General features: G+C 46.5%; 9 protein-coding genes, 2 long non-coding RNA genes, 3 other non-coding genes and 1 pseudogene across 25 annotated transcripts in view; 9 read left to right on the forward strand and 6 right to left on the reverse strand.

Moving 5' to 3' along the window:
- Positions 1–28,401: 28,401 nt before the first annotated feature.
- PCSK2 (proprotein convertase subtilisin/kexin type 2) lies at positions 28,402–261,320 on the forward strand. Its single transcript, XM_043884819.1, has 12 exons — positions 28,402–28,915; positions 54,616–54,720; positions 155,470–155,583; positions 157,524–157,632; positions 162,935–162,972; positions 209,836–209,912; positions 223,308–223,396; positions 231,941–232,116; positions 245,170–245,385; positions 247,369–247,469; positions 254,604–254,831; positions 258,448–261,320. Exons 1-12 carry the CDS (start codon positions 28,739–28,741, stop codon positions 258,932–258,934), a joined length of 1,917 nt encoding a protein of 638 aa, XP_043740754.1. The 5' UTR covers positions 28,402–28,738; the 3' UTR covers positions 258,935–261,320.
- An 8,472-nt stretch (positions 261,321–269,792) lies between these two features.
- LOC122681230 (filensin-like) lies at positions 269,793–275,785 on the reverse strand. Its single transcript, XM_043883069.1, has 5 exons — positions 275,704–275,785; positions 274,127–274,407; positions 271,583–271,618; positions 270,534–271,084; positions 269,793–270,288 (listed from the first exon to the last, which is right to left on the reverse strand). Exons 1-5 carry the CDS (start codon positions 275,710–275,712, stop codon positions 269,879–269,881), a joined length of 1,287 nt encoding a protein of 428 aa, XP_043739004.1. The 5' UTR covers positions 275,713–275,785; the 3' UTR covers positions 269,793–269,878.
- A 394-nt stretch (positions 275,786–276,179) lies between these two features.
- Positions 276,180–279,963, forward strand: LOC122681071 (coiled-coil domain-containing protein 24-like). The gene is made up of 6 exons (XM_043882794.1): positions 276,180–276,407; positions 276,624–276,829; positions 276,964–277,050; positions 277,744–277,821; positions 279,213–279,218; positions 279,768–279,963. The coding sequence occupies exons 1-6, from the start codon at positions 276,282–276,284 to the stop codon at positions 279,961–279,963; spliced, it is 699 nt and encodes a 232-aa protein (XP_043738729.1). The 5' UTR covers positions 276,180–276,281.
- Positions 279,863–292,718, reverse strand: LOC122681072 (annotated as a pseudogene).
- A 13,786-nt stretch (positions 292,719–306,504) lies between these two features.
- LOC122681073 (phosphate carrier protein, mitochondrial-like) lies at positions 306,505–307,397 on the forward strand. The gene is made up of 2 exons (XM_043882796.1): positions 306,505–306,654; positions 306,790–307,397. The coding sequence occupies exons 1-2, from the start codon at positions 306,505–306,507 to the stop codon at positions 307,336–307,338; spliced, it is 699 nt and encodes a 232-aa protein (XP_043738731.1). The 3' UTR covers positions 307,339–307,397.
- A 3,522-nt stretch (positions 307,398–310,919) lies between these two features.
- Positions 310,920–329,018, forward strand: LOC122681231. The gene is made up of 4 exons (XR_006336913.1): positions 310,920–311,006; positions 312,546–312,745; positions 318,934–319,135; positions 328,882–329,018. It is a non-coding gene; the product is annotated as an uncharacterized LOC122681231 (long non-coding RNA).
- Positions 329,019–331,748: 2,730 nt separating this feature from the next.
- Positions 331,749–397,031, reverse strand: BFSP1 (beaded filament structural protein 1). 3 transcript variants are annotated; one of them, XM_043883066.1, is made up of 8 exons: positions 396,828–397,031; positions 361,375–361,435; positions 352,053–352,148; positions 351,031–351,123; positions 348,700–348,807; positions 341,675–341,895; positions 335,080–335,165; positions 331,749–333,084 (listed from the first exon to the last, which is right to left on the reverse strand). In XM_043883066.1, the coding sequence occupies exons 2-8, from the start codon at positions 361,393–361,395 to the stop codon at positions 331,910–331,912; spliced, it is 1,800 nt and encodes a 599-aa protein (XP_043739001.1). In that variant the 5' UTR covers positions 361,396–361,435; positions 396,828–397,031; the 3' UTR covers positions 331,749–331,909. The 3 variants fall into 3 exon arrangements, with proteins under 3 accessions (XP_043739001.1, XP_043739000.1, XP_043739002.1); XM_043883065.1 differs by lacking the exon at positions 396,828–397,031 and adding an exon at positions 366,734–367,646; XM_043883067.1 differs by lacking the exon at positions 396,828–397,031 and adding an exon at positions 366,613–366,691.
- LOC122682264 lies at positions 394,272–394,378 on the forward strand. The gene has a single exon (XR_006337285.1). It is a non-coding gene; the product is annotated as a U6 spliceosomal RNA (small nuclear RNA).
- A 395-nt stretch (positions 397,032–397,426) lies between the features above and the next one.
- Positions 397,427–425,031, forward strand: DSTN (destrin, actin depolymerizing factor). The gene is made up of 4 exons (XM_043883068.1): positions 397,427–397,611; positions 419,024–419,331; positions 421,865–421,941; positions 423,819–425,031. The coding sequence occupies exons 1-4, from the start codon at positions 397,609–397,611 to the stop codon at positions 423,926–423,928; spliced, it is 498 nt and encodes a 165-aa protein (XP_043739003.1). The 5' UTR covers positions 397,427–397,608; the 3' UTR covers positions 423,929–425,031.
- LOC122682363 lies at positions 399,265–399,371 on the reverse strand. The gene has a single exon (XR_006337366.1). It is a non-coding gene; the product is annotated as a U6 spliceosomal RNA (small nuclear RNA).
- Positions 425,032–428,866: 3,835 nt separating the features above from the next.
- On the reverse strand, positions 428,867–475,686 carry RRBP1 (ribosome binding protein 1). Of its 3 annotated transcripts, XM_043883062.1 has the most exons (25): positions 475,553–475,686; positions 454,154–456,187; positions 453,769–454,123; positions 444,606–444,754; positions 443,439–443,561; positions 442,721–442,873; positions 441,981–442,099; positions 440,981–441,134; positions 439,436–439,574; positions 437,792–437,961; positions 437,641–437,675; positions 435,035–435,125; positions 434,584–434,676; positions 434,141–434,233; positions 433,975–434,058; positions 433,764–433,853; positions 433,252–433,344; positions 432,838–432,909; positions 432,276–432,371; positions 431,545–431,628; positions 430,976–431,062; positions 430,389–430,472; positions 430,137–430,235; positions 429,669–429,812; positions 428,867–429,407 (listed from the first exon to the last, which is right to left on the reverse strand). In XM_043883062.1, exons 2-25 carry the CDS (start codon positions 456,164–456,166, stop codon positions 429,372–429,374), a joined length of 4,656 nt encoding a protein of 1,551 aa, XP_043738997.1. In that variant the 5' UTR covers positions 456,167–456,187; positions 475,553–475,686; the 3' UTR covers positions 428,867–429,371. The 3 variants fall into 3 exon arrangements, with proteins under 3 accessions (XP_043738997.1, XP_043738996.1, XP_043738999.1); XM_043883061.1 differs by having other exon boundaries at positions 453,769–456,187; XM_043883064.1 differs by lacking the exon at positions 432,276–432,371 and having other exon boundaries at positions 453,769–456,187.
- On the forward strand, positions 470,779–476,731 carry LOC122681074 (collagen alpha-1(I) chain-like). The gene is made up of 5 exons (XM_043882797.1): positions 470,779–470,844; positions 474,616–474,868; positions 474,915–474,972; positions 475,070–476,451; positions 476,541–476,731. Exons 1-4 carry the CDS (start codon positions 470,779–470,781, stop codon positions 476,244–476,246), a joined length of 1,554 nt encoding a protein of 517 aa, XP_043738732.1. The 3' UTR covers positions 476,247–476,451; positions 476,541–476,731.
- A 4,713-nt stretch (positions 476,732–481,444) lies between these two features.
- Positions 481,445–522,302, forward strand: BANF2 (BANF family member 2). Of its 5 annotated transcripts, none has more exons than XM_043884471.1 (4): positions 481,445–481,563; positions 487,099–487,221; positions 516,458–516,586; positions 522,106–522,302. In XM_043884471.1, exons 3-4 carry the CDS (start codon positions 516,461–516,463, stop codon positions 522,250–522,252), a joined length of 273 nt encoding a protein of 90 aa, XP_043740406.1. In that variant the 5' UTR covers positions 481,445–481,563; positions 487,099–487,221; positions 516,458–516,460; the 3' UTR covers positions 522,253–522,302. The 5 variants fall into 5 exon arrangements, 4 of the variants coding, with proteins under 4 accessions (XP_043740406.1, XP_043740409.1, XP_043740408.1 ...); XM_043884473.1 differs by lacking the exon at positions 481,445–481,563 and adding an exon at positions 482,493–482,720; XR_006337131.1 differs by lacking the exons at positions 516,458–516,586; positions 522,106–522,302 and adding an exon at positions 487,341–487,570.
- LOC122682324 lies at positions 506,949–507,075 on the forward strand. The gene has a single exon (XR_006337339.1). It is a non-coding gene; the product is annotated as a small nucleolar RNA SNORA27 (small nucleolar RNA).
- A 46,498-nt stretch (positions 522,303–568,800) lies between the features above and the next one.
- Positions 568,801–576,716, reverse strand: part of LOC122681590 — a 9,550-nt gene continuing 1,634 nt past the window's right edge. For 2 of the 4 annotated variants that reach the window (XR_006337040.1, XR_006337039.1), the window contains exons 2-8: positions 575,960–576,105; positions 575,621–575,796; positions 574,262–574,332; positions 571,229–571,283; positions 570,088–570,276; positions 569,081–569,213; positions 568,801–568,995 (exon numbers count right to left, since the gene is read on the reverse strand). This is a non-coding gene — a long non-coding RNA (uncharacterized LOC122681590). Of the gene's footprint in view, positions 568,996–569,080; positions 569,214–570,087; positions 570,277–570,908; positions 571,027–571,228; positions 571,284–574,261; positions 574,333–575,620; positions 575,797–575,959; positions 576,106–576,716 lie in introns of all 4 variants that reach the window. The other 2 variants (XR_006337042.1, XR_006337041.1) reach the window with 2 other exon arrangements.

Genomic DNA, 576,716 nt, shown 5'->3' on the forward strand with positions numbered 1-576,716 from the left:
CTTTTCATCTGGCCACATAAAGAACAGGTGCCTAGAAAGTCTGCCATCTACATCTTGTTTCACGGTTCCACTGGGAATCAAGTTTTAGTTGATTTGTCTTCTCAGTTTTCTCTCCAAACCTTAAGTCTTTTGAACTTTTCATCCCATACCCTCGAACTGTTAAAAGCAGTGATGATACATGCTTAGGATTCATAGTGGTTTATATTCACCTGAAGCCTTATTTCACTTTGTAGTTTAATTCTGTAGGGAAAAAAATCAGAACAAGGTGAAGTGGTGTTTGTATTCATTACTGTGAAATGAATCACTTATTGGATCAGATTCTTTCCTTGAATTCATAAACAGTGCAAAGGAAAAAACTCTCAAATAAAATACTCAGAATATTAGGATTTAGCATAATCTTTTTTGCATTTATGCAAAAAAATTAATTTTACAAAGTTCTAACAGATTTGGTGTAGATTTGATAGAAAACTAATAATAAAATAATTTACAGGTTGAAAATATTCTAGAACTGACAATAGGAAAGTGGTTAAAGACTACAGCATACTGCATTTTGTTTTGTGGGCTCAATCCCATTAGAGTTACTTTCTAATTTTTTTTTTTTTACAATACTTTCTCGTTATGCAAAAACTAATCTAAAAATTGTCCTTTTCTAAATGAAAAGGGTAAGTTAGGAAAATTTCTGTTCCTGGTAATAAATGACTAGGTAATACCTAAACTAGACAAGCAGAAAAAATACATAAAAGCAACAAAAGCTAACAAAAATAAGGAATTTCTGGACCAAGATCCAGGAGAGAAAGGGAATCAAGAAAGGCAGGCTCAGAACTCTGGGCAACCTTCATCCCAAGGACAATTGTTGTTGTTGTATTTAGTCACTAAGTCATGTCCCACTCTGTGACCCCAAGAACTGAAGCACACTAGGCTTCCCTGTCCTTCACTATCTCCCAGAGATTGCTCAAACTCACATCCATTGAGTCAGTGATGCCATTCAACCGTCTCCTCCTTTGTCACCCCCTTTTCCTCTTGCCCTCAATCTTTTCCAGCATCAGATTCTTTTCCAATGAGTCAGTTCTTCCCATCAGGTGGCCAAAGTTCTACTATTGCTATTATTCTACAAGTTCTACTATTACAAAATTCTTCTATTACTACTTCACAATAGTTTGGTCATTACTGGAGCTTCAGCATCAGCATCAGCACTTCCAGTGAATATTCAGGGTTGGCTTCTTTCAGGATCGACTGGCTTGATCTCCTTGCTGTCCAAGGGACTCTCAAGAGTCTTCTCCAGCACCACAGTTTGAAAGTGCCAACTCTTTGGCACTCAGCCTTCTTTATAGTCTAAATCCCGCATCTGTACATGACTACTGGAAAAACTATCTGAATTGCAGTTTTGAAAAATCTCACCAGGCCATACAAGCCGGAGTTCTGAACCTGTCACAGTAAACCACACCCCATTTTGGTGTAAGATTCAAGAGTGAAACAAAAATAAACCAATATTTATACAGACTGCAGCAATATTTTAGTAGTCCGGAAAGTTGTAAATCTTAAACTGGGTTAAGATGATCCCAGCTAGCCAGTGCCCCTAGGAACCTAAGAAAGTCAATGGAAAATCTTTGGAGGAAAAAAAATTCATCCAGTATGACAAATTATTTTTATAAATGACATTTCAAACACAATGTCCAGCACATAGTCAAAGATAAATAGGCACACACAAAAATATGACATAATGAATGAGAATCAGCAGAAACAGCGAATAGGAATAAGCTAGAATATATGAAAATAAAAGGAAGAGATAAATATGTAGGTAAATCTTAGTGATGACTGACTGTATAAGACAGTAATAATATAATAATGTTATTATTTATGGTGTGTCAAAAAAATGAGAGCAATCAAAATGGCCTTCACTGTTAGGTTGTTTAGTTGCTAAGTTGTGTTCTGACTCTTTGTGACCCCATGGACTGTAGACCACCAGGCTCCTCTGCCCAGGGAGTTTTCCAGGCAAGAGTACTTGAGTGGGTTGCCATTTCCTACTCCAGGGGAATTCCCAACCCAAGGATCCAACTCGGGTCCTTCACATTGCAGGCAGATTTTCTACTGAGCCCCCGTATATGTATGCTATTTTATAAGAAAAAAAATTTTAAAGGTGAATTTATGCAAATTAAAAAGAAAACAAAAAAGGAGGAAAGGAGAGAGTGAAGAAACTGTAAATTTTAGCCCACTAGCATGTTTGATGCACTTTGCCTAAATGGAAAAAAAAAAAACCCAAAAATCCTAAGCAGTGTTTTCAACTACTACTTGATTTGATAGGCAATTTCATAGGAAATGACTGCCCATTTATATGTTTATAAAGGGCTTAGCTTTGAGAAAAGGTCAAGGTTCTTGCTGAGAATAAAATATTTATGAAAACAGCCTTCAGTTTGCTTTGTTTCCCTACCGGCGTCCAGCTGCCAAGACTTACAGTGTGCTAAAGACGTGCCCTGGTCTCCATGCCTTTCAGAGATATTTTTGTGACATCCTTTCAAAGGAGCTGAGCCTTTTTACCACCGTTGGCAAAGACTTCATTCTTTTTTTCATTTCCTCTATCTCTCTGAAAATATTCCACTTACCTTGTTTTGCTAACTGGATGACAGTTGTAGATCATGCGTCAGAAGACCTTTGGAGCTGCCATATTGCCCAGCTCCAGGGGCAAGCTCACATCATGGCCACTCTGCCACTCTCGTGTCTGCCCAGTGCTCAGATCACCCAGCTTAAGCAGCAGCCTGGTAGGCACTGTGCAGGGGAGTTAGCATTCATATTTCTGTGGGTTTCAGGTAGAGGGAAATAGATTGCCTATTGCATAAAATATTCAAGTTAAACCATTGGTGAAGGGGGCTTCCTCGGTGACGCTAGTGCTAAAGAATCTGCCTGCCAGTGCAGGAGACGCAAGAGACGTGGGTTCAGGCCCTGGGTCGGGAAGATCTTCTGGGGTAGGAAATGACACCCCACTCCAGTATTCTTGCCTGGAAAACTCCATGGGCAGAGGAGCCTGGTGGGTGGCAGTCCATGCGGCTGCAAAGAGTCGGACTGAGCGACTGAGCACAGATAGTAGGTGAACTTTTTGCTTTAAGAAATTCCAAGATATTAGTAGGCACAGTGCATTTATAACACTCTGCAGAATACAGAGATCTATCCAATTTATATACCTTCTGAATTTTCATGTGCTGTGGTAGTTGATTCTCACAATTAAAAACTAATAGCAATAGTCAAAGTAACTTAAGTTTATGTGAGCTGCATCAAATAGACCTGCCCTAACATCTGGGGTTTCCCTTTCACTGTGAGATCTTGGGCAAGTTGCTTAACCTCTCTGAGCCTCACGTTCATCAAAAGAAAATGATGATGGTGATAAGAGTATCGATCTACTGTGGAGACGAAAATGAGATAAGAAGCATGAGGCACAGTGACTGGCAGATATGTGCCTTATAACAATTAGCTAATATCTTTATTTACTCTCTGATCATTCCTGCTTCCCTTTGAAAATGTTCCCTTCATCCCCCAGTCCTCCGCTCCAGAGGCTGGGAGGGATTCTCTGCTTCTCTTCCGCCTTCAGTCTCCCCATACCCATCTCTGCCACAGCCATGTAATCCCCAAGCACCTTTCATTATCCTTAATCTCACATGCTTCTATTACCTCTTCTCAGACTCCTACAAACCTCTTGAGGGACACGTTGCCTCTAATGTTCCCTGCCTCTGTTTACTCATCCATCCATCCATCCACCCGTCTATCCATCCATCCTATCAAAATCATACTGAATACACAGAGTAAGTGGCTGAAGAAAACCTCTCTGAGGAGGTGACATCTGAGGGGCTGGGTCAACTGAGGGAGTGAGCATAGATCGGGTGGGAGTGGTGGGAAGAGAAAACATTCCTGCCACGGCTCTGAGACAGACGTGTTTGAGGGAATTAAGAAGGCAGCGCATCTCTGCTGGGTGCCAGGAGATGTGGCTGGAGCGGCTGTCACAGGCTGAACCACATCAGAGGTGCAGCAACTGACAGGTTTAAGCAGAGGGGGCAGCGTTTTCAGAAAACCTCACTCTGCAGGCAAGGGGGATGCTGGGAGACTATGAACAAGGTCATTACAGGGGCTGGGGGTGAAGACCAGCCTGGCAGCAGACAGTCTTCCTAAAACACAGTTCTGAGCCGTCACCCTCCCTACCTGGCCCCTGTTGACTCCACACATACATACACCTGACACCAGCCAAAGTTTTCTCCGCTGCCCCTAGAATAAAAGTAAACTCGGGACCCCTTTCCCAGCTCCCGATCTCTGTGATCCCGACAGAGGTCATGGTTCTGTAACCCCTCCCCCATACCTACCACTCCCTCACCCAGGAATCCTCCTCTCTCTTGTCTTTCAGTTTATTCTCCAAAACTCTGCTTTATGATCATCCCCACCCCCACCCCCCAGAAGCTGTCCTTGATCCTCTTCCTCCTCCCCTCCCAGGAAGACGTTACTATCTCCTCTCCTGAGATGGAAAAATATTATATTTATCACTCTGTCCTGTATGTTATGAGCCACTTATGTGCGATGTTCCCATGTTTTAATTTCTTATCTTGAGCCCTCTGTGTAATTACTGCCGTCAAGTACGTGTTTAATCTGTGATTAATTGAATAGTAAATAGAGTTTTCTCTCTGGGTAAAGCAGATTGCCTGGGGTTGTTTGGGTATCTCTTTGCCGGAATGTCAAAGAATCTCTGTTCACATCCTTTTGATTTGTTTGTCTCCATGCTCTCATGTCACACTGCCAACTGCCGGATGAATTTGGATTCAGAATCTAGCAATCAGCACCTCCCCCACACTTCTCTCTGCTTTCCTGGGTTTTGAGTGCAGTTTCAGAAGTGAACAAGTGAGTTCCCTGGGGGTCACCCTTCCTGACTTTCTGTCAATCCTAGACTAACTCTCCCTTCTCAGTCAAAACCAAATAAAAGGCATATACCCTGTCAATTCCATCTTGACTTCAGCTCTCAGAAATGCTTCCTAAATATTCTGTCTTGAAATTCATCATTAATATATCACTTAGTCCATCATCAAGGGTCCGCTTCACTGAAGTAGGCTTTAAAATGCTGTCTTTTACAGATTTTTCTGCTGAACTCTGGCTTGTGTCTTATTGTGTGATGTGCTTAGGTTCTGGCCTGGACACAATCTTAAGTTCTCATGTGAATTTCATTTCCTGTTGCTTATCCTGCATGTTAACTTTCTGCTTGGTAAAATTGCAAACTCCCAATGAAAGCATTCTACAATTGATTACACCCAGGCCACTTGGCAATTTCTTTCTAATCTTTTTTATTGTGCTTTCCATAAAAATGACAGCCCTGGTATAAATCCTAGTTTAAATCAATACCAGTAAGTGCTAATCTCTTCACAGCACTGGAGATGAAAATGTCAAATGGTACCTTCTGGGCATCAGAACTCTTACTGTAAATCATCAAAAATTAAAGCAACACCAAATTGATTTTATTTCACTTCTTTAAAACAGTTACTTTCACATTCATTATTTTTCTGTTGAGTTATTCTTTTTATTCCCAGTTATATTCTGGTTGGATGAGATTGATGAACTGAATTTGGCATAGCAAACGGATTGATGTTTCATGGTAAAATATATAGGACCAAGTCTTGTACTAGGAAGAGCCCTGGGATAAAGTTGATGTTTTAAAGAATGATGCATATGTTTAAGTTATATTTCAATCATTATTCATGTGATTGTTGCTGTTCAGTCACCTAGTCGTGTCTAACTCTTTGTGACCCCATGAACTGCAGCAGGCCAGACTTCTCTGTCCTTCACTATCTCCTGGAGTTTGCTCAAATTGTCCATTGAGTCAGTGATGGTATCTAACCATCTCATCCTCTGCCGCCCCCTTCTCCTCTTGCCCTCAATCTTTCCCAGCATCAAGACCTTTTTCAATGAGTCGGCTCTTCGCATCAGGTAGCCAAAGTTATAGAGCTTCAGCATCAGTCCTTTCAATGAATATTCAGAGTTAATTTCCTTTAGGATCGGCTGGATTGATCTCCTTTCCATCCAAGGAACTCTCAAGAGTCTTCTCCAGCACTGCAGTTTTTGATGCAAAAAAGAATTGATGCAAAAGCATTGATTCTTCAGCACTCAGCCTTCTTTATGTTCCACCTCTCACTTCCATACATGACTATTGGAAAAACTGTAGTTTTGACTATAGTAGCATCTTGGCTGAAGAAGCTATACCACAAGAAGGTATCTTAAAACGGTACAATTACAGAAAAGAATTTCTAGTCCTTTGTCTCATATCTTTGAAAATATTGTCAGAGTTACTCAAGCTTTAACTAGATGATATATCCTCTAGGGGTTGGGTGCCTGGAATCTGGACACTTCACAGTCAAGATAAAGGAAAATGTATAGCTTATGTACTAAACTGTCAAGTGATCCTGGAAGAGCTGGGAAATCCCATGGTTTTCAAATCCAGGAGGAACTTAACTAAGCATCTTTTCCAACTTCCCACACTAAATAAAACTAAATAAGAAACTGAAACCTTAGGAGACTTAGTGACAAAATGATGGTCATCACAGATTTAAAGCAAAGCAGCAGGTCTCTATATATTTAACCCCCATCTCTTCTTGTTGTATCACAGAGAAAAATAGAAAAACTCTACCCACATTGAGCAAAGGTCATACAAAACTCTGATGTTTGTGGATGTGTGTGTGTGTTCATAAAAAAAAGAACAAACTCTTCAAATGTGCCTATAGAACAGAAGAGTGGCAGGAGAAAACATGTTATAGATTAGGCAAAGACTTAATTTAACTGGCCAATTTCAGGTTTACTGCCACACAAAATATTTTTTATGCTTCTTGCATGGTTCCCGTCTCTCTCTCTGCTAATTATCAATGAAATGCTTTAAAAATATGTGGCCGAAAGAAGTAGCAGAAAAAACGCATCCCATAGAAAAAGCAGGTCATAAAGGACTCAACTTTTGAATAATGGAGGATTAGGGAAAGTTCTAAGAACAAACAACAAAAATTTCTCCAATCTCTTTTAGTTCATTTAGTTATTCCTTGTTTTGGTGGTTCAGATGGTAAAGAATCTGCCTACAATGAGGTAGATCTGAGTTCAATCCCTGGGTCGGGAAGATTCCCCTGGAGAAGGGAATGGCAACCCACTTCAGTATTTTTGCCTGGAGAATTCCATGGACAGAGGAATGGATAGCCATGGACAGCCTGGCGGGCTACGGTCCATGCGGTCGCAAAGAGTTGGACTCCATTGAGCGGCTAACACTTTCACTTTCCTTTCACAACACCAGTAACCAAAGTGCAAGGTTCTCAAAATCACCTGCCCTTTCTCTTATCAGCTTAAACCCTGCAAGAGTAGCAAGAGCAGGGACTTCCCATGCGGTCCAGTCGTTAACAGTTCGCCGTTCAATGCAGGGGATGCAGATTGGATTCCTGGTCAGGGAATGAAGATCCCATATGACGTGAGGCAACTAAGCTTGCTGTCAGCACTAGAGGAGCCCTTCAGCCTCAGCGAAGACCCAGCAAACAGTAGCAAGTGCCGGTGACTGTGGGGGTGGGGTGGGGGTGGGGGCGGTGATGAGCAGGCAGGTAGCAGGAATGAGCAACGTGGACTGGGTAAAGACTGGCAAATTTCAAAGCACAAACCTGAGGACACAGCTCTTCTGTCTCCAGTTAAGCCACATTTGGGTTGTAATTTATACTCCAGATCTTCCCTGCAGGACCAGGTGGAGATTTTACTTGAAATCACACAACTGTTCCACCTGCTTCCCCCTTGTTTCTTGTCTCACTTCCCCGATTCCTTCATCAGAGTGCTTCAGGAGCACATTTTCAGAGACTACTTACATGTGAATCCTTTCTTGGTCCGCTTCTAAGCATCTGTCCTAGAACACCTACAAATGTATTGCCTTATTTTATTAAGAGCTGCTTTTCCATCCAAATATTTAAGGTAGTTTTACAAATGAAATGATTGTGTGAATTATGGAAAAGTCATGGTATATATGCTCTGTATGTGTGTGTAAACAGTTACACTTTAAATGTTACATAACAAATATTAGTTACATGCTTCAAGACATTACATGCAACTAGAAAGCAGTGAGTGATATAAATCTCACTGTACAGTTAGAGACATTTAGGCATTAGACAGGATGTAATGGCCAAGAAAAGCAGAACAAAGCCATTTTACCTGATTCTTTAAAGGTAGGATATTATGATGAAAAGTATGATTCTATTATTTCTGGGATTTGAGGACTGTGTTGCTTATTTCAAAAAAGAGATGAGTAATACAGCATTTACAATTAAATTATTTTCCCATATCCCCAAATCAAGAAAATGTTTCTTCCACAACACAAGCTACATCAATTAACCAATTCTAAAATAATTGCAAATGCACAGATACGTAATTGAACTAACAGCTATTTGGGCAGCCGATTGGAACAGAAATAGTACTGAAGTCATAATGCATTTTTCAAAACAACTTAGTTGAATACTTCAGTTCAGACACATTTTGTTATAATAATTGCACAAATCAGTAGGTAGGTTAATGCCCAGGAATTTCCACTCTGTTCTTAAGAACCATGTGCTATTTGTTTTATTTTAATAGCCTGTACAGTTATAGGAATATCAGATCAGAAAAAAAATACATCCTCACAGATAGTATAATTTCAAGTCATTTTTTAAGAGGCTAGAAATGGGAAGAATATTAAAATGTAAAAATGTCTTAGGAGAGTGAAGATTGTTTTGTGTTGCTGAAGCAGTTTGCTAAGCCTTATTATTGGTGTCTTTCCTCAGTTATACAACCAACTGGTTTTTCAAGGGCTGCTTCAAAAATAATTTAGTAAATATGAGCACAAGTTTTTATATTAAAAAAATCTAAAGGAAGAAAGAAGATGGAGTAATGCTTTCAAACTTAGAATCTACCGGTAAAAGTTACATTCAGCAAAACTACAGTTTAATTGCAAAGGCAAAAAGTATTCTCAGACACTTGAAGTTTCAGGGAGAACAGTGTACGCCCTGCATGCACGTACACACACACACACACACACACGCATGTGCACGCACACACATGCACACACACTTTGCTGATACCTTCTCAGAAAAGAAAGAAATGAGTTCAGAACAAAGCAGTGGCTTATGGGAAGTAAGGGTGGGTAATGAAAAGTAAGCCACATATCTCCTAACTTTCCTAGTTCAGTTCAGTTCAGTTCAGTCACTCAGTCCTGTCCAACTCTTTGCGACCCCATGAACTGCAGTACGCCAGGCCTCCCTGTCCATCACCAACTCCCGGAGTTTACCCAAACTCATATCCATTGAGTTGGGGATGACATCTAACCAGCTCATCCTCTGTTGTCCCCTTCTCCTCCTGCCTTCAATCTTTCCCAACATCAGAGTCTTTTCAAATGAGTCAGCTCTTCGCATCAGGTGGCCAAAATATTGGAGTTTCAGCTTCAATATCAGTCCTTCCAATGAACACCCAGGACTGATTTCCTTTAGGATGAACTGGTTGGATCTCCTTGCAGTCCAAGAGACTTTCAAGAGTCTTCTCTAACACCACAGTTCAAAAGCATCAATTCTTTGGTGCTTAGCTTTCTTTATAGTCTAACTCTCACATCCATACATGACTACTGGAAAAACCATAGCCTTGACTAGACGGAACTTTGTGACAAAATAATGTCTCTGCTTTTTAATGTGCTCTCTAGGTTGGTCATAACTTTCCTTCCAAGGAGTAAGCATCTTTTAATTTCATGGCTGCAGTCACCATCTTCAGTGATTTTGGAGCCCCCAAAATAAAGTCAGTCACTGTTTCCACTGTTTCCCCATCTATTTGCCATGAAGTGATGGGACTGGATGCCATGATCTTAACTTGCTGAATGTTTTTCTGAATGTTGAACTTTCCTAGTAGTTCCCCTTATATTCTAACGAGAAAAACTCTGGGGACTCCAATCAATTGTACAATCACTTCTGAGCAAATACAGAGTGGCAAAAGTATTTGTTTCTTTCCCCCAAAATACACACACACACATATGCACGCACGCACATCAGGCAACCAGCACTCTCTCCTCTTCTCCCCTTACTCAAATTCCAAACCCCTGCTCAAATAAGGGAACTGCTTGCTTTCCCACCTGCCAATAAACCCCAGCTCTTGCAGGTACCCCCTTCTGAGGGGTGTGATCAGGTCCTTCCCTCTTGACCTCCACCAGCAGCATCAAATTGGAGTGCCAATCCAGATGAGACCACATCCCCTACACTAAACTGCAAGGTGGGGTATATATGGGTAGGAAAAAGAAACCTTGGGAGGAAAAGAGTTCCATCATCTTTTCCTAGATTTTCAGACTTCATTCTGAGAATGTTCCACCCAGCTGGGATGGTTTTCCACAGTTGGAAAAATAGATACTTAGAAAGCATACTATCAAAAACACCAATTCCTTGTTTAAAGAAAAAGCACCTGTATAGAGGCTCTTTAAGAAAATAAAAATACAGTTACCATGTGATCCTGTGATCCCACTCCTGGGCATATATCTGGAGAAAAGCGTGGTTTGAAAGGATATGTGCACCTCAATATTCACTGCAGTGCTGTTTACGATAGCCAAGACATGGAAGCAATCTAAATTTCCATTGAAGGATGAATGGATAAAGACGATATATAAACATACATATATATGTGTACATACATACAGAAACATATATACATACATCTGTTCAGTTCAGTTGCTCAGTTGTGTCCAGCTCTTTGCGACCCCATGGACTGCAGCATGTCAGGCCTCCCTGTCCGTCACCAACTCCCAGAGCTTATTCAAACTCATGTCCATGTGCATAAATATGTGTATATGTACATATATATATATACATACATACATGCAGATACATATATGCACTGAAATATTACTCAGCCATAAAAAGGATGAAGTAATGCCATTTGCAGCAACATGGATGGACCTGAAGATTATCATAACAAGTGAAGTAAGTCAGAGAAAGACAAATACAATATCATATTGCTTATATGTGGAATCTAAAAAAATGATGCAAATTAACTTATTTACAAAACAGAGACAGATTCACATATTTAGAGAATGAAATTACAGTTACCAGGGGGGAATAGGTGGGGAAGAACAGATAATTTGGGAGTCTAGGATGGACACGTACACACTGCTATAATTAAAATGGATAACCAACAAGGACCTATTGTGTAGCACAGGGAACTCTGCTCAATACTCTGTAATAACCTAAATGGGAAAAGAACAAGAATAGATACATGTATATATATAACTGAATCACTTTGCTGTACACCTAAAATTAACACAACATTAATCAGTTCTATTCTGGACACGGAACAACAGACTGATTCCAAATAGAAAAAGGAGTATGTCAAGGCTGTATATTGTCACCCTGCTTATTTAACTTATATGCAGAGTACATCATGAGACATGCTAGGCTGGATGGAGCACAAGCGGGAATCAAAATTGCCGGGAGAAATATCAATAACCTCAGATGTGCAGATGACACCAGCCTTATAGCAGAAAGTGAAGAAGAACTAAAGAGCCTCTTGATGAAAGTGAAAGAGGAGAGTGAAAAGTTGGTTTAAAGCTCAACATTCAGAAAGCTAACATCATGACATCTGGTCCCGTAACTTCATGGCAAATAGATGGGGAAATAGTGGAAACAGTGACAGACTTCATTTTGGGGGGCTCCAAAATCACTGCAGATAGTGACTGCAGCAATGAAATTAAAAGACACTTACTCCTTGGAAGGAAAGTTATGACCAACCTAGACAGTATATTAAAAAGCAGAGACATTACTTTGTCAACAAAGTTCTGTCTAGTCAAGGCTATGGTTTTTCCAGTAGTCATGAATGGATGTGAGTTGGACTATGAAGAAAGCTGAACACCGAAGAATTGATGCTTTTGAACTGTAGTGTTGGAGAAGACTCTTGAGAGTCCCTTAAACTGCAAGGGATCCAATGAGTCTATCCTAAAGGAGACCAGTCCTGAATATTCACTGGAAGGACTGATGCTGAAGCTGAAACTCCAACACTCTGGCCACCTGATGTGAAGAACTGACTCATTTGAAAAGACCCTGATGCTGGGAAAGATTAAAGGCTGGAGGAGAAGGGGCTGACAGAGGATGAGATGGTTGGATGGCATCACCAACTCAATGGACATGAGTTTTGGTAAACTCTGCGAGCTGGTGATGGACAGGGAAGCCTGGTGTGCTACAGTCCATGGGATCACAAAGAGTCAGACATGACTGAGCAACTGAACTGAACTGAACTCCAATGTACAGTAAAGATAAAATAAACACAGTTAGAATGCTGAAAAAATTGTATGGGCCAGATTTTCTACTCATTTTGTACACTTCCTGATAAATAAATTTAATGCTATAAGAAAGATAAAGCACCTGATCTTGTTTTAAGCCATGCCTCAAGAGTGCTCAACTTGGAAGTGATCAGATCTCCTGTCTGCTGCTCAATTCTTGCCAACTAAGCAGGAACCCAGAGGCTCCAAATGGCAGCTTCACTTAAGTTGTTCTTTTTCATTTGCTCTCCCTTGGTGATTGCATGGGTTGGGACAGAATTGCAGTCACCAGAAACAATTGCCTTCTTCGTTCTGTGGCTGCTCTTTATTGGATGTGTGACTGCTGTCCTGGAGACTATTTAACAATGTGAGATTGATCAGGCTGGGTGATCCATGCCATATGCCTTATTGCCACCAAACTCAAGGAAGAGAGAAAAAAGAACAGCTACAATCTGTCTCTTGGAACTGCTGCCTTCCCCTTGCTCAGAGCCAACTCACAGCCTCTCAAGTCTTCCTGGAGCCAGTCTTCTATACTCACACTCACTGCCATGTCATGGTCAGGGTGCTGTTTTTCCAATGGTCTTAATGTCGTGCCCATCACTAAGTCATGTCCAACTCTTGCAACCCCATGGACTGTAGCCTGCCAGGGTCCTCCATCCATGGGATTCTCTGGGCAAGAATACTGGAGTGGGTTGCCATTTCCTCCTCCAATGGTCTTAATGTAGGGATATGAAATCACATCCATCGTGCTCTGCCACTCATCAGTCCCTTCATAGTCCTCTAAAAGTCACAGTGTCCAGGTCTCACACTGAGGGTCATTCAGAGTGAGGGTCCTGGGAGATATTATGACTTGTAAAGGTGAATGTAGATGGTAGATGTTCAGAGGCGTTAACATTGCCAACAGAATACAATACATAAAATTCTCTAAGACAAGGATGTAGTGGGTTACAGGGAGAAAGGGAAGAGCGAAGAGAAGTGTTAGTCCCATGAGAGCCTTTCTTGTCTTCTTGTGGGAAGCTGGAAGGTTTGAAAACCAGCTGCAGAAAATTTATTCCAATTAAGCATGTATTTTGAGTATCTTTATGCTTATATTTGTGAACAAAACTCTTGAATAGTGGTTTAATTTTTCAGCTCATGGCACCTAGCTTAGTTCTGTGCTTGTAGGTGCTCAGCAAGTAAGTAAATTGTTGCTTCAAAAGAATCCTATCTCTTGGCACTGAAAAGAACCTCAAAGAAACTAAGAATTAAAGAGATTAAGCTCAAGGTCACACAGCTAGGAAGTTGTGGAATCCAAACATGAGTCCGAACCTGCTCTTTTTCTTGGTCATTGGAAAGAGAACGGGGCACAAAAATCATGCCTAAGAGTAGAAACTTGGGGGCCAGACTCCCTGGGTTGGAATTCTAGCTCCACCACTTACTAACTCTATGATCTTAGTCAGAAGAGTAACTTTGCCTTGGTTTTGGCATTTGTAAAATGGGGGTAAGAAAAGTATCTACTTTAAATATGAAATAAGTCAATGTGTATAAAATACCTAGAACAGTGCCTGATATGCCACGAGCACTCAGTTAATCATTTTAGCTATTTTACATGATTACTGAAGTCAGGAAGTATATTCCATACAGTAATAAAAATCCATGAATTATGCTGTAAGTTCCCGTATGCTACAACTCTTGAAAATATATACATAAGGAGGGGGTAAAGTGACTGAAAATAATTACAGCTTTTCTTTGCAACTCAAGTGAATCATCATTCTCTTCATCACCACCAATATCTTCATCAGCTTCATCACCACCATTTTCTACATTATCACCATCAACCTCATTATTTTCATCACCAACTTCCATTTCAAGACATGTTTGCTTTCTGTTTCACTCATAATTACAAACGTCTCTGCCAGAAAAAGAAGGGACCCATGCAAAGGTCCTCATGCTTGAGTCAGGTTAAGAAGGACAGAAATGCTTATTTTTATTTCACTGTGCCTTGTGTGTATATATATCTGACTCTTTCAGCCAGTAAGATAGCCTGACACGTTAGAGACAGATTGAAAGTCCCAATTCTTGTCATTGTCCATTTAGCAACCCCTGATCTAGTGGCAACTCAGTTTCCTTGTACATGAAATGGAAGAAAAAATAAGATAGAATGATATAGAGAATGTCAAGCCCAGATGACACTAGGTAGTCACTGAATAAACAGATTTTGTCAGTGCTTTGTTCTGTCACAACTATTTCCTATCTGACACAAGTTAAAGTAAAAAACCAAGTATACTTTAAGATCAAATGGGATTAATTAAATGCATGATAAAGAGGAATAAGCAAATACATTGGAAGCTAAGATATTTCCTGTCATTATGCATTACATATGTCTCTGAGCCTCCCAGAAGCCAGGGCAAAAATTGGAAGTCCTGAAGAGGAAGAAGTATACCAATGCTTCAAAAGAAATAAATAGTGAAATAAATAAATATCCAGAAATAGTGATACTCTTCTCACATGAAATCTTATAAAGATAATGTTGAGTGATGTGATGAACAGGTCTCCCAATACCAATGTCATTTTTAATTCAGGTTTTTACATGGATCTTTTCATAAGTAACCTGACTAACAAGCTGAGAGGTTAACATCAAAATTCATTTCAGTTCAAATGGTTTCTTGAGGGGATTAAGTTGATGTGGTCTAAAAATGTAATCCCATGTACTGATAATACAAGGGAAGAATTTAGAAAGCATAGCCACCCCAAGTGCTATGGAATAAGGAATTTGTTACAGTAATTCAAGTTTGCAGGAGTGTGGGAGGTGCTGGGGAAGAAAGGTCCAAAAAGGAGAGATGGAAGGTGAGGGGCCAGTCACGATGCTGGCCTCTGGAAGCACTGCCATGAGTGGATATGTTGGAGCTTTCAGAGCAACTTGAAAGCCAAGCACATCCTGCAACTGAAGTGGGACCCTCACCCTGCCAGAGCTGTGTAATAGTAAGATGAGAGACTCCACATGATTGCTTAAAGCTGCCAAGCACACTGGTTCTGGGACTTCATCCTAATATGCCTGGGAAGTCTTCCTCCTTCAGAGACACACAAACCCAGCCTTGAACTGGGCCAGAACATTATATGTCCTCTCACACATTCATTGCAAGACATTCCTTTAACATAGTGTTCTTAATTCCATTGCATAATTAAGGTCTTCATTTTATTGTTCATACATTAGACTCTGGTGAGAAGGTGTAAGCTTGTTCTGATCATGAAAGCACAGCCCCTTATGTTGCAAATGGGGTCAAGGTACCAATGATCTGCGCTGAAACATGGCAAGAAAGAAGGGTGGTACTCCTTGTTTTCCATCCTCCATAACACATTTATCCAAAAAATTATGACCAAAATCATCAACATAGACAGTCCACAAACCCCTAAACACAGGAACCCCCAAAGACAGACCACAAGTTTCAAAAAGAAATGTATTAAATGCCCTGTACTTTATTTTGTTATTGAACAGAAAAACTTTTAATAAGCCAAATATCTAAGAAAAGGAGGAGTTGTTAGCTAAAAACGACTTGCAAATTAAGTTCAAAGCCTGGGCCATGTGTTCTGAGCATATTTTTTTTTCTTTAAAACATTTGCTAAGTGTTCAACAGTGGGCACATCACAGATTTGTTCGATTTATTCTCTATTGATATGAACAAGTCATGACTGAGATAGAATAATTCTGTCTCTAGTTCTCAGAGTTTTCTCCCTGTAACATTTCACTGGACTGCATCAGTTAGCATTTATGTAGCTCTATTTGAGTAGAGTCTTTGAGTTCTAGTTATTTATATTTGTACCTTCTTAAATGGTTCAGACAGTAAAGAGTCTTCCTGTATTGCAGGAGACCCAGGTTTGATCCCTGGGTTGGGCTGGGTTGGGAAGATTGCCAGGAGAAGGGAATGGCTGCCCACTCAAGTATTCTTGCATGGAGAATCATGTACAGAGGGGCCTGGCAGGCTACAGCCCATGGAGTTGCAAAGAGTTGGACATGACTGAGCAAGTAACACAAGGAAGTTTCCATGGTTCTGTTATTGTATGATCAATTTGTTAGTAGTCATTAAATCAATATAACAGGAAAAGTATTTTCACTTTCTATAGTTCACATGATTTCTAGAGAGGGTACTTCCTGCTAGGTGCACAAGCAAACATACTTTTGAGTACCTTCATGGTTTGAATATACAGGTTTGAGAGAGAAAATTCAAGGGACTCTTGAGTTCCATGTCTGAGTTAATAATGTTGTGAAAGGCTGTCAGTGCATTGCAGGGAAAAACCAGCTCTGACTCCAATGTTGGAATTGTTTCTTTAACTTACTTTTCACTGCTTTTGTTATTATAATCATACATAATGACTGGCCTTAGAGGATCCTACCTCTCTGCCTGACTGTTAAACTAAAGTGCCTTTGTTCAGGATCCTGTCTACTTTTGGATAGCAGGAAGGAAGAGCTGAACACATCCCCTGCCTGAGGCTTGCCATTCTAGGAGATATTTGCAAGATTAATGGCCTTTTTACTTTGTTTCCTCACCTCCCCCCATCTTTATTCAATAAAAGAACCTGGCATCCAGACCCCAATAAGATGGTTATTTTGAGACATTAGTCTGCCGCTTCTTCATCAGCCAGGTTTTCCTTGCATCAGTACCTTGTTTCTGATTTATTGGCCTGACCTGTGGTGAGCAGAGAAAGCTTGGACTCTGTCACAAATGGATACAAGGAGTCCAGGAGTGAAGGTGTCTATGATAAAGCAGTCTTCAGGAACTTTCAGATACCTTGAGGAGGATTAGGATACCCCAGGCCATCTAACTGGGGGTTGGGACACTTCTATATAGATCCCAAAGACTGGAAGAGTCCATGGAGATCTCTGGGTTACTTTTGATCTATGTTTGTCTCTCTTACATTCATATGTGCTTATTTAAAATCCAAGGTAACCTTGTGAACAAGATAGCTTGTGTTTGGGGGACAAAATAGCATTTCAAGAGGTTACACAACTTGTCCAGCATCTTTCTGATATGGCTGGGAACCTAGATCCTGTCACCACACCAGATACTTTTTTTTCCAAAACTGGAGGATGAAAGATACAAGGTTGGACACAAGGTCTTTCAAGTACTTGCCTTTCCAAGTGATGGTGGCTGTAACTATGATTGGAGGGGTATTCAATGTTTTTAGAGAACATGATCACAAAACTGGGAAGACACTTTCTTCTTCTGTTTGGTGACCTCATCACTTAATTTTCTTCTCCTTGTTGCAATTTGTCCCAGTTTTCTTTTCCCATTTTCACACCAGTTCATTCTAGTCTAAGAAGTAACTACCATGCTCCCATTAATATTAAATGCAACATTTTAAACTGAAAATCTTTAACATCCACTCTGCAAAACTTCTCAAGACTGCCAGATGCATAAATTTTCTCATTGACAATACATTAGATATTTTCCTGAGAAACTACATTCTTTGGTTCTCTAATAATGATCAGACTAAGAGACTTTAAAGTGCTATCTCTTTCCCTTGGTTAGTGTTGTTATAAGTAACACTAATGTAAAAGGTAAAACTTTTGATTTCTTCCCAAAACACAGAAGTATCCTTTGTGGTATAAGCTAACTTATTTGTATCTTAGCCTATCCTTTAGGCTTAATTTTTTAAATAAGTTTGTTTATTTATTTATTAATTTTTGTTTGTGCTGAGTCTTTGTTGCCACATAGGGTTTTCTCTAGTTGCTGCAAGCAGTGTCTACTCTCTAGTTGTTGTGTGCAAGTGTCTCATTGCAGTGGCTCCTCTTGTTGCAGAGCATGGGCTCTAGGGTGCACAGACAGCATGTGGACTTCGTAGCTGCAGCTCCTGTGCTCAGGCTCAATAGTTGTGGTGCTTGGGCATAGTTTCTCTGAGGCATATGGGATCCTCCCGGATCAGGGATTGAACTCATGTTGCTTGCATTGGTAGGTGGATTCTTCATCACAGGGCCACCAGGGAAGCTCTATCCTTTAACTTTTTAAAAACCATTTTTGGGCATGCCATTACACAATCATTTTTCAGCCCAGAAAAAAAAAATAATGGAAGGAACAGTAGAAATTCAGTTCTGTATTTGTGTACAGACATTTGGAGTAATTCCATCATATGATTTTATTCTCACCTTGGCCTCTTATTTTGAAACTGCTCTTCAGAGTTCTCGCATTTCTGCCTATGTTGTGGTAAATTGTTTTAGCATGGTAATATGCTTAGATCAATTGCTGGCAGCAGTAATGTTAGTATCAATCATGTACGAATGTGTAATAACTGGGAGACGGATGGTATTACTCCCCTTCTTTTAGCTTGGTACAGTTTGCTCTTCTGGAGGATGCCTTTAGTACAAAGTAATTTTCAGAGAAGTCTGAAGGCACATCAGTCAAGCATTCAGAATTCTTTCAACTCCTCTAAACCTCAGAGGGAGAGGGGCAGTCCATGCAGTAGCAGGGACTTGGCCAGCACCATGGACAGAGCCACCCCATGGATTCTAGATGCTTCTGAGTGTTGTCATCCAACAACATCCTGCAACCTCTAACTCAACACTTTATGCCCTTCAAACACACACGCATACACACACAGACACACACGCTTTCTTTACTTACCTCTCTCTCTCTCTCTGTTTCTGTATCTCTTGTTTCCTAGCCCTCAATGTTAGGATTTCCTGACTGTTCACAATTTTGAATTCTGGTATTTTGTCCTGGGAACTTTTCTCCCAAATTCTGATTTTCTCATTTTATCTATGCCTCCTAACACAGTTTTTCTTAATATTATTGCATTTTCCCCAGTGTATGTCACATTATTGTTCTTATTTGTTTTTACCTTGGCTACTATTTGTATTCAGCTGCCCTCCCAGGAGGCTGAAGTTTGTTTTGATTATATTTATCATAAGTGCTGCATTTAAATATGTAATAACTTCAATACACATGTATTCTACATCCTGAAAACACATAGCAAGTGTCATATTTCACATAGTATGTTGGTCAAGGTGTTAGCAAAGAAGAGATGGAATTTGCAGATGGGTAATTAAGGACAGTGTATTAAGGGACTATTTACAAATGTATGGAAGGATTAAGCAAATCCAATGAAACATAGTGGAGCTCCCAGGACTAGCAACCTATGGGAGCCATTGTCCTTTCAGCTTGAAGAGACAAGGTAAGGGAATGGTCAGTGGAATTGGAGAGGAGTGGGCTTCCCTGGTGCTTCAGGTGGTAAAGAATCCACCTGCAGTGCAGGAGACCTGGGTTCAATCCCTGGGTCAGGAAGACCCCCTGGTGAAGGAAATGGCAACCCACTCCAGTATTCTTGCCAGGACAGAGGAGCCTGGTGAGCTACAGTGCATAGGGTCACAAAGAGTTAGACATGACTGTGTGATTAACACATACATCATATGGAGAGGGCTCCACAACAAAGTTGTGGCATTTAGAAAAGGGATGGAGTCAATAAATGGTGACCCGAAAGGGACGGAGCCCAGAAAACAAAAACCTCCTGCCCTGCTCTCCAATTTGTTTCAACAGTCCTTCCCATTGACTGAATGCAATGGGATGCCATAAAGCAATGAATCTCATTGATGTGACCCATAAAAGTCAGCCTCCCAGGGCATAGCATACATTGGAGAAAGGTGAAGAGATCTGAAGAGGAAAACAGTAATTACCAGGGAGATATAATATGCATCATTGACATCTACATAATAAAACAACAATGTAGAAAATTACTAATATATCATAAACTCAGATGTATTATAGACCCAGTTTACCCATATTTACCACCTGATGGCCTCATAACAAGTAGCTGACCTTAGAGGTCTCTTGCTCAGGTATTTTGTTCTCTCTCGAGTGTCAAATCTCATTATTCTTCGTGGGATTCCTCACTCAATACCACTCACTCAATAAACTAGACAAATATGAGTAGCTAACTCACCATTGTCTAATGCTCTAGTCTATTTTTGAAATACCTTCAGGCCAATATATTCAGCCACATGAGAATGATTGACTTCATGTTCTACCAAAATCTTTTCTTCAATTTGTTCATTGATTTAGCTTTTTTAAAAATTCCCCTTGATTAAGGCTGAATATAACCCTTAAATCTGAACACAGCCAGACTGCTGTGGTTTTTGACAAATCGCCTCAGCTAAAAGACGCAAGCTCATGCTTCTTATTTATTCGTCTGTTCTTGCCAACTGAACTTGCCGGTTCCTCCTGGTGTATGTCTCCTGGGAAAGAGGAGAGGAGAAATAATAAGGGCACCTTGAAGAAACAATGTAATTATACATAACGTACTGTGGGCAAGGCATCTCATGTGGAACTGAGAACAAGAGCCCTCCTTTCTTGTCATTGAAAGAAATATGAAGACTCACTCTAGCATAGATGTATATCATTGCAAAGATTTATTTTTATCACCATTGAATCCTGGAATTTACACACTGCTACATAGTAAAATGACTAGCTGACTTTCCCTCAAGAAGACTGAACCCATGACTTGACTTTGCTACCCCTATACTTCAAACAGCTGAGTCAATCCATCATCAACAAGTCACCAGACATGAATTTGTGACATAAGACTAGGAGCTATCATAATTGGTTGGACACATGAACATGGAATGATTTTTCTTAACATCCACAGACAAATAACTGATGAGGGGGAAGAGGAAGAAGTCAAGAAGAAGGAGGAAGAGGGAGGAGAATGAGAAGGAGTGAGGAAGAGGGAGAAGAATAGAAATTACTCTGATTGTTACAATCTGGAATGTGTTCAAAAGTCTAAGGTCACATAACTAGATTCCATTATCTTTTATAAACTCTAGGTTTCACATACTGTATTATGGCTTAGTCTGAGTTGATGCATTTTGAGCCAAGATCAGCCTTACCTGCATCATCCTCAAACTGAAACATTGCCAGTTAAGTCAGATTCAGACCCCAGCAGTGTCTACTTGGCTATTCTGAAGAAAATGTCCAAAAGGACACCCACTCTAATTCTTGAGGCCTCTATGAGGAGAGTGATTCATTCTTCCACACAGAAATTAAATTATTGAAATGTTCTTTCCCAACACTTTAGAACAATATACCACAGATACATTGAAGATATTAATTTTAAAACTCACCCTTTAAATTAAAAAGTCTGAAGTCAATCATACAGGTTTTCAATCATTTAAATTGACTTGTGAAAATACACATTTCAATTTAAATGTCTATAGATGCTGGACTTTGCTTGGTATATGGTCTGGATTGCTGTTCAACAAATATTATTTCCCTTTACTCTCCCACTGTAAGCCAAGTTAAGCTTGGCAATGTGACTTGCTTTGACAAATAGAATACTAGTGGACATGATGCAGTGGCAACCATAAGTGTTGTTCCATGGCTTGGCTTGGATTTTGAGCTCCATTGATAAGTCCCAAGAAGAGCATGCCTCAGGTAACCACTGCCACTTCAACTTTGGCTTTAGAAAAAAATAAACATGGAGAAGATCTAAACCAAACTCACAGATTAGAGACAAACTGAGCCAACATGCAGCTTAAAGTAAAGCCACTCAGCCAGCCTAGATCAGCCAAACCAGAGGCAACTGTAACATGAGAATAAAATACTTGCTGTAAGCAATTGAGTTTAGGGCGATTTGTTACACAGCACTGCAATGGCAATAGTGGACTGCTACACTTTGTATGACTGCATTGCCATGCTTCATGTACCATAGCATAGCCTCATGAAACCAGTAGACCTTAAGAGATATGACAGGCACGAGAGAAATGAGTGCTTGGTAGAAAATATTTTTATTGAAAATTAAGCAAACTAAGCAAATACTACCCCCAACTTACATCAAAGCTCAGAGGATGAAGCCACTTACCCTAGGTCCCATTGCTAAAATAAGAGAGAGCATGAAACAAAGGAATCTTTACTTCCAGCTCGTGATCCTTCACATGAACCAGGTCAGGGATGTAAAACACAGGAGTCATTAGGTTGGGTGAACATTCTTGCAACTTGGGCAACTCAGGCCCTATTACATTTGGTGGTGGGAGGCTAATTGTGACCGAATCATCAAATCTTTGATTATTCTACAGGAAGCCACATTTTGGACTTTCTTATGGGAAATGATTCATTTCCAAAAGATGGTGACTATTTTTTTAACATTGTAATCCATATGAAAAAACATTACTTGTGAGCCAGGTGCCACTAGCATAAGTTAATACATCATAGAGTGTTATCAGACATTAAGAATACTATGATTGGGCTCTATATGAATAGCAATCTCCTGATTGTAGAATTTTGTAAAAGAAAATAATTCTATAAAGCCCCTAAGCGTTGTTTTAATTAGCTAGTTCTAGAAGTATGTTTGTAAGGTGTAGGTTTTGGTTTACTCTCTTTAATGTCATAAGAAGATAAAACAGATATTGTGTGATGAAGTTTCTTAAAAATAGATTAGGCCATGTTTCCAAAACCATGAAATTATAGAATATTTTCAGAAGAAATAGGAAGAGGAATATCTGAGAGCACAGACATAAATTTATAGCTATTCCTCCAGCATTTAAATTACATGATATATCAATTTCTCTGCTTGGGTGAGGTCATCCAATCTAATACTAAAGAGTGTATAATTACTGAAAGAATTTAGGTCTAAGTAAGGACTTTCCTAGAATCAGATGCTTCTTGCAATGGCAGAATTAGCCTTTAAAAACTAGTATACACATTTTAATATTTGAACTTTTATTTTACACATAAAATTCTTATCTTTTCAAATTCCAATTTATGTTTTCTAAATAGCCATGTGCTTTGTTCTCTCTGAATTATTTCTATATGAGGGGTAGTTTGAAGAGCTCAAAAAAATCTCCATGTTAAAGATAATTTCCATAATAATTAAAAAAAAAAAAGAATTGAAGATTTGCTGTATTTTTTTAAAGACCATGAAACAGAAAAGGAAATAACACAAGGTGGAGAATTCATGAATAGGTAATCACTTTCTACAGACAATAAGCAATGTTCCAATAAGTCCTGAGAAATAACTAATTAATTTTCCAAGTGAGCAAACATTATTTTGTAGTCCTGTAGACCTAAAGAGGAATCTAAAGATAGTGAATAGCAATGCGTTCCTAATTTTCAAAAGAAGATGAAAAAGGCCCTTGGTCCTCATTGTTTAGCTTCTTCAAATCCTAGCAAAATAATAGAACCTAAATTAGCACAAAAAAATAAATTTTTACTGTCCTGAAAAATAAGGAAGCAATGAGTAGCTTCTGTTTATGAAGAGTCGATTGGTCTGAATAAATTTGATGGCTTGTTGATGAAGTTATAAAATGAATACAACCCATTCTAGATTTAATGCCTTGCTGATAATAAAACTCTCACTAAAGCCCCATGAGTCCTCCCCACTGTATTAATTTAAGACAGCTTAGATACAAAAGTCAGCTGAGACTTCACAACTGAAGAAAAAAACAGAGCTAGGTCATTTAAGGAAAAGATATAAACTGGTAAAAGCTACAGGAATGGGAGATGGGACCACCCAAGTCCCAATGATTTAAAAGGAGTGAGGATGTGGGAGGAAGGCTCAAAAGGGAGGGGATATATGTGTACATATAACTGACGCAGGTTGTTATACAGCAGAAACTAACACAACATTGTACAGCAATTATACTCCATTTAAAAATGAATTAAGAAATAAATAAAAGGGGTGGATGCATGCCAACTAGCTAATTAAAATTTTTCAAGCACCTGAATTTTAAGTTAGAGCAAATATGAGAATGTAAATAAATACTGCAGGGAAATGAAATGAGATCTTAGAAAATAAGAATCATCTGGAGAATATTTTTTAAAAGCTTGATCAATATTGAGTTCAAAATTTGGCAGAAATCTGTAAGGTGACAACAGCACTTCAGAAAGCCTAAATATGGACTTGGGGGTGGGGAGGGGGAGGACAGGGTCATTAGGAAGAATCCACCTGAAGAGGTTGGTAACAGACTGTGGTCATAGAGCATTGTGGCATGCTGTGAAATTATATTATTAATGCTCTTAAGGACTCCCCTGGTGGTTCTGTGGTAAAGAGTCTGCCTGCCAATGCAGGAGACACAGGTTTGATCCCTGGGTCGGGAAGATCTCCTGGAAGAGTAAATTGCAACCCACTCCAGTATGCTTGTCTGGAAAATTCCAGGGACAGAGGAACCTGGCAGGCTACACTCCATGGGGTCACAAAGAATTGGACATAACTGAGCATGCAGGCACTGTTCTTAAAGAGCTCAGAGTGAAGTCAACAGAAATGGAAAAACCCAACCTGATTTATAACAAGGAGGTATTTTAAACTGTACCTTCTGTTTTTCATAACTTACTCCCCTTCACCTCACCCAATTTGATTACCCATCCATCCAATTGAAGAGACATGAACAGAATTATCTTTCTGCTAATGGTCCAAAGACTATTCAAAGATCCAGCATCCTCTCCTAGGACTGCTTCTACCTTTTCCTTTCCTCCACAGTGATGGGTTTTCCTTTACCTGACACTCCCTGGGGCCAAAATTCTCCCCAGAAATACATCTGAATGAGAGGATCTCAATCACATCTTGGGTGGTTCAGAGACTTTTAATCACACATAGGGCTGTTGACTTACAGTTATGAAGCCATGAAATGAAATATTCTGGTCTTTTCAGGACAATTTCTTCAGAGAGACTCGAGGGGGTATGTGTCCCATCTGAACCAGAACCAAATGCCCGTGTTTTCTCTACATATACAACAGTATCTTTAATAGTAAGAATCTCAGAACTGATGGTTTTCATGTCTGATACTAAGTGTCAGACAGATCAGTTCATCCGCACATGTACACTCAGTCATGTCCAATTCTTTGTGACCCCCTGGGCTGTAGCCCACCAGGCTCCTCTATCCACGGAAATTTTCCAGGCAAGAATACTGGAGTAGGTTGCCATTTCCTACTCCAGGGGATCTTCCTGTCCCAGGAATCAAACCAGGGTCTCCTGCATTGCAGGCAGATTCTTTACCAGCTGCTCTCCCAGGGAAGCCCCTTGAGAGAGGTTACCTAACAATAAATAGGTCTATTGGCCACCATAATGTTACTGAAAAGGCATGATTGATTTCAACATTCCTCAAGCTCTTGATGATGTTTTCTATGTCAAAGTCTGTACTTGGGCATCTCTTTGAAATTGCTTTCATATCTGGAAGGTGTCTAATTCAACCATCTCCTTTTACCAATAGGAGACAAAGGCTTTGAGGGATGTGATTGTTTGGCCCCAATGGCAAAGTCAGTGACAGCAAAAGCAACAATAGCGTTGTCAACTGGATTCCATTTCAGTCCTTGAAACAGTCCGCTGCCATCTTCTGTTCACCTTTTACAACAAAGTTACTATTGTTAATCAAAAAAGAGAGAGAGAGAGCTAGAAATAGTTATATAAAACACATGATGCACATGGATGTGTATTTGTATTTCAAATAATATCAGTGCATTTCCTCCACTTGCTTACTACACTGTTATACATTAGAAATTTAGTACTTGCACCACAAAAATTTCTATTTTCATTTGCTATGCTGTTCTGACAATATTACGATGAGCTGCATTCTATATAAACCACTAAAAATGGCTTATTCTAATCAGCCACCCAGGCTTTATTTAGCTTGTATCCAATTTTACATGGTTTTAATTATTTAAAATGCAGATACATAAGATTCAACACTGACTAGCATTTCATTTTTAGAATTTATTTAGGAAATGAAGTATTGCTTTGTGGTTTCAGAAAAAAATTAATAAATATCTCTGAATAGACGGTAATTTCATGCTCATTTTCAGAAAGAGTTAGCTACATTAGCAGCACTATTTCCCGATACCCATAATCTTCTAAATTGACTTATTTAATGCTCTTCAGATCTATCTTTCTAAAGACTTAGATTTTTATCTCTGTTGCTGCTTTTGAAATGCTCTCCATGATTGTGAATCCATCTAATGTAATTTTCACATTTGGTGCCTTTTTTCTCAAATGATAATACAGGGCAGAAAGAACCACTTAGTATTTCTTCTTCCCAGCCTCATGTGAAAGTGAAAGTGTTAGTCCTTCCATTGTGTCTGACTCTTTTTGACCCCATGGACTGTACCTCTGTCCCTGGAATTATCCAAGCAAGAATACTGGAGTGGGTTGCCATTCCCTTCTCCAGGGATTTTTCCCGACCCTGAGATCGAACCCAGGTCTCCCACATTATGGTCTCATACTTTGATTCAAAATAGGGTAAAATATAAAGAAATGAGAGAAAGGAAGAGCTGACGGTCTCTAGACAAGAAAACCTTGTGTTAAAATCAAACAGATGGACTATCAGTGATAACGGATGGAGTAAGATAGGGTTTTTGGGTTTTTTTTTAAATCTTAGTAGAAATGAACCTCTGAGCAGTAAAGAACTCAGGAAACGAGAGTAGCTCTATTCCCTTTTATTAACACTTTTCCAGAAACTTTGTCTCTACTCTGGTCCTGTGTCTTAGCACCTTCTCAGCACCTTACTTAGTTTTTCTTAAAGGAATTCAAATAGTACTTCTTAAAGGAATTCCAGTAGTAGTAGTAATAATAATAACTGTATACAGGTTTCTTGTGCTCTTATCAAAATCTTCAGTAACACCTATACTTTTATTTGGTAATGCCTGAACGGGCTTTCGGGGAGCCAACTTCTTCAACAATGAGATCTGCTTCAAAGACAGTGTGTCCCATGGCACTGTGTATTCATTTCTACCATTAGTGGTTTTCTTATGTAGATTCCAACTTCATGCTAAAATGAAAAGAACATCTGAAATACACACACACATATATGTAATGTGTGATTATTATAATCTCTCTCTCATTCTCTCTCCTTCCCATCTCCCCTGCTCTGGATGTATTGCATATAGTTAAGTGTCTGGGGTGGGGGGGGGAACCTCTTATCTCTTATTCAAGTAAGGCAGGATTTTGAACTTTGGAGCTACACAGTTGAGATCAGTGTACACACTCTGTAACTCAACACTGTTTGAGTTGTTTTAAAACAATCGCACTCTTTTTATTGCAGACATTGCCTCCCTGCTTCCTATCACTAGGGCAGAAAGAAGCCAGTAGTAAGCAGTTCCTAGGACGTGAGTGCACATTGCTTAACTAGATTACTTAGTTGACCCTCTGCCACTTGGCCTGAATTTGCCCCAGTCGAGGATACTCAGACAGTGTCATCCCAGTGCCTGGATCTGTGGCTGTGCCTTCCCCAAGACGCACCCTCCCTGTCCTTGGGCCATGTCCCCAAGCCTGAGGAGGCACCTCCAGGCGTCAGTCCCGGCCGAGGCGTCTTGAAGGCGGTCTCCGCGGAGCAGCCCAGACTTCTGGAGGAATCTCAACTGATCCCACTTGCTGGTGGGGGCGAGCCTGGTCTCCTGCCAGGCTGCCCAGCTGTTTCGTTCCAGATCCGCCTGTAGCCTACAAAAAAAATAAAAAAGAGCTCGCTCCTGCACTCTCGCCCCCAAGAGTCACCCCAAGAAGGCTACGTTCCCCCGCTCCCCCACTCCTTGCTTGTAAGGGAAGCTAAGCCTGCCCTGGGATTTGCCCAAAGTGGCGGGAGGAGAGTTAATGTTCGCTTTGTTATTGACAGAAGGGGAAGCGAGTAGGATTTCAGTGTGTGCGTGTGTGTGTGCGTGTGTGTGTGTGTGTGTGTGTGCGTGCGCGCGCGCGCGCGCGTGTTTGTGTGTGAGAGAGAGAGAGGGAGGGAAAGAGACCGAGAGAGTTGTTTTGCAGCAGAAAATAAACAGGGACGCAGAGAAGGGAGAGGCCGGTGCCCCAGCTGTCCTCGGGGCCTCGGGAGCGGCGCACACCGTAATTCCCTTGCAGAGCCCCACAGATTTCCACCAACAATGACATCACTCCGGCGCCGCCGACCGGATTACAGCTGGGGGGATTTTCCCGGGAGCGCGCGGCCCGGGCGGCGATGGGGGCGCTCTCCAGGGTGCTGAAAGGGGCGGGGGCGCGGGCTCGCCGCTCGGCGCCCCCAGCGGGTGGAGGCGGACCGGCCGGGCCGGGGGCGGACAGGGGCGGGCCCGGGGCGGCCCTGGGTGAGGCCCGCCGCCTCTGCAGCCCTCATTGGCTGCCGGAGGGCGCACGTCACTCAGGCTGGTGCTTTCTTCCCGCCCCGATGGAACTGGAGCCGAGGAGGAGCTGAAAATGCAGATTTAGCATCAAGCACAGATACACTCGCTCTTTCTCTGAGATACACACAGCTCTGCACGTTAGCACCTCTGCGAGCGAGCCGAGCTGCCCGACCACACGGCTTCCCCGCCGGCCAGAGGCTGGAGAACACACACTGATTTGCTTCTTTCCAAACCCCTAATCAGTGTTTTCCTCTACACAAAGATTTTTCAAAAAACAAACACCAACAACAAAAACTACATCTTTTTTTTTTTTTTTTTTAAATTTGGACCTTCCTTGTGGGACCCTGCTCCGCCATCCTGCGCGCCTCCTGACACCACTTTTCACTCCCAAAGAAAGATGAGAGGTGGTTGTATCTCCCAGGGGAAGGCGGCCGCGGGGCTCCTCTTCTGTGTCATGGTTTTTGTATCTGCCGAGAGACCGGTCTTCACGAATCATTTTCTTGTGGAGTTGCACAGAGGCGGGGAGGAAGAAGCTCGCCAAGTTGCAGCAGAGCACGGTTTTGGAGTCCGAAAGGTAAGCATCTCCCTTGCATTTCGCATGTTTGTTTCTAAACGGTGGCAGCCCTGCGCAATCTCATTGCAGATTCGCAAGTTTTCTTTCTTGTGCGATGCAGATATTCTGCCATCGGCTCTTCACACGACATCGCCTCCGGTGATCTTTCACGGGTTATGTAATTAAAATGCCCTTCAAATTCTACTCGGAAGGTCAGGAAAACAATTGATCGCCCTTTGACTTGGTGGAGAAAACAGGGTAACACCTTTCAAACAATGCGGTGCGCCCGGGCTGCTGTCCGAGCGACCAAGTTCTCAAGGCTGCCTAGGGGTGAGGCAAGAAGTGCCGGCCGTCTGGTCTTGGCGTGGCTAACCCGTCGGGGATGTGCCCCCCGCCCCCATCTCCCGGAGAAAGGCTAGTTTTCGAGGGACAGGGCTGGAAGCTTGGACATCGCAGTTCATCTGCTTGCTTTTCGAACCCTGCGCCAGGACTTCCCTTGCCTGACTCTGGTCCCGGCTCTTTTCCAGGGAAGACGACCCCCAGCTCCAGGAAACTTGGAAACAGAACTGGTTTTTCTTTTCAAAATCGAGGGCTGAAACTTGCCCAGCTCGCCCCTGCCCACCCACCTCGAAGCGCACTCAGTCGGCTCCCTAGTTCTCAACTTGCGGCGGTAGACGCTGGGGAGGTAGATTTTAAGGGGATTTCCCCTCGGAGAAGTCGGGGTGTCTATCCCTGCATGTGGGCAGCCGGCTTGGCTTTCCCACCAGAAAGCGGGGATCCCCATCCAAGAAGTTGTCAGAGTTCAGTCGTTTCCCAGCCGGGATGCCGCGGGACTGCTTCGGAGACTCCAGGGTCCCCAGTCTGCGAGGGCGAGGGAGTGGAGAGCACTGGATGGAGGCCGCGGCTGATCTACTTGTTTCCTGCGAAATGTCCTGCCAGGGATCTGAAGTGTCCTTAGAGGACCTGACGAGGGGTGGGGTGGGGTGAGAGGGCAGAGAGAAAACGGGGCGAGCAGAATCTGGAGGACCGAGGGCTGCGTGCGATCTAGCGACCGGAGGGCTGGCCGGGTGGAAAGTCTGTGGGATCCCGGGTCCCAGTCCTCCCTCTTGACCCCAGGAAAGACTCTTGAGTTGAGCGGTGGGCGCTTCGGGTGCTGCTTGTGCGTCGCCAGGGCAGCGCGAGCTGGGGAGTCGGTCCCGACTTCCCACGCGTGGCGCCTACCTCCCAGCCGCGGCTCAGGCTTCTTCCACCTGCTGCGGGTTCTCCTGCCTCCGTAGGGCGTCGGCCACCGAGGTCCCGACCCCCAAATGGGTCTGCCAGGGAGTCGGACGGAGGTCCGGGAGGAGACGCCAGGGCTTCTGGAGGCGCGCGGGCGGCTCCTGCGGGGGAACTTGTTGCTCGCGAAGGAAGCGTGGGTGGAGCAGAAAGAGGAGACACTCGCCGAGGAATCCCGCGCCGCTGGGGCCCGGGGTCTGGGGGCTGTTTTCAGGGTGCCACCAACACAACAAACAAGCATCCCCTCCTTCTTCCTACCCTCACGCCCCCAAACTTGGCAAGATCCAGGAACCAGGCGCATAAATATAGTAGTGATTATTACTAGCTGACAGTCACGGGGGGTTGGGAGGGTGGGGGTGATGGAGTCTCTATACACACTTTTATTTAATACTCTCAAGAACTCTGGGAAGCTGCTGTTATTATGAAGCCTATGGTTCTGATAAGGAAATTACCTCAGATAAGGGTCCAGGATGAAAACTGTCAAGAATTTAAACTCAGATATTTGCAGGGCAGGAATACAGACGCAGTCGTAGAGAACGGACTCGGGGACACAAGGGAAGAAGCAGAGATGAACGTACGCTCTTTAACCTGTTAGTATATAGCACTCCAAGCTACCTGCTCTGCAGGGCATGCTCGACTTTAGGGTATGAAAAGAGATGTGGTAGCAAGCTCTTAAAAAATCCCACCTTTGTAAAAGAGCTGCAGTTGGTGGGGAAAAATCTAACCCTCTCCCCGCCCTCCCCACCCGGGCTACCCAGGTGACTTCGTGGTAAAGAGTCCTGCCTACAATGCAAGAAACACAGGGGACTCGGGTTCTATCCCTGGATGGGGAAGATCCCCTGGAGAAGGAAATGGCAACCCACTCCAGTATTTTTGCCTGGGAAATCCCATGGACAGAGGAGTATGACTGGCTACAGTCTGTGAGGTTGCAAAAGAGTGGGACTCAACTGAGCAACTAAACACCAACTCACCCCCTACCAGACCTTTTCCATGGAGTGGGCTGACGTCATTATCCTGTTAACGTCTCCTTTTTGAAACTGTGCTCTTAGCATTTGATCTTAGCAATGTAAGCAAAATGTGGAGCTGAGACAGATCATGGCTTAACATTAGTTTTCTAAGAAAGTTGCTTCTGTTTTGTATGGTGGTGAACAGCTCAACAAGGGATTTACAGTTTTGGTGATGGGAATTGAGCAACACGGTGTAGAAAACAATCTCATAAAAGAATCTGAATCCTCTGCATACACTTAACTTGGAATCTTAGGGAACTCCTACTTTGGGGCGAAATCAGACACCTCAGCTTCTTTCCCATCCTTTGTCTCACAGCCTCAAACTTGCAATTCCCATCTAGGAAAGATGGGCTTTTACCTTGCCACATCTTCCTTACTTTTCCATGATCTCTCAGAAGTACTCTTATCCCATGATTTTTGCTCTGAGACATGTTTAAGTAAAAGTCAGTCTATGGCAAGGTACTTCCGATGAGTTGTTGCATGAAACTACACTTGTTGAGAATAAACATTCTTTTCCTCCTTTGGATCCATGTCCACCCATCCTCCTAGACTGAGTCCCCAAGCTTCCCTGATGCTATGAGCTTTCCCGTCTCCAAATTCCTGTGGGATGAAAAAGCAAAGACTACATGACTAAGCTGTGACGTTTCATTACTTGTTCCCTAGTCAGTTCATGAAACTCTTTGCGACCCTATGGACTATAGCCCCCAGGCTTCTGTGTCCGTGGAATTCTGCAGGCAAGAACAATGGAATGGGTCGCCATGCTCTCCTCCAAGGGATCTTCCTGGCCCAGGGATCAAACCCACAGTCTCTTATATCTCCTACATTGGCAGTTGGGTTTTTTAATTGGTAACGCCCCCCTGGGAAGCCCAGTCAGTTCATACATGTAAGTAAACATGGGTTTAAGTAGTGTCTTCCCGCTTAAAAGGTAAATATTCAGGGATGGAATCTTCTGTATTTCTGGTTTCCTTACCAATGCCAGCTATTATTGGATTTGCCAGCCTGTAAGAAAACTTCTTTCATTACTCCTCTGGGTTTCCCAAACACTGTTCAGTCTTATTTTCAGCATGCTGTACTGTACTTTGGTCAACACTTCTTATCTATTTTTAATTTTAAACCCTCAACACTTCCTTTTCCTTCCTCTCCCTATCACCCCATCCTTCTAGATGCTCAGTGTAAGACAACAGAGAGTCTCAGCAGTTATTCATCTGAAGGACGGGGGAGGGCCTGCTATTTTATTAAGTTATTTCTTCATCTCACACATCAGTAAGATAGAAATTATTGGCATCAACTCTAATTTTCAGATGAAAACCTTTAAAGCTCCAAGAGGTTAAAAGTAACTGCTTATATCTGATAGTTAAAAAGCAGCCCTCAGATTTAAAGCCAAATGGAAAATAATTTTGTTTTTCTATCATGCTGCCGCCAGGAAGCTTTCCCTGACTGCCAAATACTTTGCCTTTTGGGCACCATTTCAGAATTCAGTTATTTTTCCTTTTATTTTTTCTGTATTTAACACTTATTTGGTATTATATGAGCATATGTCATTAGTGTGCTTGAGTATGCACTTCTTCAGGTAGGTTGTAAATCTTCCAAAAGACAATATACTATGTCTTTTTATAGTGTCTATATTGAGCACAGTGGCCTATGTGTAAGAGCCTGAATGAATATTTGTCAATTATTTTGCCTAACTCCTTTGCAAACAGTTATATTTTCTCTTGAAAATGGAATAAATGTACCTGTAACTTTACCCTCAGGAAGGTGTGTTGAAACTAAAGTTTTCTATTTTATCATGATGTGGCCCAGATCTGTAAGACAGATGTATATGTCCAGAAGAATGACTAAGTTTACAACAATGACAAAGACATTATTCTAACGATTGCTTTAAAATTTTCAATACACTGCCAATTTTAATTCCTTTGAAAAATAAGATGAAAATTATTTATCAAAGTAATGTGTTGAGGGTTGGCCAAAAAGAATATGAGAATTAAAGTAGAAATCCAAACGACTGACAATTAAGTTTTTTTTCTTTTACTGTAATGTTTTATTTTTGGCTCATGAAGGACTGAGGCTAGGATGATTACACAAGTAAAATCATGTGACCACTTTTATATGCATAATTGTTAAAAGTTTTTTAGTCTAGTAGTAATTATACTATTAGGTAATGAAAGAGTAAATTTCTGGTCATTTTAATTTTATTGAAGTATAATTTAGGAAAGATTTCTTTCCCAGATGCTGGGAAAGATTAAAGGCAGGAGAAGGGGATGACAGAGGATGGATGGCATCACCGACTTGATGGACATAAGTTTGAGCAAACTCCAGGAGTTGGTAATGGACAGGGAAGCCTGGCATGCTGCAGTCCGTGGGGTTGCAAAGAATTGAAGACAACTGAGCAACTGAACTGAACTGAACTGAATTTAGGAAAGAGCACAGCTTGAAAATTTTTCATTAAATGGGCACACATGTGTACCCAGCATCTAAATCAAGAGATAAACTATTATCAGCATTCCAAAAGTCCCCCTTTTGCTCACCTGGATAGTTTTTAGCTTTAGGCTAAATTGCTTAAAAAATATTGCTTCTGTGAATATTGTAGTATATGTATGTTGGTGAATACATTTATACCTTTCTGTTGGGAATATTCTTAGGAATATCAGTTTTCCTTTGTTGTATAACAAACCACTACAAATTTAGTGACCTAAAACCACATAAATTGGTTATTTCTTTTCTTTCTTGCATAAAGAGTCTGGCACATGTTAGTTGGTTCGTGAGGCTTCTGCTTAAAGCCTCACAGACTGAGTTCTGGATATTGACCGGCTGTGTCCGCATCTAGAGGCACAACTAAGGGAAAATCCTCTTCCAAGCACATTTAGATTTTAATGAGAGTTCAACTCATTGTAGTTGCAGACCTGAAATCTTTATTTTCTTGCTGGCTGTAGGACCAGGACTACTCCCAGCTTCTAGAGGTGACCCTCATGACCTTGCCACATGGCCTCCTCCATAAGCTTTCACACAGTCTCACCCTTCAGATCTCTGCTTTCTGGAAGGGACAGTCCCTGGTTAACATTAACCTGATTAGGTCAGGCCCACCCAGGAAAACTTCTCTTTTGACTCTTTTGAATCAGACTAAATTGATTTGGGGCCTTAAGTACATTTGATAAACCTCTTCACCTCTGCCATGTGATGTACTCTAATCACAGAAGGAAAGTTGTCATAGTCACAATCCTGCTCTTACTCAAAGGGGAGGGGATTATTTGGGGCACAGGACACAGGGTGCAGAGATACTGGGGGCCCTCCCAGAATTCTGCCTACCACAGCCTAACCCTAACCCTAACTGGTAAACAGTTTTCCACAGTAGTTGCACCAGTTTGCATGCCTGCGAGCCGTGTGTGAAGATTCTGATTGCTCCACATCCCCACCAACATTTGATATTTTATCCCTTTTTCCTTTTAGCTGTTTTGATGGGTACGTAGTGTGTCTAGTTGTGATTTGTACTCTGTGTTTCCCTGATGATCCATTGAAGCTGAATGCCTCTTCGTATGCTTATTTGTGTTTTGGATTTTTTTTTAATGCAGTATCTGTTCAGGTGTTTTGCCCTTAAAATGTTTTCTTTTGGGTTATCTGTCTTAATTTTGGGTTGTAGGGGTTCTTTACCTATTAGGGATAGGAATCTTTTGGCAGATATATGTATTTTGAATATTTATTTTCACCATTTTAATAGTGTCTTAATACCCCTATGATATTGAATCCATATTGTATAACTTTACTTTCACTTCCAATGCAAGTAATTTTGTCAGTCAAAAGAATTCTCTGGCCATATTCCTCTGTTTGGGGGATGAAGGCAGAAATAACAGGAAATAGATTTGATCCTAAGTGTTTCCAAAAGGATTCCTATTTAGGAAGCCCTTAAGGGACAGTTTTTCTGACTACAAGATCTACTCCCACACTAGCTAAAGGAAAAGAGCCCGGAACCCTACTTCTCCAACATGGCTGCCATGAATTCCTTTTGGACCCCAACTTAATACATTATGACTTAGGTCAAGTCCAAGTTCTTCCCTCACACCTTCTCTGATTGTTCTAGAACAGAGCATTTATCTCTTGGGAATTTCCATTGCACATAATCTGTTCCTCTCCTTGGACCAGTCACCAGTCACATCTGTTACAGGCATCACCATGCCCAATGCCCCTCTTGTAGTTAAAGGAAACCAAGAACAGTAATGCCTAAAGGAAAAGATGATGTGATTTGGATTAGACAGGGCTGGAGACTTGGCTTAGTAATGAAATCCCTCAGAGGCTTGTTTTATTTGAAATGGTTAATAAAATATGGGGGTTGTGAAAGATCAATAATATAGTGCATGTCAGGTTCTGGACACAGTGCTGAGTGTGTAGAATAAAGGCCTGTTATTGGTGGTAGTAATAATAACAAGATGATGACCTGGCAATATTTTTTACTCAAAAAAGCTTTTGTGGGTTGTACCTTCTCAGGAGTGACAATTAAGCGAAGAATAGACACTCAACCCAATGGCAACCCATCCATGAATCAACCATGGTCCATGAGATGGCCTGGCCCAAATAGTTCAGTGATCTGTAATTCATTATAGACCATGGTAATTATCTCCACCAATCATACCGGATTCCTTAGGAAATTTGACTCACCACTTGCTATAGAATGGAGAATAGAATGTAGTTGGCATTAGAGCACCCACCCAGGTCTTGGGAGATGCAAATATTTCATCTGAGTTTCTAATAACTTCCAGCTCAACTTCTCAGCCAAAGAACTCTGTGACACAGACTTAAAGCTAATCATCAAACTAACTTCCTCTTCTGTATTAGCTACAGAAAGACCTCATTTCCCAGCCTGCCTTACAGGTAGATATGATCATATGATAATCCCAGACAAGGTATTGTAAACAGAAGTGATGTGCATTTCTTCTGTGCTTGATGCATAAAAACTACATGTAGGTTGATTTTCCACACTCTTTTCTGTTCTGAGGCTTGATGTGATTGAGAACAGTAACTTTGGAAGCAAAAGCTAAAGATAGCGGAGTCAAAAGATGAGAGGATCCCACATCCCTGACTCTTGACTTAGATGACCTTATCTGAATGAAAAATTATTATATTAAGGCACTGAGATTCAGGATTTTATTTTTAGAACAACCAGCATTACTCAAACCAATACATTCTCAATAAATGTCCCTTTATTGCTGAAATGATTCTCCAAATCTTGCAACTAAACCAAGCCAATTATAGCAACAATAGTATTTTAAAAAGACTTATACAAGAGTTCTTAGATTTTCATCTCATAATGTCAACCAACTTTTCAGGTCCTTGTAACTTGTGTTCTCCAAGAATATAAAATCCACTCAACACTTTGTCCCTCCTACTGACAACCAGTATGCCCTACACATAGTGGATACTCATTATGTGCTTCTTGACTGATACAGGCACTTGGGTCACAAAACAATGATTTAGTCACCAACTCAGAGAGAAGGTATGTGAAGAACTAGTCTTTAAGAAATTATTCCTATAGTACCCATTTATTTATAGGCAGAAATTTAGGAAATAGAAGTTGTTAACAACCAGCAAATCACTGACTGACAGACTCCAGTGTTTCCCTGAAATTCCTGACATAGAAATGATCAATACTAGAATAGATGAGTTCTTTGAGCAGAGAAAATAAAGCCTGCAGTTAAAACCTGATAAATATAAAAGAAGGGGGAAAATATACCTCTTTTTCTCAAATGAGTGAATATCTAGAAATCAGTTTCTATTTCAAAAGGTCTTATTAGCTATAGATCATAATGTTATAGTACATCAGAGAGTGATGCTGATAGTTAAGTTTGTAATAATTATATATCCAAGTGTAACTACTCAAAGAAGTCAAGCTTTAAAAATAAAATATGAAACCTGATGTTTAAATGTTTTCCCCCAACTACACAGAAACTTTAATTTACATTTGAGCTCAGATTCATCATTTTGATAGAAATCCTGTACAAAATTTCTAGAATTGAGATTCAAATAACCACAGGGCAGTTAAAAAACAAGAATTTTAGTTTGACTTTTTCTACTAAGATGTATCTGTTATAGCTAAAGATGATTTGGTGGCTAAAATCCTCTGATTGTCAGTGAATCAAAAATTATATCTGAGTTAACTCTTCTAACCTAAATATAATGATTGGATATTAGTTGATCGCTTCTACATGGCTTTCTACATATAGAAAAGGCAATAAACTCTCTTGACAAATTATTTTTGTCCCTAAAGCTATTTGACCATGATATTTTGGGTATTGTTGTGATATGCTGAAGTCCTCTGATGAGAATAGTTGGAAATAATAAATTCTTAGTCTTAGGTTACAAATGAAACATTGACACAAACCCTTAATTTTCTGACATAGAATGAAATAAACTTAAGAATGTTACAGCATGTTAATACTTCCCCCCATTATAAAGTTGATAAGAGCATGAAGAAAATTGTAAGATCCTAAAATGGTCCTTCATTTATAACTTTAAATGTGACGTTGACTCCCCTAAACATCCAATTCTTCTAGTTTTTCCTAAAATCTAATTTCATCACAAGCCCTATTACTAGAACTTCTTCAATCCCGAGCTCTTCATTTTCGTGCATCTCCTGGTTAGCTGGGTTTTATTTAAAAGTGAAGGGATGAGCCAGCACATGAAAAAGGAACTCTCCTCTCTTTGATATAAAAAAGAGAAGAGTGGGCAGATGAAGTTCAGTTTTTAGGTCACAGAGGATGATATGGGAAGAATATCCACTTAGGAGTCACAGTTATTTCAAAGATGTAGGAGGCAAGGTCAATGTTTAGAGTGAAGAAAGCAGGGCTGGGATGGGGGCTTCAAAAGAGATAAAGTCTTGTGCTCTGAAAATGGGAATGGGAGAAGATGCTGACAGAGGGCCAGTACCAAGGGGCCAAGCAGGAGAGCACAGATTTATAGTATCACCAATTGAGTCATTTTCTTAAATAGCACTCAAATGGGGGTGATGGAAGTGGGGAGAAAAAGCAATGGAGTTTTTAAAAAAATGGAATATCAAAAAAGTAGAAGTAGAAGAAAAGGTTAATTGAGATTAGTAGTGAGAGAGCTGAACAGAAGAAAGATATGGTGAGTAGGGTGTTGAAACTCAAGACTCCCCAAATTGAGCACTTCCAGACAATGATAAGGTCCATGCAGGTGAGTTACCAAAGCCAAAAAGAGATGAAGGTGATCAACAAGCTGAAAGTCAAATGCACAAGCATCCATCCACATGCACCTCAGTCGTGCCATAGCTAAAAAGCATCACCAAGGAAGAGTGTTGAGAGAAAATGAAGTGAAGAGGTTCGAACACAAAATTTCCGGGGACTTTGGACGTGGAGGGAGAAAGAGGAGACAGAACTTGGACTGTTAGGGATATGGAAGGATAATTGAGAGAGTGCAGGACTGTGAACAGAATGGAGTTGAGGATTAGGAAAGGAGGGATGGGGCAACAGTGGCCCCTGGCGTTAGAGATGAGGTCATTATTAAAATTGGAGGGGCCACCTTAGCACATGGGAAGAAAAGTATGTTGATTTGGGTCCCCAGGAGTAGTCCTTGGGATAAGGATTAAATACAAATTGTTTATTCAGGGAGTGATTCTAGTCAATATTGGCAGGGGAGTGGGCAATTGAGAAAGGGAAGGCAGGAATTAAGGGTGTATCATATAACAAGTTGTCACTATGAGTGACTGGAACTCAGTCCCACTAGGAAACTCTGGGAACTGGTTTAGAATCGTGTCTCAGAATCATACTGCCTGAGTTGGGAGGGAACTGGGGTATTTATACACCAATTGCAATCAGACATTGATTCATGATTTCTCTTGGGTGGCATTGACTCTGCAGCATTTTGACTTGGCAAATGCTCAAACAGAGCATAATTTGGCCGCCAGAGAAAATTCTCAGACAAGTAGATCCAGAGGCTTGCATGCACTAAATGCTGAGGTCCAAAGGGATTTGAACAGGAAATTGATAGTGTCTGCTACAGGAAGGAAGCCAAACTGTGAGGCTGCAGTCAGTAAGATGAAGTGGAAGTATCACGTGTTGACAATTCCTTCACATAGTGGTAAAGGGGGGACAAGAAGAAAAGTCTTGCTTCTCTCCCAATTTGTCCCACCCTCCACCCACCCATAACCACATTCGCACACCTCTGTTCTCTAAGTCTTTGTCTCTATTCCTGCCTTGGAAATAGGGTCATCTGTACTATTTTCCTACATTTTATTTGTATGTATTAATACATGATATTTGTTTTTCTCTTTCTGACTTTACTCTGTATGACAGGGTCTATCTAGGTCCATCCACATCACCACAAATGACAAAATTTCATTCCTTTTTATGGCTGAGTAATATTCTGTTGTATACATGTATCATATCTCCTTTATCCATGCATCTGTCGGTGGACATTTTGGGTGCATTGAGAGAACAGCATTGACATATATGTACTGCCATGTGTAAAACAGACAGCTAGCGGAAGCTGCTGTCTAGCACAGGGAGCTCAGCTGGGTGCTCTGTGATGACCCAGAGGGGTGGGATGGGGTGGGAGGGAGGCTCAAGAAAGAGGGCATATATGTTCACATATAGCTGATTCACGTCGTTATACAGCAGAAACTAACACAATATTGTAAAGCACTTATACTCCAATAATAAAATTTTTTAAAAACTCAAGAAAGAGGAAAAGTATTATTATGGTGACTTAAACTCATTTGCTTTTAATGATTTTTATGATAATGATTTCTAAACACTTGTCAGACCACTCAGCAATTGGTACCCCACCAAAATATTGTGAGGTACCTGCTGGTTATTCTAACTGGTTTATCCAGACTCATTTAAATTTTGACAACCAATAACTGATGTTATGGAATTATAGCCTATCAGAGCAGGAAGAGATCTTGGAAAGACATTAGATTAACCCCAAATTTTATACACGAGGAAAAGGAGATGAAATGTGATGTTTATGTTCCCAGAAATTTGCAATGAACCCTTTTGCTTCCTGCTGTGGTTCAAACGATGCATTCACACTAGACGAGAGAGAGAACCAGACTGAACAAGATGTCTTTGAGTGATTAGGCACGTAAACCAACTTGTTGTTTGCCGGTTCATTTCAGGTCCTCCTGGTCTGCTTTTCAGTTTGGCACCTGCATTTTTTATGGATTCCAGGTTCCCAAACAAAACTGCTCATAGATGCAGCGATTAAAACAACAATCTATTGGATTTATACTTGGTAAAAGGTAGAATAAGAATTTTGTATTTCTTTGACTGCCTCCTTAGTGTCTAACACAGTGCTGTACATTTAGCAAGTACTCAATAAATATCAAAATACGTGGTTAGAAAAAATTCAAAAGGCTTCGCAATAGCATTAGATGCTCAGTAAATGACAAACAGATGTGTTATGAGATACTGTAATCAGGAAAATCAAGCATGTTAGGAACAGTTATAAGAATATCCTAATTTGTGCCTGTGTTAAATGACTTCAATTAATTAATTACCATTAATAGCCTAAAATCTTAAGGAGATTTTAAGGAGACTTAAGGAGAAATTAAGAAGCCAGCAGCAGAAGACAGCAAGGAGATCCACAAATTCTGTTTCCTTGCCCTTAGCTTGTTCTCCAAGTCTGTGAGGGCAGGGGTTGGGGATGGGGATGGGGGTAATGTCAGTTTCATCAGGACGCTATCAGTTCTCTTAAAAAAATGATGGAGTTTGCATGTAAAATGGTAGTTGGCATGAAACAGTTGATTCTAATCAGTTCTTGTTACCTGTGTTTCTAGGGAGTGTCAATCAAGAATAGGAGACCAAGTGAGACCTTGCAGAGCCCAAGATGTGGGAAGGGGTTTGGGAAACAAGCCCCTGTTGGTCTCTTGGAGTCCAGGAGTAGTACCATGGGGGAGTGGGATGCAGAATCAGGCCAAGGGAACCTTGAAGAGTTGTGTCTGCAATGAGGCAAGGCATGAGCCAAATTTGGACCCAGAAGCTGAAGCCTGAAACAAGCCATTCTGGCCATGAACTTAGAAAGGAGGAAAGGACCAAAAAAAAGTTATGGGTGTTTGAAACTAATGGACAAAGAAAGTAACAGGAGCCACAGTCTTATTAGAGGAAGCATACAAGCAGAAGAAGGTTTAGTCCATTCAATAAGCATGTACCTAGCATACTCAGCAAGTGTGATATCAGACCCCAAACATGGACTTGGGAACAAGTAAGAAAGGTTTCAGATATAGAGGAGAGATCAAACTCTTGTGTGCAAACACTTTTTGAATCTTTGGTTGTGTTACATTTATTAAGTCCCATTGGCCAAAGAAAGCCATCTGGTCAGGCTCAAAGTCAGTGTGGGAGGGAACCACCCAAAGGAACTGATATGGAGAGACATAAGCAAAATGAGGGGGGACTTCCTTGGTGGTCCAATGGTTGGGACTTCTTCTGATATGGGCAGTGCCAGTTCAATCCCTGGTTGGGGGACTGTGATCCCACATGCCTTGTGGTCAAGAGACCAAAGCATAGCACAGAGGCAATGTTGTAACAAATTCAATAAAGACTTTTAAAAAAATGTTCCACATTAAAAAAAAAAAATGAGGACCACTTGTGCAACATTCTCCTACAGGACACTCTGGGAGCTATACCATCTCTGAGTTATCCCATCCAAGGAGGAGGAAGCCAGAAAATGTAGCCACCAGCCCCCATTCTTCATCAGATTACACCTGAGGGGCAGCAAATCCCTTGTACTTCTGCCCGCCCCAAGCAGACCAAGCATGCATCCACAGTCAGAGAAACCCCTCAGCAGAGAGATGCATGAAGACTTTGGCACAGAGAGACACTGTCTACAGTGACCTCCAGGGCAGGGAGAGGGGATACAGGAAGGGCATTAAAACTGTCTGCTGCATAAGCAGTGGAGACACAGACATCGAAAACAGACTTATGGACATGGCTGCAGGGGGGTGGAAGGAGAGGGTGGGATGTATGGAGAGAGTAATGTGGAAACATACATCACCATATGTAGAATAGAGAGCCAATGGGAATTTGCCCTATGACTCAGGGAACTCAAACCAGGGTTCGGTAACAACCTAGAGGGGTGGGATGGGGAGGGAGGTGGGAGGGCTGTAAAGTAAGAGGGGACATGGGTAAACCTATGCCTGATTCATGCTGATGTTTAGTAGAAACCAACACAATACCGTAAAGCAATTATCTTTCAATTAAAACTAAATTAAAAAAAAAATCATCTGCTGCACAGAGGGCATAAGTAAAATACAGAAATATAGAAATCGCAGATAAATTGGAGTGCTTGTCATAGGCAACCAGAGTCCTGGTCATGTATTTTGTGATGGATCTGTGATATCCAACATGTGAAGCGGAAGGGGAGTCTTCACAAGGCAGGCAAGGTCAAGTTGAGGTGATTTGCAGTGAGGCTCAGAATTTCAGCAAGTTAAGGTAAAAGGGGGTTTATAGAGGATGGTGTAGCAGGTGAAACAAAATGCACTGGAATTGTATAAGGTTTACAGTTAGTATCACCTGACTAGATGCTAAGAAAGAGGGGAGATGAAGCCACAGAAGTGGACTGAGGACAGTTCATGAGGGCTCACCCACACCATGTTAGGCATTGGAATTTTGTGCCTAAATAGAAGGGGGCATTGAAAGGTTCTTGGAAAGTATAACCAAGTGGCCACATACAGGAAACCCTAGGATAACAAGTTGAACTGATAATGAAGTTGGGGGTAGAGGCTGCCTTATTCCTTTGTCCTAAGAAACCATTCATATCCTGGAAGCAGGTAGCACCATCCCTTTTGTCAGATGTTGCTATTAGGGAATCAGGTTACCTGTCTTTTACCCCATTGCCACTGGGTGATGACATCAGAGCTGCTAATAGCCACAATGATGGCTCGTAGAGGTAGCCAGTTCTGTCCATGAAATTTATTCCGGCTAAGAACAAAATGATTCAATGCATCCCACTTCCTCCCCAATACACAAATACATGAATCTAAAACTAGCCCCCTGATGTACAAATCAAACAGAAAAGCCAAGACAGAAATGTCATCTCAGCACACCAGATAAGCCCCTTATTCCCTGATTTCCAAAGGAACAGTGCCTGTACTAGGTTTTCATTTCTGAGATGATACATGGAAATTTTCCTTAGTTTAGAAAGGAACTGTCTGTGTGAATAAGGCTGAGACTCAGCTACTCTTCACCTGTCTCATTGTCTGTCATTTTAGATTTGATATAAATCAGTTGTGTAGTTCTTGGGAATAAATCAGAGTTTGAATCCCACTGTGGACTAGTAGCTCAGGTCTACAGAAACAAACAATCATGGACATCCCAAGCTGTTTTGCCTTTTGTTGCTCTTAGTTGTAGGCAAGAGAAGCTCTTAGCACGACAGAAGAGAATTGAGTGTTGTCCATGGAGAACAAAGCTTAGGAGAAGCTTAGAAATGAGCTAGCTGGGTTTAGAACCAGGTGTCCTGAGTGCTAGACCAAGGATTTTCCCCTCTCCCCTTTATCTTCCCCTCAAATAGCTGACCCGCTCTCTTACAAATAGCTAATTCCAAAGGAACATCCATCCATATAGTTATATTCTATTGACAAGTTTTTATTGAGCCCTGCAGAGACAAAGTGCTTTGAAGGGGCTGGGTTCTACAGACAGCAATGTGACATATTCAGATTTATGTGCAAAGAAAAACATATTATAGTTCTTTAGCTTGTAAGACTTCACTTGATCTGATGGCTTCATCCAGCTCTTACAAATACCTATTTTATGTGTTGAAGTGTGGAAAGCTCTGTTCAGCAGTTGGCTTCTGGTTCTACACACAAAGGGCTTTCTCAGATCAGGTGACCCTTACAATATGCCCTGATAAGTTCGGGCTAAGTAAGATTTTCTGTCACATCTGGTTACTGAAAGACATGACATCCTCACACCACAAGCCTCCTCCTGTTGACAGAGGAGCTGAAGGCACAGATAAACAATTAGGCTCCTCTGCTGTTTGAGCGGCATCTGTTCAAAGGAGCTGTCAAGCCTTCCACTCTCTAGTGAAATCATATTTACTTTATTCATCTAAATAATGTGGCTTATTTGCCTTCAGTATGAAATTGTCTTGGTCTGTTTCTTGTTGATTGATTTTTATGAGATAGCATATCATTTGCTGTGCATCCCTATGCCAGTCTGCTAAGAGTGGATTGACTTCTTATTGAATAGTTCCAATTATTATCTCCTTTTATAGTTTTAGAATCACTGGATTTATTCAAAATGCCCAAGTCCTCATCTCCATGCTATTCACTGCCCAAACATGCCCCCTCAAACAAATAAAAGAAAATGAATGATCAAAAGAAATAAAAATAAGAAATAAAAATTGAAAAAAAGAAAGACACATACTCTATATTTCATTGCCAACATGCTGCCCTGTTTGGGTAATTATAGCAATTGAAATCCACTTAAATGGGTGTCTTTCCTGGTGGTTCAGACAGTAAAGAATCTGCCTGCAATATGGGAGACCCAGGTTTGATCCCTGAATCAGAAAGATAGATCCCTTGGAGAAGGAAATGACTACCCACTCTAGTATTCCTGCCTGGAGAATTCCGTGGACAGAGGAGCCTGGCGGACTACAGTCCACGGGGTCACAAAGAGTTAGATAGGTCTGAATGACTAACACTTTCTTTCTTAAATGGACTATATTATTTTTAAGACTATTTTTAAGATTATTTATTTTAATTGGAGGATAATTGCTTTACAATATTGTGATTTTTTATTTTTTTGCCATACATCAATATGATTCGGCCACAGGTACACGTGTCCCCTCCATCATGAACCCCCTCTCACCTCCCTCCCCACCCTATCCCTCCAGGTTGTCACAGAGCACCAGCTTTATATGCCCTGCTTCACACGTCAAACTCACACTGGTTATCTGTTTCACATACAGTAATGTATATGCTTCAATGCTATTCTCTCAAATCACCCTGCCCTCTCCTTCTCTCACTGAGCCCAAAAGTCTATTTTTAAGACTGTTTTTAAAAAACAACTTTAAGGAACTTCCCTGGCAGTCCAGTGCCTAAGACTCTGCACTTCTAATGCAGGAAGTACAGGTTCAGTCCCTGCTTTGGGAGCTAAGATCCTACACACCACATGGCCAAAAAATCAAAACATAAGACAGAAGCAATGTTGTAACAAATTCAACAAAGACTTTTAAAAAGGCCCACATAAAAAAGTCTTTAAAACAAAAGCATACTGCTCTTTTTTAAAAAAAGCAATTTGAAGAGTACAACAAAACTGAGAGAAAGGTACAGATAGTTCTCATATATGCCTGCCCCTACACACATAAGCTGTCTACTTTTATCAACATTTTTTCAACATTACCCACCAGAATAGCATCTTTTTTTACCAAGGGTGAACCTATATTGCCACATCATAAATGCCAGAAATTCATAGTTTACCTTAGGGTTCACTCTTGGTGCAAATTCTATAGGTTTGGATCTGAGTATAGTGACATATCTATCATCATAATATCATACAAAATATTTGGACTTCCCCCATGTTCTCTGTGCTCTACCTGTTCTTCTCAGCCCCTACCACCTCTGGCAAACACTGAACTTTTTTAATTTCTCTGCACAGTTTTGCCTTTTCAAGAATTTCAGATAGTTGGAATCATACAGTATGCAGACTTTTCAGACTGGGTTCCTTTGCTTTAGTAATATGTCTTTTCATGACTTGATAGGTTATTTCTTTTTAGCACTATGTAATAGTCCATTATCTAGATATACCACAGTTTATTTACGCATTTACCTACTAAGGACATCTTGGAAGCTTCCAAATATTGACAGTTATGAATAAAGCTGCTCTAGACATCTATGTGCAGGTTTTTGTCTGAACATGAGTTTTCTACTCATTTGGGTATATACCAAGACGTGCAATTGCTGGATTATATGGAAATAGTATGTTTAGCTTCTTAAGAAGCTGCCAAACTGTCTTTCAGAGTGGCTGTGCCGTTTTGCATCCTCACCAACAATGATAAGACACCCTGTTGCTCCACCTTCTCACCAGCCTCCGATGCTGTCAGTGTTCCAGATTTGGGTCATTCTAATAGATGTGTAGTGATACGCCACTGTGGTTTTAATTGGCAATTCCTTATGACATATGATGTGGAGTATCTCCTCATATGCCTGTTTGCCACTTGTGTGTCTTCATTGGCAAGGGATCTGTTATGGTCCTTGATCCATTCACTTTTTAACAATTAAAAGAACATATATATACTTAAATTTATTTGGCTGCACCGGGTCCTAGTTGAGGCTGCAGGATCTTTGATCTTTCATTGCAGCTTGCAGGATCCCTCTTGCTCTCTCTCTTTTTTTGTTTTTGCAGGAACAATAATACTTGTTTTTGGTTCTGTTTTTAACAACAGGGAACCCTGCTTAATGCACTCTGGTGTCCTGAATGGGAAGGGAGTCCGAAAGGGAGGGAATACATGGATATGTATGGCTGATTCATTCTTCTGTACAGTAGAAACTCTTTGTACACAACATTGTAAAGCACCTATACTCCAATAAAAATTAGTTTAAAAATTTACACATGTGAACTCTTTTAGCTGTGGCATGCAAACTCTCAGTTGCACCATGTGGGATCTAGTTCCTTGACCAGGGATTGAATTCAGGCCCCCTGCATTGAGCAGCATGGAGTCTTAGTCACTGGACTACCAGGAAAGTCCCCTTGGACCACTTTTAAATCAAATTCTTTATTTTCTGATTGTTGAATTGTAAAAGTTCTTCACGTATGTTGGATAGCAATCTTTTATGTATCCTTCGCAAATATTTTCTCCCAGTCTGTCACTTGTGCTCTAAATTCTCTTGATATGGTCTTTCACAGAAGTTTTTAATTTTATGAAGTCAATAGCTGAGTGGCCACGCAGTAAGCTTAAATTTGTGATCCAGGAAACTGAGCTAAATAATCGGTTTCTGTTTGAAGCTATGAAGATTTCAGAGAAGGAAGTGGCAACCCACTCCAGTAATCTTGCCTGGAAAATCCCAGGGACAGAGCAGCCTGGTGGGCTACAGTCCCTGGGGTTGCAAAGGGTTGGACACGACTTAGCAAAACAACAAGACTTTCAGTGGTTTGCAACACACATTATCATGATGATACAGGACTGAAACCCCCGTGCCTGAGAGGCTTTCTCCAAGATCAGAGAAGCTTAATGAGGACTCCAGGGTCTCCTCAGCCATGAGAGCCACAGACTACCTCCCTGGGTTTGCTGCTCTCTCAAAGGCTCAGCCACTCACCATGCTCTCTGAGCTTCTTGTCACCCAAGAGCCTGACAAGAGATACAATTAATGTTGGTCCTGGGGAGGTGGAAGACAGAGGACAAGTCTCATGCAGAAGAGGCAGTGGTCTTTACCTATATCTCTCCAGACCCACTTTCTGCCCACCTTTTTTTCCCAAAAACAAGACAGAAAGAGGTGAGAGTATTCAGATGGCTGAGGTGTGTGACCCTAGGTCCAGACTTGAAGGAGGAGGAACTTTGGTTGGGGGATAAGATACAAGTCAGCACAGATGAGCCCTGAGAACCTATAAACGAGAGATTATTCAGGCTGAAGCCTGAATAGGCAGAACATAGGCAGGAATATGCTTTGCTACCGACCCTGACCCACCCCTTGCCCCTCGTCCCCCATCCCCAGAAATTCTCCTCTCTTCCTTTCTGGACCTCTGACCCTCCATCCCATCAGCAAATTTCAGTGAGGCCTTTAGCTGACCATGGCTTAGGGTGTCACCCTTCCCAGAGATAATTGGACTTTCACAAGAGTATTTGATGTGAAAAGAAAAAGTTAAATTTAGGATGGAGTTGAGAGGGAAACTTTGGAGGCAAGGAGAGGCCTTTTAATGCTAAATCATATCAACTGACCTTGCCTCTCTCCAAAATGTTCTCAGAGTACCCCTTCCTCTCTCCTTCTCTTTTTTCCTTACCTTCTCCTGTCTAATTGTGGCTGTAAAGCTGCAATCTCCCTATTTCTGTCCATCTCTGTTTCTATAATATTATATGTTCTTGTCAATTGAACATTGTAATTTTCTTGTGTGCTTCTTCATTGGCCTGTAAGTGCCAGTAGGGCAGAGTCTGGGACCATGTCCCTGCCCCCATCCTCCGCCCCCGTTCCCTTTCTCCCTCCTCCTTACTGCAAAATGAAGTCCCCCATCCATAAGAGAGTGCATGCAATCCAGGGAAATTCAGCATGGTCTCAGGAAATGTCATTAAAATGAAGAACCTAGGCCCCCTTGTCAAATGCAGAACCTCCACCCCCAAATGGAACTGTTATCAGATGAGCCGGTTTTCAATTCTTGATATTTTATTTCCCAGATTTTACTCCTTGAACCCCATACAGGAGGTATCCTTGCCAATAGAATTATAAAATTCTTTATATGTAAAACAAAGTCCAATATTTCACCAAACTTGACTCTCAAATAAACGTGACTAAGCATCATGAAAATCAGCATAAGGGACAAACCTGCCAAAGGAAAAGTGATGGGTCAGGACCAGAGACCACCACCACCACCACCACCACCACCATGTTTGGGAGTTCTGGACCCATTTGAGAACCTGTGAGAAGCAGTGGTCATTCCTAAAACAGCAAATGCACAGAAGCACAAAATTTGAGGTGGAGACTGTTTTCGCAGACCAGCATCCCAGGGTTGCCTAAGGGGAAGGGACCCTGGTCTAAAGGGCGACAGGTGTGGGCTCTAGGGGGATTTAGCACGCCTTTTTATCTGTTCATGATCGGCAGCCAGTTCCCTGTTGTTGAGGAAAGCGAGCGTATGGGTTCAGAGAGGAGCTTTAGCTTGGAACCATGGTTATCCGTGGGAAAAGGAGGCAAGAGAGACAGAAGAGAGGCAACGAGAAGCGTTGCTGGGATCCATAACATTCTGTGGCATAAAGAGAATTTCTAAAAACTGCAAGTCTGAGTTAGCAGCGTTATTATACTGTCACCCAGCCTGAGCCTTCAAGCTGATAATTTGCTGTGAATTCTTCTTTCACTTCTTTTTTCTCTTTCCTTTTGGAACCATGCAGAGTTTGCCTTAAGAGACAAAGGTGATGGTGTAAAAGAAGAAAAAAAGGGTGTGTGTGTGTGTGTGTGTGTGTGTGTGTGTTTTAATGAAGATAACACTTGTTGGGAAGAGTCCCTGGATGAGGGCATGGCAACCCTCTCCAGTATTCTTGCCTGGAGAATCCCTCTGGAAAGAAGAGCCTGATGGGCTACAGTCCATGGGGTTGCAGAGTCAAACACAACTGAAGTGATTAAGCATGCACACAAAAGTTGAGATATATGAGAAGTATCTTACTGGGAAACAAGTGAAGGTTTGAGGACTTAAGATTGCTTTTAATTTGTCATTTCTATTTGGAAGATCAACATTCAACTTAAGAAATGGAGAAATGCACTGAGGTCTCTGTGGACAGCAGGTACCGTGCACTACTGAAATGGGCACAGCATCTGTCTTTCCCTGCCTGACATAGGCTCAAGCTTGCTCATAATCTCCTCAAACGGTCACTTCTCAGAGACTCAGAGGCCTGTGGATTTGGGGTCTACACTCCAAAGACAAGAGGCAAAAAGGGCTTAGAAAAATAGCCAATGCCTGCAGGTTAACCTTCTGTTTAGTCTGTGATCAGTCGATTTACCTGTATATTGCCCAAGTTTCCAATATCAGCTCCATGAGACCAAGTGTTAGTAACTCCATGTCTTCTATAGCCATGACAGTGCTTCTAATCAAAGAATCTGGGGTCATGGGTCCCCAGGACACAGCAGAGGTCACTCACCAGCTTGGCTGTCCTTGAGTCATGCTCATCTTTGTCAGGAAGTCCAGCCTGCAATCTTTTGAATTCATAGCGCTGGTTACCAAGGGGATGGGACGTACATAGCAAAAGACTGCAGTGAAAGCTGTGTGGTGGGGAGGGTTTGGAGCAACAGTCTGGAGACCGAGAATTTCCTTTAAAAGCTCCCCCTCAACTAGAAAATCCTGCTCCTCCATAAGCCACAGTGTCTTTTTCTATAAAACGAGGCAGTTAGACCAAGCCAGGGTGCCACTCAACTGCCTTCAGTTATAATCACATGAAAGGACGGGAAGTGGTGGGACCTCCAGCTTGGACTTTTTAAACATATGACCCTCTTAAGGCCATCCAAATGTAATTTTAGAAAAATATTTTTATGTTGTAAACACTTTCAATTTGGGAATAATTTTAGACTTAAAAATTGTACAAAAATTGCACACAAGTACACCCATGTTCACAGTAGCATGATTCACAATAGCAAAGAGGTGGAAGGTGTCCATCAGCTGGTGGATGAATGAACACAACGTGCTACATACAAGCAGTGGAATATTATTCAGCCAGAAAAAAGGGGAAGGGAATTCTGACAATGCTTCACACAGGTGAACCTTGAAGCTATTCAGCTGAGTGAAATAAGTCAGTCACCAAAGGACAAATATTGTATGATTCCACTTACATGAGATACCTAGAGTAGTGAATTCTTAGAGACAGAGAGTAGGATGGTGGCAGCCAGGACCTGGGGGTATAAGGGGTTATCATTTAACGAAAGTAGAATTCAATGTGCAGGATGGAAAGAGCTCTGGGTATCAATAGTAGTGAGGGTTACACAACAGTGGAGAGATACTTAGTGTTGCTAAACTGTGCACTGAATACTTTAAAATGAAAAGTTTTATATTTTGTATATTTTACCACAATAAAAATTACTCTTTTTTAAATAGCACAAAGTTCCCATATACCCCTTATCCAGCTTTTCCAAAGTCAACATAGGACAAAACCATAGGACAGTTATCAAAGCCAGGAAAAACATTGCTACAGCACTGGTAATTAATCTACAGATTTGGTTCACATTATTCCAGTTGTTCCACTAATGTCCTTATTTCTGATTCAGGACCCAATCCAAGATAGGAATTGATTTTGTTGTCCTGTCTTGTTAGTCTCCTCCAGTTTCGAAAATTTCTACTGTCCTGATTTGACTTTCATGAACTTGAAGATTTGGAAGGGTAGTAGCCAGCTAAGGGTTTGCCTGACGCTTCCTCTGACTGAACACAGATTACCTTTTTCGGCAAGAAAATCATATAAGTGATGTCTCCTTCTCAGTGTATCGTATTAGGAGGCACGTGATTTTGATGTGTTTCATCCAGGGTGAGATTAACTTAGATCACTTGGTTGAGGGGGTCTCTGCCAGATTTCTCCACCACAAAGGTATTATTTCTCTTTGTTAATCATTAGATGTCACCCACTAATTTTAGCATCCTTTGGTGACACTGGTCAGCCACAATTGTTTGTTTTTTTCTTTTAATGAAGTATAATTGCTTTACAATGTTGTGTTAGTTCCTGCTGCACAGCAACATGAATCAGCTGTAAGTACACACATATCCCCTCCCTCGTGAGCCTTCTTCCCCCAATCCCGCCATCCCACGCCTCTAGGTCATCACAGAGCAACTGAGCTGAGCTCCCTGTACTAAATAGCAGCTTCCCACTAACTACTGTTTTAGACATGGTAGTGTATACATGTGTCAGTGCTGCTCTCTCAATTCATCCCCCCCTCCCCTACCACTGACTGTGTCCGCAAATCCATTCTCTGCGTCTGCGTCTACCATCATAATTATTCATGGTGCTTCCAAATGGTGATATTCAGTTTCCTTTCATTATTTCTACTTTTGTTAATTGGAATTCTACTGTAAGAAAGAGTTTCCCATTTGCCTCTATTCAAATTTAATTAAAAAAAAAATCAGTAAAACAGAGCCAGAACAATGTCTACCCAAAGCTCAATGGTGCTTGATAACCCCAAATTTCCTTTCTTGTTAAAAATTCACAGATTCTTCATGCCCTCCAGGATAGGAAATAAAACTCCCAAGTTTTTACCATCTGACTGTGGTCACAGGCTCAAGTCTTTAGCGAGCAAAAGATGAGCACACTTAAATTTTTTTTCCTTCTCCATCTCCCCTCTTCCTTTTTGATAAATCTTAACATTTCCCCGAGTACCTCAGCAGGGTTAAGTAGAGAAAACACTCAAGAACCACTGAGCCTGGAAAGATGCATATGAAATATTTATGTTTAATTTGTCCTGAAGAAGGTGATTTTAATGAACAGAAACTAAATCACAAATGCCACAGTGTTCTAAAAAATTTTCATTCACACACCTGACCCTTAGCCAAACTTACTGTGCCCTTGAAGTTCATCCAGTATCTGCTTCCCTGGCCTCAGGTCCCCTCCTCCAGTGCCAGGAACATCCCTTGAGGGCCCTTATCTGGGCTGCTCCAGGCTGGTGTCACCAACTGACAAACAGAGCCAATACTATTGTAGAGTTTCAAATCTGCACAGTTCTAAAAATGGAAGGAATAAATTTTTTTTTCCAGCTACCTATTTGTTCCTGTTTTCCATTGCTGAGTAACAAACCAACCCCAAACTTATTAGTATAAAGCAACAACTATTTTTTTAACTTTTTATTTAATAATGGAGTATAGCCAATGATTACCACACAACTGCACTCATCTCACATGCTAGTAAAGTAATGCTCAAAATTCTCCAAGCCAGGCTTTAACAATACATGAACCATGAAATTCCAGATGTTCAAGCTGGTTTTAGAAAAGGCAGAGGAACCAGAGATCAAATTGCCAACATCTGCTGGATCATCAAAAAAGCAAGAGAGTTCCAGAAAAACATCTATTTCTGCTTTATTGACTATGCCAAAGCCTTTGACTGTGTGGATCACAATAAACTGTGGAAAATTCTTAAAGAGATGGGAATACCAGACCACTTGACCTGCCTCTTGAGAAATCTATATGCAGGTCAGGAAGTAACAGTTAGAACTGAACATGGAACAACAGACTGGTTCCAAATAGGAAAAGGGGTATGTCAAATCTGTATATTGTCACCCTGCTTATTTAACTTATATGCAGAGTACATCATGAGAAACGTTGGGCTGGAAGAAGCACAAGCTGGAATCAAGATTGGCGGGAGAAATATCAACAACCTCAGATATGCAGATGACACCACCCTTATGGCAGAAAGTGAAGAAGAACTAAAGAATCTCCTGATGAAAGTGAAAAATTTGGTTTAAAGCTCAACATTCAGAAAACTAAGATCATGGCATCCAGTCCCACCACTTCATGGCAAATAGATGGGGAAACAGTGGCTGACTTTATTTTGGGGGGCTCCAAAATCACTACAGATGGTGACTGCAGCCATGAAATTAAAAGATGCTTACTTCTTGGAAGAAAAGTTATGACCAACCTAGACAGCATATTAAAAAGCAGACATTACTTTGCCAACAAAGTTCCGTCTGGTCAAGGCTATGGTTTTTCCTATAGTCATGTATGGATGTGAGAGTTGGACTATAAAGAAATCTAAGTGCCAAAGAATTGATGCTTTTGAACTGTGGTGCTGGAGAAGACTCTTGAGAGTCCCTGGGACTGCAAGGAGATCCAACCAATCCATCCTAAAGATCAGTCCTGGGTGTTCATTGGAAGGACTGATGTTGAAGCTGAAACTCCGGTACTTTGGCCACCTGATGCGAAGAGCTGACTTATTTGAAAAGACCCTGATGTTGGGAAAGATTGAAGGCAGGAGGAGAAGGAGACGATAGAGGATGAGATGGTTGGATGGCATCACCAACTCAATGGACATGAGTTTGAGTAAACTCTGGGAGTTGGTGATGGACAGGGAGGCCTGGCGTGCTGCAGTCCATGGGATCGCAGAGTCAGACACGACTGAGCAACTGAACTGAAATGAACTGATAGCCAATGATAGCAGGTGGTAGTTTCAGGTGGACAGCAAAGGGACTTGGCCACACATTTTCCCTCAAACTTCCTCCCATCCAGGCTGTCACATAACATTGAGCAGAGCTCCCTGTGCTATACAATAGTAGGTCCTTGTTGGTTATCCATTTTAAATATGGCACTGTGTACATGTCCATCCCTAACTTCCTCCCATCCTTCCCCTCTGGGAGCTTGAATTTGTTCTCCAAGTCTGTGAATCTGTTAATAAAACAACAACTACTTTATTATGTTCATAGATTTGGAATCAAAGATTCATACAGGCACAATGCAGGGAGCTGGGGATGGTCTACATGGGATCCATTTTAATGGCTAATGGTCTGCAGTTTCCTTTTCTTGTGATACCTAAGAGAAGAGACTAAAGAAGCTGGTGTGGGGATGAATATAAAGGGAAGTCTTTATGGATGAGAAGAGAAGATGAAAAGATAGATGAAAACTACAGTAGTGGAGGAAAGAATGGGTTTGGGGGGAGAAGGGAGGTGAACATATTACATCAGAAAAGTAAGGAGATGGGGAGGAGAACAGTGACAGGGAACCAGAGGGTCACATGTGGAGTCCCATCCCAGGAGCCCCAGCATGTACCCTGGCTCTGGCATCCCTGTCCAGGGGCACCCCCAGAAGCTAACCTTGCCTGTGTCTGTCTGACTCTTTGCAGCTCCCCTTCGCTGAAGGCCTGTACCATTTTTATCACAATGGCCTGGCCAAGGCCAAGAGAAGACGCAGCCTACAACATCAGCAGCAGCTGGAGAGAGACCCCAGGGTGAGTCTTCCTAGAAACCTGCCTTCTAACCTCTGCAGCCACAGATGAGCCTGTGGAGGGAGTGTGCAAGGGTGGGGTGGGGGCCAGGCCTGTGGAGTAAAGGCATTCAGTGGGTGTGTTGCAATCATCCACATGGATCTTTTGCACAGTGGTCCTGGGGACTCTGCTCCTCTGTCTTACACATAATAATTTTACCCTCGAGAGGCCAAAGAAGGGGAGTAAACAGGGATACCACCCCTTTTCTGGCCTTTCCTCCTGCATTGTTGTGTGAGGATTTCGGGTTGCCCGGGGACATGCTTTGGCCTCTGATGGATGGGAAGACACCAGCAGTTTAATGAGTCGTTTTATGGGAGGTTTCTCCTGGTGAATCCACATGCCCTGAGGAGACTGCCATGCCCCATGTGGTGAATGGGAACATGAGAGGGCCAGCGCCATCAGCTTGCAGGAGACAGCTGGCTTCTCCTGTCCACACATGACTGAGTCCACAGCCTCCTCTGCCTGTCTGCCCATCACAGCACTTTCTGATCTATGTCACCCAGGCCCCCTGTCTTCCTGATGCTCAGGACTCCCACTCTGAACTCCAATCTTTACCTTCTCTTGGACGCTAGGTCTCAATTTCTACTCCCTTCCCCTCCCTAGAAATTTAAATCCAATTTTCTTACAACCAAACTCATCACCCTGTCCATAAGCATCCTTCTCCAGTGTTCCCACTTCCTGTTTTCTCAGACTAGAAACTTTGGGCATCGTTGAGCCCTCTCTCTTCTAACCCCTTCTGCTCGCCCCACACTCATTCAACTGGGAGGTTCTGATTTCTTGTATACAGCTCACCAAGAGGGAAAGTCATCATCCAGGAAGCTTGCTATCTGTACACTGAAGGCTTCATGCCCTCTTGCCCAGGACATGGGGAACACAGATGTAAAGAGGGCAGACATTTGAATTAGACATTTACATATGAGACTCCTTTTGAGCTGTTGGAATCTAGAATCATTCTGGTGGGGCTTTTCATGGAAACATGTGACTGCGCTGAATGTGGACTTTAATTAGGAATACAGATAAAGCAGACTCCCCCAGCCGATCACCAGCTGACATGCCACAGGCAATTTTCCTGGAACTCCTCAACCCAGGGGATCCCACATTCCCTAGAATGGAAACACTGCTTTGAGAATCCACTTTATCTTTGCTTTTGCAGTAGGTTTAAAGATATCTGTACTGTCGGCCCTGGCCAAGCATTTTTAAAGGGTCTGTTGTAGAAGCTGGCACCATTACTTAAGAGAGAAGCTCTTTTCTGTCATCACAGCCTTGACCTTGACTGTACCAGTTCAGTGTCTGGGGACACCCTTGAGAAGCCCATGGGCAGGGAATCCTGCCTGTCTCACCTGTGTACCCAGAAAAGGTACCAGTGGACCATGACCACCCTGGTACAAGTGACGCTGGTTTTCCTAATGCTTCATGCCTGCCCCACAGTCTTACCTTTTATGATCAATTATTTACTTTTATTTATATAATTCTTAAAAGTTCCTTGTGTTTCTCCTCTTCCATGATTGAAGACAGTGCCCCGAGATCATTCAGAGAGAAACACATAAAAGAAACTGGGGGAGAAGGAAAGTGATGCTTAAGAGGTTTGGATCGGGAAAGAGAACCAAGAAACAGTGAAACTAAGAAGCCATCATTTGGTTCAGAGAGACGCCTTGAGACTATTAGGTTAAGATTGTTTTATTCTTGCACTTACTTGAAACGATCTTTGAAATGCTGATTCTTGAAGTATACAGAGATGTTTCTGAAAGAGAAGACAATATGATGGGATGGGGAATAAAGAAGGAAATCCTGCATTGGTGATTCCAGTCACTTGTCTTTCTCCTCAAAGTAGTATCTATTTTATCCAAATGGAGCATCCATTCTCCCTCCTTTGCCCATTATAAGGGTCCTGGTAGCCACTTGCCTCTGCCTGCTGGGGGTATCTATCTGCCCTGTCCACAAAGAACAAGAGAAGGTAACAGTGAAACTGAAGGTCATAAATCTCTTGTATCTTTTACCTGCCTTCTCATCCAGGTTAGATGTCAGGGCTGCTGTCATTAATGAAATCATTTTAGGAAAAGAAATAAAGCATAAAATCTCATCACTGTTTGCAAAATGAAAAAAAAAACCCTGCTAGTAATGATTGCCTTGTTCCCAAATGTTAGATTAAGGCCTGAGTCTTTTGTGCATGGCATTCTTGGGGTTACCTAGTTTGGGCATCAGCTGATACCAAAACATGAGGGTGACTACTCTTAAACAAAAAAATAATGGAAAGTACAACAGCTGTATTATAAGGATGCTGTGAGTCCTGTGGACTTACAGACTTCAACAAAAGACAAATACATTGAGTTAGGACACCTCAATTTGAGGGTTCCCAGGCACATTCAAACAAGGTGCAGGAGGAGAAGAAACTGGAAGAATAGACAGGAGAGGGGAAGGACCAGGTAGCTGAAAAGGATGTTTTTGTCTCTTGCACAGATGTTGCAAGTTACTTTTCATGAATCAAGATCTTAAGAGCAAGTTGTTTTAGCAACTATATTCGAATTAAAAAATAAGTAAATAATAATAATAAAGAATGACAGAGTCACAATATGGAGGAAGCTTGGGTCCCTGAATTACCACATGGAGGAGAAGCAAGGCACTGGCCTGAGTTCCCTACCAGGACTGTTTTAGAAGCAAGAATAAATATTCTATGATTGGAATCATAAAATTAATAAATAAATGAAATAAAATGTTATACTTATTTGAACAATAGAGCAAAATATCTATTTCATTGCTTTGCCACACCAAAAAAAACAGTCCCACCAAGAAAAAAATCTTGATTATTTAAAATACTTGGTGATATTTCAGTGAAAAAGGGCACAGGTGAAATAAAAGGGCTTAATGAAAGGGAAAAAAAGACCAAGTTATTTCATCTTTCTCTGAAACATGTTGTCTCATAGACCAATCAACTTGAATCATGTTTGCCGCCCCAGCTTCCTTCTTACCCCATCCTTGCAATATTTCCTGGCCATCCTCACTTGCTATTCTCGGGTTTGTTAAGGCAAATACAGAGTCTGAGGAGCCGTGCACATATTCCCAGGATGGTTTTAGCTTATACAGGCTCTCAGGGCTCAATCTACCTAAGTAGATTTTTAGCCAAAGAAATAACCAAGCTCTCCTACCAGCCCAAGAAATAAAGAAGACAAAGATAGAGGACCAAACTTCTGATTTGTTTTGGCTCCAGATCAGAAATTTCAAGGATGTTTGTCCTTCATTTCACTACTAAATTTTTTGCTAAAGGAAAAGAAGAAAAAGACTAGAAAGGGATAACATGGGCTTTTGTCCACACCAACACAGTGCTACTTTCAGTATGTTTACATTTGTTCATCAGTATGGAGGGAAGCAGCTAAGAAAAATATTCTGAGGCAGACTGTTTTAAAGGTGCTCCCTTGTCTTTCCGTTTCTTTCTGCTAAGAGGATTAGCATAATGCTGTGTAACATCATTTAGATGCTAAAAAGCAAAAATTATGTCTTTATTTCTGGGTATCTTTCTATAGTACCATTCTGAGTACACAGTAGATGCTCAATAAATGACTGTCAGATGAGTAGATGGATGGTTAGTATTTTTTCTTCTGGGTTTTAATCCATGAAATAATATTGTTCTTCTCATCTTATGCTTTCATTACTATTCTAAAATGGGTATCCATTAGGAAACAGAAGTATTGCCGTCTTTCCAGGGCCTCCTTTAAATACAATCTTAATTGTGGATGAAAGAAACCACTTCATTTCATCATTTTCAAGTCTTGTCACTGAGAATCCCATGAATAGCCAGCTTTTAATTTCCAAAGTCCCTCTGTGTTCCTGATCATGTTCAAAGTCACAGTGTAACCACTGAAGCAAGAACAACGTGTTTGGAAAGTGCAAATAGCTAACATAATTTGAAAGTGTAATAAATAAACCCAAAGCTAGAATGAAATAAGAAAACTGAAAATTCCTTCCCAGCATCAAGGTCAAGAGCAAATTATCCATGTTCAAAGCCTCTATGACATTGGTCAAACTTTAGCTTAGAGCGGCATCAATAAATCTTAAAGTCAAACCAAACTATAGTCCACAGTCAACATATCAAACCACATACATTCAACAAGTACTTGAAAAGCTGCTGGGAAATAGATTTATTTAAAACATTTGTTTCAAAAAATAAAAATAAATCAATAAACAAACCATTTGTTTCACAGTCCTTCACATCTGCTCATCTGACATAGAGAGCATTGAAATGAAATATGTTCAAAAATTTAAAGACTCAGTTACTCAATAAGAAACTCCCACTAGTCATATGGAAGCCAGATAATTTAACAACAACAACAAAATAACCTGAATGTCATTTGTTGAGAAAGTTATATTTGATTTAAGAATTTCAAACATTTATTTCCTTTTCTCAGCAGTGATACTAGACCATCCAATTATCCCTCGGGGTTCTCTTTAAACCTGTTTCAAGTCAGAAACTCCTATCAATCCACTGAAACCTTTTCTTGTTTCCCCTGGTCTCAAAGAATATTACATGTTTCCTCTGCATTCTTTACATGGGAGCTATTTCTTCCTAGCTTCTTCCTCATCCAAGAGTGTTGACAGGTCTTATGACCTTAGGTGTCAGCACATGACCGCATAGTGAGTCAGTTATGTTCCTTAAGGATCTATTCAGAGCATATTTGTGAGTTTTTAGTGCACTCCAAAAACCTACAAAAGTTAGTTTCAATGGGTAGTCCTTTAAAAATCTCATAGACCATACAACCTTAAAAAAAAAGAGGACTTTGTCTGTTCTTTAAAACTAACTGGACATGTCTGGTGTGATCTGTTTGTAAAAATGTGAACAATGAGTGAATCAGGCTTTCTTTGTTTGCGGGACTTCATAATACCGTAATTGATATTGCTTTTTTAATGGATTCATTATGGTAACTGAAACTCGGGTGGTTGACAGAAACTGGGAATGGCTTGTAAGTGCTTTGGGTCCTTCAGCAATTCAAACAAGCAAAGAAATTCATCTACCTTCTTCCTCCACGAGTTACATGAAAATTTTGTCATAACCGCTAAGCTCTTAGCTTCCAAGCATTTTCAAATACCTAGCATCAATCACAGTAATTTGTAATGATCACGACAACCCACTAGTATGTTTCGTGTCTTTCCTTTAATTAATATAACTATTTGATCACAGCTGTCTCTCAGTTTCCATTAGGAGTTGGTCCCTGGACCCCCACAGATACCAAATTTCAGATGCTCAAGCCCCTTATGTAAGTGCCATTGAGAAGCTGGCCATCCGTATCCATGGGTTCTGCAAGGGTGGATACAGAAGGCTGACTGTACTTGGATTAAAAGTTGGAGAAGAGACGAATAAAACACAATTATCTTCTGGAAAATCTGCTTTCAAATAGAAAATGTCATGGAGAAAAATGCCTTCCCTCACTTTTTGTTTTGGTTTTGACCAAGCCTTCCCCCAGTGGGTGTGTTCTGTCCTTATGTCACAGGGACACCTGAGAACATCCCAGCCTGCGAGGCTGGTGAAAACAGAAAATCCATCATGTTAGTGCCTTTTAAAAAGAATTTATAACCGCCCCCCTCCAAAAAAAATAGGTTGATTTGTTTGGTTGGTTGATTTTTATACCTTAGAAAAATTGTTTCCATTTTGTACATTTCTTTTTTTAATAGGTTGTTTTTTTCTTCATACTTGACTCTAAATTGGCGAGGTTTGTGGTGCTGAGATCCTGCTCTAAGAAATGGATAGGAATTCCTTGGTTTCTCTTCTGGATGTCTTCTCTAAGGGAAGAAATAAAGCTGATAGATTTAATCATTTTACTTATTTAGAAACACAGACACAGTGAGTTTATTAAAAATAGTACAGCAAGTGCAACAGTATTTTGAATTGCTGTCATGCTTTTATTCCAGAGGGCCTTCATGGCTGCTTCTCTTCATCTTCTCATCTCCTTGGAACATGAGTTGGACCAACAGTTGTTATTCCTTCTTGAAATGAAGGTAACAAAGAGGTGGGTGTGTGCCTGAGTCACACACGAGTTTGAAAGCCAAAAACTGACTCAGGTCCCCAATATTGGCCCCATCTTTTCCACCCTGGTTTTAGGTCTCTTGGTCAGCAAGGGAGCAACCTATTTGGAATTGAGATTCTCACAGGGAAAGGACCATCCAGGATACATGATTATAAGAGCTCTGTGGTCCACGGATGTGGTTGTGTCTGACTCTTTGTGACCCTACGGACTCTAGCCCGTGAGGCTCCTCTGTCTATGGGGATTCTCCAGGCAAGAATACTGTAGTGGGTTGCCATGTCTCCTCCAGGGGACCTTCCCAACCCAGGGATCGAACCCAGGTCTCCTGCATTGCAGGTGGATTCCTCACCATCTGAGCCACCAGGGAAGCCCAGGAATACTGGAGTGGGTAGCCTATCCCTCCTCCAGGAATCAAACCGGGGTCTCCTGTATTGCAGGTGAATTCTTTACCAGCTGAGCTACCAGGGAAGCCCATGGTCCACTGATAAAGTTATGCAAGTAGAGAGTTAGCCAGTGGTGAGGTTTGAAATTCCTTTAACTCCTGGGGCCTCGGAGACACAGATTAGCTGGAATTCCCAAGAGACACTCTTGAGTGGGATAACAGGATTCATGGGTGCCTCTGGCACGTCTACTGCAGAGAATAGTAAACTGCGGACATGGGGAACTGAAACAAAGTGAAGTTGATGCCAGAGGAAGATAGAGAAGGTGAGACGAGGCCCAGGAAACATACTTTTTATTATTGGTGAAAACTGGATGAGACCCAGCCCCAAACCCACCCCTCAAGGATTGTCTCAGTAACACTTGAACCATGTGACCCCTTCAGTGACCTGGACCTTTCTTGCTCTGTTATCAGCTCAATTTTCTATCATGATAAAAGGAACCACACTGCCCACTTTAAAGAGGCAAATCACTCCCCAATGAGTGCACAGAAAAATTTAGCATCATTTCTCCCTTTTTCCTCGGGTTTTCCCTCCCTGCTCCTATGTACCTTGTTTCCTCTCCTCGAGAACCCTGAAGTAGCAAACACACACTTTTAGCAAAAGCAAAGCTCCTTTACAAAAAATGAACCACAAGTGCAAGGGAACGTCTACAGCAACACCTAGTAGGAAGGCTTTTGGGCTCATCCCTCTCCACACCCAACCAGCCAGCCAGCCAGCGACCTTGTGTACGTAAGTGAGGGAAAAGCACTTTACACAGTCTTTACACAGTCCTTCAAGATCTTGCTTATGACACTTCTGCAGGAGCCAGATGTCTGAGGAGGAAGAGCCCAGAGGGGAATCTCTCCAGGGCCTCCTCTCCTCCGTTTAATTTCATAATGGTTCTTAAGGTTGGCTCGTGTCTGTTGAAGGCTGCTGTCTTAGTTTGGGTTCCTGCACAAAGCAAATCCTGGCACAAGGACCTGGAAGGGGGTCACTTATTTGGGAGGCTGATCCTCAGATGCACAAGAGGAAGAGTCAGTTGATGGAGGGAAGTGACAAAAGGAAGCAGAGGGTGAGGTTTACAGCAGGTCTGCATTGTAGACAGCTGAGCCTCAGTCTCATGGGCATGCTTCAGAGCTGTCCCACCAGAAAAACAGTTGGCCTTTCTGTTGTCTCTTTTTTCTGAGCTGATCTGAATGTTAAACCCTGGCACATCCTATGCACGAGTCTCAGAATGCGGGAGAAAGTCCCCAAGCAGAGGCAGAAATGGAGGTGCTTCATGGAAGAAGCTGTCGGCAGTGGCTTATGATCTCTCGCTACAAATCCTGCTGTCCAACCCATGCTAAGGATTAGCAGGCATCGTCTCGTTAATCCTCAGAGATCTACTGTGCATTAAGTGGCATCGGATCCTGAGTTTACAGGCGAGGAAACAGGGACTTAGGGAGGCTCATGACGTACTGACCATCCCGTGGTTTGTAAGGGGTCCCCACACTGCATGGTGCTGCTCTGTCACTGACTTAGATTTCATAAACTAATATCCCTGGTCCTCTGCACAAAGAGAAATGTAGAATGGGAAGATTCCATAGGAAACATTGATTCAACACTCTGCCTTGAAGCTTTAAAATATCATTGAGATAAAATAAACCCAAGAGGGTAAGTGATTTCTCTGGGGTCACACAGTCATGATTGATGAGAAAGAAATAATAAAACTGATGACTCCTCTCAATACCAGAGATGATTTAGATAGAAAGCTAAATGAGGATTGATATTGCTTATGAACTTGTGATTCTTTAAGAACTCATTCTCACTAACTAATAATTGGATTCCCTCAATCAAAAGTAGTGTAATGGGAAAATATGAAGATCTATCATCAGCTTATGTGATTTATGTGAATTCAATGAACTGAGTTATAAATGGAAATGTGAAAAAGGAAGGGAAATAACAACAAAGTGGGCACTTACGTTCAGGAGTCTGCTTAACCCGTGTGTGCCCTGCAGGGGCCAGAATAAGCAGAGTTATCTGAGGATGCAGCCCACATCTTTCCCTCCCAGTTCAAAGCGGGAGCAGTTCACCTTTCTGGGTGAGAGCCTTTAGCATTTATAGATAATACTTCTTAAGTCAGAAAGAGAAAAACAAATATCGTCTATTATGCATATATATGGAATCTAGAAAAATGGTACTGATGAACCTATTTGCAGGGCAGGAATAGAGACTCGGACATAGAGAACAGACTTATGGACACAGCAGGAGCAGGAGAGTGTGGGACGAATTGAGAGAGTAGCATGGAAACATGTACATTATCATATGTAAAAGAGATAGCTAATGGAAAGTTGCTACAGAACATAGGGTGCTCATTGTGATGCTCTCCGACAACCTAAGGGGTGGGATAGGATAGGAGGTGGGATGGAGGTTCAAGAGGGAGGGAACATATGTATACCTATGGCTGGTTCCTGTTGATGTATGGCAGAAACCAACACAACATTGTAAAACAATTATCCGCAGTTAAAAATAAATTTAAAAAATAACAATAATACTTCTGACGCAAAATATTTCCTAAGTCCAAGCTAGCTTGTTCATCTGCTGTGTGTTGAACAATGAGACAGGATTGGGTTCCTAGGAAATTCCACATGTTTGTGATGCATTGAGACACAGTATATTGGTTTCTTAACTTTCCTAAGAAATGTTGAAAGTTCATTTTGACCATGCATACTTTACATGTTACCCACTTCAGAACTCTGTCCCTACGGTGTGATTTCTCTACAAAAGAGTAAACAAAGACCAGGTCTTAGCTTGGATTCTGTGGAAACAGACTCTGAGGTGGGGAGTTGAGTGTATAAAAGATGTTTCTGAGAACAGGGTTGCAGTGTCTTCTCCTGTGACTCCTTCATTCTCAGATCAACAACACACATCTGATCCTTCTTGTCTTCACATCTCTCTGCTTCTCTTCTGCTTTAGGCTTCTGGGACTCCATTGGACCCATCCAGATAACCTAACATAATCCCCCTCTCTACATTTTAGCAGATTAGTCACCTTAATTCCATCCACAAAGTCCCTTTTACCATGTGATATATCACATGGTCATGAAAGCGACACCACGGTCCGGAGACCATGGGGGCCAACATTCTGCCCCAAGCCTTGCCTTTGTGGCAATGTTGGCATGCCTCTAGGGTCAGCAACTTTCTCTAGGCAGCCCAGCTTCCCTCACTGCCCTTCTCCCTGGACTGCATTGAGCTCAGAGGGAAAAGTAAATCTGTAGACATGCAACTTTGACCACACTTGGAGCCCAAAGGGTGAGCCTGAGAAACCCACGTGGAGCAGATACTGACTTAGCTTCCCAACTAGTGACCAAATTCATTTTCTAGACTCTTTGTTAACAGATAGGCTCAGCAAGTATAAACCTTTATGGCGTGCACATTTTTGAGAGTGACTACAGCATCTGGAGAAGGAACAATGTGTTGGGGGAGGAAGCAAAAGAGAGCCGCCTTTAGCGATGTTCTAACCCAAGGGAAAATGAATCTGCCCTAATCTGCTGGCTTCACGATTCAGCAGGGAGCACTTTCTGTGTCTCCTCTGGGCGCTGCAGATGTACCTGGCTTCCTGCCTCAAAGAGCTGCTGCGAGAGCTGTAATTAACTCTTTGTGGGGAACAGGGGAGATGTGTTTACTATGGATTCAGAAAGGCACAGAGAAAGCTGCTAAGGAGTAAGTCAGGCTTTTTCTAGATGTTGTGAGCTTATTTTAAATGATCCCTTATGCGGACACTGCCTGACGGCCGAACGAGAAAGAAAAACACTCTGGAAGACACCGTTCTGGTAGACTTCTGGGCAGGCGTAACTTTCTTTCTAAGAGGTTCTAACACAGAGGAAAGCAACATGGAAAGAAGAAAGTGCTTTTGTATCATCCTGGTAATTCACAAGATGATGACTCTCCCACGGTGAGCTGGCAAATTTTTAGGACTTTCCACCAAAAAATTCAGTGTTTTTAAGGTGAATTTCCCCTGACCTGCCTTACCTCAATCCTTCCCCTGGCTTCCCTGAGATGCAAAGGAAATATCTTTAAATATCTAAAATGCCTCTATTATATTGCCTTAAAATGAGCGTTTTGTGTATGCTCATTAAACTCACAATATAATCTACTATCTAGTTGCTTGCTAGCAAACCATGTGTTCATTCAGCAAGTATTTACAAAGTTCAACTGCATGCTGAACACTGTCTAAGTACTGGACACAACAGGGAAACAAACAGACCAAGTACTCTTCCCCTGAAGCTTGTGTATCAATACTAGTGGGGTGAAGGACAGAGAGAAAAGACAGACAAAAAAAGCAATTACATGACTGATGGGAAAAGAGTGATGAGGATAAACAGAAAATTGCAAGGAAGAGGGAGTGGCAGGGGAGGGGGTTAGTATTTAATAAAAATAATAAAAAGCATCCAGGTAAGGTGACATTTAAATATAGACCTGAAGGAGGGAGGGAAGATCTCCCTAGGGCTACATGGGGAAAGGGCATCATCAGCAGAGGAACCAGCAAAGGTTCCTCCCATCCAGGGAGGAAGGCCTCCCGTCCAGGGCATGTTTGATGTGTTCTGTGAACAACAAGGATGCCAGTAAGACTGGGAAGATGTGTGCCAAGGAGAATAGGAAAAGAAATGAAATCAGCAAGGAAGCAAGATCACAGAAGATAGTATAGGTCAGGATAAGGACTGAATCGACTGATTGACTGAATGAGATGGGATTGCTCTACTTGGGGGTGAATGATAGACTATGGGGTGGGCATGGGGCTGCACACTGGAAATTAGGAGATCAGTGCAAGGTGATGTCATCTTTCAGGAATGATGGTGGGGAAAGGATGGCAGCTTAAACCAGGGTAGAAGCTGGTCGAAGTGGTGAGAAACAAGTCTGATGTAGGGATGTTTCATGAAGGTAGAGTCTTCAAATTTGCTGATTCATTTGTTGATGGATTAGATAAGGAATGGGAGAGGAACAGAGAATGCCAGGGTAACTAAGGCAGTTGGCCTGAGTTACTCGAGCACAGAGTAGGTAGACTTTTATGTAGATGGACAGATGGGAGGAAAAGCACATTGATTGGGAGTGGGTAGGGAATCAAGAGACAAGTTTTAAACATGTTAACATCTGAGAGTTGCTTTGAGCTTCCAAGTAAAATAAGCAAGTGCATTTAAGGGTTTCCTGGTGTTTGGAAACTTCCTCTATTAAGTCTCCCTTCCCGGGACGGGTCTCCGTCCCTAGCTCTTTTGTCTCTCTTTTTATCTTTTATATTTTGTCCTACCTCCTTTCGAAGACAATGGGCTGCTTTTCTGGGCGCCTGATGTCCTCTGCTAGCAATCAGGAGTTGTTTCGTGAAATTTGCTCAGCGTTCAATTGTTCTTTCGATTAATTTGTAGGGGAGAAAGTGGTCTCCCCATCCTATTCCTCCGCCATCTTGCCTCCTCCCTCCAAGCAAGTGCATTTAAAAGTTTAGGATTGAGGTTGGAGTTAGAGACATAGTTTGGGAGCCACCCATCTACTAATAGCATTCAATGCCATGAGACAAGTTGAAATTATCTGAGAAATGAGTGCAAATAGAGAAGATAATTTGTGTGGGACTGAGCCCGGGGCATTCTATTAATGACAGTTAGAAATCTGGAAGATGACTGGGAGCCAGCAGGGGAAATAGAGAAGTGACAGATACCAGAGAAAAAGGGTCAGAGGTCAAGCAAAGCCCCATCTAGTCAATGTGTCCTACTCATTCACTTTTACCAGAGTATCAAGATATAATTGTATTTGTATATAATTCCCTCTAATTATTTCTCACTAGAACCACCTAGAAATACTGATGGAATGTGAGTTTCTTCAGTTTTTCCATCTCCAACATATTTTTTCTGAACGAGTATTGAAATTCATGGTGCACATATGAGATTATGAAATAAAAATGGTGGCATGAATTTTATCTCAACCAGACACTGCTGTATCTGGGCTGGATGGTGTATTTTTAAGCAGGGAAGTCACATTTGACTCAGAATGATTAAGAACCAAGCTTCTAAAACCTCAAGGCCAATGAGGCAATATCTCAGAGCCAAGAGACAGTTCTGTGAGTTGCTAGGTGGAGTTACCCAGGAACAGCCTCTGTTTGACATGGCAAGAGGGACATCTGAGTTGGACACTTCTTTTTAATTTTAAGAAACTGTAAAAGCTGAGACAGATCAAGTTGGACTGTAGACCCACAGGAAAGAACCTTAATCCCCAACTCAGAAATACAAAATCCAAGCTGTGTTGATTCTGCCTTGATCACATTTTCATGTATTTCAGAAAGGTAGAGTTCTTAAAATAATTCCCTGTTAAGATGTAAAAATATGTCTAGTAGGTAGACAGATCTGAGCAGCTTCCTTACTCTGGAGACCGCTGCTCCAGAGTGAACTGTATTCAATGCTTAGCTGAAGGAGGTTCTCAGTGCTCCTTCATGATGACACAAGCAAATGGTTAAAATAAGTATGTCTATCTGGCTATGGATTTTCCTAAGATCATGATTCATGGATAAGTCTAAGAAATGTTTAAAAAAACAAAACGAAACACTGTGAAACTCTCTTCGAGTATTTTGAAACTGGCTTAGCCGTTTTCCTTTTATGATGTCCATTGACTTGTTTGTGATCACATCTTCATCCAAAAGCAAGCTTCTGCTCTTCAGTCCAAGTCAAGGGAGTTTAGAAAAATGAGAGGAATTGAATTCTTACCGTTTCCAGTAGCTTCAAACCCTTGTGAGTGGAGTAGAGGAAATGACTGAAGTAGCTAGACAAAGAGATTCACTTCTGAATAACAGTCCAGTTGCTGGAGATTATCCAATTGGCTTCCCATTATCTGTACCAAAAATATTGTGTTTTCCATCTTTTCTATGGCAAGTGTATCCCAGTCTGCAATAAAGAGCTAATTGCCTGAGAGAAAACAGGTAAGACAAAACGATTTTCCTGCTTTCCATTCCGCTTGAAAAAGCAGAGTAGCCCCCCTCACGTAAAGGACTGCTTAATGGATGTCAGTTTGTAAGGACATCTCGGAAAAATGACAGGGGAAAGCCCTCCCAGAGAACGGAAGGAGTCGTGCCCGACTCTTTGTGACCCTGGGACTGTAGCCTGCCGAGCTCCTCTATCCATGGGATTCTTCAGGCAAGAATACTGGAGTGGGTTGCCATTTCCTTCTCCAAAAAGAAAACCAGAGTGGTTCACAAATTGATTGTGTATAAACAGACTCAAAGAACTGCCAAGGGAGGGGCAAAAGGACTGTGATGGAGGGTGTGCCACCCAAGGTCATTCTTGGCTTCTGACACCAGCTCTGATAATAACCAGCCACATTTCCTTGTCAAGTCATTTTATCCCCCTCTCTTCAGTTTCCTTGTCTACACAGTGAGGAGTATAGACTGGTTAGCCTTCGAAGGTCCCTTCTGATGTTTATATCTGGGGTTCCTCCAGCTGGTTGATGTGCAAATACTGAAAGTATTAGTCGCTCAGTCACTTCTGACTCTTTGCAACCTCATGGATTGTAACCCACCAGGCTCCTCTGTCCATGAGATTCTCCAAGCAAGGGTAGTCATTCCCTTCTCCAGGGGATCTTCCAGACTCAGGAATCGAACATGGGTCTCTCACACTGAAGACAGATTCTTCACCATCTGAGCCACCAGGGAAGCCCTGGTTGATGTGAAGCCAGAACCAAAACCCAGATTTCCTGCTAGTTTGTGATCCTTCCTTTGCATATCTTTATTTTCATATGAGAAATGGGAATTTTCTTTAAATCAATACTCTAAAGCAGGGATCCCCAATCTCCAAGATCTAATGCCTGATGATCTGAGGTGGAGTTGACATAATAATAATAGAAATGAAGTGCACAATAAATATAATGTGCTTGAATCATCCTGAAACCATCCCTCTCTCCAATCTGTAGGAGAATTATCTTCCATGAAACTGGTCCCTGGTGCCAAAAAGTTGGTGACTGCTGCTCTAAAATGCTTGGAAGAACTACTCCTTATGTTAGTATCCCCAAATTTTAGAAGAAAATTTCACATCATGCGTTCATCAAACCAGGTCATCAGAGCCCTAAAATTCCATTTCTTGCCTCAAGGGAAACACGAGATGATGAGATAGAGGTTTTTCATTCACTTCAAAGATAATAGATTTTCCTCCTGTTTTTTTTTTTAATTCATTTTTTAATTAGAGGAAAATTGCTTTACAATGTTGTGTTGATTTCTGCTGTATAACAACAGAAGTGATCCATAATTATACATATATCCCTTCCCTCTTGGACCTCCCTCTCCTCCCCCGAACCCACCCCTCTAGGTCATCACAGAGCACCAGGTTGGGCTCCCTGTGTTACACAGGAACTTCCCACTAGCCATCTATTTTACACATAATAGTGCATATATGTTGATGCTACTTTCTCCATTCATCCCACTCTCTCCTTCCCCCACTGTGTCTGCAAGTCCCTTCTCTACATCTGCGGATTTGGTGTGAGATTTCATTTGTCAAACTGGGTGGGAAGGAGCAGAGGTATTGTTATTTCAACTAAAAAAAAAAAAAAAAGTTGGAAAACCAGTGATTTCTAACTAAATTCTGTCCTCTAACACAGTCAATCAGAGTGTCAGATCAGGATAACAAACAGAATGCTTTGAGAGGCTGGGCAAATAAGTCACCAGTTGAGGTGGGTTGGGTATAAGCAGAGCAGTAACTCAAGCAAGTGGACACATGATCACTTCTTCTTCTGCCTCTAGGTGGGGACACAACAAGGGGTGGTGGAGAGTGTGGAGAACCTGGGAGCATAACCCTTTCACAGGCGGGAGCAGAACAGCTTCCTCAGATGGTTGTTATCTCACAAAAATGGAGATCCATGGCTACCAGATATGCCAATGTTTCAAGAAAATCAGGAAATGCCAACCTTAGTAAAAAAAATCTTTGTGCTTGTTAAATATATTAGGGGCTTAGTCAAAGATTCTTAACACATGAAAAAACTGAAGAGAATATGTCAGTAGAGCAAATTTGTCCATGGGGCTCTATTTTTCAGTCCCTCCTCTTCAACTTCCCCAAACAGGATGACTCAGTATTGGACAAGTCACCTGTATGCAAGCTCCCCCAGCACCACCCCCCGCCCCCCCCACAACCCCCCACTGACCTCACAGTTTGCAAAGGTGGTCCACATAAAAGTTCTTCCTTGGGATTTCCTTGGTAGTCCAGTGGTTAGGAATCTGCCTTCCTAGGTGGGGACGCAGGTTTGATCCCTGGTCAGAGAACTAAGATCCTACATGCCATGGGGCAATGACAGAGCCCAGGCACTGCAATAAAGATCCTATGTACTGCAATGAAGACCAGATGCAGCCAAAAAAAAAAAATCTCTCCCAGGAAAATGAAAGCTTTAAAAAAAAATTCTTCCTTAAGGCAATCCCAATACATTGGGACACATCCAGGTTCTGCTTTCTGGGGCTAAATGATCTCCTCCATGTGAGAACCCTTTAAACATTTGAATATACTTCTTATGGCCCTGGACCTTCTTCAGAATAAACATTCCTAGTTCTTGAAGACACTAATTTGGTTTGACTTCCTGTCCTTCCTTATCCCACCTCTCTGAACACCGAGGACTAAACACACAGTTCAACTATGATCTGATGACGTCAGAGTAGCACTGGAGTCTCCTTCCTCACGCTTTGAAGGCTGTTCTCCTATGGACATACCATCGGATCACTTTATCCTTCTTTAAAGGTCACGGATCATATGTTGACTAATACTGACTTTTCAACTAGTCAGAACTTCTAGTGTCTTCTCAGATGTGCTGCAAATCCACCCATCCTTGGAAGATTGGTGTATTGGTCCTAAAGCAAAGACTTGTTTCTAATTTTTGAATTTTTCATCTTATTAAAGTTTATTATGACCTGTTAAGTTTTTCTTGGATCCTAATTCGGTATCTTTCCCACCTTCCTGTCATTCCTTCCCACAAACCTTCCTGTCTGATTTTGATCAACATCAATATCCTCAACCAGTTCTTAATAAAAAGGTTGAATAGAACAGAAAAAAAAAATGACAAAGCTCAAAAGCCTTTGTCCAGGATGATATAAATCTATTAATATAAACTCCACGGAATATCTCACACTGACTTCATATTGAAAGGAAATTATAAAGTACCCACAGCCCACAAACATCATTCAGGTTAAATGAAAAACAGGGTCTCGCCAGGGAGGCTATTTGAAGACTGGGTTTATATAGCTTAACAGCATCACTTTGAATCTAGTTGATTTGTTTGTGTGCACTGCTCTCTGAGCAATCAGTTTCTTTCCCAGGGAGCAATCTAATTCAGCTGTTCACATGACCAAAATCACCAGACCAACCAGTTTGCAATCTGGTCTTTAGAGGTAATTTGAATTCAGTTGATAATTTGTCCACACATCTGCAAACGGTTGATGTTTAATCATGAAAATTTTTAATCAAAAAACCAAAATCAATGAGTAATCATCAACGCTAATCATGAGAGTATACCAGGTGGCACTCAAGTGCAGAGCAAATCAGATTCTTCTCAAACTTAATACAGTGATTCCTTTTTAATGAGTAAGTTAAGCTGTCTCAGAAAAAGAATAACTTGGCCAAGGGTCATATTCTCCATGGCTAAAATATAACTTGTCGTTTGACTTCTTCAGAGCATTAAGAAAAAACTCATCTCCTACTTACTCATGCAATATGGGCAAGTCACTTAACCCTTACTAATTGCTTCTATTTTACCACCTGTAGCATTAAATAACAATGAAAGTCCAAATATCTGAAATAAGTTGTCTCAATTTGTCATCTCTATCATGGAATCACAATGCAAATGCAAATGTCTACAAATGAGTGCTCAAGCATTTCAAAGCTATGAGAGTGACTTCATCTTTAAAAAATTTAGTTTCGCAAATAACAATAACTTTTGCCAGAGCAGAAAAGCTAACATTACCATCTACTATTTTTGTGTTTTCTCCCTCTTAATTCTCCATTTATTCTCCTTGCTTGCCTCTACTCCATGAAAAATTTTAGTGTGAATTAAAACAATGTTCCTGAAAGTGTATTATGTTGGGATTCTCACATTTCCTACCAGAATGTTGGGAATAATAAAAATATTAGTTAGGCTGGATCATGTTGCCTCTAAGTTCCAGCAGTTTGATGTACAAACATTTACTGTTCATTCATACTGCATGTCCAGCATGGGTCCATGGGGGCTTTGATTCACATAATCTTTCAACAACTGATGCTATTGAAGATTCCAGCATCTTGAGATGCCTCTGCTCTAATATGGAAGAGGAAGGGGAAGGGGAAGAGGAAGCATGATGAGGTAAACCCACTCTTAAATGCTTTGTCTTGAAAAGGACACATATTATGTCTCCTCATCACCTACAGGCCAGAAGGAGACACTGTGTGTGACTCAGTTTGAAGAAGCTGAGATGGATACAGCTCCCATGTGCTCAGGAAGGGGAGAAAAACTGGACATGGGCACAGTAGAAGTACCCTGTATGGTATACTTTTATTCAAAACTAATAAAAACACTAATAAAAGCATGTTCTAACTTTATGGGTGACTCCTTGGGACAGAGGCTTTTTTATAAGCTCAGCCTTCACATTCATAATTATATTGGCAGCAATTAGTACCATTGCTCTGGTTAATGAGAAAGGATGGGGCATTTGTGCCAAACTGGGGAACTTACATTTTGCTAAGATGTCTAGAACAACATCTCTCATCACGTGTGCTCTTCTGCAACATGACTTGGCCCTTCTCCATCAATAAGTAGAGTCCTGTTTCTCCATCTTGTGAATCTGAGGAGGCTTGTGACTTTGTGCAGTAGAATGTGACAAGTGTCATGCTATGCCAATTCTTATAAACATATTTATGATGTAGCCCTTACCTGACCGAGTAGCTTCCACTCTTGACTCTTGGAAGCCAGCTCCATGTAGAAAGTGTGACTATCCTGAGAATACCTGCTCTGAGGGGAGGCTGAGATGCCATGAGTAGAAAAGGATAGCCAAAGTGAATCCAGATATAGGCGTAGGAATGAAGAAGCCTTTGGAAGCGGTCCTTTTAGCCCCAGTGGCCACACCATCTGCTGCTACCCAGAGACGGGTCTCTTCTGAACTTCTGACCCACAAAATCTTGACCCAAATAAGATAATTGACTCAAGGCACTAACTCTTGGAGTATTTATTATACAGTAATAGTCAATTTTCTCACCATTCAGGCTAGGGATGAAATGTGGAGAACTGAATGAGATGTGGAGCATGTTACAGTGGACAGACAGTCAGAGCCACTACACCCCCAGGGGTCTATATCTTATCCAAAGGGCCTTTTAGTTAATGGTATTTCTTTGGGTATTATTGTACCTTTTGTGGTGGTGGTGTTTGTACATTACTTATAAACTAGTGTTAGTTTCACAGGTATGTAGGAGCTATAAGCATTAGGAGTTGCTACCAAATTCTACTTTGTACATACTTTAAATAACATGTCAAGATAGAGAAGCCAAGGAGAAATGCTTTTCTTTATAAAAGAGTCCATTCCTTGTTCAGGTGTATTCAAGTTTAAGAAATCAGTGAATCTGAGAAAGATTTCAGAGAGGTGGGCTTCTCCAAGGCATGAACTTTGGCATGAGACAAAAGCAAAATGGCCCTTTCAGGACAGAGGCATCAGTGGGGGCCACTTGAGGGGCTGTACGTGTGGTGGGGAGGATCAGGAGCTGTGAGTTCTGACCACAACTCTGTCATCTGTTGTCTTGGGCTACAGAAAGCCACTTGGCTCCGTGGTCCTCATACCCCATCTGTGATACGATGAGTGACAACCACCCTGCTCGTTTTGTGTGCTCCTGTGCTGATCAGAGATGAAAGATGGGAGATGTTGTTATTGTTCACAGAGATTCAGGGTAGCATTTTAAGTTCCATGCTGAAAAATCTAAAAATAACTTAATGAAAAACGTGTAGGAAGTGAGCTTAAAAGAGTGTCAAAATTATTTTTTTAAATGCAAACCGGTGCCTTATCAAACAGCAAATTACATTGGATTTGAATGTTCTTTGAAGTACAAGGAAATTTGCACTCTGCTGGGATGCTTGGTCTGGAATAGAGGGTGAATCCAGAGTTCCGGCCTCTCTAGAAATTCCTGTATCCTCCTAGTCTGTCTGGAGTGTAGACTCGTGGCCAAGTTTAGGAACTTCGGTAGGTTCAGATTTTAAGCACATGTCCACCAGTTCATTTTCCAACTGCATATATTTACATAAGTTGTTTAGCCTCTCATAAGCTCCTCTATGAAATTTGGTTAATATTAACAGCACCTATCTCAAGGGTTGGTGTGAGCATGTAATGAGATGGTGCTAATTTGTGATCAAAAGATGATAGGTGTGATTAGCAATATTTCATTCTGTAGTATATAATTACAAAGTGACTGATACTGATTTCTGAAAATTACCTGTTTTAGCTCTTTTATTCACTGTTGTCCTTTAACAATTTGACACATATGTCATGAACACATTTAGTTGAGTAGGTGATTTTATTTTCCCTGTAATTTTGCCAAAACAATACAGTTTTAAAAATTAAATGCAAGCCCTAACATTACCGATGGCAGTTTTGCCCCACCTCACCAAGTCTCAGTCCCTCAGAGGCATTATTCACCAATGCTTAGCTGTTCCTGTGTTAACTCCATATTTTAAAATAATCTGTGTATGCTGGAATGTGCTATTCCATCTCAGATATAGTCTATTGGCTTTCTTCTATGGAGGATGAGAATTTAACTTCTTCAGATTCAACGTACACACACATACACACACACACGTTTGTATTCCAGTTTTTGAATACCACAGTCCCCATTATACCTGGGGAATACATTCCAAGATCCTTAGTAGATGCCAGAAACCACAGATAGTACCAAATCCTACAGATACTATGTTTTTTCCTATACATACATACCTATGATAAAGTTTATTAGGCACAGTAAATTAATAACAATAATAAAACAGAACAATTGTAACAATATACTTTAATAAAAGTTAAGTGGCCTCTCTTCTCTGTCTTACTCAAAAGATCTTACTGTACAAATTCAATGCCTTTTCTATCTTAACAAAACTCTTATCAGTCACTCCGGGCATAACCTATATAGCTTGAGTTGCCACAGCAAAACCAGGGCAAATTTTTTTTTTTCTTCACAGTTTCATAGATAGAAGATTTGTTCTTACTGGAAATCCTAGCAACTGCATATGATTTTTTTCTTTCCTCATTAAGTATATAGCTTTCATCTTTTCAGTTAAAGGAAGCACTTTGTGGCTTTTCCTTGGCATATTTGAATTGTCAGCATCACTACTCATGTGATTTGGGGCCTTATTAAATAAAACAAAAATTACTTAAACATAACCACCAGGATACCTTGACAGTCAGTTTGATAACTGAATGACTGAGGGACAGACCCAGGATAGAGTGAGATGTTGTGAGATTATTATTGCTACTGATGGTATATATTATTATGATGATAATATTATTTTAATAATTTCTTTCTCTGTTCTCTGTTTTCTGGAGACCTATCAGTTAGCTGTTGGGCAAATTATAAGGTTAATCTTTATAGTTTTATTATTTTTCCTTGTTTCCTTTCCATATTCTTTGTCTTTTTGTTCTACTTTTTGAGAAGATTTATGTGTGTCCATATATCCATCTGGGCTTCCCTGGTGGTTCAGTGGTAAAGAATCCACCTGCTAATGCAGAAGATGCAGGTTCAATCCCTGGGTTGAGAAGATCCCCTGGAGAAGGAAATGCCAACCCACTCCAGTATTCCTGCTTGGGAAATCTCATGGACAGAGGAGCCTGTTGGGCTACAGTCCACGGGGTCGCAAAAGAATCAGACACGACTTAACTAAACAACAACAGCAAATATATCCATATATATGTTATCTGTATGCATACATATATGTAACTGAAGCAACTTAGCATGCATGTATGCATATAGATAACATGTATATGGATATATTTGTTGTTGTTGTTTAGTTGTTAACTCATGTCTGACTCTTTTGCAACCCCATGAACTGTAGCCCACCAAGTTCCTCTGTCCATGGGATCTCCAGGCAAGAGTACTGGAGTGGGTTGCCATGTCCTCCTCCAGGGGATCTTCCCGACTCAGGCATCAAACCCTCGTCTTCTGCACTGGCAGGCAGGTTCTTTACCACACTAGTGCCACCTGGGAAGCCTATGTTGTGTGTATATATATATATACATTATTTTTTTTAAAGCAAGATCTCTTCCTTGTTCCTTTTGTATGGCATCATGCTCTTATTTCATTGATGAGACTTCTATTCCCTGTAGAGTTTTCCTCCTAGTTCTTTTAAACTTTTGTTCTACACCCTGCATTTTCTCTTTCCCCTGAGTCCACTATTTTATGGTTTTACTTAGTATGTATTTGCTTAAACTTTTAGATTGCTTTTTCAAATGCCTGATTATCTTTAACTGTCCATTCATTTTTAAAAATTGATTTGAACCTCTACGTGCCTGAATGGAGGAGACACAGCCATTTGTGAGGAGTAACTCCCAAAGAACTGCAGGTCCCATTTCTTGATCATACCAGTTTCCCAAAGGGGCATACACCTACATCCAGCCTGGAGAGCAGCATCCTGCTGCTTGCGCTCTGGGTCTGGTCATGGGAAGAGAATGTTATGGTACCGTGATGAGATCATTTTAGTGAATCCCCACTTTTAATATGACACCTATTCCCAACTCTTTATGTGCTTGTTATCTCCAATGTGGAAACTTTCTGGTTCAATAACCAGAATAGTAACCCCAGTCGTTCTTCATGCAGACTTTCAGTCCCTCGCCTCACCATTGACGTAGCTGGTGCCTGTGATTGTGGAATCTTCCTGGGATGCCACAGTCTGAATCAGCTTCATCTTCTTGGCTCTCCCTCAGCACGAACTTCGGTTCCACCTTCTCAGTTCAGCTACATCAGTGACACATTCTGTATGTGGTAAATAACACATCACATGAAGTTGACCCTATTAACAAACGTTTAGATGTGCAGTACAGTGCCAGTAACTATAAGCAGATCTCGATACTGTTTTCGTCTTGTGTGGCTTAAACTCTCACAGGACAGCAACTCTCCTTTCCCTCTTCCACAAGCCTTTGACCACCACCATTTGACTTTCTGCTTCTATGCGTTTGGCTACTTTAGATGCCTCCTATGAGTGGAATCAGGCAGCCTTTGTTCTTCTGTAAGTAGTTTATTTCTTTTAGCATAAAGTCCTCAAGATTCACCCATGTTGTAGCACATGACAGGATTTCCTTCTTTTTTAAATTTGTTTTAGACTTTTTCACTACGTGTTTCATGCTGCTATGTGCATACACGCTATTGCTTTTGGGGGATAGCTGCCAGAAACAGAACTGATGGGTCAGAGCTGTATTTTGACCCTGGGCTGAGGGTCATCCCACAGGAAGTGAACGTGGGTCTTTTGTGTTTCAGAAAGTGTAACAGAGCCTTCCTCTCACCCTCAGAGTCACCCAGAGGAAGTTCGCTGGTGGCCTTACTCATTACAATTTGTCCTCATTTCCCCCCTTTTTTTCTTGTTTGCCCCCATTTAACTTTATCCCATTTTGCAATAAAGTCACTTCCCAGCTGTTGAGATACTTGGTCTCCGATGTCCCCAGCATCAGTGATCACCTGTTACTGCTGTTCATTAGGTTGAACACTGCACTCACTACACCCAGAGTCGTGAGCAATGGAATAGAGTAACGAGTTATGAAAGTCCCAGGGGACCCACACCTGAATGGTGTGGAGCATATATAATAAGTAGATGACTTCGCTCCAGAATCCTTTGATTGGGGAAATACTCCAACATCTTAGATCTGTCTAAGACAAACAGAGGATTCTTCATTTATTCCTTCCTCCCTTCAGGAGGTGATAATGAGGTACACTTAGTGTCAGGTATTTAAGGTGAAAAATATACCTAAATAATTGCCCTTCTCCATGTCCTGTGAGGCTGTCTAGTCATCCAAATAGTTGCAAGTAAGGCGTAGCAAAGAATAAACTCCCAAGTCAACAGTTGGGAGACCCTGTGTGTCCTGCAAAAATCAACTGTTTTCTCATTTGCTTCTCAGTAATCTGGCCAGATTATTCCTCTCTACACACTGCACTTTAACTTGCTCACACCTAGCAAGTGATGCAAACACTACTTGGAGTCAACTCTGACATTCTGCCACCTTTGCCTTCTCTCTCTCTCTTCCCCGGAGACTTTCTTTATAGCCTTTTTAAACCATTTCACTTGAATGTGAAATGGCCCTGGTGAAGCTCACCATCAAGCCTCTTGATTTGGGTCCAACTGGGCATGTGATGCCCTGCAGCTGATTGACCACCATGTTGATGACCCATCTGCTAGGCAGACTTTGGGGAAAACCTCTTTATCCTCCTAACTGTGCAATGGAATTAGACATCTCCCCAGGTTGCAGTAGATCCACAACCAATGTCAGTCCTCCTGGAACACCCTTCTTGTCTAGACACTTCCCCGGGCCCTGATGATGAGTGCAGGCCAGAAGGAAAGACAATGAACTTTGAAGTCAGGCGCACATGTCCCCTTGGGAGAAAACCTTAGTAAGGTCAGAATCCCAGACATGGGTGCTTTTATACGACTGGTTCCAGTCTTTGCTGTACCTGCCTCCCCATGGTGATGCTGAGAATGTCTCGAAGACTTCCCATCTAGTTCGTTATTCTACCAAGTGGGGCAACTGGTCCAGGCATGTAAGTGATCCTATGCAATGTTCCTCTTTGTTCTAATTCATCTGCCCACTTAACATGGCTGGGATGGCTTCTTATCTTTGGACAGTCTTTATCATATACTCAGTTTTAAATCAGCTACTCCCTGCAGGTCGCTGTGAATCCCAATGCCTTCTGCGTCCGTTGGCCAAGCAGGTATTTAAATACCTTTTCTTCAGTTCAGTTCAGTTCAGTCACTCAGTAGTGTCTGACTCTTCGAGACCCCATGGACTGCAGCATGCCAGGCTTCCCTGTCCATCACCAACTCCTGGAGCTTGCTCAAACTCATGTCCATTAAGTCAGTGATGCCATCCAACCATCTCATCCTCAGTTTTCCCCTTCTCTTCCTGCCTTCAATCTTTCCCAGCATCAGGGTCTTTTCCAAGGAATCACTTCTTTGCATCAGGTTGCCAAACTATTGGAGCTGCAGCTTCAGCATCAGTCCTTCCAATGAATATTTAGGATTGATTTGCTTTAGGAAGGACTGGTTGGATCTCCTTGCAGTCCAAGGGACTCTCAAGAGTCTTCTCCAACACCACAGTTCAAAAGCATCAGTTCTTTGGTGCTCAGCTTTCTTTATAGTTCAACTCTCACATCCATACATGACTGCTGGAAAAACCATATAGCCTTGACTAGATGGACCTTTGTTGGCAAAGTAATGTCTCTGCTTTTTAATATGCTTTCTAGGTTGGTCATAGCTTTTCTTACAAGAAGCAAACGTCTTTTAATTTCATGGCTGCAATCACCATCTGCAGTGATTTTGGAGCCCCCAAAAATAAAGTATGTCACTGTTTCCATTGTTTCCCCACCTATTTGCCATGAAGTGATGGGACTGGATGCCATGATCTTAGTTTTTTGAATATTGAAATGTCTCTGAACCTTAAACCTTGCCCTGCCACTCTTACCTGACTCCCACGTATACTGTTCCTGCCTATGGACAGAGGCTTTCTCTGGGAATTGCAGGCGAAGTCTCCATGATCCTACTTGACTGTAATTATTATGATGCCCCAAATAAACCACTTGACTATTGTCCTTGGATATACTGCCCCATCCCTGCATCCGTTCTCAAACTCTGAGCTCCCCAGTGTCGTGGGCACAGCCCATAACAGTACTCTTCTGCCCTGTGATGTTCTTTATTACTCTGGCTTCATCTTTCAGAAATTTCCCATGGTATATGCTCTGCCAAGGGAAGGGAATATTTTCTTATTTTCCAATGTAGTTAGGGGTTTTAAAAATTATCTATTTATCTATCTATCAATCATCCTATAATACTTAAGGACTTGAAGGAGGTGGGAAGGAAGTGGCTCTCAGGGTGGTATTTGTGCTGATTCCTAAGTGACATTAAATATGGAACATCGATTTCTTCTCTTGGCTTGCTTGCTCTTGGCCCAAATATAATCTCCAGGATATGGCAAGCTTGTTCAAGGAAAGAAAGAGGGACGCGCCCCATTGTTGAATCAAATGCAGATAAGCGCACACCAGATAATACCTCTGCCTCATCTTTTTTATGTAGCTCAGGATGAAAAGAAAATCTCCAAAGGAGGCCTAGAAAACAGCCACATTAATTAAAGGAAAGTTGTGGTTTTTTTTTTTTTCTAAGAAGTGTCTAATAACGAATGGACCAGCAAAAGAGACTCATTTAGAGGAAGTATTTCCTTTGAAAGGGCATACATGCTGTGAAAATAGTGTTATGCCGTTTTTTTTTTTCTGTTTTTTTTTTTTTTTTAATGAAGTAAGACCTTTTGTCTTTTTCCTGTTTATCACACAGGCTGGAGAAAATGAATCTGTGTGAGTCTCGTAGATATAGATAAGCTACCATGACTTGAAGATTATTCACATCCCAGGTTACTTATTTCTCCCTATTAGGGAAATTTTTTCTTCACTGCTCATGGCCTTGCCTGAAGGATGGTTAGAACAGGGAACCCCTTTAGGGAGTCAGACCTAAGTATGGGGGCTTTGACTTCATCATCCCTGTTCACTGATCAACCGCTTGCCAAGAGCGTCTTTTGTGGGTCCTGCCCCACAAAAGCAACTGGATGGGAACCTGGTCTCATCGCTCAAGACGCTACAGTCAAACAGGAAAGGAAAAGATGCCACAATAGCAAAATGTATGAATGCATGTATAGATAGACACAGAGATATAGATACACAGATAAAGAGACTAAAGAATAATTGGAGAATAAGCTCTGTAGAGGACCTATCATTTTAAAAAAGATATTCACAGGTAGGGGAGCTTAGAGTGAGTGAATCCTTAAGGAGCTTTCAAGGAGGTAGGGAGTAATGTCTAGTATTTGCAGGATAAATGGAGATTGCCATTGGACTTCATTTCACCACCCCACTCCCATCATGATGGTTACACCCAGAAACAGCCCTGGAATCTCCAGAAGAAACTGGCCAGTTCAATGAATGCAGTCACTACTGGACCAAAGGAAGAGATGCTGAGGATGCCTAGGCAAGAGATCAAGCCTAATTTCTATTTCTCTACCAAGCCAGAGGATGACCACTGTATGACTTTAAGGATAAGCAATTTTTGACAGGTGTTTAAGCCTTCAGTTTCTTGGGCTGGAGAACGAAGTCTTGAGTGATCTTGTCACACTAAGGAAAGAGGCAGAGGACAGTCAGATTTCAGGTGTAGCCCCTCCAGCTGCTGTGCGTACTGTGCTAAGTCGCTTCAGTTGTGTCCGACTCTGTGCAACCCCATGGACTATAGCACTCAGGCTCCCCTGTCCATGAAGTTCTTCAGGCAAGAATACTGGAATGGATTGTCATTCCCTTCTCCAGGGGATCTTCCCAACCCAGGGATCGAACCATCATCTTATGTCTAACCTGCATTGGCTGGTGGGCTCTTTACCATTAGCACCACCTTCCAGCTGCTACCACTCCTTGAATTGAATTAGCAGCTACACCCAGGCCAGGATCAGCAGACTGAGAAATTACTAACCTACTTTGGTTCTATGCAAGTCTCTCTTTATGGGCACAAGTGAACAAAATGAGCCTCAGAGAAATTTTATGACTTTCCTGAGATTATCCAGTTCGCCATTGCTGGTTACACAGCTGGAACCCACATCTCCCATCTCCAATGTGTATGGCTCCACTGGTGTTCTCAGTTGGTATTTAGATCTTTGGAAGGCATCCATGTATATCCACGGTGCACCCATGGTACCTTCACAGAGTATCCATGAAGCAGCCATGTAGCCCTACCTGTCTTGGGCATTCCATAGTATTAGCTCTACCCCCACCCCCATCACCATCTCAGTGAGTTTAGGAGTTTACAGAGCTCCTCATCTCCCTGAGCACTGTGTGAGATGAGCCAGGAGGTATCATTGTCCCCACTTTGGGAACACTGTTTCCACTAGACAGAGACTGAGGTTTGTGGAACCAGCAAGTCAAGGAGTAAGAATAGCATGCAGGTTTTCTGTGATACCAGTCTTGGCCTCTGACCACTTTTTAGCTAACAGGACTGACCCTAATCTCCTGAGACTGCCCCTCATACTTGGCTAACTATAAGGTCCAGCATGCTCTTCTTGGCAATGGTTTTCATCCTATCCATGAAAGCATTTCTCAATTTTCCCTGAGCCATTTCCTAATTGCTACCATGGCCATTTGACTCTTCCTTCCAGGAATCACATCCTCTGCCCTTTCCCTGTCATTTCCTCGCAAGCTCTAAGTCTGTCTACAGCGCTGAATACTTGAGGAGACTGTGTTCTGAGCTCCCCCTTCAGAAAGAGTAGACAGAGTGGCCTCATGAGAAGAGTAACCTCTCAGACCAACACTTTGGGGAAGTTCCAAAGCCTAGCACATATGCTGGACTTCTTTGGTCCTCGGCAGCTATGACCCATCAGTACAATGAAAGAATTAGGAGTGGAATTTTCCTTCTGGATCTAGAAGCCAGACCGTGGTGTCCATCATCTAGGCTCAAGCACATCACAGACCCACCTGAAGCTCAGCACTGGGTCCTCAGAGGACACTTGAAAAATAATTTTACTACCAGAACCCATAAGAACTGCTGCAAATAGTCCCCTATGACAGCAACTGCAGATTTATCATTGGTCTTTTCAGTTAAATTGTATTTTATATAAATTTTAATTGATAGAAAATATAATTTTCAAAGCCTGCAGAAATCGCATATATATAAGCAAAGATGGTCAGGACTTTGTTCCAAAAAAAATCTCCACTCCATTGTTCCCGTTTTCTCCACCGTGAACAAGCTTTGCATAATGAGGGAACTGTGCTTCCTGGAGCCCTACTGCCAAAAATTAGCAATAAAAGAAGACCTCACTACCTGGCACATGTGGCTACTCAAAAATTATCTGAAATAAAAACAAACCAGAATCAGGATAATAGTGTATAACAAAACCCAGACGTCTCTTGAATAAAAGGTTAATCAAATGCTAATGTTAAATGAAAGAGCTTCAAAGGCAGGAGGAAGAATGTTGAAGATAAATGGGAAAATTAGGTGCAGCCTCCATGCACTGGAGAGCAAGCTCTCTGCACAGAATATTTTTTTAAAAGGAAATTAACCTTTTCTTTAACACCTAGAATGTGTCAGATGCTTTATAAGAAATGTATTAAATACCATTCCCGGAGCTTAGGCTTAAAAAGAGAAAAGCCACTAAGATGCATTTGAAGGGAGAAAAATGTAACAGTTGCTGCAATGCTTTGAATATTACCCTTCAGCCATATTTCAGATGTTAACATATAAATCCTGGTTTTGTGAAAAATTCAATAGGAGTTTGCAGAGTCTTTAAGCCCACCTGTTTTACTTCCTGGATTGCAGACTGGTCCTGGCCTCACTTCCTAGCACTCCAAGCCTTTGTCCCCACCTTGCTGGAGAGGTCATGTTCATAGTCTATATATGTCAGTGTTCTCCAGAGATACAGAACCAACAGGCTGCATATATAAAGAGACAGAGATCTATCTCAAGGCATTGGCTCACATGACTGTAGGGATGTAGGGGACTCACAGTCCTAAATCTGCAGGGCAGCATGGCAGGCTGAAAATTCCAGCAAGAGTTGATGGTCAATCTTGAGTCTGAAGGCACCCTGGAGGCAGAATTTCCTCTTCTTCACAAGACCTCAGTCTTTGCTTTTAAAACTTTCAACCGATTGGATGAGGCCCACCCACATTATGGAGAGTAATACACTTTACTCAAAGTCTACTCATTTAAGTGTGAATCACATTTAAAATATACTCTCACAGCAGCATCTAGACTGGTGTTTGACCAAATATCGAGCACCATAACGTAGCCAAGTTGACGCACAAAATTAAAACCATAACATGGTCCAATGGGCAAGGTCAGCAAATCAAAATAGCAATTGATGTGTGGGAGTGTTTGGGAGGATAGCCAAGAAAAGGTGATGAATTGGAGAGTAAACCACAGCAGAAAGAGGGTCAAGAAGGGGCATTTCAAGGATTTTCAGGTTCAGAATGTTTTTTTTCTATTGCAGTATAATTACTTTACAACGCTGTGTTAGTTTCTCTTGTAGGACAAAATGAATCAGTTTTACATACGTATGTATCCCCTCCCTCTTGGACCGCCCTCCCCTACTCCACTCCACCCAACTAGGTCATCACAGAGCACCTGAGCTGAGCGCCCTGTGCTATAGAGCAGCTTCCCACTAGCTATCTATTTTACACTTGGTAATGTATTTATGTCAGAGGGAGCGTGTGTGTGTGTGTACACGTGCACTTGCACATGTTGAAGTGGGGAGAGGACTCCTGTGATACAAATGACCCTGAAGAAGTAACAGGCCAAGAAGGAGGAGGGTTATCCTTTCGTGTCCACTGTGATTTGCTCCTCAGGCATAGAAGCCAATGTGGGTGGATATTTTTTAACAAGTGTCTTAGGAATCTCCATACTTACTGGAAGTGAAAGAGTGAAAGTGTTAGTCACTCATGTTCAACTCTTGGCGACCCCATGGATTGTAGCCCGCCAGCCTCCTCTGTCCATGGGATTCTCCCGACAAGAATACTGGAGTGGGTAGCCACTCCCTTCACCAGAGCAAGAGGACCTCAATTCTCCGAGAACCAGGAGCTTCAGGAACAGCAGTGCCACTAGCAGCCATAGTTGGTGCTGTTCCATGGTAAAGTGAAAGTGAAAGTCACTCAGTCGTGTTGGACTCTTTGTGACCCCATGGACTGTACAGTCCATGGAATTCTCTAGGCCAGAATACTGGAGTGGGTAGCCTTTCCCTTCTCCAGGGAATCTTCCCAACCCAGGGATTGAACCCAGGTCTCCCTCATTGTGGGTGGATTCTTTACCAGCTGAGCCACAAGAGAAGCCATGTTACATGGTAGACAGGCACCAAACCCACAGCTCCTTGTAGGTAAAATTCCTGTCTGTGGCCGTCCAGTGTTCCTCAAGACACCCTGTAGGGAGGCCTGGAAGGCTTAGGGAGGCCTAGGGAAACCTGGGGAGGCTCAGCAGCCTCTCCACCACCCCCCATTCTCCCCCACACAAGCCACAACATGTGCGTTTGTTATGGGCTAAACTGTATGCTGCCAAAATCTAATGGATCCTTGGTAAAGAATCTGCCCACAATGCAGTTAACCCAGGTTCCACTCCTTGAGTCAGGAAGATCGCCTGGAGAAGAAAATGACAACCCACTCCACTATTCTTGCCTGGGAAATCCCATGGACAGAGGAGCCTGGCAGGCTACGGTCCATGGGGACACAGAGTCCTATACAACTTAGTGACTTCAACAACAACAGCAGAATCTAATGAAGCAGTCCTAACTCCAGTATATCTGAATATAACTCTATTTAAAGATAAGGTCTTTAAAGTTCTACTTAAGTTAAAGTGAGGTCATTGGGGTGGGCCCTACTCCCATGTGACTAGTGTCCCTACAAATGGAGGCCCTTGGACACAGACACACCCAGGTCTAAGACATGTAGAAGGAATCTACAAACAGCCATCTGCGAACCGAGGAAGACCTTGGTTCTGACCTCCAGAACTGCAGGAAATTAAATTCTGTTATTAAGACACCCCAACCCATGGTATTTTGTTATGGCATATGTGCACACATGCTCAGTAATGTCCAACTCTTTGAGACCCCATGGACTGTAACCTGCCAAGCCCCTCTGTCCACAGGATTTTCCAGGCAAGAATACTGAAGTGGGTTGCCATTTTCTACTTCAGGGGATCTTTCTGATCCAGGGATCAAACCTGTGTCTCTTGTGTCTCCTGCATTATTGGCAGGCAGATTCTTTACTACTGAGCCACCTGGGAAGCAACCCTAGCAAACCAACACACCCAGCTTTCCTCTAAATCAGATTATAGTTAGCAGTTGTAGAAGAATGCAGGCAGCTCTCCTAAAAGGCTACAAGAAATAAAAAGCTGGGTTCTTGGGCTGTGCTATTGGGTCATAGAAGGATTAGTTCCTTCTGTGAAAGGGAAACATACACGTGTTTCTACAGAACACCTTGTGCCTAGAAGGAGACGTCTCATTTAATGCAAAAGAAGAACAGCAGCACAGTCCCAGGCAATGCTGAACGAACAGTGATCAGATTCCTCACCATTTTGGAGATAAATTTATGCAGTGCTATTGCCTTTTAACTTTGTTTGATCTTATGAGCTGGTTGGCTTAATCAGTATTTAGGTTGAAGAGCAAAATGGGTGGTGGAGTTGGTCTTTTTGAAACCTAAATTTGTACACCTAAAATGAGCTTAATTCATTTTGTGTACAAGAAGTACAAGACCCTTATGCTGGGAAACATTGAAGGCAAAAGGAAAAGGGGACAGCAGAAAATGAGATGGTTAGATAACATCACTGACTGAGTGGACGTGAATTTGAGCAAATTCCAGGAGATAGTGGAGGACAGACGAGGCTGGCAAAGAGGGTTTCGAGTCAGGCTCAACTCAGTGAATGAACAACAATACAAGAGGTAATAGATGTATACTGGAGGGTCTATATGACCCTCTCTTAAAAAGTAACACCCTGATTATAAGAAATGTTCTGCCAATTGTCAATAGCTGGGGAGGTTGTACATGTGTGTGGTGGGAGTGGGGATACATGGAACCCTCTGTACTTTCCACTCTGTTTGCCAAGAACCCCAAACCTCTCTAAATAATAAAGTTTATTAATTTTTTTAAAGTACTGAAATAGTAACAATTTTAAAATACTTTTACAATTAAAAAAGGAACACTTTTATTTATTTATAAATCAATACGTATTTTTTAAAGTCTAACTTTTGTCTTGATTAGCACAGGCTGATGTAATAAAATACCAGACTCAGTGGGTTAACCAGCAGACACTTATTTTTCATGGTTCTGGAGGCTGAAAGCAGCTTGGGTTCTTGATGAGGGTCCTCCACCTGCCCGTAGCATCACAAGGGCTCCTGTGTCCCCTACCTTTGGTCTCCAGTGTTTGTCAGTCACGCTAAAGCTCTGCCAGCACCAGGTCTTCCCAGGCTGAACCCCACCTTCTGCCTCCATCAGTGTGCTCTATCCACAAGAGGTCCTCCCCAAGGCTCAGGTCTGGAAACGTGATGTTCCAAAGACCTGGACCTTTCATCCAGTCTCCTATGGTGCAGACACAGACACTCGGTGGAAGAGACTGGCCCAGAGCCCTCTGCAGTTAGGGATGTCTGGTCCCACAGCCTTTTCTGCACAGACCCAGGACTGTGTGCGTGCATGCTAAGTCACTTCAATCGTGTCCGACTCTGACCACATGGACTGTAGCCTGCCAGGCTTCTCTGTCCAAGGGGTTCTCCAGGTAAGAATATTCGAGTGGGTAGCCTTTCCTTCCTCCAGGGGATCTTCCAACCCAGGGATGGAAACCACGTCTCCTGCATTGGCAGGCAGATTCTTTACCACTAGTACCACCTGGGCTTCCCTGGTAGCTCAGCTGGTAAAGAATCCACCTGCAATGCAGGAGACCTGGGTTCAGCTCCAGGGTCAGGAAGATTCCCTGGTGAAGGGATAGGCTACCCACTCCAGTTTTGATGGGCTTTCCTGGTGACTCAGATGGTAAAGAATCTGCCTGCAATGCAGGAGACCTGGCTTTGATCCCTGGGTGGGGAAGATCCCCTGGAGGAGAGCATGGCAACTCACTCGTGTTCTTGCCTAGAGAATCTCTACGGACAGAGGAGCCCACAGCCCATGGGTTCACAAAGAGTTGGACACAACCCAGTGACTAAGCAAACAAAGTACCACCTGGGAAGCCCAGACCTAGGACTAGCCACACACTTTCCAGGGTCTCTTATCCAAAAATTATTTAGACTCTCAATGATAGTGACACAGAACCAATTAAACCATGGGCAGGGTCCTGTGTGAACATACAAGTCATACAGGGGGCCCAAAACCCACCTGTGTGGACCCCTCCTCTCCCAGAGAAATCCCAGAGAGGCACGTGGGTGCTTTCGAAACAAGGGCGTTTCAGCTAAAGGAGCTCGAGTTGGACCCCAGCTCTGCTTCCCACCTTCTGTGTGCCTCACAGGAAGTGCTCACCCCTCTGGTCTGAGTGTCTTCACCTGCAGAATGTGGGTGAGATGGCAAGTGTGTGGCATGTGAAAGGCGCCCACCAAGAGGGCTTCTTTGCCCTCCCCCCACCTTCCTCCACCGTTATCAGTTATCAGTTTCTTCCCCTTCAGGCTAGAAGAACCAGGACATTAAGCTTATCCATTACTGGGAAAAGCTGAAATTCATACCCGTAAAATATTGGGTCTTCCCCTTCAAGATCATGCTATGTTTCCCAATTTATTTACATCTTTTTGTGGGTTCTTCAGTAAAATGTCATAGTTTTCTCTATTTAGTCTTTATGTATTTCCTTCGTTCCCAGGGCTCTTATCATTTGGATTGCTAGTATGAATACTTTCTTTTTACTATTTTTTCCCAATGATATAGTTAGTGTGAAGGAGAGCTATGAAGTTCTTAAATGTTGACTTTCTCCAGTTTGCTGAAGCTTACTATGATAGCCTGTGAAATGGTTCTCTTGAATTTTCTAGGAAGAAACTCAGATGAAGTAAATAGATAATGATCATTTGACATATCTTTTGTAATATTTATATCTCATACATTTTTCTTGACATTTTGGTTACAACCTCCAGAGAAATGAACGAAAACTGTCAGTAGGGACATCCCTGTGTTGTTCATGATTTTAATGAGAGTGCCTCCGTTTTGTTTTTTATATCCTTTGGTGGTGGTTTAGTCGCTAAGTCGTGTCCAACTCTTGCAACCCCATGGACTATAGCCTGCCAGGCTCCTCTGTCCATGGGATTCTCCAGGCAAGAATACTGGAGTGGGTTGCCATTTCCTTCTCCAGTGGATCTTCCCAAGCCAGGAATCAAACCTGGGTCTCCTGCATTGCAGGCAGATTCTTTACCAACTGAACTACTAGGAAAGCCCTTATATCCTTTGAACTGTATACCCTTTGAACCTTATCAGACACATCAAATATACTTAAAATATTTATCTATATGATTACAATGTTTGTTTTTCCTTTAAACAATTAATTTAATAAAGTATATTATATTGGCAGATTTCCTAAATATAAAAGCACACCCAAATTGCTAGATTAAATTTTACTTTGTCATGAGATACTATGTTTATTATGCTCTGGATTTAATTTATTGATATTTTATTTAGAATTTTTGAAATCTGTATATTCCTAAAAGGTATTTGTCTGTGGTTTCCCTTTTTGTGAATCTTTTTCTTAAGAACTGTTAAGTCTATAAAATGAACTGGAAGCTTTCTGTTTTGTAATGCTTCTTAACAAAAGAACAACATGCTCCTTGAAATTTAATGTAACTCATTTTAAAACAGGGTTACTCTTGTCAGTCTTTAGAAATGTATCTTTGACAACTTTTCTGCTTCTTTTTAAATGCATATTGCCTATTCAGACTTTCTACCACTTCCTGAGCCCATTTTGGTAATTTATGTATTTCTTGAAGAGTACTTATTCATCTCAATTATCAAATTTGTTGCTGTAAACCTGTGTAAAGTATTTTATCATTTAAAAATCCCTTTAGTATCTATAATTATATGCTTTTATTTCTAATGTACTGTATTGCTACTTTTTCTCTTTCATTTTCTTTTTTATTATACTTTCAAAAGGTTTGTCCAATTACATTAGCCTTTCAGAAAACCAAAGCTTGGGTTTATTTATCAATACAACTCTCAGAGGGGAAGGATTTGGTTTCTGTTTTTATCTTGATAATGTTTTATATTGTTATTTTATCTTAATATTTCCTTATTTCTCTTGAAATTATTGCTTTTGTTTTTTGAGCTAGTGCTATTTTGTTTTATTTATTATTTTATTTGCAGTAAAAGGTGTATATTTCCTATTTATATATATACTTTATTAAAATGTCTTCCTTTGAATCAAGATTTGAATTCATCTCACAGACTTTGTAAAGTGATCTTCCATCATTATTCCCTTTTCCGTAGCCTACAATTATTTTGAAAGTGATATTTGAAGAAAATGTGCAGTAACTCCTTGACAATTGCAATTTTCCACATAATAAAATATAATAGTATAATAAAATCTGATGTGTTCCTTGTGATACACAAGTCCTCTGTATCCTTATGGTTTTGGCTCTTCCTAGATTGCCGGTTTTTTAAGAAAGTATGTAAAGTCTCCACTGTAACTGAGGTCCAGGTGACCCTTCCTTTTATTGCTAGGAATGTTGATTTGCAATCCCAAAGCTATGATGAATGTGTAAAAGTTTTTGATTGTTGTAGCTTCTAGATCAGGGTTCCTTTTAATATGAAATATCTCCTCTTGTCCCTTTTAGTCCTTTTCACATAGTTTCTCTTCTCCTGATATTAACATAACCAGCTCTGTTTTTTGAGAAGGTGATCATTTTGCATTTGTTTGGCAAATCTTTCATCATCTGTTTTCAGATTTTCTCATATAGATGTGTCTGTTGCTGAGAGTGTATAACTGGCATTCCCTTTGTTTTATTCAGCTGGACAAACTTGTCTTTTATTAGGTATCTAAATCGTTCATATTTATGATGATCACTGATTTACATGTATCTTATTCCTCTCATATTAAGTCATCTGTATATTATACTTTTCTCTTATTTCCTTTTTTCCCTTTCTAATCTTTTGCTAGAAAACCAACTTTAATTTCATTGCTTCTACCCTCACGCACAAAGCTTAGTTCCAAGTTAAATTTAGGGGCGGTTTTTCTTCAGTTGCTAAGTTGTGTCTAGCTCTTTGCAACCCCATGGACCGCAGCATGACACTTTCCTCCACTCTTTCCCAAAGTTTGATCAAATTCATGTCCATTGAGTCGGTGATGCTATCTTACCATGTCATCCTCTGCCACCCACTTCTCCTTTTGCCTTCAGTCTTTCCCAGCATCAGGGTCTTTTCCAATGATCAGCTCTTCACATCAAGTAGCCAAAGTATCATATCGGGAGCTTCAACTTCAGCATCAAGCCCTCCAATGAATATTCAGGGTTGATTTCTTTTAAGATTGACTGGTTTGATCTCCTTGCAGACCCAAGCAAGAACTCCCAAGTCTTTAACACCATAATTCAAAAGCATCAATTTATTGACACTCAGCCTTCTTTATGGTCCAACTCTCAAATTCATACATGACTACTGGAAAAACCATAGCTTTGACTGTATGGACTTTTGTCAGCAAAGTGATGTTTCTGCTTTTTAATACACTGTCTAGATCTGTCATAGCTTTCTTTCCAAGGAGTAAACATCTTTTAATTTCATGGTTGCAGTCACTGTCCACAGTGATTTTGGAGCCCAAGAAAATAAAATCTGTCACTGCTTTCAGTTTTTCTATTTGCCATGAAGTGATGGGACCAGATGCCATGATCTTAATTTTTTGAATGTTGAGTTTCAAGCCAGCTTTTTCACTCTCCTCTTTCACCTTCATCAAGAGACTCTAGTTTCTCTTCACTCTCTGCCATTAAAGTGGTATCATCTGCATATAAGAGGTTGTTGATATTTCTCCCAGTAATCTTGATTCCAGCATGTGAGTCATCCAACCTGGCATTTCACATGATGTCCTCTGCATAGAAGTTAAATAAGCAGGGTGACGATATACAACTTTGTTGTACTCCTTTCCCGGGCTGGAATCAGCCAGTTGCTCCAGGTCCAGTTCCAACTGTTGCTTCTTGACCCACATACAGGTTTCTCAGGAGACAGATAAGGTGGATAAGGTGGTCTAATACTCCCATCTCTTTAAGAACTTTCCTCAGTTTGTTGTGATCCACACAGTCAGGGTAGCACAGTGGTAAAGAATCCTCCTGCCAATGCAGGAGACTCGGGAGACCCCAGGGACGTGTGTTTGATCCCTGAGTCAGGAAGATCCCCTGGAGTAGGAATGGCAAACCACTCTAGTATTTTTGCCTGGAGAATCCCATGAACAGAGGAGGTTGGAAGGCTACAGTCCGTGGAGTCACAAAAGGGTCAGACATGACTGAGTGCACATGTACTCGCACAAAGGCTTTAGCATAGGCAGTGAAGCAGAAACATATTTTTTGGAACTCCCTTGCTTTTTCCATGATCCAATGAATGTTGGCAATTTGATCTCTGATTCCTCTACCTCTTCGAAACCCAGCTTGTACATGTGGAAGTTCTCAGTTCATGTACTGCTAAAGCCCAGCTTGAAAGATTTGGAGTATAACCTTACTACCATGGGAAATAAGCACAACTATACAGTAGTTTGAACATTCTTTGGTGTTGCCCTTCTTTGGGATTGGGATGAAAACTGACCTTTTCCAGTCCTGCGGCCACTGCTGCGTTTTCCAAATTTGCTGACATATTGAATAAATCCAAGGTACACAATCTCTTTTCCTCTGAAGTCTGTAAACCTTATTCTGTCTTGTCCTAGCATTTAATGTTTCAAATAAAAAATTCTAGAATCTAAGAATATCTAGGTCCCTCCTTGGCATAATTTTTGTCTAAAAGTTTACATAAGTTTATCTTTACCCTGAAACTTTAGAAATTTCTCATGGCATGATTTACTTCCAGTAATCCTGTCTACCATTCAGTGAGAGTTACCAATCTGTGAAACAAAGTTTCTGAGATCAAAAATATTTTGCTTACTGTAGTCCATTGCCTCTGTTTTCTCCTTCTCAGTGATATGTTATAGATGTGAGAACTCTGGGTCCATGTCTCTTACCCCTACTTTCTTTATTTCTTTTCTCTCTCTTTGCACTGTTCTCTGAGAGAGTTCCTTCAATTCATCGACTTATTTATTAACTTGGCTTTTAGCAATGTCTATTTTATTCCTAAATTAAATCAAGGACAGTAATTGTTTCAAGTTTTTTAAAAGGTTCCCTTTTTCCTGTTCATTCTTTTCTCATGGCAAATGGTTCTTGTCGTCTTGATAGAAATACTCCCCAGATTTCACTGAGGTTATGAATTCAAAATTGGGGTGACCTCCCCTGCTTTTGCATTTGCTTCAGTGAGGTCCACACTTATATTCAGGTAACATTTATGGAGAGCTTAATGTGTTCCAGAGGACTCCCCCAGGTGACTCAGTGGTAAAGAATCCAACTGCCAAGGCAGGAGAAGTGGGTTTGGTCCCTGGGTCTGGAAGATCTCCTGGAGGAGGAAATGGCCACCCGCTTCAGTATTCTTGTCTGGGAAATCCCATGGACAGAGCAGCCTGGTGGGCTGCAGCCCATGGGGTCACAAAGAATGGGACATGATTTAGTGACTAAAGAGCAATGTGTACCAGATGTTGTTTGAAATGCTTTAAATGTCTTAACTTATTTAATCCCAGACAACCCTTGCAGTTATTATTACCAAACTTTCACAAGCAAGGAGAGCAGGGCAGAGCCTGGGTGCCAACTTGGCCATCTGGCTCTGGAGTCCTGAAAGCCCCACCACCCACCGAGAAAGGCCGGTTTGCTCTTTATGCTCAGGTAGGTGTCTTTTTTCAAGCTGCTGCTTTTATAGACATATGTCCATGGTTTTCCTGTTACCTGCCTTGTTTTCATAAATAAAATGTAAAATGTAGTCAGATCTGTAAGCAGTGTGACCTGCATGCCTGCCCCTCCCTAAGTGAGATAAAATGATCGCAGAGAATCTGGGAGGTGCTTGTTTCAAGGATGTTGAGCCCCAGGGCAAAGCTGTGCAGCTTCCAGGGTACAGGGCTCAGAGTCCATCCAGAGCGTGTCCCCCCACCCCCCCCACCATCCTGGGATCTGTTGTCTGTCCAATTCACGGCTCCTGCCCCTGATGCCTGCTGGGCAGAAATGCACCTGTCAGTGCAAAGCAGCAAGGCTGCCAGAACAAAGCAGGCAACTCCCTTGGGGCAGAGACACAGTGCAAGGAGGGTTAGTGCTGGGAGCAATGAGCAGGACAGCACCAGAGTCTGCTGCATCTCAGACCAGACTCCCAACATCCCAGAGCAAGACAGGGCAGATCTCTGATTCACGGAAATCATGAAACCTAAATCATAGGCTCATTTTTATCTAAAATTATTAAAAATATTACCAATTTTTAAAGATAGATAATAAATTCAAAAGCCCCTAGATGTGACACTTTGTTGACACCCCACCTTTGAGGCAGACAAACCATATGTGCCCCATCACCCTTCGCCTCGACTCACCTTGATGCCATCTGTTTCCTGTCTCCCAGAAATTCTTCTGACCTGGGCCTATCAAGTTTGTCCTTCTGGGTTTTCAGCTCTGTTGCATATTTAATTTTACATTTACATTCCTTCGGTTATTCCAATAGAATTTTTTGTAGGGATGGAAAAAGAACTAGTGAGCTCAAATCATTGCTTTGAAAGTGGGTTTTGTTGTATTTCTTGCCTGTTTTGTGTTGCATATTTTTAAATTAATTATCATAATTTTTCTAATCAGGAGAAAGTGTGGGAGGGATTTTGTTATGCAAAATCAGTCAGTCAGTTCAGTCGCTCAGTCATGTCCATCTCTTTGTGACCATGGACTGCAGCACTCCAGGCCTCCCTGTTCATCACCAACTCCCACAGTTCACTCAAACTCATGTCCATTGAGTTGGTGATGTCATCCAACCATCTAATCCTCTGTCATCCGCTTCTCCTCCTGCCTTCAATCTTTCCCAACATCAGGGTCTTTTCAAATGAGTCAGTTCTGCACATCAGGTGGCCAAAGTATTGGAGTTTCAGCTTCAACATCAGTCCTTCCAATGAATATTCAGGACTGATTTCCTTTAGGATGGACTGATTGGATCTCCTTGCAGTCCGAGGGACTCTCAAGAGTCTTCTCCAGCACCACAGTTCAAAAGCATCAATTCTTCAGTGCTCAGCTTTCTTTATAGTCCAACTCACACATCCATACATGACTACTGGAAAAACCATAGCCTTGACTAGATGGACCTTTGTTGGCAAAGTAATGTCTCTGTTTTTTAATATGCTTTCTAGGTTGGTCATAACTTTTCTTCCAGGGAGTAAACATCTTTTAATTTCATGGCTGCAGTCACCATCTGCAGTGATTTGGGAGCCCAAAAAAATTAAGTCTGTCACTGTTTTCACTGTTTCCCCATCTATTTGCCATGAAGTGATGGGACCAGAGGCCATGATCTTAGTTTTCTGAATGTTAAGCTTTAAGCCAACTTTTTCACTCTCCTCTTTCACTTTCATCAAGAGGCTCTTTAGTTCTTCTTCACTTTCTGCCATAAGGGTGGTGTTGTCTGCATATCTGAGGTTATTGGTATTTCTCTCAGCAATCTTGATTCCAGCTTGTGCTTCATCCAGCCCAGCTTTCCTCATGATGTACTCTATATATAAGTTAAATAAGCAGGGTGACAATATACTGCCTTGACATACTCCTCTCCCGATTTGGAACCAGTCTGTTGTTCCATGTCCAGTTGCTTCCTGACCTGCATACATATTTTTCAAGAGGCAGGTCAGGTGGTCTGGTATTCCCATCTGTTTAAGAATTTTCTAGAGTTTGTGGTGATCCACACAGTCAAAGGCTTTGGCATAGTCAGTAAAGTAGAAATAGATGTTTTTCTGGAACTCTCTTGCTTTTTTGATAATCCAACAGATGTTGACAATTTGATCTCTGGTTCCTCTGCCTTTTCTAAAACTGGCTTGAATGTCTGGAACTTGGAGAATTTTGAGCATTATTTTACTAGTGTGTGAGATGAGTACAATTGTGCTTGGAGAATTTGAGCATTATTGGAGAATTTTGGAGAATTTTGAGCATTATTTGAGCATTATTGGAGAACTTGGAGAATTTTGAGCATTATTTTACTTGGAGAACTTGGAGAATTATTTTACTTGGAGCATTATTTACTTTGAGCATTATTTTACTTGGAGAACTTGGAGAATTTGAGCATTATTGGAGAACTTGGAGAATTTTGAGCATTATTTGAGCATTATTGGAGAACTTGGAGAATTTTGAGCATTATTTTACTAGTGTGTGAGATGAGTACAATTGTGCAAACTACCACACAAATGCAAAATCACCTCAACCCTAATGGTTTTGGTGAATTCACTTCTATTTTAAATGGTAGACATTAGACCCATTGGTGACAGCTCCTAACACGTTCACGTGTATTTCAAAAACTCCATTCATTGGCCCAAAGATGTTGCATGAGAGTAAAATGTATTTTGCTGCAGATCATGCAGTAATATACTGAGAGAACGACCTTAGCTTAAATGATACTTTAAGTGGCCCCTTTGTATTTGTATATTTATTTTTAAGAGTATTTTAGAGGATCAATGTCTTCATGACAGTGGAATTTAATTACATTTGCATATGTCCCTGGTAGCTCAGATGGTAAAGAATCTGCCTGCAATGCAGGAGACCTGGGTTCAATCCCTGAGTCTGGAAGATCCCCTGTGGAAAGGAATGGCAACCCATTCCAGTATTCTTGCCTGGAGAATTCCATGGACAGAGAAGCCTGGCAGGCCACAGTCCATGGGGTCGCAAAGAGTCGAAAACGACCAAGCTACTAACACACACACACAAGCTACATTAACTAAGCATTGGCATTTGAGCAGAGAATTTAGTGAATGCACAGAGTTGCAGAGTACACGCTAAGTGTTGTACACAACGGTACAGTCAAGTTCAAAGTTAAAAAGATCTGTTTATATTAGAGACATAGGAAGAGCCAGGCTGGCAGGAGTAGAGGGAGCAAAGGACGACAGGGGATTGAGTGTCTTGTAGAGACCTGGGATCTTGGCAGCCATGGCAGTGAGCTGTGATTTACTTTGAAGAAGGAAGTGAGAAGAGATGGGGTTTGGGAGACTAGTTCACTGACTTCCCTGAGACTTAAGAAGAGGGTGGAAATCACCAGGAAGATACTGGTGTGTGCTAGGTGCTGTGGTTGTCTTTCTGGGAAGAGAGGACAGGGAGATTGTTCAGTGAGAGAGCATCCTCTGGACAGCTGGGAACAGATTTGTCAGGAGGGGGCCAGACCCAGGGCCACCATCTCTCCAGTGCTAGCTGGAAGTGAGCTTGAGGGGGGTGGCTGGGTGCTTCAGCCTCTGGGTTGGGTTCAAGTCCATCCATGAGTCCCTCTTTCCCAGAGTTCTGGCTCCCTGGAGCCTCCCCTTTTCATAGTGCTTCATCAGCTGGGGTTGCTATAATAGAAATACCATAGACTGGGTGACTTAAACAATAGACATTTCTTTCTTTCTTTCTTTTAGTCTCAATTCACTTTTATTTACTTATTTATTAAATTTTTTATTTTGTATTGAGGTATACCCGATCAACAATCACAGACATTTATTTCCCACAATTTGGGGGACTGGAAAGTCTGAGATCACGGTGCCACACAAGTCAGTCTCTCGAGGGTCAGCTTCCTCTTTCATAGATGACTGTCCTCGGCGTCCTCACTTGCCAGGAGAGCGAAGAACCCTGTGGGCACTAATGCCATTCCCAACGGCCCCACCCTCATAACCCAAGCACCTCCCAAAGGCCCCACCTCCAAACACCATCTCACTGAGGGTTAGGATTTCTGCATATGAATTTGGAGGGGAGACAAATGTTTAGTCTATCACACATGTCAAATGGCAAGAGTGGACTATGTATTTTGACATAGTATTATTTGGCTCATGGTTACCATTCTTATATCATCACTGTGAACATAATGTCTTAACAATAGAAAGTCATATCATTCAGTGCTTTTTGCCCTCAAGTCTACTTTGTCCAATATTAATTTATCACCACCGTTGCTCATATGAGTACATGAACCAGATTTGTCTTTGCTAATCTCTTTTATTTTTTGCCTACCTGAGTCAATTTCTATTTTATGTAATTTTTTAAAATAACATATAATTCAATTGGGGGTTTCAGTCTCAACTAAAAGTATTTTTCTTTTAGTAAAGCACTCTAAGGCATTTTTATTATTAGAACAAATACATTTGTTCTTATGACTTTTAGACTAGCTCCTTTGTTTCCCTTTTAAATTTTATAGGTTTCATTTGTATTATTTCTTTTTCTTCCTCTTGTGCTTTAAAAGCTACAATCCACCTTTATTCTCCTTATGGTTACTATAAAAATTTTTAAATATATAGATCCATTTTACCCTAATTATAACATATCAGACTTCCCTGGCAGTCCAGTGGTTAAGACTCCACACTTAGAATACAGGGGGTACCAGTTTGATCCCTAGTGGAGGAACTAAGATCCTACATACTTCATGGCCAAAAAACAAAAAACAAAATCTAATTATACAAAGTCTACAACTAACCCATATTTATTAAATCATTCCTGAAGCAGATAACAGGTTTCTGCATGCTCTTACTTCCTCTCTGCTTGGCTAGCTTCCAATTTAAATTTATGTCGATGGGGGGCAGGGGGTTAGACTTAGCTGAAATCCACCCCACTCCTCACCAAATCATGGACATTTTATAATTTAGCTTTAGAGCAACTGTTCTCACCAGCAGAAGGAGAGGTGATGTGGGCCCTGAGGGGACAGTCGGCAATGCCTACAGACAGTTCAGATTGTCCAGTCACTCCTGACATCCAGCAGCAGAGACCAGGGATGTTGTTAGCCTTGTCTGGTGCCCAGGACAAAGCCCACAGCAGAGAGTTACCCAAACCCCAAAGGCCAATAGCATTAAGCTTGAAAAACTGGGCACTAGAGGTTTTGTTCCTGTGACAGTTATTTTAAGTTAATATTATGTATCATACTTAAATTATTTTTACTGCCAGTATTTTAATACCCTCATTCTGAAAGTTTTTAATTGCTGTTTATCCTGTGACTGGCTAGAAAATGTTTTCAAGTCATGTTTTTTCAGAGATCTTAGAGAAGAGCTGTATTTTCTGAGGCTCCTAGTGCTGGAGTGTTTCCCACAGACAAGCTCTCCTGAAGGAGTGTGAGTCGTGCTGCTACGAACACAGGGGTACACACACCTTTTCAAATCAGCGTTTTTGTCTTTCCTGGATGCTTGCCCATCTGTTGTCTCTTATGCAATTATATTCTCTATGGGTAGTAGCCTGAGGTCTTACATATGTGTTAATAACACAAATATTTAAACTATGATGTTTAAGATATCATTGACACCTTAATGGTATTTCAGATTTTTTATGTACAGAACGTTTAATTTTTAATTTATGGTCTCCTCCTTTACGTTCTTTTTTTATATAAAGCTTATTTGTTTTTGGTTGTGGGGGCTTTTCTCTAGTTTCGGTGAGCAGGGACTACTCTCTAGTTGCAGTGGGCAGGCTTCTCATGTCAATGGCCTCTCTTATTGCAGAGCACAAGCTCTAGGGCGAGCAGGCTTCAGTAGATGCAGCACGCAGGCTTCAGCGGCTGTGGCTCCCGGGCTCTAGGGCTCAGTAGTTGCGGCACACAGGCTTAGTTGCTCCGCGGCATGTAGGATCATCCCGGACCAGATATGGAACCCGTGGCCCCTGCATTGGCGGAAGGATTCTTTCCCACTAGACCACCAGGGAAACCCTCCTCCTTTACCTTCTTCCCAGAATGCCCTTCTTCATCCTGAGATCAGATATTTTCCTAGTTGTCTGCAGTTACATGTTCATATGCAATAATTTTCACCTAACAGGATTCATCAGGGTGTTTGTTATGAAATGATCTCAAACAATTCACAGTTCTCACAATATGATTTAGTAAACAATTCATCCTTGCCCCTCTGATTTGAAATGCCATGTTTATGACGTACTAAACACAAGGTCCAGTTTCTGGAGTTTATGTTTTGTTTCATCAAACCTAACTTTTCTTGCGCTAATCTCTCAGTTTTAATTATTTTGCCCTTATAATGTTTTCATAGCTGCCAGTCGTCCTTCACTACAATCACTGCTAGCAACCGTCCTTTTCAGCTTTTCTAACTCATTTATTCTTCCAGAAGAATGCCTGTAATTTTATCCAATTCCGAAAAATATCCCTTGGAACTTTAATTAGAATTGCATTAAATTTTGAAATTAATGTGTGAAGCATTGACCCTTTTGCAATACTGATTTATCTTCCATTTCTCTTTTCTACCCTCATTTTTATATCTTCATCATTTCCTCCGAGTTCAGGAAGAATTTTTCAAATTTACCTTCTCCCTCCCTAATCCGATTTTCTACATTATCTGCCCTTCTCCTGGCATGGCAGTGTTGAATTTAATAATCCTGTTCTGCTCTTCATGCAATCTTTCCTGATATCAGAGCAGTCCCTTTTGAGGACTGTCAGCTCTTTCACAAACCTGGTTGGGAATTAGAAACACTTCACTCTCCCATCCCTTGCCATGGATGTGTTTTGGCAGAAAGCATCAGCGCTAAGTCTCTGTCATGAATGACCCAGGCTTCCTGGGGTCTGCGGGAGCAGGTGTATCATCCTCCCTGGTTCGCACCAACTGCCTCCCCTAGAGACTGGTCCATGTACCTCAGGCCTTAAGGAAGGGAGAAGTGAAAAGCTGAGATTCACTCTGGTTTGATCCTACCTGTTCAGAGACCCAGGGGAAGATGCCCAAGCTGGAGGCACAGTCATTCAGCCAACCCCCTGCTCCCTTGGCAGAGCAGCCACGAATTAGCCCCAGCAGGGTCTTCCAGGCTCCTGGATTCAGCTGTCCTCATTACAAGTCCGCAGGCCTGTCCTCCCAGCAGGGCCATCTGCACCCGTCTGGCTCAGAGTCTGCACTGCTGTGGGCGCCTGCTCCCGAGTGGGCGGCATTGATGGGATTAAAGTGCATCTCCCAGGGCCTGGTCGGCTGAGTCCTCCCTGACGGCTGCTGCCCAGCCCATCCGCACTGAATCTGCCAGAAACGCCTGGCAGCTTCTGGAACATTCCTTAGTTTACAGTCGACGCATTAGTTTCTCTGTTTACATCCCTTCTGGTGATCTCCCCAGCAGTTGGGGAGGATGAGATTTTGGTATCTGTGTCCAACCCACTCTGTGGACACTTGAGAAGTTCAGAGGTGGTCAGGGGGAAGGAATATAAAAAAAAAAAAAAATAGCATATTCTCATTCTTCTCATTTCTTATTTTCAAACTTTTTTGATTAATAATGAAATATTTCAATAATATTATTCAAAATAATTCATAAAATATTGCAGTTGTCCTAATGTAAGTTCTGATTTTACTTACTTGTAAACAAACCTTTGAAAATCAATTTAAAAAGCAAATGAAGTAAGTCAGAAAGAGAAAAACAAATACCATATATCAACACATGTGTATAGAATCTAGAAAGATGGTACTGATGAACGTATTTGCAGGGCAGCAATAGAGACAAGACATAGAAAACAGACTTGTGGACACAATGGGCGAAAGAGAGGGAGGGATGAATTCAGAGAGTAACGTTGAAACTTATACGCTACCGTGTGTAAAATAGATAGCAGTGGGCATTTGCCGTATGACGCAAGGAGCTCAAATCTGGTGCTCTGAGACAACCTAGAGGGGTGGGATGGGGTGGGAAGTGGGAGGAAGGCTCAAGAGGGAGGAGACATTTGTATACTGTTAGTCACTCAGTCGTGCCCAACTCATTGCAACTCCATGGACTCCTCTGTCCATGGATGTCTCCAGGCAAGAATAATGGAGTGGGTAGCCCTTCCCTTCTCCTGGGGATCTTCCACACCCAGGGATCAAACCTGGGTCTTCTGCATTGCAGGCAGATTCTTCACCGTCTGAGCCACCAGGGAAGCCCAGACATATGTATACCTCTGGCTGATTCATGTTGTTGTATGGCAGAAACCAACACAATATTGTAAAGCCATTATCCACTATCCTCAATTAAAAATAAATTTATTTTTTTAAAAAAAGCAAGACATTGAGAGTGGAGATAGTGGCCTACAGGATAAATGAAAAGAGGGAGGTTGTTTGATGTAGTATGAATAGGAATGGGGACTTGGGATAAAAATTCCGACACTGGCATCTTATGTGCATTCAAAAGTGCTGTATCTCAGATACTCGCAGGGGCAATGGAGATGTTAGAAGCCCTGCCTGACACTGTGATGACTCAGAAAGCATCTGAAGGAGGAGAGTCAGGGTCAGAATCTGATGTCCAAGGCACCTGCAAAGAGTTTGGAAAAAACAGTGTCACAGACAATGGGAGTGAAAAAGCAATGATTTTAAATCAATAGTCCATAGGTGTCATTGTAAACATGAGTAAACAAATAATCTGATTACCCCAAGGAGACATTTGACTGATTCATCTAGTTCAAAAAGCTTTTAAAGTCACATTGCCCTTAAAACATTTTTGGAGATTCTTCTTGGGAAAATGGGGCCTCGCCTTAGATTTGAGGTCATCTTTTATTTGGACAGATTCAGTATAAACACTGTCATAAAGCCTAAAATATTGCAAGGCAGAAGTGGCCCTTTCATTTCATTTTACAACCCAATTCTGTTCATGACCTTATAAAATACCAAGGTTATGAACAATATATAGTTGGCTGTGTCATCCTCCTCACTTATTAGCAAGTTGCAATATATTCCCAATATGTAATATGTCTTGATGATTTTAATTTCAATTAAGGAGTTTGAAAGATGATGGTTATTTGGTGCTGGCCAAAAAAAAAAAAATTGCTGCTGATGAAGTTGTTTGGAATCCTCAAGCTGAAAGATACCCTACATTTTCCAACAACCAGGAGCCAAGAGATTAAAAACAAATATACATCCAGATTTCTCCTCTTTCACTCACATACTGGGTACTGCAGCTTTGACTTTCACATCCAAGTCAACATCTGTGAAAGCAAAAAAAAAAAAATCACACATCTGTCTTACTTCTCTCCATAAGCCACCTCTGCTTAGCCCAGCACGTTAGGCAACCCATGCCTTGAGGAAACCAAGAACTTTCCTGTTGGATTCCAACAGGGGCTCCCTGCTCATGTCAACACAGCTCTCTGATATTAAATTTTCTTTAATCCTAGAATTTCATGACCCAATACCTACTCCTCAGCTCCCCTCCAATCCATGTTAATTTCCATCAATTGTTTTTTATCATTCACACCTGGACGTGATTAAATGGACTGTTTCCCAGATTATTCATTCCTGCTGTTCATTCTGGCTTCTTGTGTTTCTTTCTTTCTCTCTAAACCTTTACTTCTCGCTTTAAATTCCAACTCGGCCACTTTCTAGCCATGTGGTTGAAGCTAGTCACTGTTTTCTCATCTTTTTCTTTTTCTTTTTAATTGAAATATAAGAGTCCGCCTGCAATCCAGGAGACCCGGGTGGATCCCTGGGTCAGGAAAATCCCCTGGAGAAGAGAATGGCAACCCACACCCATAGTCTTGCCTGGTGAATCCCATGGACAGAGGAGCCTGCAGGGCTACAGTCCATGGGGTCGCAAAGAGTTGAACACAATTGAGCAACTAACATTTTCACTTTCACTTTTCATAGTTGATTTACAATATAGTATTTAGTTTCAGGTGTATAGCATAATGATTTAATATTTTTATAGATTATGCTCCACTTAAAGTTATTCAAAGTTACTGGCTGTATTCTGTCTGCTGTGCAATATTTCCTTGTAGCAAATTAATTTCATGCATAATAATCTATGTCTCTTAATCCCTTACCCCTATCTTTCCCTCCCTCCTTCCATCTCCCCACTGGTAACCACTAGTCTGTTCTATCTGTGAGCTTTATGTTGCTGTTGTTGTTGTTATATACATTTTTAAAACATTTTTTAGATTCCACCTATAAGTAAAGTCATACAGTATTTATCTTATTTCACCTATCATAATACCCTCCAGGTCCATCCATGCTGCTGCAAATGACAAAATTTCATTCATTTTTATGGCTGAGTAATATTCTACTTTATATACGTACCACATCTTCTTCATTCATTTCTCTGTTGAAATGGCAACCCACTCCAATATTCTTGCCTGGAAAATCCCATGGACAGAGGAGCCTGGCGGGCTACAGTCCATGGGGTCACAGAGTCAGACCCGACTTCAAGACTTCATTTCTCTCTAGGTTGCTTTCGTATCGTGGCAATTGTAAATAGTGCTGCTATGAACATCAAGGTGCACGTATCTTTTCAAATTAGTGTCTCCATTTTTTTCTGGATATATATCCACTAGTAGAATTGCTGGGTCATCTGGTGGTTCTATTTTTAGCTTTTTGAGGAAGTTCCATACTGTGTTCCACAGTGGCTGCACTAACTTATGTTCCCACTAAGAGTGTATGAGGGTTCCCTTTTCTCCACGTCTTCACCAACATTTGTTATCTATAGACTTTTACTAATAGCCATTCTGACAAGTGGGAGGTGATATCCCGTTGTGGTTTTAATGTGCACTTCTCTGATAATTACAATGTTGAGCATCTTTCCATGTGCCTTTTGGCCATCTCTATATCTTCTTTGGAAAAATGTCTATTCAAGTTCTCTGATAAATTTTTAATCAGGTTTTTTGGTTTTTTGATATTGAGTTGTATGAGCTAGTTACATATTTTGAATATTAATCTCTCATTGGCCACATCATTTGCAAATATATTCTCCCATTCAGTAGTTTCCCTTTTTGTTCTGTTGATGGTTTCCTTTGCTGTGCAAAAGCTTTTAAGTTTAATTAGGTTTTGTTTATTTTTGCTTTTGTTTCCTTTGCTTTAGGAGACAGATCCAAAAAAATGTTGCCACAATTTATGTCAAAGGGTGCTTGCTCTTCCTATGTTTTCTTCTAGGAGTTTTATGGTTTCCAGTCTTAGATTTAGGTATTTAATCCGCTTTGAGTTTATTTTTGTGTGTGATGTGAGACAATGTTCTAATTTCATTCTTTTACATGTGCTGCTCAGTTTTCCCAGCAGTACTTGTTAAAGAGACTGTCTTTTCCCCATCATACATTCTTTCCTTCTTTGTTGCAGACTAATTGACCATAACTCCAGGTATATTATTTCTGGGTTCTCTGTTCTGTTCCGTTGATCTGTAAGTCTGTTTTTGTGCCAGTACCATACTGTCTTGATTACCGTGTCTTTATAATATAGTCTGAAGTTAGGGAATGTGATACTGATAGCTTTGTTCTTTTTTTCTCAACAACTATGGCACAAAATCCTTCAAAGGATCATTATAAGAACCTAATCAGAAAAAGATGAAGCATACAGTCTATTAAATGTGCATTCAGGACAAGAAAGAATACTTAAAACATAAAATAAGTACAGAAAGCTGTTTTATTTACTTAATTTATTGTTTGCAATTTTAGCACTTGGCATGGCATCTATAATAGTAGACATTTATTAAATCTTTGTTAAAATAAATAAATGAACAGAAAAGCTTTATTAATACACTGAATGGGTAATTCATCAAACCTTTGTAAGTTTAGCAGGATGCCATATACACAAACATTGAAAAGAATATTACCATTGTCATTAAACTGAACACAATGCGTTCCATTACTGTTAGACATTCCTGTTGTAACTGCCACAGTATTTTCCTAGCCAGACATTTTTCTGCAAAAGTGTCATTTCCAAAATAAAGGCAGAATTTGCATGAATATTGTTTTAGCACTAAACGCTAGACTTTGAAGATGAACTATTTTTATAGAGCTTTCTAAAACATAGTGATTGGGCATAAAGATGGACAATACAATCTCATCCCCCTTTAGCTAAGAGGATAGTCAATACCATTTGTTCAGAGTTTACATGAACTTCTAGTCCCACTGTTCTTTCTTGATTTGCAGTTAAATTATTCAAGTGAAACAGATGATTTGCTATCAGCTTGGCACTGACACTAAATGAGTGAAGTGCCATGACTAAGTGACTAAGCGCATACGTGCGTGCGCGCGCACGCACACACACACACACACACACACACACACACACACACCAAAATAAATTAATCAATTAAAAGGAGCCCTTTGGTGAGTGACCCACATACTGACTGATTATGAAAGGCGGGAGCTTCCTAAAGAGAACTCTTTGAATCCTCAAACAGACAGCCCCAGACAGGTGATGACTTACTGTGTCTACAGGGCATTGGATTTTGAAACTGCTTTCCTCTAAATTTGAATGTGTGTTCCATGGGAACAGTGTCCTCCTACCCCATCAGTGTTTCTCATTAATACTCCATCTATACAAGGCCCAGCAGGACCACTGGGTTCATAAACAGAACCTTCAGTGACTTCAGAATCCTTAAGTCCCATGTAAAGAGTTCAGAGCAATATGTGATGAGTGGCATACAAACTTTCTCAGTCTTGATACCTTACCTGAAGAAATTGCTGTCAGAATAATTATAACTCTGCCATAAGTCTTAGAGCAAAGTCTCTCTTAAAACTGTATTGATACTTAGAAAAAACTTTGAAATCTAAATGTGATGTGTCACTCATTTAGATAGCTCATTTGGAAGTAAAAGTGTTCTAAATGTGGCTCACTCATTCATTACATTAAGACTGATGTGAGACATTAATTTTTAAAATATTTTTACCCAGCTAGGTCAGCCCTGGAAACAGCCATGTTACATTGTAAGACTACAGTCCCCTCTGCCATGGAGAGTTATTTCACATATTGTATATTGTTTCATTTGGCAAATGCATATTTTGGGACAGCGTTCTTGCCAAACACCAGGAATGCAAAGTTAAGTAAGTAACAGTCTCTAACTTCAGTGAATTTTCAGGCTATTGGAGAAAATTATCATAGAAACATTTGTGATGAGCTCTAAAAATGTGAAAGAATAATTAATTCTCCTTGGTGACAAGAGATGAGTAAAGGGAGAAACTGAAAGGTGAGCCAAGATCCTCGAGGGTTGGGTGGGAGTGTGTCAAAGGCCATTTGGGAGTGGAGGCCTGGTCAGGAGTAATGAGCCATTAGGGAAAGTGGCACAGGGCCCAGGGTGGCCAATGGGTGGTGGTGTACAGAGAGTGAAGTGTACAGAGAGAAGTGAAGGACCGTGGCTGGCCTCACACAGTATCCCCTAAAATTGAAAAGATTGGCCAGAGACAGATCACAAGGGGGTTTAGCAACCTCTGCTGCTCAACTCAACGACCAGCAGAGAAGGCAGTCAATGAACGGAGAGACTGTTTGCATTTATTGCGTAAAATGAAAGTTAAGACTATGGAAAGGAGAAGACAGAAGCCTTAATGATGATCGTGATATAATTGTCAAGCTGGAAGAGGCTTTGTTGATCCAAATGGAATTTTCTCCTCCTCACTGAGCTCCAAAGAGTTAACAGATGAGCTGACATTGAAAAGCAGGCCGCTAATTTCCATCCAGGACTCATTCCATCCACCGTTCTGTCTGCTTAATTAGACACTCTGCAGTGTTTGCTGCCACCTAATAGGCTGGGAAATGTGGAAGCGGCGTCTAAAGTTTGAACTTCTTCCCCCTGGGCACCATGTCCGGAAGTTTGGTTGCTATCAGAAGGTGGAAAACATTGATGGTAAACAAGCTTGATAATATTTCCTTTATGTGGAAATTTTATCATCTGATATCCTCACCATTTAAAAGAGCTAATGAAATAATAACATGACAATTGCTAACACTGCTTGAGAATTTGCCTTGTTCATCTTACCTTGACCTCTAAAATGCCAAAAATAAATGCCAATCCATGCATGTGGGATTGTTCAAACCAGATTTTCTTTTATTGAAATATAATTCTCAAAATTGGTCTGTTTCCTCACTGGGTCTCAACTTCCTTGAGGTCAGGGACTAGGTCTCATCCATCTTCATGTACCCAGTTGGGTCCTCAGAAAATATTTGTGGAATAAACAAATGAAGTTTTCCTAGAGAATAGGTGAGATAAAAATAAAAAGCTGTCTGCACTCCAATGTTCATAGCAGCACTATTCACAACAGCCAAGACACGGATGCAACTTAAATGTCCACCAACTGATGAATGGAAAAAGAAGATATGGCACATATATACAATGGAATAGTACTCAGCCATCAGACAGAATGAAACAATGCCATATGAACCTAGAAATTATCATACTAAGTGAAGTAAGCCAGAGAAAGACAAATATCATGATATCACTCATATGTGGAGTCTAAAAATACAACACAAATGAACTTATTTACAAAACAGAAATAGGCTCACAGACATAGAAAACAAACATGGTTACCACAGGGAAAAGATGGGGAGGGATAAATTTGGAATTTGGGATTAACAGATACAGACTACTATGCATAAAATAAACAACAAATACCTACTGTATAGCACAGGGAACTATATTCATTTTCTTGCAGTAACCTATAATAGAATAAAATCTGAAAAAGATTCACTGAATCACTTTGCTATATATCTGAAACATTGTAAATCAGCTATAACTCAATTTAAAAAATAAATTTAAAAAATTTTAAGCCATCAGAAAGATTCAACAATCGGAGTAATTTGAGGTCATAAAGTGCAGGGCAAATATCCTTGGAGAAACTGCGATTTCATCACTGTGTATTATTTGAGCATCTTAATGAAGACAGTCTACCTTTAAGGAAAACCCTTAGCATCCATTTTGCATTCTAACAGATTTTGGAAAGATTTCCACTGAAAAATACCTACCTTTTATATCTCATTAACAATAAGTAGATGAGTTTCAGTTCCTGGAGAAGTCACTTATGTGGAATAATTTATTTCCTGATAAACATTACAGAAATATTTTATGTATATGTATTGATTAAAGAGCTTAAACATAAATAACCAGATTGTTATCCCAACAGGAGCAATGAAGGGCCGGGTGGTGTCAGTACCATTTAACTTGATGCTGTAAGCTCCTGGTCTTCGCACGGTGACTGAATCTAAAAGTGGGTGATTTATCATTTCATTCTGGGGGAATGAGAAGAAGTTCTTGGCTTTTCGGATGCACCTTGGGTCATTAAAGAGCACGTTGACAGTGATGGATGGTCCTTCAACTGTGTGGTTTATATGGATAGATCAGGCCTGGGACAAGAACCCAGGACTTCAGGGTCTGATAGAATCTCTTTTCAGGAAGCATCACTCCCACTGATGATCCTGCAAGGAATCTGGACTGGAGTGAAACAGGCTGTGGGTTTACAAGATAGAAAACAATGGCTCCAAACCTGGTTTTATAAGTTTAGCAATATCTCAAGGGAATAATTCTCTTTCTCCCTGCTCTATAATTGGCATATACTCCAAATGCCTTTAGAACCAGCTTGCTCAAAAGATCTGTGGAGATAGCATTTTTCCTGGTTCTTTATTCAGTACTCACCCATGGCTAACTAAACAGAGGGGGACCCAGATAAATAAAAGACATTTCATTCAGATGCTATAACCTGGCTGCTTTTCTCTGCAACGTCTTTTTTTGAGAATTATCTATTTCGACTACAAACACGTCATTTCAACAAAGCAGTTGACATTGAAATGCCGTCTCTCCTTTTTCCATTTTAGAGATTAGATTTTATGAACTTCAAATTCAGACGTCAGCTCTCCAACTGTGCCAGTCCTCTGGCCAAGCGTAAATTCTGAAATCAGAGTGACGACAACCTCAAGGCAGGGAAACGGAGGACTTCTGATTTCCCATAATTTCTCAGGGAGCAAATCCTCTCTCTTTCTGGACCATCACTCATTAAGAACCATTTATTACTTGCCAAAATACTTCCAAAACTAGGAACTCCTTTGATCAGTTTTATGAGGTCAGCAGGACAAATACTAACACTTAGTGGATGAGGAAGTGAGACCCAGGGTTTAAGGGATTAAGCCAAAAATGAATAGAAAAATCAGAGCATCAACAAAACTCTGACGTGACCCCTGACCAGGAGGTTTTCCACCTTCCTGAGAACAGTTTCTCTTCAAGACTGTGACAGTGGAGGCACAGTCTTATGACTGGTTCAATATAGCAATGTCTCAGCAATGGCCATCAACCTGCCCTGAAGAATTGCAACTCAACTAGGAAATGGAGCCAGTGCAACTGTGTGTCTGGGACTCTGTTAGATTTATTTGTCCCAAATCCAGGTCTTTTCCCCACTCCCATCAGACTCTTCCCACAAGCACTACGGTTCTTTCCTAAAGGAGCATTTGGGTCCCCTGCTCTAGTCAAAGAATTTTCCCATCTGAATTCGCCAGTATAACCAACACTGTCTCCGAGAAAAGTAAAGGGGGCCACAAAGGGGGTCTTAAGCTTTATTGTAAAAGGGGAGACAAAACAAGATGTAATTTTAATAATAGGTTTTATTTAACCCAATACACCCGAAGTACAATCATGTCACCACGCACTCCATCTTTTCAAATATATTCATGAAATATTTACGCTATCATTTTTCATCCTGAGTCTGAATAAGCGGGTACTCCACACTCAGAGCACAGCCCAATAGGGGCCGCTACATCTCAAGTGCCCAAAGCCTCAGATGACATGGTCCATGGTTGACAGCAACAGCTCAAGAGCTCTCGTGAGCCATTCCTCATCTCTTCGGGGGGCTGTGCCCACCCTGCCCCTACCACCCCAACTGCTTCATCACCAGAGGGGACCCCAAAAGTTCTCATACTGTTGTTTCTCAGGAGACCACGGGTGGGGGGGGCAGTTAGCATTAGACCTTAGAGCAGTGTCTTTGTGGGGAGGGCAGAGAGACGCTGGTGAGCAAGGCAGCCCCTCCCCCTCACCTACCACGGCCACAGCCTGTGTTCCCCTTGGAGGAGGGGGGCCTTCGTAGCCCCTTTCTGGGTCACTGCTGGTTGAGCCAACCAACAGTAGACTGTAATTTACAACGCTTCTCTCTTCAAGTCAACTGTGGCTAATGGTGGTTCAACATTAATGTTGATACTGACAGACTGGAAAATAAAAAGGTGCGTGTTTGTTCCGTTGGGAAACCAGGACCCAAAGCCATTAAAATTTCCTAATAGATAAATGAGACACAAATCATGTGTACCTGATGGTCAATGAATAGCTCACATGCACAAAGTAAACTCTGAAAACTCCATTTTTCAGCCAAGAGAGTATGGATGAGTGACTCGCTTTAGCTTTTACCAAAGATTGAGGGCTTCTCTCAGGGAAAACAGACCTGTGTGTTCACCTCACACAGAAAGGCCAATGACTCTGAGCTCTAACATATGTTGCCAAACAAAATGCAGATGACCAAATACCCAACAATTGTAGCCATTTAAATTGTCTTATAACAGCACCTCACCAGATAGATAGACCTCCCACTTAGCAATTTCCAGGATTTCAGATCACTTTAATTTCCTTCCTATGTAGCTTTAAAAAGAAAGAAAGAAAGAAACTATTTATTTGGCTGCACCGGGTCTTAGCTGCACCTTGTGGAATCTACTTCCCCAACTAGGGATCTGGGCCCCCTGCATTGGGAGCGCAGACAGAACCACCAGGGAAGTCCCATCTACATAGCTTTTTAATTTTGTGTTCCATCGAGTACCAACTTTGAAATATCAAGGGAAAACTGGTTTTTGTTTCTGGTTTTTTTTTTTTGAGAAAAAGGCCAGGACGTTGAGATTCATAGCTAGAGCACAAGTGGGCAGAGGTTTCCATCCACAGGCAGTGAAACACTTCAGTTCTGGCAGTGTTCACCATCCCTGTAGACTAACAGGGTGTTGTCCCTGTTCTCCAGGGCTCAGTCTCTGCCTCCGGTGTGGGTGTGACTGCACTGGGAAGGGAACGGGTTCATGTGTGTGACCCATGGGGAGTGCAGGGGGGTTTCCAGCTGGGCTGCACAGGTGGACTTGTTGTTTTACTGCACACTAAACCAGATAAACTCAAAGATGAAGGTTTTTGCCTTTTGTATGATTTTTGAAACAATTCCTCTAATAGGAGATATTGATTTACTCTATAGATTTTTTTAAAAATCTCTTCCAATTCTCCAGTCTATGCTAGTCATTGGTCTCAGGAATTAAATTTTCCTGTGTTGCCTTTGGGCTTCCTAGATGGTGCAGGGGTAAAGAATGTGCTTGCCAACGCAAGAGATGCGAGTTCGATCCTAGGCTTGGGAGGATCCCCTGGAGAAGGAAATGGCAACTCACTCCAGTATTCTTGCCTGAAGAATTCCATGGACAGAGGAGGCTGATGGGCTACAGTCCATGGGGTCGCAAAGAGTCAGACACGAACTGAACATGCACACACATGCTGCCTTTGCCACTAATGTTATCAGATGTTTCTTAAACATTTACTGATCTAAATGTGACTTTTTTCATGTTTGCTGTGTCTGAGTTTCTTTTGTGTTTGCAAATTTGTTCTCTGGGGATGTGTTGATTGTTAAATTGCAACAAGAGAGATTTAGAGTGGAGGTAAGGAAGAACTCCTTTACAGTAAGAGGTATTATATGCTGAAAAGCTACTCAAATCCTTTCTAAAGTAAGCAGTGGGATCACTCTAGTGGAGGCTCCCTGAGAAGTTCCCATGGTGTTCTCTGTGTGTCCCCCAAGTTGGGAACACCAGCTTGAAACCTGGGAGTACCCCAGGGGTAGTTCTTGACGCAACTGCTAGCCTCTCAAAATGAGGCCTGAGGCTGCCGGTGATGGTGATCATCTATGAATGTGAGGGGGAGGGTGGGAAGGGCTGACAAAAGGAGTTGAGTTGGAGAAGCGGAGGAAGGAAGAGAGTTGGAAATTAGCCCTTTCAGAACCTAGGAAAACAAAATAAAGGTTGGTCTTAGCAAAGTCATTTACTTAAGTGAACTGTGAACTTGGTTAACAGTTGATCCTTCTCCCTGCCAGGCAGGTCCCTCTTGGAGAAGCAGGTTCATGCCTCCAGACAGGGTTGCTCCTTGGCGGCAGTTCTGGGGGGCTGCCTTCATGTCGCTGTGGCCAAAGCAAAGCTGCTGTGAGACTCCAGTGATGCTGCTACCTTTCCTTCCCCTCCCCTGTGTCTCTACCCTTCCTGCCCCATCCACGCTCCAGACACAGCACTGCGGGCCCCAGCAGGCTAGAGAACCAGGGCGGTGCTGCCTGCCTTCCTCACAGCATACCCTCGACATCTATTTGGTGAATAATCCAGAAAAAGAAAAACCAAGCAGTAAGGTAGAGGCGGAGCTGGTGAAAGTAAATTGACCTCAGGGCTTCCTGTCGGGCCTCCCGCTCCCCTGATGGCCTTGCTCTCCTGTGGGTTCGCCCCATGGCCAGTTGCCGCCCCAGTATGAACCCAGGCCTGCGGACACAGCAGAGGCAGGTAGCTGGGGGTTCTCTAGACAGGAAAGCCATGTCCATCCCTGGCATTAAAGATTAACCACAGGGCTTTCCCTGGGTCTCTGTTAACAGCTCCATCATTCTTGCTGACAGCCCGGCTCCACCTCTTAGCCTTCTTTCCCCAGGAGCAGGTGCCTCATGGAGTTCAAGGACTCAGCCTCTGAAGTCCAGCTGCCTGAGTGTCACCCCTAAATCCCATCCTCTCTTGGCTGATATACCAGCAATCAGGTGGGAACCCTGACCTCACAGGGTCACAAGCACCCAAAACACTGGGCACCATGATTGGCAAGCTACCTTTCCTCCCCCTTCCCCTGTGTCTCCCACCCCCGTCTTAGCTCCCATTTCTGCAGCCTGCTCTCAGCTACCATCACTGGTTTCCATTCCCACTTCCAGCTGGACTGTTACTGACCCGAAGTTAGGCTGATGGAAGCAAAAACCATCAGGAGGGCAAAGTACTGTATCCAAGTCATTCAAGAGTTTTGAAATTATTGGGAGTATGCAGATATGTCTGCACACACATAAACATGTATGTTTGTTTATATCGGCCTCTGTGTTTCAGTCACCGTACAAGTGTGTGGAGGGGTGAAATAGCGGTTCAGCAAGGCTTTGCACAGTTTCCTGTAGATCCCAGACTTGGAAACACACCCTCCCCTGCTTTCTTTGCCTTCCCTGGCCCTTCCTAGCTCCCCTCCCTGAGTTGTCTTGACCTCCTCCAAATAAGCTCCTTGCTCTGGAACCCCAGGTCAGGGTCTGATTCCATGAGAGTCTAGAGGCTGGCAACATAGCATCATTTCCCAGACTCCAGGGTGATAAAAAACCTGCATCTGTGCAGGAGAAAGGGGGTCTTAAAATAGCGTGAACTTACGTTGACCATTCAAGGAAGAACAGCCCTCCGTTGTCTCTTGTTTCTGATATTATGATGTGTGATGTGCAGTGTGCGATGTGACATCTGGGCTCTAAGAGTGGAGTCAGGAGGTTTTCTGTTACATAAGTAGCTCTCAGGCTCCACGCAGTCCAGTCTTAGCCAGCACTGCATCCCCAATCCAATTTAGATTCTTTCCAGTCTTTCCTGACCTCTCACGAAGAATGTCAGTGGGAGCATTTCCTAAGGTCTGTTTTTCTCTCCTCTCTACTTTTCCTCCACTTTGTCAAGGGTGTCGCATCCTCTCCTCTTGCCCTAATGCATCCCAGCACCCTGAACACCATACCCCAAAGGCTTTTTTTTATCTCTCTCAACAAACTCTTTCTCCAGCCAGCTCTCAGGCAAATCACTTAGGCTCTCCACATGCATTAATTTTTCTCTCAGTTCCCAAAGTCTCTGTAGTAATGAAGAGCTTGGGAGCTCAGAAGATGCTTGACTGATCCCCAGAAGATGGTGAGCACACAAAGGGAGAAATGTTAGTACTTATACATTAATAACTTTTGCCCCATCAAACTTTCCTCCCTGGAGCCTCCTTGCTGGTTCTGCGCGTCAGGGTCCAGTGGTCACATGGATTCTTCTGCAGCTCCATCCGTCCCTTTGAGTGTCTCTCACTGACATTTCTGGGCATCGTTTCTTGCAGCTTCCTGCCATGTTGCCCAGCTGATTCAGACTGTGTGCATTCATGCCCCTATTGGCAAACTTGAGTTCGGAAAATGGATAACTAAATATTCATTTATTAGAGGTGTTTTTCTTTCACTAGCAGCTGCCATCTGTTCCTCTCCACTTCAACATAATCCCCACCTTTCCCTCCAACATCCTCTTGAGACATTTCTGTTTGTTGTTCTTTATTCATTTGTGCATTCAATGGGCAGCCAATTTTTGAAAGAAGAGAAGTAATTCAAAAATACAAATAATAATAAAAATATTACCCTTAAGTAAAAGAGACATGGAAAGAGGTTTTTATTTTTTAAAAACATATAAACAATACATGAAATATTGGGAAGTAACAACAAAAGTGAATGTTTTAAAAAAAATTATCTAGATGCAGGAAGGACAATTAGGGCATGGCTGGGAAGATGAATAATAACTAAAGAGCTGGAGGACAGCCCACGACAAAGATGAAGGGTATAAATCAGAAGCGGAAAAAATGTTTGCCTGATTCTATTTTACAGACAGTCCTTTAAAGCATGACGTGTCACTCGAATTTGTTTTGATGTGCCAGACTTCTCTGGCGTCCGTTCTGGGCTCCGGATGCAACTTGCGTGCTCAATTGCTCAGTCATGTCCAACTCTTCTGCAACTGCATGGACTGTAGCCCTCCAGGTTCCTCTGTCCATGGAATTTTCCAGGCAAGAATACTGGAGTGGGTTGCCATTTCTTCCTTTAGGGGAGCTTCCTGACCCAGGAATTGAACCTGGGTGGATTTTTTACCCACTGAGCCACGGGAGAAGCCGCTTGGATGCGACTTAGGATATATCTTAAGCGCTGCCATTCAGGTTACCTCCTGATTTACTGGCGGACAGTCAGTTCCCAGAAGGAACATAGTTTCGAATGCCGAAGAGAGCTGAGGACCCAGAACACATCCAGTTCCATTTCCATCCACCACGTGGAAAGATAAAAACACAGTCCTCAGAATGGCACTCTGGTCTGTTATTTGCCATTTAGAGTTTCTGCAGGGATGTGGCTTCATGCCTGCCTCTGCAGAGACGAGGGATGAGCCTGGACCATGAGGAATAGTAGGCGTTTGAGATTCAAAATGCATTGAAGTTGATGTGTTTGTCATCATGTTTTTCCTTTGCCCAGGTCCCATATAGACAGAAAACAACATTACCGGCCCCTGTTTCAAAGGCAAAATGCATTCTGCATTGTATATGAGCCGGGTGATGTCAAGTAGCTATGATTGCAGCGTGGGAGTTGTTTTCGTTTGCTTTGTTTTGACTTAAGTCAGGAAACAATGAGTACGCTTGTCATTTGCTAAACATTATGGCCCCAAAGCACTTGGGGCTGGTGGTCTTTCATCTCCATGGGGCATTCCACCCAACAGCCACCTCTGCCGGGCTGCCTACAAATGTCAGAGTTCCGCTGGCTTTCTCTGAAGCCCGCCTCTGCTTTCAGAGCTCTGAATAAGCTGCAGGGCCACAATTTACTTCTATTGTCATCTCTTCAGAGAGACAGAGAGAAATACAGCTGCCACTTTAGACGAGGAGCCCATGGGAAGAGCACACACACAATCAGAACGGCCCAGGGCAGGATCATTCAATTCAGCTGCAATCAAAAGGAGGGAGGGAAAAAAGAGAGAGAAAATCCCTGTCTCATTATTTCTGCACCAGTGTTTGAGGAAGGAGCATGCTGCTAACTTTGTGAGGGGAAAAAAAAAAAAAAAAAACCTGTATTTTCTTTTTTCATTTAAATAGAATATGGTCAAGGAAGAATCCATCGTTAGAGTGGGCTATTAAAGGGTCAGTCGTAAGGGGCAGGGCACTAATTTCTGATAATAAAAATTACATATTTTATCTCCATTGTAAATAACTATCAACCCCTTTGAAGAAGTTGTAGTAGAGAATTCAAGATGATGAAGTCATAGCAAACCATCTTTTGCTATGTAATCAATCATCAGGGTGCAATAGCTTACAACCAGTTTTTTTATTTAAGGTTTTTTCTTTGGATATGGCCCTTTTTAATGTCTATGTTAAATTTGTTGCAATATTTCTTCTATTTTATGTTTTGGGTTTTTTTTGGCCAGGAGGCATGTGAGTTCTTATCTCCCCAACCAGAGATCAAACCTGCACCCCCTGCATTGGAAGGGGGAGTCTTAACCAGTGGACTGCCAGGGAAGTCCTGACAACCAGCTTTTATAACCTCCTGATTATCTGGCAGCCTGGGATGGTTCAGCTGGGCAGATGTGCCCCCCTAGGCTGGGGTTACTAAAGGGGGTGCCATCAGATGGGGGCATGGCTGGGAGCTGATCTGTCTTAGAAGGGTTCACTCACATATCTGGTATTTAATGCTGGCTGTTGGCTAAGCTGGTGCGGGTGACTGGGCCCTGCACCTCCAAGAGGCTAGCTGAGTTTGTTCACGGGTTGCTGGCCACACTGCTCCCATGTGCAAACCCCAGGATACAAGCACTTTTCAAGCCTCACTTGTGGGATATTTGTTGTACCCCACTGACCAAAACCTGTTGCGCAGCCAGGCCCACAATCAGGGCCGGGCAGGCAGGAAACACTCAGTGCTTGTGTTTATAGAGAGGGATGAATTGGGACCGTCACTCTGACAATCGACCGTGAAAGTCTTCTCAGAAATATTTTTATCTGTTTCTATCAGAATGCAATTAGGGGACTTAGAATCATGCAGTCATGGTACAGAAAGGATCTTAGGTGTCTCTGAGTCTAAACCCATCCTTTGACAGATAAGGCAACTTAAATTCAGATAGATCACCTTTAGGCCCAAGACCACATGATGAACTTGATAATCCACTTGTTATGAAGACACGGGAAAGCATCTGGAGTCACTGAGACAATAGTTGATTTAGTCTGTAGACTAAGTTAAAATGGTTTTTACTGGTAAAAAAAAAAAAAAAGAAAGAAAAGAAAAACCGTTTCATCAGGACTAGACAGTCTGGAAAATATTCTAGGAAAGAAAAGACGGAGCTCAGGTCAGCAGGTGAATAGTTACATGTAATAAGAGAAAACCAACTGAAAGCTCAAGGTATCATGTTTTCCTCTTATTCTTTTAGATTCACAAGGCAGTGCTTCTCAAATTGTTTGCATATGAATCACCTGGAATCTTGTTAAAATGCCAATTCTGGTTCAGGAGGGAGAGACTGAGGTTGCAACAGTAACCAGCTCCCAGGCCAAAGCTGATGCTGCTGGTCTAAGGACCAAGATGGTCCAGAAACTGGGCTCTTCTATCCAGTTCCTCACGTCTCATCTCTATTTGGGCTTCCCAGGTGGTGCTAGTGGTAAAGAACCCACCTGCCAGTGCAGGAGATGCAAGAGACTCAGGTTCTAGTCCTGGGTTGGGAAGATCCCCTGGAGGAGGGCACAGCAACCAACTCCAGTGTTTTTGCCTGGAGAATCCCATGGATGTAGGAGCCTAACAGGCTATAGTCCTTGGCTTTGGGAGTTTCCAGTAGAAAGAATTCTGCAGCACATCTGGCTTTTGGAGGCAGGAAACTAGCATTTGAGAAAGGCCTTCAGGTAGTGAGTCACCAAAGACTGTTTACAGAGGCAGCTCCCTACTATGGAGGAGAGAGCAGAAGGCGGTGGGCAAGCCTCAAGTCCTCTAACTCAACCGTCCTGGGCGAGCTAACCAGAAAGGCAGGAAGAACCTAAATGTATGAAAGCTGGGACTAAAACCTAGGGAAGTGCAGGAAAAGCAAAACAGTATTAAAATGAGCTGACTCTTAAGACAACAACCCTTCGGGTTATTTTTATTTTTTTCCCTCTTGGAATTGACAGCCGGTTTATGTTGGTTGGTTAATTGGTTTCGTTTATTTTGTTGTCAACATCATTGTTTTTATGCAAACTAAGAATGCCTGACTGCATTAAATACATGCTTGGTTGGCTTTCAACTTGACCTACCTAAATCACTCAACAGGAAAGCAAAGATTTCTTTTCACTGCTTTCTATTAGAAAACGACAGTGGACGTACTCTTCATTCTGTCCTAGTCATTTGCCTAACCTATGACCTAGGCCAGGTTATCGTCTCCAAACCTTCAGTTTTCTCACCTGTTAGAAGAGCAATTCTGCCTGCACACAATGGTGGCTGAGGACTGACAGAGGAGACGTGTGTTAGCAGCTCACCCTCCTCCTGCTTCTCTGAGACTCTCCTCATCGCCAAAGACTAAACTCCATTCTATTCCATCAGTTCATGCTGGAGTCTCACTGTGTGCAAAAAAAATCATCGAAGATTCCAGGGGAAATATAGAGCTAGTAAAACATAACTCTTTCCTTCTAGCCACTTTCTGCTTTGCAGGAAGGTGGTCATATAAAGAACTCTAATAAAATCAGATAGTGGTAGGTATTACTTGCAATATAAAGCATGCTATGTTCTGATTTTACAGAGAGAATTATTCTCTCTTTTCCTGTAATTTACATAACAGAAGTTGGTTCCATAATTCACACTCAACTGCTGAAGTGTGCAAAATTCCCAGCAACTGCCACATTTGATGGACTTGTATTACACTTGGAAAAAAAAAAAAGACAAACCTTTGAATAAGCTCTAATTGATTCTGACATTCTGAAGATTACAAGAAGGAGTTGCAAATAATTTGGAAACTGCTGATTTGTATTAGGCATAGATTTATTCAAACGAAACAGAGAGATGAAAAGTTTTTGAAGTGAGATTATTTTGTCAATTGGACATGACAAAAGAAGAAAATATAAATTATTTTTCCAAGCTTTGAAAATCTCATTCTCTTGTGATGAGATTGGACTAGGAGAAAAAAAAAACTAGCATTTATTGAACATCTCTAAGTGCCAGATATTAGGATGGAGTCTTCATTTATCATTTTATTTGATCCTGTTTATGTCCCAAAGAACCCAAGAAAGCTATTAATCAGCAAAGGAACACCCACTCGACTTGCTGCAGGAAGGAAGAACTCAGTCTTGAGAGAGAATGGTTTTAGTGCTGATTTAGGTGACTTTGAAGAGGATCTTGCAAGAGAAAGGATTTGTTGGAATTGGGCAAAATTTATGATTTATTATTATTTACTTCAGGTTAGTGAGCACACTAAGGGGAAGATTCTGATGGGAATTGTAACAAGCAGGCTGTTTTTACCCTTTTCCCTGAGTCTCCTTCTCACCCCTAGTGTCTCGGGATGAGACCGTATTTGGAGGTGGGGACACCTTTGAATAGGACATCAAGAGGGTAAATGAGGTCATATGGGTGGGGCTTCATCCCATGTGACTGATGTCCTCATAAGAAGAGAAGACTGGAGCACAGACACACACAGCAGGGAAGGCCACGTGAAGACAGCCATCCACAAGCCAACGAGAGAAGCTTCAGAAGAAACCAAACCTGCCACATCTTGACCTTGGACTCTAACCTCCAGAACTGTAAGAAAATAATTTCCTGGTATCTAAGCCCCCCGGGGTGTGGTACTTTGCTATGGCAGCCCTCGCAAACTCATACAGTGGGTTCAGAGTCTTTTCTAGAAGTGGGCACTTCCAAAGAAGAAGGTCAAGTAACACACCCAAGATGACATGGCTATGAAGGTGAGCCAAGAATCCTAGCTTCAGTCAACTGGACCTCAAAACCACGTTCTCATCTATGTTGAACTTTAAAGCAGAAATAATTATAAATACTGACTAAATAGAAAGTACTGGGGCTTTGTTGTACTTTTTATCAGATGGTTGGTTTCATGGGGCAGGAAAACAACACTGGACGCCCATGGGGTTTTTTCCCTACATCCTCCAGGCTAGGTTAGCATTGACTGTTCACAGGATATAAGGACCAGAAAGAGAGAACACTCTTGTGTCTCCTGCCTCCCCCACCCCAACTCCCAACACCTCTTCAGCCTCAACCTTTTGTGAGTGCAGAGACTCTGAAACTTCCAACTGCCAATACCTGCAACTCATCACCTGAGTGGGTTCCCAGGGCCCTGGAGCCCATTTGGCCTTTGTTCAGGGCAGCAGGAGGCTCTGGGCAGTGAGTAACCCTGTCTTCCTGAAGTAGCTCTTGACCAATGACCCATGGAGCTGGTGGGTAAATTCCCCAACACTGTCCTCCTGTAAGCAGAATAACCCTGTTCCCACAGCTCCCAGTAGGACTGACCCCTAGTTGCCCATGGAGGTAAATGTCTTGATGATTCCCTCTTTATGGCTGCCATCCCTCCCCTACTGGTGCTCACTGGATCACCTCCCAAATTAGCTGTTTGCACTCAACTCCTTGTTTTCGTGTTACCAAGCCCAAGCTCGTTCTGCTCATCACGCAATAGGCCAGTAAATCAGGAGATGAGTTGTTGGAGCAAGGAATGATGACTTTAATCAGAACGCCGGCAGACCAAGGAGATGACAGACTGGCATCTCCAAGAACCATCTGATCTCAGGATTCAGGGCTTCCCTGGTGGCTCAGACAGTAAAGAATCTGCCTGCAATGCGGGAGAACCAGGTTCGATCCCTGGGTCAGGAAGATCCCCTGGAGAAGGGAATGGCAAACCACTCCAGTATTCTTGTCTGGAGATTCCCATGGACAGAGGAGCCTGGTGGGCTACAGTCCATAGAGTCACAAAGAGTCAGACATGACTGAGCAACTAACACTTTCACTTTCTCACTTTATATACAATAGAGAGAGGGGTAAGGGGCATTCAGTGACCCCTGTCAATGGTAGAGCAGAACTATTAACTGGTTTCTGGTTGATAGTTGCTCACTTGGGAGGAGGAGGAGCCCATAGTGAGATTCGCTGCCTAATGCGGGGATGGCGGAGGTGGGGGACCCCCTTTTCTGGGACTCTATGACCAATGATTACTTACACCTGAGAGGCACTGGACCTATGTGGTGAGGGCTCCCGTCAGCCAGAAGGAAACAGCTTCCTGCAGTTGCCTGCCCTGCCCTGCCCTTAATCCTATCCCTAAAGTGAAGTGAAAGTCACTCAGTTGTGTCTGACTCTTTGTGACCCCATGGACAGTAGCCTGCCAGGTTCCTCTGTGGGATTCTCCGGGCGAGGTTACTGGAGGGTGTTGCCATTTCCTTCTCCAGGGGATGTTCCCAACCCTAGGATTAAACCCTGGTCTCTCGCACTGCAGGCAGATTCTTTACTATCTGAACCACCAGGGCTTTGAGGATCCTAACCCTAATCTTAATCCTGGCCCCCAGTGCCTTCCTTTGGGCTCCCTCTAACCTTGTCCCGCTGCAGTCTTGTTCCTCTGGGCACCTGCACCCTCTAGTCATGCCTCTTCTTCTGTTTCCTCAGCTCTACATAAAGTCAGACTGGATAAGTTCTAGACCCAACACCAAACTTATAAGATTTTGGAATAACACAATGCAAACAGGCTGACGTAAAAATCCACACCTGTAATGTGATCAGGGGGTCCACTTCAACTTCCTATATTCCTCAGAATCTAATTTAAATCCTACCTCCTTCTGAGAAGGCTTCCTCGACTGTCCCAGCCTTCATCATGTGTCCTTCCTCTGGCCGCATGACATCCTTACATTACAGGATAATATACCTGTGTTAGGGCATCTCAGCCTAACAGTGAGCTCCTTGGAGGAAGGGACCAACCTGAATACAATATATATCCTCCAAAGATTAATGGGAGGCTAGGTCCTCTGCCCCCAACCTCCACCTGCCAAACACCCAAGGAAGACCCATGCTCTGCGCCCCTTCCATGGGGCAAAACGCGCTGAGGCTGCAGGCAGCTCACCGGCATCGCTGCTGCCATGGCAACCGGCGTCCCTCAAGCAGACCATGCTCCACGGAGTCCTGGAGCAGCTGCTACCTTGGGTCTCCACCACTGCCATTTCTGCTTCCCTGAATTTGATATTTTCTGGGATAATAATACAAATTAAGGTATTTGCTGGTTTCTATTACCATTTTTTGGTAAATCGCTTTTTCCATATTAATGCACGGGAAAGAAATTGTCAGCAAACATACCATTTATTTTACTGAGAAAAAGCTTTAAATGCTCAGTCATATTTTTCTAATACAATTCAGCGCTTCCAAATTTATTTACTGCCGCCTCAGTAAGTCCAAGTAAATCATTCTTTTATACACGCACGCCATGCCCTTGTTGAGAAGAGATTTGTTAATAGTCTGTTTGTTGGGCCCTGACTATATACCTAGAACTATTGTAATGAAATTCTAGTTTATAGTGGAATGAACGCTAGCAAAGAATTCTTCCTTCATCCTTCAAGGAGTTCTAGTTTAGAGATGCTGGGCAAATGGAAAAACAAAGCAGGCTAAAGGGAACTTAAGCTGACCATCCAGGCCCTAAAATTCAGTTTCCAAACAACAGTTATAAAGCATTTTAAAACTTAGGCTTTATTGCATATCTAGAAATTTAATTAATTTCATAGTTTTTTCTTTGACTTCTCCCAGAGAAATTTTTGGAGCCTGGAAGTTTGTGCATGTTTTCCACAATTAAGTTTCTTCCTCATGTGTGTCTTTTTAGTAAACATATGCATATATTTACATTTGTATATGATTATATGTATTATATATAATATATGCTTTTATACACAATATAAGATATATAAATATATTTTAAAGTAAATATTTCTATTTTGCTTATATTTATATGTAATTTATATTATTACATATTTGATAAATCATATTATTAAAATGTAATAAAAGATACAAATATAATAATATTTTGTATTGTACATACTTATATATAATTTAAATGTTAGTCTGTGACTTCACATATAATGTAAATATAGAGTAAGTGTAACTAAATATAGAGTTCACACAAATTAATATACGTGAAAAGAGAAAAGTGAAAGTCGCTCATTCATGTCCGTCTCTTTGTGATCCCATGGACTATACAGTCCATAGAATTCTCCAGATCAGAATACTGGAGTGGGTAGCCTTTCCTTTCTCCAGTGGATCTTCCTGACCCAGGAATCAAACCAGGGTCTCCTGCATTGCAGGTGGACTCTTTACCAACTGAGCTATCAGGGCTTCTGTTGTGGATCAGCCGGTAAAGAATCCTCCTGCAAGGTGGGAAACCTGGGTCCGATCTCTGGGTTGGGAAGAGCCCCTGGAGAAGGAAACAGCTACCCACTCCAGTATTCTGTCCTGGAGAATTCCATAGACTGTACAGTCCATGGGGTCACAGAGTCGGACACAACTGAGGGACTTTCACTTAATATACATAATGTATATATTTTAGTAGTGAGGACATCTCTAATGTAGACAATTAAATGTGGCTTTAAATGTCAGAAAAAGCACATGTTTTACTAATTACATTTGGAGAAAGAGGGTGATATAGAGGGGAAGGCAGAGGAGAGTAGGAAAGGCCAATTCAAAGCTGGAAACGATTTTTGAGATTATGTTTTACTGGCCTGGAAGATGAGGTCCAAAGCAGATATCACTATCACCCAGCTTGCCTGTGATTGAGCTGTAGTAAACAGTGAATGATTCTTATCTTTTTAAATTTTTTTTTGGCCATGCCATATGGCTTACGGGATCTTGGTTCCCCAACCAGGGATCAAATCCATGTCTCCTGCATTGGAAGTGCAGTCTTAACCACCGGACCACCAGAGAAATCCCCAAACCACTTATATCTCTACTTGAATTGTTAGAAACCAGTAAAACACTCGAAATCTCCACTGTACACACCCAAAGTCAATTACCAGAGCTTCGGCGGCACCCAACAATCAGCAGCCAGGCTGTGCAGAGGCCCTCCTCTTGTTCCCCAGCCAGCCAGGGGGCTGTCCACCATTGGTTTCCAGAATCCTAGATGTTATTTTCTTCTCTAGCTCCATAAGCAGATTGAGAATTGTGTGCTGACTTTTTAATTAAAAATAATAATAATTAAAGGACTAAACACAGAGTTGACTAGAAACAAACCATTATTCTTCCTTAATCACTTAAGGCTGAGCATTTATCTTTCTATTTGGCAAACTCTCAAAAAGAATAAATCAATGTTAAATCTGAAATTCAATGATTCAGAGGTTTTGGAGAAAAATAAACCTCCCAAGGCATCACAAAAAGGCAAGAATCAGGATGAGTTCCACCAGTGAAAACAGATCATCAATTTTACTAGATATATACGCGCTAACCCCAAAGCACCTTAACTTCTTTATGCCATCTTTTAAATTTTTGATATAGATTTCATAAAAATGTTCCCAGTTATTCAAAAGCAATCTCGCTTTACATATAAAGTTTTCTGGTAAAAAGCAGATACACTTTGTTTCATCACCATATTGTCAAACATTTCAAGTTGTAGAGATTTAAAATGCCTGGTACCTATATTCAAGCACAAGTAATGTTCCAAAACAGGTGATTATCAGCTTGAAATTCTTTCAACTTGCATATGCATGACTTCACAACTGACAAAACATGATCAAAAGTGTTAATTTATTTGTGTTTATCATGTCCTATATTCCTAAAACTCACAGAAGTAACCTACAAAGTATTGCTCATTGTAGAAAATTCAAGAAATATATGTAGGAAGAAAACCCTCCATATCAAGACCATCTTTCACTTTCACCTCAGGGGTGACCGCTATGATAAGTTTGTTATCTCTCCTTCTGAAAGCATGCTGCCCTAGAGAATATAATGTTAGCTATAAAGGGCTACATGATATTAAATAGCCACATTTTTTAAAAGTGAAATTCATAGTATATTTTGTGTAATCCATCATATCCCAAATATTATCATTTCATCATGTGGTCAATATAAAATTATAGTGAGATGTCTTGTATTCTTTGCTGGTACTGGGTCTTCAAAACTCAGTGTATGTTTTATACTTGCAGAATATCTCAGTTCAAACTGATCACATTTCAAGCACTCAGTAGCTACATGGGACAGTGGCTATGTATTGGACCGTTCAGCTCTACATGTTTCTTCCTATATAGACTGAGAGTATGGTGTGTGTGTGCAGGAATGTGTGAAACAGAAAGAGAGAGGTGTAGGATGGTAGATCAGTTCAGAGGTCTTTGCTGCCAGTAACAGAACTAATAATAGCTTAAATAATAAAAGCCCTAATTAGCCTGTGTAACAGAAATCAAGATTTCCAAAGCTATCATTTCCAAGTCTGGGCCAGCAACTAGTAGTCAAGGCTCTGGCTTGGTGTCTCTGCAGTTCTCTCAATCTTTCTCATGGTTGCAAGATAGCTGCTGTCAGTCCAGAGAGTGCATCTTCATCTATCAGCCTCCAAAGACAGGAAGCAGGATGGCTGGGAAGTGAGAATAGGCCCTCCCTTTATTCATGGGAGAAAAAGCCTTTCCTAGACTCCCCCTTTATAGCTCATGGGCCAGAACATATCACATAGCCTTCCCTAATCACAGGAAAACTGGGTAAACAGGTGTCAAGGAGAGTGGGGTAAAGAAGGGGTAGCAGGTAGGCCCCCGGAGATCAAGTCCAGCTCTAGGAGTGGAGTTCCCAGCTAAAACGGCACATTCACTTTAAAGTCAGACAGACTTTAAACACACAACCCACATGGGCTGTGTCAATTTACACTTCCTCCAAAAATGGATTTTAAAAAAAACTATGCTTCACCACATCTGCAGCAGCACAGGCATGACTGGATTCTCAAATATCCCTTTACAGTTTATGCTTTATGAGCACAGCCTTCATTCTGCCCAGAAATTAGATGACTTCCCCAGGTCATAGCAAGGAGAAACTGGCCCAAGAACCACGTCTTAAATCCAGGTCTTCTGTTGACACACTGCTTCTTTTGTTCTCAGCTAGATCTGCCTGACAAGAGTCGTTTATGGAAACTGAATGCATAATCACAGAACCTCAAACTTAATTTTATGAGCAGCCTGAACAGCCAGTGTAAGCTTCAGCCCCTTTCTAGCATAATCTCTGGCCTTTGTGAAAACCTGTATACCAAATCCTCTACTGAGCACCGGCAGACAGATCCTGGGACCCTGAATGACCTTTCTATTGTGATCTGCTCAGGATAATTTTTATTCTTGAAGAAACAATAAAAATCTCACAGTGCTTTGGGCTCATCATCTAATGTGACTTGAAAAAGAGAAAAAAAAAATTTTAAAAACCTGTAAGATTGGCATAAGTGTCCAAATTTACTTAAGTCATGATCACTGAGACTTGGAGAAGTAGAGTGATAGGGTCAAGATCAAATATGTGAGCAGGAGCCCAAGTCTTGGATTCTGGGGCATAAAAGAAAGGCTTAGATGCTAGTGGTGAGGAGAGAATTCCATTTCATTTCTCATATTATCATATGAGAAATATGATATATTTCTTCTCATATATCTTCCCAGTGGTCTAGGCACCGGATGTAGTAATAATTACAGCTCACACCTACACAGCATCTACTATGCGCTCATCACCATTCTGAGCCCTTTGTATTTGTTATCACCATTCTGAGCCCTTTTTATTTGTTATCATACTGAATTTTCACAGTAGTTTTATAAGGTTGTATATCAGTCAGCTATTTCTCATAACAAAGAGACTTTCAGGAGCCTACAATAGGTGCTCAGTTCTCATTAATGTATATGTGGTTGGGCTGATTATGTGTATGTGGTTCAGTTGATTAGAGGAGTCTCAACTAGATGTGGCTCTAAGCCAAGGGCTGAGTTCAAGTTTGTTCTGATTATCTTATCACTTAATGACCAATGGGTTATCTGACAGAAGTCAAAAATTCCCAAAGGGAAAACAGAAACACCTGATTCCTTATATATGTAGGTTTCCTATGGCCCCCATAATTATACTCACGTCCTATTGGCCTAAGTCACAAGTCATATGACCAAGCCTAAACTCAATGGAATGGGAAGTATGTTCCACCCATAAAGGCTGACGACAGAGGGTTACTATCTGCTGTACAATAATTTACTTTAGGAGAATTTTATTATTATTTCTTTTCTTTAAGGTGCAGAAACTAAAATTAAGAGGGATTAAGAAACATTCTCAAAGTTGCACAACTAAAAAGTGCTAGAGTTGAGATGAAGTAATTGAAAGATGAGTAAAACTCACCCTGTCTAGAACATGCTTTTCTTTCTTAACACTTGCGTTCAATGGCACAACAAAAAAATTCTGGTGCACCATCTCAGCTTTACTTAATCTTTTCAGCCACATCTATTGTCATGTCAAGGAATTCACAGAAACCAACCCCCCATCATGTATCTGTCTGTCTAACACAAAGGGTTCGCACTCATTGGATTGCACATATAAACAGTATTTTCTCAGTGCTCCTGAATGGTAACTGTAGTCACTCCAGTGTCTGGGCAGAAATGGGAGACCTCTAAAAAGCAGAGAAATTCCACCATGTCCATCTGTATCACAGGATAGAATGGAATTGAGAATAGGTCACTAGATTTGATAAGTAGGCGGTTGCTGATTGAGCCATCCTTTGAAATTCCTGGGTGAGGGCATCACCTGACGTGGGTTTCTTTAGAGCGATAGGTCTCAAATTGTGGTCCGCTGGATCAACACCACGAGCGCTACTTGGGAACTTGATAGAAATACACAGTCTCAGGCCCCACCCCAGACCTACGGAATCAGAATCCGGAGGCGGGAACCAGCAATTTGTGTTTTATCAAGCTCTCAGAGGCTTCTGATGCTGCTTCTAAATTTAAGAACCACTGCTCTCAGGGATTCTGAGCACCCAGAGAAACACAGCTGCTACAGTGTTCCAGGCACTGACCTGCTAAAAAGGTTCACGGTTTTCTACTCTACTGTAGCTGTCTCACTCTTGTTTCCCTGAGCTCCGCCTTCATTTTACTGCATATACAATGGATGGGTTTGCTTCCAGTCTTAGCCAGAGCCTGCAAGGAGGACCCCACTCTGTATCATCTTGGGCTTTGGTTTCTCTAGAGATGGAAAGTTGGCAACATTTTCCTTTTTGAAAATTATGTAAATCATCTTGGATTGGATCTGAATCATTTTTTTCTCTTTTGCCATAAAGAATTTCAGTAGGATAATTGATGAAACTTGAATAAAGTGTGCAGATTAGATGATAGTGGTGTTTAAATGTTAATTTCCTGATTTCCACAATTGACATGTGGTTATGTCAGAGAATGTAATCATTTTTAGGAAACACATGCTGACATATTTAAACTTAAAGGGGCATACTATTTACAACTTACTCTAAGATGGTTCGGAAAAAAAAATTGTGTGTGTATCTGTGTACGTGTGGAGACAGAAAAAATAATGATAAAGCAAATATGGTAAATATAAGTATTTGGCATGTCTAAGTGAAGAATATGTGGGAATTCAATTTTTCCAACTTTTTCCATTATTTCAAAATAAAAGTTTAAAAAGGGAAAAGCAAATAGAATCACCATGACAGTATGCATGCAACCAATTTCACAGACTCTCAAGTTATTATTACCAAACATGTCTTCATTATAAGCCACTTCATGTACTTGTGGCTTCAAGTCCAGACAGTTGTGAATCCATGGTGAGTTCACAGCATGTTCAGGTTTATCTGGTTCACTCTCTCATTTTTACACCTATTAAAAAGGAAACCCAAGAGGTTAAGTCTCTCCCCCCGGGGGAACACAGCCTGTCAGGATGACTTACCAGTTCAAGTCACCCTGGAATTGCCTCTGCCAACACACTCTCAAGGTTAGGGGTTTGGAAGAACATGGTAAGGGCGTTCTTTGGTTTTCCAGAGACAGTTTTCAAACAGAAAACAGCTTTGCCTTTTGGTATGAGGCACCCCTCTCACCAGAGTCATCAGAATAAGAAAAGCCAGGTACTTCAGGAACACTGAATTCATTTTTTTAACATTTAGTATTTTTGGGGACTATGGGAAGGAGCACAGTACAATTAGAGTCAGAAAACTGTGGGTTAAAATTTACCAGTTAGCTTGAGCAAACGGCTTCATTTCTCTAAGCCCCGATCTCTGCATCCACAAGAGATGGGTGGCAGTACTTCTCTCAGTGAGGTGACTTAAATCAAATGAAAGGATCCTGGGGGGATGTGTCTGGGGCCATGGTGATCGATGAGTTCTTTGCTCCCAAAAAGAGGATGGCTGACTTTTGGGCAGAGAAGCTGATGGCAAAGATCCAGCTTGCAAGGGTCAAGAGGAAGATGCCTGGGTGGAGGGTGGGAGTGGAGCAGGTAGAGAGCAGTTCCTAAAAGGAAGCTTCCAAGGTTTCTGACCCAAGACCTAGGATCACAGGACAAGGACTTTTCATTCACACACTCATGGGTCTGGGACGCAGACCCTCTCCACCACCTGGATCTTCAGTAAAGCATATAGAATAGTGAGATTTCATTTTTTATTCATACATCCTCAGTGGTGTTGGGTTTCCCCTCTGCAATTCCCCGACTAATTAGAAAGGCATTACAGTATAGTCAAGTGCCTTGGTTTCAAACTAGGACAAATCTGACCAAAAAGAAAAAAAATGGCAATTTGAAATTGTCCGATGCGGGGCAAGTTCCTGAAATTTTGTGAGGTTCAATGCCTTCACTAGTAATATGGTGGGTAATTGTTCCAGTTATCAATGCTGTGTCATAAGTCACCCCTGAACAAGAGATGTGAAACAATCACAATTTCACTTTGGCTTATTGTTTCATGGGTCAAGAATTTGGAAAAGGCTCAGCAGTTCCCATCAGCAGGGTCCCACATGGTCCCACATGGCTATAGTCAGATGGGCCCCTCCCACACCCACGGGTCCACAGGACCCACACATGACCTTCCAGCACAGCAGCCTTAGGGTGGTTGGACCTCCTTATGTGCAACTGGCTTCCTAGGTCTGTAGGACCAGGTGAGCTTTCTGACCACCTGGTCTGATATTGGAAGTCAGAGAGCATTTCTTCCTCCACGTCCTATTGATTGTATCGGTTTACAAGTCCATTCAGAGCACAGGAGGATGTGGGTTCTACCTGTTGCTGAGAGGACCACTGAGGAACTTACAGATGTGTTTTAAAGCTGCCACTGCCCTGGTGGCTCAGACGGTAAAGAATCCGGCTGCAATGCAGAAAGACCTGGGTTAATCTCTGAGTCTGGAAGATCCCCTGGAGAAGGGAATGGCAACCCACTTCAGTATTCTTGCCTGGAGAATCCCACAAAGGAGTCTGACAGGCGACAGTTCATGGATCGCGAAGAGTCAGACACGACTGAGTGACTAGCTTTTTTTAATAAGATTACTGAAATCACTAGCCATCCAATAATTGTATTCTACACTTTGAGTTATTTTTGAGATTTTTATAGTTACTGGGTTATAGCAGAATAACAGGGTGCTACTTCTCATCTGTCAGAGAGACGTACGTTATGAGAGAAGCATGGGTAGATGGTATCATTTCATCAAGCCACAGTGTTATAAAAACCTAGTCGCTTGAATCCAGGCTAGCGACTAGTTGAATGCCATCGATTGCTCAGATAACCAGACTGAATGCCTTCTCCAGGTCCTTACAACGCATGGATCGCTAGCGTCCCTCCCCAGCACTGCGTGAATGCCACTGAATGGTGAGAGGCTGTCTAAATGGGCAGAGATATTGATTTTCTTTTCTACCTTTTCTGAAAGCCCTTTGCTTACCAGGTGCTGAGCAAACATCAGGCAAAATAGCAGACCATATAGAAAGAGATCAAGCAAGCAGCAACGAAGGCATCCATGGCTTTCTGACTGTGAGGCTGGTTAAGTTCAGGAGCTCGCAACCCTGGTTTTCTATTGGAAAGTACACAACTTTATTCACACTCTGCTCTCTGCCAATTGATAATACAACTCACCTAGTTGGTAGTAAGTAACATCATGGAAAATGTTCCCAACCAACCCACGGAAATGAAGAGAGGTGAATGTCTGAAGGAGGTGAACATCTGTTCAGAGTGTGAAGGACAGGGTGTGCTGTGTGTTTCAGAAGATAGGGCATGCATGCCAGGTGTCAGGGCAAAATTGCTTATAACCTTGGAAATGATAAGAAAGGTCTGTCTTAGTCTATCTCAGTGGTGACAGATAAACCGGGATTTCTTTAATATAGAGGACATTCGAGAAACTACCCATAGACACTATATTGTCATTGACACCCAGGGAAATTGAGTTGTGGTCATCTATTCTCAGGAAGAAAAGTCAGAGTTTCCCCAGGGAAGCCAAGGGGAAGCAGATTAGAAATCACCTGCTACTCACACCATTGAAAAGGAAACCAGTGACTAGGATGGAGAAGGGTCCCTCTGGATTCTAATTGGCTCTGTTTCCAATATGAATTCCTAGAGAACCACAAAAAGGAATCTGCAAAGAGTGATACTTTTTAGTGATTTTACCAGATTTTCTAGGGACTATTACTTTCCACAGAATATGGTAAAAACCATAATGGCTCATTCAAGGGCTTGGTGTTAGGTTTTTGCAACATTCTTAAGGAAAATTCCATAAAAAAAAAAAAAAAAAAAAAAAACAGGTGTGCTAGGCTCCTCCTTTGGAGGACATTTTTGGCACTTAGTTTGAAGACCATCAATTTCACCCTCAGCTGTAGATAAGAACAGGATGCAGTGATTTCATTTTAAGCCCGAAAACAAAGTTTGCTTTTCTGCCCAGTTGCTAAAAGAAACAAAAGAAGAAAGGCACCTTGTCTTACCTTACAAAGATGGAAGTCTTTTGTTTTCCCTGAAATCAATGGTACAGTTATTTAAAAGTGTTGAGAGAGAAAAAAGAATAAGGTCTAAAAGTCTCTATTCCCTGTGGTATTCCTTGGGTTCAAGGCCAGAAAAGCAGGGATCAAGCAGGCACAGGACCTCTCCCTGAATCCATACACTTCCGCACCTGCAGTCTTTCTGCACTCAGGCTTATTCTGCTAAAGATAAATTTGATTTCTTCATGCTATTCTTGTTGCTGTTTGGGTTTTTTTTAATTTTATTATTTATTGGAACATAATTGCTTTACAATATTGTGTTAGTGTCTGCTGTACCATGAAGTGAATCAGCTATACATGTACATCTATCCCCTCCCTTTTGACCTTTCTCCCACCCACCCCCATCCTACCCCCTAGGTCATCACAGAGCACTGAGCTGAACTCCCTATGCTATACATCAGTTTCCCACTAGCTGTTTTACACATGATGGTGTATATATGTTTGTGCTTCTCTCCCAAGTCATCCCACCCTCGTCTTCCCTCATCCCATGGCTGCACATCTCTTCTCTGTGTCTGCATTTCTATTTTTGCCTTGGAAATAGGTTCATCTGCACCATCTTTCCAGACTTCATAAAGTGACCTATTTGCCTTCTGTGGGATCGTTTCGGAGCATAGCAACCCTGAATAAGATTCCCTTTCTCGTCAATAAATCTTTCATTTAAAAAAAATCAAATAAATACTTAATGATTTCCTACTATGAACCTGCTGCGTCTGAGAACTGAGAAACAAAGGGGATCAGGGCTCACACCTTCCAGGGGCTTTGTCTGCCCTTGGGAGGCACACAAGTGTACCTCATTCATAGAGCAATTAATAGATGATGTTGCAGTGGTAACGAATCCACCTGCTAATGTGGGAGATGCAAGAGACCCAGGTTCAATCCCTGAGTCGGGAAGATCGCTTGGGGAAGGGAATGGCACCCCACTTTAGTATTCTTGCCTGGAAAATTCCATGGATAGAGGAGCCTGGCAGGCTACAGTCTGTGGTGTTGCAAAAGTTAGACACAACTGAGCAGGCAGGCATGTATGTTGCAATTCAAAGAGAAAACAGTCTCAAAACTCTAGGAGTCTAGGTGAGTCAAATTGACAATAAAAACTTTGAGCAAACTGCCCCTCCTTCAAATTCAAGACAGCAGTCCCAGAAAGGCTGTGACAGTGTTCACATAGCACCTTGCTTTTGGAGTGATTTTGCAGAACACATCAACATGCCATATGTTTTTTGCCAAGAATATCACATTTTTCAGGAGATCTATTCGACAGTTAAATAACAAGACCTTTCTCTAAAGACACCTTAAGGGTACACAGAACTTTTCAGTTTTCATAAACTGAATGTGTAAAAGTGATTGAGAGACTTCCCTGGTGGTCCAATGGTCAAGATTCTGTGCTTTCAATGCAGGGGGCATGTCTTTTCCAGCCTGCAGACTTCTTGGAGAGGGGTCAACGTCCAAATTCTTTTATGTGGAATAAAACATGATGGAGCTCTTTATGGGCTTCCCCGGGTGGCTCAGTGGTGAAGAATCCACCCTCATACAATGTGGGAGACACAGGAGACTCAGGTTCAATCTCTAGGTCAGGAAAATCCCCTGGAGGAGGGCATGGCAACCCACTCCAGGACTCATGCCTGGAGAATCCCATGAACAGAGGAGCCTAGTCAGTTACAGTCCATGGGGTTGCATTCATGTTTGGAAGTGAAAAAAAAACAAAAAAGTGAATAGAAATCATGACCTGTCAGATAATGTCAGGCTCCCAGTGCAGACGAGGTGGTGGTGGAGCTGGTAACAGAGCTCTCACAGGCCCACTGTTCCATAAATGCAAAACTGTCATATGGAAAGGGCAGACTACTTGTTCTCTGAAAGTGAGACAAAATGTACTTTTACAATTGGTTTTGTTTGCCCCCAAGAAATTACAGTTTAACAGCGGGTACCATACCCAAGTGCAAGAACTGTGTGATGGTGCTAAATGACTATTCAAGTCCCAGCTGTGTGGTTTAAACTTGTTTTCAGGGGAGTTACCAAAAATGCCGATGGCTGTGATCAGGAAATGCAGTAGATGTCACGGAATGGGGACGGTGTGGGCAATGGGATGTGTGTGGATTTTCTGACACAAGAACGTTGAAGCACGAGTGCCTGTGCCCAGGTAGGAGGCCCATGAGGACACGCGCCAATTTACAGGGAGACCAGCCTGGCTGGGTCAAGGCAGAGGGACTGCAGGCTGGGCGGCGGGGGTGGGAACGCTCTGGCTCCTCGAGTCCCAAACTAAAGCACCTCTGCATTCTCCAGAAATGGTGCTGGTAACCTCAGAGAAAAGTCTAGAATGTAGAGATGTGAGAGGGTGACAGCAACTTCCCTAGCTGACCCTCTGCCTCACCCACAAACCTCTGGCTAGAGAGAGGAAGCAAGCAAGGCCGCCAGGAAATGACGTGTTCTTCCGGCCGGATCTGCCTGAGCCCCTAACCCAGGAAGGACCATCTTCACACCTTAGGCAGCCCCAGCCCTCGAATCACACCCAGTATTGGAGTCATTGCAGCTGAGGCCCCAGAAATAATGTCACAGACACAAGTCCCATCCCTCTGTGTCACCTCCAAATTCCTGACCCACAGCATCCATGAATTAATGGTTGCTTGAGGCCCCTACACCTGGGGTAATTTTTCAGCTGAACACAAACACTGACCTCTTGACCTGTCTCCATTCCCTCCTTGGCTTCTGGCATTTCTTGTCACAGCCCAGTTTGATTTTTCATACCTTTGTGGTTAACATGGTTAATTATTTTATTTCTGCTTAGATGCTTCTGAGACTTTGTCTCTATTGCCGCAGTGCAAATAGTCCCTGGAATATGACTAAGTATAGCTCACATTATGACTCTTGCCGAGAATGTGGTGAGCCTTTCCAATTATAAAATCAGGTGTTTTACTTTGTGTCTCTCCCAGTGGCTCCGAACAGTTTCTCCCGGCAGGAGTACTGTTAGCAACACCGCCAAGCTGAGGAACCAGCTCCCTGGTAAATTGGGAACCTTCAGTCTGAGCAACTCCCCACTACTGCCTGCCTCCTGTTACTGCCCCAGGTCTCAGGGCCAGCAGCAGGAGACAGCCAAGCAGCTTCTGAGCTGGACTGAAGGCTCAGCTTACTCTTCATCACAGTGAACACAAGCAGTGGAAGGGTCTCCAGTGAACATTCGGACCTCTCAGGACTGGAGGCTCAACCTTTATCCTTTCTAACATCCACGTAACCCACCCCTACAGGATGCTGCCTGTTGTAAAATACAGTCCGTCCCTTAGATCTCAGAAATGGTGCCTCACTGGCTATAATCTCTAAGCAAGATAATCCATTCAGAATGCTGGCATCAATAAACATAAATAAGACAAAAAACTCTGGGATCCCCCTGGTGGTCCCGTGGTTAAGACTTTCCTTCCAGTACAGGGGGTGAGTGCAGGTTTAATCCCTGGCCAGGGAGTTAAGATCACACATGCCTTGCAACTAAAAAACCAGAACATATAACAAGAGCAATATTGTAACAAATTCAATAAAAACTTTTAAAGTGGTCCACATCAAAAAAAAAAATCTTTAAAATTTTTTTTAAAAAAGATAAGGAAGCCCACCCTTATCGCCTCCTTTTGAGGTTTTTAATGAGGAGTTGAAGCTTCTGAAGTACAAGCACACAGGCAGCTTGCAGATGGAGGTTCCCAGGGCGCCAGGAGCTAGATATCTGACCTTAAATCACTTCCATTCAATATCAGTTGAATTTGCTACTGAGCAGGCATTCAGGAATATTCCCATCCCCCCATTAACTAGAACTTTCATGTTGAATCTGTTTTTCTGTTCTGTTTCCTGTATGTGTGCCTAGTCGTTCCGTCATGTCTGACTCTGCAACCCCATGAATTGCAGAGTCCCTCACACTGCAGGCAGATTCTTTACCATCTGAGCCACAAGGGAAGCCCTATGTCCCCTGTCATACACATCGACAATTTTCTCTTCACCATTTTTCTCTCTTTCTGATAAAACTGTGAAAATTTACCTTTCTCATGACCAATCTGTTTCTGCATTGTCAATTCTGCTCTTTGCTGCTTTCAGAAAAATTCTCATTTTGCATTTGTGCTTGGTATACTCTTATTTGTGCTAGTGGTGTCTGACTCTTTGCGACCCCATGGACTGCAACCCGCCAGGCTCCTCTGTCCTTGGGGATTCTCCAGGCAGGAATACTGGAGTGGGTTGCCATGCCCTCCTCCAGGGGATCTTCCCAACCCAGGGGTTGAACCCATTGCAGGAGGATTCTTTACCAGCTGAGCTACCAGGCAAACCCCTTAGTTGTTCTATGTTTCGTCAATTCACTTTTTGTTCTCATCTTCATGTGTTTTTTCCTCTCAGTCTTATGAATTTGGACTGACTGTTGTGTTAAAATCCTGATTTATGTCCTAATCAATACATCGAAGAATTTCCTTCTGGCTCTGATGTTGAATCACTTTTTTTGTACAGTGCTTTTGCCTGAGTCTACAGTATGACCTCCCTACCTCGTTCCTAGTATTTTTATTTCCAGTTCTCCTATATGGGTTCCTTTTCTCCTGGGTCTTTTGTTTGTTTAGTTATTTATTTATTTACTGCTATTTCTGAATGAAATAAGCTCTATCCAGATCCAGCATCTGCCCTCCAACTCACTGTTGGCTTGCACTTGGTCCTACCTAGCAGCTATACTACCTTCTCAGACAGTGTTGGGAGCACATAGTTTGCCAAATTTCCAATGTCTAAAGGACTTTCAGGATTGCGATGGAATCTTCTTTTACACTCCCTGCACTCTTCCTTGACACTGAACAAATGCCATGGCTAAAAATGGTGTGAACTGCCCCCAGAGCTCTTCCTGGAAGTTTCTACCCACACAGATGGCACTCAGCTTTGGGGATTGACAGTTCCCAAAGTGAAATGCCCACCCTGGGCATTATTCTTCTCACGGCCATGACTGGAAGGCAAGAAATCTCACAGTGGACAAGGATATTTGTCTCAGCGTAAGTCCAAAGCAATACACATGGCCAAACCCATGTCAGTGGAACAGAGAAATCCCCCTCCTTTAAGTGAGGTGGGAGGTCAGAGGCAGGTAAATAAATAAAAATTGTATAGTTCAACTAGTGGAAGTTTCTGAATCAGGCCTTGGAAGACTGTGCCCAGCTGGGTCACTGTCAGGATACTCGGGAGCCCCTCTCCCTCTGAGTGCCCCCCCCCCCACTGCAGTCTACCCTGTGAACTCAGTTTCTATAACCATCTCCAGTTTCCTAATGTGATGTTTCTCAGATTTGCCTTCACACTAGTTCCCTTCCTCTGGCGCCAAATCTGCAAAGTGCCCTGTTGAAAGTGGACTCCAGAACCAGACCAGATGTCTCAAAAACATCTGCTCTATCCTTCACCTAGGACCCTACTTCTCCTAAAGCATCCAGAGTTTGACTTTGCTTTTTAAGCTATTGCTCATTATTATTATTCTTTCATGTTAAGCTACGTGCACGCGTGCTCAGTCATGTCTGACTCTTTGTGACCCATGGGCTGTGGCTCCTCTGGCTATGGGATTTTCCAGCAAGAATACTGGAGTGGGTTGCCATTTCCTCCTCCAGGGGATCTTCCCGACCCAGGGATCAAACCTGAGTGTCCTGCATTGGCAGGCATTTTCTCTATCAGTGAGCCACCACGGAGACATCTGAAACCCTCCCCTCCCACCAAGACACTCTTCTCTTCCCTGTAATTGTACAACTGATTATTTTTAACCTAAGAACAGCATTGTATTCCATTTGCACTGTCATATTTTATTTAGTCAATATAAGCCAATCACTTCAATCTGCTAATATCCTTTGGGGTGAAGGTCCTCATCCATGAACTGGGCCATTCCTCTTGAATTAGAATCACGCCTCAGCTGTTGATAGAAACACTTCCAGTTACCCCACTATGGTCCTTCTACCACTAAATAAGTTTCATCGGCACCTGGCCAACTGGATTCATCCAATAATGTAGCTGCTTTGTTTCTTTTTTCAAAGAATTCTGGGTGCTCAGTTTCTCCATCAAACTTCCTTCCTTCCTGTATGGGTATCTTCAGTAGAATTGGTCTACACTCAGTCTCACTTCCCCACCATAGATGTTAGCTCCTGTCCTGTACGTGGTAGGAAAAATACCGGCCCCCAAAGATGTCCATGACCTAATCTTAGGTCATGAGTCCTTAGGTCGTTCATGAGAGCCCCTGAATATGTTATGGTACATAGTGAGAGTTAATTAAAGTTTCTAATCAGCTGGCTTTAAGATAGATTATCCTAGGTTATCCAGAGCCTGATTATCACAAATACTTCATCAGATGGAAGCAGAAGAGGAAGTCAGAGTAGTACCATGTAAGAAGAATTTGATCCACTGTTGCTCCCTTAGAAGTTGGAGGAAGGGTTTGTTGTTTAGTCCTTAAGTCATGTCTGACTCTTCTGCAACTCCAAGGACTGTAGCCTGCCAGGCTCCTCTATCCATGGGATTTCCCAGGCAAAAATATTGAAGTGGGTTGCCATTTCCTTCTCCAGGGGATCTTCCCAACCTAGGGATTGAACCCATATCTCCAGCACTGGCAGGTGGATTCCTTATCACTGAGCCACCAGGGAAGCCCTAGAGGAGGGGGACCATGAACCAACAAATGCATGCAGCCTGTAGAAGCAAAAAAAGGCAAGGAAATGGGGCCTTTGGAAGGAATACAGCCCTGCTCACAGCTCAGTTGTAGATTTCTAGCCTTCAGGACTCTAAGAAAATAAATTCGTGTTGCTTTAAGCTACTGAGTGTGGAGATGTGTTACAGCAAGCATAGGAAAGGAGACTGCAGAATGAGAGGCTGTTCCCTCCTGGCATTTCTCAGAGTGCAGATCTAAGCACATGATGGTTTCTGTACCTTCCAGAAGCACAACTGCAAAGTCGGTGCGTGACTTTCTTCATTTGTTCTGCATTGCTGGGCTGGGGCTCGTTAATGCCACGCACTGGGTGCTCTGTGCATTAAGTAGAGGAATCGATCACTCTGACCTTTATTCCTTGTTGGTGTTTCGTCATCCGTGGGCTGCTTGGCTTGACATATGAATTACTCTCCAGCCACCTGGTGCGGGGGATGCACAGTCACCAGCCCCCGTATATTTTAGACATATGCCAGTTGTCATTTCTACACACATCTCCTTTTCCACTCTGTCAATCTGGGCTTGTTCCACTGGCAATTAATGAAATACGGATAAGAGGAAAGAATTGACAAGGCAGTGCTATTGACAAAGAGGCTAGCCTTTGAGGAAGATGAAAAATACATACCCTTTAGGAAAAACCCACCGAGAAATGGAATATTCAGCCCCTCCTTGGCAGGACTGAACCCTGTTCCTTAATTCTTTGGTCTATGGTCCTAACCGCCTCCCCCCCAAAATCAAACCTTCAGCATGTGTGAGTTTAAGAAAAGGAGATTGTAAATTTTCAAGAATCCACTTATATTCTGTAGCAGACTACTTTTTGGCTTGTTTGCCAATTGAAAATGTATAAAGAAACAATGTAACCAATGTCATAGCTAATCAACAGTCAGCACGTCCTTCCACGCTGAAGACACACCGGGCATAAAGAATGTCTCGGGAAGCAAACAAGTCTAGAGGGTTTTCACTGCCCTCTCACCTCTTTTGTCTTAATCCTCCCTCTTCCAGGGCCTCCCGGTTCTAAGCTCTGCATCCTTTGTTGTTGCTTTCAGTAAGCTCTTCTCCCCGACTTGCAAGAAACTGCCCAAGAATTTGAAAATGACCTTTTCCATAAACTCCCATTCCCTCCTTGCACCAATCTCAGTCAGCATCATCAAGAAAAGCCGTCTCACTAATGAGCTCCTGCACACGTGTTGCTAAGTGGTAACACCTGGATGTGTTGCCGTCCCCAGAGGACTTGTTCTCCAAATCTTTTCAAGCAGAGACATAATCTGGATGCTGAAGGCTTAACTCTTCATGGCTGGCACCCAGTCAATGTGCCCGTGTTCAGGGGAGGTGATCTGAATCATCTCCAGAAGCTTTCTTTGTGCCCCTCACATCCCACTATTTGCACCACTGCTCAGAATTCTGCCCCTGCTTCCATGCTCATAGAGGAGATGGATCCCATAGACGTGTTATCCATCCTCTGAAAGACAGTAACATGTAACATGTACCATGTGCCACATGGTGTCCACCAAGGAAAGGTCATTCCATAGGATCCTCACCATCAGCCTGTCTGGTCAAGAATTCCACCATCTCCGTGCTATACACTGGGGGGCCCACAAACTTTCTGCAAGGGCCAGAAGCACCTACTTCAGACTTGTGAGCCCCATGGCCTCAGCTGTTCATGCTTGCTCAGTCACTCAGTCGTATGCCACCCCATGGTCTGTCCATGGAATTCTCCAAGCAAAGAGCCTGGAGTGGATTGCCATTCCCTTCTCCAGGGAATCTTCCCGATCCAGGGATCAAAGCCAGGTCCCCTGCATTCCAGGAGGATTCTTTACCATCTGAGGCACCAGGGAAGCCCTTGGCCTCAGTTACAACCACTCAAAGCTGCCATTACAGTGAAGGAAGCCAGAGGCAGGAGATAAACAAACGGCATTTGCCAAACTTTATTTACAAAACACCCCTGACCTAGATGAGGAAATCATGACTCAGAGACCTGAGGGACCTACCTCAGAACACACAAATAAGAAGCTAACCCCTTACACCAGGACTGAACCTGTTCTTTCCAGTTCTGAGTCCTAGGGCTGGTTCACTGCACCACAATGTGTGGTCTTTAGCACTCAGGTAGAGCCATGACTTGAACAGAAGCACCCACCCTCCCCACAATACCCCCTTTGTCCCCACACACATTTGTGGGGCAGCATCGGGGCTGGGGTATCATCAGTACCCCGTGATCATGGAAGCAAAGCGAAGGTAACAAACCCATAGGACCAAGCCAGGCGCCCCTGACACTGCAGTTTTGCCTAAAGAGGCGACCAGCAGTAGACACATAATTCATGAGACTTGCATTGTACCTGCTGTCAGATTCACCTGTTCCTTCCAGAAGCACACTCCTGAACCCCCAGTCAAGCGTAGAATGGGGACTAGGAATCCTAGGGACATCCTACCCAGCATCCCCTGTTTGGCCTATTAGCAGAAGTAGACCAGGTACCAGCATCACCATGGAGGCTGTGCAGGGGAGGAAGTTTCTGGAAGCTCTGTGTTCTAGGTTCGGCTGCAGCCACTCCCTCCTAGCTGGGTGCCATGAGCACCTTCTCTGTGGGCCCTGCTGGCTTCTCTTCACTTCTTACCTCAGTGCCTTTCCAAGAAGACAGAGCACTGAGTGGGCGAGTCGTGTGGGAGGACACCTGGAGGGGCCGCAGCTGGCGTGGACAGGGCAGAGCCTTCGCCTCACTCTTCCTCCTCCCTCCATCTGACCTCCTGGGAGCCTTCTGTGTTAGCCTGAGGTCCTTCTGCCCTCCTGCAGTGGGAATCAGAGCTGGCCACCTGGCCAGCAGACTCTGCATCATTTATGTGTGTAGCCAAAAACTATGAATATGCTAAAGCCACTGAGCCTTGCTTTGCTTCTTTTCCACATTTCTCAGGAGAACCTCATTGAAAGGGTCACATCATTGTGATCCCACATAGCATTTAGGGGTCCCTGGGACCCCCAGAAAGTCATCCTCTCAAGTGTACCCCAGTCTGACCAGCCCTGCCCCAACACCTGGCACAGCTCCTACCATATTTTAACGTTCTTTTTTGTAATAAAATCCCCGAAACTCAACTTGTGACATTCTCTGTGGAAAGAGAATATCAAGAGGAAGATTGAGATCAAGACGTTACACATACCTTCCAGCTGTAGTTTACCTCCTACAGGCATTCCCATCTGTGGTATCTGTCCTTCGCTCTGCTAGAAGCATCTTTCGATCCCTCCCTAATTACATTGACTTAGCTGAAAGTATATCTTGTATACACAGCTTTAGATGATAGATAGCAATTTGTTAATATCTTGTCACCAAGAGGCAGCGACTGGAACTGTGGCCGGAGGCACACAACCGTATCCTCTCTTCTCAATTGATTGTCTTCATTCTTGAAAGATGGGCAAACCTCTCTAAATGAGGGCGATCAATACCGTGCATTCAACCATCGTTATGGCTTAACTCCCTGTTCTTTGAAAAGTTAAGCCCTGTGATTTGCCTATAATTGGACTTGCGGAGAAGTCATACCTGCCTGCTCAAGGAGGAAATTAAGCCGCCAGACTCTGAATATTCTCTGCCGGCTCCCTGCCCCCACCTCGAGTGAAGGACACCCCTGGGTCAAGTCTTCCCTCCACAGACCTCTGCCTCCAGATCTTGACAGCCAAGGCCAAAGGTTGGTGGAAAGCGATGAATTGGAATATCTGAGTTTATGTGGTCCCCTTCTTCCCTAATCTCCCACCTCATCCAGCAGTGATGGCCTTTTTGGGTTTCTTGTTCGATGAGCTGTTTTCAGCTCCTTGGTTCAGACACAGAGCTAACATGCTGCCTTGGAAATTCACAGGGAGAGAGGTGGTTACGTGCTTTTCCTGCAGGGGGTCTTCTGCAGTTAAGACACCCATGGGAATGACTTCAGCTGGTTACTCTCGCCATGTTGAACTTGATTTGTCTTCCACTAGTTAAGAGCAGGAAGAGTGAGTTAAAGACACCCTGAGCTGCTTTGAGGGACTTCCCTGGTGGCTCAAATGGTAAAGAATCTGCCTGCATTGAGGGAGACCCAGGTTCAATCCCTGGGTCAGGAAGGTGCCCTGGAGAAGGGAATGGCAAACCACTCCAGTATTCTTGCCTGGAGAATTCCATGGACCGAGCAACCAGGCAGCTACAGTCCATGGGGTTGCAAAGAGTTGGAGGTGGCTGTCTTCACCCCTTGCCTTTATATCATTCCTCCATGGGTCCTTGTTCAGATTTCCTCTTCTTATAAAGGACACCAGCCATACTGGATTAAGGCTCACCTTAGTGACCTCATTTTAATAGAATTATCTCTTTTAAGACACTTCCTCAAAACAAAACAAAACACCAATCACCTTCTGACACACTGGGAGTTAGAGCACTAACATGTGGATTTTTTCGGGGAGTCATAATTCAACCTGCAACAGATCTGACTCATGGCTCCTCCTTTGGCTCCCTGCATGATTTTTCTGTTCCTTCACTCCTAATCCCTCTTCTGCCCCAAGATTGTGAAAATTATCTGAGATGATGTATGTAAAGGACTAAAACACCTCTTGGCATACAGTTCAATCAGTGTGAGTGAGTACTAGGTCTCACGTCCATTTTACAGGTGAAAAAAACTGAGCCTCAAATAGTTTCTGTAGCTTGCTTGAGATCTCATGATAGTGAACAGTAGGTACATCAGAGTCTCTAATTCACACCTGTCTGTCCCAAGGACCAGCTCTTGTCCACAGTGCCACACAGCCGCTTCTTCCACATTTTATATTCAATAAAAGTCAAGCTATATATCATCCTTCCCATGAGGTGAAGCCCAACTCAATATATTTCAATTCTCCCCAGCAGCTCAAAACTTAAAAGGACAGCCCCCCATCACGGCTCTGGCATCTCATGCACCAGAAAGGAGGGTCCTTTCCCCACCCCAGAAGAGTCATGACAGATAATCAGGCCAGGGGCCAGAGGGCTGTCTGACTCCAGCCTTCACCCTGCACCCCATGTGGACTCAATGTCAAGTCCACCCACGGATGTTTCAGCTGATGTATTGGGCACAGTGTTTCTGGAAGAGCTATTTTTGTTTTGTCTGAACCTATCAGGAAAAGAAAGTCCTCAGCTGATACAGGCTAGGTAATTTACTGTACAAATTAAGAGGGTTTTAATTTTTTTTATTGTTTTTTTTTCATATATTTTTATTAGTTGGAGGCTAATTACTTTACAATATTGTAGTGGTTTTTGTCATACATTGACCCGAATCAGCCATGGACTTACATGTGTTCCCCATCCCGTTCCCCCCCTCCCACCTCCCTCTCCACCCGATCCCTCTGGGTCTTCCCAGTGCACCAGGCCCGAGCACTTGTCTCATGCATCCAACCTGGGCTGCTGATCTGTTTCACCCTAGATAATATACATGTTTTGATGCTGTTCTCTCGAAACATCCCACCCTCACCTTCTCCCACAGAGTCCAAAAGTCTGTTCTGTACATCTGTGTCTCTTTTTCTGTTTTGCATATAGGGTTATCATTACCAATTTTCTAAATTCCATATATATGTGTTAGTATACTGTATTGGTCTTTATCTTTCTGACTTACTTCACTCTGTATGATGGGCTCCAGTTTCATCCATCTCATTAGAACTGATTCAAATGAATTCTTTTTAACGGCCGAGTAATATTCCACAGAGTATATGTACCACAGCTTCCTTATCCATTTGTCTGCTGATGGGCATCTAGGTTGCTTCCATGCCCTGGCTATCATAAACAGTGCTGCGATGAACATTGGGGTACACATGTCTATTTCAGATCTGGATTCCTCAGTGTGTATGCCCAGAAGTGGGATTGCTGGGTCATATGGCAGTTCTATTTCCAGTTTTTTAAGAAATCTCCACACTGTTCTCCATAATGGCTGTACTAGTTTGCATTCCCACCAACAGTGTAAGAGTGTTCCCTTTTCTCCACACCCTCTCCAGCATTAATTTTTATTTTTAAGAGCTGTGTTTTTGGACAGTTTGCTGCATTCTGTATATTCCTCCCACTCCCCACCCCTTCCCAGCCTCCTGTCCCCCCACTCCCAGCAAGCAGCCTGAGATGAATAAGGAGAGATTTAATTCTTTGTAAGCAAATACAATGTATTTTCTTAGGGGTTTGGGCTTGGTCTCCTCCAGAAAGGACAGTCTTGAAGTTGCTTAGTGTAGATGCACTTTGTCCCTCTCTCATCCTTAGTTCGATTTCATTTCTCTGGCATGTGTCAGGACGGGGTCAAGAGACAAGAACTGGGGGGTAGAGGAGTCTAGCACACAGCTGCTCAAGCCCCGAGGCTCTTAGGAATCACCTGGAAAGTTTGAGCGACACGGAGGCCAGGGCCGAGGCTACTGCTTTGTTCATCCAGGCTCGGAACCTCTGCTTCCTTCATTACTGATGCACCAGCGAACCAGGTGGGGATCTTGGAGTTTGGAGTCTCCCAGAGACCTCAGCCCAGGACACACCGTGTGATCCTCTAGGAGCTCTTCAAGTACAGGTTCCCAGGCGGCACCCCAGGCCCCAAAAACAGAATAGCCACATTAGGGTGTCTGAGGGCCACACATTTTCAAGTTCCCCGCACTCTCATGCACTGTCAGTGAGCATGCAATTCAATATAAGCTTTCTGGGGGACATTTGGCAATAACTGCCTGATGAGAATTTAAAGTCCTACTCATGGACCCAGCGATGAGTTTATCCTGATGACATACTCTATAAACATCACCACGGTGTGTGTGTGTGTGTCTCCATCCTCTTCTTATGAGGACACCAGCCGTACTGTATTAGGACCCAGGCTGCCCTCACCTGAACTAATCACATCTATACCGGCCCCGTCCTCAAACTCAATCACCTTCAGAGCTACCAGGGGTGACAACTTCAACATATCTTCTAGGGGACACAGGTCAACCCGTAATAGGCTCATTGGTAAAGAGTCTGCCTACCAGTGCAGAAGACACCAGAGACTCGAGTTCAATTCCTGGGTCAGGAAGATCCCCTGGAGGAGGGCATGGCAACCCACTCCAGTATTCATGCCTGGAGAATCCCATGGACAGAGGGGCCTGTTGGGCTATGGTTCATGGGGTCACAACATGTTGGACACAACTGAGCAACTGAGCGCGCCCATGACACAGAAAAGCATAGTGTGACACAATCAATAGCATCACAGATCACAAACCAGTGCCCTCAGCACCACGTTAGTTCCGTGTTTTATGGTTTTTCTTCCCAGGCTCACTGCAAGCCTAGACGTTCTCCCACCCTTTGGAGGCAGATCCCTAGATTGCCCCTCTTTCTCCTGGCCTCTCCCTTGCCCAGCACAGTGAGTTCTAATTATCAGCTATTTAATTATCAGCCCAGCAGGGAAGTTATCCTGAAACTGAAAGTGAAAGTGTTAGTTGCTCAGTTGTGTCTGACTCTTTACAACCCCATGGACTGTAACCCACCAGATTCCTCTCTCCATGGGATTCTCCAGGCAAGAATGCCAGAGTGGGTTGCCATCCCTTCTCCAGGAGGTCTTTCCTACCCAGGGATCGAACCCTGGTCTCCTGTATAACAGGCAGATTCTTTGCCATCTGAGCCACCAGGGAAGATTAAATGTAGTGAAAGTACCTTGTTAATGCAACTTGTAAAACAGTATGCCAACATGCAGGGATGTCTGCCTCACCCTAGTACCGTCTGTAACTAGCATATTGTAGATTCACAAAAACGTTTGTGGACTGAAAATCTCTTCCTTGAGGAGAGATACAAGGAAGGGAAGGCAGTAGGTGGAGTTGTTCCAGCAAAATCTGTGTTTGTACATGTTTCCAATTAAGGTTTAAAACCTGAACCTGAATCGTAGAATATCCATCTGTTCATTTGTAATAAAATAATACCCAGTAACACACACACCTGCTTTCTCATATTTTTTTATTTGTATAAATGTTTAAGTCAATGAACCAACTTGGACGAGCATTCTAAAACTAAATACCAAAGCTAACTGTATGTTTTATATATATATATATATATATATATATATATATATATATATATTTTTATGGAAAAGGCGAGAAGCCATGGTTAAGTTGTATGCGTGTCATTGGTCCTACATCTAAGTGGTAATGAAAGGAATCGTCTGTGAAAGGTTACAATTCATAGGAAGAAGAAAAGAGAATAAAAGTGGTCTTTTAGTTATAATGTGAGGGAAGATTATAGATGCTAGGAAATACTTCTCTGACATTAAGAGCTTTATCACACGTAGAATTGTAACACTGAAACCTTCCCCAGAGGTCTTTAAAAATAGTTTATAACCTCATCTCTCTGCTCATGGCAATTTCACTTATAATAGAAAATAATTAAATGACCACTAAGAGGGAACTCGTTGTGTAAGTTATGGTACATTCCTCTATGGAATGTTGAGGAAGCCATTAAAAATGAAAAGATGAGAGCTATGTAGCAATGTATTAAAATTCTTATGGTCAGATACTCAATAAAGAAAAGGTGCTCAATTTTATCTATGGTGTGATTACTATTATGTAAAAATTAGGTTTAAATGCAAGTTAGGATTGGACAAGAACCAAAACACAAAAGCCGCTGATGGCAGTATATGGCACCATTGTAGGGGAAACACTGTTATCTAGTTTTTTGTGTAACAAGTGAAAATATATGTCTTAAAGGTGTTCATCCCTCTTGGAACTGTAACTGTGATCTTCTATGAGGACATGATTCAGAAAGCACTCCGCAGTCTTAGGATTCTTGGTTTTTAATAACACAAGGTGCAAAACTATAGACCCCTCAAGTCACACTGTGGTGCTTCTGAGTTACAAAGAGAATGCTGTCCGGCGAGCATGGCATTCCAAAGCATCGCTGGTCCCCATTAAAAACTAATTTATGGAATTAAAAATTAATTTTGTGGAAATGAAGTTAGCCTCTTCATTAGAATGCACTTGGTCTGAGCTTGAAGTGATGTTGTGACAGCCCTTCCTCCACTGTGATTGGAAAAGATGGAATCTGAGAACATCTTCCTGTTCTCATGCTTCCGGGAACAAGCTTCGGAGTTCTCCAACATCAGTCTATATGATGGGGCCAGCCCCCGTCAGGGGAGACCAGGCCAGGCCCCCACCTGAGAGCAGAGCAGGTGTAGACTTGGGTGTGGGGCCAAAATGGGAAATGGGCATTCAGGATGGGCAGGCCAGCTCCAGTCCCTGGACTGGAAGCTCCAATAACCAGAAGCTTTGAGAGGGGGCACTTGGTGGCTCTTTACAGGTTGAGAGTGTAGGGGAGGAAGAAAGCTCCCTTCTTCTGCTCTCAGGTTTCCATGACTGGCCTAATACTAACATGGACTTGAGACAGATTAATGGGAGAAAAAGAAACAAAATTTAATTCATGCACATGGAGGTCTCATAGAACCCGTGGGACCTAAGAAGTGGCCAAAGCAGGCAGCTTTTATACTTTTTAGACAAAGAAACAGTAAATTTGTGAAGAATAGTCAGGACGAAGAAATTCAGGTTTGGGGTGTCCAACCTGTGAAGAATCTAAATAGAATTGAGGCTTGAGGTAGTAAATTAAGGGCTTCCCAGTGTTTCAGTGGTAAAGAGATGCGGGTTCATTCCCTGGGTGGGGAAGATTGCTTGGAGTAGGAAATGGCAATCTGCTCCTCTATTCTAGCCTAGAGAATCCCATGGACAGAGGAGCCTGGCGGGTTACAGTCTGCAGGATCACAATGAGTCGGATACGCCTGAGCGACAAACACTTTCACTTCACTTTCAAGGGGTAGGGGTTAACTGTATCACAGTGAATGTCTCTTGTTGGACTCCCCACTCCTCACAAAGAAGTCACAGAGCAAATGGCACACCCACTATTTCTCTACATGGACAGTTTCTTGCAGAATTAAGAAGTCTTCTGGTGAATGAGCTCAGGCCTTCCTGTGTCCACGGGTGGAGCAGGGAGGTGAGGAATCGCTCAGCCGCAGCCTCCTTCACCTCCCAGGGCAGCAAGGAAGGGGAGGGTTTTCAGTCACGCCTGTGGTCTCTCTATTCACCCCCTTCCAGCTTCACTCCTAATGTGGAGTCTTCTGTTTTCCCTCTTCCCGTATCTGAGTTCATGGGTGTAGGCAACTGAAATTGATTCTGGATCATGTAAGTGAGAGTGAATCTGTTGGAAAGTGGTGTGCAGCTTCACGGTCTGTGGGAGGCTGAAGGATTGGTCCTGGGGGGCTCCAGGCTGGGCTGTGGCAACAGTGGCAAGGATCTTTTATGGGATGGGGTCTGGTGAATGAGCCTCTGAGATAAACACCCTCCAAGGGTCCTTTCTGCCCTCACACCATTTCCCCATGATTCAGACCCTGGAAGAGAGACACCCTCTGAGGCAGAGAGGCTTCGGTTCCTTTACAAGAGGTTGGTGCCTGGAATTTCACTCCCACAAACACATTGCTCCAATATACTGGGGAACATGGCGGAAGGAAAAATGAACGTTTGGCAACAAAATATAATTGTGAAAATTTAACATCACCCAGAACACACCCTTTTACCCATTTACATAGTCCTGAAGCATGTAGATGTTCAGCTACAGCTACTGCATGATGAGTTCATTTTTGCCCAAGTGGAAAGAAAGTTTCCCTTTGGGGACAAAGCCCAGCTGTTGCCAGGAGCCTCCTGATTCAGCTCCTAAGTTTCATTTCCATCTAAGGGCTTGGGGTTCAATCTGACTGTCTCCAGATGAAGTGTCATCATGGGCAAAGATAGCACCAATTTATCTTCGAGGTTCCCTCACTCACTTTCTAGAACTTTGTTGTAGACTTGCTGGCTTGTCAGGCAGGTTTTTCTTTTTTTCTTGTTTTTGATGTTTTGTTTTTGGCTGATTCCCAAATATGATAGTTCAGGACTGTCAACAAAAGTGGCTGTTGTTGTCGCAGAAAGCAGTACTCGAGAAACCAAGCCCCACACTTGGAGAGTTGGAGAACTCAGGCTTATTATGCTGGCGGGCCCAGAAGAGTTAACACTCCAAGCTCTGAGCCCCGAACAAAGGGGTTACAGAGTTTTTTATACACAGACAAGCATGATTAAGCTGGTTTGCAGGTTTGCAGGAGCTAGAGCGATTGCAAAGAGCAGGACAGGGGCGAGTGAGATAAGCTCCAGTTCTTAGTATTGTGAGTCCCCACTTTCTGAGACCTATCTACACTTTGTAAGGAGCAAGCTGGGTTACGGAGGCAGAAGGAGCAGGAAGTTATGTAAAATTTTAACTTTTCCTCTTCATTCCCCCCTCTTGATGCTTCTATCACTCACTGTAGAAAGCAGCATCTCATGTTCTGGTAGGACCCTCACAGTTCCCCATCGCTTAGGGGGCTACATTGAGCTATTACCATATGTAACTTTGTGGATTCAATCCGAGAGGTTATGAACTGGTAACCACATTGAGAATACGAGGGCCAAACAAGAGCACTGCAAAGATCATGAAAAGAGGATCTGTTAAAGGGAAAAGCGACAATGCCCAGTTTCAGATATTGTTCTAATTACCCCAGGAATTAGCTAGTTTCTCTCTCCTTTTTATGATTTGTTTTCTTAGCTGTTGGGCCATGTCCCTGACTATTTCTGATTGTTTTATGTAGAAGCAGCATTCTTCATTCTTCATTTAAAAAGAGACAGTGTCCTCTCTTTTCAGCTGTCAGTAGGTCTAGCCCTCTCCTATTCTGTAAAACCCTCCTAGTTCGTAAAAGCCAGCGAGTCTACCTGGTCCTGTAATGGAAAGCACAGCAATGATACCAATTAGGGATAGAGGTCAGGGTTGACAATGAAACTCCATCGATATTTTGATAGCCAGATCCTCAAGCTTTGCCATGCATTGACCAGCCAGCTGTCAGAGTGTGGCTGGAGCAAGACTGAAGAATCCTCAAGCTTCGGCCGCGCGTGGACTAGGCAGTTTCTGAAGTGACCAGAGCAGGGCTCAGCGTCCTTCATGGGTGAGAGCCATTGTCTTCGGAACCAGACCTGGAGGAGGTTTTTGGGGTCCTGAACTGCTTTCCAGGTGTCCTCATCCCAGGAAGCCACTGCCTTCTTGACTCTGGTGTGGTGGATCCAAGGGATGACATCTATAACTTTAATAGCAGCAGGGGTTGCCAGGACAACTGTGTGAGGGCCTGTTTAAACTGGCTGAAGTGATTCTTTCTTTTAAACTTTAACCCATATCTCATCTCATGGATGATAGAGATGAACCCAATTGCCCAAAGGAATGGCTGTCCTTTTTAAGGTTTCTCAGGCGATATGGCAGGAAGACTTTTCCAGGGCCTGGAGGTATCGGCACATCTCCAGGTCAGCTAGTTGTTGGTGGTCTCCGTTGAGGTTTTCTATTACTGGGGTGGTCTCCCAGATAAGATCTACAAAGGGAGAACAGCCTGAGGATCTTGGGGTGCATTAATGGAGGGCAATGAGAATCAACAGGATGATAAGGCAGCTTGTTCCAGCATTGTCTGGGTGTTGGCCAGGGGATGTTCTTCTCGTACTGCTACTTGGAGAAACAAACTTGACCAGAAAGTTAAAGATATTTGGCCCAAAGATTAATAGAAGTAGGAAAGCTGCTGAGGGGCTAGCCAGCAGAACCAGGTCAAGACACTGATTCATGACATTAGCGTTTCCCTAGGTATGAGAAGATGCAAGAATTTGGACTCATAAAAATCTTTACCTGTAAACATCTATCTGAAGGCCTGTTTTTCCAGGTTTTTTCCAGAGTACAGAGTGCCTTACTTTTTGTCTCCACCCTGAACTCCTTTCAAGGGGGTGTTGAAGGTCAGCATCTTGTAGTGGTCATGATTTAATCTTTGTAGAGGCAGCTGGCAAGGGCCAACTTCCAGTCTGCAGGGCCCCTTCATGGCCACATATTTGACCATGTTTTGGGGGCATTGCATGGTCATTGTGTCCTGCGGTGCTGGGAAGGCTCATTCCCAGGTCTAACAAAGATTCCATTGACAGGCCACTCAATGTGTTGTCACTAGACCAGGCTTTGTAAGTAGCAAAAGTCTCTGGACCATACTTGTCTTACTAGCCTCTTGGTCCAGGAAAATATTTCCTCTTGTTGCTTCTTCCCAAATCTAGAGTTACATTATTACAATTATTGATCTCATATGGAACATCATATCAGCATTTCATCACAAGCTCAGTCACACATTTGGTAATGTAAGAAATAATCTTCTGAAACAAGCTACATAGAAAATAATAAAGCTAGCAGTTATTAGTAAGGTCACAAGGAAGAATTTAAGCCAAGAATGTTCATTGGATATAGCCCGGTATACCCCAGGTCATCTGACTCAGTTAAATGATTATAGCCAAGAGTTCATCTCCTGGTTGTACATCATGAAGCATCTGACCTTTATCCAAAGATTGGTTACCGAGATAAGCTTTAGAAACCATCTTAGAGTGTCTTTTTAATAACTTATTTAAAGCTTTTAGCAATATAACATAACAAGGACCTATCTCACAAGTCTTAGTAAACACAGACCTTAATTAACAAAACTAGAACTTAATGTTTAGTGAAACAATTTTTTCTTTTTTTGGAGAACTCATTGTGAGGGCATCAACCCTGTATCCAGGGAAGGCTTTAACCCATCAAATAAAAATGAGGTCTGTCAGGGAGCTCTTGGATTTCCCACAGCCCTGGCTCTTTGGTTTTCAGCTGTTGTTTATCCATTTTTAATTTCCCAATTTAGGAGCAGACTCTTACCATGTTTGAAGGACATCAGGATAGCAAAAGCCTAACCATGAGGGATTATTTTGTTGCTGTTGTTGAAGCAGAATGAGCTTTGTCTACATGTACCATAATCTTAAATAATGTTTATTTACTTTATCAAAGTAGCAAGAAGATTTTTAAAACAAATATAAATCACTTAAAGGCAAAAATATCCATAATCTGTTATCGAAAGCTGCATTCTAAGAAAACTTTGTTCTCTAAATAGAGAGACCAATTTCCAGTCTGGCACCAGCTTACTGTTCATAACAAAATTTGTTTACCTACTTAATCTTAGAAAGTCTTTTCTGTAAATCTTGAAAAACTAGTAGTATTTTTCTAAAGACATGAGAATAAAACCATAGAAGGCATGTTTAAAATCTGATTCTGTTGCAATTGAGAAAGAAACCTGGTCATAACAGTTTCATATGATAACTAGAATTATAATTGACCATATTTTATCAGGGTATATCAGATCTATATGAAATTCACATAATTTTAGGATATCTACATTAGTAACATCAACCATACAGTATAACCTAAAAAGATTTTTCACTCTTTTAACAGTACTTCCCATGTAATTTAACATATCCAATGAACTCAGGTAGCTTAATAGCTCTTTGGGATGTCTCAGGGGCCCTCTGAAGCACCCCAAAGTTAGCTGGAAGTCAAATTATTTAGGAAGTTTTGTTGATAAATATCAAAAGGGTTTATAACACTCAGTCAGGTGGGATCATATACGTTACTGTGAAATAATAGTTATTTACTTAGCCAAAGTTAACAAAAGATTTCAGAGGTAAATACAGAACAGATGAATTAAGAGGTAAAGAAACTTAAATCTATTAATAAAAGCAGTTCAACATCTAAAGAAAGTATGTCCTCTTAACAGAGAGAAAAGCCAAATTCAAGTTTTGCACTAGCTTACTTTAAACTCATTTAGGTAAGCTTAATTAAATTTATTTTAAACTTAGTCAGTCCTAATCATGTACAAAACTTTTTAGGGTCCACTTTCCACAAACTTTGTTAATCACTTTCTGTAATAGCCACCTGTAAGTCAGACCTACTTTCTTTTCCCTTTATAAAATATAATTTTATTTTTTATACCTTTTGTATTAAAAACATACATCTTACTTCTTTATTAGATTAGCAAACATTAATACTAGATATTTAATATTGAATATTTCCCAGTTCATGTGAACCTGAGATTTATTTAGGCTAATTTTTCCTGTATTTAGAATTGTTTTATTTGTAAGCACTTACTTTTCTTTAGGCCAATTAAATTAGAACTCATTTACAACTTCAACAATATTATCAGAAAAAAACAAAAGCCATACACTGAGACATACATAAATCTAGACAGAAAGACTGACAGAGATCTTATAGTTTTTTGTTTGAGATTTAAAATATCTGTTTGACACCTCTTTTTCTTTGCTTGAAGTTCTAATTTGTCCAAGACTAAGGTCTCAGGCAAAGTTGATTGTGTATTTCAAGGACATGGAAAGGGTTAACTTCAAGTTTTTTCCTAGGCAGGCCTTTTAACAAGCTAGTTGTTTTTAATTGTATATGTAAAAAGAATTGGCTTTGCAGTTTCCAAAAAAAAAAAAAAAAAAAAAATTCTCTCACTCCATTCAATCAGCAATCACGCATTCACAGTCATTCAGAGGCTATCACAATGCCTCCCTTCCTCCCGAGTCCCCAATTCTCCCTATCTGATGCCCCCTTCTTGGGAGCCCAGGGAAGTGATCAGCCTCCTCTTCTACCCATTGGAGGAGGTCCCTGCCTGGGGACCGGCCCGGAGCCTTACTTTTTCCGGTGGCCCTTCCTGGTGAGTTGGTCCGTCCCTCCAATGAGTCCGGTCGGGGCTCAGCCGTCCGGAGAGTCAGAACACGGATCCGAAAGAACCCGGAACACCATCAGCTGGTGCACCTCCTCGTTCATCTAGGGGTTCCTTCACAAGCCACCAGTCTGGCGGCTCAAGGGGCCGGCATGGTTGGAATCTCGCTGGGGCCTCCGGAAATGTTGCAGAAACCAGTACAAGCACCACACTCAGAGAGTTGGAGAACTCAGGTTTATTACTCCGGGCCTCCGAGCCCTGAACAAAGGCGTTACAGAGTTTTTTATACAGGGACAGGAATGATTAAGCAGGTTTGCGGGTTTGCAGGGGCTAGGGCGATTGCAAAGAGCAGGACAAGGGTGAGTGAGATAAACTCCAGTTCCTAGTATTCTGAGTCCCCACTTTCTGAGACCTACCTGATCTAGACTTTGTAAGGAGCAAGCTGGGTTACAGAGGCAGAAGGAGAAGGAGGTTATGTAAAATTTTAACTTTTCCTCCACACTATGGTGCCTCCAGAAAACTAGTCTGTGATGGGTCCTCCCCTCCCTCTCAGAAATCACATTGATTCCCTGAATGCAAGTGTTTCATTGTTTTATTTCACCTAATGCCCCCTACCACCTTATCTCCATCTAATTCTTATTTTCACAAAACTCACTGAAGGCCATCCCCATGGCCTTTGTGTTCCATGCAACAACAGTAAATTATCTTGGGAAATAATCAGAAAGTAAGAGTGTGCATGAGATGAGCTCATCTTCTACTGAGGGAAGAAAACACACACACACACACACACATTATAAACAAACGGAATTTGAATTTGTGGAAATGAATTCTAGAAGAGGGGTGTTGAGTCGATAGTCAGGTAACACTCAAGCATTGTCATTCCAGGTAAAGAGGGCCTTGCAGCAGGAAGGATTCAACCGAAAAAAGCGAGGGTACAGAGACATCAACGAGATCGACATCAACATGAACGACCCTCTTTTCACGAAGCAATGGTACCTGGTAAGCATCTCGGTGCCTTTCATAATGGTTCTCATCCTGGGACTTCAGATAAAAATGCATTTCTATTTCCTCATTAGTCTGTGGGATGCTAGCCAGCACCAGCTTCAGAGAACTTTTCTGTTCCCTCTGATCAGTATTGACTTTCCATCACCCTCCACACATCTTCTTCTCTAATCTGGTTTCTCTCTGGAACTGCTAAACAGCCATGACCTTCTGGGTTCAAAGCAACTACCAAGAGCTGCTCGGTTTCTCCCAGACCAGTGTACAAGTGAAGACTTGCAGAAACATGTGAAAGTCAAGTCAAAGTTATGCGAGGAGTAACCAGGGCCTCAAAAGGCAGAGGACTGGGAGGCCAGGATGGGGCCACAGGTTTAAGAGAAAGAGTCGAGTGACCTCACAAGCCAGAGAACTCAGAGACTAGAGTCACAGGAGTACCATCTGTTGGTGCTTCCTGCAGTAAGGGCAGTCAATTCAGTAGGGTTTAACTGATTCAAGGCATGGAATCCTAGTCTGTCTGGTGAAACGAATATATTTTCACAACCTATTTGGGTAGGTTGGGTTACATTTAAAAGACACAGGCTCATGTGCCTCCAAACCAACCCAAACCACAGGATATATGGAACAGGAGGGGTGACTAATTTGTAAATGTTTGTAATTTATAAACAGCCCATTGTAGGAATGCATCACAATTTTTCCCTTGGAGTTTCAGAGCTGGACTATGCTCTAAGGCTTCGGAGCAGGGAATTCTACAAATCCAGTCTGGGCAACTGAATAAGTTTATGTGTGTTAGGATCACCTAGGCTTCTTACAATAACAAACAACCCACAAATCAGAGTGGACTAACAACATCAAAGCTTGTTTCTCACTCACGTTATGCATCCAACACTTTGAAATCCCTTAGGTACCCAGGCTTCATCTTAGCTGCATCCCAACCCTGGTTACACGAGCAACTCAATGGTGGGGGAAAAGCAAATCACACACTGGCTCCAAAAGCATCTGCCTGGACGTGATGAATGGCATGTAAACTCACATTCCATTGGCCAAAACCAGTCACATGGTTCTAACTTCCAGGGCATGAGGTGTCATCTTCACATGTTCCTACAAGAGTAGTAGTCATTTCTACAAACAGCCTTAATGATATTCATATGTTTCAGCAGCATCGTACAAGCTACTTGTCACTATGGGCATCTGTCAATGCCAGCTCTAACTTCCCCATTTTTTTTTTTAATGATTTATCTTTGAGAGAACCTCCACAGGACAAAAATGCATCAGAGGGTAGTGAACATATTTGTATGGAATTTTTCTCTTTTTCTTTTTTCCTTTTCTTTCTTTTTTGATTTTTTTAATGGGGAAGGCTTTTTTATTTCTTATATTAGAACTTGCACTAAAGGTGGGGCAGCTCTCTTTAATTCAGTTCAACAAATATTTTTAAGTGAGACTTGGTGTGGGGATATTGAACTTAAAAAGGTAAATAGAGCATGCTCCCTCTTGCAAAGGATATTGTTATTTAGTGAGGAAATTATTCAAATCAGAATAAAGCAAGACAATACAAACTAAATTCTGAAAGTGAGGAATAGGTACAGAGTTACAAGAGTTGTGAGCACTTAATTCTAAATTGGGGAGGGTTTCTTGCAATGTTGGCCCTCAGGAGTTTAAAAATGATGATCCAGTAATAAGAGGTAGGGAGACAGAAATTGCATTTGCGTATTTCCATGAGACAGAAAATATCAGTGTTCTGTGTATCAAAAAATAGAAGGAGCAGACTAGAAGAGGTGGATGGAGGGAACACCCCAAAGTCCTGTTTCATGGAAGACGTGACCTCTGATCTGGCCCTGAAATATCAGGTGGCCGCAGAGTATGTCAAGCAAATACTTACCATCTGGTGCTTTACCATCTACACCAAACTAATAAGAGCCTCTGCTTCTGCATTCCTGAACCAGATCAATACCGGGCAAGCTGATGGTACTCCCGGTCTCGACTTGAATGTGGCAGAAGCCTGGGAGCTGGGATACACAGGGAAAGGTGTCACCATTGGAATTATGGACGATGGTGAGTATTCCGAAGGCTTCACTCATCTGGAACCAAGTGTGTCTTTTGCATGTCTCTGGAACGGAAAAGAGCCATCGTTTGGGAGATGCTAGTCAGAGGCAGGGCCAGAGGCTGGGCATGGTCATGTATGCTGTGGCGACATCCTCGCCCTCCTCACATCAGTGATCCTCAAGCCTTTTGCAAATACGTACTGAATTAATAAGTTTACATTTTTTAATGAACAAATGAAAGTTGACAATCACTGAACTATAGTTTTTCATTGGGGCCACTGGACTTCCCTGGTGCCTCAGTGGTAAAGAATCCCCCTGTCAACGCAAGAGACGTGGGTTCCGTCCCTGGGTTGGGAAGATCTCCTGGGGAAAGAAATGGCAACCCACTCCAGCATTCTTGCCTGGGAAATCCCATGGATAGAGGAGCCTGGCGGGCTACAGTCCATGGGGGTCACAAAAGAGCCAGACAGGACTTAGAGACTAAACAACAACAGCAGCAAACATTGCTTATATCTTACCTTGAAACAGCTTCTAAACCTGTTTATATTTACCACCTATGTCTCTAGATTCACACTGTTCAATGTAGTAGCCACTAGCCATATGTGGCTATTTATATTTAAGTTTTAATTAGTTAAACCTAAATACAATTAAAAATTCAGTTCCTCAATCACATTCGCTTCATTTCAAGGTCTCAATAACCACATGGGGCTAGTGGCAGTTCAATTCCACTTCATTTCTATCATCACGGAAAGTTCCATTAGGCAGTGTGGCTCTAGATCCCCAAAATAGCTTTTTAGTAGCAGGATTGGCATTTGGAGCATTTTGACTTTATTGCTGCTTTCAGAATGAGCCCTGGTAAAGCAAACTGACTACAGTTTACTATACTTGCCCCCCTGTAATGTTAATTCTATCCCACATGCCTGCCCGACAAAGATTTAGCAGAGCTTTATTTTTTATAGATCATGATATGAAAACCAAAGGGTTTGATGAACTGCTGTTTTTCTAACTACAAGTGCTGTTGGCTCTGCCAAGATCCTGGAGTAACTCTACCCTGCAGGCTTCTCATTGGGGATGCACTTTCACCTCTCATCAGCCGTCTGGATCCTCCATAAAAGCTCCACTGGGCAGTATTGGTCCAATTACACGTAAAGTCTGTACAGAGATGAAGCAGTGGAGCCTTTCTCTTCTCAAGATCCTCAAAGAATATGATGTGTTTTAAAGCAAGCCTTTGAAGCAGGATTGATGGAAAACAAGGATAGACAGCGTGCTTAAAATCGGTGTGTCTTTGTGCGGGCTCAATTAAATATTGACATGAAAACAATGCAGTCTTTTCTGAGGTGTGAGATGTTTTGAAGTGGAGGCAAAAGCTTTCTCCAGTGGCCGAGGGCTTTCACAGGAAAAAAAGGAGCTCTCACAAGAGTGAGGGTATGTATGTGTGTGCACACACTCATGCCAATGTGGGCAGCTTACCTGTTTTTACTTCCTGATGCTTTGGCTCAGAAAGCACCACGGTTGAGGCCAGCTCACCTAGGAGAAAGATGCATGTAGGTTTGGGGGGAACCTGCCTAGGTTATGCTGGAATCACCATTTCATCACCAAGCATCCGGGGGATCAGAGCAGGACCCTTAAAAGTGGTCACAGGCAGGCACCTTGCTCTTAACAAAACCTCTAAAGTCTCAACTGAACTGTTAACATTGTAGCGAAGGATATGAACAGGGAGCCCTTTGTTGATTCCCTGAGCACTCCAGAACTGCCAGCGATTCCTGAGGATTTGGACTGTTGTAGTGCCTGGAGAATCCCAGGGACGGGGGAGCCCGGTGGGCTGCTGTCTGTGGGGTTGCACAGAGTCGGACACGACTGAAGCGACTTAGCAGCAGCAGCAGAGTAGACTTTTGGAGAAGGAAATGGCAACCACTCCAGTACTCTTGCCTGGAAAATCCCATGGATGGAGGAGCCTGGTAGACTGCAGTCCACGGGGTCGCTAAGAGTGGGACACAACTGAGCGACTTCACTTTCACTTTTCACTTTCAAGCATTGGAGAAGGAAATGGCAACCCACTCCAGTGTTCTTGCCTGGAGAATCCCAGGGACGGGGGAGCCTGGTGGGCTGCCACCTATGGGGTCGCATAGAGTCGGACACGACTGAAGAGACTTAGCAGCAGCAGCAGCAGAGTAGACTTTCAAACTAATGACAAGATACTAATGGTTTATGAACAAAAATATAACCAAGTATTCGTCATTCGTGCACCACATTGCATCATGATTGTCTGGTGATGAGTCAGCGCCCCCTGTAGACTGCAAGCCTTAGGTGGCTGTTCAGCTCTGGTTCTGTGTCTAAATGGTCTGTGTTTTTTCCAAGACCTGCATAGAACCTGGCATTCATTGCCGAACGTAAACCTGTAAATGAAAACAAGAATTAATCCATTAATCATACAAGAATTGAAAAATAAATAAGCTGATTAAGAAGATGTACTCAGTGCCTTCCACCTCAAAAGATAATGAAATATACCCAAACATTGAAATACTATTTAATTACCAGGTTATCATTTTCATGCTTAGTTCTTTTCTGGATCACATCTGTCATCCTTAATCCATCCGTCAACAATCTTCTTCCTCAGACCAAAGTCTGTGTCTGTTCTGACTTAACATTCAGTCTTCCACTTAACCTAATTAAAGACCCTTCATTTTAATTAGGCTAAATTTATCTTGTTTTAATTCTGATTTCCTTCTGTCTTCAAATTATCTCTTGGCTTCAATATTTTCCCATCACAGAGATGAGACTACCACATCTTAGAAAATTCCTCTCCTAAGTAACTTGAATCATCAGAACAGGAAGCCATATTTTAAAAAATAACTGTTAGGGAGAAAGAAAGGTATTCTCTGCATGTGTGTGTATCTTTTCAAGTTATCTGTTTGTAACAACATGTTTTGCCTAACAATGAGTGCACAGAATGTAACCAATTTCAACAAACATATAGGACAATTTAATATCAACACAAAACTCTAAAACCAAGTTGTTATTATTGTTCAGTCACTCAGTCATGTTGAATTTTTGCAACCCCATGGACTGCAGCACACCAGGCCTCCCTGTCCTTCACTATCTCCCAGAGTCTGCTTACACTCAGGTTCATGAAGTCAATGATGTCATCCAACCAACTCATCCTCTGTCACCCCTTTCTCTTCCTGCCCTTAGTCTTTTCTAATGAATCAGCCCTTTGCCTCAGGTGGCCAAAGTACTGGAGCTGCAGCTTTAGCATCAGTCCTTCCAATAAATATTCAGGACTGATTTCCTTTAGGATTGACTGATTTGATCTCCTTGCAGTCCAAGGGATTCTCAAGAGTCTTCTCCAACACCACAGTTCAAAAGCATCAATTCTTTGGCACTTAGCTTTCTTTATAGTCCAACTCTCACATCCATACATGACTACTTCAAAAACCATAGCTTTGACTAGACAGACCTTTGTAAGTAAAGTGATGTCTCTGCTTTTTAATATGCTGTCTAGGTTTGTCATAGCTTTCTCCCAAGGAAAAAGCATCTTTTCATTTCATGGCTGCAGTCACTGTCTGCAGTGATTTTGGAGCTCAAGAAAATAAAGCCTGTAAACTTTTTGAAATATTTCTTCTTCTCTGCACCATCCAAGAAATTCTAGAAATGTGGTCAGTGAAGGTACTGATGAGGATGCAAGGAATGTTAATTGGTTATGTGTTTACTGCAAGCTAAACACTTTCAATGAACTGGCTCTGACCTTGAAAACTGCTTTTCGAGGAGAACAGTACTTCCGTTTCAAAGATGAGGAAGCTGAGACTCAGAGAGTCTATGTGGCCAGAGTCACACAAACATTTCAGTGCCTGAGCCTGGATAGAACTGGATCTGGTAGTCTCACAGCCTGTGCTTGTCCCCAGCTCCATCCCATAGCCTACACTGACCTCTCTGAATCAGGGTCCAGAACAAAGGTCTGAAACTTTAAAAATATTAGCCTTTATATCATCCTCCCCCTGTCTTCCTGCAGTTTGGGGGAGCAGGGTAAAAGAGGTGAAGGAGAAGGGCCTGGCTATCGTCTCCCAAACTGTAGACAGCAGTTACTTCTGATGTGAAAACATCAGTAGATCAGTGACCTCCCAGTCCAGGAATTACTTGTGCAACCAGAGAAAAAAAAAAGGAAAACTTCTTTTTAAAAATATACATTTGGATGCAAGTTCTTTTTTTCAGAACAAAGCTATAATGTGGCCCGGCCTTGTTATGCATGCAGTAAAGACAATTGACACTTAATGATGATCAAGACTTAATGATGCCTCTGGCTTGCAAATATTGCAACCCAATAGAGTTACTGATGCCTCTGGAATAAGACCACACTGTTTTCACCCCTACTGGGTTGAGAAAAAAGCAAGCACCTTGCCTGAAGTCACTCAGCCAGTCAGCAGCATGGTTGGGATTAAAGCTCTGGTCCTTGACTCCAAAGTCTACACTCATAACCATGATACTAGGTAGTGCAGGAACCCAGCCAATCGCTGAGAGGGCTGGATGCTCTGATGTTGTTGCTGCTTTTCAATGATTAGATGATACTACAGACCTGGATGAGAGCTTTGCAATTTTCCCTTTGAAGTTCCACAGTGCTTTCTGAGATCTACATGTTGATGGAACCCAGCAGCGTCAGGGACCATAATCCTACTGTTGCAGTGACCCTTGGACAGCAAGACAGGCCACAAGCAGGAGAAAGCGCAGGACTCCCACCAGGAGACTCATGGTCTCGGGCTCCCTGGAAAGCTTTCTGCAAAAACAAGAACCAATTCCCACCTGGGACACCTCCAGGAAGCCACTTGCCCTTTGCCTAATGGTTTTTCTCACCAAGCCATGTTTCTCTTGTTATTTCCGTGCCTGGCAGTGCTCTCCTAATCCACTGCTGTCTGAGCCCTGTTAAATAATCACCGCTTTTCCTCCCCAGGGCAGGCTTCATTTCAGAAGAAATGCCAACTGATGCTTCAGAAATGTCAGGACTTCCACAAATCTCTCTTAGATCACTTCTCTGATGAGACATCCATCTTGGGGCCACTAAGCTAACATTTGTGTCAGAAGTGTTATGCTAAGGCCATGAGCTGTGACTGGCTTCACTCCTCTGACACATCCGGTGGCCCCTGGCTCTACATGGGTTGGCGGGGGCAGCGCCCTCCCCCAGGGGTATGTGAGGCGGGGGCCCAGCGCTCACCCCCTCGCGATCTTCTGACGCCCACACAGAAGGCGCCTTCTTGAGCAGCTTTCCTGAAGACACACAGCAGGTATTAACACTCTGTTCCTGTGTTCTTGTCTTTTCACAGGAATCGACTATCTCCACCCGGACCTGGCCTCGAACTACGTAAGTGCACGCTGCCCTGTGTGGGGAATCACACGTGTCCTGAATGCTCTGGTGCCCCAGGTGGTGGGAGGACACACGCACGCACACACACCTGCCTGCACATAGGCCACACCCAGGGCACACGGGTACCCGGCACACAGGTACCCTGCACACGCACGCATGCCAGACGGCCCATCTTGTGGAAGCCGCAGCTTGAGTCAAAGACAGACAGATGAGGCATGGGGCCGGGAGCAGGCAAGGTGAGTGAGTTCAGAGAGAAAAAGAAGGAAACGAGGTCTGAAAGAACAAAGTGTCAAGAAAGAAAAGGTAGAGGGAGCAGGGAGAGAGGGCCTTGGAAAAGTTTAAAATCAGCTCCAGCTGAGGACATTGACTGGAGGGTGGAAATGAGCCATTTGGGTTCTTGCTGGACAAAACGGATGGCAAAAAGCCCAAGAAGGCAACAACTCGCACGTCACCCACAGCTCTATGAGAGCAAGCATGCCACTTTCTTAAGATTATCTTTGTCCTGATGAGCTCTGCACACTGACTTTCCCCACAAATCCAAATATGGCATATAGCATCCCTTGACAGAGGAGAAATATTAACAGGGAATCACAGTAAATGTCTGGGCTCTGACTTTTGACCCAGCAAGTCACCTGCTGATTCCTGATAAGATCTACAAACCCTTTAAACTTAAGTGATCGCTTTACTATAACCCCAGGGAGTATACCATTCAAGCATCAGTGTAGTCACTTAAAATAACCCAAACTATTACTACGCTATATTTCTCCTACAACTTCCAGATCTAGGTATTTTTTAAAAAATATATTTTGGTTGCTGAGAAGACTCATATATTTAGAGAATATAGATTTAAATAGAGGAAAGATGATTAACAAGAAGAAATATTTGGGGATCCATGTTCTTCCTAGAAGGTGTGAGTGTCCACACTGCAAAACAAGAAGGGAGATTTTACATGCGTGTGGTGGACAGGAAATCGGGAAGCAGAACACAGACATGCTGGGTTTCTATTGATCTCGTGGGCCTTATCAATCTAGAAGAGTGCACACTGGGCTGAGCATCTTTTTTAATGGAAAAAAAAAGTTGAATTAAGCATCGGTGTTGTCCAGCCAATGTGCCTCCAGAGAGAAAAGACAGACATCAATCCAAAGCTCATTGGATGGATGGGAATCCACTCTGCTAGATCAGGCAATAAAGAACTGGGACTTCCCTGATGGTCCAGTTGTAAAGATGTCACCTTTCAACACAAAGGGTTTAGGTTCCATTCCCTTTTTGGAGAGCTAAGACCCCACATGGCTTGGGGTCAAAAAACCAAAAGGTAAAACAGAAACAATAATGTAACAAATTCAGCAAAGGCTTTAAAAAATAGACCAAAAAAAGGAAGGAACTGTCTAGGAGCTGTATCAATAGATTCAGACTCCCAACCATCTGCAAAGTCTAAGGACAGCAGTTGCTCCTCCTCTCCAACCTCCCTGCTGGTACACGGAGCCACTGCCTGGCTGTTCCTCCACTTCCTTGGAGGGACCACCCCATGTAGGGCCTTGTCCATCTCCTTGAAAGCCCCGTGTTTGCATTCACGTGTCCAGCTCTTCTCAACTCCATGGACTGTAGCCCGCCAGACTCCTCTGTCCATGGACTTTTCCAGGCAAGAATACTGGAGTGGGTTGCCGTTTCCTTCTCCAGGGGATCTTCCCCATCCAGGGATGGAGACATCTCTTGCGTCTCCAGTATTGGCAGGCCGATTCTTTACCACTTTTGCCACCTGGGCTACTCCAAAGCCCTACCTCCCCCAGAAATGCAGAACCGTGGAGAGTTTGCCAAGGAGAGGTGGAGAGATGCATGTGCCTCGTTTTCTTCAGGTTCTGATCTTGGAGGCCCTCCCTTACAGAGAAATGGTAGGGACAACCAGTTGCAGGCAGAGGTTCAGCCTCAGGGCTGCCCTTGCAACTGAGGCACTTCTAGTCTCCTCCCTGGATGAGTTCCTCTTGCAGCGTCTACAGCATCACTGTGGAGTGGCTGCCAGTAAGGCTGGACAGTGGGCAGCACACGCCTCTCTCTTTCTAAGGCCACTTTCTGCCCTTACTGGAGATTGACCTGGCCACCCCTGCTCAGCCCAAGTGTTTATGTGACAGCTGTTCCCAGCACCAGTCACCAGATTAACAAGAGATAGGAATTCAACACCAGTCACCAGATTAACAAGAGACAGTAATTCAACACCAGTCACCAGATTAACAAGAGATAGGAATTCAACACCAGTCACCAGATTAACAAGAGACAGTAATTCAAGTGGGAAAAAATTCTTTCGGGGCTCTGATGAATGGTAGGTACAATGCCAGTGGACAGTGTCATTCACCTGCCAAAAACTCTCATTTGAAATTGGGAAAGTGAAAGATACATATTGAAGGGCATTAGCTCCCCTCAAATCTGCAATATCAGAACACATCTGAAAAGTCTATGAGTTCTTTGAGTGCCATTTTCTTTTTTCCCTTTTCTTTCCTTTGTTTCTTTCCAAAACAAATGTTTCTAATTAAACAATAAATACATGTCCTCTATAGAACATGCGGAAAAACATAAAACAGATTCAGAGCTAGCTATATCACCGTTCTTAACATTTTGACACATTTTGGACTTCATTTCTGTGTGTTTATTTCTAATAAAATTGGGCTCTTGTTGCTTATACAGTATCCCCCACTTCCATGTGTTATGTCATGATATTTTTATATTATCAAATAATCTTCAAAACCTGATTATAAAAGCTATATAGTATTGCCTCATGTGGTAATTTACTTAAACTCTCCAATCCCCAATAATTGGACAACTAGGTTGCCTCCAATGGGCATCTCACTCTTAGAGAGATAGTGATGGATGGTGACAAGGGTGGTTGAGGGTCTCCAAACCACAACAGGCTAAGGAGAGTGAAAAGAATTGGGGGGGGGGGAGGAAACCACAACTTAAGAAGCACATTAAATACGTTTTCAAGCATTTCCAGTTCTCTAGAATGGATGAGGCATTCAACATGTTCAGTAGTTTCTCCCATGAAAATTCCCACCAATGTGTGACCATTGCAGGAGGATTTTAGTTCAGTTAAAGCAAAAACGAATGACTAAGGAGTAAATAAAAAGCATTAGCTCCTCCAGGAAGTAATGAGCTCTCCTGACCTGAGAATGTTCATGAAGAGCATTGATGGCCATTTGGCAGGGTTGTTGAAGAAATGACTTAAACTAGATGACATCTAAGACCCAAATGGAAACTGTGAGCTCTGGAGAGAACTGCATGATTCAACAACTTCCAACCAGAGGAAGGTCCATGTCTTCAGCACTCACCAAATTCACTCACAAAACACTTTTAACTTTACGAAGTGAGTATATCTAACTATACATGCCTTTGAAAATGTCCTCTGTCTTTGGTAGAAGTGAGAAAACTGAACCCCCAAATAACTCATCCTTAACTCCTCAGCGGAAAACCTGAACCGCTAGTTTTCACCAGTCACGTGTCTCCTTCACTCTGGATAGAGTTGAGAGTGACAATTTTAAAGCAACTTTAAAGCTGCCAGATTTGTCTTCTTTATTTTTAATTAAAAATTTTACACTACAATTAACAGAATGAGGATGGCAAGTGGAGTAGACCTGCCCAAGAGGGCAGTGAAGTCAGTGGATGGTGATAAACTAGAAAATTGTTTGAGCAAAGGATTAACAGGCAGCTTCACACCTTGTTAGGTGACTTAATGGCTTGGATTCGAGAACTAGCCAGTGCTCTTCTAGAGAAATGTACTTACTTTGGGAAGGTCCACGTTTGGGTTCCAGCCAAAGCAGACCTGAGACAGGGTTTGAGGGCAAGTGGTTTATTTGGGAGGTGACCTTAGGAAGCAAGATGAGAGGCAGGCAGCACGAGATGCAAGAAGGAAGGCAGCCGGCAGGAGGTGCATTTCAGGCAAGTCACCATGGCAAACCAGCTGGAACTTAATCCCACTGGGGCATCTGTGAGCACATGCTGGGCACCAGAGTTCTCCCCCACGGGATGGGACACCTGGAAGCTGGGGTGTTTCCACTGCAGCTCCCATCAGTCACTGCTGAGGGCTGCTCCCAGGGGACGTCAAGACCCCAGCACCTCTGCCCTCCCCAACATCTCAGGAAGGGCCCTCCACAAACAGAAGTGGGAATAGGCAGCTGGAGCCCTTCAAGAATGTGGAAACAACAGGCTGGGTCCTGGCAACATCTGCCTGAGGGAGGGTGACTTGGCAATTTATTAAAGGTTAAAATAAACAGAAACGTGCTCAGTGAGAAGTAAAAGCCCCTATCAGAGGCTCTTAGACAAAAGGACAAAAACTTCTTCATAATCAAACCAGGAAAAATGTTTCCCAGAGCAGAATTATTATAAAATCTTGTTTATTCTGTGTACTAAAAGACAAGACTCAAGGTAGGCTGGTCGTCCAACATTCTTTCCATTTAAACTGAGAATTTAAATCCTCTGAAAGCTGCAAATTAATATATAAATGTAAGTGAAAGTGACGTCGCTTAGTCATGTCCGATTCTTTGCGACCCTGTGGACTGTAGCCCAGCAGGCTCCTCCATCCATGGGATTCTCCAGGCAAGAATACTGGAGTGGGTTGCTATTTCCTTCTCCAGGGGATCTTCCTGACCCAGGGATCGAACCCGGTCTCCCACATTGCAGACAGACACTTTAACCTCTGAGCCACCAGGGAAGCAATTAGTGTTAATTTAATTCAACAACTCCACCCAAAATCTGTTGAGTGTTAGGAGCACGAAATGATAGTGGCCACTTCCACTGTTGCTCTGTTGTTCTCTGATTGAATTTAACCTGAGGATCCACTCTCTCTGGTAAACACTCATTATTCCAAATAAATAATGTCTCTTCATCTCAATAGTAACAACATGAAATGAGTCTTGGCCAAGTCCCTATTTCAAACCAAGCTGAAATCAGTGTTCCTTTACCCAGCCTCTCTGGAGAAACGGTCTGGATATGGGCTCCACCTCAATCAGATGGCCATAACTTGGGCTCACTGTGGGTGAGCCCCGAGGAAGAGAAACCAGACACAGAGGTTCTTCAGAGGAGCCTGTGGTCCATAAGGACATAGGCCTGGGCATGACTTGCAGGTGAGGGGTGGGCAGGCAGCGGGGGTCATTGTCTTTGTGCTGGGTGGTCCCCTGCAGCAATGATCTCGTGTTCATGGTGCAGCTCCAAGCCTGGGGTCTTCCCAGGCCTGCAGGACAGGCAGGTGTGACCGAGGTGGCAGCTTTCGGGGTGTAGGACAGGTGAAGCCGAGCCTCTCCACACAGAGCAGGGCCAGGCAGGGCGTGGGGCTGACACCGGGGGAGCGGCTGGCACACCCCGGGGCCAACATGGAGACTGAGTGAACCCTGAGCATGACTCCCAGCTCCCCGGCTCACAGACGTGCAACCTTAGACTCACCAAGTAAACCTCTGTGAACTTTAACTTCCTATCAGGTGTGCTGTGAGGTATCGTTGAAAGGCCATGTGTGTATCTCCTGAAAGATAATGTGTGTGCTCAGTCGCTCAGTCGTGTCCGACTCTTTGCGACCCCGTGGACTGTAGCCTGCCAGGCTCCTCTGTCTGTGGAATTTCCCAGGCAAGAACACTGGAGTGGGTTACCATTTCCTTCTCCAGGGTATCTTCCGCACCTGGGGATCAAACCCGAGTCTCCCGCATTGCAGGTGGATTCTTTACCACTGAGCCATCTGGGAAGCCCCTGAAAGATAACAGATGCTCAATTAACATCCATTTCTTTCTGAAAAAAGTTGAGATGACACGGGCAGCCTGTCCCGATGGAGAAACAGGGACACGAGCTTAATGTTATCAAAAGAGAAAACAGGGCACCTCCAGACTCAATGTAAGACTGTGAGGCTAGGAAAGCAGAGAATGCAAGGTGAAGGTTACCCAAGTCAATCTCAAACATGGATTTGAAAAAGAACATCCAAGCCAACAGAAGAAACAGAGAGAGAGGACCCTTTGCTCAAAGCCCAGATGGAAGGAAGAGGTCCCACTGACATATTAGGGTCATTTTTATGCAGCAGCTGTACAGTTTCCCATGCTAGACCCTCTTCCAGGTCCTCTCACAGTGACTGAGGCCATCCCAGCCTAAGAGAAAACAAATTTGTCTGGCCCCATCCCAGACCTACAGAAACAAAATCTCTAGGAATAAGCCTCATCACATGTATTTCTTTGACAATATTCCCAGATTTTGAGGGCTGAGAATTGATGCTTTTGAACTGTGGTATTGGAGAAAACTTTTGAGAGTCCCTGGGACTGCAAGAAGATCCAACCAGTCAATCCCAAAGGAAATCAACCCTGAATATTCATTGAAAGGACTGATGCTGAAGCTGAAACTCCAATACGTTTGCCACCTGATGCAAAGAGTTGACTCATTGGAAAAGACCCTGATGCTGGGAAAGATTGAAGGCAGGAGGAGAAGGGGACGACAGAGGATGAGATGGTTGGATGGCATCACTGACTCGATGGACGTGAGTTTGAGCAAGCTCCGGGAGATGGTGAAGGACAGGGAAGCCTGGTGTGCTGCAGTCCGTGAGGTGGCAAAGAGTCAGACACGATGACTAAACAACAACCAGATTCTGATGGTTCACCTCATCATTTGTTTTGACACTTTCCTCATTCATTCATCCATTTATTTACTCAACAATGCTATTTCCAACAAATGTATGACCCTGTTGCAACCAGATCACAAGCTCTTTGTAGGGAAGTGTGTACCTTTTCAATTTTGTGTTCTTCTTATCATTTAGCACAGCACTGAGCAGGCATTTAATGAATCTGTGTCAAATTGCTTTGCATATTAATCAATCACAATTGCATATTAATTAGTCAATCCTTTTGCAAATGAGATCAGGACCTCAGTCGCGTGTTGGGCCTCTGTTGGTAGTGATGGGAAATGCTGGGGTGCAGCCCTCATCCACCTCCACCCTGTGCTGCATCACCTGTGTCACTTGCGAGGGGCACAGAGGACCAGGGAGGTTAACTGAGGTTTCCCCCACACTCCCTCACCCACCCCTGTGGCTGAAGACCTGGAGAGAACGTGATTCTCAACATGGATAATCCACCTACAGATAAGCAAGAGCTCCTTCTTTTCTGTAATGCTTAGAACTCCCGAGGTTGGTAGGAATGAAAGTAAGTTCTCAGATGGGAGAAGACAAATTATGCTCTTTGTTTCAGTTCAAAATTTGGAACATTATTTATGCTCCAGGGTTGTAATTTCACCAACGGAAGTTCTTGGAAAAGAAAAGAGGCCACCCCCTAGGACCTGTATTTTTCCACTCTTTTGATGGGCTCCTAACTGTGACTGGCTTTGAAGAGGGGCCTTTGGAGCGCCCTGAAGGGCTGTCAGAACACAGCCTGCAGCAGGTAGCTTTGAGCTTGGGCCCTGTGCTTGCTGGGAAGCTGCCATGATAAAAGGGTGGCAGCCGGAAGTGACCAGGCCTCAGTCCTGAATGACTCAGATGCTAGGAAGTATTGATTGCATGCATCGCTTCAGGCTTTTAGGCTGATTAATATTTAAATAAAGCACATTAATATTGCATATGCAATTGAGGTTGAAACAACCTTTGTTGGAAGAAGGAGCTGGGTTTCTTTTGATGTACTCATTAATGCTGGCCAGATTACCGTGAGCACTCGATCACCAGGAGGCCAGACTGAATATTGGGGGGTAAGAACCTTTTTTTTCAATCCTTTGGACAGACCATCAGTCAAATGAGTATGATCTGACTCAACACATGTACTAGGGGAATCTGTCCATTTTTACAGGAACAGACTTTGACATAGAAATGGGAGAAAATAGAGAATCTTGATTAATGGAAATGAAGTTACTTACTCGGACCTAGATTTCCAACTCCAGGCAAAAGCCAAGAGGAAAAAACATCTGGTTAATTTTTCTGTATTGCTCAGTTGACTAGTTTTTTTTCCATTGAACCGAGTCAAAGGTTAAGAGAATCGTATTGAATTTCTACTGTGTTAAAGATACTGTGCAAGGTGCCTGAATGGTTGTATGAAAAATCTGGTCCCAGCCCTTGGGGAGCTCAAAGTTCAGTGTGAGAGGCACACCTGTAGATGTGACATGATATCATGACATCATGACACGTGCAGTGCTGACCCAGAAGGAAAAACACCACCCACAATGGGGACGCAGAAAGGAGAACAAGCAAGTGGGCCCTGAAAGCTGGAGGCAGGAAGAGGCTTGAATGCATTTAAAGAATGTTTTCCTGCGTCGATATAGCATGGGAACTCATCTAGAAGCTTGATCTACATGATACTGAGCAAAGGGTCATTGGCTTCTAATTGGTTTTTCATCTGGAGTTTTGTTTCTACCAAGAAGCCTAGACTATAAGTAACCTGTTAAAATCATTTTCTTATCCCCAAATTTCCTAAAGGCCTGTGACAGCCTCTTCAACTAAATGTAAGTGACTTTAAGAACAAGATAATATGTTCTTATTCTCTTGTTCATGAGAGACTCAACCAAAGGCTTCATTCCCCAAGGAGATCATTAATAGAAACTCTTCCGTTAATGAATGACTGAATCGATGGGTGGGTGGATAGATGGATGGTTGGATGGATAGATGCTAATAGTATTATTAGGCTTGGAGAGGTGTTTGTGTAAGTCCCTCACTCACTACAGGAGGAAACTGAGACCCAGAATGAGGGTGAATGGCCAGAGGCCACACACCAGGTTAGAGAAGAGCTAGTCCTGGACTCGGGTCCCAATCCTGCGAACCTCACCGTTCACACATGGCCAAGGGGCACATCCGGCCAAATCTGGGCCTACTTGGGGAAGCCCCTCTGAGTCCCTCTGCTGGAGCTTCAAGGCCCTCGGCCCCTCCCAGCCAAGTCCTCCTGACCCACACTCTGCACGGCTGCCCCTGCCTTCAGCCACCCGAGCGGGCCCTTGGGAGCAGAGTCTGCCTCTCCCACCCTTTGAACCTGATTTCTGCGTGCCCCGACCCTGGCAGCCGTCTGGCCTTGCCTCAGCTTCTGGTACCTGTTGCTCTTCTTGGAGGATTGCCCTGGGGCTCCTGGAGCCTGCCCTGCCCCTCATACGTGGAGAGCTGGTGAGTCCGGGAATGTCCATCCGGTCTTGGTACACCCGTTAATCTTCAGCTGCCTACAGGAGCATGAAGGCCTGGTCTCAGAAACGCTAGGCTGTAACCAACCCTCGGGGGCCCCCTGCTGGACTCGCCTGAAATCACACCCAGGTTTGGCTTCCTTGCCTGTTCAAGCTGCTTCCCACCCCCACCCTCCATCACTGGTTTCCCCTGGGAGCACATCTTTAATAAATCACTTGCCCACAAGCCTTCATCTCAGAGTCTGTGTTGGAATCCTGACCTCCTTACATTTGAACAGTCTGGAGCTTCAGGCAAAACAGCATTTTCCATCCTGCATGGCCAAGGCAGAGGGAATCTCTGACATAGCAATAAGATTAGCTTCTCAACCATGGTAACCCTGCTGGCTCGCAATCTACAGGAAATTATTTTTCACAAAGAAAGAACCCGTAATTACTAACCGATAATTAAAACCTGAAGCCAAGTGCAGGACGCCGGGCTTGGCTTGGAGTCGTGTTGCTCACCACCGTCCCCAGGACGGCAGGGAGGTCTGTACCTTGAACATCGGGCACACAGCCCCTCCACACTGAGTGCTCTGCTGGGCGGAAGAATAGGATGTATTACAGTGTGTGGGAGATATTTTCATTAAGCTATGGAAATAGGAGGCTTATGTTTTATAGCTCAAACGTTGCCAATTTTTTTAAGTAAGAGGGTTAGTGTAAATCTCAGCTATTCAAGGAGCCCCAGCTTGAGGGATCCCACTGAATCACTGTGAGCAAAAATGCCTCATTCGAGCATCGTGGTCCTCTGTTTCCCCTTCTGTAAATCAGGGGTGACCATCTTCCCTGCTTCAGAATCAAAGGATTATAGTGATTGTCCACATTACTGATAAGAACAGTGGGTCTTTGCCCATCTATCCAAAAGTACACACGGAACTCCTCAGAGCTGCTGCAGGCATAGATACCCATCTGGTGCTGGACCTGGGCCTATCCTCCACCATCCCCCACAAACACACGCACACATGTTCTCTCTTGTCCTTGTAGAGAATGTTCCAGAAGACTCAGCAGGAAGGAGCCAGTGCTCTATGGGTGCTGGCATGGTGACCAGCCATGCACTGAGTCACTGGATACAGTCAGTACCATGTTGGGATTCTTCCCAGGCACCTTACAAATAAAAATATATATATGTGTGTTCCTGTGAATAAGACTGTAGCTCAAGTTCATTAACACTTCAGAAACTAGTCACCTGCAAGCTATTGCAATCATCCTGTCCTACAGGATGATTTGGTTTAGGAGTTTTCACTGTTGCTTATTTCCACATGGTTTCCTTAATGTAGTAGTCTTCACGTTCACCTGACACTTGCTTGTTTGATCTTGGTTCACACATCCTCACATGGAGAGTTGGTTGTTGGTAAGAGAGGGTAAGATCCCTCTTTTCTCCCTGCCTCAGTCCTGACATGTCCATCCTTTGGTATTGAGCAGCTTCTTCTGAACTGCAGAGATTCTCCACCCAGCATTTGTTAGAAGGTGCTGTGTGCCTGACTTTATGTTTTGCATGTATTGTCACATTCAATCTGCATGTTAAAATAATAGAATAGACGGTAAAAGAATCTTCATGCAATGTGAGAGTCCAGGGTTCAATCCCTGGGTCAGGAAGTTACCCTGAAGAAGGGAATGGCAACTCACTCCAGTGTTCTTGACTGGAGAATTCCATGGACAGAGGAGCCTGGTGGGCTACAGTCTATGGGGTCGCAAAAAGTCAGACATGACTGAGCAGCCAACACTTTCACTTTCTTCAGGCACTTTTTACCCACCTCTCAAAGAGAGGAAACTGAAGGTCAGAGAGGTTCATCATCTGCCTTAGCTCACACAGTCGGCAAGGAGTGAGATGTGAAGTTTACCATCTGTCATGCAATTTTGTTGAACTTTGTTCAATTTAGCTCCCTTCCAGGCTCCCACCACTCAGCAAATGGCACCACCATGGACCAAGTGATGAAAGCCCTGAGAGTGGTCCTTGCCTCTTCTCTCCTCCTGTCTCCTGTCAGCTGGTCCTAGCCACACTGCAGCACACCTGCTTCTCTGCCTCCACCACAGGCATCCTGGACCAGGTCAGCATCACCTGCCTCCCGGACCTGAGAGAAGCCCCAGCTTCCTGCCACCACTTTGCCCTCTACAGTGCCCTCTCCCCCAAATCACCAGCATTATTGTAGAGGACAGTAATGACAAGAGGCCACATCACTGCCCCAGTTAAACCATCTGGAGGCTCTTCCTGCACCCAGAGTCACACCCCTCCTTCCCAGCTTCAGCCACCCTTTCAACCTGTCTCCTCCTTCCTCGCTATTTATCAAACTACAACTGCAAGATTTGCCCTGATTCGACACTTAGAAGGCTTATACCCTAAGTCTGTTTCAACCTCTGGTTTAGTCCCTTCCTAGTTCTTAAAGCCATTTGTAGTGAAAGTTGCTCAGTCGTGTCCGACTCTTTGTGACCCCCATGGACTATACAGTCCATGGAATTCTCCCCACCAGAATACTGAAGTGGGTGGCCTTTCCCTTCCCTAGGGGATCTTCCCAACCCAGAAATTGAACCAAGGTCTCCTAAATTGCAGGCTGATTCTTTATCAACTGAGCTACTAAGGAAGCAGTGATTGTCTTTTGTGCCTTCCACTGGAATGTCAGCTCTAGGAGCCTGGGGATCTTCTCTGTCTCATTCATCTCTTTGTCCTCAACAAGGCACCATGACCATGACCAGTATGTGTTGGATGACAGGCTAAAGAAGAAATGCTTTCCTTTTCCTTTTCTTTAGCCTTCATCCCTAATTTCTTCTGGCCATGCTTTCCCCTCACAAAACCCTTCTCCACAGCTTTGTTAGGCTCTTTCCGTCCTGCTTATAGTAGAAATTATTTATATGCACCTTCATAAACACTGTGACAGGAAGCTTCTAGTCAGCACCACCAGGAGGGTTGTCTACACAGGAAATGAACACGTGTTAGTACTTGCTGGTTTCTGGGGAGAACTGCTGTATTTCTTCATAGCTGTAATCCAAGCCACAGGAGACCCAGACCCAGATCCAGGCTGACCTATGTGTCTTAAAAGAGGAATTAGAAAAAGCAACAGCCATTATTGTCTTGATGTTTAGCTCATTCATTTGTTTTAGGCAATGAACATAGCCAATCGACTTCAGCAAGCATGCATTTTCAAGCTAAAAAAAAAAAAAAGTCAACCTAGCTTTTTTCTACTTAAGTATCTTAAAGTATCTACTTAAGTATCTTAAAGGTTTTGAAAATTGGAAAACAAAGCGGTCTGCGGATGTGTTCTTAGCTAATAACTTTGCTTATCCACCATTCCACCAGGAGAAGGGAATTCTGAAATATAGGAATGCTACACACAGGACTCGGAGAAGGAAATGGCACCCACTCCAGTACTCTTGCCTGGAAAATCCCATGGACAGAGGGGCCTGGTAAGCTGCAGTCCATGGGGTCGCTAAGAGTCAGACACAACTGAGCGACTTCACTTTCACTTTTCACTTTCACGCATTGGAGAAGGAAATGGCACCCACTGCAGTGTTCTTGCCTGGAGAATCCCAGGGACGGGGGAGCCTGGTGGGCTGCCGTCTATGGGGTCGCACAGAGTTGGACACGATTGAGCGACTTAGCAGCAGCCGCAGCATGCACAAGGCTCTCTAAAGAAACATGTGGTGTCACGTGTTCTCATTATTAATATTAAACTCCAGGCACCTTATATACAAAGCCTTCCAAAGGAAAACAAACCTGCCCTAGAAACAGAGCTCATAATTATAATCACAGATGCCATTTGTTCCTCACAGGGAATGCTTAAAATATCAATTTAAATGCAAATGAATCTTATCGTTCCAAATTAGGCTCATTCTATTGTGTTGAAATTAATATAGAAAATAATTTCGAACACTAAATTATGAGTAATTAATATTGACACTGTGAAAAAATACACTTATTTTGATATTCCGAAGCGGAGCAGACTTGTCTGTTTGCTGTGTGTGCTGCGAGCAGTGCCCGGCAGGGCTAATTTGTGGGATTAACACAACAGAAAGGAGGGGCAGGAGACACATGGCTAGGATACATCTTAGCTATTCTTGGATCCAAAGAAAGCACACTTACGTGATACTCATTTATTTTATTCTGTTCCGGTCTCACCACGCAACATGTAGAATCCTAGCTCCCCAACCAGGAATGGAACTCGTGTCTCCTGTGGTGGAAGAGCAGAGTCCTAAATACTGGACCACCTGGGAATTCCCACTTACGTGATATTTAAGAATAAATTATTCCAGGAATACTAAAGAGCTCAATTTAAAGAGTCAAAATCTTTCTCTCAAACATTAAAACAAAAAGGACCTTTGTCTCCTCTACCGTCACATCTAGAGGTTGGCAAGCTACCATGCATAGATCACCCACCTCTTTTGCCAAATAAACTTTTATCAGACACACCCATTTGTTGATTGATTGTTGAGGACTGCTTTCATGGTACAATGGCCTTGTGGAGGGGTTGGAACAGAGACCATCTGACCTGCAAAGCCCGCAATTTTTACTATTTGACTCTTTTGAAAAAGTCGGCCAAAATCCCCTGATGGAACCAGCTGTGTACCAACAGTTTTGTTTTTTTTTTTTTAAGAAACACCAGTCCGGTGAGTTGCAATGAGGGACCAATCATGGTTATTCCACTTCCTAGCAGTGGGGAATCTGACAAAATTTTACTTGTGTTGGAAGCATAGCCTTCTCATTTGTAAGCTGAGAAAGTTGGACTCTTGCCTGCTGTAACTCTAAAATCTTATGACACTCTTCCCCTTTCCGATAAAATCACTGATTAAGAAACAGAAGCTGAATCGGTTTTCTAAGGAAATGAAATTGTCAAGTAGCTTGAATCTCCTTAACTTGCTTTTGAGAATGACTGGCATAAAGTCAAAGTTATGCTCCTTTCCCACGCATAACACTCTCTGCATTCACCACGGTGCCTGAGTGATTTCAGAGTTTTGCACTCATTTACTGTCTCAGTTTGGCTTCCTCTGGAAACCCAGCCTGAGGCTTGAATTGTTTATCATGGTCCGAGGAAGCAGGGGTGGGAGAAGGAGTCCAGAGAGGGTGTGTATCAAGTTAGTGACCACCGTGGAGCTCAGGTGTGCTGGGAAATGCTGAGCTGTGGGTTAGAACTTGAGGGGGGAAGAGTTGGGGTATTAATATACCAGCTCCCATCAGTCAGTCATTGCAGGTTGCTGCCAGGATTGAGGGGAGAGTAGTCTCCTCTTCGGGGCTGCCACAGTCATGCGTAGATTGGGCTCTGGAGATACAGAGATAAAAATGTGACAGAGGAAGGTTGAGTCAATATGCATTGAAAAGCTAAAAGCAAGAGTCATGAATGGGCTCTCCAGCGGCCAGCGGCATTTGCTCACACAAACCACATGTCTCCAAACTTTCCAATCATGCATCCCCATCTATAAAACTTTTAAGTAGGCTCTCCAAATATATTCATAGTTATTTATTCACACAGTGTATGTGCTACTGTAATAGTTAACTGTGCTCAGTTCAGCTCAGTCGCTCAGTCGTGTCCCACTCTTTGCGACCCCATGGACAGCAGCACAGCAGGCCTCCCTGTCCATCACCAACTCCCAGAGTTTACTCAAACTTACGTCCACTGAGTCGGTGATGCCGTCCAACCATCTCATCCTCTGTCAGCCCCTTCTCCTCCTGCCTTCAATCTTTCCCAGCATCAGGGTCTTTTCAAATGAGTCAGCTCTTTGCATCAGGTGGCCAAAGTATTGGAGTTTCAGCTTCAACATCAGTCCTTCCAATGAACACTCAGGACTGATCTCCTTTAGGATGGACTGGTTGGATCTCTTTGCAGTCCAAGGGACTCTCAAGAGTCTTCTCCAACACCACAGTTCAAAAGCATCAGTTCTTTGGTGCTCAGCTTTCTTTATAGTCCAACTCTCACATCCATACATGACTACTGGACACACCATAGCCTTGACCAGACGGACCTTTGTTGGCAAAGTAATGTCTCTGCTTTTGAATATGCTGTCTAGGTTGGTCATAACTTTCCTTCCAAGGAGCAAGTGTCTTTTAATTTCATGGCTGCAGTCACCATCTGCTGTGATTTTGGAGCCCCCAAAAATAAAGTCAGCCACTGTTTCCCCATCTATTTGCCATGAAGTGATGGGACCAGATGCCATGATCTTAGTTTTCTGAATGGTGAGTTTTAAAGCCAAATTTTTCACTCTCCTCTTTCACTTTCATCAAGAGGCTCTTTAGTTCTTCTTCACTTTCTGCCATAAGGGTGGTGTTATTTGTATATCTGAGGTTATTGATATATCTCCCGGCAATCTTGATTCCAGCTTGTGCTTTATTCAGCCCAGCATTTCTCATGATGTACCCTGCATATAAGTTAAATAAGCAGGGTGACAATATACAGCCTTGATGTACTCCTTTTCCTAACTGTGTATGGTGGTGCTAATGGTAAAGACCCCACCTGCAGGAGACATAAGAGACGTGAGTTCGATCCATGGGTTGGAAAGATTCCCCTGGAGGAGGGCATGGCAGCGTACTCCAGTGTTCTTGCCCGGGGAATCCCGTGGACAGAGGAGCCTGGCGGGGTACAGTCCATAGTGTTGCACAGAGTCGGACATGACTGAAGTGACTTAGCACATGCATGTACATTATAAAACATGTTCAAGAAAGTAAATTTTAAAAGATAAAATAACGATAAATAACATTCATGTTCATAACAGCACTGGTGGTAAGAGCCAAAAGATGACATAAGTGTTCATCAACAAAAGAATAAGAATGAATGGATACAAAGTGGTCTGTACATAGTCTGGAATATCAACCAGCAGCTGAGGGAACTGGGGATAGGAAGTTAGACTTCCTGTTTAATAGTTCGACTATTTTGGAAGATGAAACATTCTGGAGATCGGTTACCCGGCAATGTAAACATACCTAACGCTGCTAAACTGTGTATTATGCAAGTGTTAAGACGATTCATTTAGGCAATGCCTTTGTTTTTTGCCATAACTGAAGACAAATACATAACTTAAAATCAGGCGAAAACAGGAAGTTATAATATTTCTCCCCACAGAGGATCTTTTTGCACATCCTCTGGGGTGGGTGTATCTGTTTTGAAGAACTTGGCACTCAACAGCCTGTGACCCTGTCCACAGTGCGATCAGTGAAAGCGTCTGAATAAAAACTCCTTTGGGGTCTTTGCTGTTTGACTCAGTGGTAAGGAATCCTCTGCCAGTGCAGGAAACACAGGTCCAATCCCTGGTCTGGGAAGAGCCCACAGGCCACGGAGCAAGTAAGCCTGTGCGTCACAACCTTTGAGCCCACATGCCGCAACTGCTGAAGCCCGCTGGCTCTAGAGCCCCTGCTCTGCAGCAAGAGAAGCCACGACAATGAGAAAATCACGCACCACAACTAGAGAGTAGCCCCCAGTCGTCACAGCTAGGGAGAGGCTGCACAACAACAAAGACCCAGCACAGCCAGAAATAAATCAATACATTTTGGGGGGGAAAGCTCCTTTGGTCAGCTAGATGTGGAGATTTCTCTCTTCAAGCAAAATAAAAGTGTACAAAAGAAGTGACACTGAGGAGGTCCATAGAAACAAGGGGGCCAGGTCCAATCCTACCTCTAGTATTTAGTTACCAAGATTTGAAGCAAGTTAACCAGCCCCTCTGAGTTGTATTGGGTTGGCCAAAAAGTTTGTTCTGTTTCTTCCAGTTTTGGCCACCTCAATACATCTCTCAAATGTAAAAGAAAGATAGTAACGGGTTTTCATTTATTCATTCAACAATTATTTATTGAGTGCTGTACTATGACAATATCTGTGGTATATTGTTACCTAGTGTAATATTTTGTCATTCAGTCACCAAGTAGTGTCTGACTCTTCGTGATCCCATGGACTGCAACATAGAAGACCTCCCTGTCCCTCACCATCTCCCAGAGTTTGCCCAAGTTCATGTCCATTGCATCGGTGATGCCATCCAACCACCTCATCCTCTGGCACCCCCTTCTCCTGCCTTCAATCTTTCCCAGCATCACCGTCTTTTCTAGTAAGTCAGCTGTTTGCATCAGGTGACCAGAGTATTGGAGCTTCAGCTTCAGCATCAGACCTTCCAGTGTGTGTTCAGGGTTGATTTCCTTTAAGATTGACTAGGTTAATCTCCTTGCTGTCCAAGAGTCTCTCAAGCAGCACCACAGTTCAAAATCAGCAGTTCTTCAGTGCTTTGCTTTATGATCCAGTTCTCATGAAGTAATATTTAGTCTATAATATTTGTTATGTTAGTTACCTATATTGTATTTGCTGCTTAAAAAATTACTCCCCGCACTTGGACATACGGCATCTGTGGGTCAAGAATCCTGGGACAACTTGGCTGGATGGCTCTGTTTCAGGGTCTCTCATGAGGTTGCAGTCAGGGCCGTGTCATCTGAAGGCTTGACTGGTGCTGGTGGTTCTGCTTCCAAGATGGATCACATGGCGTGGGGCTGCCGGGAGGAGACCTCCTTTCCGCTCCCCCCCGCCCCCGTGTGGGTCTCTGTGGACTGAGTTTCCTCACGCCTGGGCAGCTCACCTCCCCTGGAGCAAGTGACCTGAGAGGTCTGTCTCTCATGACCCAGCCTCAGAAGTCACCCACTGCCACCTCGCAGGATCCTCTGGGTTGCATGTGTCAGTTTTGTTCATTGTGGGAGACTGTGTGCAAGGTCATGATGCCAAGAGGCAGGAATCACTTGGGGCCAATTGGATACATTGATGAATAGAGTGGATGTGGTCTCCATCCTCAAAAACCTTTTTGACCCAAAGTGTCTCCCCAGATAGACTCCAAATAGTTACAGAAATCACTGTTTATTTATGACTTCAGTACTTTCCTATGATTTCCTAAGAGTCCTAGGTCCTGTGAATGTGTCTGGGGTTTTTTTTGTTTTTTGGCTGTTCTGGGTTTTCATTGCTGCACACAGGCTTTTCTCTATTTGTGGAGAGTGGGATCTACTCTTCACTGCAGCACACAAACTTCTCATTGTGGTGGCTTCTCTTGTTGCCGAGCATGGGCTCTGGGCACATGGCCTTTGCTAGTTGCAGCTCTTGGTCTCTAGAGCACGGGCTCAATAGTTGTGAATGAGGGCTTAGTTGCTCTGAAGCATGTGAGATCTTCCCAGACCAGGGGTCGAACCCATGTCTCCTGCATTGGCAGGCAGATTCTTTATCACTGAGTCATGAGGAAAGCCCTGAAAATGTGTTTTATGTGAAGAATCGGACCTCATTTGCTGGGTCAGGGAAGAGTTCCCTGCAGAAGAGACCCTTATGCTGATGCCTTAAGGATGAGGAGGAGTTAGGTGTCTGGCAGCAGAGGAAACAGCTGTGCAAAGGCCCTGAGGCAGAAACGTGCCCCGCCCTTTCAAGGATCTGAAGAAAGCTAGTGTGTACGTAAGCGGGAGGAGACAGGAGCATATCAATCCAGGGAGAAAACATCCTGAGTGACCCTGGAGACACAGAAAGAGGCCCGATTGTGCGGACTTCATGACCTGTAAAGATTTTCTACTTCATCCTAGGAGCAAAGAACATTTTTTTTTTCCCTTTGGGTGACAGTGTGGGATGGGAGTGTGACATCAAATTGTATGACTGGGTTTGAAATTTTTCAAAGATCTGTTTGCTTTGGAAATGGATTGGAGGTGGGAAGGAATGGAAGCAGGGAGACCCCCATAAGGGGACCTTTCCAGGATAAGTTATTTGCAAAAGAGCTGTCGTGTTTTGTTTTTTTTTTAAGAGAGAGCAAAAGAAAATGTAACATACTCTGAATTTAGGAGACACTCACCAAATGTTACCTCTCTCTTCCTCTTAAAAAACAAAGAGCTTGGGAGCATTTAAAATAAGGTGGTATCTTCAAGACCTGTGTATGCATGCTAAGTCACTCAGACGTGTCCGACTCTGTGCGATCCCATGGACTGTAGCCCACCAGGCTCCTCTGTCCATGGGATTCTCCAAGCAAGAATCCTGGAGTGGGTTGCCATGCCCTCTTTCAGGGGATCTGCCTGACCCAGGGATCAAGCCTGTGTCGCCTATGCCTCCTGCACAGGTTCTTTACCACTAGCACCACCTGGGAAGCCCATCTGCAAGACGGCTGTCTTTAAATAGGAGACAACACCGTCATTACCTGAAAGCCTCACTAGCCACCTTGCATGCTCAGGGTCCAGAAGGAGCCTTGTCCTGGAAACAGGGAACAGGATTCAGCAGCAATTGGAACGCCTTGCTCACTGTCAGCAGGAACCCAGACCAGCCCACAGAGAGCTCTGAATAGCATTTATGATCCTTAATCAGCAAGCATGCAGCGTTGATCTGGAAATTAATTGGATGCTCGGGTTTTTCACACACTGTGGAGAGTTAGATATTACAAAGATTTTGACAGGAATATATTTAGTAACAGCATCACTGATGCTCCATCGCATGCAGAGACCCACATCCACTTTGGGGCTCATTATATCCTGAGTGACAGTGGATGCTTAGCAAATCTCTCTTGATTATGATGATTAACCACATTGCTCAGTGTCTTTAACAGCGAGTGAGGAGCTGGACCAGAGCTGGGGTTTTCTAAATATGACCCACTCTACTATTATTTATTTAACCATCTTTACTTAATTCACTCATTTATTAGATTGTTTTTAAGGGTAATTGTATGTTTCCACTATAGTGGAAAACCTCACTTGCCATGCAAATAGGACACTCTTTAAAAACAGATACAGTCCACCCCTAATCCCCTGAGTGTGGCCCATGGTGGGTGCGTCACGCCCCAAGAACTGCTGGGCTGGGATGGGCTTGCAGCAAAGGAACTCAGAATGAAGAGCCAGGGTCATGTGTTCCCACAGCTGTGTAAGTCTGCCACACACAGGTGATACAAGGAAGGGATAAAGAAGGAGAAGGGGACAGTTTCTCAAGTGAACAGAAGTGAAGATCTGTTGCAGCTCCTGGGAGCACCAGCTAAAAGACAGAGAAAAACAGGTCTTCTGGACTCACCTCCAGGGACCAGGACTCAGTTGTCTGGGGAGGCAGGGACAGAAATGGGCGGGGGCTCAGGGTCCTGTTTACTGCTACTGAAAGTTTCCTTTAGCCTTTACTCTGTTAAAGAATATTTACAAATGTACATAAATGTATGTTTTTTCAGGGGCAAAACATTGCTTCAACTTCACACATTGCTAGTGGGAAGGTCAAATGGGACAATCCATTTGAGAAGAGGCATGGTGATTTCTTACCAAGTTAAACACGCACACAGTTTCCATACAACCCACAAGCCCACCCTAAGTACTTAACGAAGAGAAACTGAAAAGATATGTTCATTAAAAGACATGTGCAAAAATGTTCACAGCAGCTTTATTCATCTTTGCAAAAAGTGGAAATAATTAAAACGCCCACGTGAAGAGACAAATAAAGTTGAAACATGGTCATACAATGGAATATGGTTCCACACAACCAAACGAACAAGCCACTGATGCAGACAGCAAAGTAGGCAAATCTCAAAACTGTTATGTCAGGTAGAGACGGCAAACATGAAAAGTACATGCTCTCTGTTTCCATTCCACCTGCAATGCGGAAGACCTGGGTTCGATCCCTGGGTTGGGAAGATCCCCTGGAGAAGGGGAAGGCTACCCGCTCCAGTATTCTGGCCTGGAGAATTCTATGGACTAATAGTCCACGGGATCGCAAAGAGTCAGACACGACTGAGCAGCTTTCACTTTCACTTTCTGTTTCCATTTACATCAAGTTCTAAAAGAGACAAAATTAAGATACAGAGATAGAAAGCACAAGAGTGGTAGACCGAGGCAGGTGGAGGCTCGGAGAACTTTCCAAAGAGGTGAAAATATTCTGGGTTTTGATTGCCATGATGATTACATGGGGGCATATGTAGCCAAAACTCTTTGAGCTGTGTATTTAACATTACATATTTTGCTGCTGCTGCTGCTGCCAAGTCAATTCAGTCGTGTCCGACTCTGTGCAACCCCATAGATGGCAGCCCACCAGGCTCCCCCGTCCCTGGGATTCTCCAGGCAAGAACACTGCAATGGGTTGCCATTTCCTTCTCCAATGCATGAAAGTGAAAAGTGAAAGTGAAGTTGCTCAGTCATGTCTGACTCTTAGCCACCCCATGGACTGCAGCCTACTAGGCTCCTCCATCCGTGGGATTTTCCAGGCAAGCATACTGGAGTGGGGTGCCATTGCCTTCTCTGACATATTTTGCTAGAGGTAAAATATACCTCAATTTTTAAAATTAGCTATTAGCAGAAGAGTCAATGTATAAATGAGGTATTACTGAAAACGTCTGGTGAATGTGAAAAGCAGCCGAGGGGAAGCTGCTCATCTCTAGGAGATGTGCTTTCTCATTGGCCTCCCAAGAGAGTTTGCATGCCCCGCCTCCTCTCCAGGTCATCTCAGACACAGCAGAAAGTAACATGTGTCAAGACATTTGGAAAAAAAAAAGAAGAAGACACTTGGAAATCCTCCATCCGATAACAGACTGCAAGGAGTGCAGTTTAATGATCACTAAACTCTTAGAACGGCATCACTCTATGTAGAATACTACTCAGTCATAAAGAAAGCTGAGCACCAAAGAACTGATGCTTTTGAATTGTGTGCTGGAGAAGACTCTTGAGAGTCCCTTGGACTGCAAGGAGATCAAACCAGTCCATCCTAAAGGAAATCAGTCCTGAATATTCATTGGAAGGACAGATGCTGAAGCTGAAACTCCAAAACTTTGGCCACCTGATGTGAAGAACTGACTCTTTGGAAAAGACCCTGATGCTGGGAAAGATTGAAGGCAGGAGGAGAAGGGGATGACAGAGGATGAGATGGTTGGATGGCATCACTGACTCGATGGACATGAGTTTGAGCAAGCTCCAAGAGTTGGTGATGGACTAGGAGGCCTGGCGTGCTGCAGTCCATGCAGTCGCAAAGAGTCAGACAGGACTGAGCATCTGAACTGAACAGTCTTAAATGAGAACAAAATGTTGCCATTTGCAGCAACATGGATGGACCTGGAGGGCCTTATGCTTAAGTGAAATAAGTCAGACAGAGAAAGACAAATATTGTATAATATTTATATGGGGAATCTAAAAAATACAACAAACTAGTGAATAAATGAAAAAGGAGACACACAGACGTAGAGGACAAACTAGTGTTTGCCAGGAGCAGGTGGGAGGTACAAAGTACTGGGTATAAGACAGGCTCAAGGATGTACTGTACAACACAGGAAATGCAGTAAGTATTTTGTATTAACTGGAAGTGGAAAGTAACCTTTAAAATTGTATAAATTTTTTAAAAAATTTTAAAAAGAACTGCATCACTGGTTTTTTTTTGCCATATTTGCATTTTTTTAATACAGATGGAGGCTTGCTCATCATAAGATTCAGGCAGTATAGAAGTGTAAATAAAATTAAACTTCAGTTCCTCTTCTCTCCCTTCTCCCACCCATCCTCTACTAAGTCTACTCACTTCTCAGTTTGGGTGATGTAACTGTTTTGTGTGGATCCTTCTAGATTTCTTTCCCTCAAACTGGAATCATAGTATTTCCTATTGTGCAGTCCAGTGTTAATGTACCAATATCTTCTCTCCCATAGAATGGATATACTATAATTTGTTTAACCAATCCCCTAAAAACTTGTCTTTTTGACTCTCCTGTAATGTTTGCCTGTGATAAACTGTAGAATGAATATATTTCCTTGAAATAGATCTCTGAATTCTTGTGTGAATATCCCTGTAGAACAAATTCCTAGAAGTGAAATTTCTGGGTCAAGGAGTATATGTGATTTTAATTTTGATAAAGCTTATCAAATTATTCTCTGAAAAGACTGAATTAATTTACAGTCCCCCCAAGAGGATCATTTCTTGTTTGTATCTCTAAGAGAGGGAAAATAAAGTAAGGAGAATATTTTCAGTGTTGAAAGGCTCTCAAATGCCCTTGAAAAACAAAGGTGATGCAGAGGTCAGCACATCCTTGTTTTCACTGCTGACTTGAAATTTCCATAATGAGGACATAAAACACATCATTTAAAAACAACCCTTAATCTGTGAGATTAATGAGAGTTGAGAGCTATGACTTGAACATTTGCTGGTTAATAGATTTAGAGATAGAAACACAGTTGCGTCAATTACGGTAATTAATCAGAGATGAAGATGAATTGAAGGGACCCTCCTTTGCCAGCCAAACCTCAATCTAAATGCTGAGTAATGAGCTGCTGGTGGAGATGGAGCGGCCAGAACTGGACCAGCTGAGAGAAGGATGAGGCTCTTATTCCCCAAAATGTACCGTGGGTTCCCAGGAGCACAGGCCTCCATCCCACCTCGGCTTCCCAGAGAACCCCCATCTCACACAGCTAGCCCTTCAGGCAACAAACTCCTCTTGGCTGCATCCCCAAGGTGTTTTTCTTCCTCAAATGGAGTTAAACTCTTTCTGAACCCAAAAGAATATGACCCTGAAGGAAATGGAGCCTGTTCCAGTGATGAAACGCATAAACACGAAACACCAGAGGCAGCACTTCTGAGTCTTGCCCACCCAGTCAGAGTGAATTCACGACCCAGCCAGTTAATCATGTTGGAAACAGTTCTACGGATGCTATTTATAAAATAGATAACTAGTGAGAACTGACTAGATCACTCAGGGACCTAAGTGCTCTGTGGTGACCTAAATGGGAAGGAAATCCAAAACAGAGGGGATATAAGTACATGCATGGCTGATTCACTTTGCTCACAGCAGAAAATAACAAAACATTATAAGGCAACTAAACTTCAATCAAATAAATTTTAAAAAATAAACTAATGTCAGATTGAGAATACCATATATTTTTAACAACCTTACAATAAAGAATTATTTACATATTTAAAACATAAAAAAGAATAGGGGGAAAAAAGATTTGAGAGAAACAATGGTACATTCCAAAGCTATAGCTATAAGTCATATCATATACTCCACCAGGGTAAGAGCACTTCACTTATTATCACTTAAAGTCACTCTAGTCTGGGAGCCAATTGTTGTTTTTTTCCAATTCACTTTTTAGTTACAGAAAATAAAATTGATTCTTTTTGGTGCACGATTCTATGAGTTCTGACAAATGCATAAAATCATGTAACTACCACAACCATTGATAGACAGAACACTTCTATCACCCCTCAAAGCTCCCTTATGCTGTCCCTTTTTGGTCAGTCCACTGCAAACCCACTCTCAGCCCACGGCAACCACAGATCTGATCTGTTTTCTATCCCTGTAGTTTTGTCTTCTCTAGAGAACGTCATACACAGGAAATCCTGCAGGTTTTTTTAAAAGTAAGTCTTTTGAGTCTGGTTGTTTTCCTGCGCTTATGACCCATCCATGCACTTGTGTGTTTCAGCATTTGTTCCTTTTCATCGCTGCGTAGTATTCCATTGTGTGGCTGCAGCACAGTTTGTTCCTCCAGTCTCCACTTGTGAGACAGTTGGATGCCTCCCAGTCTGGGCAATTATAAATCAAGTCACCATGTATGTTCACATACAGGGTTTTGTACAAAACTAAGACTGCCTTTATCTTGAGACTGCTGTGTCATATGCTAACCCAACTGCTATTTAATATCTAGAAAATATAACTATCCTGAGAGTGCAAGGAGCCTGGAAACAATTCAGTTACCTCTGGGGTGAGAATGCTCTTCTTCAGCAAAACTACCATCACACAGCATGGGTCTAGGGGGTGGACATACATTCCAGCCAGGATAAGGAACCCAGGATCTGAACTCCCATGCCTGCAGTCCAGTGAGTTCAGAAAATCAACTGCCCATTCTTGTTTTAGGCCCTATGTCAAGCTAAACCAAGACACTTTGATTTCCTTTCTTTTTCCCATCAACATTTGTATCTTAAAAGTTTCATTAAGATTTACACACAGATACTGGAATTTTTAACTGAATGAAATAAACTTAAATAGAAGTTGATCAATTTTTTTTAATATATGCATTCCCCAAATTGGAACAGTAAATGGGAATTTATGCCATATATTCCCAGAAAGCTAAAAAAAAAATTCTAAATCACCATAATTATACAACCGTTATTATATCTCAGCTTTTAAGCATTAATTTTTGATGATTTGTCCTCAAAAAGATAAGTATTTCAAATATTTCTTTTCTGTCACAACTGAACACAGCTGAGTTAAATCCAGTGAAGTCTCGATTGAGGCTGAAGTTTTACTGAAGTTCTGCTGTTTGTAGCACAGCTAATGATTTCTATCTTGCTTCAATTGAATTAAGTTTATGAGACCTCTATTTTTATCTCTAGCATCAGCTTATTTTATTTTTCCATTTTCCACTTGTTTCTCTAAATAATAAGGGCAAAATGCAATTAAAGTATGCAAATAATGCGGCTGACAACCCCATCATTGGCTAAATGTGGTATGAAGTGGGGTACACTGCATACAAAAGGAGGTCTGGGAATATCAATATTTAATGTACAAAAATGCAAGTAATGAAAAGGTGACTATTTAAAGGTTTAGAAATCCTTGGATGCATAGTTGTGCTGTTGTGTCCAATTCCATAAACGAACGATCTTATTTTAATCATTTTGTTTATGTGCAGAAAATGAGCACACTCCACCTGATTAGTCCCATGATGTCAAACGATACTGGATCAACAAAATGATTTAGACAATTCTTATCTTTGTGTGTGCATGCACAGTCGTGTCTGACTCTGCGACCCCATGGACTGTAGCCTGCCAGGCTTCTCTGTCCATGGGATTTCCCAGGCAAGAATATTGCAGTGTGTTGCCATTTCCTTCTCCAGAGAATCTCCCTGACCCAAGGGTCAAATCTAGGTCTCCTGCATTGCAGGCAGATTCTTTAATTGCTGCACCGCTGGGAAGCCCCCTTGTCTTTAGTTCATTCACTTATTCAACATGTAATCAATGTCCGCTCTTTGTCCAGCAGCATCAAAAGAACCCACCTCCTTGAACCACTTACAGTGAACTGGAGCGGGTGGCAAGTGAGACGAGGGCTGTGAGGGACTTGAAACCACAGCAGAGTGTCATGCGGGGGGTGGATCTCTCCCTAAATGAGGTGACATCTGAGCTGACTCAGTGAGCACAGTTGAGCGAGGAGAGAGTTCCAGTCAAGATCAGCATGGAGTTCAGTCACGGACGGAGAAGTTGTCACTAGAGCCATGTGTGAGCTTCTAAGGCTCCTGTAAAAACACCACCAACTGAGAGAACCGCATTGGAGGTTCTGGAGGCTGGAAGTCCAAAGTTAAGTGGCCAGCAGGGCTGGTCCTTCTGGAATGTCTGAAGGAGAGTCTGTCCCCAGCCTCACTCCTGGTTTCCAGTGGTTGTGGGCAGCCCTTAACTGAGAGACTCATGACTTCAGCATCACAGGGGCCCATCTAACCCTGTCTTTCTCCACGTGTGTGTGTGTTGGTGTCACAGTCTCTACACTGAGCTTCTTATCAGGACACCAGTCTTGGGACTTAGGGTCCATCTTAATCTAGCTCGACCTCATTTAACTTCTTTACATCTGCCAAGACCCTATTTCTAAATAAAGTCTTATTCACATGGGACACCCAAAGTGCTCAGTCTCATAATTTTTTCTTTTTATCATAGAAAACAGTTGTAGATGCTAGGCACTACAGAAAGGAATGTGACTTTATTTGGAAATAATGGAGATAGGGGGTTAGGTTTTCCATACCCAAGTTATGACTTCAGCATAGCTTTTTGGGAGGGGCTTCCCGGTGACTCAGGCAGTAAAGTGTCTGCCTGCAATGCAGGAGACCTTGATTCCATCCCTGGGTCGGGAAGATCCCCCCTAGAGAAGGGAATAGCAACCCACTCCAGTATTCTTGCCTGGAGAATTCCATAGACAAAGGAGCCTGACAGGCTACAGTCCACACGGTCACAAAGAGTCGGACACAACTGAGCAATTAACACTACCTTTTTGGGAGGCATGCTTAACTCACAACAAGAAGGGCTGTGCAAAATACAGCCCACCCACTCCTTTTGATTGCTGTTGTTTGTAAATCAGGTTCATGGGGACACAGCCACACCCACCAGTTTACACATCACTGAGGGAGCCCTGCCCCTTCAAAGGCAGAGGTGGGGCTTTGGCACAGAGACCATAAGGCCTAAAACACTTATCACCTGGTCCTTCCAGGAGAAGGCTGGTGACTCCTGAGCTAGAGAGAAACTGGTAAAGCACTGATCATGATCTGCCTTGGGGGTGAAACTAAGGGGTGAAAACGTGATGCCCAGAACTCTGGGAGATGTGGTCCAGTCTTGATAGAAGTATGCAAAATGAGACGGAGACATGGCAAGAAGGAAGTGGAGTGGGCAAGGGGTTTGCAGGCCCTGACGAGACTGCTGGGTGATTAGAGGAAGAGAGAGGAAGGGGACAGGCAGCAGAAGGCAGAGAATGAAATGAGGGCTTTGTGATTTCAACAGAGTCACTATTCTAGGTTATGACAAGATGAAAGAAGGTGCTGGGGTGAAATCGAAGGGGAGTCATTGGAGCTGGTGGGAGAGGCCATGGGATTGGAAGGCCAGGAGGCCATATGAGCACCCCCATGGTTCTTAGAAATGCCGGCAGCAGGGATGGTCAGAGGAACATGAATCAAGGGCATGTTGTCCTCAAAAGGACCAGAGCAGAGTATTTTCTTCCCAAGTGACCAGTGTCCACCGTTCAACTGCGGCAACCCTCGTGCGCAGACTGCGTGATTAACATGGAATGTGCTGTTCCACCCTTGTAGCAACTTCACAAAGGTATGTGCACAGACTCCAAATGAAGGCTGTGATCGCTTTTCCATAGCTTATGAATTATGAAGTTGGATTCCCATCACAAATGCTGTCAAAATTTTTTGGTTTCAAAACCAATTAAAATGATGAATAGCTGTGAAAGGAACCACAAGCACATTTAATCTTTCTCCAGAACGGTTGGGGATCTGTCCTTTTTGTGTGTGTGTCACATTTCACATCAACTGGGAATATAAACCTGGTCTCATTCAAAGGTAAGATTCAAACAACATCTTCATGAAAGGGAACAGATCCGCTTGGCCTTTTTCTCAGCCATAAACACTGAGATACTTGCAACGTGCCACGTCGCCCTTTCTGCTTATCTCCCAAGGTCACGGCGCTCTCTTTCCATCTCCTCCTCTTAGCAAGATTATCCTAAAAAGAATCACCAAAGCAGAGATTAGCTGTTTTGAAGCAAAAAGAGACAAGCAAGAAGGTTGCTGACAAGCTTTTGAGTTTGATTTATTGTGGATTTGAAGCTGTGTAACAATGCAGAGTTCTTGCATCCCCACGCCTCATCTCTACCATTTCATGTGTCTGAGGTCTTAATGCTCCCACTCAGCTCCAAGGGCATTGGGACAAACAAAGTGCTAAATCTCATAATTTTTTTCTTTACTCTTCATCATGAGAAAGAGCTGTTGATGCCATGTACTACAGAAAGGAGAGGATGAGTCTGAGTCAGAAGACTCAACTTTTAATACTAACTCAACCACTTCTAACCGAAAACCTTGAGCAAATTTTATGACCTCACTGAGCCTCAGTGTTCTCCTTTGTAAAATAAAGCTTACAATTCTCAGTTCTCAAAACTGTTGTGAGGCAACAACCAGGTCCTACTGTACAGCTCAGGGAACTATATTCAATACCCTGATAAAAACCATCATGGAAAAGAATATGAAAGGGAATATATATATGTATGACTGAGTCACTCTGCTGTATAGCAGAAATTAACACAACATTGTAAATCAACTATTCTTCAACAAACATTTATTGAAAAAGAAATAAACTTCCCAAGTGGCGCTAGTGGTAAAGAATCTGCTTGCCAATGCAGGAGATGCAAGAATCACGGATCAGAAGATCCTCTGGAGGAAGGCATGATGACACACTCCAATGTTTTTGCCTGGAGAATCCCATGGACAGAGGAGCTTGGTGAGTTACAGTTCCCAGGGTCTCAAGGAGTCAGAGATGACTGAGCACACACACACACACACACACACACACACACACACACACACACCCGAGGCTCAACTGAGTTCAATTTGTGTTGAATTATACACTCCTTAAATTATACGTAAAACTGATATGTGATGTGTAATAGCAACAGACGCCTGTGTGATACAGTCATTATTCACAGAGCTATGCTTCTGACAGAAGGAAAAACATTGTGTAAGTGTGTTTAAGACAAAGTCTCCAATAAATAATATTTGGACAGAACAACTCCTTCGAAGAGGTGACTCAGCTATCAGTGAACTCATCTCTGCTATTTTTAGGGCTGGAAAAGGAGAGGCTGGTGGTGCTGAAGTTGTGTAACCAGTCGCACAGGGCGGCTTCTCAAAAGTGGTGGCCTTGACCTCAGTGGCCTCTCACAGGGGAAGCGGAGCGGCAGCCATGAGCATCTCGGCAGCTCCATAGAGCCCCGGTCTGAGGAGGAGACAGAGACACAAATTGCCTTGTACCTCACCCCCGCGACAGTGCTGAGTTAGACCCCAGGGGCTACATTATCTCCCAATTCCCTTTCCAAAACCGTGCCTCTGTCTGATTTTTAGGGTGGCTGTCACAAGCCCTCGACAGCACACTCGGTCTTTGCGGAACTGAGCAAACGGGATTGAATCGCCTTTAGCCGGACGCTGCCAGCCCTTCAACCTCCCACCCGGGAAGGTGGTGAGAGCAGGTGTGGGTGCTAAGTCGCTTCAGTTGTGTTTGACTGTACGCCACCCCATGGACTGTAGCCCGCCAGGCTCCTCTGTCCGTGGGATTTCCCAGGCAAGAATACTGGAGTGGGTTGCCGTGCCCTACTCTGGGGATCTTCCAGACCCAGGGATCGAACCCCTGGCTCTTAGATTCTTTACCACTAGTTTCCCACCTGGGAAGCCATGAGAACAGCTACGTGAGCCCAACTGTTGGCTGCCCCTTTCTGTCCCAAAACCTAACTGCTCTCCTTATCCTCTTAGGATATCATTACAGTTAAATTCAGCTGCCTTTCTCAAACCCATCAAAGAAAACAAAATCTTTTCATTACACCTGAAATTAGCCATTGCTTCTGTGGCTGCCTCTCCTGCAGTGTAAAGTCTCCCAGCATGGCCCAGAGCTGCTTTATCCACCTCACTCAAGGTCACCTTCATCACTGTGGGGCACGAAGACCTCGGCAGTAAAGGCCATGGAGGAATACAACAAGGCTGGCCCACAGCTGGGAGGACTGGCTGGTGCCAGGGCCCTTGCCTGAGTGAGACCAGTCAGGAGCTCAGATGAGCTTCGAGCTGCATCCAAGCACAGATTCGGACTGTGAGGCCAAGCAAAGACCGAGTACAGAATCTCTGCACCCCTGTGGTTATCTATGTGTGCCCTCTTTTTTACTAAATCCAAATTAGATCTTACAACACTGTTCATGTTAGCTTGTATATACCATGTGTTAGAATCCAGGAAACACATATCATTTCTTTTCAGAAACAGAGGCAGGGCATAGAGATAAGCATGCATTGTGATATAAACACATTTTTTAAAGTTTTTAACTCCTATTTGCTGTTCAGGCAGCTTAGCATTTAGTTTGTCTATAATTGGGTATGTTTTTTAAGTTTTGACAGGAACTGTATTTTAAGCAGCAGGAGTCAAAAATAATTCAAATGTTAATATTCATCAAAATTTATCTAATAGCAGGAGACCCTTCACTCTGAACTCATTCTTTCTTGCAAAATCAACCACCCCCCTCAAGAGCTGTCACCTACCAGAAGCACAGAGAATCCAAAAATATGGTGCATCCCAGCCACACACTTCATCTTGCTTCTTTTGTTTTCTTTGGTTCATCAGGTCCTTCCTTCAGAACCAAAGGAATCCATAGCAACAACTCTGTTCTTAGAACTGATCTCCATAGGAAGAACTTCAGTCTAGATGCCAAGAAGCTTCTGATGCTCCCAAATCCTACCCTTCAATCTCTGCTATTAGGGACTGAGACCTGTAGCATTTTCCAATGTCCATTCTCTTTTGTTAAAGCAAATTATATCGGGAAAGACCATGTACCATACTTATCCATACTGAAGTCTGAATGGCTTATCAAATTCAGTTTCTTTCTGTTGTAGAATTTAGGCAGAAGAGGGAGGAAGGAAAGCAGGAGAAGATTCTAATAAGGAAATTATGGATATATCTATTAAGGGGGATGAATGGGCCAAAGGCGAACATGTCCCTATGCAAGTATTTTATAAACAAAAGAATCAATGTGCACACATGAATTCCCTGAAGATCCTGCTAAAATGCAGATTTAGATTGTACCAGTCTGGGGTACAGCCTGAAGCCCTGCAATTCTAACACATTCTCTGATGATATCAGTACTTCTGGTCCACAGACAGTACTTTACTCAGCAGGGAGGCAGGAACTAGAATGGTGAACAAGGTGTCAGCTCAGTGGTTCTCCATCTTGGCTCAACAGAATCACCTGACAAGTTTTAACATTTTTTTTTTAACTACTAGTGCCTGAGCCCCACCCACCATCAGTTAAATAAAAATCTAGGGATCACTCAAGTATTTATATTCCTAAAAGCTCCCAAGCTATTCTGTTGAGCAGCCTGAGTTGAGAACCACTGTTAGCTGATAAGTTCACTGGACCCTCAGCTCATGAGGGCTAAAGGCAAGATACCCCCATCAAGGGCATCTTCCTCCCCAGTGGGAGCTTGCTATCACACAATGTCTGGCAAGAGGTTCAGTCAGTTCAGTTCAGTTCAGTTGCTCAGTCGTGTCCGACTCTTTGCGACTCCATGGACTGAAGCACATCAGGCCTCCCTGTCCATCACCAGCTCCCGGAGTTGACTCAAACTCATGTCCATCGAGTCAGTGATGCCATCCAACCATCTCATCCTCTGTCGTCCCCTTCTCCTCCTGCCTTCAGTCTTTCCCAGCATCAGGGTCTTTTCAAATGAGTCAGTTCTTCACATCAGGTGGCCAAAGTATTGGAGTTTCAGCTTCAACATCAGTCCTTCCAATGAATATTCAGGACTGATTTCCTTTAGGATGGACTAATTTGATCTCCTTGCAGTCCAAGGGACTCTCAAGAGTCTTCTCCAACACCACAATTCAAAAGCATCAATTCTTCAGTGCTCAGCTTTCTTTATAGTCCAACTCTCACATCCATATATGACTACTGGAAAAACCATAACCTTGACTAGATGGACCTTTGTTGGCAAAGTATGTCTCTGCTTTTTAATATGCTGTCTAGGTTGATCATAACTTCCCTTCCTAGGAGTAAGCATCTTTTAAGTTCATGGCTGCAATCACCACCTGCAGCGATTTTGGAGCCCCCCAAAATAAAGTCAACCACTGTTTCCCCATCTATTTGCCATGAAGTGACGGGACCAGATGCCATGATCTCAGTTTTCTGCTTTAAGCCAACTTTTTCACTCTCCTCTTTCACTTTCATCAAGAGGCTCTTTAGTTCTTCTTCACATTCTGCCATAAGGGTGGTGTTATCTGCATATCTGAGGTTATTGATATTTCTCCCAGCAATCTTCATTCTAGCTTGAGCTTCATCCAGCCCAGTGTTTCTCATGATGTACTCTGCTTATAAGTTAAATAAGCAGGGTGGCAAGCAGTTGGTACTCAATAAACATAAGTGTGTCCTATGAAAAAATGAATGCATGCATGAATGCGTGAATGACTGAAGATCTTTGAAGGCTAACAGTCTACAGAATGTCAAGGATTGAATTCTTGTTGAAATGACAATTGACAGGGCTGAAATTTGAAGACAGAAAGTTTTTTCCATGGCTCCTTCAAATACCCCAAACAGATACTCAATTGTCCAGCCACTCCTAAGGATGACTCTGCTGACAACCGGAGAAGTCCAAGCCATAAATATCACCTTTGCTTTATTCCAGTGTTTCCTAACCATACACCAGTCATAACACACTTTCACAATTTTTTGCTGTCAGTGCTATTATTTACCTAGCTTTCTTCCTTAAACTGACTCACTTTTTCCACAAATGGATGTATTTAAAAGGGAAACTATAAATCGCTATTTCAAATATATAGAAAAACAATCAATATCCCTCGACATAAATAGAAGTACCTGTCAAAATAAATACAGTGATAGCAATTCAAGAAGGATGTTGTTGCCTGCCAACGCTTGCCTCTGTCAGATAAGAAGACAGATTAGCCAGGAATAGGATGATATTAAAGACACGGGCGCTCTTCATGGAGACTTGTCACTGGTGTGGTAAGAAGGATCGAAGGAGTGTTTCGCAAGGAGTCACAGTCAAATTCTGCAATGCCATGTTAGCGAAGCCACCATGCCCAAGCATCTCAAAGAATACCGATCTCGGCCAGTGATATTCAAGTTAAGCCCGGGAATCCAAGGACCACCAACTAGTGCTGAAGAGGCTCTGGGGGATAAAAGGAAGTATTTCCAAGGTTTCAGTTTCTGGGGAATCCAGTCATCAAGTGATTTGTCTGTACACAGGGTGATGCTTATTTTCCTACTTCTAAGAGGAATGACATAATCAACAGAGAAATTCAAAAACAGATTGGACCTAGCTGTCAAAATCAGGGGAATTATCTTTCTCTTTGAAGGCATATTTGTTGGCTTAAGGCCTTGGATAAGAAAAATTCACTAAATAAAATCATGCTGTTATCAAAAGAATGGGTCAGACAATGTAGATGTCTAGTGAGGGGTGTCCCAGGGTGGGGGTTAAATTGTTATCTCAGTTCATACACTTGGATTTGGACAGGTTGACCCCTTGACATTTTAGGGAAGAAACCCACTACATGATTCATTTTTATCTGCGGGTGGTTTTTCTTTTAAACAACACATGGAGATTCGACGTTATGATTCTAATGCAGAGGCAAGACAGAGGAGTTAGCAGGGAGACCTCTGGGACCAGGCTGCCTGATCTAAGTCCCTGCTCTGCCCCCCTTCCATCTGTGTGACCTCAGGGGAAATACTCAGCCTCTCTGTGCCTCACACAGTCTGCTTGCTCAGAGGATGTGAGTGATAACAAGGGTACCACCACAGGAGGACATCACAGGAAGAGTAAAGAATCTGAAAGAGTCCATTGCACAAAATAAACACGCAACATGCATTACCTTTTTCTTATTACCTTCATATTGTTATTATTATGCCCAAAAATACACAGAACAATAGGTTATGCAATGAAATCTTTCTTCCACCCCAGACCCTGTGCCTCCCTCTAGACACAAAACAGAATAAAAAAGCTTTTATCTATCTCTTTTTTAATCTATCTTTATTTATGCATTTATTATCAACTATATTTTTCCTCTTCTATGCTCATGGGGGCTCACCACACACTCTTTTCTACACGTTGCCTTTTTCACTTAACATATCATGGGAAGGAATGATACCTTGCAGGTCATTTCCCTTGTTCTTTGCTGAAATTGCAGCTTTGCACTGTGTGGCTGCACCGTCACTGATACAGGTCATCCCTCATGCGGGACACAAGTCATTTCTGGTTTTTCACTTTTACAATCATGCTGCCATGAACACACTTAAAAATTCAAATCTTTCATATACATACAAGTATACCATTAGGGTATATACAGCAGGGGCTTTCCTGATAGCTCAGTTGGTAAAGAATTTGCCTGCAATGTGGTAGATCCCAGTTTGATTCCTGGGTCGGGAAGATCTGCTGGAGAGGGAAAGGCTACCCACTCCCGTATTCTTGGGCTTCCCTTGTGGCTCAGCTGGTGAAGAATCCACCTGCAATGCAGGAGACCCTGCTTTGATTCCTGGGTTGGGAAGATCCCCTCGAGAAGAGAAAGGCTACCCACTCCAGTATTCTGGTCTGGAGAGTTCCATGGACTGTACTGGGGTCACAAAGAGTTGAACACTACTGAGCAACTTACACTTCACTTCACTTCATACCATTAGGATAGATTCTTTTTTTTTAATTAATGAATTTATTTTAATTGAAGGCTAGTTACTTTACAATATTGTAGTGGTTTTTGCCATACATTGACCTGAATCAGCCATGGGTGTGCATGTGGCCCCTGTCCTGAATGCCTCTCCCACCTCCCTCCCCATCTCACCCCTCAGGGTCGTCCCAGTGCACCAGCCCTGAGTACCCTGTCTCATGCACTGAACCTGGACTGGTGATCTATTTCACATATGATAATATACATGTTTCAGTGCTATTCTCTCAAATCATCCCACCCTTGCCTTCTCCCACAGAGTCCAAAAATCTGTTCTTTATCTCTGTGTCTCTTTCACTGTCTCACATATAGGGTCATCTTTCTAAATTAGGATCGATTCTTACAGGTGGGATTCCTGGATCAAAAAGTCTGTGCATCTTTTATTCTGATAGAAATTGCCTATTTCCCTCCAAAAAGATTACACCCATTTACATACCACCTACCGAGGTACACAAGTGTGTCTTTCTTCTCATATTCAGGAGTATTTTAAATGCATAAGATAAAATCCATAGGATAATCAAAGAAAAGCAATTATACTGAAACAGTTATCAAAAGATTTAAAATACGCTTTTGTGACATGGTAATGTGTATCCTTCTTTATATATGCACTATATTAAAAAAAAAAATCTAGTGCCAGATAGGAGTGAGTAGAAAAGATATTTCAGCAAGTCTGCAACAGTTATAACCTGGTAGAAAAGTACATATTGGTGGCATACTCGCAGGTCTTGCTACTAATATTGTGACCCATAGTCTACACCCACAAAGAAGGAAACACTAATTTTGAGTTGGCAGCTGGCGAAAAAAAAGATGTAAATTTTTTCCAAACAAGTGTTGGACCCTGGGCAGAGTCAGCTCTTGGAGATTTATTCCAATGAGTGGCAGCTTCTCCTCTCCTTCTTCTCCTCGGGTCAGCCCCAGGAATTCTCACTTCTAGGGAGCTATTAAAATTCATGTGTGGGAACTAGCCTGTATCTAGTCTAAGACAGGCTTCATAGACCTTTTAAAGCATTGAGAGGAGAGAAAGAAGGCATGAGCAAGCAGAGACACTGCTAAAGGACCATCCAGAGGTGCTGCCTTGAGTGTGTCTTAGAGATAGTAACAGACCCACTTCTGCCGTCAGTATATCTGCTCCCCTACCCTACAGAGTTTTGGAGCATATTAAATAAAGCAATAGAACTTAAAGTCCTTTGAAAAACTTAAAGGCACTCTATGAACTTAAGGAGGGGAAGGCAATGGCACCCCACCCCAGTACTCTTGCCGGGAAAATCCCGTGGATGGAGGAGCCTGGTAGGCTGCAATTCATGGGGTCGCTAAGAGTCAGACATGACTCAGCAACTTCACTTCCACTTTTCACTTTCATGCACTGGAGAAGAACATGGCAACCCACTCCAGTATTCTTGCCTGGAGAATCCCAGGGACAGGGGAGCCTGGTGGGCTGCCGTCTATGGGGTCGCACAGAGTCAAACACGACTGAAGCGACTTAGCAGCAGCAGCAGCATGAACTTAGGGTGCTATGTTAGCCATTAGGAATTAATATTATGATTATCTCCTCTTATGTTTAGTGCGGGCTTCCCTGATAGTTCAGCTGGTAAAGAATATGCCTGCAATGCAGGAGACCACAGTTCGATTTAGGGATCGGGAAGATCCCCTGGAGAAGGGATAGGTTATCCGTTCCACCATTCTTGGGCTTCCCCGGTGGCTCAGATTGTAAAGAATCCTCCTGCAACGCAGGTGACCTGGGTTCGATCTCTGGGTTGGGAAGATTCCCTGGAGAAGGGCACGGCAACCGCCTCCAGTGTTCTTGCCTGGAGAATCCCTGTGGACGGAGGGGACAACCAGACTGAACGACTAAACAACCTAGACCGAACAACCAAGCACAGCACCGCACAGCTTCTCTGGTGGATGGAACCTCCCCACATCTGCCAACAGGAGTGACATCAGGGGGACTTCCCTGGTGATTCAGTGGGTAAGACTCCACACTCCCGACACAAGGGGCCCAGGTTCCAGCCCTGGTCAAGGAGCTAGGTCTTGCATGAACTAAGACCCACTGCAGCCAAATAAATAAATAATTTTTTAAAAAAAAATTTAAGAGTGACATTAAGACCAAAGGATGGAACTGCACAGCTTTGGAAACTAAAAAGGACAATGGTCCAGACATGGCTTGGACCTACATTCCTCTCACCTGGAACATAGTCCATGCCATGCTAATTCACTTCAGTCATGTCCAACTCTTTGCGACCCCATGGACTGTGGCCGACCAGGCTCCTCTTTCCATGGGATTCTCCAGGCAAGAATACTGGAGTGGGTTGTCATCTCCTACTCCAGCGCATGGTCCAGTGAATAGCTATTGACGTGCTGTTGAAATCTCCTGGTGATTGTAGGAGGTGTCCAATCCACAGAGAATGTTCTATCACTGGAAAAACACATGACTCTGGAAATCTTCGGAGTATAGAAGAAAGATTTCCAACAATTTTCTGACTATGCACCTTTTAAAAAAAAATTTTTTTGAGTGCTAGAGAAATGTTAAATTTCATTAAGTTTTACTGCTAGACTTAAGATATACATAAATCTCTTTAATGTTGGTTTCAGTCAAAAGTGAGCTGAACATGATCGTTAAACCAGTGCATGTGGGAGAATGAATTGAGGAAAATTCAAATATGCGCCGTTGGAAACTTTCCAACGTGACCACATCAGATGCAAGAAGGCGCAGAGCAAAATTCTTCAGACTCTAGTGGCCTGGGCACTTTTCTGCTCAATTTCCATACAGATGAGCTTTGTTCTAGGATGATAAGGTTGCAGTTTGAGAGTCTATCTGGGAAGCTTGCTCCTGTCTCATTAGTCCCTAAGCACAGAGCAATTTCAACTGATACTTTTACCAGCTCCTAGCTGGGTTATGTGGTTAAATGCCTTGAGAGAAAAGAGCAAGCCAGAATAAAGGGACAAATGCAACCTACGCTCTTGTTCTGAGTGCCTATTGCTGTGAAATTACACCGGCAACTAATCACATGCCATGATGTACCATTAGCACAAACTCTCACTGCATGAGATATTATTTGAGTCTGGAATTACCTGACATCTCACAGAGACACATTGTCTCCCTGGTACAATTCCTCTGTGGTCTTGGCTTATACATGACTGTAACTAGATAGATTTATTTCTTGCTGTGGCTCAAACACATGCTAGTCCTTACCTGCGTTCCTGTGAAATTGAAAAAAAGCTCCCCCTACCGGTGGGTGAGCTGCAAAACAGCACCTCCTTCTAGGGAACTTTGACCATAGGGAGCGCTGTCCACAATGATTTTGGAGCCCAAGAAAATAAAATCTGTCACTGCTTCCACTTTTCCCCCTTCTATTTGCCATAGAGTGATGGGACCTGATGCCATGATCTTAGTTTTTTGAATGCTGAGTTTTAAGCCAGCTTTTTCACTCTCCTCTTTCACCTTCATCAGCAGGCTCTTTAGTTCCTCTTCGCTTTCTGCCATTAGAAGAGTGTCATCTGCATATATGAGTATATTGATATTTCTCCCAGCAATCTTGGTTCCAGCTTGGGATTCATCCAGCCTAGCATTTTGCGTGATGTACTCTGCATAGAAGTTAAGTAAGCAGGGTGACAATATACAGCCTTGTCATACTTCTTTCCCTATTTGGAACCAGTCCATTGTTCCAGATCCTGTTCTAACTATAGCTTCTTGATCCGCAGACAGATTTCTCAGGAGACAAGTAAGGTCGTCTGGTCTCATCTCTTAATTCTTCAGTTTATTGTGATCCACAAAGTCAAAGGCTTTAGCATAATCAATTAAGCAGAAGTAGCTGTTTTTCTGGAAATCTCTTGCTTTCTCCATGATCCATCAAATGTTAGCAATGTGATCCCTGGTTCCTCTGCCTCTTCGAAACCCAGTTTGTACATCTGGAAGTTTTCAGTTCACGTACAAACTAGGGCTTGAAGGATTTTGAGCATAACCTTGCTAGCATGTGAAATGAGTGCAATTGTGTAGTAATTGGAACATTCTTTGGCATTGCCCCTCTTTAGGATTGGAATGAAAATTGACCTTTTCCAGCTCTGTGGCCACTGCTGAGTTTTGCAAATTTGCTGGCATATTAAGTGTAGCACATTAACAGCATCATCTTTTAGTATTTTAACTACTCACCTAGAATTCCATCAGCTCTGCTCGCTTTGCTCATAGCGATGCTTCCTAAAGCCCACTTGAATTCATACTCCAAGATGTCCAGCTCTAGGTGAGTGATCACACCATCATGGTTATCCAGGTCATTAAGACCTTTTTTGTATGGTTCTTTTGTGTATTCATGCCACCTCTTCTTAATCTCTTGTGCTTCTGTAAGGTCCTTACCATTTCTGTCCTTTACTGTGCCCATCCTTGCATGAAATGTTCCCTTGTTATCTCCAATTGTCCTGAAAAGATCTCTAGCCTTTCCCATTCTATTGTTTTCCTCTATTTCTTTGAATTGTTCATTTAAAAAAGGCCTTCTTATCTCTCCTTGCTATTTTCTGGAACTCTGCATTCATTTGGGTATATCTTTCCCTCTCTCCCTTGCCTTTTGCTTCTCTTCTTTTCTTAGCCATTTGTAAGGCCTCCTCAGACAACACTTTGCCTTGCATTTCTTTTTCTTGGGGCTGGTTTTGGTCACCATCTCCTGCACAGTTTTATGAACCTCTGTCCATAGTTCTTCAGGCACATTGTCTATCAGATCTAATCCCTTGAATCTACTTTTCACCTCTACTGTATAACCATAAGGGATTTGATTTAGGTCATACCTGAATGGCCTACTGGTTTTCTCTGCTTTCTTCAGTTTAAGCCTGAATTTTGCAATAAGCAGCTGATGATCTGAGCCACAGTCAGCTCCAGGTCTTGTTTTTGCTGACTGTATGCTGCTGCTGCTGCAAAGTCACTTCAGTCATGTCTGACTCTGTGGGACCCCATGGCCTGCAGCCCACCAGGTTCCTCCGTCCATGGGATTTTCCAGGCAAGAGTACTGGAGTGGGGTGCCATTGCCTTCTCTGTTGTTGACTGTATAGAGCTTCTCTATCTTTGGCTGCAGATAACATAACAAATCTGATTTCGCTATTAACCACCTTGTGATGTCCATGTGTAGAGTCGTGTCTTGAGTTGTTGGGAAAGCAAGTTTGCTACGGCCAGCATGTTCTCTTGACAAAACTCTGTTATCGTTTGCCATGTGTCATTTTGTACTCCAAGGCCAAACTTGCCTGTTCTTCTGAGTATCTCTCAACTTCCTACTTTTACATCCCAATTTCCTATGATGAAAAGGACTCCTTTTTTAGGACATTTTTTTAATGTTAGTTCTATAAAATGTTGTAGGCCTTCATGGTCAGCTTGGTCAGCTTCAGCTTCTTTGTCATCAGTGGTTGGGGCATAGTCTCAGAATACTGTGATGCTGAGATGGTTTGCCTTGGAAATGACTTAAAATCATTCTGTCATTTTTGAGGTTGCATCCAAGGACTGCATTTTGGACTCTTTTGTTGACTAGAAGGGTTAGTCCATTTCTTCTATGAGATTCTTATCCACGTAGTAGATGTAATGGTCATCTGAATTAAATTTGCCCATTCCCATCCATTTTAGTTCATTGATTTCTAAGATGTCAGTGTTCAATCTTGCCATCTCCGGCATGACCACATCCAATTTATTTTGATTCATGGACCTAACAATCCAAGCTCTATACAATGTTGTTCTTTACAGCATTGGACTTTACTTTCATTGCCAGACACATCCACAACTGGGCATCATTTCCTCTTCAGCCAAGCTGCTTCATTCTTTCTGGAGCTATTAGTAATTTCTCTCCACTCTTCACCAGTAGCATATTGGACACCTTCCAACCTGGGGTGCTCATCTTCCAGTGTCATATCTTTTTGCCTTTTCATACGGTTCATGAGGTTCTCCAGGCAAGAATACTGGAGTGGATTGCCATTTCCTCCTCCAGTGGACCACGATTTGTCAGAATGGTCCTATGACCATCTGTCTTGGGTAGCCCTGCTCAGCATGGTTCATAGCTTCATTGAATTACACAAGCCCCTTCTCCATGACAAGACTGTGATCCATGCAGGCAAATTCTTTCTGTAAAAGATAGTAAATATTTTAAGATTTGTAGGCTTCTGTCACAACTACTTAAATCTGCTGTTTCAGTGTGAAAACAGCCATATGCAACCCATAAGCAAATGAACATGATTATGTTCCAATAAAGCTTTATTTAGAAAAACAAGTGGTGGGCTGAATGTGGCTCAGGAGTCATATTTTGTGGCTTTTGACATAGACGATAAAAGAAGGTAAAGCAGATGATAAAAGCAGAAGTACGAGGTCATCCATAGGGTGCTTGCCGGCTCATATCCCTTCCTTCCTTCCTTCTACCCTCACAGCAATCAAACGGTTACCATTTTGTCATTTGCATTTTAAAGATGAGGAAAACTTCAGTTTCCAGAAACTATGAATATTGCCAAGACCAAATAGCCTGGTTCAAAACCAGATCTGTCTGATTTAATGCCTCTTTTCCTTCCCCTACTCCAAGCTGACACCTGCAGACACATCCACTCATACAACCCAGCAAGGAAACTCCAATGGTCCCAGAGCAGGTAGAGTCCAGATTGGGAGGTCAGGTTGGCAGTGCCAGAGCTGAGTTCAGTCTCAGAGGTCTCAGAAGCTTCTCTGAAAATGTTACAGCAATTCAGACATGGTTGCCACCAGGTCCACCACCAGCTTCCACGGTGAGACCAGCCCAAGTATCAGACATGCCTTTAATGGCAACACCTCAGATATAATGGGGTCAGAAGATTTTGAGAAAATTTGTAAGCACCTTGTCCTTACCAAGCCAAAAGGGCAGACAAACCAATCTGATGGGAAATGCACAGTGTAAACAGGTAAACCCATAATTATTAAATTTCTTTTCTGAGAGCTAATCTAGTATTTTGGGGGCTCCAAACTCATGGCAGACAGTGACTGCAACCATGAAAATTAAAAGACACTTGCTCCTTGGGAAAAAAACCTATGACAAACCTAGACAGCATATTAAAAAGCAGAAACATTGCTTTGCTTACAAAGGTCCGTATAATGAAAGCTATGATTTTTCCAGTAGTCATGTATAGATTTGAAAGTTGGACCATAAAGAAGGCTGAGTGCCAGAGAATTGATGCTTTTGAATTATGGTGTTGAAGTCTCTTGAGAGTCCCCACCTTGGACTGCAAGGAGGTCAAACCAGTCAATCCTAAAGGAAATCAGTCCTGAATATTCACTGGAAGGACTGATGCTGAAGCTGAAGCTCCAATACTTTGGCCACCTGATGCAAAGAACTGACTCATTGGGAAAGACCCTGATGCTGAAAGAAGATAGAAGGCAAGAGGAGAAGGGGACAGAAAAGGACAAGATGGTTGGATGGCATCATCAACTCAATAGACATGAGTTTGAGCAAGCTCCAGGAGATGCTGAAGGGCAGGGAAGCCTGGTATGCTGCAGTCCCTGGGGTCAGAAAGAGTCAGACATGACTGGGTGACTAAACAACAATAACAATCCAGTGTTGGGGCTATCCAGGTGGCACTAGTGGTAAAGAAGTCATCTGTCAATGCAGGAGATGTAAGAGGTGAGGATTAGATCCCTGGGTTGGGAAGATCCCCTAGAGTAGAAAATGGCAACCCACTCCAGTATTCTCGCCTGGAAAATTCCCTTGGACAGAGGAGCCTGGTGGGCTACAGTCCATGGGGTCGCAAAGGGTCAGACACAAGCATCTGAGCAATCTAGCGTTACTTTCTGACTATGCATTCAAGTATTCAGAAACTAAAACTTAGAAATACTAATTACTGGATGGATTCTTTCCCCCTGCACTCAACTCCTAAAGAATAAATGAGCCATTATCAGAAGTTTCTTCCAGAAATAACTTGCAGAGATGCCCTGAGGTCATTTTGGATTCAACCCAATCTTCCAACTCTCTCCACTATGGTACAATGATAATTCAAGTTCTTAATGGTGACTCTGAATCAGCCTGACCCTGAATCATCAATGATTAAATTATGTTCACTAAACAGCTAGTATTTTCTAAAGGAAAATAGACTAATGTATTTTTGAACAACGTTACAGAATTCAAACCAAAACAAGCTTCTGGCTTAGCCTTGGATTCCCAAGTATTCAATCTACAGAGACTCCACTTCCTCCCAAACATCCATGTTAATGGACATTTTAGAAAATTCCAGTATAATCCAAGGCCAGTTTAATTTATTCCTGTACACAGACAATTTTATGGATGACAACATTGTAGTTCAGATCAATAAATGATTTGGTTTGGGCTATAAAATTATAAACAGAACCCTTGCAAAAAGTTGCTCATCCTTTCTTGCTATAAACCATTTGACTTTTAGCCAGAAAATATATGACCAAACAAAAACAACTGTTTGCCTTCCTTAATATGCAGTCTCAACATAGACTATTACACAAAGAATTAGCATTAGTCATCAAATTAATTGTAAAGACAACAAATTAAAGTTTCTGTGTCTTCATCCATTTCAACCTTCAGAGGTGAAGCTGACCTCAGACAATACATGGTCTTTCTTCTTGCTATAAAAGTGGTCTCGGAGTCTGTGTCTTCTCAGAATCAAACTCTGCTGGCAGAACTCTCCAGTTCCTCACTCCGCCCCCAACCCACCTCATGGCAAGCCATTTTCTCCAGAACCAGGACTTAGAGCCACAGACCTCAGCCCAGACCTCAGGACGCAGTTGTGAGTGAGAAACCTGGAGAAATGGGTCAGCTGCTTAGGCAGCAAACCCAGAAGTGTAGAAAATTCTGGTTTTATTTTTCCTCTAGTGGAATTTAATTTCTATCCAACAACCTGCTCTACCGATGGTAGAAATTTGACATTGTCCTGCTCAAGTTTTGCCCCCACCCTCCTGCCTCCACCCTCAAGCTTCAAGGACTAGCACAGAATCAAGGAGAGGGAGTGGGGTCCCAGACCTCTCGTCTCATCACCTCTCCACCTTGGAACCAACAGCTGCAGCCCCACCCCCACGGGCTTCAGTCACCCCTTCTCGTGTATTCTCTCTGAACCCTGGATCCTCACTGCCCTGACCCCTGGACTTCCCGGGGCAGCTGGTTCTCTCATCATGTTCTCACTAATCTCAGCCTCCCAAGATGATTCCGCTGCTTCCTGCTCTGCGCTGTGCATCACAGAGCACAGAGGGGGGCCACCCCAGGTCCCTCAGCCAAGACACCCCACAGAGCTGCTTCTGGTCCTCAGCTCCTGTCCTGGGATGAGTCCCGGACCTCTCTGAGGTTCAACATTCCAATGCATCCCCTTCCCACTCCAGGAGCCCAGCTCAGAAGAGAGAGGTAGTGCTCAGAGTCCCCTCTGAGGGCCTCACGAGAGCTAGTCCATGAATTTTCCATTCAGCTCACCTTAGACTGGGGCCTTTTAATCTCTTTTACAGAGAAACAAACCAAGCTTAGCAAATAATCTTCCAAATCAACTGTTTCAAGTTTCAACCTCAGCTTTGAAACCCAAAAGATAAAGTATTACTTTGTATTCCTCTTGATATTCCCAGTCCACCAACCCTACCTAAGGATGCTCTCATCTCAAAAATTCAGGGAAGTTTAGAGGTAACCAAACATACTTAGGGAAGAGGAAGAAGTTACTTTTTAAATAGTATCCCTTGAAAGAACTGCATCTAAATAGCTCAAGAAAATTCAAGGAAAAAAAAAAAAGCCAAATCTGAGAGGGTCTCCCAAAGATGGGATTATATTAATGGTGAATGCAGGTGATTTGGGTATTTGCCAATAATTATGGCCAGTGGAGACAGGCCGTTATCCTCTCTAAAGCCAGGAACTGAAGGAAGACCTAGATTCTAGAACACAGATAGCCATGTTCAGTGCCCAGTATACAATGACTGGTCCAAATTTTGAATGGAATAAGGAATTGTTTTTCAATGAATATGACGTTTCCTTTATATCATTGAATAAATTCTAGACCTCTATCATGTAACAGTCAACAATACAGTATTATATACTATAAAATATGTTCAGAGGATAGATTTCATGGTAAAAGTTCTTACCAAAAAAAAGAACACAAGGACATTTTTGGAGGTAATGGGTATGCTGAGTACCTAGGTTGTGGTGATGTTGTCATGAGTATATACACATGTCCAGACTCAGCAAGATGAATGTATGGGATATTTTGTGTATCAGTTATACCTCAATAAAGCTAAAAACTTTCAAGTGAAAGAAGTTTAAACAAATTTCAAGGTGACTTCTGCCCCAAGCACATTTATTTTAATACATTAGTATTATGATTCAGGTCGTTCCAGCTCCTGATGGCCCTTTGCCATCCAACAAATGGAAACCCAGACTCACGGAACTGGTCAATTTGCTCTTAAAAACATCATGCAAACATCATGTAACACTATTACAAACTATAGTGTTTTGTCTCATAAAAGGGCACAACTCCTGAAAATGTCTCAGGTTGCCTTGGAATTGAGACATTTCCAAGCTGGAATATGCATCTAACCCAGTGATTCCCAGCCAAGTGGATACTGTGGACCAGGAAACCATCTGGGATCTTGGTTGCAGACCTCAAAAACAAAGTAGTGAGGGTGGGATGAGATGAGAGGCGCTTCATGGAACTCCGCATCCCTGGGCAACCAACAAGGCAGAGGGGAAGCAAGGGATTAGCCACCCGATAGTGGGGGACCATCTCCCATCATGGACCAAAATAAAAGGCTGACCAGTTGAAGACCGAGATGGAAAAAATTAAAACATGAAATCACTTAGAGACAAATTAACTGAGTACATAATTGATTTCTGAGGGGCAAGACTCTCAGAGGGAAAAATGGAGGTGCTGGACTGCATAGAATTTAAACTCCTCATTGTAACCTGAAGGGTTAAGAAGACCCTTGTTTACAATCCTGTATTTACTTGTTGGATTGATATCTGTCCCTCCAACTAGGCTGTAAGTCTCATGCAGGCAGGGATGTCAGCACTGTATTCCCATCCTTGGAAAAGTCCCTGGTATATGAAAGTGAAAAGTGAAAGTGGCTCAGTCGTGTCCAACTCTTTGCCACCCCGTGGACTATCCATGGAATTCTCCAGGCCAGAATACCGGGGTGGGTAGCCATTCCCCTCTCTAGGGAATCTTCCCAACCCAGGGACCGAACCCAGGTCTCCTGCATTGCAGGTGATTCTTTACTGTGTAAGCCACCAGGGAAGCCCAAGAATACTGGAGTGGGCAGCCTATCCCTCCTCCAGCGGATCTTCCAGACCCAGGAATCAAACCGGGGTCTCCTGCATTGCAGGTGGATCTTTACCAGCTGAGCTACCAGGGAAGCCCTGGTATATATTAGACTCAATGATATTTGTTGAGTAAATGAGGTTGATATTGTGGCCAGTGTTTGCGTCTCGCGTTTAACACTTATAATTGTAAAGGAGACAAGCCTCTGTCAGCCCAAAGCTGGGAGCTGGGAATGAGTTCTGCGTAATGCAAGAGGCTTCCTCACTTGTGACATGAGAACTAGAACCTTCTGGCCATCAGTCCAGGGAAGCTTAATGTGAGTCTTGGCTCCAAGTGAGCCCCACTGACCCACAGTGGTCACTCAACTTAAAATGGAGATGGTCCTGGGTAGCACAGAACCCAAATTCGCTAACACTTTGAGAGCCTGGAACAGGATAAAGTGAAGGAGCTTGGAAAAGAGGATACCAGGAGAGGATAGAAACATCCACGGACACACCTGTCTGTCATCTCTTCAAGGGCTGGTCCAGAGAGCAGGTTGACATAGCCCTGGGTGAGGGACCGTCCACTTCGGACAGTTGCATCTCTTAGCATCCTCTCATGCCTGTGCTCTGGATTTATGACCTAATGATGCACCTTGTGTTTTGCAGAACGCTGAGGCGAGCTACGACTTCAGCAGCAATGACCCTTATCCGTACCCTAGATACACAGACGACTGGTTTAACAGGTAAACTGGGCCTCCGGAGATGGCTGGGACATCAGGAGTGGGGTTTTAGTTCACTCTGTTCTGTGTTTTAAGGCTTGAATATCACCAGAAAAATAATCTCAGTGCTTCATGAAATTATACTGTGACTTTTTCCTTCATTGTGGCTATATTTTTTAAATTCTCGAATTTTTTTAATATGGCAACATTCTTCTAGAATTTTCTTTCAACTATGTTGTTCAGTTGAATAGGAATTACTTGCCACCTTATTAAAGATAAAAGAGGAGTAATAAGAAATCCTTTCTCAGCTCACCACAAGATGAATGTAAACATATGAGTTTCACTTAATCTCTTGAACCTGTTGCAGAGAACGATTTTGCCCCTCGGGTCTGTGTCTATATGTTTTTGAAAAGTGTTTTCGCTGTAACCTCGTAACAGCTCATGTAGTCCCTTTTGACAAAACAGTACGTTAATTGGCATAGGTTTGAAGTATTTTTTACTAAGGCATAATTAGTCTCAGGTATACAACATAACAGGGCTTCCCTGCCGGCTCAGTGGTAAAGAGCCTGCCTGCAATGCAGGAAACCTGTGTTCTGTCCCTGAGTCGGGAAGCTCCCCTGGAGGAAGAAGTGGCAACTTACTCCAGTATTCTTGCCAGAACAATCTCACGGACAGAGGAGTGGCAGGCTACAGCCGTGAGGTTGCAAAGAAACGGACACAACTGAGTGCACATGCATGCAACATAATGATTCTGTATTTGTATATACTGCAAAGTGATTACCACTATAAGTTCGTTAACATCTGACACCACCCAGAGTCACATAAAATTTTTTTTTCTTGTGATGAAGATTTACTGTCTTAGCAGTTTTCAAATGCACAATACAATATTGTTAATTCTAGGTCTGATATACTGCTTGACATCCTATTATAAAACCCTATCCAGTGGTAGTATAACTTTCCTTCAACCTGTTTTGCTACTAAACATGAAAATATAGCCTCTTTCTTCTCCAAGTAAAATTCATGCCTAATTTCTCACATGTAAGAAATATCAAGAAATTGAGACAAGTGCCTTGTCAATCAATATCAATTAAGTTTTAAACCTAATATTACCCATTATTGATGTTTTTTGAGTGAACTTGATAGAACATATGAACTTCAATTAATGACTGAAGCTCACTTTAAGCTTTATTTCTTTATTTCTTTATTCACTTTACTCATCTCTTCTACTTCTCGTGACAAACTTATGGTAATTGAAATAAACGCCGTCCTCCTCAGTTTAGCGATAAGGAAACAGGCTCAGAAAGATGGCCTGACTTACCTGGTCAAACAACCAGTAAATATCACAGCCAGCACTGGAACCCAAGCTCTTTGTTTCTAAGTCCAAGTTGTACCATTATTTTATAAGCATTGTTTTTATTATAAAAGACAGAAGTGTATTATAAAAGACCAAAGAATGGCCAGGGACAGGTCCCGAGGGGACCAGGTAGATTAGACTGTGTTCCCACAATCATTGAATTACCAGAGACTGTCTGGGGCATAGCCAAAGCAGACAGGGCTTGGTCATTACAGAAAAGGCAGAAAAGAGTAAGGGGGGAAACATAAGTCCAATTTGTAACATTTTAAAAAGATCATTGCTAATATGCAAGAGCATAGTCCCCACTCTCTATTAACCTTACTTGCAGTTTAAAGTCATCATGCAGAGTTTGTAAGTGTGTGTTTAGGGTGGTAGAAGTGTATGAGCTTGAAAGTGTTAGTCACTCAATCATGTCCGACTCTTTGTGACCACAATGACTATAACCCACCAGGCTCCTCAGTCCATGGGATTCTCCAGGCAAAAATACTGGAGTGAGTAGCCATGCCCTTCTCCAAGGGGTCTTCCTGACTCAGGGATCGACGGGACCCAGGAACGGAAACCAGGTCTCCATGTTGCAGGGAGATTCTTTACCATCTGAACTACCAGGGAGGATATATTTAAAAGGTTGGAGAACTTTTGATTTGAAGTGTCTCTTACTTCCTGTGACTTACAACCCAAGATCCTTGCTAATAAACCACTTTACACCATGGAATATTACTCAGCTGTTAAAAAGAATTCATTTGAATCAGTTCTAATGAGATGGATGAAACTGGAGCCCATCATACAGAGTGAAGTAAGCCAGAAAGATAAAGAACATTACAGCATACTAACACATATATATGGAATTTAGAAAGATGGTAATGATAACCCTATATGCAAAACAGAAAAAGAGACACAGAAGTACAGAACAGACTTTTGAACTCTGTGGGAGAAGGTGAGGGTGGGATGTTTCGAAAGAACAGCGTGTATATTATCTATGGTGAAACAGATCACCAGCCCAGGTGGGATGCATGAGACAAGTGCTCGGGCCTGGTGCACTGGGAAGACCCAGAGGAATCGGGTGGAGAGGGAGGTGGGAGGGGGGATCGGGATGGGGAATATGGTAACTCTATGGCTGATTCATATCAATGTATGACAAAACCCACTGAAATGTTGTGAAGTAATTAGCCTCCAACTAATAAAAAAAATAAAAATAAAAAAATAAATAAACCACTTTCAGACACAAGGATGTGAAGTCACCAAATAGAAGTCGCTAAACCACAGACAAGACATTATTATAAATGGCGCCTGGAACCTTGCTCTGAGAAGGACCATGAGCGTGGGCCTGGTTTCTGCGCTGTCAGTCACCAGCTGTCCACAGGCCATCAGAACGGGCAGTAGCTCTGTAGGACCGGGGATTCTGCTCAGAGTTCTGTGACCGCTTGGACAGGCAGGGAGCTCAAGGGGGAATGGAGACGTGTGTGAGAGTGGCTAACTTGCTCTAGTGCACCTCAAACTATCATACCGTTGTTAATGGGCTATAATCCAGTATAAAAGAAAAAGGTAAAAAAAACAAAGAGCAGTAGCATTACACTTGCCAGCTAATTGCCCGCTCCCCTCCCCCTCAGCTGCTGCTGCTAAGTTGCTTCAGTCGTGTCCGATTCTGTGCGACCCCATAGACGGCAGCCCACCAGGCTTCTCCGTCCCTGGGATTCTCCAGGCAAGAATACTGGAGTGGGTTGCCATTTCCTTCTCCAAAGCATGAAAGTGAAAAGTGAAAGTGAAGTCGCTCAGTCGTGTCTGACTCCGTGTGACCCCATGGACTGCAGCCTACCAGGCTCCTCCATCCATGGGATTTTCCAGGCAAGAGTACTGGAGTGGGGTGCCATTGCCTTTTCTGCTTCTACAGCTAGTAGATACTAAATTCATCTCTGATGGATTGATCCAAGCACAAAAATATAAACAACAGAATGGTTTCCTCCCACTCATTTTCTGAACCTGAACACAACCCCCCCAACAAGTAAGTCTTCCCGTCTAATGAGCTATAAGAATATTCTTTAAACAAACACAAAAGCAAAAGTGGAGTTGTCCTCTGTCTTAAATAATTTCATTTGCAAACTTATTCTTGAAAGTTCAATTTTAAATGGGCGAAAGTCCTCCAGGACTAAAGAGTGCTTAGGGTAATGAAATTCTTCATTGCCAGCAGTGAAATCCCCAAGTGTCCAATTGCCTCCGACACAGTCATCGTGAGTCAGGCAAGGATGATCCTTGCCTCCTAAGGCACCAATGACTCAGACACAGTGGCCACTCTGGTAAATGAGATTTTTCACAATTATCAAGTGATCTTCAAAGATCCTTATCCATCATGGCTTGTTATTACAAAGCCTGGATGGTACCACAGATCAGATCATGGTCTTTGTTTACTGGTTTATAAAACCAGTAAAAAATAAAATTAATTAAAAATAAATAAATAAAAACTACTATTGCAAGTGATTATGGGAGGAAGGCAGGTCAAAGTTCAGGCCCATAGCACTGGGAGGTTCTGTGGTCCAAACAGTAGGGTGCTGGAATCCTGGAGTTGATTCCTACTTGACACAAGGAGAATTTGAATATATCATCCTTCCCAGGAGTATAGGATAAGTTCATTAAAAAGTCACCCTTGGGAGAAATAGTATGCCTAATATTTGCTTCAGTATAGCTAGGGGCCTGTGGAAGAAGACAAGAGAGTAAGGGGGATTAGAGAAAATAAAACTAGCCATGAGTTAATAATCACAGAAGCTTGGTGATGATATTTACAAGAGATTTCACTCTAGTTGTGTCTATTCTGGTGTTTTCTATAGCAAGAAGATTTAAAAGGCAAAGGGCATAGGGACTTCCCTGGTGGCCCAGTGGCTAAGACTCTGCGCTCCTAATGCAGGGGGCCCGGGGTTTGCCCTGGTCAAGGCAATCTGCAGGAACCAGATCCCACGTGCTGCTACTAAGACTCAGCACAGCCAAATAAGTAAAAAAAATTAAAAATAGTAACAAAGTTTTAAAATTAAGTCATAGGGCATAAAAAGAGATAAAGAGAACTAGGTCTTTAGTGTGGTGCTCATGAAGCTATTAGTTTTGGTGGATAAGCTTCTGAGGAGCCTGCAATGTCCCATGAGGAGGCCACAGAAGCCTGAATCACTGAGTGCTAAGCATACCCAAGGTTGAAACAATACAAGGAACAGTAACGCCTGTTAAGCAGTTACTTGGGCTTCCCTGGTGGCTCAGATGGTAAAGAATCTACCTGAAATGCAGGAGACCTGGGTTCAATCCCTGGTTTGGAAAGATCCCCTGGAAGAGGGCATGGCAACCCCCTGCAGTATTCTCGTCTGGAGAATCCCATGGACAGAGGAGCCTGGTGGGCTACAGTCCTTGGGCCTGCACAGTCAGACACGACTGAATGACTAACACCCACACGTGTTTAAGGCACTGTCTTCATGTTTTGTGTGTATTAATTCTCAACCTAACCTCCTGAAATAAGTGTGGACATTATAATCCCCATTTTGGAAACTGAAGCCCAGCAAGATTAAGTCATGCGTGCAAGGTCACACAACTGAGGAGTGGTGGACTTGACACCAGTGAGGGGGATGGTTCCAAGCACCGCCTCATAATAAAGAGGAGTGTGGAGAAAGGCCAAACTCTTGTCATCTCTGGCTGGGGAAATGGGGACAGGCCTCCTTGAAGAGGTGGCTTTTGGTCCTGGATCTAAACGAAGGTACTAGGCAGACTTTGGAGGAGGGGTGAGTGTGTTCTGGGGTGAATAGGGTATTAATAGAAATTAGGCAAAGAAGCAGAGGCAAGGGGTACAGATGTGTTCAGTAGCTGGATAACTGGTCCAGGAGTTAGAGACTGGCGCATAGGGCAGCAATCTGAGAAGGCTCCGTGGAGGAAGTGGGCGTGAAAGGTTTGGATGGTTGCTAGAAGAGAAGAGCTCTTGTGGTTGTATGAGGTGGGCACAGAAAAGGACCCTGCAGGCACGCTGCTGCCTGAGGTTCTGAGAGCCTTGAGCCCTTGTCTCTGGCCAGAGCAGTGTTTCCTGTCTAGGAGGCATGAGCCTCTGGTCAGCTGTGCAGCCACGAGGACTTCCGGAGTCTTCAGGTGTTCTCTTCTGGGCCTGGAGAAGGAAATGGCAACCCACTCCAGTGTTCTTGCCTGGAGAATCCCATGGACAGAGGGGCCTGTCGGGCCACGGTCCATGGGGTCGCAAAGAATCAGACGTGACTGAGTGACTTATCACTCACTCATTTGCTGTCTTCTGGGCGTGGGCATAAAACCCAACACCCCATCTTTGCTCCGCAGACTCGGGCTCTTGGATAAGATAGTTTCAGCATCAAAACGCCCATGAATGGCTGACAGGTGCTGACCTGCAGTGGGCTTGCTGCTGCTACCGCAGCTCCAGCCAAGCCCCCTGGCCACAGAGGCTGGTCAGAACTCCGAGGCAGTAGCTGCCCAGGAAAGCTCACGCTCTCCATCACAATCTCCTGACTGCCGTGGAAAGTAGAAAATAAAGGAGAGGGTGGGACAAATGGAGAGAGTAGCATGGAAACATACACTACCACGTGTAAAATAGTTAGCCAGTGGGAATTTGCAGCCAAGGACTCTTTCTGAAAGCAAACTTCATACATGTGCAGGACAGCTTTTAGAGGAGATGTGTATTAGAATCCCTTGCCCTGCGCTTAAGCTGATTTTGCTGATTTCTTCCTTTTTCAGCAAAGAAAGTGTGTTTATTCTACTGCAAACCATTTAATAATTACATGTGGCATCTGCGCTCCAGGGATGTATTTGAAACACAGTTGAGGAATTTGGAAAAGGAGTGTAATTTCCTCCTCGCTTGTAGTCAGAGAAATACAGACTTGGGCCAAGCAAAATAATAATAGCAGCCACAGTAGCAACAATAACCCGAACTGCAAGAAGGCAGAAATAACACACATTTAATAAGCCTCCATAATACACAACCCAGCCACAGCTGATTTGTCAGGATCCAGCATCACATTTTTTTCTTGCTGGCATTCCATAAATATTGATTGGCTGGTTGATGGATGGGTGGCACACCTTCTCAGCTGGGCCAAGATGTTGAGTGGCCTTGACATCTGTCTATTTGAGGGCTGCCAGCTTCTCCCTAGGCTTGCAGCCCATGCTTTGTCAATAATCTTCCAACCCTGCTGGGTTTTAGGTCAGTGTTTGGTGATGCATTGCAGATCCGAAGTCTATTACCATGCTGCTGTCCATAAAAATCTCTCTTGCATAGCATTTCTCTGACAGGCATGCACCACTGAAATGTCATCCCCGCCATCAGCAATATTTACGGAGCATCACCGGGTGCAGCGTGCTCTATCCATTACGCCCTAAAGAGTAAGAGATTCTGGATTCAATGCAATTCCTGGTTACAAAAAGTTTACTATAAATTCAGGAAGAGAGAAGATATTTGCTATTCAAACAACTAAAATGAAGGGAAGGGAGGATAAATGGATGAGACGGATCGTCTATCTCTAGATGAACATATTTGATTGATAGCATCAGTTAAACCTTCAAATAAGAAAGATTTTCAGTGATTAACTTTTTTTAATTAAAAGTCATATTTCATTTTGAAGAACCCAATGTGACAGGCCAAAAAAGAACATGTGAGAAAAATGTCCTCTCTGGTTGGCTATTAGCACAGTGATAGAAACCAATACTTTACCCTGGTGACATCTAATGGTTTAGAAATAGATGAACATCTTTCCCTTTCATCTTTATGGACTAATTCTGAAATCACCTCCTGGATAATAAAATCCAAACTGCCTTCAAAGACCTAATCTAAGTTTTTCTTTCATGTGAGCATTGAGACTACCTCATAAGCTGATATTAGTTCAAAGTTTGCTGCTTGTAATCAACGCTCTCTGTATCCAAATCAAAGCACAGTGAAATCCAACACAGTTTAATGTGGAGAGCTCTTCTGAGCCACTGAAGAAATACCACCAGGGCTTCCCTGGTGACTCAGACGGTAAAGAATCTGCCTGCAATGCAGGAGACCCAGGTTCGATCCCTAGGTCGGGAAGATCCCCTGGAAAAAGGAATGGCAACACACTCCAGGATTCTTGCCTGGAGAATCCCATGGATAGAGGAGCCTGGTGGGCTACAGTCCATGGGGTCGCAAAGAATTGGACACAACTGAGTGACTAATACTTTCACACTTTCTGAGTCACTGGAGAGATACCACAAAGTTCTGAGTTTTTCTTTTTCTATTCCTCTACCAGGATTATGCAAGTTTTCATCATTTAAATTTTCCCCTTCAGCTAAAAGAAACAGACATAACTCAGACTTTGGAGTAATGGAGAGACTGACATGGACTGCAATAGAGATATACTGGTATAATCATTTCTACTTTGGAAACTGTTTACCATATAAGGGGGATTTTATGGTCCCCAGGTGGCAATTATTCTTAAGAGAGAAAAATTCAGAAGATTATAATGGACAAATGCAGTAGTATATTATTAATTGCTTGGTATGAAATAAGAGATCCCTGAATTGAATCAGTTTTCCTTATCCGTAAAATGCAACTAAACTCCACCCTTAAGGTTTGCATAAGGTACTAAGGATATGCATACAGAGACTTGATACAGAGTGTGGCAAATGGTAGGCACCCTCTAAGTGCCAGAAAATGTAATTGTGAAATTCATGGAGAGGATTTCTATAGGATCTAAATCAGAGGTTCTCCAACTAAACAGAAAATAAGGAAAGTTTATGCTAAAGGGATAAATGAAAGTTCCCGCCATTTTTCCTCAGACATCCATTCTCTCATCTGAGCTTTTGAGGTTTGTTATTTCTTTTAAAAAAAAAAAAAAAATCTAGGGAATTTCCTGGAGGTCCAGTGGTTAGGACTTGGAACTTTCACTGCCAAGAGTGTGTGTTCAATCGCTGGTCGGGGAACTAAGATCCCAAAAGCCACACAGCAAGGCCAAATTTTTTCTTTAAAAAATCTCTACCAGTATAAGACAGAGGGATGTGCCCTTTTAATTACTGACTCCTTTGGCCACAATGAAGTCTGGGATGCCCTAACGGGTTGTGCTCAGAACCACACACTTTGCTTTACTCAGGAAGGTGGGAATTGGGCTTGGGACCATAACTTCACTGCATATTTGCTCTGCTTTTTAACTTTCTTCTGTGACCAGTGTATCCATGACAAATAAGGTAAATATTCTTTACCTGTCCTTTGTTCCCTCAAGGCATATACTTTAAAATTAAAACCATATGGACTACAATAGGATACAAGTGGGTACTTGATCAAAAGAGATCTCATTTACCCTCCCTGGAAAATTGAAGGTATCTTTAAAGAGCCACAGTAGAAGTGCTCATTATACACTAAAGTTCTCCGAACAACATCCCTAACTGTCCTCTGAATCAATTTCCTGCTTTCTCTGCAAGCCACCATTGCCTTAGTTGTCATCCTTAGCACCTCAGCAATGACATTCTCATCTTAAAAAAAAAAAAGAAAGTATTTTATTGATTAAATAAGCACATTCTGTTTAAAATCAAAACATTAGCCAAAATAATTTTGAAGCATCAAAAAGCAGATGCAATAGAACAGACTACTGAATCAGCAACACAGAGGATAAATAGAGAACCATTTATGGAATTCAGAAGAATTTTTTTAAAGATACATAAAATGTAAATGAAGGCAGCAGACATGAACAGTCTATAATAGAAGTTTCTGCTGTGAATGACTCTCTTTTTGCTCTCCCAGGAAAACAACTACCATTTTGTTAATTATGTTATGTGTATCATAATGCTCTAGTGGTTATTTGGGATATCATCATTTTTTTAGAGCTACATATTAAACAATTTGGGGGAAAATAACATCTATATTTTCCTTTAAACTCATTCACAAAAAATGATTAATTGAATATGGTAAAATATTAACTGTACATGTATACACAACATTAATCATTTGTATTTAGCAAAAGAATGGTGATGGTTTAGTCGCTAAGTCTTGTCTGACTCTTGTGACCCCACGGAGTGTAGCCTGCCAGACTCTTCTGTACATGGGATTCTCCAGGCAAGAATACTGGAGTGGGTTGCCATTTCCTTCTCCAAACAGAAGAATAAAGACACTCAAATGTCTATTATTAATAGGGTTCTGATGAATAAATAATAGTATACCCACAAAAAATCTAAGTTATGAGAAGCCCTTGACGTTGATAGACTTGAGTGTTGGCCATCTGAGATTCATTATGTTATTCATTGAATTTGTCTGTACTTTTTCAATATTTCCTATTTTTAAAATAATAAACTGAGCTAAATGGGTTATCCCTCCAGCCTTGCTTGTCCAGCATATCAGTTATCTATTGCCAAATAATGTCGCATAACAAATCATCCCAAAATGAATAAGCACCAACATTGCTCACAAGTCCATAGGTCAGCTGGACAGGTCTGTTGATCTAGCTGCCCGTGCATCCACAGTCAGATGGCAGGTGGGCTGGGGACTGGCCAGCAGGTTGGCCTCTCACATTTCAGGGGGATGGCTGACTATCAGCTGGGGTGACCGGCATGAAGGGTTACGGTCTCTCGTCATCCCGTGGGGCAGCCTGGGCTTGTCCACATGGCACCTGGGCAGTTTCAGGAGAAAGAACAGTTGTGGTCCTCTTGGGGGCCAGCCTCATCTCTTTTACCACATCCTTTTGGACAAAACAAGTCATGAGGCCAGACTCAAGGGAGAAATGAGCTTCATCTCTTCATGGAGGAGCAAGAAGACCACACTGCCAGGGGCCTGGACATGGGGAGCAGAAGAATGGGGCTATTCTGGCAACATGACATACCCCTGACTCCTGTCACTTGCTCCCCGGTGACCTTTGTCAGAAGGAGGCCAATCAAGCCACCATATTTGTCCCCCACCCCCACCAACAGCTATTCCCACTTTTGACAGATCATGTTTTATTCTAGAGGCAAAATGGAGCTACTGAATGTTCTCGAGAGCTGAGGGGCCAGGTGAACATGGGCTTGGAAAACGATTTTCCTAACATTCAGGGGAGCAAGGACGTTTGCCTAAGATGATCAGGAAAACAAGACTGAGGGGAAGACATCCGAGGCTGCGGGAATGAAGCCCACAGAGGCCTGGGGCCTGGTGAAGCAGCCTGGTATCACCAACAATTACAGGGAGCCACTGCCACTTAGAATTCATTGGCATCGCCTAATTTAGCAATGATCTCCCTGAAAGCTCAGTTGGTAAAGAACCCGCCTGCAATGCTGGAGACCCCGGTTCAATTCCTGGGTCAGAAAGATCCACTGGAGAAGGGATAGGCTACCCATTCTGGTATTCTTGGGCTTCCCTTGTGGCTCAGCTGGTAAAGAATCCACCTGCAATGCAGGAGACCCCAGTTCAATTCCTGGGTCAGAAAGATCCCCTGGAGAAGGGAAAGGCTACCCAATCCAGTGTTCTGGCCTGGAGAATTCCATGGACTGTATATCCATGGGGCTTCCCTGGTGGCTCAGCAGGTAAAGAATCCAGCAGTAATGCAGGAGATGCAGATTTGATGCCTGAATTGAGAAGATCCCCTGGAGGAGGAAATGGCTACCCACTCCAGTAGTCTTGCCTGGAGAATCCCAAGGACAGAGTCCCTGGCGGACTGGAGTCCATGGGGTTGCAGAGAGTCAAACATGTTTCTTCCCAAATGTTCCTGTGGAGGAATCACAACCGGCATCTCCCCATTTAAAAGGAAAATTAAAGACACGGAAACCTTCAATGTCTTTAGTCTGCTCAAGGAAGTTTGCACACTTTTGTCCTCCAGGTTTCTGTGAGCAGCTATGGGGCAGAGAAGGTTTGCTCCCTGGGTGGGAGGGTGGTGGGGGGTCAGGTCTAATTGTGTCGGTGAGGCTCAGTCTCAGACCTGGCTTAGGTCTGCTGAGACTCAACTTGGACATTTGCGAAATGGAGCAGTGCCTGCCCCCACAAGGAGTAGAGGCGGTGAGGCCACACAGGCAGTGAGCACGCCACACTCAGCCCATGGCAGGGGGCTGGTCGTCCTCTCATCCCTCAGAGCTGGGCTCCCTCCGCAGCAATGGTGAGGTCTCCTCCAACACAGTCATTCTTTTTCTGGAGGGAATTCGGAGTCCCTGTGATGTGTAGCCTTCATGGAAGCAGAATTTGCTTTTGCTCATGTAGAGAAAGAAAATCTGTATATTTCAATCCTCAGATGTGATTTCTTTTAATGGACTGATGTGGTAGGTTTGCATGTCCCAGGAAAATGTAGCAACCAGTCTACACTGCAGAAATCAGGACTTTCTGGGCTATGCAGCCAATAAGCCCCTTCCCCACGTGCCCTCCTGCACCCGCCGTGTAAATAGCAAGCAGGCAGCCCTCACCACCATCCCCTCCAGGGCCACGCAGATGCTGTTCTAGCCGACTTCAAATCCGGCTGCTTCTTGGAGCAGTAGCAGGGCCTTGCAGGGTTGGGGCTGGTGGCTTGCAGGGAAATGAACACTAGGCTCCTCCACAGCTGGGATGCTGCTGGGGGTCCAAACACACATTCTGATTGACTTCAAGCTTACGCTTGGTTCCGTTGCCATTTAACAAAAGGCCCGAAAACCTAGTGGCTTAAAAGAGAGCAAACGCTTGCTTGCTTGCTCACCATCCTGTTAACGTAGGTGGGGCTCCTGTCTCTCTCCATGTGCTGCTGACGGGGCGACTGGCTGGGTCTGGAGGAAGAAGACCTCCAGGGGCTCCCCTGGGGTGCTGTCAGGTCATGTTCCCCTCGTGGCCTTGTCCGTGGCCCAAGCTCCTCTGCGCACTCCACTGCATCCCGTGGGCCCAAGCCAGCCACCAGGCAGCCTGGTTCAGGGGAGGGCAAGTGCTCACAGGAGGGAGAACTGTTTGGATTCCTTTGGTCTAAGGGAAAAGGGAGCAGAAAGGAGAGGCTTAATGAAATTATGGTGTCGATTGCAGAACTATGTAGCACCCAGTGCACCCTGGGCCTCTGCACTAACATGAGCAAACAACTTGCATGCCTTCAGCGATGGGGAACTCACTCCCTCACAACGAGGCCTGTTCTGCCTTTGGACGTATGACAGTGTCTAGAACATGAGCCCTAAGAAGGCCTTGCTCAGAATTGTAAGCTTCAGGCCAACAAACTTCAGAAAGATGGATCTAATGACTGTCCAAGGTTCTTAATCTGGTCAGCCTCAAAGTTTCTGTGAAGCCCTTGAAATTGAATGTGAAACGTTGCCAGTGTGGGCTTTTTTGATTCCCAGAGGAAGGTGGAGGTCTGTAGCATATAATATCTTAAAGGAGCTGCGCTGTGCTTAGTCGTTCAGCCATGTCAGACTTTTTGCGACCCTATGGACTGTAGCCCACCAAGCTCCTCTGTCCAAAACTCTCCAGGCAAGAATACTGGGGTGAGTTGCCATGCCCTCCTCTACGGGTTCTTCCCAACTCAGGGTTCGAACCCCAGTCTCCTGCATTGCAAACGGATTCTTTACCATCTGAGCCACCAGGGAAGCCCAAGAATACTGGAGTGGGTAGCAGTTCCCTTCTCCAGGGGATCTTCCCAGCCCAGGGATTGAACTCAGGTCTCCTGCATTGCAGGCAGATTCTTTACCGTCTGAACCACCAAGGAAGCTTTAAAGGAGGCTAGAATCCAACAAAGGTAAATAATCTCTGTCCCACAGCTGACAGGCAGCATTCACTGTCTGGTGGCCAGAACCAGCCTTGAAAATAAACACTAGCCCACAATTGCAGCTGTTCAAAAAAAGTCAGCTATTTCGACTAGCACCAATCTGTCAGTCTCATGTTTCATTTTTGCAGAAAGCCTATGACTGCCTTCTGCAGGAAGACACTTCAGATTTTAAAGTAGAGATCACCTTTCAAGGTTGAAATGTTCTGAGAAGACTCTTCACGGTAGAAATGAGCCAAGGGCGGCTGGGAGGTGGAAGGGGTGAGAGGAGAGACACAGACGGAAGATGCAGTGGCCTGGACTGGCTCCAGGCTAACAGAACCACTCAAAAGAATCAAACTGATAGAATGTAAGAAATCTTCCCCAAGTCGTCTGACCCTCTGTCTGACCCGTCTTCACTTCTCTCCGCAGCCACGGGACGAGATGTGCCGGGGAGGTCTCTGCGGCTGCCAACAATAACATCTGCGGGGTCGGCGTGGCCTATGGGTCCAAGGTCGCAGGTAGGCTGTCCCATCCCTGCCAAACATCCCCAGGAGGCATCACACCCAGTCTCCATCCTGGCCAGGGCCCGGCAAAAACTCCCAGGAGAGCAAGAGAGCAGGGATTGGTACAATTTAGCAAGGATGAAAAAAAAAATTTTTTAATTTAACCTGTATGGCAATATCAGTAAACTTTAAAAATTTTAAGGTGCACAGATCATAAACCCACAGGTCAATGAAGTTTCACAAGCCAACCACACACATGTAACCATCAAGAATCAAAACATTACCAGCACCCCAAAGCCTTCCTTGTGCACCCCGCAGTTGCTGCCCAAACACATAAGAACAGTCATGACTCTGACTTCTAACAGCAAACATGGGTTATTCCCAGTTTTTGAACTTTATATGAATGGAATTGTCCTGTCTGCACTCTTTGTGTATCAGTATCCTTAATATCTTTTTTAAAAAAATTTATCAAAGTATAGTTGATTTACAATGTTGTGTTCATTTCTGATGTACAGCAAAGTGACTGGTTATGTGTGTGTGTGTGTGTGTGTGTGTGTGTGTGTGTGTGTGTGTGTGTGCATGCACACGCATGCATGAGCGCTTAATTGCTCAGTCATGTCCAGCTCTTTGAAACCTCATGGACTGTAGCCCACCAGGCTCCTCTGTCTATGGGGATTTTCCAGGCAAGAATACTGAAGTGGGTAGACTATCCATTCTCCAGGGGATCTTCCTGACCCAGGAATCCAACCAGGGTCTCCTGCATTGCAAGTGGGTTCTTGACCAGCAGAGCTACCAGGGAAGCCCATATACATATATACACACATAAATATATTCTTTTTCATATTCTTTTCCATTATGGTTTATTACAAGACACTTAATACAGTTCCCTGTGCTATACAGTAGGACCTTGCTGTTCATCCATCGTATATATAATAGTTTCATCTGCTAATCCCGAACTCCCAGTCCTTCCCCTCCCAACACCCTCCCCCTAGTAACCACAAGTCTGCTATCTACATCTGCGAGCCTGTTTCTATTTCATAAATAAGTTAATTCCTATCATATTTTAGGTTGCACATATAAGTGGTACCATGTTACATTTACCTTTCTCTTTCTGACTTGTTTCACCTAACATGATAACCTCTCGGCCCATCATGTTGTTGCAAAAGGCACTATTTCATTCTTTTTTATGGCTGAGGAGTATTCCATTCTATGTGTATGTGTGTGTATATATATGTATATACCACATCTTCTTTATCCATTCAACTTGCAGTGGACATTTAGGTTTGTTTCAATGTCTTGGCTATTGTGAATAACGCTGCTGTGAACACTGGGGCACCTGTATCTTTTCAACTTATAGTTTTGTCTGGGTGTATGCCTAGGAGTGGGATTGCGCAATCATATGGCAACTCTAGTTTTAATTTTTTGAGGAGCTTCTGTATTGTTTCCATAATGACTGCACCAATTTGCATTCCCATCAACAGTGGAAGAGGGCTCCCTATATTTTCAAAGTATGGTTTTGCCCACGTATCCATAAGATGTAAATAGGACTCAGACAGAGATGGTAGAAAATGAGGAGGAATGCACAAATTATTGTAAACATACTCCAAACTCTTCAAAATGCTTTTGGTGGCTTGTTTTGTTCATACCAAGCATCTTATTTTTAAGGGAAAATATTCTACCTAGAAGAATCTTTTTATTAAGTTCTACAGGAAAGATGTTTAACAAATTTCCCTTTATGGGGTCTTCAGAAACCGAGGGTGTCAGGTCACTAGAAACTTGGAAAGCAACACCTTCCCTGCCAAAAAAGAAAGGGAGAGAGAAAACGAATGAGGGGATAAGATGCTAGAGAATGAAGTGGCTCCTCATTCTTTCCAAGTTTTGCATTAAATTTGGTTCTTAATTTATCCAGGCTGAGTCACCCAACCTTGTTTTTCTTTTTTAACAACCATCTCGATGTGGGTTTTTTTTTGGTTTTTTTTTTTCTGGTGATTTAATGGAACCATAAACATACTTTATGCTGACACTTGCATTTCCAAGGACCTAAATAAAGCAAGAGCAACCTATACAAATCCATCATTAACCTCCTTCAACACTGTCTGCTAAGCAGGCTGCCTGAGTTGGGTGCTGAATTTCATAGAAGAATACATCCTGAGCGTTCTGAAGTGTAACTAGGGAGGCTTTGCCCCTTGGGTTTCAATGCTCTGTGTTTGGTGAACCTCCAAAAAGCTGGCATCAAAACGTCAGAGGCTGCTATGAGCTCAGGGGAAAATATAGCACTCAATTAATATTTGATAAGCCAGGCTCACACCTCAGCTGGTATCTGAATGGGTGGGGGGGGGGGGGGGTGGTTTCCTATTCACAGGCCAGAGTGGAGGCAACAGAAAATTTCAAACCTAGATTCCTCACTCAACAGTGAGGTTTTCCAAAGAGTTTTTAAATTTTCTTCATGCCCGCAGTAACCGGGTTTTTGAACAAAGGATTCTTAAAACTACTACCCGCAAAAATTAAGACTTGCGATTAGTTCATGGCATTCGGGGATCCATTGGGGCCTTTTTCTCCATCAGCTTCTTTTTCTCTCTTGTAATATGTGCTCTGAAAGCATTTGAGTGTTAGTCGCTCAGCTGTGTTCAACTCTTTGCAACCCTATTGGGTTGTAGTTCACCAGTCTCCTCTGTCCATGAGATTCTCCAGGCAAGAATACTGGAGTGGGTAGCTATTCCCTTCCCCAAGGGATCTTCCTGACCCAGGGATTGAACCCCGGTCTCCTGCATTGCAGGCAGATTCTTTCACCATCTGAACCACCAGGGAAGCCCCAAAGTATCTAATTCTCCTGCTCTTTTTGTTTGAATTCCTTAAACGCAAACCTGAGGCAAGGATCTGGCTGCAAGGAATTTATTTAGGAGGCAACCCTGAGAAGCCAGTGAGGGAAAGAGAAAGGAAGATAGTGGGAGGACGGACCAACAGAGGGTGTGTAGGTGAGCTGGGGTTCAGGGGACTGTGGGGACACCCCCTCAGCATTGCCCTCCCTGAGGGGAGGAGGCTGGGAGTTTAACCACCAACCCCCTTCTGTCTTCAGTGGAGAGGTAGGGGTCCTCAGCCATAAGCCCCTGGCCTATCCAGCCTGCAGCTCACGTGGGCTGAGCTCCACCCCCAAGGCAGAGGCCACGCCCCAGGGAAAGACCCACCCCTCCCCCACCCCGGACGGGGCGGCAGGGCCAGGTGGGGTGTGCCAGCCTCTGACTGACCTCTGATTCCCCAAGGCGAGCGAGTGCAGCCTGGCACCTCAAAGACAGAACCTGACTGGTGTCTGTGAACCCCGACAGCTCACAGGTCTCACACCACCACTCTGAAAATCCAGAAACTAAGCCCAGAGCCAGAGGGAGGCTTTGCAGCCACACAGAGACCCTGAGCAAAGGAGCCGCCTTTTTCCACTCCTTTAACCCAGTATCCATTAACTCCCTGTATCCATTCCTATGGGTCCTAAGTGCTCAGAGCCAGGCAGGTCCAGTCCCATGCTGTGTGCATCTAGACATCCCAGGGACCTCTGAACTCTCCTAGAAGAGCAGAAGGAATTCTTGCTGACAAACCCCTAGAGAGGTGCTCAGGAATCCCAGTAGAAGCAGAATGCTACCTTACAGACTTGGGGAAACATTTTGCTCATCCTGGCTATCAATTCCAAAAATTGGCTGGTTTTCATTCTAAATGAGCTATCAGTTCCAAAAGTTGGCTGGTTTTCATTCTAAGCGACCTGTGCCCTCTAGAGAATCTTTCTTTTCGGGAGCTTTCTGAGCTGGGGTCTGGGGGCGCCACCTGGTGGCCAACCAAGATCACCGCAAGTCTCAAGGTGTTGAGTTAGGGGGACAACGTCCCAAAGGAGCTCTGGGTTCTTAGCTCTGGGTGCTAAGTTGCTTCAAGAGTCCAACTCTTTGCGGCCCTATGGACTGTAGGGGCTCTCGCTCTCTCTCTCTCTCTCTCTCTCTCTCTCTCGCTCTCTCTCGTTCTCTCTCTCTCTCTCTCTCTCTCTCTCTCTCTCTCGGAGTCAATAAGTCATGTCTGACTCTTGCGACCCCATGGACTGTAGAGTCGTGTCTGACTTTTGCGACCCCATGGATTGCAGCCTGCCAGGCTACTCGGTCCATGGGATTCTCCAGGCAAGAATACTGGAGTAGATTATCATTTCCTTGTTAGGGGCTCTGAAGTTGCCTTATTCTGAAGACCCACTGGCATTTACATAATAATGATCACAACAATAATAATAACATTTTGACTCTTTCAATGTGTAAGGCAGGATACAAAACCCTTTACTCACTTTACTCTCTTTGCAACTTTATCATACATTGTTACATATTTTATATATGTGTTCCTGCTAAGTCGTTTCAGTCATGTCTGACTCTTTGCATGACTCTGTGATGTCTGACTCTTTGCATGACTCTTTGCCACCCCATGGACTCCTCTGCCAGGCTCCTCTGTCCATGAGATTCTCCAGGCAAGAATACTGAAATGGATTGCTATGCTCTCCTCCAGGGGATCTTCCCAAACCAGGGATCAAACCCGAATCTCTTAGGTCTCCTGCATTGGCAGACGGGTTCTTTACCACTAGCACCACCTGGTAGAACATGAACATGTTTACTATATATTATTATCCCTCTTTTACAAAACATAATTGAACATGGGACCACACAGCTAGTAAACTGTAGAATAATGTAGCACCCAGAGCAGCCTGGGCCCCTGCACTAACATGTATCAACAACTTGCATGCCCCCAGTGATGGGGAAGTCACTCCCTCACAGGAAGTCTGTTCTGCCTTTGCACGTGTGACTCTTAGAAACTTTTTCCTTAAGATGAGCTCTCTCTTTGATTTCTGTTGCCTATTTCCATGAGCACAGCTGTTTCCACCTCTTCCAGGTAACACTTGGCAGGAAGGGAGGAAAATTCCAATCAGTCCAACTCCTATACAGTAAATTCTCTGTAACATGCAGACCTGTACATTTAAGATGTCCCAAAGTCTTAGCACTGTCTCAAAACTTTCGTTTCAGTTCAGTCACTCAGTCATGTCCAACTCTTTGCAACCCCATGGACTGCAGCATGCCAGGCCTCCCTGTCCATCACCAACTCCCAGAGCTTGCTCAAACTCATGTCCATCAAGTCAGTGATGCTGTCCAACTTCAATTTTTTTGAAAGTTTAATTATTTACATTTCCTTATCCACTTATTTACTTTATAAATTTTGAAGAGAAAAGTTAATTTCCATTTTTTTTTTTAATTTTAAACATGGCTGCCTCAGACAGTAAAGAATTTGCCTGCAATGCCAGAGACCCGGGTTCAATAACTGGGTCAGGAAGATCCCCTGGAGAAGGCAGTGGCAACTCACTCCAGTATTCTTGCTTGGAGAATCCCATGAACAGAGAAGCCTGGTGAGCTACAGTTCATGGGGTCACAAAGAGTTGGACACGACTGAACGACTAACACACTTATCAAAGTAACTCTTTAAGAAGACAGCCTATTTCTTTCCTTAGTTTTACCATTTAAACCAATGTTTGGCATCTTCAGTCAAAGGGCTCAAGACAAAATAATCAAAATTGAAAACGTCTTATACAAAATTCACAAAGTCCAAAAAATGGACATGAACTCTTCAATTGATATTTCTTGCAAGTTTGTCAGATATTTACTCCTGAGAGTATTAAAAATGCTCAAACTGCATCAAGCCTTTTGGGAGATACTGTCTTTTGCCTTCAGTCCCTTCCAGGACTCAACAGTCATGACCAGGGGACCTACTGTGTGCCAGTCCTGCTGAGGGCGGGAGGATGCAGCCATGAGCCCGAAGACAAGACACCTGCCCTCAGGCAGCTTTGAGTCTAAGGGGGAGGCCCAGACCAGGAGCAAACAGGCACAATAATAGCAGATCATGATGCCAGTGTGCAGAATAACCAGGGGATGATTCAAGGGTGGGTCCTGTAGCATCACTTCTGTGGAGCCCCTCAGAGCGGCCCCGGGAGGGGACCAGGCCAAGTGGCATTGGCCTTACCTGCCTTCCTTTGAAGACAGAGCAGGTAAACTTATGTACCTGCTGTGGTCTCCATACAAGCTCGCCTTTCGTAACAAGAGGACAGGCAGAGGATTTAGCACAAATCCGTGGGCTGTGAAGGCCCTAGAGGCCAGGATTGCAATCGAGCAGTGCAGCAGGCGAGAGGCTCAGACTCTGGGAGGGAGGAGGAACCACTGAGTCACCGCGAGTCCTGATGGTGGGACAGGAACACTGACGGGCCTGTCGTCTTGCCATCATGTCGCATCAGCCAGCAGAGCATTTTGCAGACACTAGGATGCTGAGTCCTGCTCCCTGGGCTTCCCTGTTTCTCTGCACTCCCCGGGCCCCCACTCGGTAGCTCCTAGAGCACTCAGGACAGAGTCCCTCCCTGAAAACCCTTGGGTCACCCTGAGCCTCAGTCTTGGCCTGCAAACATTAATCGTGTATCTCATTCAATTCATGCATACCTCATTCCTCCCAAGCTTAACGAGATTAAAAGAATGCCCGGGGCCTGGCCCCTGAATATGAATGAGAACTTGGCTCCCAGCCTGTGGCCATCCCAGCCTCCCTAGATGCCAAGCAGTCAGAAGTTGAACGCACAACAGCTCTGGCATTCTGGGCATCACCAAGGCAGCCAGGGTGGGATGGAGGGGAAAGAGGCAGAGGACAGGAGCTGCCGAGAGAGGGCAAAGGGCTCCAGCCAGTGACAAGATACAGGGAGGGCAGTCCAGGCCCACTCTGGCCGGAGCTGAACTTCTCCCTCCTCCCTGTGGAGGCAGGCTGCTCGGGGCTGGTCATCTGGGCACTGGATGACTTCAAGACCATCTGAGTCTTCTCCTGGCAGTGAATACCAGTCTCCCTGCAAAGTCTCCCCATCCACAAAGTGGACATGACTTAGGAGAAGAAGCTGTGCTATTCAATTGATTCCATAAACTGTTGGCCACCTTTGTTGAATAGGTTTTCTTTTTTTTTTTTTTTCCTAATGGGCAAAATATAGTTGGACCAAAAGCAAAATGTGGAATTTTAGGTTTTCTATCCCTAGTGAAATGAACCATAAGACTTAGCTTCTGGAAAGTTCAAACCAAAGACTATGCTTATTCTGTAGGAGATTTTTTTCCAGGAGAAAGAATGTTAACTAATAATTAGTTAACGCTGGCAAAAATGGTGACCTGATTTATGGGTAGAGGATGGAAAAATCTGGACCTGTTATCTCTCTCTGGGGGAAAATCAACTAAAAAGTGGCCCAGGCACAGTATTTAGGAAATACTTTCCAGATGATCCTATAATTGGCTTTAAGACAGGTAACTCTCTTACCTGCAACTAGAAAAGGAAAATCAAGGCGGGTCCCTAACTTTGTTCAACAATCAGCAGTTAGTTCTCAGGAACTGTCTGTAGATTTTGGGAAGTGGTGACAGGTACATAGGTAACCAACATACATGAATCTTCCTTCTTTAAATTGGTGTGCACACCATGTTTCAGGCTGGCCCTTGTGTAATAAAGTCCTCGGACCACTGGGGACAAGTAAGAATTGTGGGAAGCCAGGCTCTGCCTGTCTACAGCTCAGGCCTTCACTCCAAGCTCCAGTGAGAAGACGAACCAACACTCACCAACACTCTGGGCTCCTTGACTTGAAACAGTGTATGGAGCAGAGAACAATACTGCTTCCAACAGCCGATATTCTGAGGGTAATGATGAAGGAACAAAACCCCTTTCCATTGGCTGCTGCTCAGTGAACCCCCAAGAGGTTTTTTCTAAGCAGTCCCAGGGAGGGGGGGTGATGTGAACCCCAGCTCCCCAGGTGCTCAGGCCTGAGAACGGAGGACCTCTTCCTCCAGAGTCCCTGGACACACAGACGCACAATCACACAATCAAAGAAAAGCTCCCAGGAGGAAGTCACTCCTTCCAGGCATCTGGGTAGCACAGACTTTACAAAGGTGACCCAGGGGAGAAAGGGGTGTCTCCTGCACCCATTTCAAATATACTTTAGAATCACCCCTTGGACATTTCTGTCATCCCAAAGCCCCTTCTCAGTTATGATGCAACCGAGAGTTCCTCTTCCTGACCCTCCTTCTGCCCCTGTCCCCTGATCCCTGCCCTCTGCCCTCTAGAATCTCTCCTCAAATATCTAAGAGCAATTGCCTCCCACCACACTGTCATGCACAGTAACTTTACTTCTCCTCTGAAAGGTGTCCTCCATTAGCCCCCAGTCCCTGGAGGCCAAGCTTCCACTTAGAAACTGGCCTCATTTAGGAATTCTAGCAACTTTTGTCAGGGGTATAAAATTGCCTCCCAGTAGGTACATAAGGAAAGGGGTGGGTGAGGTGCAGGGAGATGGGGTGGGTGGTTCTGTGCACCTTCCTAACCCCCGATCACCCCACTGTGTGAGGCTGGACTCGGGGTCACCCCACTGACTCCAGGACACAAGGACCTGTGGCAGACCCCCCAGCCACATCCAGGAACTAGCTCCCATCCCCACCTTGTCTCCTGTGAACCCGGACCCGCCCACAGTGCTACCCTGCCCCCGTGCGTCCGCAGGTATCCGGATGCTGGACCAGCCCTTCATGACGGACATCATCGAGGCTTCCTCCATCAGCCACATGCCTCAGCTGATCGACATCTACAGCGCCAGCTGGGGCCCCACCGACAACGGGAAGACGGTGGACGGGCCCCGGGAGCTCACGCTGCAAGCGATGGCGGATGGCGTGAACAAGGTAAGGTCACTCCTGTGTCCTCCAGGGAATGGGGCAGAATGGGACCGGGTGGGATGAGGTGTTTGGGGGATGGGGAATAGAGAGGAGGTAATGATGGAGTGGAACAAGGGGCAGGGCAGGGGTGGAAGTGGGAATTGACACCTTGTGCCGTCACTCAGGTCCTTTGAGAAACAGACCCCAAAATGGGGTTCAAGGTGCAGACTTATTGGAGGAGTCGCCTGTGAAAGACAAAGGAGGGCAAAGGGGCCCTTCAGAGGGCGAGGCTATCCTGGCCCCTGCGAAGAGGGGTGGGGAAGAAGGGTCCCGCAGAGGGGCTGGACTAGCGCCCCCACGGCACAGGCATGGCTGGGAGCAGCCCCGGGAGAGATGGATCTTTGTGCAAACCAGGGGGCTTCAGGGCACAGCAGGGGAGCTGCATCCAGCAGCTCCCTTGGCTGGGCTCAGCCATCCGTCACTGCAGTCAGCCCAGAAATGGACAGAGCCACGGAGAAGGGATCAAAGCAGTATCTCAAAGGGAGGCAGCCAGAGCCTCGGGGTCACTGCGCAGGTCAGCAGCCCCTGGGGAGCAGAAGGAGGTGGTCTCTGGGATCCCTGGGCAGAGTCCTCTGCTACCTAACATAGCCAGGCACCGGGGCAGAGTCTCCCTGGGTTCAGGCCCCAGGTCTGCTGCTCAGGGTCTGAGTGTCCGAATTGACCTGACCTCACAGTGTCTGTGTGCCTGCCTGTAAAACAGTGACAACGGCACATTTCTCCTGGGGTCACCACCAGATGTGAGGTGGACATGCAAGTGTTGGGCCCTGGGAGCTGCCCCGCAAACCACCAGTGTTTGTCAGGGTCATTACGGACCCTTAATTAACTGCCCCCAAACTCCGAGGCATAAAGCAGCACGTTTCCCTAGGCTTGTGGACTCTGTGGTTCAAGAATTCAGATGGGATCCTGGAGACAGACTGTCTCCGCTCCAATCCCTGGGCCTTGGCTGGAAGGCGGGGGACTGGATCTCCAGGCTAGGTGTGTCCACCTGTCCCTGGGAGGGACTGGATTATCACCCTTGATGCCACTGCACCCACTCCTCAGGGCACGTCGTCATTGTGTCTAAGTCATCTTAGTCTTTTCCCAGGACTGGACTTGCCCTCGGGTGATGTGGTGCCCTGTCCCCGCTCTCAGCAGGTCTGAGACGCCACACAGGTCCCTGACACTGGAGTGGCACAGCGCAGTATACAGAGGGGTTACTGATAGCACTGGGGGTGGGGCAGGAAGTGATGCCGCTACCCCACCTCAGTGCCCAGACCCTTAGTGAGACTTCTGACACATCAACAGCTACTTCCTTATTGAGTTATTCACGGTGTGGAAGGAGAGAGAAGGCTGCCCATCAAGCCCAGGATCAGGTGACAGCAGGGACCCAGGGGAACACACCCCCCTCCCCATCAGACACGGACTTTACTGAGAAGCAATTTTTTTTGACACCCAGAGGCCAAGAGTCAGGGAGGAGGTGACATTTGGGTCGGAATTTACAATGCAGATGGGCTCAATGGAGTACCTCCCAGGGCGGCTCCTGTCATTCTCCAGGAGCTTCTGAACGGTTCCCTCACATCCCCAGGCAGGGGAGTTCTCTCTCTTCCATCTGTGATGTCCCCTGGTGCAATTAAAAAGGCTCTTTCAAGTGTGATCATTCTGCAAAGCATGCCAAGTACACCGAAACTTAAGAGAAAAAAAAAATTGTTATGACTTATCGTCAGACAACAGCATGTAAATATTTTACAAAGTGGAGAGTGGTAAAAAACACACAGTTTCTCATTTGAATCTCCCTCAAACTGTGGGAGACTATTTCCTCGTTTCAAGGTAAAAATATTTTTGGACAAGGTTACAGACTTGTGTGAGCAATGGGTTATTACACATGAGCACAGCCTTCCTCCCAATTACTCAGCTGTCTGGTCCAGCCTAAAGGAAAACACCCCCTGAAAGGTGATCTCTACCTCAATAGATTTCCTGGTGGCTTAGCTGGTAAAGAATCTGCCTGCAGTGCAGGAGACCTCGGTCCGATCCCTGGGTTGGGAAGATCCCCTGGAGAAGGGAATGGCTACCCACTCCAGTATTCTGGCCTGGAGAATTTCATGGACTGTATAGTCCATGGGGTTGCAAAGAGTAGGACACGACTGAGCGACTTTCACTTGCACCTAAACAAAGGTGTCAGGCAATTACCTATTCCACTAAAGCAGTTCTGACGCTTGTTTTTGAATTTTAGCATCTTGCAGACAGGTTTGTTTCACCTATATAGTAACAATGAAAAGCAAGAAGAGGGACTTACCCGGTGGTTTGGTGGGGGTCTGCAGTGGACGTGGCTTCAATCCCTGGTTGGGGAACTGAGATCCTGCAGGCCGCATAGGGTGGCCAAATGCACAAATAGATAAAAAATTGTTTTTTTAAAAAAGAGGAAACAGAGGATAAGAGAACTTTTCAGGGATGTACCATTTGCCACAGCACCACTCCCAATCGTATGATAACTGCTGCTCACATGCACATCACCTACCTGGCTCTTTAGGGATTTAAGTCAGTGTTTCCTAAATTTGCTCAGTAAACACTTTAGGGAGGAAGCAAGGAGCAGGCATGAAGGAAGAGAGGGAAACCTCTCCCCCTCTATTTCCCGTCTTTCCTCTTTATAGGTCTACGTGCTGAATTTCCAGTAAAGACATTCTTCACATTACATATGAGAGTAGGTGCCAGACAGAGATCCCTGAATTATGATAGCCAGGAACTGACTTCTCAGTTCAGGGTAACCCAGACACAGACCCTGAGTTCAGGTGGTTACTTTGGGAGGTGAATGGGACGCCAGGAGTGAGCGGGGAGGTGCAACCAGGAAGAAAGGGGCCAATAAAGGATTTGTCTTCGAGTCAGCTACCACTGAAGCTGGAACCCAGCTGGGATTAACTGGAGCTTAATCCCTCGGGAAAACTGGGAAACTTTGCAGAACACACGTTAAAGCTAGCAGCATGGTAGCTGGCAGAAAAGTCAGTGGTTGAGATGGTTCCCAAGTGGCACCTTCACCCCTGGGGCAGGTGTGCAAGGCAGCCTTCAGCCTCTTGGGAGAAATCCCTTACACGAAGACATGCCTGTGCTGACATCTGCAGACCTCTAGTGCACAAGAAACCATAAGGTCGAAGGAATACGGGCAATAGCCACTACCATCTACCACAATCTCCAGAGTGCAGCTTGGGCAAAGCCTAGTTGAGCTTGGAGTCATCTTTCTCCGGGTAATAAAGGACCAACAAGGTGATGCATTTGTTGATTAGAAAAGGATGTAGCCCTTGCAGAGAGACTGATGAAGAACAAAGGCCTGTGGATACAGGGCACAGCATGTGACATCACTCTGACAACCAGAAGAGGAATTCAGAGACCACTGGAGGCTCTTGAATGTGACAACTGACTCATGAACTTCTTTCCACACCTTAAGGAAATGTACCCAGGGCAACCCTGGCCCATCTTTGGCTCTGATGACTATACCCCAACCTCTTATTAATCACACCGCAGGGTTGCTATCAGAGGGAACACCTTAGGAATATTTAAAGATGAAGCAACAGAAAATGTCTGAGGCCCAGATGAGACAAAGCATTGATTATTTCCTGAGCATAGCAGGGAGGGTTGCAAAGGGCATGGACATAGGTCCGAGATCTTGGAATGGAATTGTACATGGGGTCACTTGCAAGACCCTGGCTTTAAAGGCACCCTCCAGGAAGCGGAGGTGGGGTGCGGGCAGGCTTCCCAGGGAGACAGTGATTAATCCAGATGAGCAAGGAGAGGCCTGGTGACCCTGCTGAAATTTAATCAGAGCAGCGGGTGGACGTGGTGGTGCAAGTTCTGGGCCTCTGGCCACAGTGACGCCTCCCCGAGCCCTGATTCAGGCTCTGAAATGAAGGTTTCAGACAGAGGTTTCCACCTGAGTGGCAGCTGCTGCTGTGTGGAATGCTTATCACAGTTACAATCCCTCCTTTCATTTCTGAGAAGGAGAAACAGGAGCAAAAGCTGGTGGATTTCTAGTGACCTTTCCTAAGTGCCAGCCAGCCTCAGGTGGAGTAGCCAACCACCCTGGTTGCTCAAGGCTTTCCAGGTTTTAGCACTGAGAGCCCCACTTCCTGGGGACTCCCCAACTCTGGACAAACCAAGGCGGCTCCCACTCCCCTTAAATAAGCCTTCTTGACGGTGGTGATCATCTGCACCCAAGGAGAAACCCAACTACTGGGTTCACAGATTGATGTGATTGTCAGCCTTCCACAGCCCCCATGACATCAGAAAGGCTCATCACAGTGTGTCTGGATCCTGCTAGAAAGAGACAGGATGGCGGAGGAGCCTGACCTCCAAGGTGGACGTACAGCAGGAGAAGCCATATTTAGAGGCACCCGCAGGCGCAGTGAAACACAGGCTCAAGTGATGGATATATGCAGAGGCTACAGTGCCATCCTCGTCTGGCTTTCCTGGGACTCGGACACCCCTCCCACTCCTGCTGAACTCTGAGGAGCCCATGGGGCACAACGCAGACTCTGGGATCCAGTGGTCCGGCTGCACCTGCCCAGGTGTGGCTTCCTGTCCATCACCAGCTGGCCTCTCCCAGTGCCGCTTGTACTTGGGACCTGCTAGCACTGTGGGGGCGGTCCCAGGCCCCGTGCACACAGCCTAGATCATGGGGGAAGGTTCTCAGGGGTCTTCAGAGCCTGGGGGGCTCCTCATCAGCTCACCCCTGGTTGGCCTTTCTCCCACGCCTTCCCCAACTCCCATCTTGTACTCACGTGTGCTTTCTGAGGTCACCCCCAAGTCCTGGTCTCAGCAGCTGATTCTGAAGTGACATAAAGTGGGACCAACCACTCCTCCCTGTGGATATGGCCTGCTGTTCTCCGGAAGTTAACCACGCTCCCAGGAGGGAACCACTCATCCGTCATCCTCATTTAAAGCACTCTGTGACTTCACCCCACACCCCCAACACTCCACTTACAGAAAGGAAGTGAATAAAGAATGAAAACATAAAACAGCTACACGGGAATATAATTCAGTCCCTGATATTGAGCCAGAGAGGGACTTTCTAAACATACAAAAGAACATATGTACCCCCAATAAAGAATAATAAATATTACTCATAAAACCTTTAAAAATTTCTGTAAGTCTGGTTATTGTCAAAGCTGATCAATTGATACATGGGGATTCATTATACTATGTACTCTAATTTTTGTGGTGTTTAATGTTTTTCAAATTAAAAGGCTTTTATTCACACTTTAAAAACAAAAGCAATTCAGTAGGTGGATAAGTTGTCAAGAGTCAGAATATACATCTAGGGAAAAGTGAAAATAGGAACTGTGCTAACATTACACAAATGGTTGCTTATGGCTCAGGATAAAATTTTCAGGGACTGCATTATACAGAGGGGTTTTTCCTTTTGGGGGGAGGGTGTTTTTGTACAGCATGCAGGATCCTAGTTCCCCAACCAGGGATGGAACCCTCACGCCCAACGCTGGACACACAGAGTCCTGACTACTGGACCGCCAGGGAAGTCCCCAGAGAGTTTTTTAAATGCTGTATGTTTTTTAATGTTACATCTATATATAAACTAAGTGGAACTGAACACGACCAACTGTATCAGTCAGGAGAGGCTCTCTTATGCTGCAGTAACAAACAGCCCCCAAAGTTCAGAGGTTTGAAAGCACAAAGGTTTTTACTCAATCCGTGACTCATCCATCACAGTCAGTAGAAGGCTTTGCTCACCACAGTCTCCTGGAGGTCAGAGCTGACATCTGGAACATTGCTGCTTACTATGCAGAGGGAAGGAAGAGCTCTGTGGGTCTGGCATTGACGAGTAAATGGTTCAGAATGTCTTACAGGATCCCATCCAACCACAAGGGGATGCTATCATGGGCCCAGACAGCAGGCAGCTAGAAATACTTGGCAGTCAATTCAAAAGCACAATAATGTGCCCAGAAAAACTGCTCTGTGACCCAAGACGTAACCAGTGATCTTGTGAGGAAACATACAAATGTCAAAGGTATTTAGGAGTAGTTTGAATATAATTCTTCTATGAACTATGAGTACAGAAAAGCAGTACTTGTAAATCAATACATTTTTATGTTATTTAAATATAGGTGTGAAAAAATAGACTAAAGTAATTAAAATAAAAAATGCCTTGCATTTTCTGCAAGTCAAAATGCAGGCAAAATACAAAAGAAAAGAGCATATCTACATATGTATATAAATATATTTGCAATATTTGATGACAAAAATTTGGTTAAGTTCTTTTATATAGGAACAGCTCTAACAAATCAATAAAAAAAGATATGAAAGAAAAGATATGCATAGGACATTATATTTGGAGACATGGTGCTTTGCTAACATATTTATAAAGAATACAAATGAACAGAAAATGTAGAGAAAGAAAAACTCAACTGATAGTGAAAAAATAACCCAAAACAATGAGTTTTGTTTTTGTTCACTAAGTTGGCAAAACTATTTTTTTAATGATTCTAAATCTTGACCCAGATGGGCTGAATACTGAGTTCTTGTGCAATACTGGTGAAAATATAGATTATTATTAAGCCTTATAAAACCAATAATAAGGCACCATGGGTCAAAAATCTTCAAATATTCGTTACTTTTCACCCCACATTCCCTATTTTAAAGACTCTGCTTGAGGAAATAAATAGAAATACAAAGACATATATAACTCATGTTCACATCAGCACTTTAAAACCTAGAAACAGCCTTCCATGTATATCTAAGAAAAAGAGTAAATAAATTATAGCTTTCTAAGAAGACTAATAAAAACTTATGATATAGAAGAGTATTTAATTATGTGAGGAAATGTTAATGTAATGGTAAGGGAGAAATACATTTTAAACAGGGCCACAGAGATAGATAGATTTTATGATCCCATTTTCATTCTTAAACCTGTTCTTATGCTTTGCATATATATATATAACTGGCAGGAATCCACCAAATATTACCAGTGGTTTTCTATTCATGGAAGATTACATAGGATTTTTATTTTCTTCTTCACAGTCTAGATTCCAGTCATTCTACAAAGAATATGATTTTCATAATACAAATGCAATGACTTTTTTAAGTATATCTATGTTCTATTAGGATATCAAGGTGACTGGAAAATAAAAATTAGTGTAATTAAGTGTCTAGGAAAAGGCAAACTATATCAAGCTGGCTTCATCAGTATCTGCAAGCAGATACCACCACTGGGCCAGGGACTGGAGGGGTGGGGCGCGGGGGAGGGTAGTCATTACTCCAGATCACTAGGTATTGAGTAGGATGAAGGGATCAACTCACTTCAGACCCAAGCCTCTCAGAGCAGGATTTCCACCTCCTGGCACAGGTGATGTGCTGAGAGTACACGGAGCCAATGTACCAGCCTTGAGCTGGAACTTCACGTTAGCCAATGGTAAGCAATTTGTGCCATTATTTTTGTATTAAAAGTGAAAGGTTGTTGCTGAGCTGTGAAAGACGCTGGAATTCTTGGCCTCTGGAGGAGGGGAATTCAAGCAGGGGCCAGTGACGAGGCTTGATTGCTCAGCGCTTTTGTGTAATAAAATTTTATTAAAATATAAAAGAGATAAAGTTTCTGACATAGACATCAGAAGGGGGTAGAAAGAGTATTCCCCTCCTAGTTTCTAGCCAGATGTTTTATAGCTACTGGGCTTCCCTTATGGCTCAGCTGGTAAAGAGTCTGCCTGCAATGCGGGAGACCTGGGTATGATGCCTGGGTTGGGAAGATCCCCTGGAGAAGGGAGAGGCTTCCCACTCCAGTATTCTGGCCTGGAGGATTCCATGGACTATATGGTCCATGGCATCGCAAAGAGTCGGACATGATTGAGCGACTTTCACTTTCTATATAGCTATTGAGTAAGTGAGTGAGTGAAGTTGCTCGGTCGTGTCCGACTCTTTGCAATCCCATGGACTGTAGCCCGCCAGGCTCTTCTGTCCATGGGATTCTCCAGGCAAGAATACTGGAATGGGTTGCCATTTCCTTCTCCAGCAGTCTGCTAATTAGAAAAAAGGAATGTCTCAAAACTCAGAGACTGGCACCAGGCCCTTCACCCACAACATGCATTTTGAGATAACATTGGCACAAGGTGAGTCATCCCAGGCCATAAAACTACTGACATGAATCTTGAAGAAAGGCAGGTTTCCAAGTAGATATATAGTTTCATTAACATGGATTAGGAGAACAATGTATGAGTAAAACAAACTGGTTTGTTGAGCCCTTATCGGTTCTGAGTCTTAAGCGGAACTGACTTGAAGAAAGACAGAGTCTAGGGTAAATACACAGCTCATTCAGTTCAGTTCAGTTCAGTCGCTCAGTCGTGTCCGACTCTTTGTGACCCCATAAACCACAGCACACCAGGCCTCCCTGTCCATCACCAACACCTGGAGTCCACCCAAACCCATGTCCATTGAGTCGGTGATGCTATCCAACCATCTCATCCTCTGTCGTCCCCATCTCCTCCTGCCCTCAATCTTTCCCAGCATCAGGGTCTTTTCCTATGAGTCAGCTCTTCACATCAGGTGGCCAAAGTATTGGAGTTTCAGCTTCAATATCAGTCCTTCCCACTAACACCCAGGACTGATCTCCTTTAGGATGGACTGGTTGGATCTCCCTGCAGTCCAAGGGACTCTCAAGAGTCTTCTCCAACACCACAGTTCAAAAGCATCAATTCTCCTGCACTCAGCTTTCTTTATAGTCCAACTCTCACATCCATACATGACCACTGGAAAAACCATAGCCTTGACTAGACAGACCTTTGTTGACAAGGTAGCGTCTCTGCTTTTTAATATGCTGTCTAGGTTGGTCATAACTTTCCTTCCAAGAAGTAAGCATCTTTTAATTTCATGGCTGCAATCACCATCTGTGGTGATTTTGGAGCCCCCAAAAATAAAGTCAGCCACTGTTTCCTCTGTTTCCCCACCTCTTTGCCATGAAGTGATGGGACCGGATACCATGATCTTAGTTTTCTGAATGTTGATCTTTAAGCCAACTTTTTCACTCTCCTCTTTCACTTTCATCAAGAGGCTCTTTAGTTCTTCTTCACTTTCTATCATAAGGGTGGTGTCATCTGCATATCTGAGGTTATTGATATTTCTCCTGGCAATCTTGATTCCAGCTTGTGATTCCTCCAGCCCAGCGTTTCTCATGATGTACTCTGCAGATAAGTTAAATAAGTAGGGTGACAATATACATCCTTGACGTACTCCTTTTCCTATTTGGAACCAGTCTGTTGTTCCATGTCCATTTCTAACTGTTGCTTCCTGACCTGCATACAGATTTCTCAAGAGGCAGGTCAGGTGGTCTGGTATTCCCATCTCTTTCAGAATTTTCCACAGTTTATTATGATCCACACAGACAAAGGCTTTGGCAGAGTCAATAAAGCAGAAATAGATGTTTTTCTGGAACTCTCTTGCTTTTTAAATGATCCAGCAATTTGATCTCTGGTTCCTCTGCCTTTTATAAAACCAGCTTGAACATCTGGAAGTTCACGGTTCACATATTGCTGAAGCTTGGCTTCAGAATTCTCTTTTGAGCATTACTTGACTAGCATGTGAGATGAGTGCAATTGTGCAGTAGTTTGAGCATTCTTCGGCATTGCCTTTCTTTGGGATTGGAATGAAAACTGACCTTTTCCAGTCCTGTGACCACTGCTGAGTTTTCCAAATTTGCTGGCATATTGAGTGCAGCACTTTCACATCATAATCTTTTAGGATTTGAAATAGCTCAACTGGAATTCCATCACCTCCACTAGCTTTGTTCGTAGTGATGCTTCCTAAGGCCCACTTGACTTCACATTCCAGGATGTCTGGCTCTAGGTGAGTGATCACACCATGATGATTATCTGGGTTGTGAAGATCTTTAAAACCCATTGGTTAGCTCAAGGTTTGAGAAAAATTAAGTTCAGGTGGCACCAGGTATCTTCATGGCAACACAGAATTTTAAGAGAAACCTCCTTTTAATTTTGTGTAGAGAAGGGAAAAAGTCTGCCACTTGCTGGTAGTGAGCACCAAATGCCTCCACCTGTGCCAAATGCCCCCTGGGACACAAAATAACGCCTGGGTGAGGACATCAGTGGTCAAATATCCTCAATAGAGCCTCGGTGACAAATTCTCATTTCGTGAGAGAGATTAATCCCGCTAACCTCCAAAGACTAACACAAAGGGAGAACTCAAAGTGGAGTAGCACCACATATTAAATTTCGTCTAAATGCACTTGCCTTAAAAAAACGAGGGAAATAAAAAAGAGCGGAGGCGGAGGAGAGGCAGAGAAGATAATTCCAGCCTGAACCAGATGAACACGGAGGGCAGGGAGACAGCCAGTCTCCTCCAAGCGCATGCTTCAGAGTAAGGGTGGGAGACCCCAGCAGGCAGCCCACCCTGAGCAGTGCAGGCTCTTGGACCATCTTCTCCCTAATCTCTGAGTGACCCCCACACCCCAACTGGGGCTTTGGTTCTTCTTTACTACTTACTCCCTGGATAAAATTCCCTGTAGTGAACTGCTCAGCATGGCAGAATCTGCGTGATTAAGTCCCAAACGATACAGTGCATCTGTCAGGACCACATTAAGTTTGTAAGTTAACTTGGGGAAAATCGACAACCCTGTGATGCTGTCTTTCTCTCCATTGGTCGTATTTTCATCTGTGTCCCTCCCCAGAATTTCAAAGTCCTACTTAGCTCTTTTGTGTGTTTGTTTGTTTGTTGTGTTTCTTCTTACATATTTTGTCTTCTGTGTGGTTGACATGAACGGTCCTGCCACACAGGACAGCTGTGAGGATACCGCGAGTGACAATGTGAGGTGTTCAGAGCGGTCCCTGCTTCACACCAAGTGCCCTAGAACTGTATACTGTGATTATCATCCTCATTTCTCCCTTGTACCCTCCAACTGATTGTTTGAATGTGAGTCACAGTTGTTCTGTTTCAATTTCACCCCAGCTGTGGTTCAAGTGAAGCTGGAGGCAGAACTGGATCTCGGGGTGTCGTTTTAACAGGCCAGTGTGGTGTGCCAGTAACAGACCCATCCCACAGTCAGCTCTCAGCCCTCTTATACATGCCCCTTCCCCACTCAACTGCCCCCAGAACTAGGGTCTTCTCTTTTGTGTCCCATCTTGCCCAGAAGTCAGGGACTATTTGCTACTGATACCCAATCATTAGAACCAAGAATATAATTATTATCACCCTCGTAAACACACACACACACAAACAGCTTAGGAAACTGAAGTTTAAAATTCCTAGCAATCAAAATATTCCTGTGGGTTAAGTCTTATAGTCCAAAACAAAACTAATGTTTGCTGCTGACTCTTCAGAAACATGCTGATACTGCTCTCTGTGTATCAGTGAGCAAAGCCACATAACAAACTTTCCCCAAACTCAGTAAGTAACAACCACTTAACTCTGATTGTGGGTCTACAGGTCACCTGGATTGCTCTGCCAACCTGGGCCGTCCTTGGCGAATCTCAGGTGACCTCACTCATGCATCTGTGGTCAGCTGGAGGGTGAGCCACAGACCGCCTGGTCTAGGGTGGCCTCCCATGTGGGGTCACTGTTAGCTGTGGCAGTGAACCTGACCAGGCTGTCTGTCATCACCCGCACGCTAACTCAGATTGGTTCCCATGGTCTCTGAGGGAAAGTGGACATGGGTTGGGCTCCTTGAGACTCATGCTTAGAATCGACCCAGCACCACTGCCCACCACATCCTGTTTGGTGAAGCAAGACAGGCAACCAACCCAGACTCAAGGATGGGAAACAGGCCCCTCCTCTTGGTGGGCAGGGCTACAAACTAAAATGTAAAGGGGTCATGAACACAGAGAAACCTGACAGGTTAGAGTCACAACCAGTCTCCCTACATCAAGGTGAGGATGCTTTTAGCATTGGTTTCCTTTTAGCAAAGGTTGCCTGTCTCACTAGCAGCCCACCTGTGGGCTGGTTCAGGGGAAGTTTCCCCAACGGGTAGCGTCACTCACTGATGCTGATTCCTGTCTGTTTCACTTTCCAAGGGTGGCATCCTTGACACTGAGCCCAAATCTGAGTCTGCTTGAGAGGGCTGCACCCTTTCGCACCCTCTCAGTTGTAAGGATGCTACAGTTCCTTCTGTGTCTTGGTTTCTGCAGGCAGTTGCCTGTTTGGATGGAGTTTTCCAGGACAGATTTACCGAGACACTGAGGGCACTTCTCAGCTAGTGGCTGAATCAATCTTTGTTGATGTATCGACTCAGCCAGTCACAAGCTAATTAACTCCAAGTCCTATTAGAAGCAATCAAAATGTTACTTCTCATTGTCAGGAGGCAGGAGACCTTGGAGGTAATTCAGACATCTCCTTTCCTCTGGCGTGTGTGCGTGCTCAGTTGCTAAGACTGTCTGACTCTTTGCAACCCCATGGACTGTAGCCCTACAGGCTCCTCTGTCCATGGGATTCTCCAGGCAAGAACACTGGAGTGGGTTGCCATGCCCTCTTCCAGGGGATCTTCCCAACCCAGAGATCGGTATCATATACATATATATATAATCTGTAAGTAAATGTGTATTTTAATACTCAAAATATCTACATATATATGTGTAAACTTATGTAAAATATACATAATACCTAGAAAACAGAAGCTATAGATAAATATCTTTTACATCTTACATAGCTAAGTATAAATTTACAGGTACATTTGCATTTTTGCTGGAAAATGCCTGAAAGAATATGTAAGAATTACATGCAGAAGGATTTGTTTTTTTTTCATTTTCCTTTCCATATACTTTGACTTTTTACCATGAGGATATTCAATGTTTAAAAAGCAGTCCATTTGTCAGTTTTAAGGAGATTCTTCCAGTCTTTCCCACCTTGTTATTCCCAGATTAAATTGTAAATTGAGATGACTTTATATTGACTCCTTCCTGAAAAGAAAAATTCTCAGGGTGCCTGTCCAGAAGGACAGTGGTTTTCAAGGACAGATAGATACCAAGTCAGGCCTTGGGTTCAACTGTTTAAGAGACCAGGCAGACCCCGCTACAGCCGACGCATCCCTCTCTGTCCCCCCACCCCCAGGGCCGCGGGGGCAAAGGCAGCATCTACGTGTGGGCCTCGGGCGACGGCGGCAGCTACGATGACTGCAACTGCGACGGCTACGCATCGAGCATGTGGACCATCTCCATCAACTCGGCCATCAACGACGGCAGGACCGCGCTCTACGACGAGAGCTGCTCCTCCACGCTGGCCTCCACCTTCAGCAATGGGCGCAAGCGGAATCCCGAGGCCGGCGTGGTGAGTGCGGGCCAGGGGTGCACGAGGACATTGGTGACGTCATACGCAGACACGGTGACGTCATGGAAGGAGGGCCCACCTTCAAAGAGTCAGCCCCTGTTCCGAGGGGAGATGCCCCCCTCTTCTAGGCTGGTGATGCTTTGTTATCAAGGTCAAGGCCTCACAAAAAACATGAACGCCTTGACCTCCTTCTGGCTCATGGTCCATAGATTTTCCTGTTCATCGTTCTGGCTTACAAATAATGATGAACTCTAGTTTACCAAGATGTTGCCCCAGCACATTGCTTATAAGGTAACCAATATGAAGAACTGGAGCATTACACCTGCACCCTATCTGAGCCAAGAACACATCCATTTATTAGTGTAATTTAGAAATGGCATCCACGGATGGATTTTTCCCGGTCCCTGCTGCTGCCTAGAACTCCCCAGAAGAGGGCGCATGTGTTTTTGCAAAGGAAGAGTAGTGTGTTTCATAGTATTTTAAACCGGGTCCACAATTGAGAAAACCAAAAGGTTAAGAATCATAGACATTTATTGCACTCTTCTGAGCAACTCTTCCTTCCCAGGCACCTAGGTTTAGCAGTGAATTTTCCAATCCGCTAGGCATACAGACTTTTCTCAGTCCTCCAAGCCAGAAATTTAGTGCGTGACTCAGTAGTCAGGCTGGGGTACATCCTGCCTGCTCACCACCTCCTCCAGGGTTGGGGAAAAGGCAGGAACAAGAATGCAGTCATCAGTACCAGCTAGCCCTTCAGTCCCAAGGTCCTGCCTGGGCTCCACCTGACCAGCTCTCACATGAGCTGGCAGAAGTCCCTTCCCTGCAAGAGACCCAGACCTTAGCCTGGCTCCCCCATGAACCCCCCTGATTTATCCCATGAGCCCCCTCAGCTCCCCTTAGTCTTGGGGAGGATAGAAAATGTGTCAGCTCCACCAAAGCAGAAAGAGGCTTCACTTTCTCATCTTCTGAGCTGTGTGGGCAGAAAGGGACAAGCAAGGGTGGCCCCGATCTTGTTCTGCTTGTAAGCCTTCTCCCAAACACTCCCCAGAAGCTCCCCTCCCTGCCCCAAGAGCCTTCCAGTGGCATCACTCTGTCCTCAACCCCTGTCTGTGACGCTACTCCAGCTGGGGAGGGGCACTGAATTCTCTTTGAATATGGTCATTTTCCCCAGGAGTTGACTTTAAACCGCCGTGATACTTTGACCCCCAAAATAATAGATCCACTCAAGGAGCCTACAGACAAACAGGAGAAATGAGTATTCTCATGGTTTATAAACAATCTTAATGAAAACCCTGTCTCTCACAAACATTGAAGATGAGGATTCTCTCTGTAAAATGCTTTAAAACTCAGCTGACCAGCCTCCCCACTTGGGGTAATCACTGATGTAGCAGTTGTCTTGCTCACTGTGTTCCAGAATCTCTTGGTGGATTTTAGATGTAGAGAATGTAACATTTTCTCTTTAATAGCTGTCCTTCTAGGCAAACTTTAGCTGAACTTGTTTCATTGTTCCTCTTTAGGAATGCCACCCTTTTTTCCTGGAGGGAAAAGAATTTGTTGATGAAGTGGCCCTGATCTTTCTGAGCCAATCTCATCGTAACAAACCCCACCATTGCATCCACTATGGTGGTGGTATTGGCTTGTCACTTTTCACCTATAATGTTTCCTTTTAGGGTCCAGAAAATAAATATCTCTTTATTAGAATAGCTGAAGAGTTGCCTCTCTAAACAGTTGATTTGCTTGTATCTTATGGACACTGTGACTATAACCGATTGTGTTTCCCTTTTTGCATAGGCCACTAGGAAGCTCAGATAAAAGTGTCTGGCAAAATAAATACATGAGTGCTAAGCTTATTCTTGCCTCCATCTAAACCATCTTCAGAACAAGGCAGACTTTAAGTAAAAGAGACAGAAGATCTTCTGCTCTGTGTTGTTTTGGGTTTAAAGCAGTGGGGCTTCTTCACTCATTCCTCACTCTCTTCCCCTCCAGGCAACCACAGATTTATATGGCAACTGCACCCTGAGGCATTCTGGGACATCCGCGGCTGCTCCTGAAGCAGCTGGAGTGTTCGCACTGGCTTTGGAGGCTAAGTATGTTTCCAGCTCAGGACCAAGGGCCAGCTCTGCAGGGTGAACTAACACAAGTCTCCCAACCCAACACCAAGTGTCCATGGAGGCAAAAGTGGGTGTGAGAGTCAGTAAAAAGTCACGGCCATGAACTCTGGTGGGTGTTGCTAATGATAAACACACACACACACACACACACACACACACACATCCCACAAAATTACATCCCTAGAGAGCACAAGAGTCCAACACCCAATCACACATGGGAGCACAGAGATATTTTCTTTCATCTGTGGATTTCATGGCTGTTTCACTCTAATAATACTCCCAATCAGCTAAATGAAAGAAGATCATTGCCGTGCTGGTTATCTAGCATGGTTTTCAGAACATGTCATGGAAACAGGATGCTCTCACTTCATATTTGTTAACTTATATGGTGAACTCACTCTAATACTGAGACAATGTGGGCAAAGTCACACAGTGTAGTCCAAGAAATCGGCTTTGCTACTGCCTTCCAGCTACTGGTGAGAGGCGCCCACCCTCTTTGTTCTCACCATCCCACAGAGAACCCACACATCACTGCTGCTGGACCCACCTTGGATTTGAGCACCAGCAGAGGTCCCTGCCCACCTGCTCCCCTGTCTTAGTGCAAACCAGAGACTGGTCTTTGGTTTGAGCAATGAGCTTGTGGCTTCAGGCAACATCCATGTGGTGTAAGTGCAGATGCCCACTGTGCAAGGAATTATCCAATACAGAACCAGAAACTTGTAAGAAGTTGGATTCTGGCTCCTGGGGCAGGGAAGTTGAATTCCCATCTCTGTTGGCTGTTGCTAGGCAACCACAGCTTCTAGCATCAATCTTCAGGCAGCCCTGCCTGACTCTCCATAGATTCAGTGCATTTTCTGACTTGCAAAGGAGGTAAGAGCTGATTCCTAGAATAGGAAAAGGCTTCAAAAGATTATCTAGTCCAACCCCTATGCCTTCAAGCAGAAAAAGGCATCGTTATCCTCCTTTTACAAATTGGGCCCCAAATTGGGGATGACTTCTGTCTTTGGGCCAAGCCAAACTTTGATTCTGTTAACAAAACTCAGGTGGAAAATTTAAGAAAGAAGAAATGGACACTCTCTTCCTATTAAGCACCAAGACAAAAAAAAAAAAAACTTACATATTATGTGCATTTCCTAAAAATGAAACTCTTCTTCTCAGGGCCTGCCAGGTCCTAAAGTCTGAGTTGGTCTCGCTCACTCTGGTTAGGACCAGGCAAGCAGAGGAAGGCTGCTCCTGGCACAGATTCTCACAGAGGACAGGGAATAAGAAGGAGTTTCTTGTCTCCCCTTAAATCGAAAAGGGCAGAACTCGTCTTAAAGTCTCCCTGGATTCTGACAAGCAAAACGTCACGCCCAGGTGTATATGCCAATAGCTTAGCCTACCAGTCTCCTCTGTCCATGGGCTTCTCCAGGAAAGAATACTGGAGCAGGTTGCCATGCCCTCCTCCTCCAGGGGATCTTCCTGACCCAGGAATCAAACCCATGTCTCTTATGTCTCCTGCACTGGTAGCCGAGTTCTTTACCGCTGAGCAACCTAGGAATCCTATATGTCAACAAAGTGACATCTAGATCCACCATAGTGCTTGAGCAGGCTGCTGGAACTTTCAACAGATTTGTGGGCTCTACAAAAATTATTCCTCATTCTTTACCACACTTGCAGCTTTCCTTACAGAAAAGAATGCAGTCACTGATTAGGCATGCTTCATTTTGGAGCATGGTCATCAACTGAGCACTCTCTTGCCATAAACAGGGGGAAAAAATGATACCTGGTAGTAGGTGGTTCAAACCCATCTTGGAAGCCAGTCCTCAGATTTCTCAGGACACCAGCCACCTGGGTTGGAAACACAGCCTGAGATTAGAGTTTGGTGCAATTCACTAAGAATGGGCTCCCAGCAGAGACCACTGGGAAAGAGAGGAAGCAGGTTAGAGATGGGAAAGGATCTGAGCAAGGATGCGATTCCAAAGGTTCCGGCCTCAGCCTGACTCCAGGGGGAGTTCTGGAGTGTAAATCTTGCCTCAGAGTTTATTCCAAATCAAGGCAAGGGAGTGGGCTTCCTGGGGTGGTAAAGCCCAAGACTTTTCAGTGGGCAAAAGGGCTCCAATATTCATTGGAAGGGTGAAGCTGAAGCTCCAATACTTTGGCCACCTGATGCGAAGAGCTGACTCATTGAAAAAGATCCTGATGCTGGAAAAGATTGAGGGCAGGAGGAGAAGGGGTCGACAGATTAGATGAGATGGCTGGATGGAATCACAGACTCAATGGCAAGAGTTTGAGCAAACTCCCAGAGATGGTGAAGGATAGGGAAGGTTGACGTGCTGCAGTCCATGGGGTCGCAAAGAGTCAGATACCACTGAGCGACTGAACAACAACAAAGCCGGGAGTTAAAACCTCTGATCAGCATGAAATAGCCCCGGCAGAGAGCCCAGAGGGAGGAGGCCAGAAGACTCTCTTTGTGAACACTTCCTGCAGCTCACCTCTCTTTGTGTTCAGACAAGGCATCTGGGAGTGCTTGGGAACATATGTGGCAGCAGTCAGGGCTGTTTCCCCCTCAGAGGGCCAACGGGAAAGCTTTTCCAAAACAACCTGAATGCAGTAAACAAATTATCCTGTCTAAAACGTCTGCCCCTCGGGACCACGAAATAGGGAGAAGGACCATCCCTGTGGCTCCAGGGGACAAAGGGAACCCAGTCCTCTGTCCTGACCAGTCATCACCTTGTTGTTTAATCTCATAAAATGTTTTTCTGCCAAATGCTTGAAAATACCTTCTTGATTCCCCAGAGATAATTGCTCACATTTCCCAGGGAGTCCAATATTAGAGAAGTTTCACAGGATATCTCTAGTGGGGGTTAGGTGGCGCTAGTGGTAAAGAACCCGCCTGCCAATGCAGGAGATTTAAGAGATGCAGGTTCGATCCCAAGTTCAGGAAGATCCCCTGCAGAAGGAAATGGCAACCCACTCCAGTATTCTTGCCTGGAGAATCCCTTGGAGAGAGGAGTCTGGAGGGCTGCAGTCCACAGGGTCGCAAAGAGTTGGACATGACTGAAGTGACTTAGCACACACACACACACACACACACACACACACAGAGCTACCTTCCCATATGTGGGGTTCTTTCCATGACCCCAGACTTACTGTAGGGTTCTGAGGGGATTGTAAGGAGGCAAACTTCTGGCCCAGAAGAACCATCCACATTAAAGCAGCCCACGTTCTGGGCTAGAGAAGTGTTTCCGAAAGTGACCTTCCAAGGAATGATTTTGTCATGTAAGCCGCATCAAAGTGTAATAGACAGAGACAAGTGCACACACATTAGGGACAGCTCAAAGACTTCTTATGAAGTTAACACATCCGTGTAGTATTGGTGTCAGTCACTCAGCGGTGTCCGACTCTTTGAGACCCAATGGACTGTAGCCCACTAGGCTCCTCTGTCCGTGGGATTCTCCAGGCAAGAATACTGGAGTGGGTAGCCATTTCCCTTCTCCAGGGGATCTTCTCCACCCAGGGATTGAACCCAGATCTCCTGCATTGCAGGCGGATTCTTTACCATCTGAGCCACCAGGGAAGCCTGATACATCCATGTAACCAGCACCCAAATCAGGAAACAGACCATCACCTAAGTATCAGTATGGCATTTTGGTTCAACATTATGTCTGAGAGATTCCTCTATACTGCTGTTAAATATCACTTCCTTCCAGTCCCACACGTCTTAATTCCTCCTCTGGGTGATATTTCTAAAGATCAGCTCAAGCGCCTCTGCCTTCGTATCTGTTCCTCAGATAAAGTTCTAACATGTGGTTCTCTCCTGCCTCAGTTCCTGACTCTCCCTCCCTCACACTCCTGCGCTTTGTAAAGTTTTTAACCTGAGTAATACTTGCCTTCTCCCACCTCTGGATCCTTCAAGCCTTTGGCAGATGTGTGGACAGGTCCATGGAAGCAACATTTCTGGGTCCTATCTGATGTCATCATTGTGTTCACGCTGTCCACACATGCAGCCGAGGCTGTGAACCACCGTCTCAGACCCGTGTTCTCAAACTCCATGTGTAGAAGCATCACCTGGGTGTGGTCCTAATTGTGTGTCCTCAGGCCCACAGCCTCCAGGACGTCTGATGCCAGAGACTTGAGGTTGAGACCAGGAATCCACGTTTGTCACGGGTCCCCATGTGGTTCCAAAGCTGGTCCACTTTGTGTGAGATGCTCTCCTTGGTACAACTCTGGGGCCCCATTGTTGGCTCCCTCGGCATGACAGGCAGGGAGCTCAGCTCCCCCCCCCACCCCTTTTTAAATATTGAGCTGTCTGTCTTCCCCCCAGACTCTAGGCTCTGAGATCTTTCCACAGCCTGCTCAGAACTAGTGCAGAGCCTGGACATGATACACACTCAATAGATGGTCATAGAATCACTTCACTGTGCAGTGCTTTTCTGTAGATCTGTCTTACTTTTCCAACTCTTTATATAAACTATTTAAAAGTATGACCTATTCCTTGCCTATAACACTGAACACAGTGACTTCCATACTGTAGGTGTTCTGTACATTTATTTTGTATTAGTTAATAGGTGTCACCTACAACCTTTGAGCTGCCGTAGTAGGATGAAAGCTTGAAGCAGGTTGTGAGATCCCTGTTTTACACAATGGGGCTTCTCTGGTGGCTCAGACAGTAAATAATCTGCCTGCAATGCAGGAGACCCAGGTTCGATCCCTGGGTCAGGAAGATCCTCCTGGAGAAGGGAATACCAGCCCATTCCAGTATCCTTGCCGGGAGAATTCTGTGGACAGAGGAGCCTGGCAGGCTACAGTCCATGGGGTCCCAAAGAGTTGGACACAACTGAACTACTAACACTAACACACTGTCTTCTATCAGGCCTTCCCAGGTGGTGCTAGTGATAAAGAACCTGCCTGCCAATGCAGGAAACATAAGAGACGTGAGTTTGATCCCTGGGTTGGGAAGATCCCCTGGAGAAGGGCATGGCAACCCACTCCAGTATTCTTGCCTGGAGAATCCCATGGAGAGGAGCCTGCGGTCACAAAGAGTCAGACACGACTGAAGCAACTTAGTATATATGCACATCTGTCAATTCAGAAGTTGCTTAGAATGCAAAAATAGGAGGGACTCAGTGTTACTTTTCAGGCATAAGCAAATGGTTGTTCAACCGGTGTCACAAATTCTGACACTGGAGTATGGACCTTGCTCTGATCCAGTTTAGAAATGAGAACATTCTTGGTCTAACACATTCTTTCTCTCTCGTGTGCCCCATGAGAATAAATCCACGGAGAAAGGTCTAATGGGAGTCCTTCAGGAAGAATAGCACATTATTGTAGCAGAACCCCTTGCAAAGGTGAGAGCTACTCCACCTGCCAGCCCTCTGATTACCCCGAAGTTAGCAGATCCTCGTTTACCAACACTTTTGGGTTAAATGAATTCAGAATCCTGTTCCACCAAAGCACTGAGCTTTCAGCCACAATCAACGTCAGGAAATTTCACGCTGTTCACCTAGTCCACGTGTCCAGGGGACCATATGTCCAAAATAAATATGTTCTTAAATTTCTCAAATAAGCATTGACTTTCATTGAAACTTTCTCCTTAAAACCTGAAAGTCTACATTTCACGAGTGTATGAATCACTAGCATCTTCTGGCTCTGATTCAAAGCTTTGAACCAATGAAACCTGCCTGTGATGAGATTTTATCAAATGAGTGATGTTCTTTGAATCATTTGATTCTGAGGAGAACTGTAGCACAAAGTTTTTCCAACATTGTTGACCATGACTCTCAGTGAGAAATACACTTTGCATTCCAACCCAACACATAACACACACACACACACACACACACACACACACACTTTCCTCATATTACAGTCACACTGTCATTCTTTTCTGTTCTCTTCCACTCGTGACACCTTCATTCATAAAGAACCTGATTCTCAACCTCAGCTGTCTCCTGGAAAGACCTGAGAAGTGTTAACAATTTCCCAAGCCTGGGTCCCCCTCCCAGAAATTCTGATTTACTTAGTCTGAGATGTGGCTGGAGCAGTTTGGTCTTAAATGTCCCACAAATGATTTTACTCTGCAACCCAGATACACAGCCCATGCAGTCAGTCTACCTTCCAGCCCACAAACGGGTCATGGCTGACATTTTGAAAAAAAACAGACGTTGAGTAATAGTAGACACTAATTGTTTATTTGCTGAATGAAGTGTGTGCTGAGGAGGGCCATCCTGGGCCCTGGGGAGACAGATATTGTGGCTGTTGTCTCTGTTCTTGAAGAACTGACAGCCCATGTTCCCAAATGGAATGCTTGCAAGTGGCCAACACTCAGGTCCAGAGACAAAGCTCAGCTAGCACCCAGAAGCCCCTTGTGTCCCTTCCAAACACCACCTGTGCAAGACCCACCACTCACCTGACTTCTGACAGCACGCATTCGTTGTGCCTGTCTTTCTTCTTCAAGTGACTGCAGTCATATCGTTTGTTCTCCTCTGTGTCTGATTCTTTGGGTCAGCATTCTCTTCATCCCAGTTATTCTGAGTAGCTGTAGTTCATTCTCACTGCAGTGCAGTGTTCCCTGCCTAATAAATACATTTCAGTTGGCTTATCCACTTTACTATGGATAGGCATTTGGGGGCTTCATAGTTTGGGCTTATGGACATTTCCAGTACATGTACATCTGGTGAATATATACACACATTTTTGTTGGCTACACGCCTAGAAGTGGAACTTCTGGGCCTCAGCTTAAGCACATGGGCAACATTAAAAGATAGAGTCAAACTGTTTTCCAAAATATTTGCAATAATTTATACTCCCATCTGCAAAATACTCAGTTGTCCCTCATCTTTGTCAACACTTGCTATTGTCAGCCTTTTTCACTTTAGCCATCCCAGTGTGTGTCAGTTTTTGCATTTGAAATATATTTAAGTAAGAAAGGCAAAACATTTAATTGATGTACCACTATACCTATATTATAAATAATGCATGGATAATCCTCCCTTGACTTGGGGGTTCATAGACGTTCCAAAATCTTACTGGAGGTCTAGGTGCTATCTTAGTCATTATGTCTCTTTTTCCTTCCCTTCACCCCTGTCCCATGCCCTTGTCCTTGAATTCCCTGCCTCTGGTCCACAGCCTGGGTCTGACCTGGAGAGACATGCAGCATCTGACTGTGCTCACCTCCAAGCGGAACCAGCTTCACGATGAAGTCCATCAGTGGCGGAGGAATGGGGTTGGCCTGGAGTTTAATCACCTCTTTGGCTACGGGGTCCTAGACGCAGGTGCCATGGTGAAGATGGCCAAAGACTGGAAGACGGTGCCCGAGAGGTTTCACTGCGTGGGTGGCTCCGTGCAGGACCCAGAGTAAGTGGGGGCAGCAAGCTCTGCCGCTACTCGCGGAAAATACCCCGGAGACACTGCCACCGTGCTGGCGACCGTGTCAGATGCCCTTTCTGTGTCCTCCCGAGATGCACTGGGTTTGATTCAGGGACAATCAGCTTCCAGGCAGAGCTGTAGCATTGGGCAGTTTCAGAGTATCCAGTCTCCAGAGTTCTGGGGCCTGGAACTTCCATCCCTTATTGCCAAGAGGGAAAGATTCACAAAGAGGGACTTTGCTAAGGGGAAGCCCTACAGCATCTGTGCCTTTGCAGGCTCTGGGCCCCAGCAGGTGGGGGCCGTGGGCAGTGTGACGAGAGCAGGATGTAGTTAGCTGCCTCTTGGCTTACGTTCCCAATTAGCAGAAAGGTGGTACAACCGCAGTATTGAGGAGAAGGAGCACCGGGGCTCGGCTTAGTCGTGGTTTGTGTTTGTGCAGAGACCTTGTTCTCCGCAATGGCCCTGGACAGGAAGACTGGGTTTCTGTTGATCCTCACACTCTGTGCTTTTGGGGGGAGGGAGGAGGGAGATGGAGAACATATGCCAGGATGAATGACCATTTCCCTCCCAGTTCCAAGTGCACTGAGCACTCTGTCCTAACTCAGATACTTGCTGGAATTTGGAGCCAGAGGCAACATTGGAAATAGGCAGTCTGATGCCCTCATGTTAGTTAAGGAGTCTGAGGCCCTGAAGTGTGACCGTCTCAGAGGCTCACAACCAGCTGGGAGCTTACCCAGTGTTAGCAACATTATTTTTTTTTAATCTGGATAAGTCTTTTATTATGTTTCAGTTGATCAGGTTAAATTCATCTCACTATGTATATAGATGTTCTTGCCTATATATTTCTTACAGGGTTTTATACAAATTCGTCAAGAATTTACCTTTCCCAAATGATCTTCTGTTGAGACAGTTTTATTTGCAGCAAAATACACATGTACACGTATACTATGACAGCAATTTTAAACTTTAAAACATATTGAAATTTCTTAGTAAAAAAAGGGGACTTCTCTGGTGATCCAGTGGTTAGAACTTGGCACTTCCGCTGCAGGGAACCCAGTTTTGATCGCCAGTTGGGGAACTAAGATCCCACAAGCCACACAGTGTGCCCAAATAATAGAAAAAGAAAGTATATGGAAATGTGTTGTTTTGTGTGGTAAAATACATCTCTCAAGGCTCCACTCCTCAGAGGTTCTGATTTCTGAGATTTTGGATAAGGTCCAGAAGACTGAGTTTTGTGGGTGGTCTCAGAAGCATTGTTTTAATGAAAGGAAACTTGAGAGCTCTTTTTTCTTTTTTTAATTTATTTAATTGGAGAATATATCCTGTACAATGTTGTGTAGGTTTCTGCCATACAACAAGGCAAGTCAGTCATGAAAAGTGAAAGTGTTAGTCTTTCAGTCATGTCAGACGCTTTGAGACCCCATGGACTATCACCTGCCAGGCTCCTCTGTCCATGGGGATTCTCCAGGCAAGAATACTGGAGTGGGTTGCCATTCCCTTCACCAAGGAATCAAACCCACATTTCCTTCATTGCAGGCAGGTTCTTTACCATCTGAGCCACCAGGGAAGCCCCAAGTCAGTCATAACTATGTGTATATATCCCCTCCCTCGAGAGTACTTTCAGCATGAACTCAGTCGGGTTTCCCGAGGACAGGAATCTAGCCTGTCCCATTTGCTGGTGTGTCCTCAGGGCCTAGAACAGCGCCTGGAATTTAGCAGTCATGGGATCAATATTTGTGGAATGCATGAATGAATGACTATTCAGCCAGCTTCACCTGGGCACGAGGAAGGCATCTAAACAGTGGTGATAGGCAATAGGGTGGTCAGACCAGCCAGGGAAATTTGGGGTGGGGGAGGTCGGGCCTTGTTGGAAGGGCTCTGGTCTCCTGGGTGCCCTCTGCCCCCTTGCCCACCCCCGACCTGAACTCGATCTCAGGTGCTAATGAGCAAGGTCTGGGGCAGATGCCATGCTGGAAGAGCTCAGAGGCCGGGCAGGGAGGTTCCAAGGGCAGCGCCCAGGCCAGCTGGGCCTCTGGCAGAAGCAGCCCTTACTGCCAGGAATCAAGCTTCTCCGGGGCAGGCCGCAGGGCTCCATGACCCCCCGGCAGCGGCCACGTCTACGCTGGGCTGCATGGAAATGGGCTGGGAGCCGCTGAGCGGCGACTGTCAGGTTTATGAGTCTCCTCAGCACTGATCTTCCCGGAGAAGCAGTCAACTCAAAAAACAGTTTTCTAAAGAGACTTTATCAGGAGAATCCATGAAGGGTGCTTGACTGAAATAAAAGGGAAAAATAGAACTGGCTGTGAGGCATCTGAGCTGGACCATCCAAGTCAGTGAGCAGAGGCGGCCTGGCCCACCCCTGCCAGCGTGTTCCCAGAGCACCGTGTCCGGCTCAGCCCCACCCTCCCCTGCCCACTCATCTCCTTGAGCAAAGTGTTAGTCGCTCAGTGGTGTTGGACTCTTTGCAACCCCATGGACTGTAGCCCACCAGGTTCCTCTGTCCGTGGGGATTCTTCAGACAAGAATACTGGAGTGGGTTGCCATTCCCTTCTTCAAAGGATCGTTCCCACCCAGGGATTGAACCCGGGTCTCCCGCATTGCAGGCAGATATTTTATTATCTGAGCCACCAAGGAAGCCTCTGAAGGTCGTGACAAACTGAATTTTAAGTGAATTTGGAAATCAACGTTAACACTTGACCTGAATAGCAGAAGCAGCTCAGTAGAGAGTGGAGGGTATGCTCAGCCGCATAACGGTCAGGTGTGGCCTTGACCAGTCACTTCTGAGCTGCAGTCACATTGTTATGATAGTCATAGCAATCACTTTAGCAATGATTTCTCTTTATCAAAGCACTTAGTGCTGTAAAAGAAAGACATCTGAGCTCCCGTCTCACTCTCAGTTGCCCTGGTGGGACTTAGGTGCTGACAGTTGTTTTCGTTTTTGTTTTTTTCTTTGAGAGATGATCTCAGGAGACACAGGTGAGAAGGAGGCAATGTAGACAGGGAGAGAGAGAGCAACCTAATAAAGAAGACACCGAGGATGCGCTGACGGGCACCTCGCTGCCCTGGGCAACTAGGCTCAACCCCACTGGGGCCACTGAGTTGTTCCCACCAGTAGTGAGGAACACAGGCTGTGTTGACTCACCTCCTCCTGTCAATCATCGGTTAGGGTTTTCCCTTCTGGATCAAATTCCTAACATTTTGCCATCAGGGTCCACAGGGTCCTAGGCTGCAAGAGAACCCAGCAGAGACCTGGGAGAAGTGGGAAGGGGCTCAAATGCATCGGCTGCATCCCCCATCTAAACAGATCAGAGACTGCAGGTGACTTTCCCAGGGTCACACAGCTGGTATAAAAACCGCAGAGTCCCTGCTCTCCCTGCCCCCAGAGCAGCCTTCAAAACCCCTAGGAATCCCCAAGCAGTCCAGTGATCAAGACTCCGACTTCCAATGCAGGGGGCGTGGGTTCCATCCTTGGTTGGGAAACTAAGGTTCCCCAGGATGCACACGCCCCAGGATGCAGCCAAAAAAAAATTTTTTTTAAAAACGACAGAAACCCAGGGATAGTGTCCCCACGCCTCACTGTGTCTCCCCGCCACTCTGCCCTCAGGAAAATTCCGACCACTGGCAAGCTGGTGCTGACACTCACGACCGACGCGTGTGAGGGGAAGGAAAACTTTGTCCGCTACCTGGAGCACGTCCAAGCGGTCGTCACGGTCAACGCGACCAGGAGAGGGGACCTGAACATCAACATGACGTCCCCCATGGGCACCAAGTCCATCCTGCTGAGCAGGCGCCCCCGGGACGACGACGCCAAGGTGGGCTTCGACAAGTGGCCTTTCATGACCACCCACACCTGGGGGGAGGACGCCCGGGGCACCTGGACCCTGGAGCTGGGCTTCGTGGGGAGCGCGCCCCAGAAGGGGGTGCTGAAGGAGTGGACGCTGATGCTGCACGGCACGCAGAGCGCCCCCTACATTGACCAGGTGGTGCGGGATTACCAGTCCAAGCTGGCCATGTCCAAGAAGGAGGAGCTGGAGGAAGAGCTGGGCGAGGCCGTGCAGAGAAGCCTGAAGAGCATCCTTGGCAAGGACTAGGGCCCGGCCCCCTCCCCCGTCCCCGCCGCCCCCTCCAGGCGCCTAGCAGTGACCCTCCCCCACACCAGCCGCGCCCATGTCTAGATCTGAAGCTTCGCTCACTGTCCGTGATTCTTTTCATTCCCATGGAAGCAACCTTTTCTATTCTGTGCCCCAAATACAGTGCTCCCACCTACACCTCTGTCCTGTTTGTGACTCCAAGGTCTTCATTTCTGTCCTTCAGATAGGTCATATTGTGCCAACCAACCCGGGACAGCTCTCCCCCTCCATTTCTTTCATAGAAGAGAAGAGAATGCATTTAAATAAGCCAGGCCTGGGGACTCAAGGGAGGACCCATTATGTAAAAGAAGGAGCCAGGTTTATGACAGAGGTGAGTTCTGAGTCTCTTAAAGCCCAGATGCTGTAAATCCTTTGGGGAAAGATGTGTTGACTTTTAGCAAGATTTTCCAGGGATGTAAATGAAGCTGTTGCAAATCAAAAGGTCCCCTAGTTACCAGATGGGGAGGAGAGAGTCCAAAAGCATGAACGCAGGAAATCTTACCACCACAGTCAGTGTTGCAGCTTGTCTGGCTCACCAGAGTAATAGGTGTACAACCTCAGTGGCCTGGCTGCCTTTTCATCAGCCACTGCTCTGAGTAATGGTAAACTCTGGGAGATGCCCCCGTCACTCTCCATGTGCCTAGCCTTTCTCCAGCCCCGGTTTTCTGGGGCTTCTTCCATAGTTATTCAAAAAAAAAAAAAGAAGGCAGGATGGAGATACATCTGGGAAAGAGTAGCTTAGTAGTTCTTAGCACAGGGATGTTCCTTTCTGACCCTGCGCTGGGGCTTCTTAATCTGATGGAGGGGAGAGAAGGTGAGCATTTTCGAGAGCTTTGCATACACGATTGGAGGAAAACAGCTTCTGCAGTTGATGAGTTGAGGAAATGACCTCTGTTCTGGAAGAGGTGTGTGAGGGTGAGGGGTCAGATTTGGAGAGGTGGGCAACCACTTCACAGGAACCCCCATTTGTATGGAGCCCCTTCCCACTGAAGGGGGAAAAGCCAACTCGTCTCCCTGTAACTTGAGACCCAAAGGAGGCAGAATCCCTTCACATGGAAAGCACTACAGTCAGCTACATTTGTGGCAGCCAAGCAGTCCAGGAGGGGCTTTAACCTCACCCCAAAGGTGACATGCCCCCTTCCCCCCGTCACCCCCAGAGACAGCATCTCATCACCAAGTGGAAAGGCTTTCCGAGAGACTGTCACTTTGTTCTCCTACCCAAGGAATAGCTCACCAGTGCCCACCCGACCCCCCAAACACTGTTGGTTTGGTTTGATCCCCAAGAACTGACCCACCCCTTCTGGCCACATTTCTCCCTTCCCGTGGGAGCAGCCTGGGTTCCTCTCCTCTGAGTTGGCAGCACAGAGCAGGGGGGCCCTTCCTTGAAGGAGGAAAAGCCTGGAAAACCCACATGCTTTCTCTTTTCTCCCGTGTTGGCATGGATTTCTACCTTCTCTAACACCATATGATCTCTATAGAATGCTTTATGATGTAATAATATTTATGATTTTTAAAAGAAATTTATTACATGCTGCAAAGGTCTTTTTAAACCAGTTTAGACTTAAAGCAAAAATAAATGGAAATCATCAAAATTTCATTTCTCATTAACAGTCTGAAAATAAACCAAAGGACATTAAGTGTGCATGTGTGTTTAAGTGCACACAGAAATATATATACATATGTAGACTAATACACGTGTGTATATATGTGTATATATCTTTATATACACTTGTATAACTGTATATACACACATATACCTAAAATGTGTGTATGTGTATTTACTGAAGAAACAGATACCACATTCATTTCTAAAAGCATATTCAGAGGATATCAAAATGATTCTGGCTGAAGAAAAAGGCCAGTGGAAATTCAGGTGAAATGTTCATGAATTCCCATTACTTCACCTCTGTAATTTTGCACCTTTCTGTATAAACTTTAAGTATCTTATATAGCAGCACAGATACAAAATAGTTGTCCATATTTTCACAGTTGTGGTCTAATTTATGAAATTAGAGAGTAACTTATCAGCTTCTTAATAGAAATGGCAAGTTTTGATATGAGTATACAGTACATAAAATATATATAGTGCTATTTAAAAATATTTGGTCTCTATTTCATTTTTTGCACCAGTATGAACACTAAAATATGATCAGCTAGTGAGGTTTTTATGATATCCTGATTCTAATGCAAGAGATAGTTATTTATAGTCATTTATTTTAAAAAAAGAAAATAAGTGAATAATAATCACGTTAACATTGTTTTTCCCTGTGACAACATTTTATAAGTAAATTTAAAAATACATGATGTAAATTAGGAGATGCAACAATAAAACATTACCTTCCAGAAATTATGTGGGATGTGATATGTATTATATAAAAACACTTCCATCCATTCTGGGAGAGAAAATTAAAAGTTGCCAGAGAAAGAGCTAAAAAGCTTGCTTTCATATGCCTGAAATATTTAAAATTAGGAAATAAATCATACGCAAATTATGGTCTACAGCAGCATTTTTCAGACTCAGGTTATACCCCACTGGCAGTTGTCATATAAATTTAGGAAGTTAAAACCAGCATTTTGGAGTAGAATAGGATAGCATAACAACAGATCATGCATATTAATGATAACAATTGTTTCCTGATTTTTTTTTTCAAAAATGTGTGTGTGTACGTGTCTGAGTGTATTGTAATACATTTCTTATTAGAGTCATGGTCAAAGATCTTTCAGAATGCTCTTCTAGAATACATTTGCCAAGCTAGACCAGTTCCATTGTAGTAAAACAGCCCCAGATCTCAGAGGTTTCACACAGCAGAGGTGTGTTTATCATTTACACAAATTTCATGGAGGATCTGGGTAACTCCCCAAGACCATATATTGCCATGCAGTGACTCAGAGATTCAGGCTGCTCCAGCCTTCACCCTTCGGTCTGTCATCACAGCATGAGGCTGTGACGGTCAGTAGGCGAGAGAAAGAACCCATGAAGACCCACACCCTCTCCTCCGTTCAGTACGAAGGAGACACGCAAGTCATTTGACATACTGTGCGCTGGCCAGTCCTGGTCAATGACGCTGCTACACAGGAAGCAACTGAGAGACAACAGGACATCCAGTGGAATCCTCAGTGAGCACCGGGGTCTCTATCACAGAGCGGACTTGATAATCCCTTAAAACATATTCGTACATGTTGAGTTACATGGCAACCTGTTCATGAAAAGTGTCTCAAACTGGCTTCACCCATGTGACCACACACTATTCTAGCAAATCTGGAGAGTTATTCATAAAAATACAAATATCTTACATTTATCATATTTGTTGTAAAAACAATTTTCTGTTTTGTCCTGTGATCCACTACTTACAAAACCCAACTAGTAAAATCTTAAAAAAGCCTGTGGCTGAAAACACATACTTAAAGGCATAGGATCCAGTCTGATCTTGTGACAGACTGAATGCTGCTTTTCAACACTTAAGTCCAAAGAATGCTTTCCCAAAGATAAAGTTTAAAAACTGATCATTCTTGGGACTACCCTGGTGGTTCAGTGGTTAAGACTTCATCTTCCAGTGCAGGGGTTGAAGGTTTGATCTCCTGGTTGGGGAGCTAAGATCCCACATGACTCAGGGTCAAAAAACCAAAACATACAACAGAAATGATAGTGTAACAAATTCAGTAAAGACTTTAAAAATAGTCACATTAAAAAATATTTTTAAAAAAACTGATAATTCTTACAGACTCACTACCATGCATCATTGTTGTCGTCACTTTTAAATTACAAAGAGAAGTTTTCATGAGAGCGATGCCTTCATGGGTTGGCATCACCTGAGAACCACACATTACAAAACCTTTAGGAAACGCAGCCAAGCATTTCCTATTTAAAGAGAAACGTGCATTAGGAGGATTGGTGAACTCATAGCCAGAGTAAGTTTTTGGATGCCAAGAGTCTAATCTGATAGAAATTTCCAGAACTCAGAATGCCAAGATTAGAGACACTGGCTGTGGGAAAGGACAACAGGATTGAAAAACACCGGGAGTTTGCAGTAAACACGAGCACAGGATGGGTCTTGGGCCAGCAAAGGTGATTTGATTGTAGCTGCCATGTGGTCTTCTGTCAAAGAAGGGCTGAGTTGCTGAAGTGGGGTGGCGGCGGGGATGGAGAGGGGTGGGCATGCAGTGCGTGGGTGCTTAGGAAATGCAGAGTCATGATGGAAGTTGGGGACAGTATCTGAGTGCTCAGTGTAGGGGAACACAGAGGCCGGTACAGAGGGGGATTCTAGCCTCTGAAGAGCCGACGTCAGCTGAGGACCAGGCGCAGGGAGGCCAACCCCAGGCGCGCTCCTGGAAACCCCTCCACCTGCCAACGGTGAGTCCAAGCCCAAGCACAGCCTCCCAACACTTTATCCAGCTTCCCAAGGACCCTGGCACCGGGAGAGAGGGTGACCAGCACCTGGATGTCTAGGAGAGAGGCTCCCTCTCTGCTTTACAAATTAATCAACTCCTGCTTGAGTTGGTCCACTAGTCTCTTGTGCATTTCATTGCCAAGAGGCCGTTTCCTTGGGTTCAAACACCTCACTGTTGAATCTGGTTTTGAACTTATAAGGGGCCAAGAATCAAAATCTGACCTAAGGCAAATTTCCCAAGCCAGCCTGCCAGCTTCATTTTTCTTTTAGAACTTAGAAGACATGCACTGTCAATCTGGGGATAGAATAAACTGACGATGGAGAAATACGCTCGGCCCCGGAGATGAAGACTCTAATGTTCAGTCCTGGGCGGTTTGGGATGGGATGAGGGTGATTAGAAATCTCAGCCCACAGGGTTTTAGATGCCCAAACAGCCAAATGAGGCTGGGAATTCCTTAGTCCTAAAGGGAACTGTCACCAGTTCCCACGCTTCAGGCCACCCCACCTTCACCATCCCAGCATGGCAGTCTCATGTCATAGTGCCCTAAAAGATGTCCTGGTTCACCCAAGAGGACAGCCACGGGCTACTCCAAGCTGGATGGAAGACAGAGACTGCAACTTATCTTTTTCTCTTTTGACCCTATGTCCTAGAACTGGCCACAGGAGACAGATAAGCTGCCAGGTTATCTGACAGACAAGCACGCTAGCATGCAGGTGAAGGTGAGTTATTGACCAAGGATGTCTCTCCTGATAGAATATACATCTCCACTCAAAGCCCCATTTCTTTGGGTAAAACATAGGACAGCATGGCTTCTATGTGGCATTTATTTGCTTTCATCCAAGCACGAGGGACCAGAGTCAATCATTTGCCATAATTGTGGTACTTAAACGATGCTCTTCATCATCAATGTGCCAAGTGCCATACGAGTTTTGAGGTGACTTCACTCACCAACTATGGTTCAACTACAAGTCCAGGATATAGTACTTTAGGATAAGCTTGATCATAATTGTTACTTGGAGATTCTTTCTTATAATAAAGCTTCAAGTCAAGGAGAGACCTAAATGGAATTTTCCAATGTGAAAAAGAAAGGGGAAAAACCAGCAGTGAAGCCAGGTAAGAAGTGTCTTCTGATGCAAGTTGGATTTTGTATGAGACCTTGTTCATGCGTGTGCCCTATGGCAGGGATCAGCAAACTACAGCCCAGGACCCAATCTAGCCCCTTGCCTGGTATATAAATGTAAATATTCTTGTTTTGTAAATACAGTTTTATTGGAAGCCATCACACCTCTTTGCTTTTGGGTTGTCTGTGGCTGTTTTGATGCTAACATGGCAGAGTTGAGTAGTTATTAATACAAAAGAGCCTGAACAGCCCATGATCTGGCAGAAAACAAAGTTCTCCAGCCTTTAACCTGTATCTCTCTCCTTGGACAGCCCCATAGGTCACCATACACACCAACCATGCTCTCTCTGTTGGGCGTGTCCTCTGGCTGCAGAGGTGCACAGGACCTGACGTGCAACAGGCAGAAAAGCCAGGGAATCAGTGCCCCAGAGCCACACTCACCTGGAGATGGAGGGGGAGCTAGTCCACAGACACCCCAGCTTCCTCACCTCCTGCAGGGATGACTGAAGATGCTCTACCTGGCCTCTTCCCTGCGAGTGGAGCCCAAAACAAAAGCCCGAAGTCAGTGCAGCCTGAAACGCCACTGGTGGTATTAACAGACAGAACTGAGTATAAAGCACTATTTGTTGTTTAGTCGTGAAGTCATGTCTGACTCTGCGATCCCATGGACTGTAGCCCACCAGGCTTCTCAGTCCATGGGATTTCTCAGGTAAGAATACTGGAGTGGGTAACTTTTCCTTCTCCAAAAGCACTATAAACAGAGTGTAAAGAAGCATTATCTTCTTAATTAGAAAAGCAGAAGAGACCACTAACACACCACATGGACCAAGCAGCTGCATCAAACAAGCAGGCTTGTTGGATGTGGGGGACGGACACCACCCCCCCATGCCCAGAGGTGGAGCGTGAGCACCCCTGGCAGGACGCCCTGGAAGACCCAGGTCTCTAAGGAGACTGTAGTGAGGCCGCTTCTGCAGACGTTGGAAAGACTGGGAACTGGCTTCAGCTGTTGCTCAGGGAAGGAAGTGCCACGACCAGGATGAAGTAGCAAACGAGGACCACAGTCTCTCTCTTCCTGCCTTCCCTCTCCCCCACCAGGGGGATGATGGCATATAAGGGACGAGACTGCAGCTTCACAGCCCTGGCACCCACCGCAGCGTAGACAGGCTGGCTTGGAGCTAAGAGCCTGGGCTTTCTAATGGCATGCCTAGTCCCTGGGATCACCGCTCTACAAACCACCAGTGCCTGAGATCTTGTTTAGGGTCTGCTCTGGGGGCAATCCCACCTAACTGAAACCTCCATCAATCCCCACCTTGATACCAAACTTCCTTCACTGGAGGTTTTCTTGGGGATCTCTGGGGTTGCAAGAACAGAAACCAACTCTGACTCATAAAGACACAGAAGCTGCATATCCAAAATAGGCAGTATAGCAGTCAGAACTGAAGGGAAGCCTAAAGAGCCAGCCTGAACCAGCCTGGAAAGGGACAGAGGCTGTAGTGAGGCCCGGGACCGGGAGGCACAGTGGGGACCGTGGGGACCACATCAGGACTCCCCAGTCACAGGGTGGCTCCTGCATGTTCATCTTGGCTCTGCTGGACTCGGATCTCCTATTGCAACAGTGGGTCTGGTTTGGGGCACTTGCCCACCCACGGGAGAGGAAGGTGGGGTGTCTCGTGGGTCCAATCAGGGCTGCAACTTGTGTGAAGGAGCAGCTCCTCAGGACAAGATCAGGGCTGCCCCCACCCAGCAGTGGGGAGGGAGGGGTGTTTGCTGGGCAGATGCCAACCAGCCATCTCAGATTGTTCCTCCCAGAAGCTGACTCTGACAGAGGAGTCGAGGTCAAGTCATTTATTTGGAAGGAAGCATCTTTATGTAGGGAAGCAGGCAGTGGGACAGGAGAGGAGGGGTCCCATTCGGGCCACAGGGATGAGTGGGTCTCTCCACCTGCATCTGCAGCCATCACCCACTGGGGACCATGTACAACAAGCCTCGGGGTGGTCCCAATGGAAGGGCAAGAGAGCTGGGGTGTCCATGCACCCCAATGGCATCTCCATTCTAGATGAGGGCTGCTCCCGGAGGCCCAGTACTGCCAGCCTGCCCAGTGTGTGGACCGAGCTCACTCCTGGGGCTGCAGGAACCCCTGGCAGAGTCACACGTGCCTGCTTCGCTGCTTGTGCCTGAACCAGACACATGGGGTCCTGAACCAGACCAGCAAGGGCTGGAGGACCAACCTGGGGGCCAGCTCCTAACTGCGACAGAAACAACAGCCGTTACTGGTCACCGTGACTCAAATGCTTGGAGAATAGTGGGTCCTGGGAACTGGGAAGCAGTTTCTTTATGGAGGAGGTGGCTCTGGACAGTGTTGGTGCTGGGCTTGAGGCTGAGAAAGAGGAGCCCAGCCTCCTCCTGCTCCCCGGTACAGCAGTTTGGACCAGTCATTTCGGGCACTGGCACTGTGGAATCTCAGTGTTTAGCAAAGCTCCAGCGCTCTCCTGTCATCCGTGTTGTTGGGGAACTTGCTTTGGGCCCCTGTGTTTATCTTTTTTATACAAACTTATGTGCCTGTTTTCAGAGACCTCAGGAGAGGAAAACCCAGGAAATGAACCCATTCGGCAGCTCTCCTGGGGAAAACAGAACCAAGTAGGAAAAGTGCAGAGGAGCAGCCAGGAAAATGAGTGTGTGGGGCACTGGGGCAGGGGGAGCAGGAGGGCAGGGGGTCGAGGGTCAGAGAGCCCACCCAGACCCCAAGGTACTCACTACAGGCTGCCCTGAACATCACACCACAAGCTTGGCTTCAAGCAAGGGGGGGCTCTGTGAGACGCTGCTCATCTGGCCCCTCGGTCCCCCTTGACCCACCGCCTTCCTCCCCTCCTATTTCTCCCACACTCCCCACTTTACTTGTCTTCCTTGAACAGCCTAGTCCATTCCTGCCCCAGGACCTTTGCACCAGCCGTTCCTGCTACCTACAATGCTATTCCCTCTGATCTGCACATGATGGGCCCGTCTAGTCATCAGGTCACACGTCATCTCATCCACAGGGTCTTCACTGGATAGTCCACCCCAGAAGAGACACGCTTTCTGTCTAGCACATGCCCCTGTGTTGTCGTCTCTGCACGATTTTCTCTTATTTAGTTATCTTCCTGCCAGTGCAAAATCCTCCCTTGCTCAGAAAGTTGTGACTGTGACAGCTGAACAGATTCAGTGTTCCCTGTTGTCTCTCCCCGCCAAAGCCTCGAATGATCAGAACAGGTTCTCAATCAACTTTTCATCATTGATTGAATAAAATATAAAAATGGCATTTCTTTCCAAAAAGATACCCCCCACCTTTTTAAATAATTCACCAAACACATGATCCAAAAAATTAAAATACTTAATGGGGAAAAGACAAGGTTTGCAGGAGTGGTTCTGTTGAATCTAATATATACACTGGTCCAAATTCCAAGCACAGTTTGGACTCCAGGTAAAGGTTTCCATTATTCTCTCTTAAGCTTTTAAATGATACGTATTTCAAAACTGTGCCATGGAGCAGGTCCTTCACTCATCTTCTAGAACAAACAACAAAAGCGTATGTCTTTCTTGAAATCCAAACCTCATATTAATTCAGAGAGAGATTTTTTTCAAGCTCTACACAGAAAGGGAAGGTGACTCTATTTAGCATTCTTTGTATGATTTCTAACAAAGAAATACAAGGGTGTAATTTATGACACAATTAATCTTCTCTAAAGATGTGCAGTTGTCTTGCCAGGTACCTTTGTTTAGGGAGATGTAATAATCCATTTCAGCACATTTATTCACTGCCCATAATGTATTTTGGAGTATCTACATGGAGAAGGAGTAATTTCTTATTCAGCTAAGCCAAAAAAAAAAAACTTTTGGACTGTTAGTAGAGAAAAAGAGATGCCTAAAGGCAGCATACACCCATGGTGGATTCATGTCAATGTATGGCATAACCAATACGATATTGTAAAGTACAAAAAAAAAAAAGTTTGTAAAGATTCTGGTTTCAAGTAATTTCTGTTTCCTAAGATGTGACACTGCAGATCCCTGAGTGCACATGTATGCACAGGAGAATACACACATGTGTATTATGGGACATTATATGACGGGAACTGAGATCACTAATAAACTTGTCAGCTCTCCCTTACCAGCACTGCACTCTGCCTGCACACAGAGGATGTTCAGTAAACATGCGTCTGTGCTCAGCTGCTCAGTCATGTCTGACTCTTTGCAGACCCGTGGACTGTAGCCCACCAGGCTCCTCTGGCCATGGAACTTCTCAGGCAAGAATACTGGAGTGGGTTGCCATTTCCATCTCCATGTGATCTTCCCAACCCAGGGATCCAACCCGCCTCTCCTTTGTTTCCTGAATTGCAGGCAGATTCTTTACCGCTTGAGCCATCAGGGAAGCCCCTCAGGAAATGTTAGGCGAGTTCATGAATTAACTGCTGAACAAGGAACTGCGTGGTGACATTGGATTTTGATTTTGAGGCCCAGCCCAGGAGTGCAATCTCTGAATGTGAAACCCTTAAGTGACTCAGCCAGAAGGACACAAGGCACGTGTGCTATGCAGGTGGCCCTGGCACCCTGCTTCTTGCCCGTGACCCCTATTGCTTCCATGCATCTCCACGCCTGGTGTCCAAACACCTACCTGCACCTGCGATTCTCGTGGAGAGCTGTCCTGGGCCCTCCCTTCTGGCTGGCAAGAGTTGGTGGGTCAACACCCAGCTCCCACACCCTTGGGCAGCATAACTGAAGGCCAAGTTCCATCCTGTCTCCCAGAGCCCCAGGGGATGGGGGCCTAGTGCCAACCGCCCATGGGGCCAACCCACCTCTCCTCTCTGATGCCCTGCTGCCTCCACCTCTGTCTCCTGCCCTGCTGGAGCTTCCTGGGACCACGTCCCCAGAAATGACATCAGATCCTTGCTGCAGGGTCAACTTCTTGGGGAACCCAAACTGAGACAGACACCTTTAATCACCTGACTTCTAACAAACCACCCCTCCCGCAATCCTGTGCTTGTGCCTGAAACGCGGTGAAAACAAGCCGATCCATCACCGGACACATTTCAGGTGTGACATCCAGACTCTGACCCTCTAATGAGCCCCACGATGCCCCAAGACAAAGGGCTCATCTACTTTCTTAAATGAGCTCAGCTCAGTGGCTGTTAGCAGGGCACCCCTGTCCTGAGCAAGGCTGGCCCACCTGCAAGTCCAAGGCCCCTGTTAATCAGACAAAGGATGTGCAAGCAAATAAAACATTTTAATTAAGGCTTCATCGGCAAGCCAGATGGGCCAACCATGGTCTAATCCAAAGAACCTTGTATCCTCACCCTTGTAGCCTCTGTTCTAAAACATCCAAGCACGTGTCCTCAGGGGCCCAGAGGCACCTCCTCCCGGTTAGCTCAGGCACTGGAGGATCCCTTCTCTCCCAGTTTCTTCTTGTTTGCCTTCGTCTTTTCAATCGTGGTCTCCACAATGACAGCAGTCTCTTCGTACGTCTGGATGCTCTCAGTGGAAAACTTCTCTATGGATTCCATCACCTCCACCTTCTCGTAGGCCAGCTTCCTGGGAGGGCTTCTCGCCGGCCGGCTGCTGCTCTGAGCCCCATGCCCTTCGGGCCCACCCAGAGTGACCTGAGGCCCTTGAGACCGGGGTGTAGATGGCCCCTCTGGACCAGGTGCCACCATGGGACAGGGCCCTCTGGCCCCCTCCTCCTCCTTCTGGCCATCCTGTTTCCCCTGGAGGCCCTCCAGTTTTTTGGCATTTTTCTCATCCCCTTTGTCTGCAGGGTGCAGGGTAGGGGGGTGTCTGTCTTCTTTCCCCTGCAGGGGCCCCCCTACCTCCTTCAGACCATCTTCTTTCTCCTGGGGAGACCCCCCTTCATCCTTCAGCCCATCTTATTTCCCCTGAAGGGACCCCCTACCTCCTTCATACTGTCTTTTTCTCCTGGGGAGGCCCCCCTTCATCCTCCAGACCATCTTGTTTCCCCTGAAGGGACCCCCTACCTCCTTCATACTGTCTTTTTCTCCTGGGGAGGCCCCCCTTCATTCTCCAGACTGTCTTCTTTCTCCGGGGGAGGCCCCTGTCCGTCCTCCAGAGAGGGTTCAGGCTGCTGGGGAGAGGGTTCCAAGCCACCGTCAGGACGCACAGAGTCGTCACCCTTAGAAACCACCATGCCCCCTCTGACTGGGGCGGAGAAGACACAGAAGCCAGGATCTATGAAACTGGCATCTCCAGAGACCATCACGTACCGCCCTTTGGTGTACAGGTCAGTGGGGGGCTCGGGTTCTCTGGGGCCTTTCACCTTCTCCTTGATCATCTTGCCTAGCTTCTCAAAGGCTTTGCTTATCTTGCCTCCATCTGGGACATCCTCCGGAGCCCCTTCCTGGGTTGGGGGACTTGCTTCTTCATCCCCCGGTTCAAGCTTAGACTCGCCCTCTTCTTTGAGCACCTCCCGCCCTGGCTTCATGTCCTCTGGACCTCTCAGCGGTGTCTCTTCCAGAATTTCATCTGCTCTGTCTTCCTTTTTCCTCGGAAGGTTCTTGGGAAGGTCTTTGCGTCTTGGTTTCACTGCAGTTATATCCTGCACAGCCCTGGTGAGATCTTTGAAAAAAGAAAAAAGGAGGTGGGTGCAATGAGTCAAGGCCAATGAAAGAGGAAGAAAAAGTATTTGTTGAAAAATACATGCCTAGCACTGGGGTGGGGTTTACTGGTTGGCTGGTTGGCAACAGGGTAGAATCTCTGGGTCCTAAGCATTCATGGCCCACACTGAGGACCCAGCCCTGCCGGCTGCTGTGTGAATTTGGGATGAGTCACTTGGCCCCTCCGGGCTTGCAGAGCAGAGGGGAGGCCCCCACAGTTCCCTTCACACTGGGTACAACTTACTGAGATCCATGTTTCTCCTGCAATAACACTCTGTGGGAGCAGGGCCTCTGCCCCACCCCAGCACCCTCACCTCGAGGTCACAGGGGACACTTGGATCCAGACCAGACCAGGAAATCCAGTCCAGAGAGTCACTGTCACCTCAGGCTTCCCCAAAGGAGCAACTCAGAGTCACCCCGCCTTCCTCTGCTGGGTTTGGAATAGCCTCCAGGCACACCCTTGTCCCCCCTGCACCCCAAGCCAGATAAACACCGCCACTCCTTGCTCACCATCCCCTTCCTCCTGTGCAACCAGGAAACGATGCTCTTAAACACAGAATGGGAATCCCCTGGGTCAGCGGCCAGAGTCACTGCTTCAGACCAGCCAAGAGGAGAAACTGAAAAGTTTCAGAAAGGACAAGGTTTCACCCTGTCTCATCCCAAAGGTGGGCTTTTAGTTCCAGGTGGCTGCTGCTGACTGCTCAGTCGCTTCAGTCGTGTCCGACTCTGTGCGACCCCATAGACACAGCCCACAAGGCTCCCCCGTCCCTGGATTCTCCAGGCAAGAACACTGGAGGGGGTTACCATTTCCTTCTTCAATGCATGAAAGTGAAAGTGAAGTCGCTCAGTCGTGACCGACTTTTAGCGACCCCATGGACTGCAGCCTACCAGGCTCCTCCGTCCATGGGATTTACCAGGCAAGAATACTGGAGTGGGTTGCTCTTGCCTTCTCTGACACAGGTGGTTACAGCCATATAAGTAGGCATGGGTATGGATAGGAATAATGGAGACACCACTGTAGATGTGTGTGTACATAAAGACGATGCAGATGCCAATGGTTTATACGTGTACATAAAGACGATGGAGGTGTAGACAGTTTATGCATGTACATAAAAACAATGGAGGTGTAGACAGTTTATCAGGTCTGTTCAGTCGCTCAGTTGTCTCCAACTCTGCGACCCCATGAACTGCCGCACGCCAGGCTTCCCTATCCATCAACAACTCCCTGATTCCACCCAAACCCATGTCCATTGAGTCAGTGATGCCATCCAACCATCTCATCCTCTGTCAGCCCCTTCTCCTCCTGCCCTCAATCTTTCCCAGCATCAGTCTCTTTTCCAATGAGTCAGCTCGTCGCAACAAGTGGACAAAGTATTGGAGTTTCAGCTTCAACATTAGTCCTTCCAATGAACACCCAGGACTGATCTCCTTTAGGATGGACTGGTTGGATCTCCTTGCAGTCCAAGGGACTCTCAAGAGTCTTCTCCAACACCACAGTTCAAAAGCATCAATTCTTTGGCACTCAGCTTTCCTTATACTTGTACATAAAAACAGCGGAGATGTAGACATTTTATGCATGCACATAAAGATGATGGAGATGTAGACAGTTTATACGTGTACATAAAAACGATGGAGATGTAGACAGCTTATACACGTACATAAAAATAATGGAGATGTAGACAGTTTATACATAGACATAAAGATAATGGAGATGTAGACAGCTTATACATGTACACGAAAACCATGGAGGTATAGAGAGTTTATGCATGTACATAAAGACAATGGAGATGTAGACACTTTATGCATGTACATAAAGACGATTGAGATTTAGATACTTTATGTGGAGATGAGGTGCAGGCTTAAGTGATAAAGATGTAAGTATAACCATAGATATTGTAGATATAGGTGTATGTAGATACAGATGTGATATAAATGTGGATACAGATGATGTAGATGTGGGTGGAGGTAGAGATGCAGATGTCAATGACGGAGAGGTAAGTGCAGGTGTAAGTGTAGGTGATGCAGGCGTCAGTGTAAACAACAGAGGTGTGGAAGATGATGCAGGTGCAGAAAATGCAGATGTGGGGTAGACGTACATGCAGATGATCCAGACAAACATAGATGGCAGAGTAGGTGTCAGACGTAGATGTAGAGGTAGGTGTAGGTGTAGATGATACAGATGTAGGTTAGGTGATGTGGGCATAGCTACAGATGATGTAGAGAATGTAGGTGTAGTGTAGATGTACACGTACAGACGCTGTAGACAGAGATGTGGACATAAGTATACAAGTAGGTGTAGACACAGTCACATAGATGAACATGGAGGAAACGGAGAGTAGCTGATGCAGGTGTAGATGTGAATGAGGCTGAGACAGAGACAGAGACACTCGCCAGCAGAGTTCACGTCCCAATCCATCGTCCGGAGGAGACCAGACAGCCTGCTAGCAGCCATAGTACTGACTGGCCAGGTGCTCAGAGTCACCATGGCAGCAGCAGTAATAACATCAACTGCTCTGAGTGCTGGTCCAGTTCCAGGTACTGGGCAGGCATCTCGCCGGCCGCATCTCAATAACCACACCTGGTCATCCTTTCAGCTAAGACGTTCCTGTCCCCAAAGACCCGTGGAGCCGAAAGACACCTTGACATCCAAACACTCCCACGGTCATCTTCATCACCTCTCCCCTCCCCAACCATCACTCACGCCAGAGCGCACATCTCTGTTGCAAACCTATTCATCCTCTGCCTCCCCCACTAGCATTCCAGCCCCGTGAGGTCCTGGATTTGGGGGTCTCCTTCTGGTGGCTCAGACAGTAAACAATCTGCCTGCAATGGGTCGGGAAGATCCCTTGGAAAACAGAATGGCTACCCACTCCAGTATCCTTGCCTGGAGAATCCCCTGGAGAGAGGAACTTGGCGAGCTATAGTCCAGGGGGTCACAAAGAGTCAGAACGACTGAGCAACTAACACATTCACTTTCTGGCCACACACCCTACAGCCTGGAACTGGCACATGGAAAAACGTGGAGCAAGTAAGTGGTTCTGTACCCACAGGCTCTGCCCACCCCGACCCCACCTGTTGCCTTCATTCTCGATGACGCGATGATACTGGTCCAACTTGTTCCTCAGAGTCTGCTGGGTGACCACCAGCTGCTGGCAGTCGTAGGATGACCTCTCCAGGCTCCTCTCCACCTCTTCAATCTCCTTCCACAGGGTGTCGATCTGCTCGTTGTAGAGCTGAATCTCGTCATCACACTCGTGGGCATCTCTGATGGCTTCTTCCAGGACTGTGGTCTGCGGGCAGAGTCACAGTCAGGAGGAAACCCAGCCATCCTCTCCCTTCAGACACAGACGCGGCAGTGGAGAATCCAGACAGTGTACCCAGTTGTATTTGTCTTGTTGGTTTGTTTCTCTGTCAGCAGAGAATCTTTAAGCCACAGAAGGATGTGACAAATGGACCCCTTCCCCTGACGCTTGTTCAGCACCCCAGGAAATCAGCCTGTAGCGGAGCCCCCGACCCAAGGCAGTAGGAATATGAGAAACTCAGAAAATAAAAACTGCCGTCCCTGGACTGACGTGTACAACTCAGAGTGCATTCTTCATGCTTTACTGAGGTAGCATGAAAAAGCAGTAAAAAGAAGAACATGGACTAAAGAGATAAGATGCTATAATCATTAAAGGGAGGGGCTGGGAAATTTCCTTCATCTTATTCAATCACTACGGCACTTTAATTTTCTCCTGATTTCTGACCAGGAGAATTACATATATGTTTTGATAGCTAAAATGTGTGTGTTTGTGTGCGCTGGCACTTCTGTAAAATAACTTCAGAGAAACGCTACTTTTATATTAAAGCAGGACAAGTTCAAATTAAAGTAGGAAAATGAACAGAATTCCTCATCTTCACTTTAAGAGCTGTGACAACCCACAAGCAGCCACAAGCTGCTTACTTATTTACAAGCGAACTTATTTACAAGCTCAGTGCAAGCTCGCTTTCCTACGGAGGAAAGATCTAACAGGCGTGGCCAGTCCTCAAAAGCAAAGTAAAACGTGTAGACTGAAACCCACTTCATCTGGAAGAGCGCTTGTCAAACTCCGACATACATATGAACCACCCGAGGATATGGTTTTGCTCAGATTCTGACTCAGCAGCTCCAGTGGGACCGGAGGGGCCGGGTTTCTAAGTGACTCCTCAGGAGAGGAAAAGCCAGGAAATGAACCCATTCTGCAGCTCTCCTGGAGAAAACAGAACCAGGTAGGAAAAGTGCAGAGGAGCAGCCAGGAAAATGAGAGAGTGGGGCGCTGGGGCAGGGGGAGCGGGGAAGGGGGGCGGGGGGTGCGGGGGTTCGAGGGTCAGAGAGCCCGCCCAGACCCCAAGGCGCTCACCTCAGGCTTCCCTGCACTTCACACTCCAAGTCTGGCTTCAAGCAAGGGGGGCTCCGTGAGACGCTGCTCATCTGGCCCCTTGGTCCCCCTCGACCTATCGCCTTCCTCCCCTCCTCCTGTTTCTCCCACACTCCCCCTTTCACTTGTCTTCCTGGAACAGCCTAGTCCGTTCCTGCCCCAGAAAAGGCGCGGAAGTAATAAACCCACCGGGCTCATATTTCTCGGTTCTTTCACCTGTCCTGGAGTCTTAAGATGCCCAGGGATGAAAACTGCTTAGAGTCAGGGTGATGTGCGTGGTTGAGACAGCGAAACCACCTACCACGACTGTGGGTTGGGCTTTGCTAGCCGGCACCGCCCTGGAATGGGCGGGGCCGGGACCCTCTGGGGCGGGGCTTGGGGTAGCTGGCCCCGTTTCCCGGGTGACGGCCGCGCGGAAGGGGCGGGGCTAGGGCCTCCCGGTTCCCGAGGCCGCGACCTGAAATCGTGGCCTCTGAGAGTTGATCAGCAGCAGAGCAGAAGAGAGCGCCAGAGGCCAGCGGCTCTGGACCAAGCAACTCTAGTCGTGGGGACGGGCGGCAGAAGGGAATGAGGTTTGGGTGAGGCCGGTCCGAGTGACGGGCTGGGGGCGTGGCCTGTGAGACCCGGACGCGGGCGAGGCGTGAGTGGGTGTGCCCGGCCCTGGGCGACTGACTAGCAGTATACCAGTAACCCAGCGCTCCGAGCTGTGGTCGCACAGGTCCAAGGGTGCGACCGCACCTCTGGGGGCGCAGCGGCGCGGGCGGGCCATGCCTGGGGACTCGCAGTCGCTGTGGGAACTGGTGGAAGAGCACGTTCCGCTCCTGGAGCGGCCCGAAGAGAGGAGGATTCTAGGGGAGACGACAGTGGATCTGAGCCTGGAGCTACGGGCAGAGGTGGGGCGTAGGAAAGTGGGCCCCACGGCAAACCTGTCCCACGACTCGGATGATTTTCTCACCTTCGACGGGTCCCTGTAACTCTCGAGCTCTTGGAGGATCTCACTGTCTGCCCGACCCTCTCCAATTGAACTGCCCTTCGCCTCATTCCCCCAGCTTCGCTGCCTCCCTTCACTTCCCTCCGCAGTGGCCGAGGTGTCCCAGCTCTCCTTTCAGGTAGTGATGTTAGCATCATTGCTCCAAGAGGCTCGATCTGTCCAAGCCTCCGGATCGCGCCCCACCTCTTTCCTCTGCTCCCTTCTGGCACCACAGCCCCTCCTAAGAGATCTTGTGCGCCAGGAACTGCTGCAGCTGCTTCAAGGTCTCCACCGGAAGGCCATCTGTGAGGGCAGGTTGGAGCTCCAAACCTGGGTGTGGGCCCTGTCTCCAGAACTCAGATGGGCTAGCCTGCCAACTGACAAGGGGCCAGGGTCGCCTTTCCTGTGGTTCCCTGGAAGGAGCCCCCGAATCGCCTTTATGCATCTCCTGCAGGGACCAGACCCACACTTGTGTTCAGCATAGCCCCAAGGGTCCTGCACTTTGCCTTGGAGGAGCCCAGGCGTGATTTGCCAGAACAGATGTTCCAGATGAGAGCTGGTGAACCCAGATACAGTAGTAGGAGAGGAGGGATCTGCCTTGCTGGGCAAAGGACCCCAGCTGGCTGGTAGGTCCCACCTGAGGGCATGGAGGAGTTCCTGGTGTGGGACTGACACTTCTACAGCCACCTGTGGTACAGGTCAGCCCATGAGGGCTCAGAGGCCCAGGAAACACATTGTCAATCCTGGGAGCTTGGTTCGAGCTGGGTTTTAGAGTACGAGGAACAGGCTTCCAGACAGACAGAAAGAGAAGCACTTTGTAGGAACAGGGAGAACTACGTGCAGATATGAGTGGAAGGAAAGACTTCATCCAGTGGCCGGTTGTCTCTCAGGCTGGGATAGCCAGACTGCGAGGACTGTGTTAGAGAGGGCTAGGGACTGAATGAGATAAACGAGCAGCAGCGTGTTCGTCGGTGAATGGTAGCAATTTGTGTCTCACACATCCTTAGGAAGGGAGTGATGTCCCCATTTTGCAGATGAGGATACTAAAGCTCAAAAAGGATGATTGACTTTCCCAGACTCACACACAATAAAGGGTAGCAGAACCCGTGTGCAATCCCAGGCTCTAGATCTCCTCCATTTAGTACCATCTTGTATTGCCTTTGAGAGAAAACACAAATTTGTCTACGAGAAATGGCTTTTGTGTCCTGAAGCCCTGGGGTGAAGCAGCATGAGAGAGTGAGGTTGACTTCATTTGCCAGCAGCTGTCACCGGGACCTCAGAGTGATCAAGGACCAGCTGAACGTGTCCCACATTCACCAGGCTGCTGGACACCTGTGGTGAGGCCCCCGAGTGTGTGCAGTGAGGGTGGAGACAGGGAGGGTGGGACTGCAGATGGACCCTGATGTACTGGGACTACTGGGAGGAGAAGGGAGGGAACACACCTGGCTGGGAGACCCAGGAGAGTGGGGCTGAGAGGTGGAAAGGGCAGGATGCCGATGAGGATGCTGCCAGGAATCAGTCAAGTACAGATGCTGACACGGGCCTTGGCCTGAGGACTTTTATCCTAGGAGGTGGGGAGACACACAGAAGAGTTTTTAAAGTAGGGGCAGGGCTGTGATGCGGGAGAGAATGGAGGCAGGAGAACCCGCAAGTCTAGTCCTATCGTGTAGAAGAGAGAATGCTGCTCCTCAGGGTGGGCACTGGGAGGCAGGCAAGAAGAGAGGACACACCCTGCCCAGGAAGAGGCTGGCAGGGCTGCCAGGTTGTGCTGTAACAGCATGAGGGCAGCAGAGGGAGAGGTGGACTGGGATAGGAGGTTCCTGGGGTGGCCAGAGGCTGGGACCACATGGAGGGCTCTGCTGAGACCCGGGCCTGCAGCGCTGCTTCCGCTGTTGCCCTGTCCATGTCCCAAGACCCTCCATGAGGAAGAGTGCCGTGCACTAGAGAGGGAGACTCCCATCCTGCAGGTGAGCTACAATCCTGGGCCGACCCACCCCCAGCCCTTCTGCCGAGCGTAGACACCCCTGTGTCTCACCCAGGGCGTGAGATTCACACACACGTGTGTCTGTGCTTGCAGAGGCTGTGTGAACCCTGGGTCCGTTTTTCCTGTGTGCATACTTATGTGTGTGATCCTTAAGTGCATGAACCCATATCCCAGTTGAGTCCCTAAGTCCGAGGTCAGCACTTTCAGATCAATTGCTGGGTCGGCCTAGGTCTTTTGCCACCTTCTCTTCCCCAAGTCTGGGTTCAGGCCTGCCACCCCCTTGCCAAGCTCAGCTTTTCAGGGAGAGGCTGGTGTTCCTCTCAGGAGTGCCCCCAGGTGGTTAGGAGGAAGAGACTGCACGGGCTAGTTCCTGCGCCCCACCGCCCCACCGTGGGGATCCTGGCCTGGGCACCCTGCCCAGTCCTGCCCCGCTCGTTTTAAAGCCAAGCACTGAGCCAGCTCTCCCTGCAGCGCTGCCTGGAGACGAGTCTTCAGGGGCCCCTCAGCCCTCTGAGGCAAGCCTAGAGCCCACCCTGGTAGGTGAGGACCAGGCAGGCCCCAGAGCACCCAGCGCTCCGCTCCCCCCACTTCCCGCCACCCCGTCCCACCTTGCTGTTGTAACACACCCTGGAAGACTGGGTGCTGTGTCTCAGGCAGAACCTCTCCTCCAGAGCTCAAGGAATAGAAGGCAGCCATGCAACAGGAGCCGCAGGCACCCCTGAGGCCTTCCTGTGTCTCCCCCAGCCACAGGTAACCCAGAGCAGACAGAAAGCTGGATGGGAGAGGCTGCGGGGCAGGCCACGGCCCCCTCACAGCTACTCCCTCCCATTCAGGTCACAGCCCTTGGGGTCCTCCAGCCAGGGCACCGGACTCCTGCCTTGCCTCCACGGGGCTGCTGGAGTTTGAGCCAGGCTTCTCCAGTGCTGCCTGCCCACTCGCCCTCTGCAGCACTGCCCCAAACCTCGCGGCCTGGCCCCCATCTGCCGCTGGGGACGGAAGATTCAGTGCCTCCCCGGGAAAAGGCCAGCTTCTACCCTGATACCCAGTGCAGCGCCCCAGGCCCCACCCTGAAGGGCTGCTCAGGAAGGAGGCTTCAGCTTCGGCTGGAACGCGTCCTGTCTGCTCCTGCTCTCTTTCAGCCGCAGGGTCCAGCCCCCTTCTGATCTAGTCTAGGATGAGCCCTCCCCAGGATTCCACTGCTGTCTGCCTGTCTGTCTGTGTGGCCCCCACCCTACCTTCTCACCAGGTCCTCAGTGTCCGGTCCTGACTGTCGCAGTCTCTAGGCCTTTCTCCTCCCAGGCATCCCCCCACAGGCCTGGCAGGAGGAGGTCTTGTCCCAGCCCTGCCTCATATCCCCCTGGAGGACCCAGACAAAGCACAGCAGCAGCTCAGAAACAAGAATAGAAATTTCATTAAAACCTATGAACTTCAAAAGCCTAGTGGAACGCAGACGGCTGGGCGTGGGCAGCGCACCGTCACTGCTACAGAGGATTAGAGGCGGCTCTTCCGGGGCTGTCACTGCACAGAGGGGCACGGAGGACGGACACTGTGGGGCTTGGGGGGAGGAGTTTGGCTCCAGAGACTGGTTGGGGCACGCGGGCAGGGGCACTGTGGCACGTGAACAATGACCATGCTAGCAGTGGTGGCCAAGGAGACAGGGGCCACCCCCGGCCAGGGCATGGTGGGCGCAGGCGGTGACACCTATCCACTGTCTCCCCAGTCTCTGTGTTGGGAGCACAGGGTGGGGTGGGGCACTCCCCCCAGCAGCGTGCTCACATCCGGGAGTCCTGCAGACGGCTGGAGTCATTACTGCCCTCCATGGGAATCTGGGCCTTGTCCCGGTGCAGCTGCTGGAGCTCAAGCCCATCTTCGGGGGAGGGTGGAATGGTGGGGGCGTAGCGCCCTGTTCGGTGCTCCAGGAGGACAGGACCCTATTCTCTGCTTGGCCTGGTTGAGTTTTTCAAGCGCTGCAGGAGAGGTAGGCATGGGGGAGGGACAGGCAGGCAGAGTGCATCAGAAGGGAGCCCTGGAGCAGCATCCAGCCATCCACCCCCTTCTGATTCACCTGGCTGCCCCTGTCCCCACCCCTCACCTGGAGGAGGGTGTCCCCATCTGTTCTGTGCAAGTGGAACAGGGCGTAGAATGGAGTGCAGATAACAGAGAACAGAGCCATAAGGAAGCCAATGGCCTCAGCCTCGCTTGGATATCTGTATTGGTTGTAGGTGATCGGCTGGTACTGGACCACCAGGAAGATGAGAATAAACTGCAAAGAGTGGGGGTTGGGAGTGAGCATGAGTCCTGCCCAGCCCCACCCAGGCCTTAGGCCTCCTATCAGCACTGCTCCCCTCCCTCTCGTTTCCCAGACTAGAAAGAAGCATTTCAGGGAGGCAGGGGTGACATCAATGTTTGCATAGCGGAAGAAGCTGATGGCACCAGGGGTCCAGGGTATGATGGGCAGGTGGGCACTGTGGAAGGGGAGGGGTCTGGCTTTCAGATAATCCTGAAGCAGGCAAGAAACTCTTCAGCTGCCGGGGCCCTTGAAAGTCAGTTCTACTCAAAGACTTACAGTGACCCCCACTGCCTGCTGAAGTAAGGCCGAATCTGTGGCCTTTAAGGCTTCAATGGCATTTTCCATCTACTAAGCATTTTTTGAACTGTGGTGTTGGAGAAGACTTTTGAGAGTCCCTTGGACTGCAAGGAGATCCAACCAGTCCATCCTAAAGGAGATCAGTCCTGGGTGTTCATTGGAAGGACTGATGCTGAAGCTGAAACTCCTATATTTTGGCCACCTGATGCGAAGAGCTGATTCCTTTGAAAAGACCCTGATACTGGGAAAGATTGAGGACAGGAGAAGGGGACAACAGAGGATGAGATGGTTGGACGGCATCACCGACTCAATGGACATGAGTTTGGGTAAACTCCGGGAGTTAGTGATGGACAGGGAGGCCTGGCGTGCTGCGGTTCATGGGGTCACAAAGAGTCAGACACAACTGAGCGACTGAACTGAACTGAGGCAATTTTTGAATGTTTCCTCCAGACCTGGGAGCTCCTGGGATTGCATCAGCTCTAGGTCTCCAGTGCCTAGCAAGGCGCCTGGCACAATCTCATGTGCTGATCTGAACTGACTTATGCAGGGAGGTGGGAGCAATGGGGGAAAGGAAAGGGAGAAGTCCTGCCAGACTATGGCTGCAGAGACAGCAATGGACAGCCGGGGGAGGCTCTGAAGCCTAGAAGCCATGTCAGGCTGGGAGTACTCTCAGAACCACTTTGGAAAGAGCCGAGGGACAGCAGAGATAAAGCCTAGGGTTGCAGCAACAAAAATACGACAGGAAGCAGAAAGATGGGCAGATGGTTCATGGGCCACTTGGAGGGCCTGGGACAATGTGTGCTGCTTGCCAGGAGGCCTCAGCATACACCTCCCAAGCCTTCAGCCATGTCCTGGAGCTCAGGCCCCTCCAGCCTTTTTAGTGACTAAATTCGAGAAGTCAAGACCTGCATCCGGGGGATGCTGCACTTAGAGCTGAGTTTATAACTCGTTTTCTGAATGGAACTAGGCCTGATCTAACGTGTGGACAAATTCTTTATTTGAGCTGACGGACTTTGTAAAAAAAAAAAAAAAAAAACCTTTTCAGCTCTATGAAGTAAAGGCTCCCAAAGAAAACTAACAGCCCAGAAGCACGCGGTCCACAGAGCCTGGCATCCCCACCCAAAGGTGAATCCAGCCTGGCTTTCCGAACACAGAGAGGATGCTGCGGGCGTTGCCTGAGTTTCCTGCAGACACCGGGCCGGGCTGCCTGCTGCCTCCTGCCCTGCCTGGGCGGCGCCCTGGGTCTCCCCACAGGGCGGCAGCTTTTTGGGAGCCCTGGAGGATGAGCTCCCCCATGGCAGGTCCTGGGCCAAAGCCACAACCCCCGAGGGCACAGCCCTTGGCTGTGGCATTTGCCCTCCCCCACCTCCCACCTCTTACAAGACACTTCCTCTGCTCCTGTTTCCAAGCTGGGCCAGTGGCCAGAGCTGGTGCCTCTGCCAGGCTTGGGAAGATCCCACACCCCATGCGATGGAGGCCTCAGCCCTCAGGGGTCTTTTTTTTTTTCTCTTCCAGAAACATGAGCCAATGTGGAAATCCGGTGCTGACCTCTCTGTGGCACAGAGGAACTGGCACGACCGGGGGCACGATGCCAGACACTGCCCTGACCATCGGGCTGACCCCTCTGTCACTCAGAGACAGCCCTGCCTCTTCTCTGTGGTGGGACCATTACACTAGCAAATCCCTGCCCCACCCCCACCCCTCACCCCAGCCCCCGCCTTCTCACCCTGATCATAAACAAACAAAATCAGAAGGTTTGTAGTCCACAGACCACTCCTACTCCTAAACTTGTTTCTAGTGCAGCATGGGCCCAGCACACACGCTCCAGATCAGACCAATTGCTTCGCATGAGGGCTCTGACTCTTAGAAGCTATATAACCTCGGGTCAATTACTTAACATTTCAGGGCCTCAGTTTCCTCATCTGTAAAGTGGGGATAATAATGAAACCATGGAGAGCTGTATCATGAGACTTAGTGTATTGTTCCTGGTCATGGTGGGCTTTCCCTCCACCACTTCCACTCCCTGCTGGGGGGTCTGCCCTTCCAGGCGTTGAATACTGGTGGAAACCCAGAACTCCTCTCCCAAGCCAGCCTATTCCAGGGTGGCTCAGGAGGGTGTCCCGGATCCTGCACTGATACCTGACTTGCACAGCCTGCTTCTGGAACACGCATTCACACCACACACCCTGAGCACTCCAAGCACCTCGGCCACGAGGGACTGGCGACACTAGCTCAGTGAAGCTGTCAGAGGCCAACGCCAAGGTCAGCTATGATTCCCGAGGCTCCTCTGTGAGCACGCCAGGTGGAAATACCAGGGAGGGAGGGCCGGCTCTCAGCTGCTGCCAGTCTATTTTCCTCTTCTAAAGCTAGGCACTGTCTTCCATCAAATACAGGGCCCTGTGCTCCCTTCCTAACCCAAAGCCAGGGCTTGGGTGATTCTGAGTCTCCACACCTGTCTGACTCTATACAGCTACGCTCAGACTTCCAGTGACCAGAGCTGTAGGTGCGGAGCCCCCATGGGGAGCTCTGGGCTAATGGCTGGGCTCGTGCTCTTCCTTGGCTGGTTCTCAAGAGAAGGATGCTTTCCATGGGGGCAGCAGAGGAGGGACCAGCGAGGAACTTACAAAGATGATAGTTGGTGAGATGAAGTGCCAGCAGATCTGGAAGAAGCGGGGCGGTGGGGACCCCAGCATCATCTGGATGTCCTCGAAGTAGATCTGGTGCCCTGGAGAGATGGAGGTCAGCAGACCACAGAACAGCTTGAGCAGGCCAGGGGCTGGGACACGGGAGGCCGTGGAAGCTTGGGCACTTACCAGAAATGTACATGATGGACACACAACAGGACACAGGCGACGACGGCTGAGGAGTAGCTGGCCGCATAGTCGTCCATCAGCAGCAGCCAGTACCTGCCTGCCTGCGGGCCAGTGGGCAGCTGAGTTGGGTGTGCCTGAGGCTACGGTCCCCTTCTCTCTGCTGTCTTCCCCCCACCCCACACCCTGGCAACTCCGGCCCAGCCTTTCCCTTGGTTCTTACCTGGCTGGTGAGGGGGATTCGCAGGAGGAAGCCAGCCACAGCCACGGCCAAGGTCACATACATCTTTCTCTCCAGGATCCACTCAGTCCCTACCTCATCCACAATGGCTGTGACCAGCGTCTCTAGGAGGCCAAACTGCAGGATACGGCCATCAGAGCAGGGGCCTACCCTTGGCCCCGCCTCCTCCTGCCCTAAGCCACAGGCCCGGGTCCCGCATGTCGTACCTGAGTGCCCAGCCCCATCAAGATGAGCGTGAAGAAGAACAGCAAGGACCAGAGTGGGGCAACGGGCAGCAGTGTGAGGGCCTCTGGGTATGCCATGAGTGTCAGGCCCGGGCCCTGGTCTGCCACGTGGGACACGTCCTCACCCAGGTGATTGACCATGAAGCCCAGGATGGAGAAGATGACAAAGCCGGCATAGACGCTGGTGGCACAGTTAGTGACGCTGATGATGACACTGTCTCTAATGGGGAGGCAAACACGTGGTCAGGACACGCAGCTTAGTTCCTCCTGCCCAATTTGGGTCAGCAGACTTGAGACAGGGAAACTTCTAGGAACAAAAGTACCCCCAATCTCCTCTCTGGTCTGTTCTGGGCCTCTTTAAGTGGGCGTGAGGCTCTTGAGTCCTTACAGACCCCTAGGGCATCACTATTGTCACCCCATCTCTCTTCTGCCTAAGTGCTCTCTGTTCTGCAGTGACTGGAACCAGACCCGGCACTGCCAGGATCTCAAGGCGGTGAGTGGAAGGGAGGGTGCTGGCAGGCCAGAAGGCCTCACTGGATCTGCTGGGTCTGGGGGAAGCAGGGTCAGGCTGCAGAGAGGGCAGAACAGAGGGCAGCCCCAGCGCTGGCGGAGAGACGCTCAGCGGTAACAGTTGTTGTAGAACTTGTTGTAGGAAGCCATGGTGATGAGATGCCCCACGCGCAGCCCAGTGAGAAGAAGATCTGGGAGGCGGCGTCCCCTCATACCTGCAGGAGGAGCTGCGCTCAGAGGCTGGCGCCTCTCTGCCCCTCCCCGTCCCTCCAGGTCACCTTCCACCCACAGCCCACCTTGGCCTCCAGGATCTTGTCCCACTGTGGGGTCAGGTAATACTTGATGCCCTTGGAGGCTCCTTCCAGGGTCACGCCACGGACGAACAGGATGGTCAGCACCACGTAGCGGAATGTGGCCGTAAAGTACGCCACCTGGGGGTGAGAGGGGCCCCACTGGACTCCTTGGGCTCTTCCCACTCCACCCCCCAACCTGCCCCCTCAACCACCACGGGTCCTCTGGTCCCTCTTTCCCGCCTACATGCTTTCATCATGCCCCCACCCACCCCTCCACACACAAAACCCAGGCACGGGAGGCAGATTTCTGGGTGGGCACAGATCCTGGAGGGAGGGGACTCACTTTCCCTGAAGACCTGACCCCTGGCGTGAGGCAGAGGAAGACGACCACCCAGGAGACAAGCAGGCAGCTGAGGAGGTGCACCTGCACCTCCCCGAAGTTTCCAACGCCATCCGACAGCTTCAGCACGTAGAGCCTAGAAGGGGACACGCTGTCACTGAGGGCCAGCCGCACCGTCCAGCAACACATCCCCAAGGCCCAGGGCCCAGCCTGGCAGCTCCCTCCTTTCTCACGGAGTCCCAGCAGCTGGCTTCTCTGCAATGGGAGCCTTGGCGAGGCCCCAGCCCCAGCCTGCCCAGGCCTCTCTGCCTGTGGCCTCTCCCAGGATCCTCGAGAGTGCCTGCAGGCCACACCCCAGGCCTGGGCTAGCTTCCTCAGCCCCTGAGGTGTGGAGGTCTCCCTGTCCCCGCTCAGACCCTGCCCAGGCCTTTCCTTTAGGAAGGCCCTCTCCTCCAGACGACGCACCCCATCTGGCATCACCTCCTCCAGGAAGCCTTCTGTGACCTTTTCACCCACACCAGTCCTCCAACTCAGATGGAGAGAGGCAGGCAGTGGAGTACTGAGGAAAGACGGAAGCTTCCCAGGCGGCACTCGTGGTAAGGAAGCCGCCTGTCAATGCAGGAGACGTACGAGACATGGCTCTGATCTCTGGGTTGGGAAGATCCCCTAGAGGAGGAAATGGCAACCCATTTCACTGTTCTTGCCTGGAGAATCCCATGGACAGAGGAGCATGCAGGCCTATAGTCCATGGGGTCACAAGAATTGGACATGACTAAAGCGACTTAGCATGCACACTGGAGCACACAAGCCTAGACTTGAACCTGAAGTCCTCTCCTGAGTGTGCATGACTCTCTCTGGAGCCCTATGCCATGCCAGCTGTGTTTCTTCAATCTACTGGACATTGATGTGCCAAGCCCTTGCTAGATGCTAGGCATGTTGACTTAAATCAGGTATTGTGGGCACTGCCAGGAGCATCCTAACCCCATGGGGAGGAACACACTGGAAGTATTCCTAGAAGAGGAGCCGCTTGAGCCAAAGTTTGAAGGATGGGGAGAAAGTGGGTGAAGAGAAATAAAAGCACATGCCTGACTGAGGGCATGGGTCAGGGTCAGGTCATGACCCAGCAGGACAGGGTCAGGAACTGCCTGGGCATGTCAGTAACTCCGGAAGGCTGGAGAAGAAGGAGAGGGGAATAGAGAAGGATGAAGATAGGAAGGAACAAGATCAAGAGAAGTTGTGAAGTCAAGATGGAGAAGTTTGGATTTTATTCTGAGAGCAATGAGAAGCTCCTGGAGGGTTTTTAGAAGAGGTCTCTCAGGGCCTCTCCTTGGCTCACAACCTTGTAGCAGCTCCCATCTCTGGCCATGGAAAAACCAAAGTCCAAACAGCATCTACAAAGCCCTTCACGATCCACTATCTCCTAACTGCCATCTCTCAGATCTCCTCTCCTCCTGCTCCTTCCCCTCTTACTTACTGCTCCAGCTGCGTTGGGTTCCTTGTTGTTCCTGAAATGTGCCAGGCACACTCCCACCTCAGGGCCTTTACACATGCTCTTCCCTGTCTGGCATACTCTTTCCCCAGACCTCCACACGTCCACATGGATGTGAGATCTGTGCAGGCACACAGGGCCCCGTGCTTAGAAGGGCCTTGTGCTTGGTTTAGCGTCCTGCCATTGCCATCTTGAAATTCTGAACACATCTGAACAAGAGGCATGCCCAACAGCATTTGCTGGATGGGTGAATGAATTCACATCATGGAAAATGGACTGGGAAGTATAAAGGGGAGTATCTGGAGGGGGACTGGCATGGCTGTTGGAGTTGTCCAGGCTAGAACTGATGAGCAAGAGACAAACGATTGAGCCTCAGTCTCCTCATCTTGAAAATGGGCATCCTAACTTCAACCTAGGATGATCTATAGGTAAATTTAGAAAAATACAGGCTCCTTTCTTTCCCCTCTTTCAGTGAAGACTTCTCAGTATAGCTCATAGGCTGTCCTATAATCTTAGCTCTTTTTACTTTTTTTCCAACTCAGTTCTCAAACCTCATGAAAGCATGTTTACACCGTGTGATGGGTGGTCAGCCTGCTCCCTCACGGGACAGTGTTGCCAGGTCCGGGTTTGTCTGCTCAGCTCACCCCACTGTCAGACTCCCAAGCACCTTAGCAGGCCTCTTCTGCCGCACATCTTCCCCTAGGCTGCCCTTCACATTGTGACCTGCAGAGGGCGCCGACCAACACATCCCTCTTCTGCCAAACTCCTGCCTCTGGGTTGGTTCACTCAACAGGCATCAGGGTGAGAAACTCTCCAGGTGATCAGTCCATGGGGGAACCAAAGATAAAGGGATGAATAAGATCCACACCCTCCTCCCAGGAGTGGCTCCTGGACCCTTGCGGCTGTGCTTTCCAATCTTTTTCCCTCTGGGACATGCAGAAGAAAATAGTTTGGGCCCATGGGGCAAATAGACAAGGTCACTCAAAGCTGAAGGCTGGAGATTCTGGGCTGCCCAAGCCCGACCGCACTGGTACACTACTTAGGTAGGGCACATCGTAAAGTTATGAAGTTATGATGCCCAGTTTCAAGTTGTGTTGGGAGGCTCTGCCTTCCAGAATAGCCACCGGTTCTTACTGCTACAGCTGAGAGGTGATTTACTTTAAGCACCAGCATTCAAAGAAAAGAACCCATTCCTTGCTCAAAAGACTCTCTCAAACCTTTGTCTAGTTACATATGTTAAACTGGTAGTGCTTTGTATTATTTTCTTATGGCAAGAGTTCAGCATACAATACAAGGGTTTAGAGAGTTTGGACGGCTAATCTTCTGAACTCTAACTTTCTTTTTATGGCACCATATTTAGTGTTTGGTTTTGGTTTTGGACCATATGCTTTTGAGACCAAACAACTAACTGAAAAACTTTCAGAACCCACATATTTACAAGTTGGCTTTCACATAACATCTCTGGACTTATTCTGTATTATTTTTTAATGTCCCCAACCAGATGGTAAACGCCTTGAGAATAGGACACTCTCATCTATTGCACTGCATCTCCAGCAGTGGCTATCACTGTGCTTACTGAGTACCCGCCCTTGTTCTTAGTGATTTCTGCTACATCTTGATCATAACAAGAATGATGTTGTAACCACTCCCACTTAATGGATGAACAGTTGAGGCGTAAAGAGGTTTGGTGACCTCACAAGGCCAAGCTGCTATGCAGCACAGCCAGGATCTGAGTGAGGTCTGTGTGGCTCTAGAGCTGGCAGGAAGACACTGAGAGCGGGGTGCTGGGATCCAAGTCCCATCGGGCGTCAGGTGTCTGCTGGGGAGATGAGGGCTGGTCCTGAGCTTTGGGCCCGCCTGGCAGGCATCAGATCAGCTCTCAGAGGACTCTAAGTCATGCTGTAAACACGTGGTGAGGGCAGGGAAGGCTGGAGGCCAAGGGTAGGCAAAAGGCAGACGTGGGCTCAGAAATCTGCCCTGGCAACTCTTCTCCCTTTAGAGGAGTCAATCTTTCTCTTGATTTGCTTTGTTCACTTGTACAATGGGAACATTTTATAAAACCGGCACGCACTATCTAATAGGGTTGCTGTGGGGCTCAGATGAGATTGTGCATTTTTCCAAAGGGTCGCTGGAGCCTGTGGACCCAGAAAGCCTGCGGAGTATCATCGGCCTAATTCACATTAGGCACCAGGCTAGCAGGGCATGCGTATCCTGACACATGTATATCCTGACAGCACAGCGGCCTAGTTCCGTAACAGCTGGGAATCAGTCTCTGAATCTGAAAATGGGGCTGATATCATATACTATGCCTAACACATAGTTCCCTGGTGGCTCAGGGGTAAAGAATCCACCTGCCAATGCAGAAGACTTGGCTTTGATCTCTGGGTTGGGAGGACCCCCTGGAGAAAGAAATGACAACCCACCCTAGGATTCTTGCCTAGAGAATCCCATGGACAGACGAGCCTGGAGAGCTACAGCCCATGGGGTTGCCAAAGAGCTGGACATGACTGAGCACCTAAACAACAATAAGCACAGAGTAGGTGCCCAGAAATGGGGGTGCTGGCTCACCTCATCTTGCTGAAGCCAGCTTGGGCAGCCCTCTCAAAGGTCACTTCCCTAGGCTCTCCAGGAGGGGGCAGCAGGGAGCCATCCTGAAGGGAAGGAGTCCTGTCTGGGACTGCCTGTTCCTTAGGGAGGCCTGGCCCCAGCCCCAGACAAAGAGTGGAGTTCAGCAGGCCATCCTGTGGACCTCCTGACCCATGGCTAGTTTTCTGGGAGGGAAATTCCCCTCTAATTGCACTGGATAAAATCTCCTGAGCTTTGCCAAGCAATACTCCCACCCTGGAAGACAGCCCCTGGGCTGATCATTTCTGGAGCATCTCCAGGCTTTGGGCTTCTGCAACCTTCCAGAAGGTTCTCCCTAGTCCAGATCAAGTTGCCCAGTCCACACCATGTGTTCTGCCCCAAATGTAGCAGAATACCTCAGTGGGCGGAGTCTCTTACTCCCTGCTCTGTCCCTACTCTGAGTACAGTTCTCGGGACCTACCTGGTGTTCAGGAAATGACCCGTCCAATGACTGACCGGCTGAATCTGCCCAGAGGTAATTTTGCCCAAACCTCACTGGGAGGCAACGGCTCAATGGTCTCCACCAAGAGTCTTGAGGATGGTGAGCACATCTTAACCGTCTTTAAACATCTATAGCACAGCACACGGCCTTCCCAATTGGCTCAGTGGTAAAGAATCTGCCTGCCAGTACAGGAGATGCAGGAAACACTGGTTCAATCCCTGGGTCAGGGAGATCCCCTGGAGTAGGAAATGGCAACCTGTGCCAGTATTCTTGCCTGGAAAATTCCATGGGCAGAGGCACCTGGCAGGCTACATACAGTCCACGGGGTTGCCAAGAGTCAGACACGACTGAGCACATATGCAGCAGCAGCAGCCCAGGGACACTGGGCCCTGAGGCTCTGAGTGCTGGCCCTCGGCTTAGAGGACGTGGACCTGCTAGGACTTCGAGTGTCACTGCGATCTCAGCCGCTCAGCCCTGACTCTCCATCACAGCATGCAGAAGGCTCGAACCCTCTGACCGGCAGGGCAAGCCCTGTGCCTTTTCAAGTCCTGGCCTCCTCTGTCCCAATAGTCTGTCCTACCTGCTCCCACACCCAGCTCCAGTCTGCCACCTCCTGGCTGCAGCTCATCTGCCCATGTCTCCCAATCCTTCTCTACTTCCTTTCTCCCTCCTCTGGGAAGTCTTGGCTTTGTTTATGATTTGGTTTTGGACCGTGTCATGCTTGGCATGTGGGATCTTAGTTCCCTGAGGAGGGATTGAACCTGTGCCCCCTGCAGTGGAGGCACTGGAAGCTCGGAGGCTTAGACACTGGACCTTGAGGGAAGTCCAAGGGAAGCCTCCTCAATCACCTGCTCTTGCCCTCACCACATCCCTGCATATACCTGCACTGAGGCCCCTGCCCCACAGAGCTTTAACTACCCAGCTCCCTTCTAGACTGTGACCTCCTCGTGGCATGGACTCAGGGCCGTTCATACCCCATGAGCACACAGGGCCCATCAGAGTGGACGCCATCAATGTTTGTGGAATGAAAGAACGAGGTCTGCCCACCAGCCCACAAAGCCCTCTTCCCATGAGCTCCCCAACAGGACGTGGGGAATTTCCTCCAGGAGGTCCTGCTGTGCCCTCACACCCACCCAGCTGAGATAAGATGTTCCAAACACCCCCAGCAACAACCTCCCTTCAGGCCAGCCCCGGGACTCCGTTCTCTTGTCAGCGCAGAGCTCAGGGGGGCCAGGCTGCCCTTCCCAAACACAGCTTGATGACGACAGCTCTGGGCTCAGGACACTCCCACAGCTCTCCTTTGCTTCTGCAGGGCTAGGCCTACGCTTCCCTCTTATAAGCCCGCCAAGAAGTCACGTGCTCCCTGTGGGCCACCACGGGGCTGGTGAGTTCCCCACACACCTGTTACCCTCGTCACAACGGCTTTCCCTCAGGCTCATCTGGAGCTAAGGGCCTCTGCTGGAGTTCTTCTGCTTAGGAAGCCACCCCTCTTTGCCCCGACCCTCCTCGTCTGACCTGCCTGACTGCTGGAGCCTCAATGCTGCTGTGTAAAGACGCACACAAACTCACAGAGCCTGTGCGACAGCCTCTCCCGAAGTGGGCTGTGAGCTCCTTACATTTCTTCCCACACCCCTGCCCTGCTCCATTCCTGGCACCCTCCCTAGACTGCAGACCACTGCCCTTCGGCGAAGAAGGAGGGCTGAAGACAGGCTCCCAGGGTAACCCCCAGAAGCCCAGGTCCCATGGGGGCCTCACCTCCAGTACTCCTTGCTGGGGCTTGCCCTCTGGAGGCTCAGGCTGAGTGCCTGAGAGACATTGCCGAGCTGGGCAGGGGGCTGCAGACTCTCAGTGAGGTTGGGGTCATCCAGCGCGCTCACGCGGTCGGGCGGGTTTCAAGGGCTACTGCAGTAGGAGGCGATGCAGACGAACACGCTGTAGTGCATTCCCATGTATGCATTCCCATATATTCCCATATATTCCCATATATTCCCAATATAGTGCATATATTGGGAATATATGCATATATTCCCAACGTAGTGCATTCCCATATATTCCCATCCTGCCGTAGCGCACACCTGGGGGAGGGGAGGGGCAGGAGCAGCCTCACTCACCTAGCTGAAGAAGGAAAGCTCATTCTGAAGGGTCTAAGGGGCAGGCTTTCGTGGAGGGCCACAGAAGGGGCAGGTCAAAGCCTTGGCAAGAGCGAACTGGGGGCTGAGTGGGAAAGCGGGCGAAGGGCTTTTGTGTATGCACATGGTCGGAGGAGAGGGTGGAGGCCAAGTAAACAGTGGATCCCAGCATGTATCCCTGGCCTTGGCCATTGATGTGGACCTGGGGTCAACACCCGGGTTCCATAGGGGTTGGCAGTCTTTATACAAATGGGGGAGTCAGCACGTCCCCCAGAGGCCCGTGTGTGTGTGTACCCCATCTGGGCCTCACCTTTGAACATGGGGCTGATCCTCCAGACCCCCAGGCAGCTCTGACTTGCAAACTGGCCGAAGGAGAGTTCCACCAAGAAGAGGGGGATCCCGCAGAATATTAGCATGATGAAGTAGGGGATCAGGAAGGCTCCTGGTGGGCAGGGAGAGGGCTGGGTCAGGGCCGGCTTTGGGGGAGCCCACCCTCTTCCTGCCCAGAACTCGACAGCAGAACCTTTGCAATCGGCTGTGCTTCCAGGAGGGTGTGCCATGCCCTGGACTGGAGCCTCAGTCTGAGGCACACTGCTCACAGCCTGTTTGTGAACTTGACACGGGTTCCCAGGCTATGCTCTGAGCTGAACCCAGGTCCTAGAGCTGCCATGTTCGGGTGGGAATTGATGACTTAGCCAAGCAATTTCACATACATGAGCTGATGGGGTCCTCAAATATCCCCCGACTCATTTTAGGGGCGGCTGTTGAAATGCAGGGGGTATAAAACTGAGACTTGGGAGGTTGGGTTGCTTTCCTCTCTACCTTTTCTCCCCTCGAGGGGTCAGGCTGCCAAGGTCAGGGGGTAAATCAAAGAATTGAAGCTGCTTCTTTGAATTTGCAATTCAACATGTAATTTCACCACAGGACTTGGTAAAAAGAGGAATTAAACCCCTGTCTTTAGATTTACAGTCTAATGTTTCACTCAGCCATTTTACCTATGCTCATCAACCGCTGATTATTTTCAACTAATCACAAAGACATTGATACCCTATATTTACTATTTGGGGCCTGAGCAGGCATAGTAGGAACAGCCCTAAGACGACTGATTCGTGCTGAACTGGGTCAACCTGGAACCCTGCTCGGAGATGATCAAATTTATAACGTAATTGTAACTGCACATGCGTTTGTAATAATTTTCTTCATAGTAATGCCAATTATAATTGGAGGATTTGGCAATTGACTAGTTCCCCTGATAATTGGTGCCCCTGATATAGCATTCCCTCGAATAAATAATATAAGTTTCTGAATCCTCCCTCCTTCTTTTTTATTACTTCTAGCATCATCTATTGTTGAAGCCGGAGCAGGAACAGGCTGAACCGTGTATTCCCCTCTAGCTGGCAATCTAGCCCATACAGGAGCTTCAGTGGACCTATTTTTTCCCTACACCTGGCAGGTGTCTTCTCAATTCTAGGGGCCATTAATTTCATTACAACAATTATTAATATAAAACTCGCTGCAATGTCACAATACCAAACCCCTCTGTTCGTGTGATCTGTACTAATCACTGCCGTGTGGCTACTTCTCTCACTCTCTGTCCTAGCAGCCAGGATTACAATACTATTAACAGACCAAAATTTATATACAACTTTCTTTGACCCAGCAGGAGGCGGGGACCCTATTCTATATCAACACTTATTCTGATTCTTCAGATACCCTGAAGTATATATTCTTATTCTACCTGGGTTGGGTATAATCTCTCACATCGTAACCTATTATTCAGGAAAAAAAGAGCCATTTGGATATGTGGGAATGGTCTGAGCTATAATATCAATTGGATTCCTAGGATTTATCGTATGAGCTCACCACATATTTACAGTCGGAATAGACGTTGACACGCGAGCCTACTTTACATCAGCCACTATAATTATTGCCATCCCAACTGGAGTAAAAGTCTTTAGTTGATTAGCAATACTTCACGGGGGTAACATTAAATGATCACCTGCTATAATATGAGCTCTAGGCTTCATTTTCCTTTTTACAGTTGGGAGGTTTAACCGGAATTGTTCTAGCCAACTCTTCTCTCGATATTGTTCTCCACGACACATACTATGTAGTTGCACATTTCCACTATGTTTTATCAATGGGGGCTGTATTTGCTATAATAGGGGGATTTATTCACTGATTTCCACTATTCTCAGGATATACCCTCAACACAACATGAGCCAAAATCCATTTCGTAATTATATTTGTAGGTGTAAACATAACCTTCTTCCCACAACACTTCCTAGGGTTGTCCGGTATACCACGACGCTATTCTGATTACCCAGATGCATATACAATGTGAAATACCATTTCATCTATAAGCTCATTTATCTCTTTAGCAGCAGTTATACTAATAATCTTTATTATCTGAGAAGCATTTGCATCTAAGCGAGAAGTCCTGACTGTAGACCTGACAACAACAAACTTAGAGTGACTAAATGGGTGCCCTCCACCTATCATACATTTGAAGGACCTACATACGTCAACTTAAAATAAGAAAGGAAGGAATCGAACCCTCTATACCTGGTTTCAAGCCAACATTATAGCCACTATGTCTTTCTCAATTGATGAGGTGTTAGTAAAACATTATATAACTTTGTCAAAGTTAAGTGACAGGTGAAAACCCCGTATACCTCATATGGCCTACCCCATACAACTAGGTTTCCAAGATGCAACATCACCTATCATAGAAGAATTACTACACTTTCATGATCACACACTAATAACTGTCTTGCTAATTAGCTCGCTAGTACTCTACATCATCTCATTAATGTTAACAACAAAACTAACTCACACCAATACAATAGACTCCCAGGAGGTAGAGACAGTCTGAACTATTTTACCAGCCATTATCCTAATCCTAACTGCCCTCCCATCTTTACGAATTTTATATATAACAGACAAAATCAACAACCCATCCCTTACAGTAAAAACTATGTGACATCAGTGATATTGAATCTATGAATACACAGATTATGAAGACTTAAGCTTCGATTCCTATATAATTCCAACATCAGAATTAAAACCAGGAGAACTGTGACTATTAGAAGTAGACAACCAAGTTGTATTACCAACAGATATAACAATTTGAATATTAGTCTCTTCTGAAGATGGACTACACTCCTGAGCCGTACCCTCCTTAGGACTAAAAACAGACGCAATCCCAGGCCGCCTGAACCAAGCAACTCTTATGTCAACTTGACCAGGCCTGTATTACGGACAATGCTCTGAAATCTGTGGATCAAATCACAGCTTCATGCCCATTGTTCTTGAACTAGTCCCACTAAAATATTTTGAAAAATGATCTGCATCAATACTATAAAATCGTTAAGAAGCTAAATTAGCACTAGCCTTTTAAGCTAGAGACTGAGGGCATAATACTCTCCTTAATGACATGCCACAACTAGATACATCAACATGATTTACAATAATTATAGCAATATTTCTGGTTCTCTTTATTATTTTTCAATTAAAAATTTCAAAACACAGTTTCTATCTTAATCCAGAACCCACGTTAACTAAAACACAAAAACAAAACACCCCTTGAGAAACAAAATGAACGAAAACCTATTTGCCTCTTTCATTACCCCAATAATCCTAGGCCTCCCGCTCGCTACCCTTATCGTTATGTTCCCTAGCCTACTATTTCCAACATCAAATTGACTGGGGAATAACTGTCTTATTTCCCTCCAACAATGAGTACTTCAACTTGTATCAAAACAAATAACAGGAATTCACAATGCCAAAGGACAAACATGAACATTAATACTTATGTCTTTAATTTTATTTATTGGATCAACAAATCTTTTAGGTCTATTACCCCACTCATTTACACCAACCACACAATTATCAGTGAACCTGGGCATGGCCATTCCCTTGTGAGCAGGAGCTGTAGTCACAGGCTTCCGCAACAAAACTAAAGCATCACTTGCCCACTTTCTTCCACAAGGAACACCTACCCCATTGACTCCAATACTGGTCATTATTGAGACTATCAGCCTTTTTATTCAACTAACTGCCCTAGCTGTGCGACTATCAGCCAATATTACTGCAGGACATTTACTAATTCACCTGACTGGAGGGGCCACACTTGCACTAATGAACATCAGCACCACAACAGCCCTCATCACATTTATTATTCTAGTCCTACTTACAATTCTTGAGTTTGCAGTAGCTATAATTCAAGCCTACATATTTACCTTCCTAGTCAGCCTATACCTGCATGACAACACATAATGACACGCCAAACCCATGCCTACCACATAGTAAACCCGAGTCCCTGACCTCTCACAGGAGCCCTATCAGCCCTCCTAATAACATCTGGTTTAATTATATGATTCCACTTCAACTCAACAATCCTATTAACACTTGGCCTAACAACAAATATACTTACAATATATCAATGATGGCGAGATATTATCCGAGAAAGTACTTTCCAAGGACACCACACCCCAACTGTCCAAAAAGGTTTCTGTTATGGAATAATCCTCTTCATTATTTCTGAGGTCTTATTCTTCACCGGGTTTTTCTGAGCATTCTATCACTCAAGTCTTGCCCCAACACCAGAATTAGGCGGTTGCTGACCCCTAACAGGCATTCACCCACTTAACCCTTTAGAAGTCCCACTACTTAATATGTCCGTCTTACTAGCCTCAGGAGTTTCCATTACCTGAGCCCATCACAGCCTTAGAGAGGGAAACCATAACCATATACTACAAGCTCTATTCATTACTATTGCACTAGGCGTCTACTTCCCACTACTACAAGCCTCAGAATACTATGAAGCACCTTTTACCATTTCAGATGGAGTTGAAATGGTAAATGTGGCTTCTTCATAGCCACAGGCTTCCATGGCCTACATGTTATTATTGGGTCTACTTTCTTAATTGTCTGCTTTTTCCGCCAACTAAAATTTCACTTTACTTCCAGTCACCATTTCGGCTTCGAAGCTGCTGCCTGATATTGACATTTCGCAGACGTAGGATGACTCTTCCTCTACGTATCTATCTATTGATGAGGCTCATATTCTTTTAGTATTAACTAGTACAGCTGACTTCCAATCAGTTAGTTTCGGTACAGCCCGAAAAAGAATAATAAACCTTATACTAGCCCTCCTGACCAACTTCACACTAGCCGCACTACTTGTTATCATTGCATTCTGACTTCCCCAATTAAATGAGGAAATTAAATTTTACTCAGAAAAAACAAGCCCATACGAATGTGGGTTTGACCCCACGGGATCAGCCCGCCTACCTTTCTCCATAAAATTTTTTCTAGTGTCTATCACATTCCTTCTTTTTGACCTAGAAATTGCACTCCTTCTACCACTACCATGAGCCTCACAAACAAATAACCTAGGCACAATACTCACTATAGCCCTCTTCTTAACATTTTACTACTAGCCGCAAGCCTAGCTTATGAGTGAACCCAAAAGGGATTAGAATGAACCGAGTATGGTATTTAGTTTAAAATAAAATAAATGATTTCGACTCATTAGATTATGATTAAATTCATAACTACCAAGTGTCTTGAGTATATATAAATATTATAATAGCATTTATAGTATCCCTTGCAGGACTGTTAATATACCGATCCCACCTCATATCATCACTCCTATGCCTAGAAGGGATGATACTATCCCTATTCGTAATAGCCACACTAATAATCTTAAATTCACATTTCACCCTAGCAAGCATGATACCTATTATTTTACTAGTCTTTGCAGCCTGCGAAGCAGCACTAGGATTATCATTACTAGTAATAGTAGCAAATACATATGGTACTGATTACGTACAAAATCTTAACCTATTTCAATGCTAAAATATATTGTTCCCACAGTAATACTTACACCCCTGACCTGATTATCAAAAGGCAGCATAATCTGAATTAATTCTACAGCTCATAGCCTATTAATTAGCCTCACAAGCCTTCTCCTTATAAATCAGTTTAGCGATAACAGCCTCAACTTCTCATTATTATTTTTCTCTGACTCCCTGTCAACACCACTATTAATTCTAACCATATGGCTTCTTCCTTAAATATTAATAACTAGTCAACACCACTTATCAAAAGAAAGTCTAACCCGAAAAAAACTATATATTACCATACTAATTCTATTACAACTATTTCTAATTATGACCTTCACCGCCATAGAGCTAGTCCTCTTCTATATTTTATTTGAAGCAACACTAGTCCCAACGCTCACTATTATTACCCGATGGGGGAATCAAACAGAATGCCTAAACACTGGCCTCTACTTCCTATTTTACACACTAGCAGTCTCTCTTCCACTACTAGTCACATTAGTCTACCTCCAAAATACAATCGAATCCCTAAGCTTCCTAATGCTTCAATACTGAGTACAACCTTTATCCAACTCCTGATCAAATGTTTTCATATGACTAGCATGTAGAACGGCCTTTATAGTAAAAATACCACTGTACAGCCTCCACCTTTGACTACCCAAAGCCCATGTAGAAGCCCCCATTGCAGGCTCCATAGTCCTTGCAGCAGTCCTACTAAAACTAGGAGGATATGGTATACGATGAATCACAATACTCCTAAATCCATTTACCGAATTCATAGCATATCCCTTTATTATATTATCCCTATGGGGCATAATTATGACCAGCTCAATCTGTCTTTGCCAAACAGATCTTAAATCACTAATTGCATACTCCTCTGTCAGTCACATAGCACTTGTCATCGTAGCCATCCTCATCCAAACACCTTGAAGCTATATAGGAGCCACAGCCCTAATAACTGCTCATGGCCTCATCTCATCTATACTTTTCTGCCTAGCAAACTCTAACTACCAAAGAATTCACAGTCGAACAAGCCCGAGGCCTGCAAACACTCCTTCCACTAATAGCCACCTGATGACTCTTGGCAAGCTTAACTAACCTAGCTCTCCCCCCAACAATTAACCTAATCGGAGAGCTATTCGTAGGAATATCCACTTTTTCACGATCCAATATTACAATTATTCTAATAGGGCTAAATATAGTAATTACTGCCTTATATTCCCTATATATACTAATTACAACACAACGAGGTAAATATACTCACCATATCAATAACATTTCACCCTCCTTTACACGAGAGAATGCCCTCATATCATTACACACTTTACCCCTATTATTATTATCACTGAACCCAAAAATTATTTTAGGGTCCTTATACTGTAAATGTAGTTTAAAAAAAAAATTAGATTGTGAATCTAATAATAGAAGTTTATTACCTTCTTATTTACCAAAAAAGTATGCAAGAACTGCTAATTCTATGCTCCCATGTATAACAACATGGCTTTTTTGAACTTTTAGAGGATGGTAGTAATCCGTTGATCTTAGGAACCAAAAAATTGGTGCAACTCCAAATAAAAGTAATAAACCTATTCTCTTCCTTTACACTAGTTACCCTATTTTTACTAACTATCCCCATCATAATGACAAGCTCTGACAATTACAAGACCTCTAACTACCCACTTTACGTAAAAACAACCATCGCATGTGCCTTCATCACTAGTATAATTCCCACGATAATATTCATTCACACAGGCCAAGAAATAATTATCTCAAACTGACACTGACTTACAATTCAAACTGTCAAACTATCACTTAGCTTTAAAATAGATTATTTCTCGATAATATTTTTCCCAGTAGCATTGTTCGTCACATGATCCATATAGAATTTTCAATATGATATATACACTCAGACCCTAATATCAACCAATTTTTTAAATACCTTCTCTTATTTCTCATTACCATACTCATTCTCGTCACCGCAAATAATCTATTTCAATTATTTATTGGCTGAGAAGGCATTGGAATTATATCATTCCTACTCATTGGATGGTGATATAAATGAGCAGATGCAAACACAGCAGCCCTGCAAGCAATTCTATATAACCACATCGGTGACATCACTTCCATTCTAGCAATAGCATGGTTTCTCATTCATCTGAATGCCTGAGACTTTCAACAAATCTTTATATTAAATCCAAGTGACTCCAACATACCCCTAATAGGCCTCGCACTAGCTGCAACCGGAAAATCTGCCCAATTTGGTTTACATCCATGACTACCTTCCGCAATAGAAGGCCCTACCCCCGTCTCAGCACTACTCTACTCAAGCACAATAGTAGTAGCAGGCATCTTCCTATTAATCCGCTTTCACCCACTAACAGAGAACGACAAATTTGCACAGTCCATCCTATTATGCCTAGGAGCTATTACCACTCTATTTACAGCAATATGTGCCCTCATCCAAAACGATATCAAAAAAATTGTTGCTTTTTCTACATCCAGTCAACTAGGCCTTATAATAGTAACAACTGGCATTAATCAACCCTACCTAGCATTTCTTCACATTTGCACCCATGCTTTCTTCAAAGCTATACTATTCATGTTCTCCGGCTCTATTATCCACAGCCTAAATGACAAACAAGATATCCAAAAAATAGGAGGCCTATTTAAAGTCATGCCATTTACCACAACAGCCCTAATCATTGGTAGCCTCGCACTAACAGGAATGCTTTTCCTCACTGGATTCTACTCTAAAGACCTGATTACTGAAGCCACTAACACATCGTACACCAACGCCTGAGCCCTCTTAATAACATTAATTGCCACCTCTTTCACAGCCATCTACAGCACTCGCATTATCTTCTTTGCACTCCTGGGACAACCTCGATTTCCAACCTTAGTAATTATCAATGAAAATAATCCCTTTCTAATAAACTCCATCAAATGTCTAATAATTGGAAGACTTTTTGCAGGATTCATTATTTCCAACAATATTCCTCCAACAACTATCTTCCAAATAACAATACCCTACTATCTAAAAACTAATAGCCTTAGCAGTAACAATCCTAGGTTTTATTCTAGCACTAGAAATTAGTAACATAACCCCAAACCTAAAATTTAATTCTCCATCAAATGCCTTCAAATTCCCCAATGTACTAGGATATTTTCCTATGATCATACATCGCCTGACTCCCTACATAAATTTAATAATAAGCCAAATATCAGCATCCTCTTTCCTAGACTTAATCTGACTAGAAAATATCTTACCAAAAACAACGTCACTTATCCAAATAAAAATATCAATCAGAGTCACAAGCCAAAAAGGCTTGATCAAACTATATTTCCTCTCTTTCCTAGTCACAATTATCATCAGTACAGTTCTATTTAATTTCCACGAGTAATCTCCATAATAACTACTACACCAATTAACAAAGATCAACCAGTCACAATAACTAATCAAGTACCGTAACAATACAAAGCCGCAATTCCCATAGCCTCCTCACTAAAAAATCCAGAATCCCTTGTATCATAAATAACTCAATCCCCAAAACCATTAAATTTAAACACAATCTCCACTTCCTTATCTTTAAACACATAATAAACTATCAAAAACTCCATTAATATACCAGTAATGAATGCCCCTAAAACAGTCTTATTAGAGACCCAAATCTCAGGACACTGCTCTGTAGCCATGGCTGTTGTATAATCAAAAACTACTATTATTCCCCCTAAATAAATTAAAAATACTATTAAACCCAAGAAAGACCCACCAAAATTTAATACAATACCACAACCAACCCCACCACTCACAATTAAACCCAATCCCCCATAAATAGGTGAAGATTTTGAAGAAAATCCTAAAAAAACAAGCACAAAAATGATACTTAAATACAATGTATGCTATCATTATTCCCACATGGAATCTAACCACGACTAATGATATGAAAAACCATCGTTGTCATTCAACTACAAGAACACTAATGACCAACATTTGAAAATCTCACCCACTAATAAAAATGGTAAACAACGCATTCATTGACCTCCCAGCCCCATCAAACATCTCATCATGATGAAACTTCGGCTCCCTGCTAGGAATCTGCTTAATTCTACAAATCCTAACAGGCCTATTCCTAGCAATACACTATACATCCGACATAATAACAGCATTCTCCTCCTTCACTCTCATATTTGCCCAGACATCAATTATGGCTGAATTATCCGATACATATATGCAAACGGAGCATCAATATTCTTCATCTGTCTATTTATACACGTAGGGCGAGGCCTATACTATGGGTCATACACCTTCCTAGAAACATGAAACATCGGAGTAATTCTATTCACAGTGATAATCATAGCATTTGTAGGATACGTCCTACCATGAGGACAAATATCACTCTGAGGAGCAACAGTCATCACCAACCTCCTCTCAGCAATTCCATACATCGGCACAAACCTGGTCGAATGAATCTGAGGGGGCTTTTCAGTAGATAAAGCAACCCTAACTCGATTCTTTGCCTTCCACTTTATTCTCCCATTTATCATTGCAGCGCTTGCCACAGTCCATCTACTCTTCCTCCATGAGACAGGATCCAATAATCCAACAGGAATCCCACCAGATGCAGACAAAATCCCATTCCACCCTTACTATACCATCAAAGATATTCGAGGTGTCCTACTTCTAGTTCTTTTCCTAATACTATTAGTACTGTTCACACCAGACTTGCTCGCAGACCCAGATAACTACACTCCAGCAAACCCACTCAATACACCCCCTCATATTAAGCCCAAATGGTACTTTCTATTTGCATATGCAATTCTACGATCAATTCCCAATAAATTAGGAGTCCTAGCCCTAATCTTCTCTATCTTAGTTCTAATTCTTATACCCCTACTCCATATATCTAAACAATGAAGCATGATATTCCGACCATTCAATCAATGCCTGTTCTGAATTTTCGTAGCAGACCTCCTAACACGCACATGAATCAGAGGACAACCAGTTGAACACCCCTTCATCATCACTGGACTGTGAGGCAAGCAGAAGTAACGCCATGGCAGGCAGCTTAGATTAGGAGTAGTTTTCGCTTAACACTGACCACTGTTTGCCAATTAGGACCAATTAGCTTTCGCTTAACACTGACCGCTGTTTGTCAATTAGGAAATTAGGAACTGGGCGGAAACCCCCGGGAAAGTCCCGCCCGCGCGAAAGTTTTGACCAATGAAATTGCTTTGCAAACTTGTAACCAATCCGCTTAAACCAACTACCAACGGCTTGTGCTCACCCTATAAATTTGTGTAACAGCTTGGGTTCGGGGCTCTCTGACCTGCACCACTGCGTTGGATGCAGCAGAGGGCCCTGACTCGAGTCAGTAATAAACTTCCCCTTTTTGCCAGTTGCATTGTCTTGGAAGCCTTCTCTCTTCCCGCTCGGGGATTCGGACATCGGGCATAACATTTGGGGGCTCGTCCGGGATCCCTTGACCGGGGGAAGAGAACACTTCCAGGACAGAGGGGAAGGATAGATAATAGCACCAGTGCTCAGGAAAACTCAGGGGGCCCGAAAACCCAGTGCTGTGTTGTCTGCCGACATTTGTCTGTCCGTGTGTTTGTCTTTGGCTCTCCGTGTTTGTGTGTGTGCCGGCACTGTCTCAGGCAGGACAGGAAAAGTCCAGTGTAAATCCGGGGCCCTGCTGTGAAGCAGGAAGGTATCTGGCACAGGAAGTCCAGTGTAAATCTGAGGCCCTGCTGTGAAGCAGGAAGGTATCTGGCACAAGAAGTCCAGTGTAAATCCAGGGCCCTGCTGTGAAGCAGGAAGATATCTGGCACAGGAAGTCCAGTGTAAATCCGGGGCCCTGCTGTGAAGCAGGAAGGTATCTGGCACAGGAAGTCCGGTGTAAATCCAAGGCCCTGCTGTGAAGCAGGAAGGTATCTGGCACAGGAGAAAGCTTTCTGCGTTGTCGGCCGACATTTGTCCGTGTGTTTGTCTTCGGCTCTCCGTGTTTGTGTGTATGCCAGCATTGTCTCTGGTCTCGTTCCTACTCTTTTCAGGAGTTTCAGTGAACAGGCGAATGGTTGTGGGGACAATTGATGAGTCCCAGCCAGGGCTACACTCTGGCGGACTCTGAAGGCCCTACAATAAGTGAGCCTCAGTAACTAGAGCCCGACCAGGTGAAACTCTCCTTTCACTAAGATTGTCAGCAGCTGTTGCAGTTGCTCTTCACCACAGAAGAACGGGAGCGAATTCTGGCAGAAGCGCGGAAACGGGTCCCAGGGGCCGACGGGAGGCCAACCGCCCAGCCTCATCTCGTGGTCGAGGGGTTTCCTCTGTTGCGGCCTAACTGGGATTTTGAGCTAGTGGAAGGTAGGAAGCGTCTCCGAGTGTACCGCCAGACTCTGATGGCTGGCCTGCGGGCCACAGCAAGTAAGCCAACAAATTTGGCAAAGGTAAATTTAGTAAGGCAAGAGCCCACTGAGAGCCCGGCAGCCTTCCCAGAGAGGCTGATGGAAGCTTTCAGGCAATATACACCTATGGACCCCCAGGCTGAGGAGTCACGTGCTGCAGTTTGTAAATCAGGCAGCCCCAGATATTAGGAGGAAATTACAAAAGATAGAGGGATTGGGAGAACAGACGATACAGGATTTACTGAAAGATTTAATAATAGGGAGACCCCAGAAGAAAGGGAAGAACGAATTCGACGGGAGGAAAGGGAATTAGCTGAGAAGATCAGGAAGGAAGATAGAGAATATAGAACGAGGGAAAACCAGAAGAACCAGAGGGAGCTAGCCCAGATTATTTTTGCGGGGATAAAAGCCAGAACAGAATTGAGGGAACCTCGAGACCCCTGGACGGGAGAAAAACAGAAACCAAAAAGGCAGGCCCTAAAGAAAGATCAGTGCACCTACTGCAAAGAACAGGGGCACTGGAAAAATGAGTGCCCTAAGAGGGACCCGAGGAGAGGAATGACCCAGAGAGAGAAAATCTCCCCTAGAACTCGAGTTCTATATGCGGGGGAAGACAGTGACTAGGGGAGTCAAGACTCGGCACCCCTCCCCGAGTCCTGGGTAACCATACATGTGGAGGGGAAACCCGTTGGCTTCATGGTAGATACTGGTGCCCAACACTCTGTTTTAAATCAAAAACTGGGACCAATGTCTAAGAAAACCAGCTTGGTGCAAGGAGCCACAGGGACAAAAAGATATTATTGAACCACAGAACGAAAAGTAGATCTGGGGACCCACCAGGTGTCCCATTCGTTTTTGGTGATACCAGAATGCCCAGCCCCTCTACCTGGAAGAGACTTGTTGAATGCTCAGATTCATTTTGACCAATGGCATTCCCTGTGGATGAGGAACTGGAAAATTCTGCTGAAGATTACATGTTAGATCTGAGGTGTGGGGACCCTGAAAATCCAGAATGTCTTCCTATTAGTCTGTCAAATGTAGGCTTTGTACCTCTCTATGGTGGAGATCAGACCCAGAAAGTTCTTGCTCTTTTTGCACCTGAGGACTCACTCACAGCTGTGGCACTTTACCTTGCTGATGGTGGGCTATTGATGATATTGTGAAAACATCTGTCCCTTCTAGAGAGGGGCTTAAGCAGGTGAGAACTCTTGGGGAGAGAGTGGTTAAAGCAGGAAATGGAGAGAAATGAGATCCCATTCCTGTGTCATAGCAGTACTGATTATGCTAAGATTCTGTGGAAGAAAGGAGAGGCCATTGGGTTTTCCTACAGAGCTGGGAGAATGACAGTCATGGATGGACTTGGACAGCCGATACATGTCTTATCCCTAGCCTTAAGGGATGAATAAATACCCATTGGCCTGGGCTGAAACGGCAGGGATGGGACTGGCCAAACAGAGACATCCGGTCGTCATCGAGCTAAAGGCCGGGGCAACTCCTGTGAGGGTGAGACAGTACCCCATGAGCCAGGAAGCTCGGCGGGGGATCACTCCCCACATTCGATGTCTCATGGATGCCGGAATTCTCAAGCGGTGTCAATCCCCTTGGAACACCCCCTTACTGCCGGTGAAGAAGCCAGGGGGGACAGATTACAGACCTGTCCAAGCAACAAACGGGTGAGTGACATACACCCCACTGTCTCTAACCTGTATACCCTCCTGAGCAGTTTGCTGCCTGAGTACACTTGGTACACTGTGTTGGACTTGAAAGATGCCTTTTTCAGCCTACCCCTGGCGGCCCAGAGCCAGGAGATATTTGCCTTTGAGTGGACCAAGGGGGAAGGCCAACCGGTAATATGTTGGCTGGAACCACCGAGGAGGCATGCAGCCGTGCCACCGGGGACCTCTTAATACTGGCTGAGGCCCTGGTGGCACGAAAAGACTTAACTGATGTACCCCTAGACAACAGTGAGCTAGTATGGTTCACCGATGGGAGCAGCTATGTAAAAGATGGGCAAAGGAAAGCTGGAGCCGCCACAGTAGAAATATGGCTCCACGAAGTTTTATGCACTGTGTGGCTTTGGTGGGGTAAATGCCGTATGCAGGTGGACCCACAGAAGTACAAGGGCATTCTTAATGGATTTTCAGTTACACTCAAAGAGGATGGTTTCCGTGGTTTGGCCAAAGGATGGGCCCCGACCCTCACTGGCTACTCCCTGCAGGGGCTCTGCAAGTTTGGCTTTTGTGAAGTACATGCTTGGAGAGGAGAATGCCTATCTGTGGCGCACATCACTGTATTTGGCTGCCTCTGCCAGTGCTGAATTCTTTGCTGACAATTAACTTGGACCCGCCTCCCACAGGGGTTCAAGAACTCCCCTAATGAGGCTCTGAGTGAGGCTACGGAAGCTGCTAAGGTTCGAATTCAAACCCAACCAGGTTATGCTAACACTCTGAGGGATGCAGCTCCCAAAATGTATAAGGAAGAAGGCTTAAAGGCGTTCTACAAGGGGGTTGCTCCTCTTTGGATGAGACAGATACCATACACCATGATGAAGTTTGCCTGCTTTGAACGTACTGTTGACAAGTTTGTGGTTCCCAAGCCCCGAAGTGAATGTTCAAAGCCAGAGCAGCTGGTTGTCACATTTGTGGCAGGTTACACAGCTGGAGTCTTCTGTGCCATTGTTTCCCACACTGCCGATTCCGTGGTGTCTGTGTTGAATAAAGAGAAGGGTAGCAGTGCCTCTCAGGTCCTCAAGAGACTTGGATTTAAAGGTGTATGGAAGGGACTCTTGGCCCGCATCATCATGATCGGCACTCTGACTGCACTACAGTGGTTTATCTATGATTCTGTGAAGGTCTACTTCAGGCTCCCTCGCCCTCCTCCCCCTGAGATGCCAGAGTCTCTGAAGAAGAAGCTTGGGTACACTCAGTAGATAAATGAAAGCAAATATGGACTGAATCTGCGTGTTGATCAGTGTTTGAGGAAAATGCAACTGGACGAGAGATAATCCAGGCTTGCAAAGCATGCCAGCTGATGAGGACAGGGAAAAAGCAGCACACGGGAACGAGGTACCGAGGGGAAGAGCCAGGGCAACACTGGGAGATAAATTTCACTGAGGTAAGGCCAGGCAAGTACAGGTATCGCTATCTGTTGGTTCTGGTAGATACCTTCTCAGGGTGGGTGGAAGCCTTCCCCGCTAAAGGAGAGACAGCAACAGTGGTTGCTAAAAAGATCTTAGAGGAGATAGTGCCTAGGTACGGGCTGCCAGTGACTATGGGCTCTGATAACGGACCTGCCTTTGTGAGCCAGATTGTACAAGGGCTGGCCCAAGCTCTGGGGACGAATATAATACCCAGAGCTCAGGACAGGTTGAGAGAATGGCAAAGTTGGCAATAGAGACTGGCAGGGACTGGGTGACCCTCCTTCCCTTCACACTCTTTCAGGTGCATAACAAGCTGAATCTTACCCCTTTTGAGATTCTGTATGGAAGACCCCCTCCTGTGTATTAGAACCTAGATGGAAAGGCCCTTATGTTGTTCTCCTTACCACTCCTACTGCTGTCAAGGTCAACGGGATTGGACCCTGGGTTCACTGCAATCACGTGCGGCAAGCCACACTGGAAGAACAGGAAAAAGCGCGAGCAGAATGGAAGGCGAGTCCTCACCCATCAAATCCTTTGAAGCTGAAACTCGTCCGCTAGGAGGTCTCCTAATTCTCCTGCTGATTGCAGGAGCTGGAGCTGTGTAACCTCTTGTGATGGGCCCCAGGAATGGGACGTAGGAAACAGAGATTTGGTAGCCCCGAGTGTGGTGTAATCCGCAGGGCCAAGTACCTCAGATATGGGTGCAATTTAACCAAGCTTCACTATCTCTGCAAGACCAAGGGCTTTCCTCCCTATGAGCCGCTGTAGATGCAATCAGTCACTTAGAGAAGTCTTTGACTTCCTTGTCTGAGGTGGTCTTGCAGAATAAGAGAGGATTAGACTTGATTTTTCTCCAACAGGGTAGGGTCTGCGAGGTTCTGGGAAAAGAATGTTGTTTTCTATGCAGACCATACAAGAGTGGTAAGAGAATAGAGAGGGACTGGCACAACAAAAGAGAGAACGGGAAGCCCAACAGAGATGGTTTGAGTCTTGGTTTCAACACTCCCCCTGGCTGACTAATTTCCACCCTCCTGGGTCCACTCAACCGACTAGTATCAGCCAGTGGCCCAAGATGGAAAAGAGGAAGATTCCTCTACTTGAACAACAGACAGGGGGGAATGTGAGGCAAGCAGAAGTAACGCCATGGCAGGCAGCTTAGATTAGGAGTAGTTTTCGCTTAACACTGACCGCTGTTTGCCAATTAGGACCAATTAGCTTTCGCTTAACACTGACCGCTGTTTGCCAATTAGGACCAATTAGCTTTCGCTTAACACTGACCGCTGTTTGCCAATTAGGAAATTAGGAACTGGGCGGAAACCCCCGGGAAAGTCCCGCCCGCACGAAAGTTTTGACCAATGAAATTGCTTTGCAAACTTGTAACCAATCCGCTTAAACCAACTACCAACGGCTTGTGCTCACCCTATAAATTTGTGTAACAGCTTGGGCTCGGGGCTCTCTGACCTGCGCCACTGCGTTGGATGTGGCAGAGGGCCCTGGCTTGAGTCAGTAATAAACTTCCCCTTTTTGCCAGTTGCATTGTCTTGGAAGCCTTCTCTCTTCCCGCTCGGGGATTCGGACATCGGGCATAACAGGACAACTAGCATCTATCTTATATTTCCTCATTATTCTAGTACTCATACCAGTTACTAGCATAATCGAAAATAATCTCCTGAAATGAAGACAAGCCTTCGTAGTATACTTAAGACACTGGTCTTGTAAACCAGAAAAGAACAACTAACCTCCCTAAGACTCAAGGAAGAAGCCATAGCCCCACTATCAACACCCAAAGCTGAAGTTCTATTTAAACTATTCCCTGAAACATTATTAATATAGCTCCACAAAAATCAAGGACCTTATCAGTATTAAATTTTCTAAAACCTTTAATAATTCAACACAGTTTTGCACTCAACAGCCACGCTATACTCAACACATCATTAATTATACACTTTATGCATAGCAATATACATAATGCTACTTCATGCACGTATAGTACATAAAATTAATGTATTACGACATATCTATGTATAATAGTACATTATATTATATGCCCCATGCTTATAAGCATGTACATGCTATTATTAATAGTACACAGTACATATAGTCATTGATCGTACATAGCGCATTCAGTCAAATCCGTCCTTGTCAACATGCATATCCCATCCCCTAGATCACGAGCTTAATCACCATGCCGCATGAAACCAACAACCCTCTCGGCAAGGATCCCTCTTCTCGCTCCGGGCCCATAACTTGTGGGGGTAACTAATGAACTTTATCCGACATCTGGTTCTTTCTTCAGGGCCATCTCATCTAAAATCGCCCATTCTTTCCCCTTAAATAAGACATCTCGATGGACTAGTGACTAATCAGCCCATGCTCAAACTGTGGTGTCATACATTTGGTATTTTTAATTTTGGGGGGGGGGATGCTTGGACTCAACTATGGCCGTCTGAGGCCCCGACCCGGAGCATGAATTGTAGCTGGACTTAATTGCATCTTGAGCATCACCATAATGGTGGGCACGGGCATCACAGTCAACGGTCACAGGACATAACCATTATTTCACGCTTCAACTTTATACTTCTTCCCCCCTCCCATTTATTCCTCCCCCCCTTATATATATTTCAGCCTGTCCGCTGAGAAGAGGCCCCTGAACCACAGGAAAAGGCGGGGGCGCTTTCGAAGCTGTAGCACCACCTGGAGAGCCCCGATTCCTCAAAGCGTGCCTTTGCCTTAATCCGGGTGCGAAGTGTCGGGAGCGGCCGTTAGGTCAACCGCTACTGTGGAGCTGGTGTGGGGGCTGTTACGCCGCCCCCGGCCCCTGCCTTGAAAATACTCAGGCGCCCAGGTCCCCGCCCCCTTACCCCGCCCCCGGGCCGGCTCCGGCGGTGCGGGGCAGCAGGTAGAGGTGGGCACCCCGGGCTACTAGGCCCTACCCTCACCTACTGCCGCCCTGACGCCCTAAGCGCATCCAGAATGACGGTTGGGGTGGGGAGGGCGCATATTCTTCCCGGGAGAGCAGCCGCCGGAGAACACCGCGGCCGTACCCCTTCTCAAAGCCAGGAGCCACAGACAAGGGTCCGAGGGCACCCAGACTCCCTAGCAGGGCTTCCCAGGACCTTTGGGCGCGCAGGAACCCTCACCCGACCGGCGACTCAGCGGGCAGATAGGGAGGCAGGCCGCCTGGAGGTTCCGGGTGCTGTAGGCCCCGAGCACGAAGACCCAACTGGCGCCTCAAACGGCGACTCAAATGGACGCTCTGGTTCCCGCGCTACCCAGAGTGCTCTGCGCCCGCCGCAGGGGGCCCAACTGTCGATTGCACGCAGCGCCCCGCCTCCAGGAGCAGCCGCCCGCCCGCCCCGCGCCCGCACCGCCCCCCGCCACAGTCATTTCGCCCGCCTGCTGCAGCTCCTTGGTGACCACGGTGACACCCAGACGAACGCACGTACCCAACCCTTCTGGTGAGACAGACATCCCCACGCGTGTCCCCACACTCATCCACAGATGCCCGCGTGCCTCCTCGATCCCACACACACACTCGCTCGCTCGCTCTCTCGCTCTTCCTGAGGCTCAGCCCCGTGGAGCCACCAAACACCCAGACCGACCGCAGGATAGAGAGAGGCTCGGGCCGCAGCGCCCCCTTCCCCTGGCCCGCTTCCCAGCAGCAGCCGCGCCCTGAGCCCAGGTGACTTTCTTAAAGGGAAAGTTCCATCAGCCCCTTGAGGCTCTGTGCGGCCGCGAGTCTGCCCGCCCCGCGGCGCTGCCTGTAGCTCCTCCTGAGCTTGTTGTGGTTTGGTTTCGGGCAGGGGCAAGAGTTTGGAGAAAGTTTGGAGAGTGAAGAAGGTTTGGGAACCTAGCCAAGTCCCTCTCCTCTCCCAGCAGCTTCCCTGGCTGCCCTGCCCACCCCTGCCACCCCCCTACCCCATTCTCGTCGCCACCCTCAGGCTCCTCCTCCCAGGGAATAAATTTACAAGTTGCTCCAAGCTTTCCAAGGATTGAGCCCCATGAACCACAGGGAGTGGGCTCCGCAAGGGAGCTCCCTGCTCCGCCCCATCCTCTCTGCCCTCCAGCTGGGGCCCTTGGAGGAAGCAGATGTGGTCCCCTGGGGCTAGGCTGGAATGAAGCCAGAAAGGCCTGGGGCAGTTGGGGGACTGGGGCTGGAGTTAGCCTTCTAGGCCCCGGCCTTCTGTGCCTGCCTTCCCCCAAAAGAGAAGACTGAACAAATTTCATCCCCTTTGGATCAGCGCTGCTGGGGGCTGTGGGCATGGCTGGGTAAGGCCTGGGTCCTACTCCTTGGAACTGGAGGGCTTGGGGGTCCTTTCTCCACGGACCCTCTCACTGGTTTGGTCACACCTACACTGCCTGGAGTTCTATCCTTGGGCTGGGAAGATCCCCTGGAAGAGGGCATGGCAATCCACTCTAGTATTTTTGCCTAGAGAGTCCCACGGACAGAGCAACCTGGTGGGCTACAGTCCATAGGGTCACAAAGAGTCGGACACTACTGAAATGACTTAGCACGCACAGGAATTGTTGTATTACAAGGGCTGCAGATACCAACCTGGGCCCTCTGTTCTCGCCCTGGGGAGGCATGTGGGGGTTCCAATCCTAGCTAAAGGAGACTTTGCCAAAGAGAGCTTTGCTGAGCCTCAGTTTCCTCTCCTACAGAAGAAACAAAACACATTGCTCCAGGCTGCCTCTGAGCAGCAAAGCTTGGCAGTTGGTGGAAAGCAGCTCCCACATTTGCTTGTCTTGAGGCCACCAGCTTTCAAGGAGAAGGACCAGTTAGTACTGGCTGTCAGGGGACTATTGTCACCCCAGCGTGTGCTCAGGAAGCGGACCAGTCTCTTCTCTGCACCCTGAGTCTGTCCTCACTGTTGTTTGCCCAGGAAACCAGTTTCCTTTGTTCCCAGGGGATAGTCAGCCTCCAAGAAGCTGATTCACACATGCCAAATTCAAACAAGATCAGTTGACAAGTGAGATTCCTCATTATTAACTTACAGAGGCTCTGCGCGAGATAGCAGGTATCAGACACAGACACTTCCTGCCAAGGAGCACCAGTCCATTCCACCAGGCTTCTCCAGGGCCCAAACACTCAGAACTTACAGCCTATTCGCTTTAGAGGCTTGGTCAGAACCAGGAAGATTTGGAGACGTTCTTCTCATCAGCAAGATTATTTTTACCTCTGTCCCCAGCCTTGTAGGTTTGTGATTTGTATTCTGCAGCTTGTTTATGATTTGTATTCTGTGAACGAACTGCAGGTGTCTCACGGGTGTGTGTCCTCTTCTTGAGCAGTCTGTGGCTCCCATGCCCCCTGCCCTTGTGGATTTGTCTAGATGGATGTGTGTCTGGGGGGAGTGACTGTGCACTGAAGCAGCCCTGGGTCTCAGTGTGTGTGTGGGCCCAACTCTGGGGACTGGGCCCCTGTGATCCAAGCCTCCCTCCCTCTGCCTCTCCTGCTGGGACACAAATTCTCCTTCTGGTCTCTCCCTCCCTCCCCCCCTCCCCGTATCTGGGGCTTGTCATAAAGGGCCACCACACAGGGAAGACAGGATGGAGGCTGCTGGAAGATCCTCCATGGAGTGGAGTGGGGACAAGGAAGAATAGGAGGGTGGGACAATGGCCTCCACTCCCCTTGAAGGAATAGACTGGGGCTGGGGATCCCTGAGAAGAGAGCCCTGAGTGTCAGTGACGCTTCTGGGACCAACATGGCTGCCCCACACTAAGGACTCCATGTGAAGGGGGGAGTTGGGAGTGGGCTGGGGTTGGAAGACTCGAAGGGGAGGAGTGCTCAGGACTCAGTCCTGAGTCAGGGAGAAGGTGCATTTGGGATGAATCCCGGGACAGGGAGACAGTCTGACACTTTAGCTCATAGGGTGAGGGAAATCGATTTTCCCTGGGGATTTGGGAAAGTTGGAGATGTTGCCCACATGGATTTTGCTAGATGATGACATCACACACAGTACATTTGCATACATACAGAGACTTACAGGGCTGTGCATCTTGCCCATTTTGATCTAGAAAGGGCTTCAAGCAGATGCACAATGAGGTGAGTCCTGAGGAAAAGCTTAGGAGGAAGATTCTGGTTTGAAAACTCGCCTGTCTCCAAGAATCAGAGACTAAAGTGGCTGTTTTCTTCCAAACAGAATAAGGCCCCAATTGAGGCAGGTTTTGGACTAGCCCAGGTCAGAGCCGAGATGGCTTTACCCCCACCGTGAGCTCCCCACCCTAGACCACTGGCCCACAGGATGGGAAGGGCATGGCCAGCCTGAGCCATCGTGGGGAGAGGAGGGGGATCAGGCCAGAGGACAGAGGGGAGAACCGATGGGGTCAGATATCTCGCTGGTTGGCTTCTTCCTGGGCAGGGCAACAAGAGGACAGGCAGCGGCCGGGCCCCACCCACTGTGGTCTGAGGCATGTCTCAGGAGCCTCCCATTGCAGTGCTATTTCCTGGGAGGCCTGGGTCCACGGATGCCCTGGTGCTGACTGGTTTCACGTGTCATCATCAGCCCGAAGAAGCAAGGCCTCTGTCAGGTGGCCCAGAGTGTGCTCAGGTCGTGTCTGGTGGGATGAGGGATCAGGCCAGGGTGGGCACTTCTGGAAGGCACTGTAGGAGCTGGCGGCACTGGCACTTGGTAGAGGGGTGTGGGAGACCCTGCGAAGAAGTGGGGGCAGTGTGGCATTGCTTTGAGGTACAGCCTGGCCTGACCAGGCTTGAAGCCCCAGCCTTAGGAGCTGCAGAAACCCACCTGGGCTCTGCTCTCAGGTTCTTCCTCCCTTGAAAGCCTAGTGGTCAGTGCCTAGCACCTTCCCTATCCTGTCCCAATGCAAGGGAGGGATCTAGGTTGGTTCCAGAAACAAGAGCTGCCTCTGGCGCTCCATGTGCCCTTCAGGTCATCCTGCTGTGCTTACTCTGGGGCTGGTCCAGGGAGGCAGCATGAGCTAATTACAGGAATCAGAGCGGGGGCCCAGGCTGGATCTCAACAGCTGCGGGTAAAATTAGAAGGAGAGATTGGAAACATTGACTTTGGCCTGTCTGGGATACAGCCCTGATGTCCAGAGCATTCGGTGTTCAGATTTCTAAATACCTTAGAGCTCTCTAAATCCAGGATTCCCAACACTAAGCGTGCCAGAGCTCTGAACACCACAGCGAACCTGAAACCTAGAGTTCCCAGCATCCAGAGGCCCTAAATGCCCAGAGCACCTCACATCTAGATCTCTGGGGTTCCTAACATCCAGCACTCTGAGTACCAATTCACTGGAAAGGAATCTGGAGTGGGGGGAGTGGTGGCCCTGTTGACCCAAGTCCCTTCAGTGACGGGCATTGTCTGAGGAGTGCCCATCACAGAAGCTGGGCCAGGGGTGGTGCTGGAAGCAGCAGCGATTCTTCCTTGATGCTCTCGCCCTGTCCTGATGTGGGATGGAGACTGATGACCTTTCCTCCAGTCCCTCCCCACCCCAGGTCACATGACCTGTGTGAGTGAATGTCCACGGACTCACCACGTGTGAATGTACATCTACCCTGTGCTGGGAACTGTGCTGACTTCTGGAACTCAGCCCTGAGAGGAAAGGATCTCCTGCTTTCCTATATTGGAACGTGAGCCTATGTCACGTGCCGGTGTGAGACACCATGTCTCTGAGGCCCATGTGTGGTCAAGGGCTTGGCTGTGAGAATGAATGGCTACTAGCCTGCGAGAGTGTGGATGTCAGGCTGTGAACACAGACCATCAGCAAGTTGATGTGTCTGACGGTCAGAGCGGGTCTGACTATGTCGCTCCATCAGGCCGTCTCTGCCTCGCTGCTTTCTCAAGGGATGGAGGTAAGGCCCCTATTCCACCGGATCGGGCCTCCCTCTGACGAGCAGGAGGCTAGTCCTGTTCTCGAGGCTGACACTCAGAGCCGTCCTGTTGAGGGATGAGAGATTTCTCCCACTGCCCCTGCCCCCACTGAACCCAGAGCCTCCTTGGATTGGGAGGAGTGCCTATAAGTGGAGCTGCTGCTGCTGCTGCTAAGTCACTCCGGTCATGTCCGACCCTGTGCGACCCCATAGACGGCAGCCTACCAGGCTCCCCCGTCCCTGGAATTCTCCAGACAAGCACGCAGGAGTGGGTTGCCATTCCCTTCTCCAAAAAAGTGAAAGTGAAGTCGCTCAGTCATGTCTGACTCTTAGCCACCCCATGGACTGCAGCCTCCCAGGCTCCTCCGTCCAAGGGATTTTCCAGGCAAAGGTACTGGAGTGGGGTCCCATTGCCTTCTCCGATAAGTGGAGCAGCCAACACCAAAAATGGCTATCCACTCAGGGGAGAATCCTGAGACACCACCCCCTCCTCCCAGTCCAGCCCACCCAGCTCGCTGACCTGGAGCCTGGATAAGGCTCCTGTCTGACTTCACTTCCCTGGGTCCTGTCTGAGTAACCCTTTCAGACTGGGAGGAGGAACAAAGCCATGATGTGCCTATCAATGATGACATCACAGGGAGCTGTGACATGACGGGGAGTGACACCAGGCCCCAAGTGGGTGGGGTCTGGCAGCCCGAGTGGGTGGGTCTCCATCTGCTAGCAGCACCCCACAACTCCCAGCAGCTCAACCCCCTCCCATCCAGGCTGCCACATACCATTAAGCAGATTTCCCTGTGCTAGACACTGACAGAAAGTGTTCATTAATCACTTAGTCATGTCTGACTCTTTGCGACCCAGTGGACTGTAGCCCTCCAGGCTTATCTGTCCATGGGATTCTCTAGGCAAGAATACGGAAGTGGGTTGCCATGCCCCTCCTCCAGGGGATCTTCCAGACCCAGGGACTGAACCTGGGTTTCTTTCACTGCAGGCAGATTCTTTACCTTCTGTGCCATGCACCTTTAAGGGGCTATACAGTGGAGGTCCTCCATTACTTTTAAGTGTAAAGGTTCCTAAGATGAAAAAGTTTGAGAACCACTGAATTAGAGTTTTACTTTAAAAAGGACAAAACTGTGTTTTAAAAACTTCCTAAGAAACTAGATCTTATTTGTTCCTGTAATAATAATGATTATGTAAAACAAGAGAGGCATTAGCTAATGCTACAGTGGCTATCACATTGCAATACATAGATGAATCAAATTAATATGTGGTCCCCTTAAATGTACACAGTGTTATATGTTAATTATATCTCATTTTTTTAAAGGAGATTTTATTTTTCCTTGTCATTATTAATGTACTATTAGAGAATAAGTTTCTTTTACTGCTTCAATCACAGTGCAAAGAAGTCACAGATTTTCCGCATTTTCATGGTGAGCCTGGTGGCATTTTCTCTCCCTTCTGGAATGTTCACCACATCACCTTCTCCCTGTGTGTTCTGGTCTTCCTTCAGGAGAAGAAGAATTGATCCCTTAGTAGCTCCTGCCTCCAGGAGCGGTGACATCGGCCAGTTGTCTGGCTGGGCTGTCTGTAATTACTGGCGCTCCTTCCCATACCATCTCTCCTGTTTCTAAACACCCTTTTAAAAAAGCAATTATTTGTTCAGGGCTCTGTTAACTTTATATTTATTTTCTCATTTAATCCTCACAGTGATTCTACAGGCTAGAAACTATGATTCTCATTTTATAGGTAAGAAAACTCAACCTCAGAAAGGTTAGGAGAAGCCTCTAGGAATGGAAATGACTTGAAAGCCCTTTGAATCCACACATTCAAAAAGTTGCCCAGCTGAATTTTGGTACTTGAACAATAGTTCTTAATAATAAATTATCACTGAAGGGAGACGTGAGCAGAGATCCGCACCTGAGCCCTGAGGATGTTTGGGTCCTGGCCCATGAGACACCCCATGCTGAGAGCATGTCTGAGCCCTACTGATGATGTCTTGCCTGGACTGTTTCCAGAAGCTTTATGCCGAACCTTCACCCCCACCTCACCCCCACATTCTCTCCACTTGTCTCGCTGAGCCCTTACCTGGGGCAACACGCTTGAGCTCCTCACTGCATCCTGTATGCCTGGGCCCTGTGATCCGCCATCACACCAGAACCTCACTCCTGGAGTTGAGATCTGGGTGGGTTCAGAATGCAGGATGGCACCTTTTAGGCAGCAGCAGCAGAAGTGGGTGCTGGAGGGTGAGGGGAGTGGGTAGAGACGGAGTGTGAGCCGAGAGAAGCAGGCAAGGAGAGGAGCCTTGTGCTGTCAGCCCCCACCAGAGCCAGGAATGTTCCCAGACAGTGCTGACCTCTCACCCCAGCCCTCTTCAGCTCAGGATCCACAGCCCCACCACTCCCACTTCAAGGACCAGCAGCCGCCTCTGGAGCAACTGGGGCATCACCATGGCAACCAGGCCAGACAGGATGGGAGTGGGGTGGGGCTGCTTTCAAGTCTTTTATTGCTTCCAAACATAGGCCTGTTCTTCCCATCGTGGTCATGTTCAGGGGCCCTGAGGACTGAGAGATCCAGAGCAGCAGGGCCCATCCGCTTCCCATCGTGTCTCTCAACTCAGGGAAGGACGTTTCTGTGGTCTCAGCCAGGTCCTCGCTTGCACAGTCCAAGAGGAAATCAGGCTCTCTGTCCATGCCCACCCCACCCCAGCATTCTGGATGCTGGTGAGCGTCTCCTCCAGATATTCTGGTGGCAGAGCAGGAAGGCAGGCGGGGAGGGGCTGACACCTTGCCTCTGCCCCTCTGGGCTGAGACATATTAGGGGTGCTACCTTGTCAACTGAGCACCTGATGGGAGGAGTAGAGGAGTGTCTGCGCGAGGTGGGGGCTGCTCAGGGCTCAGTGACCAAGACAGAGGCCTTGTGCAGGTGATTAGCTGTCACGCTGGGTCTAAGCTCCTTACCCTCAGAACTCGAGCTTCTCCACCCCTAAGTCTAATCCAGAGGTGAGCGGGGGAGGGCCTTGATAGGTCTCCAGTGACCCAGGAAGCGCACCCAGATGTGGCCCCGTGGGGTCAGGCTTCTCTGCGTCCCTGTCTCTGGGAGTCTCTCCGCTTCTGGGGCTCCTCTGCCCACCTTGCCTTATGTGGTGCCTCTGTGTTTTGGTCTCCCTGACTCCACGTGTATTTCGGGCCTTGTCTTTGTGAAGAGCTCTGTGGCCCTGACTCCCTGAAGCCCTGGTGGGTTGACAGAGGGCACGGGCACCACTAGGAAATGGGCTACACAGACCTCAGTGACGGGGCCGTGGGTGACATCAAGTCTTTGGAGACCCAGATTGGTAGGTGACGTGAGGGCTTAGACAGCACAGGGCCTTGGTGGCAACGCGTGGCGGGTGGCCCAGGTTAGAGGGACGTTGGGCTGTTCATACCTGACACACAGATTGGGGGACTCTGAGTGTATGGCTAACACAGGAACTGGTGACTCAGAGCGATTCAAAATGAGTTCTCAGGCAGCCGAGCAACCGCAGTGGTTCTTGACTAGGGCAATTTGTCCCTTCCCTCCAGGGACATTTGGCCATGTGTGGAGACACGTTCGGTCGTCACATCTGACGGGAAAGTGTGTTATTAGCACGTCGCATGTAGAACCAGGATGTTGCTCCAGAGTCCCCGTGCACAGGCTGGTCCCACACAAGGACCTAAATGTGGGGGCCAACTCTGAAACCCGACTGCCAAGCTGAATCCTAGCTCCTGCCCTCTGCGACTCTGGGTGAGTCTTCTTATGTCTAACGTGGAGTACCCAGGCCGTACCCTTCTGGAGTGTTGGGATTGCTGAGCTGACTCTTGTCAAGTGTTTAGAATTGGGCCTGGCACAGAGTAGGTGTTTTTTTGACTCAGGCCTGGAGAGAACAAGGGTAGGTTTAAATTCAGTAACTCAAACGTTCTCTCCCTTTCTCATTACAGTTTCTACTTCAGACAGGCTTCGTCCATCTCAGGAAACCACATGGCCCAAAGCGCTCTTGTCTTACGGTTACCGACCAGGGTTCTTGGCCTTCCTTGTGGGTCAGTCCCTAAGTCGTGTCTGACTCTTCGGCCCCATGAATTGCAGCACGACAGGCCTCTGTATCCTTCACTATCTCCTGCAGTTTGCTCACGTCCAACTCACATCCATTGAGTTGGTGATGCCATCCAACCACCTCACCCTCCGGTGTCCCCTTCTCCCGCCCTCAATCTCGTGTCCTCATCAGGGTCTTATCCAATGAGTCGGCCTTTCACATCAGTTGGCCAAAGTACTGGCCTTCCTTAATAAAAAATAAGAGACCAGACAAGAAATTCAGGAAGGACTTTACTGGGGCTTCTATTGCAGCAATCCCTTGGAGAAGGAAATGGCACCCCACTCCAGTACTCTTGCCTGGAAGATCCCATGGACAGAGGAGCCTAGTAGGCTACAGTCCATGGGGTCGCAAAGAGTCGGACACGACTGAGTGACTTCACCTATTGTAGCAAGGGGAAATGAAAACAAATAAACTTCCCTTGCTGGCTCCCTGAGCGGGGAAGGCAAGATGGTGCCATATATGGGGTGAATTTAGGGCTGTGTCCAGGGTTTGGGCCAGAGGGGTGGCTTGAGTGATGTGCCCTCCCCTAGATGCTGTTGAGTGCAGGCGGCATGTGGAATACCCTGCTTTTGTTCCTGACCCCACTTTTGTTCCCAGCTCTTTAGAAGTTGCAGTTGGGTTTCTGGCCTTTTTATATCTTTTCCATAATTTGCCATAACTGCGTGTGCACACTCATTTCTCATGCCTTATAGTTTCTTTGTATTTTTGTTGCTCCAGGAACATTTGTCCAGATGTAAGCATTGCAGCAAAGGGTCCCCAGGTCCCACATCTCAGCCAGTCTTTTCATATCATGCAGATGTAGTTATTTCTGAGGAAAAGAGACAAATACCTATAAATCCCAAAGAAATGGCTCTGATTGGCTAAGCCTGGGTCACCTGACCACCCACATTTTGCAGAACACCACATAAATAGACTAACTCTTCTATTCTCCATGAAGACTTCCCTGGTGGCTCAGCAGTCAAGTATCTGCCTGCAATTCAGGAGACCAAGTTTCGATCCTTGGGTTAGGAAAATCGCCTGGAGAAGGAAAAGGCAACCCACTCCAGTACTCTTGCCTGGGAAATCCCATGGACAGAGGAGCCTGGAGGGCTATAGTCCATAGGGTCTCAAACAGTCAGACACAACTTAGCAATTGTACAACAACAATGACAAATTTTTCATGGTCCATAGGGTCTCAAACAGTCAGACACAACTTAGCAATTAAATAACAACAATGACAAATTTTTCATGACAATGCTCTGGAGTAGAACTCTTATTTTTCTCTTTTAACAGCTAAGTGAACTGATGCCCAGAGGTTCAGTAACTTGCAAACCCAAGATTGGATCAAGGCAGTCTGGTTTAAAAAGATGCACCCTTCCTTCACAGCCACTATCTTGAATGTTTATATTTAGATACATCAGGTTTTATTTTAAAATGTGCAATAAGAAGCAACATTGTGTTTGTTCATAAAATGCAATCACGTTGAGTTGGTGACACCATCAACTATCTCATCCTCCGGTGTCCCTTCTCCTGCCCTCAATCTCCTGTCCTCATCAGGGTCTTATCCAATGAGTCGGCCTTTCACATCAGTTGGCCAAGGTACTGGCCTTCCTTAATAAAAAATAAGAGTTACAAAGAGTAACTTTTTTGACTCAGGCCTGGAGAGAACAAGGGTAGGTTTAAATTCAGTAACTCATTACAAAGAGTTATTCATTTTTCTTTTTCTAAGATAAAGCAATTGCATTAGTCATTAGTCATCTGGTTTTTTGAGTGGGCTAATGAGAGAATGGTTGTGATTTTCTTGGTGAGAGAAAACAATAAGAGCTGGACCTGGGGTGAAGGGTGGTGTAGGAGGGAGGAAGGGACCTTGGTGATGAACCGAACTAAGTCTAGATAGAATCTGGCCTAGTCCTGAGATAGGACTGCCATGGTTGACAAATTCTTTGTTTGGATGATGACCCAAGACAGGACTCAACCTTTCAACTTTTCCTGAAGCACTGATAGGGATACAGCACAGTCAAATCAATAATTCACTAATAATACATCTGCTGTCAGTTGCACACATCTTGAGGGAAAGAATGCCTGCATTGTGAGAGTTATCTTTCCCTAGGGCTAAGGGTGCGAGACGAGGGGCATAGATAGATAGGTGTGCTACTTACATCTTTATTCATGGATGCTAATGAATGCTTCTTAGGTGCTTAGTATAAGAAATAACCAGATGAAAGCATGTGAGTGGGTTGAATAGGAAGAGGGAGTTTCCCTTGGGGAATTTGGCGACAGAGGTGATGTTATAGTGCTATCTAGTGGACACTTTGTGAATTTACACAATATCAGACTGGATGTGGCAAGTTGGTTTTTGTTTTCGTTTTTGTTTTTAACCAAGGGGTTCCTCTTCAGAGTGTTTGGGAAGCAGGCCCATAAGAAACACTGTGTGTGTGTGTGTGTGTGTGTGTGTGTGTGTGTGTGTGTGTGTGTGTGTTGTGAGCTATGAAGCTTCGCCTAACTTCACCATGCAGAAATCAGGAAATGGTTAGAGAAGAAAGATGTGGGAGTAGTTGATGGCAATAACCCAAGGATTTTATTTAAAGTGTGAGAAAATCTAAGGCTGTGGAGATAGGAACTTCTCCCCTCGCTTGACGTGGACTAAGTAAGGTGATTTAAATAAGAAGGCACAGCCAGTAACTTTCCAAACAGAACTAACTAGATGACTGCCTGGGTGATTCTAGATGTCAGTTAAACTGAGAAATACTCCAATTCCACTGATTCTCTTGATTCACTTGGAACGAGAAATAAAAAGTGCTGTGCCATTATTTCATAAAGCAAAGCAAAGCAAAAGAAGAGAAGGACCAAGAGATAGTATACCCACAGTAAATAAAAGTACATTTTTGTCAGGATGAGAAAATAGAAGGGTTTGGGGGGAAGGGCATGTAAGAGGAGATGAGTTAGAGATTTCATCTTAATGGTGAATATTTTTGTCTTTAAATATGTGTTTAACTTTTTCTCCTTCTGAGAGGGTACCACACTGTTTCCAGCCAGAAACTGTCTTTGATCCAATTGGATTTAGAGCTAGTTGGTTAAAAATTAGTATCTGGGGATTTGGAAAATATTCTGTTTGCTTGAAAGGCTACTCTTAAGTATGTAAATGAATTGCTCTACTATGAGCCTAAATTGCTCTTGGCAAAATTGTCTTCATGTGTTTAACTGGCCAAGGTATAATTTGTTTCATTTATAAACACAGTAAGATTTATCTATGAATTAAGAGACATTGAAAAAGCTGGTTATTCTGATAATGATGTTAAAATTTTATAGTTTTGGGTGTGCAAATAATCTATTAGTTTAATAAAATTGCTCATTGATGCACCATTTTAACTTGAACACATCTGTGCAAACATAACTGTTTTAGTCTCTTCAGGTTATAACAAAATACCATACACAGGGAGGTTCAAACTTCAGGCATTTATTTCTAACATCTCTGGAGGGTGGGACGTCCAAGATCAAGGTGCTGGCAGATTCAGCTCTTGGTGAGAGCCTTCTTCCTGGCTTCCTGGCTTGCAGAAAGTCACCTCTTTGCTGTGTGTACACGTGGTGGGGAGGGACGAAGGGAGAGAGAGGGAGAGAACGATGGAGAGAGAAAGTTGTTGGTTTCTTCTCATAAAACACCAATCCCATTATGGGGGCCTCACATCATGATCTCATCTAAACCCACGCACGGATCTCCCCCAAGCCCCACCTCATGATGTAACAGAGAACAAGCCTGACTCCATACTGGAGCTATTGCTTTAGCCCGAACCTTTGTGCTGTGTTTCCTGGGCTTACTCCTGCTGGCTCTGCGCCATGCAAAGCGATGCTGCCTACAGCCTGAAACCCACATCATAGCTCCTGCTCAGGGCTCTGACTCCCAGGCTGGACTTTTAAAGATACAGCAATTTTCATTCATATAGAGATGATTTTTCTCTTTTGGAGATTTATAGGAGTATGGTGACGAGACCTAGAGTGGACAAGACCAAAGGATATCACATTCCCTCTGGAGTCTGGTCAGCACCTAGACGCTTGTGACAACCAGCCGCATTCCCTACCCTTTCAGTATAAAAGAAGCCTGAATTCTAACTCGGGGAAGATGGCTCTTTGGGACACCTGTCATGTGATGAGCAGATGAGCTTCGACTTGGTAATGATATCATCATATTAGGGGTTAGGGTTTCAACACATACATTTTAACACATAAACACTGAACTGAACATACATTTGGGGGAGCACAAACATTCGGTCCGTACAGAAACCATCCAGGGAAGATGTTCCTGATCACTACCTTCTCTGTCCTTCCCAAAGCAACCACTACCCTGACTTCTGACCTCCCACAGTAGTTTTGCTTGTGTTTGAACTTTTTATAATTAGAATTATACAGTATATATGCTTTTGTGTGTGTGAGATTCATTCATGTTGTTATGTGTAATAGCAGCTTATTCGTTTCTATTGCTGTATAGTATTCCATTGCATGGATATACAACGATTTATTCATTCTAGATTTTCAGTTTTTGATGACCTGAAAATATAAATATTTTGGTACACATACCTAGGATTGGGATTGCTGTTTCTCAGCATTTGTATACATTCAACTTTTACAGATATCATCAAATTGTTTTATAAAGTGGTTGTAGCAATTTACACTCCTATCAACAATGTGTGAGAGTCAGCCATAGTAAAAGTATTTATCACACAAATATTGGCAAATTCTACAAATCACTCTTTCTTTCCTAGTGAGCCAGTTACCAGTACACCACTGCCAATACCCACTGTCACAAAAATTTCCTATGTTTTTCAATTCTTGGTATTATCAGTCTTTTTCTCCCTTCAAAAGAAATAATAAAATAAAATTTAGTTCAAAATTTTAATTGAATGTATTTTAACTCTAATATAAGACAGAATTTAGAGGTATTATTTTTATTTTATTCAGATCAAAACTAATATAAGACTGTAAATCAACTAGCTCTAATAAATTTTTTTAAGATCAAATATACAAGCAATCAGATATCTTTTACTTTCTATACACGTATACCCCTCAAATTTAAAAATGATAAACTTATTTTTCAGTCTTTTCAAAATCATACGTACTTTTATGAAAAGTTTAAGTTTTATTGACTTGGCTAGGCTCTCTTTGCTCTGCAGCATGCGGGATTTCTGTTCCCCAGCCAGGGGTTGAAGCCCATGCCCTCTGCATTGGGAATGCAGAGTCTTAACCAACCGACTGCCAGGGAAGTCCCAAAACTTTATATATCTTAAAGTCAAGGATGAGGAAAAGCCAGGACAACCTTACATTGTTGGTGCAAGTGTTAACTGGTACGACGACTTTGGAAATCTCCCACAGTATTTCCTACAACTAAACGTACATGTACCCCTGACCAGCAGTTCTCCTCCTGAATATGTGCCCAATGGAAATGAGTGCTTCTGTCTACCAGAAGGCGTGCGTGAACGTGTTCACAGCAGCTGTCTTCATGATCATCCACTCTGGAAACAACTCAGAAGTCCAGCAGCAGTAGAAGGGGAAATACACTGTGATGTGTCCATACAATGAAATATTACACAGCAATAAAAAAGGGAACAATGTATGGGCAGTATAACCACAGAGGTGAACCTCGATAATTTTGACCAAAAGAAATCAGATGCAAGAGGCTATACTATATTATTCCAACTATAGGAAGTTAAAAACTGGCACAACTAACCAATAGAGTGGGAGAGGCCAGGTAGAGGTCACCCATGGAAGTGGTACTAACTGTCAGGAGCCACGAGACAGTCTTCTGCAAGGCTGGACTCACTCTATTCTTGATCTGGGTGGAGATTCTATGGGATATATGTATTTAAAATTGATACTGCATTCATTACTGTGTCTCAATTATATGTCAATAAGATGAAAACAGTCATGCGACTGCCTGCTATTAAGAAAGATCTTACTGAGTCAAATCTTTATGCCAAGCGCAGCTTTAGTCTTATGCTATATTTCGTTGGCATTGCAGTGTAACATGAAAATACTCTTTGTGGTTAAGTGTGAATAATTCTTGATATCATGATTATGGAAAGATTCTTAAATAAATGATCATTAAAAGACATATGTTCCTCATAAAAGTTAATGCAGAAAGTACTAAAAAACTTTTTTTAATTACCCCAAATGCCACTACCCTGAAACAATCATCTTCAACCTACGTCAACATCGTTTCTGACATCCTTGAACTTGTGTGTGACCCACTGTGTATATTTCTATCACATCTTGTCAACCTAACAATAGTAGCCACATTGCTCAGATTGATTATTATCTGAATATTCAATTTCAAATGGAAGTGTTATTTAAGATGTACTTCAGTGAAAATGTACTTCTTTTGCTTTATATGTTGAAATTCTATCAGTCAGTTGAAATGTAAATATATATGTCATTTCTCATGAGTAAAATGCTATAGTAATTGATGATGATTTGAAAGCTGTTGATTGTGTACAAAAACACTGACAAAGAACTCTCAAATAATTTAATTTGAAAATAGGTTGATAATGCAGTTTTTAAGAGAAAGTATGTTAACTAGGTATCTTCAGAAAGAACTTTATATTGTTTAAAAGTCAAGAACTGTTATGGTACTGCCACAAAAACAGACACAATAGATAAACAGAACAAGATAGAGAGCCCAGAAGTGAACCCACACACGAAAGGTCAATTAATCTACAACAAAGGAGGCAAGACTATACAATGGAGAAAAGACAGTCTGTTCAGTAAGTGGTGCTAGGAAAACTGGACAGCCACATATAAAACAATGAAATCAGAACATTCTCTAACACCATATACCAAAATACACTCAAAATGGATTAAACTTCTAACTGTAAGCCAGCATACTATAAAACTCCTAGAGGAAAACATAGGTAGAGCACTCTTTGATGTAAATTGCAGCAATATTTTTTTTTTGATCCACCTCCTAGACTAAAGGAAATAAAAGCAAAAATAAACAAATGGGACCTAATGAAACATAAAAGCTTTTGCATAGCACAAGAAACCATTGACAAATTGAAGACAACTTACTGAATTGGAGAAAATATTTGCAAATGATTTGATCGGCAAGGGACTAATATTCAACATGTGTAAACAGCTCATACAAACTGACATCAAAAACAAAAGTCAAACATCCCACTTGAAAAATGGGCAGAAGACCTGAATTCCAAAGAGGAGATGCAGATGACCAACAGGCACATGAAAAGATGCTCAATATCGCTAATCAATCAGGGAAATGCAAATCAAAACCACGATGAGATATCATCTCAAATCTGTCAGAGTGTCTATCATCAAAAAAAAACATAAAGAAAAAATGTTGGTGAAGATGTGGAGAAAAGAGAATCCTTGTACACTGTTGATGAGAATGTAAATTGGTACAGTCACTGTGGAACACAGTATGAAAGTTTCTCAAAAAACTAAAACTGGAATTCCACATGAACCAGGAATTCCTCTCCTTGGTATATATCCCCCCCAAAAAAACAACACTAATTAAAAAAGATACATACATCCCAGTGTTCATAGCAGCATTATTTACAATTGCAAAGATGGGGAAGCAACATAGGAATCTATCAACACATGAATGGGTAAAGAAAATAGAACTTTATAGATGTGGCATATATATCACATCTCAGCCATAAAAAAAGAATGAAATTTCGCCTTTTGCAGCAACATAGATGGACTTGGAAGGCATTAGGCTAAGTGAAATAAGTCAGACGGAGAAGGGCAATATTGTATGGTACCACTGATAGGTTGGATCTAAAAAAATACAATAAATGAGTGAATATAACAGAAAAGAAACAGACTCACAGATGTAGAGAACAAACTAGTTGCCAGTAACACTGTCTGTAAGAGAGAAGGAAAAAAGGAACAATTCATACACCCATTGACCACAGAATGGATAGTCTGTGGTGTATCGCACATGGAATACTATCTATCCAGCAGTAAAAATGAAAATGATATTCCTTTTTGTACCACACATGGCTAATCTTCATAATGATAATTTGAGTGGAAAAGCAAGTATCAAAAGGCTACTCTTTTCACTAAGATCAAAAGCAGATAAAACAAAACAATATCTTATTTAGGCATCAACAAATGTGATAAAACCCTCAGATAATTGTGACCTCTTGAGGGAGGCATGTGCACTGCATGGAAGAGGAGAGCATGGTAGACCTAAGTTACTGATAATAGTTTAGCTCTTGGGATGAGTACCAAACTCATGGGTTCTCATTATATTATTTTAAAAACTGAAATCAAGAAATGAATAGTCCTCACCATATCATCCTTTACTACTAATAGGATCTTCATTGCTTTCAAACTCAACCAGAGAGGATGACCAATCTCACCCCTAAGGATGCCAGACTCTCACTCCCTTGAGTGTTTATTGCTGCAACTATTTTTGGTGTGAATCATTGTATTGGTCAAAGTGGTTTGTGCAAACCACAGAATCGAATACTCAGTTTCAAAAGGAAGGGATGTATTACAAGGTACTAGGTACTGTGTGGGCTTCCCTGATAGCTCAGTTGGTAAAGAATCCACCTGCAATGCAGGAGATCCCGGTTCAATTCCTTGGTGGGGAAGATCCACTGGAGAAGGGTACCGTTCCAGTATTCTTGAGCTTCCCTTGTGGCTCAGCTGTTAAAGAATCTGCTTGCAATGTGGGAGACCTGGGTTGGATTCCTGGGTTGGGAAGATTCCCTGGAGAAGGGAAAGGCTACCCACTCCAGTATTCTGGCCTAGAGAATTCCATGGACTATACAGTCCATGGGGTCACAAAGAGTCGGACCCAACTGAGTGATTGCACTCACTCACTCACTCAGGTACTGGGTAAAGCTGAATTGTTCGAGGCAATAAATTGTGGCTGATGCTCATTATGAATAACAAGAGGCTTTCATAGGGTGGGGCCCCTAGAACAGAGTCTGCAATAGAGAGTTTTTCAAAATAGCTTTTATTACTATTTCTTGCTGTGCTGGGTCTTTGTTGCTATGCGTGGGCTTTCTGTAGTCGCAGAGAGTGGGGGCTACTCCCTAGTTGCGGTGTGCAGGCTGATCCTTGCGGTGGCTTCTCTTGTTGTGGAGAACTGGCTCTAGGGTGCATGGGCGTCAGTTGTTGCTGCGCTGGGCTCAGTAGTTGGCAGGTTTCACAGAATAGGCTCAATAGTTGTGGCCCCGAGGCATATGGAATCTTCCAGGACCAGGGATTGAAGAGGTGTTCCTTGCTTTGCAAGATGGATTCTTAATGACTGGACCACCAGGGAAGCTCTAGAGGTTCTTACTTAAGATTCTTATTTAAGAGATTTATTTTAACTTAATCAAGACATTAATGAATTCAATTAGTTAATTAAGATGAAAGAATCAATCTTAATTAAGAGATTATTTATTTATTATATTTATTTCAGGAGTGCTCTTGGGAGGAGATGAGTGAGGGGAACCAGACAGAACAAGAGGAAGAAAGGGAAACATGAATTTGTTCGTGTTCTCATCTGGAGACTGTCCTCAGCCTGGTTCTCAGGGGAGCATCAGAGCATGACGGCACCACAGAACTGGCTCCCGCTTCAGGCAAGTGGGATAGGCTAGCCCCCTGAGAGCGGGTGCCTAGCTTCCGGGGGACGTGGTTTCCATGTGGCTGGGAAGGGGCAACCAGCTCTGACAGCGACTGGAGCTGGGGGCACTGAGCAGGGCGGAGTCCTGGAAGCGCCTCAGCTCCAACCTGACCTCACTGGGAACGGTGGCGGGGGGAGATCTGGGACGAGGTCAGAGCTGGAGGAGGGCAGCGAGGTGGGGAGAGCAGAAGAGGGGCTGTCTGTGCACCCTGGAAGTGCAGCCTGAGACCTGCGGGCTTGGCCTTGCGGAGCAGCAATCCCTCGTCCCCATGGGGACACAGAAGGACAGGCCAAGCCCTCCCCTCAGCTTCTCATTCCAGAGAGTGCCAAGCATGTCATCAACCCACCCCAGTCATCAGTATCACCCTTCCTGTCACTCAGGCAGAGAGAAGTAGGCTTCTCTCTTAGCAACCTGCTTCCCCCTCCCTCCTCACTACTCTCTGCAGCCCCAGCCTTGGCCTTGATCTCAGGCTTTGAAGGTGCTGGATTCAATGTGATGGCTGATTCATTGGGTGATAGGCAGTTTTCCCCCAAGCTGCCTGCCTCAGTCTGGAGTGGAACATTCTGGCCTCATAGGAGGGCAGACCAGGAGGCATTAACTCCTGCTCTGCCAGCATGTCTCTCCAGGGCCAGAACCCAGGATTGTGGAAATTGTTCTCTCCAGGGTGGCACGAAAAGGAGCCTTGTGGAGGGCTTTGGACACTCCATATACTTCCTCATTCTCCCCCAGGCCAGACAGGAAACACTTAATCTGCATCAAAGGAGTGTCCCCTGGCCTGCCCCTCTTTCCAACACAATTGCCACCTCTGCCCTTATGTCTACACTTCCTGGAGCCACCCGTGCCTTCTGCACACCTTCCCCTGCCACCTGCTCCCGGGGTCAGCCCCCACCTTCAGCAGAGATTTATACCTTTCCGAATACTCACACAGGAAGCCAAAGCCACCACAGGCTGGTGCAGAGGCTGAGACAGGCCTGGGTAGGAGCTATGTCAACATTCCAGTTCTCCCATCCTCAGGGTGGCTGGCAGATGGGGGCATCTGAGCAGTGTGGGGCGGGGGGCCTAAGCAGAGGGTGGGAGCTTTCTGGGAGGGGCCTTGGCCAGACGAGGCTCAGCAGGATTCCCCCAGGTTGGTAGTCCCTCCTCCACTTAGTCCTGTCTTGAAGGTACTGAGGGAGAGGATGTAATTTATGACACTAGTAATCTTCTCTAATGATGTGCGGTTGTCTTGCCAGATACCTTTGTTGAGGGAGATGCAATAACCCATTTCAGCACATGTATTCACTGTCCATAATGTATTTTGGAGCATCTACATGGAGAAGGGGTCATTTCTTCTTTGGCTGAGCAAAAAAAAATACTTTTGGACCATTAGTAGAAAAAAAAAAGAGATGCCTATAGGCAACATAAAAATGTTTGTAAGATTCTGGTTTCAAGTAATTTCTGTTTCCTAAGATGTGACACTGCAGATCCCTGAGTGCACATGTATGCACAGGAGAATACACACATGTGTATTATGGGACATTATATGGCAGGAACTGAGATCACTAATAAACTTGTCAGCTCTCCCTTACCAGCACTGCACTCTGCCTGCACACAGAGGATGTTCAGTAAACATGCGTCTGTGTTCAGCTGCTCAGTCATGTCTGACTCTTTGCAGCCCCATGGACTGTAGCCCACCAGGCTCCTCTGGCCATGGAACTTCTCAGGCAAGAATACTGGAGTGGGTTGCCATTTCCATCTCCATGTGATCTTCCCAACCCAGGGATCGAACCCACCTCTCCTATGTCTCCTGAATTGCAGGCAGATTCTTTACCGCCTGAGCCATCAGGGAAGCCCCTCAGGAAATGTTAGGCGAGTTCATGAATTAACTGCTGAACAAGGAACTGCGTGGTGACATTGGATTTTGATTTTGAGGCCCAGCCCAGGAGTGCAATCTCTGAATGTGAAACCCTTAAGTGACTCAGCCAGAAGGACACAAGGCACGTGTGCTATGCAGGTGGCCCTGGCACCCTGCTTCTTGCCCGTGACCCCTATTGCTTCCATGCGTCTCCACGCCTGGTGTCCAAAAGCCTACCTGCACCTGCGATTCTCGGTTGAGGGCTGTCCTGGGCCCTCCATTCTGCCTGACAGGGGTTGGTGGGTCAACACCCAGCTCCCACGCCCTTGGGCAGGGTAACTGAAGACTGAGTTCCACCCCGTCTCCCAGAGCCCCAGGGGATGGGGGCCTAGTGCCAACCGCCCACGTGGCCAACGCACCTCTCCTCTCTGATGCCCTGCTGCCTCCACCTCCATCTCCTGCCCTCCTGGCGCTTCCTGGGACCACGTCCCCAGAAATGACATCAGATCCTTGCTGCAGGGTCAGCTTCTTGGGGAACCCAAACTGAGACAGACACCTTTAATCACCTGACTTCTAACAAAGCACCCCTCATGCAATCGTGTGCTTGTGCCTGAAACGCGGTGAAAACAAGCCGATCCATCACCTGACACGTTTCAGGTGTGACATCCAGACTCTGACCCTCTAATGAGCCCCGCGATGCCCCAAGACAAAGGGCTCGTCTACTTTCTTAAATGAGCTCAGCTCAGTGGCTGTTAGCAGGGCACCCCTGTCCTGAGCAAGGCTGGCCCACCTGCAAGCCCAAGGCCCCTGTTAATCAGACAAAGGATGTGCAAGCAAATAAAACATTTTAATTAAGGCTTCATCGGCAAGCCAGATGGGCCAACCATGGTCTAATCCAAAGAACCTTGTATCCTCACCCTTGTAGCCTCTGTTCTAAAATATCCAAGCATGTGTCCTCAGGGGCCCAGAGACACCTCCTCCCGGTTAGCTCAGGCACTAGAGGATCCCTTCTCTCCCAGTTTCTTCTTGTTTGCCTTCGTCTTTTCAATCGTGGTCTCCACAATGACAGCAGTCTCTTCGTACGTCTGGATGCTCTCAGTGGAAAACTTCTCTATGGATTCCATCACCTCCACCTTCTCGTAGGCCAGCTTCCTGGGAGGGCTTCTCGCCGGCCGGCTGCTGCTCTGAGCCCCATGCCCTTCGGGCCCACCCAGAGTGACCTGAGGCCCTTGAGACCGGGGTGTAGACGGCCCCTCTGGACCAGGTGCCACCATGGGACAGGGCCCTCTGGCCCCCTCCTCCTCCTTCTGGCCATCCTGTTTCTCCTGGAGGCCCTTTAGTTCTTTGGCGTTTTTCTCATCCCCTTTGTCTGCAGGGTGCGGGGTGGGAGGGCGTCCATCTTCTTTCCCTTCAGGGGCCCCCTCTTCCTCCTTCAGACCGTCTTCTTTCCCCTCAGGGGGCTCTCCTTCATCCTTCAGACCGTCTTCTTTCCCCTCAGGGGGCCCCCCTTCATCCTTCAGACCATCTTCTTTCCCCTCAGGGGACCCCCCTTCATCCTTCAGACCGTCTTCTTTCCCCTCAGGGGGCCCCCCTTCATCCTTCAGACCATCTTCTTTCTCCGGGGGAGGCCCCTGTCCGTCCTCCAGAGGGGGCTCAGGCGGCTGGGGAGAGGGTTCCACGCCGCTGTCAGGACGCACAGAGTCTTCCCCCTTAGAAACCACCACGCCCCCTTTGGCTGGGACAGAGAAGACACAGAAGCCAGGATCTATGAAACTGGCATCTCCAGAGACCATCACGTACCGCCCTTTGGTGTACAGGTCAGCAGGGGGCTCGGGTTCTCTGGGGCCTTTCACCTTCTCCTTGATCATCTTGCCTAGCTTCTCAAAGGCTTTGCTTATCTTGCCTCCATCTGGGACATCCTCCGGAGCCCCGTCCTGGGTTGGAGGACTTGCTTCTTCATCCCCAGGTTCAAGCTTAGACTCGCCCTCTTCTTTGAGTACCTCCTGCCCCGGCTTCATGTCCCCTGGACCTCTAAGCGGTGTCTCTTCCAGAATTTCATCTGCTCTGTCTTTCGCTACCATCTCCTTTTTCCTCGGAAGGTTCTTGGGGAGGCCTTTGAGTCTTGGTTTCACTGCAGTTATGTCCTGCACAGCCCTGGTGAGATCTTTGAAAAAAGAAAAAAGGAGGTGGGTGCAATGAGTCAAGGCCAATGAAAGAGGAAGAAAAAGTATTTGTTGAAAAATACATGCCTAGCACTGGGGTGGGGTTTACTGGTTGGCTGGTTGGCAACAGGGTAGAATCTCTGGGTCCTAAGCATTCATGGCCCACACTGAGGACCCAGCCCTGCCGGCTGCTGTGTGAATTTGGGATGAGTCACTTGGCCCCTCCAGGCTTGCAGAGCAGAGGGGAGGCCCCCACAGTTCCCTTCACACTGGGTACAACTTACTGAGATCCATGTTTCTCCTGCAATAACACTCTGTGGGAGCAGGGCCTCTGCCCCACCCCAGCACCCTCACCTCGAGGTCACAGGGGACACTTGGATCCAGACCAGACCAGGAAATCCAGTCCAAAGAGTCACTGTCACCTCAGGCTTCCCCAAAGGAGCAACTCAGAGTCACCCCGCCTTCCTCTGCTGGGTTTGGAATAGCCTCCAGGCACACCCTTGTCCCCCCTGCACCCCAAGCCAGATAAACACCGCCACTCCTTGCTCACCATCCCCTTCCTCCTGTGCAACAAGAGGAAGCAATGCTCTTAAACCCAGAATGGGAATCCCCTGGGTCAGAGGCCACATTCACTGCTTCAGACCAGCCAAGAGGAGAAACTTAAAGTTTCAGAAAGGACAAAGTTTCACCATGTCTCATCCAAAAGGTGGGCTTTTAGTTCCAGGTGGCACTAGTGGTAAAAAAAAAAAAAAAAACAAACTGTCTGCCAGTGCAGGAGACATAAGAGACACGAGTTCGATCCCTCGGTCAGAAGATTCCCCTGGAGGAGGGCAGGGCAACCCACTCCAGTAATCTTGCCTGGAGAATCCCATGAACAGAAGAGGCTGGCAGGCTAGAGTCCATGTTGTCACAAAAGAGTCGGACACGTCTGAAGTGACTTAGCACACACACACACACACATCCAAAAAGCTTTCGAGATTTACTAACAGAGTGATTTTTTAACTTTTTCACCCCAAAGTCTTCTCCAGACACCCTCCTCCCTTTGTTAACCAGAGGACTTGGGTTCACAGAGCCAGGGCATCCCATAGGGGTGACCCTCAATGACAGAGCAGAGTGAGCAGGCATGGCAGGTGCAGGCCATGAAGCCATGGGGGAGGGACGCAAGGGGGACATGTCAAAGCAGGTGGCCAGGAGCAGGTATGCAGAAGAGGGTGCTTGCAGGACCAGCTGCTGGATTTCAGGGCCTGCTGTTCAAAACTGTGAAGAATTTCCAGATTGCAACAGCAAAGCATCAAACCCAGCACCCTGTGCACAGCTACAGGCCCCTGAAGCCAGCCTGGGTGTCTGGGGACCCGTGCCCCTTCTCCCATCTCCACAAAGCCCTCTGAGCTTTCTGAGACCCTGGGATTTGACAGCACTGTAAGCCAGGCTTTCCTTCCTCCAGGCACTGTTCTGTTCGGTCCTGACTGGGGAGACTGAGCCATGAGTGGACATCTCACAAGTGTAGGAAACCATCCCCAAAGGACCAAGTGTTGAAGGCAGAAGCTCCACTGCCCACCAAGCTCTTCCTGCTCAGTTTTGAATGGAAGAGAAAACGAACAAAAGTTGAGCATCTACTCTGCTCCTGATGCTAGATTAAGCACCTTTGCTTAAAACAGTTCATTTCACTGGGGGAGGGGGAGGGTGGATAGATACATTTCATTATCTACTTCTTGCCAAAGTAAATGTTAATTGCAATTTTCTCCCCAATTAAATGCCTCGTGCTCATGGATGGTGACCTCTCGCATGGCCTGACTTTCTCCTTGTAAACTTTTAGACTCAGTCACTCAGCACCAGTGGGAGGACATCAGCAAGGGCGAGGAGGGACCCCACATAAAAGCACTGAATTTCCAGCTGGATCAGAAAGGAGCATGAATGTTGCATTCAGGGACAAAGTCGCTTGATTTTTTCCATTTTCCTAGGACAGAAAATAGAACAAGCCAGAGTTGGGGACTCACCTTTCCCACCATGCCGAGGGCTGAGGGAGGCCCCATGGCTCGCAGTGTACAGGGTGATTGGAGTCTCAATGAAGGCAGAGCTCAGCCTGGCAGGAAGAACCAGAAAGAGGGAGGTCACCATCGTTAAGTCATCAAGCCAAACAGAATGGGGTTGGGGGGTAAGAGGGAGGCTCTAGTGTCCAGCAAAAATGAATAAGGCTTCCTCTAGATCCAACAGCTCAAGAACCATGAATGTACTCACACATTGTATGATGATGGGAAGGTCAAGTCATAAACTGTGAAACACACATAAAAAATGGTAAGGTAGAAATGACTGATAATCTAAATATGCCCCTTTTCTGTTGAACAGGAGTTCTCTGTGTTTTGGGGTTTTTTTTTTTAAATAAGAGATGGTTTCCCAGGTGGCTCAGTGGTAAAGAATCCACCTGGCAATACAGGAGCTGCAGGAGACATAAGTTTGATCCCTGGGTGGGAAAGATCCCCTGCAGGAGGCAATGGCTACCCACTCCAGTATTCCTGCCTGGAGAATTTCATGGACAGGTGAGCCTGGTGGGCTATAGACCTTAAGATCGCAAAGAGTCAGACACGACTGAGCATGCACACCACCCCTAAAATAAGAGAATGGCCAGCCCAGGATCAATTATTTATGGCAACCAGGATATGATTCTCCAACTTGTTTTTTAAAGAATAGTTTCTATAACCAGAGAGAGCAGGAAGATAAAAGCAATTGAGACAAAATGTAAATAGCTAGTGAATCTAAGAGGATTCATAATTTCCTTGCTCTGGGCCTGCAACACTTCTATCAGCATGAAATTATATCAAAATTAAGAGTTCTATATAAACACACAAAAGAGGTATCCAGTTACCTTTTGATGAAGTCCTGCCTCCAAACCAAAACTTTTCACAAAGACATTTAAATACCAGTTCAAGATATTTTGTATATGTGTGCATGAAGCATTCACTGTGACATAAATATAATTGAGTTCAGCACAACACATTGACCGGAACTAGAGAAAACAAAAGAAAATCTTCCTTTTCCTGTGACACATTACAGCACTCATATGTCAAGACAGAGCGCCAGAGAGAGGACAGCAGTGTCCCTGGGGGGACACCCAGGTGTTTCTCTTTTACCTCAGTCTAAACCCCCCCAAACACACTCACACATTGCATGATGATGGGAAGGTCAATCATAAACTGTGAAACACACATAAAAAATGGTAAGGTAGAAATTGCTGATAATCTAAATATGCCACTTCTCTGCTGAACAGGAGTTCTTTGTTTTGGGGGCTTTTTAAAATAAGAGAGGGCTTCCCAGGTGCCTCAGTGGTAAAGAACCCTCCTGCCAACACAGGAGCCACAGGAGATATAAGTTAAATCCCTGGGTTGGTGGAAAGATCCCCTGGAGAAGGCAGTGGCTACCCACTCCAGTATCCCTGCCAGGAGAATCCCATGGACAGAGAAGCCTGGCGGGCTAGGCTGAACTGAAGAATCTCCACTTAATAGAGAAGCAGAGTCCTTACACTGGGAGGCTGGCCTCAATCCATTCTCCACACATCTAGGGCTATAGGTACACAGGTGGATACAGCCATATATGTAGGCATGGGTACAGATAGGAATAATGGAGACACCAGTGTAGATGTGTGTGTACATAAAGATGATGCAGATGCTGATGGTTTATACATGTACATAAAGACGACAGAGGTATATACAGTTTATGCATGTACATAAAAACAACAGAGATGTAGACAGGTTATACATGTACATAAAGATGACAGAGACGTAGATAGATTATGCATGTTCATAAAAATGATGGAGATGTAGACAGCTTATATATGTACATAAAAATGTTGGAGGTATAGACAGTTTATGCATGTACATAAAGACAATGGAGATGTAGTCAGTTTATACATGTACATAAAAATGATGGAGATGTATACAGCTTATATAGGTACATAAAAATGATGGAGATGTAGACAGCTTATACACATACATGAAAACCATGGAGGTATAAAGGTTAGTAGAAGGAAAGAAATCTTAAAAATTAGGGCAGAAATAAATGCAAAAGAAACAAAAGAGACCATAGCAAAAATCAACAAAGCCAAAAGCTGGTTCTTCAAGAAAATAAATAAAATAGACAAACCATTAGCCAGACTCATCAAGAAACAAAGGGAGAAAAATCAAATCAACAAAATTAGAAACAAAAATGGAGAGATTACAACAGACAACACAGAAATACAAAGGATCAAGAGACTACTATCAGCAACTATATGCCAATAAAATGGACAACTTGGAAGAAATGGACAAATTCTTAGAAAAGTATAACTTTCCAAAACTGTACTAGGAAGAAATAGAAAATCTTAATAGACCCATCACAAGCACAAAAATTGAAACTGTAATCAGAAACCTTCCAGCAAACAAAAGCCCAGGACCAGATGGCTTCACAGCTGAATTCTACCAAAAATTTAGAGAAGAGCTAACACCTATCCTACTCAAACTCTTCCAGAAAATTGCAGAGGAAGGTAAACTTCCAAACTCATTCTATGAGGCCACATCACCCTAATACCAAAACCTGACAAATATGTCACAAAAAAAGAAAACTACAGGCCAATATCACTGATGAACATAGATGCAAAAATCCTTAACAAACGTCTAGCAAACAGAATCCAACAACATATTAAAAAGATCTATATTATGACCAAGTGCACTTTATCCCAGAGATGCAAGGATTCTTCAATATCGGCAAATCAATTAAAGTAATACACCACATTAACAAATTGAAAAATAAAAACCATATGATTATCTTAATAGATGCAGAGAAAGCCTTTGACAAAATTCAACATCCATTTATGGTAAAAAACCCTCCAGAAAGCAGGCATAAAAGGAACATACCTCAACATAATGAAAGCTATATATGACAAATCCACAGTAAACATTATCCTCAATGGTGAAAAACTGAAAGCATTTTCCCTAAAGTCAGGAACAAGACAAGAGTGCCCACTCTCACCACTACTATTCAACATAGTTTCAGCCAGAGCAATCAGAGCAGAAAAAGAAATAAAAGGAATCCAGATTGGAAAAGAGGAAGTAAAACTCTCACTGTTTGCAGATGACTTGATCCTCTACATAGAAGACCCTAAAGACTCCACCAGAAAATTACTAGAGCTAAGCAATGAATATAGTAAAGTTGCAGGATATAAAATCAACACACAGAAATCCCTTGCATTCCTATACACTAACAATGAGAAAACAGAAAGAGAAATTAAGGAAACAATTACATTCACCATTGCAACAAAAAGAATAAAATACTTAGGAATATATCTACCTAAAGAAACAAAAGACCTATATATAGAAAACTATAAAACACTGGTGAAAGAAATCAGAGGACACAAATAGATGGAGAAATATACCATGTTCACGGATTGGAAGAATCAATATAGTGAAAATGAGTATACTATTCAAAGCAATCTATAGATTCAATTCAATCCCTATCAAGCTACCAACGGTATTTTTCACAGAACTAGAACAAATAATTTCACAATTTGTATGGAAATACAAAAAACCTCGAATAGCCAAAGCAATCTCGAGAAAGAAGAATGGAACTGGAGGAATCAACCTGCCTGACTTCAGGTTCTACTACAAAGCCACAGTCATCAAAGACAGTATGGTACTGGCACAAAGACAGAAATATAGATCAATGGAACAAAACAGAAAGCCCAGAGATAAATCCACGCACCTATGGACACCTTATCTTTGACAAAGGAGGCAAGAATATACAATGGAGAAAAGACAGTCTCTTTAACAAGTGGTGCTGGGGAAGCTGGTCAACCCGCTTATAAAAGAATGAAACTAGAACTCTTTCTAACACCACACACAAAAATAAACTCAAAATGGATTAAAGATCTAAACATAAAACCAGAAACTATAAAACTCCTAGAGGAAAACATAGGCAAAACAGTCTCCGATATAAACCACAGCAGGATCCTCTATAACCCACCTCCCAGAATATTGGAAATAAAAGCAAAAATAAACAAATAATTAAAATAAAAAGCTTTTGCACAACAAAGGAAACTATAAGCAAGGTGAAAGGACAGCCTTCAGAATGGGAGAAAATAATAGCAAACGAAGCAACAGACAAAGGATTAATCTCAAAAATATACAAGCACCTCCTGCAGCTCAATTCCAGAAAAATAAAAGACCCAATCAAAAAGTGGGCCAAAGAACTAAACAGACATTTCTCCAAAGAAGACATACAGATGGCTAACAAACACATGAAAAGATGTTCAACATCACTCATTATCAGAGAAATGCAAATCAAAACCACAATGAGGTACCATTTCACGCCAGTCAGAATGGCTGCTATCCAAAAGTCTACAAGCAATAAATGCTGGAGAGGGTGTGGAGAAAAGGGAACCCTCTTACACTGTTGGTGGGAATGCAAACTAGTATAGCCACTATGGAGAACAGTGTGGAGATTCCTTTAAAAACTGGAAATAGAACTGCTATATGACCCAGCAATCCCACTGCTGGGCATACACACCAAGGAAACCAGAATTGAAAGAGACACGTGTACCCCAATGTTCATTGCAGCAGTTTATAATAGCCAGGACATGGAAGCAACCTAGATGTCCATCAGCAGATGAATGTATAAGAAAGCTGTGGTACATATACACAATGGAATATTATTCAGCCATTAAAAAGAATACATTTGAATCAGTTCTAATGAGGTGGATGAAACTGAAGCCTATTATACAGAGTGAAGTAAGCCAGAAAGAAAAACACCAATACAGTATACTAACGCATATATATGGAATTTAGAAAGATGGTAACGATAACCCTGTATGCGAGACAGCAAAAGAGACACAGATGTATAGAGCAGTCTTTTGGACTCTGTGGGAGTGGGCGAGGGTGGGATGATTTGGGAGAATGGCATTGAAACATGTAAATTATCATATGTGAAACAAATTGCCAGTCCAGGTTTGATGCATGATACAGAGTGCTCGGGCCTGGTGCACTGGGGAGGGATGGGATGGGGGGGGTGTTCAGGATGGGGAACACATGTACACCTGTAGTGGATTCATGTCAATGTATGGCAAAACCAATACAATATTGTAAAGTGAAAAAAAAAGGAAAGAAAACCATGGAGGTATAGACAGTTTATGCATGTACATAAAGACAATGGAGATGTAGACACTTTATGCATGTACATGCATAAAGACAATGGAGATTCAGATACTTTATGTGGAGATGAGGTGCAGGCTTAGGTGATAAAGCTATACGTGTACCCATAGATAATGTAGATACAGGTGTATGTAGATACAAATTTAAGTGATATAGGCGTGGATACAGATGATGTGGTGATGGACAGGGAGGCCTGGCGTGCTGCAATTCATAGGGTCGCAAAGAGTTGGACACAACTGAGCGACTGAACTGAACTGACTGACTGACAGATGATGTAGATGTGGGTGGAGGTAGAGATGCAGATGTAGATGATGTAGAGGTAAGTGCAGGTGTAAGTGTAGGTGATGCATGCATCAGCGTAAATAGAAGTGTTGAAGATGATGCAGGCACAGAAAATGCAGATGTGGGGTAGATGTACATGTAGATGATCCAGACAGACGTAGATGGCAGAGTAGGTCTCAGGTGTAGATACAGATGATGTAGGTGTAGGTGATGTAGAGACAGGTGTAGGTGTAGATGATACAGATGTAGGTTAGGTGATGTGGGCGTAGCTACAGATGATGTAGAGAATGTAGGTGTAGTGTAGATGTACACTTACAGATGCTGTAGACACAGATGTGGGCATAAGTACACGTGTAGGTGCAGACACGGTCACATAGATGAACATGGAGGAAACGGAGAGTAACTGATGCAGGTGTAGATGTGAATGAGGCTGAGACAGAGACAGAGACACTTGCCAGCAGAGTTCATGTCCCAATCCATCGTGTGGAGACCAGACAGCCTGCTGGCAGCCACAGTACTGACTGGCCAGGTGCTCAGAGCCACCATGGCAGCAGCAGTAATAACATCAACTGCTCTGAGCACTGGTCCAGTTCCAGGTACTGTTCAGGCATCTCACCTGCAACATCTCAATAACCACACCTAGTCATCCTTTCAGCTAAGACATTCCTGTCCCCAAAGACCTGTGGAGCCGAAAGACACCTTGACACCCAAACGCTCCCATGGTCATCTTCATCACCCATCCCCTCCCCCCACCATCACTCAAGCCAGAGTCCACATCTCTGTTGCAAACCCATTCATCCTCTGCCTCCCCCACTGGCATTCCAGCCCCATGAGGTCCTGGATTTGGGGGTCTCCTTCTGGTGGCTCAGATGGTAAACAATCTGCCTGCAATGGGTCGGGAAGATCCCTTGGAAAACAGAATGGCTACCCACTCCAGTATCCTTGCCTGGAGAATCCCCTGGACAGAGGAACCTGGCAGGCTACAGTCCAAGGGGTCACAAAGAGTCAGACACGACTGAGCAACTAACACTTTCACTTTTCAGCCACATTCCCTACAGCCTGGAACTGGAACATGGAAAAACGTGGAACAAGTAAGTGGCTCTGTGCCCATGGGCTCTGCCCACCCCAACCGCACCTGTTGCCTTCATTCTCGATGATGCGATGATACCGGTCCAACTCGTTCCTCAGGGTCTGCTGGGCGACCACCAGCTGCCGGCAGTCATAGGATGACCTCTCCAGGCTCCTCTCCGCCTCTTCAATCTCCTTCCGCAGGGTGTCGATCTGCTCATTGTAGAGCTGAATCTCATCATCATAACACTCGTGGGCGTCTCTGATGGCTTGTTCCAGGGCCGCGGTCTGCGGGCAGAGTCACAGTCAGGAGGAAACCCCGCCACCGTCTCCCTTCGGACACAGACACAGCAGTGGAGAATCCAGACAGTGTACCCAGTTGTATTTGTCTTGTTGGTTTGTTTCTCTGTCAGCAGAGAATCTTTAAGCCACAGAAGCATCCCTTGATGCTTGTATCAGCATCCCCGGAAATCAGCCTTTAGTGGAGCCCCGACCCAAGGCAGTAGGAAGATGAGAAACTCAGAAAATAAAAACTACTTCCTGGACTAACATATACAACTCAGGGTACATTCTTCATACTTTACTGAGTTAGCATGAAAAAGTAGTAAAAAGAAGAACATGGACTAAATAGATGAGATGCTATCAATAATTAAAGGGGGGAGGGAATTTCCTTGATCTTATTCAATCACTACGGCACTTCAATTTTCTCCTGATTTCTGACCAGTAGAGTTACATATATGTTTTGATAGCTAAAATACGTGTGTGTGTGTGCGCTGGCACTTATGTAAAATAACTTCAGAGAAATGCTATTTATATATTAAAGCAGGACAAGTCAAAATTAAGGTAGGAAAATGAACAGAGATTCCTCATCTTCACTTTAAGAGCTGTGACAACCCACAAGCAGCCACAAGCTGCTTACTTATTTACAAGTTCAGTACAAGCTCGCTTTCCCACGGAGAAAAGATCGAACAGGCATGGCCAGTCCTCAAAAGCAAAATAAAATATGTAGACTGAAACCTACTTCATCTGGAAGAGCGCTTGTCAAACTTCAACATGCATATGAACCACCCAAGGATACAGTTTTGCTCAGATTCTGACTCAGCAGCTCCAGTGGGACCAGAGGGGCCGGGTTTCTAAGTGGCTCCCCGACAATGCCCATGGCTGTGGCTCTGGTCTCTGGGCCACACTCTTTGAGTCATGGGGAATTAAGCAAGAGTCTGAATCTATCCTTGCAGGGAGCCGGCCTGAACGTACAGGCCCCTTACGGCCCTAAGAGAGAACAAAGGGTCTCTCTTTGTCCTGCCACCCCTTCTTGTTAAAGTATAGACTGGCATTTGTCTCCTTCAGGGAAAAAACACACCGGTGACCTTTTGCCTGTTTTTCTGGTGCTGATAAACTCATCATGCTCGAAACCTGTTTTCCATCTAGATAATGTTCTATTGATGAAGCCTGTTTTCTATCTAATGTTCTATTGATCTTAATCATGTTGGGCGCTAGGGTAATTAATGCTTTACTGATCTTGAGTGTGGGAATTTAAAACATCTGTAGCTCTGCACGTATACAAACCCTCGATCTATTCTTAGTAACTCCTGTTAGCGTATATATAGGCGTGGTATTCTTCAATAAAGTCGGCGGAGTCAGACGCAAGTAGACTCCGTCCCTCTCAACCCCATCTTTTCTGAGTCTTACTTTTCCTAGGTACTCTGGTAATTGCATTCTCGACCAGTTCGTTTGCCGGCAGGTTCCGGCATATCCTCACGTATGTGCATCACAGGATGCCTGACACATGCAGCTTAATGACCACACTGGACAACATAGAGGGTGATTATTCCTGAGAGCCCGACCCTTCACTATGTACAGATAAGGTCATGAGAAGCAGAGAGGGGCAGGAACTGTCCCAGACTGGAGGAGGCTGAGGAGACAGGACACCTGAATGCAGGCAGGACCCAAGATCAGGCAACCTGTGAACAGGGTAACCGGTGAGATTTCACACAAGTCCCTTACCAGTCTGATCTGTTCACCAATGTCCTGGTTTCAACCTTGGTGCTTTGCTATTTGGATGTTGACTTTGGGGGAACTGAATGAAGAGTATGGGAAAACTCTGAGCTATTTTTACAGCATCAGAGAAGTCTAAAATTATTTCAAAATAAACCAAGAGAGTTTGGCCAGGTTTCGTTCCTCATTTAAAACTGCCTGCATTCAGGAAACTATCTAGATGTCCATCATCAGGTGAATGGATAAAGAAGCTGTGGTACATATATACAATGGAATATTACTCAGCCATAAAAAGGAATGCATTTGAGTCAGTTCTAATGAGGTAGATGAACCTAGAGCCTATTATACAGGGTGAAGTCAGTCAGAAAGAGAAAACAAACATCATATATTAATGCATATATATGGAATCTAGAAAGATGGTACTGATGAACCTCTTTGCAGGGCAGCAATGGAGATGCAGACATAGAGAACAGACTTGTGGTCAAGGGGCAGGGAAGAAGAGGGAGAGAATAGCATGGAAACATATACATTACCGTATGTAAAGTAGATCACCAGAATTTGCTGTGTGACTCAAAATAGCAACCCACTCCAGTACTCTTGCCTGGAAAATCCCATGGATGGAAGAGCCTGGTAGGCTACAGTCCATGGGGTCCCAAAGAGTCAGACGCGACTGAGCGACTTCACTTCACGTCAGAGCTCAAACCAGCACTCTGTGACAACCTAGAGGGATGGGATGGGGTAGGAGGTGGGAGGGAGGTTCAAGAGGGAGGGGACATATGTGCACCTATGGCTGATTCATGTTGACGTTTGGCAGAAACCAACATCATACTGTAAAGTAATTATCCTTCAATTAAAAATAAATACATTTTAAAAAGTATATAAAACTATCTCCATTCAAACAGTCTCCTAGGACATCAAACACCAAGGCACAGCCTCTTAACCATACCGGCATCCACACGCTCCAGGAAAGGCTTCCATGAAGGGATTCAAAGGACCCCTCCAGACCTGAATCTCAGAGACAAGCAGCCATCCAAGAGTCGGTGAATCCCCACGTAAGACTCTCCATTTCCATGGAGTGGTCCTGAGAACAAAGCCTGCAGGTCACAGACCAGGATGGCTGGTGTCCATCAACTCCAGAGTCAGCTGGGCAGTAGGAGAACATGAGAGCTGGACACGCTGTCATCAAAGCTCACCTTTCTCCCACGTGAACAGGAAAGAGCTGTGCCCAGAGCAGCCACGTGTTAAAGCTCAATAATTGAAACCTCCTCCATCAGAAGGAGGGGTGCTCAGAAAAAAACAATAAAAGCCCCCCTTTCGGCAGCTCAAAGGGGGCTAACGAGATGATGTCTCTGAGGGGACTGACTTCCGTGTGGGCTTCAGACGCCGTCTAGCACCAGACTGACCGTAGGTGAAAGAGACCCTCCTTCTTGGAGGCACAGTCAAGCTTGGTCACAGGGTCAAGGACAGGGTGTCACAGAACCCACGGAGAGGCCCAAGGTGCTGGGGGGGGGGGGGGGGGCGGGGCATCATGGAAGGCTCCAGGAGGAGGTAAGGCCGGTCCTGGGTGCTGCAGAAGCAGAGGGACTTGCAGAAAGAGGCGTGAGAAGCAGAGAGGCGAGCACCAGGTCTACAGGGGTGGTCAGGAGAGGAGAGGGGAAGAGAGCTGCCTACTGACAGCCCCGGGTCACTTCGAGAACAGAGTCGAGCTGATACAGGGGGCAGAGGCAGGTAGCAGCTGTGGGCCTCGAAGCAGCCTGAACTTCACTGTGAGCCAGGTGACTGGGCATTTCTGCCTGGACCATTTGGATCGACCAGCTGATATTCATCTCCCCACTTGGCTGCAGGCAGAAGCCCAGCCAAGCTCTGCTTGGTGTTCCTGGACCTCACGTGGGGTTCGCCAGAAACATCTGAGTGAAAGACAAGTGTTCTAGCACAGTTGTGGGGCCTACCTTTGCACACACGGTCCTCAGGGATCCTGAGCTATGCCTCACGTGAGTCCCATCTGGAGGGTGACTTCCTGCCTCAGTCCTCTTAGGCCCCCACACTCCTTTGGGTCCAAGGTCATTTCAAAAAGGAAAAAGAAATCGTGTCCTTCCCATATTACATGCCGTCTTACCAAAACCTACCACCAGATGGTACTAAGGGACTTTCACAAGAAATGATGTCTGGGCAACACACTTTCGCAAAAATCTGACTTTTTTCACTTCCCTGTCACAAAAACTCAACTGATGCAACTTAGAGAATTTAGAGGGCCTGTCCTTTCTTAGGCACCTGGAATAAGTACCATCTCATACATGGCCCACGTTCAGGGGTCTCATGCATGGTCCACGTTCAATCTCAAAAGCAGGGGCCCCCAGCTCCAATCGTGGGTACTGTTGCGGGCAACCTGCAGGCCAGTGTTCTCAAAGCTGGCAGAGCCACCTGGGGATGCTTGTTGAAGGAGATGTTGGCCCCTCCCCAGAGTCCTGATTCCATAGGTCTGGGGCAAGTCTGTGAATGCCCTAACCATATGCAGAGCCAGCTGCCACAGCCCTGCTGGCCGGAGCCCTCAGGCTGCAAGGAGCGCTGCCCCCCACCGTCCCCACCACATCCCCAGTCCCAGCCCTGCCCTCACTGAGGGGCTATGCTGACCGGCCTCCCTGGGAACACACAGCTTAGCTATTCTATCTGAAAGTCACGGCAACATTTTAAAATCAGCAAAAAACCAGCTGTGAACATCTCATGAATCAGGCTGTGGAAGGCCCAGGCCAGGAACATGAGTGGCCCAGATGTAGAACATCGCGGCTCAGTGTGGGATCCCACCCCCAAATTAGTGACCTCCAAGTGTGGTTCCTCGGCTAGCAAGAAGCACCTGGACTTTAGAAAGGCAGATTCTTGGGCCACAACCCAGACCTACTGAGTCAGAAACTCTCAGGTGGGTCCAGACATGTGTGTGTTTTAATTTGAGCTAATCAGGCAGACTTTTGGCCCCGGTGACCTTTACCCCTTAGCTTCTGCCCAAGACTCTGTGGTGTTAGCTGGCAAAGAGACTTTCCAGATGTAAGCAAGGTTCTTAAGCAGTTTAGCTTAAAAAATAGGGAGATCATTCTGGATTATTCCTGATCACATGAGCCCTCAAGAGTAGAAACCAAAGAGAGCAGATGCATGAGAAAGAGTCAATGTCCCTGAAGATGGAGGAGGCCACCCACCAAAGAGAGTGGGCGGCATCTGGAATGACTCCTGGCAGTAAAGAAACAGGATCCTTGTTCCCACAGGCACACAGAACAGAATTCTGCCAACATGACTGGGCTTGTGTCCACTTCTCCAAATGCTTATTCACACACACACATGTACACACACCCACACGTACACACACATACAACTTATACACACATATATGCATACACATGTACACACATACAAAAATATGCACACACATTATACACACATGTGCACACACACACACACATACCCTCCCTCCATCCTCTCAGAGCCTCAGAGAAAATCACATATTTATCAGGTCACCAAATAGACGCGTCTGGTCCTCAAGCCACAGTTTGTCGCCAGAGCAGGACGAGTTTTAAGGGCAGCCAGGGTCTCTGCCTTGGGGACCATGTGCAGACCCCCATGTGCTTTCTGAAGCCCCTGAGTCACTGCACAGTGAGGGGCATGTGGTGCGTGGGGCAGGAATAGAGATTCTGGACTCAGGGCCTGAAATTTGGTAACACTGAGAACTGACGAAAAGCACCATATCCCACAGGGCTCCAACATGTGATTCTTCTGGTGGCATTGGTGGAGTAGAGACAGAGAGTAACATATAACATTTAATGGTCTACGTAGAGGCGCAGATTTTTTAAATTCTTGTTCTCTAGTCCTTTACATGTACGTGTCAAACCAAACATCAATTTACTTTTGGATTTGGGAAATGTGGTCAAACAAGAAGGAGTGTGTTCTAACCCAACGTCCCCATCAGAACAGCCAGATACATGGAACCAGAGAAAGAAACTGGAGGAATCATGGAGATGCCCCGCAAGGCTTGTGAACCACAAAGAAAGTCCGTGGAAATAGGATTGAGCTTTTCTGGTGAGTTGTTTGCAAATTAAGCTTCACCAAGAAAAGAAAAGGGGTGGGGTGAAAATGCAAAGTTTCCACTAACAAATTCTGAGCAGAAGCAAATGCAGAAACAGCCCCTCTCTCCAGGGCTACAGTCAGATTTCAGAGAAGAGAGTTCAGGTCAGAAGCAGGAAGCACAGATTCAAGTGAGTGGAGGACTAAAGACCCCAATCAATCTGTGTCCATTTCTTATTTTTAACCAACAATTTTAAACTGGGCAAAACAGGTTGGTTATGCACGGGTGGGAGCTTACCCTTGGTGGGGGAGGGGGCCTGAGGGAACCTCTTGGGAGCCAGAAATTAGTGGGATCTATTGTCCCTGCTTCTCTGGTGGCTCAGAAGGTAAAAACGTCTGCTTGCAATGCGGGAGACCCGGGTTTGATCCCTGGGTCAGGAAGATCCCCTGGAGAAGGAAATGGCAACCCACTCCAGAACTCTTGCCTGGAAAATTCCATGGATGGAGGAACCTCATTGGCTACAGTCCATGGGGTCGCAAAGAGTCATACAAAAAAAACAAGCGACTTCACTTTCACTTTCACTGTCCCCTCTGGCCCAGAGCCTTTCCAGTCTGAGCAGGAAGGGCAGTGTCCTGGGCAGCCCTCCGTCTATGCAGACAGCTGGTCATCCCCCTAGGGACGCTGTCTGTCACTTGAGGGCTGGGCACACAGGTGTGCCAATTTGTGAGAATTTACAGTGAGACAGGGCTTCCCTGGTTGCTCAGTGGTAAAGAATCCACGTGCAATGCAGGAGATGCAGGAAATTTGGGTTCAATCCCTGTGTCAGAAAGATCCCCTGGAGGACGGGATGGCAACCCACTCCAGTATTCTTGCCTGGAGAATCCCATGGACAGAAGAGCCTGGCAGGCTATAGAGCCCATGGGGTCACAAAGAGTTGGACACAACAGAGGGACTAAACAACAACAAAACAACACAGTGAGACAAACGCGCGCACATCTCTGCAGGCTCGAGACACCAGAATGAACCTGCAGACGGAGGGTGGGGCGCACCTGGGCCTGCAGCTCGGTTCTCTGGGCCTGTAGGAGGCAGAGCATCTCCCGGCCGTCCTCCAGCTGGCACTGCAGGGCGGCGGCTTCCCGTTCCGTCAGGAGCTTCTCCTACACAAAGAAGCCAGACTCAGCATCACACACTTGTCATGAGAGGAAACACGGAGAGGCGGGGAGAGGCCTCCTGTGATCTGCACATTCACATCCCCCCCCAGATTCACAGGTTGAGTCCCTGACCCCCTCCCGCCATGGGAAGGCATCTGGGCTGGGACTTTGGCAGGAAGGGAGGTGAAGATGAGGTCACTAGAGTGGGGCCCCCATGGTGGGATTAGCGCCCTTACAAGCAAAGAAGGAGGCACCAGGGCCTAAATGTGCTTTGTAAAGTGCACATGAATCCCTGAGCATCTTGCTGAAATGGGGACTGTGACTCAGTGGGTCTGCTGGGGGGGTCTGGCTGGACAGTCTGCGGTTTTCTCAAGTTCCCAGGTGATGCTGAGGGTCTCTAACAATCACTAAGGCCATCAAACTAGGTCTGGACAGTTCTACGTTCCTACAACTCAGACAAATGGGGCTACAAGGAAACAAACTATTATGATTTTGTAAGTGTGCTCTGATATAACACACCTTTGAATTAAAGGGGAAAATGTTTGCAAAATACAATAAAGTGTCTGGAAAGAAATCTCTGACAAAGAAAATTATGTTTTAGGAAAAGCTGTGTTTTAGACCAGTTCACTTGTGACTTCCCAGGGGGCACTAGTGGTAAAGAACCCACCTGCCAATGCAGGAGACATAAAGAGATATGGGTGTGATCCCTGGATTGGGAAGATCCCCTGGAGGAGGATATGGCACCCTACTCCAGTATTCTTGCCTGCAGAACCCCATGGACAGAGGAGCCTGGTGGGCTACAGTCCATAGGGTCACACTGAGTTGGACACAACTAAAGCAGCTAAACACACACGCACACAGTTCACTTGGCATTAATGGTAAGCAATGTGGACAAGAATATCCCCATCAAGGCCAAAAAAAGTAACCCTTCTGCCTCTCAGATGTTACCTGGCAAGGTTCAACTATGTCCCAAAAGCAAATTTGGGGATTTCTTTAGCTTTGATATAAAAAGTTGGATTCAAATAAACATAAACCAATCAGCTAACCTTGCCCACTGCTTCTGCAGGGTGTGGGCTTAGGCAGGCTTCTATCCTAAGTCATCTTTGCAGACAAACACAGAATCTCTGAACAGTCCACAAAACCCTGCCCTCAGTGTAACACTTCTCCAGAGAAAGACCACATGACATTTCTGTTTTAATCTGTATCCTTCTCAGTGTATTTCTACACATACCATATCACGCATCACAAAATCCCATAAACCACAGTAGGAAAAAATATAGGTCAATATCCTGTTGAACTGTTAAACAGCTGAGTGAGGAAGGAATCTGAAACATTATACTGAGAATACAGTTTTACACCCAAATCCCAAAACAGCTTCAACCATCTCTAACCTGTCCTGACAGTTTTCATGTCCCAGACTTGCCTCATCATTAACAGGGCCTGATGTGAAAAACACAGTCACTCACTATCTTCAATTTTCTGGATTCAAAATTATGGTCAAATTGATAAGGGGAATAAGAAAACAAACAACCCAATTACATATATATATACATATGTATATATATATGCAAAAGACTTGGGTCTTGGTCCAACAAAGAAGATTTGTGAATCATAGATACATGGATGGCAGATAAGCATCCACATGTCTTGACTGAAAAGATACTCAACAAGGAATTCCCTGGTGGTCCAGTGGTTAGGATTCTGTGCTTTCACTGCTGAAGGTTTGATCCCTTTCGGGAATTAAGATTCCTGCAAACCATGTGGTGTGGCTAAAAAAAAAAAAAACAATGCTCATAACAAGATACACAACACAACTATTAGAACAGCAAAACCAAAATAAAAGCCCAACATCCCCAGTGCAGGCAAGAAAGCAAAGCAACAGAAGCTCCCATCTGTGGCTGAGGGCGGGGATGCAGCGATGCTACAGAGCTTGGGAGATAGTCTGGTAGTTTCTTATAAGCTAGACAAGGAAGAATAGCCTGTGATCCTCGAGAGGACAAACACCTAGGAAGACGGTCAGCAGCAGAGTTTATGTCCTCAAATGTCTAGATACCCTTGTTCACTGAGAGACTGAAAGAGCAGAAGAGTAAACTTGAATATGAATGCTCAGGTCGGGTTGCGGCCCCCAGACAGTCCAACCTGATGGCTCTCCCTGGGCCTCTGGGCACCTGGGGCTGCAGGACCAATGCCCACGTGTGGCCACCCCACTACTGGGGCTCCTGCCCTTACCTCCCGCATCCCACTCGTTATGGCGGCTGCCTGCGGGGTGGTCTGGATGATCTGCTGCAGGATGGTGACATAGGTCTGAATCTCCAGAAGATTCTGTCAGGGAAAGAAAGAGTCCTCATTAAAACCTGAACTGCCTGAGTTTCTCCCTCCGGGCCAATGTGACCCTAGGGACATCAGACAGTGACCTGCTCGGAGGGTGCCTGATGCCTCCTTTTATCTACACAAGAGTCGCCCTCCGCCGCCTGGAGCAGGTCCTGAGGCAGAGACACAGACACTGAAGCTGGAGGGAGGCCAGGTTCCTGGAGAGGTCAGCCCTCAGGTCTGCTGTGCTCAGGTGACACAGGTGGGCAGGAAAGGAGTGTCTGGCACTTGCATTTTTAAGATGCACACGCTCAGAGAGGTTAGACCACTGGCCTTAGGTTACACAGATCTGGGACTGGACTTTCCCAGAACACCAAGCACCCCCACCCCACTGCGGCATGAGGCTATGAGAAGCGGGTAGGGCTGAGGGCAGAACACAGCAGTACTTGAGAGGAGGAGGCTCCTGCTATTGCTGTTTAGTCGCTAAGTTGTGTCTGACTCTCTGCGACCCCGTGGACAATAGCCCACCAGGCTCCTCTGTCCATGGCATTTCCCAGGCGAGAATGCTGGAGTGGGTTGCCGTTTCCTTCTCCAGGGGGCTCCTGCAGGCCACATGTTCCCTCAGAGGCAGCAGTGAAAATTTACAGTTTTTGCACTTTCTCCATTTTCTGACCTGAACCAGTTGATAGGCAACAGCCTAATCAAGACAGATCCGCGTGCAATCACTCTGTGGACTGTAATGTCTGTCATAGATACTGGCTCCCACCCCAACCCCTGGCACACACACCCCAAAACCACCTTCCCCCTCTGCACGTCTGGTTCACTAAGCACTGTTCAGCCCAGTTCGCCTGAGTAGCCCACTCCAGCTGTCTCATTTTCCAGCCACAAGAGCCCCGGACTAGTTTCCGGTGGGAAAGGGCTGCAAGAGGGGTTGTTGTTACCTTTTTGTACCTGTCCTTGGCCGCACTGATGTCATCCTGCAGAAACTGGGCTTCAATCTGAAGACGCAGGTTACGTAGCAGGGCTTCGTCTGCCTCCTGCAATGAGAGGGTCACAATTCCGACTCGGAGAGGCCATGGGGTGGGTGTGAAATCTGAACACACAGACCACCGGGGGTCTGGTTAACATGCAGACTGCTATTTGGTAGGTCTGGGAGGGTGTCCGGGATTCTGCATTTCTAGCAGATCATTGGGTTAGCCCACTGGACCTGGTCTAGCACAGTAGCTCTCAGGTGGGGGTGATTCTGCCCCCTTGGGGACATTTGGCACAATATGGACACACTTTTAATTGTCACCATTTGGGAAGTGGAGTGCTACTACCGGCATTGAGTGGGTAGGGGTCACAGATGCTGCTAAACATCTCATAATACATAGGACAACCTCACACAACAAATAAACCTCCAGTCCCTAATGCCAATAATGCCAGGGCTGAGAAGCCTTGATCTAGAAAGATCAGGGAGCAACAGTATGCTTGCATGCCAATAACCTTAAAATTGCTTCCCTGGTGGCTCATATGGTAAAGAATCTACCTGCAGTGCACGAGACGCAGGTTCAGTCCCTGGGTGGGGAAGATCCTGTGGAGGAGGAAACGGCAACCCACTTCAGTATTCTTGCCTGGAAAATTTCATGGGCAGAGGAGCCTGGAGGGCTACAGTCCATGGGGTCACAAAGAGCTGGACATGACTAAGCGACTAACACACTTTCGAATTATGGTGCTGGAGAAGCCTCTTGAGAGCCCCTTGAAAAAAGGAGATCAAACCAATCAATCCTAAAGGAAATCAACTCTAAATTATATTCATTGGAAGGACTGATGCTGAAGCTCCAAAGCTTTGGCCACCTGATGTGAGGAGCCAAATCATTGGAAAAGACCCTTATGCTGGGAAAGATTGAGGGCAGGAGGAGAAGGGGGTGACAAAGGATGGGATGGTGGGATGGCATCACTGAATCAATGAACATGAATTTGAGTAAACTCCAGGAGATAGTAAAGGACAGGGAGGCCTGGTGTGCTGCAGTCCCTGGGATTCTCCAGGCAAGAATACTGGAGTGGGTTGGCATTTCCTTCTCCAATGCATGAAAGTGAAAAGTGAAAGGGAAGTCGCTCAGTCGTGTCTGACTCCTAGCGACCCCATGGACTGCAGCCTACCACGCTCCTCCATCCATGGGATTTTCCAGGCAAGAGTACTGGAGCAGGGAAATGGGTTAGAGACTTAAATAATTTTATACTGAAACAAAACTCCAAGAAGAAACAGGAAAAAACCTCCCTGACATGGGTGTCGGCAATGAATTTTTGGACGTGACACTTAAAGCACAAGCAACAAAATAAAAAATTGACAAGTAAGACTATTTCTTGCTGCTGTTTTATTCAGTCATGTGGCATCTTTTGCCACACCACAGATTGTAGCCCACCAGCTTCTCTATCCATGGGATTTCCCAGGCAAGAATACTTGAGTGGATTGCCATTTTCTTCTCCAGGGGATCTTCCCAACCCAGGGACCAAATCCACATCTTCAGCATCTCCTGCATTGCAGATGTTTCTTTACCACTGAGCCACTGGGGAAGCCCAAGCAAGACTATATCAAACTCAAAAGCTGTGCACAGCAAAAGAAATCACCGATGAAGTCAAAAGACAAACTATCAAGTAGGAAACCTTAATTTTAATAGTTTTCTCCCGAGGACTGTTGACACGTACCTTGGGACCACCCATCTTCAATACAAAATGCATTTTTTAACATGAATGCTGAGGTGAAGAGTGTTTGCTCCTTTAAAGTTGGAAATGACACAACAGAAGGTCAAACGTTCTTACCAAACTTTTTGATAAGTCACCAACTTTTATCTCATCAATTTTCCTTTGACCAACCAAACAGGTGTGAAGAAGTATTTGTGCTCTTAATAAGAAGGTAATATGATGTGTGGAATTGACTTAAATGCTTCAACAATTCAGTGATATGTTACAGGGCCAAGGACCTTGTTCCTTTCCCAAGACACCTCTGCCTTGCATTTCTACCAATACCTGAGGCCTTGCTAAGTGCATCTTTACTGACTTCTTAATGACTTGCTAAAAAGCACTATGAATGTTAGCAACAGGCTCTCATCCATAGAGGTAGAATGTAGTCTGCTAAAATATTTAAGATATTCTCCACCTCTGCGTGAACAGAGTTAAGACAGTCAAGGTATGTGGACAGGACAAGATATTCTGAGACACTTGCCCTCCTGGTACTAACAGGGGTTAGGTTCATCATGCTGAATTGTCATTTCAGAAGACCCACGCTGCCCACCCCTGGGAGAGCAGAGCATTACTGATGGTCTCACGCAGACGCTCCAGGGAAGGCGGGAGGCCCCTTGGAGGTCCTGGTGAATGGGCTTCTGAATTACTCAGAATTGTTACATAGCCTGGGGAAGCCTCTTCAACAGAGAAATGCTGAAGGAAAGGAAGCCTGGTGTCTTCCCAGCAGTGGAAAAGGGCTGAGGAGCCAGAAAGATCACATGTAATCTACAGACCCCAAGGGAAAAAGAGTCAGGCCTCAGGAAGGATAGAAACCAGGGCAGTCCCAACAAAGCAAGTAACTGTGGGCAACTCGCTGTGGCCTGGACACCCAGGATGACCAGCGCCAAAGGCACTCATCTCTGCCTCTCGGGGGCGACATCTCTGAGAGACAGCTTTGATTGGCCCACATGATCATGTGACTGTTGTCTTGCTAACAATCCTACCAGGACCACACTGACAGGAAGGAAGGTCCAAGGGCTCAGGGGTGCAGCCCTGCCCACTACAGGCACGGTGGTTCCTGGTGGAAGTGACTCTCCGCTCCAAGGAGCAGGCCCTGCTTAGTAGGAACAGCAAACCCTGAGGGCAGAGGCGGGCAGTGCTGGGTGCAGATGTGAGCCAGCTCTTTGGGATGTTTTCCTACCTGCCCCACCCCTTGACCCCTCAAGATTGCTGAGGATGGGGTGGGATAGGGAATTCTCAAACATCTGAAACTTTCACCAAAAATTCATCCACAACTGATACACAATTACTGGAACTAAAGACCTTTTGTGTTATGACTTACAAAGGGATAGAACACTTAAAAATTTTAGAAATAGAAGGGATCCTAGAGGCCATGGGTCCTCAGACATTTTGTAGCCACATGTGTGTCATCCTGCAAACAAAACATCTCAGGGAAGCCAACACATAGAAGCAAAGCAGAGATGTGCTTCCTAAGGGACATGATGGTTGGGTGGAGGTGGGCGAGGATAGGAACCCTGACTGTCCGGCAACCCTCCTCCATCAGATGCCCTTCAGGCAAATCCATGGACCTCAAGGGCTCTGCCAAAGACAACTCAGAAACCATAGAGTCTCATCTCACAGACAGGGAGACATGAAGCCAGGAGTTAATCGGTCATTCAGCCGATTAACAGAAGTTAACAGGAGCTAACAGGCCTGGGGTCTGTCCTGGGCTTCCCTCTATTAGTCAGGAGTTGAACGCTGAGTCCTGACCCCACCCTGAAAGGTGCCTTCTGCTCTTCCCTGACCTTCCTCTCAGGGTCAAGCCCAATGACCCCTTAGGTCCCATCAGCTAACTTTTAAAACTGCTCAGAATGATAACAAAAGGCCAGCCCACATTTGCCCTTAAAAGAGAGATTAATCAGATGTCCTGCAAGCACATTCTCTCGCTTTGAAGACAATCATCTGATAAACTGCCCAGAAAAACTCCCAAAGGTGAGTCGCTGCTGCTGGAATGTGCAGCTGCTGGTAGAGGGGGAAGAATTCTTTTGGAAATGTTTTCTTTTGTTTGCACCAGAATTCAGAAATGTGTGGACGCTTGTGTTTTTATTATGCTTTTGGATGCTGTCAGCTGCAGTTTCAAAAGCTCCACCAGCAGAAGCGTCTAGATTTTTCTAAATCAAGACTCTGAGCCAAAAGTCTAATTTTAGAAAATGCTCCAACCCGGATACTGTATATGTTTTACATCTAGGCGAGTGGTTCGCAAAGTGTGGTTCCTGGATCACACCATCTGAAAATGATTTGAAATATGAAAGATCCCAGACCTATTGGATCAGAATTTCTAGGGTGGAGGACGAGGAATCTGTTTTAACACACCCTCCACGTGCTGCTGATGCTAGATCCACTAGTCTAGACCATCTTTCTTCAGGGGGGCTTCTCGAGTAGCTCAAATGGTAAAATATCTGCCCACAATTCGAGAGACCTGGATTCGATCCTGGGTCAGGAAGATCCCCTGGAGGAGGGCAAGGCAACCCACTCCAGGATTCTTCCCTGGAGAATCCCTTGGACAGAGGACCTGGCAGGCTACAGTCCACTGAGTCGCAAAGAGTCGGACACAACTGAGCAACTAACACTTTCACTTTTGAGATCATGTTTTAGAAAGGAACTGGAGAAATTAACTGGAGTCCAACATACCCTCGAAAAATCAACCTTGCCAACTCAACCACAGAGATGATGGAAATCCATTAAAAACTTCAACTGTCTGTATCTACACCCAAACCAGTCTAACTAAAACAAAAAAAAACCCAGCTGCTGGGACTTCCCTGGAGGTCCAGAGGTTAAGACTCCACACTTCCACACTTTCAACTCAGGCGGCACAGGTTCAACCCCTGCGAGAACTAAGGGGAACTAAGATCTCATGTGCTCCCAGATTGGGCCAAAACAAACAAGCAAAAAAAAAAACCAACTTCCTGCCTTCCACCACCAGCCTCCTCCAAAACTCTGCTTCCCAGATCCTTCTCCTCTTCTCCAGAAGTTCATTCCCAGCCTCAGAGGGATTCTTGTATGTACGAAGGCTTGTAGCCCTGAAAGCAAAAGTGCTTTCACCTCTTAAACTCCCTCACCTCTTGCTCTTTTCCAAACACGTTTAAGATTCACGACTCACACGGAAAAGCACACATGGCAGCTTTAGGTATTTCTTTACCTTGTTTTCAAGTGAAAGCCTTCAGCTAGAACCTACAGCATTTTAAGATTCTGGGAATTTTTTTTTAAAAAAGAGAGAAATCTCGAAGTCTACACCTTACCGTTTATATATGTAAACAATGAGTCCTAGAGGTTAGCCAAACCCAACTATTTAAACATCATCAGGTCAGTTCTAGTAACTTCTAATGGAGCATAGCCTATACAAATACTGAAACCCTATACTGTACACCTAAAACTAACATAATATTAAAAATCAACTATTACTTCATTAAAAAATTAAAAATAAAAAAACAAAACAATTAAATGCTAATGGAAGACCCTGCCCCTGTCCATACCTACCAAGGGTGAACGGGGGGCGGGGGGGGGGGGGGGGGCGCTCTGAGTCATTTAGATTCAGTGAGGGTGAGCTCCTGCCCTGACAGAGAGGTGATATCCCACCTCTTTTTTTAGGTAAAAAACCCAAAATCCTCAAGGCTGTTCCGAGGTTCTGAGAGCTGGTTGCAGGGACCTCTCCATTTACTGCATTTGCATCCTGTGTTTATGATTTCTGACACATCCAAAATCTACTATTTGCCCTGTATTCTTTTCCAGTTGATTCATGTTTATTGACATGTATTTTTAAAAAAATCTTTTAAATTTCTCAAATTTTTTAACGTTTTAAAGAAATTTTTTATGTCACCCGCTATAGAGAAAAGGTAGTCACAAAAATAAATTCACAGCAATTCCAAAGCTATCCCTCCACACACTCCCACTCCATCAGGGTTACACAGACGCATCTGGAGAGAACTAAGCTGGTGTCCATTGCATCAGGTGACCTGTAGTAACAACTGTAGCAGGCAGGCCACATCTACGATTGTGTCATTGAAACTTCACCAGCCACACAGACAAACACCTGCTCTTGAGGTGGGAACCGGCATTGTTCCCATTTTCCAGATGGAGAAACTGAGGTGCCGAGAGAGGAAGCCACTCGCAGTGGAGTGAGGGGTCCAAGTAGCAGGTCACCCTCCTGCTCTGGACGGCACAGCTCTCACGGGGAGCATGGTCTCCCCTGCACCAGGGAACAGCCATGCCGAAGCCTGTGTGGCCCCCGCCCACCTGACTGCCTGGTCCCATCCTCCCAGAGAACCTTCATAACATCCCCACTGGACTCAGATCCCAACCGTCCACACGCTACATCACAGAATGAAGCGGGGGAAAGGGTGGAATGCCTTTCCCTTATTTTCCATTTTCTGTTTCTTATTTGTCTACTGGGAATATGCACTGCTTTTGTAATAGCAGAAAAATCGAAGGTTTGAGCTTGTTTTTAAGTCGAGTCACTTGCCACCAAAGGTTAAAAGGACTAAGTTATTTCTCCTGCTTCTTTGAGGAAGGCCCAGGATGACAATGTGCAGGGCAGGAGACAACCTCAGTGCCATGTCCAGAGGGAGCCCTACCTGCGGTGAGGACAGACAATCATAAAGCAGAGTGAGCCGTTCGGGGTGCGGAGAGGCGGGGAAAGGGCTGAAAAGTGCCTAAAGCTGAAGGTGGTCAGCTTCCTCTGTTCCCAGAGGCCTTGGTCTGTGGACACGACAGCAGCCCCACCTGGGAGACTGGAATTTCCGCCAAAAACAATGGGGATGAGCCACGGGTGTCAGTCGAACTGCTGAGTGAAGTCAAAGGTTAATAAGGCCCGAATCAACTCAGACTTCCAACCGAGCTCAGCACACGGCCAGTCACTGAGCTGTGTGCACAGGACTCCTCTGCAGGACACCCTCCCCGCCAACTCTGGGCTCACGTCTGGGTGCCCACCTGCCCAGTTGTCCTGAGACTGTCCAGTTTCTATCAATCGAACTGTGTGATTACTAACAGTATTTCCTTCACTCAGTGTCCTGACTTGGACAACATGTCAGACATTCACACATGGACAGACACAGAAGAATCACACAGTGGGTGATAGCCACAAAGCAAAACTCAGTGTCCCGAGTGTAGTTCTGACCCTCCCAACAACTGGCAGAATAGTCCTGGACAACAGAGATCGGACAAAGTCAGGGGACTAGTGACCAACACCCTGAGCAAACCCTGACAGTCTGAAGTCCCTGCCTGGAGTTCCATGTGGAGAAGAATCTTTTTTTAATTTATTTTATTGAAGTGCAGTTGATTTACAATGTTTTGTTAATTTCTGCTGCATAGCAAAGTGACTCAGTTATACACACATAAATATGTTCTTTTCATATTCTTTTCCATTATGGTTTATCCCAGGATATTGAATATAGTTCCCTGAGCTCTACAGCAGGACCTGTTAATTTCTGCTGCATAGCAAAGTGACTCAGTTATGCATACATAAATGTGTTCTTTTTCATATTCTTTTCCATTATGGTTTATCCCAGGATGTTGAATATAGTTCCCTGAGCTCTACAGCAGGACCTTATTGCTTATCCATTCTCTATACAATAGTTTGTATCTGCTAATCCCAACCTCCCACTCCGTCCCACCACTACCCTCTTTCTCCCTGACAACCACAAGTCTCTATATTTGGGAGTGTGTTTCTATTGTATAGATAGGTTCATCTGTGTCATGGTTTAGATTCCACATATAGTGATATCATATGATATTTGTCTTTCTCTTTCTGACTTACGTGAATAGTATGGTAATCTCTAGGTCCATCCATGCTGCTGCAAATGGCATTATTTAATTATTTTTTATGACTGAGTAATATTCCATGGTATATATGTGTGAAAGTGAAAGTTGTTCAGTAATGTCCAACTCTTAGGGATCCCATGGACTATACAGTCTATGGAATTCTCCAGGCCAGAATACTGGAGTGGGTAGCCTTTCCCTTCTCCAGGGGATCTTCCCAACCCAGGGATCAAACCCAGGTCTCTTGCATTGCAGGCAGATTGTTTTCCAGCTGGGCCACCAGAGAAGCATCTTCTTTATTCATCTTCTTTATTCATTCATCTGTTGATGGCTATTTAGGTTGTTTCCAAGTCTTGGCTACTGTGAACAGTGCTGCTATGTAGATAGGGGTGCATGTATCTTTTCAAATTATGGTTTTCTCTGGATTATGGTTTTGCCCAGGAGTGAGATTGCTGGTTCATATGGCAACTATTTGGAGAAGGCTCTTAAGGCCACATCTGGGTGCAGCAGGGAAGGGTGACAGATTTTATCAGTAATGAGGTTATGGGTGGGGAAGAGGAGAAGGTGAAAAGCAGCCAGGTACCCTGAATAAGCAGCCCTTCAACTCATCAGTCCCCGCAGGTCCTTCCTTTTGACATTTGAGCTCCAAAATGATCAGAAAAGAACCATGCTCAGAGCTATTGGCCACAGATAACCTCTGCGGTCCAGGATTACTCTGCTATCTGGTAGTCGAGTTGTCCTGGCTACAACAGAAAGATCCAGTCAGTTAGGAAATGCTGGAGGATCCAGAAAAGGAAACTGTCCCAGCAGAGAACAGTTCCCCTTAACCTCTGGTACCTCCCTCGCAGAGATGGTTCATACTTCAAGAATGAGGAGTTTGAGGGGAAAAGGAGATTTCATCCTCTGTTCTCGTGAGACTTTCCCAGGAAGGAGTCTTCTCAAGACTCTTAGCCAACAGGATACGGTAGCACTGATACAAGTAACCACTGCCTGGAGCAAGTCCTCTCCCAAGTTTGGTGCAAACCACAGCCAGCCTCTGTGATACTGACATGTCCTGATGGCCGAGCAAAGCAATGAGCTTCATTGTCTGGAGATCTCTCACAAGCTCATGTAGCTTGTGGGATAGGAGTGCGTGGGGGTGTGTGCACTCACTCACAAAGATTTCATTGAAGTTATGAAGCCATGAAGGAGGGCAGCAGACAGACACAGAGAACAGACTTGTTGTTGCCAAGTCATTGGGGGAGGGGAGGGATGGATTGGGAGGCTGGGATTCGCAGATGCAAATTATTATATGTAGGAAGGATAAAAAACAAGGTCCTACTGTACAGCTCATAAAACCATCAGTTCAGTTCAGTCGCTCAGTCATGTCTGACTCTTTGCGACCCCATGGACTGTAGCACGCCAGGCCTCCCTGTCCATCACCAACTCCCGGAGTTTACCCAAACTCATGTCCATTGAGTCGGTGATGCCATCCAACCATCTCATCCTCATCCATAAAACCATAATGGGAAAAAAGATGAAAAAGAATGTACATATATGTATATCTGAGTCACTTTGCTGTACAGTAGAAATTAACATTGTAAATCAGCAGTACTTCAATAAAACTTTTTTAAAAAGGAGAGTGACCTCAAAAGACATGGAGAAGTCTCAAAAGAACACAAAGAGGAGGCGTGTGGAACAATCATTCAGCCGCTTATCTCAATCTCGCCATGAATCTACTCAAACCCCATGTCGGGCTCTGCTCACCTTGTTGAGTCGTTCCAGCATCTCCTTCAGCAGCAGTTGACACTCACACTCATTTTCATACCTGCAGACGAGATACAGAAGGCAGAGTGGGGCATTCAGTCAGCCTGAGTCTTGCGCCCTCTCTTTACAGGAAGCAGGAGCTGATGCTGTCTTTCGGAGCCCACTCACCCTTTCCCAACCTTCTCCATGGTATACATAGGGGGTGCCATACATGGAGACCCAGCCTCAAGCCCCCAGCACCCCCACCTAGCCACCCAAGGATGCAGGAATCAGACCTAAGCACAGCTGTTACCCCAGGATCGCACCTGGGGGCTGCCCTAAGGTTCTGCCTCAAACACCACTGCCCTGACCTTGCCTGGCTATCCTATACTATTGTATTCATCCACCTGAGACAGCTTTTCTGGATTGTGTCCTTTGATCCCTATAAAACCCTGGAAGAAAGCAGTTGTTATTACCCCTGTGTGGAAGATGGGGAAACTGAAGTTGAGAAACTGGCCCGAGGCCCCTATAGATGCTCTTGGTGCTTCACCCACAGCATCTGTCAGAATCGTTCTGCACACCCAGGGCCTCCCCTGGGCTGGGGGGCAGGGCAGGCCGGACAGGTCAAAGAGTCAGTCCTCCTGGGAGCAGCCTGCAAGCTCCGACAGGGCGAGTGGGGACACACACGCCCCTGGCTCCCTCCCTCCCAGCTGGGACCACAGAAGTGTGCTCTCCAGCCCACAGGGAGGTGCCAGTGGCCACAAAGGTAACTTGCCAGATGAGGCACCGCTTGGTCTTTCCCTGCCTCCCTCACTTCCCCACTCCCCAACTGGTGCTCCCTGACACTATCCCCCAAATAAACCACTTTCTCAGGCTCAGCTACTGGAGGACTTCACACACAGAGGGGTGAGTCAGGATTCAGATGTGAGTCTGCCACATCTACCACGCTGCCTGGGCAGAGCTGAGACACCACCAAAGTTATAAGCATGCACAAGATTAAGAAAGTAACTGGTGCTAGGAGCAGGTGTATTTTTCCTCCTAGTCAGCTTCTTCCCTGGAGTCCTAAAAAAAAAAAAATGCTAAAGATCAAGGAAGCAGAGAAACACCAGAAATCATTCTGGTCAGAACAAGGTTCCCTCTAGGGGGAATTTCATCCCCTGAAGAAAAAGAGAAAGCCCCTTCCCCAATGACCCCCACCTCACTCCCTGTAAACTGTTGCCAATATCCATCCTAATAGGACATAGGAAGTCATGTTTGGAAGCTTTCCATGTTTGGAAGCCACAGCGCTGCCTAAAATAAAGACTACATTTCCCAACCTTCCTTGCAGCTTAGTGTGGCCATGTGACTCAGTCCTGACCAATGGGAAGCAAGCATGCCTGTGGCCTCTTGAGGATATCTCTGGTAAGAGATGGTATAGGTATGTCCTTCAACATCCCTTCCTCCACCTTGTCCCTTGAAACACCAATGCTTTCTTCTTGAAGGTCGCACACAGCCTTGTGGGCCTTGATTACCATAGGGCGCCATACTAAACTGCTAGCCCAGACCTTACACAAGAAAGAAACAATCTTCCACTTTGGATAAGCCAGTGTTAACTTGGAATTTATTTGTAGTTGAAACTAATCATACTTAGCACTTAGACCAACCTACAAAGCCTGGCTTTCTGTGTCCCTGCACACCCATGCCACAGGTTCAAGTTAGGACTTTACACTGATGGGTGCTGGGAAACTGCAGCTCAGAATCAAAAGTCCTGACCTCAGGGAAGAACACTGTTCTCAGTGTCCCCATCTCCAGAGCCATCCAAGCAGCTTAGCTGTAACCAGTAAGCAAAATATGTATGCATAAGTTTTACTTTTCACACCAGGATGTCACATTTAGCAGTCTGTTTTCTGTGTGGCGCTAATGGAGCCAGAAATGATTTTTTTAAAATAGTTAATTAGCTTTAAAAATAAAACTGCTAATAAAATTTAATTTTCTTATTGCTTTTTCCTGCTAGAAACATCCAAGAATTTCTATACCTTAAAAACATACTTAGGGGTTTCCCTGGTGGTCCAGTGATTAAGACTCCACACTTCCAGTGCAGGGGGCCCGCGTTTGATCCCTTGTGGGGGAACTAAGATCCCACATGATGCACACAGCCAAATACTTTAAAAAAAATAATTTAAAGACTTTTTTAAACATATTTAATAAACAAAATATTAACCTAGTTTCATGCTGTAGACAAGTCTAGGTATTATATTAAAAACAGGTGATCTCATTATAAAGAATTCATAATATATTCATATATTCATAGAAGTGAATATAGAAGTGAATTCATAAGGTGGAAAAAAACACTTTGGCTTCAATCATCTGACTGACAATTATTTTTAGCTTTCAGCAATTTGGATAATTGACTCATCATTGTATTTTGTATGCATCATTGTATTTATCGTATTTTGGTAGTTTTGTTTTTATTTTTATTTAGTTTTTATTTTATTTAGCCTTTCTTTGATGTGCTAAAGACCTGATTTTGAAATTATACAACTATCCAGGTAAAGAATATGCCTAACAAGGTTGCATATACCTTTCTGTTTCTATATTAATTTCACCTATTTCTGGCTAGTCATCACCACACCTCTGGAATTAAACCAAACTCAGTGTGTGTCCCCAGTGTATTACAGATGCATATAATTTTTACAATGATTTTCTAATCTCACTACCCAATTTTAAATATCAAAACTTCTCTAAGGGGGCAGTGGTAGGGAATAAACTAATGAGAATTATCAAATAAATCAGAGAGCCTAAGAGGCCGGCTCCATGATGAACACACAACTCAGAATCAAGTAAAATCAGGAAAACAACACAGCCACCCTCCATTGAGGGCTCCCAGGAGTCATGCTTGCCCAGCCAAATCACAACCGACTGTGACTCAAGGACTGTGGCCCAGGTAAAGGCCATCTGGGGATCTGGGGTATCCAGATGACCCATGGAGCTGCCTTGTGTCCCAACATTCACCTCCATTACTTTATGTAACATGAGCTTTATATGAGTGAAGGCCTCACTCCACAGGCGTCCAAGGAAGGTTTCTCTCCAAGACACAGCGTTCTGGAAAGGGTGTGGGCCTCCAGGCGAAAAACCCAAGTTCAAGTCCTGCCACCCACAGGCCCTCTGCAAGACTCAGTTTTCCCTTGAAGAGCTATAGGGATTTTCAGGTGCATTCTTCCAGGATCAAAACCAGAAACAGGGACTTTCCTGGCAGTCCAATGGTTAAGACTCTACACTTCCACTGCAGGGGCCACAGGTTCAATCCCTGGTTAGGAAACTAAGCTCCTGCATGCCACACAGCACAGCTAAAAAGAAAGAAAACCAGAAACAGCAGGACTGATGGAATGAATGCTTATAATCAGATAAACAGGCTCGATATACAATGCTGAATAACCTGTTCACGTCCGGGGCTGAGAATATGGAATACAAACACAGAGCACATTTGAAGAAAACTCTCTAGCTACCCTAGACCAGAGATCCTCAGACCTGGCTGTTAACTGAAATTACGAGTGGAGCTCATTAAATATGGAAATCCTGGGCTCCACTTGAGGTCCAGGGTCAGGTCTACCTCTGAATTTTTTTCATTAATTTATATAATTTTTAAACAGATAAATCTCTTACATTGTCAGAGAATTTTTTAAATGACATCAGAAGATGTTAAGTTAAAATTCTCCCTCTACCTCGTGTTCCTCCTCCCTTATCCTCATAGGTAAGCAGTGTTGTTAGGTTTCTGTGTGTGTGCTTGTGTCCTTTTGCAAGCAAAAAATCTCTATGCCTCCCCCTATCTTTTTAAAATAGATAATAATAACACACTTTTTTTTTTTTACAATTGCAGAGAATTCCATTGCATGAATGAAACACAATTTCATAACCAGACTCCTATTAACAGGCATTCAGGTTGGTCCCAGGTCTTAGTTATTGAGATCATGCCACAGGGAATATCCTTGTGGACATGTCCTTTGACATCTGCTCGAGTATCAGAGGGGACTGCCCAGTGGTACTAGTGGTAAAGAACCCACCTGTCAAATGCAGGAAACATAAGAAATGCGGGCTCGATCCCTGGGTCAGGAAGATTTCCCAGAGAAGGAAATGGCAACCCACTCCAGTATTCTTGCCTGGAGAATCCCATGGACAGAGGAGCCTGGAGGGCTACTTAGGGTCAGACTACACTGAAGTGATTTAACACACACACACACACAGAGTATCTGAGGATAAATTCCCTGAAGCACCCAGCTGAGTCAAAGTGCACACTCATTTATAACCTGGAAAGATGTTGACAAATTGCTGAGCATCTTTTTTTTTTGAACAGCTTTTAGGGTGATTTTAAAGCATTATTCATTCTATCAAAAGGGAGCACATTGCCCAGGACCAGGACTTCTGAAACTTCAATGTTTAACTTAAACACTGAATCACCTGGGGGGTTCTGTTAAAGTGCAGTCAGATCCAGGAGCTCTGGGGGTGGGCCCAAGAGTCTCCTTTTTTTTTTTTTTTTTTAAGAGTCTCTTTTAACAAGCTCCTGGGTGATAGGAAACTGCTGGTCCATGGATAGCACTTTGAGTAGCCAGACCCTAGAGGACACAGGTTGAAACAATGTCCAGGTGTCAGCTGTGATACAGTGAAGACAGTTAGATTTTGCATGTTCAAGACCTGAATTCCAATCCTGGTGCAACAGTCACCAGCTGAGTGACCTTTCCCCTAAATCAATACATTGTCTGAACCCCAGTCTCCTCATCTGTGAAATGGGTGCAGTACGCTCTTTAACAGGATGAGCCTGTGGGCATTAATAAACATCCATCACGGGGTGGCAAAGAGTTGGCCTCGACTTAGCAACTGAACAACAATCTCAAAAACACTATGCAAAGCCGAAGGAGCCAGACATATAGAAGAATATGTCTAGAAGATTCCATTTTTTATGAAATTCTAGAACAGGCCATAGTAGTCTATAGTGACAGAAATCAGAACCCTGGGTGCCTCGTTTGAGGGGGCTGGGGAGGGGGAACCAAAGACTGGGAAAGGGCAGAAGGGAACTTTTTTGGGTAGAGGAAATATCTTGTTTTAGTAGTTAAATGGGTACCTATGTTTCTCAAACTCATTACACTATGCTCTTGAATGTGTGCATTTTATTGCATGTAATTAAATCTAGATATTAAGATAGGTTAAAAAAGTAAATTACACCATTTCATTTGAACTGTGACACGGCATCAAAATGGAAGCTAGTCCTAGCTCAGGGAAACGCACCACGTGCGTGCCTCCGCAGAGATGAAGTCATCGGTCGCCCAGGGATCAGAGACGGCCCTCCCAGCCCAGTGGCCGCGCGCTCCCGGCCCGCGCCGCCTTTCACCCTGGAGGCGCCGCTTACTTGCTCCGGAACTCGTCGAGCGCGCGCTGCGCCTCTGCGCCCTGGCGCTCCAGCCGGGTGCGCTCGGCGGCCAGGTCCCGGGCGCGCTGGCGGTTGCCCTCGACGTGGCGGGCCAGGGCATCCTCCGGGCCGGCCAGCTCGTCCAGGCGCTGGAAGGCGTCCAGCTGCCTCCGGAGGACGGCATGGCGCTGCTCGAGCGCCCGGGCCCGCTGGACGTGAGCGGCCACGCGCTCGCCGAGCCCCTGCAGCGCCGCCAGGTTCGGCGCGGCCGCCCGGGCCTCCGCCAGGCGGTCCGGCTCTGCGGCGCGCGGCGCCTCCTCGGCGCGCTCGTACTGCTCCTTGCGGGTCTGGAAGACGTAGCTGCGCCTGAACATGGCTCCTCTGCGGGCGGGCGCACGGCCGGCTCCCCGAGGCACCTCGCCGAGCCAGCAGTCCGCTAAATAAACATCGGAGGCCCCGGGTGCGCAGCTGGGACGTTCCAGAGCGTGTCAGCTGTCTCTCCACGCGGCGCCCAGCCTCGGGGAGAACAAAAGAGCCGCGGGCCCCGCTTTTGTGCGCTGGCTTAGCGGCCCATACAGCTCTGGGGGTTGGAAGGTCACCCAGCGCCATGAGGGTTTTGTTCCTGGATTGTTGAGCCCGTTGCTTTTGAGTAAATGGAGTGTCAGGAGGATAAAAGAAGCATGCCTTTCTTCTGACTTGTTTCCACTGTGGAATTGCGAAGGAAGCCCAAGGGGGCTTGTTAACGTTGGTCTAGCTGGAGAGCCCAAGGACCCCAGGCTTTGTCTCTTCTCTCTCTTTCGGTCAAGCTTTCAATTCTAGAGCTTTTTAACAATACCTTTTTCTTTTCTGATTACTTAAGCATCTATTTTTCGTAATTACACTATGGCATTAAAGACCCCTCTTTATATTAGTGGTTCTTAACCTTGGATGCAATATCAAATGGCACTTCTCAATAAATTGTGAGGTGTGTTGCAAGTTCTTACTGATTCTTGTACGTGTTTGTAAGGACTCTCTTCTTTGCACAGTAACTCAGAAAATCTTGCACAGTTGTTGTTACTATTAATATTATCCTGAGGCTCATGGATTCTGAGAGCCTTTCTGGAGTAGGAGATGCAAGCCAAGCTCCATCAGGACATTGGCATAATAGATTCTTCCAACCAAAGAAAAACTTCTTACAGCCTAAAGATTTGATAAATTGGCCAACTCTAAATTAGATATATAAAGGAATTTGTGTCACTATGTTTCATTTTAATTTATATTCTGGAAATAATAAAGCTAGGCTTTGACAAATTTAAAAGTGAATTGTGGGTGTTGAAAGAAATGAATAGCATTTGATGAGACTGTTCCTAGATAGAAATATTTTGTCTATCTCCAATTTTAAAAATCATTATCAAAAGCCTGTTTTCATAAAAAGATTAGCAGTACCATAAAATTAACAACTCTGTTGATTGCACATAGTATACTACAAATTAAAATCATAGTTAACAAAGATGAAGAAAATTACACAGATCTTTGTTGGGTTTCTCGGAATTTATTTTTTCTCCAAAAAGACTAAGACATGGATTCAGTCTGGGATATATCTATGTAAGGACCAAAGTTGTGCTGGTAGTGTAGTTATTCTAATTTCTTGTGTTAAGTCATTTAAAAATAGATTTTCTGATCAAATCAAGGAGAACCAAGCTTATTAATATTTTATATAGTATGGCACACATATACCATGCTGATGCCATAGCAAATTGGTTTCAAGCTTCCTAGAGAGTGAAACCAACGTAGAACAAGAATGATTTATTAAAAAAATCATTCCTTCCCTTTGACATCATGTGTCAGTCAGGTATTTCAACAAAACACAATGACCCCCCAAACTAAGTAGCAGATGAAAAGTCATTTTTTGTCCAATATTTAGTTTGCAGGTCAGCTGCAGGACTTTTGTGCAAGCTTCAGGTCTTCTGATCCACCCAGGCAGCTGTGCTCCCAATGGAACTGCTCTTCCTGGAACTCACAGTGACAGAAGGACAGGAACGAGTCCATCCAGACCACTCCAAGCCTTTGTTGGCTTTGGGTCCACTAACATCCTTTTAGTGAAACCAAAGCACAGGGGGACTTTCCTGATGGTCTAGTGGCCAAGCTCTGTACTCCCAATGCAGGGGGCCCAGGTTTGACCCCTGGTCAGATTGAAGGCAGGAGAAGAAAGGGATGACAGCGGATGAGATGGTTGGATGGCATCACCAACTCGATGGACATGAGTTTGAGCAAGCTCCAGGAGTTGGTGATGGACAGGGAATCCTGGCGTGCTACAGTCCATGGGGTCGTAAAGAGTCAGACACGACTGATCGGCTGAACTGAGCTGAACAGGAAACTAGATCCCGTGTGCCACTGTTGTAGCCACACGTTCCAGGAAACTAACTCAGAAGGACAATGCAGATAGTAGAGTGCAATTTATTACACTGGCGGACCCAAGGCAGAGTCTCCTCTTAGAAAGGACCCCCACCAGTTTTTGTGAAAACCTTATATACCCTAAGTGTACCGTGCACAAACCTACCTCCCCAAATTCCCTGACAATCAAAGTTAACCCGTGATTCATATGCCTTAAGCCCAAGTAGTTAACAGTGGACAATTATCAGCAGGCCTGTGGTCATACCCCAATAAGCATAATAGAATGTATGATTCTATTTGGTTACACAGATAATTAGGGGATTCTTTTAGCAATGGAGAGCTCTGGGGCTCTTCCTTCTGGGGGCCTGGTTTTCCAGTTGGTATGTCGTTTCCATAGATACTGGGCATATAGCTCAAAGTCCATAGTCCGGCCCAAGATGGAGTCCTGCTTTCAAGATAGAGCCTGTTCTGTTTCCTCCTTCACCACAACTAAGGGTTCGCACGCCGCAAGTAAGACCCGGCGCAAGTCAAATAAACAAATAAAAATAAATGAAAGGTTTTCCTGGTGGCTCAGTGTTAAAGAATCTGCCTGTCAAGGCAGTGGACACCGGTTTGATCCCTGGCCTGGGAAGATCCCACATGTATCGGAGCATCCAAGCCCATGTCCCATGACTACTGAGCCTGTGCTCTAGAGACCGGAAGCCACAGCTACTGAGCCCACATGCCCTAGAGCGCTTGCTCCACAACAATGAGAAGCCATCAAAGAAGAGCAGCCCCTGCTCATCACAACTAGAGAAAGCCCTCACAGCAACAAAGACCCAGCACAGCCAAAAATCAATAAATAAATGAATATTAGACAAAGCAAAGTACCCAGCCACAGTCAAGAGCCAAGGAAGAGACATGGCCCACCCAAGACCACGTCAAGGGTGTGGTGTGTAACTCTATCACAGTGGAATGAAACGTTGGGACCAGCCACCCAGTCTGTCACCCATGGAGAGCCCTTTGGGAAAAATACAAACTTCCAGAAACATAAAACAGAAAAAATATTATTTCTGTTTAACCCAGTGGAACAAACACTTAGAAAATATCTACTCACAAAGCATCATCTGGAAGAGTTAAATATTGGACAAGGTCAAGTCCTTACCCTTAAGGGGCAGGAGACAAATTCCAACTTAACAAATGAAGATACAAGGAAATCTGGGATAAGGTCAAAAACAGAGACGGTAACAAAGCGCTGTGGTTGCATCAGGGCAGCAGCAGTGAGTGGTGGGTGGGCGGGTAGGCAACTTAGAATTCCAGATGAAATAGCATAAATGAGGTGTGCACCCTGAGTTCCCTGAACTTGTAGCTAAACCGTGGCAGGTGTGGCAAGAGGAGTCCCACAAAGGAAAGTTCAAAGGCTCCGCATGAGTGACCATGGAACATGGGCCTTACCTCCATTCCTTTCACCAAGCCCCACCAAAAATGGCAGCAAGGAATCTTTTGAGATTAAAATTTCACAAAAATAAGGAAGAAAAGATGACAGTGGACAAGTTCCGTCAACAGATTTTCAGAAGGCTAACGAGGGACAGATTCCTGGAGACTGATGTGGTGCTGTGGAGAAAGTTGAAACCCAACTGTCTCGGGGGATGGGAGAAGAAAGCTGGTTTGCACAAGAGGATCTCAGAAAATCTTAGGAATTAAATGTAGCAGATACAGGAGAAGATGGAGGTGAAGCGTAGTGTTGGCCAGTCCAAGCTTGTGCTCCTTGCCACATGACAGGTCAACAACTGGAGAGATGAGTTGTCAGGGCAAGGAACAGAGACTTGATTTGGAAAGCCAGCAGACTGAGAAGATGGTGGACTTGTGTCCCAAAGAACCATCTTCTTTGAGTTGGAATTCAGGCCTCTTTTATACTAAGAAGGGAGTGGGGGTGGCTGGTTGTTGCAGACTTCTTGGTGCAGGAACCCTTTGTTCTAGCAGCTGTCCAGGTACGTCTGGTCACAATGTTCCTATAAACCTCCAATAAGACAAGTGTTATTCTCTATTCTGCAACTTTTTATCTCTATACAAATGGAAAAGGGTTACCCCTTTAAAGGTCAGAGCTCTGAAAAAGTGCTGTCAAGTATATTCATAGGCAGCATGCTTTGACAGAAGGTGCAGACCCTGGAAAAGTTAGCACAGGCAACAGGGCACAATGGTTAGAGCTAGAGGAACAGACCCAAGGAGTCAGGTTTGTTCATCTCTGTCACAGTAGAGCTGAAACACAAGAGGGTTGCCTGAGAGTCTGCACAGGAGCAGTTAGAATTTCAGATCTCCTCCTCTGTCCTGCACACAGGCACCCAACCAATCTTCATCATGACAGGAGACCTGAAAGTTATTCCAGGTAAAATTGAACAAGAGATGTCTTGAGTTCAAGGTGGCTGGGCATAGCCAAAGGCAGGACGGTGGCCAGATGAAACAGCTGTGGGTGGTAGGAGCTCAGCCAGCAAACCCATCTGGCCCCAGTATGGGCACTGGTAAATGGGAATAGTCACTTACAGGACGAGAGTCACCATGCATCCCAGTTCACCTGAGACCATCCACGTTTACCCCCTTTATCACAGTGTGAGTATAGGTGGCTCCCTCTTTCACTCCCAAGAGTATTGTAGTTTGTCTGAGAAGGACACAGCATCTCATCCCAGCCTCGAGTGCATCAGTTTCAGTTCAGCCGCTCAGTTGTGTCCAACTCTTTACAACCCCATGGACTGCAGCACGCCAGTCTTCCCTGTCCATCACCAACTCCCGGAGCCTATTCAAACTCATGTCCATCACATCGGTGATGCCATCCAACTATCTCATCCTCTGTCGTCCCCCTCTCCTCCTGCCTTCAATCTTTCCCAGCATCAGGGTCTTTTCCAATGTGTCGGTTCTTCGCATCAGGCAGCCAAGGTATTGGAGCTTCAGCTTCAGCATCAGTCCTTCCAATGCCTAAAGCTAATCATATAAAAACATCCAGACAAACCCCAAATAAGAATCGTCATTAATAAAAATAGACAGGAACAATATTTTTTAAAATGTTAATATCATAAAAGATGAACAGAGACATGGAAAAGTTCCAGGTTAAAGGAGATGTGACATCCAAATGCAGTAGTGACCCTAGACTGGATCCTGTACGAGGAGAGAAGATGCTGTAGGATCACCTCTAGATCCACTGGCAAAACTGGAAGATGGACAATAGACTAGAGCTGAACCAATACTGAATTTACTGAAGTTTATGACTACTCCACAGTCAAGTAAAATAATGTCTGTATTCTTAGAAAATATCCTCTGAACTATTTGGGGGTAAAATGCATGATGTGTGCAACTTACCTCAAATGATGGTTTAAAAATTACTTGTATAAATGTACACATAAATATTGACACATATAGACAGACTTCCATGGAAGTCCAATATCTGAGACTCAGAGCTCCCAATGGAGAGGTCCCAGGTTCCATCCTTGGTCCAGGAACTAGATCCCATATCCTGCAACTAAGAGTTCACATGCCACAACTAAAACTCACACACACCACAGCTAAGACCCAGCACAGCCTAATTAATTAATCAAATGTATGAAAAGAGAAAGGAAGTGGGGCATGATAGTAACAATAGTAATCTGATAACTATTAGTAATAGTAATAATAGAACTAATTAGTTACTATTCTTAATAGTAACTAATACTAATAATATTAACAATGAATCTGGATAAAAGGTATATGGGTGGTGTTTGTACTATTCTTGCAATTTTTCTTAGACAGGTTGAGATGATTTTCAAAACCGTTTGTGAAAACTGTGATCACCTTATACATGAAGCACTTTGCAATGTAGACATCTTTAAAAGATTCCTTTGCTTCACTCTATAGCTGTGTAGCTACGAAAAAACCAAAGAGAGGGAGGGGGACAGAGACATAGTTTAGTCAACTGTGCAAGAACAATAGGAGAAAATGGTCTGTAACCATTGACCAGTTTTAATCATGTGGAATATGTGATGACATCAGTGAAATGTTTATAACAAACATGAACGGGAGCAGATAAAACAAAAAGCCATGCGTGGTGATTTCGGTCGTGTAAAATATATATATAATTAGAAATTAATCTACCAGGCTTTATGTTCATCACATCTTTTTATTGCCATTTTAACTTGCTTCAATACATGATATTAAAAAAAATTTTGATTAACATGTTTATCCACTGAACAAGTACAAAAACTAGGCAGAGATGGTTTGTCTTTTAGTCAGTTTCATACTCTATAGAGTTTTAAACCTTCCCGTTCAGTTAAGATACATTCTGAGTTTGCTCTGGACTTTTTATAAACATAAAGGGTATAAAAAGTTTATAAACTTTTTATAAACATATCAACTGCTGTCTGATAGTTGTGTGGCCTTGAATGATTCCATTAACCCATTTTCTGAATTGATGGATCTGAGTTAAGGTGTCTCTATGAGCTTCCTGCTTGTTATGGGCTGACTTGTGTCATCTAAAATTCATATGTTGAAGTCCTCACCCTCTGGTTCCTCAGAATGTGACTGTATTTTGGAGACAGGGCCTTTGAAGAGGTAACTCGGGGGAAATGAGGTCACGTGGGTGGGCCCTGATGAAATATGACTTGTGTCCTGATAAGAAGAGATTAGGACACAAACAGGAAAAGTGAAAGTCGCTCAGTCGTGTCTGACTCTGTGACCCCATGAACTATACAGTCCATGGAATTCTCCAGGCCAGAATACTGGAGTGGGCAGCCATCCCCTTCTCCAGGGCATCTTCCCAAGCCAGGGATTGAACCCAGGTCTCCCACATTGCAGGCAGATTCTGTACCAGCTGAGCCACCTGGGAAGCCCAGACAGGAACAGAGGGGGAACACCTTGTGAAGACACAAGGCAAAAAACAGCCATCTACAAGCCAAGGAAAGAGGCCTCAGAAGAAACCACCCTGCTGACACCTTGATCCCAGACTTCTAACCTGCAGAACTGTGAGAAAATGAATTTCTATTGTTGGAGTCCATTCAACAAAATGAATGGACTTTGTTATGGCAGCCCTGACAGTCTAAGAGGCTGCGGGAGCATTCTGATTTTGTATGGTCTCCTTTGATAGTCTATCCTTTCCCAGGACATACAGATGTGTGCCACAAGAGGGCCACGCTGCCCTGAGAGTGGACACCTGCCTCCTGGCCCCTAGGGCAATTGCTAATTGCAGTCAGCAGTGGGTGGGGGTGGGGGGAGGCTGGGTGCACAGATGCACAGCTCGAAGCCTTGCCACCAAACTGGAACAACAGGTCCTGCAGGAGAGGCTTTTACTGAGTAAAGTGGCCGACAATCCCAGAGTGAAAGGGCAAACCTCTGACTCCCAGGCCCTGCTCCCTAGACTGGCCTCCCTATCAGCTGTAGAGCAAGCTTGACTGCCATATAAGTGATGTGTCACCATGAAGGGTGACAACGGAGGGAGAAAGACACTCAAAAGCAAGGCTTTCTCTCCAACAGCACACACACTGTGGATGCTACAGGCTTTCCGGAAAGTGAAGCCACAGGTTCTCTCACTGTCAAAGCCAGGAGCACTAAGCATCTACCTGCTTTCCTTCGGGTTCAGTACAGACACTGAAGCAAATATCCAGTGTGCGGACAGGTGTATTCCTTGTGCTTTTGGACTGATGGGACCAAAAAAGTATGACAACTAGATTCAGTGCATGAACTTGAATGGGATTCTAGACCAGAAAAAACAAAAATGCTACCATGAAAACATTACTGTGATGCTTGATGGAATTCAAGTATGGGAAAATGGATTAGATAGTAATATTATGTGTTAAAATGCCTAATTTTGACAATCATTCAATGGCATATGAGAAAAGGACCTTGTTCTCAGTAAATACATGCTGGTTTAAGGAATAATTAGGCACAATATCTAACTTACTGGCAGTGTTTCAGAAAACAAATAATATATACATGTATATACGATACAGGAGGGCATGGCAACCCACTCCAGTATTCTTGTCTGGAGAATCCTCATGGACGGAGGAGCCTGGCCACCATGAGGTCACAAACAGTCGGATGTGACTAAGCGACTAAGCACAATATATGATACAAGCATATAAATCAATACATAGAATAGTAAAACAAATGGAGAAAAATGTAAATAATTGGTGGATTTAGGTAAAGGGTATAGTAGGAGTACCCTGTACGATTCCTGCAACTTTTCTATAAGTTTGAAATCATAAAAAAAAAAGAGAGAGAGAGAAAGCTGCCCTCCAAAGTCCCAAACACCTCTGGAAAATGTGTGCTGAGAGTAGATGCTTCATAATGATAGCAAGAAAATGCAAAAATGCTCCTGATTCACCAGGTGGTATCATGGTTTGATTCACTGGGATTTCACGGTAGGAGTTTAACACATGAATGACGAAGGGGTTTTGAAATATACCTAAGCTCACCTTCCCTGAGCACCAGACGATGGGGCACAACCATGGAACGTGGTTGAGACTTTGTCATACCTACTTATGCGTCATCACTCTGGTTATGCGTGAGAAGTGGCTGTGTCCTTGACCCCAGGGATGCAGCAATGACTCCTTGTCCCAACAGGCAGCATTCTCAGGACCAAGTTTGGAGATGTCTCTTTCACAGTTATAATTTCTTGTGGATTTCAATCCACCCATGCTGTTCATATTTTTGCTCTGTACTTCTCTTCAAGATATCATTAAATGGACCTACTGCCACATTCAAGTTGGGTCAGGGTACATCTGAACCACCCTCTTCTCTTCTAGGAATAGATTGTCCAGTGGTTTGATGTATCATCAAGCCACAGTTGGCCAAATGGCATGCTCACTTTGCCCTAAAAGGAAGCTGTTCCAGACCCTGATTCGCACCACTTAGGAAATGGATCCCAAGGAATTAGACACAAACATCCATGAAGGCATTTCTATTAGGAATACAGTCACAGATTTAAGCCTACATCTGGTGTACCCATTGTTTCTATGGGTCCATACTGCTTTCTTACAGATAACAAGAGGAATTGATTGAGCTATTTCACAAGAGAGGATGTTTTTATCTTCCAAAGTGTACCAACTTACCTTTGATCTGAAATTGGGAGGGATGTTATTTCAAGTTATTTCTATATCTTTATTTATTACTCTTGTAAACTTTTAATTTTTTGGCCGCACCCACGGCCTGTGGGACGTTTAGTTCCCCCAACCAGGGGTGGAACCCATACCCCCTCCAGTGGCCTCACAGTGTCTTAACAACTGGACCATTAGGGAAGTCCCAGCAATGTTCTTTTTAAATATATGATTCATTTTCTCCATTTCTCCTGTTGATTGTGGTCTCCAGGATGAATGTAGTTTCAATCAAAATCCAGTGCTTTAGTCATTGGTTATACTGGAGACAAAGTGGGCTCCTTATCACTTTGAAGGTTGTTAGTCCTCCAAATTGGGGAACAGTTCCCCTAAGGAGAACTTTAACTACCTCAGAGTTTCTTTGTCCAGGTGAAATATGCTTTCATCCATCTTACAAAAGTGTCCACAAACACTAAGAAGCATCTGAAGCTTTCCGCAGCCCCTCTGCCTGCCAGTCCTCAGTGGGGCAGGTTCCTCTCTAGGACTGAGTTCCCGGGGGTTGAGGGGGTGTCTAGAGCAGGCTTTGGATTATTTTTTAGCACAAATCACGCAATTCTGAGTGACTCGCTGGAAGGTCCTTTGCAGATTAGGGCCCATTATATACTTTGGAATCCTTGGTAAGGTGGCATCTCTCCTGTCATGGGTTTTATTATGAAAGTGCCTCCAGAGAGTATCCAAGCCTCAGGGATCAAAACGATTCCTTCTGCACTGTCTTCCCAGCCTGGCGAGGTGTGATCAAGAATGAATCCCTTTCTTCAAGCCCTCCCTTGTCCTTTTCTGACTACACTGGCTGGGATTTTGACAGACAGAGCTGAGGAAGACGTGACCCTCTCACGGCGTGATGACTGCCTTCTTTGCAGCACAATCAGCTAACTGCTTGCCTTTTATTGTATGACTTTCACCTCTTTGGTGTCCTGGGAGGGGCATTACAGCCACTTGTGAGGGCTTATGGGCTGCCTCTGACAGTGATAGGATTTCAGCAGTGTGATTTGTGTCCTTAGTATTTGAAGTAAGGAAGCCCCTCTCTTTCCAGATTGTCCCATGTACATATACTGCAAAGAATGCAGAGCGAGGGTCCATATATATGTTCACCCACTTTCCTTCAGCAGCAGAGACTGTTCTTGTTAGAGTAATGATATCTGCCTTCTGGGCTGAGCTCCCCGGGGCCAGGTTTCCCCTCAACACTCCTCTCTGGGGTATTTCTGCGTACCCAGCGCATCACCTGCCTGGTCCGCGAAGCTGCTCCCACCAGTGAACACCTCCAAATCTGGCTCAGCCCAGAGTTGGTCCATTAAGTCCGGTCTGCTAGAGGACACCAGCTCCGTGTTGTGTGGGCAGTGACGCCCTGGGGGTTGTGTAGCTCCCATCGGGAGCAACGTGGCTGAATTTAGGGCTGAAGAGACCTGCCGTCTTACACTGGGATTGTCTAAAGTGAACGGCTTGGTACTTTCCCATTCTCCCGGAGGTCAGCCAATAGCCCCCTTTTCATTTCAGTAAGCAAAGGACATAGTGAGTGACTGTACATAGTGAGGGGCTGCCTCAGGGTAAATTTCTCAGCTTCCTGAAGTCTGTCACAAGTAGCAACTACAGCTTGAAGGCAAAGGGACCACCCCTTACCAGTATGATCTAGCTGCTCTGAGAAGTAGGTGACAGGCTGAGGGATGTTTCCCAGAACCTGAACTAACACCAAAGACTTATGCCTTGTCTTTCACAGACACATAACTTGAAAATTTTCTTCAGATGTGGTAGTCCAAAAGCGTGGGCTGAGATTAACTTTGTTTTTATTGTTTCAAAGGCTCTCTTGTACTCTTCAGCCCCAGTAAGGGATTTAAGATCGTATCCTCTATGTGAATGGGAAAATGTTATACATTGGAAGATCAGAGTCTTAAGAATGGGCTATTGGGTGTATTCCAGTCTACAGGCAATATTCTTTCACCAAAAGTGCAGAGCCCACAAGACTAAGCCCAAACAGTAGAGCACAAAGCTTAGAGCTGAAGGAATTGATCCAATATGGAGTCAGGTCTGTTCTTCTCTTTTACAATAGGTTTGGCCCAAATCCAGAGACAGATTGCAACCATGTGACTTGTTGGTTCATTTGGATGAAGCTCTGAGTGATGTGGGTGTTCCTGCTGCTCCACCCTCTGCTTCCTGCTCCCGGTTGATTTCGGCTGACTCCCACCGCTTCATTAATTTCAAACTTGTGTCATCTGGCTTTCCTTCTCACCCTGTAGATACCATCCTTTCTTCAGTTGTCTACATCCCTTGGTTTGGATACCAATATGTTCCTTTGCATCTCTTACACCTCAGCTCATGTGTATTAATTCATGAACATGGATGTCAAGACAGGTCTTCACACCTGAGCCCCCATAACTGAGCCGAAATACCTTCTGGCTAAGGCTCCACCTCTCTCTCCGCCATCCTGGCAACCAGCAGCTCTTTGAGGGCGGAGCCAATGGTATCAATGCTGTTCATTCTCCAAAGGCCATCACCGCCAGAGGATTGTCCCAGAGACCCACCTTCCACGCTTCTCCAGGCTGCTCTAAACCTAAAGGGTTAGGCCTCCGGGGTTGCATCGCCTGTCTTCCATGTCCTGATTTCCTGTGCAGTTTGGCAAACAAGGAGTCACCAGCGGGAGGTCAGGGAGACCCCTTTCCTACCTCCCTCTTCTCCAAGCATGACCCCCACCTGTTCCTGCCAGTTCCTGGGCCCCTCACCACGCTTAGTGGATTGACCCCTTAACCCTGCCCAGAACTCTAGAAGTTGTCCCTTGATTAAATCCTCTCTAACTAGACTGTTTGTGCCATTATTTCCTGCTAGATAGAGACGAACCCTGATGGGTATCTCATTCATCACCTAGTAAAGCTTCTGATTCAAAGTAGGTATCTGATAAAAATCAATTAAAGAGCAAATGAATCTTAGATAGAAACTGGACATGAAAGACACATTTTTTTAATGTTGGGAGGTTCATGTTGAAACCTTAAAATGGGAAAGTTGAGTATTGCTGGGAATTCAATGCTGAAGCATGAAGCTCTGACCAACAGCTGGACCTGAGGCCTGGCCCTTTCACCCCACATCTGCTGATGGAGCTGTTTCAAAGTCAGATTTAGTAGTGGCTCTCCCCTGTGATGGTTCTGTTCAAACTTTCATCTTTAGAAGAATACACAAGGACAAACAAAAATACATTCATTGTGGAAGAAAACAGTGCACCAGTCAGCAGAATGACTGCAGTTACAAGACACACTCAAAGGAAAAATTAATTCCTTGGAAAAGAGCTTTCTATTTTAAGAGGATGAAAAAAAGAAGAGACAACCTCAAGTGATACATAATGAAGACACTTCCCAGGCTCCTTCAAGGCTGTGGCTTTTCAGATGTAAACCTGAAACAAAACCCATCACCAAGGGTGGCATCCAGGCCACATTCCGGTTGCTTATTTTGTTCTGCGGTCAGTCTCTGCTGAACACGGCAGTTTAAACTCCAGCCACAGAGCTGCCGGCTGCCCTGGTCTCTAACATGCCTTGGACTGTCCTCGATGACCCTAACTTGGGTTGCAGTCCTCCCAGGGCACATTGTTTTTTTCCAGGCAACCTGAGTTTAGGGGTAACACACACACAGTGGACCTGAAGATGCCACTTTGCCAGGAAGTCGAGGGACCTCTAAGACCAATTCCAGGGCACCTCAGAGCTAACAAGCCAGTGGTCCCAAGTGTGCATTTGAGGCTGCCTCTTAAGAGCTCATAAGACTCAACTGTTAGGTTTTCAGGAATTTGAGGAGCTGGGGGACACCTCATTAGTAGCTTGAAATTAGCCAGATGGGAATGTTTACACCACAGTGTGGAACCCTATACCAAGGTCACAGGTGTAAAGCCTTGTACTAAGGCCATAGATATGGAGCCCTGTACCAAGGTCAACTCTGAACTGACTGAGCCCCATAGCAACTGTTGCCATGAGTCCCTCCCCATCTAAATCAGTCAGCTCCCTGATCCCATCTTAGGTAAAAATACCCACCTTATTACCCATCTATAGCATCTTAACCAGTCACCTAATGCCACCCTTCCAGCAGGAATTTTGTCTTGAGGCTGTAAAAATTGGTTACCAACCCATGAAAGTCGTTGGCTCTCCCTTGAGCTAGCCCACTGTACTGACAGCATCTCTCGCTCTAATAAACTCTATTCTGAAATACTCTGTGTCTGGAAATTCTTTTCCAACCCACTCACAGACCATGATGCCCAGGAACTGACAAACACCATAAAGGCACTCAGGGCACACACCCCTTGAAAATCAGGTGTTCAACATTTACTCCATCACATTACCTGTGAAATAATACAGACCCAGCTCTCCAGTGGCAGAAATTCATGGAGAGAAATTTTTAATGTCCTTTCTTCAGGCTCTGCCAACTCAAAGAAGAGAATCAGTCTTCCCAAGCATGTAAAGTGGTAGCCTAACTTGAAATGCTCAGTTTAAAAAACAATTAGACTAGAGTATATAGCCTGAGAAAATGGCTTGTTTTCATGTCAAGTTGGCTCAAGAAGTTTCTGAAAATTAATTTACAATAAATTGCCTTATAGAGTTAAAACAGCTTCCAAAATGTTATGGGGCCATTTAAAAAACTGGGGGAGTCAGCCAGTAAATTAAAGTGTAGCTCTATATAGGAAGAAAAAGATTTATCTCAAAAATAATGCAGGCCCAGCTGGAGGAATCAGTCTCTATTTTAGTGGAATGGTAGATAGCGATCCTTAGCTAATCTCAGGATTTTTTTTTCCCCTGAAATAATGGCTGACCATTGGCTCTGTTGTTTTTGGCCAGATTTTCTACCCAAACAAGAATTTTGCAGCTGCAATGACCTAACTTGGGAAACAATTTGATAACATTTTCTAGAAAACACACAACATTTGTTTTACTCTTTCTGAAGACCAACAGAGGGACTGAGAAGACAGCATAGTATTTTGCCTTGAAACAAAGAAAAACGTTAATAAGATCAGTGGCTGGAAGAATATTTCAGTTCAAATAAAGGTCATCCGAAGCCTTTGAAAAACGTTGTCTTTCAAACCAATAATGAACACGTCTCACACAACAAGCTAACATCCTGGGTCCATTCAGTTGGTTATTAGGGCATAAATGGAAACCCTTATCATATGATAAATTGTAAGCTCAGTAGCTAGCTTCGACAAAAACAGCAGGTATGGTGATTAGCTGAAAAAACAGACTTATGTTTTAGAAAAACCAGGAGAAAAGTTATTGTTGTGGTTGGGAGGAAAAAAAACAAGCAGCTTGCCGTGACTCAGATTTCAGTTGGATGGTTAGAGAGGGTAAAAACAAAAATTGTATCAGCTCATCTATCAGCAAAATGCCCTCCCAAAGCTGACTGAATACTCACGTGCTTCCTCCCTAAGCTGGAGATGATATTAGCTCCCAAAAGATGTTGTTAGGGTTAAGTGATGTGCTCACAATTGTTGTTACTGTTTATTGGCTAAGTCATGCCCAACTCTTTGCAACCCACATGGACTGCAGCCCGCCAGGCTTCTCTGTTGATGGGATTCCCCAGGCAAGAATACGGGAGTGAGTTGCCATTTCCTCCTCCAGGAGATCTTCCTGACCCAGGGATCGAACCTGCATCTCCTGTGTTGCAGGTAGATTCTTTACCACTGACCCACTAGGGAAGCCCTTTTGTGCTTACAATGCTAAGTTCTTAATAAATATTAGCCATTATCTTTTGCATGTAGCCGACTTACTTTAAGCATTTGTCTTGGCTTGGAGTCCCCCAAAAGCAGACCCTGCGGCAAGGATTCAAATAGAAGTATCATTGGCATTCTGCGTCCGTGGGCTCCACCAACCGCAAATTAAAAATATTTGGGGGAAAAATTGGAAGGAATTCCCTGGTGCTCCAAGTGGTTAAGATTTCATGTTTTCACTATTGCTGGGGGCCAGCTCAATCCCTGGTTGGGGAACTAAGATCCTGCAAGCCTTGCAGCATATATCATGAAAAATTATATATATTTATATAGAAAAATTTTACATACATATGAAAAAAATTCCAGAAAGTTCCGAAGAGCAAATCTTGAATTTGTCCATGTTCAGGCAACTACTTACACAGCATTTATATTGCATTTACCACTATTTACATAGCATTCTATTAGCTATTAGAAGTAATCTGGGGATGATAGAGAATGTAAGCGAGAATGTGCATAGCTTGTATGCAAATACGACACCATTTTATAGAGACTTGAGTGTTTGGGGAAGGGGGTCCTGGAACTGACCCCCGTGTATATTGAGGGGTAACTGTAGTGTATTGGGGAGAGGGTCCTGAGGCACCAGTAGATGCTTCTGAAGAAGGGAGATAGAGAAGGCAGCAAGTTACGGGGATGTTCCCACAATGACCACAGTGGACAACTGGAGCTGACTGCGACTGTGTTCTCCAGGAGACTGAGCAGGACCCCCAAAAAGATACCCCACCGAGGGGTGAGGGGGCTGGGTTCTTACCCACCAACTCCCTATCTCTGGTTAAAGGCTGCTCCCGAGGGCAGCCTTCAGGTTTAGAGGAACAAGTTCAGGGACATGGCGGCGGGGAGGGGCCCTGGCAGAGCTTTTAGAATCCGCATCCTTGTTTTCTGATCATTAAAGGAGCTGAAGTTCCTCTACATATTCAGTGGGTCGACTCTATAGTGATAATAATGCAACAAAACAACTGTGTTCATTCTCTGCTGGTTTTAATGGAGATACTAAGATAGGAAATAAATTATGTAACTTAAAAACAGATATAAGTTTCCATCAAGTCAAAGTAGCATCAAGAATAATATGTGGAGTTTAAACTCCAGTTCTGCCTCGAATCGCTTAACATTTCCTCAATACCTATCACCTGAAACTAGAAAGTGTGGCTAATATTTTTTCACATTGCTGTGGAATAGCTAAGTTTTCATGAAAAAGGAAAAAAAAAAAAATCCCTCTTTTCCCCCCAAATCACCAAGCTTTAACAGTTGCAATAACATGCTTCCCCAGTAACTGAAACCACTCAAGTTTTTAGGAAAAATAACATATTAAGTTCCCAGGACTTCCCTGGTGGTCTAGTGGTTAAGACTTTGCCTTCCAATGCATGGGGTGAGGGTTCGATCCCTGTTCAGAGAGTTAGGATCCCACATGCCTTGGGGAGCCAAAACCAAAACATAAAACAGGAGTAATTTTGTAACAAATTCAATAAAGACTTTAAAAATGGTCCACATCAAAAAATCTTAAAAAAAACAACCAAAACTTTCCCATGCATCCAGGAAAAGGTTCAGACACTAGAGTGATTAACACTTATGAACTCCATTCCTAAATTGAGAAATTTATGTTACATAATCTGATCATTTGTGTCTTTTTCATGTGAAAAGAGGAAAGTGGCTGACATTTCCAAAATAAATAACTGCCTCAGAGAAAAAGATTGAATGATTTGGCCACATAAAATATACTCTTTTGTGCTACAAAAAAACCAAAAAACACCCAAACAAAAAACCTAAGAGCAACAACCCCAAAACAATGTTAGAGGCTAATCAAAAACAGGGGGAAAGTTTGCATAGTAGATAAATGACAAAGTATTATGTAAAGATTACAAATCAACCGAAAAGGACAAACAGCTAATAGAAAAGTAGATGAAGATCAAAAGCATTGAGAGTTTTTTCTGTTACAGAGTCTGACCATTTGTGATATTTTCAAATGAAAAGGAAAATCATATATAATGGCCTAGGTTTCTAATGCAAATAAGTAGAGTTTGATATGGAATGTTAAAGTATAAGGAAGAAGGTGCATGGTCAAAAATATGAAAAGATGTTCAAGCTCATTATTCATCAAATATTGCAAATTTAAAATGAGAAAGTGGCACCTCCCAACAAATTGGTGAAGGTTAGAAATATCATCGAGACCTACCTAACACTGAAGTGGGGCCAGAGATCCAGACATCCTTATACTGTTCCTAGAAATGTAACAGTTCTAGATGGCAAACTGACAACATGCTTCATATTTCTTTAGATAGCTCAGGAATTTCGACCTAGCAGATTCTACTCACAGGAATTCAGCCTAAGGAAATAATTGGACAAATGTCTGAACATATTCTCAACAGATGCTGTGTCAGTCAGGGCTTTCCAGAGAAACAGAACTAATACTATATATATATTGAGAGAGAGAGATGGATCTATTTTAAGGAACTGGCTTATGCCATTGTGAGGGCTGGAAGGCTGGCAATTCATGTAAGAGTTGAAGTGCATTCTTGAGTTTGAAATCCATCAAGGCAGGTCAGTAGGCTGGCAATTCAGGAAGGGTTGCTACCGTTACAGCCTTGAGGCAAATTCCTTCTCCAGAAATCTCAGTTTTTGATGTTACAGCCTTTTGCTGATTGGATGAGGTCCATCCAAATCAGTAATCTGCTTTATTCAGAGCCAACTGATTACAAGTTAACCACATTATTTTATTATATGTTATATCTACAAAATACCTTCACAGCTACACCTTGATGAGTATTGAACAAGCAACTGGGCACCACAGCCGAGCCTCAGAGACACATAAAGTTAACCATCACAGACGGTCAAGGCTGACTTCACAGGTTAATAGGAGTCAACAAAAGACGCTCTTAGTCCAACACCCCATTTTCCCTTCTTGTGTCTCCTCACTAACATTTGGGTGTGGACCACATGCCCTTGCTTTTTAAAATTTTTAATGGAGTATAGTTGACTTACAATGTTGTGTTTTTTTAAATTTTTAATGGACTATAGTTGACTTACAATGTTGTGTTATTAACAGTTTCAGGTACAGAGTACAGTGAATCAGTGATACATATACATATATCTACTCTTTTTTAGGTCATTCCAGAGTATGAGGAGAGTTCCCTGTGCTATTTAGTAGGTCCTTATTAGTTTTCTATTGTATATACAGTAGTGTGTATATGTCAATCCAATCTCCCAGTTTATCTATCCCCCCTTACCTCCTGGTAACCCTGTTTGTTCTCTACACCTGCAACTCTATTTCTGCTTTGTAGATAAGTTCATTTGTACCCTTTTAATAGATCCCACAAAAAAGTGATGTCACATGATATTTGTCTTTGTCTTCACTCAGTATAATTTCTAGGTCCATTCATTTTGCTGTAAATGGTATTATTTCGTTCTTTTCATGGCTGAGTAGTATTCCATTGTCTATCTGTGCCACATCTTCTTTACCCATTCATCTGTCCATGGACGTTGTTTCCGTGAACCACTCTTTCTTAGGTCCAAGATACCACGTGCTTCTGGATTTCCCATTTCTTTACTCCTTCTTAGCCTCTTGAAGATATCCTCTTCAAATTCACATCTTTGAATTATTGGGGCTCTTGCATCCAGACACACAGAACAGGCACCCAACAACAGCTTAACCAAATGCAGTGGGGTGTAGAGGCAGGCAGACTAGGCCTGGCTTGGTGGACCCCAATTCCTTCCCATTCTCAATCTGCTGACCTGGGTTTGTGCTCTGGTGCCCATGCTCACAAGATACCTGCTGCCCTCTTACAGGGTCTACACCAGCAGTGTCTCCCCACCAACTCTCTGGAATCAGATTCATTTATTTATTCAACAGGTGTTCTTCACAACCTACAGTGCCAACACTCTTCTGGCACTGAGATGACAGAAGTGAAAAAATATATAATGATCCTTGTTCTTGGGGAGCTTATATTCAAATGAGGGAAACAGAAAGTAAAGAAGATAAACAGGTGAAACCTGCCCTGGGTCAGATGTTGGTGGGTAATATGGAGAAAAAGAAAACACAGGGAACTGCGGCTTCTTGCTGTGCATTTTTACCTGTCACACACAGGTTTAGGGGTGGGGTGGACCCAACATTTTTGGGGGAACTCATTTAGCCATATTGGGTCTCCTTTAGCCTTACTCTGAAGCCTTCAGTACTCTCTACTCTTTTTATCTCTGAATTTATAAAAGCCCCCAAAGTGGGTAAAACCACTCCCAGTGCATGGTTTAGGTGTGTTAAGAAATGTAGATGCTCTGGAGAAGGAAATGGCAACCCACTCCAGTATTCTTGCCTGGAGAATCCCATGGATGGAAGTGCGTGGTAGGCTACATACAGTCCATGGGGTCACAAAGAATCAGACACGACTGAGTGACTTCACTTCACTCACTTCACTGGGGAACTAAGATCCCAAATGACACACGGCCAAAAATAAATAAATAATAAACAATTTAAAAAAAAAAAAAAAAAAAAAAGAAATGTAGATGCTTAGAGCTCAACCTCATTGTTTAAGCAGCAGGACCCACTTCCCTACAATCTTCTGAAGGTTTTTACCTGAGTCCTTTCTGCCTCTCCAGAGCTCTTTCCCTTCACATGGACCTTGGACATAATTTCTTGGACGTGACTAGAGAGACTCCCAGGCAATCAGGTCAGTATTAACCAGCTCTCACAGAGGTGTTTCCCCCTATTTTAGAAAAGGATATAAAATTTGTTTTTTTCTGTAGAATTAAATAATATTAAAATGGAAAAAAAATATTAAAAAGGAGAGGGGACAGGAAGGCAGGGGTGTGTGTGGTAACTTCAGACAGGGTAGTCAGGGAAGGCCTCCTGGAGGAGGTGACACCTTAGCTGAGAACTGAGAGAAGTGATAGGCAAGGATCGGGGTGTCTTCCCTGTACAGGGGTACTAGCTGATGATAGAATATGGTGCTGGTCATGGTTTTGAAAAATCATAGGAATGCAAAGCTATATCTAATGAAAGATCAGTCATGTGTGTGTGTGTGGTTGTATAAGTGTACAAACTGGAAGTTACATTCCAAACCAATGCGAGGGTTTCATCTTGGTAAGGGGCAAAGAACTGCAGGAGAGAGAAGTTGAAAATTTCCCTGTTTTTTGTTTGTTTGTTTTTTTAATGAGAGAAACTACTCCAGGTAATTTGTATAATTAAATTTTTTTAAAAATCACCTTCTAAAATGACTGACTTAAGGCAATGGGGCAATGAGTGGGGAACATTTCCTAATACATTTTCAGAACTAAAAAAGTAAGCCTGTATTTTGTAACAACCAGGAAAAAAATAGAACAAGGTGATTTCTGACCTGTAATTATTTTTACTGTCCTTTGGCCCAGCCAGCAGATGACCCAGGGAAGCTCTTATCAGACTGCCTCGCTCCCACAACGTCCGGCTCTGTGCTGCCAGCATCACTCTGGCTAGCTACAGGCACTCCTGCCACAGCCTCAAGGGTGGAAAGAGCTTCCCCCCAGCAGGTGACAACACTTATTAATATAAGATGATGGAGAAGCAAAGGGAGAAAGAATGCAATGGGCTGGGCCTCCGGAAGGCAAAGCCCCAGATCTTCAGCCCCCATACCCAGCCCAGGGCTCATCTGCCTGATAACCTGGTTCTCACAGTTTCCCTCCCTCCGGGAAACTGGAGATAAGCTTCCTGGCCACTGGGGCAAAGGGCAGTTGGATGCAGTGTTCGGTTGCCCTCTTGCCATGGTCCAGGCTGGTCAGCGGCTTCCCTACCAGAGCACAGATAAAGTCACTTTATCATGTCTCTGCCCTCTGACCTCCCTTACAAAGAGCTCCAGGTTCTCAGTCCTGCAGGTCGGCATCAATCCGACCACGGTGTCCTCTTCCCAAAGAAGCCTTAGTGCTGACCTCGAAGATGGACAGAGACGTCTTTTCAGATCTGTGGCCTCGTCCTGGTCCCTGGCTCAGGACCCTAACAGGCTTGACAGTCATTAGTCCATTTTCTTTGAGGCATGGAAATGTAGCCTGAGCTTTTTGTTTTTAATTTTGGCAGCACCACATGGCTTCACTTTATTTCTTCATAGCTCCTCATTATGGATTTATGATGACTGCAGACAGTAAAGTGTGTGTGTGTGGAAAGCCAGTCCTGAATAACACTGTTGTTGTTGTTGTTTTTATTCTCTAAATTGTGTCTGACTCTTTCTGACCCCATGGACTGCAGCCCACCAGCCTCCTCTGTCCATGGGATTTCCCAGGCAAGTATACTGGAGTGGGTTGCCATTTTCTTCTCCGGGGATCTTCCCAAACCAGGGATCGAACCCGAGGTTCCTGCATGTCCGGCATTGCAGGCAGATTCTTTACCACTGAGCCACCAGAGAGGCCTCCCTAAAGAATACTACTAGTAAGTAAAGCTGCTCTGTTAATAAACTTACTTTGGTCCCATAGGATAAAGCAGCTGAAAGGAAGATTTTAGCTACTTATTACCAGGTTTTGGTAAGCTGTGACATCAGCCTTTGCACTGGGTATGAATATTTGTATACTTTCTTTAGAAAATATGGAGAAGGGAATTATTACCCACACCAGTGTTCTTGCCTGAAGAATCCCATGGACAGAGGAGCCTGGTGGGCTTCAGTCCACAGGGTCGCACAGAGTCGGACATGACTGAGGGACTAACACTTTAGAAAATCAAATCAGCTGACAGAATTACATAATGCTGATTTTGTTTCGCGAGAAACGAAAATCCTACTCAGGAGGAGTCCAACCATTATTTATGGCTCAGATTTTCTAAGTTTTCCCTGAAACAAATTGGTATTCTGAATTTCCAACATTCTTCCCAGAATGCTTTGTTGATTCTACACTGAGAGATGGAGGAATTTTTACTCAGGAAGGAAAATATTTTTCTTTTTTTTCTGAGAGGAAAATATTTCCAATTGTACCCACATCAATTTTTATGGTTGGTAAAGTATTTTCATTATATTAGTCAGAAAGAGTCTGGCCTAAAGTACAAAACCAAAGGTATTTGAAATGGCTTCCTAGTCAGGAAGGTCTCGCAACAGCTCAGTTTCTGGACTCAGGAAAAACACACGAGGTCGTGGCTGGCCAGGAAGGCCACCTCACAAGAGGGCTGACTCTTTTTTTCTCTGAAAGCTTGGAAGTGGAGTCCGAGTTTATTTGTTGACTACACTGTTCTTGTTTCTTGTAACCATAGAGTCTGGTTTGGTTGAGTGTTTCTTCTGTCAAGGCTCCTGCCGAGCCAATATTTATCATTTCAGAAATTTCCGTGAGTCATAAAATAAACCCGAACTCTGCTGTACCTTCTATGGGTACTTCTTTGCTAGAATTATTTAAAATAAAAGGAAAAAAAATGCTGGAATCCAACACAGCATTTACCAGACCACATACACACTTTCTTCTGCATTGAGGGTCCTTCTCTGAGACGTCAAAGCCATTTAAGGTGTGCGGCCTGCTGCCTGGACCCTTCCTGCTCACCAGTTCAGACCCCTGGCTGGGGGGTGTGGGGGAGAGATGGGGGGAGGGAAGGGGGGCAGGCTGGGGCTGGGAAACAGAGGAAGCTGAAGTTTGAAGCCAGGAAGTGACTCACTGGCTCACAGCACGAGAAATACCAATGAGCAAGTGATTCCTTCCAGCTCCAGCATGGAAAACCTTGCCAGGGTACCACCTCTCAATGACTGAGCCTGAATTTACTAACCAAAAAAATAAAAATAAACAAACGACAGTATGATGTGACATGTCGGCCTCTCACTGACATGGATGAGTACGTGACATTAATGCTCTTTTCTCCCTTTGTGCCAATCAGCTCCCTCCCCCCAGATGTGGATGCCTGAGAGAACCCCATGAGACCACCACCTGGACAATTATAATAACTTATTGATTTTGCTGTAAAAATAGGCCCTGTGTCAACAGCCCAAGGCCCAGAGTTTCTCAACCAAAATTCAAGGGCCTGCCTTAGTAACACTAGAACAGGATTCTCTACAAATGGCTGATACTGCACCAGATGCTCAATGAATCTTCTGTTTAGAGCAGGCATCACATTTTTGAGCTAAAGAAGTTAAACTCATCAATACATTCAGTTTGCAGGTGAGGACAAGGAGGCCCGGAGAGGGGTATGGTACAAGAGGTTACACCAGCTGGAGCTGGTGACAATGGTATCAAATACCTCATTGAGAGACTGATGGCAGAAATACCGGTGTCTTATAGTAAAAGGCCCTCGAATTTCACATCACAACCACGGTCCCTCGGCTGTTTCCCATGTGGGAGCTGTCATGGAGCCTGCTTCAAGCTCCTCATTGGGCAGACCTGGGTATCTTTGGCTGAATTATCATCTGGCATCCTTTCTCCCATCCCCAAAGGAAAGGAAAACTAGGAAGCACGGCAGAGCAGCCCCTGGGGGGGGGGGGGCGCTGGGGGAGTCACATTTATATCTGATCTCAGTATCTTGGTCTGTGGAGTCTAACATTTTGGTAAAAATGCTCGGTGTTCTTTCCTTCCAAACATCAATCTCTGAGCGTCCCCTCTGGACTCATGTTCCCCAACCTCAGTAAGAAATCATGTTGGGAACAAATGCTTTCTTCGTCTCTCTCCAGACGCCTCACTCATTAAGCTCCAGTAACATCTCCCTACTATGATCTGCCCCATCAGTGGGAGTTTGAGAATTCCCAAGAGATCCTGGGCGGAGTTTATCTTGGCATCCATCTGTTCGCACTCGTGATCTCCTTGTGGCAGGGCCCATGACTTATTCATCTTGTTCCTGGTGGCAACATGACCACAGCTGGCAAAGAGTAGGATCCCAGTTGTCAAATCTAACTGAAAAATATTGCAAAGTGGCGTCCTGCAGTGAATGCAATGTTTTGCCTCCAAACACAAACTTTCATTTTTTAACACTTCATTTTCATATGAGAAATTCAGGTGGTGAAAACAGATGGGATGGTGCAAACATCCTTTCAAAAGGCCGGGCTGCTAGGACTCCTACTTGGTTGGTGTGTATCAGACTGAACCATAAGAAAGTCCTGTTTTTGTAAGTCAGAGGTAGTTAAGTGTTGCCCATTTTCTTTGTTCAGACTAACAGAAGTGAAAAGAATATAACTACAAAAAAAAAAAAAAACAAGAATATAACTACAGATACATTGCTTTTTACTTTTCATGAGACTCTTGAAGGGAATGTATGGGCCAGGAGGGGTGAAACATCACTGGTCAGAATAATTGTGTGACATTCTACCCCATTTTCTCTAGTAGTACACTATCACCTGAAAAACACATGTTATAGGTATTCAAATTTTATGTTATATAGCAGTATATGACTTTAAGGATTAACAGAGAAATTGATAGTGTTACCATGGGACTATCCTGTTCCCATGAATACACTAAAATATATTTAGTGCTTTTCTAAAATAGGCCCTTGGGGCTGCCTGCACCCGCAGAACTAGGCTACTGTACAGGAATGCCCAGAATGCCATTTGCCTTGGTTTGAATATCCCCCACCCGCTGTGGTATTTAGGAAGCAGCAAAGGGTCCCCAGTTCTCTTGTTGGCACCACTATGAGTGATGTCATGTGGCCTGATGACGATAAGCAGACAACTTACTCCTCTGGGCTCCTAAAGACCATCTCCTCCCCTCACCACATCTGTAGAACAGGACTAACAATTGTTTCTACCTGTGGCCATCACCACTGTCACCTCCCAATAGCCATGTTCCCTTCTTCCTCAGGAAAGGAACCCGTTTCTTAGCCGAGCACACTGCTGCTCAAAGAAAAGACCACACTTGCAGACTTCCTTGTAGCCATACGACTGAGTTCTCGTTGGAGAGATAAAAGGAGAAGCCCCGCCTGGCACTTCTGGGAAGTTTCTTTAGAAGGCAGAGGTAGATGTCACATTTCTACTTCTGCTCTTAAGAAGCCTGGAGGCTGCCACTCTGTCCTTACCACAAATCAGAAGCTGAACAGACTACTCTCCCTGGATCCGTAAAAGAGAGAACTCAGGGCAAACCGCTGACCCTCAAACTGGAGTCAGACAGGAAAACACAGGGAGCTGTGGCTTCCAGATCAGAAACTCACAAGGGGAGACTGCCGTGGGAACCAGTGCCAGGTGGGAAGCTCTGAACCGTGATGGACACGTTGCTGGAGTCTGACAGTGAAAAACTCCAGAGAGACTCAGTCGCAGGGGGACCCCCACACCCTCTGTTTACCTCCTAGAGCTCCACCAGGTTCCCACAGTAAATACCAGAGAGAAATTCCCTCCTGCCTGCATTTGGGGATGGGGAAAGGAGCCACTCTGAGATCCTTCAGAGCAGCGGTCCCCAACCTTTTGGGCACCAGTTTCGTGGAAGGCAATTTTTTTCCACAGACTGGAGAGATCTGGGGATGCTTCAGCACACTACATTTATCGTGCACTTTATTTCTATTATTATTACACCAGCTCCACCTCAGATCATCGGGCATTAGATCCCCGAGGTTGGAGCAGACCCTTGCTCCAGAGCATTTTGTTCTTCTTTTTTAAAATATTTATTTATTTGGCTGCAATGGGTCTTATTTGCAGCAAGTAGTGCAAGGGCTTCTCTCTAGTTGCCTTGCAGCATGTGGGATTCCAGTTCCCTGACCAGGGATCGAATCCAAGTCCCCTGCACTGGAAGATAGATTCCTAACCAATGGACCACAAGGGAAGTCCCACTCTGACTTCTTAACAAGGCCTGCCCTCAGGGTAAACTAGTTAACCAGAGCCTAATCAACAGGATTGTACTGAAGCCTAACTCCTCTGGGTTAGGGAAATACCCAACTGGACATAGTTGAGCTAGAGAACATAGCAACAAAATCCTGAAAACCAAAAAGGAAAAAGAACTAAGACTGAAAAATACAGAACAGAAAATTCAAGGACCGAGAGACAACAGCAAAAGGTGACATACCGGTAATGGGAAAACCAGAGGAGAAGAAAAAGAGGAATAGAAGAAACAATAGAGACTGAGAATTTCCCCTAATTATTTTCACCAAACCACAGACCCAGAAAGCTAAGAAAACACCAAGTGGGATGAATACCAAAAAAAAAAACAAACCAAAAAACCTATATCTAGGTCTAGCATTTTAACTTACAGAACATCGAAGACAAAGAAAAAAAAAAAAAAAACACTGAAAGAAGCAAGGAGGATAAATCTTATCTATAGAGGAAGAAAGATAAGAATTACTTTTTCCACAAAACTCATTCAAGCAAGAAGAGGGTAAAGGGAAATATGTAAAAGTGTTGAGAGAAAAAAGCCCACCAACCTCAAATTCTGTACCTTGCAAAATTATCCTTCAAAAGGGAAAGAAAAGGGATTCCCTAGCAGTCCAGCGGTTAAGACACCACACATTTTCACTGCTGAGGGTTTGGGTTCAATCCCTGGTCAGAGAACTAAGATCCTGCAAGCCATGAGACACAACCAAAAAAGAAAGGAAAAAAGTGAAGGAGAAATAGACTTTCTCAGACTAACAGAATTTAAGAGAACCTGTTGCCAGTAGACCTGCCTTGAAAGAAATGTTAAAAGAAATTCTTTAAAGAGAAGGAATATAATAGAGGTCAGAAATTTGGATCTATATGAAAAAAGAACATCAAAGAAGTGAAGGGAAAATAAAAGGTTTTATTTTTCTTATTCTTAATTGATCTAATGATTGTCTGAAATAATAGCAACAATGTATTCAATTATACATGCTTTTGCATATATTATATACATGCTTATCTATAAGTATATAAAAATGAAATGAATCACAGGAATAATATAAGAGAAGGGTAGCAGGACAGTTACTATCAGGTGCTCCCACTATCTGTCAAGTGGTATGGCATTATTTGAAAGCAGATCTCACTTTGCATCTTCTGAGGACCAGTACCATGTGAATCACCTGGGACATATGAGACCCCACTTCTAAACACCTGAACTTGCATTTTAACAATATCTTCAGGTGGTCTGGATGCTTATCAAGATTTGAGAAGTGATGAGCTGTGGTACTAAAGAAGGACCCACTCTTTTTTTTTTAAATTTTAATCTTTTAACACCAAAAAATATTTTGTATTGGGATATAGCCAATTAAGAATGTTGTGGTAGTTTCAAGCGAACAGCGAAGGGACTCCGCCATACATATACATGTATCCGTTCTCCCCCAACCCCCGCACCCAACCAGGCAGGCATATCTTCACATTGGGCAGAGTTCCCTGTGCTATACAATAGGTCTTTGCTGGTTGTCCATTTTAAATATAGCAGTATGTACATGACCATCCCAAAGTCCCTAACTATCCTTTCCCCTGGCAACCATAAGTTCATTTTCTAAGTCTGTGAGTCTCTTTCTGTTTTGTAAGTAAGTTCATTTGTATCACTCAAGAAGGACCCACTCCTACTCTCTTAGGCAGCACATATACTAAAATTGGAACGATACAGAGAAGATTAGCATGGCCCCTGCACAAGGATGACACACAAATTCATGAAGCATTCCATATTTTTTTCAGAATGGGAGAAAATAATAGCAAATGAAGCAATGGACAGAGCATTAATCTCAAAAATATACAAGCACCTCCTGCAGCTCAATTCCAGAAAAATAAATGACCCAATCAAAAAGTGGGCCAAAGAACTAAACAGACATTTCTCCAAAAGACATACAGATGGCTAACAAACACATGAAAAGATGCTCAATATCACTCATTATCAGAAAAATGCAAATCAAAACCACAATGAGGTACCATTTCACGCCAGTCAGAATGGCTGCTATTCAAAAGTCTACAAGCAATAAATGCTGGAGAGGGTGTGGAGAAAAGGGAACCCTCTTACACTGTTGGTGGGAATGCAAACTAGTACAGCCACTATGGAGAACAGTGTGGAGATTCCTTAAAAAACTGGAAATAGAACTGCCATATGACCCAGCAATCCCACTTCTGGGCATACACACCGAGGAAACCAGAATTGAAAGAGACACGTGTACCCCAATGTTCATCGCAGCACAGTTTATAATAGCCAGGACATGGAAGCAACCTAGATGCCCATCAGCAGACGAATGGATAAAAAAGCTGTGGTACATATACACAATGGAGTATTACTCAGCCATTAAGAAGAATACATTTGAATCAGTTCTAATGAGGTGGATGAAACTGGAGCCTATTATACAGAGTAAAGTAAGCCAGAAAGAAAAACACCAATACAGTATATACTAAGACATATATATGGAATTTAGAAAGATGGTAATGATAACCCTGTATGCGAGACAGCAAGAGAGACACAGATGTACTGAACAGTCTTTTGGACTCTGTGGAAGAGGGCGAGTGCGGGATGATATGGGAGAATGACATTGAAACATGTAAATCATCATATGTGAAACGAATCGCCAGTCCAGGTTCGATGCATGATACAGGATGCTCGAGGCTGGTGCACTGGGATGACCCAGAGGGATGGGATGGGGAGGGTGTTGGGAGGGGGATTCAGGATGGGGAACACATGTACACCCATGGTGGATTCAAGTCAATGTATGGCAAAACCAATACAATGTTGTAAAGTAAAGTAAATAAATAATCTAAATTAAAAAAAAAATAAAGGGGAAACAAACAAACAAAAGAAGGACCCACTTTTGATCCCTTGGAAAGTGGTCAGAGATCTCCAGACTCCTGGAAACATTCCAGGATGAGACTGGCAGGCTCTGAGACTCAGAGGTGGAGGGTGACTCCAAGTCCCAGGCCAACAGGGTTCCAGACACAGGTTCCGGTTGCAGGTGGATACAGGTGGGTTCTTTCCTCTCAAAGTGCTAATACCCACCAGCCACATCAGCATCACCCAGGAATCCTTAAAAATTCCTGGGTCTCACTGATATACTGGGTTTGAGAAATACTAGAAATTCCTGGGTCTGAGATATACTATCAGAAACTCTGGGGTAGGGCACACAAATCTGACCTTTTTTTTTATTTTTTAAATTTATTTAATTAATTTATTTATTTTACAACACTGTATTGGTTTCACAAATCTGATTTTAAGTTCTCTTTCACGTTGAAAAACCACTGCTCTAACCCGCCAAAAATTCTGCAGCAGATGCTGAGGCTTAAAAATTGCCACTTTTAAAAACTTTTTCTTAAAAACAAAAAAACAGGACAGTTAATGAGAAATGGGTTTCTATGCCGAATGGCCAGAATAAAAAGGCACATATAATCTAGACCTTACATAGTGCCCAGGAAAAACAAAAAACGTATTGATTATCTCGTCCAAAAGCCTAACATTGGGAGTACTAAAATAGTTCTGGTAGAGGCCTGCTGGGGCTTCTCTCCTGGCTCAATGATAAAGAATCTGCCTGCCAATGCAAGACGTGCGGGAGCCTGGGGTTTGATCCCTGGGTTGGTACATGACTGAGCGACTAAGCATAGCACAGCACATAGCTTCTCTGGTGGCTTAGACGGTGAAGAATACGCCTGCAATGCAGGAGACCTGGGTTCGATCCCTAGGTCAGGAAGATCCCCTGGAGACGGCAATGGCTACCAACTCCAGGATTCTTGCCTGGAGAATCCCATGGACAGAGGAGGCTGTTGGGCTACAGTCCATGAGATCGCAAACAGTCGGTGGTGACTGAACACAAAGCACATAGGATAGGCGTGTTATGCTCTGGGGAGCCTAAATTAAGTAAAACGTCATCATGCCGGTTGCAAATTCTTTGTTCCCTCTATCCTCCACTGAAACGCCCTCAGGAAAAAAACGCTGGGATTCCTTCTGGCCCTCTGAAAAGTGTGTTTCTGATGCAACCGCCCATGAAACAAACGCAATCCCAAGTTAATAAACCCCCAAACCCGGGCAGCGAGGCCGGCGCCACCCTCCCTAGGCGAGCAGGCCGTTTCCAGCCGCACCCTGCGGGCGGCAAGGCCTTCCTTCCCCGCGCTGTTCCCGAAGATAAATAAATCGCTCCTTGTTTTTTTTTCCAGACCTGAAATTAGCGGTGACTCAGAGCACAGGGCTGCCACAGTCGCCTTGGGAAGGAGGAAAAATGCGCAGACTTTACCCCTCGCCCGAGGGCCAGACGTGCCGGGGCTGGGCCAATCACGGGAGGTTGGCGGGAATCGCACCAAAGTAGGTAAAAAAATGCGGGACGCGCCCCCCGCGAGGCCGGCGCCGGGCTCCCGCAGGCCCTCCCTGCGGTCTGCTCCGCCGCGGGCCCCGCCCCTCTGCCTTCCTCGGCCGCCAGGCCCCGCCTCCTCGGCCCTCCTCGGGCCCCCCTAGGACCCGCCCCCTCGGCCACCCTCGGCACCCCCTCCGGCCCCGCCCCTCGCCGCGGCGCACACCTGGCCAGGTGGCTACTTCCATGTAAGGATAACGGCAGCGCAGTGGGCGGGGCGCTACGTGACCACGCCCCTCTCTCAAGCCCCGCCTCCTCGTCCGAGCTTGGGGAGGACTTCGTCCGCGCCCTAAATTGATGAAGGGTATTGGGTCCACCCCCCCGTCTCCGGAAGCTGAGGAGGACCCCGCCTGCCTGGAGTCAGAGGCTGGGGGGTGGAGGTGGGGGAGTGGGGAGGGTCCGCCGGGGCGGGGCGTTGCCAGGCCGGCCGGTTGCCTAGCAACGGTGGGCAGCCGGTGACGTGCGCAGCCGCGTCGGGCCCCCGGCGCCCGCCCACCCCCGGGAGGCTCGCCCGGGCTGCGGTGAAGAGGACGCTCCGTAGACTCGGCGCCAGCCGCCTTCTTCTCCGCGCTCTGCGACCGCCGCGGCGAACATGGTGAGCGGGGTCCTGGGTCGCCGCGAGGTCGGGGCGGCAAGGGAGGGAAGAAGGGGCCCCGGCTTCCGCCGCCGCGACCCGCTGGGCCGCGCGCCGGGGCGACTCGCCGGCCGCCACGTTCTTGCTGTCGCCGCCGCCGCCGCGAGGCCTCCCGCGCGGCCTCGGCAGCCCAGCTGGGGCCGACCTCCCGGCTCCCCGGCTTCGCCGCCAGGGCCCGCCTGCCCTCCCTCCAGTGGGGGCCTCGTCGGCGCTGGTTTGGCCGAGGCCAGGCGCTGGCGGTCAGCGACTCGGGCGGTTTCGGCCCGGGAGGTCTATGCATCTAGGGGAAGGAATGAGGCCTTGATTGAGCCACCCGGGGCGGGGGAGGAGGGCGCGGGATAACCACCCGGCCTGACCGGGGCAATTCCGAACCGGGCCTGTGGCACTTGACTGCCGCCCCCGGCGGTCCGGTCCGCGTCCCGCCCGTCCTGCCGGGCGGTGGCCTGTCTGGCCTCCCCGTGTGGTCACAGATTTTCTTTTACCTGCAAACAGGTTGGCTCTGCCAGCCCTTGGCGTACAACGGGGTGGCCCTGACGCTGGGATACTAGTTAAAGTAAATGAAAAAGCTTTGTCAAGTCTATCAAGTTATCCGAGTTGCTTAAAAGTAAACAGGTGAATAAGTTCCGCTTATTCTAGATGTTGGACCTTTTCCTTAATGTACCTATTTTTCTCTCCAAAGTGGCATTCTAGTTTGCTGTAGAACCGTGGTATTAACTGGACAACCAAGTAGAACATTTAGTCATTTTCTTTAGTCCGCGCACACTGTTACCATTTTTGGTCAATGATTTGCAGGCGAAGGCTTACCAGACTTTGCTAGAAATATTACACTGTTATTGCATCTGTCTGCCTGAAAGCAGCTGGGACCAGTTCATCTGCACACAAAATGTTTTCACTGAGTAACAGTTTGAGTTTTCTTGAGGTATTCTTTCATAGCTCTGCCGACTGGCTCATTAGTGGAAGAAAAAAGATAAACCAGTAGTTTCTCGATGACTGAGAATACGGAGTAGGAATTTGCTGTTCGATTTTTGATTCTTCTTTGGTTTAATTCTGTGAGCTACAGAGAGGATCAGCATCTTACAACTTTTTAAATGCTTAAAGATTATACTACTTTATATGTTACTCTACATTAAAAGACTTCATCCAACGGCTTTGAGTTTTCATCAATTTAAGATCATCCACTCCAATGAGAGTGCTTTGAATCAGATTGGAGCCTGCTTTAGTGCCTTCTGATATGACATAACTTCATTTTCTGTTAGAAAAAAAGAATCAAGCCTTTTTACTTTGGTTAAATGCTTGAATTTTAAAGCTTAACTTCTTTCTGTACATTCAAATAAAATGAACAGTGTTTTATTTATGGCTCAGGAGGAGGAGAAATAAAAATTAGTCAAGATGGGTGGAGTCTGAATACATTTCAAACTTATGAAGAATTTATGAACTTCTCTTGTTTGGATGCTTTCAATGTGAGTTCAGAATGCAGATGACCATTTCTATTTTTTTAATTGATGTGTAGTTGATTTACAGTGTGTTAATTTCTGCTGCCCAGAAAAGTGCTTCAGTTGTACATATATATCTACATACACACGTATACATTCTCTTTTTTTTTTTTTCTTTTTTAAAAATATGGAACGCTTCACGAATTTGCGTGTCATCCTTGCGCAGGGGCCATGCTAATCTTCTCTGTATCGTTCCAATTTTAGTATATGTGCTGCCGAAGCGAGCACTACATTCTCTTTTTAAATATTCTTTTCCATTGTGATTTGTCACAGGATATTTGAATATGATTTCTTTTGCTATACAGTAGGACCTAGTTGGTTATCCTTTCTGTATATAGTAGTTTCCATCTGCTAGTCCCAAACTCCCACTCCATCCCTCCCCTAACCTCCTCCCCCTTCACAACCATGAATTGAATTTGTTCTCTGTGTCTGAGAGGCTGTGTCTCTTCTGTAGATAGGTTCATTGTGTAAATGACTATTTTTAAAGGTTACTCTTCTGTTTAGCCTTATGAGCACAAGAGCATCCTCCCTTCAATCCAGCTATAAAGAATATAGTGAAGATTGAAAAGATTGAAAGTTATTCCAGACTATAGCACTTTACCTCTGTGTTTGAAACTATTTAGATCTCTTGGTTAGATGCTTGCTTCCAAGTTTCTTAGCCTGTTTTTTTTTTTTTTTAAGATTAAATATTAACTGCTGATGAGTTTGTTCTTCATTAACAAAATCACTTCCTGGTACTCACTAACTTCTAGAAGCACTTGAGAATAAAGTAATTTGAAACCAACTCCAAAAATCACCCTGGGCAGTTTAAAATGAGTTTAAAATTCATGTTTACAAAGTCTCACTTTACAGTGCCAAAAAAGAAAAGAAAAAAGAAAAAAAAAAAACAAAAAACACCCCATAAGCGTGCCCTTCACAGGAACCATATACACACTCCAAACAAACCTTTGGTGTGCATGTGTACTGGGTGTGCCAGCTTCCTCATACAAAGATTATTAGCAGCCTACCATCAAATTCCTAGGGTTATCTGCTGAGTAGTTCTTCCTGTTGGGTATGGATTGACACATCACAGGAGACCCGCCTAGCTACTCTTGTGATAGTGTAAATGCGTTTGCAGCATAGCTGTGTGGCTCTCTGGGGAGTCAGTGTAGTCTTGCCCCCGAAACGGTAAAGGTCTGCGTGATAATCTAACCCTTCAGTTCAGTTCAGTTGCTCAGTCGTGTCTGACTCTTTAGGACCCCATGGACTGCAGCTCGCCAGGCCTCCCTGTCCATCACCAACTCCCAGAGTTTACTCAAACTCATGTCCATTGAGTCGGTGATGCCATTCAACCATCTCGTCCTCTGTCGTCCCCTTTTCCTCCCACCTTCAATCTTTCCCAGCATCAGGGTCTTTTCAAATGAGTCAGTTCTTCGCATCAGGTGGTCAGAGTATTGGAGTTTCAGCTTCAACATCAGTCCTTCCAATGAATATTCAGGACTGATTTCCTTTAGGATGGACTGGTTGGATCTCCTTACAGTCCAAGGGACTCTCAAGAGTCTTCTCCAAAACCACACTTCAAAAGTATCAATTCTTCCTTAACCTCACTCAGATCAGAACTCGGCTCTAACAAACTGAGCTGTTGGCTCAGAATGAATTATAAGTGTATCCACCTGATGATTAGCAAAATCGTTTTTTACTTACAGCCGTCCAGTAGAAAAGGCATGTATTATTCCTGTGCCTATTTAACATATTTGAAAACAGTCTGTAAAGGATTAATGACTCGGGGCCTTTTCTGACTCTGTCTGGTTTTAAAATAACTTAAAAATTAATTTTGAAACATTTTAAGCAGGAAGGTACACAGAATAACAGGTTCCTTTGTACAAAAAAAAGAGAAGATTAACTTTTTGCCATATTTCAGGTTTTTATATTAGGTAAATTATGCATCTTCTTCATCACATTTCCTTCCCTCCCTAGAGGTAATGTCTCCTTGTCAAAGAAGTAAAACACTTACTGGCCAATTAAGGAGATGACTTTTGCAGGCTATTGGAATTGAGAGAAATTAATTAAAATGAGGAACATCTGCAAAAAAAAGAAACCTGGGGCTGGTAAACTGAGGAGTCTTGAGAAAGCCTGGGGATGGGTCTTAATCTGGGAGTGAGCAAGGGCAGGGTCATTTTGTTACCCTGAACACAAAATGACAGGAGTGGATTTCTTAATCATCTCTGCTTTGCAGGAGCACAGGTTCAGTTACAGTTCAACATAGTCACCTGCAACTGATTCATTTGATTCTCATTGATGTTCTACACTTTGAGCTGTACATGTGTGTATATGTAATATGTTTCCTTGATATATTTTTAGTTTTTATATAAATGTTACCATGCTTCACGCATCCTTTTGCAACTTTGAGAAAAAGAGCTTTGTGAGGTTTAGTTTTAGTTTGCATCCCATCAGCCAGTTTCTCTATTTCTTTTCACTACTTGGCATTATGTGACTTTGAAAACCAATCCAGTAGGTGTGAAATGGGTTCTCATTCTTTTGTGTTTCCCTCATTAGCAATAGTTGAGTATCTTTTCATTTTTTACAAGCATACATTCTTAGTGAGCCTGACATTGTTTAAATACTCGTCATGTCTTCATCTCAGCTCATGTGTGGATCCGTAAAGTAAATCCAACCTTAAAAGAAAATTAATGAGAGATTGTCAGAACCAGACCTGCGTAATGAAGACTGATGTCCCTCACCTCTGGCACCTGCTTTTCTTTAAGCTCAATATTCTTAATTCTAGCCAGCTGCCCTTATGAGGCTCTGGTAGTGGTAGAGTGATCCAGAAGAGTTCCATGTTTGACTGGATGTGGAGATTAACATCCTCTGCTTTATCTGTATCCTTTTCTTTCTTTTTTCCTAGGCAGTATATTTAGCCAGGATATTTAAAAAAGAAAACAAACACGGGGATAGATGGAAAATCTGTACTTTCTGCTCAGTTTTGCTGTGAACCTAAAATGTCTCTAAAAACTAGTCTATTAAAAATAAGTAAAACAAAAAAACCATTATCGTTTTTCACAAATAGAACTAGTTTAAGTCAGAATGATGTTTTTAGTATATAGGAAGACTAAACATTTGTGTTTTTATGATAGTGTAGCTGTTTTCTTTCAGTAATAATTGAGCTGAACTCAATTTGAAATTTGAAAAAAAAATTGAAACTCTTTAAAAACTGTTGTTTTAAAATGTACATTGTTGTTATCTAGAGTAAGTCTGAATAGCTAGGTCTAGTCTCAGTTGGACTCTTTGGTATTTGCATACCTAAATAATGCTTATCATTTCAGTATCTTGAGCTTCCTACCCACATAGCTTAATATTCCTCTCCAGGTTGTCCATGAGAGACATACCCAAAGATTTGTATTATACATCGCACTCAGAAATGTTTTAATCCATTTTTCTTCTGTCCTTGCCTCCTTGCCTCAGTGTTACAAGTGAGTTTTCACTTGGAATTGTCCTTCTAAAAGCTGTCCCCTATTCGTTTTGCTTGAAATTTTACGTTGGGAGAAGTATAGACGTCAGATTGGTCCATCTCAGTAATGCTTTGACCAACTTGTTGCTTAATTCATCATGGAATCTTCTGTACAAGGACCCCATAATTGAGTTGAGAATGTAGTCTGGAGTGATCCTTAACTCTTTTAAGATTGCCTTCCAGTAGCTGACATTGTAATGCTTATGTGTTCTTTACCCTATTTCATGATGTGTCTGCTATGTTAAAATTGAAGAATCTTTTTTTGGTAGATCTTTTAAAAGTAGCTGATTTCAGTAAAAATGCAATAAAAATTCTTAAAATTCATATTTTAATTTGTAGTGAGAAATAATGAGACTTTGGCTTTATTTATTTTTGACTTGACAAGGGACCATCAAAGAACTCTTACACTATTACAACAAGGTTTAGGATGAGTGCTTGAAAGGTAGAAACTTCAGTGCATACTATAGCAGGAAACCTAATTTAAAACTAATTTATCTTTGTGTTTGTGCTTTTGGATCATGTTAAGGGAAGACTGTTTACTCTTTTCAACATTTTTGTGTTACTTTATAGGTTGTTGCTCCTCTTTGTCTTATCACAGAAAAGAAAGATGAATTTTCTATCCATATTCCTATCTTGATCTGCTTTCAGGAGATTGCCAATTTGTAAATGTAATTAGTGTTTATTTTTAAATTGTTTCATGTAGCCCATTTTTGCTCATAGTTTTTTTTTTTCTTGGTAGTAGTAGAGCTGAAAGTAAAGCATGGGCAAATATGGGTAAAACTTCTCTAGGTTGCTAGGGAGCAATCTTATAAGTCAGTTGTTGAAGCTCTGAGGAATTCTCAAATCACTGTATTGAGAATGTTTTACGTCATCTTTAGACCAGTGGTTGTTGAATAGAAATAAAAAGTGAATTACCTATGTATTTAAATTTTCCAGTAGCCCCATTAGAAAAGTAAAAAGAAAAGATGAAATATATCTGAAATATGTCAACATTTAATGTAAAAATGAGACATTTTACATTCTTTTCTCATTCAAATTGTTTGAATTATATATTTTTATACTCAGTATATATTTTTATACTCAACACATCTCAGTTCAGTCCCTCAGTTTTCATTGGACACATTTGGTATATATATAGATATAAACTTTACAGTTGAAAAAGTATTCACATACCTAAGTTGCTCCAAGCATACTTAGTTTTCCAGTAATGGAATGGATAATTGATTTTATTTTTTTATTTTTATTTTTTTTCATTTGAAACACTTTTTTTTTTTTTTGTCATACATTGATATGAATCAGCCATAGATTTACACGTATTCCCCATCCCGATCCCCCCTCCCACCTCCCTCTCCACCCGATTCCTCTGGGTCTTCCCAGTGCACCAGGCCCGAGCACTTGTCTCATGCATCCCACCTGGGCTGGTGATCTGTTTCACCATAGATAGTATACATGCTGTTCTTTTGAAATATCCCACCCTCACATTCTCCCACAGAGTTCAAAAGTCTGTTCTGTATTTCTGTGTCTCTTTTTCCGTTTTGCATATAGGGTTGTCGTTACCATCTTTCTAAATTCCATATATATGTGTTAGTATGCTGTAATGTTCTTTATCTTTCTGGCTTACTTCACTCTGTATAAGGGGCTCCAGTTTCATCTATCTCATTAGGACTGATTCAAATGAATTCTTTTTAACGGCTGAGTAATATTCCATGGTGTATATGTACCACAGCTTCCTTATCCATTCATCTGCTGATGGGCATCTAGGTTGCTTCCATGTCCTGGCTATTATAAACAGTGCTGCGATGAACATTGGGGTGCACGTGTCTCTTTCAGATCTGGTTTCCTCAGTGTGTATGCCCAGAAGTGGGATTGCTGGGTCATATGGCAGTTCTATTTCCAGTTTTTTAAGAAATCTCCACACTGTTTTCCATAGCGGCTGTACTAGTTTGCATTCCCACCAACAGTGTAAGAGGGTTCCCTTTTCTCCACACCCTCTCCAGCATTTATTGCTTGTAGACTTTTGGATAGCAGCCATCCTGACTGGCGAGTAATGGTACCTCATTGTGGTTTTGATTTGCATTTCTCTAATAATGAGTGATGTTGAGCATCTTTTCATGTGTTTGTTAGCCATCTGTATGTCTTCTTTGGAGAAATGTCTGTTTAGTTCTTTGGCCCATTTTTTGATTGGGTCATTTATTTTTCTGGAATTGAGCTTCAGGAGTTGCTTGTATATTTTTGAGATTAATCCTTTGTTGCTTCGTTTGCTATTATTTTCTCCCAATCTGAGGGCTGTCTTTTCACCTTACTTATAGTTTCCTTTGTAGTGCAAAAGCTTTTAAGTTTCATTAGGTCCCATTTGTTTAGTTTTGCTTTTATTTCCAATATTCTGGGAGGTGGGTCATAGAGGATCTTGCTGTGATTTATGTCGGAGAGTGTTTTGCCTATGTTCTCCTCTAGGAGTTTTATAGTTTCTGGTCTTACATTTAGATCTTTAATCCATTTTGAGTTTATTTTTGTGTATGGTGTTAGAAAGTGTTCTAGTTTCATTCTTTTACAAGTGGTTGACCAGTTATCCCAGCACCACTTGTTAAAGAGGTTGTCTTTTTTCCATTGTATATCCTTGCCTCCTTTGTCAAAGATAAGGTGTCCATAGGTCCGTGGATTTATCTCTGGGCTTTCTATTCTGTTCCGTTGATCTATATTTCTGTCTTTGTGCCAGTACCATACTGTCTTGATGACTGTGGCTTTGTAGTAGAGTCTGAAGTCAGGCAGGTTGATTCCTGCAGTTGGAATGGATAATTGATTTTAAAGTTTTAGTTAAAGTAAAAGTGAAGTCACTCATTTGTGTCTGACTCTTTGCGACCCCATGGACTGTAGCCTGCCAGGCTCCTCTGTCCATGGGATTTTCCAGGCAAGAATACTGGAGTAGGTTGCCATTTCCTTCTCCAGGGGACCTTCCTGACCCAGGTATCGAACCCACGTCTCCTGCATTGCAGACAGACTCCTTACCGGCTGAGCCACCAGGGAAGTCCCTAAGTTAATTAAAGTAAAATACAATTAGAAATGCAGTTCCTCGCCACACTGGCCACGTTTAATGGACTCAATAAACCACATGTGGTTAGTGGCTACCTTGATGGACCAGCGTCAGACTTCGTGGATTGGTCTATTTAATTTGTAAGGGGAAGTTACTGTGGATACCAGCACTTTTGTTAATTCTCTGCATGTTTGCGTATGACTGTGCTGAGATAGCACTGTTACTGATTGCACTGTTTTATGTTACTTGGTAAGATGTTTTGTGGAACTGGACTGTTGAGCTCCGTAAGATAGGATTTGTGTATTTCAGTAGGATTTGTGTATTTCAATAGCACGAAGTGTGTGCTAGTAGGCCCACAGCAGATGTTGCCGAATGAAAGGGAACAAGAGGACATTCTTCGTTATGATGGGGCAGGATCCCATAGAGATGGATTGCTTCAATTTTTATACTTTTTAGTCTTCCTTACCTTTAAAAAAAAAAATGGAAATTGAGTTTTAAGTACCTTTTCTTTGTATACTGCTATTATGTAATTTGAGTCTGATAGTGAAAATCCTTTGTGATAGATAAGGCAAGTATTATCAGAGTGGCAGCTTTGAAATAATTCTGGCATACAGAAACCCCTCAGCAGTGCCAGTTCCTGTCTCTTAAAAATGAAACAATGATATTTGATGCTCATTGAGGCATCCTGAACCATAGAAAAGCACTTGAAAGCTTAACAAATGAAAGAACAAGAAGTAATGCTGTCTCAGATAACTTATTAGTATTTACTGTGTGTCAGGCATTGTGTTACTGTATCTCACTCATCCTTACAGCAGCCCAGGGAAGGGGTATTGTATCATAGCTGTGAGGCTACACCAGGTCTGGCTATCTAGGTGTTTTGACTCTTGCCACTTATTAACTATAAGACCTTAGACACATGACTGATTGTGCTGTGTCTCCAGTTCATCATGCTTCCAGATGGGGATGGTAATGGTACCTGCCATCACAGCATCCCGGGTGAGGTCTGTATGTAATAAAGCATGCCTGGCACATGGTAAAGTGCTGCTTATCAGCATTGGCTAAAATAGTAACATTAAACCACTTTTGATCCAAATTACACTCATAGTCTCATTTCTCTATATTCTGATTACACTAGTGCATACTTCAGTAATTGTAGATAAAATGTAAACAGTGGGCGAGTGCATTAAAACATGTCTTTTTAATTGTTTATTGTATTCCTTAAATTCATGTTATTTTACTTGGAATCATTATACATGATCATTTTTTTTATGATCGACTTTTCAGGTGACTTTGATTCTCAATATAAAAAATCTTGTCTTCCACTCATATTTTTCTTGAAGTAATTAATGGAGATTGAAACAGTTCTTCTTGGCCCTCAAGGTTTACAATGGAAGTGGAAGTGTTAGTCGCTCAGTTATATCCAGCTCTTAGCAACCCTGTGGACTGTAGCCCACCAGGCTCCTCTGTCCGTGGGATTCTCCAGGCAAGAATACTGGAGTGGGTTGCCATTCCCTCCTCTAGGAGATCTTCCTGACCCAGAGATCGAACCCAGGTGTCCCACATAGCAGGCGGACTCTACCATCTGAGCCACCAGGGAAGCCCCAAGGTTTACAACAACAACAGTTTATTCGTTAAATACTTGAGAAATTATATGCCCAGAACTGACCTCAGCACTTGGAATACAGTTCTGGTAGAGGGGGGTTGTGTGTATGTGTTAGGCAGAGGACATTGATAAAGATACCAGAGTTAAGGTGGCGAGTCATGTGGTTTTGTTTCCCTGATGTTGAACACCTGTTCATGTGCCTCTTGGCCATTTGTATGTCTTTGAAAAAACGTGTATTCAGAGCCTCTGCCCATTTTTTAATTGAGTTTTTTGTTGTTCCTGAATTGTTTGAGTGAGTTCTTTACATATTTTATATACTAACCCCTTATAAGGTACATGATTTGCAAATATTTTCTCGCAGGAGTTCAGTTGGATGGTCTCCTTTGTTGTGCAGAAGTGTCTTTATTGATATAGTTCCACTTATTTTTTGCTTTTGTTGCTTTTGTTCTTGTAGTCAGATCCAAATAATCATCACCAAGACCTATGCCATCTGTGTTTTCTTTTAGGAGAGTCACCATTTCAGATCTTACATTCAAGTCTTTAATCCATTTTTTGAGTCACTTTCCTTATGTTGTAAAATTCTGTTGCACATGACTGTCTCCTTTTCCCAGCACCGTTTGTTAAAGCACTGTCCTTTCCCATTGTACAGGTGACCCTTGAATAGCACAGGTTTGGGTCCACTTAGGCGCGGATTTTTTTCTATAGATTTGTGCTGCGGTACTACACAACGTGTGGTTGGTTGCATCCACCACTATGAAACCACGGATTCAGAGGGCTGACTGCGAAATTATATGCTTATTTTCAGCTGCATCGAGGGTCGAGCCCCCTAACTCCCAAGGTATTCAAGGGTCAACTGTATATTCTTGGTTCTTTTAAGGTAAATTAATTGACCATATATACATTAGAATATCAATTATAAGAAAGAAATGTTAATAACAGATGTTGGTGAGGATGTGAAGAAAAGGGAATCCTTGTGCACTGTTGATGGGAATGTAAATTGGTGCAGTCATTATGGAAATCGGCCTTGCCTGGTAGCTCAAACTGTAAAGCGTCTGCCTGCCATGCGGGTTAGATCCCTGGGTCAGGAAGATTCCCTCAAGAAGGAAATGGCAACCCACTCCAGTATTCTTGCCTGGAGAATCCCATGGACGGAGGAACCTGGTAGGTTATAGTCCTTGGGGTCACAAAGAGTTGGACACGAATGAACGACTTCACTTTCTTTCTTTCTTTTCTTTTTTTCATTATGGAAATCAGTGTGGAGATTCCTCCAAAAGTTCAAAAGGAACTACCATATGATCCACTTCTGAGTATTTATCCAAAGGAATAAAAGATGTATGCAAGCCCTTGTTCATTGCAGCATTCTTTACAATAGACAAGACATAGAAGCTGCCTGTGTTCATTGATGGATGAATGGATAAAGAAAATGTGGCATATATATGTGCATTTATAAATACATAAATGTAATATTATTTAGCCATAAAAAAGAAAATGTTTTATCACTTGCAACAACATGGATGGTGCTTGAAGGCAACAAGCTAAGTGAAGTAAGTCAAACAGAGAAAGACAAATACCATATGATCTCAATTATATATGGAGTCTAAAGAAAAAGCCCACACTCACAGATAAGAGAACAAGCTGATGGTTGCCAGAGAGGATGGTGAACGAAATGGGTGAAGGTGATCTCAAGACACAAACTTCCAGTGTCCCCAGGATGTCATGAACAGCTTGGAGACTATAATTAATAATACTTACTGAATATTTGAAAGTTGCTAAAAGAATAAATCCTTAAAAGTTCTTATCACAAGAAAGAAAATTGTAAGTTTATGTTGATGGAAGTTAACCACACTTATGGTGACTGTTTCACAGTGTATACAAATACTGAATCATTACATTGTACTGGACATCTGAAATTAACACAGTTTATCAATTATAGCACAACAAATATCTTTCAGTTTCACCATCTCACAAGTACTTTCATGGATCCTTGATGTGATACACGGTGAGCCGTCACTTATAAAATGAAGTAATGTGAAATTTTTCCTTCTTTAAAAGTTTTTTTTTTGGCCAATCAGTTATGAGGAACCTAAAAAACAAACATAAATTTTTGCAAACAGTATTCAGAGGACTGAAGTTTTGTGTCTTTAGGAAAAAGACAAGAATAGCATGTCTCATCAGGAAAAAAACAGTCTAAGGGAGATCGATAGAAATTGCTAGAAGTGTTTTTAAAGTGAAAGTGAAGTCGTTCAGTCGTCTTTGACTCTCTGCAACCCCAGAGACTGTAGCCCGCCAGGCTCCTCCAGCCATGGGATTTTCCAGGCAAGAGTACTGGAGTGGGTTGCCATTTCCTTCTCCAGCAGATCTTCCCAACCCAGGGATCGAACCTGGGTCTCCCACATTGCCGGCAGACTCTTCACCATCTGAGCCACCAGGGAAAAGGAAATTTAGAAAGGAAATTCCTTTTTTTAAAGGAAATTTCAAACAAAAATGATTTATTTGGCTGCACCGGGTCCAAGTTGCAGCATGGGGTGCACCCCTGACCAGGGGTGGAACCCCGACTCCCTGTGTTGAGAGTGAAGAGTCTCATTGGACCCCTGAAGTTCTGCTTACAAGTTTTTTGCTTTTTTTCCCCCCCTTCAGGAGACCCTAAAGTTTTGAGATACAGTCTTTTCATTGGTGTCAGAACTGTGCTATAAATGATGGGGGGAATTATCTTGAAGGGCATTTCATGAAAACGGAATAATCATTTTTCAGAACCTAATCAAGTGGATGATATTTCTTAGGTAGAATAGTTAGTTCTTCCCCTTAAGGAGTGCAGTCTAGAGAAAGTTGATCACGTCCTTGGTAATGCTGTGCTAGAAATGATCATCCTCTGCGTTGGCACATGGAAACCTTGAGTCCCTTGGGTTCAGGTGATGGTTGAGGGACCAGGTAAGCCTTGCCTTCCCAGAGGAGATGCCTGAGCTGAGCCCTGGAGGCTTTGCCAGAGGAGAGGAGGAAAGTCAAGCACCACTAGTGTGTGTGGTGCATTCAGGGAGTCACAGTTGTGCCTGACTACGGTTACGTGGTACCTGTCAGGGTGAAGTGGGAAAGGAGACTGGAAAGATACGGCTAAAGGACTTGGCGTGGCGTGGGTTTATCCTGAAGGGAATCAGATGCTTGAAAGAGAAAAGGGAAGACCTAGGGCACTTTGCCAGTGTGCTCACTGCTGCTTGCTGTTTCCCCCTCCCGTTTTTCTGTCTACATTTTGGGAGTGGGTAGGAGGGGGGCATGGGGACTTTTATTTTCTCTGTCAGGTTTATTGTTACTGTTTTTTTATTGTTTTAAAATTTTTTGTTTGTTTTTTATTTTATTGTTATTCTTGTTAGGTTTTATTTCTCTGTCCGGTTTGTTACTGTTCCTCCCCACCCTTTCTGACTCCCTGCCTCCCAGGTGGGGTGAGGAACCTGTTAAACCTAGTCAGATTGTCTGTATGATTGCAGGCAATCTGAGTAAGAGAGATTATTTTTTTAGCAACTGGGCTTTTATTATGTCTAGTCTACTTTGGATGTTGAAATAATTTTTCTGTAAGATTTGTTTTTCTTCTGGTGGGGTTATGGCTGGTGGTTCAGAGAATGTAGGTTTTTGAAGGAGAGTTTTTTTTTTCCCCCAACTAAGTAAGGTGTATCCATAAAATCATTTTTGTGTACCTCTGAGCTTTACCATATAGCTGGTTGAGTTGCTGTTTGATCTGCATAGACTCTCTCAAGGACATGGTCTGTGTTTTGCTGTGAGGTGAAGAAGGACTTCTACAAGTGGAAATTGGCTGTCAATTTAATGCTGTTTGGTCGCCATGGTTTGTGGGAATGAACCAGTGAGTTAGGGCAGGGAGTTAACTTGGAACATTTTCTGGATCACTGGTAGTCTGTGTAGTGACTGTTTAAATGACAGAGTGGCCATCCCTTGGGGTGGTGTGGCCTTGGGAGACAGGCTCTCCTACATCGAGGTCCTGCGGGCACATACCTATCTTGGCTAGTGGGGCAGGAACTTAATTAGCTCCTTCTTGTGCCCTTGGTCAGGCCCCCTTGAACAAGGCACAAGCTATAAAACCATCCTCAGCAGCTCTGGACAGTTTGGACTTATCAAGGGATAGAGCATGCTGTGTGTTTGCTGGTCTGATCTATACTTACTGGGCAGGGACAGACTGTAGGACAGAAACTGTTAGCTCACCCCATAGGTCCAGGTTGTCATCACTTTGAATTTTGGTTCACTGCTGTAGGTCAGTTTTATAAGTTTTAAACTATCTGGTTGTTTTGACTTTTTCCAAATTAACACATGGAATTCACCCCCCCCCCGAAGAGTCTATTATCTGAATTCACCCCCAAGATTGCCTCCTCACTTCCAGCAGCAGTTGGCTATACTTATTAAACTCCAGTTGAAATCCTGACCCTTGGAGGCATTCTTTTACTGCCTAGTACCGTAACTGAGGTTCCCGATGACACGAGGCATCCCTAAAGCTAAATAGTGTACTGTTTTTCCAAGACAGAAAATGACATAATAGGCTTTATAAATTTGTTTACCCAAAATATACTATTTTAGTACGTATTGAGTTAATTTTTTGTGTGTTGTTTTATATTAAGCTATTTAAAGTCCTCAGTTGCATCAGCCATAGTTCACCTGCTCAGTCACCCCATGTGGTAGTGGCTGCTGCGTTGAACAGTGCAGGTGGAGAATGTTTGTGTCATCACAGAAGGTGCTGTGGCTCAGCACGGCTCTCTGGAACAGTGGACTGCAGAGTTAGAGATGCGTGGTCAGGCTTCAGGGCCTGGTGGTAGAGTGACACCTACACATGGCCACCTCTTTGCCTGTTTTCAGCGTGATAACTGAGCCAGAAGGACTCTTCTGTTGACCCTCGCCAGAATTCCTGGGATGTGGGGTGGCGGCAGAGTGGCGTTCAGGAGACCTGGGGACCTAAATGCTTCTCAGACTTTCATTCATATTTATTTGAACGTTCAGTGGCATTTTGGTAGGGAGGGTGATGTATGTGTTTAGCACCCTTTTTGACCCAGAATCTGTGAGGCTCTTAAACCTTACATGTAAAAATGTCCCTGATATACTTGTCACTCTCATGTGTTATCTCAACATTATTGCTCTGAGGCACTGATTGTAGTAGCCAGAAGCCTAAATATTTTATAGTCAGTAATTTTCTGTTTCTCTTGGCCCGTGTGCAAGGATAGTGTAGGTAAAGGATATTGTGAACCCAGTCTTAAACTCCTCGATTTCTTTGATTAGCAGTTATGCTGGGTGTTAAGAGTTGGCAGGTTGAGAAAGGACATAATTAATGCTTTTTTTCTGCCAGGTGTTTGTAAATTTGAAATTTATTTGTCTGCTATGCAATGTCCTACTTTCAAATATTTCAGGCTCTCTCAGCTTAGAGAAATAATTCTTTAAAATATAATAATTTTCTGAGGTAAGACAGTAGCTTCTATTCCTGTTTTCTCCAATGAGGGCTTTGTTAGGTATAGCTGACATCAAGTTCGGAGCCAGTCAGGCATCCTCCTTGCGTTTGGTGGTGTAGGCATAGACCACTGTGATTTTGGGGGAAGATGGGCTGCTATGAACCATCACATCTTAGCTGGTTCAGTTGTTTACAGTAATTGAATCAGAAACTTGAGCTTCTTTCAAAGCTTAACCACCCTTCCACTAGAATGGAGAGAGTTGATGTTTTAAGTGTGTTCACTCATCTGCAACTTTAAAATACCCCGTGTTTCATGGTCTTTGTAGCTTTTCCTTCCCTCTCTGTTAGTGAGGATAAGTTTTTAAAAAGAAGTTGTACACTGAGTGGGTGTTGAGTATAAAAGGCAGTGCCTCCATGCATTCATCTGGTCTCTGAATCAGTGTTTTACAGAAGCTCTTCTAGAGATGACTCAGGTTTGAGATCCATTTCAGACAGTAAAGTATCCACCTGCAATGCAGGAGACCTGGGTTTGATCCCTGGGTTGGGAAGATCCTCTGGAGGCGGGCATGGCAAGCCATTCCGATATCCTTGCCTGGAGAATCCCCATGTACAGAGGAGCCTAGCGGGATAAGCACTCCCATGCTTCAATAACAAGTTAAAACTGGTAGCCACATGAGATAAAATACAGTGAAGTAATCATTTAACAGCAACTGTTTGACATGGGGGTGGAGTTCTGAGAGCAACTGCTAATTCTCCAGTGGTCACTAGTACAGAACAGAGAGAAACTCAAATCGTGGATAACATATCTTTTTAAGGTAATCACAAGGCTCTTGTTGTAATAGCAGATCTATTTTTGCTCTCAAGATTTTCTTTCCTAACTGCAGCAGATTTTGGTCCTATTTCAGAATATCCTTTAAAGGTCTTTATTGTTAAAACTTTGCAGCTGAATATAAATAACTCTCTAGAAATAAATTTTCTTTTTTCTTTTTTGGCCATGCTGGACAGCATGTGGCATCTTAAGTTCCCCATCCAGGGATCGAACCGGTACCCCCTGCAGCGGAAGCACGGTGTCTTAACCGCTGGACTACCAGAGAAGTCCCTAGAAATTAATTTAGAATCCCAACTGAGCTTGGTTTTCCTTTAAAAAAAAAACCTTTTGTTTGTTTGTTTTACAGCTGAGCAGTTACTATGTTAATAATTAACATTTTAGAAAAATACTGAAAACTGCTACTTATGGAAGAGGGTCTTTTCTGTTAGGTAAAAACACAGTGAACAAGTGATTGTGTGTATCAGGGTTACACCTGTTTTGAAGATTCCTTGTAATGTTTTTTTGTGGTAACAAATCCACAGGACTTACTACTCACAGGAATTCTTAATCATTATGATAAATGAACCATGTTTCAGAATAATTGGCTTCTTCTCTTTACTGCTGTGTCTTCTATTTGAAATACCATGTTGACATGGTGTTGACATGTAAACCCCCTAAAGGGGTTAACACCCGTTTAGGCTTTACGAGGAGACTGTGTCCCCTAAAATGCTTTGACTTTGGGCCTATTAGTTTTTATAATGTACTCTTATCTCTACTGCTTCATTCATTATAAAAATTAAACTTGTAGGCAGAGAAGTAAAATAGCAATGAGTGCTAAGATTTTATCATGTTTCTTGAAACTTAAAGCAGCAGTGTAGCGATCTTTGCCTGGAGTTTATTGGACATGTAAGAATCTGAGTCTGCCCCAGATACTCTGAATCAGAATCTGCACAATCTGCATTTTAACAGGATCCCCAGGTGATACTGATCTGGTGCTCGCCCCTAAATAAGTCAGCTGAAGGAACTCATTTACTTGGGAGATGTTAAATGACACACCCGAAGTGATGCGGCTCGTTCATGGGAAAGCTTGGGTGGAGCTTTTGCTCTCGTAATTCTGGTGCTTTAATTTCAAGTTAGCTTCTTATGGCCTCTAAAAAGTTTGTAAACTATAGTTACTTAAGGATTAGTTTTCCTTTTTTCCATCCCACCAGTCTTTACCCCAGCTTTGCAGTTGGCTCCTCGTTGCCTGCTTATGGAAGGTGGAAGAAGAGCCCTGCTGGTGCCCCGAGCCCGTGGGGGGCACGGACAGAGCCGGCTGGGCTGGAGGAGCGGGTCCCTTGCCTTCTCAGTCAGCCCTTGCGGTTTTTGTTTTAATTCAGCTTCATAAGAGTCATTATCAGCGGTCTAGGGACCAGTTGTTTAATCTTCCATACCAAATATATTCCAAGTATATGCTAAGTAAACCAAGGTCTAACACATTGAAGCATATTTGGTTCATTACAATTGAATCTAATAAGCATGTTGCCTTGTGCATTTTTTAAATTTCTTTCCAGGGCAAAAGTTGGTGTTACAGCATTAACTCATCACAAAGAGATTGTACTTCTATAACGTCAAAGTCTCTAAAGCCACCCCAATGGGAAGGTTAGAAAAGATGAGTGTTTCGTGATGTTAGTCAGCCTCCTGATGACTAAACACTTGATTCTGACCCACTCCTTCCCATCCTCCCTCCCCAGCCGGGGTGTGGTGCACAGGTGACTGTCACCTTCACCGTGTCCGCCTACCCTCTGTGTGCTCTTCCCCTTTCCCTGATAAGGGCTTCGTCAGCTCTTGCCTTGCTGACAGAATCAGCCTTTCAGGTGATGGTCTTGCCACAGTTCTCTTCCTGCTCCATTGTCTTATGTGTCATTTCATTATTTTCCAAAAGCACAACTCTGGTCACCTTTACTTTATGTTAAAAATATCCAGTGCCTCCCTCCTCCCCCCGCCCCATCCCCATCTCAGTTCCCTCTTCTCGTGTTGTGCACGCTGGGTCCTGTTAGTCAGGAACTGTCTTTTCATCCTTCCAGTCCCTCAGAAAGAGTGACTCACGGAAGAGTGGAAACTCTCCGTGACTTAGCTGCATCCCCACCCCACCCCCAGTTTGCCTCCTGTAAACCCCTCTTCTGTTGGAGTTTATCAAGGAATAATGTGTGTTTTCCCCTGTCTTCGTCTTCTCCACCAGCGCACGCACTTGAGAATCTGATTCATCGTTGATTTCAAGGGAATATAAAAGTGAACAAGACAGACTTAAGAGTGTTAAGGCACTTACCACCCCTTTGGGGGAGACAGTCAAATAATCCTACAGACAAGACTTGGGACTGTAGTGAGTGTCATGGGCTAGAGACACATGGAAGTATGTGGTAGTGGTTTTAACTCAGCTTGGTTTTAGAGAATTGATCTGAGGTATAAAGAGTGAATGAGGCAGAGAAGGGTAAAAAATCAAAATAAAGATTCTTAAACTTGCTTTACATAGATGACTGTGACGACTGGGACAATATTTCTCCTAAAGCAGTAACAGAAGGTTTAAGAAAGTATCTTTTAGAAGTGGGAAAGTGATATTGTGCAACTTTTGAGGTAATTTTCTAGCCTTAGTTTTCTGTGTCTATGTGGATCAGATTAGTTAGGATTGAAGTGAGTATGGTTAGATTTGGATTAGATCAGGTGGGATTGAGGTGAATTATGGCTTCCCAGGTGGCTCAGACAGTAAAGAATCCACCTGCGATGCAGGAGACCTGGGTTCGATCCCTAAATTGGGAAGATCCCCTGAAGAGGGAAATGGCTACTCACTTCAGTATTCTTACCAGGAGAATCTCATGGACAGAAGAGCTTGGTGGGCTACAGCCCATGGGGCCACAAAGTGTGGGACACAACTGAGCGACTAACACCTTAACTTTAGTGATTGGATGTGGATTCGATTAGGTGGAATTGTGGTTCTGTTGCTCAGCCATGCCCGACTCTTAAAATGAATGAATGATTAAATGGCCTAGTTACCTTAATACTAAGTAACTGCTAGGATCTTTGTGTATTTTAACCTCCAGAATTCTTACATGCAGTTTTAAGCAACAGCTTTATTGAGATTCAGTTCATAGATCATAAAGTACAATTCACTGATTTTCAGTTTATCTCCAGAGTTGTGCATCCATCACCACTGTCAAATTCCAGAACATTCTTTCTCTACAGAAAGAGGCTCCGTAGTCATTCTCCATTCCCTCTCCTCTTAGCCACTGAAAACCACTCATCTACTGTCCATGGATTTGCCTGCTCTGAACGTTTTACGAAAATAGAATTGTGAGATATGTGGCCTCTCACATCTCTGGTCTTTCACTTGTTCATTTGCTCAGCCGTGTCTGATTCTTTGCGACCCCATGGACTGCATCATGCCAGGCTTCCCTGTCCTTCACTATCTCCGGGAATTTGCCTCAAACTCATGTCTATGGAGTCAGAGATGCCATCCAACCATCTCATCCTCTGTCGCCCCCTTCTCCTGCCCTCAGTCTTTCCCAGCATCAGGGTCTTTTCCAGTGAGTCGACTCTTCACATCAGGGGGGCCAAAGTATTGGAGCTTTAACATCAGTCCTTCCAATGAATATTCAGGATTGATTTCCTTTAGGACTAATTAGTTTGATCTCCTTGGTGTCCAAGGGACTCTCAAGAGTCTTCTCCAGCACCCCAATTCAGTCTTTCACTTAACATAATGTTTTTCAAGGTTCATTTGAAGTGTAGCAGGTGTCAACAACATCTCATTGTTATGGTGCGTGATATTCTATTGTATGGATATGCCACGTTTTGTTTATCTGTTCACCAGCTGATAAACATTGGGTTCTTTCTACGTTTTGGCTGTTAGGAATAATGCTGCCATGAACTTGCAGGTACAGATTTTTGTATGGGCATTCATTTCCTTTATATATACAACTAGGAGTGGCATTGCTGGGTGTTAACTCCATGTTTAACGTTTTGAGGAACTGCAAGATGGTTTTCTGAAGCATCTGCTGTTTGACAGGTTCTTTCAGCAATGTTTAAGGGCCCTGTTTTCTCAACAGCCTCACCAAGATTTGTCATTGTCATCTTTTTTGTTAACAGCCATCCTAGTATGTGTGCAGTATTTTTTCATTATGGTTTTGATGATGCACTTTCCTAATGACTAGTAACGTTGAGTATTTTTTCCAGGTGCTTCTTGGCCATTTTTAAATTTTTCTTTAAAGAAATGTCTATTCAGATCACTTGCCCGTTTTTAAATTGGGTTGTCTTTTTTTCTTTTTTACTGTAGTTATAAGGTTTCTTTTTATATTCTAGATACAAATTTCTTACTGGATGTATGATTTGCAAATATTTTTTCCTAGTGTGCAGATTATTTTTTCATCTCATGTGCATTTTAATTTCTTAAAAAATTTGATGTTAATTTTGGGTATCATTAACAATTGGTATTGTTCAGTAGTTAAAATTCCATTAAGTTTACAGTTCTTGTTTTAGAAAAGCTAACATGAGAACCAAAGTAGTTAATGAAGCATAAAAAAATTGTAAGTAAAGTTAATGAGAATAGCACATTCCTTAAGATGAAAAGATCAAAACCTAGTTTTAGATCTTCTGTTACCAACATCTTGTGTGACCACTTCTTCATTTGGGGCTAGCAAGTATAATATGATAAAAGGTTTTGTTTTTTTCTGGTCAGTATAATCCTGAATTAAGCTATCCTCTTTGTTATAGCAGTGAATATCTACTTTTAATTAAGATAAAATTGACATGTAACCTGTAAGCTTAGGGCTTACAGGGTGTTGATTTTTGATACGTTTATGTATTGCAATACGGTTACCACTGTTAGTTAGCTAATACTTTTATCACATCACATAAATATTTCTTTACTTGTGGTGGAAATAGTTAAGGTCTAGTCTCTCAGCAATCTTACTTATTCTAATTTTAATTTAAAACTTGGTGATTTTTTAAGTGAAATTTTAAAGGTGTGTGACTGATACATTACTGGATATTAATCATAATTTTGACATGTGAATAGAACAAAAACCTTTTAAATATTCTTTTATTAGCAAAGGGTATGCTGTAGAAGTGGAGTTTTCCCAACTCAGCCACTCTGACCATCTGTTATTCTTTATGAAAAGAATTTGGGAGGGGGTGTTAACACCTGAACTGGAGAGATAACTACCCACAGTCTGGGCTCTGTGGGCTCTGAGCAACCTCTGTGAGAAGAAACTAGTCCAGCACCCCAGGAAGCTCTGTCTTCCAGGTTCTAGGGTCAGAGGAGCCGCTGTGGCCAAATCTTCCCTTACTCCCATGTAATGTGAACGGCTTTGTACATGTCATCTTTTTAAAGTTTAATGACTGAGATTAGTGTTTGCAGCTCAGATTTTCTAGTCTTCCTAGTAGATGACATGTAAGTGCATACCAGTCTATAAGCAGAAGTCATAGTGTTTTTTATTTGGCGTGATAAAAGTTGTACCCCTTTATGATCTTTTTTTCTCACTCTAGGCCTCAGGAGTGCAAGTTGCCGACGAAGTATGTCGCATTTTTTATGATATGAAAGTTCGGAAGTGCTCCACGCCAGAAGAAATCAAGAAAAGAAAGAAGGCTGTCATCTTCTGTCTCAGTGCAGACAAAAAGTGCATCATCGTGGAGGAAGGCAAAGAGATCTTGGTGGGAGATGTTGGTGTCACCATAACCGATCCTTTCAAGCATTTCGTGGGGATGCTTCCTGAAAAAGATTGTCGCTATGCTCTGTATGATGCAAGCTTTGAAACAAAGGAATCCAGAAAAGAGGAGTTGATGTTTTTCCTGTGGTAAGCATCGTTAAAAATATCAAGCTTCCATAAACTCAGAGTTAATCTCTTGTCAGCTTAGCTCCTCTGCAGAGTCTTCAACATGCTGTGCCCAGAGCCAGCCCTCTCCCTGATTGATTTTGTACTTTTGAAATGTGTGCGGTCGTCATCTCCGATTGTAATTTGTTCTTCATCCACTTTCCAGGAGGGTAGCCGCTGGTCGCTTGGGGTTATTGACGTGAAACAAAATCAGAAGTTCGTCTTTAGTTTGAGTCGCCACATTTCAGATACCCAGTAGTCACATGTGATGAGTGGCCGCCTCCTTAGGCAGCAGTGAGACATAACATTCCCATCACTGCAGAGAGCTCTGGCAACAGTGCTGCTTTACACAGTGAGAAGGAGCTGTAAAGCCATTTACATGGCCTTTTTCTTGAAAGGCTGTTTAAATTATTCTGGTCTTTTCAAGTAAGTTCATACTTGAGATTAAGTTTGACTTGGAAGTCACCCTGATTCTCACTTAATCATATTACCATACATCCCATGATATGGAATTGCCACATAGAATCTTCTCCAGCTTCTAAGGGGGATGGGGCAGGTGGTAATGGCCTGTGATTTGGGGGCGGGGTGGGGGTGGGCCCTGTGGGTCCTCTGGATCCTTTGGCCTGAGCTGGGCAAGGCAGGCAGGGGTTTATCTCTTAGCTGTGTGCCAGGGAACTGGTAGAGCATTCTGGTTTCAAGGAATGTGACTCTAGGCCACCCCTAGTCCACTGCGGCCCTTGGCTGCACCTGGGGAAGCAAAGATGCTGTGGGGTCGCAGAGATGCCTTGGGGTCATCGTAGAGATGACATGAGGTCATATTGGGCTCTTACTGTGGAGCAGGCCTGGTAGCCACAGACACATGCTTAAAGATAATACTGAGTCTTAAAACCAAGCATGTTGAATGAAAGTGCATCTGTTAAACTCTTCTGCTACATGCCAGGTGTTGTGTTAGGGCTGGGAAAGTAACTGTGAAAAAAGCAGGGAGAGCCCTGGCCCCTCTGGAATTTACTCTGAGCTGCAGATACGGCAGGTAAAAGTTTAAGCTTTTAAATTGGTGACTGTTTCCTTCATTTGCACTATTTTTATCCTGTGTTTTTATCCCTTTTCCCCCCCATTAAGAAAATGATACATCCTTATTAAAGAACATTTGGAAAATAAAGGAATGAAGAAGAGAAAATTCCAATGTTAGTGCTGTGCTTTATTTTGCATTGTTACTTTTTAAAAGATAAAACTTCATTTTAGGAGTTTCCTGTAAAAGGCTCTGTTTAGGGCCCAGGGAATGGCTCTTAAAGTATTTTAAAGATCTGGTTAGAGTAAAATGAGAACAGCTAAAGCTTTTTTTGTCCCTGACCTATTTTACATAAGAAAAGTACCCACTTAATTTTGTAGCTCATGCATCTGATGTCCGTGTTGTGGCCTTGCCACCCTCCTTGGACCTTAGAGTTGGGAGGAATGCACATCTTGTTCCCAAGAACAGACTTTGCCTGCTGTTGGCAGGCGGCAGACTAGGTGGAGGCCACACAGGTCCACGGTGCTCATGACTGTTGATGTCCTGGAAATGTGGCCACTAATGGAGTTGTTAAGTGCTTAAAAGTATTTAACCACACTCCTTTTACCGTTTGGTGTCATGGTGTGGAGTGCAGGCGGGCCTGAGGTTCGGTGGTGCAGTGAGAAATATGCATGTGTGGATGTGCAGTTTGAGTAGATGAGATTTTTCTGTGCATTGTTAATATATCAGTTATTTTTCAGTATTGCTGCTAAAGAATGTGGTAAAGCGTTATGCCGTATTTTTTCAAGAAGGGCAGGCACTGAAAAGTTTGTGAATATAACATAATAGTAATATTAACAAGACATCATTATCGCTGAACTTCCATTAAGCTTAGAAAAAGAAATCTTTGTGCTGTGTTTTGTGACGCTAGACCAAGATGGAAAACAGGTGCACAAGGTCAGAATTTGCTGCTGGAGTGGACCTGGGTGTGAGACCGGCTGGGAGGGCAGTGCGGGGGCTTGGACTTCACTTATATTCTTCTCCCGAAAACAACCTGAAGCAAAAACTGGGAGCATTTCTTAATTCTAGATGGCGGATACTTGATTTACAGATTATTGTCTGTACTTTCCTGTATTTTGAAAGTTTTTCCCACCAGAAATTATTATAAAACCTCTCACGAAGATGGTGGTTATTAGCCTGAACTCAGTCCTTTATTGATACAAATAATAAAAAGTTATTTTCAAGAAGACAATTGATAATACAGTGAGTTATCAAGAGTGGTTTATTTTCGCCCCATTAACTGAGTCTGATCGTTGGTCCGTGACTTTTTCCCTTGGTCAACGCAAGTTGCTCTATGTGTGCGCGTCCAGCAGAGTCTCGGAGGAGAGGCTCTGTGAAGCTCTGCAGTTAGGAAAGTTCTCCCAGGAGGCTGAGGGCCCTCCCTCCTCTCATGCGGATGTGTAACACGATGTCAGTTGTGCTTTCTCTAAACTGATTTTCTTCTTTTTGGGCCCCTCTCCTCTCCAGGGCACCAGAACTAGCTCCTCTGAAGAGTAAAATGATCTACGCGAGCTCCAAGGATGCCATCAAAAAGAAGTTCCAAGGTAAGGTCTAGCCTCCGCCAGGGGTGCTAGGGGTGTGGCAAGCCAAGGAGTGGGGCTTCGTTTCAGAGCGGCGCCTCGTCTCCTTGGCAAACCTCCACACAGAGCGAAGGGCACTGCTTGTTCTCAGGAAACCCGGAGGCAGAGCCGGCTCTCAGCATGTCTCTGCCTCCTGCAGGTCCATGGGCCGGGAGGCCTGTGCCTGATACTCTGCCCTCTCAACATTGTGTGTGTGTGTGTGTGTGTGTGTGTGGCTTGTTCAGTCTGGTTTGAAACTAGTTTCAGACACTGCCAAGTTTCTCTCAGGGCAGGTGGAGACAAATTGGTTTACATCGGTCATATTAAGTGATAAATCTGCTGTTGCCTCTGAACGTAGCCAAGTAGCAAAAAGCACGTGATCATAAGTGGGAAGGGATGCTCTTATTGCTGGCTTTTCTTTGGAATGGTATGATTTTTAGGTTATTGACTCACCTGTGTCCAAAGGAGAATGGCCTCAGTCTGGCCAGGGCTGGCCTGTTATATGTGACTTGCTGCTAGGTCACGGGGATCCTGAGAAGACGGCCTGGACCTACTTACTACCTCCAGCCAGGAGAAGACGCTGGTATGATGGACAGAGCGTGGGGCCAGTGCCCGTGGCCCCACGAGGGCTAAGCTTGTCGTCTAACTGCTGTGTGGCTCGGCCCAGACCGCATAACCTCTGTGGGCCTGGGTCCTCCCAGCTGAGAGTGGGAAGGCGCTCGCCTTCCTGCTGTGACTGGCTCCAAACTGCTGGGAGAGCCAAGGTCACAAGGGCTTGGCCCAGGGTCATGTTCATTTGGTTTCACTGTGACTGATTTTATTGATTTTATATTCTTGCAGTAGAGCAGATTTGCCTTAGCTTGTTTTACGTGGAAAAACAAAATTCTCGCTTCCTTCCCTGAAACCTGGTGCTGCCTCATTGTGTCCCTGCCCAGCTCCGCATGTGCTTGTTTGGTGTGGGGTGTGTCCCAGCTCCATGTTGCCCTCCCAGAGAGGAGCTGCTCCTTGGACGCGCTCTGGTGACACGCGAGGCATCCCCCTCCTGCCCTTCTCCCCAGCGAAAGCGTCACTGGCTTTCTCCCGGTGGTCCCGCGTGGTCTAGAAGCTGCCCCACTGTGCTTCCAGCAGCTCAAGAAACAGTCTCGAAATTACGGAAAACCAGGAAACAAGGCAGCTGTTGAGAAGCGAGCAGCCATCTCCAGTGCCTCTGCTATACACGCCCGCATCACGGGACCCCTTGGGCCGTGTGTTGTCCTCCTGAGAGGGCCGTCACTAGGCCGTCTCTGAGAGCTGCCCGGATGCGGGGTGTGGAGCCACCGGAGGGAGGGCTGCTTTCTGGGCAGAATGATCCCCTTTGTGCCTTACTCCTCAGTCCAGCCGACTGAATCACAGTATCGAATTCATGTATTTACGTAATTTCAAAAGCCAAGAAAAAGGATTCCTGCTCCTGCTTTTTAACTTTTTTGTTGACAACAGCTTACCTATAGAAAGTGTACATGAAGCATGTTTGTTTCCTGATCTGATGACCAGCACCCGAGCCTCACTGCTGCCCCTCCCTTCTCCCTGCCAGGGACACCAGCCCCCTGCTCCTAACAGTGTAGAGTAATTCTGGCTGATTTTGTTGTGTGAGTGGAAGCGTCTAGAATGTGTGCTACTAGGTCTGGCCTCTTTGTCAGCACTAGTTCGTACGAGTCTCTCTCGTCGGTGCCCGTGGTTTCAGATGACTCATCACCGTGTACTCATCCGCGGTTTGCTCTGCCACAGCTGTCCCACCCCTGTTTGAACCGGCCTTTTAAAATGGTTTGCTATGTTAAATAGGTAAACTCCTGCCATAACTAAACATAACTGTCTTTCCTCCCTAGGCATAAAACATGAATGTCAAGCAAATGGGCCAGAAGACCTCAATCGAGCTTGTATTGCTGAAAAGCTAGGTGGATCCCTAATTGTAGCTTTTGAAGGATGCCCCGTGTAGACCATCATCTGGTGCCACAAATCGAAAGCTTCCGTGTTTAATGTTATCCTCTTGCTATGTATAAGTAAAGCAGACAATGTTTAGGCTAGGGACTCACTGAAGGGGAGCTCTCTTGTCATTTGTGGGGATAAACCATTCTATGAACATGTGCAAATGACCCTAAATAAATCTACACTCTAAAACTTTATTGGTGTGAAATTAACTTCTTACTGGCCAAATGCCTGTTTGGATGAGTTGGTTTGTTATAAACATTTTTGTTAAAGCTCATGATTTTTAATATTTAATAGTGCAGTTCACAAACCAGTAGAAGGCCACATGAAGAGAATTACTGCATCTTTGTTAACCTCAGCAGTTGTTTACTTTCTTTTTTGCTTAGAGATTTGGTCATAATCTGGTGGTAATTTTGGCCCAAATTTCTTTATTCTGTTGAGCTAAACTGAATAATGGAAAATAGTTCTACTCACAACATGTAACAGCACTAAAGTACTAGCTTGGTGATTCTACTGGATGTGTGGTGGAGACTGCCTTGAAAGGCGTAGGCTTCGAACCAGCGCTGACCTTGCAGAGCACTGTCGCAGCCCACAGTTGGCAGAGGAAGCTGCTTCCACACCTGGGGCCGCCTACTCAAAGGTCTGGTCAGGAGGCTGTTCTGAGATTAGCCTTTCACCCTGGAAATCAGGAGAATGTGCACCGTCTTATAACAGCGAATTGTAAAGCAGATCTGGGCTCCAGCGTAACCCACTTTGTTAATGAAAACGGTGAGGGTGGTGTATTGACAGACTGCGACACCATGCTGTCTTTAACTAATTGTGTCTCCTTCAGAACTTTGTTGCTTCTGGTATAATAAAATATGAAAGAATGTTACTTTTACTCTAGGGCCTGGGAGAACATCTTCCTCTCCTAGAGTAGCTTGCAACTGTACATGCAGTGGGGAGCAGGTATGATGGACAACACAGGAAGCCACGCTGAGCACCCCTGGAAGTGACTGTCCTTCACATCACAGGCAACTGAACACATCACTGAACAACCTAGAGATGCACAAACAGTGGAATTTAGAAGTAGCAGTACTGGCTTTATGTAATAAAGGAAGCATTTTTAACTTCTCTCCTGTGTAATTATTCATGCGTGACTTGGGAATAAAGGATTTTGCCTTCCACATGTGTGGTTAGGTGTGGAGGTTTGGCTATTTCAGACAAATACAGTTAAGATCACAGCTCCCTCTTCCTCTGATTGAATGAAAAGGTTGGTATATAATGGGAAGTCGTTCTCTTATTCCAAATGTTTATCTAAATGCCAAGCTATTATCTCCTCTCTCATTAGCCAAAAAAGGTTATGCTTTGATCAAAATACTTCTTTCCAGATTCTCTAGAAAACTGTGCTGGCTACTGGTTACATACAGGCTGCTTGTCATTCTTTCATCCTGAATTTCTCTACTGCAAAGCAGCGTTCTCAGTGACTGTATTGACAGATGCCTGAGAAGCGCTGCAGGCCCCAGATGGCTCTGGTGAAGAATCAGCCTTGTAGGCAGAGCCAGCAGGTTCAGGAGGAGACAGTCTTCTCTGTGGTTTCACCTTGTGACGTGTGGAGCTCCTTGCATGAGCACCTGCCTCTGTGCAGATGTGTGTGGGGTGCTGTGGGGAAGGTTTTGAGCAGTGCCCGGGGGGTGTGACATGTAAATAGCTCCAGGCACTCAGCTCCAGAAATTGGGAAATGCTAATGGTCACTTATCTGCCAGGGAGCTTCTGGATTCCTGAGGTTGGGGCCCTAGACTCTCCCTCACCAGCACTACAGGTAACTCTGTTGCAAAATGAGCATCTTAGACCTCAGCTGACCCTGGTGAGGAATAAAACTGCAGGAATTCTCTGCTTCCAGCACATTTACACTTCTACAGGTGTTCACACATTGCAGAAGAGTGGGTGGATAGCTGCCTCAGGGTTCATTGAATGACTGCTCTTCTGCCCCGAGGAAGCAGCAGCAGCAACCACCACTGCTAACAGACATTTAGTGCTGGGCTATGAAGTTATTCCGAGAATATTAATCTCAGAGAAAACCATGAATACGGTGACTCAGGTGGAAAGATGGGGCTTGGTCGGGTGGGTTCCTTTCCTAGAGTCCCTCACCGCTCAGAGTACGGCTGGTCCATGCGCACATGTGTGGCTTCCGCTCTTTACCAGGTTGTCCTTGAGCTCTCAGAGCCTGGATGCGCCTGAGGACAGACATGTTGATTTGTCATGATTTGGGGTATTTTCAAAACGTGGAAGCCATCTCCAGACCAAGTTCCAGCTGGGCTGGGGCTGGAAGAAGGGTCACTACATGGGTAGGGAGGGGCATTGGAAGGGGACTTACTGAGCCAGTGCCTCAGCCAGTCCAGAGAGGTAAAGTAACTTGTCCAAGGTCACACAGCACTCGGGTCTCTCTTTTTCTTCTTCCCCTAATTTGTTCTCATCACACCTGATGAGTTATTTATTTGTAAAGTCTGGAATTTTGTTCCATTTGAGGCGGGAAGGAAAACAACTCTTCTTTTGGGCTCTGTTTGAGTCCCATTAGGCACTTGTGGAGAGTGTCTGGTGGTTTCACTGCCCGAAGGCCAGGCATCCCAGGGGTTGTGCATTTTATTGACCCCCCACACAGGTGACCAGAGGTAATCCAAAAAGCTGCAATGGGGCTTCCAGATCTAGAGGGGCTGCTAATGGGCTGCGAGACGCTGAGCTTCAGGTCAACCCCGGGAGCCTCTGAAGTTGGATGTTTTCAGAGCTCCCAGCTCTCCTGTCACCTAGGGTCTGAGGTAGGTGGCTGCCTCTCCAAGCCGTGCCCCCCCCCCAACCCCCATCTTCCTGAGCCTGAGGGTGACCTAGCCACTGGACAGCAAGGTCCGCAGGCTCCCCCTGCTGGCCGGGAGCTGTCACTGCCAGGCCTCTGGCTGCTGGGCCAGTGGTTGGCAGGTGTGGAGGCCCTCACCTGCCCATCCCCAGACGTGGATGCCAGAGCCCTCCAGGTGGTCTGAGGATGGAGCCCACAGGCAGTAGCTCAGGAGCCCCAGGGTCTTTTGAGCCTTCCTTCCCCAGAGGTGACCCCGTTCCTTTGCCTTCAAGGGGCTTCTGCCCAGCCTAAGTTTAGTCACTCAGTCATGTCCAGCTCTTTGCGACTCCACAGACTGTATGTAGCCTGCCAGGCTCCTCTGTCCATGGGATTCTCCAGGCAAGAATACTGGAGTGGGTTGCTATTCCCTTCTCCAGGGGATTTTCCTGATCCAGGGATCGAACCCGGGTCTCCCGTTGCAGGCAGAATACCATCTGAGCCAGCAGGGGAGCCCTGCCTAAGGGTCCCCAGCTTTTCAGTCGCGTGGTGGGGGAGGGGGAGGGGAGCTTAGTGGAAACGCAGACTGTGGCCGCCACCGTGATGCAGGAGACATGGGTCAGGACACAAGGCCGGCTGTTCACCAGAAAGTGACCCTGAACCACTGCCCTCGGGTGAAGGTTCCTGTGTGTGGATGAGTCGTGAGCCCTGCCCCGAGTTGGGGGCTCACAGGGGTGTGGGGTGAGGGGCTGCTGATCACGGCTTCCACAGTCACAAGCCTCCCTTCCAGCCAAGGCAAGGCCCCAGGCCTCCAGACTTCAGCAGGTATTAGAGGCAGCCAGAAGCCCGCCATGCCTTTCACCAGGTGGGCCACTCCCACTTCCTGGGGATTCTTTGCAGGATGGGGGAGGTGCCCCTTCCACGGGCACTTGAGATGTCACATGAGAACCGAGCCTGTGGCCTGACAGGCATCATCAGTCACTTCTTCCCGCTGAGGCTTCTGGCCAGAACCCATGACCTGTGTCCCCTGGCCCTTGGGCTTCCTTTCTCCACTTAAGCCGCCTGCAGGGGTCTGGAACAGGTAGGTCTCATCTCCCCTCCTGGGAAACCTCAGTGGCTCCGATGTCCTGCCCGTCCAGACCACTTGCCTTCATGACCCAGCTCTACGGGGCCCTCTCACCAACCCTCCTGGCCCCTCATCCCGTTTCTCTGCACCCCTGTCCCCTTGGCCCTGACCCCTCCTACCTCCCGGCAAACTCCAGGTCCTGCTCTTGTCTCTGGGGAACCATCACAGAATTTCCAGCATCATGATCCCAACACAGTCACCACATTTAAGTGCCACTCAGCAGTCAGGTGACGCACAGACCAAGTGCCCCCTGCAAGCCAGCACCTGGTTTTGGTCATGCAGCCTGAGGTCAGCACTGCCCAGCCCCTGGGCCGCTACTTGTGTATGCGGCCAAAGGCAGCTAGAGGAACCTTCCCTCCCGGAGGTCTTGAGTTGCTGGTGACAACCATCCCGGAGGGGAGTCAAACTCAGCCTGCAGGTATGGGATGCTGAGGCTCTCAGGCAGGGGTGAGACCCCCCTCCCTCCCATCTGGGTGCACCTGCCGTCTAGGTGCTTGTCTTCCCCCAGCCACACTCAGCCCATCAGACCCCTCTCCTAGGCTTCGGAGTCTTAGGACTGAGCTGGAAGTACCACCAAGACCCCTGAGGGATGCTTCAGTTCACCTTCTATCCCTGGGTTGATGCGACCACTCCCGTGACCCTGCCTCTAAATCCACTTTTGGTTTAAGCTCCAGGTTCCTTACGAAGCCCCGAACTCACCTCTTGACCAAAGACTCGGATCTCCGAAAACATGAGGGTCCGAGGACCATGGGAAGTTAAGCTGGCTGCCCTGTCTCCAGCCCTCCTGAGCAGTGGATGTTTGCCCGAGTCCGGCAAGAGTCCCTTGTTCATCCCTGGAACTCACTTCACACCACAGCCTGGGCCATCCGCAGCCCTGCTCCTCAGGGTGTATCCATCAGGCCACTGGGTATCTCAGGGCCTGCTCCCTCACCCTGCCCAGTGGGCAGTGGGGGACCAGAAACCACACTCATTTTCTCCTGGAAGGAGCCCCCAAGGAAGACGGGACAAGACCGGAGTGCCGGGCGACACGCGGGTTTTAATGGCATTAACACCCAGGAGTCACGCGTCGGTTCTGGGGGCAGCATCTTCCGGGGACTGGGGCTGCTGCCTCGCTGGCTGTGACCTTCCAGTCTGCTCTGCAGCCTTAGGGACTCAACACCAGAACCACCCGACCCCCAACCCCGCGAAATACACAATTGCACTGATTGACATACAGACCCCGGGCCCGCCTCCCAGAACAAGCCCTGGGTCTGTCGCACGGCTGACAAGGGCTTTGGCGTCTGCTGGCTGGTGGTCCAGGGCCGGGCCAGGGCGATAAGTGTTTCTCGAATGTGACAAAGGTTCTTCTTGTACAAACTGGGTCTGGAAGATCTACTTCTGGTGCTAAGAAACTCTTGTCTTTATGGCTTCTCAGAGCTACCGAAGTTGGGCCCGGATAACGCTGTGTCGGTTGGTTTATTTGTAAGGAATGTGTAAGGCATTTTGGTAAGTTGAACAGTAACTTCTTTTTCTGCAGGAGACTCAGACAGAAGTGCCTTCCTTTGAGCTGCCGTCCTCCTGTGGACAGAGGGTGAAGGGGAGAGGCTGGCCGGGGGTGCGTACTCACCCCCAGCTCCTAACCCACCCTAACTATGGCCTGCAGCCCAACACCAGAGCAGCCAGGGCTGAAGGAGACACCGAGGGCTTGGCAGGGGCCCAAGGGCAGCTTTCAGGAATCTCTGTTCTCCCCCTCCAGCCCCTGAGTCCACGTCTCCTCCTTGCTGGCCTTGCCCAGAGTCCTGGGCACCCCCACCCCCGCCCCACGGGGTCGGCACTCACTGGTCTGTCCAGTCGCTCCTGCAGCTTCTGCACCGTGTCCTTCTCCTTTGCCAGCTGCTCCTGGGTCGTCTTCAGAAGCTCTTGCAGCTTGGTGGCCGCACGTCCCAGGTCACCCGTTAACTTCTTCTCTTTCTCTAGCCTCTCCTGCGGTCAGAGGGTTGAAGGGGATCAGCTCGCACATGACACGCAGGACGGCCCCCTGGCTGTATCTGTGGGGCCACACCAGGCCCAGGAGGACACGGCATCCTGGCCATGATCAGGAGTGTTTCTACAGGGCTGTTCGAAGCTGTGGCCCCTGGGGCCACATTCTGGCTGCTGAGCACTGGTCTTAAGTTCTACTTGATCCAGTTGTCTGTGATCCTGGAGACTCGGGAATACTCCCCGACCTCACCCACCCCTAGACTGGACTGTGCTCAGGGTACCTCCGGGGATGACGACGGGGAGCCCAGGGTGATGGCGCCCCAGTACCTTCAGCTGTGCGGCCTCCTCCGCCTCCGAAGACCCAAGGGCGCTGGTGCAACGGAGCTTCTCCAACTCTGCCTGCAGCTGACTTGCCGCGAGCTGAGCCTGGGGGGGGTGGTGGGTGGCGTCAGGACCCATACAGAAGGAGAGTGACAGGGCGTAGTGACAGTCCCCCAGGTGGGGTGCAGCTGGCCCAGCCCTGCCACCCTGACCCACAAGGGCCCTGACGGACAACTATCAGCTGAACAGCACCCTGACCTCCTCAAACTCGGCCGTGAGCTTCTGCCGCCGCGCCTGCTCATCCCCCAGCAGGGCTTCTGTCCGCTCCAGCTGCGTCTTCAGCTGCAGGCAAAACATTTGGAATCTGGGGCAGGCGGGACCCTCCTGGGTGCTCAGGGGCCCCCGACCCTGCCCTGCCATGGACATGCGGGGCGACCTGGGCCCTCCAGCTGGTCTCCCCTGGGGGAGGTGGGGCCCAGTCGCTGGGGAAGGGAGCTGGGTGATGGGGGAGAGATGCTGATGGGATGTGGGGTCCTTTAGTGAGACCCCAGGACAGAGGAGCCTCAGCCCCGTGCGAGCCCTGGCCCAGGAGGCCATCCACCCTGAGGCCGCCACCACTGTAGTGAGGCTGTTGACAGCTGACTGGATCAGGGGTCCGGAGGGCAAGTGCCCCACCAGACACCCCAGCCCTCACCCTTCCTTCCACTCTGCATCTCCTCAGAAGCCGGGTGTCTGGGCAGAGCGGGGCTAGGGTTCAGTGGGTGTCGGGGCTGCCATCCCCGCCCCGCCCCGGGTGGAGGAGCCTGCGCAGCGTCAGTGACCAGCACCCAGCTCGCCCCCCTAACCTCGGCGGGGTCCTGCTCTGCTCGGGGGGCCTCGGCCGCGTCACCGTCCTCCACGTGGCTCTTCATCTCGCTCAGCTGCTGTCTGACCTGGAACAGGGTGGCTGGGTCTGTGCTGAGGCACGGCTGGATGCACGCAGCCCCCCAGGAGGACCGCAGGCACTCTCGGCAGCCACGGCCCCTCGGGGGACCTGCTCTGATGAGCGTGGCCTGTGTGGGCTCCCCTGCAGGTTCTCGGGGGGCAGGAGGCCAGCACCGAGACCCCTCACCCGAGTCAAACTGCAGCTGAGGGACCCCCGAGGGGCCCAGACTGGCCTTGTGCACACACTTCACTCACTGCAAGGCCAGTGGCATGGAGCCCAGCGACTCCTGAGGGATGTGGTACATGCAGGACTGAGGGGCGCAAAGCAAGGGAGGGGACCTCCCAGGCCTGGGCCACACCATGGTCCCAGCAGCCACAGGCCCAGGGTCGAGCAAACGTGTCAACAGCCCACCCACGTCCCCTCTGACTGGGTGTGGGAACATGCATACCCAGCCCCCACAGCACAAGTGGTCACACCACGTCCACTCACCAGGGCAAGCTCGTCGCTTTGTTTCTGGGCTTCGCTTTTGGCCACATCCAGCTGAGACTGAGATTCTAATAAGAGCTGCCTCAACTGAGAAAACGTAGCCAGGTGGTGGGAGAAAAGAAGAGAGGACCAGTTCTTGTGAGCACCTCTCAGGGAACCCAATACATGCAGGCACCCGCCCCGGGAACCTGCAGGGGAGGGCAGGGGGAGGCAGCCTCCAGCAGCTTCTGCTCTTTTTAAGACTCGGGAAGCATGGCATTTGGGAAACGGCTTCTCCCAGGCCTTCATGAGTGTTTACGGAGTGTCTTTGACAAAGCACTCCGTGGGCTTCCCTGGTGGCTCAAAGGGTAAAGAGTCTGCCTGCAATGCAGGAGACCTGGGTTCGATCCCTGGGTCAGGAAGATTCTCTGGAGAAGGAAATGGCAACCCACTCTAGCACTCTTGCCTGGAAAATGCCATGGACAGAGAAGCCTGGTAGACTACAGTCCATGGGATCGCAAAGAGTCAGACACGGCTGAGCGACTTCACTTTACAAAGTGAGGGCAGAAGTCTGAGATCACACCAGAATCGGGGTGCTAAGCTTATCCTCTCTGCTGCCTGAATGTGAAGCCCTGTCACGTTTAAATGCCTGCCCATGAGGATGGTGTCGCCAACCAGGTAGAGGAACTCCCATGCTGCCAGGCTGGCCGGCCTCACCCCGCCCTGCCTGCAGGGCTGCCGGGGACGGGACTCACCCCCGCCACCTCCTGGGCGTAGTTCTGGCACTCCGCGCTGGCGGCCGCCATGTGCTTCTCCAGCTCGGCCTCCAGGTGCCAGGTGTGCTCCCTCACCTGGACAGGACACGCGTCAGAGGCCACAAATGGATGGGATGAGATAGGTACGACCACAGGGACCAAGGCTGGCCGGCCCGGGGACAGGGGCTAAGAGGCAGCCTCTGCAGCCCGATGGTTCCAGGAGGTGCCCGGGGCCAGACTCCTGAAGTGGCGCTGCATGCAGGCACCCCGGGACAGGACGAGCTCTCAGGCCTCGAGATTTACTTGCAAGGTGAGTGCTGGGGGACCTGCTCCAAGGCCAGGGTGGATGGACGAGCGTGGCAGGGCCACCCCGCACCCTCCTTCCATGGTTCCTGAGGCCACGGCAGAAGCCACGGTGCACCAGGCCGGGCATGCTGCCTCCAGCCACCCCGAGGTCGCAACCGCTCATTAAGGAAAAGCAGGGACACATGGACCAGGAAAGAAAACAACCACAGGAGCCTCCATAAGAGGATGGCGCTCTCTGCCCAGAGCCCCCACGTACCTGGTCGGAACTTTCAAGTTCCCCTTTGAGCTTCTCGACAACCTCTTCGAGGTGTTTCACGGTGACCCGCGACTAGAAAGCACGAGAAAGGGGCCGTCAAGCACGAGCCCTGGGGGATCTGACCGGGGACACGCTGCCGCGGTTCCTCGTAGCTGTCCTGGGACCCACCCCAGGAAGCCCATGGTGCCCCTGCCCCCCGAAGAGTGACCAGCCCCTCTTTCTGGGGGTGGGGTCTCCTGGAGACCAGGACTCAGCTGTTGAGTCTTTCTGCAACCACACTTCATGTGGCATCACCAAAACCTGACCTCCCCAAGTGACCCAGATAACCCTGTGGTTGTCCCCCCGGGACTGATGGCATTCTGCCCTGGCAGCCTGGCTCGGGCAGGCGGACCCTGGGTGCCTCGGGCAACGTACCTCCCGGAGCTCCTCCTCCGCGGTGCTCACCCGGGCCTTCCACACCTGTTCCTCCTCCTCCACGCTCTTCTGCAGTGCCTTGAGCATGGCCTCCTGTGGGAGCAGCTATGAGCATGGTCTGCGGACCCCACATACACCCCCCGGCTCCCTCCCCACCCCAGCGGCCACCCTGTTCAGATCCCAGCCTGGCGGGCCACGCTGTGGGGAAGTGGCGGCCCTGGAGCGGGGGCCCTCAACCAGTGTGCAGAAGACAAGGCCGTCGGGACTCTCATCTCTGATGGGTCTGTAGCAGAACAGGGTGGCCCCAGGGCAAGGTCTGGGTTCCTGGTGTTACAGGAGAACCAACCGCTCCCCTCCCGCCTCGGACTTGCTGCAGACCTTCGCCCTGAGCACCCCTCTTCGCCACCCAGCCACAGGAACAGTGCCCAGAGGGGAGCTGTGCCCACCCGAGGTCACAGAGCCAGGAACCCGATCGGGCCCCTCAACCGCTGGGCCTCCCTGCCGGGCCTCACCGTCTCGGCCAGGATGCTGCGGTACTGGTCACACTCGGCCTGCAGGCCGCTCTGCGTCTCCTCTGCCTCTCTCAGCTTGGCGGCCAGGTCCTGGGGGTGGAGGCAGAACAGGGGGCGGGGGCTTGCTGGTGAGCCAAAGCCTGACGACTGGCTCTGGGCACCCCCAGGGGGACAGGGCAGGATGTGAGGCTGGACGGCTGTCCATGCTCACCGAGGGCTCCGGGCTCGTGTGAGGCCGCTTCGGCAGCTCCAGACAGGCATTCTCTTTGAGCTCCTGCAACCACTCGGTGTAACTCTGCAACAGAAATGTTTTGCGGTTGGACAGGATGCACCCCTCCATGGGCGGGGGGACCCAAAGGAGCCACCGTGCCTCCTACCTGGTGGGTGGGGGTGGGGAGCCCCGGGAGCAGGGCCAGCAGGGCCTCCTTGGTCTGGGCCTCCGTCAGGCTGAGTTGCTTCTCTGACTCCTCCTGTGGGGGGTCCGGGGGAGGGGTGTGATGGTCAGCCCTGGCGCTCAGGGGGACCGTTCAGACAAGACGTCAGGGCAGAAGAGCAACACAAACAAAATCCATGCAAAGAGACCAAGCTTGGGGACCCCATGGCCTCGGAGGGCCAGGCCCAGCTGAGAAGCAGCACACAGGGCTCACTGCTCCCCGCTTCTCCGGGGGAAACAGGCGGGAGGGTGGGCAGAGGGCACAAGAAGAGGCAGGGCTGGGCCCTGGGTGGACTTCGGAGACGCTCTGAGCCTAGGGCTGCCCTGCACGCGGCTTCAAGCTCTGCTGACTGGCTTGACTGAGGCCAGCCCGGAGTCCACTCTGACCTTGGCCTGGGTCAGGGACCGCAGCTTCTCCTCGCAGCTCTTCTCGGCCGAGGCCAGAGCCTCCATGGCCTTCCAGTTCTTCTCTCGGAGGTCCTGGGAGGAGAGGGGCATGGTCAACAGCCAGGCCAGTCTCTGCAGGGCAGGTGAACCTCCCTGACCCGCCTCCAGACCCCACAGGGCATGCTGGGCAGCACTGGTGCCAGACGGCTTGGGGTGACCTGGTGCCTTTTACGGAGACTCGTCTGTGGGGCTGGGGGCAGGGAGAGGAGGGCAGTTACTGGCTCCTCAGAGAAGAGCCTCCCACCACCAGGAGGCCAACTCTTACCCAGCCAGGCCTCGGGAGGCGCAGGCAGAGGCTCTGGGAGATAGCCTGGGCTGGGGATGAGGCCGAGGCCCCTGCAGACGTGCCCTGTCCACACGGCAGGCGCCCCCCTCCCCGCCCCACACTCACATTGTTCTTCGCCTTCTGCTGCTCCACCGACTCCCTGAGCTCCGTGGCCTCCTTCTCCAGGCACCACACCTGTGACTCCAGCTCCATGAGGCTAGGGACAGACAGCAGGTCACTGTCTGGCTCTGAAGACCTGCAGCCCCCACAGGGCCTGTCTCAGGGCCCCTCCTTGTCTCAGGTGCCCAGGAGCACACACGGGGCCTGGGACGGGGGTCAGGCCACACACCGCCCCCCCAAGGCACAGGCAACCGCCTAGGCCCCCTCCCCGAGAGCTGAGGGCCCAGAGGCCACCAGAGTCCCACTTGGGGACACAGCTGCTTGGACAGGAGAGGTCAGAGCAGCCGCCTGGCCAGTGCTGGTACAGGCCCTGGACCGCTTTTTGGGGTGCTCTTTCTTCTGCTAAGGTCTTCCCCGATAGCTCAGTTGATAAAGAATCCACCTGCAATTCAGGACACCCCAGTTCTATTCCTGGGTCAGGAAGATCCCCTGGAGAAGGGAAAGGCTACCCACTCCAGTATTCTGGCCTGAAGAATTTCATGGACTGTATAGTCCAAGATGACGCAGAGTTGGACACGACTGAATGACTTCACTTCACTTCTGCTGCCTGGTCCCGTTCTGTCCCACAGCCCACGGCCCTGGCCCTTCCCTGCGGCCACAGCTGCCCTCTAGAGATGCAGCTGGGCCTCCTCGGTGGACACCGGGCAGCACCGTTGCCTGCAGTCCGTCAGGAACATTCCCACTCTTGGCGGTGCCCGGCAGGCCCTAGCTCCCTGCCACGACCACCGTGCATCCAAAACCTGGCTCTGCTGGGACCCGAAGGTGCCCCCTCAGTCCTGCACCCGGGCTCTGAGACGTTGGCCCGAGAAGACCCCAGACACCAGGGAGCTGGCAGGATAGCGGCCCCACTTCCTCACGCTTCTGTCCAGACTCAAGGCCATGTGGTTCTGTCCGCACCTGTCACCCAGATAGCTCAGGGTGGACACTCTAGAACGTCTCTTGCTGTCCTGAGAAAGAAGCTGCAAATGGACACTTTAACATGTCATCTTCTGAGTCTCGATTTAGAACAGGACAGGAAGCCACTAGCACTGACCTGAACCAGGGCTGCTCTGGGGTCAGGAAGGAAGTCCCTCTGAGGATGCCCTAGGTGGGAACACATGTTCTGATTTTCTCACCAGGGGCCATAGTGAACTGCTTTTTGAGGACCACCCTAAGGAAGTATGTGAAGACTCAACACCCTCGGGAGGGCTGTGTGCTGCCTGCCCTGACCCTCACCTTCATTTGAAGTACAGTTTGCACCCAGCCTTGAAGATGGCTGTTGTGGACTTCTAAGATGCTAGTTTCAGGCCACAGAACCTGACCCCACCCTCAAAGCACCACTGGGACCCCTCACAGTTTCTCCGTCAAGCCGCCGGCATTCTGCAGCAGCCAGCCCCCTGCAAATCCCTGCAAGAGCACCCCCAAGGAAGAAGACACAGTCGGCAGGTGACGAGAACACACTGACAGTCACCCCGTTTGGTGGCCCGAGGTACGTTCCAGAATGTATGGGGTTGGATCACTCACCTCCAGCCCAGAATAGAATCGCCTGGCCTAGTCACAACTTCCAGATAAACAGTCTGAGAAGAAAATTTCTAAAAACCTCTCATTCTGTCAAATATCTGCAGGATACAAAATACTAGAATTGACCCTATTTGCAACATGATCTAGGTACCAAGAAATTAGCTGTGTGGTCCAAGAATCTGATCCTAAAATACAAGAACAAAACGCTAAATAAACACAACCTCTCTACCCCCACAAATGCCGTGAGGAACAAAGCTGCCCTGAGCTGTCTGGAAAGGCGCACGGAGAAGGTTTGCTCCTCAGTCTCCAGCAAGGCGTCATGGGGCCTCCGAGAGGCCAGCTTCCTTCTCCAGCCTTCAGACCTGAGGCTGGGAATGCGGGCCATGGCCTGGAGGCACCAGGGTGACCCACCGGTGGCAGCAGCCAGAACAAGGGAGCCTGGTCAGCAGACTGCCTGGTACAAGCCCGACCACCCGCACAGGGATGGACAACATCGCCAGGCCTCACCCCATGTGGCCGCCCTGAGGACCCCTGGCCATAGCAGCCAGGACCACCCCGTAAGCCCACAGGCATCTGCTGAGGGACACACACTTGGAGGTGACGGTCGTTCCAAGGGCTCCAGCCCCCTGGCCTGGGGCGCCCCTACCAGGTCTCAGTAGCCTGGGGCTGGCCGCTGAAGTCACCTAGCACCAGCCCCCGCGTCTGGTCAGCTGGGACCCTGCACCACAGCCAGAGCTGTGCCAAGGTCTGGGCAACCTCCCAGGTTCTCCACTCGAGGTGCGTGACCCATTTTCTGTTTGAGTTATGACTTCAAGCCCTAAAATCCTCCCGTAGACATGGAGAGAAACCCCTGACCAGTCAGTCCTTCCCGTCCAAAGATGGATGGAAGGATGGATGGACGGACAGCAGGAGGCCCAGCCACTCTCCCCACAGCCTGGGTCCTGCCCTCTTTCCTGCTCCCCACAGGCACTGGAGGAAGGGTGGGGAAGACAAGGCTTCTCAGGGGTCCTTCCCGGGATCCCACACCCAGCTGGGCCCCTGCCCCCTCTTACCGAGCCTGCTGCTGGTCAGCCTCCACTCGACTGGCCTGGAACGAGAGAAGAGCCCTATCATCACCAGGAGACACACCTCGGATGGCAGGTCATCGGGCGGGGGGGCCCATGGGTGGGTGGGATGGAGGGGCCCAGGGAGGGGGCTGCTGACCTGGGTGTCCCGGGCCTGGCTGGCCTCCAGCAGGGCCTCGATGGAGCGGATCCTCTCCGTGAGCTGTGAGTTCTGCGCCCGGGCCTCGTCCAGCTGCCCATGGAGACCACGCAGCTCCTCACACTTGCCCCTCACCTCGGCCTCGGAGGACTGCAGCTTGCTGTGCAGTTCTGCGGAAGGGGCAGCCGGTGGGTCAGGGGTGGGGGGTTGCCAGCATGGATGTTCCCGGCTGCCCAGCACACACCTGTGGGCTCGAGACACACGCCCCACCCAGGGCGGCCTGCCAGCTGGTGGAGAGTCACCGCCAGGCTTCTGCACACCATGGGACAACGAAGCGCCCCCACTGCTTGGCAACGATGGGATTTGAACAGGCGTCTGCTGCAGAGTCTAAACCCTGCTCCTGGGAGACCAGCTCATGTCGCTGAGACCAGGGCGGGGGCTCCTGGCATGTCCTCTCCCCTCGGCAACCTCCACAACATCCCACCACAGCTCTGAATGACGGCCACATTTGTCTGACTCTGCACAGCCCCTGGCCCCGGGCTTGCCCCAACACGCATGGGGCTCTGCTGAGGGCTTCCTCCTCCTCCCCACCCCTCACTCATCTCTGAGGCCTGGGGATCCACGTCCACTGCTCGCCCAATCCCCCGGGCATCTCTGTGGCTGCCTGATCCAGCCCTGGTCCCCAGGCTGTTCTGCCCCTTGGTCCTTTCCTGGGCAGGAGCATCCGGAAGGGCAAGTGGGGTTGGTCCCGCCACCCCCACACACGCTCCCAGCCCTCATCACTCCACAGGACGGTCACCCGGGCCTGCCTGTCTGCCCCCACACTGACCACTGCTGCCATCTCCAGCCTTGCACGCCGACCTCCTCAGCCTGTTTCTTGTACAGTCCAAGTCCAAGTCTGTCCCCATTCCGCAGGGGCTCCGTGCCAGTCACTTCTGCCCTTTCCTGGTCTTTGTGAGGCAGGCCTCTTCCGGTCATCCAGACCTGTCTCCCCAGAGGCCTCCCCTGACCACCTGAAGCCACACCGGGCCCATCACATCAGGGGGCAGCAGACTAGAACCCTGAGCCATCCCGGCCCATAGCCTGTTTTTGTCAATAGAGCTTTCCTGGCCCACGGCCAAGCCTGCCTGTCCTGGGCTGTGTGGGCACTGTGGCAGCAGAGCTAAGCAGCCGTGACAAACACCATCTGGCCTACAAAGCCGAGATCACTACTGCCTGGCCCTTCACAGATGCAGCTGGCCGCTTCCAGGACCTGCTCCAGGTCACAGCCGCTACTTGGAAGTCTGGTGAGCACAAGGCTGTGCGACCTGGTCAATGGGCCGCCTGCCCTGCCTCCCCAGGGGCCTTTGGTGCCCTGGGCATCACCCCACCTCCTGAGGGGGCAGGTGCCCTGAGAGCAAGGGGGACCAAGGCCCATTTCGAGACCTGGCCCCAGGCCTTACTGAGCTAGAGGAAGGAGAAGGCCAGCAGCAGCCCTCGTGGCAGCGTCTTCCATCCGAGCCCACCTCCCATATCCAGCCCCCACGCCCAGTCCTCCAGACCCCAGGCCTGACCCCAAGCACCCCCGTGTGTCCCCCGATAGGTGCAGGAGTCCGGGGTCCCAGGTACTCTTGCCACGCGGGGCCGGCCCTCCACCGCCCTCACCGGCCATCTGCTGCTGCTGCTCCCGGGCTTTCTCGGCGTCTGCCCGGAGGCTGGCGTGGCTGCTCTGTGTGCGGCACAGCTCCCGGCTGACCTCGTCCAGGCGCTTCTGCAGGGCCTCCTCGCTCTCCTTGTGAGACGTCTGGGGACCAGCCGAGGGAAGGGGGCCGTGAGGGTGTGGGCGGGAGGCTGGACTCTCTCGGCTCTGCCGTCCAGAGCCCTTCACTCCCTGCCGCCCCGCACCAATGAAGCAGAAAAGCTGCCTGGAATGTCTGGGTCAGTTCACCCCCTAGACAAGGCCAGGGGGCCATCCTGACCCCTGAAGAGTGGGAGCCCAGAGAAGACGCTGCAGGTGAGATCAACAGTCGCCCCATTTTCACCTGAGTGAGACCCGGGAATGGTCACAGCTGCTGAGCGTTTCTGGGCAAGGCGCTGTCGAGGCGCCCATGTGTCAGTGTGGTGAGCCCTGGCCACCCCAAGACACAGGTACCACCATCACACCCACATTCCAGGTGGAAAAACCAGGGCCTCGGTCAACACCGTGGGGACTCTGTGTGACCGAGGATGGCAAGACTGAGCGGGAGGAGATGCGTGGAGCCTGGGGCTTCCTGATGAGAGTGACGATGACAACTTGGTATTGGAGTGGTGGCTCCAGCCCTGGAAGCATCGGGACCATCTGAGGGCTTCCAGAGCACAAGCACCAGGCCCTCCCCAGGGGTCCTAGCCCCATCTCACTGCTCAGGCCAGACCCACTTTATACCAAATTATCCACCTCAATTCCACCCAAACAATCCCCCTGTTTATCTGTGCCTGTCCTAGGTCCCCTGCACACACAGCAGTCTCAAGAAACTTCTAGTCCTTTCCATGACACAGTCCAACGCGCTACAGCCAAGCTTCAGTGACTGAGCAGAAACAGGAGCCATGCCATGTGGGACTCCCCGAGAAGTCACACACACTCAGGGCGACTACTGCCCTGAGACAGGGCGGCTGGGGGACGTGGGGCTCGTTCGGCCAACGGGGAGCTGCCCGGTGCCCTGAGGGGGTTCCTCCCTCTGGGGAACGGGTGTCCCCTGGGTGACTATGAGCTCCCAGGCCACACTCAGGGCTGAGAAGGAAGAAGCCCGACCAGGTGCTGAAGCCGGAGGCTGTGCGGGGACCGTGATGACACAGGGTGGTGACTGCCTGGGGGCTCGCGTCCTGGCTCCGAGTGAGCCGGGGGGACTTGCTTAACTCTGTGCCTCCCGTTCCCTTCTGGGGAAATGGCACATAATGCCAGCATCTACCCCATGCGGTTACAAGGAGAATTAGCTAAGAACTAACGCTTTGAGTATTCAGAACAAATGCTGAACATATAGATGGCACCCACTTGATGCTGACCAGGCATCACCAGTAACAAGAACAAGGCTGAGGGTTCCAGTCCCAGCCCTGCCTGGGTCTCCAGCGGCCACAGTCACAGCTGAGGACAGACGACCCCGGGTGGCCAGAAGGGCCAGGCGGGGAGGCTTACTGGGCAGGATGCATGGGCACGAGGGGGCTGCCGCCCCTCACCTGCAGCTGCAGGACCTGTTTCTCCACAGCAGCCGCCTTGGCCTCCAGGGCCTTGCGCTGCTGCTCCTCCTGCCGTGCGGCCTCCGACTTCTCCACCAGCTCCTTGCTGACCTTGCCCAGTTCCTGCCGGAGCTTGGCCAGCTCTGCGTTCTGCCTGCAAGACAGTCACCAGCCCCCAGAATGACGGACAGCAGAGGGCTGAGTCGGCTCCCATGAACCCCAAGAGCTGCCTGGGGCGATGGGGACAGGTGGCCCTGAGCCCGTCCTCCGGGGCCCCGGCTCTTTCTTAAGTCATTGCCCGAGTCTTGGACCCCACCTGACTGAAGCCCTTCTGTATCATTAGCCACATGGGGTGTGACGTGTTTTGTTGAAAATGGTATTTCACGAGCAGTGTGGGTGGCTCAGTGAGAGTAAAGAGCAACATGGGCCTGAAAGCAGCCCATGGAGCCAACAGCAGTGGCTGATCTGGGCCCAGACGAGCCCCGGGAGACAGGTGGACGGGCCTCGCCACCCTGAGGGCGGGGCCACCGGCAGGCTCAAGTCCACACACAGGACTCACTGGCCAGCGGGACCACGACCAGGCCGGGAGGCCACACAAAGCGGGAGGCGGTGGCATTTTACAGAAGAGACCCCTCGGTGCCACACAGAAGCTGGGTCTCGGGACCAGGCAGGAAGTCCAGGGGGGCAGGAGAGCTGAGGGGGCAGGTCCAGCCCCAACTTTCCCAGTGTGAGGAGGTCGTTAGCCTGCCACCTCCTTCCCTGGCACAAGAGACACCTCTTCACAGCAGGACTGACTGTCCAGCTGAGCGACAGTACCAGACCAGGTGAAGTGGATAGACAAAACTGTCCCCCAACCCTGAGAGGCAAAACCTGGCCAAGACCAGCTCTGCTCTGCTGCCCAGGGGGCGCAGACATGGCCCCCAGCCCCCGGGGCCGGGGTGGGAGGCCGGCTGGCGGGCCCTGGGGACCAAGTGCAGCTCGGGGCACACGCAGGGCTTACTTGCTCTCCACCTGGCTCGTGGCCTGGTTCAAGGCGTCCCTCAGGATGGAGTTCTCCTGCTGCAGGCGGGCCAGCTGGGCGCTGGGGCCGTTCTCCAGCTGCTCCTGCAGTGTCCGGATCTAAAACGGCATCCGGGGCACCAGAGCCTCGCAAGGACAGCCACCTCGGGAGCAAGGTCAGAAAGCTCCCAGCTCGCAGACAAAAGCCCCGAGTAGCGCGCTCAGCCCACAGCCCCAGGCGTGCTGGTTCGCTCAGCTGCTGACCAAGGTCCTGAGACATAGACAGAGCCAACAGCCACCCGGAGGATGCCTGTTTCCTGCTCTCTGACCCCCTTGGCGCAGCCCCCGCCGCCCCGGGGGGGTAGAGGAGACAGTGCAAGGCTCCGAGTCCTCAAGCCAGAGCTGGCCAGGTCCTCCGCTGGGACCATGCGGATTTCAGGCCCCTTGTTTTGCTGGGTCCTCCCAACCTCCTGAGGAGTAGGCAAAGCCAGCAGGACTCCAGGGTGACAGAGAGGTTGCGAACTTGACCCACAGGCCCCCAGAGGAAGGGATGGTCATGTCCCAACGTGACCACTTGGGACCGGAGTGTTTTCAAAAAGTGCTCTTTAAACGCACGCACATCTCCCTGGTTATTGACATTAAACACACACACACCAGCCAGCCAGACAGAACAGCCCCTCACCGCCCCTCCAATCCCGCAACAAATCGGGCCGTGAGGACCCGCCCCGCGGCTGTGCCCACCTTGCCCTGCAGCTGCTGCACCTCCTTCACGTGCTCCCGGTAGCTGGCCTGCATGCGTGCCTGCACGGCTGTGATCTCCTGCTCCCGGGCCACCAGCTGTTTCTTCACTTTGGCCTCCCCGGCAGCTGCCTTGGCCTTTTCCGCTGCCAGCTCCTGGAGAAAGCAGAGAGCAGGGAGGCAGGAGTTCATCAGATGAAACCAAGAGCATCAGGTGAAACCACCCAGAGCATTTGATAAGCCCCCCCCGGCCCCCGCTCTGGCTGGCTGTCCGTCCATCCCCCACCAAACACACCTTCCCCCCTGGCTTGGAGCCAAGGCCCTAACTCAGGACAGAAACTCAGACTCCTCGTGAATGAAAGGATCCAGGGCTCAGGGCCAGGGGTGTCCTGAGGCCCCGGCCGCCTCCCTGCACCTGCTGCCCCGCAGAGGAGCCGGGCATGGAGACAAGGCGACAGCGACACACAGCGCTTTGCTGGGAAAGCACGGCTGTCACAAGACAAAGGGTGTCACCGGCCCTGGGGACCCGGGCTTCCCCCCAGGAGAGACAAGGGAAAAAAACCCCAGCTGAGCTGTGACAGGAGTGGCCATGCGCCGACCACCCCTGGGCAAGACCCGCCCCCCGTGTCGGGGTGGCCTGGACCCCTGAGACCGGAGTTCACAGGCACAGCCCAGGCTCCTGGAGTCCAGGGTCTTCACCGGCCCCAGACCCTGGCCCCACCTTGTTGAGCTCCCGCAGCTTGCTCTTGGCGACGGCCGCGTCCTCCTGCTCCGTGGCCAGCAGCTTCTCCTTCTCTTCCAGCTGGCGTTTCAGAATCACCACGGGGTCGCCTTTCTGAGTGGCCTGAAGAGGCCCACAGAGCCACATTTAACAGGAGGCGGGCAGACGCGGGGTTTGAGCCCCAGTCCAGCCCTCAAACCCCGACCCACGAGCAGAGCCCTGGCTGGATGGCGCAGGAGCGGTTCCTTGCTGACTGCACACACACGTGGGGGGGGTAGGGTGGGGCCTCCACCTCAGCTGCCCGGCCCATCAGGCCTCAGGCCCGTGGGTGCAGAAGCTGCTTGAACCCAAAGCTCTGGACCCCGGGGGCAGTTGCGGGGAGCATGGTGTTTCCCTAACCCAGGTTGATGGTGGTCAGGGCCTCTCCCTGGCCTGCTGGGGGCCATTGGCCATCGTCCCCGGCTCAGTGCCCAGCCCTGAGCGGCTGTGTGGGGCCAGCTGAAGTGTGGAGGCTGGGCTGGGGGTTGGGGGAGGGTGTATTCTGGGTGTACTGGCCTGAGGCCAGGCCTCTCTTGTGGAGGGGTGTGGTCAGCATGATCTCCAGCCACTCAAGCCCCAGGAGACAGACAGAAGCTTACTGAGCAAAGAGCTTCTGTGACCCCAGGGTCCATCCCCCCTCAGCGGGGGCCAGGGCTGAAAGAACCCAGTGGCCTCGGGACAGGGGCCCCCAGGCTGGCTCTCACGACATTCCCGACATCTCTCACCTCTGAAGCAACACAAAGTCCTCTAGCAAAATTACCTATGATGCAGGCTCTGTGTAAGGAACAAACGTGCCCCACAGCACTTCCTGGGGGCAGCTTGTGGCCCCTGCACCAGAAGGGGAAAATCCAGACAGGCAAGCACCTTCCCTCCTGCCCCCAAGCCCTGGCCACAAACCGGCGGGCCAGCTCCTGCGCCTGCCTTGATGCCCCTCCTATAGTGGCGGCTGGGCTGACTCACCCAGCCATCCCAGGAAGGGGCCGCGAGGAGGCAGGTGGAGGGGTTTCAAGGACTTTCTGTGCAGCTGGGCATGCCCCAGGGAGGCCGGGGCCCTGGGACCAGGTGGGTGTGGGGGTGGCCCCGGCCAGCTGCCCGCAGCCGCAGTGGCACCAAACGCGGGGGGCCCACCTTGTGCCAGGTGTCCTGCACGATGCCCGCCCTGTCAGCCAGGATCTCCATGAGCCGCTGGGCCTCTCCCTCGCTGAGCACCGTGCTTCCGACAGCGGAGACCAGCGTCTTGTAGGGCAGGTGCAGAGTGCCGTTGGCATCTGGGGGCCCTGTGCACAGAGGGGAGGGCGGGCGTCACACACGGGTATAACAGCCAAACCCAGCACACCCCGGAGCAGGAGCTGGTTGGGGTCCTGCCCACAGACAGCACAGAGAAGGTCCCCAGTAGAGAAACACTGAGTGTCCCTGGGCTGGAGGAGATAACCCCTGACCTTTTCATCATCAGAGCAGATGTGGGCAAGACACACTCTCCCCAGCCAACGGCCTGATCCAGCTCTGGCTCGCACCACCCGGAGAGGCTCACATCCCTGCCAAGACCCAGCCCCATGGCCCTCGGGTCCAGATTGACCAGTGAGCTCATCAGCCCAACGGCTGCAGCCCTACAATGGGGAGGGGGAGGCCACCTCCCACGTGTCCCAGTCTAGACCCTCTATTTGCAACTCTCCCTGGATGAAGAGTAAGGCAGGTTCCAGGAGAGATGGCTGGGTCAGCCTCATCCAGGCCTGGCCACTTGCTGGGCTGGGAGCACCTGACCTGCTAGAGGACACAGTGCCAGGTGTCAACAGCCAGCTGTCACCCCTGGACACCCCCAACATCCCCACAAGAGCTCCGCTCTCTCGCGGACCCTTATGCAGCCCCAAAGCAACAGGGGGTGAACAGGGACGCCCCTGTTCTCATGCCACGGCCCCAACCTGCCCTCGGCGGAAAATAGGGCCCCAAATGAGCCAAAACAAAGCAGAGAGGCTGCCCGCAGCGGCACCTGCCGCCAAGCCCACCTCGCCGAGGATGAGCGAGGGGGAGGTTTCCATGGCAACACGAAATTCTCTGTCACAATATTTTCATCACACGTGAAAACACTTGGCGGGATGCCCTTGTAAAGGGGACGAGGGGGTGGGGGTGTGTGGTTGCTATGAGCACCTTCACTCAGGACTTCTCGACCCTCAAAGCTTGGGAATGAAAGATAACCAGGCTAACATTCAGGCCTAGAGCTCAAGGTGTCATGAAAACTGGGGGTGGAAGGTGGGGGGGAGGGGTAGCACCCCTCAGTCTTCAGTTCTCACTGAAATATATACATTAAATAATTTTAATGGAGAACTTCTGCACCCAAGGGGCTTCCGTTGTGGCTCAGCTGGTAAAGACTCCGCCTGCAATGTGGAGACCTGGGTTTGATCCCTGGGTTGGGAGGATCCCCTAGAGAAGGGAAAGGCTACCCACCCCAGTATTCTGCCTGGAGAATATAGTCCATGGACAATATAGTCCATGGGGTGGCAAAGAGTCAGACACGACTGAGCACCTCTCACTCACTCTGCACCCAAGAGACAGCTCAAGGACAGCTAAGCCCAGAGAGAGGGAACCAGTCAGACAAAGACCCCACAGTCAGCGCCTTGGTCTCCGGGCTTCCTCTCTTCTAGTCAGCCAGAAGCCCAATGTTCCTGCCTGGGTTCTCCAGAAGAGGGCGCCCGCTGGGTCAGACCTGCCAGGACGGCCTGGCTGAGACCCACCACTCAGACCTCCTTCCTGCTCTCCGGACTTACAGAAGCAGGCCTGCCCCCGCGCTGCCCATATGCAGCCACCAGCCTCGCCAGGCACCTGCCGTCAGGGCTGGTGGTGGGAACAGGAGTGGCTCCCAGAGGGGCACACACCAGATTCTGAAAACCTGGTATGAAAAGAAAGAATGTCAAGGATCTGCAATAATTTTTCATACTGATTGCAAGCTGAAGTGATATAGCATTTGGGGTAAACTGGGTTACACGAAACACATCATTAAAGCGAATTCCATTTGTCTTTCATTCGCCTTTCTTAACATGGCTCACAGTGTGTTTCTACCGGACAGACTGGCTACTCTGTTCCAGCCCTTGGGGCCCCCAAGCACTGCCTGCCCCAGAGTGCCTGTCCTCCCGGGCCCAGGAGTGGTCTGGGGAAGGGGACTCAGCAGCTGGACGATGCAGCTATGTGTCCATAGGGAACACCCCTTCCTTCACAGTGTCACCCCAGGGGTCGCACACGTGCGTCTCTTCTGGAAGGCCTGCTGCACAGACCATTCCTCAGACTATGCTGGAAGAGTGTCATCCTAATACATGTCTGTTAAAACCGTCTCACGTAATTACACTAAATTGTATTAGACTTCCTAATCAAACAAAGTAATACAAAACTTGTAAAGCTATGAGTAATGAAGTTTACTTCCCCATACCCACCCTGACAGAAAATTTCACGGCCTTCTCCACCCCCATATAAATACTTTAAAATTATTTTCAGAGACATCACATTATATTTCTCCATTAAGGTTAAGGACGGTACCATCTCTAGTTTCTCCAAATCAGGGGAAGTAAAACTGAAAGGAAAGAACTGAGAAGCAGGAACCAGAACTCTGAGCCCCACATGAGTGGCATTTATTTCTGGGTTTTAAGGTCTTCTGGCCAAACCCCCAGCCCTAAACTCAACCCCATAGAGGCCAGGGACAGGGTATGGGGGGGTGGGCAGTGGGTAGCACGCTGACCCATACATGGGGCTAACATTCCTCCAGCAAACGCTCCAAGGCTAGAAAGAATCCTTGGGGCTGGGAAATCTTAAGGCCCTGAGATAAATCTCTCGAAGACTCAACATCTGTTCTGTGAAGCCACAGGCCTCACCAAGACCATGTGGCCGTGAACTCCCCGAAGACAGGAGCAGCCAAGGCTTTGCGCACAATGGTGCGTCTGAAATTCCAGGTGTGGACGGGCCGGGAGGAAGCCAGTGGCAGGAGGGCAGGGTGGCCAGGCAGGGCCAGTGTCTCATGGAGTCAGTTCAGGGCTGAAGCTATCCACGGGCCTGCAGGCAGTGGGTACCCTATCAGAACAAGGGCCCTGGAGCCAGGTGCCCTGGGCTTGAATTCTGGCTCAAATCTTTGCCAGCTGGGCATCCTAGGGCAAGTGGCTTCACCTCTCTGTGCCAATTTCCTCATCTGTGAGGTGGGGTGACAATCACCCCTCCCCCAAACATGGCAGGTTAAATGGCAACGCGCTGGGCACAGGGCAAGCACCGCAGGGTCCATGAGCAGGGCCAGGCGCACCCCAGACCCGGCCCCTCCCTGAGCACACGGCAACCCAGCAAGGAACTTGTTGATAGGGGATCCCCTTCCTCTGTCCCCCCACGATTGCCACAGACAAGTCATGCCAAGCCAGCGCCAGGCACCCTCCCGGGGATAGAGCGCCATGGCCTGTGCCTCTTTGGCCCCTGCCTTGCACACAAGGTCACAGGGGCAGCGCGTTTAGACAAGTGAGGAGCCTGTGTCTCCTCGGGCTTTCAGCCCCGAAGTACACAACGTTCGGATAACATGCGCAAGCTTCAAATTCCAGAACTGCACTCCCGTCTATGACTACGCTTGGAGGCTTAATCACCCAACATCACGTCAGTCCTGCAAAGAGGGCGTAGGAGTCTCCCTCTCAGTGTCAACTGGGGGGGTCCCTCGGGGAGGAGCCCGTGAATGGTCTCAGCCAGCGGGTGCTCGGGCGGGCTCTCCACGCTGCTTCGGGCCCAGGAAGCCCTGCCCTGCTCGTGCCCGGCTCAGCCTGTGACACGGTGACGTCGGAGCTGCTCCAGGAACCGTGCTCACGACAGACAGCTGGGATCCAGCCGGGGTTGTCGCCAGGCCCCGGGACAGGAATCAGGAGGCTCCAGCTCCACGCCGGCCCCTGTTGCAGCTTCCCCAAACCCTGCCTAGGTGGTCTCCCGACACCAAGTATGTACTGACTATGTACCCTGCAGTCTGCAAAATGCAAGTGGGAGGGACTCCCAGGCAGGAGAAGGAAGGAGGTGCCAGACACGGAATCAACAGACCCCCAAGGACCCTCAGGGAGCGGCCATGGCAGCAACGCTGGGAGGGCTTTTATCGCAGGAGATGCTCGTGCCAAACGCTCTGGGCAGAGAGCAGCAAGGGCTGGGGCTCCAGGAGGAGAGGGAGCAGCAAAGACAGGCACCAAGGCTGGCAGAGCAGAGGCAGGCAGGGCTACAGTGGGTCCCAGGTGTCACGGGCCCGGGGGATCCGGGTGTCACCTCGTGGGCAAGGGGGCATCACCTGGGAGTGAGCCGGGTCTGCACCTGAGGACACTGGGGGACCAGGCCAGCAGGGACAAATCCAGGCCAGGGGCTGAGCATGCTTGGGAAACCGGGAGGCGACAGAGACGCGGTGTCAACCCTGGGGCTCTGAGGGCAGGACATAGGTTGCAGTCTTGGGGTGGGGGGAGGACATCCAGACTAGTCCCCAAGGCCTCTGCACATCTGCCACCCCAACCATGTGGGTGGGGGGGCCATGCACGGTCCTCTGGACAGGAAGCCCTCCAGGACATCCCCAGTCACCTGAGCCATACCCAGGCCACAGCCCCAGGACCCCAGGAAGGGCCCCCTGCCCTCCCAGAAGCCAGCACTTCTCGAACAACTGTCAGACCCAGAGACAAGACAAGCTCCTGACTCTCGCTGACCCCAAGCACAGAGGGCGGCCCCCGAATCAGAGTGGCCGGCAGGCCACCCGTCTCCGGAAACAGGAACCTGAGCCAGCACCACCACGGCCCCCACCACCCAGGAGCGCGGACAGTGGCCGTAAAGGATTCTCCTGAGCCTTCGGGAAAGGGGTCCCCCCGCCCCCCGCCGAGGCCCTCAATGGAAGAGCCCCCAGAGGCGGCAGAGGCGCAGCTGCAGCTCCGGCCACCCTCAGGGCTCCAGGTTGCGACTACAGCGGTGGAGGGCCCCAGGCAGCACAGAGATGGTCGATGGCAAGCCTGTCTCAGGCCGGAGCTCAGCACCGCCCAGGCTGTCTGCCCCCCAAGAGGGTGACGGCCCTGCACGGCAGTGCGCTGGCCCGGGCACCTGGCATCTCGAGGGTACCGGAGCAAAGCACCAGTGATGTCGAGAGCAATCCTACCGGGGCCTGAGTCAGGCCTTCTCATCTGGTTGGAGACAAAAGTCATCTGTTGACAGACTGGGAGTTTGTCCATATAATGATGCCTCATGGAATTTTTTTTTTTTAATTCTACAAATTGAATGACTTTTTCTCTTTATATACTTTTGCTCTCCCCACCCCAATTTTAATAAAATCCATTTTAAATCTAAAAAAAAACAAAAAAAAAACACATCATAGTATTTCTTAAAGAAATACAACCCTGGAGGACCTGTGGGCGAGATCCTTCCTCGGGCCTGAGACAGCCATGAGGTCTGACCGACGGCCAGCAGAAAGAATGGGGGATGGAAAGCCTTGGGCCCCTGTCCTGGCAGCGATGGGAGACCCAGTGCTGCCACATGTGAGAGGGCTGACCAGAAGTGACCGGAAAGTTCTGGAAGATCATCTTCCAGCAGCTTCTCTAAAACGCAATAGTGCTGCACTGACGCGAGACTCCCTCCCCCGGGGGATGTTTTATTCTTTTAAAAAAGAAGAAAAGGAAAAGCTGGGTTTGAAGAACTTACACAGAAAGTGAATTAAATAAAGGCTTATGAGCCTGGTAGTTTTCTTCAGAGCTTCCGACCCTGAGAAACTGAGTTTAGTTTGAAAGAGAGGATCAAATGTGGTCTTACCAGCCCCGCTGTCTCCTGGGGAGAGGGGCGGGCCCAGATGGCGACCCAGGCCCAGGGTGCCACCCCTCACCCCTTCTGGGAAATCTCAAAACAGAGCTGAACTCTAGTTTCTGCTGTCAGAGAATGGCAGAGATACAAGCCCACCTTAGAGAACACTGCGGGATAAACGCAGAGAAGGACGCCTGCCCTCACCCCGGGCTGGGGTGCAGCAGGACACTGGGGTGCAGTTCTGTCCAGTCACACAGCCTGAGACGAGGTCCTGCAGACTACACACACCCGGAGTGATGCTCTCCTGGCCATGCTGGGTCACAGAACACGACTCCACTCCTGCGTTTCCCAGGGTCTAGCAGCGGGAGGAGGCTTCTCCCAACACGGAGTTGACGGCCCCAGGATGCAGAAATCTTTCTCTCTCATCCGACCTCAGTGCCCACCATCAGCTGGGTGCTCAGAGGCGGGGACACACTGAGAAGGACTGGCCACCTTCCTTCCTTATCCTGTGCCCCCAAAGAAGCAGGAGGCCCTCTCTCTGCTCAGAGGCCACTCGGGATCCTGGGGTCAGGGCTGGGCTGCCTCCTGGCGCCCAAAGGGGTGCAAGCTCCACTGTGGTTCAATGAGGGCCTGTTTCCTCAACTCACAGACAAATGTGGAGTTTTTCTCTTCCACTAACAAGAATACATGTTATAGAAAAACTAGGAAGTGCAGAAGGGTGAAGGGAAGAAAATAAAAGTCACCCACAGACCTCCCCCCAAGGACACCCTTTCTCCCACGTAGACCTGTGCACGTCTGACTCGGCTGTCGTGGGGCCTGAGGGCACCTCCATGTCCCAGAGGCTGGTGGGGCCCAGCTGGGATGGTCTCTGGCCCAGGGTTTAGGCCCAAGTCTGCAGGAAGGATGGCATTTGGCATAAAGTCAGGGCACAGAGTCTAAGAGGAGGGCCCCCCCAGTCGCCCTCCTGCCCACCTCCCTGCCTCAGAGACACCACAAACCAAGCCCCCCGGCAGCATAAGTCCCAGGGCTCGGGCCCAACTCGGAAGGTGCCTCCCGTCCAGCCCAAGCCTGCGTGTCCGGTTCAGGGGGCTTGGCCTGCGCCATGTTCACGAGGACTCAAGTCCAGGAGCTGGAGAGACGGCCCTGTCAAGAGGGCCCCAAACCACCCCCACAGCCACACGCTTCCTGGGCAAGAAGCTGCTTTCCTGACCAACGCAGACGCTGGCTGTGGTGACTCTCAAGACAGCAAACCAGAGGAAGCCTGGACGGTGCCGCCAACGCTCGGGAGCTTCAATTCCAGAGATTTCCACTTCTCAAGGATTCTGTGAATTCCCTCTTCTCCAGACACTGGGAAGAGAACCCAAGCTTCTGCTTCATAACCAAGTGTTTTCCTAGTCTACACCTGGGTTGCTAACAGCCTCCAATGTCACCGCCATCTCCACACAGTCACGTGAGATGCTCACGTGGGTTCATCACCGAGGGGACTGTGCGCCGCGCCAGGCCTTTGGCGGGCAAGGTGGACGGGGCTGTCTCCCTAAGTTAAAAATGCACCTGCCTTCTGACAAAGCAGCCACACATCTAGGACCTGACGCCATGGAGACCCTCACCCGCTGGGACACGGACATCACTGCAGCAATTAATTTCAGCAGCAACAGAAGGGCTCACCGCTTCAGAGCATTTAAATATATTGTTATGCTCAGGCCATGGACGACAACACAGTCTACTCAGGACCATCCTCCTTCCTGACCTGCTGGCCTCAGGCCAGCACCCTGCTGTCATTACAAGAGTTTGGGAAAGTGTTCACATATCAGACAGAACTGGCCTTCCAACAGTCACTTAGAAATATATTCAGTATTCTTACTTATTTTTCCCTCAAGAGGCAACTTTCAAGCCCACCCACTGAAATTTTGGCAGGAAGAATAATAAACTAAGTTAACCAGGAGTGACAATCATTCTATCATGTATAATCTTTCTTGTCCTGAACTGTGGTATTTTTTCCTGTTCAAATTTCCTCTTATCCTACACCTCAGGTGAGCGGCTTTGTGGGTTCACACAGGTCAGAAATTAGGTCTTCCTCCCAACAACGCTTTTTGTTACCTGCCAATTTTGCCTTCCTTTCTAGTGTGAAGTTTCTGTTTCATACCTTATTTCAAATGTCTAAGGCCTTACAGGGTCATGACGATCCCAGGAAGCTCCGATGCGGGAGAAGCCAGAGAACAGACCAGCTCTCACCTACACCCCTGCTGTCTGCCTCCAGGGCCTTTAGCCCCGGGTCAGATAGAGCATTGCCTTGAAGACAGGGAGATATGCTCCCTCCACCTGTGGGGCCAGGGCCAAGGCTGACTATCTGGGTTTTTAAAGGGCCTGAGAGGTTGTCGTGACCCGTGGGGCAAACGTAGACTGGTCCCTGAACCTCACACAGAGCATAGTGTGGTCTGAGAGAATGTCCCCCCAGCAGAAAAGTGGATACAGCTTCAGAAAAAGACAAGAGAGGGGAGCCAGCTACAAACATAGGGCCTGCCTACTTGGCAGAGGTCCCAACATTTCAGGCCCCTAAGATGCTTCACCAAGACAAATGCAATTAATCTTCCGAGTCGACTAATGGCTAATCTAAGAAAGAAAGAAATCTAGCAAGAGAAAAAAAGAGAAAGGGATGGAGGGAGAAAGGAAACATGGGACTATTCTATCAAGTGAGGGGTGGACATGAAACAAGAACTCACAGGTCGAGTTTCTACAGTGATCTGCGCTGAAAAGATAATGGGAAATCCATGTTCTATGCATTATCTAACAACATGTGTATCTGATACATAATATCTATTTTAATCTTCTATAATGTTCCCTTCCACAACTGGGGTGGGAGGCAGCAAAGAGGGAAACCTGGGAGGCAGGGGGTGTGGACACCACTGCTTCTTAGGAATAGCATCCTGCTGTTATTCACTCAATAAACATCGAGAAAACAACAAAGCTATGCTAAAGCACCAGGGGAGGCAAAAATGCAGAACAGGTTGACAGAACATGGCCAGACTTCAAGAGAGACTGCAAGACACAGAACTGTTCTCGACTGTGTGGTGGAGGGAGTCGTGACTTCTGAACTCACACCTTTCCCCACTGGACTTCCTCTTGTTGACTCACGCTCAGTCTCACAACTTGCTCTGGGCAAGAGAACCCTGGTTTGAGAAGTGCCTTTTTACAGCTCTGCCACAACCATGAGAAGGTCCTCTGCCCTCGAGAGTCACTGATGCTTTGGCCTGGGCCCTAGAATGAACACATGGAAGTTGACCCAAGAGTCAACCTGTGGCAGGAGCCAAACTAGTTAGAGGTAACACAGACCAGTCAACCTCCACCCAAATCAACAGCAACATGAGCAAAAATGAATGATTGACGCTGCAGGACCCTCAGTTCTAGGATGTTTGTTATGCAGCCTTGTTGTGGCGATAGCTGACTGATACAGATGGCTTCCCCAAAGGGAATCTACAAGCCACTTAGAGACAGCTTGTCTCTCCACATTCATAAAGAAACCAAAGCTACTTACCAGGCTCACCCTTCTTCTTTGACCCAGACTTCTTCTTTGCAGGAGCCTCTTGCTTTGGTGCTTCCTGGCTCTGGACCATGTCTGCATTTTTGCCCTGGGTAGGAGTTGACTCTGCCTTTTTACCCTGATTGGCAGATGCATCCACCTTCTTGCCCTGGTTGGGGGAACCTTCTGATTTTTTGCCTTGGTTTGAGGTTCCCTCTGCCTTTTTCCCTTGATTGGGGGTCCCATCTGCTTTTCTCCCCTGGTTTGCAACACCTTCCACCTTTGTGCCCTGATTAGCAACTGAATCTGCCTTTTTGCCCTGATTCTGGCCTGCCTCCGCTTTTCTGCCCTGGTTGGGGGTCCCCTCTGCCTTCTTGCCCTGATTCTGGGGCCCCTCTGCCTTCTTGCCCTGATTCTGGGCCCCCTCTACCTTCCTGCCCTGATTCTGGGCCCCCTCTGCCTTCCTGCCCTGGTTGGGGGTCCCGTCTGCTTTTTTACTCTGGTTTTGAACCATTTCTACCATTTTGCCCTGGTCCAGGGCACTCTGCTCTTTTCTGCCCTGATTCTGGTTCCCCTCTGCCTTTTTGCCCTGGTTCTGGGCCCCCTCTGATTTCTTCCCTTGGTTCTGGGCCCCCTCTGATTTCTTCCCTTGGTTCTGGGCCCCCTCTGCTTTCTTGCCCTGGTTCTGGGCCCCCTCTGATTTCTTCCCTTGGTTCTGGGCCCCCTCTGATTTCTTGCCCTGGTTCTGGGCCCCCTCTGATTTCTTCCCTTGGTTCTGGGCCCCCTCTGCCTTCTTGCCCTGGTTCTGGGCCCCCTCTGCCTTCTTGCCCTGGTTCTGGGCCCCCTCTGCCTTCTTGCCCTGGTTCTGGGCCCCCTCTGCTTTCTTCCCCTGGTTCTGGGCCCCTTCTACCTTCTTGCCCTGGTTCTGGGCCCCCTCTGCCTTCTTGCCCTGGTTTTGGGCCCCCTCTGCCTTCTTGCCATGGTTGGGGGTCCCCTCTGATTTCTTGCCTTGGTTCTGGGCCCCCTCTCCCTTCTTGCTTTGGTTCTGGGCCCCCTCTACCTTCTTGGCCTGGCTGGGGGTCCCCTCTGCCTTCTTGCCTTGGTTCTGGGCCCCCTCTGCCTTCTTGCCTTGGTTCTGGGCCCCCTCTACTGTCTTGCCTTGGTTCTGGGCCCCCTCTGATTTCTTGCCTTGGTTCTGGGCCCCCTCTGATTTCTTGCCTTGGTTCTGGGCCCCCTCTGATTTCTTGCCTTGGTTCTGGGCCCCCTCTGATTTCTTGCCTTGGTTCTGGGCCCCCTCTGATTTCTTCCCTTGGTTCTGGGCCCCCTCTGATTTCTTGCCCTGGTTCTGGGCCCCCTCTGATTTCTTGCCCTGGTTCTGGGCCCCCTCTGCCTTCTTGCCCTGGTTCTGGGCCCCCTCTGCCTTCTTGCCCTGGTTCTGGGCCCCCTCTGCCTTCTTGCCCTGGTTCTGGGCCCCCTCTGCCTTCTTGCCCTGGTTCTGGGCCCCCTCTGCCTTCTTGCCCTGGTTCTGGGCCCCCTCTGCCTTCTTGCCCTGGTTCTGGGCCCCCTCTGCCTTCTTGCCCTGGTTCTGGGCCCCCTCTGATTTCTTGCCTTGGTTCTGGGCCCCCTCTGCCTTCTTGCCTTGGTTCTGGGCCCCCTCTGATTTCTTGCCTTGGTTCTGGGCCCCCTCTGATTTCTTGCCTTGGTTCTGGGCCCCCTCTGATTTCTTGCCTTGGTTCTGGGCCCCCTCTGCCTTCTTGCCCTGGTTCTGGGCCCCCTCTGCCTTCTTGCCTTGATTCTGGGCCCCCTCTGCCTTCTTGCCCTGTGTAGAGCTGGTAGCAGGGGCATTGCCTTTGGCGCCCACTGGGGACACCACCACCATAGGCACCTCCTTGGGAGCAGCTTCCAAGATGGCAGCCTTTGAGGCAAGAACCTGGATGGAATTCACTACAGAGCTGACTGCTGGTTCCACCTTTGCCACTTTTTTCTCCTTCTTCTTTTTGTCCTTTGGGGAAGAAGCCAGCTTCTCTTGGGGCATGGCTGGTACTGTGGCTACAGGGGCAGTGACCACAGGGGACTGGACTGGGGTTGGAGCCACCGCCACTGCAGGTGCCCACACTGGGTCCCTGGGGAGGATGGTCACGCCAGGGGTGGGCTCATGGTCAGGTATCTTCCCGTTGGGCTTCTCCTCCTTTTTCTTGGTCTTTCCTTTCTTCTCCACTGTCTTCTCCTTCTTCTTCTTCTCCACTTTCTGGTGGTTGGTCTTCGCCATTTCCTTGCGCTGGTTGGCCAGAGCTTCTTCATATGACGTCTCCTTCATGGAGAAGGTTGACACCAGGAAGATGCCGATGGCGGAAACAACCATGAATCCACCAAAGACCACAACCCCCAAGGTCTGAGTGTCGTAAATATCCATCCTGGCTGGTTTTCCTTTCACCTGCCAAATACATACACGGCAATTACTTTCTGTAGAAACCGAGGCATTTGACAGTCACCATCCCCACTTGTAACACCTAACATATATGGTTCCACTAATCCTTCAGACTGATAAAATCAAAGAAGAAACAAACCAGGCAATCTCTGCTGTCACCTGTTCTCCCTGCCCCCTCAGAAGTGAGCAACTTTTACACAAGCTGGGACACATGAAGCCACAGAGAGATGGCAGCAGGCAGCTCCATGACGAGGGCACGTGGCGCCCAGACAACTCAGAAGCCGTGACCCCAGGTCAAGATGTTCCCCACCACAAGGTCAAAGATGCACGTGAACATAAGCATGGGCCAGTGTGAGACAACTGGGAGTGGTAAGGACTGTGTCAAAGTGCCAACTACATCAGGAGCAGGAGTCACCCAGTCACAGGTGACAACTGTAGAAACGTGAGCACTAGGTTGATGTATCTTTTGCTTTTTCATATCAGGACAGATTTCCACCACCACCCCCACCCCAATTCAAGTTGACTGATATTAAGAATACCGTGTGTGTCAAATCAAACACAGCTGCTGGCTCACACTCACAGTGTCCTGGCCAGTGGGTCTCATGAGCACTCTTTCTCTGCTGCCCCCTCTCCCCCAGGGCTGATAAACACAAGTACCCGCCCAGGGGCAGAGATGAGAACCTACGCATTACAATCCCAAAGGTGATCAACATGTGGTGAGGAAAAATGGAGCCTGTGAATCCACGCATTAGGAAACAGGAAATATCAGTCCGGGGAGGCTGACCAAGTAAGACCTCAGGTCTGAATTCCACATGCAGAGGCTGCAAAGAGGGAGGGGGACGGCGTCACCAGGTCCACTCCTCACCCTGGGGAGAGGACCCTTTGTCTGACGACACACTCCCAACCACGAAAACGATCCACCCTTCTCGCTGGCCAGGGACCGAAGTCCACAGGGTTGGAGGTGGCCAGGTCCACACCCAACAGCTGTCAGCCGGGCTACCCCTGACTTCAGTGAGGAACTCCCAAGGGTCCATTTCTTGGATACACTCAATGTTTACCAACTAATTTTGCTGCGGCTATCATAGTTTCAGTCCCCTGACCTGGGGAGTGAGAACAGAGCCCAGCTCCCCCAGGAGGACCAGCAGTGGAGTAGCTATGGGAATGCATGTGTGAGAGGCTGGGGGAGGGCAGGGGGAAAGGAGGAGAGCTAAGTGGTCCTCCAAGCCCCTGGAGCTGGGATAGGGCAGGCCCAGGCTTCTCAGTGGTTTAAAGGTTGAGATTTCTCTTCCTGCATGAGTGGGGGCTTCTAAACAGCCATGGAATCCAAATTTTGACATTAGGGGGTTTGAGAGGAGGGACTGAACTCAGCATCCTACTCTAAGGAAAATCAGTCTCATCGCAGGAAAAATGCGACTTTGCTGTCTTTCTACGAAACCCCTGCAGAAGGAGGGTGGACTGTGCCCTGCTCTCCAGGGCAGCACCTTCCTCAGGGGCAGCTGGACACTTACTTCTCCCAGACTGTTGCTGCGGGCTGCAGCTCTGGGTCAAACTCCACATCCTGGTCCGCAAGCCCAAGGGAGCTCATGGAGCCTCCAGGTCTTGGGGCAGCGAGTTCTGACCCCTGGTCGTGGGTCCCACACACACAGAGGTCAGGAGCCTTCGGGACCACACTCGCAGCTGAGTGCAAAAAGCCTGGAGGGAGGGGTCCAGGAGGCTGGAGGGAGGGGACAAGAAGCTGGAACGTTCCACCATCCCCTTCTAACCGCTGCTGCTCGGTGGGTGTCCACAACTGAAACGCTGGGTCCTCACAAGGACCCCTCAGCACTCTGCCGACACGGACACGTTTCAGGTACGAGGTGACAGCATAATCACGACACCATCCTATTCAGGTGACAAAAATCCTCTGACCTGCTGTGCAGCACAGGGAACTCTACTCAATATCCAGGAAAAGAACCTGAGAAAGAGTGGATACAAAAACCCTCTGCAACGCCCTTCTCCAGAGGCAGCACCAGGCTAGGGGCCCGGGTCACCCAGCTGCAGGTCTGCAAGCCCCGGGTCCCCAGTGTGCCCTGGAGGGCAGGTCCCATGGAGGCCCTGGGTCACCAGCCCCCAGAACAGGCATTACCCTCCCCATCTCAGCTCCTCCCACCCCCACCCACTTCATCCCCTTTCTAGCACCATGGACTCTGCAGCTGAGTGGTTTGGGCAGAAAACCCACAGATGAAAAGCTGGTCTTGGCTCTCAAATTAGGCAAACACAGGATACAAGATATTCTCTGTTGGGGGAAGAGTGGAGAGAAGCCAGCTATGAGAGCGTTTCCCTCTGCAAGCGCAGACAGACATCTGAGGCCATCACTTCCGATGCCTCCAAATACACTCAAGGTCAGTTTTCAAGGTTAGCCTGCCAGGTGCTCCACACACAGTCAAAGGACCCTGGCAGGAACCTCCCACAAGGTTTTCCACAAGACTGTGCTGTGTGCCGTTGCATCCAGAGTAGGCTGACCACAGAGAATCTGCGCTGTCGATCCCGGAAACTTCTACGAAATGTACACATTTATTTACAACAGCCAATCTGCTTAGAGTGTGAGGCAGAAGGCCAGCCAGCACAGGGAGCAGACGGCCGCCCCGAGGCTCAGGGACCACTCCCAGGCTCCATGGCTGAAACCCCAGGCCCACCTTGGAGGTGCAGAGGGCATGGCTTTCTTCTGCTCCTGGGAGTAAGGACTGGGGAACAGAGGTTGTGTGGACACCCCAAGCATGGACTACTGTTGCTGATTCACTTGGCCTGACCAGGCTAGTGCAGCTTGGCCAGGTCAGTCCAAACTGGCAACAGGGATTTGGGTTGGTTTTGCAAAAGGACTCTCAACAGCACTCCTGGGGCTGGGTCATGTCACCACCCAGCTATGCTGTGGGGGACCATGTGTGGGCACTCCAAGAAGCTACAGCCGGGGATGGGGAGGTGGGTGTCAAAGAGACCCAGCCCCATTTCCTGGGTGTAAGGTGACTTACCAGGAAGGCACAAAACTAAAAGAGAATGACAACAGAATCAAGACATTAGCAGATATGACTGCATCATCAAGTACTTCAAATATACAGAAGATTAAGAAAAATATTCTGAATGTCCATTTATCCACCACCCAGGTTTAGCAAATCCAAACATTTCCCCCATTTACTTTAGATAAACGTTCAGTGTCTCATCTTTCCTTCCACAGAGGACCAATACCCAATGTGCCACCATGCTCAGCCATGGGTGCCCACTGGACAAGCCCAGGACCACCCTGGCAAGGGTTGCACAAGACCAGCCCTGCGAGAGTCACTGGGCAACGTTTTATCCTCCAGAACACACCACTGGCCCAGGGTGGGCACCGTGCCACCAGATACTGCAAACTGCCCCCGGGGCAGCACGAGCCCCATCCTCCCCTCACCCTGCAGACATGCCCACCAGATGCCGGTGATGCTGGGCCGCCTATGGAGATGAGCACTTCGCGCTTCTCCTATGACACGGCCTGTTCACATGCTTGGCCTGTCTTCTGAAGGGCTGCCTTTTTCTTTGATTTATAGGTGTCCTTTACATAGCTTGGATATTAACATTTGTTGTTTTCAATGTATCTAAGTCTGTGGAGCTGACTCCTTGGGAAACACCCTGATACTAGGAAAGACTGAGGGCAAGAAGAGAAGGCGGTGCCAGAGGATGGGATGGTTGGATGGCATAACTGACTCAATGGACATGAGTTTGAGCAAACTCCAGGAGATGGTGAAGGACAGGGAAGACTGGTGTGCTGCAGTCCATGGGGTTGTGCAAAGAGTTGGACACAACTTAGCAACTGAACAACAAGTCTCTGGTTTCATTTTCAACCATCTTGTTTGTTTTTACAGTGTTTTCTTGTATCACAGCTATTCTCCCAGAGTCTGGGGCTGCCCAGGTGGCACTAGTAGTAAAGAACCCACCTGCCAATGCAGGAGATGTGACAGACTCAGGTTCGATTCCTGGGTCGGGAAGATCCCCTGGAGGAGGGCATGGCAACCCACTCCAGTATTCTTGCCTGGAGAATCCCATGGACAGGGGGGCCTGGTGGGCTGCAGTCCCTGGGGTCGCAAAGAGTTGGACAAGACTGAAGCAACTTAGCACACATGCCACAGAGTCAAAGATAACCTGTTTCCTTTTTCTTTTAAGGAAAAAACTTTTGCTCTCCTTTCAATCTAAATAATCACTCAGTCATGTAAAGAGGCAATGCACTTCTAGGGGTCAAAACTTGAAAGGCACAAAACGGCTGACACAGAGTGAAAACCTCCCTTATACCCCTGCCTCAGCCACCCAGGTCCCAGCCACTGGGAGAGAAGCCCTTTACTGTTTATTTTCTTCTGCACACTTCAGAAAGCTTTTCGTAGTTTGGTTTAATCACCTGGGATTTACTCCGGCATATGACAGGAAACAGTGTCAGCTTCTCTCACGGCTTAAATTACCTGGCACCCCTTCTGAACCAGTCCACTCTCCTCCCCGACTTGCACAGTGGCCTCTGCGCCACCAGGCTTGATGGACTTACACTCTGTCCCACCTGCATATTTATCCGTGCCCGGCATCAATACCACATTTAGGCCCACGCATTCGCTCCAAACCCCAATGCCACTGGGATTTTTGAAACAGACTAAATTTACAGATGAAGGTGGGGACAGCTGGCTGTACACCATGGGAACCGTCACTGCAGCGTGGAGCACTCCACTTATTTAAATGTCCTTTTATATTATATTTGCAAAGAGCTTTTATGATCTCTGTAGAAAAGTCTTTGTTGTTGTTGTTAAGGTTATTGCTATTTTTAAGTGTACAAGAAAAAGATACCTTTTTCTATTTCTAGCTACAGGCATCCAGCAAACTTATTCATATTTGCACGTGTGTTGTTTACCCAGATATTACACTAAACTTTCCTCAAATACAGGAGTTTGTGGATTCTCTTCAAGGAAAAAAAAAAAATCACCTATGAGAAAAGACAGCCGTTCCTTGCTTCCTAAGCCATATCATCGTGTCCCTGAGCTGGGCAAGAACTCTGAGCAGGCTCGCTGGTCTTGTCGCTGAGTTTCCACTTCTGATGAGTCACTATTAGATGCTGTGTTGGTAGAAAACTTTTTATGAGTATCAGGTAAGCTGTCTTATATTCCTAGTTACCTTTCCTTTCTAATAACTGGGCATTAAGTTTGAGCAAGTGCTTTTTCTTTATCACTTGACATTTTCTCTAATCTGAAATGGGTTGAACTAAAATAACATACATTCTAGTGTTAACTCACAGACGGTTCTGAGTGTGTAGACACTTCTTGATGGTGGGTCTTTTCCTTCTTAATCCCTCACTAGATTTGGTCTGTTGACATTTTTCTAGGGGATTCGGGGCTGTGAGCTCTCATGTGAGGGGAAGCAGAATTGTCCTCAGACTGTGCTTCCACAGTCTTGGCAGCAAGGTCTCCTCAGTCCCATAAGCTGAGGATCACCCTCTTCCCTCTGTTCTTTGCAGATTCAGAAGAAATGGCCTGTAAAACCGTCAGTCTGGTTTTTCGTGATCTGTTCCTGGAGGGGGAGGAGTGGGTATAGAGCCACTTTTTAAAAAAATTGAAGTATAGATGCTGTATAAGATTATATAAGTTACAGATGTACAACATATTGATTCACAATTTTTAAAGGTTTTTTAAGTATAAAACTGCTCCGTCCATAGTTTAAAATATTGGTTATGCTCCCCATGTTGTACAATATACTCTTAGGGCTTGTTTTATTTCATTTTATTTTTGTAGCTTATTTTATACCTCTTAATCCCTTTGCCCTGTCCAGCCCCTGCCCCCTCCCACCCCCCACTGGTAAACACTAATTTATTTCCTATTATCTGTGAATCTGCTTCTTTTTTGTTATATTCACTAGTTTGCTGTATTTTTTCAGATTCCACATATAAGTGATATCATACAGTATTTTTCTTTCTCTGTCTGACTTATCTCACTTCACACAATACCCTCTACGGCCAACACCCTCGAGATCCACCCATGTTGTTGCAAATGGCAAAATTTCGTTCTTTTTTAATGGCTGAGTAGTATTCCATTAGTATTTCACTATATATATATTATATATACATCTGACATCTTTATCCCTTCATCTGTCTATGGACATTTATGTTGTTTCCACGTCTTGACTATGGTAAATAGTGTTGCTATGAACACTGGGGTGCATGTATCTTTTTGAACTAGTGCTTTTGTTTTCCTTCAGATACATACCCAGGAGCAGAACTTCTGGGTCATATGATTGTTCTATTTTTAGTTTTTTGAGGAACCTCCATACTGTTCTTTTCCACAGCGGCTGCACCAATTGACATTCCCACCAACTGTGTATGAAGGTTCCCTTTGGTAGAGAGCTGACTTTAATTGCTATTTCAATTTCAATGATGATTCCAGGAACCGTTTATGGGTTTGTGATTCAATCTACATAATAAATTTTCATCAATCCTTCTTCTAACTTCCATTGGTTCATCCTGTTCTTTCTAACTGCTTTACATGAACATTTATTAACTTTCAGGCCTTTTTTTCTTTTTTCTTGTAGCAAATATTTAAGGTAATAAATTTTCCTGTAAGGTACTACTGTAGCTTTATCCTCCAAGCTACAATGCACTATTTTCATCAGTGCTCAGTCTGAAGTATCTTCCAGTTCCCAAAAGACCTCTGACTCACAAAGTGGCAGCATCCTTAACATTCCTAACATGTGAGGGCTTTGAATTACCATCAACAATCCTAATTCAACTGCACTGTCCATCAGAGGATCCATTCTGTGTGATACAGGTCAAAGCTTTTACACTTGTAACCATGATCCAGGAAGATAACTTGACCCAGGACACATACCTGCACCCTCTTATATGCACAGTATGTATATGATCATGTAAATAATAAGACTTTCATGAAATAATAACTCAGTATTTGCATGTGTCATGCACTGGTATCTCCTAAGCATCAACATTTTTTTAAAGTTTTTCACAACAAATTAAATCGACTGTGAGGGTCATGACACACTGGGCCTGCAGTCTGACAAAAGCACTGGCTAGGATTTTGATGTTGGGGTGTTTTGCTAGATTGTGGTCAGCTTTTACGAACATGTACTATGGGAAAGATTGCAGGCAGAAGGAGAAGAAGGTGGCAGAGGATGAGATGGCTGGATGGCATCACCGATTCAATGGATGTGAACTTGGGCAAACTCTAGGAGATGGTGAGGGACAGGGGGGTCTGGCGTGCCGCAGTCCATGGGGTTGCAAAGAGTCAGACATGACTGAGAACGACTGAACAACCACAACGTACTCTGTGGACTGAAGGCCGCATGTTCCTGTGTATAACCTTCTGTAGAACCAATCCATTTTCTGTCTATTTAATCAAACAGCTATTGAGAGCTTTAAGAAGCTCCCTCCATGAGCATGGATTTGCCAGTTTCTCCTGGGAATCTGTCGATCTGTGCTTTATTGGGAGGGCATCTTATTAGAATATAAAATCAGAACTGCGACATCTTCCTCATAAAGTGCCTACTATTTTATCCTCTATTATAAAGTGATCTCTTTATCCCTAATGATTTTTTTTCCCACTTCATTGTCTGATTATTTTAAAAGTTACATCAATTTCTGGGAGGGGGGGTTAATATTGGCCTAGAATCATTTTCTGTTCTTCACTTGCAACCTTTCTGGGGTCATGTTTTAAGTGGAACTCTTAAAAATAGCATATAGCAAAAAAAAAAAATAGCATATAGCTGGATTTTATTTTAAGACTAGCATGGCGATTTGTCTTTGTAACTGGTAGGTTCAGTTCATCAACATCTACTGTGATTCCCTATGTATTTGGACTCATTTACACCTTCATCTTGTTATTCTCGTTTACAGTACTTTTTCTTTGCTTATTCCTCGCTTACTTTCTTATTTTGCATTCCACTAGATACCTTGTCCTCTGTGTTTGAAAGTTACACTCTTCTGTTTTCGTGTGTGACTATGTGCAAGTGCTCTTTTAAAAAATTGTGATTAATCAAAAAAAAATTGTGATTAAAATGCCTTTTCCCCTTACATTCTCTTCACACACACACCTGACAGCTGACACTTCCCAACAAAGGAAGAGCCACAGAAGCCTTGGTCCTGGGGCCTCCATGAGCAGGGGCGGGGTGGGGTTCCTCTCCCCCCCCACCTGCTTCTCCCTCACACACACCTGGACCACCTGCAGGTGCTCTGCAGTTCCAGACACTCATGCTTATATTTCCCAAATGGTCCCCCGTCTGTCTGCCAGTCACTGCTTCCTGCATTGCAGGCCTCCTGCATCTCTGAGTCTCCCCAAAGCACATCCTTGACCACCTGTTTCAGCAAGAATCTCCTCTTAGAAACATTCTCAGTCCTTGCAGCCCTGAAAAGGTTTTCTTTCCTTCACTGTCATTCAGCATGAATGGTTAGCTGAGTACAGAATTCCATGCTGAGAGTTACTTACTCTCACCACTTTGAAGATACTGTTTTATTTCTCTGGCTTTTTTTTTTGGTGGGGAGAGGGGTGGGCATGCTTAAGATCAAAAGGCGTGTTGTCAATTTATCATTTATAAGACCTTTAAAAAAAAAGATCTCATTACTTTTAAGATCCATCTTTTGGGTTCTGAGGATTCAACAAAACCTTTAGGTGTTTAGCTATTTTTATCATCTAATTCAGGCTCACCGTGCTTTCTCACGTGTTTCACCGGTTCTGGGAAGGAATGCTCCTGCTTTTCTACAGTAACTCCTGACTGCACCTCAACCTCTGCCACCACTCAGGAGAGATCCTCAGACCTGTGTTCCACTTCACCGATTGTCTCTTCAGCTGAATCTAACCAGCTCTGCAATCAATCAGTCCTTTGAGGTTCTTTTTTTTTTTTTTTTTTGTCCAAGTTCGCCTTGTTTTTTCCCTGGTGCTATTTTTTTTCCTCATTATTGGTTTTCAGTACTTTTATACCTCTTAATAGTGACTCTGGGGGGATTTTATCAGTGGAAATCCTGTCTGGTCTGAATTTCAGGCTTGTCTCCAAAGAGCTATTTTATCTCTGCTTCAACAAGGCCTTAGGAGAAAGCAACAGTGAGGACAAATTTTTAGAGGCAGTATCATCTCTGGTTAAACATTTCCAGCCTCTCCTGCCTCAGGAGAAATCAGATAAGCTCTCTTATCATCTCCACGCCCCCCAACTAGCAGTCCTTTTAGCACAGGTTTTACATGGGAGTATGGAGGGGGATTCCATTCCCCCCACCCAGCTCCCACCTGGACAGAAAAGCCAAAGACCCAAGACCCAGACTCTGGATGACGAAGACACTGACTCCACAGGGCCAGCTTACATCTGCATCCCTGCCACTCACCCCCCTCCCTGGGGGCTTATGGCCTCTGGCAATCTCTTTTACTACCCTGCAAGCCCAGCTATGCTTTTTAGAGAATGCTTATTTGGGCTTCCCTTGTGGTTCAGCCGGTGAAGAATCTGCCTGCAAAGTGGGAGACCTGGGTTCCATCCCTGGGTTGGGAAGATCCCCTGGAGAAGGGAAAGGCTACCCACTCCAATATTCTGGTCTGGAGAATTCCATGGACTGCATAGTCCATGGGGTCACAAAGAGTCAGACACAACTGAGCGACTTTCACTTTTCGAGAAGGAAATGGCAACCCACTCCAGTACTCTTGCCTGGAAAATTCCATAGACGGAGGAGCCTAGTAGGCTACAGTCAATGGTATCACAAAGAGTCATACAGGACTGAGCAACTTCACTTCTCTTATTAACTCCATCTAACATAAAATCTTCAGATCACCTCATCTTAAATTTTAAAGGCAACCTCTAATTCTTTTTTTTAACACAGAAAAACTAAGAGAAAAATCAGTAACTGAAAGATATATTCAGAAATAATCTAATTCATGTTCTAAGAGGATGGAAATAACTGACTTCCTATTTTCAAGAAACAACGCTATTCATTTTAAAGAAAGCTAAAATACCAAAAATAGAAATGTACTCTATTCCAAGCCTTGGCTTATTCATTGGCCATTTCAGATTCAATTTCTTTGCCTAAGGAAAAATAAATAAATAAATAAACCACTGACATGTTTTTGTGTTTCTCCAAAATAATAGTCTTTGGAAAAGTTAGGTACATAAATAGATCTAAATCTTCTCGCCTCATCAGTGAAGACAATACCCCACAAGGTAGGTATTAGGAACCCTGACTCCTCAAGACACACACAGGCCATTCAGACATGCAGAGTTCTTCCTGCAGCAGACATGGGGCTCCCAGGGAGTGGGATCAATGGTTTCCCACTGCGTTCAGTTGAACCACAGCACATCCATGCTCCTGAGCATTTCTGAATACAGGTTCCGCTAAATATTGGTCAGGTGGGAACCACCCACTGACACCACATCGCAACAGCACAGGTACCTTGGTGGAGGAAAAGAACGCACGCCATGCAGTCTTACTGGGGAAAGGTATTTTCCTTGGTTTTTCAGTTTTTACAGTATTGCAAACATTCCCTTTCTTAAGTTTCATTCTCTGTTTGTTGCTGGTGACACCGACAAGTAATTGATCTCTGTTGGGTGATTCCTGTGCCCACCCCCCCACTCCCCTGGCAACCTTGCCTGTCTCTACTAACACTGTAGATTAAAAAATTTTTTCTACACATGTAAGCATATTGCCTATAGATCCTGTTCCTTTCTTTCCCATCTTTCTATCTTCAGCTTCACTTTTCTTGAGTGTTGGCACAGGGCAGGACCGCCAACACCATGCATGAGAGGAGTGTCAGCAAGCACCCCATTCTTTCTCATCTCAAAGTGAAATACCTGGGTGTCTTGCTATTTAGTGTGATGCTCAGTATAGAGCTCCTGAAGGCACCCCTTTCATCAGGTTCTTGATTGTCCTCTTAGCTTAGTGCTGTTAAACTATGTTTTCCTAGAAATTGACTTATATTGCTAAAAGTTGCAAAATCATTGCCACGTTGGGATGAAAAAGGAGGTCTAGTATGTACAGTGCCGTGCAGCCCCCTCCCCTGGATCCTCCAGGTTCTAATAAACACCTGGGACACTGGTTGGCTGTTATTGAGCACAAGTTTTTCATGAAAACCACTCATCTTTTCAATGTCACCACATCTGTAGTGAAGTCCCATTTGACAATATTATTTTCCCTTTCATGACCAATTTTCCTTGATATGTGTCACCATGACTTATCTTTTTTAAAATGAAGCTCTGGCTTTGCTGAGCTTCTCTGCGAGCTCCTCCTGCATTTGCAGCGAGGGGATTCCTTTCTGCTGGGACAGCATTTGCTCATGGGCAGAAATGCCATGGACAGCGGAGCCTGGTGGGCTACAGTCCCAGGGGTTGCAAGAGTCAGACACCACTTAGCAACTAAAACACCACCACTGGTAAGATGTGACCCTTCCACAAACCTTTTGCAAAGGCTCATCTTTGATGAAGGAACTTTGCAGTCAAGGACTGCTGCCTCTAGGACAGGGCGACGGTGGCGGGAGGCAGGGACCTCTCACTAGGATAAGTGGTGACTCGGCCTCACCTGGTTTCTTTCTACAGTCAGTCACTGTGGACTACAGGCCAGGCTCTACAACGCTGGCGGGGATACAACAGAGAACCAGCGCTAGGGGGAAAAGTCCGCACTGTCGGTCACCAAAGTCAGGGGCAAGACTACACTTTATAATGTAATTTATTATATATTGTAACAGAAGCCCCAAGTTGGAAATCACCCGAGTGCCCCTCCAGAGTGACACGTGGAGAACATACAACACAGGGATGACCCACCACAGCCCCAGAGCACGGGCTGACCTCATGTTCACACGTAATGTCAAGTGGAGACCCAAAGACCAACACGCATGTGAATCCACTCTCCCACGAGTTCACCCATGGGCGGAGGGACCCGTGAGCTAAAGGTCAGGAGGGCAGTGACCCTCCGGGAGGGGCAACAGCTGAGGGGCACCAGGTGAGCTGCTGGGGGATCACATTTCTTGGTCTGCTGGTTAAACAGGGTTCTGCCCCATGGACCATTGCTAAGCTGTAGACACAACGGTGCGTTTTTCGATATTTGTATTTTACCTTAGTAAAGAGTTTTACTTGAGTAGGGACTTTCTGGTGGCTCAGACAGTAAAGTGTCTGCCTACAATGCGAGAGACCCACGTGGGTCGGGAAGATCTCCTGGAGAAGGAAATGGCAACCCACTCCAGTATCCTTGCCTGGAAAATCCCATGGAAGGAGGAATCTGGTAGGCTACAGTCCACGGGGTCACAAAGAGTCGGACACAACTGAGTGACTTCACTTTAGTAAAGAGTTAATTGCATATAAATATACGTATGCCAGCTTGGTAGGAGAATAAGTGCACGTGGCTCTGGAAGGAGCATCTCTGATGCCTGGCGGGTCTACACTGGCTCAGCCACTCCTGTACCACTCAGCTTGCTCACGTGCGCTGACCACGCAGCTCCCGTGAGAGGGGAAGTGGACACAAGGTCCTGGCGGGCGGACACGTCCTGCCTTAACTCCCCACAGCCTGCACTGTCCCTGGTGGCTTCTGACAGCAGACTGTTCAGAACAAGGCTTGGGGCTTCCAACCTAAGAGGGAAGAAGTGGCTGGGCCTGGCCATGGCTACTGCCACCCCATCCACGCCCCGACGTTGTCACTGAGACTGCCGGTTCAGTGTCGGTCACCCGGTCACTCTCCTGTACTGACCTTCCCCCGATCACTGTGGTTACTACAAAATTCCCCGCAGGATTATCTTCCTTTCTTTTGACTACAATTGGTCTAGAGTTCCCAGGGAAATGAAAACATACTCAACAGAAACAAAGTTACCTTTAATTCCTATGCAGGGTGAGTCTTAATTAAAAAGGAAATCGGTTTTGCTACAGTTGAGTTGAACCTTTTAACCACTGAATGAAAAGTGCCAGGAAAAGGTACCACCTGGGCTGAGGGCCAGAACCTGATCTCTCATGGTTCTGCATGAAATGAGTGGGCCAGTTCCTCCCATCAGAAGGGGTCAGAGTCTAGGATCGACTCTTTCTCTGCCTAAAGGCAAAGGCAGGAGGAGACGAGGGCTGTGGACTCAGCCTGGAAGGGGCTACGGCCAGCCAGACCCCCTGCTCAAGCACCACCCTCTCGGCTCCCATGCCCCTGCCTCGAGGACACACGGTCAGGGAAGTAGGAGGTTGGCCGCATCAAGCGCTCGTGCTCCTCAGCCCCACAGAGTCTGGCTAAAAGGAGCGGGGATGGAATGCCAGTTACCCTCCTGCCACTAAGGAACACTCTTGCTCACAAAGCACAAAATCCACCTCTTTTCGGAGGCAGCACATTGTTCAAACCAAAAAGAATGTTTTGGCTCCTGGTTAAGGGCGCATCAGTGATATGCTCAGCTGCCCCACGAGTCAGTCTAACTCCTCAGCTCGGCCGGGAGGTAAGGATGCTCATGGCGAATTCTCCTCCAGGAACAAGCATAGGCACCTGAGAAGGGCTTGGTCCAGCGAGGCCCTGCATGGGTGACAGACAGAGGAGAACAGGTGGCACTGAGGCCAATCTAACTGGCCTGTGGGTGAAGGTGCTAGGGGGAGAGTAGATGCCCGAGCCCTCTGCCAAGGGTCACTCCAGAGCCCTGGGCCCTGCTGACCAGAGGACGGCCCACATGCGGCAGCGTGGCCACGAGTGACTATCAGTTCCCAGCAGTAGCCAGGCTGGAGGGAACCCCACCGTCACTTGGCTTTGGAATTTTATTTTTCGTGTTTATATTTGATGCTCGAGGAATCCAGGCTACTTGAGGCGGAATCATAATACACTCACAGAACTCGCGCACTAGAAAATCACCTCTCCATTAGCCCAGCAGGACGGGCATCTACCGTGGGCTGCAGTTCCAGGCGCCAGGACTGCCTGGGGAAACCAAGCAGACACGTCCCTGCACTGGGAGAGCTTATGCTCCGGTGACAGAAATGACAGAGTCAGTCACACATGCGACACATCAGGTGGTAATCGTGCAGAGAAGTGGGATGGCTCATGGGGCTGTCACTGCACAGACCTGAGGACAGTAGGTGGAGTGGCCACGTGGCTGTCTGGGAACCAGTTCCCCTGGGAGAACCACAACGCATGCAAAGGCCCTGTGGCCGGAGCACGCCCAGGAAACAGAGGGCAGCGGCATGACTGAAGCAGAGGGTGGGGCCAGCAGTGACGCAGAGGGAAGGCGGGGCCTTGGAGGGTCTTAATGCAGGGTGGCACGACCTGCCCTGGGAACAAACCAGAAGGCGAGGGTGAGGACAGAGCAGGAAGACCACCCAAAGCCAGCGACATACGCCAGGGGATGAGGGTTCGCACCCAGCCAGCCTGGGGGGACGGGGTGAGTGGACGGAGCTGGTAGGTATGCCGTCATGAAGGATACACGCATGAGAAAGCATGGAGTGAAGGATAAACCAAGATGTGTTGCCTGGAAGATGGAGCCAACTGGCCTAGTTTCATTTTATATGAAACTGAAGCCCCGGGAAGACAAAGTCATGTCCAAGGTCACATCACTTACTCTGGGGATTAGAACCCTTCCCCCACCGCCCCAAGTTGCAGCTCAGGGGAGACCCTGGTGGATCACTTAGGTCACAGGCAGATGCCCTCCGGCTCCTCTGAGCTCTCGGAGGTGCGGGCAGACAGTGCCCCCAGGGACCCAAGCAAGGTATAGTGAGGGGTGGGGGCTGGGAAGAGAGCACAGGCCCTGCTCAGGGAGGCGACTGCAGTCCACGGCTGCCACCAAGAAACAAATCCAGTGGGCCCGGAAATCCCCATTGTCCCCAAGAGAGCTCAAAATCTAGATTTTTAACAATAGCTTTTCCAATTTTAAAAGGTGGCTCAGTGGTTTAGCAAGATGGGGCTGGACAAACCTCATGTGTTGGTCAAGTCCCCTCCATGCGGGTGCGGCCCCAGCCAGGAACCAGTCTCAAGTCAGCCTGAAACACATCTGGTTCACTCACACCTCAGCCAGGGTCAGGGCACAAAATTAAAGCCCTGAGACTAAGATGGTCTTTTATTCCAACTTTGAGGCCGGCAGATGATGTTCACAATCACAACAGCTAGCTGATCACTTCCAGCATGGCCTCTCTGACCAACACAAAGGCAGCTGCCGGTCACTCTGGGATCTCTGTTAACTGGGTTGATGCTGCTCTACGTGCAGTACTGACATGAGGCCGCGCACTCAGAAAAATTCTCTCCAAATACTAACCAATGATCCTTTCAAAGTTACATGGAATATAACCAAGTGTTGCCAACAGCCAGGGCACACCTGATGCCAGCAAGCAGGCAAACACCAGGACACCGGACCAGGCAGGGTTCGGAGACCAGCCGCTATTGCAGCCTTGCTAAAATAATCCAACATAGAAATTACAAAACCTTTATAAATTACAGTTGCTCTGAGTTGCTGAGCGGGTGGGAGAGACACATCACCCATGGCACTTAAGGGAAACAGGCCATGTGTGTCTGGCCTTTGGCCATGGGAGTCGGCCTGCCGGTCTCAGGAAACTCACCTGAACTTTTGAGCCTAAGGAAACAGCCTCCAAGGAAGTCCCCAGGTTAATTTTTGGTAATGCCAAATGGCCCTCTTGGCCAGGCTCTCTGCCTTAGAATTAAATATTTACTTTCCCATATGCTTTCTGCCCAATATCTATTTTCCATATCTGTTACACTGGGCCATTCTGATGGTGCTGCTTTTAGGCAGGAATCTCTCCAGAGCAGGACCCTGCTTCTTGCTTCTTGCCCTGAACATGCAATTTGTAAGGTGCACCCGAGTCAGTCCAAAAGTACTTTCTAAGGTGACATCTCAGTAGGGGGACACTCATGAACTGCCATTAGTCAACTGTCCCTGACCTACAGAATGGGCACTTCACAGGGTTCAACGCAACAGTGTCTCTAAATGATCAGGAAAAGCAGAGGCATCAATGTTCAGGAGGGAGAAGGCAATGGCAACCCACTCCAGTACTCCTGCCTGGAAAATCCCACGGATGGAGGAGCCTGGTAGGCTATAGTCCATGGGGTCGTGAAGAGTCGGACACGACTGAGTGACTTCACTTTAACTTTTCACTTTCATGCATTGGAGAAGGAAATGGCAACCCACTCCAGTGTTCTTGCCTGGAGAATCCCAAGGACAGAGGAGCCTGGTGGGCTGCCGTCTATGGGGTCCCACAGAGTCGGACACAACTGACGTGACTTAGCAGCAGCAGCAGCACCAGCAGCAATGTTCAGGGAACAGCAGCCATCTCCAGACCAGCGCTGTTCAGGAGAACTCTCTGTGGCAAGGGAACGGACTGAAATCTGCACTGACCACCACGTGGCACTGGGCACTGAAATGTGGCTTTGTGACTAAGACATGAACTTCCATTTTATTAAAGTTTCAACACTTCTGTGTGGCTACCCTATTGGACAGTTCTAGACAGGAGCTTTTGCAGACACGAGTGAGGTTCACTCGTCTGCAGTGTATGAAGGCCCGGCACACAGGAGATGGTGGAGAAAGATGTGAGATGAAAGCACGATCTTCACACTCACTGCCATGCTTCACACTGACTCCCCACCTTCCTTCCACTGAAGCTCTTCATTTCCAGATCAAGGTGCTCCCTTGGAGTGTGGAATTACAAAGCCTGTTGGTAAACATTGAGAAGGCTGTGCCCACATCACCCAGCAGCTGGGCAGCAGGAACTAGCCTAATGACTGCCTGACCTGCTGGGCCTCCATATTCTTACCCACTGGATGGACACCCGAGACGGAGATCAAAGTTGTGAATCCGTTTCTAAACGGTAATCCTTAAAAAGCAAGTTGGGCTGAGCTTCAGTTGTCCGGTGAGACAGCTGGAAAAAATGTACCAGGTTGCTGGTCTGCCTCATTTCATCCACATTTATTCTGTTACGTTCAAAGTTAGTTGCTCAGTTGTGTCTGACTCTTTGCAACCCCATGGACTGTAGACCAGCAGGCTCCTTTGTCCATGGGATTTTCCAAGCAAGAATACTGGACTGGGTTGCCATGCCTTCCCAGCTACTAAGTAAACCAGTATTCCAATCAAATTGTTTGCATTCAACCACTTACATGGAATTTGGTGCTGTATCATCACTATAGCCTATTGACCTAGGGCCCCCTTCAGCAAAGAGCATAATTGCTCAAATGTGACTCAATGATTCAGGATTTATTTAAAACTCTCCCATCACCAAAAAATATTCATGCACCAAGATACCAATCTAATCCCTTACTCTCTGTAGAGACGTTCAAAGGCAGACTCCTAACTCTGAAAGAGTTCTGTTACAGCACGTTACCTCCGGCTCTACACACAGGACACGGTTTCTAGTCCCAGAAACACCTTTCTCATTCCCCCCAACCCAATCTCAACTGGCCCAGAAACCCTGCACGGCTCCACCATCTGCCTCCAGCTTTCCTCCTTCACTTAAACAGAGGGATGTGGCATGTTTAGGACCTCAGAACTGGAAGCTTCTTCCTGGAAGGAACACGAACTGGCTGGCTGTGGTGGGACTGACCTCTGGAGAGTTCACAAAGGAGTGAAGATGTCACCAGAGAGCAGCTCACTGCAGGGTTACCAGGACTTCCTGGTGTCGGGTTAAATGGAAGTCAAGACGACCCAGCACAGAGGACAGCATCAGGGGACGCAAGGTGCTCCCCAGCCACGTGGGTCGTGAGTAAAGCACACAGCTGCCCTTCTGGAAAGGCTGGACCAAAGACCTTAATCTCTGGGGACATTCAACAGTCAAAAAGGTCTGATGAGCTCTCCGGCTGTCCCCAACTCCAGAAAATGCCCGGACAGTTTCAGCACACCAGGCAAAACCTGGGAGGTTCCCAAGAGCCTGCAAAGTTTCATTTCCTTGGTGCTTCCTAGGCTGATGACCTCCGACCTCCAGGAGTTATTGCCAAACTGCCTTCCCTTTGCACAAGGTACCCGTATTTCCCAGCACCTACCAGGAGCCTGCCTGACCCCATTGTGAGTGGGTGGTTCTATCTCCAGGTCACAGATAAGGAAATCCGAGTTCAGAGAGGTTGAGAACCCTGAGCAGAGGGTCCATGTCGTGGCAGGGGGTGGGACCCAGATTCTGGTACGTGGCAAGGCTGCGTCTGCAGCGGGCTGGCTGGAGGCAAACCCAGACCCCACCTCCCTCCTGGCCTCTGAACACCCTAGAAACTCTCGCAACAGTAACCTCTCACACCTGTGGCCCACTCCCACGCGTGCTGGGTCTCCAAGGCTTCTCTCTCCAGCAGCCCCTCTTTCCGACGTGGACCTGCACCCCGGAGTTTAAACAGCCTGGCCGACTCTCCACGATGCGGGCTTGCAGAAGCCAACCCCTTGACCATGATACCACCCAAGCTACCGATTTTTATCTGCCATCTGGGGAGGGCTCCCTGAGGCTTCCCAGACGCTGCACTGGAAAGCGCGGACCCCATCCCGCCCTCCCTACCCCAGAGCGAGGCTGGGTGCCCCGGGCAGGAGCCAGACCGGGTGCCAGCGCTGGGCGGCCGCGCCGGGGATGCGGCTTCCTCTGGGCCTGGCACTGCCGGCCCATTCATCGTCCCCGGCCCGGCGCCCTCGCGCCGGGTCCGCGCGGCCAGCCAGGAAAACGGCGCCCCCCGGCCCCGCCGCCAGGGGGAGCAGAGAGTCGCCTGCCGCCCCTCCGGGAAGTTGCCACCGCGGCCCGCCGGGCGTCTGGCACTGGACGGTCCAGGTCCCCGCACGGCAGGCCACCCCACCACCCCCCCGCCCAGGGCCCACCCCGCCCCGTCGGCGCCGATCGGTCCCGCAGAGCCGGGGCCGCAGCCCGAAGTGGGCGCGCTCAGCCCCGGCCCCCATTCAATCCCGCCCCCTCTCCCCGCTGGCCTCCGCCGCCTTCCGCCACCGCCCCCCCCCCCCCCCCCCCCAGCCCGGACTCCAGCCCGGCAACGTCATCCGGCCGCTTCCCGAAGCTTAACCCCTTCCTCCGCCAGCTGCGCGCCGCCCCGCCCCGCCGCCAACTTTCTTCGCCCAACTTCGCAGCGCGCGGGCCGGCCCGACGGCCAGGCGGAGACGGAGGGTGGGAGGGAGCGGCGGCCACGTCGCGCCGCGGGGCCGCGGCCGGTCCCGCCGACGGCGAGGACGTGGGGTCCACACCGCGGGCGCACTCGGTCGACGCCCCCCGGCATGGGGTTCGGGTCCGGCACACGCCTCACCCCCACCCCGGGGCCCACCGGGACCACCCCCCGCCAGGGTCCGCGACCGCGGCGACGGCGGGCGGCACCGCCGCCGGGGGAGGGGCCGCCAAGGAGACGTGTCACTCCCGGCGCGGCCCGGCCCGGCCCGGCCCGGCCCCGGCGCCCCGACGGCCCGCCCGCGCGCCGCCGCTGCAGGGCCCGGCCAAGTTTCTTACCTGCAGCCGGAGACGCGGGAGGGAGAGCGAGAGGGCAGGAGCCGCAGCCGCCGCCGCCGCGGAACCGGGAGACAGAGGAGCCGGCCAAGCCTCCGCCGAGAAGCCGCCCCCCAAGCAGCTGCAGGCGCCTCGATCCCGACGCTGCCCGCCCCGTCCGCCGTCCGCTCTGGCCGCTAGCTGGCTGCGTGCGCGCGTGTGGAGTCGTGGCACTTTCTGCCTCGGAGCTGGCGAACGGCCCCCTCCGCAGGGATCACCGCCTCCTGCCTTCCCCACCCGGGCCAGCCATTCATCGAGCCGCCTTTCCCCATTGGCTCGCACCCCGCCACTCCGCTGGCCGCTGGCCAGTCAGAGCGCCGGCGGCCGAGCCGCGGCGGCGCCCATTGGGCAGGAAGGCGGACCTCCGCCTCGGCCAATGGGAGAGGGGAGGAGCTGCGGGGCGCCGCGGGGGCGGGGCCGGGGCGAGGGGCGGGGCCGCGCGGTGCGGCGCTCGGCCCCTACGCGGGGGCGGGGCGGGGCGGGGCGGGGCCGGGACGCTCGGCCACACGCAAGGGAGGGGGCGCCGGCCGGCCCCGCCCACTCCGGGCGCCGGCCCCGCGCGCGGGCGCCGACCAGGGCCAGGCTCTGGGCCGGCGGGGCCGCGGAGGTTCGAATCCAGGAGGTGCTCCGCCCGCGCCCCTGGCCTGCTCTGGGCTGATGTGGCGGTGGGTGTCGCCCTGAGCAGATGGTTGCGCAACACGGGAACCGTAGGGAGAAATGCTTCGTCTAAAAACCAGCTAACTTCCCCCCGCAGCAGCGCCCCCTCCGGGCGCTGGATGAGAGGACAAGTCCTGCCGGCTGTCAGTCCCGAGAGGGCTCGTCCCTGTGTTCATTGCAATCGGCCCCAGAAAGAATTTTCTCGAGTAAATGGAGGATCGAGGGCGGAAAGGGTGGAAAGTCCAGACGACGCCCAGGGGAATGGAGGGCGGGCCTCACTTGCACCCATTTTCAGGGCGGTTACATCGAGGCACGGTCCAGACCTCAGCTGGCAGCAGGGCCGCAATTGCAGTTCTCTCTATGACTGCAAGGAGATTCAACCCGTCCATCATAAAGGAAATCAGTCCTGAATATTCATTGGAAAGACTGATGCGGAAGCTGAAACTCCAATCCTTTGGCCATCTGATGTGAAGAACTGACTCATTAGAGAAGACCCTGATGCTGGGAAAGATTGAAGGCAGGAGGAGGAGACGACAGAAGATGAGATGGTTGGATGGCATCACCGACTCGATGGACTTGAGTTTGAGCAAACCCCGGGAGTTGGTGCTGGACAGGGAAGCCTGGCGTGCTGCAGTCCATGGGGTCGCAAAGAGTCCGACACAACTGAGCGACTGAACTGAACTGAACGGCGTTTACGCCGCTCTGTGGGGAGGAGAGAGGTCAGAGCCAAATAAACTCGCCCACTTCCCAGAAAGCTGAGCAAACGGGGCTTCCTTTTGGGACTTCCTCCCTGACCCCCATCCCAGCCCCACCCCCACCCCACTCCCAGCCCCATATAAGCCAACACTCTCTTCATACCAAATAAATCTTTCAATTAAGATAATTTTAGGCCTGGTGTTTAACCATGATATCAGTGCCGCTTAAAAGCTAACTCTTAAACTTGAGCCAAAGCCAATTTCTTTGAAATTAAGGTTTCTGAGAGGCCAAGGGGTCTGCTGCAGGCTGTTCTGCCCCACACCACACCCCCCCACACACACCCCCCCACCCCACCCTCCGCCCCCGCGTGGCTACCACATCCTCTTCACAATATCTGTTTCTTGGACAATTTCACATACTCTCTCCCCCTTTGTCACTGGTACTGTACACGTTGTTAGAAAGATGTGCAAAGATAAGCCATCAGGGAATAAAGAGGGATTGGGTTGAAGTTAAACCGTTCATTCCTATTTTTAATCTCAGCAGTTCCCTAGCACGTTAATGATTAATCAAGGGGAATTAACCTGGATTAGCTTTGGACAGTCAGTCTTTTTTCCAGTGGTGAACTCCAGCTCCACACAAAAGTCAAAAATTCCAGTTTCCTGCTGTTGTATGTTACGAGCTAGTTCTAGTTGACCATGGGTAAACCAGTTAAGCTCTCTGAACATGGGTGTATCTTGTAAGACAATCACTACCCCCTCTGGGTTTTGGAGGTTCATTCTTCCATTCTTCTGTTCATTCATTCATTCATTGGTGTTTGTTGAGTGCCTGGAATTCATTACCAAGCTGGCAAACAGCCAGGAGCGATACACAGACCCAGTAAAGACCCCATTGCCCTGGGAAGCGTTGCTGTGGGCAGAGACCTCCTTCTTAAGACTCATTCATACTGTTTAGATTTTCCCAGAAGCAGATCCTGACTGAGAGGGTTTGGATGCAAGGGACTCACCTGGGGGATGATCCCAGGAAACACTAGTAGGGACAGCGGGATGGGAAGGGCTGCTGAAGAGTGCAATGTCAAGCAAGTGACCTCTACAGGCAACCAGGGCTCAGCTGGGCACATGGATGCCATGTGGAACTTGCCCAGGGGTGTCCCACCTATAGGTGGGACTCCCACCAGTCCTTGTGGGTGGAGGGCTTCTTCTGGAGGGACTTTAACTCACCCAGAGTTAAAGCCAGAGACAGCCTTTCAGCAGAGAGAAGAGGCTGTTTGCAGCAAGAAGCCCTTGGCAGAGTCTGATTGCCTAGGGTATCTGGGGTCCAGACGAGCGTCTTCTACAAGCTGTGACCCCAGGGCTGACACAGCGCATGCACAGAGTGGGGGCTCTGTAAGTGCATGTTCCATAAATGTTGTTAAATGAACCATAAGGTTACAAAGTCCCTGCGAGTGAAGGGTGTTTGAAAATAAAGGAGCTTTCTGTCTGCTCCCTCTGTGATTGACATCTGGCTTGGCCCCAGTGCAACATATGGTTTAGCATGGACGAGTGGCCCAGCCTTTGCCTTCTCCTTTCTTCAGTCCCTGCCCCTTGTCCAACCTCCATAGGGAGGTCAACCCCAACCCCCATTGCACCCCTGGTCCAGCCTGACCCCTCACGGCCGCTGCTGTGCCCATGGACCTAGCCTCAACCTGGTCCCGCCTCCTCAGTACATCTGAGCCCAGTGCTCTCCCCAGGAGTGTCTGCAGAAAAACAGGAACTGAGCCAGGACAAGGGTGCTTGTGAGGGAGCCAGGGGCTTCCCCAGGCTCAGAACCCCTGGCCCTGCAGCAAACCCAGAACTATCAAGTCACCTGGGAGGAGACAGTTCCAATCGCACAGCACAGCCTTCGGGACCTGTCTGCTCAGGGCCAGCACCAGGCCAGAGCCCAGGAATCAGGTCCCTGCCACCCCCTAGGATGACAGTCTAGTGAGGGGCTGTCACATGCAAGCAAGTCAGAGAGATGTCAAGGTGCACTCAGAGGAGAGCAGGGGGTGACAGCGGTAGCTTGAAAGAGAATGGAAAGCCAGCCCAGCCAGAAGGTGGGAAAACAGGACAGAGGCCTATGATCTAACATGGCACAGTGCACGAGGGGCCCCACTGAGCTGTGGTGTTTTGCCAAAGCCTGAAGGGTGAAGGAGAAGGCCAAAAGAGATGCGTCTCAAAAGGGGAACATCACAGGCCCGAGGGACCCACTTAGAGGTAATTCAAATATGCCACACCTTGGTGATAGTGACAGTTATGTCATCAAATTATGAGCTCCTGAAGAGGGTGAATTTGGTTTGTAAGCAAATTATTCTGCCCTCAGCCTAACTCTAGGGAAAAAAAAGAAAAAAAGATGTCCTTTTGGATCTTAGTTGTATATTAAAAACAAACATTCTTATTAGGAAAAACTAAACATACAAGAATAATAACCTTGTACGGCCCATTAACTCACCACAGGGCTTTGCTTTCTAACTTGCAGATATTTTTTCAAGAGTAGGCAGAAAGAGAAGATACCTTACAGTGTAAAAAGAGGTTTTTACTTTATCAACAACTATAAAAGGGTGATAAATGACAAACAGAAGGAAAATGTCACTTAAAAAAGAAAAAAATGTGGCAGAGCACAGTCTCTAAGGGTATTTGGGCTTCAGGAGTTGCTGTTCCTTGGCTCTAGAATACAGGCTCAATAGCTATGGCACATGGGCTTTGTTGCTCCGCAGCATGTGGGATCTTTCTGGACCAGGGATGGAACCCTTATCGCTTGCATTGGCAGGCAGATTGTTAACCACTGGACCACCAGGGAAGTCCCCCAGTTCCTTATTAGAGGTCACATGTCTATGGGTCAGCTGAGGCTTGGCTGATCTTGGCTGGTTCCTGTGTAGGGTGGGCTGGGGGGAGTGGTACACCTCTTGTCTGGGTTTGACTGGAGCATCTCAGATGCTGCTCCACTTGTCTCACTCCTTTTTTGGGATATCAGAGGCTAGAGAAGGGGTTCACTTCTCATGGTGATGCTGAGAAAGAGAAAAAGGAAATAAGCAGGAGTACACAAGGTCCCTGGAAGGCTTAGAGCTGTTTTGTTTTCTACCTCATTCTGTTGGTGAAAGCACCTCACACGGACAAACCCAGGTTCAAGGGAGGAATAAATACGAACAGGGTGAAGAAAAGGTGCCACTGGTGCAACCTACCACTGAGTCCAAGAAACACAAGGAAAAGGTGAATCAGGAGAGGGAAGGGTTGCGGAAGTGAGAGTTTTAAGAAGTGAAGAATGGTTAATGCAGCCTGGAGATTCAGCAAGGTGAAGACTGAAGTGTGTATCAAACATGGCAACTCAGGAATCATGAGGGACCTTCACAAGACAGCTTTAGAGGAAGGGGCAGGTGAAAAGGTGGCCGCCAAACTGTGGGGAGCAACGAAAGGGGGGATGAAACATGATCCATTCATCCAACAGATGAATTCAACTCTGTACCTATTACATGTCAGTCCTGTTCTAGGTGCTGGGGAGACAGCCTTGAATACGGCAAAGGGTTCTTTTCTTGGAGTCCACATTCTAGTGGGAAAAGAAAAAGACAACTGATAAATAAGCAAGGTGAACCGAGATGGTGCCAAGGGCTGCAAGGAAAGAGATGGGGCTCAGGTAGTGGAGGGGTGGGCCTTTGGGAGTGGGGGTGCCAAGAATGCAAGAGGCTGGTCAGAGAAAATGCTTCTGGGGAGGTGATGGTTGAGTTGAGAAGAAGCTGATCTTATGTAAAGAAGGAAGAATAAGTGAAAAAAGCCAGTTTTACGCCCTGAAACAGGAGGTTAGCAGCTGTTTCAGGAGACAAAAGGAAGGTTATGTGGGGACTTCCCTGGTGGTCCAGTGGCTGAGATTCTGTGCCACCAATGCAGGGGGCCCGGGTTCAGCCCCTGGTCAGGGAACTAGATCCCATGTGCTGCAACTAAGACCCAGTGCAGCCAGATAAATACATACATACATATATTTAAGGCTGTGTGACTGAAGCTCAAGGAGGAAGGGAGAGGAAGGCAAAGGCCAGGAGGCAGAAGGGTGCTAGATAGGATAAGGGGCCTCAAGATCCACCCAGCCAGGGGGAGTGGGAACCTGGAGCAGAAGAGTAAGGTCATCTGATCTGCATTTTAAAAGAGACTTTCCTCGAAGTCCTGGAGGTTAAGACTTTGCACTTCCAATGCAGGGGATGCTGGTTCAATCCCTGGTTGGGGAGCTAGGATTCCACATGCCTCTTGGCCAAAAGCCAAAACATAAAACAGAAGCAGCAATACCATAACAAATTCAAAAAAGACTTTTTAAAACGTCCACATTTAAAAAAAAAAAAAAAAAGCACTCTAAAAAAAAAAAAGATTTGCTTTAGCCGTGGAGGGCAGAATCATTAGGATGTGTGATAGAGGATCCAAGGACCAGTTTGAAGGCTTTTGTAAGATTCCAGGCAAGATACAGTTAATGTGCTGGTAAATATTTAACAGTTGGCTATGGGAGGTAGAGGGTAGGGGAGCATTTCTCATTTGTAGCATTTGGCAGTTTCTGGGGTGTGACTACTCCCATCGGATTTGATCTGAAGCTACTGAGTAACCGAACAACAAAGTGGAAAGAAATTCAAGGTAAAGTACTGTTATAAATCAGATAATCTCATAAATAATCTCAGAGGCAGATATAATAGTAAAATGCAGTCAGATAATTAGGAAGTGGTGAGGATGAGTATCTATTACTTTTGTCTTTAATATAATCTATGTCATTGTAAGTTTATATGATAAAGATGTTTAATAATGACTGTATTTAATGAACTGCTTAAAAAATTCCTGAAAATGCAACAATCAGCTCTTACGAGGCAGCTGACTCCTTCACACCACTGAATGTAACAGTAACCTGGGGACTTCCCTGGGAAGTTCCAGTGGTTAAGCCTTCACCTGCTAATGCAGGGGGTGCTGGTTTGATCCCTGGTCAGGGAGTTAAGATTCCCACATGCCTCCTGCCCACCCCACCCCACAAAGAAACAAAACAGAAACAATAGAAGCAAAATTGTAACAAATTCAGTAAAGACTTGGAAAATGGTCCACATCAAAAAAAAAAAGAAAGAAAAAAAAATCTGGAAAAGAGTCACCTGGACTGGAATGGAGGGTGTGTGTGTGTGTGTGTGTGTGTGTGTAAGACAGACTCAACAAGATTTGAAAATGTCAGCAAACAAAATACTGCACGTGCTTATGGTGACATTTCAACATACATCTCACACCCTCTCTGAACAGTGGACTCGTTGGAGGCAATAGCTTGTTCTGATGGATTCTTGTGTTCCCTGAACCCCTAACCCGATGGCTTGATTCTAGTTAAAAAAAAAAAAACCCACCTTAGGTTGGCTCTCCTCTAAAGAAGACCTTAAGAAGAAGATGTGAGTGAAAGCATTTTATGTGGAAGGTAATCCCAGGAATCACTAGGACGGGTGTGGGGAAGTGAGCTGGAGGAGGAAGACAGCCAGTAAACAGTGTATCACCAGCAAATTTCCACCGCGGGCAGCTGAAGCTGAATCCTGCTGCAGAGCCCTGGGAGACAGGGAGCTTTATGCCTCAGAGGTATCCAAACTGAGAAATGAGGAAGCCAGAATACTTATTCACCAGCTCCCACCCATCACTGGTTGAAGACTGCTCCTGGCATTTCCAGCCCAGGCCCCTAGAGAAAAACCAAGAAAGGTTGCCGGTGTTTGCAGTCAGAGGCTGTGAATATGCAAAGGAATGGCAGAGGACATGCGAACAGCGTACCAACTGAGGTGATCCAAAACTGATAAGTATTTCTTGAATGAACAAATAATGAATGAATGAGTGTAGGGCCCTGTGAGCTCCTTTAAACAGGAATTTAGGATTTAAAGGTTTTGAAACAGTAACACTCCACAGTCAGCCCATTTATCTTATAGTTTTACAAAATCTCGAGCAGGGGACCTACAACATCCCAGATGATTTAAATTCTGCAGCAGCATTACTCAAAATCAGAATAATGTTGTTATACGCTTAAAGAAAAAACTCAATAGATAGATTATGTGTGCATATTCTGTTGCTTCAGTTATGTCTGACTCTTTGTGACCCTATGGATTATAGCCTGCCAGGCTCCTCTATCCATGGGCAAGAATACAGGAGTGGTTGCCGTTTCTTCCTCCAGGGGGTCTTCCTGACCCAGGGATCGAATCTGCATCTTTTACATCTCCTGCATTGCATGTGGACTCTTTACCGCTGAGCCGCCAGGGAAGCCCATAGATAAATTATAGTAACTGCCAAAAGAAAAAAGAAAACTTAGACAAAGAAAATGGATGGCAAGAGAGATCCCAAATTACTAATTTTTATGGTGGCTAGTGGTAGTAAAAGATAACTTGAGTCAAAAATGTTTGGTTTGTTGTGTGGCTGATGTTGGAAGTGAGCTTAGATATAGAAGCTTTTGTGAAAACGAGGACTGTCCTGGTGCCGGCTGAATCCCCAAAGAAAATATGGAGGGGAAATAGATGGGTGATGTTTCCCTGGTACTTTCCTATTTCCAGAGTGCTTTGCAAGTGATCCTTACTAGAACCATGAGAAGGAAGCATTACTATTATTACCTGCTTACAGGTAAAGCAGCTGGTGTTCAGAGATGTGTTAAGCAGCTCACTCAAGACATCACACTTATAAATGACAAAGTTATTGCTGTGGAAAAGCCAGGGGGAAAATGAGCAGGTATAACAGACCCTACAGGAATTAATGCAACCTTCCTCCTCTCAACTATTCTTCTGGGATTCCAGGCATTCCCCGTTCAACTTGCTTCTCAGGTAACAGCAAGCATTTGGTGAACTGCAGACACTGCTCTGTTAAGCTGCTCAGGTCCGTTGTCCTAGGAATCCTGGAATCACACCCCTCTGTCTCAGGTGGGATGCACCAATCATAAGCAATACCTCGTGGCTGTGAGGTCACCTGACTTGACTAGAGGCCTCACACTGGATATGCAGATTCACAATTTGAGGCCCGTAAAGTCAAAAGGCTCTCCCTGAGCAGAAAGCCTCCTTAACTAGCCTAGCTCATTAGACACCTTGACTCTTTTCTTCTAAAATTACCAGCGATGAAGAGCTCAGGATGTCTGAACTTTGTCCCCGCCACCTGGTTTTGTTCCTTTGATAAACATTTATGGAATCCTGCTGCACACTAGAGCCTATGCTCAGGGCTGAGAACTCAATGGAGAACGAGAAAAACAGGACCCTATGCTCAGTGAGCTTGTGGTAGGCGTGGGGCAGGCAATCAGTAATTCATCAGACTAACGTCCAGCTTGAGGTAGATGCTCCAAAGTAAACAACATGAAGTGTGTACAGAGCCATGAAAGGCCCAACTGTGTTCTTTCTTGCTCTCTCTCTTTCCAATCCATCCCCTCACTTTGAGCAAACGCAACCTTCCGAAACCACTGTGTCCATCTCTCACCTGCTTCGCCTTCTGGAGACTCAGATGGTTCCCATGATGTCAGATCTTCCTTTCTCTGCCTGGCTGGTGTGGATTCCCCATAGCCTGGTGCCCCGGACATTCAGCAGGCTCTGTCCCTGCCGCCTGTGCCCACGTGGTGCCTCTGCACAGTCTCACACCCTCCCCTCCTGCCCCCTTTCAAAAGCTGTCTTTGCTCCTTCATCCTGGAACCATCACTGCATTCTCCAGACCCGGCTTCTTGGTGGGGGTGCAGAGCTGGATCAACTCTGGTTTCTCTCTTCCTTTGAAAAGCTCGCAAGACTGCCTCCTCGACCAAACTTCTGAATACATTTTCCCCCCTCACTGGCATCCTGGAGAGTCTGCCCCAACACAACTGAGTGTTAGTTTGCTGGGAGATTCTGTGTACAGGAATCTTTATTGTTAATAACTTCTAAAAGGCCCGAGTCATGTATTGGTCCTGCTGAATCCACTGCGATTTCTGGTTCTGCCAAGGATCTGCTTTTTGCTTTTGGAAGTCCTTTCTTGTGTCTGTCTTAAATCCCTCCCACTTTCTTGTGTACTTTTGTCTAAAGTCTTGTTCCTCTTGGCTTTAGGGCACAGCTGAGGCATGCCCACGTGACTCTGGTGTCTGTTCAGTGTTCACGGAGTGCATATTGGTTGATTAGTGACTTCCTGGCACTTAGTAATCATTATTCCATCCCCTCCTCTGGGTTCTTTTCTCCAGGCCTAAAAACTGCAGCTCCTGTAGCCTTTTCTCCCCTGTGTCTTTTCCTGAATCTCTTAATCACCACGTGGCTCTTCTTGAATTCTGTTAATCAGCTTCTTCTCCTTTTTTAATCATTAGTGAGAGTTTTGAAGAACATCTTTAAACCAGAAGCAAAATAGAAAAGAAAATCCAGAAAGGGCCTGCGAGGGCGACTGGGCTCGGCTCTCTGCCTCTGGCCTGGCAGGCCCTTCCACCAGCTAATAGATCAAGCAGACTGTCTCAGATCAGCCCAAGCATCCAGTCTCCAATCTGAATGTGAGCGGCAGACAAATTAGATCTGGGGGATGAGAACAGAGCCTGTGGCCCCATTGACACTCTTCTTTAGACTGCCGCTGGCCACTGCGGGCAGAAAAATCCAGTCCTCGATAGAATTTCGTTAGCCGGTTTAATTTAGGCAACTTTTATTCCCTCTTTCATTGTAAGTTCACAGACTCTCACAAGAGTTCTGGGTGCCACCTGTGTATGTGCGTGTCTGTGTATATGCCTGTGTGTGAGAGAGAGAAAAAGAGAAGGAGATGAATGCAGAGTAATTCACACTAAAATATTACTGACTTACCATGCAATGCCCCTAAAAGCAGAGCAAAGTGAAGGCAAGCAGTGAGAATGGGGCACCAGCCTCTAACCCATCTGCATCAGTAAGGCATTCAAGTTTATATTAAAGATCCATGTGATTTTTGCCTTCTTCTCCTCCACAACATATACACAAAGGCAGATTTTCTAAACAAGGATATCATTTCATTGAATGCGTGAAAAATCACCTGAAGGGACTTCCCTAGTGGTCCAATGGTAAAGAACCTGCCTGCCAATAGAAGGGGGCTTCCCTGCTGGCTCAGTGGTAAAAAATCCCTCTGCCAATGCAGAGGACACGAGTTCGATCCCAGATCTGGGAAGATGCTGCATGCCATGGGACAAACAAGCCCACGTGCCCTCACTACAGGAACCTAGGTGCCCTGGAGCCCGTGCTCCATGACAAAAGAAGCCACTGCAGTGAGAAGCCCACACACCTCAACTAGAGAGTAGCCCTCGCTCTCCACAACTACAAGAAGCCCGTACACAGCAATGAAGACGCAGTGCAGCCAAAAATAAAAATAATTAATTAATTAAAAATAAAGCTAGGCACTTAGGAATGGAATCTTCTATTAAAAAAAAAAATCACCTGAAGTCCCAACCCTTGCCATGTGACATCATCCACTTTTTCCCTTCTATACTATTTTATTTTTTAAATGTTATTTATGTTATTTATTTTTGGCAGTGCTGGGTCTTCATTGCAGTGCACTGCCTTCTCACAGTGGTGGCTTCTTCTGTTGTAGGGCACAGGCTCTAGGGCACTTGGGCTTCAGTAGTTATGATGCATGGGCTTAGTTACTCCATAGCATGTGGGGGATCTTCCTGGATCAGGGATTGAACCCATGTCCCCTGCATTGGCAGAGGGATTTTTTACCACTGAGCCAGCAGGGAAGCCCCCTTCCATACTATTTTCTATTAATGAATACACATAGTTTGTTTCAATACATATTAAATATTTAACATTATAATATATATTTCATCTATATATAAATAAAATAAAGTTTTACATTATTTACTGCTATGTAAAAAGATCCTGGCAATTTACAGAGTGATGTCAGGTCCGGACAGGGGAGATGGCTCACCTGACCTCAGGTGTGAGCCTTCCAGGAACTGTGCACATTTTAGAAGAGGAAGGAAGAGAGGGCAGAGGACTTTCTGGAAATGCACTGGGTGGGCACTTGCTCAAGACCATCAGGCCACTGCAGTGGGGAGCCTGTGGTGTGGACAATGCCCGGCTCTGGCTGGCCTGTGACCGCTGCGGGTCCACTGCGTTTTTTCCTCGAACAACCCACTTACAAACCTAGATTCATCTTCCTTGCAGAGGTCTCACTCTCTAGCAGAAAGCAAAACCCGCCAATTCCCAAAGAAGTGTTTTCTTGCAGGCATGAAAGTTAATGAGCTCCACCTTTGGCCTGGGTTAGAAAATTTCACTGTGGCCTTGGCAAGGCCCGCGCCAACACCAGGACGTTAAAGAGAGCCCACGTTGAGAGCCAGGAGGAACAAAGGTAAGGCTGGCTGGCCTGGTTTCCTCGCTCACAGTCAGGAGAGAAAAAAGAGAGAGGAACAAAGCACCTGGCTACAGAGGTGCTTCCCTAAGTTGTTCTGGAACCATCCGTCTCTGCAGGCAGCACAATGCCCTCCTTATTCCCGGTCATCACCACAGCTGACGTGAAGCCTCCCCGGCAAATGTTCAGACCTGCGGCCGCCAGCACGTCTCGGGCAGATTCCTTCAGCCACTGGGGTGGTTCCCGCTCTCAGCAGAGGAGGAAAAAGCCATGTTTGCCTCACAGTCTCTGGTTTTTGGAAAACAGTTGGCAGACTGACTGAATAAACACGACATGTCGCCTAGCTATCAATAAGTATTTGTTCATTCTCAGTATGTGGTTTTTGAGCACCACCTATGCTCCAGGGGCTGGAGACATAGCTGTGAACAGAACAGACACAGATCCTCTGTGAAAGGAAGCTTGGGATGGCAGGGGTGACCATCGGCATTAAACAATCAAAATAATTTCAGGTACTAATAGCGCAAGACAGTGAGACAGAAAATGAGAGTGTGTGGGGGGGACTTGTCTTAGGATTCTCAGGGGAAGCTGCCAGTGACACTGTCACTAAAATCAGAATCACCTGAGGAGCAGCTGAGGGAAGGTGCAGGCAGACCAGTTTTCCAGGCAGAGGGAACAGGATGTGCAAAGGCCCTGAGGCAGCAACATGTTTGACAACTTCAGGGAACCAAAGTGAGAGCTGACGAGGAAGTGGTGGTGATGAGCACCACCAGGCAGAGACCAGGTTTATTAGAGGAATCACTACGTCTAACATTGTAGAGTGTGTTACAGTTTGCAGAAGGCTTTAAACATATACTACCTCCATTCAGTCATTTCCCTTATTAATATTCCTTACCAAACAGATGAAGAAACTGATGCTGAGGAGGTAACTTCCTCAAGGTCACAAATTAGGAAGTGGTGGGACAGAATTCTGACCAAGGACTCTGCACAACTCCAGAGGGCGAAATCCACATAGCCAGGGGAGCCGTTTGTATCACTGCTTGGAGCTTGTGCAGTGCACGACCTGTGCCGCTGTACATTATGACCCTGTGTCAGCTCAGGTCTATTTTCTCCAAATTTCTTCTTTTTTTTTTTTCTGTGCTGACGCTATTGAAAATACAAAGAATAAAAAATAATATTTTAGCTGTTGATGAGCACAGGATGTAGTTGAAGAGAAAGAACATTAAAAAAGGTAGTGGGTAATAGACAGTATTTGTTCCGGCAAAGACATTATGGATGATTTGGTAGGGGCTGTGAGGTTTGTACCTGGTTTGAAGATTTCGATTGGTGGAAATATAGGCAAAAAAAAAAAAAAAATCACAGGATGTCACCACATGCACATGCAATGAAATCTTGGTCTGTTGTAGACCATCACGAGAGCTTGTCTCCAGCAGCTGCCAATTTTTTTTTAAATGAACATTTATTATTCTACCAAGTAAAAAATGAACCGTACAGGCAAACCAAATTTTGGCTAACTTAAGAAGAGGAAAAAAAAATCATCTATAATCTCATTCATGAAACAACTACTTTTCACATTTTAATGTAGTTCCTTCTGGTTTTTTGCCCAGGGAAGTAATTTGTGTGTGTATATTTATGTATTTATACATATATAGAGAGAATTACTATATATGAATGTGTATATATATGTGTGTGTGTGGGTGTGTGTGTGTGTGGGTGGGTGATATGGGCTTCCCTGGTGCGTCAGATGGTAAAGAATCTCCCTGCAATGCAGGAGACCTGAGTTCGATCCCTGGGCTAGGAAGATCCCCTGGAGGAGGACATGGCAACCCACTCCGATATTCTTGCCTGGAGAATCCCATGGACAGAGGAGCTTGGCAGGGGTCGCAAAGAGTCGGATGCAACTGAGCAACTAAGCACATTATATATAATATGTGTTGTATATACACATACTACAAGTACAAATACACACATAGCCTCACCTTTATTGATGTATAATTTACGTACTTCAAAATTCACATATTTTAAGTGTGCAGGTTGATAAGTTTTGACTTTTTCAGGTATGCACCTGAGTAACCACTGCTATGCTAAAGACTGGAGAGCTTTCCTTTCCCCCAAAGTTCTCTTTACCCTTTAGCCCATTCCCCCCGGGCTCCCTCCCTCCTTCAGGTAATCACTGACTCACATCTATAGCCTTGAACTAGTTTGGCCTGTTCCAGAACTCCACATAAATGCAGTCAAGTGTGTGCTTTTCTGTCTCTGGCTTCTGTCGCTCAGGGTGTTCTTGAGGATTATCATGTTAGCACGTATGCACCAGCAATTTATTCCTTTTTATTGCTGGTTAGCATTCCGTTTAAAGAATACACAAGAATTAGTTTATTCATTCACCTGTTAATGGACATGTGGGTTGTTTCTGGTTTCTGGTCTAGAGATATTTTGAATCTAGCAGCTATGAACTTCTTGTGCCAGTCTCTTTGTGATGCTTTCCTTTCTCTCGGGGAAACACCTGGGAGTGGAATTGCTGGGACACAGGGTAGGTCTGTATGTATCACTTTGTGGAAAACTACCCAACAATTGTCCAACTGGTGCAGCGTCTACAATGGATGGAGTCTTAAGTTCTCCACATCCTCACCAGCACTTAGTATGGCTGCTTTTTTATTTTAGCTCTTTCTTGGAGTGTGTGGTGATGCTGGTTTAGTCGTTAAGTCGTGTCCAACTCTTGCGACCCCATGGGCTGTAGCCCGCCGGGCTCCTCTGTCTGTGGGATTCTCCAGACAAGAATACTGGAGTGTGTTGCCATTTCCTTCTCTAGGGGATCTGCCTGACCCAGGGATCGAACCCAGGTCTCCTGCACTGCAGACGGATCCTTTACCAATGAGCTACAAGGGAAGTCCCCTTGGAGTGTGTGGTAGTTTTAATTTGCATTTCCCTGATCACTAGTGATGTTGAGCGTTGTTTCACAGACATGTGTTTTCATAGCTGTAATTCTTTGTGTTCGCTGCTTTTTAAATTTACACTTAATATTACCATTCTTTTCTGCTATATTATAGCATTCATGATCACTATATTAATGGCTTCTAATATTTCAACAAGGGAATTCTATACAACTGATTTAAATATTCCTCTATTAGACATTTATGGACTTTCTTAGTAGCTCAGTTGGTAAAGAATCTGCCTGCAATGCAGGAGACCCCAGTTCAGTTTCTGGGTCGGGAAGATCTGCTGGAGAAGGGATAGGCTACCCACTCCAGTATTCTTGGGCTTCCCTTGTGGCTCAGCTGGTAAAGAATCCACCTACAATGTGGGAGACCTGGGTTTGATCCCTGTGTTGGGAAGATCCCCTGGAGAAGGAAAAGGCTACCCACTCCAGTATTCTGGCCTGGAGAATTCCATGGACTATACAGTTCATAGGGTCACAAAGAGTAGGACACGACTAAGCAACTTTCACTTTCTACTAGACATTTATAGGACTTCCAGCTTCCCACATTTCTGAATAACACTGAAATTGATGTATGAGTACATAGATTTCCCCCATATTATAGATTATTTATTTTATATTAATAGCAAAATAAAATGACCAGGTCCACGGCATTGTTTGTGGCTTCGGGAGCATAAAATATGAACTGAACATCAAGATCAGTGTCTTCAAAGGCACAAGCTAAGCTCCCTTCCCATCTCAGCTCTGGACTTGGGTCTCAGAAGGGGGCCCCTTTCATGAATGCAATCCTTCTGTCGAAAGGCAGAGCTGATGGCAGCTTTGTAGCCAATTTTTAAAAAAATTTTTTATTGGAGGATAATTGCTTTACAATACTGTGCTGGTTCCTGCCATACATCAACATGAGTCAGCCACAGGTAGACACATGTCCCCTCCCTCTTGTCCCTCCCTCCCATCTCCCACCCCATCCCAGCCTTCTAGGTTGTCCCAGAGCACTGGACGGAGCTCCCTGTGTCACACTGCAAATTCCCACCATCTACAGAGAACAGTGTGACGATTCCTTAAAAAACTAGGAATAGAAATGCTATATGACCCAACAATCCCACTACTGGGCATATAGCCTGAGAAAGCCATAATCGAAAGAGATGCATGTATCCCAATGTCATTACAGCACTTTTTACAATAGCTAGGATATGGGAGGAACCTAGACACCCATTGACAGGTGAATGCATACTGAATTTATGGTACGTATATACAACGGACTATTACTCAGCTATAGAAAAAGAACGTGAGTCAGTCCAATGAGGTAGATGAACCTAGAGCCTATTATACAGAGCCTATTATCAGAAAGAGAAAGTGATGCTGAGGAGGTGAAGACTCATTGACACCACGTGGCGGTAAAATGGGCTTCGTTCTCCCTCCAGCCACAAGGAAATGTGAGACAAGAAGAATTCTGGGTGCCTCGTCCCCTAAGAACCATCCGTGCAGCTGCCCAGCCAAACGGCCTTTGGATCCCTCAGTGGCAGTTCCAGAATCTCTATACGTGAAGCGTTTGACTGAGGGGGTGAGAACTTGCCTCGAAGGGTATTTTGATGCCAGGCACAGCGTTTTCATTCAGGCTACATGTTTGTTTGAGGGGCACATGTTTGTTTGGGGGACCCTGGGAGGACTGATGATGATGCAGAGGGGTGAGAGAAAGGAACGGGGTGGGGCACAGCCCCCTGCAAAGACAGCGGATTGATCCTGCCTCAGTGTAGGCATGAGGTGGGCACCCAGGAAAGCATATTCATCCCAACAGGTCAGCAGAGACTCTTATCAACTCCTCTCCAAGCATCTGAAAGCTGTCCAAACCTAACAAGAGCCATATTTTATATGGTTCCAGGTCGCCCTCCAGATTCTTCTTTCAGGAAGAATTGTCCAGGAAGGTGAAAAGCAGAAGGAATTTACACAGTAACTAGTCCTGTGGGTACCACATTCAGGCCTCCTGGGTGGAAAAAAAAAGCCTCGGGCCAGGTTGCCGAGGCCCCTTTTCCCCACTGGCCTCCTCCCGAGAGTCTCAGCTGAGCTCCTGTGCTTCCTCTGGGCACCCTTCATGATGCCCTAAAGGGCCACCAGCAGACCTCCTGACTCTGTCCTGAGTCCTGACACCCACCAGCAATTCCCAGAAACTCCCGGGGCTACTCAGCCACTTTGTCTTTCCTCCTCTAAATGTGACCTTATCAAGACAAAAACCATTCCTTGTTCATGATGTCCTAGTCTGGGTTCCCCTCAAGCAGACCCTGAAATGAGGATTCAAGGGCAAGTCATTTATTTAGGGAGCTGGTCCTGATGGGGGAGGGTGGAAGTGAGCCAGAGAGGGGGCAAAAAGACAGGGTGAATAGTCAAAACGGTTCCCTGTGGGCTGTAGGCACCAGGGGCTTCTGTAGGCACCTGGGGGACCTGTGGGGGATGGTACACAGCAGTCCTCCAAATGACCACACCTGAGCAGAAGGGTACCAACTGCCAACAGTCACTGGTTGAGGATGTCCCCGGGGAGACTTTAATTGCTGGCCTTGCAGCTGCACCGCCTGCAGGCAGGGTAGGCTCCAGCAGCTGGAGAAAGCCACCCAGCAAAGAGACGCAGGTGCTAGCAGCTGGAGGTCAGGCTCCCTCGGGCACTGAAGGGGTAGAACCAGGAGGTTCCCTAGTGCAGCTCAGCACCGGCAAGGAACAGGTCCTCATCGAGCCAGGGTGGCTGAGTCCAGAGGTCTCAAAGCTTTATGTGCTGTGCTGTGCTTAAGTCTCCCCGTCGTGTCCAACTCTTTGCAACCCCATGGACTGTAGCCCACCAGGCTCCTCTGTCCATGGAATTCTCCAGGCCAGAACACTGGAGTGGGTAGCCATTCCCTTCTCCAGGGGATCTTCCCAACACAGGGATGGAACCCAGGTCTCCTACATTACAGGAAGACTTTTTATTGTCTGAGCCACCAGGGAAGCCCAAGAAGCCCATGAATACTGGAGTGGGTAGTCTATCCCTTCCTCCAGGTGATCTTCCCAACCCAGGAATCAAACCGGGGTCTCCTGCATTGCAGGCGGATTCTTTACCAGCTGAGCCACCAGGGAAGCCCCTCAAAGCTATAGCTCCTGTCCATTCTCCAGCAGCCCCTCAGTATGGCCGTCAGCCAGCAGCACTATTTTAGGACCAGACCCCGGAGATCAGTACCCTTTACGTTTTTGAGCAATTGATTCTCAAAGTGTAGTTCCTGGACCACCAGCAACACCCGGGAACTTGTTAAAAATGCAGATTCTTCAGTCCTACCCCAGCCCTGCTGCATCAAGATTCTCAGGGGTGGGGCCCAGGAATCTGTATTTAACAAGCCCTCCAGCTGATTTGATTCCACTCCCCGCCCCCAGTTTGAAATCCACCATTTGAGACTCTAACATCTAGGACAGTCTCTAAGGCAAAGCCATTTGCCCTTTGGTTAGACTGTTCCTCACTCCCAGCCTCCAGCAGCAGAGGCAGAAGGAGATGGAACCACTAGAAAACTTGGAGACTTTGGCCCTATTTTTGTGTGTTTTCCTTTTCTCTTTGGGCTTATCAGACAGAAGTTTTACCTGATTACCAGTGACCTCGAAAGGAAAGCGGTGAAGGCGTATGTACTATGGAAGCTAATGGGACAGATGTCTGTGCTGGATTTAACGAGAGACAGAGAGGGTGGGGGATGCCTCTGCTCCTGTTTGTTTTCCTGAGCTAATATTTAAATTCCTCTGCTTGCCCTCCGAACACACCAGGTGGGCAGTCGGGGAAAAAACCAGGAGTTGGCTCTGCATATTTAAATCAATCAGACAGGATATGAAAAGGGAATAGGTAAAGGTGGGAGGTACCCCCTGCAGTCAGTTTATGTGGGAAACGTTATGTATAAAGGACGAACTTGGTCTAACTGTGTTGGGAAATTGGTCTAACTGTGTTGATGCCGGCCCGGAGAATACCTGGCATTGGAGGGTTTAAAGCTGCTCCCAGGCTTGGGGGGCAGACACCTCGCTGCTTCTCCAGCAGAGCTGGCCCGGGATGGCACCCAGATGGGGTTCAGTTCTAGGTGGGGTTGGGGGGAATCCTCTGACACCAGTGGGGACAGTAGGTCGGGTGGAGGCTGCCCCAGGGTGTGACATCACAATGTAGTCCATTCAGGGTCTGGGGGTTGACTTGCCCCTGGACTGGGGTATAAGCTGACCCCCCTGCCCAGGGCTGGCCCACACTTACAGGCCAGGCAACCCAGATACGCTGACCTTCAGCGCCGACTTTCAGGCACCCTTGGTGAGTACTGGCCAAGCACTGAGGGGGTCTCACGGGGTCACGACAGCATCATCCAGCCTGGGGACCCTTCCTGGGAAGCTGCTTGCCTGACCCCTCACCCCCTTTCCAGCCTCTGCCTGCGGGGTTACCAGCTGCAGGAAGTGATATTCTAATCACCTCCGGGCCGCTCTGCCACACCTGCCCCAGCTCCCTGGGCAAAGGCCAACAGTGTCCTGATAGACACCAGGGGCAGGGAGGCAGGCTGTCAGATGGCAGGTCCACCACGGCACCCCCTGACCTCCCGGTCCTGGTGAACGGAGGTCATAGGCCATCTTCGGTCGAGGACACACCTCATGGGCACTGAGCAGATGGAGCCTTGGGTGTGCACTGGATGCCAAAACCACCACCCTTCCAGAAATGTGCACCAACGCCCCTCCTCTCTGCACACTCTGTGTCTCTGATTTTTTTTTAATTAATTAATTTATTTATTATTCTTGGCTGCACTGGGTCTTCCTTGCTGCTCAAGGACCTTTTTGTAGTTGAGGAGAGCTGTGATGCACAGACTTCTCACTGTGGAGGCTTCTCTTGTTCTCCTGTTTCGGAATATGGGCTCTAGACACAGGCTTAATAGCTGTGGCGCACAGGCTCCGTGGCCCCACAGCACGTGGATTCCTCCCGGACCAGGGATGGATCCCGTGTCTGCTGCATTGGCAGGCGGATTCTTAACCACTGGACCACCAGGGAAGCCCTCTGCAGGCTTTAAATCCAACTCGCCACAGCCCTCGGGTTGTGTCCTGCCCTTCCAGGACAATGAGGGAGATGTGAGCCGGTGTTGGGATGAGGGTGGATGACTCAGAACACCAGGAGAGCAGGCAAATCGGAGGAAGGTGATGGGGAACGGAGCCACCTCTCCAAGAGGATCCTGGCTCTTCCAGCTGGGCCACCAGCCCTTGGCCGAGGATGGCCTGCAACCAAGAGCCGGACTCTGTGCAGGGACACGAGGGCGCAGGGCCAGCCTCGCCGTGCCGCTCCCCATGCTTTCCCTCCGCCCGCCCATCCATCCGTTTCAGGCATCCAGACGGCCACTCGCCTTCTTGACGGGCACCCGCAGGCCAGTTGTTCTGGGGCCTGTGGTTTTCAGCAGCTTCTGGCTTTACCTGAGTGCATCAGGCAGTAAGCAAGGAGGGTTCATGGAGAGACTTTTGACCCTGAGGCTTTGCCATCCCGCCTTCCTCTTCCTGGGATGGCTGACCCAGACCTTGACGTTGACGTCTCACACTTGAGTCCCAGGTGTCAGTTGTCACCAAGTCTGCTGAGAACACCATCTCCACCCCAGGCCCACCGAACGGGAAGTATAGTCTAGGGGCCAGAAGGCCCCAGGGGCCACCTGTATCCCTACCTCCCACCTTCCTTGCACCAGCCCCCAGTTGGAGAGGAGGGCGGGAACACGTATGAGGCACCCATGGTGTATCAGACCTGCCGCCCCATGTCCTTGCTTTATTTTTTAAATTTTTTTATTATTTTTATTTTATTTTTCATGTTCTTGCTTTAAATTCTGCCACCAGGAAGGTAAAGCTTACAGACACAGAAACCAGGAACTATGTTTTAAGAGGGGTTTTAACCTAGAATTTATATATACTCCATGTACAGGCAAGCTGTCCAGCATGAGAGAGCTCTGAAAATAGAATGAGCTGCTTTGTGAGGCAGCCATTGGAAGCGTCTAGATGAGCTGGGTGCCTTCTGCCAGCAGGGCTGGGGTGGGACCCTTGTGATCAATTGGGAGCTGGACCAAAAAGATATTGAAAGGCCAATCTGTATCTTGGATGTAGGATCTGGGTCTCAGCACCTGGCTAACCTTCCATGTTTCAGTCCAACTGGGTCAGGCCTCCCAGGGCGGCTGCAAACATGGTTAGAGGGGAGAGCTTGAAGGAACCCGAGGGATCAGCTCCACTGTGCCCCAGGTAGGAAACTGGGGCCCCAGGCTGGTTAAGGGGAGAGGCCACAGCCAGTCTGTAGAATGAATGCTTGTTGAATGAATGAAGGAGTGACAGCGCCAGGTTGGAACCAGCCTGCACATGATTCGAACATCCCTCAGCCTGACTATCCTCTTCTCCTAAGACTCTTGACTATCAAATCATGATTCGGCCGACACTCACTGAGCACCTCCTGGGTATCAAGTGTGTGCGCAGAGATTATTTCATGCAGCCCTCCCGTAGCCCATCAGGTGGGTGTCCCCACCCTGTTTCTCAGATGAGGATGGTTGGGTGCCGGCCCAGAGTGGGGTGAACCTGTGGAGACATCACAGACAGTAAGGACCATGAAGTCCTCTAACTCGAGGGAAGGCCTGCGTCTCCGCCTGCATCTCTGCCTTCATCTCCACCTGCTGCCTCCCAGGTTGGGCAAGGAAGCACGGTTCTTCCTACCCTTCCAAATAACAAACTGACCCGAACTCACCCGGTCCCTCAGGGGCTGTCTTAGCCCCCGCCCCCAACTCTGAGCTGGCTGACATTGGGCCCCCCATGGACCCGCCTGGTTCACTGCCCGTGCGTCTGGCTCTGATGGGACCCCAGCAGATGTTTTGTGCTGAGGAAGAAAATATGGCTAATCAAAAACAGCTCCAACTAATCGTAGCAATTTCCCTTCTGCTAGTTGCCCTGAAATAGTAGCCACACTCTGTTCCTTTTTTTACATCAGGGAGCCCCAAACTGGCAGCTTAAATGAGCTTGCAAAGAAGGCTACTAAACAGCCTCTTTGCTGCCAGTTACCTGGGTTAAGCTCTAGAACGTGCTCTCCAGGTGACACCCCGGCTCCGTTATCCATGGGTTTGGCTCTTGCTGGGGGTCATAGGGCTGGAGGAACCTCATTGAAACCCAGGGAAACCCAGAACCTCACAGGAGATAACGAGGTGCCAAGCCCCAGAACACCTGGTCTGACCTTGAACCCTGGCTCACTACTGATTTGCTCCATACCCAGTGGCGGCCAGTAGGACTTCGTGCGTTGACAGAAACATTCCCATCCACGCCACCCTGTACGGTAGCCACGAGCCACACATGACTGTTGAGCTTTTGAAACATCGCTCGTGGGGCTGAGGAACCACATTTTTTATTAAACTTCACCTTTAATGGGATGTAAGTTTAAGTTTTAGTAAAAGAGCCTAGTGTGACCATTGGCCGCTAAACTGTAAAGTGCCCTGTAGCCCTGCCAGCTCCTGTGACTTCATCTCTTGACCTAGTCCCCTCCCCCAGCTTCCTCTCTCCCTTCGCACTCACCTGCCAGATCAGCCACCCCTGCCCCAAACAGGCCTGAGCATTTCCCCCATCCCTTGGCGATACTCCTTTCCTCTGGCTCAACATTGGGACCTCAGGTCAAGTGTGTCCCCTTGAAAGGCCCTTCCCTACGTTGTCCAAAGTCACGCCCACCCTCCTCTCCAAATCACTCCTTATCCCGCTGAAATCATCATGTGTCTTAGTTCAGGCTGTTGTAGCACAATCCCATCAACTGGGTGACTTCTGAACAATAGAAATTAATGTTTCCCAGTTCCCGAGGCTGGAAGTCTGGCAGTGCTGGCTGGGTAAGGTTCTGGTGACGATCTGTTGTCAAGTTGCAGGCGCCCACTTTCTCTCTGACCCTCACACAGTGGAAAGAGAGGGAGAGAGCTCTCTGGAGTTCCCTCGATAAGGGCACTGATCCTGTTTACAAGAGCTCCAGAAACATTACTTTGCCGACAAAGGTCCATATAGTCAAAGTGATGGTTTTTCCAGTAGTCATGTACAGATGTGAGAGTTGGACCATAAGGTAGGCTGAGTGCTGAAGAACTGATGCTTTCGAATTGTGGTGCTGGAGAAGACACTTGAGAGTCCCTTGGACTGCAAGGAGATCAAACCAATTAATCCTAAGGGAAATCAACCCTGAATATTCATTGAAAGGACTGACACTGAAGCTCCAATACTTGGGCCACCTGATTCGAAGAGCCAACTCATTGGAAAACACCCCGATGCTGGGAAAAGATTGAAGGCAGGAGGAGAAGGGGATGACAGAAGATGAGATGGCTGAATGGCATCACTGACTCAATGGGTATGAGCTTTTGAACAAACTCCAGGAGATGGTGAAAGACAGGGAAGCCTGGTGTACTGTGGTTCCTGGTATTGCAGAGCTGGACACCACTGAGTGACTGAACTGAACTGAACACCCTAATCACCTCCCAGAGGCCCCACATCCTAACACCATCACATGGGGTTAGGATTTCAACCAGTGAATTTGGAGGTGACACAAACATCCAGATGCCCTACATTGGGTTTGTGTGTTCTCCTGTCTATTGCTGTTCCTGGACAAGAATGTCAGTCCTGCCAGAGCAGAGTGCTCTCTGCACTCACCTCTCCTCCCTACATCTGGAACAGCACCTGGAATGGCACTTGGCAAATAGGAAGTGCTCAGCACAGTGTCTAGAGCAAGAGAAACCCTGCAGAAGGCCGGGCAGCCATTCCTCAGCTAAATAACAAAATAACCCCTAACTTAGTGGCTTCTTGTTGTTGTTTAGTTGCTCAGTCATGTCTGACTCTTTTTGACCCCATGGACTACAACACTCCAGGTTTCCGTGTCCTTCACTACCTCCCAGAGTTTGCTCAAACACATGTCCACTGAGTCGGTGAGGCCATCGAACCATCGCATCCTCTGTCGCTCCCTTCTCCTGCCTTCAAACTTTCCCAGCATTAGAGTTTTTTCCAATGAGTTGCCTCTTTGCATCAGATGGCCAAAGTATTGGAGCTTCAGTTTCAGCATCAGCCCTTCCAATGAATATTCAGTGTTGATTTTCTTTAGGATCGACTGGTGGCTTACAACAGCAGTAATTAGTTATTTCACCTGATTCTGTGGGTCAGCTATTTGGGCAGGGCTCCACTCCATGTGGAATATTTTTTTTGTGGCGACTGTGGCGCTGTGCAAAGGAGGCCACCTCTCAGCCACCAGCCACACTGCAGCTGGCTTCTGCTAGAGGAAGCAAAGCTACCAGACTGCTGGAGGGCCAAGCATAGCCCAGCACTGCCACTTGCAGCACATCCTGTTGGCCCAAGCAAGTCAGGATGCAGCCTGAATAAAAGAGAGGAGGCCACGTGGCCATAATCCCACGTGGCCCTTGTAGGCTGGAATCTGCACCCAGACCACCTGGGGTCTTGTTAAAATGCAGATCCTGATCCAGTGGGTCTAGGGAGTGTCCTGAGACTCTACATTCCTCTACAAACTCCCAGGAGGTGCCAAGTCTGTGCGGCTTCCACACCCACACATGGAGTAGCAAGGCTCTCTTTGAGTACAGTCCAGCAGGGAATAGGCAAGAGCTTCAGGAATGGCTGAATCCAGGCCCTCAGAGATGCCAGAAAATTATTTGTCACCATCTTCAGCTTTGCCTCTCCTGAGATCTCGCTGGCAGACTCCAAAGTAAGAGAGAGATGCCCCCCTCCCCTCGCCCGGCTTTGCACCCACAGCAGGAAGGAGGCCCCACTTCTTCCCTGATCTTTCCGGCTAATGTGCCAGAGTTCTTTCTGGCTGACCTCATAGGTTCCCCATCGCCATGGCCAGGAGGATGTGTCACCTCACGACCAGGCCTGGGTTCCATGTTGGCCCTTGGAGCCAGGCAGTGAGGTCCCAGTCCCCTTGAGCCTTGTGGAATGAGGGTGGGAAACGGGGAGATTCTTCGTGGAAAACTAGAAAGGAGGGAGCACTGCTGGGAAGCCAAGACATTAGCATGGTTGGCAAAAGACAGGTGTTCTGTGATGGCTGGGGAAGCAGAGGGCAGGCCCCCCCCATCAGTTCTGGAGAACTACCCAGGCCTCCTATCTCCCAGCATGGACTCCGAGGAGCTGCAGATTTAAAGAAGAACTTAAACTCCAGCAGAGACTTGAAAATTAGCTATGGCAGTTTCCTCAGAACCTAACAGTTAACATGGGTGTTAACTGACATTATTTCAAAGGCTGAGTGGTCCAGGAGAGTCAGGAGACAGTGGGTTAGGCCACGTCAGCTGTTCCCTCTCTGTGCAGGACTTGTCAGGGCCTTGAATAAGCTGGCGGACACTGCGAATCTCCAAGAGTTGGAGGAAGATTAGATATTATAGTCCTGTTAAGTGCACTGTGGAAAATTAACCTAACTCCACCCCTCTCACCTGATGGACGAAGCAGCTGAGGAAGGGAAGCGACTTGGACAAGGTCAAGTCGCTGTTTAGTTTCAGAGTCCCAGCCCCAGCTGCTGTCTCAGTGACCTAAGTGACACTGCATAGAAGCATCACCTTGTACCTTGGGGGGCCCTGTCCCCAGTCCTGGAGTTTTTCCTTCCACTGGAGAGTGTTCTTTTTCCTCCCAGACATCCCTGCACAAAGGTGCTGTGAGGGGTGGTAGGTACCCAGAGGACCTCCTGTGCCTGGGACCGGCCCTAGCAGTGCAGACCTGGACGACTGCAGAAAGTGCAAGAAGGCTGTGGCCACCTGACGGGCAAGATGCCCGGATTGTGAGGCTGAAGAGGCTTGATGCCTGGGCAGATGTAGAAGAGTTGACCACCACCAGCGGCGCCAAGTGCGCCAAGAAGGAGGGCCCAGAGGGAAGCTCACGCTCCGGAAACAAGCATGCACTCTAAATCCAGAAGTGGCTGTGCTTCACATCGTGGAGGGCTGATGTGCGTGACAGCTACAACAATGTTGTTGAGGACCTGGTCCTGGCACTTCTCAGCCACTCCAAGACTCACATCTATCAAGAAGAGAACACAGCCATTGGTTAGTCGGTGGGGCTTACAAATGTTAGCCACACAAGAAGGAGCCACGCTTTTCTCCTTGCTGAGTGTACCATCTTGGCTGTGTTATTAGACTCTCTAAGCCTCAGTTTCTTCATTTGTTAAATGGAGCTGAAATGTATTCCTGCCTCCCAGCTTTGTTGGGAGGATTCAATAAGATTTCAGGCATGCTAAGTCACTTCAGTTGTAGCCGCACTTTTTACAACCGTTTGGATTGTAGCCCACCGAGATCCTTTGTCCCTGAGATTCTCCAGGCAAGAATACTGGAATGGGTTGCCATGCCCTCCTCCAGGCGGATCTTCCTGACCTAGGGACAGAACCTGCATTTCCTGAGGCTCCTGCATTGCAGGCGGATTCTTTACCGCTGAACCACGGGGAAGCCCTCAGTGAGATTACACCTGTGAAACAGGAACGCTCCTGGTCCATCCACAGCAGGGGCTCCTGAAGGGATGGCAGGAACAGAGAGGTGGGATCAGGGCCAGCTTCCCGGGTGCTAAGGGGCAAAGCCAAGATCAGACCACGTCCAGCCAAAGCCTTGGCGTGGCTCCCTCCTGCCCTGGCACGGCTACTCAGAGAGGAGCAGCATTCACAAGCAGACAGCGATGGCTCGGAGCCCAGAGAGGAGAAAGGGCTGGTCTGAGTCTTCTTCTGTATATGGGGCAGGGTGTGGGGGGTGGAATATGTGTCTCTGGTCACTTCGAGGTGACCTGGTCCAAAGGCCAGGCAGAGAAGCAGATGCCATGAGCAGAGTGGGGTGTTCGTATCTGACCCTTTAGAGCAGAGTCAAGCGCCAAGCATGGCTTAATGGGCTTTGGCCATCAGCGTTCAAGGCCGCCCAGAGGGAAGGGACTGGGGACAATGCCTTAGCATTTCAGGCCTGGTTTGCAAGCCCAGAAGTCAAGGCTTCACTGATGGATGCTTTCAGGTCCCAGTGGGATTGAAGGGGAGGTCCTGGGAGCATCTAGCCATTGAGTGGGGAAGGGAGTAGAGTCAGGCACGGTGTTTACCTGCTTGAGGATATGCTGCGTGGGGAAGGTCAGACCTGTCCCCAGGAAGCCATGTCCACAATTGAAGATGAGTGCCATTCTTGTAAGACCTGAGACATGGTGGCAGAGGTGCCCAGTCTGGGGCACTGGTTCCCAAACCCTGAAAATGGACATCAAGTTTTCTTTCTATGTGCGAGTGGGGCATTTTTCCAGAAAGAAAGTCTATAGCAGGAGAGGCAAGCTGGTGGCACAGCTTGGTTTTATTGGGTCCACACTGTGTTTCAATTATGTGAATTCAGGTCCAACATTTAAAAATTAGGAACCTGTACATAAAAATAAAAATTGTGGTTTCTCTCAAAACAACTCACAAGCTCTGGCCACCTGGGACCCACACCCCTGAGAGGGGCTCCCTGGTTGAAGTGGGGGGTGGGGCCCCTGGTGGCTACATCTGCACCTTCTGTGGCCTCCCCGATCAACCCCAAACATCACCCCACACTTACCATCACCCTCACCTTGTTTTTCCTCACGGGTTTATTATGTTCACTTGCTTGGATCCTCTGGCTTTTGCGTTTGTAACCTCTTAATGTGAACTTGGAATAGAGGCTCAACATGGTGTCTGTTTTCAAAAAGTAGTGTCTGTTTTCAAAAAGATTTCAGTTTCAACTGAGATCGCTTCCAGCCTAAACTCTTCCCTGATGATCCAGGATGGAGACCGACACTTAGTAGGGGCAGATTACAGCCCTGCCAGGGCATTCAGAATCTCTTCCCTTTAAGGAATGTGTGTTTACAAATGGGCAGGCTTATCTTGGGATGGCTATGAAACACCCAAAGGTGTCCAGAAACTCCTGAAACTAGTCTCTGCAAGGGTCCTATTTACCAGACAGGTAGTTCATGTTCTACTCAGATAATCAAGCAGTGAGTGAAACCAATGGTAACCTTTGGGCAATCCTTTCTTTATGACTTTTGAAAGGGGACAGATCAGAAAGTGAACAGAACTCTGGCTGAGAGCACCTTTCTGCAGCCAGAGTTAACAAGACTCTGTCTTAAGCATGCATGCTAAGTCACTTCTTTAGTTGTGTCTGACTCTTTGCAACCCTATGGACTTATAGCCCACCAGGCTCCTCTGTCCATGGGATTCTCCAGGAAAGAATACTGAAGTGGGTTGCCATGCCCTTCTCCAGCAGATCTTCCCAACCCAGGGATTGAACCTGAGTCTCATAAGTCTCCTGCAAGTTCTTTATCACTAATACCACCTGGGAAGCCCTGAGTCTTAAGCAGGGCTTTACATTTGGGAAGATGGAGCGAGTCACTCACAGCTAATTTCGCACTGAGACTCACAGGAGCATAGACCCCCAGGCTCACAGCCCTTGGAAAGCCCTGGACCTGCAGTACTGAGGACCAGACATAGGCAGGAGCACACATGTGAGCCAAGGGATAAAGAGGAGTCTCGGACCAGAACCTGGACTAGAATCTAGGAATCTTGCCAAATGGCAAGTGGAAGACACACACATATGGGCTTTGCGTGTCTTAGAATGGACTGAATATACCACTCCCAACGCAGCACATCACTGTTTCCCTCCTGTACCATGGCGGACAGCTGCAGACCTCACTGGTATCTATCTGCACCCAAGCAGAGGAATTCAGTCCAGAGTTGAAGGGGAGAGAGTGACTGTCCAGGAATGCAGCAGAAGCCTTTCTTGATGAATCAGTGTTTGGGAACCAGATGTTAGCTTGAGCATATGCGGCTTTGAGGCCTCTCGGTGCCCAGGGCCAGTTCATGCATTCTTATCTACAAAAGGGGATCATTGTAGACCCTACCTTTGCACCCCGATGAAGAGATTAAATGAGATGATATAGGAGAAGAGTTTCAAACACAGGAAGCCAGCTGTTAGTTAGCAGTCACTGAATCTCACTTAAATGCAAGAAGCCATTTGGGAGGGGTTACGGGGGTGGGGGATGGGGACAGAGGCGCTGGGGAAGGGAGGGTGGGAGGCTTGTATGCTTGCTCAGTCGTGTCCGACTCTCTGTGGCCCTATGGACTGTAGCCTGCCAGGGTCCTCTCTCCATAGAAGTTTTCAGGCAAGAATACTGGAGTGAGCGGCCTTTTCCTACTCTAGGGGATCTTCTCGACCTAGGGATTGAACCCGCGTCTCTTGCGTCTCCTGCAATGGCAGATGGATTCTTTACAGCTAGTGCCACCTCGGAAGCCCATGGAAGGTGGAGCTGCGTTCAGAGCAGGTGGCTGCCTGGGGCTGTCCACCTGTAGGGGTTTGGGGGTTCGGGGTTGGTGGGGAAGGAATTGGGTGTTTATCTACCTGCAGGTCCCTGCGGTGGAAGCTTCGAGCCCCCAGGGGATGTGGGTGGGGCAGGGACTGCCTCTGAGAAAATTGCCTTCATGGTTCTGATTCCTTGAATTCCGATCCTGGAGCAGCAGACCTCAGCCCACATCCTATCCTGGCCCTTCCCTGGCTCCGTGACCCTCTTTGCCTCTCTGAGCCACAGTTTCCCCATTGCTCAGAAGGGGAACAGTTCTCTAGTGCTGCCAGGTTAATTCTGAGGCTTAAGTGTGACCATGACCGTGAAGAGGCAGCAGGTGCCCAGCAAACGTGAGTCCCTGGGTTCCGTGTTCCTCACTTGCCTGCCACGGACATTCTGTTCCCGCCCCAGGGGGAGCCCGGCTGGCACTAACCGTCTCTCCAGATGAGAAGGACCCGCTAAATCCAGACTCGTGTTTGCCTCCGAGGCGACTTCTAAGTGATGGGTCATCTGTGTGCTCAACCGCAATTATCTCCCCAGCTGTATTATCAGCTGGTTTCCCCTCCAGCTCCATGGTCTGTGGCTTTCAGATGCAGAGAGGGAGGCAGAATGCTGGCCTGACGGAGGCCAAACCAGGAGCGAAATCCCAACCGGTAGAATTCCTGACTCTGCAGCTCACTGGGCAGCTCAAGGGCCAGAGTGTGGGTGGATGGAGGGGTTTTGGTGGAGTCAGAGGTGGGGAGAGGGCGGCTCGGAGACATGTGGGAGGCCCCGGTAGAATCTGACTTTCAGATAAACTACAAATAAGTTCTTTAGAATAAGTATACCTTGTGAAATTCTTGGGTGGGGCTTATACTAAGAAGTTATTTGTTTATTTGAAATTTAAACTGGGCACCTTGTGTCTTTGTTTCCTAAACCTGGCCACCATCATCATGGGGGCACAAACCCTCACCGATGTTTTGAGTTTGAGATCAGCCCAGCAACCACCAGTCAGCCCTGTAGTGGAGAAGGGTCATTGGCCACCTGACAGCGTCTCTGTCTCCAGGAGCCTGTGAACCCCTCAACCGGGTCACCGTGACCGTATTGTCGTGTGCCTGGCATGCTGCAGTCCATGGGGTCACAAAGAGTCGGACACGACTGAGCGATTGAACTGAACTGTGGTCACAAACGCGCTCCACTGCACCTAGATGTTCAAAGAAAATGCACTTTGTTCTTCCGCACTGGGATCCAGGCAAACATAGGCTAGAGGACAGTTCCGGGAAGCCGACCTAAGACCAGGATGCAGGTGCACCTGGCCCGGGGGACGAGGGAGGAGGGAGGAGGAGGAGGGAAGCAAGAGGGGGAGGAGTGAGCAGGGCTGGGAGGCTGATCTCACAAGAGCCCGGGAGTGGGAGTCATGCCAACGAGCTGGTCCCGCCCCAGGACGAGGGCACCGGGCTTTGTACTCAGTGTCAGGGTCGCTGCTGCTCTCAGCCTCCCAGGCGTCTCCGGGTGTGGTACATCCTCTGCGGGCAGATAACCCCGGGAGAGCCTCCGCTGAGTGTTGGAGGCAGCACTTTTAGCAGTTGGGCTGGTCCAGGGGATCTGGGCCTGGCGCCAACTGCACCTAAGGCGTATTCTCTGTTCAAGTTCAGGCTGTGTCCCTTCAGTGTGAGCAGTGCACTGTCCAGGCCGATTTAAAGGGTCTCTTTTTGGAGACAGTCTTCTTACAACTGCTCTCCACCTCTCCAGCCTCCCTAAGGAGTTCTGGGCTGTGGGGCTGGGACAACACTTGCGGGTTTGATATCTTGTGGTATCTGCAGGATGATGGCCTGACCCCTGAGGTCTGCAGGGATGACCAGCCCCTTCTGGTCTTCTAGGGATAGTGACACCCAGTGCTGTAGTCTATGGCTCGGCCATTTGCTCTAGTTGTTAGGTCCCCGATCCTGGGACTGCTTCATCCTGATGCCAGGCTTTGGCTCGCCCATCAGCCCTATGAGATCTTCTGCCTGGTGCTCAGGCTCACCTACCCAACCCTTGCTCTTGGCTGCTGTACCCCTGCCCTGACCCCTGGGAGTGGCCTGTTCTCATCATCTCCTGGGAAGCCCAGGGAAGCAGGACACTGGGTCTCATGCAGTATCACCAGGGCCCGGCCAGCGAGTCAGAACTTTCCCTCTGGAATCCAATGTGTCTGCCCACTTTGAGAATTTTGTCCCTTATTACCTGCTTCTCAAACATCCTGTTTCTTTTGGTGGGTAATGGGGTGAGCTCTCTTTTTCCTCTTTCTAGAATTTTCTTCCATCTGGGGAAGCTCCTCCCAAGACAGCATTGCTGCCCCCTCCTCTCTGGGGTTATAGTGGCAGTGAGGGGAGGAATCTGAAAGCTCTATCCATAAGGGGGTATAAATTAAGAAGTTAAAACCATGTGTCTGTTATAGGATACCCATGTTCATAGCAGAATTATCCACAAAGGCTTGAAGGTGGAAACAAGCCAGAAGTCCGTCAACGGGTGAATGATTCTAAAATGTGGTCCATGAGCCCCTTTCACTTTGCCAATTGGACTTATGTCTTTATTGGTCATTCAAGTGGGGCAAAGGAAATAACCTTTTAAAACTCAGGCAAACTGGGTGTTTGTCTTGTAACCTGTCAGAGGAAACATTGTAAAAAAAAATAAAATAAAATAAAATGTGGTCCATGGACACAATGAAATATTATGATTCAGCATTAACTTCTTACACATGATACAGCATGTGTGCATGCTTGCTAAGTCACTTTAGTCGTGTCCGACTCTTTGCGACCCCATGGACTATAGGCCACCAGGCTCCTCTGTCCGTGGGATTCTCCAGGCAAGAATACTGGAGTGGGTTGCCAGGCCCTCTTTCAGGGGATCTTTCTGACCTAGGTATCGAGTTTCTTATGTCTCCATTGGCAGGTGGGTTCTTTGCCACTAGAACCACCTGGGAAACCCAAATAGATGAACTTAAGGACATTAGTTGAGTTGAGTTCAGTCACTCAGTTGTGTCTGACTCTTTTTGACCCCATGGACTGCAGCATGCCAGGCCTCCCTGTCTATTACCAATTCCTAGAACTTGCTCAAACGCGTGTCCATCAAGTCGGTGATGCCAACCATCTCATCCTCTGTTGTCCCCTTCTCCTCCTGCCTTCAATCTTTCCCAGCATCAGGGTCTTTTCAAATGAGGAAGCTCTTCACATCAGGTGGCCAAAGTATTGGAGTTTCAGCTTCAGCATCAGTCCTTCCAATGAATATTCAGGACTGATTTCCTTTAGGATTGACTGGTTTGATCTCCTTGCTGTCCAAGGGACTCTCAAGAGTCTTCTCCAACACCACAGCTCAAAAGCATCAATTCTTTGGCCCTCAACTTTCTTTATAGTCCAGCTCTCACATCCATACATGACTACTGGAAAAGCCATAGCTTTGACTAGACCGAGATTTGTGGGCAGTAAGGACACTATGCTAAGTGAATTAAGGCAGCCACAAATACTGTTCGATTCCACTTCTGTGAGGTCCCTAGAGTAGTCACATTCTTAGAGACAGAAACTAACATGGTGGTTGCCAGGGCCCAGGAGCTGTTGTTTAATGGATATGAAAAAGATTTGAAAATGGGTCACACAACAGTGTGAATAGACTTAACACTGCAGAATTGTACACTTGAAAATCGGCTGCTGCTGCTGCTGCTAAGTCACTTCAGTCGTGTCTGACTCTGTGTGATCCCATAGACAGCAGCCCACCAGGCTCCCCCGTCCCTGGGATTCTCCAGGCAAGAACACTGGAGTGGGTTGCCATTTCCTTCTCCAATGCATGAAAGTGAAAAGTGAAAGTGAAGACACTCAGTCGTGTCCGACTCTTAGCGACCCCATGGACTACAGCCTACTGGGCTCCTCCGTCCACGGGATTTTCCAGGCAAGAGTACTGGAGTGGGTTGCCATTGCCTTCTCTGTGAAAATTGGCTAGGATGGTAAATTTTACTTTATGTATATTTTTACCATAATTGAAAATTAAAAGCAAAGGAAAAAAGGCACCTGTAACAAGGCAGATGTCTTGTCCATGGAGGGTAGCTAATATACTCATCTATTCCTTAGGTGATTTTTTTTTTAAGATCACCCCTGGATTCTTTGCAGAGAACAGGCCCCCAAAGAAGAGGAAATAGTTTCATGAAAGAAAAGTGTAGCCAGGAACAGTCCCAGCTAGAACCACCCCCAGACAAAGGCTATGTGGCAGACAGGATTTCAGACAAAGGGGCAAGTATTTTTAGGGAAAGAGGGTTAGGAGGCTGAGAGTCGTGGACAAGAGAGGTGATATCTTGGTGAGCCGGGAGATAGACCATCGCAGGTAGTCTGGGCTGCAGGCAGTGATCTTAGCTCACGGTCTGTAAAGCCTTTCTTAGAACTGCTGGGGGTGGAATTTTGGGGGGGATACAGATTATTTTTTGGATTTTAGAAAAGCAATACAGTGCCTATTCTGTGCGTCTGAGACCATTCTCAGTGGAGTCTGGCTCAGTACCCTGTAAACAAAGCCATTAATATGCCTGTGGCAAAATGTATAAATATTCACACTAAGTGGCATAATAAAGACTATAAATAGCCTCATGTCAGTTCAGACTAGGTTTTGCTGCCAAGAAGTTTCAAAAAAACAAAAAATATCTGGTTTCCAGAGCTTTTTGGATTTGGGATTTGAAAATGGCAGAATAGGGATTGGAAACCTGTGTGAATTCTGTACCATCCACAGACTGTAAAACAAAGACACACCATGTTGGAAGGGACCAGAATGGTGAGTTCCAGCAAACCCAACATTCTGATTTTACAAATAGGAAATGAAAGTTTCTTGCCCAGGGTCACACTGCTGGTCATGGGCAGAGCTGGGTTGAGACTCAAGTAAGTCTCTGACACCCAACCAGCGTGCCCAGCAGGGGGGGCTAGCCATGGCCTTCAGACTCAGATTGCCTTTGGAGTGGGGTCTGCAATCCATGGAGCCAAACCTCCTCCTCCTTTCTAGTTCCTTTAAGAGGGGCCCTCTTGCCTCAGGGAACAGCCTCCCTTATCGCTAGTTCACCTTGTTACACCTCCTGACAGGCCAGTCAAGTTTCCTCTGGGCAAGGCACCTACAGAAGGACTTGTCCTACAGGTTCATAGACAACTCACAGAGCCTTGCATGCAGATGGTGCTCAGTAAAGACCTGCGAAATCATTGAGGTTATTTGGGTATGCATCAGGGGTAGACCCATCCAGAGAAAGAGCTATAATTAAAAAATCATGTGTAAGACAGCCACCAAAGATATTTGCTCTTGTAGAATTGGAGCTAAGGGCAAGGAAGGTAAATATTACCTTCATTTTTTACTTTTTTTTTTAAAAAGATTTGTTTTTGACCGTGGACCCTTTTTAAAGTCCTTATTGAATCTGTTACAACATTGCTTCTGTTACAATATTGCTTCTGTTGTTTGTTTTTTTTGGGGGGGGGTGCCCCAAAGCATGTGGGTTCTTAGCCCTTCAACCAGGGATTGAACCCACACCCCCTGCATTGGAAGGTGAAGTCTTAACCACTGGACCACCAGAAAAGTTCCTCACTATTATTTTTGAATGATGAGCATTAATGGTCATTGAAAATGATCTTTCCATCCCTGATGCCCAAGTCATGGGACTGATCCTGCCCTAAGACTGGGCAGGATGAAGATGCTTTCATGCCTATAGTAGTACATAGCACATAGTAAAGTGAAAATGTGAGAGTGCTAGTCATTCAGTCGTATCCAACTCTTTTGCAATCCCATAGACTATAGCCCCCCAGGCTCCTCTGTCCATGGAATTCTCCAGACAATAATACTAGAGTGGGTAGCCATTCCTGTCTCCAGGGGATCTTCCTGACCCAGGGCTGGAATCCAGGTCTCCTACATTGCAAGGTGGATACCTTACCATCTGAGCCATGAGGGAAGGCCCAGTTCACCACAAATGCTTATTGAATGAGTGAGTGAAGGAATGAACACCAGAGGGTGAATTTAGTTAGGACTCTTTGCTAACAAAGCACAATTTCAACTTAAACTAATAAACAAAAGTGGAAAATATTGCCTGATGTAGTTAAAAAGTTGAGGGGCTCCTGCCTTTAGGTATGGCTAGATGCAGGTCTGCAAATGATTACTGGGGAATCTCTCTCCTTACCTCAGATCTGACTTTCCTATATGTCATCCTCTGTCAAGGGAAGGTTCTTGGGAGCAGGTGATGGCAGGGATGGTTACAGCAGTTCTGGTGTGACATTCTACCAGCTGAGTAACCCTTGCAGAGAGAGGAAGACTCTTTACCAGCAATTCAAAAAGAAGTCCTGGACTTGGCTCCGGCTAGGGAATGCACTCATCTATAAACCAGTCCCTGTGGCCAAAGTGATCACTAGTTTCATTGGCTGCTGTGTTTTGAGGATTTAGGGATGGATCCTGAATTTATCCATAAATCTGCTTAGTTTAGGAACTATTTATGTTCTCCATAGCTTTCAGGCATTGCATAGCTTTTTCATAGAATGTTAGAGCTTTGGATTTGAGTTTTTAAATGAAGGTAGAGGTAATTCCCTGGTGGTCCAGGGATTAAGACTCTGTGTTTCCACTGCAGGGGGCACAGGTTCACTCCCTGGTTAGGGAACTAAGATCCTGCAAGACACATGGCCAAAATAAATGAATAAATAAATAAATAAATAAACATAGAAAGAGAAAATGGAGGCATTGAGTAAAAGAAGCAAACAAGATAAGTATGAAGAGGGGAGGTTTTATTCCATGCTAGCTTCTCTAGTTGTTGTTTTGTTTAGTTGCTAAGTCATGTCTGACTCTTGTGCGACCCTATGGACTGTAGCCCACCAGGCTCCTCTGTTGATGGGATTTCCTAGGCAGAATACTGTAGAGGGTTGCCATTTCCTTCTCCAGGGAAAATTCCTGATCCAGGGATTAAACTCGAGTCTCCTTCTTGGCACGCAGGTTCCTTACCACTGAGCCATCAGGGAAGCCTGTTCCTGCCATGTGTCCTCCCCAAATACTTTGAGATTTAAAATGAAGTCACTGGAAAGAACACCCTGTAACACAAGAGTCTTTAATGGGATGGGGTTTTGTTAAGGCATTTGCAGTGGTTTTGTCACATGACCGTCTAGCTCTTAATCAGACCCTACTGCAGCCTCCACTCCCGACCTCCACCCCACCCTTCCCCACCACCCAGAAATACCACTGACTAGAAGAGGATGCTCTTCTGGGGACCAGAGCTGGCCGCACTCTGCTGGGTGCGTGGTCTTGGCTGGCTGCATGCATTCTGGGGCCTCTGTGTTCTCATGAGTGAGATGAGGGGTTTAGGCTGGACAAGAGAGGGACCAGGGGGGCAGCCCCAGGGGACTAGGCCATGGCTCCGTGTTTGGGGCAGGTGTTGGTGTTCCCGGTTCATTCCTGAGTCAACAGAGTAATTCTGCCCTGATCTATTTTATATGGAAAGGATTCCAGGAAGAATTTCCTTTGAAGTAAAGATCCCTTCTTTTTTTTAAGTTTGAAAAAGGGGGGATAGACCATTATTGAGATCTGCTTGCTCTGGAATTCTCTGACTTCAAAGCTGTCAGTGAAAGTCACTCAGTCGTATCTGACTCTTTGTGATCCCATGGACTGTAGCCGCCAGACTCCTCTGTCCATGGAATTCTCCAGGCAAGAATGCCAGAGAGGGTAGCCATCACCTGTCTCTAGGGGATTGTCCCGACCCAGGGATCAAACCCGGGTCTCCTACATTGCATGTGATTCTTTACCATTTGAGCCACTGGGGAAGCCCTTCAAAGCTGTCAGGATCACAGTTAAATCTTCCTGTTGATGGCTAATGAGGATATGACGTCTGGTGGTTGGAGCAGGGTGTAGATACTGCCTTCATGTCATCGCTCTTAGGCCATCTATCGATACAGATATTCGGAGACCTTGGCAAAGCCTCTTAGCTGGAACCCCATCCTCCTGGAAAACCTGCTTATAATTTTAAAAGAAAGAAGCCAATGACAAGGCAGCAGTGGTTCTCAAACTTTGCAGCATCTGAAATCACCTGGGGAGTTTTTTAAAAATTCCACCAGTCAGGATACTCTTCATGCTAATTAAATCAAACACTGAAGGAGGGACCCAAGCATCAGTAATGTGTCAATTTCCCAATCCGATCTAATGTGCTGTCAAGTTTAAGAATAAATGCTATTGGTATAGCCAATATGGGAGACAGTATGATGGTTCTTCAAAATATTAGACATAAAATTACCTTGGGATCCAAAAATCCCACTTCTGGGGACATACCCAAAAGAACTAAAGCAGGGTCTTGAGGAGATGCTTGTATACCCCTATTCATAGCAGCGTTATTCACAATAGCCAAAAGGCAGAAACATCCCAAGTGCCCATCAATGGCACATGAAATAAAACTTGAAAAGAGCCCCCCCAAAAAAAGAATTTCCGTTTTGCAAGATAAGAGACTTAGCCACACAACAACATAAACGTACTTAACCCTACTGAACTGTACCCTTAAAAATAGTTGAGATCGTAAACTTTATGCTTTGTGTATTTTGCCACAATTAAACATAAAATAACATGAAAAGAATAAGTGGCATCACGTCATGCCTTGCTGCTCAGTGTGATGTGTGGGCCCCTGTATCAACATCTTCCCGGAACCAGTTAGAGATAGAGCATCTCATATCCACCCCAGACCTGCTGCATCCAAACCTGCAATTCTCAACAAGACCCCCCATGTGGTTGGTGTGTACCTTAGTTGGTGTGACTATTAGTCCAGGCTTTAGAATATGGAGCTGACAAGGTCATTCATCTACCTGGGTCCCACTTCCTCCCTCTCTACTTCCTGGAGAACCCAGCATTCTCCAAGGGGCCTCATGCTCGGGAGGCTGACCTCATCCCCCTCTTGCGGTCCTCCTCCCTTGGTCAGTGACTGGTTCTGGGCTGACATGTGGTCTGGTTCTGGCCAACAACAGGAAGGGAAGTTCCACTGCAGAGGTGCTACGGACATCCAAGCAGACATGGCCCCTCCTTTCTTTGGATTCTCTCATGTCAGGATGGAGCCCAAGCAAGTTTTGTGGGCATCCTGGGATCTTCGGGGCAAGCTAGTCTAGTTCTTGAGAAACAAAGCCTGGGTGCACCTCACCGTGGGTTTCTTGGTTATGAGAAATGCACTTATTGTTTAAGACCGTTCGAGTCAGGGTTCTCTGCTCCTTGTAGCTCAGGGTTCCTCAGCCTCGATGCTGTGGACGTTTGGGGCTGGATGATCCTTTGTTGTGGACAGGCTACTGCAAGCGTTACAGCATATGTGGCAGCAACCTTGACCTCTACCGTCAGACTCCAGTGGCGTTTCCCTCCTCAGCTGTGACAGTGTGTCTCCAGACACACTGCCAACTGTTGGGCGAGGAGACAATTCACCCCCAGTTGAGAACCCCAGTAGCAGACAAAGGCTCCCTAACAAATGCAAGGACGTTTTCTCAGTGAGCCTGGGGAGGGTAAAAATCGCCACCTATGCGCCAGTGTCTTGAGGATCAAAGTGGAATCAGGTGTGCGAGAAAAGCAAACAGGCAGGTGCTGCTCCTCACTGGCTCTTTGATGCCAAGGAGCTCTGATAACAATGTTGCACTTTCCGTGTATTCTTTAAATAGGCAGAGATGTTTAACTTAACAGATGGCCAGTGCAGACAGCGAGTGGAATTTTCCCTGGGCAAAGTGGCTGACCCTGCCTGCACTCTCCGGCTCCTCCTCCCGCTCAGAAATCCTGTGTCTCTCTGCCCTCAAATGAGAAGGACAGTGACCCTCGTGGAGCAGAGCAACAGGTTCTGGTGGGCCCGCTTCACCCTGTATGGAGACCTGACCCCTGGAGATCTGATGGGGTACTCAGGATGCTGGCTACCTCTGCATCCTCACTGAGACCCCAGGAGGCTCACATTCAGGGGAAGGTGGCCCACTGGAAAATGCAGAGGGATGAAAATGCAGTTTTGCTGGGAGAGGGGCTTTCTACCTGTAACCTAGCACATCCTGCTGGGTTGGGAAAGGTGATGAGACCAACTAAAGTTAGAACATGAGACACAAGTCAGGTGACTCAGCAAGAGAAAGAATATGGGGCCCAGAAGAACATTGCCACCCATTCCCAAGTCTCTCCTGAGCAATCTTGTCTGAAGGAGGTCACGCTTGATAAATGGGGCACTTACCTTCCTGTGAAGATGCCCCCTGGGATGCAGTGGGGTGAGGAGGAAACATGGGGTGCCTCTCCACCTCAGAGATGTGGTCAGATGCCATGAGTCTGAGGAGCAGGATAGCAGGCAAGGCACAGAGCAAGGATACAGACCTGTCAAGACCTCCACCTCAACCACCAGCCATGACTTTGGATAGAAGAAACCCAGTTAATGAAGGGGGCTGAGGTGCCAAAGGAAGTGGCCAACTCGTGGCCTCAGATGGCCTGTCCCTCGGGCCAAACTCTGAGCTCGCGCCCACAGAAGCAGAGTGCTATAGCAGTGGCTCTCCTTGGGAGGCATCGACCCCAAGTCCACTAGGACGTTAACCAGGCAGTGGACACGGGAGGTCCACCAACATCCAAATCTGGGGGCTGCTATCTTGTCCGATGGAGGACCTGCCTTCACTGTCAGGGCAAGCAACCTCCAGTAGGTGCTATTGACCAGTGGCAATGGAGTGTGTTTCCTGTCTTCTCCTTCTCCAAACGGAGACTTCTCCCCAAGAAATCTTTGGTGCAGATAGCATGGTTTTCCCCAACATTGCTGACTAGGTTGATGACCGTGAACTTCAGAACTTAGTTCATAGGTTACCATCCTGTGAGTAGATACTTCCAGACATGATGGGGAGTCTGATGCATCTCCCAGAAAATATGAACTCGAATCTGAATCCAGTAACTGAGTGAATCAGGGGGTTTCACCCTTTGGGGGAGGGAGTAAGTCTATTTAATACCCAAGTGTGGTTATTTCTGATGCTTATGTAAGGGAAAGTGAGGGTACCAACATTAGTTTGTCAAAGGGGTGGATCATATGGGACATTATGGTTACAGACTGCCCCTCTATCCATAATAATCCTGATTTTGTGCAGGGAGCTATACTTGAACTCACAGCTCATCCAGCTTAGGGAAAGCTGACTCCACCCCCAGATATAGGATGGGGAGTACAGCTGGATGAAGCTCGTTCAGAACTCCTAAAAAACACGTCCCCTCTCTTTTGAAACTTCTTCTTTTGGAGCAGAGATGTTGGTGGGGAAGGTGAGAATCTGAGTTCCAGTGCAGCCATTTCACCACCACAAGGGGAACCAACCCCAACTGAAACCAAGTTGGAAAGCTGAGAGAAATGGATCCACAATCCTGATTGTACCAGATCCAATCTCACTCTTGGGCTTCTGACTTATATAACGTCTCTTTTAATATTTGAGCCAGTTAGAGTTTTCTGTTCCTTGCAACCAAACAACCAGCTATTATAGAGTGTGGTAAAGGCTAAAATAAAAATATGAAAAAAATGTTGGAGAACATAGATTAATTAGCTCAGAGAAGCAAGCTGTTTCTTCAAGCATTTAGGGTGGGAAGGTTGGAAAGGAACCCAGCAGAGTTCTTAGCATCAGGGGTCCCTGACCTCCAAGATCTAACGCCTGATGATCTGAGGTGGAGCTGATGTAATAATAATAGAAATAAAGTACACAATGAATGTAATGCCCTTGAATCATCCTGAAAACACCCCCCTTCCTCCCCCAGTCCATGGAAAAATTGTCTTCCATGAGACTGGTCCCTGGTGCCAAACAGATTGGGGACTCCTGCTTAGCATCCAGCCCACCCTTTTCATGGGGAGTTACTAGGCTCATCTGAGGCCATTGATACCCCTCTCTTAGTCCATGCAGGTAGTGATCGGTATGGAAAGGCTTGTGAGCAGGGCATTGCCCCGGCATCTAAAAATTTCCAGTAAACGCTGGATGATGGGAGGACCCCCACCATCACTGGCCCCAGCCCCCTGCCCTCGGAAGTCTGAGGGCGTTCCCCAGCCTCCTAACGCCCCTGCCCCCACTTCTCTTACAGGACATGGACCACGTGTCTCGCAGGCTGAGAGCTTTCCTCTCTGAACCCATCGGAGAAAAGGATGTTGCCTGGGTGGACGGGATCAGCCATGAGCTGGCAATCAACTTGGTCACCAAAGGTTTCAACAAGGTAATCCCTCTTTTCCTGTTTCTCTACCTTCTCCTCCCGACCCATCTCCCCCAGTCCTGCCAGATGGCAGTGGCTGCCACGTGTCCCTGCCAGTGGCCATCAGAGAGCAGAGCTGCCACTTGGCTGGGTGCCACAGGCTTCAGCGTCACTGACCTGCGTGCTTGGGCAGCTGCCAGGGTCCACAGAAGATGCATAAACTGGATCACTGTGGCTCAGAGCAGCTGGGGTGTACAAGGTTCCTGTGGTGTTCACACATCCAGGGGTGGACAGAGGCAAGCCGGCCAGAGAGTCTGGGGCTGAGATGTCAGGATGGGTGACCTGGGTGACCTCCCTGCCCCCCATGAAGAAATTTGGATGGGGAGGGTCCCTCTCCTATTAGGCCTCGGCAGGTGGAGTAATAGCAGGCTGGCGTCTATACCCGAGTAAGAGGAAGTGAGTTGTTGCAAGATGTCACTAGCCATCCAGGTACGGCCTCGAGGATGGCCAATGGAATCAGAAAGGTCTATGTATGAAGAACTGTTTCTATAATGCTGTTACAAGGCTGTGTGAGCCTTAGGAAGGACTGGAAGCTCTTCCCAGAGAAAGTAGGCAGGCGGGAACCCATAGGCTTTCAGTTGACAGAGGCCCCGCTAGCAGGGCCGCGGCTGGTCATTCCCTTTAGCTCTGAAAGTCGGTCCACAGCTGGGGCAGGAAGGGGCTGCAGAGACACCCAGGGCCCCTGGTGCCACTGCATGTGTGATTTAACAGTCTGGTTTGCACCGGCCCAGTGCATGGCTGTGTCCAGGGACAGCTGGATGGCTGGTTCTGTAGTTTTCTGATTGACACACGGCCCTGAGCCATTCATTAAACACTCTGAACATCACCCCAGTCTGCCACAGTTTAATGTCCGGTAGGTGGGATTGTCAGGAAGGTGGAGAGAGGTGAAGCTTCTTTCCTTCCAGATAAAGGTGGGAAGGGCATCTGGGAGCAGGAATAAAAGCTGGCAAGTCTGACTAGGGGAGACATTTGAAAATAAAAGTTATTTTTTAGAAGAAATTATTATCCCTTTGACTTTTCTATTGTGGTGTATCACATCCACACTGACGTGATGGTTCAGCTCAGAGAGTCTTCACAATGACACACATTAAAAGCTCCACCACCCTCATCCAGTGATCAGGCTCCTCCACAATTCCAGACAGTTCCTCCATGTGTCTTCCAGGTCAACGCCACCTCCCCACACCCACAAATAATTGCTATTCCGGCTTCTACCACCATTGGTTTAATGTCTCTGTAATTGTGAGGTTTTGTTCTTGTTCAACCATACTCTGTTCAAAAAATATTTAAATTTACATGTAGTAAATTTCACCCTTTTTAGTACCCAGTTCTGCAATTTTTGACAAATGCTTGCAGTTGTGTAGCCATGACCACAATCAAGATCTGGAGCAATCCCATCGCATTAAAATATTTCCCCTCACCCTTCGCATTTCTTACCTTCAGCTCCTGGCAACTACAGATTTGTTTTCTGTCCCTATCGTTTTGTCTTTTCCAACTTGTTTCAATTGAAATAGATAAGATGACAGGCATATTAAAGACAAAGGAATGAATGAATAATGGGAAGTTTCCAGGTATCTGAGAACTTGATACACAGAGTTATGGCTACAGGGAAGATGGAACTGGCTAGGTCTCTGGAGACCTGCTCCTCTGTGTCCCCGACCTCCTGGCTGGCTGTGACCAGCTCTCCACGTATACTCATTGCAAGGACCACTGATTCCAGGTACTGACACCAGGCATTTCACCTTCTGCCTTAGCTTTGAGCCCTTCATCCAGCCATGAATGAGGGGTTGCGATCTTCACTTTACAAAGGAGACAGAGGCCCTGGAGACTGAGTGCCTTGATCAAGGTCCTGAATGAGGACAGAACAGCATGGGTTGTTTCATCACAAACCACTCATGAAGATTACTGCGAGGAAGTTAACCCAGCAGGGAGGGGGCTTATGCTGAGATTTGGTGGTGAGACCCTGTATCACCTCCTTGAGCCTGGCTGAGCCTCTAAGAGAATCCAGGAGGCAATCCCAATGTAGCATCTACAAGATGAGCAGGAGCTTCAGGGGGGAGGCCAGACCTATGGGTGGGGCCACATGTCTGTAGAGAGGAGGGGGCTGTGGGCAGCCAGCTCAGATGCAGCAGCAGAAAGTCAGACTCCTGCAGTGCTTTCCACAGGTTATCATTTTAGAGCAGTTTTAGGTTCACAGCAAAATAGAGCAGAAAGTTCAAATACCCCTGCGCCCATCCAGCCTCCCCCATCATCAGCATCCCCTTCGGAGTGGCAGCATTGTTACAGGAAAACCTACATGGACATGAATTCTCCCAGGTACACAGTTCACATCAGGGCTCACTCTGTGTCGTGCATTCTATGGGTTTGGACACATATGTGATGACCTGTATCCACCATGAAATGAAAGAGTTGCTCAGTCGTGTCCGACTCTTTGTGAACCTAGGGACTGTAGTCTGCCAGGCTCCTCCGTCCATGGAATTATCCAGACAGGAATACTGAAGAGTGTTGCCAGTCCTTTCTCCAGGGGATTTTCCTGACCCAGGAGTCAAACCCAGGTCACCTGCATTGCCGGTGGATTCTTTATCATCTGAGCCATCGGGGAAGGCTAGTATCCACCGTGGTGATGTCCTACAGAGTCATTCTTCTGCCCCACAATCCTCTGAGCTCCTGGGTTTCTGTGTCCTGCCCACAGGAGGCCTGGGCATGGCAGCCCCTTCCCCAAGCGGGGGATCCCCAGGGTTCCTTGGCTGTGAGCAGAGACCCTCTCAGTTTCCACCTATGCTCATGGCAGCTTCCTTGGCCATGTCCCGTGTGAGAGTTGGGCCATAAAGGAGGCTGAGCACTGAAAAATTTATGCTTTCAAACTGTGGTGCTGGAGAAAACTCTTAAGTCCCTTGGACTGCAAGGAGATCAAACCAGTGAATCCTAAAGGAGATCAACCCTGAATATTCGCTGGAAAGACTGATGCTGAAGCAGAAGCTCCAATACTTTGGCCACCTGATGAGAAGAGCTGACTTATTGGAAAAGACCCTGATGATGGAAAGGTTGAAGGCAGGGGGAGAAGAGGGAGACAGAAGAGGAGATGGTTAGATAACATCACTGACTCAATGGACGTGAATTTGAGCTAATTCTGGGAGATGGTGAAGGACAGGGGAGCCTGGCGTGCTGCAGTCCATGCGGCCACAGAGTCAGACATGACAGTGACTGAACAGCAACAGCGTAAATGTAACATTTAGTTAGAGAAAAATTTGTTGATCACACACAATGCCTGGTGCTGTGAAGTGCATTCACCAGAGCACTGACCAGCTGGGAGCTGGCAGGGGAGTCAGGCAGACAGTGAGGGGCTGAGACTGCGTGTCTGTATATGAGAAGTCTGGGTGTTCTTGTGGAGACTGAAATATTGAATGAACATTGACCAGGACCAGCTGCTAATTTGCCAGGCCCAGTGCAGGGTGAGGATGGGAGGCCCCTGGTGCAAGTTCATTAGGAATTTCAAGGTGGCGCCAGCACAACAGGAAACCAAGTGGGGCCTCAGAGTACAGGGCCTGTGTGCCCACGTGGGTCCCTACAGAGACCCCAGACTCAAATATCACTGCTGTTGAGCAAGGAATGGGCACGCAAGCTAGAGCCTGGTCCAGACCTGCTCACAGTTGGGATGTGGCATTGAGGGGACATCTTCCCTGGAGCCACCATCCCGCCACATGGGCAAAGGCTGGCGTGGGAGAGATGGTGGGAAAGTACATCAGGGTACCCGTGTCCCTTTCCCCAAGGTCAGGTTCCTGTGCTCCCAAGGAGGCAGAGGGCGGCTCCCTGGGTAGGAATTCACCCTCTGGAGCCCAGAGAGAAACCAAAAGGGCTTGGTTTCTATTAGGGCCAAGATGAGGGCCCACGACTCCAGCTTCCCTTGGGAGCAGAGAGAAGCAGGCTGACTTCCCCAGCTCCAGAGGCCCTCCTGCCTGCAGGCTTTCTGGAAAGCTTGCCTCTGGTCCTGAGAGCCACACACTCCCTGGCATCCTAGCTGCCGAACACGGAGGGACCTGGAGACTCTGATGACCAGAGCAGCGATGGATGCCAGCAGATGGCAGAGGCACCAGGCCAGGCAGCAGACAGTCGGGTTGTGCTGAAATGGGGCTGAGGACAGGAGTCCTAACCTCCTGGGTTCTCAGTGAGTCCATTTGGAGAATGGATGGGATGCAGGAAACCATGTCAGGGGTCTGGAGCCTGTTGATGAAGTTCAAAAGGGCCTCTTACTATTATCATCGAGTTCTCTTTTCCGGTACAAAGCTCAGTATTTCCCAACCTTGCACTGCCCACATTTACTGAAGCAACAGGCTCAATATTCAGTACACGTTCATTTTTTTTAAAAAGTTGAATTAAAAAACAAACTCAGTAAAATCACCCTTGAAAAGATGAGGATACTGATAAAATAAAATGAGATGATTCTAAGCAATTACACTACTTTTTACAAAAGATGATTAAAGTCCCAGATAAAATGACCATGAAATCCTGGCCTTTGTTTCTTTTCAAAAACTGGATCTAGGCTAAAAAAAAACAAAAAAAAAAACAAAAACCAAACACCAGTGCTCGGGTATATTTTACAACTGGAATTCAGCTTTTATTTAATGTCTTTAAAAAAATTCATCCCTTTAATAGTTCAGATGAAGTTTGCTTGGTTTTATGTAAATACCCAGATGCCAGCAGGTTTTCCTGGAGAGGGCCCAGGACTTAAGGCCTGGACACTGGTTCCCATTCACTCCAGGCTGGAAAGCTGGGCACTGGATGTGGCCTTAAATCTCCGGCCTTCCCTGTTCAGTGGCTCGGCCAGGCTGTGGATCTCAGTTGCCTCTTTCTCCACGTGGTCCTTTTCCCTCAGTAGGAACAATGATGAAACAGCGTGAGAGGAATGAGAAGATGTGGGACCAGGACTCAGAAAAACAGAGAACACCCTAGCACTTTGACTAGTGTGTTTTTCATCCATCTACAGAGACTCTTCAGGGGGGAAGAGGGGCAAGGCTCAGCGTGCTCCATACCTTGTATGTTCCTCCCATTGACGAAAAGGAGTTTGCATTTCTCCATTGGTCTCACTGGGGCTTCCCAGGTGGCTCTAGCGGTAAAGAACCCACCTGCCAACGCAGGAAACATAAGAGACGTGAGTCGATCCCTGGATCAGTAAGATCCTCTGGAGGAGGAAATGGCAACCTATCCAGTATTCTTGCCTGGAGAGTCCCTTGGACAGAGGAGCCTGGCGGGCTACAGTCCAGAGGGTCGCACAGAGTCGGACATGACTGAATATGCATGCAGGCACCTCTCACACAGGCCCAGGCTCAGGCTCTGGTCAGGATAGAGTCCCCATGGCCTAGGTCAGGATTTCAGGGACGGCCACTGCCCCTTGGATCTGACCCGTGTCCGCTACTTGGTTTCCTCGGGTGTCCTCGCACTGGGGCAGGGAGAGCATAGCTGAGTACTTTCCTATGTCCTCCCCACAGGCTTACGTCCTGTTGGGACAGTTCCTCCTGATGCACAAGAGGGAAGCCGAGTTTCAGAAGTGGCTCATCTGTTGCTGCGGAGCCACCGAGTTTGAGGCCCGGGAGTGTTCCAACTGCCTGAAGGAATGGTGCGCCTGCTTCCTGTAGACCCAGCCTGGCCATGAGCCGCCTCCTGTTAAACAATGCCTCTGCATCGACCCTGGACTCCAAGTCGTTATTTCTCTTTCCCCCTTTATTGACACAGGTTTGTTATAAAAAGCAGCTCAAGAAAATAAAAGAGGACAAACACAAGCACAGTGACCTCCAGATTCCACCCAGAAACATTCACCTTATGCCGATATCATGCCAGCTGTCTCTTAGCATACGTTTATCTCCAGGAATGGATAATTTTATTTTAAAATGGGAATTCAATTTTAACTCAGTGTAGTAGTTATCAACTGCTGCAGATCAAAGGAACCCAAAATGTAGCCGCTTAACAGGAACAATCATTTTATCTCACTCAGGTTCTGAGGGTCGGGAACTGAGAGTTGCTTGGCTGGGTGGGTCTATCTCAGGGCCCCCTATGAGATTATAGACTGTAGGCCAGGGAGCAGGTTAACCTGGGCCGGAGAACCCACATGGCTTCTCATGTAGCTGGAGGCCTGAGACCTCGGCTGCTCTCCAAGGGGGGCCTCTCTCAGGCTTCGATGACCTGGCTTCTAGGGTCACCCAGAGCAGGTGACCCAGGAAGGAATAAGAGGGCAGGAGGCCACCGTCTTTCATGACCTCAACTCTCACACAACCTCACTTCTGACTTGATTTGTTTTTAGAACCAAGTCCCTACGTCCTCAAGGGAGAATTAAACTTTTCTTGAAATAGTAAATAGTTCAGTTCAGTCACTCATTCATGTCTGACTCTCTGTGACCCCATGAACCGCAGCACGCCAGGCCTCCTGGTCCATCACCAACTCCCGGAGCATATCCAAACCCGTGTCCATTGAGTTGGTGATGCCATCCAATCATCTCATCCTCTGTCATCCCCTTATCCTCCTGCCCTCAATCTTTCCCAGCATCAGGGTCTTTTCCAGTGAGTCAGCTCTTCACATCAAGTGGCCAAAGTGTTAGAGTTTCAGCTTCAACATCAGTCCATCCAATGAACACCCAGGACTGATCTCCTTTAGGATGAACTGTTTGGATCTCCTTGCAGTCCAAGGGACTCTCAAGAGTCTTCTCAAACACCACAGTTCAAAAGCATCAATTCTTTGGCGCTCAGCTTTCTTCACAGTCCAACTCTCACATCCATACATGACTACTGGAAAAACCATAGCTTTGACTAGATGGACCTTTGTTGGCAAAGTAATGTCTCTGCTTTTTAATATGCTATCTAGGTTGGTCATAACTTTCCTTCCAAGGAGTAAGCGTCTTTTAATTTCATGGCTGCAATCACCATCTGCAGTGATTTTGGAGCCCCCCCAAAAAATAAAGTCAGCCACTGTTTCCACTGTTTCCACATCTATTTGCCATGAAGTGATGGGACCGGATGTCTAGTATGCAAACATTTTTAAGAGCATCACAGACAGGTTTTCGAGATACAATTTACATACGGTTTAACTCGTCCTTCTCAGGTGTGTAGTCCTATGAACGTTGACAAATGTGCTGTCCTGGACCACCACATCTTCATCCACCCCCAGAGAGTTCCCTCTAATCACCCCTCACCCCTCCCCAGCCCTTGGCAACCAAGGATCTGTTTTCTGTCCTCAGAGTTTTGACCTTTCCAGAAAACCGTATAAATGGAATCGCACAATACGTAGCTTTCTGAGATGCCTTCATTTGGCATAATTCAGTGGGGGTGGATCCATGATACAGGTTTCTTCAACTTAAGAAACTTTGGCAGCTGCTGTTGGTGTCCAGCTATATCCTGTGGACATTCACTGTCCTGGTAGAGTCCCAAACTTCCCTTAAAAGCACCCAAATGTTCTTGGCCTGAGGGGGTCTCTGGCTGCAGGAGTGGGTCAGCCCACGCACAAGGGAGAGAAGAGATGCTGGGAAGGTAACACCAGGGGAGCCCTTGGTCCTGATGGAAGTTGACGGTCGAACGCCCCAGGTCCTCTCCCCGTGTGTGGGTCCCCCCAGTTCCCCAGTGGGGCTGAGCCAGTTTCCCCACAAAGAGCAGCCCCCTCTCTTTAACACCTAGCCCCACTTCCTCCCCCGCGCCCATATCCTGCTTTTCCAATCCCCTGCCAGGGTTTCCTGAAACTCCCCCTCCACCCTCACACACACACACACACACACTGAAATACTCAAATTTATTTGAGTCTGCTTCCAGAAGAACCCAAACTAAGACAACCGTGTTAAGACTTAATTTTAACAGAAGAAAAAAGGTGGAACAGAGCTGAAAAAAATGCTGAACTTCACTGAATTTCTTCTTCATCACTAGATATAGTCATTTCTAAGTTCATTTCTTCTGAGTTTAAAGAATAATGTGAGGCAAACAGTAAGAGAGAGGTTAGCATCCTAAGGTTTATTTTAAACACTGTTTGTCAATATTAGACAGTATAAATTCCCACTGGGTTGGGGGGAAAAGGAAAAAGGAAATCAACACTCTCACTTCTTCCCTCTCATTTTTAAATTGGTTTTATTCTTGCTTTAAAAAAATTTTTTTTAATTGTGGTATAGTTACTTTATAATACAATGTGTTAGTTTCTATTGTACATCAAAGTAAATCAGCTTTATGTTTACAAATATCCTCCCTTTGTTGAATTTCCTTTCCATCAGGTCACCACAGAGCACTGAGCAGACTTCCCTGTGTTACACAGTAGGCTCTCATTCTATTTTATACATTGTTGTATATTTGTGTCAATCCTAGTCTCCCAACTCATTGCACCTCCCTTTCTCTCCTTGGTGTCTGGGATTGTTCTCTATGTCTACATCTATTTCTGCTTGGCAAATAGGTTCATCTGTACCATTTTCTAGGTTTCACATTTATGTGTTAAGATATTTGTTTTTCTCTTTCTGACTTCACTCTCTACGACGGTCTCCAGGTCCTTTTAATTTCTCAAGGTTTAGAATGCATATACGTTCTTCCCATAAGCATAACCCCTATAGTTATTTAGTCTTAGTTTTATATTTAAGAGCTTATCATCAATCTTTGTTAGTATCATCATTTAAAAAATCATAGCCTTGTCATTCTCAAATTCTTTATTTTGATATATTTCTTTGTTGGTTGAAGTGGACAGAATTAATCCACCTTAACTGGAAAGGGTCACAGTATGCTGTGGGCTTTGCAGGTGGTGCTAGTGGTAAAGAACTCATCTGTCAATGCAAGAGACATAAGAGACAAGGGTTCGATCCCTGGGTTGGGAAGATCCCCTGGAGGAGGGCAGGGCAACCCACTCCAGTATTCTTGCCTGGAGAATTCCATGGACAGAGGAGCCTGGAGGGCCACAGTCCATAGCGTCACAAAGAGTCGGACAGGACTAGCGTCAGGAGAGCTCTGAACACGGTAGCCGCTCTGAGACTCAGGTACATAGGAACTCCTGCTCCTGTGAGGACCATGGCCATGGAATGGAGATCTGGTGAATCACTCCCTGTATTTCAAAGTCTCTGCCCAAAGTGGTACATTCCATGGATGCTCACATTTCGTTGGTCAAAGCAAGTCACATCATCCCTAACTCCAAGGGGAAGGAATTCTTCTGCATTCAGAAGAAGCAGAACTATTTGGTGACAGTAACAACCAAGACCACCCTCATTCAATGAAACTCATTATTGTTTCTCTGGATGCCTCCCGAGTGTTATGTTTCCTAAATTCATAACATGGTTGGGATCTTTCTACTGGGGTCTGGGTAACTCCTTCTAACTCTGCTTCTCTAGTTCACCTCAAGGAGAGGTTGAGGAGGATTCCAAGAAAGCCAACGGGTTGGTCCAAACACTTAAATAGCTACATCTCCTGGGAGCCCAGGTTCTGACCGCCCAGAGTCTGTCCCTGTTGCCACCTGCACAGCCAACCCTGAGATCAAGCTTCTGCTGAAATAGTCAGTGTTTAGAAGTCACCTCCCTGCCCGGGATGGGAGCTGGTAGGCTCCAGGGAAGGAAGAGGGAAATAGTTAACCCCTCACTCCCTCCCACTCTCCTCCGACACTGATGAAATTCATCCCTTTCACCAGGTTGGTGTCCGGGATCCTGTAGGAAGGTTGGGAGCTGAGAAGCCTAGAGGAGATGAGCCCCAGGCCTGAGGAGCCTCTGCAGAAGGACCTAGCCCAGTAGACTTGAGTAGATGTTCCCTGTGTGATATCATTCGTGGGACATCTGGATGAACCCTGTCCCCCCAGATCTTCCCCATAAACAACAGGGATGCTCTGCATCAGCCATTCGATTCCTTCCATTCAGTTTTGTCTTCCTTGTAGGTAAAATTACTGGCTTCAGTTCTTCACTTCTCCTGGTACTTCTCTACCCCCATTATGTGATCTTGCAGCCTCCCTGTTAGAGGAAGAGTAACTCCCAGCCTCCTTGGGAGTTATTCTCCCCAAATTTGTAACTCTCCCCCCAAAACTACCATCCAGTGTTTTGTTGTATTTCTTTCCACTCTTTCTTCACTTGAATAGGTGTCCATTTGTTAATAACAGGTTTATTGAAATATATTTCACACGTCATAAAATTCACTCTTTCAAAGTGTACAATTCAGTGGCCTTTGGTGTATTCCCAGAGTTGTGCAGCCACCACTGGTATTCAATTTCAGAATATATTCATCACCCCCAAAAGGATCTCCCATTAGCAGTCCCATTAGCCATCACCCCTCCCTGCCCCCCAGCCAGCCCTAGGTAACCACTAATCTACTTTCTGTCTCTATAGATTTGCCTATTCTGGACATTTCATAAAAATAGTATCATACACTCTGCAGGCTTTTGTGACTGACTTCTTTCAGTGAACATAAGCTATTCAAGGCCCATCATGGTACAGTAAGTGAGTGTGTCCATTTAAACAATAAATGGAGATCTCATCAAACATCAGGAAACATCTTGCTTCCTTCATTTATACATTAAAAAATTTTTCCCCTCATTATTAATCTTTGAAAAACAGTCTTTAGCAGTTATATAACAATTCATCAGATCTATATGCAATAATGTATTGAATTGTTCCTAGTTTTGGACTTCTAGGGTTTCTATGAGCAGGTAATCATGTTTTATTGAATGGGTGAATGATTTATTGGATGAATGAATAAATGCATGAATGGATGGATGAATGAATGGAGGCTTAAACATGAATCTTTGCAGCATTTCCTATTTCTCCTTTAGGAAGATGCAGAGAAAAGAATCTACAGTGGAAAAATGGACATTTTTAAAATTTTTCATTCTTACTGCAACTGCTTTTCTAGAAAGTTCGACCCAATCTGCTGAATGAGGCTTTGAGTTGGTCTGACCACATCTCACTCCATGAGTAAAACTGAATTCCTTATCGTGGCCCAGGAAGCCCTGCAGTCTGGTCTGTCCCCTGCCTAATCCCTTCTGTGTCTGCCCCCCACCCCCGCCCCAGCCAGCCTGGCCTCCCTGTTGGTCACACCCATTTGCTGGGAGTGGGGCTGGTGGCCTCTGCACATCTGTCCCCTGTGCCCAGAGCCCTTCCCCAGCCCCTCAAGGCTCACTGCTACCCTTCAAGGCTCTGCTTAAGAGACACTTCTGTGCAAGTTCCTCCTGTTCAAAACGTCACCCCCAGCAGCCCTGTCTCCTCCCCCAGCTTAATTTTCTTTTTCTCCATAGCACTTACCACCATCTAATATACTGCATAATGTGCTTATCTTGTTTATTGTTTCAGCCCCCTAAAATGAACAATTTGGGCCTGGCTCAGTGTCTGGCATGGGGAGGGGTTCAATAAATAAGTGTGGAATTGAGTTGGCGGCCAGCAAGGAGGGCCCTCCCTATTAAATCAGGGGCCTCCTCCTCTAGAGGCTCTGTCTTCCATCAAGTCCTAGTCAATGTTCTTTCTTGACTCAGCTCTGGAGCCAACTGGCCTGGCCGCTGCCTTGAGGACTGTGGATTCTGCCCTGTAGTGAAACCTGGAGGAGGCGGTCCCTGACAGATACGCCCTGGTGACTAGAGAGCACTAAGGCATGTTACTGGAAGGAGCCCAAACCTTCCCGGGGCCCACACAGAACAGAGTGCACCAGTGACCACACAGCCCCCTGGCCTTGGAGCCACTTGTCAGGGCCTGGTGTCCTCACCAGCCTCCAGAGAGCAGCTCCAGCCCAGACACAGATGGGAGCCCCCAGTCTCTGCAGAGCAGGCAGCTTCCTGGTACACACAGCATGTTAAGGTGGGGAGAGGAAGCACCCGCAGTAAGCTGGGACTCCCCCTCAGCCAGATTGGCAAAGCAGCAGGGAATTCCTCAAGGGCCTCCCATTGTGGGCCACTTCCGGCCAGGCTCCCAGGGGCTTCCAGGGCAGCCAGCGGATCAAAATCCCCAAATCCACATGGCGATGTTTTTAAAGGACCCATGAGTCAGTGGATGCCTGACGCTCCATCATTTATGGTCTCAGGGTTGGTCCTGAGCCAAGGAAGCACATTCAGAAATGGCCCCAACCCCACAAGTTGCCCCCAGGTCACCCCCGCCAGCAGGCTGGCCCACCAGGTGGGCCAAAGGGCTTCCCTCCTGATCTGCCCCATAAATCCACTGCCCACCCAGACCCCCCGGCCCAGCTCCAGGACCCAGCCACTGTGGAGGGGGCCACTTGGTCCTTGCTGGAAACATTTCTGGAATTCGGCCTTCAGAATGACTAACCCTCAAGATATACTCTTAAATATTTCCAGTGGATCAAATCTGCATCTTCTGAAGGTCCATTTGAATTTTGGGGAAAAGAAAGTTATTTAGAGCAAAGTCTAGTGAATAGGATGAGTGGTTGAGTTGTGGAACACGATTGTTTAGTATTCCCCATTGAAGTGTGTAATATATACACAGAAAGACACACAAATTATAAATAGGCAGCTTGGTGAGTTTTAGGGAATGGAATTCAGCCCAGGTGGAGAACAGGTTTCTACCGGCAGCCAGGAGGCCCTTCAAGCCCCTTCAGACAGGTCCACCTTCCACAGGCTATCCTGACATCTAGCAGTAAAGACAGTTTAGCTTGCTCTTGAACTTGACGCAATGGGAGCCTGCAATGTGTACACTTCTGTGCCTGGCTCTTCCCATGTCTGCAGGATTCATGCATGCTAGTGAAGGCACAATTCTTTCCTTTTCTTGACTATATACTATTCCGTTACACAACTGGACTAGCTTGTTTATTGACAAATAGTGCTTCAGAGAATACTCTTTTACCTGTCTTTTGTTTTCATTTGTCTTGGGCTTATGCCCAGAGTGGAATTACTGGCTCACAGGGTATATGTGTATTTAGCTTTCCCAGACACTGCAAAACATTTCATTGTGAGACACAGTAATGTAAACATTTCTTGAGAGGCTGGGACCTTGGGACAGGCATAATGTACCTCTCGTGCTGGCATTTCAGGATCCCTACAAATAATTTCAAACTCCCTATCTCTCTCTAAACCCCAAGATTCCAGAGCACCCATCCAGGGAAGTCTTCATTTAAAGTTACAGCTTTTTGTTCATCGTGGATTTTTTGTGTTACTTTCGAATTTTTAAAAAATCATGTTAAAATGTTGTTTATCCAGACTCCTGAGGTTCTAGGCACCCCTTCAAAGTGGAGCTCAAGGCAAGTGCCTTCCTGCTTCTCAGTGGCCGCAGCCCTGGCCTTGCCTTCTTGTCAAGGTCCCTCTCAGCAAAGAGCCTGGCCTTGGGGTAATGTTCCCCACCAAGTGAGGCTGAGTGAGAGGAGAGGAGGGGTCCAATCATTGTGGCCCAGAGAAGAACTCCACAGTCCCTTCCCTCTCCCCCACTCCCTGAGGCCTGCCAGGCTGGGAGGCTGGCTGTTGAAGAAGCATGGCCCTGGGCAGGTGGCTAGAAGTTCCCTGTTCACCACCCCACCACCTCCCAAGACTGCCCTCCTCCCGCCAAGCCTCCTGCCACCTTTGAAATCCATCCAGGGACCGCATTCATTTCACTTCCCTGGAGTCATTCTGAGTTGAGTCCTGTGAATCTTTCAAATTGAAGGCACGTTTCACAACAGTTTGGTAGAAAAACACAATCGTCACCCATTTGAAGCTATAGATTTTTCCCCAGAGCTGTTCTGTTTCACTTCACTGTCCCCAGGTTCCAGGTTTCATTCCTTTTTGCTCTACAGCTGCTTTTCTCTGCCTCTCCCCACCCAAGCCCTGCAGGTGCTGCTGCCCAGGGCTCAGCTGGAAGGGGCTCTGGCAGTTTCTGTGGAGGTCAAGGCGTCAAGGGAGGCAACAGCTTTCTTTAAAATGAAAATGAGACTATTTCCCAGCCAAGTAGGGCACCTTGCACCCTACTGAGGTTTAATGCCTCAGAAAACTGTATACTGCCGCTCCCCCAAGTAAACAAGCCCCGTTCTTTGAATTCCTGGAGGCTGACCTACTCCTTTACCCCTCACCCCAAGGCCCCACAGTCCCCTCCCAGATGCACTTTGAAGGGAAAAGCATGGATCACAGCCGCCACACTGGAAACCACCCAGATGTCCATCAGTGGTAAAACGGTGTGTTTTGTTGCTCGTCGTGTCCAGCTCTTTGCAACCCCATGGACTGTAGCCCACCAGGCTCCTCTGTCCATGGGATTCTCCAGGCAAGAATACTGGAGTGGGTTGCCATTTCCTTCTCCAGGTAAAATGGTAAAATGTTTTTTTTTTTTAAAAAAAAGGCAAAAATAAATAATCATCAATAATAACAATAACAAATAAAAAGAAGTAACAGGTCAGTCGTGTCCGACTCTTTTCAACTCCGCAGCCTGTAGCTGGTCAGGCTCCTCTGTCCGCGGGATTCTCCAGCCAAGTAAATAAATGGATGAATAAATGCCATCCAATGGAATATCCTACAGCAATGAGAATGAATAACTGTGACTATATACACAGACCATCATGCTGAACAAAAGAAGCCAGGCACAGAGCGTGTGCTGGGTGATTCCGTGCCCATGGGGCACTGCCATCCACCAACAGGGGCTGCCTCGCGGGGACGGGCTGCAGGCGGTGCAGGGCTCTGGAGCAGGTGTGGTCGTGGCTCTTGAGCTGGGCTGCCCTGTTTGTGAAAATGCATCAAACTGTACATTTAAACACCTGTGCACATATCTATGTGTCTGTTACATTTAAATGAGTCAGGAGCAGCAGGCAGCCGTCTCCCCTCCCGACTGTCCTCTTGGATCTGATGAGCAGTGAGGTGGTGTGGGAGTAGAGAGGTACACCTAGGCTCCTGAATGCCCCCCAGGAGAGGGGAGAGACCCCAAAGCTGCCCCCACCTGTCCCATCCCAGAGTGGCTCAGCGGGGCCGCTCACCTGGATCGTGACTCCCTTCTTGCCCCCAGGATCCCAGTCCAGTCCAGTGGATGCCAGGGGCAGGGAGGTGGGCCCACTTCTCCATGGAGAACCTGAGCCCTCTGAAGCAGAGCTGAGACAGGATTGCTGTCACCTGCCTGCAGGGCTGTGACAAGGACAATGGTACTCTTCAGCCAGGTCAGCTCAGCCCCCCATGAATACACAGCCCCTCCAGAAGCCAGCGGGTCAGAGCAGCTCACGTGACACACGTCACGTGTGTCTTGAGAACCTCTTATTGGCCAGACGCTCTGCTGGGTGCTGGCAGTCCACCCCTGTCTGTGGCTCATTGACAGATGAAAATCAAACGTGAAAATAAACAAGGCAATCAATTCAACAGGACAGTGGACAGCAGACCCACCCCTAATATCTACCAGCTCCAGACAAGAGCTCGCATGAAAGCCACCAGCCTAGAGGCATAGGCAACCTGGGTTCAGCTACCTGGCACTTTTGGGCAACCACTGATGGTCATTGGATTCATGCCTCCCAGCATGGGGCACAGCAAGCCTCCACCACCCCTAAAAATATCTGAAAACCCAGCCACATGTGTGCTCCCCATAGAGACCCGTCAAAATCAGCCAGTCATCTGTTCAGCAGGCTAATTGGAAATGAGTCACTTTTATTACTCACCGAGTGGGGGTAAAAACTGTCTACGTATCGGTTGGGTTCTCTGGGGGTGTCAAGGCAGGGTATCCCCAGGACTATTTGAGATAGGGACAGAAATCCAATTCCAATTGGGTTGAACAGCAGTACAACAAATTCATTTGTTTATGTACCTGAGAAGTCTTGGGAGCTGGCTTCAGGATTAGCAGGCTCCTGGTACTCCAGTTTTATTCCAGTCCCCTAAGTTTTAAGTATATTGATCCAGGTCAGATGGATCCATTCAGAATTTTCAAGTGTGGATGGAGCCAAAGGAACCACTCACTGCTCAGGGTTCTCTGGTTCTACAGATCCCAGGCGCTGGGAGGTCTCACCACCTGGAAGGAGGGCAGTAGCGTCTTGCCCTCCATCCAGCAATCTGGAGGTCTCAACTCTGCATCCCAGGGGCTCAGCTTGTTTTGTTTGGCTCTTGTTTCATTTAGAAAATGTGGGGGTCATTTGCCAACACTTATCAATTAGGAGATTTTGAATAAAAATCCCCTGGAGGCCAATCCAGCAGCTTCTCTCTGCAGCCTCCGGCAGCACAGGCTGGAACTCAACCCCGCTCCCTCCCCAGGAGACTTCGACCAGTGACAAGGATGCTGGAGGAATAAAGCCCCAGAATCCTTGCCCTCAGTGGTGACTCTAAAGGATGCTCCACACTCGTCAGCTCCCTGGGCCTCAGCAGCATGGTTTACACTCTGACCAGCATCTTCCCATTCTCCCCCACCACCCCCACTCCCCATTCGTGCTTCCAGGAGTCACCTCCCAATCCTCTGCTGGCAACAAGCCCTGTCTGCTCCTGCATTTCAATCCAACCCTCAGCCCACTCCTCCCAGTGAAGCCCTCTGCCCTGCTGGGTGGATTCCTCTGGAGCTGGCTGGGACTCAGTCCTGATGCAAGAGCCACGGACCTCCCAGAGGCCTCTGCATTTTAGAGAAAGAGCCTGTTATTTCAGAGAAACCTCCAGCACAGCCTTCGCAGAGTTCTGCAGTTCCAGCCTTTTCTATGCTTACTGTAAAGGCCGTGCAAGTGGCTATTTGCTTTCCAGCCTGGAGCACTGAGGGGCTCCTTCTAAAAATATCTCAACACGCTCACAGGTCTCCACTGCCCAGATGCGTGTTTGTCAGTTGCTCTTGAGCCTGTGGTCAAGCGGCTTGGTAGGATCCAGCCAAGCGCCAAGGCTGTGGTTCAAAGCGCTTCGCCTGCTCGGTGGACACCCACCCTCCCTGAGAGAAACAGCAGGGCGGTGAGATTCATCGTGAGGCTGGGTCCGAGGGCAGGGGCTTCGTAGAGCTTGACAACAGTCCTGGCACTTGAAATATGCACCAATAAATATTTGTTAGACAGGAATTCTGAAGCCATCTGGGTGGTTTTCTCTCCCTCTCCTTCAGAACAGAGTCCACACACATAGGGTGTTGTTGCTGGTAGCCAGCAACAGCCAGAGCTGACCTCGCGTCGGGGGCGTCGGAGGGTTAATTCCTGTGCTCTCTCACCTCATGGAATATTCGAGGCCTCTCATAGGGTGAGTGTCACGCTCTGAGCTGGAAGTACCTCCACGATGCTGTATTGTTAAGTGGAAGAGGAGCAGGCAAAAGACTGCTTGTGAGAAAAGGAAATATTGCTCATAGCTGTGTGAAACACCTCTGGAAGATAAAGTCAGAGGCTGCTGGTGGGAGAGGTTGGACGTGGAGGGTCCAGGTGAGCAAGAAACTTCACTTTGTATATTTTATAACGTATGCACTATAAATACACACACGCACACACACACACACACACACACATGCACACACACGCGTTTATGACCTACTTAGGGACCTGAAATGGGTTCTGCAGGGGAGGGGGTGGGGTACAAGGGTGATGGGTTGTCTTTCCTGAACAGGAATCTGGGCAGCCATTCCTGGGGGTGAGTCTCTTCAGTGTCTTGGCTTCATCTCCTTGCCATGGTTTCCAGGGCCTTCCAGGCCTGACCACATGGCCTCGCCTCTCGCCATGGCCCTCTCCCCCTCCCCCACCTCTCTCTCCCCCACAAAGCCCACCTGGGATTCCCCAAGCAGGGCTCCTGGCTCCCTCTCATCCCTGGGAACAGTGCCTCCCAGGGTACCTTCCACACTCTGTGACTGCCCCCTCACCCTGCCCCCCATCCCCAAGTTCTCACATTCTCCCTTCGGACTCTCCTGGGGTTGAAGTGTCTCCATCTCCTGCCACACGAAGCCCAACAGGCAGCCCTGACCACCAACACCTGGTCCAGCTCAAGCATACACCTGACAACACATGATGGATGGATGAGCAGGTGGGTGGATAAACAGATGGGTGGATGGATGAACAGATGGGTGGATGGATGAATAGGTGGGTGGATGGATGAATGGATGGGTGGATGGGGGGATGGGTAAATGGATGAACAGGTGTGTGGATGGAGAGATGGGTGGATGGATGAACAGGTGGCTGGATGAACGGATGGGTGGATGGATGAACAGGTGGGTGGATGAACGGATGGGTGGATGAACAGATGGGTGGATGGAGCAATGGGTAGATGGATGAACAGGTGTGTTGGATGGAGAGATGGGTGGATGGATGAACAGGTGGGTGGATGAACGGATGGGTGGATGGATGACCAGATGGGTGAATGAACAGATGAGTAGATGAATGGATAGGTGGATGGATCTATTTGGAAGGAGCTGAGTCTGACCCACCCAGACTCACTTGCTGTTACCACCTCCCTTTGTAGTATCTGCCTTTCTTCACTCAAAGGTGATGCCCGTGAACAGGTCAGGCTGGAAGGGCCCTGGGAATTAGCCCCAGCACCTCAGCCAATGGCCCGTGGGCACAAACCCACTCTCCTCTCTCAGGAGGTGGGGCGTCATCCTGAGGAGTGTGCACTGCATCCCCGCACAGGTAACCGGCTCCACGACACACCAGTACCAGCTCCTCCCCTTCCCTTCTGACCCACCCCCCAACCCTTATCAACATCTCCTGGCCCCCTCCCAAATAAACGACTTGCCCGTGAATCCTTGCCTCAAGGTCCAGTGGCAGGACTTCTTAACATGTACACCGTTTGACGGTGCATGAAGCTAAACTGGGGCCGCCAAGGCCAGGCCCTGGACCTTTGCTGGCTCCTCCACAGAGCGTACACGGGTGGGCACAAGAAAGGACAGACGCTGGCGAGGATTCAGAAGAGGGGGCTACAACTGCCAAGCTGACAGAAGCAGCCAGGATTCCAGGCACAGAGGCAAACATAAGGCCCCCGGGGCAGAGAGCAGGATGGAGGTGAAAGGCCTTCCACCAGGGCAGCACGGGATGCCTGGAGTGGAGGGAGGGGGGTGGGCTCCCCAAGTCCTGCCATAGGCAGGGCCGCGGTGCTCAGGGAGGGAGGCTGAAGCCCATGACCATGTCCTGTCCAGCCCTGGGAGGGAGGCCCAGGCAGCCCAGGATGGAGGTGAAAGGCCTTCCACCAGGGCAGCATGGGATGCCTGGAGTGGAGGGAGGGGGTGGGCTCCCCCAGTCCTGCCATAGGAAGGGCCACGATGCTCAGGGAGGGAGGCTGAAACCCATGACCATGTCCTGTCCAGCCCTGGGAGGGAGGCCCAGGCAGCCCATGATCAAGCATAAAGCGACACGCTGCAGACTGGGTGAGGCTGGAGCTTGGGTCTACCTGCAGGGCCACCTGAGGGGTAAAGTGGACCCTGAATGAACATTCCCAGTTTCCTACTGAAGAATCCACACCTCTAACAGCCTTGGGGGCCAGGGCCCAGATCTGATGGGGAGCACTAAGCTCTCTTGGGGGTCTTGAACTTGCACGTCTGGGATCCCGAATTAAAGATGGCTTCTGGCCTTGGGTATGGGGATAGCACACAAGGCTGACAAGGACAGACACGGACTCCATGCGTGAAGCGGGGGCCACCGGGAAGGGCGGCCAGGAGTCTGGACGGTGCAGACCCTCCCTGCAGCCCAGATCTGCTGTCTCTGTTCCCTCTGGTTCTGGGGTCAGGCAGGTGGGTGACTCCAGACACAGTCAGGAAGGGACCTCTACACGTGCCACCTGCTGCAGCAGAGGGACCTGGCTCCTCTCTGAAAACCAGACGCCAGCGCCACGTCTGGCACGTAGTAGCTGCTCAATGAGTATGTGGCAAATAGAGGAAGAGATCCCAGGCCCAGCCTAGGAACTGACCTAGCAGTGAACACACGGAGTCTGCTCTTTAGGGAGGAGATTGCCATAAGGTGATGTTCAATACTAAGTGCTTTGAAGCAAATGGACAGGGCTGTACCCTGATGGTGGGGAGTGGATGTGGTGTGGGGCTTGGGGAGCTGCTCTGAGCTGAGACCCAAAGGATGTGAAGCTGCGAGCTTTGGGCAGATAAGGAGCTAGGTCCCTGACAGAGGGCGTGACCAACACACACACACACACAATTTAAAACTAGAGAAAGAAAGCTGAGGTTAGAACAGGCCTTGCTTATGCAGAGTAAAGCAAATAATAAGTGATGTCATGGAATAAAGGGTAAGGCATGTGGTTATGGGTTCAGCTTTGCTGCTAACTCCCTGTGTAGCCCTGAGAGTCGTTCTCTCTGGGCTTCCTTCCTTCTTGCTGCAAAATGAGGGAGGTGGCTAGCATCTGGAGGTGAGGGGGAGGTGTTGCTAGCACCACACACACCACCTCTGAGAACAGACTGTGTGCTTCTCTTTCCAGCTCCACGGTCAGTGACATCACACAGGGGGGATGAGATGGGCCATCAAGGGACTGTTTATACCATGGACATTGACAAACGCTGCAAATCGGATTTTTTTTTTTGAGAGCTAGTTGCTAAATATTTACCAGCACACTGGCCTAGAGAGTACTCCCCAGCTCTTGCTAAAGTCTCCTAAGTGTAGACGAGAGCTTGTTCCTATCCCAGAGGCCTGGGAACTCAGCATCTCAGGAGAACTCTCTTTAAAGCCTCCTACTGTTATTTCTGGGCTTCCCTTGCGGCTTCCCTTGCAGCTGGTAAAGAATCCACCTGCAATGCCCGAGACCTGAGTTCGATCCCTGGGTTGGGAAGATCTCCTGGAGAAGGGAAAGGCTACCCACTCCAGTATTCTGGCCTGAGGAGTTCCATGTACTGTATGGGTTGCAAAGTTCCATGTACATGGGGTTGCAAAGAGTTGTACACGACTGATCGACTTTCACTTTCACTGTCATTTTTAAATTCATAGTTTTACATTCTGTGCCTTAAGGGAGCTCTGCATCTTGCTTCCTCACACATTGCAAAATAAAAAAATTTTACTTTCCTGACTTCAGGGACATGCCTGTTGTTAGTGCTGTGGGTTTGTTAACATCACACACACACACACACCTGTTCCTCCTGCCTGAGTGTCCCCTGTGCTCAAGGCCAGGATCATTCAGTCCCTCCAGGTGTAAGGCCTCCCCCTCCATCCTCTCTCCCTCCCTTATCTCTGTTCCTTCCAAATCCCAGGCCCTGGACTTGGACTTGGGACCTGGGGGGCAGGGGAGGAAGCCAGCCCCGTTGGCCCACTGATGAATGCATGGGTGCCCCGCGGCTCAGGACAGAAGCAGGCAGAATCTGCCCAGGACAGTGGCACCCAGGCCCGGCCAGTAGACTGCCCAAAACCTCTTGGGATCGAGCAGCTGCCTCGCTCCTTGCAGGGGGCCACACAAACGTTGCCAGCACCCACGGGGTGTGTCTCCGTAGACAGAAAAGAACAGGACTTCCCTTTCCTCTCCCTGCCCCTCTGGAAGCATGTGGGCTTAGCCCTTCATGCCGCGGCTGGGCCAGGAGATCTATTCTCTGGCCCAGACCTGTGGATGCTGCAGGCTTCCTGGCTGACCTTGGACAGACACTTGTGTTTTGTCTGTGCCTCTTTTTCCACCACTGGCTGCCTCTAACCTCACTGTTGGGGGTGGCTGGGGCAGAGGGGCAGGGTTCTCCAAGACAGCCTCGAAAAACAGACAATAGTTCCACACACAGAGCTGAGCGTGTGGGCTGAGGGTCCGTATCACTGAGAGAGGGGCCGAGACCCCCTGTGTGGATACCAGCCCCTAGGGTGCGAGAATGTCCATCAGGGAAAATTCCAGGACATTCCAAAGCAATGTCATGCCCCAAAGGGGACCTGAGACCTCTGTGGAAGGGAGCAGAATGCGATGGGGGTGGGGGGGGCTGGGAACTATTATACAGTAAAGGGGCCCTGTCCTCCCCCCTCCTCTAAGCTTCCTGCTGTTTCCACCTCCTGCCCTCGAGACTGCCTCCCCCATCACTACACCAAACTGGCCCCCAAGGGTGCCACCTCTTCATTGCGGATCCAATGGCCACCCCCCAGAATGCAGCTCACCACCCATATTGTGATATTTTGACAACCTTTGACCTCCTTCACTTAAACATTCTTCTCTATGGGGATCTTAGCTGGGGTTCAGTAGGCAGAGCCCAGGACTTGGGTGCAGAGAGTTCACTCGGGAGGAGGCCCAGGAGGGGGGAGTAAGGTCAGAGGAGGGAAGCCGGGACAGAGCTCATGTTCTTGGGCCCCTGGGGTTTGCTCCCTCCTTGGCGCCCCCCAACTAGGAATATACAGGATGTGCCCTTAGGTTATCTCTGCAGAGGACAAAAGCTGGGGCTTGAGCTGTGCCCCACGGTTACTTCCCAGGGGCATGAACCCCCCGAGGCAGAGAGTGGTGGGTGCTTGTGCTGGGAACACACCTGCGTGCACAGGAAACATCTACGCTGCAGCCATGGTCAGCAGTGGATGGAGGGATGAGATGGGGGATGCCAGGATGTCCCCTGGACTTGACTTCCCCGACAGCTCCCCCGTGGTCCTCCTCCTTCCCCGGGACACGTCTCTCCACCTGTTTCCAGGGCCTCTGAGCCCCGCCCCTCGCAAAGCTCCTCACCCAGCCTGCTCCCTGCGGACCCCTCACCCCCTGCCCTTCCTCCTGAAGCCCTTGGCTTGTCTCCTGCACTGCACTAAGCCCATTGTGCGAATGCTCTTCTGTTTGCGCTTCTTCCTCCCCCAAGAAGCTTCTTAAAAGCAGAGACGGGTGGCCTGTCACCTACCACAGGCACACGGCTGGAGCACCTCCACTTGGGGCCCAGAGAGGTCACCGGACGGCATCTGCGGAGAGCTGGGCTGGTCTGCGCTCGTGGTGCTGGCTGACACGTTTGGCACTTTGACGGGGTTCAGCTGGGGCCGCCAACCAGAGCGTCCACAGGGTGCCTCTCCAGCATGGTGGTCTCAGACAGGGGGACACGGAGGCTCAGAAGTCCTGCCAGCCAGGAGGAGGCCGCCGGAAGTCACAGAGCAACCCTACCCTCACGCCCCACTGGTGGAAGTGGACATGAGTCCACCCAGGTTCAGGGACTCCACCCCTCCAAGGGAGGAGTGCTCAAGACTTTGTGGTCTCCCATGGCCTCTGGTGGGGGAGGAATATAGGAAGAGGTGAGAGGGGATAAAATAAAATAAATAAGAAATTCTATGTTGAATGTTGGCTCCATCAACATGACTAACTCCAAGAACCTGTGAACGTGACATTATTTGGCCAAAAAAATAAAATCTTTGCAGAAGAAATTAACTTAAAGATCCTAAGATGAGATCATCTGGGATTAACTGGTGGGCCCTAAATCCAATAGCAGGTGAGCCCATAAGAGTGAGGCAGAGGGTGATCAGACAGAAGAGGAAACAGGACAAGGATGGGATCATGTAGCCACCAGCCAAGGGGCCCCTGGAGCTGCCCAAAGCAGGACAAAGCAGGCAGGATCCTCACCTAGAGCCTACAGAAGGAGTGGGGCCCAGCAACACCTCGGTTTTGGACTTCTAGTCTGAGGATCTATGGGATGATAAATTTCTGATTAAAAAATTTTTTTTTATTTTATGGAGGTATAGTGGATTTATAATTGTGTTCATTTCTGCTATACAGTAAAATGAGTCTGTCATACATATATATACATTCTTTGGCATATTCTTTTCCATTATGGTTTATTACAGGATACTGAATATAGTTTGCTGTGCTATACAGTAGGACATTGCTGTTTATCCATCTTCTATACACTAGTTTGCATCTGCTGACCCCACACTCCCACTCCATCCCTTCTGCACTCCCCCTCCCCCAGGCAATCACAAGTCTGTTCTCACAGACCCTATGTCTGTGGGTCTGTTTTGTAAATAAGTTCATCTGTGTCACTTTTAGATTCCACGTATAAGTGGTATCATATGATACTTGTCTTTTTCTGTCTGATTTACTTCACTTAGTATGATCATCTCTGAATCCACCCATATTGCTTGCTGCAAATGGCATTGTTTCATTCTTTTTTTATGGCTGAGTAATATTCCACTATCTATATGTACCACATCTTCTTTATCCATTCATCTGTCAGTAGACACTTACGTTGCTTCCATGTCTTGGCTATTGCGAAGAGGGCTGCTATGAACATTGGATGCATATATCTTTTCAAATGAGTTTTCTCTGGATATGTGCCCAGGAATGGGATTTCTGGGTCAAATGGCAACTCTGTTTTTAAACTTCCAATGTTTGAAGTACCGGTTTGTGGTCATTTGTCACAGCAGCCCCAGAGAACCGATAGTCACTGAGACAGGACAATGTAAGAGGATCTTAAGAAAGGGATTCTTTCCATCTCATTCTGACAGAGGCCAAAGCCAACCAAATAGGTGGTAAGAGGCCTATACATCAAGACGCTTGGCTCAGACACACAGAAACCAGGTGATGATCCTGTCTCCTGACTGCCTCAGGGTTAGGCAGGGCTGAATCTGAGAGGCCAGAGGGGCAGAGAGTCTGCTGAGGAAAGTGGCTGGAGGGTGGGAGGTCCACCCTCCTGGGAACCAGTGGGGAGGCGGCCACCTCACCTCACCCTAGGAATCTGAAGGCAGGAGGCCATGGCCTGTGGCCTGAGGAGCAGGTGGGGTGTGGGGGCTGCGCTGGAACCAGCCAGACCCCCAGGGGGGGCGGGCCAGGATGCCCGCACACCTGTCGGGCACCGGACGAGGGTGAGAGAGGCCGGGACCAGAGCCGTCTCAGGTCCTGTCGGGGTGCGGCCCTTCCCTGGCCCTCAGCTCTCCTCTCTGGACTTCTTTCCGCCCAAAAGAGCCGGGGGCAGCCAGATGAGAGGTGAGGAGGATGGGAAGCCCAGGGCTGAGAAGTGGCGATGGAGCTGATCCCACCCTCTCACGCCCTGCTGCTGGTGCCCTCCCTGATCTGGGCAGCACTGATACATGCAGAGTTTGGGTGATGACTCTGCACTGGGAATATTAGGTGTTATTGATACAGTGAGTTAATTCTTGCCTCTGAAAAGGGGCCAGAAGACACTTGTCCCCGGGCCTGCACTCTGCCTGCTCCAGAATCCTGTTTACTCAGACTCGGACCAAAGGACTGCCCTGAACTCCACCTCCTGACCGTCCAGAGATGTGAGCAGCCACAGTCTAAAACCCCTGCGGGCTCCACTGAAGACTAGGTGCTGGCCCCTCCTGTTTGCACAGGAACCTGACCAAGGCCCAGCCTCAGCAGACCCGCAGGGAGCTGGGGCAGGAATTCCACCCGGAGGCAGGGGGAGCTGGGCGTTGGTCAGTCCCTGGCTGCCCTGCAGGAGGACAGAGCCCCAGACCCCCAGGCGCTCCAGGCTCTAAGGGGTCGGGGGTGGCTGTAGCACCGAGGGCAGGTGCCTGAAGCCGCAGGTGTCTGCAAAGCACACAGATGCTGGAAAAGTGACCCCAATGGTCAGGGAGGGGGAAAAGAGAAGAGACTGTTTCATCCCCACAGATCACATAAGACTTATTGCCGTGGCTGTGGACTTGGACTCCAAGGACTGAAAATGGTCCTGGTAGCCTGTCCTATGGACCAGCCTGTCCTGGTGGAGCCGTAGGAACTCCACCAAGGTCCCTGCTCCTGAGCAGCAATCAGGGGTGCCATTAACACTGCTGCCAATGGCCAGGCAGGCGACACGGTGTCCACAGACCAGGAAAGGTGGCTGCTTCCTCCAGGAAACAACACACAGGCCCAAGCTACACTTCTGGTGCCAGACGACTTATGGAAGCCAGTGGGCGGCCAGCCACCCCAGGGTGCCCAGAGCCCAGAGCCACAGAAGGTGGCTCTGCCTGGATGCCTGGCAGCCTGACAAGGGTGGCCCTTCAGTGATAGTACAAAGGGGAGGCTCTTGGGCTTCCCTGGTGGCTCAGATGGTAAAGAATCTGCCTGCAATGCAGGAAACCTGGGTTCAATCCCTGGGTTGGGAAGATCCCCTGGAGAAGGGCATGGCAACCCACTCCAGTATTCTTGCCTGGAGAACCCCCATGGACAGAGGACCTGGTGGGCTACAGTCCATGGAGTTGCAAAGAGTTGGACATGACTGAGCACCTAAGCACAAACTTGTCTGGATGCCCTTTTATCTTCTTTCACTAATCCCAGTAGCCCACCCACATCCATCCACCCCCCGCCTCCTGCATCTTCCCACTGCTTCTCTCCTTCTGACTCAGGGATGTCAAAGCCACAGACACTCGGAGCATCACTCAGCCACACGGGACCCTCAGGGTCAAAGAGGAATTTTACTCATGATCTAGAAGACTGAAAGGAAGGAGGTTTTAAATCAGAAGGGGTGAACTATTTTTGCAAAGGACCTGATGGGAAACATTTTAGGCTTCCCGGGTCATAGAGTCTATTGGGAATGCATGCTCAGTTTCTTCAGTCATGTCCAACTTGTTGCAACCCCCTCGACTGTAGCCAGCCAGGCTCCTCTGTCCATGGGATTCTCCTGACAAGAACACTAGAGTGGGTTGTCATTTCCTCCTTCTTAGCAGGCATTAACTAGGTGACAGGCCTCTGTACATTCCTAGGGCGGAGTTTTTGGCCCTCCAATGCCAAAAGTTCACTGAACTGGACACTCGTGCATGCACGGTTGGAGGGCAGTGGTCCTCTCCAGTCCTAACCAGTTCAACTAGAATTAGACACAGCTGACCCCAAGTTTCTAAGAAAAACAACTTGGGCAAATGTGTTGCTTAGGCTCCGTGCTGTTTGGAGGATGTGTAGGTTTTAAAACAACCTTGAATAGTGAAGGCAGGTGATGTGGATTTACACACTACCCACAGACTCACTGGGAAGGATTTCTTTTCCTGACAAAAGGCCAAGCTGTTCTGCATGATGCCTATAGCCCCTTGCCCCAGCTTTCTACTAATGGGCACCGGAGGGAAACAACGTCCTTTAGTTTCCAGCATTGCACAGAGCTAAGTTGGAATTTATTAACTATCTAGTTAATAAATATATTGTTTATTAAAAACTAATAAATCTAATAAATAGATTATTTAATAAATAAACAGATTACTTATAGACAATAGATTATATTATAGATTATATCATCTATTATAGATTAATAAATAATAGAATATTTATTAATAATATATTATTATTTAAAACTATCTAGTAAATAAATTGGCCAATACTTTATTAGTGATGTTTAAACAATTGCAGAACTGCAGAACAATTGCAGACAGAAGATCTGAGAAGTCAATAATTAGTGTCAAGTGACGTTCTAATGTGCAGAGGTCAAAAAAGAGAGAATCCAAGAAAACCCAAAATAGATATCCATTAGCCAAAAACTGTAGGAATGTCATCAATTACTTAACATGGAGAGACTGAGGTTATACCCATTCACATGTCAATTCAGTCACCCATTCATCTGTTTATTGACAAACATTTAATGGCCTTATTTGGAGTGTGGTTTATTTTGTGTCCTCTCAAAACAAACCCTGAGACAAGGATTCAAATGTAAGGGCGTGGTTTCTGGTGACTCCCACCAGCCAGCTCTGCTGTTAAACCTCTCTGAAATGAAATGAAATACATGCATTTCATGGTGTTGTCTCAAGTGGAATTTTTTTTATTGCAAATAACAGAACACACAAGTAATAGTGGCTTAAGAAATACGGACACAATTATTTAATAAAAAAGACACCTGTGGATATGATAGTTTTGGTATAGCAGCCGACTGACATCAAGGAAGATCATAAATTTTCCCAGCATTCCTGTACCGCCAACCTCAGAGAGTTCATTATCACCTTATGGTCACAAGATGGCTGCTGTAGCTCCAGACATCATAACCACACATAAGCATGGGAGGGACGTTGCAGCCGACAGTATTCAAGTTCCTCCAGTCTCCTTCCACCTTAGCCCTTTCATGTGTGTGTGTGTGTATGGGCTCAGGTGCTCAGTCACTCAGTCATGTCTGACTCTGCAACCCCATGGAACTCATCTTCCATGGAATTTTCCACTTATTGCTGCTTCTGCTGGAGGCTCCATCTGCAGCAGAAAGAACAGGATGAGCTTCCTCTTCTGCTGTTTTCAGTATCTCTCTGGTGCCTCCCATTGGAGGAACCTCAGCAGAAGCCTGCTGGCAAGACAGCCTAGCAAATGCCACTTGCGGAATTCCAGCCCCTTTGACGTGGAGTGTTAGGTGATTCACAGAGTAGGGTGGAAGGTGTAGAGAGGATGGGTGGGTGGGTGTCAGGGAGGTCTATGTAGCAGCAGAACTGGCCAGAGAGAGAGAGAGGGGACAATCCCCCGTCCCTACTTTGGCATGACTTCAGCAGTAGAGTAATGGGGGTTCCAACATCCCACAGGTTATTGGACAAGATGTCTTATCAGGTCCTTCCATTGCAAAAGAATTCCAGTTATGTATTGTCTATATTCACATTTCCATGGCTGTCTTCGCTGCATGGTTTTATGCATTTTGAGGGGAGAAGTTGATTATGTGGCCTCTGTTAGACAGCCATCTCCCTGGTGACTGGGCTCACAGTCAGCTCCTCATCCAACTGCCTCCTTGCCTCCCAGCACTGACTTCACCAATGTTATCGATAGGCATACGGCCTCTCTGTGTGCAGGGCATTTTTAAAACTCCACTCTGCTCTTGAAACATGCCCAGGGTCTTAAAGGAAAGATCCCTTCCAAAACCTGGACAGGAACCAAAATAAACTATGCAGAAAAATAAAACCTCTTTCTCCCTCAAAAGACATTTAACAGCTCATGAGCCTCAGGAATAAACAGTATGTTCTAATGTGTGTGACCAGGGGGCAAAACTTTGAATATTCATGAACCATCTCCCTGCCCCTCCATCCTGCAATGAAGGTGTTGGAAACCATCATTTAGGTACTGCCCATTTAGAGGAAAGGTATATTAGGTATTGGTAGGCTGATGGACCAAAAATGCTCTAAAAACAGGATTTCGGACAATTTCTTTAGAAGTTGCAATGCTTTCTGACACAAGTTAATTCCTGGTGAAGGCAACGGGAAAAAGCTGGCCAAAATGACTGATTTCAGATCAAAGGTCTGGATCAAAGAGACTTGCAGGTAGTTTTATAAGCTCTAGGCCCACTTCACGTCCCTCCCCACTTAATAACATCTCTTTTCACCCTGGCTTCCGTGCTGCTCCTCTATCCCCTGCCATATGAGCTGACTGTGTGCTACTTGCTTAGAACGTCTTGGGGGAACCAAACCAGTGCAGGGAACAGAGCCTCCTAAAGTCTAGTTAGGAAACTGCCAGACCTCCAGGATCAAGCCTTGGGGTCTTTTCCTCTCTGGGTCTTTCGGGTTTTCTCCAGGGTTGGATTAAGCCAAGGGTTCTCAACCTTGACTGCACATTAAAATCATCTCAGGAACTTTTCAATATCACCATACCCACACCGCGGACTCCCTGCCCCAGGAGTCTCTGGGGGTACACTCGGGGCATAGCACTTTACCACCTGAGCAATTTCACCTTGACAACAGCCCAGGTTGCCGTGGTGGCTGGTCTCTGAGACGCTGCCCCCAGTCCCCACCCTTCCTGACATACATGTGACTTGCCCTGCAGGGAGAGGCAATGTGTTCCTCCAGCACCTGGACCTGGCCAGAGCGATGCATGCCACTTCTGGTCTAGCCTCCAGGGAAGTGGCAGTCTCTGCTTTCTTCCTCCTTAAACATATGCTCTTGGACGGTTCCCAGTCAGAACCAGCTGCATGCTGTGAGATGCCTGAGCCACATGGAGAAACCATGTGGCAGATGAGTAGGGGTGGGTGGGTCAAGGAGATAGCTAATGATTAGCTGCCAATCATGTAGAGCACCTAGACAGAGTATTAAAAAGAAGAAACATTACTTTACTGACAAAGGTCCATCTAGTCAAAGCTATGGTTTCTCCAGTAGTCACCTATGGATGTGAGAGTTGGACTGTAAAGAAGGCTGAGCACTGAAGAATTGATACTTTTGAACTGTGGTGTTGGAAAAGACTTTTGAGAGTCCCTTGGACTGCAAGGAGATCCAACCAGTCAATCCTAAAGGAAATCAACCTTGAATATTCATTGGAAGGACTGATGCTTAAGCTGAAGCTCCAATACTTTAACCATCTGATGCAAAGAGATGACTCACTGGAAAAAGACCCTAATGCTGGGAAAGATGGAAGGCAGGAGGAGAAGGGGACGGCAGAGGATGAGATGGTTGGATGGCATCACTGACTCGATGGACATGAGTTTGAGCAAGTTCCAGAAGTTGGTGAAGGACAGGGAAACTTGGCGTGCTGCAATCCATGGGGTCACAAAGAGTCGGACACAACTGAGTGACTGAATAGCAACAAACGTCCCCCTCTCCTCTCTGGGGGGACCAGCCCAGTCAAACCTTGAGATGCCTGCAGTCCCTGTTGACATTGACTGAAACTCCAAGAAGGACAACATGAAAGTGAATGGGCCCTGCTGAGCCTAGTCCATCTACAGATACTGGAGAAGGAATGAATTGCCATTTGAAGCCAATAGGTTTGGGGTTATCGTCCACCATACAGCGATGATCAGCTGGAACCACCGGGAACCATGTCATCCACAGGTAGACATGCTCCTAAGATACCCACTGTGCCCAGGGCATGAGGACACTGTCTGTACCTGCAGGGCCCCAACCCTGTCCACACTTTGAGTCTCGCCCACAGCCTGCTGGGATGGGGGCAGCAAAGAGAACAGAGGGGCACCACTTCTGTCCAGGCAGAAGTTAACCACCAATTGTTCCCTTCTGGTCCAAAGAAGTATTCAGCCTATTTTTAATTTTACTATGAAATATTATTAATTTTTATATAGTGTGCTATAATTCATAGAGGTTTCCCTGGTAGTTCAGCTGGTAAAGAATATGCCTGTAATGCAGGAGACTCCAATTTGATTCCTGGGTTGGGAAGATCCCCTGGAGAAGGGATAGGCTACCCACTCCAGTACTCTTGGGCTTCCCTGGTGGCTCAGACAATAAAGAGTCTTCCCACAATGTGGGAGACCTGGGTTTGATCCCTGGGCTGGGAAGATGCCCTGGAGGAGTGCAAGGCAACACCTCAGTATTCTTGCCTGAAGAATCCCATGGACAGGGGAGCCTGGTGGGCTTCAGTCCATGGCAAAGAGTCTGACAGGACTGAGTGACTAAGCACAGGATAGCACAGCTCATAATTCATAGATTTCCACTGGGTCCCTCCTGATCCTTCTGGAAGGAAAATACCATTAGCAGTCCCTTATGCAGAGGAGGGAGCCAAAGGCTCAGAGAGGGCATGTGACTTTGCCCAGATGGCACAGCTGGGATTGGTAGAGGGATTGGCCTTGAGTCCAAGCCAGGGCTTTTTTCTGCTATGCTACACTGCTTCTCTGTTTTGGAAAAAACAAACATAAAAAACATCTTGAGGGTGTGATGGAAAGTGCTGGTTGCCATTCAATATCTGTTCTCCCTTTCTGGGTCAACAACAAAATCATGATTGTATTTAGGAAGGAATGTACCCAGCAAAACACATTCCCCTGTCTCTGTTGTAGCTAGGTGTGAACACATAACTACATTAGACTTAAGCCTGGGTGTCGGTGGGGCTTCCAGGAAGCCTCCTTCAAAGGCATCTGTCTCAACTGAGAGAAATGCCTTTTTTGCCTTTTCTCCTTCTTCCATCCTGCAGTTCATACAATGGCTGGAGCTCCAGCAGCCATATTAGATCATGAGGATACTCTGAAGGCAGAAGTTACTTACTACAGACAAGGGAGCAGAAATATGCAACAAGCTTGGGGTTCTGCCCTGGGTTGTCTACTTCTAAACTTCTTATTTAGTAAAAGAACAAGTGCTTGGGGATTTAAGTCACTATTTTTTAGACTTCTGTTACTGCTGCTGCTGTTTAGTCACCAAGTCTTGTCCAACTCTTTGCAAACCCATGGACTGTAACCTGCCAGCCTCCTCTGTTCATAGGATTTTCCAGGCAAGAATACTGGAGTGGGTTGCCATTCCTTTCTCCAGCGGATCTTTACAACCCAGAGAGTGAACCCACATCTCCTTCACTGGCAGGTAGATTCTTTACCACTGAGCCTCTTGGGAAGCCAAGATCACCTTTTAAGGCACTGTTAAAATTGCCTGTGTCTGTCCTGCTTTCCCAAAACTGTGAGCTTTCTGAGGGCAGGGCCTGAATACATTTCCCCATAATAAACTCTGTGAACAGGTCCAGCCCAAAGACCTGAGCCACTGCCCCCAAAGGAATGCTCCACGTGATCTGGTCCTGGAGGAGGGGCCAGCCCTCCGAGGTGGTGGCTCAGCTCTGCCTGGAAGCAGTGGATCTGGCCAAAAAACTAAAGCAGGAGAAGAAGAACCAGAGAGTGAGAAAATGCAGTTAGGGGAAAGGGGGAAAGACATATAGAGAAGGGGAGAGGTGAAAAGGAGAGGGTGAGAGGGCAGAGCTGAGATTATAACCAGAAAAGTGAAAGTGAAAGTTGCTCAGTCGTGTCCGACTCTTTGTGATCCCATGAACTATACAGCCCATGGAATTCTCCAGGCCAGAATACTGGAGTGGGTAGCCTTTCCCTTCTCCAAGGGATCTTCCCAAACCAGGGATCAAACCCAGGTCTTTCGCAACGCAGGCAGATTCTTTACCAGCTGAGCCACAAAGGAAACCCAAGAATACTGGAGTGGGTAGCCTATCCCTTCTCCAGGGGATCTTCCCAACCCAGGAATTGAACTGGGATCTCCCACATTGCAGGCAGATTCTTTACCAACTGAGCTATCAGGGAACCAGAAAGGAGCCGCAGATACAGTTGGGTCTCCGCATCCCCGGGTTCTGCAGCCGTGGTTCACCCAACAGCGGAATCCGAGTTTGCAGATCTGGAACCCACGGTGTGGAGGCTGGCTGTCCTGTGCCATCTTATATAAGGCACTCGAGCATCCATGGATTTAGATATCCGCAGGGGTCCTATAACCAATCTTCCTTAGATATCAAGCAGGGTGGTGATGGTGGCGGTTTAGTTGCCAAGACATGCTGGACTCTTTGCAACCCTACAGACTAGACTGTGGCCTGCCAGGCTCCTCTGTCCCAGGCCAGAATACTGGAGTGGGTTGCAAGTCCCTTCTCCAGGGGATATTCCTGACCCAGGGATCGAACCGGCATCTCCTGCATTGTAGGCAGATTCTTTACCACTAAGCCACGAGGGATGCTCCCACATCAAGGAACAACTGTATGAAGATGTTAATGAGGACCCTCATGGAGAGAGACCAGCAGGAAACAAGCCTGTTTCACGGTCATCTCCCTCCCGGCTCTTGCCTCTCAGCTGCCCCATAGAATTGACTCCGGCCATGTGTGCAGTTGGCTCAGGCCTCCAGTTCTGGTGCCAGAAACATAAACCAGAGAGTGAGGGAGGGAGGGGGTGGGGGTGGGGGTCCAGAGAGGGTGCCCAGCACACAGAACCCTGAGCCCTGGCATTCCTCTCCTGCCGCCCCCAAGGCAGGCCAAGAATTCTAGCCTCCCGAGGCCATGAGAGCCCAAGGGGACATAGGGGCGTCCAAGGGTCTCAGAGCAGAGGCTGCACTGTGGCAGGAGGGGCTCTGGGCCAGGGCCCCACCAGGACCCATGAATTGAGCTGTGTCCTGGGAAGGGCTGGACCCGCCAGGAGTGCGGTTGCAGAGCCCACATAGCAGACAGTTCAGGACAGGAGAGGTTTTTACGTTAAAGAGACTCTGAGTCAAGCTCCGGGACATCCTGGCTACTCAGCCTGGGGGCTCGACAAGCACGTCTCCCGGGCACACTTGGCCTGATGTCCAGATCCCTGAGTCATCAGAACCCTCTGGGGGCAGGGGTGGGGTTCGGGCATATTTGAAAAGCAGAGTCTCAAGGCCCCACCCCTCCCCAGGGATCCCAAGTCCAAAGAGTAGGGGGCGGCCTGGCAAGCTGTGGACTTTAAAAAAAAAAAAAAAATCCCTGGATATTCTGAGAGGGAGCAAACTCAGGAATCAGTGATCTAGAGCAAGGATCACCAAACTTCTTCTGTAAAAAGCCAAGTTGTGAATATTTTAGGTCCTGCAGGCCAGTGGGTCTCTGATTTAACCACTCAGTTCTGCAGGGTGGTCCCACCAAAGCAGCCATAGATGATGCAGAAATGGAGGGCACAAGCTGTGTTTCTGTGAAACTTTATTTATGGCCCCTGAAATCACAGAATTTTTAGGTGTCATGAAATTTAAAAAAAAAAAAAATTTCCCAACCACTTAAAAAGTCAAAATCACCCTGAGCTCAAGTGCAGCGGGGACAGGACTTGGCCCGAGGGTCTAGTTCGCAGATTCCAGCTCTAGACCAGAGCTACTGTGAGGAATCAAGAGCAGATGTTGAGAGTTTTGCTACAGCATCCAGACATGGGTGTGGAGGTTCCACTTGGCTGATGGGGTGATGGTGAATGAGCTGGTAAGCCCCTTGTGACTTGAGCTGCTTCCGTCCTGAGATGGAGGACCACATATGGTCGAAGGTGGGTGATGGGTCAGAATGTTTAACAACTGGGCCTCCGTCCCAGAGTTTTGAAAAGCAGTGATTTATGATATTCCTTTGACTTCACATGGGATCCAAATCCTCCTAATCTTTACCCAACCACAATCTCTAATTCTCCCTAAAATCTGCAGTCACAGCTACAACAAACAAAACAAATCACGCAAGGAGAGAAAGAGCTGGAAAGAAATATGACAAACAGTTAGTGAAGATTTTTGGAGGAGAGTGACCATACATATCATTTCATTGTATTTGCCTGTTTTCCAAATTTTCTGTAAGGAACATGTGTGAATTTTATAATCAAAAGTTTTGGGGACTTGGTGTTGTTGTTCAGTTGCTCAGCTGAGTCCGACTCTTTATGACCCCATGGACTGCAGCATGCCAGGCTTCCATGTCCTTCACTATCTCCTGGAGTTTGCTCAAACTCATGTCCATTGAGTCGGTGATGCGATCCAACCATCTCATCCTCTGCCGTCCTCTTCTCCTCCTGCCTTCAATCTTTCCCAGCATCAGGGTCTTTTCAAATGAGTCAGCTCTTCACATCAAGTGGCCAAAGTATTGGAACTTCAGCTTCAGCATGTGGGACTGGGGTTTTTTTTTAATAAGGAATGGTTTTACAAAAATTCTCTGGAGATAAATTCCTTCAGACAACCCTTCCTGGTGTCTCCCAGCCTTACAGTCAATCTTTTTTTTTTTTTTTTCATTTTTATTGGAGTATAGCTGATCTACAGAGTTGTGTCAGTTTCAGGTGTAGAGAGAAGTGAGTCAGTTATACAAATACACATATCCACTCTTTCTGAGATCCTTTTACCATCTAGGTTATTCCAGAGCATTGAGAAGAGGAAGTTCTTTGTTATAATTTAATCCACATCTAGAGAATCGGGGAAGAGAATGAAGAAAATGGAAAACACGTGCTGTCCCCATGACTGCGGAGCTCTGTTTCTTGTTATTCTTTGTTATTTTTAACAGGAGGCTCATGGGTGGGGGGCGGGGGTAGGTCAGGGCCGAGATGCTGCCAGCGGTCAGAAGTCTTACCACCGCGAGGCCCGAGGGAGCAGAATTCTTTCTGCACTGGGGCATCCGCTGGACCCTTCCCGGTGAGTGTCAGTCATGAGCTCCAAGAAAGAGTGTGGGAGACAGTTCAGAGCAAAACACCTCCTTCCAGGGAAAACCCCAAGTGTGCAGGGATCACGAGCATTCAAACCCTGATGTGGCCACGTGTTCACTGTGAATCTCAGGCTGAGCAGCGGGGCTCCCGGAATCTCAGCTTTCCCCTCCAGGACAGTGAGAGTACATAGTATGACCCCAGCTCCCCAGCCGGGTGACACGGAGACCAAGGGAGACAGCAAGCACAAGCACACCTGACCCATGTGGTCTCTGAGATGCCAGTTTTTCCCATTTGCTCTGATGGCGGAGGTCAAGTTCAGTATCCCAGGCAAAGGGCAGAACATATTAACTTCCTCGATTTGGATGGGCTCTTCCAGAAGATATGAGCTGGGAAGCAGACGCTTTCTTTCTGGGTTCCAGTCCTGCACCTGAGTACGCACGTTTGACTCTCCCCAGACCCCAAATTCAGTCCCAGCTGGGGAAACTAGCTTAGGATTCTCTTTGCTCAAGATCCTCCCAGTCCAATTTAGTAACCACATGTGGCCCATTTAAATGTAAATTAATTCAATTTAAGTGAAATTTTAAAATTCAGTTCCTCAGTTGCACTGACCACATGTCAGATGCTCAGTAGCCACACGTGGCTGCTGTTGTGGATGGGGCAGACACCACCCTGCCACTGTCCCAGAAGGTTCCATCATACAGAGCTGTCTTGGAGGCTCAGCGGGACCCCAGAGGACTGCCTAGACAGCGATGGATTCGGGTGGCCTCTTGGCCCCTCATTTCTGCAATAACTCCTTCTCTATTTGAAAACAAGAATCTACTAAGGTGCCATCTTGGGTCTGGCACATTTAGGGGATGAGCAAGCAGACCCCTGGATAGGTGAGGTCTGGTGGCCCCTGCAAGCCTCACGTCCCAAAGCCAAAAGAAGCTTTTGGTCGCTGGTTGACTGCCCTTAAAAAAAACAACCAATAAAGAGATGGTGCTTTTATATAGTCACTATGGAAGACAGCATGGAGATTCCTTTAAAGACTAGGAATAAAACCACCAAAGGACCCAGCAATCCCACTCCTAGGTATGTACCCTGAGGAAACCAAAATTGAAAAAGACAAATGTACCCCAATGTTCATTGCTGCACTATTTACAATAGCTAGGATTTGGAAGCAACCTAGATGCCCATCAACAGATGAATGGATAAAAAAGCTGTGGTACATATATGCAATAGAATATTACTCAGTCATAAAAAGGGATGCATTTGAGTCAGTTCTAATGAGGTGGATGAACCTGGAGGCTACTATACAGAGTGAAGTAAGTCAGAAAGAGAAAAACAAATATCATATATTAATACATATACATGGAATCTAGAAAGATAGTACTGATGAACCTCTTTGCAGGACAGCAGTAAAGACACAGACATAGAGAACACACTTGGGGACATAGGGAGTGGGGAGGAAGGAAAGGGTGGGATATATGGAGAGAGAGTACATTACCATATGCAAAATAGATAGCCAATGGGAATTTGCTGTGACTCAGGGAACTCAAACGGGGGCTCTGTAACAACCTAGAGGGGTGATGGGGAGGGAGGTGGGAGAGTGGTTCAAGAGGGAAGGGACATATATATGCCTATGTCTGGTTCATGTTGATGCTTAGCAGAAACCAACACAATACTGTGAAGCAATTATTCTTCAATTAAAAATAAATAAATTTAATTATTTAAAAAAGAGGTGGTGCTTTTATTTTCTTTTTTAACAAGAATACTTTAAAGAATCTGAATTCAGAATGGCTAGGTGATATTCACAGTATGGAAGGAGAAAGGGCAGCTTCAAGCAGTAAGGATGCTGAGCCACCAGACAGCTCAAGGGCCAAGGCGGTCCCTGGACGCCCCAGATCCTCCCAGATGCCCCAGGTTCTCAGCGGCACCCAGACACGCTGGGGCTCCCCTGGATGGCAGGATGGACCCAGCTCTGCTTCCCCAAACTTCTCCTCAGGGCCCTGGGGAATCTTTGCTTCTAATTACGACCTCAGATGTGCTCTGTCCCTCCCTCAGGACGTGGAGCGGCAGTCGGAGTCCGCGGGCTCTGACCCCTCTGGGAGCTGCAGCCAAGCCCTGCTGTGCTAGCTTGCTTCAACCACACTCGGGTGTGATCGTCAGAAGTGTAGAAATGTTGTTGCACAGTGTAAAATAGTGCAAAGACCTCGCCCCTTGGGCCGGAGGGGTGGGTAGGGTTAACTCCTTGGACCTGTCCCAGAGGCCCCAGCACAGCTGGGCCTCAGTTGCCCACCATGGTCAGCTGACCAACAGCATCCCCCTTTGTCACCTCTCTCCCCTCTCTGTCTCCCTCCCCACACCTCTACCGGCTCTGTCCTGGGATCACCTCCCAAACAAATGGTCTGCCCTCAAGACATTTGATTCAAGGATTGCTCCCGGAGAACACAACAGTTGTGGCAGTCCAAATGCGGGTAGGAAAAGCATTTCCAGACACAGGGTATTTCAGAAGGGAGTTAGTTGATTAAGGACAAAGGGCAGAGATAATGTAGGCACTGCGAGCACAGTGGGCCACCTCCTGACTGGCCGGGAGAGCCGGCAGGGGGTATGGTTAGAACAGCGGGCCAGCTCAAGGGGGAGCTGATGCTTTCAGTGGATTAGTAGCCAATTTTTATAGCGTTAAGCCAAAGAAAATTCCTGCTGGGAGGATGGCATTAGGTGATTGGTTAGGGCACTTTAGAGCGAGGAATAGGGTGGGTATTTTTGCATAATATGGGCCAGGAGGACGACAGAGGATGAGATGGTTGGATGGCATCACCAACTCGATGGACATGAGTTTGAGCAAGCTCCGGGAGTTGGTGATGGACAGGGAAGCCTGGCGTGCTGCAGTCCATGGGGTCGCAAAGAGTTAGACACAACTGAGTGGCTGAACTGAACTGATTGATGGGCCAGGAAGTGGGCTGGTGATGATCCAGGGCTTTTGGTAATGGTTACAAGGGGCTCAGTCCATTCTGGAGGTTGATCTTGTTTCTGGACTCCACATCTGTGGCCTTGGTGCAAGGCCTCGCAACTGTGACCTTGGGTTTGGACACCATGGCAACCTAAGACAGAGACCAAATCCCAAACAGTTCAAGAGTAGCACCAGAAAGTTCTAGAATCAAGAGAGAAATGTGTTATTAAGATGAAAGGGGGAGGCGTCCTTTAAAATTCACAGAGAAGTTTTGAGTCATTTCTCAGCGAAGGAGCCCATCAATCTGGGATCCCCAGGGCTCAAAAGGATTCCCTGAGGTTCAAATACTTCCTTCTGGACAACCCAGGAAGTGGAAAGGAAGAAGGGACCCATGTGTTTGCCTTGAAGGGCCAGTTTAGACACCCTCCCGGCTAAGAGGCCCAGAATCACAGCAGAAACCCAGTCTACCCAGCCAGGTCTGGTCAGCCACATTAAGGGAGACCCGCGGGCACAGTGCTACCCGGAAACCAGGAGGGGCAGACATGGGACAGTGTGGTCTCAGGGTCAGTGGAGTCACGGGAAGGGAGCAGGCCACATTCTGCCTGGGTCCCCAGGCAGAAGGGGGCCAGCAGGCTGCTCTCATCTTGTCTCCTCTCCACAGTGATGTCAACTTGCTGGTCAGGGTCAGAGCACCCCCACTGCCTGCACCCCCATGGCACAGCAGGCTAGCAATGGCAAAAAGTCCCCCACACCAGGCATACCCACAGCTCCAGAGCAGCCGTCATCTGGCCAAGATGTGAGAGCCTAAAACTGTCCTCTGTGTATAAAATAGAAAACTAATAATGACCTCCTGAGTAGCACAGGGAACTCTACTCAATGCTCTAACATGACATACAAGGGAAAAGCGTCTGAAAAAGAGTGGATGTATGTATACATATAACTGATTCACTTTGCTGTACCCCTGAAATAAGCACAGCATTGTCAATCAACTAAACTCCAATAAAAAAATTTTTTTTAATAATGTAAAACAAAATACAACGGGGACTTCCCTGGTGGTCTGGTGGTTAAGAATCCACCTGTCAGTGCAGAAGACATAGGTTTGATCCCTGCCTCAGGGATCACGCCGCATGACTCAGGGCAACTAAACCCGTACCGCACAACTATTGAAGCCCAAGCTCTCTAGAGTCTGTGGTCTACAACAAGAGAAGCCACCGCAATGAGAAGCCTCTGCGCTGCAACCAGGGAGAGTAGTCCTGCTTGCTGCAGCTACAGAAAGCCCAGTCACAGCCACGAAGACCCAGTGCAGCCAACAATAATAAAATAATTAATTTTTTAAAAATACGACTGTCCTCGCCGGCTACATCTCCATGCTTCTGCAAAAGCACTCAGTGGAGCAAACATTTCCTCTTGCTATAGAGCTGCACTGTTGTGTCTGATTCCCGAGGGACTTTTCCAGACCATCTGTGTGGCCTGCGGGAGGAGCTGGGTCAGTGGTACGGACAGTTCACTGCCTAGATTATTGGACTCTTTTGGTTTTCAGCTTTGAATTTTGAACTAATTTTAGACTTAGAGGAAAGTTGCAGAAAATAATACAGAGAGTTTCTGTGTGCTCCTTATTCTGCCTCCTGTATTAGCATCTCACATCACCCGGCCTGGTAGTAAAGGACAGAAAATTGGCATTGGTAGATTCAGGCTAACATTTGGTAACTGAGCTGCAGACAGTGGTCAGATTTCACCTTTCTTCTAGCACTGCCCTGCTGGGACAGAATTTTATCCATGATCCCACATTTCATTCTTTGACTGTTTCTTCTTAGTCTCCTGGGGTCTGGGGAAAATTCCTTGGTCTTTCTTGGTCTCCAAGGACCCTGACCCTTCAGAGTACTGGTCAGTTATTTTGTAGAATGTCCTTCAACTTGGGTTTGTTCAACGTTGTCTCATAGCTGGAGTGAGGTTAGGCAATTTTTTGGCAAGAATTCTCATTAAAATGACATGCATCATCAGTGTCAAAGGGTTTATGATATCAATATGTCTTAATACTGGTGATATTAACATTGATCACTCAGCTAACTCTATGCCTACCATGTTTTTCCACTGTGAATGAAATTGTTTAAGATAGACTCTTTGGTGTCTGGCTTTTTTGGGTCAATACAATATCAAGATTTTGAGATTCAACCATATTTTGGCAGGTATTATTTATTCCCTTGGATTGCTGTGAAGTGTTTCACTGTGTGAACACAACACCATTCCTCTCTACCTCTAGGAGAGGTGGGAAACATCAACATCTCCCTCTCCATTGCCTACAGTACCATTTGGGTTGGTCCATTGAGTACAGTTGTACAGTGCATGACCTGTGCAGCTGGCCATGGCAAACTGTGATTCAAGGACTACCAGAATCACAATCTAGGGCCTCTGTTTTCTTTATCCCAGCAGATTCTACTGCATAATCTCATTTGGAAACTCAGGGTGAAACCCATGCTCTGGCATGGCAGTATGGTATAGCAATTATGCTCATGAACTTTGAAATCCGAATCTTGGTTCGAATCTTTTTCTTGACACTCCTGAGCTAGGTGACCTTGAATGAGGTACTTTTCACTGGGACTGTTCCATCAGTCAAAGTGAACTGGTGGTACAGCTGGTGGTACCTGTCCCATAAGGCTATTCCAAACATTGAGTGAGATTTACTTAGAAGAAAGCCCTTAGCATTGTGTCTGGTATATAATAAACAGCCAGCAAATACTGTTATTGTTAATAACATCATTGTTGGTTTTTATTATTTATTAATTAGTAATATTATAAGATTGCTCATTTGCTTTGCGGCCTCCATGTCCTAGTCAAGTTGACACATAAATTAGCCATCACACAGACTTCCCTGGTGGTTCAGTGGCTAAGACTCTGCACTCCCAATTCGGGGGCCTGAGTTCAATCCCTGGTTGGGGAACTAGATCCCACATGCCACAACTAAAAGACCCCCACAGGCTGCAGTGAAGACACAGCACAGCCAAATAAATAAATATTTTTAAAAAATTAACTGTCGTAGTGTGCTACAATTTGTGGCTTCCATTCATGCAGAGAGCTTGAAAACTCAAAATCGCTGCTAAAGTCAGATCAGTGAATAATGAGGGAACTCATCAGGTGGGGTTTCCTCCTGACCTTGGGGAAGAGTGGGGACCATGGCTAACTGGGGAGCCCAGGCCTTGTTGAGACCGGGTTGCCTGGGCTTTGCCCCAGTCCACTGTCACGTGGGGGCATGCTGTAGCCAGACTGCCAGACACACCGATTTTTTTTTTTTCAAGAAACATTGAAATCTGAATTTCTATGTGAAATTTTCTGTTTCTTTAATGCTGGCAACTAATTAAATTTTTTAAAATATGTGCAGGCCAAACAAATCCAAGCGGAGAAACACCCTCAGGCAGCTCATTTGCAATCCCTGACTCACAGGATCTTGCTGGATCTCTCAGCTTCCTTGCTTTACTTATTCATGGAGCTTCCGGTAGTAAAAATGGTAGCTTTGCAGAGGACGTAGTGAGTTCTTTCCAAACAGGATTTCTCTGCACACCCAGAGCAGCTTCACATACATGAGATCAGAGTGTGGATCAGAGTCACCTAGAGGGCTTGTTCCAACGTTATCAGGTTCACCTCTTGTCTCTGTTCTGCTGGATTCAGGGTAAAGGCCAAGGATTGGCATTTCTGCCAAGTCCTGCTGGTCCAGGTCCCAGACTTTGAGAACTATCAGCCTAGAGGGAGAAGGAGCTCTGGGTTGATGGTGTGGCTGGCATGGTGTTGTGAAGGGGGATAGTCTGCAGCAGAGGAATGGGGGCATGCTGGGTGGTCATCTGCTTCGAAGTCACTGGGTTACACCAGGCCTGTGCTACTGCTGTGGGTTGGCCCATTCTCAGCCCTGCCTGGGCTCCTACTCCTTGGGCTCCTTAAGGAAGCAGGGATGGAGGACTGTGAGGGAAGGCACCTCCTACCAGGAGGAGGTACTCCATCGGGAATGACGCCCCAAGGTCCGGGAGCCTGGAAATGAGCCTTCCTGGTCCCTCTTGGATGGTTGCACAACAAGTGCACTTGACATGACATGTCATGTACAATGAAATGCCGTGAAATGCCATGACAAATGGCTAGAAAATGGGAAAATGGTAAACTTTATGTTACATATATATTTTTTACTACAGTGAAAATTATGTATGTGTGTGTGTCTGTAGTTTCCTGGCAATTCTCTATAGCAGTCCCAGGAAGCTAATACACCCTCCATAAATGTTGGTTGAAAAATACAGGGAGAAGAAAAGTGCCTTTGAGGGTGGCCAGTAGTACAGAAAAAACTTTGACCTCAGTCTGGCTTCTCAGACCTAGGCCACCTCCCCAGCCTTGGCAAGGGGCTGTCTCTTAAGACACTTATCCTGGCCTCCTCGAGCCATCTGACAGATTATGGAGAGCCAGATGGAAGAAACACCTCCACCCCACCCCCTAGAGGCCAGGGCTGGACTTCCTAGGCCATGTTCCCTAGGTGGGCTCCTAAGCCCCCAAAGGAAAAGGAGTGGTGGACCCCTCAGAGCCCCTGCACATGGCAGCTGGGTGAAGGGCTGGCTCTGCTGGCCACCCAACCCAAATGGAAGCCAAGTGCCTTCTGGCAGGGACACCCCAGCCCCCCTTCCACACAGAAAACAGGGCTTGCCCCTCGGAGGCCCCTCCCTGAATGCCTGGCCCTGCCTTCCCTGGTTCAGGTCCCATAAAGGCTTCTCTCCAGTCTGAGACACGGGAAGGGGGAGATTCCCTCCAGCTGTTCTGCTGTGCAGCCAACTGCTGGCTCCCCCCATCCAGTCTAGTCTCTGCCCCCCGCCCTCCGTCTGGCTAAGTGGGACTGGTCTCCCCGGGTTCAGTCAAGCCCAGATGCCCCCTCTGACTTAGCCCCCACGTCACAGTGGCCAGAAAATCAAGAAGAATTCACTGGAAATGTCTCAGGATTGCACCCCCCATACACACACTCTAAGGAGGAGGCCATGACAGCAAAGACAGAGGCTCCTCCCAGGATGACCCTCGCAGGGTGGTGCTCCAGTGACCCCGTCCACACCCGGCTCCACATGCTTTACCTCACGCGCTCAGAATGTCCTCCTGGAGCCCACCTCTGGCCACAGAGAGTACAGCCTCGCTGCCACGTGTCCCCCAGAAGGCTGGGACCGGCTGGGGCTCCAAAGTCATCCTCCCTTCCCCAGCCCCAACACTGACTTCAGGTAAGAATTTCCCATGTTCGGAGCTCCTCTCTTCCTTTGATTCTTTCTTTAAATCATGACCAAAGATGTCTTGAATTTTTCCTTTGGCCAAGAGATACAGGCCTCCTAACAAGCATGCAACCCTGCCCATCCCTCTGACCTGTGTCCCAGCCTGGATGTCCGGGTTCCTTGTCAGTAGGCACTGGGCCAAACAGACCCCCTAAGTGTGGAGTTGAAGCTGTAGCTGGCAGCAAGGGGAGAGGCTCCCTGCTGGAGGAGGCCAGGGCTGCACCTACAGACAGGGCTGGCTGTCCACTAGTCTCAGCCTCATTGTTAGCTCTGGTTGAGGGGGTCAGGGCAGGGCCCTGAAAAGACTTCCTCCCCCTCTCCCCCGAGAACATTCCCCCAACCTGGTCCTCAAGCAACTGGAGTCCCTAAATCCAGCATCCTCGCAGTTTGCCCGGCTCTGCACTGCCTGCATTTAGTCCAAGCTGGTAATGAGTTGAGATGGTCCCCGGCTATTACCTGCACTCCTAAAAGCCTGACCATTCTGCTTCTCTCTTAGCACATCTGCCCCCATCCACACTCTTCTCTGGGCAGTTAGCTCGGAGCGATGCTGTGTGGCCATCCTGGCTTCAGCCAGCCCTGGGCCCCGGCCCTGGCTCAGCCACGTGAAATGTGCTGGCCCATCTTCTCCTTGGACTCACCGGCCTGAGCCATGGGGCCAAACAGAAGCCCATACCACGTGTCTGAATATCTAAGTGTGATAAATGAAGCTAATGAGTAAAATATACTCCAGGTAAGTAAAATATACTCATGTCCCCACCTTGACTGTATTCTTTCAAAAGACCTGGGAGGCTAGGTTTGAGCTGAGAATTCTCGGGCTCCATGGAGACCCACTCCAGGACGTGGCCATGGGGGAGTGTGGACCAGGTGAAGGCCTGACCCCTGGCCTGCCCTCAACAGCTCCACCTGTTACCACAAAAGCCTCCTACACATGCACACGACCTCCCAGCCCCACAACTAAAGAGCTTCCACAAAGAGCTGCCTCTTGGCCGCTCCTCCACCCGCTCCAGTCCTGGGTTTCCTTTGAAAGAGAATGTTAAGTATATTATCAAGGGTGAAACAGATCACCAGCCCAGGCTGGATGCATGAGACAAGTGCTCAGGGCTGGTGCACTGGGAAGACCCAGAGGGATGGGATGGGGAGGGAGGCGGGAGGGGGGATCGGGAAGGGGAACACATGTAAATCCATGGCTGATTCATGTCAATGTATGGTAAAAACCACAATATTGTAAAGTAATTAGCCTCCAACTAATAAAAATAAATGGGGGAAAAAATAAAATTAAAAAAAAAAAAAAACAAGAAAGAGAGTGTTAGTCACTCAGTCATGCCCAACTCTTTGCAACCCCATGGACTGCAGCCCTCCAGGCTCCTCTGTCCATGGGATTTTCCAGGCAAGGATATTGGAGCGGGTTGCCATTTCCTTCTCCAGGGGGATCTTCCCGACCCAGGGGTCGAACCTGGCTCTCCCTCACTGCAGGCAGTTTCTTTATCTACTGAGCTATGGGAGTTTCCTTTGGGGTTGGGTTTGAGGTCAGGGAGGAGACCCACACAGGCCCTGGGAGGAGGCCTCCGGCCATCGGGGCAGGAGACTCAGGGAACCAGGTACATCAGGCTTGGTCCAGGTGGTCTCACAGGCTCCAGGCAGGCGTGTCCCCCAGCACCTGGCCTCCTTACCCCAAGGGGAGAGCAGAACCTTCTAAAGCAGTGTCCCCAGACTCCAGGTCACAGACCGATACCTCCTGTCAGATCGGTGGCAACATTAGAGTAGAAATGAAGTGCACAATAAATGTAATGTACTTGAATCATCCCAAAACCATGACTCCTGCCCAGGGTGTGGAAAAACTGTCTTCCACAAAACTGGTCCCTGATGCCAAAAGAAAGTTGGGTATCTGCTCTAAAGCACAGGGTCCCCCCTCCCCTCCACTTGCTGAGGTCTCGGCCACTACTGGTGTGACCTTAGGATATTTTCTCAACCTTTCTATTCTCAGCTGCCTCCTTGAAAACTTGTCCCACAGAGGTGATGTGAAGGTTGACTGGGATAAAGCAAGTAAAACCTCCAGCACAGCATCTAAAATGTGGAAAGTGAGTAAATACTGCTGGACAGATTTGTCGTGTTTGCTGATTTTTCCTGGCGTGAATCCTCCCCCCATGGTGGATTTCAAACTGTCCACGTGACTGTTCCAGCTGAACCCGAGCTGGCGCGATCTGGCTGTGGCCTCCACTGATAGTTTCAGGATGCAGATGAGACCAGTGAAGTCAGTGCCAATAACGAGTGGCAGGAGAGATCATGTAGGGGGTGGAATGAGGGGTGGTACCTCCTGAAGGTGATGGCATTTGGGGTAATCTTTGATGGAGTGGGAAGAGATGTGTGAAGATTTCGCAGGCAAGAGGGGCAGCTTGGGCAAAGGCCCAGGGCTGGGAGAGCCCCAGGCACATGGAAGACCCACCCCAGCCAGAGGTGGGGTACCCAGAGAAAGATGCTGGAAGATTTGATTGGAAAAGCACTTGCGGAGCTGAGGACTTAACTTACATGGCAATGGGGAGCCACAGAGGCTTCTGTGCAGGGGCTGCCGTGGTCCAGAGGATGAAGCAGGAGCAGATGGAGGTGGCCCGGATGCAGGGGGAGCCTGGATGGGAGGTGGGGTTGAGGGGTCAAGGAGCAGCCCCAGCTGCCCAGCCAGGAGCTCACACGAGGGACAGACAGACACAAAGGATCATGTTAAACTCTGCTCCGAGGCTACACCTGGGGATTTGCTGTTAGTTTCCTTTGAGGAATTGTTCTCCTAGAGAGATGAGAAATGCTAATGGCCGTGTCCTGAAAACACTTGCATCTTCCAGACAAAGAATGAGGGGTCTCCGGTGGCCCCTGTAGGGGAGAACTTGCAGGGCAGGGGGCTTCTCCAAGGCCTCCCTGCACAAGGCCCAGCATCCTTCAAGGACCCTCCAAGCCTCAAGTTCCTCTTGGTCACCTATCTCCATGGTAACAAAGGGAAGACAGGACAGGGAAAGCTGAGCATGTGATTTGCGTGGGAGATGCCCAGCAGTCCTGGTCAGGTTAGGGGGTAGGGGGGACCCTAGCCCTGTCATGCTCCATGCACCCTGCTGTTGTCCTAAATGAGGGTGGGTGTGAGGAGTCGTCAAATTCCCATGTGCCCCTTACACTGTGACATATCGTCCCCTTTAATCTTCACACACATCCTGTCTGGAAGTCAATATTTATAGCTCCATTTTACAGATGGAGTAGCTGAGGCCCAAAGAGGGGAAGGGCTCCATCAGGCAAGATGTGGGAGGGCAAGTTCTCTCCCCTGCCCAGGACTCTGCCTTGGGATGTCCAGCCTGTCCAGGGGCAGGAAACTTGCACCTGTGCAATAGCAGAAGGAGCAGAGAAGCCTTTCTGTGGTCATCTGCAACTCAACATTCTGACGATGCTGGTCTGAAGAAGCCTTGGGGACCCTCGGGACAGCACATTGCACCTGTGTTCACCGCACAGAGGCAGCCCTTACAGCGACCCAGATGGAGACACCTCCATCCGTGAATGTGTAACCAGAATAGAGCCCAGCCACCTTGGGACCAGACGAACAGAGTTGAGCTCACATGAAACACGTGTTTCTCCTAAAGCCTTGAAAGGGTTTTCTAAAGTGTCTTCTTGTTGTTCAGTCACTAAGTCATGTCTGACTCTGCAACCCCATGGACTACAGAATGCCAGGCTCCCCTGGCATTCCCAAAATATCTTCCAGAGCTTGCTCAGACTCATGTCCACTGAGTCCATGATGCCATACAACCATCTCATCCTCTGTCTCCCCCTCCTCCTCCTGCCCTCAATCTTTCCCAGCATCAGGGTCTTTCCCAATGAGTCAGCTCTTCACATCAGGTGGCCAAAGTATTGGAGCTTCAGCTTCAGCTTCAGTCCTTCCAATGAATATTCAAGGCTGATTTCCTTTAGGATTGACTGGTTTGATCTCCTTGCTATCCAAGGGACTCTCAAGAGTCTTCTTCAGCCCCATAGTTCAAAAGCATCAAAAGTTACTAGAAGAGGCAAACACAGGAGAAGAAGGAGGGGGGCAGGGGTAAGGGAATATTCCAAACCCACAGCCCCCACCACCATCTCTCCAAACAACCCTTCCCCACCTCTCTCCAAAGTCACACAGCACAGCGAGCTCTCCCCTCCATCCCCCACCCAGCGCAGACTCCATCGCCCTCTCTGCCTCCCCTCCTTGCCCCCTCCTCTCCGCCCTGCACTCCACTCCAAGCTCCCTCCTCCAGGAGGCTTTCCTCTGAGAGCAGCTCTAAGTGCTTTCTCTGGAAAATCGATTTAGCCTCTCGCCTCTTCTAAATATCTCCTGCCCATCATCCCATGAACACACCGAGGCTGGGGGGAGGAAGGCCAGCCAAGGCTGAGGGGAAAATGTGTGTGTCACAGTCACTCATCACTCATTCTACCAGATGATGGGGAAGATCCTGGGCTGCAGCTGAAGATACCTCATCTCCGTCACTCAGGAAGTATGTGACCTCCAGTGGGACATTTAAGCCTTGGACTTTGACTTAGGGCAGAAACCGGGAGCAGGGGCTCCTCCCCCTGGGATGAGAGATGCCGTGAACTTTGAACCTGCTGGATCTGGGGCAGAGGAGTGAGAGACAGGATCATATCCTATCCTGGGGAAACAGATCCAAACAGAAGGATGCTTCTGCAACACAGTCGGTCTGTGGTCCTCCAAAGCGTCACAAAGGACACAGGACTCTAGAGAGACATGACGGCTGAAGGCGGTATGATCTGGGGGTGGATCGCTAACGAGGGATGGGGGGGAGGGTATCTATAAAGGACATTATGGACACAGCTGGAGTGTGTGCATGGATCACACAGTAGATCATCATTTTGAGTCCATGTCCCATCTCATGAATCTGATGAAATGTATAGAGGGTGTGTAAGAAGATGCCCCTGTGTTTGGGAGACACACTGAAGTGTTGACTGGCAAAACCCAGGACTCTCCAGCTTTTTCAAATGTTTCAGAAATTAAAAATAGCCCAAGTGTATACATGCATGCATGTATATGATACATATATACTATATATGGACTTCCCTGGTGGCTCATATGGTAAAGAATCTGCCTGCAATGCAGGAGACCCAGGTTCAGTCCCTGAGTCGGGATGATCCCCTAGAGAAGTAAATGGCAACCCACTCCAGTGTTTTTGTTTGAAAAACCCCTTGCACAGAGGATCCTGGCAGGCCACTGTCCATCGGGTTATAAAGAGTCAGACACGACTGAGTGACTAACACACACATACTATACTTATGGTTTATATATATATATGGAGAGAACAGTGCCAAATGCTAACAAATAGGAAATCTGATAACTTTTTGGTGGCCTTATTTTAATGAGTTTCCTATGGAAGCATTTCAAAACAAAGAGTTAAAAAGAAAAACAACAGTGGTACACAGGAGTCCTGTGGTTATGAATTTTAAAATAACAAAGAAGCTTGTTACCCAACTCTCATTCAACAAGGATTTGCTGAGCACCTGCTATATGTCAGACACTGCTAGGAACTGGGGCATGGGGGAAAAGAAGCCCCAGTCTAGAAGGCAAGACCAAGGTCAGGAGTGCAGAGGGCTCTGCTGTGTACTCCCCCATCCTCCTTGGACCCCAAGGCTCTCGTGCCCAGGAGGCCCTTCCCAGGAACTGCCCATACCTGAAGGCATCTACTTTGGCACTCCCCTCCCGGAATCTGATGGTTAGTCATTTGGGGGTCCAGGTAAAGGTTGCTGGCCCCTTGTCTGGATTTGGGGTAACAATAAAGGCCTCTCAGCTTCAGCTCTCCCACAGGGTCAGCCAGACCCTTGGGGAGACAGCACGGCAATTCAACTTCTCCCTTTGCCAAGAGCACACGACCGAAGACTCAGGGTTTGTGCCCAAGGAAACTGAGAACTCTTAAGTCCCAGCCGGAATCAAATGCCAGAGTCAGAGCAGGCAAAGTCGAAGTGGGTTCTCAAAGGAACGATTGACAGAAGTGTGGGTAGAGTGTGGTGAGACCACAAGGGACAAGGCAGTGAGCTGGGGCTGGGAGCAACCAGGCTGTGGTTACCCCTACAAGGGACGCCCCCAGAGAGAGTGGTCATGTGGAGCAGGGTCCTTTGCAGAGACGCAGCCAGCCTGAGAGAGCCTTGCAGAGGGAGACCCATGCCCCCTCCATTCACCCCACCTGCACTGAGTCACCCCCCCGCCCTGGGGCTCAGGGCACAAGGGATGGAGAAGGTGAGGGTGGGTCTGGGGACAGGTGGAAAACAGGAAATGGCAACCCACTCCAGTATTCTTGCCTGGAGAATCCCATGTGTAGAGGAGCCTGGTGGGCTACAGTCTGTGGGTTGCAAAGACTTGAATAGGACTGAGTGACTAACACTTTTACTTTCACTTCAGGGCCCAATATTCCACCTTTGGATCTCATTCCTTTGAGAATCTGATGGGAGTTCTAAACTCTCCCAGGGAAATGGAACCTAAACCCACACACAACTTTGCACCTAATTTTGAGAATTTCATGGATGCTGCCCCAGGAAGGCACTATAGCATCAGTTACACAGTGCAGTGAGTGCTGTGGAGTGGTCCAAGTGGACCCTCAAATATGGGCTCTGGAAGGGAGGAGAAAAGCAGAAGAAAGGGAGGAAGTGCCAGTACCCTTATCCTACATAGCTGGGAATCGAGAGTTACATCAGCAACTGTTGTTGGAATAGGATGTTCTCCTGCAGAAACCAGAAACAGTCTCAGAAAGTTCACACACTGGGAGCAGGGATCTAAATGCTCATCTGAGCAGAGGGCTGCGGGCTGAGTGAAAGTAAAAGTGAAGTCGCTCAGTCGTGTCCGACTCTTTGCAACCCCGTGGACTGTAGCCCACCAGGCTCTTCCGTCCATGGGATACTCCAGGCAAGAATAGTGGAGTGGGTTGCCATTTCCTCCTCCAGGGGATCTTCCCAACCCAGGGATCGAACCCAGGTCTCCCGCATTGCGGGCAGAGGGTTTAACCTCTGAGCCACCAGGGAAGCTGAGTACCTACTGTCTAACGATGGGGACTAAAGAATGGAGGTACAAGTTTGAGATCTGGAGTTTGGAAAGAAAAACATAAACTGGAACTAACTTCCAAAAGATGTTGTCTCTCGGACAGATAGGAAAGCTCAGCAGGTGAGGTGCAGCTGTTTTCATGTTAATATTTTCTGATACGTCTGAGTTGTTGTCACATATGTGTGTGTGTGTGTATGTAGTGTATATTACTTTGATAAACAAAAATAACTTTTATTTTAAAAGCCTTGCTTTGTGTCTGCCCTTGTCTCTACCCCTGCAGGTCCCCGAGGCAGGCAAACCCTGCATCCCTCCAGCAGGCTGGCTCACTCCCACCTGCGGAGCAGAAACAGCCCTGCTTCTGCCACCTAATTCTGTGTCACAAAACCCCAAAAATGCTGACTCAAAACAGTAATGCATTCTTTCTCACCATTCTGTGGATTGGCCAGATGGTCCCGGCTGGGAGCTCAGGAGAGCTGTTAACCAGAAGCCTCTGTTGCTGTGTGTGTATGTGTGTGTGTGTGTGTGTGTGTGTGTGGTGTGTGTGCATATGGTGCATGGTGTGTGTGCGTGGTGTATGTGTGCATGGTATGTGTGTGGTGTGTGGTGTGTGTGTGGGTGTGTGTGTGTGTGTGTGTGTGGTGTGTGGTGTGTGTATATGGTATGTGTGTGTGGTGTGTGTGTGCATATAGTGTGGGGTGTGTGTGTGTGTGTATGTGTGTGTATGGTGTGTGTGTGCATATGGTGTGTGGTGTGTATGGTATGTGTGTGTAGTGTGTGTGTGTATGGTGTATGGTGTGTGTGTGTGGTGTATGTGTGCATGGTATGTGTGTGGTCTGTGTGTAGTGTGTGTGTGTGCATATGGTGTGTGGTGTGTATGGTATGTGTGTGTATGGTGTGTGGTGTGTGTGTATGGTATATGTGTGTATGGTGTGTGTGTGCATATGGTGTGTGGTATGTGTGTGTGTGGTGTATGTATGTATGGTATGTGTGTGTGTGGTGTATGTGTGTATATGGTATGTGGTATGGGGGGGTATGTGTATGTGTGCATATGATGTGGTGTATGCGTGTGTGTGTGTGCTGTGTGTGCACATATGGTGTGGTGTGTGTGTGTGTGTGTGTGTGTGTGTATGGTGGGTGTGTGCATGTGTGGCATGTGTGTGTGTGTGTACGCTATGTGTGTGTGCGGGCAAAGCCATTCTGCACAAGTGTTTCCTGAATGTCTGTCCAGGTGCAACCTGCAAGGACTCAGGTCGAGGGTCCCAGGTCCCAGCCTGTCTCACTCGGGAGGGAGACCACTGTGACAGGGTGAGAAGGGAGGGGAAGGACCAGTGGCCAGATAAGCATCTTAGTGGGCCTTCTGACAGTCTTTCAAGGCTTCTAGGCAAGAGAGTAACAGACAAGACAGTCACACCCACTGAACTCCCCAGGTGGATGTGTGGATCCATCATTAGACCAGTATGTGGGCTATTGTCTCTGAAGGAGACACAGAAATCTGGAGCACACATTGCCTCTAGGAAGGGACAGAAAAAGGGAGAGACCCTTGAGTATGAATTCTTCTGTATCTTCTGGGTTTTATTTCATGTGAGCAGCTCTTCAAAAGCAGAATAAAACTTAAGATTGATCCTGGCAAAGTAGACAGTAGTTCACCCGAGTTTCTTCATAAAGAGGAATCAGTCAAATCCAAATTGAAGAGAATTCTGCAAAACAAATGGGTTTCCTGGATGGCTCAGCAGGTAAAAAGTCCACCTGCAACACAGGAGATGTGGGTTCAATCTCTAGATCAGGAAGATCCCCTGGAAAAGAAAATGGCAACCTACTCCAGTATTCTTACCTGGGAAATCCTATGGACAGAGGAGTCTGGAAGGCTACAGTTCATGGGCTCGCAGAGTCAGACACGACTGAGCAACTAAGCATGCATGCATAACTGCCAAACGAACAACCTGAACGCTTCAAAATACCAGCGTCTGGAAAGACAAGATGGGTAGGAGAAGGTTCAGATGAGAGACGGTAGAGAAGACCCAACAGTGGGGGGAGGTGGTGGGCCTTATATGGACCCTGGATCAAGAGGGAAAGGCCAGGATTAGGAAAACTGGCAAAATCTGAATATTGACCCCAGAGAGAGACCAGATGTGCCTCTGTGTAAGATTCACTGGTGTGATAAGGGTTTTGTTCTTATGAAGGAGAGTGATCATGTCTTAGAATAGATGTGCAGACCTACCTGCACAAAATGTACAACTTTCAAATAATCCAGGGGAAAAAAAAGAACCAAGAAGAAAAGAAGGAAGGAAATATTACTGATTTTTTTTGGACCAATGTCTGTGTTTCTATAGCGAGATAGAGTAAATGTGGCAAAATGTTAACTGGTGATGAATTTGACAGTTATTATTCTCGCAGTTTTCTGTGGCTGAAAATTTTTTCAAATGAAAAGTCAGGGTAAAATTAAGATGAATGCAAAATAAAAATTCTTTTTAAACAATTGCTTATGAAAGGAAAAAATAATAAGTGTTAACAGATTCTAGAATGAATGTTGAAACTTTTCATATTTTAGTCAAAAACACATTGCTCCCCTGGACGGCAGTGGCCAGCTGACCTGACCCCTCCTGCGGGTGACATGACGCTCAGGCTTCCAGATGCCTTTTTAAAAACACTCACCCTGACTCCACACAAAGGGAGAAACAAATCACGGTAAAGGCGCTGAGGGAGCCACACGGTCAGAAAATTCTCCGTTCTTTGCAAGCATGTAGATGTTTCCAACAGTGCAATGACCTGACCTTTTTCACACACCAAGCCAAAGTCATTTTTCTTTGAATAAGCTCAGATTTAGAACAAGAAAATTACCCAGGTGGCCTTTAAAGCGCGAGTGTGATTGTGGGAGCTCCCAGCACCAGAGCAGCGAGAGGGGCCAGGTTGATGGCGGTGACTTGGGTCCATTGGACCAGTGATGTCCATCCTTCCACACGCAGGTGCCGGTCGGTTCACCATGAATTCAGAGTGTGGACTGGCCACCACGCTGCATTTCCGGTAAAACTGGAGATAATAAGAAAGGAAACTCATTACCATTCATGGTCGCCCAGCAGTGAGTTGGCCCTGATAGACGTCTGCAGAGGAGGGTGTTAATAGTACCAGGGGGCACCCAGGGAGAGGGGTCCTGGCTGGGCCACTAGTGCCTGAAGAGGGGAATCCTGAGATGCAAAGAGGTGTGGAAAACTGGGGGTGCTGAGGACAAGGTCTTGAGTTTGACCCTGGGTATTCAGATTCAGGATCCAATCCTGAGCTGGCGCAGTCTCTCCAAGCCTCATCACCTGCATCCCTAAACCGGGCGGGTGAGGAGCCACCAAGAGGTGTGCTCTGAAGATAAAGAGAGGGGAAGCCTCTGAAGCCCCCGGGTGTAGATGAGCACAGACCAGACCTGGACATGCTCCACGGGGACCAGACCTGGGGTTCCTCCATCACTGCGCAGGGGCGAGTGGAAGGTGTGCTTTCTGGCCCCAGTGGGGAAAGTAGGGAAGGTGGGACCAAGGAGCCGCCCCCCAATGAGAAAAGAGATGCCTCATGAACTGCAGGGCTTCTGCTTCCCCGCGTGGAATTTGCAAGTTTGGATTCTGAACTGAACCATTCAAGAAAATGGGGCTGAGACTAAGGCAGGGCCTGTCACCTACCTCTCCACCAGCTCCCCACTAAATACGTGTCGAAGAAAGCAGTTTCATAGTTTATATCTATGGAGAAAAGAGGGAGCCTTCAGAAGAATATGATTCACTGGGACAACTGGGTGGCCACCTGGGAAAAATAAAGCAGGATCCCCACCTTACTCCTCAGCCCAAAATAGACACAAGAAAAGATGCTCGGCAACACTACTCATCAGAGAGATGCAAATCAAAACCACAATGAGATGTCAGCTCACACCTGTCAGAATGGCCACCATCAAAAAGACCACAGATAACAAATGCTGGTGACAATGTGCAGGAAAGGGAATACTCACACTCTGTTGCTGGGAATGGAAAGAGGCAGCCACTATGGAAAACATACAGAGGTTCCTCAAAAAATGAAAAATAGAATTACCATATGAGCCAGCAATACTACTCCTGGGTATTGTCTTGAAGAACACAAAATACTAATTTGAAATATTATTTAATTTGAAATATCTGTTATATGCACCCCTATGTTCATTGCAGCATTATTTGCAATAGCAAGATATGGAAGTAACCTAAGTGCCTACCAGTATATGAATGGGTACTGATTAGTTTTTATATATGGATACAGTTTAGGTTTTATATATATATATATATACATACACACACAGAGACACACAGAATATTAGTCATTAAAAAGAATTTAATTTTGCCATTTACAACAACACATAAATCTAGAGTGTTTTATGCTAAGTGAAATAAGTCAGATAGAGAGGGACAAATACTGCACACGGTATTTTCATTATATGTGGAATCTAACAAACAAAACAGAAACAGATTCATAAATACAAAGAAGAAACAGGTGGTCACCAACAGGTCAGGGGTTGAGTAAAATAGCTGAAGGAGGTGAAGAGCACAAACTTCCAATTACAAAATAAATAATTCACAGGGATGTGGTTTACAGCTAATAGAATGCAGTAATAAATACTAATTTTTATGTATGGTGACAGATGGTTACTAGAATTATTGCTATGATCATTTCATAATGCATTTGACTGTCAAATCACTATGTAGTACATCTGACAGTAGCATAATATTGTTCATCAACTACACTTCAATAAATAAATAAGTACGTAAATAAATAAATTCCAGATGGGTCAGAAATTTAAACATTAAAACAAACCATATAAGCATTAGGAAAAATGGAATAAGTTTTTAAAATAATCTCAGAGTGGGAAAGATTTTTCTCAGCAAAACAAAATCTGGAAGGCATTTTTTTTTAAGTAATAAATTTAATTATATTAAAATTTTAAATTCAAGTGTCAAATAAAAGTCCAAATATAAACAAAATACAAAGAGATTTACAACTTGGGGGTTGGCAAAGGCCAATTTCCTTAATATATAAAGCACTTCTAGATATCAATAAGAAAATAGTCAACTGAAGTGAAGTGAAAGTCGGTCATTTCCAACTCTTTCTGACCCCATGGACTGTAGCCCAGCAGGTTCCCCTGTCCATGGGATTCTCCAGGCAAGAATACTGGAGTGAGTAGCCGTTCCCTTCTGCAGGGGATCTTCCCAACCCAGGGGTCGAACCCAGGTCTCCCACATTGCAGGCGGATTCTTTACCATCTGAACCACCAGGGAAGTCCAGAAAAAGGCCAACAACCTAGTTAAAAAAGAAAAAAACCAAGATGGGGAATGCCCTGGTGGTCCAGTGTTTAAGACTCCGCGTTTCCACTGCAGGGGGTATGGGTTCAATCCCTGGTCCAGGAACTAAGATCCTACATGCTAGGTGGTACAGCCAAAAAAAAAAAAAAAAGATGGGAAAGGTTAGAAAAAAACTTATAGAAATGGGAATAAAGGGTCTTTGAACATAATGAGAAGATGCTTTAACCACACTGGTATAAAGAAGAAAGAATTATAATGACTACTATGTACCAATTACTTTTAGCTCCTGGGCTGGCAAATATCAAAAAGTTTTATGGCCCTCTGTGTTGGTGAGGGTGTAGAGAAACAGACGCTCTCAAATATTGTTGATGGGACTTAAGAAATCAGTACAGTCGCCCCAGAGGGCATTTTGACAATATTTATCAAAACTAAAAATGCACATATCTTTTGGCCAAGAACACCACTGCCAGGATTTATCCTGCAGACACACAGGCACTTGTGCCAAGCAGTCTAGTTACAAAGATAAAGATGCTCACTGTGGCTTAGAGAGATAGCAAGATTGGGAGCAACCCAAAGGCCTGGAAATAAAGAATTGGTTAAACAAATATACAACCCTACAAGGGACATTAGCAGCCACTTTTTAAAATGAAGAAGCACTTTCTGTGCCCATACAAAACTATCTCCAAAATATATTAAATGAATTTATATACAGTTGCCCCTCCCACAGTGGGATTAGGTTCAGGCCCCCACCCCCACCTCCAGCCACACCCCAAAATCCTCAGATGCTCAAGTTCCTCATATAAGATGGTGTAATGTTTGCATATGATAGACCTCCGTCCTCCCATAAACTTTAAACCATCTCTAGATTACCTACAATACCTAATACAATGCTGGCCCACACAGCAAATCCAGGTTTTGCTTTTTGGAACTTTCTGGAATTTGGGGGAGGAATTTTTTAAATTTATTTATTTTTAATTGAAAAGTGAAAGTGAAAGTCCCTCAGTCGTGTCTAGTTCTTTGGGACCCCATGGACTATACAGTTCATGGAATTCTCCAGGCCAGAATACTGGAGTGAGTAGCTGTTCCCTTCTCCAGGGGATCTTCCCAACCCAGGGATCCAACCCAGGTCTCCCGCATTGCACGCAGATTCTTTACCATCTGAGTCACCGGGGAAGCCCAAGAATACTGGAGTGGGTAGACTATCCCTTCTCCAGCAGATCTTCCCAACTTGGGAATCGAACTGAGATCTCCTGCATTGCAGGCCAATTCTTTACCAACTGAGCTATCAGGGAACCCCTTTTAATTGAAAGATGATTGCTTTACAGTATTGTGTTTGTTTCTGCCAAACATCAACATGAATCAGCCATAGGTATACCTATGTCCCCTCCCTTTTCCTCCCTCCCACCTCCCTCCGCATCCCACCCCTCTAGGTTGTTACAGAACCCCCATTTGAGTTCCCTGAGTCACACGACAAATTTCCATTGGCTATCTATTTTACATATGGTAATGTATGTTTCCATGTTACACTCTCCGTATATTCTACCCTCTCTTTCCTCCTTTGGGGGAATATTTTTGATCCACAATTTATTGAACTCATAGTGTGGAACCTGCAGATAGGAAGGGCTGACTGTGTGTGTGTGCATGTGTGCCCTGCATATAATACATTTATATGTACATACAAATGTATATAATCTATATTATACATTTATACATACCTTCCACAAAATATACACATATATATGCTTGCAGGGACGACCTCTTGAAGACGCACAGGTAGTGGTTCTCTCTAGAGAAGAAGAAGGGATAGAGGGGTGAAGCCACTTATGCTTCATGTGTGATTATACTAACATGTAGATGTTTCACCTGTTTTGAAAAATAACACACATTACACTTGGGTAGATCAGCTACGTCTTCCTCATGGACAAGTTCAATCCCTCAAGACAGAAACCAGACTCCTAGGGGACCCCACAGGTGATGTAGGCTTAGAAATGGAGAGACCCATTGGAGGGCCCAGTGCACCCCGCTGCTCTACGCTGGAGCCAGCCCCAAACCCACTTCTGACAAACTGGCCAGGCAGAGAGAGATTGATGGTGTGGGGAAAGGGGTGGTGGGCTCTCCTAAGCCAGGAGCCAGTCACTTCCAGGAGAAGAATGAAGAAGGAGACAGGGCCAGGACAAGACTCAAGGAGGTGGCTGGGTGGGGGAGGGCCGCTGAGAGGGGCCTGGCTCGGCCCAGGGTAGGGTGGAGGTGCGAAGAGTCCCTTCCCAGACAAAGACCTGGGCCCAGCAGCCTCTGAGCAACTCAAAAGTCCCACAAGGCTGGAAGCAGCCCCCCAACTCCATTAGCCACATTTCCGCCCAGAAGTCAGCCTGTGTTTGCGGCCACCACACAGGCTGGACTGAGTCAAGGAATTCCAAGAACAGCTGGCTCCTGCACCACCAGGCGACCCCCCACCAGACATGCGGTTGACCTAGACTTGGGTCTGCACTCTGTAACATCAGCCATTTCTCTGCGCCCAAGTTTTCCCCTCTATGTCTCAGTTAAGTGTTCCTTTTGGAAACTTTCAGCCCTTTTATGGCATAGTTAAGGGGAGAGGAATTTTTCCAGAACTCAAAAGACGCTAGTTTAGCTGGGTTGGGAGGAGAGGGTGATTTCGAGGAGAAGAGCCGGAGCAGCTGTGGCTGGGGTGAGGGTGGAGGGACAAAGTGAGACCTTGGGAAGTGGGGGACTGGGCTCCTCCAGGCCTGGGCCCCCCGTCCCAGGGGCCACGGGTGCTGAGTCTCGACGGCCTACACACATCACAGCTCTCTAGCCTTCGGTCCTCCAGTACCTCTCATCACCCCTTAAGTCTCCTCCCCTGGCACTGTCGACATGCAACACACATTTCAAATGTCCCCTGCCAGCCCCGGGCCCCAGTGGTCCCCCTCCTCCCCGCAGCTTGCCTTCACCTCTCTCCAGTGACACCGGAGAGAAAAACTGCTGGGAAAAAGAACTTTCTGGAATCCACCCCAGCTAAAGTTGCTAAGAGCAACTCAGAGGAGAGCAAGTAAAGTCCATAGAGGCCACCAACCCACCCAGGCTCCAGGGACTTGCAGGGACTTCCGGGGGTCTTCGGAGCCCCGTTCAGTCTGCCTACTCAGACCCCCTCGGCCCAGCGTTTCTGTGAGGCGTCTGCTTTCTCCACTCTGTTGTCTTCCTCCTGTGGCTTGTTGATTTCCTGCCAAACCATTTCCCTCCTGGCTCCAAACTTCTGTCGGGAAAGAAATGAAATCAGCACTTGGAGGGCTGGAAGGGGAAAAACAGCTGCTTCTAACAAAGTGGGGTGGGGGAGGGGCTGACGAGCAGCTGGATCCTGGTGGAAAAGGAAGCGTCTGGTGGGGGCGCCGAGCTCATAGCTGGAGGGGCAAACTCACGGCCCAGCGGGCACCAGGATGGAGGCTTCCTATGGGCGTCTTGGGCTGCAGTCTTCAGAGGCAAACACATCTCATGTCCACATTAACCACCATGTGTTTCCCTCCACTTGATAGATGTGAGTCCAGCATCTTTCCTCTTGACTCTCCTATGAAGAAAAATTATAGTGCATGTGTTTGGAACATGATAGAGAACAATGGGGGCTGTGGCATCAGGACCCTCCACTAATATTGATCAGCACGGGAAGATGCACGGCCTCCACCAATTGTGGCCACGTGGAGCGTGGGCCTCCAATAATAAATCTGACCTAGAGACCCGGATTCTTGTGCACAAATCGCCTGAGATTTAAATGTTGGCAACTAGCTTCCCTGGTGGCTCAGACAGTAAAGAATTTGCCTGCAATGCAGGAGACCCAAGTTCGATCCCTGGGTCAGAAAGATCCCCTGGAAGAAGGGAATGGACTCTGGTATTCTTGCCTGGAGAACTCCATGGACAGAGGAGCCTGATGGGTTACAGTCCAGGGGGTCACAAAGAGTCAGACACGACTGAGCAACTAACAATGAGTGCAGAGGCCTTAAGGCACTGGCAGACCAGCTCACTGGGGGCTGAGCAAAATTAATGTGAGAGCTGGGCTGACAGATCAGAGGCGGAGACCCTGCTTTATGGGTGAAAGCTGATGCATGGACTTGGCTGATCGGGCCATCCTGGCTTGGAGTGGGCAATGCCAGGGGCCCCACCCACCCCAGGTCTCCTTTTAAC

This window comes from Cervus elaphus, chromosome 23, assembly GCF_910594005.1.
Source record: "Cervus elaphus chromosome 23, mCerEla1.1, whole genome shotgun sequence".
In the NCBI taxonomy this organism is placed as follows: Eukaryota; Metazoa; Chordata; class Mammalia; order Artiodactyla; family Cervidae; genus Cervus; species Cervus elaphus.

Coding starts and splice junctions, on each gene's coding strand:
- PCSK2 (XM_043884819.1), top strand. CDS start 28,739: ATGAGAGGTGGTTGTATCTCCCAGGGGAAGGCGGCCGCGGGGCTCCTC. Junction 54,721..155,469: donor AGCTGGAGAGAGACCCCAGG/GTGAGTCTTCCT, acceptor TTGTCATTCCAG/GTAAAGAGGGCCTTGCAGCA. Junction 209,913..223,307: donor ACAGACGACTGGTTTAACAG/GTAAACTGGGCC, acceptor TTCTCTCCGCAG/CCACGGGACGAGATGTGCCG.
- LOC122681230 (XM_043883069.1), bottom strand. Junction 271,619..274,126: donor CTTGCTCCACGTTTTTCCAT/GTGCCAGTTCCA, acceptor ATGGTGAGCAAG/GAGTGGCGGTGTTTATCTGG. Junction 271,085..271,582: donor CTGGCTTGGGGTGCAGGGGG/GACAAGGGTGTG, acceptor TTTTTCTTTTTT/CAAAGATCTCACCAGGGCTG.
- LOC122681071 (XM_043882794.1), top strand. CDS start 276,282: ATGCCTGGGGACTCGCAGTCGCTGTGGGAACTGGTGGAAGAGCACGTT. Junction 276,408..276,623: donor GCCTGGAGCTACGGGCAGAG/GTGGGGCGTAGG, acceptor CTCTCCTTTCAG/GTAGTGATGTTAGCATCATT. Junction 277,051..277,743: donor CAGATGAGAGCTGGTGAACC/CAGATACAGTAG, acceptor TTCATTTGCCAG/CAGCTGTCACCGGGACCTCA.
- LOC122681073 (XM_043882796.1), top strand. CDS start 306,505: ATGCAGGTGGACCCACAGAAGTACAAGGGCATTCTTAATGGATTTTCA. Junction 306,655..306,789: donor GCAAGTTTGGCTTTTGTGAA/GTACATGCTTGG, acceptor TCCCCTAATGAG/GCTCTGAGTGAGGCTACGGA.
- BFSP1 (XM_043883065.1), bottom strand. CDS start 367,107: ATGTTCAGGCGCAGCTACGTCTTCCAGACCCGCAAGGAGCAGTACGAG. Junction 361,436..366,733: donor CTCGACGAGTTCCGGAGCAA/GTAAGCGGCGCC, acceptor TCTCGTCTGCAG/GTATGAAAATGAGTGTGAGT. Junction 333,085..335,079: donor CCCTCGGCATGGTGGGAAAG/GTGAGTCCCCAA, acceptor CTTTTTTCAAAG/ATCTCACCAGGGCTGTGCAG.
- DSTN (XM_043883068.1), top strand. Junction 419,332..421,864: donor GAGTTGATGTTTTTCCTGTG/GTAAGCATCGTT, acceptor TCTCCTCTCCAG/GGCACCAGAACTAGCTCCTC. Junction 421,942..423,818: donor CATCAAAAAGAAGTTCCAAG/GTAAGGTCTAGC, acceptor TTTCCTCCCTAG/GCATAAAACATGAATGTCAA.
- RRBP1 (XM_043883061.1), bottom strand. CDS start 456,166: ATGGATATTTACGACACTCAGACCTTGGGGGTTGTGGTCTTTGGTGGA. Junction 437,962..439,435: donor GCAGCAGCAGCAGATGGCCG/GTGAGGGCGGTG, acceptor CCCCTTCCGCAG/AACTGCACAGCAAGCTGCAG. Junction 434,677..435,034: donor AGCAGAAGGCGAAGAACAAT/GTGAGTGTGGGG, acceptor CTCTCCTCCCAG/GACCTCCGAGAGAAGAACTG.
- LOC122681074 (XM_043882797.1), top strand. CDS start 470,779: ATGCCCTCCGGCTCCTCTGAGCTCTCGGAGGTGCGGGCAGACAGTGCC. Junction 470,845..474,615: donor CCCCCAGGGACCCAAGCAAG/GTATAGTGAGGG, acceptor TCCCTACCCCAG/AGCGAGGCTGGGTGCCCCGG. Junction 474,973..475,069: donor AGCCGGGGCCGCAGCCCGAA/GTGGGCGCGCTC, acceptor CCCCCCCCCCAG/CCCGGACTCCAGCCCGGCAA.
- BANF2 (XM_043884471.1), top strand. CDS start 516,461: ATGGACCACGTGTCTCGCAGGCTGAGAGCTTTCCTCTCTGAACCCATC. Junction 516,587..522,105: donor TCACCAAAGGTTTCAACAAG/GTAATCCCTCTT, acceptor TCCTCCCCACAG/GCTTACGTCCTGTTGGGACA.